The following is a 576716-nucleotide window of genomic DNA, read 5'->3' as shown; positions in this document are numbered from 1 at the left end:
TGCCCTTTTATCCAATATTCAACAAAAATGTACCAAATTGCAACTTTTCTTTAATATCTGAAACAACCTTGCTAATGAGTGTGAGAAGATATTTGTATGATTTTGCACAAGAAAACATACTATGTACTTAATTATTAATTAAAAAAAAAAATCATAACATAATTTCCCCCTCCCCTTATATTACTTCTATGAACAAAGCATTTAGGGATTCAAATTCAATACAAAGTTACGTTGTTGCTTATATTAAATGTGGAAAAAAATAAGTATGATCAATAAATATGACTGATAAGTTATGTTTATTTTATTTTTAATAAAACCTGTGTTTAAGAAGCTGGTCAAGTTACGGTATTTTTATATGAAAAATACGAATTATAAATTTCATTAATTTAGAAAAAAAAACTACAGTATCTCTTTATATCACTCGGACACTTTTTAAAGAAGCAAAAAAAATTTTATACATATTCTGTCACTTATTTACAACAAAAGATTTGAAGATGTTCTGTTGACACAAGAGCTTTAATAATTTTCTTTAATTATAACTATTCTATGTCAATAAAGATCAAAGTTATTTTAAAATATCTAAGCTACAGTAAACAGTGATTGTGTAGATTATTTAGTATTTTTTATATAAAATATTTACATTGGACTCTGTGGGGAATTCCATGTATGGACTCAAGATAGAGCTCAATGCCAGACAGCAAAAGTCACTCAACTCAAGGAACGACGTAGCTCAATGGAAAACGCTCCAGGGAGTAAAGGGGCTCTGCTACCTACCACCAAAATATTACCAGTCTGAGGATCTCTGTGAATGAGAAGTGAGCACAGGGCCAAAATTCTTGACATGACTGTAAAGTTATTGTGCCAAAATTTAAGGAAAAGGTGGAGATATGTATTGATCCAATGGGAAGAAATTTTTAAGAGTAATACCCCAATACATTATGTAAATAAATAATCTAAAAATAGTATTGAATAAGTTTTAACTTTTTTGTTTATACAATCAAAGCATCTGAGCGATATTGAAAAGTACTGTATTTGAGTAATACTTGACATCATCAAATAGATTCCCCCTCCATTTGTATGGTGAAATTATTGAATATTTAGATATTTTACCCATTAATCTATGTCGAATTATAAAATATTCCATAATCACAATCTCTTAGTTCCTTTAAAGTGATATAATTATAAATAACATCTTTGTGGATAATAAAAATGTGGAATTTGTTATATAAAAAAGGAACATTTTGGGCAAAAGGATCCCCAATTCCTATGCCAAGTGTGTCAAAAGTAATCAAGGAATCTAAATTCATTAAAGCAATGTTCAGAGCTCTGAATATTTGCATCGAGTCTTCAAATTTCTTTCAAGTTCTTTTCACAATATAGGATCCAAAGGGTAAAGGCTTTTCTTTCTTAGTTCAGTCTGAAGTAGCTGTTGAGTCTAAGTCGAGTGAAAATAACTTTAAAGGGTACTTATATCCAGTGCTAGAAATAGAGATAACTTTCGAGTCCACGTTGAGTCGTGAGTCTTAGCTTTTGTTTTTTTGATTGTGTGATCCATTCGAGTCGCAAGTCTCGAGTCCTCTGTTACTTACTCCAATAATTTGATGTATTCTGGACCATTCTTTGGGGATTACAATTGACTCTCCTTTCCTTTGCACTACCATGCATATGTTATTAGTATTACTTCAAAGGAAGAATTCTCCTCTCTAATCCTTTCTTGAAGCGTTTCACAACAACTATTTACATATCTCTGAAGATACAAAATTTTTGTAAAAAATAGCTAGTATTAATACCCTCCTTTTCTACAGGATACAACTTCCTACTCCACGTACATTTGAGTTAAATATTATTCTCTTTGATCTTAAAATAAAAAATAGACATAGTCATATTATTTAATCAATCAGCAGCAGAAGTACATATGATGAAGGAGGAGGGGGGAAGAAGTGGAAATTAGAGGGGATCTTAAATGACAAGTGAGTTAAATTCCTATACTACGTACATTTGCAGGTATAGTCAAAGAAATCCTAGTTACAAGTCTCTGTTTAAGGATGGATCAGACAAGTAGAATCAGGGACAAACAGACGCTAATCCAGGGTTCACTAAATTTCAAAATCTCTTTTAGCCCTTTTGGTACTCTGAAGGTTTTGGTAGCCCAAAATAAAATAAACTGAATGAGAACACCAGGTGTGTTGTTAGCTCCCCTCATTTGGAGGGAGCGGGGGGGTGCTTTATTTTGACAATAAATTAAACATAGTTAAGATTATCCCATTTAGATCAAATATGCGCTGTTTTGTTGGATACCTTTTCTCCATTTTGAAGGCAGTTTCATAATGCTGGGATTGAAGAAGGTCCTTTTAGATAAAAAACTTGACCAGCTCATTTGTGCAAGCCTCTCTTGAGGCTAGCTTTGTACCATCAAGAAAATTGTGCACATCCTTTAAAAGGTAGTAATCGCTTGGTGATTCCAAATTGAATGTTTTCCCCGATGGAAGTACCTCCAAGGGTGAATGATTCCTTTACAATCATACCAAAAACAAAGCAAAATCTTCTTGGCCCTGAATTAAATGGTTCCAAACTATTTTTTTGGCTAATCGTCAGTTCCTAGGTCATGAAATAAGAGCTCACATTCCAGTCCAATCGGACGATTTCTAATATTTTATCTACATTTTGGATGATTGGCCTACCAGATCGGGCCTTATCTTAGACGAAAATATCACCAGAACAGAACTGTTGGAATCACCGCCTTCCTGTTGCATTCGATACTGCATTGGGTCCATACACCCCACAATATTTTTTGGCCGCCTGCTACGCCTTTACACCTTAGTCGTAGAAATACAAAATATTTATGCAATTTTTTCTTTTTTTACTTCTATTTTGGAACGCTCTAACATATAACAAAGATCTTTTATATAGCAAAAAAAAAAATCCCTGTCAAGATTAAAGGTAAAAGTCACACTAAAAACGACCATAACGTTATCATATTTAACCACCACCTATGACGTAACCCTCCAAATTTATAATCCTTCCTTCCAAAAAACAAACAAAATATCTCTGATTAAAAACCTTAATAGAAAGGTTTTTTTTATTAAGAAAAAGTCTTAAAATTCCCACCTCCCCCTTTATTCAAATGAAAAATTATTCGGACGCCCCTAGGATTGCATGTGAATTACCCATTTTTACCTCTGACAACTAATTTATATTTTTTTCTTTCTGTTTTTTTTTTTTTTTTTGTGCCTCTTGGTCACCAGGATTAATTTGATCTCACTAGGCACTAATATTATTTGTGGTCACATTAAAAGGCTGATAAATTTGAGAGGTCAGTGTAGCATAAAACGCTCAAAAATACATAATCGACAATAACTTTGGAACATATTGAGGTAGGTACAGGATTAAAATGTGTGTCATTATTTATGTTGAATAAAGATACTTCATAGAACAAAAATTCAATGTCAAGATTAAAGGTCAAAGTCACACAAAAGGTCAAAAACTTATAATTGACCATCACTTTTGAACAAATTGAGACACAGAATTAAAATCATCACTACATAAAAGGACATCATTTCTAGAGAAATATTTTATTATTATAAGTAACTATGGAATAAAATTCATATTGCAGAAAACTAATTATGGATTTTTTTGCACTTTGTGACTCATACTGCATATAGTTATACAACTCATGTTAAAGTATTAATGCAATATATATTAAATTTCATTAAATTCAACATTTTAAACATCACACATTTTTAATATTAAAATAGAAAAAAAAATTGCTTTGTCATTTAGGAAAAATGATTATAGGCGGTTATTTGTGCTCTATAGAGTGCCCATTCTAATTGTATTATATTTTTAGTCAAAAAAAGTATCAAAATACTGATATCAATTTTGTAATCAGTAACCACTGCGAATGTATTAGTTCAAATTACAACTAGGGGTGTTGTTAACCCTTTTGAGGGGGAAGGGGGCCCTCCAAATTTTTTTTATATTTTAATATATGTATAGAAAAGTATTTACGTATATTACGGAAATTTTTAGGCTAAGCCCCCCAAAAAAAAAAAAAAAAAAAAAATGATGAATGGCAACAGACAATTAGCAACGCCTCTCACTCTATAATACATTTAGCCTAATAGGCCATGAGCAAAATAAAAAAATGGATATTATCCACAAAGTGGTGTGACAGTCTGTAGTTGTTTATACTATTTGTTTTACAAAATGGCACCTATTCAGAGGAATTTTCATAGGACATTCTATGTGAGTAATATATCTATATTTTATATTAAATAATATTATAATTCAGTAAGATGTATTATATTGCCACAAAAGGGCGTCATTCTCTGGCGTTTTGTTTACAAATTAACATAAGTAAACAAGGCTCATGCCACTTAAATAATTTTGGAACTTTTAACAATACAGAAAAATGGATTATTCCATCGGCAAATTAAATTATATTTGTTGTTGTATGGGTAACAACAGTCTTACCATTTTCAGACAGTTCCTCGTGTATTCTTTTAGGAAGTGGTGTGTCAGTCCTTATTTATTCAGTCCAGTCAAGTCATAGGATCGGTCAATCGGACTGTCAGTACTATAACTTTTTTCTTTTTTTTTAAAGAAATAAAGTTGAGTGACGGCAACAAGGACTTAATTTTGAACCTTGTAAAATACAAACATATGTTGATAAATACAATTGAGAAATATTGTATCATAATAATTGTCAAAATGGATAAATGAAATGAAGTTAGTTATATATAAAGCGTCATTTTTGTAAAAAGGATTCGACTATAGACATATAAGATTCCCTATAAATATTTATATATAAAGTGTTTTAACTGACGTTACAGATTGCCCAACCAATCAAAAATGAGGCAATTTTAGATACTTTCGGAATTATGACCTTGCGTTGAAAATGCTCTGAATATAGACTGTATACATATTATGCATATGTATACAGTCCATACCAGGCTTGTAGACGGAACACGAAACGCTAAAAATGGGATTTTAGTTTTCAACTCCAATAAATATTGCAACATTTACTATTAAAATTTCTTGAATACGTCATGTATTTAAAAATTATTATCCCTAATATAAATAGATAATATAAACATAAATTATTATTATACAATTAGTTAAATAAATATATTAAAATTACAGTTAAACTCAAGTGTAATAAATACATAACTATTAATTAACTAAATCCACATTTATATATACATCAGGTGACAACAGGGATACCTCAAAATAAGATTATTATATTCCTTTTATAGGAATACCTCAAAATAACATTATTATATTTCTTCAGAAATCACTTGCACGCTCAGTGTTTCCACTTAATAAAAAAAGTTTTAGTTTCTGTACAGGATAACTTCAGAACTTCTTTCGAAATTTTCTCTAAAATCAACGATTTTCAATCCTTCAACACCTATAATTCAACCCTTTTTTAGCCTTTTTTGTGTGCAATCGGGGATAATACAGGATTCGTGTTAATGTATGGCCAAAATCATACTTTTTTAATACAAGAAAAAATTGTCAAAATCCAAAAAAAAACTATTCGACTGCGGGTCGGGTCGTATTTTAGCCCTTGTTATAGCAAGTGGGATGGGTTGTCAAAAATACGACCCTTAGCTGCATCATTAATATATTTGTCTCAACAAATTATTCCACAGATCCCTGATTATCTGATGTAATTTAATTTAAAAGGCATATAATAATTTTAAGTGATTTGAATAGAGTTATTAAAGTTTTATAAAAATTAGATTTGAGCCGTTAAAATATTCTCCAACTTTATATCTTTGAAAGCAAGACTATCTTGTCCGTTTGTATTATTACATTAGCAAAGTAAGTGAACCCTAAATTGGAACGAATGCTTGGAAGTGGTGTAAAATTTTTTTTTTTTTTTAGAGTTTGGCTAGGCCCAAATGTGTATAATTCGTAACATAGGGATTTAGCTAATGTTTAAAAATTCTTTAGTATGAATCAACCTTACAAAAGAAGAATGTTTCTTGAAACTCTATTTTAACCAAATGAATCAAAGTTGATTTATTAGTTTACTTGATAAAATTCTATAAACTTCGTAAAATTTGTTTGGATGGTACCGAATTCGTTCCAAACCGTGACTATTCCTACAATAAAGACTAAATATTAGCTGATTTTTTTTATTTTAATAAGATTTTAAGGGAGAGTATGCCTGAAACTACCAATTCCGCATAACATATTTCTTTTTTCTACTTTATGAAGTGAACACTGAACGGAACGCTATAAACAGCTGAATGCAAGCCCCTCAACATTAAAAGTATAAATTGAACAGAACGCTTACAAGCATAGTTATACTAAAAAGTAAGTTTAATTTGTGGTACTGGAACTGATACATCTATTAGTATTGTTACGTCACAACTATGTATATATAAAACTCTCAATGAAAGATTCAGGGTTGGTCATTTCAAGTACCAATGTGGACTTTATATATATATAAAAATACTTTTATTTTTGTAAATTCTCAGTAAATGACTACAACATGGAATAAACTTACACTGTACAAACACATCATTCCAGTTAAATATTAAATACGCCACTATATATACATACTACACAGCAAATATATAGCTGAATATAAATGTCTTAGGGGTTGAGCACACTTATAATCATACATAATAGCTACATAAATCATTTTAAGCTTTCATCACTCTGGGGTTGGGCATACGTCAAATAAACGGTTCATTGATAAAGTTTCATGATAATTATCTCCAAAAAAAAGATTATCTTTAACTTTTTTAAACAAAAATAAGGAGGCCTTCAAGGGAAAACGTTGCTATTAGGGGTCGAACATTTGTTGACATGTACTATGTATAAATAGCAGAACGGATGATGATGATGGAATGTGTCGAAAAAAATAATAAGAAGAAAAATTAATCCATAAATTTTATTTTTACTTGATGTCATGATGATGCCTTAAAAAAAGAACCAAAAAAATGAGTAAAAATAAATCTTCAAAATTACTAAATTAGAGCGTGTCAACGGATCATTTAATAATATAACATGGGGGAATCTCCAATGGAATGTTTTATCAGTATTTTTTGATATATATATATACTTTTTTTTTTTTTGAATGATCCAATACATTTATTCAGGGAAAACATTATTAAAGAATAAAATCATCATCAAACCAAATTAGGATTGATTAGAAATGAGGAAAAGCAAACAAAAACCAAACAAGACCCGTTTAACCTTTATTTAGTCAGTCAAGGGCATTTCATTTTGTTCTATATAATATGTACATTCTCTGATTAATGAACACTAAACATACAATAATTATCGATTATAGCTACCTAAAATACATGCATTTAAGTTAAATATAAGAAACACAGAAATTCCTCAACTAACAAAAGATATTTCCCTTACACATTTACAACAGTCGAATGCACAGAAGGATGGAGAACCTCATTTAACGAACGCGCACAAATTAAGAGGTGTTTTTTTTTTTTTTAATTTTGAAAAAAATCACTAAAGTTCATAGCTACTAAAATTTATCGAATTTTTTGGAAAAATTTCAAAAAACCAGCACTATGAACCAAAAATCAATTTTTTTTTTTCAAAAACCCACAGTTCAAAAAAATGTTAATTTTACTTCTTACTCCTAAATTGTGGTTATATCTGACGTTTGGAATAAATTAAATGCTCATTCATATTGGGGTTCCCAACTCCAGGTTTTTCATAACTTTTTAACATATATTTTCCACCATAGACAGCTAGAGCTGTAAATATAAAGCATTTGTTTGTTGTATTTTGAATCTCAACAGTTTTATTTAGATTGCAAAGTTGGCGAGGAAACATAAAAGTGCGAGTGTCCATGGTTAGGGCCGGGCTACTGGGAGGAGTGGTTGGGAGCGATACATATTATGTTATGATTTGGAGGATAGAATAGGGTGGGATTTTGCTCTAGAAATGATCATATTCTATTTTTCAAATAACACTAGTGAGAGTTAATAAAAAATAGTTTTAATTTTTTTAAGCATTTCAGACAATAAAAACATTGAATCCAACTAATCTCAGAGGATTTGAACGACATCAATGTATATGGATAATATATAACTTGTTATTCTAAATACAGGGATATTTGCGCGCATGAACATATTTTTTAAAGCCTGTATTAAACATACAGATGTTTTTTTGTTTTTTAAATGTTTACTATGAAGTACTTCCATTCGGCTTGGAATTTATTGACTTGTCCAAGACCATTATAATTTTTTGAGACCAATCTAATTCAGTCTCTAGACCGGTAATTTCAAATGAGCTACAAATTGGATACATATTACACAGTTTTACAGTCACACTTTTTGTAAAACGCAAATTTTCGATCTACAGTCTGAAAATAATTAAGCCGATTAATCCGTCTTAATCAGTCTAGAATATGTCAATATAACTATTTCTCAATTTCGTTTGATATTTTTATTTCACTAAACATAGATCTGTTCTGCTGGGTACAATACGAAAGCTGACGTTGGCAAATGTTTAAGGCCCGTGCTAAAGTAATTTTAATTCGAAAAGGTTTCCCCATGAGTTAAATTTCCAAAGTTTCCCCGTCGAGGTGACTTCTGACAATGACATTGTTAATTAGTTTTTTTTTTTTTGTTAAAATTGATTTACCTGACCCGAATTTTTAAATAGATCTTTTTATTATTACGAATTATGTATAGATATGTGGTGGAGGAAGAGGTACTAAATCAATTATATTGAGGGAATCGTTGTGGAAGGACATTTTGAGCTTTATATATTATATACGAGTGTTTTTCGTACTTATAATTAAATAATTATTTCAACAGCTAAACTAATTGTTGTTATTGTATCCATAAAATTATTCCGTGTAGGAGAATTTGCCATGAACATTTTTGTTAATATTGAGCGATTTACTTAAATGATAAATACAACTTCTTTTAAAAGATAATTTAATTTTAAATATGCCAGAATTTGTTATATTATACAAAGGAATCTTAATGAAACTTTTGAAATTCAGCACCATAACTTTAAAATTGAATCTTCTCAATCCCTTTACAAATATATAATTTCTATTAAAAATATGTTATTTTCAAATAACTAGAGGTTACAAAAATGGCATTGGAAACTAAAACTTTTCAAATATATCTTTTTCATCAATACATAACAGAAAATCAGATTACCAAAAAACGGTTACCCCTAGTACATACGTTAAGATAAAAAATTAGAAACTTAAGAATATTAAATGAAAATCAAAAATAAGCATGAATGTGAAAATAAAAACCATCATATAATTTATAAGGGCTGATCCAATTGTTCCAAATTCATATATTTATTTTCAGTTCTTCTAATTCTAATTTTACTATGGAAGAATAGAATCTCAAGCCAATCTATTGTTTTATATATCCGGATACATAGCCTCTTCCATCATTAAGTTTTTCAAAATTGAAGATTGTGAACCTTCTTGATTTCTGAGAATCAATAACTCATGGTGTGTGAATTTTCTGGCGAAGATCGAGATCTCATCGAAACTTATCAAGATGGTGTTAATAGGGCTTCAGATTTATTATTATATTCAACTATGTTACATGCTAGTCAGCTTTACAATATGATATTATCAGCGAACAAACTCGATTAATTTGATTGACGTCGCCAAATCAAAGACGATGCTTTACTAGTTTTCTATTTGTCAATTTATTAGAAACGGGAGATTCCTAGTTGAATTGTAAAAAACAACATCATTTTGGCTTATTATATTGCTAATGTTGGATTTAAATATTTTAATATATCTAGGAAAAATCTCATAAATGAGGCTAATAGTAGCACACACTCTGGTAATAAACGGTCGAATTCTCATGATGCAATTTTTTTATAAAAAATTACTAAATTATCTTCTAAATTTTGAACTTTCATTTTGTTTCGTTAAATAAAGGATTTACTCTACAAAAATTGTTTTATTCAGATCTTAAAATAATAATACATTTTCATAATAATATAGGTATAAATCAAAGAAAAACAGGATAAAATATAAATAGTCAGCTTTTAATTTTGAACGTCTGTATCAATGATGAATATATTATATTATTTGTATTAATGTCATTAATGAGTATTTTTAAAATAACTAATAATTAAATATAAGAACTCTTATGGGAAACATTTATTAATAATCTTTATTAGTGTGGCAATTCTAAATCTTCTGGGGGGTAATATTTCAATATAGTGATAACCAATTAAATTTTTTAGAAGATGATCAAGACTAACTAAGTTTCGAAATTGAAGGTCACTTATAATTTGTTATAAAATAATAACTTAGCACTCAACAATTCACAAAATCTATTTATGCAGATATCAGCAAAATATAATAATCATTGCTTACAAAAGTATAGGGAAAAAAGGCTGCATATTAATTAAGAGTCTAAAAGTATCTTCTACTTTTTTTCACAGAAGGATCTTAATGGAATAGTTTTCTTAGAGTAGGAGACAAAGCAGAGTTGAATTTCAAAGAAGGAGCTGTGGATGGAGGATGATAACTCTCTTTAGTTCTCATCGGGTCTTTCTATCGTTTAATGGAACTCTTAAGTTCTTATATGTAGAAGTATAGGATGATTTTGAAGAGGATCTGGAGGAATTTATGTATAGAGACAATAATAAACGAATTAGAAGTCACTATCGTAGACCTTGGCATAAAGAGGCACTTGCACAATCAACGATCCTTCCATTAAAGGGTACCAGATCCACTGACAAAGGGATCTCAACACTCTTAAGGCGAGATCCCTTGAAGGGAGTATCAGAAGACGTGTGAATTGGATATTCCTAGGAACGGGAAGGATGGGTGGATGCAGATCCATATATCCGATTGTTCCGGAGGAGAGATGAATAAAATGTTTTTCCATGCAGATCCAACTCCTCACTTCTCTCTCCTTCCTCCTCCTTCTGCTGTAAGTCCCCCTTCATATATTCGCAGGGCAAACACGTTAAAAGGCAAAAACGTCACTCGAACCCATAAATTCATCTAGCTAGCAAATATGACGATGAGTTCGAACTAGTTGTTCTATTTAAATAATCTGCTGTCTCCATAAATAGTAAACGAAAACGGATATAAAACTGTCTCCATAAAGTTCGGGAACAAATCCGGCCAAATTTCACCCAAAAACTACAAATAGAGTCTGAGATGCCTAAAACTTTGCCCTAGTGAATTTTTTGATTGTCCCCAACAGAGAAAGTATTTTTGCTTTGCTGGGGGGGGGGCCTTAATTTCCGAAAACGGGACAGCCTAATGTACATGTAATGTGACCCCTAAAAAATCATATACAGGGAAACCTGGATTAACAAAAATAATTCCAGTTAGCTTAAGAAAAAAACAATAATTAATATTGTTGTTATTTGTAGTAGGAAAAAAGTAGACATTATTAATGATAGAATGTTATTATTTTTGCATATTATCTGCAACTTGGTGAATTCCTGAGAGGCTATTCGACCTACTCCGATCCACTCTGATTATTTGTGTATTTACTTATTTATGTATTATTAAAATTTCATAAAATGTAATAACAATAACAATATTAGTATGAAAAATATGACAATTATGCAAGAGAAACGGGTGACTACTTGGATTATCTCCTTCCTTATATGTAATCAGAGGCATATATGTATAGTTGATAGTCGATTGATGATGACGTCATAAATGTTTCAAAATTGTTAGCATCGACCTACAATAACATCATATGAAGTTAAATTTGTTGCAAAAATCATATTTGTACAACTCATAAGTCGGGCGAGTTGGGGAGAAAATTGGCCTACAGAGTGGAGACCCAAAACTTGCAATAGGACTTAATTACGATATTATCCCTTACTATTAATCACCAGTTTTCATTACGAAACCAAATGACAGCTGAAACAAAGGACTTTTAAATGTGTTCTATGTCTACGGGTGTAAAAAGGATGGATTAACATCAGGCAACGCGTCTGCGATATCTTCTGCACCGGTGTCAGCGCTGAGAAGGCTGGAGAGATCGTTGACATCTACATCCGGACTACTTACAAGTTCAAGAAGTTTATTACAGTCCCATGCAGGCATGAAAACTTCTTTAACAACAATATGACTGACTTCCAGCGGGCCAACATGTGCCCCTCCTCCAGCCTTGACAATGTGGTACTCCATGGATACCGTATTCATCGTCAAGAGCTGTCAATATGTTTGCCGGCGTTTCTAGGCTGTTATTCCTTGTGATGGTGGACATACTAATATCTCCCCACTTTGTATATATTGAAAATGATTAAATTTCGGTCACCGGTCTTTGATATTGGCCTGGACCGAAATATGGGTTCAAATCAGACTATAGAAAATAACTTACGACGTTAGGGAAAGAGTTTCAACAGAAATAGTTACTCTTTTTTGTATATATAAAATATAGGATTTCCAAATCAGCACACGTTACTTGAGTAGGAGCAGAAGGGTAAAAAAAACAACAACAAGAAGATATTAATTATATTTATATTTTTTTGTGAAGGAAAAAAATATAAATATATATGTAATATTTGACTGTATTAGATACATAGATAGAGTATGTACACAGTATTAGTCAATGACAGAAAAGTAAGTTAATAGTGGAAAGAAAGAGAGATAAAAAAAATTATATATTTACGAATGGAAATAAAACTATTTTTTTCCCTAATGTGAGAATCGTAAATCTATTGTCACTATGTTAGTCAAATATTTATGATATCTTTGTCTTTTCTTCCCCTCTCCTATTATTATATACTCTTCACTCTTATTGCAATAATGAATGTGGTCAAGTCTACAAAAGAATTACATATTATCTAAAAAAACAAAACAAAGTATAATACAAAAAACTCATGAAAAATAAAGAGTTGCGTGAGGAAAAAAGATAACGTGGGGCGTACGTCTTAAATAGCTAAAGATATATTTTTAAATTACAAAATTAATGTGTCCTTCCTCTCCTTATAGGAGAAATACCTACAATTGAATGATATCGTAGCAAGGGTTGTTTGTAAACCATGAGCTATCTTCAGTGTGTGAGTTTTTGTAGGTGGCAATAGAAACAGTGTTCTTTATTTCCATATGTAAAACAAACTGTTCTCCAGTAAGACCTAATATGATATAGATCCATGAAACATGGTCCCAGGGCATAAATAAATACCACACCAGGTATAACATCCAAGTATGACGGAGAATAACACTGATGATTTGTTGGGAAGTAATAAGTGTAAGTCCCTGTTGGACTCGGAGTTGAATTAAGGATCGACAAGGAAGTAGTTTCTCCTTACATATGTCCTTACTTGATAAGGAATGGGATTTGTGTATATTTCCTTCTTCTCACAGCTCCCTCCAGCTAATCCAATAATACGTCATGACAATGAACCTGTTGTCTCAAAAATATTCTTCAAATATAATATACCTATAAAGTAGAAACCTGGTTCGCGACGTATATACTTTATGTAGGGAACACCAAGAAGTTTATACAGAAGTCGAGATAAGAGTCAATTTTCCCCATAAGAAATAACAAAAAAGGGATTAATCCCTTCACAACCATCAATATAATCTACAATTCTGCTATCCCTTTCTTGGGACCCATGTTTCTTTTGTTTAAAGCAATACATACACCACAAAAAAACAGTGGAAATGTAATGTCGAAACTCAGTCTTAAAAGGCTTTAGAACCACAGGAAAAAAGGACAACTAGCGACATGTGACCGAACCACAACCTAGATAGTAGGTATATAATCACTCCGGAAGAAGTGTTTTGATTCGTGAAGGATATCTTTCCAATGGCGTTACTAAATATTTATATGCTGATGATATCAAATGCTGTCAATTACGGTACATAAAGTGAAAATATATGAGTGAACAATAATTTGATACTGTTAATACCGCCAAACCGTGAATACCTTGCGTATTTAGGTATGTATAAGATGAATAATTTCTTTTAGAATTATCTGTAACAAAGAGAAGAGTTAGTAGAAGAATAACAGATGCTTCGTATCTAAACGGAAGTGATCCCGTATAACGAATAAATATTTTGTTGTCACTTGCTGAGTACGTATCTATATTTATGTTTATTTTTCATGATTATTTATGATCTAAGTAAGTAAATTTGAGTCTCTCCACATGCATACTCTTTACACCTTCTATTCCGTGCATTTTTTTGAGGTGTTACACAGAGCTCAATGGAGCAATACGTACAATAAAGATAGAAATTGCAGAACTTGTCAAAAGATTCTTAAAAAGACGAGTGGCAATGGTAGCAGGATCGTCTGGAATGGAGCTAATTACTTCTAAGTCATCGGTCCAAATCTGTTATGCTTGTTTCTTTCCACATAATAGGCCATGCATTTTGGTCGTACAATTTTATTCAACCAAATAATGAGTCATAGAATGGACGTTGATATCCACAAAAGTGTTGCCCAAAATTTCCACCAAAAAAGGCTAACTTTGATTGGTTAAAGTTATGTACAAAATGACAGCCTTTGAATAAGAAAAAATACTACTCAAATTCACAGTTTATGTGCCTTGAAACATCTTTTTAAATTAATCAAACAAAGTTAGTTGAATGGGTTTACACTCTTTGGGTATTAATTATAAGATAAACTCCTGCATTTTTTCAATCTAAAAGGCTGTTCCATTAAGGAAATTAGGGATTTCATTATGTGACCATGATATGCAATTTGAGTACTCAGTGAGGTGATACAATTTGACTGAATTAAGTGAAACATCTGTTCTATTTTGTAAAAAGTATTTAAAAAGTAAGATTGATTCAACTTGAGAGCCATCCAGTGAGGAAAAAATAAGAGGTATATGTGGATTGTAAATGCTATCCGTACAGTCATCTTTGCTTATTAAAAAAAAAAAGAATAGGAAATTACATATTATATATAATATTTGTAGAGCACAGTCAGTGAGCGCTCTAAGGACTAAAGCACTCTCTGGCTCATCATATCATAAAAAACAAGCTGTTATTATTTTTTTCATTCTTGAGGAGAGAACATCCAGGTATTCAGTGAGTAGCTACGTGTGAGTTTGCTAATAAAAACAGAGAGTAATATTTATAATTTGTTGGGGAGTTATCTTCTATAATATTAAAGCACAATAGGTGAAATGCCAGGTAATAATGCTAGTTAACTAACAAATCATATAAAAAAATTACCAAGATTGAAATAGTTGAATATCCCACAGCAAAAATGGCCAAATAATGAACTATTTAAACGGTCAATGTTAACCACAATTTATCAACATACATGTAAATGATTCAAATTCTAATAGAAAAAGTCCCAAAAATGAGCTAGATTGAAAAATTTAATATCCCACCAAAAATTGTCGATATTGAGCCTTTAAATTAACCTTGATATCCAGAAAATGACAGTGTTTAAGGCAAACTTTATGTACCACATCGGGTTTGTGTGATTTGAGTGTGTTATTCTTGATTTAAGAGATTGAAAAAGATTAAATAAAACAACTGCAAAATAGAAAACTAATGAGGTCTAAAAATTGGTTAGATATTGAAATGTTCATTTTCTTAAAATACATACATAATTAAAAATTCTAGTAATATAATTGGCCAAATAATGATCAATTTCAATGTCTATAAGACTACATTTGATGAAATACTAATAGGCAAATATAACAAGATAATTTAATGCACTATACTGATGTGTTTTATCCCGCCAATAAATAAGTTAATTGTCGTTTAATCGGTCATTTAATTAAGTATTGAAGTTATTAAAATATATATGTGTGGAAATCGTTTAAATTGCATTTGTCCCCACCTCTGGCTAAATGCATTTAAGAGTTATCCGTATTAGTAATATATCTATTATTTGCATCTCCTCCATTTATTTAAACTATCTACAAACTCCTAAACTTTAATATTTTCTTAAGTGCAGTTTTATAAATATTCGATACATCGCTAATCTACAAATAAACTGCATATTTAAAATAACTCAATAACTCCTTCATATTTGACGAAATGCCTACAGGGATATTTCTGTTCTCATTATCCGGCTGAACCAGTTTTTTACTAACTACAAATACTTCATTTTATATCATTTCCCCAAATAAATCCAACTCATTTCTCCAAATCTTCTTGGATGTACTTAGTGTAGATCCAAAACTTGGAGTAGCAAAAACTAAATTACGAAAAACGAGATTATTGTGGAATCAAGAAAAAACAACTCAAAACCAATTTGTGATGAGTTTAAATGCTTTATTTTTCATTCAGTATTCATCCTTCCTTCACAAGAAGTAATAGCCTCAAACGCCTATGAATAGTTTGGCAGCTTTTGACGATGAAGGTCATATCCATACTTGCGTTACACGCTGTCATGATAGCTCGAGGTGAATCGAAATTGGTGCGACACCCCAAACTGTAAAGTGTAGGGGCTTGAGGTCAGGGCTGAAGGAGGTCCACATGGAGGCAGGCCAGAAGTTAACCATATTGTTATTGAAGAAGTTTTTAATTCTTCTTGACTATATGGGGCTGTAATGGATTTCTTGATGTTGTAGACAGTCTGGATGATGGAGAAGCCAAAGGTCTTTGCAGCCTTTTCAGCATTGATACCGAAGGGGAGGAAATTGAACACGTGCTCTGTTTTTTTCTTCAGCTGTAGTTTGGTTGCGTAATTATATCTTGTAATTAAAAAGGACATTGGGGAAATCGTCATGAAATACTACTGGTAGTTTAGAGTCCCAACTTTTAAATCATTGACTGTTCTGAGACCATAATCATCCTGATCAGCTCTATAAAAATCCATGTAAGATCGAGGAACTGATAAAAAAATCGTTCCTGGACCGAATCTCACCACTATGTAGTTGAACCAACTATTGTCGATATGATGAAGGAAGAACTCTTTATATGTTGTTGTTGTACACATGATAAGTCCATTCCATTAGGATTGAACAAGTTCACATTCATGGAAAAGAGGCAAAGTGATGATAAAAGTAGGACATACTATTAGCCTCGTCAATAGATGGATAAGAAGGAGAAGAAGTGAGGCTGTGCGGAAGAGTAAAGACCTGCTCAAATAATGCTTACTTGCTCTTCTTTTTTTGTCAAAGCATCTTGAAATTTGACACATAGACACATACATACACATAAAGTTTTGGAATTTTTGCCATAGTTCTTTGAAATAAAGAAGAAGAGACATGGATAATAAATATAAATATATATAGTACGACTAAAGGGGAATTAAAATTTGCAAAAAAAAAAAAAAAAAAAAGCAATAATGATAATCTGATTTTTTTTTTTTTTTTTTGTATTTTTGAAAGTACATATATTTTAATCGATTAAAGAGAGTCACACACAAAGAGAGTATGGAAAAATAAAATAATAAAAAAAGAATTATGTTTAAAGAAACACACATTCAAATATCTGACCATATTTATTAGATATTTTTATTAGAAGATATAAGTAGCAATAAGAGTCGCGTTAAACTCAATGTGAGAGACAGGAATTGCTTTCGCACAAAAAACAGGAGAAATTCTGTTTGAATCTCTTTGTCAGTTCATAATTCTTTTGTCTCCATTTGCAAAAGCAAAACCGCAAGGAATCATTCTTTTACCAGGGGGCTAAATCTCAGCCTCTTACATGTGTATACTTATTGCACATATCTGGTAAATTTTGAGTAGGATTACACTGGTTAGATTTGCTTTCATTAATGGTTTAAGTACTAGTGCTGTTTTTTGAGGGTCTAGTAGTCCCAAACAGCTGTGAGACCCATCTAATTTTTGGTTGTAAACTAAAAACAAAAGGGGGGAGGGAAATAATTAGTCTTTTCTTATAACTCCAAGTTTTTGAATATTTTCAACGAGTTCGACGAGTTCTAAAGCCAAGTCTCATGTTTTGATTGTGAGATCAAGTTGTGTTGCAAATTTTCAAAACTCTTTATTCAAGTCCATGTGGAGTCGCAAGTCTCGAGTCCAAATCCCCATCTCTGGTAAAATTCAGTCTATTCAAACAATTCGATCTTGATCCGTCCTAGCAAAAAAAAAAAAAAAAAAAAAAAATTGTATGTAATCTACGATCTTTTTTAGAAAAGTAATTATATATTTTTTTAGTCTACCATTTAAATTTTGTTCCAAGCTTTCAAACCTCGATCTAGACTGAAAAATAGTCGTGAAAAGTCTTAAAAAAAACCTTAATCTTTAAATCCTTTATCTATTTATATTTGTTATGCTTGGAAATAATTTTATCAAGTCAAAAATGTGGTGGATAGAAGTAATATAACGAGAAAAAATATATTATTGGATTTTTTTTTCTAATTACTAAGTACCTACTTAGCGTGTTTGCTGATGCAAAATCATACTTATGTCTACTCATACTCACCAACATGGTTGTTTAGATGTAAAAAAAAAAAAAAAGTAGATATTTGACACATTTGCGTTGAATTTTATATTGAAAGGCCTTTTTTGGTATGTTGCATATGTGCAACAAAAATATTAAAGGTGTAAGACCTAATCGGAAAAAGATTCCAAGTCTCAACACTACGAATCACCCCCATTGCAGTAACGATGCATAATTCTAGGAATTTTTTTGAATATTATTTGTCCAAAAAAACCTTATTTTTTGAACTAAGAAAGGGTTAACTGTTTTGCTCCTATGTGGTATTTATGTGACATTTACCTAATTTATGAAATCAAATGATTCAGAGAGAGAACTACTCACTTCCCTGTTCAACCCATTCTTTGTCATTAAAAAGACCGTATAAATCAATCAGCAGACTTTATTGTCTTTGTGCTTTTTATTTCTTCTCAATGCTGACTCATGATGAAACAGCATCAAATATCATTAGAAAGAGGTTATTGCAGAGAGGGATTTGACCCAAAAGTTGCTGAAGGAATGTACATTATAAATATATATATACTCGTCAAGGAATTGAACTTGACCCCGAGAAAATATTACTAAATATTTTTCTGCAAAAAATTCTTTTTATTTTTTTGAAAAAAAACATAAATCATATAATATGTATTTTCCCTTCAAATTATTTATTTAATAATAATTATATTCTTTATCAAATTAGAAGGGGGAAGATTTACATTTTCGTAGAAAAAATACTTATTTAACTCATAATAATTCAATAATAAATAGCATTTCCCGCCAGGAAAGTCAAGTTCTTGTGTTTTTTATTTTTACGGATGGACTCAACGCTCATTCCAGGGCTATTCCACAACCGGCGCGCGCTTTCCTCCTACTTTTATTGTTCAAAAGAATATATAATATGCGAACTTCATCATCATCATCTTGATAATATGACGTTTGCTCATTCCTTCCTTTTAAAGAGAGTAAAAAGGCACGCGCGATCCCTTTTCGGCCAGTGTTTTGTCGGGCCCGCTTTATAATCATTTTTCTTCTTTTTCCTTAAAGGCCGGTCAGTTGTTGTAACAGAAGAGAAGGAAAGTGTGAAGAAGAAGAAGACGACTCAACAAAAAGTTACCGCTTTTAATGCGGGTTTGTGTGTTTTTGGTTATGTCGCTTGTCTCTTCTTCTATTATTATTTTTGGTTTTGTATACGAGGACTACCGAGTTATTTATTCAATTAAATTAGATAAAGATGTGGGATCCTAATTATGATTTGAATGTGTACTATGTTATTAAGTTATGTGGGGGAGAAATTGACTTAGTTATGAGTGATTTGCATAATATAATGATTGCTACTTTGGAACAAGGTCATGAAAATTCCTTCTCGACGAACCTGATTTAAAGCAAATACATAATAATAATAATAAACATAAACATTATCTAGGAATGACATGATCAAATGCAGTTAATAACAATATTTTGACATATGTTTTTCTGCTTATTTTCTTATCTTATGCACATTTTCTCTCTCTCTCTCTTTTCTTGAGGACAATAGAAGGTTTATACTTAGTTATTACCTATGTAAGTATATAGGATTCATCTCTGATTGATTTATTACTAGACACAATGGACGGTTGGTTGCTTGGGCTATGACCAGAGACTCTCTTCCATTGTTTACACGTCTTATTTATGGACAACTGGAATTTTGGTTATTCATTACTGATGAGTGGGGGGCTCTTCTTCTTGACCACCGTTCCTCATATTCTTGTATCTTCCATTCCTTTTTATTTCTTCTTTTGCAAAGGATTTATTTTCATGTCATATGGGAGAGCCTTAGTATTAATGATGAAAGTCCCATCTAAAGGTTAGCAATAATTGGGAAGATCCTTCATTGCAAATATATACAATTTATTCTACCAAAAGTACTCACAGGGATCGCAGAACAGGGAAAGGGGTATCCATTTGGCCTCCCCATTTTGTTAAAATTACAATTATCATATCTCAGAAGTGTTGTTCGCAGTTTTTACATAGCCGTTCATTATGCATAGCTATCCATGACTACAAGTCCATCTCAATTATGTTGATCTCGCAGAATCCGTCATCCTCAAATTCAAGGTTGCCTGATCTATATTTGAAAAAAGTCTACAAAATTCAATGTGTGGTATAGAAGCATGATAAAGGGTGGACTTGTTGAGTTTCTAGCCTATTGAGTCAGACTTGAGAATGGGTAAACCTTTGTTTAATAAGAAATATAAGCTTTAACTTTTAGAGAATAACGGATAATTGTTGGAACTGGTACTTATTTCCACAGTCCAGACCGGCCCCATCAAGTCCAGTCCAGTTCCACTTGTCGATCCTTAAAACAGGTAAAATCGATCTCTGAGAGTGTTTTTCCTTTTTTTTTAATTATTCCGATGGATAATAGAATAATTAAAAATATAATATTTTTGTTTGGTATTGCACCATAATGAGAAAATGAATATTTTTTTGCAAGATATGTGCCATGATCTTAATAACAAATGGGATGAAAAGTCCTGGACTTCACAAATAGTGGCGTTTTTTTAAATTCACCTTATTTTCAGTTACTACGAACCTTCAAAAGATAGCTGTCAAAATGTCTTGAGAATTTAGTTTGTAAGTTAATTCTCTGCTTAGTTTGGCGTTACTTTTGTTATTGCCAAAAACAATGGATCTAAACAATTTCTTTTATTAATTTTACTCTGCTTCTTGATGGTAACAGCTTCGGTTCAGACTCAGCAATGGCTTGAAAAGTGTTATGGTAACTCTGCTCACTAAAGCGAATAAAAAAAATAGCCATTTAAAAAAAAGCAAGGCATTTTGAACAAAAAAACCGTATTTTCTTTGTTAAGCTTCGGACTTTTCAGGCCATTTGGCTTAATAAACCTAGCCATTTTTATAGAAAATTGCAAGGGCTCACACTTGAGGACCACGCCTAATACTGGACTGTACCGAATAAATAAGGAACGGACTAGTTGAGGAGGATACAAGACCCAAAACGAGCCTCCTTTTACATGGTTTGACTTGAAAACTTCCAAATCCTTCTTGAACGGGTTTATCATATTTAGAAACCCCTGGGGCTAAACGTCATTCTGTGCATCACTACTTTTTACATAGTTTTAGTGATTGGTGGTGACATGTACCAGCCTTTGCGTATACATAGTTCCTATGAGTGGTCACTCTAAAAAAGTATATAAAAAATAAATATGGGAAAAAGTAGATTTTGGATAGGATTTCATGTATAAATAATACAAAACCAAAAAGGAATTTATATAAAATAACTCATTTCTTCCCCTATAATTGATGATGAGTTTTAGAAAAGGAAGAGGGGGAATGTTTTTTTGTTTTTTTTTTCTTGATTTTTAAATCATTTTTTATTTTACCTTTAGAAACGCAACAATTTTTTTAAAATATGTACCAAAGTATGTATGTCGTATGTGCGTTCTAGGCACGAGTCGAGTCCTTCCCTGGATGTCATATCATGTAATATATATAATTGTCATTTTATTGTTATTTTTCCTTCGACTTTAAGAAGGAAAGAAAAAAACCCGTTTACCCAAAAAAAAAAAAAAAAATTAAATATCAATATTGTTTATGGCCATGTGCACACACTGATGTGTTTGTCTGAGCCATACGTACTTCTATAATAATAAAAAATAATAACAATAAAAGTTCCATAATTTTTAAAAATGGTAAAATATGAGAAAAAAATATTACAAAATGAAATTTGTCAAACCCCTCTACGTTAAAAAAAAAAGTTTTTTTCTAAAAATAAATTAAGTATACATAAATATAGAAACTTGTCAATGAACTCACAGATATTCTTTAAAATTATACTTTTTAAGTCTTGTTGCCCATTCATACATCTAGTGTTTGCTCAAAGACAAATTGTGCCTAATTTAATTACGTGTTCGTTTCAACTCCACAAAGTATGTTTTTGAATGCCAAATTTCGGTAGTATATCTATGAACACAGGATTATATCATATATATATATATTATCATAGTGGGGGAAGTAAAGCTTGGTTTTCGGAATTCTTTTGAAAAAAAAAACCCAAAAATTAAAAATCCATAGCTATTCACAAAAAACACGGAGGATTGTATTGCGAAGTTATCTTCTATTAAAACAAAATTTAATCCTTCAGCCGAGGCCTAATTATTCTGGACTATGCTGGGCACTACTACTAGAGAAGGATAATTTAAAAAGCTGTTTATGCCAGGAACGGCATAAAGAGCCTCTAATAAGATGGCATCGTGTAAAATCCACTATCTTCATGAGTTTAATGAATCTTGAGATATACTATAAGTAGCTGAGGTAAGGACTTGTAATCGAGTCTTTATTTTGGAGACTTGATCATACAATCAAAGACTCGAGCAAGACTTGATTTGACTTGAAAGATGAGACTCGTGACTCGTACTCGAAAGTCACTTCAATTTTTCACCAGGATGTAAGATTTTTTAAGTATCTTTTATTTTCTGAGGACTTGAACTGGACTGGATGAAAATATTCAAGGGCTTGGACTTATGAGCAAAGAACTATCTCTTCACTTGAACTTGCGGTGTATACAGCCATACTTTAAGCATAATAGTTTAATTTCATTTTTGCAATGTGCTATGAATATTAAGAGAGTTGAGCAGAAGTGATCACTTTCAAATTGAATGTGATGCTATGCTTCTATAGAGTATGTAGATTAGACTGCTTTTTAGGTTCATTAAGTATTTAAATGGGTTATATGGACCGGATATGGCCATATGGCCAATGGTTCTTATTCTTTTCTTTACTTTTTCGGTTCTAAGAACTGCGTTGCTACCGTTTTTTTTTGGATTATTTAATAAGGTTTTTTTTCTTAGGAAGTCGTATCTTTTTAACTCTACTCCTTAAGAAATAATCAACCATAAAAATGGTTGTAAAAAAAAAAAAGAAGGAAAAAAGGAAGATTATCTAGGAAACAAAAGGAGTTGATTTTTTTTTCTTCTTATTTTTGGTGGCTATTTGTAACCATCATACCAATTGCTCCTCCTACTCCCACTTCTCATTATAATAACCAATTTTCTCCCTACCTAGATAGACCCCCACCTCCCCTAAAACCATAAATGGTTCTCCTCCTTCCAATGATGAAATGACCCTCCTTGCTTCTACAACATTCCAAAGTGGAATTAATTTTTTTGCTCTTGGTTGTATAAATTGCTCATGGAATCAGCTAAAAATATGACAGTCAAGCTCCTTAGGAAGATGTGTTCTTAAGTTGTCAAAAGTGTCTCAAAAACTTACTTTCGACACTGATGTTAAAAACTATTAGGATACTTGAGAAACGGCACGTCGATCGAAATTGCTAACGAATGATCGGAGTATCTTGTCCTGTGGATCTTCTTTTTTATTTTCCTGTGTACATTGTTTTTTAATTATTGAAATATAGACCAGTTGATTTTTGGAAATTCAGATCTTAATACTTAAAATACTTCAAAAAAATCTCCTTCTCCAATTCCAGACATGGACGAGAGAGTCAAAGACTTAAATTTCCTTTTGATTTTGATTTGGATCGACGTATCTATTAAAAAAGTAGACGAATAGTGCGTTAGCTCACTGATACAAAAAATACCCTATGTATTTTGTTTTCAGCTGTCGATTCATTCATCTCACTTGATACGTCATGGTTATTTCATAGTGTATTCTTTAAAAAAATAGAGGTTAATTAATAAGCTGTTTTATACTTCTGCTCCGTTTTCCAAAGGACAGTAATACAAATTCTTGTTGATCCCTCGATATATATATATTGGCAAATAAAATAGGATGGAGTGTTTTAATGTTATTAAATAATATATATTCCAGAAATATATATATCTAATTCATTTGAAAAATGGTGGATAAATAATGACAATGATAGTCTGGGAGGTCTTAAGCTATAAATAGCACTTGGTATGATTGCCTTATTTGGGTAATACCAGATGATTTCAAGCCTATTTTCTGTTAATTTTTTTTTTACAGATGAAAGGTTGCGTGATGCTATAAAGGTAACGACGTGATCAGCATCTTCGACACAAGTGACCCCCGTGTTTACTGAGATAAACTACCTCTAATGAAAACTGTTTCAAATTTCCTACAAGAATCAATATAAATACAGACAAAAGACCTGTCAAAATTTAGATTTTACTTAAAGTCTAAATTAACCTTTTTTATGGGCAATAAATTTTTTTTGATCCTTTCTTTCTGCACCTTTCTTCTTTCCTCACTCATCTTTACCCCATAGAATATTACCATTATAACTTGATCATAAAAAATAAGGTCAAGGTAGAGGGGGAAGTCGAAATAGGATCAGCTGAAACATTATAATAAAGTTAAAATATCTTCCTTTTTTAAGAAGGAAAGAAAAAAATAACGAAATGGAAGTGTCAAAAGAACTCATTCCCTGGGAAGTAAAGGCTTCTTCATGGGTACATTAATCAAGTATTTATGGATCAAAATAGGGTCACTTTAATACTAATTCATTATATGATGGTTATATTTGCACTGGTGTGAAATGCATGAATTTTGACAACAATAAGTACATATATTTGAACATTACATAAATGTTAAAATGTTTGCAAAATATTCCAAAAAACTGTACTTTACAAGAGCTAGAAAACTGATTCGTACTTGAACGTAATATATTTTTTTTAAACCAGTATTAATTTAATCAGGGACTCAAATAGTTGGCATGTATCAATTTTAAAAGTAAAATAAAAATTATATATCAGATTATATTCACGAACCATCAAATAATTTAATAAATCAAAAACCCTAGTGCATTATTCCTAAATTATTCTTTTTCCTCACATCAAAAAGTAAACCTCCCTTACAGGAACATAATAATAATTTGACCCTTTTGTGAAAGGACCTATCTCTTGAAGCTTAGAGCTCTTATACATAAATATGACACGCATATAGGCTATAAGTTTTTTGTAGTTGATGACTATATTTTTACTACCTATATTTAGTAAGAGAGCGAAGCAATGTGCTAATATATTTACATAGGGTTTAACTGCTATATGGTAGTGTTGTTTAGCCATAAGTTGACTTTAATTTGTCATGATATTTTTTTAATGTTCGCCATTTAGTATAGAGAGAAGATTTTGGCATATATCTTTTAAACGCTGTCATATGGTTTGTAGTTTTTTACCCATTGCAAGTGTAAATAAACAAACTACCTTCCAAAGGCTCGTTATACTTTAGCTAGCTATAAGGTAGCGTTAAGCATTGCAATATTTGTAGAGTAAATATATAAAATATACAGGTAAATTGTATCATCCAAGGAAATAAATGGTGCGCATAATATGAGTACAGAAAATTCCAAATTTTATCACCAACTTTATGTACCCTTTATATTTATTCAAATTGACTACCTTGGGAGGAAATCCTTTACTCCAGACGTTTACAGAAGATCTTATCAGCTTTGGCAGCCTCAAATGGGTGCATGGAGTTGCTGTTTTTATAAATATACTTCTTGAGAAATGAGATACTATTGTGTGGCTTCTTATATGCAATGGCTTCAACAAGCTCTCCCCAGTAATCATCTAGAGGATTCAGATCTGGAATATTTGAAAACGAAATGTTTGCAATCCATTAGTCTAGGTATCTTTCCAAAAGGGAGGCCGGCATCTTGTCTCAGTAACAGAATAAAGGTCCAAATACTAGCTATGACACTTTAGGAGATGATTATTATGCGAGTTAGCAATCTAATTTTTTTTATAGGTATTATAGTCAAAATCATTTTATCCGGGACTAAGACTGTGAGGGATCGAGTCTTACTGGTAATATCTTGTTTTAAAAAGAAAATAAATGACAATTTCAATTTAGTAGCCTTGGAAATGACAACGAGGCCAAAATATTCAAGATTGGAGACAAGATAGGATCAATACTTTGAAGGATCGAGATGGATCTGGAAAATCACTTTAATACTAAGTACCAGAGATGTGAATTGTCCTTATACTACAAGTTCGAGTCGAGTCTCAAGTATTTGCTTACATGTCTTCGTATTTCTTTTGAGCTTATCTGCCCATATTATTAAGGCTTTTCTTGAATTTAGTATGAATTAGCTTTCAAGTGAAAGTCGAGTTACTTGTCTTGAGTTCAAGTTATAGAATTTAATAAATATATATATGTATATTAAAAAAACATTTAGTTATACTGAAAGGTTTGTTCTAAAAAAATACAACAATCAGGGGACCATTTAGAGTAGTGATACGTATTATATATATAAACTTATAAATAGAGATGCCTTAAAAAACTCATGACACATCTTTTCTCTGTGTCATATATATAAGAAAATATATATCTTTTGATTGACAAAATTTCTAATTTATTATGTGATCAAATCGTTGAAAATCTTGACAATTGTATGACATTTATTGACGCCCTATTTCTTACAAGCATCGTTTTATAAACGTACATAATATGTTCTATAAAGTATATATATATGTGCTCAGAGTGAGAAATGACAATAATGTATAGCTCTTACATAAAAGAAAAATGTCCAACGGAAATGGACCATATAATAACAATCCCACGTCCAGCAAATGCAAATGAACATTCCCTAAATCTTTCACTATAAAAATTAATGTAACATATGAAGCACTTTAAGGAGTGCACCTTGTCACTTAAAATAACTCGTAATGGAACAATAACTATATAAAACTAGTTTGTAGACTCGGTCCGAAACTGATATACTTTTTCCGGTTAGACCTTAAGTTATTTTTCGGGGGCGTCCCCAGAAATTATATTTTTTTTTCAGGGGAACTTGGTTTTTGGCATTTTTCAGGAAAAAAATAATCGAAAAATTGAATTTTTTTTTTTGAAAAAACAAAATAAAAATCCATAATTATTCACAGAACATTCTATTTTTCGAAAAAAATTTAAACTTAAATTTCTTGGAATAAATTACAAAAATTCATTGTTATTCCCAAAAAAAATTAATTTTTAGAAAAAAACTTAAAAAATTAAATTTTTTAGAAAAAAAATAAAAATTCGAGAAAAAAAAGAAGAATTCAACTGTTTCTTATTAATAAAAACCCTCCCTGAGAAAAATTGTTCTTTCTAGACCAAAATTGAGAATGTGGACTGCATTTAAAATTGTTAACCGATTTTTCTATTAAAAAAAAGTTAAACTCAAACAATGGATCGAAATTTTCGTAGGCCTTTACAAAAAAAGTCATTTTCCTATTCAAACGGATGCAAAACCGGATCAAGAGCGATTTAGGTAATAAAGGTTTTAGACCAAACCACAACGCAAATAGACATACACACAGACAAATACATTCACTAACTAGTTAAGTACATGCCATCAATTTCCACTGCCCCTTTTGTCATCACATTCCTTCTCGAACCTCCAGATTGCAACTTGTAGACCGTACATTTATAGATTTTTCATTCAAAAATGAAAATAAATATATATAATGGAACCGATGGAATTTTTCAATTATGACTATAATATATGTTATTGATTTAAAAGAAAGAATGAGAGACAGAAAAATACATAAAATCAGGTAGGAATACCTTTGATTACTCTATGTATGACTGTATGCTTCATTGAATATGTAGTTATTTTTATAGGTAAACAAACAAACCAACAAACTCAAAGAGAGAGAGAGAATCTAAGATAATTTATAGTAAATTATTATGAAAAAAATATGTACTTTTCTATTTCGGAATACGAGGATCACACTCGTCAAACAAATGTTTAAAAAAAAATGACTAAATTGACTAAATGAAAATAAATCGTAATCTACCAGAGGAGGGATAAAGTCCTAAGACTACAAGGACAAGTTGAGTCTCAAGTCTTTGCCATATAGTAAAATGAAGGATCAGATATGGAAGTTAATATTTTTTTTAGTTACTAATATAAAAAAATATTAGCTTTTAAATAAAATCCTTTATTTTACCTGATTTTTGTATGATTAGATCCATTTTTAAGGAACTGTATTCAAGATAAATGAATGAATAATTTATTTTTTGAATGCTCGAATATATTTTATTAATTGTTATTACCTGCAATTTTGATTTATATAGTTATTTCATTTTAAAAAAGGTTCTGAATCGAAATTATTCCCAACCTACTGCAATTAAAAACTTTATAAATAATTTTTGTGTTTTATGCCTTAAATAACAATGATAAATGTGTGTTTTAGACGATTACATAGTGTAATCCACCAATCCATGCCTAGTTGCACGCGGAATTTAGCTAGTAGCAATGTTTTCAGATATGTAGTTAACGAAATTCGATGGTTGCCTTGAAAAGGGAAATGATCTAAAGTCTACATACTTTGGATATAATTATAACAGATATTTAGTCCAATTAAATATAGCTATTGGTCCCTACTATCATCTGTAATTAGTTACTTTAACTGAACTTGGTGCTTTAACCAGCCAAATATTTCGGGTCTCTATGTGGTCTACTCAGGAAAGTGATATAAGGATTGCTGCAACATTCTGCGGCCAAAAAAAATTGTTTGGTCCTAAGTATCATCCATAAGTAGTTTTAAAAAAAAATGACTTACTGCTTAATCTGGCCAAATTTTGATGGTCTCTATAATGGATGACATTCCCCAGATAAAATTAATTTAGCTTCAAAAATCACGATTGAGTATTTTTTGTAGTTCCTCTTATGGGTTAAAGGGTCCATGTTGGGCCCTTTTATGAAATTTTTCGTTCCCTAGATCACTATTATTATTTTTTTTTCCTTTAAATTATGTCTCAATTCCTTTTTAAATGCTTTTGTCTGAATAATGGCCAATAGCAATAAAAATTGTCACACTTGCATTTAAAAACTAATACCAATAAAATGAAAATTTCATTGATAGCACAAAGACGTCACACATTCATAAGAGGGAGGAAATTGGCCTATCATAAAAGACGATCCAATACTTTACACGACAACACAAGGTGCTCTTTCATAAAAAAGAACCATGGACAACAACAATGAATGAAAAACGAAATAATAAATAGTATTATTTTTGCACGTTTTATTTTATTTTAGAGAATGAGAGGATTATCGATAGTTTAGTTTGAGGCTATCAAATAATAAAAAACAAGAAAGAAAGAAAAAACGGGCAAAGAACCATGTAATTTTCATTTTACAAGTTGTTTTTTGAATTAATATTAGCCATTATGGTTTTAATAGCAATTACTACCATTACTACTTCTTGAGGTGCCTTAAGCAAGGATTTACTTCATTTGAATACTCAAACTTCACTGTTGTAACATCATCAAGTCCTAATTCAAGTAATTACATATTACCCTATTTTGATCTATAAATTTCTAAATATTTTTACTCCCCCCCACCCCTTGACAGTTATGGCATTAGTAAACATTTGCATCAATTAAAATTATGTATACTCTACCAGCAGACAAGGTTGCTCAGAAGGAACATGAACCTCTTAAAATAATAATAAAAATAAGTGGTACATAGCAAGACAAAATTAATGACTATAAAAATCTGGGAGGAGATTTGTGGTTCTTGTTTTTTTTTTTACTATTATTATTATTCTTACTGCCTTATCTTATTATTATTATTTTTATTATTAGTTTTTCATCAGGTACTTATCACCTGATGTTTTTTTTATTCTTATCATTGTTACTGAGATGATGAAAAGTTCCATCTTCAACACAGTTTTACTCGTGCATAAAATTAAATAATAATTTGTCAAATTTTGTAATTATTTTTCCTTTTAAGCGTTTTTTATATTATTTATTAATGTTTGATTCAAATTCAAAATTTTCGAGTTTGAGTTTTGAATTATGATTCAAGTTTGTTTTAGAACAATATTATAACTGTCGAGAATGGTCAAATTTGAGCTTTTTGTTTAAAAATTATACCTTAATCAAAGCTGTTCAAAGTGTGGATCGAGTCGAGTTCATGTTCGAGTAATTTAAATTCATTTTGAGTTTCTTTAAATAAGTTTAATTTATATTTCTGTTCTTCAACGAATGATACGAAATATCTGTCTATAAAATATTCTTATTAAGCCTTTAGAGGCACTTCAAATTGCCCTTAATCAAACAAAATTGTTCGTCACCATAAGATAATGAGAAATTGGGATATTTTATTTAATAAGAACCATATTGAGAGTAATATAAATACTTTTAATTCCCAAATATAGCTACAATGCTTGGATATCTTATGTCATCCTATGTATGAATATATGAAGTAAAAAAATAGATCAGATCAAGATTGATTTAATATTGACGTACTGCATATTTAATAATGTGGTTTCTCCATCTTAGTACATATATCCACACACACCCCTTTTGTTAATAATAAAAAAAATAGTTTTTGTTCTTATTCTACTGTGCTTTTGAATGATACTAAAAATTATACTATTCATAATGACTCCAATAGTTCGAGAAATACCCGAATCCAACATTATTATTTTTTTTATTTTAACTTTAATATTTTTGGAAATAGCCATCATGGTTTTTTGAATTTTTTTTCAAAAAATTTTAATGCTTAAAAATTAATTCCCTTCTCCCCCAAATCAAATGCTGCGAACCCCTCTGATATATATTGTTTGTGCCTCTAGATATTTGAAGAAAAATTTGTAAGTATGATTTGACGATCATAATTAACAAATTTTCCTTCCTTCAGACTCTTAGTCATATTTTCCAGTAGGCTCTGCTGCCATTTTTGTTTTGAATATAGTGGTAGTCATAGATATTAATTATAATGGGGGGGGGGGTATTCTACATGATAATAGTTGATAATTATACAGTCATAAATAATGGTTTGGGAGTGAAATAAAGGAGGGGAGAAGATAGAGATTTATAATTACTCGGTCAGAAGAATCGTTGCTTAATTTATGACACAGATAACCTCAGAGGTCAAAAAAAGGACGAATGAATGAAGAAGAGTCATTCAAAATTTCATTTTTTTTTCTGGTTGATGTCCCCCCAAAAAAATAATTGGTCATCTTTTTTATTTATTTGACCTTTTGGAATATTCACAATAGCCGCATTGCTTTCATAGACGGCTAAAGAATGTTCTAATTTTAAGGAACGGAATTATTTTAGGTAGTTTTGAGGATATGCCCCACGAGTAAAAGTATATTTTCTGTTGGACAAATTGTCTTAGAGAGGCACAAATTATGCACTAGTCCGTCTTTATGATATAGATACTTACCATTGGGATAATGGTGACTAGTATTGCGTGAGTCATTATTTATTTGGTCCAGTCGAGTCTTCGGACAGGTCCTATCGGTACTTAGGTTCGTTGGTTATTGGAATTTTTTTCTTAAAGTGTTGATATTACCTTAAGGAAAATAAGATATATTATGACATATGTAGTAAGATCACTAGTCATATCTAGCAAAAAATATTATTTTTTTGATTAAAATAAAATATAAAACGAACATATATTTTCCTTTTACTTAGATATATCATTTATTTTATTAACGTGATAAAAAAAAAGCACCCTCAATAACATCACCCTCTTTAAGGACCTACTAGTGGGACTAGACTGGATTCTGGTCCTAAATAAGGACCCACATAAACTAATGGTAACTTGATCTACTTGGTTATAACATGTGTAAATATTATAATCTCCTAGGCTCTACACTATAGATTTACAAAACTTGGCGTACCAGACTCAATTTAAGAAAAATGATGCTGAACAAGTGCTAAATAATTATTTTGAAACCATAATAAGATCCGGTAAACCAATTTGGAAGGTTACAGAATCAGGGGGAAATCGCGGTGGAGATTTTGATTAATATATACTCTAAGTTCAAGTAATATATTTTATATTTTCAGCAGAAAAAATTAATTACTTAAAGAAACTCTAATGAGAGAGGCAAACTCCGGGTTAAATGATTAATGAATCAAAACACACATATACTTTAACTATATCAATTATTTACACTCCCTTAATCCAAATTGACTAAGGATGGGACATTTGGAGAATCCAAGGAGAATATAACTCTAATATTTATTTATAAAAATCCGATCTCTGTCAATGACATGGACAAAAGATGAATAAATATTTTAAGCCTATCAAACTTTAGATTCATAATTTTTTGTCATTCAATTGTCTGTCGACTCTTCTATATAGACATACATTCGTGAAAGATCCCTAATTAATTCATTTTTTCTACATTAGGAGATGAAGATATAATTATTTATTGGTTCATTTAGAGGTTCTCCTTTGGGCATATTTATTGTAGATTAAATCATTACAAACTTCATCTTTCTATATGAATCTTAAATCAACTTATTCAACGTTACATTCAATAAATTACAAGGATGAACCTGATACATATCATAAGAAATTGAATGAAAATTTTTCGTAGTTTCTTATACAAATATTGTCAAATAGTACTTTGAAAATTACATACGGATTACATTTGTTCCAGAAGAGTAAGGGGCCTTTTCACAAATGTCGAGATTTGATGGGAAATAAATTTTTAACGCCAATTTCTCTGTCCAATAAACTTTTAAAAATTTTACAGTGACACGTCATGTGTTTCCGAAGAGTCAAACAATTTGGAAATGTGGGATTTGATGTATGTAAATTGTAGATACAGAGTGTGGAACTAAAACTTGGAGTTTCATTTAATCACTATTATTTTATTCCTGTTGAACAAACGACAGTTGAAATAAAAAGTCAACAAGTGCATATAAAGTTCTTCAGTTCTGAGAAGGCTGCTGAGACTTTTGGCCTCTCCATTCGTACTGCCTACAAAATCAAGAATTAACTACATTCCCATGCAGGCAAGAAGAACCATAACTTATCCAGCAACAATATGGCTGACTTATGGCCAGCCTCTATCTGGCCTCATCCAGCCCTGATCTCAACCCCCAGGACTTTGGAGTTTAGGAAGACTCAGAGAAGAATGTGTGCCGCAGCTGTCATCCAAATTTAGATTCGCTCCGAGCTGTTATCATTACTGCAGTGTACACCATGGATACGGCCTTCATCGTCAAAAGCTGCATATTTGTTCACAAACGTGTGGAGGCTGTTATTGCTTGGGAAGGAGAGGACATATTAGAAAAAATTGAATATAGTATTTAAACATAATTCAAATTGGTTTTGAGTTGTCTTTTTTGATTTCATAAATTCACATTTTTGGTAATTTAGTTATGCTAAGAGAAGTTTTGGGTTCCCAGTCTGTAGATATGTAATTGGCACTCCTGACATAATGATAAAGTAGGTAAGAATGCTTTATAAATAAAGGAAGGAAAAAACAAGGAGACAATTCGTGTAAATATGTCCCTACCCCCCTCGGGGAGACATATGTCAACCATGTCATCATTTATTTTCTTTTTCTTCAATAGGTAGGTCCATTTACTACCTACAAATCTACACAAAAGGTTATCTCGTAGGAGGGGGGAAGATGAAAAAAATACGGTAAACAATTGTTTACAATTTTCATTTTCTCTCTCCAAAAAACGAGATGCAAAAATCTATTTATCGTTTTTTTCTCTTCTGAGTAATGGAACTTCCGTACTACAAGCTATTGTTGGCTAAAAAGAGAAACATTCCAATATGGCGGGGTATTATTATCATTACTCATTATAATATCATTCCATTTATTTTTGCCCACGTATGTTGGTCCAACTTTCAATTCATAAACAGGCTATTTTTGTGGGGGGATTATGTTGAGGTGCCCAGGGAATAAACAAAGAATTCGAAATATGTACGTGACAAATTATCTTGACGGATTATATACTTACTTTGTGTGTTTTACAAATCGGTAGCATTGATTTTAGTAGCCGTTGTAGTAAGAGCCATTGGACTGGCTCCAATGACATAGTCGTATAATACCATACCCATAATTAATTACAATGTCATCACACACACACACACAAAAAAAAAACCTTTTGATTGATGACAGTGTAAGAAAACGAGTTTTTATTTTAAGGGAATAAGTTTTTTCCATAAATTAGGATTATTATGGACATTGTTCACATGTATATTGTTCATTGTTTTATATGAATAATGAAATGTAATACGAATTAAACACTCTGTATCTGACAAAAGTATGCAATTTGCGCATTTATCTTAAGGGATAGAGCCATACAAAGAGCACATGAGGACCAATTCCCTCTTTTTCCGTTCATCCGTTCATTCCTGAAAAATTTCTGTAGGGGCACTCATTCGTTTTTGACAGTTTTTGTCTAAATTTAGTTGCTTACAAAAAGAATAAAAAAATTCTCGGGAGATGTCCATTTTGAAGAACAAAAAATGATTCCTTTTACGTACGCATTTTTTTATAACGTCAGCAGAGTTCACCTCGGTAAATTTGTAGAGGTTGTGTAGTTAGTTATAAAGTAATTCATGATAGCTTCAGCGCCCTTAGAAGACAAAAAAGTATTCTCGTAGCTCACAAAATTTGTACTAAAATTGATCGTGTGATTGCCGCATTGGAACTTGGTTTTAGCTTTAGTCTTGGAGAATAATAAAAAGGAGCAAAGAAATGAACGCCTTTCCAAAGTTTTTCCGTTCAGGTACTTAAGCGTTCAAAAAATGAAATGAAAACAGTTTGCATTTTCAAGCCTGGACTTTAGACCCTCATTCCCGTATCCCTCCCCCACCCCGCAATTCAGGCTTCAATTGTTCTTCTTCTCTTAGAAATGAAGCAAAGTTTATCTGTATTGTTTTTTGTTTTTTTGCTCCTTTATTTATGAACAGCAGTCACAATGTATATAGTGCTCCCTGATGTATATCATATGCCAAGACAGGATTTAAAAAAAGCAGTTCAATATAGAGGGAATTAAATCTCGAATGCGTTTAGTTCAACTTATATTAAAAAAAGATTAAAAGAAAAATAATCTTTATAATATATATTTAATTGAAGTTGAGCAATGATCTAAGAGGAGAAAAAAAGTCCAAGTATTAAGTGAGTATCTACGTGGAAGTGTACTCATGAGAAATGGAGATTAACAACAAGGATTTGATAGATAAGTTATCTTCTATATTATTAAAGCAAAATGTGTGTGTTCGTCGATGCCTAGTAACTCTTGGCAGTGCCGTGTACTACTACTAATTATATATACCAAAACGACTTATAAATGAGACCAAAACAGATTAAATGTTCTGTTTTGTACAATATTGTTAGGAACATCTGCTGAGGGTAGGCTGGAGGGGCCCCCCACCCCCAGTTTCAGGAATTGTTGCTTTTTATGATATAATTTAATATATATATTTTTTTTATTTTTTGTGAAAAGCTCTAGATTTTTTTTTTTAATTCCCATGAAATTTAGTTTTTAAAATTAATTTCAAAAATTTTAATATTTTGAATTTAGTTTTTTATTTTATTTTATTTTATTTTGATTTTTCTAAATTTATTGCTGAAGTTTTTTTCCAAAAAAAAATTTTTTTTTGTGAATTAATGTGGATTTTTGAATTTTTTACTGAACAATTTGATATTTTAAATTTGATGGAAAAAAAATTTAATTTTTGTAAATAACTGTAGAATTAGGATTTTTTTTTCCAAAAATTTAATATTTAAAGTTTCATTTTTGAAATTTTTTCAAAAAAATAATAATTTTTGTAATTTCTTGTAAAATCCTTTGGATTTTCGATTTTAACTTTTTTTTAAATTTTTTTTTCCAAAAAATTAATTATTGAACTGTTAATATTTTGGATTTTTTTTTTGTTTTTAATTCCAAAATCCAAGCACCCCTGCCAAAAAAGAAAAAAAATATATATGTATATAATCCTGCGGACGCCTCTGATTATTAAATCTTTTGAGGCCACGTTTTATTGGCCAAATACAATGAGCATAACGTAACTATAGTTCACATTCCGTCTTGTCACACACACGAAAAAAAAAAAGAATAGAAAAATAAATAATGAAACTTTTCTGTCAAAATTTTTAGATTATTTATTTCTAGATATAATCAAACGTAAAATAAGAATTGAAATAACATGTTTCATTATCATTATTGTTATTTTGGTTATTTATATGCCTCAAGCGACGTTTTGACAACCGTTTCTCTATCTCTTTCTTTCTTTTGTTCATAAATATCCTAATTCCAGAACCTTGTTATTCCTCAGTCTTCCATTAGGGATTTGATTAAATTCTACTTGGTGCACTTTATAGATTATGAACAAGTATAAATACTAATAAAAAAATGCCAATTAAAAGACGTCGAAATATATATGTAATATAAATAAAGAATTGTTCATAAATTTTGTCGAAAGAAGAAAAGAAGAAGGAGAGTAGTTTGCTAAGAGGAGATAAGTTAGTTGGTCGAAGAAGCTCTTTGGAATTTTTAATGATGATACTACTGAATTATGAACAACCATAAATTCTTCTTCTGTTACTTCTTTTTATGAAGAAGAAGAAGAGATGGAGTTGAGAGATACAATTTGAATCTCCTCCAGTGATAGTAGGCTAGTATTATAGCAATTAAATTGAACGATGACGTCATCCATGTGAGCATAGAAAAGGTTCTTGTCTGTTGTCTCCATCTTAAAACATGGGCGAAAAAGTGAGACTTATCACGACGTTATCTCACTCTTAATATAAAAATTTACTCTGTATTTCTTTGTCAGCTAAGAAAAATTCTACTTACCCCCCCCCTAAAAGTAAAATTTGAATTAGCTTTTATTAAATAACTGATACCAATTACCAACTATACAATAATTAAATATTAATTGGATAGTGAGATGAATTGGGCATAAGTGTTATTTACGTTTAATAGTTGTTAACAAAGCAACATGGAGTGGCGCCGTCTTGCGGCAAAATAATACAACTCCCTCAATAATAATATTTTTTAACATGAAATATAGTTATGTTACTCAGACTGAGGGTGATGTGCAAACTTTATTTGGTGCCCCAAGCTACTCACACCACCTAATGGATAGTATATTTTTTTATTCTGTTCATGCATCTTTTTTCTGTTTCTTTTTAAACTACAGATTATATGTTTTGTTTCTAATATATTTTTGTGGCGATACTTTAATCATAAAAAACAACGAGCATAAAATAACTATGGTTCAATAAAGATTACGATTCGTTATGTGTCTACTTGTGTAAAAGTATGTATTTCCCACACGAAACCTCGATCTCCCTTATCTGACTCTATTTTGCTTAATGTTTAAATTTACAGCGTTGTGTCCTTTTTACAATGATTGTATCGATTCTTAATGTGGTACTTAAAAACAATCCCGGCCCTGTTGTTCATTCTTGAAAAATTCCAAAACTATAGAGCTCCCTCTCTAAGGCATGGGATAACTTCTGCGTTCGATTCAGGCTTTTTCTTAATATTTTACGTAGTTATTTTTTTATGATGCAACCTTTCTTTCAAAAAGAAAGAGAAAATATGGCAGCAAATAAGTTGGTAATGAATCAGCTCTTCCCAAATATGGAGCCATTGTTCAATGATTGTGTCAAATTGTTCCCAAAGTAAGAATGGCTAATTATAATTCAAACAATCAATGTTGAGAACACTGACTAGCTGAAAAGAAGGAGACACGTCGACAACTGACAACAAAATACGCGGTAAATTTTTGTGTTGGCGAAGTAACGCCGTTGTTGAAGAAGGAGCTTTGGAAATGCTACACCCCCCACTTTTTACAATTATTAACAAATAAAACAAATCAAACCACTATTCTCTTATTTAATGATTCCCTTCCATTTATATAGCAGCAAAGGTCAGATTACTGGTATTTTAAGGCAATCTTTCCTTAATACTGTTTTTTCCTCTAATATGCATGGGCATTTCATGGCCCCATAGAATCCAATATATTCAAGTTCAGGAGAGCCTTTTTATTACGAGTAGGATGTGTCTAAGTATTTGTAAATTATCCACTGACAATTAAAAAGCAAGTGGAATTCATCGCACGAGGCGTTTATTTTTCAAATGCAAACCTCAAAAAAGAACAACTGCAAAAAAGAAGAAAAAAAAGATGGTTCTCATTTCCCTACTTATAATTTATTTTTATTACAGTCGTTCCAAACATTGAGCTCAAATCAAGTTCTCCCCACCTGAAAAAATATGCATTGTCACATCACATAATATAAAACTTCATTTCCAAGAAAATCATGAATGAATGGTGAGCAAAAAAAACAACATACATACACACACACACACACAATAGGTGAACCACAACGACTCGAGAGAAAGAGAGAGAGATAAAAGTGTTGATATCCTAACTCCTTACCTTTGATAATAATCATGATACCTACCTCCAGGTCAATAAATAAACATCAAATTGACAATGTATGGAGAATACCTAAATATATATATTTTACTAATATAAAAATATAATCACTTTTAGGGTTTTGCAATTCCATGTCGTTTAGAAGCCTCCTCCATGAAAGTATTTCTCACCCAGAATACTTATTAGAAGTTCCTACTTCTAATTAGAAGATTTTTTTCCTTAACAAAACACGTATTTAAAAAAATTACACCTATAAATTACGATTAAATAATATTTTTATAATCCCAAATCTTTTCTGATTAAAGTGATATTTTCAAAAGGTCATATCCCTTGTTATATATGTATGATATACCGTAAGAAATATTGTCAGTACCCTGGTTTTATATACATTTATAACCCATTTAAGGCCCCTCATTGATGTATGGATGCAATAGTAGTACTAAGGAGCACTGATGCATTTAAAACGGTTTGAACCGAAGTGGCATCATAAGCTATACATGGAGTACAATTAAGTCATGAATAGAGGTGGGGTTTTTGGTGGAGTGCGACATATAGTACACCTGAATTAAGATTTTTGCTAATAAAAGCTGCCTGTTATATGATTTGGGGGGTATAAATTGAATTCCTCCTTCATAATTTATACATTTAAAGTAGTATTAGAACAGGGAAAATATTAAAATTATATTTAAATTCATATACATATATTTATACTACTATTAATATTTAGTAAATAAATACCAAATGATCAACGAAAATTCTTAATTCAAAGAGAATGTTAGCACTGCCAACACGACCAATTAAATTGATGAAAGAGCTCATGCAACAATCATTTTTCCTTTTCTAACTACAAAACTTAGTTTTTCTTTAGTTACATCACTTTTTTATATCATAAAATAATTGCCACAACCCTCAAAATTGTTGAGCCCTCATAATACTAAAAAATTAAATTGTCTCTATTAAAAAAAAAAAAAAAAAAAACTGGAATGAAAATTATCCCCTCATTAATTCCCTCAAGCACTCTGTATGTGCATTCTGCATATTATTAAATGAAAAAAACCATGCAGGTGGGTCCACATAATTATATTTTAGAGGGAGGGGGCTTGGTTTTTTATGAAATTTAAAAAAAAAAAATCCAAAAAGTACAATTGTGACAAAAAATATAAATTGAAAATTAAATTTTTGTGAAAAAAATTAATTGAAAAATTATATTTTTCTGCAAAAAAGTTTCAAAAATTAAAGGCTATTCACAAAAAGTTATTTTTTTTTTAATATCAAAAATCAAGAGTTTTTCACAAAAATGAATTTTTGTGGAAAAACTTTTTTAAAATTAAATTTCAAATATAGAATTTTTCTAAGAAAAATTTCGAAATCCATGTTTCTTTACAAAAATTAAATAATTTTAGAAAATAATTTCAAAAAACAATAGCCCTTCTCAAGAAATTAAATTTTTTTGAAAAAAATTCAAAAATCCAGAGTTTTTAGAAAAAAATTTATATTTTTTGGAAAAAATTTATAAAATACATTTCAATGTTGAATTTTTTGGCGAAAATTTTCAAGCTACCCATAGCTTTTCACACACAATTAATTTTTTTAGAAAAAAATTGACAAATATAATTAAAATTTATATTAAGAATCAAAAATTACAAAAAAAAAGTACAGCCCCTTCCTCTACGCACACCACTGCCAAGGCTAAATGATATTCACCACACACAAAAACAGATTTGATGTGTATCAATTCCCTGTTTTTATAGAGCTGTAATTTAATCAAGTCCACGACATTAATGTGTTGATCTTTTTTATTAATAGTAGTATGGGTTCCTCAGAGATGAATAATAATAACAAAATAAATGGTCATTAAAAGTGATTAGGTTGAAATTATGAAGAATATTGCATGGTATGACATCAATGAAATCCATTTCCAAGGTAGTTAAGGCATATTTATTATACATTATTTTTTTTATTATAAACATATAGCAAGGACCATATTTTACTTCGAGTAAGTGTGTGCCTGATTTCCGTACTAGTGCTACAGATCCACTCTAGTACCTTCTTAATTATGTTACAGTATGTTCAAAAAGATGGAGGAAAAAAAAAGGATAGTTGGTAATTTGTGGTAAAACCTCGTTTCATTGACCAATTAGCTATTTGATTTACCACATTATACAATATAAATAGGTTTATATTTTGGAGGGGTTTTGCTTTTTATTTAATTTTTAGAAAAAAAAAAGAAAAAAAGATCAATTTTTTTCCAAAAATACAAAGATTCACCCAAAAAATGTCTTATCTTAAGTTGTTATTTATTAGATCAAGTAGCAATGCAGTTCAAAGATATGAAGTGCAAAAGCAAGAATAAGACGTCATCAGACAAACTTTGCTTTATTATCATTGAAGATATCACTTACCTTCTTATCACTATGTGATAAGAAGATTCAATTTCTCACTAAATATACTGGATAGCGAGAAATTGGGCGCTCAGATCATCTAACCAAAATGTGTCATTAACCCATCATCATAATTCTTTAAACAGTCATGGAGGGACTGAAACTCTTCTGACGTCATCAAATATTCCCATTTCTATCCTTATTTGATAATAATAGAATTAAATATTATAAATGCACCATAGCCTTAAATAACCAATATAAATCGTCAATACGGTTGTGTCACCCCGTATTTATTTTCAATACAAGTTTTTACACACTAATTTGTCTATTTTTTAGATTTTTTTTTTTTTACTTATTTGGACAGCTATTTGCATTTTTCTTTTACCTATATTGGAGAAATAATGTCCTTATATGTTTATGCATAAGGACATTACGCCAGATTGTACATATGTAGGTTTTATAGCATTAAAGACATATCTCGTAGTTTAGTAGGTACATTATAACTTGGTTTGCTCTTCTAAGTAAAAGAATGTCAATACTTTTACACTTCTAATCAACATGGACATAAGACTATCCAGTTTTTGTGGTGATCTCTTTACTCTTTTGCACCAAATAAATTTCTTATGCGTATTGATGAATAAATCATGAATGCAAAGTTTAAGTGTTTTAAGATCATTTTACAAACCTTGCAAAAGTCTTTTTAGGATGTGAAAAAACTAAGTTTTTTCAGGAATATTGGCTACATTTTTTAAGGTTTTGAGAGCATAATTACCATTTTAAGACCCTTTAAATGAATCAATTTTACCTAACGAACGTGATTTTTTAATTTTAAAAGGCTTGAGGGAATATAAAAAAAAACTGGTTCTTTAATTTGTATTTTCTCTCTCTCGAACTATTGGGAAGAGACGAAAACATTCCTTTTGATGAAAAATGAAGAAATGCAAAGTTTGAGCCTTATAAATCAAAGTTTAGCTCTTAAAGTTTCAAGTTTCACTTTTGTGTTTGTCAAAAAAACAACAACTATAATTCTTACTTATCCATTAAATATGTGTGTGTTTTTTTTACAAACATAGATAACTATTAGTTAAAAAACACATTTTTATCTAATATTTATGTAAAATATGTCAAATTGCAACTTTTTTCAGATCTGAAACAACCGTGTTGGTAAATGTGAATAGATTTTAGTACAACTTTAAATTAGGAAACACGCTGAGTATGTAATCAGTAATTAAGAAAAAATGGAACGATTATTTTTTTATATATTATATTACTTGAATAAAATGATTTTCACCCGATCAATTTATTTTCAGGCGAACAAATAAGTCTATTTTTATTAAATTATACATTTTCATACCCAAAATGGTAAAATGTCAATTGTGAAATCAATGAACGAACAACTTAAAAATTAAAATTTATAAAAATCACTTTAAGACTATGTCTCTAAAACCTTTTGGAAAAAAAAACACATACCAAATTTAATAGTCAATCTAATGTACATATTATTATATATAAAAACATCTACAATAGGGAGAAATCATCAATTAAAATTCAACTGTCATACACGTATCTAAGCAAAAAATTCGTTTTTTTTTTTGACAGAAAATCAATGGAATAAAATATCAGTAATTTAAAGAGATTGTCAATTTTATTTCATTGAACCATACACTGGTTCTACAGGAAAGGTTACATACACGTACAACTGTATTATATATACATGGGTATTGTGGTATCATTGAAAAAAATAATAATAAAGAATAAGGGGTCTCCTGTTGTTTCTTTTTTTGATTAATTGACTACACGTCCAAAAACATGATTTGAAGCCACTAGGTACATATGTACATTGTACATACATAAAAAAAGTACCAAAAGGTAACAATAAAATAAAGAAAAACAAAAAAAGTATTAAATGACCAAAAATAAAGACCAAATATACGTTAAGAATAGTTTGTAGGGACATGACGTCACATATTATGTACTTGGTTTTAGGTCATATGGGTACCAACATATGTACTAGGGTTGAGGTTCGAAATCCTACCCGGGTTTGTGACCGTTATCATTTTAACTCATTTGGTCTAGCTTTTATCTGCACCGGTCTCGTAGTAAAATACTCTACAAAAAATAATAACGGGCTTGATTCATTTCCACATCCTTTTTTTTACAAGAAAATGGCGTTAGATTTTCTTAAAAAGGTAATTTCTTTGTTATGTACAACCTTTTTCTAGATAAAGGAATTTCGGTCAACGATTATAATTTGGATCCACAGGAGTTGTGCTATAAGCATATAGGCCATACTTTTATAGACTAGGTGTATAATTATGTAATAAAATTGAAAAGTTACGTGACTGTGACGTTACCATTATATAATTTGGCTCCCACTTGCCAATATATTGCACTGCCGCTGGTGCACGGTTTAAATTTATGTATGCGATATACATTTCCGTCCACGGTTTGAATTTTAATCTCTAATATAAATTTCAGTACACGCATTGAACTTCTGTGAACACCTTAAATTTTGCTCTATGATTTGAGTTTCACTACATGGATTGAAGTCCTATCCAGGATACAAATTATGGTCTAGAGTTTGAATTTCAGTCGATGATGAGAGTTTCGGTCCACGTTTTGAATTTCTATTTAAGATATAAACTTCCGTCCCTTGTTTGAGTTTCGATCAACGATATACATTTTTGTCATCGTGATCTAGGATATAAATTTCCATCACCTATTTTGAATTTTAATATACTATATAAATTTAAGTCCACGATTTTAATTTAAGAGTAAATATAAATTTTGGAACAAAGATTGAATTTAGGTGTACTTTATAAATTTTGGTACAGTGATTGAATTTCCATTCAGAGTTCCAATATAATTTTAATCTAAGATATAAATTTCGGTGCAGGGTTTGAGTTAAGATCAACGCTATACATTTTGAGCCAAGACTGGAATTTTGGCCTGAATCGAAATATCAGACCAGATCGGTCTAGAAAAAATAATTTAATACCAACCAGAAATATAAACTCGGTCTCGGACCTAGTTTCATCCCTAATATGTAAAATGTACATATAATATTCCAACTTCTATGATCAAGGAATTATGGGACGTTTTAAGTACGGGGTCTAACGTGCAGTAACTTTTTATTCTTCTTCTTCTTCTATTTTGCCTTCTTATCATTGACTTTGATCAAATCAAGTAAAAAAAAACCAACGAAATAGATAACAATAAAAAAGAAGAAAACACCAAAACATAAAATGATAATAAATTCCGTCACTCTCAAAAAATCTCGTTTACCCTTTTTTTTTTTTTAAATAAAAAAATTAGAATCAGCTTTGTTGCTCTAACAACGTTTTTCTTTTTCTCTTTTTTTAAAAGCATTGGGCTTCATTTAAAAAAGAATCCTTTTTTAAGGGGGAGGGGGGAAGAGGCTGTTGTTTAAATCCCATTTTTAGGAGGAGACGAATGTGTTCTTGTTGGTTAAAATAAATAAATATATATATTTAAAAAAATAAACCGAGAAAAAGCTTTGTGTCTTGGTAGTTCCTTTCAATTCATAGTGTACACTGTTTTGTAAATAATGTTTGTTCGTTCTCATGAATCGAAAAGGATGCTTTTGTGAGAATGAATCCCTGACCTCCTGTATGTATATCTATTGTACACCCATGATCAAAATGAGCATAAAAGGCTATTTTTTCTTCAACTTGAGATGTCCCCCCCCCCCTCCTACATTTTTTAATAGGTGTAGTGGGTTGAATGGACATATATTATTTGTATTTTTGTAGTCTTTTTGGGTCACTCAAGTTCAAATGAGTCAAACAATCATAGCTTAGCAATATATTGTCCCACTGAGAGCATATTAGTTGCAAAATATAACTTGGATTATGGAATTCAAAAGTCCTGGTATAATCAAGGACAATTGTCTCAAGAGGTGAGATAAAAGAAAAACAAGCTTAGCTGCATGACTGATTATTACTACATATATCTAGAATTCCATGGCAGGGCTTCTAAACACTATTTACTTCATTCCTTTCTATCACCATTCCCTTTTAGAATAGTGCTGCGCAGGACCAGTTTTACTGTAAATGCGCAAATATGGTTCTTGTTCTTTTTAAATTTGAATTAAATTTCTATTTTTTTTTTTACAGGAATTTAATTTTTATTTTCAAGTGCATGGCTGGGTCAAATGATCCCAGTGCCCTCTGAAACCAGACCTGATGGTATGCCAGCTCCCTCTTGTGGTAAGTGGAGCAACATAGTTTATTCAGTTTGCTCATAATGGTGGTTTTTGGGGATCTTGATATTATTTTCTCAAGTACCACACACTCTGTAAAGTATGGGAACCACTGTTTCAGAATCACTATGATCTGCAATAGTTATATTTTAGTTACAAACTTAACTAATGAAGCAACAGAAGAAATTAATCAAACGCCAAAAATCAAGGACAAAAAGTTAAGTAGGGATATCCAGTATTTATTTATTGTAAAATACATATACTTTTTTTAAAAAGGGATTCTGAACCTTCCTTACTCTGTAAGTCCCATCATCATTTCTCAGAAAGTCATCCACTCTTTCCTTTCTAAGAATATTATAATTGCACAACTCACCACTGTGATTATAACTAGTTGTGATTACAATAGTACACCCGCTGATGTTCTAAAATTCACCCCTATAGATAACTCCAAATCTTATTGTTATTATTTTTTTACATTTTTTTACAATTGAATCAGAGTTTCTGCTGGAGAAAAAAACAATCACTGTCACAGAAGCAGTTTACTTGTAACTTAAACATTTATCAGATAAATACCTATGTAAAATTGTAGTAGAATTGTTAGTCAAACTTCTTTTATAGAAATAATAAGTAATCTATTTATTAAATGTGAATGTCTGTGTGTATGTTTGTCTTTCAATCATGGCTAATGGATGGATTTTCTTGAAATTTTTCATTTAAGTTCTTAAAGCTCCATTAAAGGTTCTGCTAATTTTTTTATTGTTTCAGGGCATGGTGCCTTTAAAGTAACATACTATTATCCCTTCATGTATAGAACCTGAGGGGCAGGGCGGGGTGTATTTTAGGATATTAGGAGGATCCAAGGTGCTGAGGGAAGGGACTCCGGAAAAATGTAACTTGCCTCGCACCCAGCGGTTGAAGCTCAAGTCTTGGTGGCAATCCAAATAAGTAGAAGATGATGAATTGAACACGTGTTTCATAATAAAATTTGATTGCAGGTAAATCTGTCCAGCAACAGTTGAATTTTTTAGAAATTGAGGATTCTTCTTATTTCATACACCATTTGGCAGACTGTATTTATTGGCATTTATTGTTATTTACTAAGAAGAAATTTGTTATATTAAATAACTTTAAATTATTGTTTAAAGATAATTTTTTCCCCAAATTTTATGACTAGTATGGCTTAAAACACGTGGAATCATTTTTGATAGGAGGAGTCGTAAGTTTAGGTGCTTGACCACCGTTATTCAAGTGTTAAAATACTTTAGAATAGATTCATAACTTGTTTGAGTGGAACCATTAAGTAGACGTTATTTTCAGGATCCTCTATATAATTTTGTGTGAGTAAATTATTTTGCTGGCCCTCCCTCATCCATCATCATGATTGGAGCCTCAGAAGTATTCAACAATGTATGTAGCTCCCCCAAACCCATTAATTTTCAAATAAAACCACTCAAAAGTGTGACTCTAATATGGTATTTGAGCTGTAATTGAAAAAAATATATATATATATTCGTTCACTACCTTTCAATTAACCTCAATTGAAACGGCCTCCTCCCTTTCTTCTCAAATTATAGCTATAATAAGTAGCGAAAAGAACAATCATTATAGCAATTGAAAATTGCCATCCTTCTCCCAATTTTATTATTGGTACACGTTTTTATAAGAATTTTATTTGAGTATTTCTACAATAATAATAATACTATGTTTTGTAGACACTTGTATGTACCTATGTAGTTAGTAAATCTTTTTATTTTTAGGGAAAACAAGATAAATTGTCTTTTCGTATTTTATTTTTTATATTTTTTTTACATTTTTTGTAAGAAGCAGTAGTAGTAAGTGGATTGGGGGATATGTTGGTGTAGTAGTTTTAAAAATGAAAAAAAAAAAAAAAAGTGGCCGACGTAAAAGGAGTAAATAATAAAAACACAAATAATAAAGCGTAATTGTGTTTTCCATGTACATGTACCGGGTGTCCAAACGGGGACGGAAGGGTTTTTAACATTTACCATACTACATACCATTATGTTTTTTGAGAAAAACAAAACAAAGAAGGGATGTTTTTTAATATTAGATTGCAGGGATTTACATTTTGCACTACTTGGGACGAGAATAGTGCAATAATGAAATATTCAATGGATGATCCATATGCTAATGGTATAATTTTTGATTATTTGATCAAAAATGACTTAAATTTAGGTATTCTGTGGCCCATTATAACATTCAAATGCTCCTCATCAATGTTTAATAACCATATAATTTTAATAATATGAAAATGAAATAGTTGGTAATAAAGAAAGATGAATGTTGAAAATAAAGAATTCATTTTAAGACGAAGAATTTGCTCCTTGTACACAGAATATATATTATATCTACGAAAGTTTGGCTTCAAATTGATATATAGTTCCATATATAAAGTGTATTTTAGAGTGAGAAGGAATTACAAATAAACAGACCCGTGACTACGACTATAGTAATTGCTAGCTATGCTAATTCCGTGCATTTTGAGCATGTTAAAAAAAAGAAACAGAAAATCAATAAGGTAACCCTGACAATTTGAAAAATGTTTAAGGAGAAAGTAGCTGAGCTGTCATGAAGTTTCATTAGATCAGTTGCAAGGTGCTTCAAGGGGCCGAAGGAAATAAACAGGGTCAATCCCAAGAATTAATCTGATGTCGATCCTCAATTATAAGTCCTCAACAAATTCTCAAAGTTACTCTCTGTCTTATATGAGTACACAAAAATGTTCAATCCTGTTTTGAATATCAATCATTGAATGTAGTAGTAAAGGAAGTTAACTAGTTAACAGGATAAGAAAATAAATTTCTCAGATTACCAATTCCAAAAACAAACAAAAAAAGAATACGAAAATCAACATGGTAACCCTGATCATTTGAAGAATGGTTTGAAAGAGAGCAGCTTAACTGTATTAACGTTTCACTAGATCAGCTACAAGCAGCTGTAATGAAGGGAAGGGGAAGAAGGAAACATGGAGACAAGGACATTCGCTTGAATTACCCAATTCTACTCTGAGTACAACCGAGACTTAGAATTATAGCTCTGCATCAAATCCACAATCAAATAGGGAATGTTTTTTATTACATCGATAATATCGGTGAATGTTTGAGTTCAATGTGGCCAAGATCAGATGATTTATAGTCTCATAAATAAAATGCATTTTAAAGAGAAAGGGAATTGAATATACGCATGTCTGTTACTATAGACTATCAAATCTTGCTGTCAAAGTTGTCGAAAATACAGCGTCAACATAATGACTCATAGCTAGGCCCAATAATAATAATAAATTCTAGCCACACTCCCCTTATTTTAAGCTTAAGATATTTTGTCTCTTTGAGACTGGACTGATAAATATGATTAGGACTGCACTGGGAAGACTGCTGCTGCCTTTGGAGGTTTAAAAAAAAAAACTCCCATGATCAATGACATTTCGAAATTCATACAAACCCAGTACAGTGTCCACGTTATTCATTCCATGATGTCCTACATAAATCAAAGCATGAAAGAGGTTGCGCAATTTTTTGGAAACTAAAAATATTTTACATTCCTTTTGTAGGTATCGTTATCCTCATTATAATTCAGCTGTACATATATATATGTACCAGGTAACTATAGGATTAAGCATTTCATACGATTTAATCCTCCATTTTGGTATACATATGTTAGTAATGCAAACAGAAAAGAAAAAAAACCACACGAGGAATAAAAAGTGTAAAGAAATAAAAACATATTTTTTTAAACACTCAAAGAATAGTATTTTTTTTTATAATTCCAGGAAATGTGCGTTTTTTAAATTATTTCTTATTAACAAAAAGACAAAAAAAAGGTAAATAATTTAATATAATTTAAAAAATCGGAATAAAGAGAACAATTTTCCTTGTAACTTGTTATAAATTCACACATAATTTGATGTGTAATATGTGTTTCCTTGTGTACTATGTCACATAGATGAAGGTGAAGATGAGATCTGAAGGAGTCTCACTTGTTAGTTCTGTCGTACTCTGTTGATTGTTTGCTGAGGGGAAGAAGAAGAAGAAGGTGCCTGCCTAATTAAGACACATCAGTTCTTAGTATTGTTTTTATTTTGCTCTATCCATCCAAAAAAGAAAAAGAAAAAAAGAGGTGAACCTTCTCTATATTTGTGTTCCTCATTATCCAAATAGTCACACAGATATATCTACACCAAACATACATAGGTAGAAACATAAACATTCGTACACACACACAAAAGATCTTGATTTCAGATAATGAATAAACTTATTAAAAAATAAAATATAAAAATAGGGGAAAAACCCTCATATCTTAATATATGTAGTGTAAAAAAATAGAATTCCATTTCTACTCCTACTGCTAATAAGAATAATTATAATTTACAAGTAGTATTTCTTTGGAGGCCACTGGAGAAAGAGAGAGATTAATTATAAATTAGAGATTGTTTCTATACAATGTTGTTTTTATTATAAAGGGTGGTTCATCTAGACCAGTGGTTCTCAAATGGGGTATTTAAGATTTTGAAAGAAAATTTTACGAGTGGTACATAACTGAGGGCGCCTGAAGGGGTTGGGTTGGAAGGGTAGTAGCTCCCAAATTAAGAAATAATTGAAATTTTATTTCGAAAAATTTTATAATTGAAAATTTTTGGAGAAAAATTTAATTTTTTTGGGTACAGTTGTGGATTTTAATTCTTTTTTACCAAAAAATCGATTTTTTTGAGAGTTGATATGGATTAATGATTTTTTTATAAACAGCTGTAAATTAAACGTTTGCAAGTCGAGAAATAAAAGTATAATGCTTCTGTTACTTTATTTCTTAACCAATTTTTTTTAAATTTTCTCAAAAATCACTATTATAGCATAAATTTGACATTCAATCAATAAAATTGCCCTTAACTAGGACCAACGTCCCTGGAAACTTCTCATTACCTTTTTGACCGTCCCACTTAGTAAAGTCTGGAATACTCTTGTCATACAAGATCTCAGTTCACTGAAAACCTATTCAATATTGCCCCGGACAAATAGTATAAAGGGTTCAACTCCTGGGAGTTAGGAGGCCAAGAACTCGGGGGGACACGGAGGATGTAAGAATTTAGAGTCACTCGCTATTTGTAATAACTTCCTTTTTTATAATGCCCTTCAATGCAGTATTCTAAAGCTTTATTGTAAATTTTTTGTGAAAAGTGAGTTTCCCATCGAAAATAAATATTGACAAACAATGGTTAGACAGAATATTATATAACAAAATATTAATTGCAATTTAGCTCTTGAGTTTTTATTGGTGCGATTTATGAAAATAGGCTCATTGCTTTCATTGATAATATAAAGAAAGATTTTTTCAAATCTTTTTTATAATTTTAAATTTGCCAAATTATTTGAATTCGAATAACTCTACAGTTAATGATGCTAGAGAGCTAAAATTGGTACCATCAAGATCTACTGTCATACAAACATACTAAATTAGTATAATTAATACAAATCGTGTAATTGAAATAGGATTTGTTCTAGGAAGCCCAACCTTTTAAAAAACTTTGCAAAATCGCCAATAACTAATTATTTAAAAACAGTTTATAATAAGATATGTTGCCATTTAAATTATGTGGCAGTTTTTTTATAAAACAGCCACCCTGCTAAAAACTCTTAATGAAAACTTATTTTCAGAGACACCAAAAAATGAAAAAAACAACGGGTAATAAAAACTTCAAAGTTCAGTGTATTCAAAATAGGGAACATGACCTATCTGATATGATTTTAAAAAACTAGAACACACGTTTACTAACATTATAAAACAAAAGTTAAACTTTTATGATTTATTAAACTTCTTTTATTGCCTTTTGGAAAAAGACAACTATGTTGCCGCACCCTGAAAATTTACTTAAATATCTTTCTGTATTATAAGTCCTAAACGGTAAACTGTTTTAGAATTACACGTAGTATGGCCGATATGTTAACTTGTTACACAAACTATGATGTTTTGAACTTTGTCGTCGAACTATAATGGACAAGGGGTCATTGGACCCCACGTTTTTTGACTAAATTTCATAGGTATATAATAAATTTGTAAGGTTGTGTAGTATGAGACCATCATTATAAAATTTGGCCTCCACAATTGCAAATAAGTTGCCGGCAAGGATCAATTTTTATTAAATAATACTTGAATAAAAATCTAATTGAACGACCAATATATTTCAAGATGATTACATGCTTAAAGAGATTTACTATTAAACAATACTATCCATTAATTAAATAATCAATACCCTCATTAATAATAAAATATATAATTATATGAACAAAGACTCCACAAGGAGTTTTTTTATAAACAAAACTCAACTCCCTTCAGGATTTAAGTTATATAATTCTTCGATGCTGAAGTTGGAGATTGTGTAATAAAGCAGAAAGCGATACCATGTTTAGGCATATAGCTGATAGTTTTATTAGATAACTAAGACATCATTTCAAAAAATCTACTTCATGTCAAAGAATTAGAGTTATAATGGGTTGAAATTAATAGGTAGCAAAAATTGCAATCCATTGGCTTTATTTTTGACTACTAATTTGGTTCCAGACAGATTAAATAAAAATAGTATAATTGGATACAAATGTGTAATTCTTGAAAATTTAACACTAATAGTTAATTTATTGTCTACTCAATGTGAATATAAAATTATGTACTAATTATATATTTTTAATATAACGTATAATAGATGTAGATTCATATATTTTCGATAGACGTTAAAGGTCTTTGTCAGTCCTATTATGACAGCCATATTCGCAGGAGTGAAAGCTCTGTAAGGGAATTAGGAGGTTTGTCTCCAAACTTCAAATATCACGTCGTAATTATATACCTATATATCGATCTTAGGAATATAATTTTGAGGACTCTCTAAGAATATCAGTGCTTTTAGTCAGTGTTGTACTTGTATAAAAATATTTTATAAGTTACTAATATGTACATAATATTAGGGTTTCATGCATAATTTAGATTGATAGGATTGTAAATCCTAAGCCTTTTTAGCGTGCCAATTTGTTAGGTAATTGGTAACATGCCCAGTTTTTGTCGTTCTCTTAAGCTGTTACCAATATTCTTTAATTTTTAAAGTGGTAAAATTTAAGTAATGTGAACATATGCTCATTAATGACAATGAATAAGCCTGATGATTTGTTGCCGAGATATAAGTGTAAGTCCCTGTTGGATTCAGAGTAGAATTGAGGATCGACAAGGGCGTAATTACTGCCTCATTATGTCCTTGCTTGATACCAGGGCTGTGGAGTCAGTACATACAAATGCTCGATTCCAAATCCAGTATTTTGAATGTCACCTACTCAGGCTCCAACACATGATTTTTAATTACATATGTTATAGGCTATATAAGTACTAATGAGTCATTTGACTATAAATATAGATTTGATTTTAGCCACTTGTAAATATTAGTTAATTGTAGTAAATAATTGTGTCAGGATAAATAACAATATTTGGAATTTAATATATTTAACAAGATGAACAACAAATGAAATGGATCACAAGCCTTCTATTAACAATACATTCATAAGTTTCTGAACATAATTGATGCACTCCTAACTGAGGAATAACGATAAAAACAACATCTTACCGTAACGATACACTTTACACTGCATATTGACTATTCACTATGCTAAGTAATGAACTAGCATGGCTAATGGCTATGCTCTACGCAACATAATACCGGGCCGTTGGAAAGTCTTGGAACATATTGAACGTTGAGCAATTATCTAAACTTAGCTGCTTTAAAAGAAATTTTAAAGATTTTTTTTTTGTTGCAACTTGATTATTACTCATTAGAGTAATAATCAAGTTGATTTTCGAATTAGACACCATCAGCATTAATCACACGCTCCACGCCATCCCGGAACACTATGCAAACGTTGAAAGCAATATTCAGCTTTTTTGATTACTTTGTGGTCTTGCCAACCTAGGGAAGCACTTTTGTTTCCAAATCATCAATTGCTAATCCAACGGGGAACCAAATAGGCTTCATTTTCTTACCTTCTGATAAAACAATGCCAAGCATCATTACTAAGGCCGGATGTTTGGTGGTGGTTCACAGAGGTTGCAGTTAACTTCTCCCAAACATACAATCTAATCATGCTGACTATTGGACAAGGGATTCACTGTAAATGTCCTTTCGTCCGAGAAGAACAAAATTCAGGTTCCGTGAACCCCAAGGTCATTGTAAAGCTTTTTTCACCCATCAAATAGTAGTAGTTGTTGTTGTTGAGTAAGAAAAAGTTGTTCAATATTTCGGATAAACCTGCCGCCAGCTTTTTTTTTTTTACAACATTGGATACCGTGGAACAGCTCATCGACCACTTCCTCGACCATTCCGTCATCGTCATCTTCGGACTTTTCAAAAAAGTTTTTCTTCGTTTCAGGCTTTAATTTGATCTGCTTTCTGCTTCTATGACGATTACTGATGTCTTTACCGTTGTTTACCTTAATCCTGATCCTCAAGATGGTGGTTGTGCAGGCATTAAGTGTCTGCACAGTATCAGAATTGCTAAATCTGGTGCGGACTAAACGGGCCACTTCTTCCCTTTTTTGCTCCATTTTCTTTAATATTTATCCTGGAGACTTGATAAATAAGATGTTCCAAAGGTAAAAAATCAGTTGTTCTTCTTTAAACGTAACTTTTCCGTAACATTAACAAAAATCTCTCAAAACGCAATGATAAATATTCATGGATTAACAAATAAGCATAGTATCAGGTGAAAGCAGTTAATTTCCCATAGAGTTGACCCCCCCCCCCCATACGTTCTCCAATTAGAATGAGATGATTAGTGTCACATAAACTTCATCAATCTACGAGTATTTTCCAATATGAATAATCAATTCAGTCGAATGATAATTAATTGATAACAGACGTCTTCCATTATAATTTCTGTAATGTTTGTATATTATTTAAAGTACAACAACTGTAAAGATTGAAATACATTCCCACAACATACTACTGTGTTGTGTTTATATAACGATCATTAATGAATATTATTAATAATAAATATTTTTCTACAAAAGAACACCTATTAATTTACATATACGGTATACCTAAATAGTATATAAACAGCACGTATTTATCATTTTAAATTAGATTAAAATATACCATTGCATACCTATATGCAATAAATTTAATACCATTTTAGGCGAAATGTCCGTTCAGCAAATTTTCCTTCGTCAAAAATGTATTCTGCCAAAAGTCACCTCACGACTTTATTGTATTACGCAACTTTTCCTTTAAAAAAAATGTCATCAGTTCTAGTAGTTAGCCCATTTGTTCCAGCAATGGATTCTTTTTTAGAACACTGATTAAGAGTAGATATAGGACGGGTATTAGGCTAGAATTTGAAATGCCTGGCTACTGTATAAGTAAATTTGTATTATTCAAAAGATTTGAGACACAAACTGGCTATGGTTACTCGAACCTTTACGGATTCTGAAAAAAGATTCAAGAAATTAACGGATCATAAAAAGCTTATAGTAATGTTTAAAAAAGATAAGAAGGGTATTGTACAGGGATACTAAGTACTTGGCTACAGTATAGGTAAATTTGCATTATCCAAGACACGAACTGGCTTCGGGTATTCGAACTTATACGGGATCTAAAAAAGGTTTGAGGGATTATCCAGATATTCAAAAGCTTCAAATATTGTTTAATACTTGATCTTAGATTTAAAATATCTTTATAGAATGAAGCAACTCTTAATCTTGATCAGTGCTTGGAGCGACATGTATATTGACAGTTGTATTACGTGGTCATTTCAATAACGGATAATTAAGTTCTATTAATAATCATGTTGGGTTATTATCTAATTCAGTATCTGTATTCTGAACTCATGTAACCGTAATCCTATTCCAATAATATTTAGGTCCTAAATTCGCGTAAAATGCTCATCAAATTCGAAAGAAGTGTACATCTAATTTAGGATGTGGATCCGAAAGTTTAGGTACCTAAAATTAACTCATATGTCTACGTCTAAAGATCTGAACCTTTTCGGATCTGAGAAATGTGAATCCGTCCTATCTTAAATTAAGAGAGAGAAAAAAAGAAAAACATCGATAGCTAACGATAAAATAAGTCGTATATTTTTGTATTGGCGAGTTTACACCATGTTCAAAAGGGAATGAATGAAAAACAAGCTAAACTTCATGCATGATTATTCCATGTGATAAGAATTCCAGGGTACAATATACTTTCCTCAATCATAAATAAATTTAATGTACTTTTATCTTGTCCAACATTTACAGAACGAATAAAGTTGTTTGGGGATGCTTTTGGTCTTTTTCAGGGTGGGGGTACCCCAGCCCCTCCACATGTGGACATAAAGTTTTAGCGGAGGGACGATTTTATTCAAAAAAAAGTTCTTGTGGGGGGTGTCAACATCATTGTATTTGTTGTGTACTAATTGAGGTCTGATATAAATTAGAATATTAATTTGTTTTGTCAACAGAGGAACTTTGTCTATTTAATTCATGACTGCTCAGTAAATTGGATTAATAAACCCAGGTACGTAGCTTATGAGATTATTTACTTATAAATAAAAGCAAATTTTTTTACTCACATTTTAACATACGTGGTAAATTTTGTATGAGGGATCCAAAACCCTTGTAGAATAGAATTATTGAGCACAAACGGAATACATATGTTTGGGGATGAGATGTTGTTAAGCCTAGTAGCTGTTGTTCTATTAGTTTAGAGCAGGTATTATACAAATAGGTACATAAATAGTAGTAGTGTAAAACAAACATAAATAAATAAAACGTTTTTCAATAAAGTAGAATGCCTTGAGGCGGTTTTTTTTTTTGTTATTATTATTTTATTTTTTTGTACAAATATGCATTCATCATTGGATCCAAATAAGTCTTTGATTTAGCCCTCCGATTGTTGTATATACAATACATATGTGATAATTAGAAAGGTTTTCTCATTTCCCGGGAAACAAATGTTAAAATTACGGGATACCATTATCTTATATGTTAATAAAGCAAAGCTTGTCTGTGCGTATATTTGTATTATGTACAGGCATCTTAAGTGTATCTTAAAAATGAGTTGATGACTCATTTTTAACAAAGAGCACGTCTAGCTACAGGGTGGCCCATCTAGCGGTTGCATTTTGAACTACCACTTTTTTGTCGTCTGACAGCTGTAGTAACATTCTCATTGTGCCTAGTATTTTGTAAAAGATCTCCGATTTACGAAATAGTTAAGTTTACGCTCGAAGAAAATTGGAAAATACTGAAGACTTACTTCCAAAATGGAGAGTCTTCCAACGAAACTGCAAGAAAATTACGTCGGTCGAAATAAAGCGCCTTCCAGGCAGTTTGTGGATAAATTTGTGAAGCTTGTGCGCAAAACTGGTTCGTTAATGGATAAAACAACGCGTTCCCGTGTTCGTCCAGTGCGCTCAATCGAAAACATTGCTGCTGTTGCCGAAAGAGAAAAAAACGAGCAAGGAGCTGCTGTTACGGTGAATGGTGAGCTCTATCGAGCCATGTTGGAAGATTTTTTGTTTCCCCAAATGGAAAAGGAAGACATTGGCGACATTTGGTTCCAACAAGATGGCGCTACGTGCCACACAGCCAACGTTACAGTGGGTCTTCGACAATCGCATCATAAGTCAAAACGGCAACGTCAACTGGCCACCTCGTAGCTGCGATTTGACTCCGTTGGACTATTTTTTGTGGGGAACCATCAAGGATAAATGTTATGCTAACTATCCAATACGATTGACGATTTAAAACACGAAATGGGAGTCGTCATTGCAGCTATTGAAGCTCACACAATCGAAAATGTATTGAAAAATGGAGTCGAAAGAATGGGATACTGTAAGGCCAGCCACGGCGGCCATATGAATAAAGTGGTATTCCATCATTAACCCGAATGTTGAGGCTTTCAAATAAAAAAAATTATTCCAAAATATCCATCTGTCTTTTTTTTATAGTGATATCCAAAGGAAAAAGTTTTGTGGGTCACTCTTTAAAACTCATTCTAAAAAAGGAAAAAAATGTAAGTACATTCTCAAAAATTATGAATGTGACTTTAGATTAGGTTTAGCAACGAGTTCGTAGCTAAAGTTCAGGAAGGGATTACTTTACTAAACTACTAGAAGTACAAGCCCCATATGATATGTATATTCCTTTACTAGGGTAATAAGTCATCATCCATGTTACTCTATTTGGTCCATTCCTCTCAAATCCAAAGTTATAATAGAACTTCATAACTCACAAAAGGAGCTAAATTTACTCTGGCTCTTCACGTCATTAAAAAAAAAATCCTCAGACTGTTGTTCTTTCATTCTTGAGGAGAGAACATCTATGTATTGAGTAACTACGTGTGGGTGTACCGATGGATACTGATGATCTCTTGGCAGTTATCTTCTATATTACTGAAGCACAGTTTGTCTGTTGATCAACACCTCACAACCACGGAAAATAATAAATACAGTGCAAATAAATTATTTGCTCTTGTGAGTATTTTTAATAAAACAAACATTTTTGACTTCAGTGGGAGTTATGTCCTATTGAAGTTTGAGGATGTAAAAGGCTAAAATTTGAGGGACTCCCAGATAGGCCCTCATGCTCGCATAAGTCTAATAATTTAAGACGTAGTGTTCTTTTGTTGGAATAAACATTCGGACCTAAAGTTATCAATGTCAGTGATGACCATGCCACAAATTTCTAAATTTTTAACATTACCATAGTGCAGGTTGTTTTTTAGGGTAATAGGTAACTTCGAATAAAACATATTCGTATAAGGACAATTCGTATAAAACATTTTCATATAAAGCCATTTGGTATAAATTTATTAGAAAATAAGGCAAAGACTTTATGAATTCTCATTTTATACCCTAATGTTTGGGTTGTTTTCGAGTACTGCCGATACTTAAGTAAACTAAGAGTCCCTTACAATCCCCCAATTGTACTTTGAATGTTAGGGGTGTTTTCGAGTACCACTGGGTCCCAAAACGGGATGCCACCCACTGCCGATAGTTAAGTAAATAATAAGAACCCTTCACAATACCCCTCAATTGTACCCTGAATGTTGGGAGTGTTTTTGGGTACTGCCGGTTCCCAAAACGGGATGCAACACACCACTGATACTTGAAGATGAAAGTTTCCACATAAATTTATACAAAATGTTTTATACGAATTGTCCTTATACAAATATGTTTTATACGAAGTTACTCTACACCGTTTTTTAGGGCCTTGCAGCTTTTTCAATGTCGTAACCAGATCCAAGCAGCAACATAAAAACTTGAATAGTAGGTAATGAAAAAGCCTAATTTTTGATGGAGCCGGGGGTCGTATCATTTTGATCAAAGTACCTCAGGCTGCACATATCCCTAGAATCGTAAATATTTTAAACAGAGTGATTCTGCAATATGTATTTAACGTTTAATTTTAATATGAATGAAGTAAATTTACATTATGATATAATCAAACTCAGGATTTCCCTTAGGTGTAAAGTCCCAGGAAAAAGAGATACCGGGATAGACACTCTAGTAATTACATATGGATATTAGTCAAGGTTAATAGAAATACAAGGTTAGCCCATCATGTAATCGGACTTGCTAGAATTTTCAATCTGAAGTATTGTACACTCTTCTGGGCAAGACATGCATATTTTGACAAAACACGCAACTACTCATAGTCTATGACGTCACTATTCCTAAAATTTTCAATTTAATGTATCTTAGCGACTTCTGGGAAAGAAAAACCCGCAACCACTCATCTACTATGACCTCAATATTAAAAGCGTGGTGGAAGTCGTACACGCATTATGGAATAACGTTATGGTATTTCTATTAACTTTGGATGTTTGTATAATAATTGTCAATCACTTCAAATACTCAACATAAACAACAACTGATCCTCACAATTTGACATAACAAAAATATAATGAAAATTTGTCAAAAAGTTTTCCTTACATGAAAAACAAAAGGATTAAACTAACATAAATTTATATGTAATGTGACATACTTTATATATAATATATATATTTCCTCCTTTGTAACACAAAAATAACCTATGTATTTTGTTATCAGCTGTCGATTGACTCGTCTCACTTGATACGTCATGGTTATTTCATAATGTATTCCTTTTGAAAAAAAGAAACGAAATAATAAATTGTTTTATAATTCTGCTCCGTTTCCAAAAGGACAGGAATACAATTTATCTGTAATACTATAATACGGTATCGAATAAAATACTATTTAGGATTTTAAAAATTATTCAATATTTATATGGAATTTATTTTAAAAATTATGAATTAATAATATGACAATGACAGTCAGGGATAACTTATGTAATAAAAAGCATTTGGTATGATTGACTTATTTGGCTAACTATAAGATGATTTTGGACCTTTTTTATCTTTCTATTTGGAGGAAAGAATGCGCGACACAATCTTTGGCAAATACGTGGTATCCTTCAATCATGAAAACAGCTGATTTTATGTATTTAAAAACTCACAAAGAGTATTTCAAAGGATTTAGGATTTGTATTTTCATATTAATTCATACCATAAATCAAGGACCTTGGCTTAGAATTAGTTTAATTTTATAATTAAACTTTAAGCTATTGTCAATTCAATACTTTGATAAAAAAGAAACTTTTATTTTCTAGTTTCAATTTAATTTTCAATTATGTATTTGTACATATGTCCATAAAATGTTAGTTTGGTTTTGACAAATAAAAAGGTTAGTCATCTTTCGGTGTCTTCAGCGATTTCATAAAATAGTGTTTTTTTTTTACAAATAGTAAATTTTGAAGAATAAACAAACTTTCACTTGTTTTTTTTTTTTTTTAATATTTTCCCCTGAAACAAACTATTCCTAGACGTCAATTTTTTTATCTGTCAAAAAACAAACTAACAATGCAAATGTTGTTTGCAACAGGTTTAATAAAATAAATTTGAGAATCGAATGAGGATTGAATTCAGAATTAGAATAAAACTTTTTCTTTTTGATCAGACCTCGTATGTATACCAACTAAAAGTCTCTAAATAATGACCTACAGTTGGCAACTGTTTTCTCAGTCGAAATTGCGAGTTGATCAAAAAAGCTCGTTCGTGTAAATGACCTACAAATTTGATCACGTGATTAACACACATATAAGGAGTTCAACTCTAGCATGTGTCTTTTATAATCTTTTGACTGCCAATACATATATGTCAGGTATTTATAATTTTTCTAAAGTATATAGAAATAAAATAATCTATATAATATATACTACTGGATGTAATATAATTTTTCAAAGAGTCAATAAAACAAAATGGGTTGTAAAACTTTTTTTAAGGGGTTGAAATTTGACATGTAAATTATTAAAAAATATGTATACATCTATTAAAATATTATATAGCTAATTAACAAAACCTTTTTGTCTATTCCGAAAGAAGACCTTCAATCAGAGGCGTCTGCAGGGGCTATCTTTAATTAAGCCCCTCTTTTTTAATTTTTTTCCAAAAAATTAAATTTTTCAATTTTTTTTTACAATTTTTTTTTTCTGTGTATAGCTATGAACTTCTCCAAAAAATTTAATACTTGAAATTGAATTAGTCTAATTTTTTTTTCCAAAAATGTATTTCTTTGTGAACAGCTTTAAATTTTTGAAACTTTTGCCTTGAAAGTTTGGCATAAAAAGGCACCAAATAAATATATGTAGAAATGAAAACGACTTTTAAATTTTCTAATTTATGACTCTTTACCCTGTAGATATTTAAACTGTTTTAGACATCAAATTAACGCAAAGAGTTGTAATTTGATGATAAAATTAATTGATTATTTAATATCTAGTAGATATCTAATAAACATTGTGTACTCATCAAAACTTTTCAGACTGTATATAAAATGAACTTTGTAGATATTTTGAATCACTCCCTGAATTAATTTAATATTATATTATATATATAGCCCTGTTATATATACATTATACAGAACTATGTATTTGACTGTCTTTTTATCAAAATGCAATGCAAACTCACGAACTATTATTTTTATTATGCTATGGGTATGTAGTATATTTAAAATAAAATATGTATATATAATAATCATGGTAGACGTAAACTTACACAAAATTTTAATTCAATTATGGCCATTATTTATTTTTATTTTAAGACTTGTTAATAATAGTAGTACCTACATTAACTCTGTCCGCGTTCAGAAATACCTAAAATACCTATAGTAGTAACATCACTTCAAAGTGGGAAAAATCTTATTGTAAAGTGATATTATTACATAGCTACTTAGTTTTAAAAGTAAACCTTGTATCATCACAATCTGTAATAATCACCTTGCAACTCTGTTTTGATTAGACTGGCTCTTAAAATGTAGGCTCTATAAATGTTCCTTCGTGGTTATAAATCAAAGAAATATGTAGTTGGAAGCATGTTGATCAATGTTAATTGGTTGGAAATCGCTCTTTTTTTTTGTTTTCATTTATAGAAAAAATAAGATTTCTCCTGAAATGAGTCAATAAAAGTCCAATTATAGCATTTTTGAATAAACAACTATTTTCGATAAATATTCATTACTTCAAAAGTCAATTTCAAAACTCCTTCGATAAAGAATTATTCTTTAAAAAATGACCAATAAATTATTTATGTAGCCACATAACGCGCACCTTTTGTGTCCTTCATGTATAAATTGAGATCTGAACTTTTTTTGAAGCGGGGTTCAAAGTTTTGAGTGCATATTTATATGGAATATATCCCTGAGCATAGTATAATGCTCTGGCACGGCTAAATAGTATTTTTCTCTGTGGAGTACCGCCCAAAAATCGGAGATAATACTAAGCAGAGCCATTTTAAGAACCATTCTAATGTACATATTATATTGTATATACACACAATAATCGTTCGATTCTTCACGGATTTTACACGGTGGATTAACACCTTCTTCATTTATGAGGTGTACAAGATATAGGTATGTATTTATACTAAATACATTTATATAGTAGTCTGGTAAAAAGGAGTAGAAAATTGTTTTCATTTTTTGTTAAATAAACAAATTTTGAGTAGTTATTATTAAATAGGGGTTCATCATACCCTGTGTCTTGAATATATAGGGAACTCTTTTTCCAATACTTATATACAGGGCCTTGCAGATAAATTCGGACTGAATTTAACTGCTTCTATATCAACAAAGGTTGCAAGTTGAAAAAAGTGTAATGATTCTATTTATTCTTTATTTTATTAAAAATATTGCTAATCAATGTGATTTCCATTTTTGGCAACCGATTCTTGGTCTGAAAATCTTGTACGCTTCAACAACTTCTGCGGGATAGGTAATAAAGGTCTTTAAGGCTTTGATGCTGTTGTGGCTGGTAGCAAAAACCTTTCTCTATAACTTCCACTGTAAGTAGAAGTTCAAGGGGTTAATATCAAAGGAATTGGGGGAGGTTTTATTACTCCAAAAAGGGATTTTATTGGTATTAAGAAGGCCTTGAGTCTTCTTAGCCATGTGCGTAGAAGTAGAGTCTTGCTAAAACACAAACTGGGTTCCATTGGCCTCCTTGATCATCCAGGGAATGACAATAGTCTTCAAAACTTCACAGTATTATCTGACTTGAACCATTTCTTCGAGTTAAAGAACAACTGGAGCATCACTGATCCGTTGCTCCCCAGAACACCCAAGGTCATAATGGATGCCGGAAACTTGGTTTTGAAGACGTGAGGAATCCTTTTGACCTTTCCTCCTCCTTCCAGCCCTTGTATACCCGGTAAACAGTATACTCAGGGTAGCCAGTCGCCTTCATTATTGTAAAAAAAAAAAAGTCGTTCCCCGTTTCAGCAAGTCACATAATTGTTGACCTTCTTCCCTGCTCCATCGTTACTTATTGTCTGATCACATTCAGAACAGACTCATTCAAAATATAATAATATAACCCCTCTAATGGTACATTTAAAATATATGTACATGCTCTCTTTATTGATGTGGATGCAGTAGAGGTAGTCCCAATTTATCTGCAAGACCTTCTAGTCAGGAATGGGTAAATTCTTTATTCCTTAAGGTCCAGTAACCATATCTAACAATAATTACAAGCATTTCAAATCCTAGGGGGAGGAAGTGCCGTAACTAGGATTTTTTTTTAGTAAAAGGGCTTTATTTTATTATTTACGCAATAAAATAATTTATAACAACTCTAAGGTCCAGAGGCACATTTAAAAATAAACAATTGTTAACCACAAAAATTTCAGATTTGGGGTCATAATTCTACAATTTTTGTAGAGTAAAATTTAATTTTGATTTATCAATATAGATATATATTGTTTCACCTAGGGGGAGCACTAGTGTAGTTTTGCCCCGACACGTTTCCTAATGCTTCTCCTTTGTTATGGTAGTGATTTCTTATCTATTACTATAATACCTACATTATGACTTGGGCACATAGTGTTGGAGGTTTTTAGATATAACAAGGCGTTTCTTTACTCACATAAACACTGTATTATGTAATCAGCTGTCAAATGTTCCGCTACTTTTTCCCTTATCAATGATCTGAACGTTGTTCATTGGTGCAACTCGAGTTATCTCTGGTTAATTAACTATAAACATTTCCCTCCAATGATTGAATAATATTTTCATAGTTAAGAAGAGTTGTTGTCAAAGGATTTTGGGCATTTTTGAGTTTTTTTTAGTGGAAAGGTTGGAAGATATAATTAATAAAGGAACGACGCTATACATATTTTTTTTATTTAAAGAATGAATAAAATAAACGTTTTGACGAAATATTACGTACCTACTACATAACTTTACATATATATGATTCCCAAGGAAGTTGAACGGAGGTTATGCATTTGCATTTTTTGGTTTCTCTGCTGGTGACCAAGATTAAGGCAAAGGACCAAAGGCGTCCGCATGAATATATATATATATAAATATTTTTTTTTTTGGGGAGGGGATTTAGAAAAAATCTAAAAAATACAATTTTTAGAAAAAAATTTCAACCAATAAATTTTTCATAAAAAAGATATTGAGAAATTAAATTTTTTGAAAAAAAAATTCGAATATTAATTTTTTGGGGGGAAAATTTCAAAAACCTAAAGCTATTTAAAAAAAATTTGAAAAAACAAATACTTTCAAATATTACATTTTCTAGTAAGAATAAAAAAATCCTTAATGGGCTTCCTTAGTGGGCTACTGATATAGACATCAAATTGCAACTTATTATGGACAACAAATTGCAAATTGTTATTATCATAAGTAAGTTTGGAATGAAATTCATATTATTAAAAACTAAGCATGGATTCTTTTGCACTCTGTGGCACACAATACAAATACGAGTATCCCACATAATAAAATATGAATGCAATGGATATTAAATTTCTTCAACACCACATATTTTTGACTTTAACATAAATAATAAAGGATTTTTCATATATGAAAACGACCATCGGTGGAGGTTTTTGCTCTATTGAGTGCTGCCCATTCCAGCTTCAGAGGCATCCCCTCCACACAATTCAAGAATTTTGGTTTAATATATATATGTATTTTTTGGTAAGGATGAATGAAATATTTTTATTTAAGGATTTATTTCCTTAAAAAGGTAATTTGGCCAAACTTAGGCAGCAGAGCAAAAAATGTCATATTTGATATTTTTTTCCGGGACTAGCTATGGCTTTTTGAAATTTCTTTCCAAAAATCTAATTTCATTGAATAGCTATAGGTTTGTGAGATTTATTACGAATAATTTTTTGTTTGTGAAAAGATGTAGATTTTTTAAATATTTTTTAAACAATTCAATATTTCAACTTTTTTTTTCAAAAATTGTATATTTGGAAGTATTTTTTTCTTTTTTTTTTTTTACTATAGATTTTTGTGATTTTTTCCGTAAATCACTTTTAGAAATAATTGAAATTTGTACCAAAAATGTAATATTTGAAATTTAATTTTGGAAATCTTTTTCCAAAAAGTTTAATTTTTTGTAAACAGCTCTAGAATTTTGAATTCAGACGCCCCTGAGCTTTTAATATTTTGACCAACAAGTCTCTTTCTCTATCTACCTAATATTTCATTTTTTTTAACTTATACACCGTCTACAAACTACTTGAAATAAAAAAGAGGAGAACAGATTCTTTTAAATATCAATCAACACTCTCGTTTTTCATTCCCTATATCTGGAATTTTTATTTTTTATATTTTTTTTGCCTTTTCATCTTCATGATATGAAGAACAGATATTTGATATGAGTTATCAAAATAAGTATATATTATGTATATAAAGATGTAGAACAAAATAGCTATAATGTAGCATAATAATTCACCTCCAAAGACGTTGAAAGTCTGTCTCTCAGTCTGCCTGCATAAAGGGCAATCCCTTGTGTTGAAAGGGGCTGAACCTTGAATTCCTGATAAATTGACTGATGATATGAATTTGGAATTTGGGTTGAATTCCCTCAATATTATTCCGTAGGATGCTTAAATCATATCAAGCCTCAAACATGTCAGAAATATAAACATTAAAAAAATAAGTAGAAAATAAGTGAAAAATGGTTTTTTATAAATTTTCTTTATTTTTTAAAATTGTCATAAAATAATTTATAGGAATAGTGAAGCATATACGAACAAAGTTCAAGATCCTATTTCAAAAAATCGTCCGGTATGGTAGCTCATTACTCTTCAACAGAAGCTTTAAGGGAGTTGGCACAGGCTCTACTTACCACAATGTCCCAGATTCCATCATATAGGGGTATTTTTAATGGGTGCTACAAGCTTTCATCGTTTGGGAGGCTTCGCCCCAAAAATTATCAACACCGCAATACACTTATATATTATAAAAAATAAGGGGGCTTCAAGCCCACTGCCCCCAAACAGGGATTCAGGAGTGGCTATATAACTTTATTTATAAATAATCTTCAAAATTATGTAGGAATAAAACAATAATGTTTCTAAGTTACCGATGACGGATGAGCATAGGACCACAATAAGGGTAGGCCTTACCCTTTGAACGATAATAACAGTGAGAAGTTTAGTGATAGAGTCGCATTCAATATATGGCGTCACTGTTATGAAACTTTTGAAGTTAATCACATCGAGCTTCTTAAAATAAACAAAGATACAATATAGTTTTCTTTCAACGGATTTCATTAAATTTTATGAGTTGACTCTTGTATGATTTAAAGAAATTGACTTCATTTATTATGAACTCAAAAAACGGTATGCCATATGACCTCATTTTTATATTAAATTATATCAATCAAGTACTTCAATTCAAATCATTGTAATATGCATAGTTAAAGTAATATTTCTTTCTTTATGATACTATCTACATAATAAATCCTCCCACATCAATTGCTCAGTTGGCAATAAGAAAAATACAGAAGGCTAGTTATTAATATGTTGTTTTTTTTTTTAAATTTTCCTCTTCTTTTTGTCAATCGAGGTTGCGAGTGGATAAGACCGATCGATAGGTATGTGTAACTATATGTGATGCATTATTTTGCATCTCTTGCTGAGTTTTCAAAACAAATTATGACGTCACAAAAAATACTTTGTTTCTCAATCATTACTCGTGTGTATGTTATATGTATATAAGTACTCATATCAAAGGTAACTATTAGAAAATTCCCTTCAATAATGATTAATATATGCCAAATACTTGAAAAAAACAAGTATTTTTCAATAAATAAATATAGGATAACTTTTTTTAAATTTTACACTTGTTTTATAAGGTAATTCTGGCAAATTTTTACATTCAGGTTCCGGGTACGAGTCTACAGATACCGGGTATTATCTACCTAATTTTTACATTTATGTATATACTGTAATGTTTTCATAACTAACCACTCGAATCCATTAAACTATCCAACCAAATCATGTGTTTTTGTGCATAGATATATAAATATCCAGAGTTTATTAACATTTCATTCCATCTATGGTCAAACTTTTTCTGTATATAACTCAGATTCTTTAGACACATTCCCAACAGTTTATTTTAAGCTTAGTAATTAAAATAATGGTAAAATGTGTGATTATCCTAACTTTAAAAGATTCCAAAACCATTCCTTGTCAATCATTCAAGAAAGTATAAAGGTAATTCTATTTATAGCTGAAAGTCTGAATTTTAATAAAAATCAAATTGATTCTCGGTCGCTCATTTGGAAGGAAATATGGGTTTAATATGGAGGACCTTTAATTTCCGAAGTCAGATGAATTAATGGGGTATGAACTAACTAAAAACAAATAGCTATTAGTAATAAACTACAACTAAGTAAACAAGCTACTAATAAACAAAAACAATTATTATTTTTCATTTTGTTTTGAGGTCATAGCCGCAAGATGGTGCCACAGTTCTCGGCTATCTAATCAAAGTATAAATAATTAAACAACTCGGCATTGATGTTCTCAATTGATGCACCTAATTTTTACAATCCATCTGACTGATAATAGGAGAGGGGAAAAGTCTTGCAAAACACATCTTTTTTTTTTACTAATTAATTTACTACTTAATTATAATTTATTTTATAATTTTAACCTTCTCTATCTACTGTATCCGCAGGTCCTTTGGATCCCTCAAGTTTCTGAATACTCTTTCTCATCGTCCGTCAGCGTCAACCTTGTACCACTTTGTTAAAATTTCGATATGATTAGGAAGATGGAATTATTTTTATATTGCTCCATTCATCTTCAAGTAGGCGGCTAAATGATAATTATCCTATCACCTTATAATTAAACAATTACAATGTATTTTACAGAAGAAGAAAACAATGATGCAACATCTTTTCATCCATTTATCGACAATGGCGGAACATTTGGTACTCCAGCCTTTAAAATGTCACTTGATACATATTAATACATATAAATAAAATAAACACGTAATTACTCCCAAAACCCTCAGGTAACTCCTCCTCATCCCACAACACTTTCACATTACTTCTGAAAATCGGTCAAAAACAGGAATTCTTTTAATGTTGGTCTTAATTGATTTTTTGTAACCAATCTGGACCAATTTCCAGTCGCTGCTAGAAAAGTCAATATACATTTCGTATGCAGATTGACTTCAAGATATTTCCTACATCAGATGGATTATTTGTAGTATTAAAAATGTACACTTATTCCTAGGTTAATAGAAATGCAAGGTTAGACCATCATGTAATCGGGCCTGCTAGAATTTTCAATCTGATGCATTCTACCAACTGCTGGGTAAGACAGGCAGTTTTTGACAAAACATGCAACCACTCATAGACGATGACGTCACTATTGTTAGAATTTTCAATTTAATATATCATACCGACTGCTGGGCAAGAAAAACAGATTTTGTAAAAATACGCAACCACTCATTTACTATGACGTCAATATTAAAAGCGTGGTGGTAGTTAAACATCAGTCGTACACGCGTAATGGTATAACTTAGTATTTCTATTAACCTTGCACTTATACCGAATCAGTCTAATTCTATCTGACCAATAGGGAAAAATAATTTGAAATTCTAGATCGACAATTTAAAATGTATCAAATTTATTTTCTAAAAACGTCGGTTTTTTCATTTTTGTATGGAGCGATCGAGACCAATTCTTTTTGTGTAGATCGAATTTTTATTCAAGACTGCAAACTTGGACGGAACTAGCTCCGTCTTGCAAAAGTTATGACGCTTCTAGAGCGGTCAATGATTTTGAAAACGAAACCACTTAACAATAATGAGGGATGAACAAGCTAAGGAACATGGTTGGTGTTGTTTTAAAAAAATGGAACATACTGAGAAAAAATTTCACAGGTCCCTCTGCGTGGAACATACACCTATATTTTATAATAAATAATATTATCGTTCAGGAAGTGATCTTTATAGAGATAATATACATAGAGTGATGATACGTAGCAATAGCAAAGATAATTTTTTGACATCACGACAGCAAACGAGAGAAAACAGATAGTTGACCAAAACAATGGAAAACATAGATATAAGCTACTACCATTTTAAATTAATTTATACTTAATTGTAAAAACTATCAGATTTAAGGGGAAAAAATATGTCTTTCAATCTATTAATGAGCATGTCTTTGATTCATCTCCGGAATCAAACTTTATATTCACACTTATAACATATATTTCAAAATGTTATGATGCCGGCATAAAAGATATCTTTTGCATTGGGAAAACGTGAAAGTGGGAGGATTGAAGGGACCAAAGTTCGGAACATACTCACAAATTTTAATAATTATTGATTCTTAAATTAAATTATAGTAAATAATCTCCCAAATCCATTATTAATATTTTGAAAGGCTAAATATAATTTTATTTAATTTTAAAATTTGGAATAAATATTAATATACCTCATAAAATGATCTGTTTAAAAATAATTTATTAACCTATTGATCTCTCTAAATTCATATAATTATGGTAATAAATTATAATTATTACAATGAACATTTAAAGAAATAAAAATCTCTGAAGCACCCTCCATGTTTTTAACATACGTATTTATTACAATTCGAATATTTTGGTCAACTATTTCATCTTTTTAGACGGCATCAACTACTTTTTCAGATCATCTCTCTATGTATTTTAGTTCCATGGTGGTATTATTTTGCTGGACTCTCTGTCATTTTGCTTACAAACTAATTTGGCCCAATTACAGATATTGTATCCTTTTCTACACCTTTATCTACCTTTTCCGATCCCATCATGCACTCACCACAAAAACTTGGTTCTAAAGATCCCTGAAAGGTCAATTTTGTCTCATATAATTTCCAAGGGCGTCTGCAAGGGTAGGATGGAGGGGCTATAGCCCCTACAAAATTTAGAAATTTTTGTTTTTTACATGAAAATTTAATAATTAAATTTTCTTTCAAAAAAATAATATTTGCAATTTAATTTTTCAATTTTTTTTCCCCAAAAAATTAATTTTTCAATTTTTTTTCTTCAAAAAAGTAATATTTTGTGAATAGGTATTGATTTTGCTATTTTTTCGCAAAAAATCTAATTTTTGTGGATAAATGTAGAGTTTTCAATTTTTTTTCAAAAAATTTATTTTTTTGTGAATAGCATTGGAGCTTTGATTTATTTTGGAAAAAACTAAAATTTTCAATTATTTTTTCGAAAAAAAAATTTTTTTTTTGGAATAGCTATGGGTTAATGAATTTTTCTCCAAAATAATTAATTTCATGTGAACAGCTGTTGATTTTTGAATTTTTTTGTTAAAAGTATAATATTTTGTGAATAGCTATGGATTTTTGAAAAAAAAATTCCAAAAAATTTAAATATTGGGATTTTATTTTAAAAGAATTCCAAAAGCCAAGGCCCTCAAAATATGATTCTTTGGACGCCCTAAATTAGTATTTATTAATCACTCACAGAACCTCTCGTGTGTCTCTCTCTCTCTTGTGGGTCTCTCTCTCTCTCTTGTGTGTCTCTCTCTCTCTCTTTGTGGGTCTCTCTCTCTCTATCTCTTTCATCATCATTCAGAGCCTATTTAAAAGTTCTATGTATTTAAAAAATAAAAATAACAAAACACAGTTCGTGAGGTATTTTTTGAAGCTCTCCTAAAAAAATGCTAATGACGGGCTCTTTATATTTAAGTATATTTATTTTTTGTGTGTATATTTATTATATATTTAAAACGTTTTACTCACACGCTTTACAAGAACAAACAGAGTTATTATTGATATGCTAATTGCTCTAATGGATTGAGGTTAAATCATTATTACCTCATTATCTCCATGAAAGCCATTCAAGAAAGATAGGAGAAGAAGAAAAATTCATGAAACTGACAAAAAATAATATACAATTAATTTATATACATTATACTGTCCCGTTTTTAAGTTCATATTTTTTCCCCTCTCCAAAAAGCCCTGAACTGTTATTGAGTATAAAAAACTGACTATAGTAACGTTTGAAGCCTCTCTGGACATTTAAATTTGAAGAAAATATGAACTAATGTTCGAAATTTGTCGTTTTTCGACGTCTCGTACCTATATTCCAAATATAATGATGCTATGAGTCAAAGGTAACAAGGGTGTCTACAGGAAGGCATATTATGTATATATATATACATTAATTCTTTTTGAAGGGCAGGGTTGGATTTTTAAAATTTCAAATATCCAATTTTTGGCTCTGCTGCATAATTTAATCGAATAAAATTATTTGATATTAAAATAACAAATTATCCTTAGTTTTTTAATTATATTCGAGGGTATTTTTCAGAAATTCCTTCATTCGGAAGAGGGCTACAGCCCCTCAAGCCCACCCCCTGTGGACGTCCCTGGAATATAACTATTGTTCAACAACTTAAACTAGAGTTAAGTTTTACTGTCTGACTAATGATGTATCTTTCTTAAAGAAACTAAAAAGTCTGCAGTCTTAGAACAGGTCCTTATCAGTCATTTATGCTATCAGTAACAGTTGAAATAATTTAGTTACTAACTACCTTATTTTTAGAACATAAACTCTTTCAATTAAGAGACAAGATACCTTAAGTTTAAACCAGAAGTTGTCTGGCTAGAACTTATTATTAAGTATTCTAGGTAACATTTTTTAGTTATTTCGTTTTTATATTCTTCAATATACAAATAGGTAGGACTGAAGGCTTGTGGGAGTGGTCCATGGACCGTTGAATATTAAAAAAAAGATGTGACCCATAAAAAAATAAAAGACTGAAAGAGAGACTCATTAGGAAATCTGTCCTAGGACCTATCCAACAATATGTTTGATATATACAATATGTAGACTTTCCAATTTTCGAGTTTATATTTCCCCCTCTGCACAAATACCTTGACTATTAGGGGCAATAAAAAAAACTGACTTAGTAAAGTTTGGAGCCTCTCGGGTCATTTTAATTTCCTAAAATATAGGAATTTTATGTCGAAACTGGCTAGTTTTTTGATTCCCCTCAAGACAAAAGGAGTTCATGTAGAGGGGGGGGAGAGAAATGAACCCGAAAACGGGACAGTCTACTATACGTATTTAATGTACAGTTTTCTATTGAATAATTTCTTCACTCCTAACGTTTCGATCTTTTCTCCTTCAGAAAGACAGAAAGTGTGTGTAATTTTTCTCGTTTTCTTCTGATGATGGTTTTTTGAAGACATAATTAGTTTGCTCTTTCATCTTTTTTTTGTTCTTGTACATATAAATAGATCGTGTTCTGTCAGATACGGTTACATAAAGGTGTACTATCATTAAAGTAAAAAACTTTTTTTTTTTTTTTGCAGTCATGTTCAGTCTACTAATTGCATAATTTCATGTCAATGATAATTAATATTAATTAACACGCATTTTTTTTTTGTCTCTCTTTCTCCTTAAGGTAAAGAAGACTTTATTTCTTTCAATTAGCACTATGTAGTATAAATTATTAATTATGTTATTATACAACATAGAAAAAAGTGTCATTCACCTAGGAAGTCAGGTAGGTATGCTTTAAATATTACTAAAATAATTGTAGGTGTTATTTTGTGCAAATTCTCCTTTATTTACCCTTATTATTATTATTTTTTTATATGCTATATACACTATGCATCAATTATGTACTTAATTGAGCCTGTAGTCGAAATTTCTTCCTTTGGACAACCTTTGTTTTCTGGGAGTCATTTGCATATATATATGTATAAGATTTTTCTGGAAAAGAGTTGGAAAGTGGTTGTAGATGGGTTCTGGTTCTAACACAAAACCAGGCTTGGAGATTGAGCTAATATGAGTGTCGTTTGTCCTTTCTGAGATATGTATGATTCACAAAAATGTTTTTGTTAATACAATTTGCATTATAAACATCTTTCAATCCTTCCTAATTTTCATCTTACATTTCAGCCTATGTTTGAACCAACTCATATTTTTGTTTATTTATTATAATTTTCATTTGATGTATGCCATTTTGGAGACCCTAAACAACCAAATTTTGTAACCATAAAAACTCTTTTTTTGAAAATTATGACTGTTTTTTATTAATAGGTGTAAATTTTACAAATTCATTAATCCCTCGGAGTAGAACACACTTGAAAAGTCAATTTTTTTTAAACACTGAGAATCTCTATTCCAATTGAATTATAAAGATGTTTGGTGATTGATAGGACGTTTTCTTACTTTAGTACATCTTCCAGAAGGCCCATCATCTAATATTAGACAGGAACACTTATAAAATAACTTTACCTATGAACATACGTCTAAATTTACCATGAAAGGATATTTAAATTATTTCTAAAGTGTCATTTTTATTTTTGAAACACATCTCAGAAAAAAAAAATATAAATATTATTAGGCTCAGAGCCCAATGTTTAAACAATATATATATATATATATTTGTGTCTACTACCAAACATCTAGCATAATGACACGGGTAGGATTATCCGATTGCGCACTGACTATTCATTTAACAAAAATCCGCAACATAAATTAATATAAATATGTCCTAATATAAAAAATAGATCCATTCATTCAAATCCATTTTTCAGACATTACAAATATCTATGCACTTACCCTCTGCTGGAATAAAATTATGTGAGTGTATCACCAAGCAGACATTTGGAATAAATCACCCATGTGCGTTTTGCAAGTCACAAGTAATATTTTCCCGGACAGGACAAGTGAATAAAGTCGGGCTTATTATAACACGTTGATGATTTTTCAGTTTATTCGTGTACGTCTAAACGTCAAGACAAGCACCTACAAGAAATAAATAATCTTAAGTCCTACTCAAGTCTCAAGAAACGGAAGTTTAATTCAAAACGTCTTGTCACAAATCCAAATGGAGTGTTACCATATTTGCCACCAAGTGTCCATCATATATGACACAGATAAATCAGAACCCGGTTATCGATCTTAAATGATAACTACAACAGTTAAAGTAACGTAGTTACTAAATACGTCATTTTAGCTCTTAAAGTGTTATCATAGCCTCTTTCTAAGAGACAAGATACCTGAAGTTTATAGTTGGGAGTCTGCAGGTAGAAGAGGTATAATTATATGTTCTATTAGATATCATACATTATTTCTTCGTTTTTATATTCTCCAATCCTAGCTAGGCGTGAAGAAAATATAAAAATATCCAAGACCGTAGGACTGATTTATAAAAAAAAAAGTTCGTCGATAAAAAAAAACTAAAAAAGGGTGTTGAAGGGGGGGGGGTGATTGATAAGGAAATTAGTTTTAGAACAAATCCAACTCTAGTATTTACAGGTCGTCCGTAGAAATGTTGTGTTTTTTTTGTTTTGTTTTTTAAGGGGGGGGGCGGGTTTCGGGTATAAATTTAGCAAATGAACTTCTCCAGTCCCTATCGCTGCAGATGCTCCTTAACCAGAGTTCTACTGTAAGTCTAAAAAACGGCATTATCTAGAAACAGGAAAGGAATTTCACCCTAAATGTTCTCAGTTATAAAAAAGTGTAGCCCATTTCTGTGAATCATGAACCAAAGGGATTAATAAAAGTGGGGAAGGGTAAAGGCAGGGTCATTAATCACGGATGGAATTCCATGGGTTGTGATTTTGTTATTTATTATTCTGGTGGGATTCAGAGGTTGTTTTTGGGGGAAACCATTGGAATTCTCACCTATAAAAAAAGCAGGGTTATTGTTATTGGTTCTGAAACGTAATTAGAGCAGCACAAAGGCTCACTCTATACATCATATGTATATACAAAGTACATACATCACCTCAAAACACATTTGTGAAGAAATCTGACAATAACATTCAGTGAGGGAAAGAAAGAATTAAACCAATCCATCCATCATGGTTTAATATAGAAAATGAGACAGATCTATTGAAAAATGAAAAATCATTAGAGATATACAATATTATGAACCCATAACAATAATACCTAATAATTACTCCCCTCACAAATCCATTTTTTACCTATAAAACTCGATATATTACGTACATTCTACAAAGACTCTCCGACACTCTTTTGACAATAGATGACGACAATAGTCAAGACGTTACCTTCGATCAGTTAATGTGTACCAAAATAAAAGAAATTTCCTCATCTGTTTCCTTGATATATAATATAATGGGTCTGGAAAATCTGTGAATTTTAATGATCGTGAGAAGAGGTTTTTTGCAGCTCGCTTATAACTAGTTAAAGTATGTGTTCTTGAGAGGTAATGAGATAATTAATGGTCGTCAATGGAATGTCGTTCAAAAACAACAAAAAACTGGATCCATCAAAGTTAATGAAATTATGAATAAAACCCAAGTAAAGCTTTACCTACTCACATAATATTATGTTAGTTTCTCCGTCACACTCATTTTATTCCAACTAAACTCCAAAGTGGTCTTGGAAAGACCTAAACTTTGCATTGAGGACTTTAAAGATGGGTTTAAGTGTATTTTCAATTATGAGTGGTCACTTACAATAGTACAAAACATGATGTTTTTTTTTTTATCCAGCAAAGAAGACGGGAATTTAAGGATGATTGATGAAATTGAATAACAAAGTGGTGCAAGATGTTTTAATACCTTGTTATATTTTTAATATTATCCAACAATTGTCCCATGTCTCATTCATTATTTTTGCATTGGTTCGGAGACTCTGTCTTGCTGCTGCACACACTAAAATATTTTGTCCTTCACGGCTGCTATCAGGGAGTACATGTTGAACGTGGACTTTTAATTAACCTCCTCTTCGACCATACCGGACATTTTAAACAAACAAGAAAACAAAACTTATTGTTCCAAAGACAAAAATATTTAAATCTTAGGCTAAACTAAATCATGCTATTTCTAATTGCACAAAAATTGTTGCAGAAATACATAAAGAGGGTTTAAACCTGGAAAAGAGTTTGATTGACTAACCTAAAGAAGGAATAAATCATCATTTTCAACGTACAAAACATTATAAAAAAGCTACAAGTGGATGATAGATATCCCAATAATAAACAATCTAAAGTGTTGGAGAGCTAAAATGGTACAAAAGTAGGATAATCAAGGAAATATAAACACTCTTGCTGTGCCTGTATTACAGGGCTAATACAAAGGCTCATCCTGCTATTGAAATATTTCTGAGTTGGGTAACACAATCGCGATACACAATATTCTTAATGACGTTAAAGTAAACGTGACTTTAATTCTTGACCACCCTGCAAAATAAAATAGTTATCTCAAACTTAAGATATGAAAAAAAGAACTTTTCTTACCGACATTTCAAATTAGTTTAATGAATACAAGTATAATATCCTTTGCAATGAAAAAATGTTACAAAACAAATACAGATATTTTGGGGAATGACTTCATAATTCGTTTTCCTGTAATTTGCACAGATGAAATAAATAAAAGTTGTTAAAAAAAAGAAGTGATAAACCAGAAAAATAATATCAGCTTCTTTTTTCATTTCAATGATTAGTTATTATTCAAAATATCAAAAATCCATAGCTATTTACAGGCAATTAAAATTTTTATAAAAACATTTGAAATATTAAATTTATTTTAGGAAAAATTTGAAATATTAAATTTTTTTGGAAAAATTTTAAAAATCCATAGCTATTCCAAAAAATTATTATTTTTAGAAAAAAAACATTCATAAATCCACAGTTGCTCACAAAAAAAAAAAATTATTGAGAAAAATTTCAAAAATCCATAACTTTTCTCAGGAAATTAAATTTTTTGGAAAAAAATATGACAAATTAAGGAAATATATATATAAAAAAATCAAATATGAAATTTTCAAGTAAAAAGACAAAATTTCCTTTTTTTTTTGGAGGGGGTGGGAGTACAGTCCCTCCATCCCACCTCTTGTGGACGCCCCTAAAACCGTTCAGATTCTTTGGACATGTCCCCTTTTAAGATTTTTGCATTTATCCATAAAATTTCCTGTTTTGCACTGAAAAAACTATTGTTAGTATTAAAAATAAAGAATTTTACAGAAGTCTATAACAAAATTCAAAACGTCTTTAAAGAAAGAAAATATATTATTATGAATGTTAAAATATGATTGGTCTAATTGTCCTCTTTTTGGGTGAATCAAAATATGGTTGCCTTACTCATAACATCCTCAAAAAAGTATTATTAGTAATCATTATAGTAGTACTTCAAGTATTCAATTTCCTATCGTCAAAACTTGTTATTAAATGACATTATCGCCTCTACGCATATCTTAAATTGGAATTGAAACTGCTGGAAAAATGAGTGTTGCCTTCCGGGATTTTTATTGCTATTTGATATTCTCATAATTTTGTGTCCTTCCACATATTTTGTAGGAATGCTTATAAAAAATTGTATTTTATGATAACTATTTATGATCAATAAACCATTGAAGAAGTGAAATAAATAAATATACTTTCAATGTATAATTCAACCAAAGAATATTTTGCTACTCTAAATATGTTTAAAAATACAGTAATACCTTGAAATACGAATTTAATTGGTTTCTGCAAGTCAAAAACAATTTACCTCATTAGGAATTACTAAAAAAATGCGCTTGAAGCGCCTCTCGCATACTGACAGCAACTATCAACTAGCTTTTGAAGAAAAAAATACTATTTATGTAAATGCAAATTTTTGTTCAGCTCCCATTAGATTTTCTCATTTCCCGAAAAACAAATTTCAAATTACGAAATTAAAATAATGGAAGAGAAAGTAATGAACAATCTATTATATAATTAATTGAAGTAGTATATATTGAATAAAAATTATTGCTAAATATATAGTATTTAAACACACTACAAATATTTTTTGAGCGGTTACTTTTTTATTCCATAAAATCACGTTTTTCGTAAAATTGTAATAAGTTTCGGGTCTCTACTCTGTATATAATCAAATGAAACCTATATTATAAAACAATTAAATGTGGGATTTCCCAAAAGGTGTATAACACCAAGAAATTCCGTGGAAACGGAATCCTGGGATCCCAAAAGAGAGAACCCCTAGTTTTCACCTCACATCTAAAAAAAAAATCGTATCTCAAGATATTACTAAAAACACCTTCAGTGTCTGAAATCTTTTGACCTCCGATTATCCATTTTAATAATTGTATGTCCTATGATGTAGAATCTAAACATATATATATATGGGCACATTGTTAGTTTGACAAATTGTTTTTACAATAATTTGACAAAAGGTCAAAGATGATCCCAAAAATATCGATACACTTTACGGAAAGTTATTCAATATTTAGTTATAAGCAGTGTTCTAAGTGAGCATGAACGCCATTTCACTAAGAACACGATTAGTGTTTAGCCGTTAGATTAACTTGTTACAAAAGCAATGAATAGTGTAATACTCTTGGATCCCTAAAGGTGAGGGTCCAAACGCATTTGGAAGTGGCAATATATATATATAGTAATATCTCTTTTATAATCTTCAAATTTTCAAAGGTTATGTGATTTTAAATATTTCTTGCTTGTAGGAGATAAAATGTCCCGCACGGGTGAATTTGTAAGCCATGGAGTTAGTTTAGACAAATTTACACTGTATCTTGTGGTCAACTAGGGATTTTTTTCTTCTTTCCTAAGTCCTGATTGGTTGAATTTGAATTAGTTCTTGTTGGACCGAGCAATTCCTTTTTAGGCCGCAAATGTGTAAAAAAAAACTGTTTTCATCCAAAATTTTGAACAACTTTGACCAATGGTTATACAGTTTTTGATGTCAGTTACTCAGAGTTTTATTTTTTGGGTGGAGCTGATGTGGAGTCTACTTTCTTGTTATTATTATTTTTATTTTTTACCCTCTCTTATCTTCCCTATTTTTAATTGTGTTTTTTATTCTTCTTAGAAAGAAATTTTCTGGCCAAAAAAAAAAAAAAGAAGTGTATCACTGAAAAAGATTTTTATCGTTAAGAGAGTCTGGAAGTATGGAGTAGCTTCCTTCTCTCCATCGTCATGCTATTTATTTCGTGAGAGATCTTATTTAGATGCCAAAAAAAAAACTGTTTTAGAGAAAGAGAAGAAAAAAAAACGAAGCTAAAAGTAATTAAAAATTGAGTTGTAAAACAAGTCTTAAATTTTAAACAACATAATATCGATATAGAGGTTAAATGCTTATTGAAAAAGAGATGAATGGATAGTAGAGCTGAAAAGGTGACCGACTGTCCCTTTCTTTAATCTTCTTTGGGTGTTTTTTTTATATATAAATTAATGAAATATCCGGGTTTTTGTGTGGCAAATGGCGCATTTTTAAAAATTGATTTAAATGGAAAAAACATTTCTAATAAACAGAAGACAAAAAATTAAAAAAAGCAAGATATAAAGTATCCTAACTAAAAAAACCTTTTCAAAAAACAAAGAAAAAATCAATAAAACATTATTATTGAAAACTTATTTCTTCTTTGTCAAATATCCTCTGTTTTGGAAATCAAATATTAGACTATTTCACAAAATGCATCATTGAAATTAATTTTATAGTCATGATTCCTATTTTAATCTGCATGCAACAAGAAATTGTGTCCATGTGATTTTTGTCCAATATTGTCTTTTTGAGACAGTCTAATGGACATGTTCAAAAGATTAATTTCAAAAATTGAAAAACAAAGTGTTTATAATATTTTATAATTTAAGGTGATCAATCTTTCTCTATTCCCGAAAATGTCCTCTTTTTACCTCCTGTCCAGAGTGCTTGGGAATTTGTATATGGTCTTATTGAAAGGCCAAATTTTTGTTGGACTCAATAATAAAATCCAGATGAAAAATATGGATCATTTTTCATTTAATCTAAAAAAAAAAACAAGATCCAAATTTTTAACAAAAATCAAAATGTATCATATTTTAGGGATTTAGAGTCTTAATCTCCAGATGGGGACCTGTACCATAACAAGAGTGAGTATTATTTATTGTTCTACTTATGGTGAGTCCTTCATAGCTGCCCCTACCAGCCTCTCCAAATAAAAAAAGTCCAGACCCCTCAATAACAAAAACCGTAATTACAGAACTGTTATTAAAATTCAAAATATTCACCCGAATACACATTTTTAGCCCCTAGAACAGTCAGTGATTGGACTATGTGTCCTTTTTTTGGAAAATAAAAATATAGTCATCCCTTTTTTATGAGGGAGTTAAAAAATTTAAAAAAGAGGAAAGGTTTCGTGATTATTTTACTCTTTGACAATTTATATTAATATTTGTATATACAAATAATCTATATTATTGTACAACATTTCCATTTCTTCCTGCTCGAAAAATATTTATTTAATTACCTTTGTTATAGTTATTAAAGGAGCTTAACTCTCTTGCAACGAGTAGGAACCCCTACTTTTGAGACAGCTTTTGGATAACATCAATATAATTACCCATGATATGAACGTCCACCCAAAGTTCTTATTTTTCCTCACTCATTCACCTACAATTTAATTGCCTTTTTTAAGTTTAACTTTTTCATCATTAAACATTGCCTTTTCTTTCTTTTCTAGGTAGAGCCACCACCTTCTTAATGACTTAAAGAAGTAATTAAGCTTCAAACTATAAAAATAAATTGACTTATTTCAGTATTTCTGTTTCATTTCTACAATTGACTCTGGGAAGGCAAAAATATACGGGTTTTTTTCTGGGGAAAAAAAGAAGCTTAAAGCTTTGATGAATTGAGTTTAACTCTAATTAATTAATGTAGCCAAAGCTATAAATATATATATATATGTTAGGTAGTCTACCCCCTCCCCCCTTCAAAACACCAGGAGTGTATTTCGTTCTCCTAGGTGGTCCTTCCTCCTTCGTCATCAACATCTATTTCAAATAATAATAAAACGAATAGAACAAAAATACTCGTTTTGATTCCGTATTTTCATTATCATTTTTACTGACTTTGAATTAAATTTTTGACATCTTCAACTGAGTTTTTATTATTATCATTATTGCATTTTTAAGGAAGAGCCACCAGAGCTTATTACACGGTCTTCCAATTTCGTTTAGGTCACTTTATACAGAGTGACTCATAATATCCAATATAGGAAGGTCACTTTATACAGAGTGACTCATAATATCCAATATATGAAGATGAATAATAAAGGACATTTGATGACCTTTGAAGAAGAGTTTAATCAATTGATTTATTAGAAACATAATATACAATAACATTTTATGGGACTATAAATGAGGCAACAATTGATCCGTTGTATGTGAGTATTGATTGATTTTTAGTACTCTATGTATGTATATGGCTGGAGAGACTATAGCCCTCCAAATTAAATAATTTTTGTTTTTTACAAGAAAATTTAATGTTTTGTTTTTTTCAAAAATGTCATATTTGAAATTTAATTTTTGAAATTTTTCAAAATAATTAATTTTTGAATTTATTTTTCCAAGAAATAGCTATGGATTCTTGAAATTCTTTTCAAAAAGATCCCCCCCATATATTCCTGCGGCACCCCTGAAATTGGCTCCCTTGCAGAAAATTAATCTTGTTAGCATTAGATATTTAATGAGTAATACCTATTTAATAATAATATATTTTTGTTATTGTAGAGCAAGAGGGAGACAGAATTAAAGCATATATAAGTAGAACGTAGACATAATCTTCAAAAGTATCTTCATCCCCCCCCCGGCACCCAACTCATAATGTTTCTAGATCCCGTCGTTTTTGAATGCTTTAAAAGAGATCACTCTCATAAATAATAACATGCCAAAGCATCCCTTCCAAAATAACCATATGGTTTTATGTATGTTGAATATATTCTAATTTTTGAATGAGCTTTTTTTTCTTAAAATTTTGGGGTTATTGATGGTTCAATGATACTTTTGTTGTCATTTTTCCAACTCCCTATGTTGCCAAAAAAGAAGAAAACGATACAAAGAGTTCATATTATCTAGAGACTAAAGAAATGTAAGAATTACACACATAGATATCTGTACAATATATATATATATATGTATGGACATAACCATTCTTCGTTAAGGTATTTTCAAATGTCTTGGAAAAGTTGAAAAAAAGAAGAAGAAAAATGTGACGTATTTTTGTATTCAGACTCTCAAATATTTTTTTAAGTAATTCATTCTTATATTTAAAACGATGCTAACCGCTTTCATACTTATTTTTACTCAATGAATGTACAGATACAATATATTTACATTTTTGGACCCAAAAGTTTGAAAAGTCCCGTCCTAAATCTTAATTTCTCCATTTGAAAACATACTTTTTATAACACGGTTAGGGAACTGGGTAAAACGAAACCCCAAAATAAAAAGTATTTAATTACATCATAAACAGATTTTTGAAATTTTTTTGAATAGCTTTGGATTTTTGAACTCTTTTTCGAAAAAATATATTATTTGGTTATTTTTTCCAAACAAATTTTATAAATGTTTGTATAATCCTTCTGACTTGTACGAATATATGACATTGATAAAAAAATCGGATGCAGGAAGTTTAGGGTAAATTAAGAGTTTTCATAGAAGGTAAAGCAAAACATAATACAGACAAGATATTTATCCTAAGGATATTAAAGTCTCTGGATTGGATAGACACCCCAGGGAAGGGAATCCCTAGATTAATGATCTAAAAGTTACGATTTTTTCACATATGTATGTATTTCTTTTTTTCTATCAAGTGTTCATAACCTTGATTTGTTGAACTTGAATTGTTAAACTATTGAATAAAAATAATCCATAAGTTTGGGAGAGTTTAATATTAACTAACTACCATTTTGGGCCGTGTTTCATTCTCATTTTTGGGTAAAAGCTATGAGATGAAGCTTAATCTACCTTATTAAGAAAGAAGTACAAACAAAATAAAATGTTTGTTTATTAATAAATGATAGTATTCTTATTTTTTAATAAAGAATAATTCACTATGCAACAAAATTCAAGTCTTGAAACGTCTACAGACTAAATCCCAAGTTTGTTATTTAAGCCATAAAAAACGAAAATTATAATAAAAAATTATAAATTGCTGTAAGTTTGGTACTACATGCCTTATATTAAAATCATGATTTTATAATATAATTTCGATTACGAGTCATATTTCAAAATGAAATAACAATTTAGATGAAAATTAAACGTAATAAAAATTGTTAAAAACATTCCAGATACAATATTTATTAAGATATTATGAATACAGTTCCTATAAAATGCGTCTAATTATACAAAAATCAAAATAAATGATGGATCTTATTTAGAAACTAATCTTTTTTGATTGACTTTTTTCAGTTTAATCTTTTATTTTCTTATAGAATCTTGAATAAATATGTAATGTAAGGTTGTGTTAAAATGCTTCCAAATTAAAAATAATTGTGTCAATTATTTGACTAATTGTAAAGATATCAATTAGATAACTTAATATGACGGCCAATTACCCACTAACTTAATTTATTTTTTATTTATCTTTTTAGATGAAAGGTTGGCAGAAAGAGATGCAATGTAGAGCTTCATGTGTCCAACCAATGTATCAAATAGTTCCTTGTCTGAATATGGAGAAACCAAATCCCATTGTATAATTATTGAAGACTTTGATTATATAAATAAATATCTTTATATCCATAAAATTACGCGTAAATATTTCCTTCATAATTTTAGAACATAAAGCAATATTTCTAATGTAGATATCTAAAATATTTTTAGAACGACTTTTACTGGCAAAATATTTGGAGATATATCAAAGAAGTTGCTTCTTGCTTTGATACCTATGTCAAAATTAGTACATAAACTTCTGAGCTATCCATTTGATCTATAAGCTATTAAAATCAACATCAAGAAACTATTTGTTGAAAAAGAAACCTTTGCTATCCCCTTTCAAACTCCACAAAACTGCTTAAAAAAACTAATATTTTTTGTCTGCAAATATTGAGTTTGTATTGATTAAGATGAAACTTTTGGGAAATATTTTCATACCAAGGCATAACTCCCCCCCTTATTGACCCGTATTTAAGTTATTATTCCGAATACTTCTGTCCTTTTATTCGGCAGTTTCCCACTATTACCCAAAGCCCTTCTGAATACAAGGGGAACAATGGAAGAACATCATTTGGGGAATCATTTAGAATACCATTATGTATACGTACAATTTTTATTTTTTTGGTCTAATGATATATTATTATTATTTACACACCTCAATTGGTTCAATGTCTTGTTTACACTCAAGGCTTGCAAGTACATACATGCATTCATACCCAAGTACATAACATGTCAACCAGGATGAACAAACACTTCTTACAAATCGTAACACAATGGATTTAATTCTTCTATAATACATACATATGTATCTTCGCTACTGATTTCACGGTAGTTCTTTATGTTGATTTTGTGGAAATAGGAACCAAACAGTCGTAGCTTTTTTTTAAGAACAGCAACTTACAAATCAAAATTGAGTTACTCTAAAAAATTATTTTAAAAAGGACATCCTCATTAATATATAAAATTTGCACATAAAAAATCTTATTTTTAAGCAATATTTCATTGTATTATGTTTGATAACTCATAAACCGCTTATTCGCCCACTGAAGATACACACAATTTATTTTTAGGAACTTTGTATATTATAATCATCAAACCTCATCAATTCTTTTTTTCAAAATAATGACGTTTTGTGATTTAAAAGGGTTTTTGTTTATAAGAGAAAAAATATAAAGTTGTTAATATCCGTCTTTCTAAAATTTAATTTATTATGCTATTTTTACTCCTACAAACAATCCAAATTTTAAATCACGGAACCCCTTCATTTTCAAAGGGACAATTGTTTAGGTTTGAAGATTATATTATGCAAGGTTCTTAGAAATAAATTGTCGATTGGTTTGTTTAAAAATTAAACACATGATAAATGTTAGCTCTACAGGACCGAATGAGTTGATTTAGAGTTAGAATGAAAAAATTGCAAAAAAAAGGTTTTTTTAAAGAAAAAATTATGGAGTTTAAACTATTTTTTTAGATAATGTATGTTATCATGAACTTGTATATATGTTAGGATAATGTATATTAGAGGATATTTCCTAAATTTAATTTAGTAATTCACAAATCTTTTGTTTTTACATATAGTTGTTCATAGTGAAGTCAATCACTCAAACCAATCACCTTAGGCTTCAACCACAGCCTCTAACCTGCGCCGGCTTTGATAAACCACTTCTTGTCCATGGTGTCCACTGCCTCAAGAGTGGAAGCTTGCATGGTTATATGTATTGATGAGTAGTATAACTTTGATTTTATAATTTGCAATTTATAAAGTACCATGGAATTCTTATATTAAAGTAATTTGTATTTGGAATTATAACGTTTTAAAAACTATTTTCAATGCAAATATAAAATAAAACTATTTTTGAAAATAAGTGAAATTACTTTACTTTCAATCATTATACCTTATTTCCAAGAAAAAATATTGAATTGATTTCACAGATAGTCTGATTTATATAGTAAAAAAAAAAATAGATTTGAGGGAAAAATATTTTTTCCCAATTTCTAAGACTGTGATTATGTCCTTGCTCTTATTGCCATTAGAGGTTTCGTGAAAAGGTCATTAAGGAACATTAAGAAAACAAATTATGGGTAATTATAAGCTATTTGGGTCAGTGAATGTATGTATAAAGGCCATAAAAATCTCCATATAAGTACCTTTACTTTTTTTTTCTATTTTTTAATAGATCTTAAAAGGCTCTTAAAATATAATTTACAATAAACAATAAACAGTTTAAAGTACGAAAATAAGTTGTCAAGCGTTGAGTTGTATTTTTTGTTGCCGTTCTGGTTCCCATATTATGTTGTTAGGATCCTAAACTTACATCTCTCTTTTTCTTCTAATGCATCCCCTGCAATAATCACTTTAAAAAAACATAAAAAAAATTTAAAAATGAGACGTTTTAACGTTACCTACTTTGGTAGGAACAGAAAAAAGCCGTTTCTTTTTTGTTTTCTCCCTTGGATGAGGGTGATGATGATGATGAGGAGAATGATCGTAAAAATGACGAGTCATAAATCCCCCAATGACAATGTCTTATTTTGAATAATAATAATAAATAAAAAAATAAAAATAACAACGCCATTCCTGATGAGTTCATCTTTCAAAATTCGTATCTTTTGTTCTATAAATTTTTATGCTTTCTTCTTATGCTTATCTATGTTTTATGAGGTACGTGGAAGGGGAACTTCAAAATATGTAAATATGAGCCAGGGAGTGTGTGAGTGCCCACCTCATAGAAAATCCGATTTAAAATCAATTATTTTTTATGATTTTACTTAGAAAAACTACGTTTTTCTAATCCAATATTTGATGAACAACGATGAAAACACTTCCTTGGCATATAACAAGGTATATAATAGTAGAAAAAGCGTTTTGTCGGAGATGAGCAATGATATTTGCACAGTTAAGTCGATATCCAGAGAAAAGAAACATATTGTGGGGGTCAGAACCAATTTTATGAGTCAGAGAAAACTGTTCATGAAGTTTTGATTGCACTAAATGAATAGATCTTTTTCTATGCAGATCTAGTATGAAATGAACGGATACTTCTTAAAGAAACGTTTTAAGAGAATGTTTATGTATATTGCTTTGTAAACTAATAAAAATATTGGTCTAACAAATCAGAAGAAAGTTGTCGTTTGTGATGTTGACTTTAAATTAGGCTTTGATTTTTATTGATTACAATGTATGTTTATATAGCTGTAAAGACACACATGGATTTATCGATGGATTTACAATAGTGACTCTTAGTTAATCTATATCGTGTTTGTAGTTTAAGATACATTGGGAAGTTTGTTATCTCAGATAGCTAGGGATGAGTAGAGCATGCGACTTGTAGCTTTGGACTATAGATTTTCAATCAAGAACGAGAGATCAACATCCATAACAAGGATCTGCATTAAAGTCATACTCTAATAAACAAATGACAAACGCTTCAATTACAAACTAATTATAATTATATACATCTAATAACACCACTCAAATCTTAAAAGCATGCATCGTAGGGATAAAGCCGTCTCAAAATTTAGACGTCCTATCTGGTTCTACCTTAAATATTACTCATCTGAACAAAATGCAAAGATTATTCTATAGAAATGTACTTTGCTAAAGAACGACGTCTTTGATATCGGCCAGTGACATAGGCATCAATCAATCTCGACCATCAAGGATCCAATGTTTATAAGAATAATGACTACTTGAATTATATCTAAAATAAGAATAATGTCAAACAATAATCTCGCTTCAAAGATGGATAAAGTTTTCCCAAAGTACTTTGATGCCTTGTTTTTATGTTTGTGGTGTTTTTCAAGGATAGATGAGAGGGACGGGCGGAACTGGACGATACAAGACTGATTTCTAGTCCCATGTTACTGAACAATACACTCCTAATCCAATTGAATTAATCCAATGACAGACCAAATAGAATATATACAGGGAGCGGGGATCGAAGTGTCGCCTACTTTAAACCTTGATAACTTGAAGACGACATTATCAAATAAAAAACCGGTTACCAAATAGGAAAGTTATTCTCGTCAGCTGACGATACGTAGTTCAGTTAGCATCATGCCGTCATCATATGAGGAGATAAAGAGCTATAAGTGGGACGAGGAGCTTTCGAGGTGCGCCGTAGTCATGGCATTGGTTAATAATGGAGGTAAAATCTCCAATTCAACGATTGCTTCAACCTTAGGAGTGAATTTACGGACTGTTCAGCGTATCCGTAAGAAGCTAGAGGACACCTGGGATGTTGATGCCACCATAAAGAGGGCACCCAAGGAGGAGGGCGCCGACAGGAAGGTCAGGGCCACCGACTTTGTCGACAAGGTGAAGAAGATGGTTGAGGATGACCCTACCAGATCCATGAAGGCCATGGCGAGGGATATGGGCTGCCATGAGCATGGCAACAGGACTCAGCACCCTGCCGTGTCCAAAATCTCCATGCAGTGGTTAACCGAGAACTGTTATGACGTCGTAACCAAGGATTTGTGGCCTCCTAACTCTCCCGATCTTAATCCTTTGGACTATTTTGTCTGGGCTATGTCGAGAGACATACCAACAGACATCCTCATAGCACCAAGGCCAGCCTGATGGACTCCATCAAGGAGGTATTCGGCAACATGGACAATGAGATGGTCAGAAGAGCCTGCGGCCGGTTCAGAGGCCGTATTGAGGCCGTTATTGATGCCAACGGTGATTATATCGAATGAATGGCTACTCTATACCTATTTCAATAGAAAAGTTAAAAAATGTATATTTTGTGTTGTTTTTTGTAGAAAAATATTTTGGCGACAATTTGATCCCCGCTCCCTGTACATAAGTGTGAGAAAGGGAATTGAACTTTCAAAAATTATACTACTTGAGTAACATCTGGGTTTTCATGTGTTAAGTTATTTGGAGACTTTTTATCTTACAAAAACAGGGATTTTTTTATGACTATTTAATCTTGTCTTTTAGACGTTACACCACTTACATAAAAATTTACATTGTATTATGATGTTAGCTTTCAATTTTTCTACTTCATTTACCCTTATCAAGAATTTAAACATTGATTGGTATACGTGTAATTGTCTTTTGTTAAGGTGCTCTGAAGAATGTATAACAATTTTTAAATAGTAATGGCATAGTTAAGAAGAATTGACCCATCACCAGTTGATTTTGTACATATTTGTGTGTTTTTTTAAGGATGAAAGGTTGCAAAATGCCCTAAAGATATATTTGGAGGAATCTTATAGGGAATAGTATCATACTCTGTGCAATTACCACTCCTTTCTATGTAGCTATAAACTATTTAAATATAATAGGCCCATTTAATTATCTTTCCAATATCATTGTCAAGCCTTAAATTTATAGCAAATTTGTATTAACCATAATTTCATGCCCAAAGATCCAAGGGGCACATATAGCATACCATTTAAAAGGTATGACTCTCTAACATAACACATGGGCAGAAAAAATTCCGGGTTTAACAGAGAAAATACGTAATTTTTTTATTTCAAAATTGGCGTTTTTTTAATTTTTATTATTTATTTTTATTCTATTTTTTATTCACCTTATGTTGTGGATTCCCAGCAACACTTTTCAAGACATTCCTTAAATTAATATTTCCCCCCCATCAAGAAGCAGCGTAAAGTTCAAACACAATTATTTTTCTTGATCCATTGTTTTGGAAATAGCAAAAGTTGCGTCACACTTAGTACAATAACTCAGAAAACCCAAAGAACAAATCGTCATAAAATTTTGACAAATGTCTTTTGAAGGTTAGTACTAAACACAAATTAGGTGATTTTTTTAATAGCGCCATCTACATATGAAGCTTGGGACTTTAATCCCATGTGTTTATATCTATTTTAGGTTGGGGAAAAAGTAATTTCGTACTTCCCGCCCGTTTTTTAACTAAGTATATCTTGTTTATTATGGGTCACAATGGATCATATGATAAGTTGTTGTAAAGGTGTGAGTGTATACTACCAACGTTTTTCTGGCAGTATTGTGCTTCGCGGGTTGAGTCGTAAATTGTCGTGCGTCGAGTATGGAGATCTCAAAGGAAGAAATTTGCCATATTTTACATTTTACTACATGGAAGGAAAAAATGCGTCGGACGCGAACAAGAAATTTTGTGATATAAACGGGCCTAAAAATATTTTGGTTCCTGTTGCACAATTGTGTTTCGAGCGATTTGATTCTAGTGTATTGGGATCTTAATGATGCGCCACGTCCTGGAAAACATGTCGTCGAAAGTGGGGATGGAATCATGTTAGTAGTCGTAGTATCGCTCAGAATCTGAATATCCATTATAAAACCGTTATGAACCATTTACAGAAGGTTGGATACAAAAATAAACTCGAATAGGAGGGGAATTGTGTTTTATTAGACAACACTAGGGCACACACATTTTTGATGACGTGCCAGAAGCTCTGGGAGTTCGAATTGGAAGCTCTTATACATTCCCCCTACAGTTCGGACATGAAACCAAGTGACTACCACCTGTTTCTGTCTATGGCTAACGCAATTGGGGGTACAAATTTGGCTATTTTATGTGATATTTATGAAACACCCAAAGGGTTAATAAGGATAGTCCTTGACGATAGAAATTGACGATATTTCTTGGAAGAGTCCAAATGCAATCTATCCTCTTTTTTTGAGAAAAATCACTTAAGCTTGTTTTAGTGAAAATACAAGGCTTACACTAAATAAAAGAAACAGCTGTGTAGATAGTATCTTATATACTATTTTGAATAAAAAATCGACTTTTTACGCATTTCCCTCGATTGTGTTTCCTTTGCTTTTTAAGATTTTTTTTTTTTAACTAATTGAATAATTTAGTCATAAATTAAAGTCACGTTCATAAATATAAACATATGGGTATGATAATCTATAAGTCCTTCTTTCCTATCAGTTGTACCATTGTACAAAAGCCCATCCAGGTAAAATAATATACATACACAAACACATATGTTTATATGTACATATTTTGAAGTGACCGTTTAAAGTGTTGACTAAAAAATTTCAAAGATAATTATTCACAAATTATCATTTTTTTTTTTTGTCGGCAGGTTGAGTCAACTACACAAAATAATCAATGTATTGACCTGTAAAAAAGCAATTTTCTCAATTGTTTTTCGTTCAAATTCTTTTTGTTTTGTTTACGATTATCACTTTTAAATACATAGTATAACGTAGGGTTATCGTTATTCATAATTTTTTTACGACCATTCTTCATGACCTAGTACAGAGTGAGAAAAAAAATCTTTTTCTTTTTTCTCGAATTTATTGGAAGGATTAACAGCAATGTTAGTATATAGGCCAACCCAAAGACAAGAACCTTAACAATATAATAATCCTAATCTTCAATCCAATGACATGACTAACAAGCCCTGATGACCTATTTAAGAAGTATGTCGCTTGTGGCCTACATTCCATCATATATTGTACAATCGGTGATGTAAATCGTGTGTTTTTTTTAGCTGGTCCGTTTTTGTTTTTTGGAATTGGTAATCTAAAGAATGAATTATCTTTTCCTTTGCAGCTGTCATTATTATTTAAAACCTGAGTAGTGAACTTCCAATCCAACTTACATTCATTCATATTCAAAACCTGATTAAACATTCTTGTGTATTCTTAAAAGACGAGGATTTGTTGGCGAGTTATAATTTCAAGTCCTTTTGGACTTAGAGTAGAATTGAGATTCGACATGAGAATAATTCTAGCAAATGTTATTCTTTATTTCCTACTCCCCCTTCTTCCTTGTCACAGTTGATTTTAGCAGATCTAATATCATGACAGCTAAGCTGTTTTCCTCCATAACACTCTTCAAATTGTCAGGGTTACCAATTTAACTTTTGGTTTCTTTTTTACATGCCCACAACACACACGATTTCCATCGCTATGTACCGGTAGTTGCATAAATACGTGGACTAATTTTTAAACGCTTATATCTCGAGGTTCCGTCACCGGAAATAAAAAATTCCAGGACAAGTAACTCGGTAAATCTTTTGGCTTTGTTTTTGTTTTTCTTACTTGCATCAAACAAAGTCGTTTACGATGAATGACGAGGCCAAACGTCATATGGTTGCCACTCTCCTCCGCGCGGGTAGGTCTGTCAAGGAGATAATCAAGGACACTGGACTATCCAGGACTACTGTGTTCAAGGTCCAGAAGCTTGTCAAGGAGGGAAAAGATCTTAAAGACCTGCCCATACCTCTGGAATGACTCAGGATTGCCTCGCTGCCAACATGCCATTTTGGAACAAAAACATTTGGCCACCTCAATCACCTGATTTGAATCCCCTTGACTACAATGTGTGGTGGCAAATTGAGAAGAAGGCCTGTGCTACCCGCCACCCGAATTTGGACTCATTGAAGGCCAGCGTCAATGAGCAATGGGCAGCCATGGAAGACCATTACATCATCAATGTGTGCAAGGCCTTCCGCGGGCGCTTGGAGGGTGTCATAGCAGCTGATGGCGTTTATATTCAGTAATTATATTAAATTTTATACCAGAATAAATTCTCTATTATATAATTCTCAAAAGGAATACGTCATACGAATTTTATTACACATTTAATTATTTACCACAAATAGTCCACGTATTTATGCAACTACCGGTATATTATATACAGGATCTACTTAAAATACTATTTAAAATTGCAGTGTCTAGATAACATATATTGGCTGAGATTGATTTCGCTTATGTAACAAATTGTGTCATAATTCAAGGGGACGTCATATGGGGAACTCATGGTTGATATTTTTACAACTTAAAAGGAAAAATTTCCAATAAATCTTGAATAAAAAAAGACTTAACACCTATATTGAATGCTAATTGATGTCAACGATACTCACTGATATTTAAATTCCATCAAAGTATAAAATGGCTGGATTTTTACAATTGCTAATTTTGTTTTGCATAGACTAGGAATGAGAAAAGTAGGACAATTGGAGGGAAATATATAATCCTTGCAAATATAATACAGTCAAACCTATATTAAACGGTCAGAAAATAAAAATTAAAAAAGTGACTTATTAGTGTAGGTAACCACATAAATCAGGTTTCTTATTTATAACAGTTTTAAATTTGAAAAACTGGAGTTTAGGGGATTGAAAAGCTTAGTACAGGTGGCCGTCTGACCAGGTTTGACTGTAGTTAAATGATTATCTACACTATACAAATATGAATGTATAACGATATAGTAACGTATATTAAATGCATCTTAGGGTCAAATGTATAATAAAAATAGACGTTAGAGAGATAAATTTGAGACAGTAAAATATATTTAAGTGTTTTTTATTTGTTTGTCCCATTTTGACATATTAATACAAGGGAGTACTTCACCATTATCCTTATTTTAAAGAAAACATGGTTTTATATTTATAAAATTAAAATGTTTAGTCCCCCAAAATGGCCTACATTCATAATGCTGACATCATATGAAACCCCTCTATAAAGGATGTAAAAAAATCAAAATTGCAAACAGAAATCTGTAGCAACCCCTTAAAAAGATTATTATCGATGATCCATCCCCCACAGCTCATCCATGTGATGATTGAAGAGTAAGCCAAGTATTGAGTTCCACACGAACTAATCTGAGACCAAGACTCTAAGGCAATGGTCCTCAACCTTTTTCTAATTGTTAAGGGGTCAACGCTTAACAATTTGACTGGAGGATTGAAATAGAATAACAAAAAACGTGAATCCACTGTGGAACTTTATTAGGACTTTGCTCCAACATTACACTACTCACTTTGCTCTAACAATATAACGCTATTATAACATCAAAAACTGTCAGTAAATGTTAAATCAATAGGAGCCCTGAGCTTGTTTCTTTACAGCTAGATGGTACCGTCTGGGGGGCCTGTTTCTTACTCTTTTTGCAAGCTGGGTCTGCAACTGAGGAGAATAAAGTCCAATCAAAATAAAAGACCGTCTTCTTCTCCTACCAACTATAGACGAAGTAGTAAATCCCTCTCTTATCACCACTGCTCTAAGGATCGAACTACGGTTAGATTATATAATCAAAATACCAAAATTTTGAGAGTTCGAGGACATTTAAAATAAACTACAAGTTCTGTAAGTTCGAGATCTAAGTAATTCGATCAAGATTTTAAGACATGGGCGTAAGAGAGGATATTTGTTTAGGGAGAGAACTTCCATTTGGCCGAATATTAATCACTAATTGAATACAAATTTGGGAGTAGGATTTTGGACCTATTTTGTATAAAATATATTTCTATAAGACATTTTTAAGACTTTTTGTGATGAAAGTTATCTGAGACGATGTTAGCTTACTAATACAAAAATTTAAATTGGATTTTGTTGCCAGCTGTCAGTATATCTGCTTATTTTCCCCTCATCAGCGTTTCAAACTTTACATGGCTTAATTAGAATTAGGTGAGCCTCTCTTTATATATGTATAAGTCATTTTTGATTCTAACTACTTGATCTAAGAAATGAGAGTGCAATCCAGCATGAACCTCATATAAAAGAGTATTTGAATCAAAGCAGTATGTAAAAATGAATAAAATATCAGGCGTTTAGGTCAGCTCATATTAAAAAAGAATACAAAAGGGAAGTACTTTATTTAAATAAATAAAATAATTTGACTTTAGGTGAGCTCAGCAACCAGCTAAAGAACACCCTAGCACATCTAATCATATTTCTTAAAAAATATCAACCAGTTATTATTCTTATTTTATTCTTGAGGAGATAATATCTAAGTATTGAGTAACTACGTGTGAGTGTGCGCATGAAAAACGGAGTATAACACTGAGGATTTGTTGGGAAGTTAATCATTTATATTGTTAGAAGCAAAGTTTGTTTGTTTATCGATGCCTAAAACTACAGGTAATCCTGGGCACTACCCCGCTAGTCCAATAGTTAAGACGACTTGGTTAACTAAAAGCTGTTTTTGGGCTTTTTTCTGCTTTTTAAAATGATGGAAAGGTTGTGAGATAGAATAGAGGTGACATATAGCATATGTAGAACTAAGATTTCAATCCCTGACTCGAATGAAATATATATATTTTTTTAATGGTAGTTCATATTTATCAATTAGCCAGCATAATGGCTCACCTGCTCCATCCCCCTCACCGCTCCAATAACATGCTCACCTTTTTTTGCAGTCATTCAAAACTCCCATCATCTTTATGGTACATTCCAATTTATCAAGATTCTTGTGACTCCAATGGTTGGCTGTTATATAGGCAGAAAGGGGGGAGTTGGATTCAACTGCATTTTGCTTTTTTTTAATTCCCCTGCAGTTGAAGTTAATAAGAGAGCAATTAAAGAAGAACCTGCCTGCACTATACATATATATTTTGAATTAAACGTCGTCATTAATTAACATAATAAAGATTACAAAAATATTATTAAAAAAAACACACACATCAAGACATACTTTGTTCTTGTTGACAGATGACACTTTTCACTTCCCAGGTAAAAAGAGTTGTTCCTTCAACATACCTACTTAGTGGACTTAATTAGTCATGATATATATATTTATATATCTTCATATCATCTATGAATCATCATCTGTTTACCTCTGACGTCATTCTATTAACGGACGTTTTGACTTTAACATTTATCACTTCATTACCTTACAATCAAAAAAATTTACACTATTATTTGTTGTCAGCTGTAGATTTTTCTCCTTATCAGAGATTTGAACGTTGATTGGTTGAATTAGAAATATCTTTTGTTAAGCTGATGTGAAGAATTCCCAACGAATCATGAATATTAATTTCATCATCGGGAAGAATTGGCAACTACCAAATACCTTTTTTCCTGTTTCTTTTCGGAAAATAGGTTGCGAAATATAATAAAGAAAACGACGCGTTAATGTCCCATTTATTAACTAGGGATGGAACAGGGGAAAATAATCAAATACATTAGTCGTCATAATAATCATCATAAACATGATCAATAAAAAAATATAAATCACAGGGAAAGCAACAAGGGGGAGCAGCAAATAATGCCCCAGAGTGGTTAAGCCCTTTTACTACATATATTTAGGAATTTAGCATTAAAGTTTCCTGGTATTTGAAGGATATTTCGAATCGGCTCTAACTTTTTCAAAAACCTTTATTCATTAATCTTTCTCCTAGAGTTTCAATGGGAACTTAAATTTTTTTTAGCATTCAGATGATCTGTTTTTACATCCCTGAGCAATACAGCAATCTAGCATTCTCACAAAAAGTAATATCTAAAGTGTAATAAATTTTAATTGTGAAACTTGGAATCCAGTTACTTCTCCAAGAAAACTCGGCAGTCTAGAATTATTGTCAATGAAGATTTTTTCGGAGACTATGCTCAATAAATGGTTCAAAAACATATTTGAGAAAATGTTTAGTTTGGTCAGAAATGTTATGGGAAAAGATGGATAGAAAACAATGGGATTAAAATAGATCAAGCCAGAGGTAAAGTTTTTAAGAAAAATGTCTCAGGATATAAGTTTTTTTTTTTTTTTTTGAAGAAAAATACTCAAACGAATTAGAAACTGTAGGAAAAAGTGTCGGAAATAATAAAATGGCTGGAGCCCGTTCCCGAATACATATCTATCAGCCACGTCAATTAAAAAACAGATAGATTTTTTTTGGTGAAATCTTAAACAATGAGATTTAGGAAAGATATAAATTTTTGAAGAGGATGGGCTTTAAATAAAGACAAAAAGGACCAAGATAAAATTAAATATTTACTACCAAGATGATATATGAACGAGACAACAATTTTCGAATCAAATCAAAAGAAGAAAAACTGGGCTTGGGATAGATAATTCGGTTCAAGATATATAGAAAGGCCTAAAAACCTTTTGTCAGATCATTCACAATTTTTACCAAGAGTCTGTCTCTGGGAACTGTGTATGAGAACACTAATGAAGAACAAATTTACTTTTTTTGTAAGACATTAAGGGAATTTTTTTCTTTTTTTTGATGTGAGGATATAGCAAGTGTCTGGGATCACTTAAGGTGTTTTTGTATCATTATTATTTGACTTTTAAAGTATTATTATGTACTAAAGATTTCACATATGTTTATATTAGACCTGATCAAAAATAAATTAACTTTATTACAACAAAAGCTCAAAGTATCTTATACAAATTTAAATCCGCTAGAAAAACATTGCCTGATAATTATGTCCAAATTCTTGATAGATGTATCAAAAGATTTTTCTAGGAATGTCATTTTTTGTTATGTTGTAGGTGTTCTCCACATAGAATAGAAGAAGGGAAATGTAATGACGACTAATGTATAGTTGGTATAAAAATATTTTCAGTTTTTCCTGTTCCTCTCCTCTGTAATCCATTGGTAAATGTCCTACAACTTCCTTAGATTGTCATTGTTAGAAGCCAACAGAAACAAAACTAATTTCGGAAAAGAAGAAGAGACAAAAAGTGATTATGTATTATTTTACTTAACCCTTTACACCCTGAATTAAATTTTAAATAGAATTATTTTTTTTAAATTATTTAAATATGAATATTAGAGTGGGTATAATTCATATTTGTTTTTTCGACAGCTTGGAAAAATTCAGATCGATATAAATAAAAATTGTCAGTTGGTACCGCAGATGTGATTAAAAAGTTTCAACGATAAAAACTGTTGTATTTGTCTTAATCTCATCTTATTATGTGTTTTAGTGACATAAATGGATACACTTATAAATGTACATGATTGTTTACAACTGCTTAGTATACCCAGAAAAATGAAACGGATGTCAAGGAGATCTGAAATGCACGTAAATATATCACCAAAGTTTTTGTTTTGACTGAAAAGTCGTTCGCTTTTCTGATCCAACACTAACTTAAAAAGTAAACAAAACCTTTCATCTATCAGCCTTGTTCTGTTTCTAAGTTCTACTTCTGTATTTTGTACTATTCAAAGTTTACATTGTAACCTGCTCTTGCAGCAACATTAGCAACGTATTCAACCAATACTCTCGCTAATGACGTAAGCCAAAGAAATTTGAGAGAAACAAAATTGACTAGGATTACGACAAAAATTAGAAATCGATTTTGATTACACTTTGTACGAAGATTACATATAGTTACAGTAAGAGGCCGTTAAATTTCGAGAGGTCAAGGTACCACAAAACGTTAATTAAAAATGTATAATCTACAATATAACTTTGGAACAAACTGAGATACATAAATCCATTTAATTTTAAATGGAGGTTTTCCACTCTACTGAATCCACATTCTAGTTTTATCTGTAATAGAGCACAATTGGTTTTTAGAGCTCATGTCTCACTTTTTTAAATTATGTAAACTGATCCAACTCTCAAAAACTAAATTAAATTTTAAAACAAGTTAAAAATTATACTCTTACAAAAATCTTTTAAACTTCATATTCAATTTTTGTGGTACTTAAAAAGTTGATCACTAATCAATATCTATTTTTTTCATACAAAATCAGGTTTTCTAGAATTTTCGATTTTAAATTTTTGAGTATTTTTTACATTTTTATAGGTTTGAGTCAAATTTTAAGCATGAAAAGATCAATAATTAATATGAAAAAAAATTAATGTCCTCTCTGCAAAATTTTATTTTTATTTCAAATATGTCCTTATATTTTATATGCAAACATTCAATTCTGAGAAAATGCAATTTAAAGGTTAAATAATCTTAAGAGTTTTGCTTAAAAAGGATTAATGTCTATATTTTTCAATTGTTTTTACGTCAAAAGAAATTATTTGAATTATAAATAATTCAGTTGTCATATACAAAAGAGTATTTATTAAATATTAATAGGTAAACTATGAAATTTTACATAAATATATTATATAATCAACCTCTAATTGATTCTTTTCTCAATAAAATTGAAAATAAATCAACATTGCAGCTGAAGTAAACGTAAATAAATCCATTTTATTTGCGCTTCAAATTAGTTTTTAGACATAAAAACAATTAAGAAAATGATTTTTTTAAAAACCTCCATTTTTTTACGGGTTTTATTTAAGAAAATGTTTTTAAGATTGGATTATCGCATATTAATTATAATCACATATTTGAAAGTAGTATAGACTTTTGCTGGTGGTGGGCTGGAGGGGCTTTAAATGAAGGATTTTTTTTTCCTTTTTAATAGAAAATTTAATATTTAAAATTTGTTTTCAAAAAATTTTAGGTTTCAAATTTAATTTTAGAATTTTGTACAAAAAAATTAAGTTTTTGTAAACAACTATGGGTTTTTGAATATATATATTTTTTTAATTAATTTTTGAGAATAACTACAGATTTTTGAATAATATTTTTTAATCATGTTATAGACACTAAATAAAATTCCAGCATTCAAAGTTTGAAGTAGATTGCTAAAAAAAGAAAAACAACGCACAAATATGATGTAATATATATTAAATAAAACCTATATTATGTGGAAACAAATAAATATTTTTCGGGAATTTCTTGTAGATAAATCTCAGGATCCCAAGAGAGAATCCCTACTATAAAAATATATGTTTATTAGATTATTTGATATATATATTTTTTGTTAAATTAAATGTAATCAATGAAATTAAATATTTAATGGGACAAGTTAGTTCAAAAATAGCTAACATTATAATTTATATTACAGCTAAAGTACCCCATTAACCATATTTTGAAAGTTGTATTTCATTATGAACTTTGCAACAACAACAAAACCACAGAAAGGGTCATTTTTTTGAGTTCCTTAGGTTCCATGGGGCCTTTGAAGAAGGCTTCTTGTTCAATTTCTGTTGAATAATATCAACGCTACGGTTTGAATCATGTTTCGGAGTTCTAGAGAAACAATGCTTTGTCCTACCCATTCATTGGAAATATCATTGATTAAGGACTCGTTGGAGTTCATTCAAATATATGAAGGTGGAAAGCAGAAGTTTACTTGAGGAAGCTTCTCCTTTCTTAATGGGGCTTTTGTGGAGGGATATCAGCAAGCCTCATATCTGAATATCAGTTCTACAAGCTAAGTAATATGTGCCAACTAGTTCCCTCTTCCCCTATCTGTAGGGCATTCAATTTGAAGGGGTTAAATTATACTTTCTTTTATGTTTATTATTCACGTGTATTCACAATATATATTGTCAAACCTTTTGTATTCGTATATATTGAGACACACTGTGTCACGAGTAGGGGTCCTTTGGACGTTGTTGTTTTTATTATTGTTATATTTTATACCCACCGTTTTTTTTTTTGTTAACGGATCCCATAATTTTGCATCTTATTATCTCTCTGAAGAAAGAGACAAATCGGTGGAAACGTTGAGAAGAGTCAGAGAAAAAGAGAGATTCCCTGTTGTGCAATATTCCATTTGATAGTTTTCTTACGATCTCCTTTCTTTTCATTTGTATTTATATGTATGTATGTATGTATAGGATTCATAATATGAGGATCATGATGAAGGGCCCATTGATGAGAGAAGAACTTGAAATAAACGTCATAAACTCCACATTGAGGAAAAAATTTCAAAAACACATTTTGAAAAGAGACAAAAAAGATGTATACTTTTTCTTACAATATGTCAAAAGAAATAAAGAAATATTTGAGGATCATTTTGTTAAAGAGGCGTTGTGTCACATCATGTATCTATGTAACTCAAGTGTGGACATTTGATTCCGTGTGTCTTTTTAAAAATTTAAATGACTCTTTTTATTGTTTTTCTTCTTTCGCAGTTGTTGATGCTGTTTTGGTCGTTAACGTTCCAAATTCATTGAAAGAATAGATATATATGTATATTGTTTTATGATCTGAAACAATAAAGTCATGACAATTAACTAACGTCGAGTATCACATGGCTTTAAAAGAGTCTCTTCAATTAATATCTAAACATTTTTTCCTCAAAAAGCAGGGATGTGCCCAGTTCAGGTTCAGCGGTTATATTGGTCCCGGTCTCAGTTCTTTCATTTTAACGGTTTCGGTTTAGATTTATCAATCTCAATTCCTGTTTGTGGTCTTGGTTATTTTTATAGAGACACAGTTTGGTAACATGCACTTAAAATGATGGACGCCCCTAGAAAATTCGGGCCCAGGAAAAGATAGTAGATAAAAACAGGACCGTAGCCACCTTATACCCAGAGTACCCCAAGTTCCAGCAGGGTCCCCAAAAACTAAGGTTGCTTCAGAGTGGGCCGTGAGGAGAGGCTAGGGAGGGGGGCGCAGGAAGATGGAGAATTGAGGATTGCTTTCAGTCTGCACATATATAGTACACATGTTTCGTATAAAGGGGTCTCAGCTAAAAATGTATTAGTGTAGGGGGGCCTTGGCATAGTAAAGTTTGTGAACCCCTGGCTTAAAAAATATTATAATTATCATATTATAGGGACCCAACAAGCAGAGTAGCGGACCATAGCGATCCATAATCTACCCCACCCCTTTCCTCTTTTATTTACACTATCTGGTGCCTAAAACCACTTTTGCATATCGATAAGAAGCCCTTAGCTATTTGAAACTCAGATACAACTGTTTCACCCTGCCGACGTAAAAAATCAGTTAAAAAATCTGCAATTGCACAAAAAAAACTAAGAAAATTGACTTATTGATTAGAGTTAATTTATTTTTTATAATATGTATGTAAGCACAGAAACCAAGACCGATAAGCAATATAATGTACTCTGGGTTCGACTTTGTCGGTTCCGGTACTAGAAGTTTAAGAAGCGGAACTTCTTGAGCTGCTACACCGATGAGGACACAACCTTCCCAAAAAGAGAAGAAAAAAGCCAGAAATGAGTTGTAGATGGCCAAATACCGTCATTTACTCCAAATGAAGGACTATAATCATTAATTTAGGGACAGCTTATCAAAATTTAATTAGAGGCATTCTGGTCACTATTAATAAGCGAGAGGGGACTATTTAACAACTGGTAACAAATGTTTGATGTTTTTATAAGACGTTAGGCTATATCATTGATAAAGCTAGGTTCACATGACAAGGGGATAAAGGCTTAGAGTGGTATACACAAAAATGGGTTCTTTGACTGTGCCCTAGCTTCACTATCAAATGCCTTCCATTTGTACAAAATCTGAGTAGGGAAAATGTAAAAAATTGAATGATCGCCCAAAGGATATTAGTTACAAAATGATGTTTTCTTTAATGAATGTCTCAACCTTTCTTCCTAAAAAGAATGAAATGAAAAAAATGCCAATATCAATATGGAACGAGCAAAATAAAAATAATTTATTATCCGCAAGGTGACGGGCAGTCATCAGCTTGTTGTTTAAATTATTTATTCATAAAAAGGTACAGAATTTTCACAGTGCCCTCTATCTGACTACCATACACCTATATTTAATAGGGTAATAGTATTATCCATCAGGGAGTTCTATTATTTTGACGGTCTCTGTTGCTTTGCTTACAAATAATATAAGTAAATTACGATCATGCCCCATTGGTAATGCCGTTCTTCCCAAATGTTGTACTACTCTTAATTTCATAGAGAAATCGTTCACAACATTACAAGAGCTCCTTCAACCAATCAACGTTGATAATTGTAATAATGGTTATGAACAGTAGAAAAATCAACAGTTAAACAAAAAATCCAGTGTCATTATTTGTAAGATTGACACATAGTTCATTATTAACAGAATGAACAACTAGCAATATTCCTATTTGTTTCGTATATACTTATAGGTAGGTTCTTCACCACTCTCCCAATACATGTTTAATTATCATAAGATGCATTTAAGACTTTTATTATAAGGGAGAGTAATCCAAGATTATTCCAGACACTTGCCATGAAAATGATGACTATTTAATTGCAATATACTCGTATATGTATGTATATCACACATTGCACAAAAAAACTAACAAAAATCCCATAAACCTAACAACAAATGATGGTAAGATCCATATAATCACTCAAATTAAACGTCAGTTAAATATGCAAAAATAAACCAAAAAAGAAGGATCTGTCACTTCGATTATAGGCCATGAAAAGAGGAGAAATAGGAGTAGCAGCCCTTGAACCGAATAAAAAAGATACCTAGTGTGTGCTGTAGAACCAAGTACACAAGTCTTCAGGGGATATCCGCTGGATTATATAGGATAATTTAAAAAAAAAAAATAATAATAATTAGATCATTATTATCCTTTCGATTTTTCCACTGGATTCTGGTTTAAAGTAGCTTTTATTTTCTTAGAACTGAAACTGAACTCGATGATAATATTAAAAGACTTGGACTTATGAGCAAAGACTTGAGACCCGACTTGGAAGGAATTTTTTTCAGTATGATGTCTTTAATAACATCTGCTAATCAAGTACATTTTTGGCTACATACTTATATAATTATTCGTGTTAGAGAAGTTAACTAAAAAGACTAAAGCTACCTTCTAAAAAAAGTTTACGTCAATTCATTTGCAATGATCAACGTGTATTGCCAGAAGAAGCTGAACGATTCTTACATGTCGTACCAGGTGCGTAATTGAATGTCGGCATAAGAGCTGCCATTTCTAATCTTCAATGTAGCCTCTATCGACTTTCAGTTGGAAGCTCTGATAGGTGATTATAATGTAATTGGTGTCTATGGAGTTTCAATGCTCATCAAGAGAAGCATCGAGAGCCTCAGTATTCGGTGCCATTGTCTGGAAGGCCCTTGACAAAAGAAAAAATGAGCAAGTTGGCATTTGATTGCCGCATTGTTTTCGACCAGAATTGAATGTTGGTTTCCAAAAAGGACTGTGTAAACTTTGCTGGGTGTCCCGTACACCATCTCCTTAAAGCTCGTTTCGATGTTAATACCGTCATTAATGGATCTTTGTTATAGAATGTTCCGCGAAAAGTAGAGCAGCAAGCTCGATTCATTTGTCTCATGGTGGGCCATTTTTTGATTGATTGTGGTTTTTTAAAGGGGGCTGTAAATAAAATGGGAAGAATTACGTGCCCGGTATATGAGAAATGTTGTTCTTTTTAAAAATTGACCAATGCCAGGAAACGTCTTACCAGTTATCCAAGACATGTTTAATTGTCTTCCAATTGGAATAGACTCTCAGTGCCCATAATACTTCCATATCAACATACTCATATATTAAGTGGAAAATGAGCACAATTCATGTATTCTGTTAATTTTTAAACTCCTAAACCAACAAAAATAAAATAAAAACTAGAAGGGGTTCATTTAGTCTTTCATTCGTTATCTCATTTTCTATTGTTTCCAAAAGACATCTTTTACCTAAAGGACCAGAATTAAAACCAAGAGGGGCAATGAAACCACATTTTTATCTAAATTTAATCATTTCATTTACAAAAAAATGAACTAATGATCGGAAAGGAAATAACGAATGAGAGTTTGAGCGGAATTTTTTTAAATAAATAAAGGGAGAAACGGGGAAAATATGAATAATCCCGACCCTACTGCGAATCAATTTTATTGTAGTCCTACATATTACTGTATTCTATTCTGTAAAAGTAAATTTGGTTGACATTCATCCGTTCAACATAAATAGTTTTTCAGTAGTCGTATGCAAATATCCAAGGTGTTATTGTACAAAGTCTTAAGTTCGAAAAGACTCAGGACGTGTTGGAAGATGGGTCCAAGGAAGTGCATCTATCTAAAAATAATTTTAATGTTTAACTAGGTATAGGTGGAAAACTATTTGAATATGTACAGACGTCGTACATTAACAATTTGAAACTTCTTCTAAATTAGGGCGAGCCCCATATTTAAGGTTTTAAACAAAGTTGCGAAACAAAGACCCCTTGATCAATATTTGTACAAGGTAGTGGTTGTAGAAACACTTTTGTTTGTCCGCTAAGAGTGTTGAATATTATTCCATAACTAACTATGTAGCCACCGTCAATTTGCCCTTTTAACTGGATTAACAAGGTAAATTCTGCTAAGGGAGAACAAGTTGAATACACCATAAGGGGAATGGATAACATGACGTCATCTGTGGAATCATAAAGAGCAAAATCTTGCACGGGAAAAATATATATCTACGTCCATGTATCTCTAAACGGCGCGTTTTTCTACTTTGTTTCAAAGCTTTACCCATGTCCTCTTTTTACATTATATCCGGATTGTTTAGGGACTAATTTTAATAAAATTTGGAAAATCTCTTGCATTTTGAGAGACAAACAGTTGAAGATTTTCTTAATTAAAAAATAATAAAATAAACCCCCTGAAACCGAGACATGTGCTCTTTTTTTATTTATTTTTTAAAACTATATTAAGAGTAATTCAAATCAGGGTTGTTACTTGGATTTTTCTTTGGGGAGTGGAGGTGGGAGGGGGAGCTTTTTCACAATAAGTTTTAGTCAGGTATGTATAAAAAACACATCATAGTGATGTACCAAATTCAAAAATAACTAACCAATGGATTTTCCAATGTCAAATTTTACCTAATTCAATTCTGGAAGATTGCAACTCTTTTTGACTAGCCTTATCTCGAACAAATGATCTTTGTCAAGGACGACCTTAGTTACATCTCTCAGAGAATTGTCTTGTCTCTGTTTTTGCTAACTAACCAGTTATCAGCTGGGTTATATTCAAGTATAATTGTATGTATGAACCTCCCTACCGTGAATACAATGTTTTATGTTTTTATACGTAAAAGTGTTACGACTTTGATTGCAATCTCTTTACCCTTAAAAAATCTACTACTAGTCTTTTCATCTCTCTACCATTTTTCGTCATATGTATGTATAACAGACCATGGAGACATGACTGACAACATTATCTACATAGATAGATGGTTAGATACAGAAGAGAAGAGGTAATGTAATCCTTTTGTAAATACGTGTACAAATGTTCACTGATATTACATATGATACGTATTTAGATGGATATCTTCAATTACTTTGTGAACATTTCATATATAAGCTATTAGAAGTAGCAACGTTACGTATTATATAAAATGTCTTTAAATAATAAATAGTATTTATTTGTCATTCAGGTAGTCAAAGACTTAATGAAGACTTCAAAGGTAATTATTTTTATTTAACGAAGAACGATAGTAGAAAAAAGGGCATTTGGCATCAAGCCTCATTAGCAGGTATTATAATTAATATTTTTCTCGTCTATTTATGATTTAAATAAATATATAGGTATTATTATTTATGGATGATTAATTTATTCTCTTTTTCTATTATTGATATATAGATATATTTTATGCCAAATGATCTCTTATTATTATTTTAATTGATCTAATTAATGGCCCTTTCTACATTGGTATATGTATGGATAGATTGTTAAAAGTCGTGTGTACCTTGTCATTTTGATTTAATTTTAATTGAATTTTGTCTACTAATACTGATTGAATATTTATAAGTATAGAAAACGATTTCAAAATGTATAATACGATTATTTAATTGAATAAATGAACTGACATGCTAGTATTTTTTTGGGTATGGGTTGAGTTATTTGAGTGTATGTATTATTATACACTCAAATATGTTTATAAATAACCTTCTTTAGATCAATAAAATATTGCATATTTTAATATCAATTGCAGTCAATAAGTTGCGTGATTTGCAAGTGCGAAATTGTTACGAATTTCCTACAAACTTTGTGTGTTCATTAGGTAGTTTAAATACATTTTTATCATAGATATGAAATACATACCTAGAGATAGTTTTGCACCGGTCTAAAGAAAACTAAAAAGACTGGAGACCTACCAGTCCGGTTTTAATAAAATTTGTGCGTTCTAGGAACCGTCGTTATTGGTATTTTATGGAAACTACAACCGCTGCAATCACGTAGTTACTGCTATTTACGTCATTTTAGTCGCTGTAGTTTCATCATAATTCAAAGACCTTTTTTCAAATAAACAAGATACCTGAAGTTAAGAGTAGGAGGTGCGTGACTAAAACGTATTATTATACTTTCTATATATCATTCATGATTTTCTTAGTTCTTGCATTCTTCAATCCTATCTATATGAAATTTCAGTCTATATTTTTAAAAATTAATATCCTTTTTTTTTGTCTAAATAAATATTTTTTATTAAATGAACAAAATTAATGTTGTCCAATGCTTTCTTTTTCAACAAAAAATAAAAACCATTCTCAAAAAGTATTTCAAAAATATATCTTTATATAAAATCATCATCAAATTTTTCCATAACCCCTACACACTTTAATTCCAATTCGAGTTATGAGTCTCTGCTCAAAAGTCCACGTCCTCAAATATTTAACTAGAGTACTTCAATATTTGTATCTAGTCAAGTTCAAGTCTTCAGCAAATAAATAAAAAAGTTAAAGGCGTAATACATATCAAATTTAAATGACTTTTTAACGAAAGCTTTCGATTCCATGTCAAGTCAGGAGAGTCTTTGGTTGTGTGATCAAGTCAAGTTGTAAGTCATCAAAACTGCACCTCATGAGTCGCAAGTCTGAAGTCCAAGTTCCCATCTTTACTACTTTGATCTACAGTCAAATCTAGATAAAGGAATTTGCTATTTTTGAGATGAAAAGTTGACTATTTCTGGATTTTTCTTATATCTGAAGTATATCCAAAAATCTCAATTTTTGGATACTTCTGAAAATAAATAATTTTGAAGAAACTTACAGTAACACAAATGTTTGCGCCAGCTTACGATTTGAACTTATAAAAAGGCAAAATCCTCATGGGAGTTCTTCCATCTCATACATTCATTTGAAATTATTATTAAAAAATGAAGAAAAAGTTGACTTCATGTGGATTTTATACTTCCTATTTTTTCTATACCGGGTATAGAACAAGTACTGAGACCTGGCTCTAAGTAGTCATAAAAATACTTATAATTGATCCAAATGAGGTTGTACATCGAAAATTTTATTTTATAATATTTTTTACTATAACAATGCAATCTAACTATGAATCTGGCCACCATCATCCTCAATGACAGCCTCTCACCGCCTCCGGAACCCATTGCACACATTGGTAACGTAGTCCTTTTTAGTGATCAGATCTGGGAACTGAGGGGCAAAAGGTTCTTGGGACCAGAAGTTTTAGTTGCTAACCATCATCCAACAGGAAACCAAATTGGAGGCATCTTTTTCCAGTTGATGCCACAGCCTCGAACATCATCACAGAGCCTTTTTCGTCTTGGTCACTGTCCTGATGCTGTTGTCGGGCTTAACAAACATACCACCCAATCATTTTGCTTGTTGTAGACGGGGTAAATGGTAAAGGTATTTTCATCTGATAAAAAAATTAGCCGATTGCTATTGTGCTTCAGATCATTCAAGAGTTCTTTTTGACGTTGGGACAGGAGTTGCCTCTCAATTATTCTAAGCAACCTTCCTCCAGCCTTTGGAGGGCCTTGGTCACATTAGACCAATGTACCTTCTTCTTTTTGACGTACTCTGACATTTTATCGTTCGGTTGACCTTAAAGCCCTCCATGACGTCTTCACTTTGTTGGGTTTGTCCTTAAGGTTGCCCCCATTATCCAAACAATTTCTGATCCAACAGACTGTGCCCTTGTTGACGTTTAAGGCCTTCTTGATGTGCAATGTGGTCCTCCCGGCCTTGATTAAATTGCCTATAATGGCTCTTCTTGCCTCCATCTCAACATATACAGAACTTTTGTTTACAAAATGTACATCAATCAAAGACTTAGAATCAAAGCTATTCAAAAAATAATTGGAACTTTAAGATTGAATCAACAACACATATTCAAAGGGGTATTTTTAGAAGGTCTCATTACTTTTTCTACACACGATCGAAGTATTGGTATTTGAGAGACTGTTAACTATAGGCGTATCTTTATTGTATTTAAATTTCTTTTATTCGGATTTCACAGTAATTAAGTATTTGTATAAATTCTGCAAAATGTTTTCCTTTTGAGCCACGAAACCTTGACAAATTATTATAACTATTCTTTAATTTATTAGATAATATATTATTTCAGCATGCCTTTTTCCATATATAAAAGTATTAAGTATTTAAAAGTAATGTCTGAGGTCACATTCTTTCTCCTTAAAATACCATCAAAAAATGCCAGACAGAATCTCTTTCCCTTATACTCAAAGCATCTTTAAATATACATACATAATATCTAAACATCACTTGATACAAGATTTATGGATAGAGTCCCCCTGCATCTTTTTTTTCTAGCACCAACCAACTTTTACAAAGAGATATGTAACTAGTTACTACTACTCCTCCTGATCGTGTTAAGCAGTGAGAATAAGGAATAAATCTTGAGACTCTCACTCCAAGGGGTACATAACTACCTCGGCCATCATCCATCTTACTCAACCCCCTATTAACTACTTGTCTCGATGTACGGATGTAGCGTCTTCATTTTCTTTCTGTTAGCGTTTTTATTGAAATACAATAATTTATTACATTTGTAAGACACTCAGTCGCGAAAAAAAAAATATCATTTTTGTATTTTTGGTGATTCTAATCTGGTGAACTTCTTATTTAACTTCATAAAATGAAGAATAGAATAGTTCAAACAAAACATAAAATTCAGAAAACAATGTATTTAAAATATATATATATATATCTATTTTCCATCTTGCATAGAGTGTTGTTTTATATACAAGTGTATTGTTTGGTCGCATTTATAATTAAAAAACAGTTGAATATAGGGGAGGCAGGGGATGGTTGCAATGGCGTCCGCAATGTCTTTTTTTTTTTTTTTTTGGGGGGGGGCTTGTTTTAATCTCTGCCAGATGCCATCCGTTTCCGATTCCAATACATATAGAAAAAATCGTATAAAGGGAGTTTGTTATTTTTGGAAACTTTAGAAACAACGCACAACTTTTATTCTTACCTAAGATTATAAGCATCCAATAATCAAGAAATAGAATGAATAATTCTATTGTTTGAATGACAAATACAATCTTAAAATTTTGTATATTAATACATGGTTGATCCTATCTAGTGGTACACATTTTATTATTTCAATTTTTCAAGAGTAAAATTTAAACGAGAGGTTTTGTGTGGACAATTAATTTACAAAATCATTTGAAAATAGTGCTTTGGACAACTTTTATTCAATATGTTAGCCCTCAAGTCTAATAACTCCCTTAATGCGAGGCCTAAATCCATTGCAGACCTGGACTATGTAGTCAGACTCTAGCTAGGTTCACTTCTTCTTGATGAAAGCCTCTGGAGACTGGACACTCCTGTGAGGAGTAGCACACACCCTCTCCTCCAGATTACCTGGATTAAGTAGTCCAAGGTGTTTGGGTCTGGATAACAGGGCGGTCACATATTAAGGTCCCAAAAGTTCAGAAAGTTGTCCCTTAAGAAGGCGGGTCTTATCAACGTGATGACACGGAGTTCTGTCTTGAGTGGAAAAAGAAGTTGTCCCAAACTTTTGTCTGGTCCCACCCTCTTATCCAGAAGTTGGATGTAACCATCTGCATTGAGCCGCTTCTTCCTCTCCACAACGCCCAACCCCATGGTTCCAGCTGGATTTTTGTTCTCAAGACAAGACATTGTCTGTATTTTCGGTTGTCATATAGCGGATGTTTTGTTTATTCATAGTTATGCCCCCTTAGGGCATTTGCCATCAGTAATGCGTTTCATTGAATTGTTGGTAATATTTTTGATACAACAAAGAATTTAATCAATTGATTCTTAATACAGCCTGTATTCTGCATTCAGGCAAGAGTAATTGATAAAGCGTCCGCTTAGTGAGTTGAGCTTTTAGATCAGGTTTCTTATTTTGTAACAATTCCAAGGTTAATAGAAATACAAGGTTATACCAAAACGCAGGTATGTCTAATGTTTGACTTCCACCATGCTTTTTAATAGTGACGTCATAGAATATGATTGGTTGTGTGTTTTGTCAAAATCTGTTTGTCTTGCCCAGCAGTTGGTACAATACATCAAATTGAAAATATTAGAAATAGTGACTTAATAAAATATGATTGGTTGCGTGTTTCGTCAAAATACGTCCAACAATTTGTACTATACATCAAATTAAAAGTTAAAGCAAGTTCGATTACATGACGGTCTAACCTTGAACAATTCTAAATTTAAAAACTGGGTTTGACTCGCTTACAACAGGTGTCTGGTAGACCAGGTTTGAATGGTTTATGTTCCTACATACCTTGACATAAGATTATGTATTACTCATTATAAATATATAATTTTTTGATCAATATCTCGCAGAAAAAGTTGACTATAATCCTTGATCCCCCCCCCCTCCAAGTATTTACATTACAATTATATATAGTTTAAATTTCATGACTGTTGTTTTTTTTTTATGATTGAGAAAAAAATACTGTTTCGAATTCTTTACCGGTCTTCCCTAACTACATTTTAGAAATAAGAAGAAGACGATAAAGGGAAAAAGATTGCCCTGGTTGCGTCTCAAAAGATATTTTTCTGTTAATATTATTAAACATGACAACTGAACACTATGTTTTTATTATTATATTATGTAGTATCAACAAGTGGTTCTACATTATATGTACAATGTACACAGGACCAACTGTGAGTTTAAAGACGATCTTTCATGCTTCAGTCTCTTCACAGCGGTTTTTCCTTTAGTAAGAAGAAGAAAAAATTTCAAAAAGAAGCCCTTTAATGTAATTTTATAAGAACTTTTTTTTTATTACTATTGTTATGAGAGATTTAGTGTAATAACAATTTAGATTTGATAAATTAAAACGCATCTTTTATTATTCATATTATATAAAAAAAGAAGAAGAGAATGGGGAGGAAGATTTGGGGACCATTAACAAGTGGGGGCCCAAAACTTGGAACAGCATTTAATTATGATTTTATACCAGTTATTTTTGATTACAAAGTATTATTATGCAACCAGACGTCAGGTGAAACAAAAAAAAACAACATGTTTTGTTTTCATCCCATATCTCTAAGTGGTAATATGTCGGAGCAGCAACAACAAAGGGGACGCATATGCGGTCTCTTCTGCTCCGGTATCAATGCCAAGAAGACATTAAATACAGTTGGTATCTCCATCCCTACACACTAAAACATCATGAAGCCCATTACACTCCCACTTAGCCAGAAGAAACCAAAACTTTTTCTGGAATAGTATGGCTGACTTCTCGCCTGCCTCTATGTGGTCCCCTTCAGTACTGACCGCAACTCACTGAACTTTGCAGCTTGGGGCGTCTTGGAGACGAATATTTGTTGTACCTTACATCCAAAATTTGAATTTGCTCTGAGCTTCCATCGTAACAGTGTGGTACACAATGTATACGGCCAAAATTTTCGCCAGCGTGACGAAACTGTTAATACTTGTGTAGGAGGACCACATATAGAATAAAAAATGTAGATAAATATAGTATTTAAACAAATTACCAATTGGGTTTGAGTTGTTATTCCTTGATTCTATACAAATTATGTTTTTCGTAACTTAGTCAAGCTATTGCAAGTTTTGGATCCCACTCTGTAGAAAAATTCAGACTACTTAAAACCTAATCCAAAACTTAGAGAAAACAGCGATATTTTTTTAATGAAGTGAAATGAAAGATTAGTTGTTTGAAAACATATTTGTGAAATCAACAAAAAAAAGGTTTAGATAATTTTTGATACAAAAGCTCAAAATCATGAGTTTGTGGATTTTTGAATCCACTTTTTCTTGAGAAAATTTAATATTTGAGATTTAATTTTTGTAATTTTTTTGCAAAAAAATTATTTTTTTTGTGAAGAACTGTAGATTTTTGAAAATTGCTTATAAAAATGTATTCTTTGAAAGAAAATTTCAAAAAATTTCACTTTTTGTGAATTTAAATTTTTTTTTCGAAAATTAAAAAAAAATTGATTTTTTTTTTCAAAAAAATTAAAAAAACCAAGCCCTCGTCTCCCCAAACAAAAAATCAAAAAAAAAAAACTCTGGACCCCCTGCATTAGCACCAAGAAGTTTGATTTGGATCCGAGTCATCCTTATCGAGATGTACTTCTTTTTGAGGTCTGGGTTGACGGTTACATTTCTACATATGATTATCTCCGACCGGGGAGAAAATTTTTGCTTTCCTAAAGGCTTTGGAAGGTTTTTACTATTGCAAATTTTTTGAATTCGGAAAGTGTTGTTTGTATGGTGGCTTCTGAAGCAGTAGTTCCTTGCCGATCTTTTCAAATGACTGAACATCCTTGTAAGGCTTCAAAACGTATTCCTTGACTCCAACAAAAAGATGGTGAAATGATGTTGGAATACTAGTATTCATGTTAAAAATTAGGATCTTTTATAGAGTGGGAGAATAGATCTGAAGGTTATATAATATGGCATGATTGAGTTATACAAACATCTTATTGTTCTTAGAAGCTTCTAGTAACTTGCAATCTACTCTAATAACCCTGTTACAACTTAAATACATACCAGAGAATGGACCAAAATTCACAAAAACTCTCTTCCTTCTGATTTGCATTTTATAAACGCACTTTAATACTTTTCAATACATAACACGTTTTTCCTTCTAGTATCTACAAATCTACTGCTAAATCCGTGATAATTCCTTATTATTTATGAAGAAAGCATTTCTTTATAATGAACAATTTGTCCTGTTAACAAATATTAGAGACAATTAAACTTTTTTGCACCTTTGTCCTCTTCTTTTTGTTGTTATTATTTGCATGCCCTTTTTGCAAAAACAAAAATAAAATATTTAAACGACAATAAATTCAAATTAGGCAAATTACCCACCTAATAATTGTCCAAAATCATGGGTTAGAAATGAATTATAATTCAGCAGACTTTGAGCTCGTAGGATACAAAAAACTCTAGATACATTAATCAATTGTCATTATCATTATGACTACAGGTCTAATGACCTTTAACAACACAATATTACCTATAGAGTAATACCCTGACTAACGAGCTTAATTCGTTCCTAGACAGAGTTGTTAACTCTAAACAATCTAACACAAAAAAGACAGGCCATGCGTATTTTTGCCAACTTTAAAAAAACTCATATATCATGTATTCTCCATTTCAAAATGAAGATGTGGTAACCCACCTTAAGACATGATATTTTAGGTGCTCAAATAGCAAAGTTGAAATATAATTTTGGTATATATTAATAACCCAAAGACATGCTATTTTTTTTTTTTTTTTTTTTTTTTTTTGGTAGAAGCTATATTCATGTGTAATATACATTGCTACTATAAGACATTGAGGAAATAATGTATCATTACGTCATTAAAAGACAATAAATCATTACTACCCATGTCCAGCCGATACCATATATGCAATGCGCATATTTAGTGGTGGATACATCCAATGATGAATAATAAAAAAAGGTTGTATTCACTTATTTTATTATACAATCGTGTCTCAGACCTCAAACTTGACATACATATTTTTCAGGTTCTTTCTACTCAGTCCCGTAATCAGACCTATATCTATCTCCATTTTGGCCATCCGTATTTGACATTTATAGTATTGATTAACCCCTCACAAGTCACAGGTGCAGAGCGCAAATTTAAAAATAAAAAATGGCTAACCACAAGAATTTAGTCTTAGTTCAGCAAATTTAGTCGAATAAAGTTTAAACATTGTTTATATTAGCTTAAGTAAAAAGCTCTAAGCGGCGTGACTAGATGTCTTTAGAGAGCTATATCTCACGATTGCATTAAAAAAAAAACAGTGTACAACTTAAAAAAAGTTAGTTTACAGCTGTGTTTTTCGTGAAGCCAGTTGTGTGGCACAGTGTTCCAAAATAGAAAAAGTTTGATATATTTTTTTAGTATCACTACGACCAAGGTTAAAAGGCGGAGCCGGCGGGCAAATTTTACTGTACTGTTTATGGGCCAATATAGTATCGAATGCAACAGCAATGTGGTAGTTCCAACGATTCCGTTCTGGTAGTATGGACGTCGAAGATGCGGCACGCTCAGATAGGGCAATCATCAAAAAAAAATTGATAAAATGATAGAAATCATTGAGTTAGACTGGCATTTGAGCACTTATTCCATTGCTCAGGAACTGTAGATTAGACAAAAACCCATTTGGAACCATTTTCATACGACTGTTTCATATGAAAAAGCTGGATGTATTGGTGCCACAAGAATTGACGCTAAAGAAACATTTGGATCGAATTGATGAAATTAATCCATTTTTGAAGCGTATGGTGACTGGTGAGGAAAAATGGGTCACATAAGAGAACAACAGCTGAAAAATTTCGTGTTCAAAGTATGTTGAAGTTACTCGAACGATCGCCAAAACTGGATTAACTACCAAGAAGGTTATGCATTGTGTTTGATAGGGTTTGAAAGGAATCATCCACTATGAGCTACTTCCATGGTGCAAAACACTCCACTTGGACTTATAATGTCAACAACTGACAGATTGAAGTTGGCAATTGACCAGAAGCGGTCAGAATTTGCCAAAGAAGGAGCATTGTATTCCATCAAGACAACGCCAGGCCACATACATATTTAACAACGCACCAGAAACTCTATAGATTCTATCACACCCACCGTATAGTCTATACCGGGCACCAAGCAACCATCACCTTTTGAAGTATTTCCAAAATGTTCTTTATGGTACAATACTGGCCTCAAGAGATGCTTGTGAAAATGACCTGGTCAAGCTTTTTACTAATAGGGACGAAGATTTCTTGAATTTGACTATGAAAATGTAAAAAAGTTATCTAAGAAAACGGTGCATATTTGATCTAAATCGGAGAATCCTAGTATGCTAATTCTATTGTCTGAATAAAGCGAAAAAACACTCAGAACTTTTTACTTCAACTATTATTTATCTTTTAATTAAGAGGCACAATCATCGATTAGGGGACACGGTCTTCTAGTGACCTCCCGCAGTTATAATTATCATTTTACAGTAGCTCATAAATCACGAAACTCTCCGTTATTGATTACATGAAAAGTTACATTACCCAGCTGATTTATGTTTGTAATTGTGCCATACTCTTGTTTATTTTAAAGTGTATATCTCTCAATTTGACACTTTTTTTACTGGGTTGGGATTATAACCCAATATATAAATTAAAGCTTATTGCTGATGTGTTTTTTCAAAATTAAAAAAGGAGACTTGAGTTGTAGGATAATTTTTTTCCCCTAAAATAATAGCAAAAATGAAGGACATTAGAAGTGTGGCCTCAATAGTTTCCGACCTAACAAAGATATAAGACATTTTTTCTGAATTTTTATATTTCATTATAGTCTCCTGGAAACTCAACACACTTGTCCCAGCGATTTCCCCATCTCCGTAATCCGTCCAAATAGTACTCAGCGTTTTTCTCTGAAAAATTATTTTTCACACAACAGCTTTTTTTTTTGGCTCAATAACTCCGAGTTGGATTGACTTAGACCCGTCAAATTTTAAATCAATAAGTCCTTATATTTATGTTTACTATTTTTTAAATCTACTTAAATGTTACATTTTCGAAAAACAGCTCGATACTCGATTTTGTCAATTTTCACAAAAGCACTCATATCAATTCATTCAAAGGAATGTTACATAACACGTCCAAAATGGCTGAAACTTCGATGACTAACTGTCAATGGATGTAACTAGCTCTTATTTAAAAGTGATGCCATCTTCACGTTAAGATTGAAAAATTTTCAGATCACCGTCTTATTTAGCGAAAAGGAAGATTTCTTCACATTCTTGTATAGACCATTAATCAACAACGAACAGATTTCGAGTCTTTTGTCTTCTTTTCTTTATAAGAAACTATGAGAAATATAATAACAGTCCTCAAATGTTAAGTTTTTTTATAAATAATTAATTGATATGCCAGTCTAGGTTCAGCAACTCAAAAAAGGAGCCCATATTCACCAAATAAAAAAAACTGATACAAAATCTATGATGAACTTTTTCTTATCAATAATTAATTTATCATTAATAATTGATTTCCCTTTTCTTTTAAAGGAAAGGTTGAGAGATTCCATTAAGATCGATTAATTTGTTTCTTTGTTTTTCTACAAAAAGAAAAAAAAAAGAGAAAATTGATAAGGGCAATGTTGTTTTAAGAAGGGCGTATTGTCTGCTGACAACGATGCCTTTACTATACACTATTGTCATTTATAGTGTTGGATTTGGGTCAAAAATTTAGATTCCTTCAGGTTCGTTTGTTTGAGTTTTCCGCTGAGTTCGTGTTTGGACAATATGACAATTTTGGAGTTCGGTCGAGTTCACGTTTTGAGTCTTTCGGTATGATATGTAATGTGTTTTATCTTTTTAAATAGGAACATGAGCTCTCCTTTAAGTTAGGAAAGAGCATTTGAACCTTGTTTTTACAGTCTATTTGAGTAAAACAAGACATTTGACAAATCGTTCCTCGAATGTTTTGAGTTTAAATGATGATGGTTTCAATAAGGTACAGTTATCCAAAAAGTATTTCGAGTAAGTTTGAGTACCTTTCAAAAAATGGTTGCCCTCTATGTAGTTTAGTTTTATTAGTGTTCGTGATATACACCAACACTAATCAAACTGGTGAACTAAACTTTAATTCGCTTAAGCAAGTAAGTGAGCCCACTTTTACTATTTAGCAACGAGTGTTGTGTAGCTAAAGCTCAGCACGTCATATTAAGAAAAAGAAAAGAAAAAGGAAGTAGTACATCTATGGGATTGTTAATCCTTAGAATTTTTTAGAGTTTTGTTGATTTTGGCTTTTATACTTATTATTTCGTTTTTGAGGAGAGAACATCTAATCATTGTTTAAACACGTGTGAGTATGCACATAAAAAATGGAGAGTAACTTTGTGGATTTGTTGGAAAGTGATCTTCTATATTCTACCGCAAATTATGTCTTTTTGTTCGAGGCCTAATAACTCCGGGTAATGTCGGGTACTACCGCGTGTATATACCTACATACACATAAATAGTGTGATGTTGTTTTGAGAGTCATATACTCTACTTTTCTTTTAAAATCCTTATCTTATCTTGAATATATGTATGTATTTGTACGGGATACCCACCTCACATATATTGTATTATTTATTGTTTGTCTTTCATCACCGGGTGTGACGTGTGTGGCCTCCACAAATACTCATTCAAACCAGTAGATTAGAAGTACATACATTGGGACAAGGAATTATGTACAATTATATCTTAGATTACGAACAATATTTATGTGGGTGAACTACGAATATAATATATATAATGTTATATGTGTTCTGTACAGAATCCCTTTATTTTGAGATTTTACATCCAAGGGTATTTTCTGAGAAATCCAGATTTAATTTTTTTCTAATATAAGCTTCATTTCATTATATATAATTCATAAAATTAAACGTTAAATTTTGTATTTAAGGAGGAAAAAAGTTTAATAAATTATAATAACTCGCAAGTAGACATTTAACATGAGGTTGGTTGGTTTGTGTATTTCACATCCATTACTTGCACTTAAAGCATTGTTGTAGGGGATCAAACTGGGTAAACAGAATTCCAAAATGCAGGATTGAACTGTTTCAAGGAAGTTTATATTGTTATTAACTTACATTTAACAGATTTGTTTTCCTATCAATTATGACTTAATGGTTTCGTGTGGATATATTGTATATAACTATAATATTTGCAATGAATACTAACGCAATATCAAATCGTATTTTTAGGATAGGATACGCAGTTTAGTTGACTTTAAGAGAAATAAACTCAGGAGTATCAATCAAGTACGTAAATCATAATGCAGAATAAGAACTCTTTCTATTCATCACTGTGTCTTTTATTTGATTATTCTTTGTTTATATTGAAGGCATCCCTCTTATAGGAGTATTTGATGATTCCATTGAATATTTGGAGGAATTGATGTATGATCCCCAAAGTTATCACGGACTTTGATGCTAAGGTGTATCTTCCCGATGAATGATCCCTCCATTTAACGTAAGGATATCCAAGAAGTGATACATTATATCCTCCTCTAAAGAGATGAAATTCCATTTAATTTTAGTTAGGGAGTGTGTTCACTGGGTATTTACATGAAAATATAATATAGTGATGTGCAAATCCAAGTTCATATATCCGAATATTCAGAGGAAAAGTTTGATAAACTAGAAAAACGAAGTCATTCAGTTCAAACTCTTTTAATCTTATTTCATATCATCTTCTTCTACGTATCGATTTGTATCCCTCATAACGTATTTTTACACTACGAAGTTTCGTGCCATTTCACATTTTTAGTTGCTAAGATAATATTATATAATATGTGAGCATACAACATAGGAATTTTTAATTCCTTTTCCACTGATAAATGTATAATTCCTATTCCCCAAATATGCTTTAGAATTATTGTATCAGTTATTAAAAAGAAAGATTTGAGCTGATTTCATAGAGTGCAGCTGTAATTAATTATGAACATTCCTTTGCCGAAATATTATTCACTCCTAATTTCACCAGCAATGATTTCAAGTATATATGTATAGCAGGTGAAGTTATATGTCTTGAGGTGAAAGGAACAAGTTATAATATATTGGGAAAAAGGGCGGAGAAATTTTTCGTAAATGATTTTGCATATTTCTTATTGTTTAAGAAAAAATTGGATTTTTGACCAACTATTATGTAATTTATTGTTTTTTTTTTTTTTTTTCTTCTATGGAAGAGTTAAAATACGATTCATATCTTTTTATAATTGGATTCCTTCGTTCCTTATTAACAAAAAAAAAAGTAGTTTCATTTTTCAAGAGGTAAAAAAGAGTCTTTAAATTAGTCTGTCCATAGGTATATAACGTTATAATTTGAATACGAAACTAACAGAAATATAACATAATTATTTGGAAGGAAATTTCTTGCAACCGAGAAAAAATATAATTTATTTGCAGTTGGCACGGTTTTGCGTTAGTTATATATGCAGAATGCCCCAATTATGGGTACAGATTGATAATTATAATTACTTTCTTAGAATCCTCATAGCACTTTTTTGCCATTTTCCCAAAGGTCTTTTAAAATAGGAGTGAATTTTATTCAACCAAAGGGAATTCAGGAACAATTCAAGAGATGTTTAGTGACAAAGCAATGATGAACTCGTTAAAACTTCCGGTGAAACAAAAATTTGCAATGAAACATGTTGCACTACGTTCATTTTTGTAATTTCGGTACGTAGTTCCATTTTTATTGTAGTCCTCAAATACAGCAAAGATCATAGACGCAACGTCTACACAGTTTATCCGCACTGAGTCACAAACAGACTTAGTTAAGTCATTTAATTTAGTATGTTGATGAAATCTGAGTAATATTTATGGAATATCAGTAAGATATTTTCCTCTTTTTAACTCTAAGGTCAGGAGGGATATATCTAGTGATGTAAATCTTGTTGTGAGAGGACAATTTGCAGAAGAACATTTTGCCGAACGGACAATTCGCCGAAGAATGAATTGCCGATTATATATTATGCCGAATGGCAATTTGCCGGACGTACATTTTGTCGAAGGATTATTTGGGACATTTGGCCGAAACATGATATTTAATAAATACTGTATTGATATATAGGATTGCATATTTTTATTTTAATAACTCTAATTTATAATAAAAGATCATTGAATTTATTCCTCTATAAGTGAGCTTCATTTCCTTTCAATTATATTCAAAACCTGATTGAACATTCATGTGTGTTCCTTGTTCCGGAGAGTTATAATTGTAAATCCTTCTTAGAGTATAATTGAGGATCGACATTAGAGTGTTTCTTGGCATTGTCCTTGTTTATGATTACTTTCTCCCCTCCTCCCTAGTAACTTGACTAATGATATTCACTTGTCAGGCTACATACAGTCCAATAATGATAATGATCTTGGTGGGGAAAAAAATTAAGATTCTAAATTTTAAAAACCTAATCAGGATAAAGTTATTCAATCATTGATGAAATATAATTAGTTAGCTCTGTCTAAGCTATACTATGATTACAATTCACAGCTGAAGCTCTTAACTTCAACATCGAAAATGAATTGTATCCAGATCCGGAACCGGGGATATTGTCTCCTCCATTTTACCTAATAATGCCATCAATATTTGACGTAATTTTAATAAACCTAATCCCTGAACATCTGGGCTAAGAAGAGATTCAATTTACCTTGTTTCTAATATGGAGTGCAATTATTCATTCTATTTTATGATATCCCCAAAATTGATAATTTTTTTATAATTTTGTCTGAGAGTACTCAGATTTGGCACAAGGATCTATGATTATATATGTGTCATTATTTTCTTCATATGCAATATATTATATTTATTGTCGAAGACATCCCAGTTAACTTTTGAAAGTGGTCTTCAAACGAGAACAGTGATTAATTTCCAAATGATGCATTGTTAATTTTGAACCCACCCTTTGCAAAAAAACAAAACAACAATATATAAAAATGGAAAATGGATTGCCTGTCTTGTATGTCTCAGTAATAGTAAAATTGATTATCATGTTAGAAACATGAGTAATGAATATGAAACTTGGTGATTTTTCATCCAAGAATGTTCAAAACAAGGCAGTACAAAACGTGATGTTATATTAAACCAACCAGTAAACAATGATTTCTTTTCTTCCATTGCAAACTCTAGATACGTTTGCACAAGATATTTGAATCTATATTATTTGATATTAAAAAAAAACTTTACTCGTCTAAGGATTGAAGAGAGCAATGTCAGTTAATGCATTCATATGGAGATACTTCCTTTCATCTTTTAAGGGGAGCTATTAGATACAGAAAAATGAATCATTCGTATCAAATTGATGTAAATTCTATTATCATTTATAAATAATAATATTTTCTTAGTATGGATAAGAAAGTTATACTCAAATTACACCTTATTAAAATGTCCGGTAATTAGGACATTATAACGAGAAACATTGGCTATGAATCACATGCAGTTTAAAGATGGGATCTTCAAGGATTCGAATCGGTTCAGATCTTAAAATGTAAACGTTTAGGTAAATTTGGGGTATCCGAAACCAAAATTAGACAATGTCAAGAATTTTATGAACGTTTTATCTAAAGTTCAGTACTTAATAAAATCGGATCCGAATTACAGTTATATTTTACTTTTATAATAAAATTAGGCACATCATTACCAATAGGTAACAACGTGTATCTCAAACCTCTCCTCCGAAAATAGACAAACAAAAAAAAGACCCGAATTCTAGTTAGTAGTTAGTTTAGTTTTTTTGAAGGGATTATTCAATACTATTTTATAATTGTTCAAAGCTTTAAAAAAAAATCGAATTCAATCAACCAATATTAAATATACTGATTAGATGTAAAAAATAAGTAACAGGGTCATACCACGTCAAGTATACACACCCTCACGGCATGACCATCACTGATTTTGATGATTTTTGTTGAGCTGGCTTTTCTAAATGGATTAAGAGAGTGTGAGAAAAATATTAGGGTAATAAGACTCACCTAGCCGTTCTAGGCCCCCTCAAAGTTGGGGCTGATGCGTTGGACTTGTGTTGTTTAGGAGGTCATAATTCCGATCATGGTGGCTCGATTTTTACATAAAGTACGTCAAAAGATGCACAAGAACACAAACTTTAACTCATATTCAATTATAATCTTATTTTGATCAAAAATAAAAGTTTGGGGGTCTGGTGCAGCCTTCAAAATGACGCCCCTGCCAAGCAGCAAACCCAATTTTGTTTTAACTTTCGTAGAAGATGTATCAGTGTATATTTTCAAATATATCCCAAATTCAAAGTGGGATCTGAATGGGATCACTTCCAATGAGAGCATTAACTAGAGTATATAGCCGATTTATAGCATAATGTTATTATTGTTCTATAATGTTTTAATAAACAAAGTGGTCGAATTTTATCGTTCTGATGATACAAGTAGAGTGCTACCTGGTAACAAAGATTATGTTGTAATACGAGAGCCTAGGGCAAGAAATGCATACAAAAGCGATGAATTCGGAATAATTTAAGAGAACTTTATCAGAGATTTAAAGATACAAATCCAAATTTGAGCATTGGACTTTCAAAATTTTCTTCCCTTCGATCAACAGACTGTGTTCTTGCTGGTACTAATAGTACACACTCTCTATGGGGTTGCACTTTTCATCAAAACATTAAACTTATAATCATAGGATCGAGAATGGCCGAAAGTTGCTGTACATCTATACCAGAAACGACAAGTAGATCACTTTAAGGAAAAATTGTGTCATATTAAAAAAATATATTACTTTTCCGACGGGTGTGGGATTATGATTGAATATAAGTTAAAGTTTGTGTTATTGGGCATCTTTTGACGTTTTTTTTTTAATCGAGCAACTGCAAGGGGAATTATGGTCTTCTAAACAACACTGGTCCAACACACATTAGGCCGAACGGGCCTAGAATGGCCCAGGTGAGTCACATAACCTTAATATTTACAACACTCTCTTATTTTATATAGAAAAGGACGCTCACCAATAATCATCAAAATCGGAGATGATCATGCCGTAAATTGCAAAAAGTGTATACACTTGACGTGGAATGACCCAACATCGACATTAGAAAAGCGAATACCATGTAAATTTTTGTGTTAGGGAAGTAACACCGTATGACATAATCACGGACATCCTCTCTAACACAAATATATACACTTTATTTTGTTGTCAGCTGTTTTTGTTTCTGCCTCTTTTCTAAAATCAATGTTCTAAACTCTGATTGGATGAATTAGAATTGAATATGATATTTGAAATGGAACTTCCTTTCACAAAATCAAGTTATACTTTATTACGACCACGAATTACATTTGGAAATACGTTATATTAAAAAAAGTATTGAGGAATATAATACCTAGAATACAGTCTCCTTTGATTTGGAGGTCTGGTTAGATATTTTACAAATAAACCCTCATATTCTTACAGAGAACATAAAAAAAACTCATAAAATGTTTATGGGAACAAGAGGCACAGAGAATGATTCCAACAATTAGAAGAATGCTTAGAATGATATCGGCTTAGTTCTCATTACATTTCATTATATCATTGACCAGAACCTTTACTTAGATCTATAAATCTAACAGTTTAACGTTAGACAAAGGTGATGCCCATATCTCTTTAGAGCTTCAAGCATTCCTCATATTCTTTACTGTGTGAGTAAAGACGTAGTATAATGATCAAGAATATTTCTTCAATTCCATCAATGAGGATGCAAGTCTAACATAGGCAATTACAACCAGAAGAGCACAATTTGAAAATAGGGGGGAGTCGAAGTGACTATGGATGACTCATTATTAATAAACTGATGAATGCCATTACTAAAAACCTATTGCCGGACCGAATAACTGTCCTCCTGAACCCGCTCGCTTCCCTTTCGTATATTTTTTAATTAGATTTACTTTAAAAAATTGTTTATTATTTATGTTTAAAACTCTATTTAATTCATTTGTTTGATTGTTTTATAATGTGCATTAATACGTTGAGCAAAGGCTTCTTTCGTATACTCCAGGGACCAGGGTGTCATTGGGTTGACTGTTAATTCCATTATTATACATATTGATCAACAGCTTGTAATATCCAAAAATTTCGCATAAAGGCCTTTTAAAAAAAAAGTAGCTTTTCCTCGAAAATTGCTAGGGATGCAGAATCTTTTATTTCATGTACATAGATTATTAATGATTTCATTAAAACTATCCGAAAGCCCATGATAGCTCCTACAGAGTCATGGTTGGTGGTTTGATAGTCTCTGTCTCATCACTAAATGTTTTCTTAGCTCAAATTTCTAGAAGACTGCATGACGCTTGGCAATGATTTTAATGAAATTTTGGAGTGTCGAAAAAGGGTGAAATTCCATTCATACTTGTGGAATTTAGTAGGCTATCCCAATAATATATAATTTTATTATATGAATACGATAATAGAATACCAAAATCCAGGGATTATCTTTTAGAATAAAGGAGTACCCTTTCATAAAAATATCTTACAATTTGCGGTTCAATGATATAACTAGCCCCTTAAACATCGTATTAACAGTATTATACTCTAATTCCGGGATAAAAGGTACATTCCCACAAGTCCCTCCTGTAATGTGTAATATTTTGTGAACCATTAGACTTTTATCTATTTCCATTTAAAATATATAAATCCTCTTGCAATTATTATGTATTCTGACTCCTTGTTTTACTGTGCGTAGTTACGATTCCATTTCTAAACGAAATTTACCTATTCAGAATTTAGATTCTACAACACGATGTTATCTTTATTGGATCTTGCAACCATAGATAACTGTTAGACTGCTCAAGTTGTGTGAACAAAACTATTAAATACTCGTTTATAAGTCCATTGTCGCGTGTGGTATTACATATCACAACAACCAAAAATTAATAGGTAGAAAATAGTTGAACTTATATCCCAAATTAATTACCCTAAAACTCATCAACCCAAAAGAAACTCATAACTTTATTAATTAAATATTATTATTAAAACCCGCTCTTTTCATACAGCCGGCCGCTGTTTTTATGGAATATGAAGGTCATTCTACAACAGCACCCTTGATCCGTCAAAGTAAAAGCTTTTATGCTTGCATCCTTTCATGCAAAAATCGATGAAAAAAAAGTCCAAAATCAGGTGGTAGATAGTCATTTATTATTATCCATGGGAATATTATTCAGAATGTTTTTAGGCGAAAGATTATGCAATTTAAATTTTTTGCAAAGGAAAGTATCCAAATGAGGTGTGAGACAAGCATGCTTTGAAATGTATTTACCCATAAATTGAGTTGAGGGCTTCAAATCCACACACGGACTCTTTGAATCTCCAACCACATAGCAAAACTTTCCTTCCTGAAACGTACTTTAAGAAAGAAATAAGTTTAAAATTGATTGAGGGCACAAAAACTGTATATTATTGGCAAAAAGTATATAAGCGATTCAGTTATTTGTCAGTCCGTTAGCCCTATTTGATATTAATCATGACTATGTTAATTTTATTGGGAAAATAAAGCAACCAAAAAGCTGATTTAAATAAGATAATCATGACTATGTTTTTAATTTTATTGGGAAAATAAAAATCAAAGCAAATTGATACCAAAAAGCTCGAAACTTTTTACTTTTCCTATTACACTAAATCGACAACAAAAGAAAGTCTTGGAGCGCTTACAGTTACAGTTTTGTTATAAACTAATAAGCAATTTGATTTTTCCCGCGGAATATTATTGTAATCCATATTCATACAACCTAACCAGCTTATTTTATTAAATTTCTTAATAAATATTAAAAACTTAATTGACCAAAAGTTAATAAAAATCGACTTTTTTTCGAGCATTCTTTAAAAAATGAAATATAAAGTATATTCTACGACTTCAGCTAAGATATAAAGCACTTGAGGAAAAAAATGATATTAGTAAGGTCTTTCATTTTACTTGATTTTTTGGTGGTTATATACATTTTTTATTAAATTTAATCAAGATAAAGTAATAAATATTTCATTTTCCAAATGCTCAATGGTTGTATCAATTTTGATTTACTTTGATTTTTATATGAATAGTTCTTTCATGAAGAAATATGGAACTGAATCATAGTTATACGCAAAAAAACTTGATTTTGAAAAAAAAGGCTTTAAAAGCCTAAACTGTCGAGGTTAAAAGTTTTAATTGTCGTATTCGTGCTCTATGGCTTAAATAACAAAAATAAATTTGGGTCTCAGCCTCCTTGGGAAATTGTTGCATGGTGTTCTTAATGAGTGAAATGAAAGACTAGTTTTATTATACTTAGTTTTGAACCTTAGCTCACTTTAGTCCGATTTAGTTCAAATATGCCCTATTTTGTATAAAAGATGGTTGTCATTTTAAGGTTAACTTTATTATTCTTCTTTTATTAAAATCATTTTACTATTGCAGAAAAATGGGATAGTCCATTTTCACAAGCTTCTGTTGAGACTAATTCTTCACCTCCAAAATCATTCGTAATAGACAGGAACAGATAGTAATTAATATGCCCAAAATACATGATGAAAGTCTTCCAACCAAGCTCCCGGAGCATTTGATGAGTGATTTCAGATGTGTGCTGCCTAGTGTTGGTCTGATGCAGAATCAGAAGAAATAGATAAGCCGAAGGGGAGAATCTCAAAGTAGACGATTTGTTCTTTCATTTTTTTTTTTTTTAATACTACGACCAAATAAACTGTTGACATATTTTGTTGTCTTGCTTGTATTTTTGCCTTTATTATAGAAACACGGTACAACATAGCATATTCTTTTATACAGATGTTCTTCTTTGATGCAAGCTCAAACAAGAACCATTGAACAATACTTTTTCAGAAAGCCATATAGTAATACTCGGTTGCACTTATGCAGAAAATATTCATTTCTCTAACAAATTATTGAAAATATAAAACTTTTTACCACGCCTAATATGTGCAATGCTCTAAATATGTACATACTGAATAACTTTTTTTTGGTTTTATACGTTCCTTATTTTGACATTTTTAGGACAGGTCATAAGACGGGACTGGACCCGAGAAATTCGGACCGACTATAAATGAATACTCCTTACTTTTCACAATTTCCTCGTTTAATTCCAAACATGTCATTATACTGTAAGGGAATACATTGACACAAACAATCCTCCTTGCGGGAGAGAAATGAACCCCCAAAGCCGCCACTAATCCTTCGTGCATGAGCCATGCACATGGTCAATAAGAGAACCAAAACTAAGTTCATGTTTTGACAACAATGGCTCTTGAAATAATGTGTCACTCTTCTTCCTTGATGGAGAGTGTAACTTGAGACGAAAATTCATTCGAAGCAATTGAATTATGATAGCTACAGACTAGGGATGTTTGATCCGTCCCAAAATTATGACGTCTAAAAGACGTCATATTCAACAATTTTGACAAATGACTTCTTCATAAATTTATCTTGTAGTTCTTATACTTATAGGAGTAACAAAATAATTTCTTAATTAAGCCTGATCTAAGAATAGCAGCAACTATTATCCTGCACAAAAGATACTTATTGAGCTTTGACTGAACGGTAAAATGACGAAGAGTGGACTTTAATTTCATAATTGTAATTGATATAGTAATGATACCATACAAAGAGTATTTTAGACTATAGAACGTTATCCATGGACTATTACCAGGAGTAAGACGAGACCGGACCAATTTAAAGTCCCATATAAAGACTGCTGCAGTTCACTATCCCATTTTGGGAGCACATTTCCGCTCTTACTCAATCGAGTCATTTTATTTTTCAATTGAAAAAGCATTTTCCTTAAAATTATTATTAAGAGAAAGAATGATTATTTTGTTTCAATTGCTCTAAACATCCTGAACCCGCTCCTTAATGCTTTGTAAAAGGCCCAATACAACCCAACCCTAATACAAACACTTTTATGAATTAATTTTATTGGTACTAAATTATGCAAAATTTGAAATTAGAAGATATCGATTTGAATCTTTAAAAAAATCACAATTTTGCACATACTTAGATACGATGTAGTAGCCAAATATGTTTGATCTCAAATTACTAGCAAAAATATTGAAATTTTGCTATGGCAAAAATGAGGATAAAAAGCTAAAGGGACTTATATGGGATACTTATAATGAAAAATAACTAAAAATTATTTGAAAAATAGGATTTTTTTTCATTTTGAGCGGAGTTAATGTACCAGTTGGAGTTTAATTTATATTACTACTGCTTTTAAAATAATGAATTAATCATTTTCTTATAAGAAATAAATTTTTTTATCCAAATTTTGTTCTTACTTGAAATTTAATTGCTAAATATTTAGATTTATTTTTACTTATTATTTAAAAATTGTGTCTGAGATGTAAAAAAAACTTGATTTTTTATGTGAAAGGACTTGTTGCCAATTCGTGCGACAGATGCTACTTGAATCAGATAAAGGATTCAAGGGAAAGAGCGGACACACAAAAAATTAACAAGAATGCCATTGTAAATATAAGGAGAATAAATAACTTCTCATGGAAAAATTACAAATGCACAGTATACAATATACAAATTGCGCACTACAAGAGACTATAACTTTGATGGCGTTTTACCTATATTAAGATTGTATTTTAGGAATTTGAATGGGATTATTTGTTAATTATTATTTTATTGTCATCCAGCTATACTGAAAATGCACATGAATTATGAAATAAATAAGAGATTAACTACAAACAGAAACGGTGCTCTTGATATGCATGTACAGTGCACAATATAGAGTTACTTCTTATATCCAAAAATATTTATATGATTTACATCAGGGAGTACTTTATACTGTGTAGGGGGAGACCGGTGAGGGTTGGGCCACTTTACAGTCTTTTGGGAATGATATGTAAACAAATTATCTTACAGCATTCATATTTATACTCAACATAGATTGATATGTTTTGCTACAAATTTAATCAATTAAATTTGTAGCAAAGTTACATTTTCTGAGGACATCAGCATCTTGCAATTTGGTAACAATGGCCCAACTCTTCCACAGGATGGTAAGTGTTGGGCCCCCGTCGGTACCACCAGCTTTGATGGCGCATAGAACAGTGACCAGTCCTCCTCTCTCTCCAGACCTGACAGCCCCAACTTGTTTCTTCCCATCCTGACAAATCACTGTAGAGGGAGCCGTCTATATTATATGCATCTTGTGGAAAAAACTTGTATCTAAAACAATACATGGCCACAAGTGATTAGAAGAATTATCCGCTCAGCAGTTTTATATCAATAATTATTACAAAACAATAACAGACTTGTTTATGTTGTAGAAATGTCTATATATGTATAGAAATAGAGATATGGAGGATATATAGAGATAATGTAGAGAAATAGAGGAGATTATTTATATGTCACAAGTGAGTGTTGGGCCACTGGCCCAACTCTCCTATCATAAATAGTCCAGCCCTCACTATTTCCTGTTTGAAAGTATAACATGAAAAACGGATCACTAAAAACAAATGCATGGCTTAGATTTTGATCTTAAGACATCCAGTTTTGTTTCAACCATCTACAGCTAATAAAATTACCAGCATACCAACTCAACTTTATGTCTTTTTTTTTTGCTCTGTTACACCTACAGAATTTACTTTTCATCAAGAATTTTAGAATTTTGTAGATTGCACAGCTTACCTTTGTCTCTCATGCTTAGCTAACTAGAAGGAAAGGAAGTGACATCATACGTTACATAATTGACTGTAAACAAAAACCATGTGATTAACCAATTACTGTAAATAGCCCATGGGCCAACTCTCCCACTGGCCCAACCCTCACCGGTCTCCTCTATCCTGTATACACGTTTGACGCTATTTACACACCCCTACCATAATTCATTAAATCGTCTACATTGTTATTTCTTAGATCAAAATATGTTTATGATTTACGTCATGGAACTTTGCTTTATCAAGTATAGATGTGATATTCTTTCCTTTCATCGTGTTCAGGGTAGGGCAGCAAAAGAAGGACTCAAGAGAGGTATTTATAAATACATCAATCATTTTCAATAATATGCAAAAAAAATAATGTTAACAATTCATATAGACAAGGTTTTTACAAAAATAAATCCCTCAATATGGCCACCTTCATTATCAATTGCAGCCTTTACACGTCGCTTGAAGGCCATGCAGGAATTGATGACAAACTCCTCTGACAATGTTGTCCCAAGCAACCCTTATAGTGGACTTCAGTGAGACCACATATAGGTGTGAGTTCCTGTTAGTTTCCATCTCCAAGGTGTGCCAAATAGAAAATTCCAGTGGGTTCAAATCTGGCGAGGAAGGGGCCATATCTCTTTAGACAATAATCGAGTCATACTATCTGCGTATAACTTTTGGCACTTGGCGGACGTGTGAGAAGGGGTGTCGTTCTGAGCCCACACGTAATTATCCTCCGGTCATCGCAAGATGGTGTACCTAAGAACCTTATAGTAGGCATCCTGGCCAATTTTCTATACAGCCTTGAATAAGAATGGAGGAATCTTCTTTCCATTAGAGGCCACAACACCTAAGACCATTATTTGGGCTGGATATTTGGTGCGTTAAAACCTTAGACATTTTCTATTGTTTCTGCAAGCCAAAGGTTGTTCTGGTGGTTATGGAATTGATCAACTGGGAACATCTTCTTGTCCGAAAATTTTTCACAATTGATCCATGTGAGGATTTTCTTGCATCTCTCGAGCCTCCTGGCTTTCATTCCCTCTATCAGAAGGTGACGCGGGTTCTTTGTGAAAGAAACTAATCCCATGTTGTGCTTTATAGCCTCCTGATGGTCCTAGGAGCTCTCTGGCGAGGCGATTTATCGACTAAGGAGGATCATTCTTTATATTCTTCTCCAAACATAACAAGAACTTCGTATCCCTTTTGAAATTATGCCCTTCACTTCCTGACATCCATCTCTCCATTTTTTTTCTTCTTGGCTAACTTAAAAACCAGGCTCCTAGAACACTTAACGATGCTTTTTAAATCAGTCTTCCTTAAAAGAAAAATAATTCATCTCAGGATGTATTTGTTCAATTCAAAATTACATTAATTTTGAATTAATTAGGTATCTACTGAATTTTCTTTATATAAAATACTAATTTTAAAGTTCTAATAAATTTATTGTATCAAATTAAATATACTCCTGCTCATTTCCTTACTATGGAATTAATTTTAAGTTTGAATATATTTCTAATAGAGAGTGTATTTCAACTCGTTTAAAAAAACAATGATCATGAAAGCTAACCTGCTTTCCTTCCAAACATTTTTCAACTTGTCCGGGTAGAAAGGAGAAGTACAGAAAACAAAATATATGAAATTACGTACATTAGGCGTACTAAATGCGAACATCGTGGCGTAACATAGGGTCAGGCAGAAAATGGCAAAAACTTGCGTACATACTTTTTACATGGCACTATATAGTTTTTTTATTAAATTTACCCTCTGCGAGTATATCGAGAATCTCTACTCATTGAAGAAGAGTCAATTTAGGACTTTAGTTGGTTAACATTTGCCCATTCCTAAGATATAGGCACTTTATTAAAGTTGTATCTTATTGGGGAAAAGAGCTAGATTTGCAGATATCAGATAAACCGTTTCTATATGGATTTAAAAGAAAGCAAAACATAAAAAAAATACAATTTATTAAAAACTTTAGACAATTATAGATTTATGTAGTTATTATAGAATTTCTTAACAAGATGCAACTTATATAAATATAATGGAATTGTTTCAGTAAGGAACTGCTTGTCATGACTCAATACTCATAGATGAACTGTAGGGATTTTGTATTTGAATCTAGAGTGCCCGATATATGATTATTTATTATTTCTCTGTATATAGAACTTTTCTACCGGTAACAATTAAAAAACAGACTTTGGCAATGTTTAAAAACTCTCTAATTATTTTTGTCGTGGTAGAGCGATTTGAAGGTTTTTGTAGCACTGTGCTACATATGATGATGCTATGTATCAATTGTACTTTTTGTATTTGATTTGTCAGCCTAAAATATTGTATACTTTGTATTTAATCAGTTCAGGCGTCTAAGATGTGCTCAATGGATGTCGGTTTCCCTGTTTTATCAAAGATAATGACGTTCCACCTTTTTATTCAACAATAACTACCACTTCAACTGTGTAGGGTTAAATTTTGTCATGTCCTGTTTGATAATATGTAGAGGAAAGACCCAAATCAGTGAAGACATCTTCTTGTATTCAAATAATTAAATATTCTACAAATGAATTAAAGCCAATAATGGAATTTATCTTTGAGCTTAAATACAAAAACTGATCTCAGTTTTTCTCTCAGTGGTCTAGATTCAGATATATCTGAGCTTATAGTAACTTGGGGATATTATCCTTCAGACTCATTTTTCATCATTAAGACACATTAAAAGTACCATTTTATTTTTGTTGAGGAGTAGCACATGTATATCAATAGATGTTTATCAAAGAATAATAGATGCGATAATTAAATAACCATTATTTAAATTAAGCATGTGATAAATTAATCAGAGTACACGAATACCTAACTTTTTATAATGGTCCATTATTATGCTGTATGTAATTATCTTCTTTTTGTAGATTATTCAAATACGATAATGATAGATCATGGTGCTTTTAAAGCTGAAATAGCTTCGAAAAAATCTCCATCAAACTTTTTTTTTTTTAATTATTAAATTTACAAAGTTTCAGAGCTCCAGATTTAAAAATAAATAAAATACTAACCCTACATACATACAAAAGGATTTACACCCATTATTATAAATTTGACGAATTTTTATTTTAAATATAAGTAATGGAATAATATACTTTAGAAGGTATATCTAAATTTCAAATTGTACAGGATGCTCAGACGGCTCATTTTTCAAAAATCTTTAAACTGTCAATGTGGCTACATTTTTAACGGATTTAATTGAATGTAGCTTGAATTGTTCAAAAGAGCTCATTTAAAGTATTCGCCTCCAGTATTCATCACGGCCCGTATCCAAGCCCAAAAGTAGGAGTAGGCCTTGACGAAGTAGTTTCTTGGTGTGTTGGTCATTGTCTCCTTGATGAAGGCAATTAGAGAGTCCTTGATGGCAGGAAATATTCTATCTGTTTTAGATACAACGTAGCACCAGACAAAATAATCCATGGGGTCCAGATCCGGTCTGCTGGGGGCCATATTTCCTTGTCAATGAAATCGTCACAGCGCTCACTCAGCCACTTCAGCGATCTGTCTGAGAAGAGCCTTACGAATCTTTTGCAAGTCCGAATTGGGACGCCAGTCCCAAACGTTACCTCCCTATTTAAAATATCAATTTTGTTATCGTCACGGCGAAACCCTGTTCCTTCTCTGTAAATTCAATCTTCTTTACATCAGAAGCAGCTATTGCCGTGATTCCCCAAACCTCCCAAAAGTTTGTCGATACGACAACGTTTCCACTGGAAAATAAAAGACTCCATATGACGGCTGCATCATAGAAAAATTGCCAGCGCACACTAGTGCTGATTTGACCTTAACACCTTGTATCTATTCAATGCAGATTAGGTATATTCTCTAATTGGTATACAATCCAACAATAAAGTAATAGGTATACATATGTATTCCAGATTTGTATATATGAAGAGAGCCATGCTTAACAACGCCAAATAAAAATTGTTATTTAAATTTTTGGGTGGTGTTTTCTACCTTGAAATTACTCCGACTATGGTTTCAATTAAAAGCAAACCCTCCTATGTGATTGTTCTGAATTTAGACTAAGCTGAAAACTTTCCATTTTTAGAAAACATTAAAACATGTGCGAAAATACTGTGCTATTTTGAAGTAACTTTTAATTTCAATTACAAAAATATTTTTTGAAGTTCAGAAACATCAGATTTTGTTCCAGAAAAGGCTTAGAAAAAGAACACCGACTGACCAGTAAATCAGTTTTTGTACTGACATCCCGAAAGACTGGTTCACAGACTCAAATGGACTAAATAAATGAGTACTGACCATACACTATTGATTTATAACCAAGTGCAGTATTGACAATACATATCAATTAGTATATGTAATAGAGTTGGATTCTAGTATTCACCGAACCACAGAAAAAAAAACTCGACTTACTAAACCAGACATTATTTTGAAAATTACATGAACTCCTCCAATATATTTTTCAAAAATTCAACTTTACTTCAAGTCGAATATTCAAAACTCGAAACATTCGAGTAATTAATATTTGAATTCAGTATTAATTTCGTCAGTTAATGTTTTTTGCATGGCAAATACACGACCGATTGAATATTTCATCTGACTAAAACAAATATTTTATTTTCTTGACGAAATTAAAAACAAGAGTAAATGTGACGAAGACAAAACTAATTGTAATTAAACGAAATGGAATGAAACAAATCCAATCAAACTTCTAGTATCACTTCTCAAAAAGACAGTAAAAAAGTGAGCGAGTTCGAAATTTTTGAATCGAATCCAACACTACCATTAATAAAGACATTAATAAATATTTTTATGCAAAAACTTACAGTTGAGAAAAAAACTTGAGAAAAAAATATGGAGGAAAATTATCCCAATAAAATGAAAAAATACAATGTATTTTTTGACAGCTGTCGATTTTTCTCCCACGGATCATCTTGCCCCTTATTCTTGTTCTGAACGGAGTAGAAAGATTCAACTGGAATTAGCTTTTGTTAAGAAGTGTGAATAATTTCTTGTAAGTTTTGAAAAATATTCACACAGTTTTGGAAGAATTGAATATACTTAAAAGTGATGGGTTTCAGTTTGGAAATCCTATATCAATCTGCGACAATTCTGATTTTAACTATCCATCTTCATTGAGAACTGGTCTAGTTGTAAAATTTAGTTCATACAAAAATCGGTCTTGATTCAGTCTTATACAAAACTGGCGTTTGTTTTAATTTCGGTCTATAGTGATCTAGGTCGAAATATCCGTTCAGATCGTTGTGAACAAAATAAACGAGTCTTAAGTTTATTTATTATCCATTATGATTTTGGGCATTTTGTCTTTCTTTTTTTGGAGGAAGAAATAGAATAAAAACTATAATGTGATCGATAGCTTTGCAAAGCTAAAGCCCCACACACACAAATCAATTTATTTTCGTAGCCATTTAACATACACACGCCCATTGAATGGATGTATTTTTACGGTACAAATCTAGCTCTGTTGTGCTTTTTTTGTACACACTTTATTCCAAGACGTTGGTCGTTAAAAAAGAATTGACATTAATGGCCAAAAAGAAAAAGATTAAAATTTATAAGCAGCAACTGACAATACGTACATTGATTTGTTCTTGTATAAAAGGTTGTGTGATTTTTAAAACTATCTTAGATTGTTTTTGAATAGGAGAAGACGTTAACGGTCTGTGCTTTTGATAGATAAGAAACAGTCTAAGTAATATACTGCATTATAAACTATGGAGAAATAAATCACCCCAAAAAAATGTTTTCACTTCGCATGAACACACGGTCCATGCTTATTAAACTTTTTATAGTTATTATTAATAATAATAACTATTAAAGTATAGCTTAAAAGTTTTATTGTTATGAGTATTATATTTTTTAATTGAAGAAGACGAAAGGTAGAAATATAAAAAGTAATGAAATCGGAGTGAAGAAGCTAATATGTAGTTATCTCTCTCTTTGTTCGTTTGTATGCTGTATATTAACCAACTTGAATCATTCTACATATTCAATAAAGTTGAAATATACCTATGCATGTACAGTGTACACAGTTGGTTGATAACCCCTGGTGTTGGTTTCTCATGGACTGAGAGAGAGAAAGAAGCAATCAAGTTTCCTATCCATTAATTGATTTTTTTTTTTTTCATTCATATTGAGCTGCAAAATACTTTTTGAAAAAGAGGAATTCAGGTGTACAGTTAAACCTCGATGTAACGGATTAATTGAGGAAAAATGTGTTCGCTAATGCAGATAATATGTTACAATAAGGCCAGTAGTATTTGCCACCAATAACGCAGATAATTTGTCCTTCCTTATTTTCTTCTCATGCGCTTTTTCTTCCTTCCGAAATGCTTGCGTATTCTTGGACAGCAACATCCAAAACAAAGAGGTTTCGTCAGCGTTATTAACTTGATTTAAATGCAAGTCTTCTTTCTTAATTAATTTAAGGCTATAAAGTTATATCATCAAATCTCCCTCCCCGCCAAGTAGCATAATTTTGTGTACCAAATTTTGTTCGTTGCAGCTGTATACGTTAGATCGAAGTTTAACTGTAAATTGAATTACAAGCAAAGCCTATGTGGATGTAGAAGAAGGGATGCTGCTCGAAAAAGCAACACAGAATCAGAGCTTCTTTTATACAAAGAGTAATATATTATTTACCATTCCATACCAATTAATTGTGAATAGACCTCTCAAGTTTTGAAATTAGTTCGGTGGGAGATTTTTAATCTTACTAAAAGATGTCATTCAACCGTTTTCTTAATTATTTTTTTTAAATAAGTTCTGACAAATGAAAAAAAAAATTGTTGACTTCAAATTAAAAATTAAACAGGACTTTGCTTGTTTGGAGGCCTTTAAGACAGGGATGTGTGGTTCCCATTTCAAAAACCTGAGTCTGGCCCCAATTACGTGAGGCTTAATATCCTTTTATTCATTAAAATGAAGGTACCTAATACCAAAAGGTGGAATGGTTTTTACATCATTGTCCTAGTCTGAGATGAGAGTTATTTTTTTAAAGTAATAGGATGTAATAGGAAATAATTTTACTCTCGATTCACTTGTTTATCATCCAAATTGGAAAAGGTAAAAGTGATTGTTCAAAACACCCTAAAACTAATTTAATTGTTCACAATCTCAGTCTCAGATATTATTGAGATTTACTTGGATATTATATGGGAAGGTTTTTTTACTGTATAATGTATCTTTGTTTCTTATCATCGTATTTCCTGAAGGTGATCAATCTCCCCTCTCCCTTCTATGCACATGAGCCCAATGTCATTTCGAACTTGTATTATAAGTTACCAGCAAAGGTTTACCCGTCGTTGCTCGGGCCAAGGAGGGAGCAGGAAGTCACATTGACAATGGTCAAAATAATTGAAAAAAATTGGAAAATTATTAAGAAAATACTTCTATAAACTTCATATACATACTTATAAATGCAAGTTTCGTTGTTGTCGAGAAAGATCCTGATGGTTATAGTTAATTATCTTACTATGATAATAACGATGGAGCAGGAAAGGGTATAAAGTAAGAATGAAACCACATTTAGATGTTTCTAGGCAAAAAATGTATAACTTACTATTCTGGGTCAAACCTAGGGATGTATTGCTCCTATAATTTTGATATCCCACCTGGTAGTGCTCTAAATCTTAAGGGCACGTTCGAATCATAAGCAAACAATACTTATAATGGAACAATACTTACTCAATGATGTCATCATTAATCTATCTTGAAGATATAAACATCTAATGTGTAAGTAGAAGCATGATATATACATACTTTAATTAAGTCTAAATTGCGAATAAAAAGTGTGAAATATATATTTAGAACGTTACTCAACGAATTCAATTGATAAGCTGTACTTTACTACAATACTAGTCAAAAGATGACATTTTATAAACTTGGGACAAAACGGGGCGGGGAACGGATCCAATTTAAAAAGCCCCATATTAAGGACTGATTTAACTTTTAGGTCAATCTACTTGAGATGCTTAACAATTTCATTATAAATAAGAATTTTACCATTCATGAAGGAAAACACATTACAATTCCGTCCATTAACAACCATTATTATTTCATAAAATGAGCCTAAATGGTCAAAATCACAAAGACTCCTTCTCTATGGTTTTTTTAAATTTCTAAGCTGGAAACTACAACGTATTTTTCTTTTGACGAGACTTGATACTCGAAATAGACACGTTTTTTAAGAAAAACATTAAATTTTTTAAAATATATTTTTTATTTATTTAAAATAAATTATTAATGATGAATTACATTATGCAACAAAATGCAGCAAGGTCTTGGAGTGCCCGCACGCTAAAACCCACATTTATTATTATTATTTAAGCCATAGAACACGAATATGACCATTAAAAATTTCAAAGAAGGTAGGTTTGGCCTTTAAATCCTTTTTTAAGAATCAAGTTTTTAGGGTATGGTTACGATTTAGTGCCTGATTTTGACATGAAAGACCTATATAGATGAAAATCAAATCAAATAACAAACTGATACAAACATTCAGAATTTGAAAAATGAAAATTTTTATAATTTATCTTGATTACAATCAATAAAAATGTATATAACCACTAAAAAATGGAATAAAATTAAGGACCTTACTATAGATGCGAATATCTTTTTTTATGTTTTATTTAAGTGTTTTATATCCTAGTTGAAGCTTTAGAATAGACTTTACATTTTAATTTTTTTTAAATTGCATTTAAAAAAGATTGATTTTGATTTATTTATGTTCTATTTTATTCTAATAAAAATTAAATATTGTCTATAAAATAAAGTCACTAGGTTGTGTTGAATATTGATTACGATAATATTCTGTAAAAAAAAAATTAAACTCTTCAAGCGTTTTTTAATAATAATATATACTAATATGGTCTAAAATTTAGATGTAAGGGGATGTAAATGCTGGATTATTGATCATTGATTAATTGATAGATATATTATCGATTTATTTTTCCCGCCAGGAATAATATTTTAATATATTGTCATGCAACATAAATAGTTTATTTTATAAAATTTCTTTATAAATATCAAAACAAAATAGAGCAAAAATCAATCAAATCGACCTTTTTTAAATGTATTTTTTTTTTTTTTTTAAATTAAAATGTAAGGTCTATTCTAAAACTTCAGCTAGAATATAATGTATTTGAAGAAAAATTAAAAAAATATATTCACTTCTAAGCAAAATACTTCATTTCACTCAATTTTTTAGTGGTTATATACATTTTTTTATTAATTGTAATCAAGATAAATGATAAAATAATTCATTTTCAAATGCTAAATGTTTGTATCAATTCGTTAGTTACTTTGATTTTCATCTACATATGTCTTTCATCCCAAAAAATGGCACTAAACCGTAAGCTATACCCTAAAAGGCCTTTTAAAGGCTTTAAAGGCCAAACCTGTAGATATTGAATGTTTTTATGGTCATTTTCGTGTTCTATGGCTTTAATTACAATAATAAATGTGGATTTCAGCTAGCGGTATAAATGTTGTTGCATGGTGATATATTATAGTTAACAATTGAGATTTAATTTAGGCAATTACATTTGATTAAGATCATTACTAGTTTATACTGAACTCAAGGAAAGCCTTAAGCTTCAAATGAACAAATAAATAATTTTAGACTTGTACTTTGGAGCAATGCCTTGAAACTTGACTCAAAATTCGATATCAAAGACTTTGAACTTTACATACTTAGACAAATGGGAAAATAGGGACTTTCTTCTACGATGATAGTCATCCATGTGATTACACTGATATTTGATGATGCATGCAATCAATCAAGTATGCATTAACTGGATGAATGAGACCAAGGTTCTTACAGAGCACGCGAAACAAAAATTCCAACTCTAATGTAACTTGATAAAAATTTGGCCTCTTTAATGAGATATTCTGAACCTTTTACTTTAATCATTAGGGAGCTCTGATATAAAGGAATCATAAACCCTAGGTGTATCAAGAATAGAAAATGTAAAAAGCGTTCTATCCTAGGTATATTTATGACTATGTGAGTCATAATTGCACTTTAATACGACATAAATATGTTAAAGATATGACCTTCTACTTTACAATAAGATGACTTTTATGAAGGGAGCTTGTCATTAATTGACCCAAGGTGAATTATATCATATTATTCTTTAGATTAGACGCCCCGATATAATTTTGTATGACAAAGGTGCGGAAGGGTTGATGAATTTACCATGAAATGAACAGAAGGTTTATCAATAGATGTAATGGTCCCAAAATTTGGATGTCCCGTCTGATCCCGCCGTAAATATCAAGGACACGTCCGAATCAAATACACTAGTCGTCCTATAGAAATATCTTTGCAAAATGACGTCATAATTCGAATAAGTCAGTGAGGTCATTCTCAGTCAATATTCGTCAAGGGGTATAAGTATAAGAATGTAGACAATTTGCTAGTTCAACCCAATAAAAAATAACATCACTCAAAAATACCAAATTGTGCTTTTGCATTGAAAATGCCAAGGATGGGTTTGTGATTCCTGGAACCATACTATTGACATTGTCAAATATAAATTGTCAGATTCAACAAGATATAGAACCACCTTAAAAACAATTGTCCAGAGATATGAACGCTTTCATCGAGGGAGACCAATGGATTAATTTTTATGTTTTATATTATTTAGTGTGTGATATATTTTTTATGACTTTTCGATTGTCCGAATGCTTGACTTTTTTTTAGCTCAAATGTTTATTTATATTTATACAACATCAGTTTCATTCATCTTATTTGTATTTGGTGATTGTTTTAATGATGAAAAATGACTTTGAACGACAATAGTCCCAAATTAATATAATCTCTATTTTTTTCTGAAACCTGATAACCCAGATAAAAACTGATATCAGTTTTGGAATATGCACTCAAAGATAAATTATAGCCTTCCTTCATTTCATTGGTAGAAATTTTGCGTTCCCCAGTATAATATATTAAATCTGCAAGGTCGGAAGAACAAGAATTATTGTCCTTAGTTTTCATAATTTTAATTTAACCAAGGAACAGATCTATATGACGAGGCTTCGGCTTTCCATCTAAAGTAACGTGAACAAAAAAAAAGCACATAAGGAAGCAGCGGCAAAAACTGGTAACGAAAACCTTTGTTCAGTTGTTGAATTAAGAAATTCGGAGAGAAATAATCATCGCTAATTTCAATTGAACATTTTTATTTTGTATTTTGCTTTCGTGGTCAGACGTTAATGTACTATTCGTAGAATCATTTACTTTTTGGAAAATATTTAATTTTTTCGAAAATATATTGTTCATAAATCCCTATAAAAGATAATAAATACTTTAATTAAGTCCCAAATTAAGAATAATGTCAAACTATTATCGTCCACAAAATATACGTAAGAAATTTAATAAACTAATTGGGCATGAGCGTGCTTTACTTAATAGTAATTTGTTTACATAACCAAGAATAGTTTTGCGGTTTATAGATTGATGAAAACCACTTAGAGGATTCGGGGCTCAAAATTAAAAGTTATTTATTCTGACAAGTCCTATATCATAGTGCTCTGGTCTAATAATAACCCATCATGTCGAATGATAATTCTTTTTCTTTTTTTATGTTCCTTTAATATGTCAGTTAAGACGCACTGATTAAGTATTAGTAAACATATTACATTGACTCCATCTGCCCAAGGAATCTTCCTTAAAGTACATATGCATAATGTATATTTCCTTCTTTAGGAACAAACGGGGCACGAACCTACGCACATTGAGTTCAAGAAAATAATTTCTTCCGAGCATGTTATTCATTGAGCTACGTCATTCCATTGCATTTTTACTATTCGAATTGCTGTCGCATTTGATTATTTTTATTTTTCTTAATATATTAGCAATTTTGGTTCTGGTTCAAAGTAAATGCATAGTGAGATTTCAATAGTATGGGTTAAACTTTTGGGGAATAATAACATCATTATTCCAACAGAAATGAACCGTTCCAATGACAGTATAATGCGTATGTTTTTGCTTCATACCCAATAAACCACATTTGATCAGTCCATTCATTATTAATCATTATACCACGGGAGGGTGGAATTTACTCTTTTTTTAATCAACTGTACTTTTTAAATTTTCTCGGGGGAGAAACCCCCATAATCAGAATCCATCCCTGATCCGCTCCCCAGGGTTTGATTTTGCAACTCAACCACTGCGTTTTAGTATCATTTTTTATATATATTAAGGCGAAATATCCTGTAGAAAAAATGGCTTTAATGTGAAAGTGCCGGACATCTTAATTGAGATATATATATTTGTATACAATTATCTAAATTTACATCCAAAAAACAGGAAAGCATAGGTTATAAATTAAGAGTAAAATGTATACATTGATATGTTATTTTCTTAGCTATTAACAGAAAAATATTCAATTTCCTTTTTAACAATAATAATAGAATGGTGAGGCTACATTAATTACTCTATCATTATAATCGTCCAAAAATCTTGATTTTACATTTTTATACTCACTTTTGCAGAATATATCCTCGCAATTTTTACGCTTTGAATATCAATCCATAGTGTATTTAAGGCTCTCCCTTCTTATAAGCCTTAGTCAGCACTATGTAAGATTTATTGTATCTCGCTATGTTTTATCCAAAGAGAGGGGGGAAAAAGGCTCAAAATCAGTTGTTAATTAGTCAATTATTTCCAACTATGAAATTATTTGTCAATAATTCTAAGTAATTGTTCACAGCTTAACAATAACACGTTCAAATTCTACGAATCAGGGTACAGAATACTGGGGGGGGGAGTAGAAACATAAACAGTTGACAACAATATACAGTGTATAATTTTTATGTTCATGAGGTAACGCCCTATGACAACCAACACAGATTTACTCAATAACAATACATCTCACCTCTCTCAATCATCATCACTTATGTGCTATTGTTCAAACATTTGAAATATGCTCTTAACTCTGAGATTCCTCAAATGGTATTTTAAATATATATCTATATATATGTAGAATTTTCTTGGGGCTCAATAAGACTTGAAATTGAAATGTTTTTCGCCTCATTAACTTTACAAAACCACATCAATATTTAATTTTATTCTACTTTTCTTCTATTCATTTGAATCCCATCACATTAAATTAATATATAAGCAATAGATGGCAGCACTTTTGACATACTCCCAGCGCTCCTATGAAGTTATAGAGGGAGTCTTTTTCAATATGTAAGCCACTTCTATTGCTACGAATATAAGGGCACAATATTGCCTGAAGTACATACACTCATAAAGGACAATAAAAACAATTAAATCTATTCAAATATTATTTGTTTGATATAAAAACTTACTGGGACAATTAGATCAATGGACCTAAGGTGGTTGACCACATTTATCGTGCCTGTACACGTCTAAATCAGAAAAAACTTCCTTTAATCATTTATAAATAAGTATTATCTATATATATAAACTTAGATGTGTACCTACACACACGATAGATGTGGTAAACCGTCTTAACAATCAAATATGTATGGTCGGATTTTTTATTCACCCTTTGGGCCTTTAGAATATGAATAGTGTGTTACATAAAAGACTATAAGTAGTTTTTTTAAAGGTATAATTTCATCGTGTCGACTTCAAGTCCTCAATAAATAAAATACAATTTCAAAAGTACTTTATATCCATTTAAAAAAATTAATTCGTGAGTCTTTGATTGTTTTGTCAAGTTGAGTCACAAGTCTTTAAAATATGGACTCAAGTCCCAGTCACATCGCAAGTCTAGTAGTTTATATGAAAATGTATCACAATTACTAATAATAATGTTTTATGTCAAATGCAAACCTTTCCAACAAATATAACTTTCATTTTCCACCGGCTCTGTACAAAGGAATATATTACAAGTTTTTGATACATAAACACGAGCACATATATTTATATATTTGAATCTATTGAGAGCTGTATAAAGATCAATCTAAATATATATGTACATAGAAGTAAGAGAAATAAGCGACATCTAAGGTGAAAGTAGGTGACTATACACTTTATTGATAATATGGATATAACACATTCTTAATCTAATGACTTTAAAATTAATAATATATTTATTTGTCGGCTGTCGATTTTGCTACTTCACTTTTTGTATATAAGTGTTCTAGATGCTCATTGGTTAAACCCAAATGATATCTACTATTATAAAGAGAATAATCCAACGATTGGAAATCATTGTTCAACCACTATTTAATTTTTGTGGACTTTTTTTGTTTTCTTTTTTGATAAGGAAAAGTTGCAAGGTGCATCAAAATGGCATACAGAACATTTGTGTAGTGCTTTTCCAACTATGGTGCACATCTCAGTCCAGTGCGAATGGATTCAAAGCATCTACTTTTCTTTTAAAAAATCAAAACACTCTATATTTATTTATTTTAAGAAGAAACACGATTAAGTATTCCCTCTTGAAATGAGAAAGAATGAAGATGGAAAGAAGTCAAAAAAAAGTTTGAAAAGCACTACTTGAATCAAGGATCCAATAGTTTAAATACGCAACAATTTATATCATCCCTCCTATCTAGAACTCCAACATGAGGATCGGAACATTTTCCCATCCCTTATCACATAACCTCTTCCCTCGTTCTTTACGAATTATAATGGAAAATATAGATCAAAGACCCTCTCCGGTGGATTTGTTCAAGGTGTAGTAGTACTTTGTTAGAAATATCTTTTATCTATACATAAACTACGCAAGCTCCAAAAGGGAGGATATCTCTGACGTCATTTAGTGGTGCGTAGAGTCTAGAAGCAACTTTGTCGGCGCATGGACCGGAAGACTTCCCTTTTTTTCTCTTTCTTTTTTTCTTTATCGTATCGTCGTATGTGTTGTTGGTTAGCGCATGGCGTAGAACTAAATGAAATATTAATTATTATGAGCGTCAGTCGTCCTTACGCATTTATTATTTTTTGTTTTGTATTATTTGTATATTTATTTTTCTTCTTGTTGTTACTTTTCCTTTCCTTTTTTCTACAATTCGTGAATATTCAAATTTCTTTTGAAGCTGTTTTTTAAAACTATTAAGTTAAACAAGTTTCTTTGAAGTTAATCTTTTTATATATGTATATGAATGTGGTTCATATTGTATTTCTCTCTCTCGACTAGTGTTGAAACTTGGTCCTAGATCGATTTTTTTCAGTTCGGTCCCAAATGATTTTTTCTAGAGTAGTTTGAACCAATATTTCGTTCCAGACTTTGAACTCATTTATCGAATATGAAAATGTTATCGTTTTCAAATCGTAACAGATTTTTTTCCCCTCAATCTATTGACTAATTTTCTCTCCATTAATGATTTGTACATACAAAACATAATTCTGCACTTAATTACAATTTTGTCCCTATTATTTTTAATTACCAGGTTTCTCTGTGAACCCAAAGACGGCTGAAACAAAAATAAACAAGTTTTGTTTTTATACAGTGTCTCTAAGTTAAAATGTCGGCAACCCAACAAAAACTCAACGCGTGTACGATCCCAAATGTGCCATTATCAGTGCCGGTAAGGCTGTAGAGACCTTTGTTATATCCAACATCAAGAGTTCCATTACAGCGATATACAGCCAAGGAGAATTAAAACTTTCGCAACAACAATATGGCTAACTTCTGGCCAGCTTTTATTTGACCCTACTCTACCCCTGACCTAAAGCTCCTAGGCGTTGAAGTTTCTTGGAGAAGAATGTTTGCTGTACTTCTCATCAAATTTGAATTTGGTCGGGTGTGCCATCATGATAGAGTAGTACGCCATGGACACAACCTTCATGCTATAGAGCTGATCATCTTTTTACTGACGTATAGTCTTTAAACAAATCACAAATTGGTTGGAGTTGTCTTTTCTTGATTCTATAAAAATCACATTTTTTTGTTATTTAAGTTTTGGGTCCACACTCATCATATGATTCATACAGCACATTTATCTTGATATGACGTATTTGTAGGTCGATGTATACAATTATAAAACAAGCACGACGTAATCAACAATTCATCCATTGAATAGTTGTAGATCCAGATTTTTTTCTAAAATAGATTGAGACTGTATCTCTTTAGTTCGGTCAAAGATTTTCAGACCAAACTGAACGTCACATTCCACAGCAAATCTATAAAAATACATCATCAAAAGTTGATAGATGTAAAATGCATATATTCCCTGCTTTTTTTTCTTAAAATAGTTAAAAGAATTCGGGAAACCCCTTACAAAAATAAAAATAATTAAATGTAGAGTGGATTTGTTTTTACATAAGGAAAAGGAGAAAGTTAAAAATGCGTACAAGAAATGCAAAAATATAAGTAAAAGCTAAATTATGCAAAAAAAAAAAAAAATGAAATTATACAAAGTAAATTATTTCAAATATGAAGAGTTTCATTAAAAATTAATTCAATCACAGCAGTAAATATATATAAATACAAAACCTTTTCGGCAACAAGTTGTGTCAAATATTTCAATTAATTTTTCAAAGTATTATGAGTTTACTAAATAGTGAATAGATTCGCCAAATAAATTTAATTAAACTTATGGGGTCTTTTAAAATAGAAAAAAAAAGGGAATAAGGAGAGAAAAGAAGAAGTGATGATGATGCTGCTCCTGTTTGAAATTCATTATTTTTCCGCCAGTCGGCGAGAATCCTTATAAATACATATATATATGCGAGGTCCTTTTTGTACTAAATATAAGTACATATATATGGTAGTATCTCTAGTTATTATAATAGTAAGCTTCGCTTCTGTTGAACGCCTTCCAATCAAAAAAGGACTTTCTAAAAAATAAAAAAGAAGAAAAAGAGAAGAGGGGGAATGTGTATATGTAGTATAGAACTACTACAACGCCATAGATGGAGAGCCGGAGTAAGCGCACGCCCGATGAACAACACTTATTTTTCAGAATCACGCTGCTGCTCCTGCTGCTCCAAGTTCTACTACGACTACTACTACTACAGTAGTCTTCAACACACACATCAATAGCATTTAAAATAAATACCCGAAAAAATAATTATTATAAAAAAAATTGAAGTGAATAGTGTGGCGAAATTTATATATATTTTATTTTATTACTCAACTATTAACTACCTAGTGTATTTTCAACCATATTTAATTACTTCATGGTTTCGAGTTAAAAGTAGTGTTCCTCCTCATCCCTGAGTATCCCCACCACCCCACTATGTCCTACAGTGTCCGGATTTAGCCACTTGCTTTTACACGCTCAATCAACATATCTATACAAGTAATATCGAGAAAAAGAGGAAGAAGTCACAAGGGAGGCACGACCATTCAATAGCCTCATGTCAGAAGAGGAAAAGTCTTGTACAAGGGTGGAGCCCCTCCCTCAGAAGAAGAAGATGACAACGACGAAGGTAGAAGGAATAGAGTTAGAGGAGCTGGACTTGGAAGAGAGCCTCAAACGTAAAATCAATCTCCTTCAGGTGCGCGAAGACGAGGATCATACAGGATCTCTGGGATGTAATAGCTACCTCTCGGATGAGCTCAAGATCTTTAGTCATGAAGAGGATGAAGAAGAGGAGGAGTGTCTGGAGGAAGGGGAGGAAGAGGAGTTGAGAGCCGTTCTCTCAGAGGAAAAGAATTCCCTCATTGAAGAAACGGAGGGCGCCCCTCTTCTCGAAGGATCCTGCACCAAAATCCTCCCTCCACTTGATTTGAACACTCTGGTAGCCTGTTCTACTGCAGGGGCGTCTAATTCGAGTGCATCTAGTACGAGTAGCTCGATTGGCATGGCCTCAAATGGACGTCCATCTTCCTCAAACAACACACTAGAGGCAAAAATCCTACCCGGAGGAGGTAAAATCATCGTTCCTATAACATAGCAAATAGGAAGTATCTTGTTCAATAAAATAAAAAACTAACAGAGTTTTTTAGTTAGTTTTTTTAGTTTTTTTTTTTCATGATGAAACTGTCCACAATATATATCATATGTTGAAGGAAAATAAAAAAGTCTATGAAGCTCTACCAAAATATATATACATATAAAGTCATTTAAAATATGTGGGAAGAGTTTAAATCATTTTATTTTATTTTTTCTTTGATCTTTTCTTCCCTTCTTCTCTCTCTCTCTCTCTCTTTCGTTGATTCTTTCTATTGCTTCTTGGCTTTCATCAACATATGGCTAATTTTATTTCTTTTTTTATAATAACCATTTCCATTATTTTCCTTTCAACAATGAATTTTTTACCATTTTTGTACTCGTATTCTATTTTAATTTTTAATTTTGACTTATTGTTGAATGTTTCAGGCAAGTCGGACTCTTCACCTTCATCTCCGCTCTGCTCTGGATACCCTCTTCATTCCCCATATTCAAGCAATGGCGCTAATAACAATAATAGCAGTAGTAGTAGCTCTTACATCAATGGCCCTGGAGCAACACCGCCCTCATCTTCTGGTCCACCGCCTTTGAGTATGGTAAGGTGTCTTCTTTTTGTATTATTGTTTTGATTATAAATACAATATGCGTTGCATTCAGCAGCACCCCAGTTTGTACCCAATTAGACATTGAAATATTTATTTTTGGATCATTACTTGATTTTTGTTATGGGTTTACCCAATGACGGACCGTACAAGGGCGTCTGCCGGGGTTAGCCTGTAGATGTTTTTGCAAAAATTTAAATGATTGCAATTTTTTTCAAATTTTTTTTTTTCTATAAAATGTTTTCCAAAAAATTTAATATTTTAAATTTAATCTGTCACTTTTTTTTCTCAAAAATTTAATTTTTGTAAAAAGCTATGGACTTTTAAAGTTTTTTTTTTTTTCATAAAATGTTATATTTGAAATTTCATTTTTGTAAAAAAAAAATAATTTTCTATGAATAGCCATGAATTTTGAATTTTTTTCCAAAAAATCTAATATTTGATATTTCTTTTTTTTTTTTTTGGAAATAACTATAATTTTTCGTGAAAAACTATGAATTTTTGAAATTTTTGGTAAGTTTTTCCAAAAAAAAAAGTAATTTTCAAAAACTTTCTGTGGATAACTATGAGTTTTTAAAAAATTTTATTTCTTTTGTTTTTTAAAGAAATTCCCCTCCCCCCTAAATTATAAACTTGTGGACGCACCAACCTAGACATCACTTTGTAGGTCCACGCCAGGAATACTCTATGTAAATATGGAATATTCTTTACCTTTTTCACTTTCAGTCGGTCAAACTATGGGCAATTTTTTTAGCATTAGAATAGTTATGAAATGAAGGAAGGAAATGAATTAAAGTAATCGTGTTATGAATGTCTTGAGGAAATGAAATATTCATTTATGTTATCAAAATACTAATGAATTAATAAAGTTATTTTAACTCGTTAAGACATTCATTACAGTTTTTTTTTCAATTAAATTCCATCTTTCATTTCATAACTATAATACTCATTGAAAAAAGAAAAAATCGCCTCTGGTTGGTCAAAAAAAGGAATGGGTAAAAGGACTGTATATTCCACGTATGGAGTTTTCCTTGACAAAAGATAATAAATAACATAGTAAGCCAAAACCTTCAATTTGGACTTTTGACTTCTTTAAACATTTTATATTTAATGAGAACCCCCCTGTTTCAGGGTTGTACATACATAAATATCAAAAAAATCTATTATGTTGTCCGTTTTGCTATAATTCTTAATTATATCAATATTTTATTTCATTTTTTTATTTGGTACAGAATGCCCAGCTCAGTTTGTCTCCCTTTGTAACTTGAAATAAAATACTTTGTACATTAAAGGCGTCAGAATCATCGTAGTAGCCAGTCTCACTGTGTATTCTGCTCGTATTTTGAAAATTATTTGACGTATAATTTTGCTATATGTTATTATATACATATAATACGCCACTGGCCCGAGTTTCATTTTTAATTTTCCATATACAGTCAATTCCGGATAAAAGAAACAGTTATTTTTCAGATGAAAAGTTGACTATATCTTAATTTTTCTTATATTTGAAATATATAAAAACCATAATTTTTGGATAGTTATGTAAATAATTTATTTTGAAACTTAGAATTTTAAGGAAATCCTGTTTTTGACAGATCGTCTAGGATTTTTCAACTATCTTCAAGTGAGACTGTTTTTAGGGGTAGTCATGGAGGGAGGCATTCATAATTGATATGTATCCGTAATGATTGTAAAGAATTCTGAAATGAATTTAAAAAGACGCATCTAGAATAAAAATGTTAGGAATAGCTATAAACAAGACAAAAATCCCCATGGTGATTCATCTTTCTCAGGAATTCCTATGATTTTGATAACAAAAAAATGAATAAAATATTGACTTCATGAGGATTTTATACTTCAATACAAAGTATTTTATGCACTCAAAAATTGATATATATTCGAATCTTGACCATAAGCATATTTTTATTTTATATGGATTTAACTGTACATATGTAATTGTACTATTCTAGGTATAAAATCACTATTAGGTCATAGACCAGGGCTACTCTACTATGATGAAGCACTATTAGCCAGTTAGACATGTTCCAATGATTAGATAGGTCCAAAAAGGTAATTTACATTAAATTATGAAAATAAAACAACCTGAAATACAACTACAACACTCAAAATGCCCGGAAACGGACAACCAGTTAAGTAGAGTGTCAGCTATCCTGTGTCCACTCAGTTTGCTATTTTTTTCTTTGAAAACATTAAATTATTTAGCTTTTAAAGATCAGAATATCAGAATATTTAATAGGTCAAATCTTTTGAAATGCAAAGATGTAGATATTTTGAAGGCAATAATATATACTTCCTCAATAACAGCTCTTTTTTCGATAAGAATCATGCCTTTTACATGATTTAAGACAACCCGAAAGATTCTTTGACGCTTAAATGAGATCCGATCCTCTTTATTAATGGATTCAAATGAATATATGTATACAATACCAACAACGGCACAAAGCATCCTTCTTCTCCTGTAGCCATGATGATGTCTTAATGCGTCAATCCAAGATACAAAGAGAGAAAGAGATCTTTTCGGTTCGATAAGTCATTTTGTACAATATACATATATTATAAAGGTTATTATTTATTCCACCAAATAAGCTATTAACATATATATATATATAATATTTATACCTACATTCGTATTTTGTATATAGATACGAGTACTTGTACATACATAAGTGACAATGATGAAATGCGACGTGGAATCACTTTGACACTTGGTTATCATTGACAAAAGACAATAAATTTTATTGTTGTACTTCAAGTAATGTTAATAAAAACTTTATCAAATTCTCATATTTGAAGATTTGCCGAAAAATTATTATTATTTTATTATTAGGTACTATTAGATATTTATAGCTGATGCGTCATAGTTTCTATATATCTACATACTATGTACATGTTGTGTACATATTTGTAGACACCTTGGAACCTTCCTTATCAAAATCAGTTCAATTAATAATAACAGTACATACATACTGACATACATATATCATATATAGTTTATCATCAATTTAAAGACATTTTTAAAGGATGAAGAATTGGCTAGTGTTGAGATGGTCCAGTATTTCCTTGCTGAAGTACGGTCTTACGACTTTTGTTGAGATAAAGTTGAGTTTAAGAAAATAAAATAAAAGTTTAGTTTAGATAGTTTGATCCTTTATATCACTACAATAATTGTTTATTATTTTTTGACTATAACTAGTAGTTTATATGATGTAATAGAGGGCACAGCTAGCAATTGCGTGTGTGGTTTGTGACCTTAATAAAAGTTGCAGTCCTATATTTCATGTAAGTGATGGGTCAACATAAAAATGTTCTAAGAAACAAAACAAAAAAAAGGTCATCGAAATATAAAACTTTTTTATTTAAAAACAATGGAATAAATAAGAAAAATAAAGATAATAACCACCGAAGAACATTTACAAATAAAATAATGTTTTTATAACTGAAGACGCACCCAAGGGGTTAATAAACAATATTTGTGGATAGATTACTGACTATAACTTGTCAAAGAATACAAAAGTAATCACACTCAATTTTTAGAAAATTAACGTTCCAGCTTGCTTTTGTGTTGACAAGCCGGACATGAAGTAGATATCTTGGAGAAATATTGATCTTTTCATTATAATTCAAACTAAAGAAGACACATTTTATCTTTATTTAAATACATCAGAATAATTAATAGAGGAAAAACATCCTGAATGACATCACGAGGAATCGTTTTTACCTTCTTAAAGGACCGACTGACGGAACTGAGGTGGATCGCTGTCCTAGCTCTAGTTGAGAATCAACATAACACTAACTCTCTAAAATACAACTCCTTCTTCCCCCATTTCAATTCATAATGTACATTTCCTTTATTTGTATTTATTTGAATTATACAAATCACCTTCTTTTTCCTTTTTCTATTTTCATTTCTTGAAAACTTGTGTCAATAATAGACTTTGCACGTGTGTCCTTCCTTGAAAACTCATCCATCCATCCAGTTACTTCTTAGTTAGTTATTTGTCCAAATGGAATTGAAACGTATATTGTTTGTCAAAGAGATTCATCGGATTTTAAATCCCCTCCTTTTCAAACCATATTTGAATAAAGTACATTATAAAATCATTTCTTCCCAATACGAGGAAAGAGAGAGAGGGACGTATAAATTAGGGATGTATTGGACCGTAAAATTGTTTGTTCTTAAATCTTAAAGGCATGTAATAAAGGGACACTAAAGCCGTCATATAGAAATGACCTCTACTCAAAGACATAAATATCAGCTATATAATCCATCAGTCTCGACCATTGAGGATCCAACTTTTGTAAGAATTTTGGGTAGAAAACTGTTTGGATCTGATTGACGTATAGGTAATGTAGAAGTAGAAGATGAAATGAAGATGTGTTTGCATAGAAAGGAAAGTAAAAGTACATAAATTTGGAATCCCCAACAAAGTAAAAGTGAAACTCTAACCTATGATTGCTTGAATTCACTTTTTGGAAAAGAAAATGGTCACAAGAAGCCTTGGAGGGATTGAAGAATCATAGAGGAATTCTTTCATTGACAGTCATCTAAATTTTAGTTGTGCGGACTAATGGTTTACACAATCTTTTAATACAAGATCTTAAACGTTCCGGGCTTAACAAAGAAAACAAATTTTTTTCGTTCAAAATTGTTTTGTTTTTATTGAGCAGAGTCCCTAAAACACTTTTCTAGCCATCGTTTAGCTTGAATGGTATTTTATCCCATCAAAAAGCAGTGTATACTTATAACACGAGATTGTTTTTGATCCAATGTTTTAGAAGTATCTCTTAGCATAATAGCGAAGAAACTAAATAACAAACTGTCATGAAATTGTGAGAGCTGTCTTTTGAGGGTTCCTATACTCTGAAAATGATGTGAATAGCAATCTATGTGTGAAGCCGTGGAGTTTTCTGCCTAGTTGTTATGTTCATTTATCTTTTTTAAAGTCGTGAGAGATCTTATTATACTCCCAACCCCGCCCTAAAAGAATAGTAATAAATAGTTTATTAAGCTTCAATTAAGAATAGAATCAAATATGCATCGAGTTTCAAGGACAGATTTAGATTTTAAGTACTCTATCAATGTCTGATACAAAAGTCATAAGAATAAATTAATTATTTATTCTGTGGAACTAATTTCCCCTTTTATTAGGGAAAATTAAACAACATATTATTTGTTATACCCATGTAGAACTTAAGTACGAAAAAACAATGCTTCACGTTAACATACTAATGTATGTACATACCATTTTTTTTTTTTTTTTTAGATCTTTCTCATCTTATTATTATTAATAATAATACAATCTAATTCATTTTCTCATATATGAATGTATAATGTGTATACCTTCACATATAGCTCCTTCTTCTCTTTTGAAGATGTTGAAGACGAAGAGGATAATATAATCTCTATATGAAAAGATTTTTTTTTTTGACCATTTTTTTTCCTCTCTCCTTTTTCCCTTTCTTCAAATGAGAATTATTATAATTTTTTTTCACTTTTTATCTCCATATACCAACATATGTAATATATATATTTTCTTCATCAGGGCCGTTCACAGGATTATTTTGGGAAGGGCTTGGGTTTTAGAATCTTTTTTTAAAAAATCCTATTTTTTTTAAATTACCAAATCCAATTTACCAAAAATTTCAAAAGTAATTGAAAAATGAAATTTTAAATATTAAACTTTTTCTAAAAAACAAAGTCAAAAATGCACAATTATTCAAAAAAAAAATCCAAAATCCAAAGCTATTTACGAAAAAAATTTCAAATATTAAATTTTTTGGAAAAAAATTTCAAAAATTTGTAGCTGTTCACAGAAAATTCATTTTTTGGGATATTTGGGATGGGCTACAGCTCCTGTTCATGGTATTCTTACCTATTATAATTATACATATGTACATATTTATCAACGTCTTCTAAGTTTGATATAACGTTATAATATTATATACCTGTATATGAGTGTTGGTTTTTGATCTGTACAACAACCTAGGCCAATCTGAGAGCCTTATAATTTTGTCTGGACGAACTATATAACTTGGTCTTTAAAGAAGTTTAAATTTTTTTGAAAAATTACCTCACTACTTAATGCTTAACACTCTTTACTCTTGTCAACTAATGCCTTTTTTCCCTTAATTAATTTTCTGAAAAACATTGACTAAAAGAATTATAATTAGATTTTTTTAATAAACTAAGAATAATCATCCAGAATTGAATAATATTTGGACTTGCTTTGAGCTACCATAAGTGATGTACGCCATGGACACATCATCAAGGGCTCCACATCTATCTGCCGATGTGTTGAAGTTTATTGCTTGTGAAGAAAGACATATTGAATAAAAAATATAGTTAAAAATAGTACTTAACCACATTACAAAGTTTTGAGATGTTTTTTCTTAATTCTATAAAAATCACGTGTTTCGTAATTTCCCCACTCGGTGCAACTCATATAACTGGGATGGTGAGAAAATCGATCCACAGAATGATACCAGGGGCGTCCGCAGGGGTTAGGCTGGAGGGACTGAAGCCCCTCACATAAATTAAGGTTTTTTGTTTTTTATTAGAAAATTGAATATATGATATTTTTTTTAAATATTTAACTTTTCAGATTTTTTTCGAGAAAGTCAATTTTGCAATTTTGTTTTTGAAAAAATTCCATTTGCAATTTTGTTCCAAAAAATGTTATATTTAAAATTTTTTATCAAAATTTTTTTAATTTAGTGAACACTTGTGGATTTTGGAAATATATTTCCAGAAAATTAAATATTTTAAATTTTATTCGAAAAAAATAATTCTGTGAATGGCTGTAGATTTTTGAAATTTTTTTCTCAAAAATTTAACTATTTCAAATTAAATTTTTAAATTTTTTTGTTTTCAAAAAATTTAATATTTCAATTTTTTTTCAAAAAATTCAATATTTCAAATACAATTTTCAAATTTTTTTCCTAAAAGTTTCAAAAAACCAAGCTCTTCCAAAAAAAAAAAATATATATATAATCCTACAAACGAAAAACAGTCTACGTTTTTAAAATGATTCGGCTGACCGTCTGAGGCCACGGTTGAAATCGGTCTTTAAAAGATCACTTATAGCCAAAGAGGGAGGGAAATCAGTCCGGGCCGAATCTCAACACTATTGTATGCATATGTATTTTGGCGTTGCTTTAACACTGATTCTATATCTTATCATCTCTATTTGATCAATTAAGTAGACAGTTATTAATAGGAGTAGTTTATTAGGGCTATCTACGTTTGTGTTTGTGAACTTTGTATATATGGCAATAAAGGTTACTTAAACAAGTATCAATATGATGGCTCATAAGAAATGTATTTATACTTTTTCCTCATTCTATGACATAAATTTTCCATGTTTTATAGATTTGACATATATTAACTTTTATTTGTACAAACATAAAAACATATTTAATTTCAGGAAATGAGTTATGAATTAATACAAAAATCGAATGTTGTAATAACGTTATATTGACAGAATGTTCTTTTAATAACCAATTTTAAAAAATAGACAACGATGAATATCATTAATTTCAATTATAACAAAGTAAAAGTCAAATTTTGGCAACCTCATTCATTTTTTTGACATCGAACCCTGCGTTTTTGACAAATTTGACAACAAGATTATATTCAAAAGAGAATAGCATCACCCATACCCCCTCTGAATGTTTTTAGGGGTCCTCCAGCACTACATAACAAGTCTGTGAAAAAGTCGTTATACTCGAAGCCCATGTTGAGTCTCGTATGTTTTTCTCATTAGTCCAAGTCCTTGAGTATTTTCATTGAGTCCACTTCAAGTCCTCGAAAAAAATAGATACTTACTTCATATCCAGTGAAAAAATTATAAATGACTTTCGAGTCCAAGTCAAGTAGCAAGTCTTTGATTGTATTATCAAGTCATATCGCAACTCACTCGAGTTCAGATGGAGTCGCAAGTCTCATGGACGACATAGTATATAGCCCATAGGTGTATGAAATGGGGATTGAGGAAGAGGGATGTAATGTTTGTAAGAGTCAGAATAAATTAACTCTCAAAAAAGTCATTTAAAGAAACGTATTTTTATAACCAAAAATATGTTGAAATAAAAGGTCATTAAAAAATGTCTTTAAAATCATTCCAGTCGAAAATTTGCATTTATATAAGTAGTTATTAATATTCGGGTAAAATTGAAATTGTCTCACATACACTTATGGTGTATTTTTCTGGAACTACTTTGGATATTTGTTTCTGGCTGTTAGAAAACTATTGTTTTATACCGTAAATCTCCATGAGAAAGTTAAGTTAGAGATAGTTTGGAGCAGTCCTAGGACTGAATTCATAATTAGTCACTTAGTTTCCCCCTTTCAGTCTTTTTTCTAATCGGTCCAATCTTTTTCACCATCCATCAGTCCTAAGGATCGATCAGTTGGTCCTTTCAAACAAAACTATATTTTTTTAATTTCTTCACTCCTAGCTAGGATTGAAGAAAATAAAGTGAATTTCTGATTGCTATAAGGTAGCATATGTATAGAATATTATACGATCTAGCCACAAATCTCCTACTTTAAACTGAAGGTATTTCGTATTTTTGAAAGAAGTTACAAGGGGATCTGCAGGTGGTGGGTAGGTTGGAGGGTTGTAGCCCCCACTCCAAATTAAGGATTTTTATTTCTTTTTTTTCTTAAATTTAATATTTTTAATTTTTTTCCATAAAATATTATTTCCTGCACCCAGCTACGGATTTTTGAAATGTTTCTCCAAAAAATTTAATACTTGAAAATTAATTTTTTGAAACTTCTCCCCAAAAATTTTATTTCCTGCAAACAGCTACGGATTTTTGAATTTTTTTCCCAAAAAATTATTTTTCCTGAAAGCTGTGAATTTTTGAATTTAAAAAAATAATAATAATCCTACTCTGACTCAAGCAAGGATGTACACTTATAATTTCCCAAAAAATCCTCGGTCTTGCATGAGGACACACACTTTATACTTAGATGTTCTCTCATCCATACTAAAAAATAATTGTAACAGGCATGGAAAATAGAAACTACAGCACGTTTTTAGATCATATTTTTTTTTTACAAATCTACATACTAATGAATGCTTTAGTTTGTATAAAGGGGGAGAAAATACTTGAGCCAATAAGATTAAATTATCTTGAGATTCAAGAGATTATTTCATTTGTGACAAAATTTGTATTTTGACGAACATTAATTAATATGTACATAATATATTGTATATTTTCCCTTAGAAGTTTTTCTCATTATAGGACAATAGTTTTGGATTTTATTATATATATATTTTTTTTTTTTGCAAATCATGGGCAGCCTAAGCAAACCATTACAAATGCAGATAATATATCCTTAGATACAAAAGAGTTAGGACCTTTCTATATGGCAACGTTTTTGAAAGGATTTTTTCTTCTTTTTTATTCGTATTCAAAAAGTTTCGCCTCCAAAGAAGGAATAAATCCAAGTTCACAGCTGATTAGTAATGTCGATGCATCTATGGATAATTTATCAAATAAGTAGAGGTGTATAAAACATCTCCTAAAAAGCGGGAGCTGTTTTTTTAATTGGTAATTTGAACAAAATTGTTTTTTGTCATTATTATTTAATTATTGAAGACAAAACATCCAAGGATATAGTAATAACTAGTGTGTGTACTCATGAAAGGCGAAGATTAACAATGAAGGTTTGATTGGAAGTTATAAATGTATGTCCATGTTAGACTCGGAGCAAAATTAAGGATTGATATTGGAATAATTACAGCCTATACATATGTTTTATACAGAATGGGATTTCCTTCTTCTCACAGCTTCCTGTAGCTGATATAATAGAACCTCATGACAACTAAGCTCCTCTCTTCCCAAGCATTCTTCAAATTGTGAGGGCGACCAATATATTTTTCTGTTTCTTTTAATTTTACATACTGAACGGACATATTTCATAGATCACTACAAATACGTCATACTAAATAAATGTAAATACTTAGTATGAATAAAATTGGATCAATCATTATTTAAACTTCTATAAATGTATGCATCTTACATCTAGGTTTGATGTTACGTTACTTTATTGAGAACAAGTCTCCATATAATTGAAAAAACTGACTATTTAAGCAACATTATTTTACTCAAGAACCCCTTGGCAAGAAAAAAAAAGAAAAAAAATATCCTTTTACGTGATGAGTGTTTTCCTCAGAAAACGTTTCTGTCTGAACTGACCCTCAGAAAATCCTTGTGAAATGAATCAAATCCAAGAATAGAACCGTTTGTTCAACGAAAACTCCTTATACAAAATAATGATAAAGGCCAACACAACACAACAGAACCAATATAGAGTCATAAAACCCCACCACAAGGAACCCTCCTCTCTAATGGAATCATTTTTTTACTGTTATGATGATACGTTAACCAAATAAACACGAAACAAAAACTTTTATAACCAATTGTAAACAAAACTTTTCTACCCCTCTTCCCCCTTCGTTGGATCGACTCTTGTGGCGGTTTTTTTTTGTTTATTTAAGGAGGACATCGTTATTTATTATTTTCGTTCTTCTTTACCAAAGTTATCTTCTTCTTTATAATGGATTGGATACCTCCCTTTTGTGCTTATTAGAGAGAAAGAGGAGGCTACGTCACGAAAGAAGAATAAAGGGCCATGGGGAAAGAGAAGAAAAAGAAAAAAGTAGGGGGAAGTACTCTAATTCCCCCCTCTACTCCTCTCTCTCTTCCTATGATTATTTTTCCATTCTGACGCCTTTCATTAAATAACAACAAAGATAGCGCCATCTAGTGAGAGAGAAAATGAACTTTTGATATCTATAAATATACAATTACTCAAACTGTTTGAACAGTGGATGTCGTTAGTATTACACACTATCATGGAAATGATTTAGTATTAAAAAGGTCTTGAAGTGACCTAGAATCCTCATATGAAAGCCAGGCTAATCAGAGAGCTGAGGTTAAATTATATTTGTATGTAATGTAAAGGTTAAAAAGTTGTACGAAAAAACGACGTCGAGTTACTTAAACTAAGTGTTATAAAGATCCTAAAAGAAGAATCATTTTAAATAGGACAAAAGATTTTTTCAAAAATGAATTCGATACTGAATTTAAGCTTCATTGTTCCGTCATTTCAGACACAAACTCCCCTTCTTTTCGTCCCCTTTGAAGAGATCCTTGGCATATTTCATACATTCTCTATCCAAATGACTTCTTTTATTATTCCACGTGGCTCAATCATAATGCCATTCAAACCAACATCCTCATGCAATTTGATGCTAATGTTCATGGTATCCCTGTTGTATAGGTGGCATGTATTTGAGCTTTAATTTTGTTCCAAAGTGTCCAGGATGGATCAAGGAGGCAAAGGATCTGGAGGAATTAGCCATAGGGAAAAAATCATTACATCTGGAATCATCTGTTTCATAAAAAATAAGGGTTGTGTACATACCCAAGGATAGTGTATATATTATTGTTTATTAGTAGTTTGTTCATACATATTATCTACTTTCCAAGCTGATTTTATGGTGCAGATGTAGGTATGACCTTCTGTTGCCCAATTATGCCGAATGGAAATTCTTGTTTTTTCACGGAATGCTTTCATTATATTCATAGTAGTTTATATATGTATATCGGCACGCCTTTTTATTCAGTACTTACCAATAAACAACATCTCCAATAGAAATTAAATTGCAAATACTTACCGACAAAGTACGAACGGATTTCGTAGATATTTATAAGGAATAAATAAATACACTTTATTTTCGCAGAAAAGTCAATGATTTAACATAAATTCCATGTTAATTATGACCCAAAGTGTCTTAAACATGTCTTAAATATTTAAAGTAATTTTTAAGAGAATTTTATCTATTTATCTCTAAAACAAAATATCTTTTGCATCCTTTTTGTCGTTTGAAAGAATTATACAGGATTTTTAGGGGCTCCCCCTCTCTCATTCATTTGTGTTTAACTTTTGACAAATTTTTTATACATATTTATTTTCAATTATCTTCATATTATTGTTATAATGAGACTCTTGAATATTTTGTTGAGTACAGAAAATGCAATAAGGGTTTGATGGGAGCTTCTTTTTTGTTTTTTTGCAAAAATATAATTGGGAACAACAATGCTTCCATTCTTACATAGAAGCCAGTGAGTCTAAAAAAAAAAAAAAAAAAAAGATTTAATAATCAGATTCGAGTTGTCTGACCTCGTTCCATGTTTCACAACTACTATAAAAATTCTTTCACCTATGTATGTACGCATATATATAAGTAAGTGCGGAAGAGTGGAACATTCCTTACATAGATACTTACATATTCGATTGTCGGTGGGGCGGAATGCCATCAAAAACAAAATAATGAGTGCAGACCTCAAAGTACGCATGTTAGCTACACTCATTAAATACAAATGAGATGCTAAATGGGGGTCTCCCTGTGTATCGATAGGAGAGGAGAGGGGGGGAGGTTATCAATAAATCTTTCCAACCCGGGGAATTTTTCTTCTTCCTTCAACTACTCTGACTTGCCTATTGTTAATTATTTGTTTTGTTTCTAAAGTGATAATTTGGTCAAAATAACTTTCCGCTCGAGTAAATAGATGTCAAGTGCCATCTATTTACTCCTAATTGCAAAATGATGATGATGATGATAACAGTAATTAAAGCCGTCTGCTTCAAAAAAAATAATATATATATATATACCCTTCTCATTAAATTCGTTTTCAATCAGTCCATGTTATTTGCAATACTATAGTGCTTCATTTTTACAGACTCTTTTTGTAATTAAATCTACCATTTGCACGTTTATGTAAAGGCTCTGAGTATCGTTTTTGAGATTTGGTGAGGATTTTCGATTTCGAGTTTTGAGGCATTTTGTATTTTATTTTTTGAAGCAGACACGGCTTTCATTAGAAAACAAACAAAAATTAAGTTGAACATCTTTTTTTTACCCATTTTGTACATTTTAAACTATATCTCCAAAAAAATATTTTATATAGTGATGACGATAAAAATCTGTATTTTGGGCGGGGAGGGGATACAGCCCCTCCAACCCACCCACTGCGAACACACTAGGGGCAATACATATAACAAACAAAAATTGCATTTTTTGCTCCTGTATGGTAATTGTAAATTTATAAATTTTCATAAAATCTTGGCTCAGGCTATGTTTATCTTCCATCTGCTTCCGTGGTGATTCAATGTATTGTTGTAGTCAAACTAAAATAATTAAATCATCTCATCCACATATTGAGCCTCCCTTATATAACATTCGCCTGGTAAGGTAGAATGGTTGAGTCTTGATCACGAACCTTGCCCCCTTTATGTTTTCTTTCTCTATAAATCAAAATATCATCATATTTCCATATCACCAGACATGGTTTGAAACTGTCGCAACTTTTGATCGAAAATACCATTTATCAAAATAACAAGAAATGCATATTGATCTGGGAACAAAGTATTTTTTTTTTTAATTTAAAGTCTTGCCACTTTTACAATCTAATCATAGGTAACAAATATGTAGATTTGATATGTATTGAGGTAGATTAAGGGGAAATATGTAAAAATTACCAATAATCCTTAACATTAAAAATAAATTTTGATATCACTATCAGTTTGAGGGACAACTGATTCGCTTACCAAACAAGTAAATGAGTGCTATTTGTACTAAGATATTGACGACTTATGAAATTAGTAGGGATATATAATTTTATGCATCCAATGAATTAAAATAAGCAATCTCGCGCAAAGTAATTTTATCTGTTGCTGTGAACCTCTCGGCATAATAATTTACAATATTATCAGGAGCACTATTCACGCTTTTGAAATATCATTCGTAAAGTTCCATCATTTATCATGAGAACTTTCATATATATCAAATAGTTAGTTCCATAAATATGAAAGAAACTTTTTCCCTGGAAAAAAATTATCATTTTTCTCCATCTTGTTGAAGGAGCTCATATTTAAAAAAATTAATTTGACACGGATGAATATACATGAATTGGTTCTTTTTATTTAATTTAAAGGAGAGATGCTTCCATTTAATTATGAGTAGACTTGCAAGATGATTTTTTCAAGAAGTCTCATTAACAGCAAAGGAAAAAATCCACATTCCTCCAGACCCTTTCACATAAATTATCTTATGTCACGCATAAGATAAAAAATTTGTCATTTTAATTTATGTGTAATGAAAAATAATTACTAATGAGTAAAACAGGCATATGCTGTGTAGTGATAAAAGGACAGATTGTGTGTATATAAAATATCTCAAAAATCTCAAAAACTGTTGTCATATTTTTTAAATCTTTTTTAGCACTGATCCCTCCCTGATAGATACATCAGACAAGGGGTTGTAATCCCCATCTAATTGATGATTATCGACGCTCTCTCTCCGTCTAATCCCTTATAATGAACCATTCAAAACTACATCTCATATTATATGCATTCCATTTGATAAATTCCATTTGATATTAAGTGTTGAAGGAAAGTTGGAGTGATAAGAAAGAGAAAAAAAGGAGAGATCACCTAAATAGGAAGTAAACAAACTCAGGCCTATATTTTTTTTAAAAAAGAGGGAGAATCAATAAAGAAGCGTTTTAATTTAGCAAGGATGAACCATATAGTCTAAATCTATCATTTTTTATAACATACATACAAATTAAAACAGTTCCATGTACTAAATTGACCCGCTAAATAAATAAGTAAGTAAATTTGAATTGAATATTTGTTTTACAATCAATTCGTCTCCCAATTTTGCAATAAATAATAATGAATGATAGTAATTCAATTATCAACGCACTCAATCAAACATGATAATAAACAAAGAAACAATAACATCAATAGACAATAATGTACTTTCGGCCTGAGTTCGAAGAAATGAAAAGAAAAAAAGGAAGAACTACACTCTCCTCCTTTACGAGATTCCTACTCATACACAATACATTTAATATTCTTCGTTATCCAAAAAAAAACCATATTTCATTTCTTTTCTGTTATCAAATATTCTAAATTTAGAACAAGTGACACAAATTGAGCAATATTAGATAGGTTTTTCAAATGGATGTCCCATGTTTTTCCTATTGGTATTTACAAGGGGTGTCTCCCCCTCCCTCTTCCGTTGAAATAGACCTTTCTGTAACCAATAAAGTAGTGTTGATTGGGGATTCGTAACCCAAAACGGGAGAGACGGAGGAGGGATGATTAAAAATATCAATACTCTCACATTTTCATATCCATGACTAGTGTTGTACCACGAGGAACACTTGTAAATTGTTACTCAAGTTTTATGATTGGAACTTGTCGAAACTTGGGATTCTTTGCCTTTCATTTTCGAGCCCACTATACAAAGTAAATCTTCCTGGGCTGACTTATTTGAGGGGGCGTCTGCAGGCGAGGGGATGTAACCCTCCTAAATTAAGGATATACATATAAGGATTTAATATTTGAAATATAATTTTTTAGTGAATAGCTGTGGATCTTTTAAATTTTTGCCAAAAAATTTAATATTTGAGATTTTAAAAAAATAAATCCAAAGACCAAAGAGAACTTTCTCCCTGAAGTTTAAAAATTTTCCACTAGTAGACATTTTTGGCTTTTCTGCAATGAGCACCTTAATCCCTGTTCATTTTAAAAGGAATATTTGTTAATAAGCATCTGTGCCTCTAAAACATATTGGTGGTAAGTCATAAACAGACTATAGTAAAATATTAATGTCTTGAATTTATATAAATTGTTGAATTAAGCTAATGACCATGATTCAAATGAGTTAAACCTAATTTCTAGATTAATCTATGAACAGTAATTGGGAAGAAAAAAAATAATCATAAGAGTCAACATTTTTATAAAAAATATGATTTCTTTACTGAAGAGTTTTTTTTTTTAAGGAACAAAAAGTGTAAGGATGAGTAACTATTATTCTGACAAGTAACGAGTAAAGCTTGTAATTTATCGAGTGTCATTCAGCTCGCGGCATATCACTATCTATGACTAACGAAGGACTACCGCCACCTCGAGTGTCAAAATTTCTTTTTTTTAAATAAATCCCTCAATACTTAATATAATTCTAAAGTAAATGCTCGATTTTTAAACGATACATTTCAAAAGCTATCATGATACTGCCAAATAAAAACATACAATTAGTACGGGCACATGTAAAAATAACTTTCACTTGTGGTGCCCTTGCAATAGCTTGCCAGGTAGGTCTCCTACTGCAGTCTGTTCTGAACGTATTCTAGGGATAGTGGTGCATTGTTCAGCCAGCGCCCGACAACAGAATTAATTAAGAAACTGAAAAGGCTCGACACAGACCGTCCTTGAAAAGGTCAAAAAATTTACAAAAACTTTGTCCTCTCAATTATAAGTTTAAGACATTCATAATCCAGATAAAGTGGTTCTTCATTTCTTAAACCACACTCAATGCATAATGGGCTAACTTCATCACACGGCTTTGACGGCAATAGTCAAGGTTCGACCAAGGTGTCCACCATTTGTCTATGTAATGTGCAGCTACATACTCTCTAAGAGATGACCAAAGGATAAGAATAATTCGGGTAGGAGCCACCTCATTTCCAGTGGCATCACTGTGACCTCTTATAAACTAGAGGGAGGGAAGGACCTCAATAGAGTTTTCTTATCTCCAACAAGGGAACTGAAGGATTTAATGCTGGAGCCGAATAAAAGACAATGCACCGAGCATATGTGGGTCTCAGTACGAGACTAGATGAGAAACCTTGCACTAAAGCACCATGTTGCAGACTGAATTTATTCTGTTGACTCATCACATTGAATTTACGGGGAGGACTACACTTTATTAATTCAATTTTGAGTATTTACTCTACTTTGCTCAAGTGAACATTTGGGTCTGACCGATTATTGACAGTATGAGAAAAATCAGTAATTGGTCAAATTTTGCTGACTATTACCCGTATCCCACCCCATAAAATACAATCTCGGTAGATGAGCAAATAATTCCCTCTTTAATATCTTTTCCTCCAGGTACAAATTTCAAACTCCAGTAAGAGATACATGGAAATCTATATATGTCACCCCCCTTTCCCACTTGAGTCATAGATACTTCGGTTTTATATACTTTATATAAATATAGTTTTAAGAGCATAATTTGTATTTATATAAATTTTCCGTTCATATTACTTTGGAAGTAAATACATTCAACGATATCCGTAGTAAGTAAGGATTTTTTCATTTGAAATTTTTGTCAAAAAAAGACGAATCTTTGCTGAAATTTGTATATGGACTTTTTAGAAATGCTCAACACAATATTATATATTCAGTCTTTATTTATTCTTATTAGTTATTGTAAAATAAAACCAACTCAAATGGGAAAAGGAAAAATACCGTCATTATATCATATATTTAAATTTCCTGGGCCTTTGTATGAGCTTTATAATAGGACCAAATCGTGTCGAACAGAATCAGATCAGCCTTTTTAAATTAATTTTGTACTTTTGGCATATGCATTTATTTTGAATTAAAAAAATGAGACTGGATCGATGAAGGTAAAATTTCCTTCAACAGGTTGATGTAAATTCCCAAATTAATCAACGAATTTATAATTTGAAATTAGCTTCTTCTTCTTCTTCTGGAACAATTCTATTCTATTACATAAATACAATCTCATTCTGTTTATGATATAATCTACTTTTAAGATCTCTTCAAAAAAAAGCACACAATATAAAAATCCAATTTATATATTTTTTATCCTCATGAATGGAAGAATGAATCCCTGCACAAACACACTCACAAAAAAGCAGATTCTGTTTATAGATAAGAAAACAAATCCTAACCTTACAAATGAGAATGATGATTAAATTCTCGTCCTCGTCTTCTTCTTCTCCTAATGAAAGAGGGACATTTTATTAAATAATAATAATGATAATAAAAAGAGGGCTCCTATTGAATAGGGACATATGTACAATACATAGTTGTCATCCCATTTTAAATCCTTTATAGAGAAAACATATTATAATGAAGAAAGATGATAAAACAGTGGTGGATCCCCTTCCCCCCCCCCTAATTATCTAGTCATAATGATCATTCATAACATTATTATTTTGGGAGGGAGGAATAGATCGTTACAAATGTTGATACAGAGCTCTTACTCTACTCTTCACCATTCAAAATTGAGAGACTCTCACAAAAAGGACTAGGATTATTCCCATATAATAATTGGGAAAAATCTGTGTAGGAAAAAATAAAAGAACTTAAAAAATTGTCATGATCAAACTTATGGGTTACATCGAATAATACGACTCATGTTGTTCTATCTTTGGGTTGATATAAAAGGGTACTAAAACTAACCCGGTTCTTGCAGTATCATTGCATCATCAACATATTGTCCAACCGATAACGTAACCTTCTAATAGTTTGAACATAAAGAAAAATATGTTTAATAAAACAAAGGAAAGTTTTCTTTTATCATCAACGTCATCAAATTTTGAAGCTTGTGCCCTCCGCCCATCCCCACACAAAAATTCAACGGGCAGGTCCAAGGCAATGGGGTTTCATATAAAAAACATTATCTCAAAAATGTCGAAGGCATGTCTGACAAGCCCAACACCCAAAAACCAGTCATATGACCAATCCAACACCCAAAGTAAAATCCTATTAACCACCCTCTCCACGGAGTCTCATGGAAGTACAATTAAATTGTTCTGAACGACATTTGTATTTTATATTTCCAAGCAAATGAGTATTGAAATACAGATACTAATTTTGGACCGAAACTCCCACTAAAATATTGGTACTATCAACTATTCTTTTCATAAGAAATCCGATTCATTAGTACTTTTTGCTGTCATTTTGAGTGATACTAATTGAAATTTGACTGATTATTATATTACACAAAAGTTTTGATTATAATTCAAGTTCAAGGAAAGTTGAATTTTCAAAAAACATAATAATAATAATTTTTCAAGTAATTTTTTAGAAATATTAGCAAAGTAAAGTTTTTTCCAAATGTTCGATTAACACTCGAATCCAACACTACATAGTATCAACTATTCCCAAAAGGAAAGAAGGAGAACATAGAAACAGGGAAAAAAATCCCTTGTTGAGAGACTCAGCTGTCGAATAATAATAATAATGGTAATAATAACAAAAAGAAAAGGATATTCGGGACATGCTTGACAAAAAAATAAAGTATTTCATGGGTAATCAGATCAATTGAAATATACAAACATATTTGAAGTCCGTTTGACAAAATAAGAAGAGAGAATCATTGTATATATATATATAATATATAGAGTTTAAAACTTGTCAATGGTCTTTTGTGTAGTATCGGGGATGTTGTTCATTCTCTAATTCATTTGTTAAAATGTGTGGTCAAATGTACCGATAGATGGAGCTTTCTCTCTTCTTTTTTTTTTCTCTCCTTTTTCCCCCCTTCCCTTCCCAAATGAAAAGGGAGGATTGACGAAGAATTAATTACATAAAAAATTGTAAATCCTTTTTTTTTCTCATTCTATTATATAATATAATAATATGAGGATGGATATTTGAACTTCCTTTTTCTTCTGACTATCTAAATCCATATTCTGTATGTAGGTATGTTATAGTAAAATGAGTCCAATTAGGTAAATGTTCATATTTAAAAGAAAGAGAAAGAGAGAATGAGGGAAGGAAGGAAGGAAGGAAGAAAGAAAGAAACGAAAACTAGAAAATGGAGGGATATGCCTCTTAATATTATATGTGTATATCTATATATGTAGAAGAAGTAAAGATCAAAGGGAATATGCAAATAGTAAGAGTTCCTCCTATAGTTTCCCTCCTTCAACACTATAGGTACATAGTAGATAGATATATCGGTGTAAAGGAATTATTAGGAAGAAAGAGACTGAATTTAAAGATAGAAAAGACAAACTATCAACCTACATAGATAGTTAGTTAGTTAAAGTAGGTGTGTTAATTAATTAGGCCATAATTCTACTACAGGAGAATGCGTTTTCAAAAGGAATTTTCCGAATGATTTATGTACACAGGGCTAGGCTTCTCCTGCTTCTTTGCACACACGCATGCATGCACACACTCAATTACGTATTTGTTTCTCCATAAATCATTTCCGTCTTTGATATCCAATACAATCACCTTCTGTCCATAAACGGATTACATTTGTATTCATTCTCTCTAGTACGAAAATACAAATATATATTTACATATTATTAAAGTTCTCTTTTTAAGACAGATCAGATTTCGATCTTTCCTAGAACAAGAAGGGAGGAAAATTGCAAATAAATTTATGATGAAGGGTGTGGCCAGGCAACCCCTTCCCCCACGAGTCCTCTATATCTTTCTTTAACTCCATGGGGAGGGTATCTGTCAAAATTCTATTTGGATATGCCCTTTCTGTCTGCAAATCCAACATCCGCATGTTTTCTCCTTTTTGATCATATAATATCCATTTGTATAGTAGGAAATTATCCCATTTTGGAGGAAGAAAGTACCTATTTCAATGATGCACTAATGTCTACTTTATCTATCCTAAGAATAACAAAGTTTTTAAATTCCTCAACAGATTTTGTACATAGTTCTGACATTTGATGGCCTTACACATGAAAGAATGGTCATTTAGGTGTCAAAATTGTCAATTTTCAGATTCCATGTACTCTCACAACTATTATTAAATCTAGGCCCAAAGATGGTTTATTAATCTTAAACTAGCAAAAAAATACTATACACTAATGCTCAAAAATTAGGATTGTATCGGACCTTAATACTGGGCATAAATCGCCCCCCTCCCTGTTATTACTCCTTAAAAAATATTTTATATTTTAAAGCACTCACTTTCACTAATATTATAGTAAAATACCTCAAAATTTGAGTTAGAAAGTATCATTTTAAGTATCTTTCATTTACCCTAATAGTTTTCCATTATTCTTAATTTAGTCCAAATTGAAGTATTGTTTACCATGATATTATTGTATCAAGATAGATTTTTTGAAATTGTTGATGATAGGAAAAGATTGTCAAATGGTATGACTTTTACAACTAATTTGGATACGTCTTTAAGATTAAGAACGTCTACATTTTGAGGAGGCTACATCCTAAACTAAAATATAAGGTATCTGAGACAGTTTCCATCTTTTATTGGTTTGAAATAAAAAAACTCACACTTTTGATGGAATTATCAAAAATAGAGAGAAAAACAGTTGGAAAACTTTTTCATATTTTGAACGTCATTTATATACCGAAATTGAAATCCTCTTGGACATAACCTTTTAGTCAAAGTGCACTATAGTAGTTTTCATATCTTTTTTTTTTGGTAGAAAAAGACACTTTCATTTGTATACTGTAGCTCCATTATATGTGGTCCTTCAAGTTTTCTGTACCCTAGATATTTTTGGATTTCTATGTATAATATACTTTAAAGAACATTGAATGACTCGGTGCCTTTTTTTCATCTTTATTTTTTTCTATCTATCAATATCAAGCTCAATAATTGAAGATTAGTGGATCTAATAATAGTCAATAATACTAATACCGGGGTTATCAGTTGTATCAAATATTCGATAAAGAATCGGTTTATTGGTTCTCCAATATCCAACCAGTAAACATACGTTATGCATACATAGAGGACGACTTTCTATCATAATCGTTCTCTGGGGAACGATTCATGATTATGCAATACTTATACGTGAACTTCATTTAACTTTCATTATTTGTATCATATGCCACAGCTTTACCTCACTAACACACAAATTTATACTTTATTTCCTTGCCAACTGTTGATTGTCTGCTTTTTTTGCCCTTAACAATATTCTAAAAACAATGTTGACTTGCTAAATTAGCTCTTGTAAACAAGATGTGAACTATTCCTGACAATTATATACTAAAAAAATACGCCAAAGATGGAAAAGTTATGGACTAATTACTACCCACATATTTCAAGCCTATTTTGGAGGGGGGAGGGAGAATTATAGGCTGCAGGATTCAATATGGGTAACAACGTGATGTACGAAGTTGAAAGACATGCATACGCGTCACGCAATCAGAGAGTATTTAAAATAAAAATGACGTCTTGGATAGGGAATGAAGATGTAAGAAACCGTTTAGAAAAGGGGACAAACAGTTAATTAATTAGGTAGGCTACATTAGGTTAATAACTACTTCTTAAGGCCTTTAATTCTTCGTTTGAAACAAAAATAGCAACAAATAGCTGGGATAATGAAAATCATTCTTAGACTTTGCTAACCCCTATTTCATGTCTATTATAGTGGTTTTTAAACTTTTTACATTGTATATCACCTGGGAAAATATCCATATCTCCAAGTAGAGTCATTAATTTAAAACTTTAAAAATTTGACATTTTTGATGTATTGTTAATTAAAATTTTGGATAACCTTCTTTATAAAACCCATATTTTTTTGTATTAGCCTTTTTATTCACTACATAAGTGATTTCCATACCCCTTTTTAATAAAAACCATATTTTGGGATAACCTTTCTTTTATTAAAAGACATTAGGCAAATTTTCAAAATTTGATACTGGACAGTGCTATTCCTCCCCCTCCTACACCAGCCTAACCACACACCAATGTTTTTAGACCACACGCCTATTACATATTGCGGGTTAAACTAAATAATTTCCTCAAAAAAAAAAATTATCCACTTGAATAAAAAACCTCTTTTTATTAACCATCATAAAGACTTTCAAAAAAAATATTGTTGAATATTGTATCCACAGAGCAACAGAGCATCGTCTAACAAGTCTTTATTTTGGCATATTTCTTTTTGGGTATTTAAATATCAGACGTACTTTTTAAAACACATCAAATCTGGGAAATTATAACTTGTAACTGCATATTGATGTGAGTAAAACTACTTTTACTACTCTTGGATTTTCTTAATTATATTTTCATTTAGTTAATAATAAAAAATATATAAATAAAAACATCACCATTCCAGAACAAAACTGCGTCAAATTTTTTTTTTTTCACAAAAGTACAACATAGAAAAATAACTTTCTCATTTCTTTCCCATTTTCTCCTTTCCAAAAACTCGTGCTATAATAATCATAACAAAAAAAAGAAGAACTTCAAAGGAAATAAAATTATTTGGAAAGTTTTTTTTTTTTCTTCTATAATATATTGTATGTGTAATATATTATAGTTCTTCATTCTCTCCTCTTCCCCTTACTCTTTTTGTAAGAGCCTTGGGAAATGAAAACAAAAAAGAATGGGGCTATATCTATTAATCATGCCTTACTATTTGGTCAAGGCATGATGAAGTACTTTAAAACCACATATTTATATATATTGAATACTTTCTATCAAGGCAATGTCTCTACAAATTCCAATATGCATATGTACATATATATATACTCCCTTTTTGGTCTCCTTTAAAAGATATTTATAGTTAGCACATACAATATTGATTCTCACAACCTTGCCTCCAAAAAGTACCAGGAATAAAAATCCAAAAACATTTGTCATCATTTGGCCAGTCCTTCACAACTAGGGCTTATTAAAAGGAAAAATCAATGGTAAACATAGTTTATTATGTACAGGGATGCGAAAGCTGTCTAAATACTCGTGAGTGCAAATAAAAAAAAAATTATATGTTGACCATTCAGATAGACGATATATCTGTTGACAGAGATTACTATAAATTCTACAGTGCTCCTTACTTGCTAATACGTTTGAATTGTCAAAATAACTTAAAATAATTGATAAGAACAGTACTCCTTGCAGTTTATTGAGACATACTTTTTAAAAAACATGTATATTCAATTGTATTTTGACCATTTTCACATCCCTAGTTATGCATTACATATATGATGTATGACTCTATTGAATTTAAACCCTTGCTAACATCATTTTTTGAGGGAAAAAAATGAATCACTGCTATAAATATAAAAGAGAATTAATGCTGGGAAATATTATAGTTATATTTAAATGTATATTATTTTATTATGCATTTTCTTAAATACACAAAAGATAAACTGGAATTACACTTTATCAAAGAAAAACAAATATAAAAAAGCATACGCAACAACTTTTTTGCCCTTTCTAATCTCTAAGTGGTGTTTTTCTCTACAAGAATTCCATCCCTATATATGTTGTGTAGTCTAATAACACAAAAGCAAGCTGTAACTATTTTTATGAAAATTAAGTTAAAATTCAATTTATATTCTTTAACGAATGACTATTGTAAGTTTATATGGACAAATTATTCACAATTACCCTTAAAGTATCAAAATTCATAGTTACAATGACAAAATTAAGAATGGATGGCTTTTATTTTAAGAGGGTAATCAAGGCCAAATTAAGTTTTGGTGAATCAAATGAAGGATCTAAACTATTGCTCATCCCAGAAATTTAAATACAAAGCCTATGATTGGGTGAAATATTTTCATAAACTATTGGATTGCATGCGAATATGATGTCAAAATATATTGCACTTTTCTTCTATTCTTGATTTTTGTTTAAGGTTGTTTTTGTGTTAAATTACCGCATATTATATTGTCAAATATCCATTTTCAGATAGTTTGAACTTTTTTAATACTTAGATATCACTTTTCATTCCTTTATTATTTGCAGGTTCGATCTTCGGAGTCCCCAGAGTCACCGTATCTCTATAACGGAAATAGTAGTGATCCCTTAGGAAGTCCACCACCTGCACATCTTGGTGGCCTTCCGTATAATCTAGCTAGTGATGGTGGAAAAGGTAAGTGGAGTTTGAGGGTTTGTCTAAACTGTTTAAGGATCAATCCCCCTTCCATTTTGATTTATTTCCCTTTCTCTTTTCTTTTTAAATCCTTTGAATTGTATTCTGTTTGACGAAAAATGTATTTGTATATATTTTTCTATAGAATAAGCATTTTTAAAACGATAATATTTGATCTACTCATGTCATGCAAGGGAGGATATAACTTTTAATGACGTCAAATAGTTTTGACAAGTTTTTTGTAGTTGTAATTGCTATGCTTTAGTGGTCATTATGATGGTGATGTGGGAAATCAATAGACTTGGGGACATATGTTGTGGAACCTACCCTCTTACCAGTATTTCCAACCATTAGTCTGCATAATTTATTAAATCTCTCTATTACGTATGAATATAAAATATGTATGTTTACAACCAAAAATCCACAACAGCACACCATAAAAACAACCACAAATAAACCAAAACTGTTTTTACAATTCTACATAAAAACATATGCTGAACTATGAGTCAAACATCAAAAAAAGAAAAAGAAGAAAAAAAGACAATAGGTGTGTTTATACAACATAACGTATGAATATTAATTCATATGATATTCCTATGTATGTGACCTGTCAGGACCTTTCATATTTCTTATGACGTATGAAAAATGAAACACCATATAATTAATCAAGGAAGAAACAAAAAAATAAAAGTAAAAAGATTTGTCAAACATGAAAAGAGGCAAACTGCAAATTAAAGACTGTCCATTTTTTATTTGAATAAATAAACCTTTTTATTTAATACATTTGTATTTATTTCTACAGGGCGATCCATAATGAGAATTTCATTCTCTTTGACGTCATTAGCAAATTGAGAGTATTCTGCATACTACAAAGAAACTTTTGAAAACTTTTGCCCTACCCTCTTCCCCTGATCTTTAAACTGTTGACTTTGCCATGTAAATTATGCTTTAGGGAGAGGGGAATGGCAAGTCCCAGCAAGCTAGGCTGCTCAGAACTAGAGCAAGTCATTTCAACGAAATATTGGTCAATTCTAGGAGAATATTAATAGCGAGTTATTTTTTTTTAATATTTTTTTTTTTTTGACGGCCTTCTAATTCTGGACGACTTTAGATTACATTAAATTAGAGCTCTTTGTTTTTCATCTTTTTCGAATTTCGATCATGCCTGGAACGGAAAAGTTGGGATATGATTTTTTTTACATTTTCTGAAACGAAAGATACAATTTTTTTATTTGCTTCATAGGATAGTTTAAAAACAAAACCTTATTAATAATGTTTATGATAATCAATAAATGCAAAATAATAATGAATTATGTACTTTAATCCTGATTGACAAAAATAAGAAATTATGTCTCGTTTCAAACTTTGAACTAGTTGTGCTACGTAAAGATGACGTCTTAGAGTAGGGGGTTGGGAACTCATGGCTCGCGAGCCAGAGATGGCTCTTTTGATAAATCTTTAATTTAAAAAAATGATAACGTTAAAAATATTTTTGATAACTGCTCTCTTCAGTGTGGCATAACGTAATCAGGCGGGCTGTAGCCCTCTCCTACCCCACCCCCCAAAAAAAGCATTTATTTTCTACAAAAAAAGGTAATTTGAGCAGAAATTTTAATTAAAAAAAAATTCCAAAAGCCGAGCCCTAAGTACATACATTTAATGATAATAATCGATTTTCATTGTATCTTTGTGTGTTAGAAAGGGAAAAAGAGTCAAAGGGACTGACTAACCCTACACATTCAATTCAATTGACCAGTTTTATTATTATAATCAAATACCCTGCTACTCCATACATGCAGTAATCAACCAAAAAAAAAAAATAATATTAAAAAAAAGCAATTTCAATTCCATTTTAAAATCAATTTAAAGGAATTGATAAATCAATAGTGTAATAATTTGTCACGAAATCCCTTTTTGTCTTTTTTGTTTTTCTTCTGTTCATATACTCTAGTTTAGTATGGGAGTGACCCTAGATCCCTCCGGATTTCCCTTTTTGTATATCCTTTGCAGAGACTTGATATGGATTTAGTTTTAGCAGCTGAGGCGCTCAAAAAGATGAATAATTATACATCTTCTTTCCTAGGTCTTCGCTCAGCACTCTACTCTCCACCCTCAGTCCCTCCCAATGCCTCTTCTCCGTCTCCTGGATACCCCTATTCACTCCTAGGAGGGGGATCTGGTGGGGAGCAATTTGGAGGATCCTGGTAAGACCATACATCTTTTTAAGCTTATCACGTATCTCTCACTTCCACTATATCCTTTTATTAAATATGTACAATATGTATGATCCCCATGATATATTCAGCACGGATCCACATTTCTTGTTCTTGAAGAATAAATATCCTTTGATGTTGTGGGTCCTGTCTGTCTGGTGTTCCTTTCTTCTTCTTTTTTTCCCTATCACTTTGTCTAGTACATCCATATTTTGTGTGTACATTTTTCTGGATATCTTCAGATAAATTGCTCTCTCTACATGTCATTATGAATAAAATAGTACATCTGGAACTCAATTTAAAATTCTTCTTCCCCTTGTAGCAGCTCCTTTTCACGTTTTGGTAGCCTCTTTTCAAGTCCAGGATTTCATCCACCACTCCCTGGAGAGCTCGAAACCATTCCTCCACCAACACCTCCTCATCATATTAATCATCCAATATTAAATGGCAATCATTCTCGACTCTCATCTAATCACTCATCCAACTCCCGATCCCTTTGTCCCAACTCTTCTTCCTCCTCCTCTTCGAATCGCTCAAATAAGAAAACCACGAGTTCTGGGAGCTCCGGATCGAGCAATTCATCCTCTTCCTCATCCTCCTCTTCAGCCTCCTCTAAAACTCACATTAAGAAACCTTTGAATGCCTTTATGCTCTACATGAAAGAAATGAGACCCACCATTGTGGCAGAGTGTACTCTGAAAGAAAGTGCTGCAATCAATCAAATCCTGGGAAGAAGGGTGAGATGAGCTTTTATTATTCCATTTTCTTTTTTAATAAAAGTCCCTTACATATAACCAATCTTTAGTGGCATGGACTGAGTCGAGAAGAGCAAGCGAAATACTATGAGTCTGCACGGAAGGAAAGGCAGCTACATATGCAAATGTATCCAGGCTGGTCAGCACGCGATAACTATGCACAAAACAAAAAGAAGAAGAGAAAAAGAGAGGGTTCCTCTTCCCAGATCAAAAGTTCTAGTGCGAGTACTGGTAAGTCTGCCTCACGCATTTGAATCCATTCCCAATATTTATCAAAATTATATGTTTATTATCTCTAGTTTTAGTGAATAACATTAAGAAATGTCGAGCACGCTACGGAATGGATCAGCAGGATTTGTGGTGCAAGCCCTGCAAGTAAGTTCAACACTTTTCATCATTTCCTATAGTCTCTATCCTAGGCACTCTTAGCTAAAGTTGTAAATTCTAAGAATTTATTCGTTAAAAAAAAAAATTTCAAAAACTAGCGTCATTATTCTTTAATCAAAGTATAACTCCGGGTGCGTAGGCGGAGAGTAAGATGGAGGATTTCTGCGGGATTTATAAGTAGGGATGTGAATATTGACCAAATAAGAGTGAGCATAAACATTTAAATTAAATAAAAAACATGTTGGTAAAATCAAAATATTGTTTATTATTCCTCCCCATTTTGAACATTCTAGAGTATCAATGAGCAAAAGCACTATAGTTTAGAGAAGTGAAAATTGTCGAAATCCTAGTCAGCACTATACTTTTTTTTAAAAAGAGTACATATATGTTGATAACCTGCTGCGGGATATTAGTGTTCTTTTTAATTAATTATTTATCCTTATTTTGAACATTCAAACGTATTAGCGGAGAAGGAGCATTATAGTCTACAGTGATCTCTGTTAGCAGATATGTCGTATGTCAAAGTTACAATATTGTATATGACATTCTCACCCGGTCTGATTTTTAGGCTCACCTCAATTTAGATAATATTTCGATCCTTGATTATAAGGCTGTGTCCTTTTTGGACTCGTAGTATGATTGAAGATCGACATCAGAGTAGTAATTCCTGTCTATGTATTTACTAGATATGCTCTCATTGCAGCAGCTAATAAACGTCATGACAGCTAAGCTGCTCTCCCCCCCCCTCCAATATATTTCAAACTATCATGCAAATTTTCTTTTTTTTTTAACGTTGCTCAGAATTTACAACTCTATTCATAGCTCATACTGTCATGCATGCATATGAATGAACACCTTGCCACTACTTTTCATAAACATTTTCTTTTCAAAGTCCACTCACGCTCAACAACAACAACAACAACCTTAGTAGCAGCAGTAACAACAATTCCCTCAACACCACAACACCCGCAACTCCTGATCCCCGTGAACTCTTTCTTCACCACCATCATCAGAGTAGTCAGCAGCAACCAGGAGGAGGACATGCCATGTTGCATGGAGAGGATCTTACTCTGGATCCACGACTGAACTCTCATTTCCTCCTTCATCACCACCATCACCATCATCATCACTTAACATCCTCCTCTGCATCGCCCATTTCTCCTCCACTGCAGAATCAAGGCTCAGGTGTGGATCACCTCTCTAGTCACGGCCAATTAGATCTATCCATGTCAAACACGGGATCATTACCTCCTCCATTAGCGCCTCTTCATGACTCCACGAGATCCAATCATATACTAGATCATCATCACCCCCTAGAATCACTTAAGCTCCATCAACATCCTCTGCCACCAGGAGGGTCTATTGGGGATGAATCCTCTCCGAAGTACATTTCGCTTTAATTCAATTATAATGCGATCAACTTGTATCTAGAGCATGTAAGAAAATGTTTTGTTTTCGAATGTGTTTATTTATTTATTTTCTTCTCTTTTTCTTCTGTTTATTTGTTATTTATTTTTTCCCTCTCTTCCTTTCTGTTTTGCAAAGGGAGAGAATGAGGAAAGAAAGAAAAGAAGAGAAGAGAAGGAAGAAATGAGAAAAGGAGATAGGATAGAGATATTTGAAGACAAATCTAATTAAACTAACACCTTTCTCTTTTACCTCTTTTGATTAGGAGTAAAAAAAAATGCTCACATCTGTCTGACACCACTTTATGTCAAGAGATTCTTTTGAATGTGGTACAACCGCCTCCGCCCTTATGTTTCGAAGAAGTCATTGGATCAACCCTGACTACGTAACAATATCTTCTTTACTTTTTTTTAATTATTGTTTTCTTTCTATTTTATAATTTTTTTTTTTTTTTTTTTCATAATGTTACTTTTTTTCAAAAGGAGATTTCAAGATCTTTTTTATCATTGTTAATTTAATTTTTTTCTTGTCTTTTTTTTTTTTTTTTTTTTTTTCAATTTAAAATATATTATGTTATATACAAAAGATATACACACACACAAAAAAAATTCAAGATATGATATGACACACAGTTTTGACTACACCTCACATGGGTTTTACAAAAAAAAATACATAGAGCTATTTATATACCGTTAAAAAACACGAATTATCGCTTGTCAATTCATTTATTTATTATTGGGTTGAAAAGATTATTTTGATGCTAATTCAATTAAGAAGCAGCACTTAGATTGTTAAATCTCTGGTCCAGGGGTTCTCAAAATATGGAACACACATTTCCTCTGGTAGTATGTGTCGGAAATTGTTTAGGTTCAGTCTAGAGTTGTAAAACATTTGACTTAAAACCAGGGCGAGACTTTTATTGGTTGCAGACCTGAAAAAGTTTTATTATCATCCAAAACTGTTATCATCATTCTTTCATTCTTGAGGAGAGAACATCTAAGCATAATGCAATCACTGGAAGAATCGCCTTTTTTTCCCTTTTTTTTTTTAGGTATCGGAATCGGCTCAATACTACAAACTCCACGGATACATTACATAATTATTTATACACGGTATTATGAAACAAACAAAAACCTTTATAAGAAAATTCAAGACATGGCATGACATGTTCTTGGTCTAAAATTACGTTTATTATTGTCAATGCAAGTTCCACTCAACAGATCATATTTTGGCCTTAAGACCTTTTAAAACAGTTCATATTTTAGAATCTTTTGACTAGTGATGGGACGATTAATCAGAATCATAGACCGGGTGCTTTTTTCTGGAATCGGGATCGGGGAAAGAAATATTTAATTTGCAATTCCGGTTTTTGAATTTTTTTTTCCAACAATTGTAATTTTTTTCTCCAAAAATTTCATTTTTTGTAAAGAGTCGTTAATTTTTGAAATTTTTCTCCTACAAATTTAATTTTTTGAGAATAGCCATGGGTTTTTTTTTTTCTGTTTTTTTTAATAGTTGTGGATTTTTGAAAAAAAATCTAATATCAAATTGTGTATTTGATATTTCCTTTCAAAAAATTTAATGTTTAAAGTTTAATTTTGTAATTTTTTTTTTTTTTTTTTAAATTCCAAAAAGGAAACCCCCTAAAATATAATCCTGTGGACGCCCCAGATAGCAAAATTGTACTTTTTAACTATTACTTAAAATATTAAAGAATTGGCATCTGTAATTTTTAATAGAATCGTATAGGGTTTTTGCCATCACATCTTTTACAGATTCAGAGCCATATTCGGCCGAAAAAGAACCATATAGACATGAAATAAAGTTAATAACGATTGATCAATAACAATACAGCATTTCGTTTCAGTAATACTAGTAATATATATTGGCCAACTAGGAATTAATTTACTCCTGAGCAGAGAGGGAAAGAATCTTTATTAAATTTCAATATAAAACTATTTACAACTAACTATAATCATAATTATGATTGATATATCTATGTATTATCTTACCTAAACCTATCCAGTAGAAAGTTAAACATTAAAAAAGTAAATCATTTTGTTATTTGTTAATATAATTCCTTTGCACAAAATAAAGAATCGGTATCGCCATTAAAGATGGAATCGGCAACGGCTTAAGTTTTAGTATCGATACATTCCTAGTAATCACTAGTAAGTGAGGAGTAACACTCACGATTTGTTACGGAATTATAAGTCCTTTTTGGACTCGTAATAGGACAGAGGATCGGCATCCGAATCATTCTTATTTATGTCCTTGCAAGATACGGAGTGGGATTTTTGGGCATATATTTCCTCTCATAGATGCGTGTAGCTAATTTTATAAAAATGCCATGACCGCAGGGTTGTTCTATTTCCAAACATTCTTCAAATTGTCCAATTTTTCTCGTTAATTTTGTTCTGAGCCACAGATTCTATTTTCTACAACTCTAGTTCAGCCTATCATATTGCCTATTTGGTTTGGACGTAATTAAATTTTTGCAGGTGGTACACACTGTAAAAGTTTGAAAACTAAGGCTCTGGTAAAAAAAAAAAGTGTCAACTCCCACACTTTTTATGAATTTACGCCCTAGTTGTATTCCCCCCCCCCCCCATATTAATTAATTTTCTTATGAACCTCAAGTATTAGCTTATTTTCTCATGCCTTTGATATTTTATAAAAATTACAGAAGAGTTAAATATTGGTAATCCATTAAGTATTCAGAGAGATATTTATATATCAATTGCGTTGTATGTATTTGATACGCGCAAGTTGAGGCAAATTGATACATGATCATTCAAATCATGAAAAAAAAATATTATTCTTTTCTTGAGTGATTGTTTCTTTTGAGTTCTGTTTGTTATCAGAGGATTATAAGAAGATCAGGAATCAATAATATCTATATTTGGTTCAATTTAATTTTGTTTCAGTTATGCTGATACACACTACTATTTTCCACTATTACTTGTCAATAAATTAATCGGTACTGTCCCTAAATGCTCCAGGGCTCTTGCAACTTGCCCCCATGGATATGGGGGTAAGTTAGAGACAACAAATTGCCAACATAAAAATGGATAGTAGAGTTAGGCCGCATTGGACCAACAGAAATTAACTTATAACGTTAATATATTAAAGCTATCTTTAAGTTGGATTGATGCTGCTGGATATTAAAGTACCATTAACTATGGTTTGAAATTACAAAAAAAAAAAATAATAACATCTTAATGCCCCTTCTACAAACTGAGTATTATGCCAAAAATTGAATTGTGTGTCAACGAGTTTCATCATCTCATAAGCATACACTGGATAAAAAATTGCAAACTAATATTAGGATAAACAAATTAGGAATGTAATATAATAGCAGGGTTACCTGCCACTTTGCAGAGTTTTTAAGCATCAACAAAAAGACAGACAAACTTTGCTTTATTAATATAAATATAGCCCCTTTTTATTTTTTAGTATGACACGCTAAAATAAATTAAAAAGAAATACCTCTTTTTCTTTTATTAATGTCGCACCCCAAAACCGAACAAAAACGTCGTTACATATATTATTCTACCCCACAAAATTTCCTCCAATAAGAAAGAGAGAAAAAGCTCGAAATCATCTGGTAGTTAGCCAAATAAGTTCATTATACCAAATGCTATGGATCTCTTAAGTACACCTAGACTATTAATGTCAATTTATTTATCCATACTAAATTACAATATTGCTTAGTAATATTATTTTTAAAGCGTAGCTATTCATTTGTATTTATTTATGACTCCCAAAATTTCTTGATAGAAATAATAAAATGTCCAATTTATATATATATATTAATGTACAACGCCTACGAGGGATCCACTAGGAATTTTAATAATGTTCTTTTGAAAATTGAGCATAAGTATAGAATAACTTATTATTTTATTTATTTATCGAAAAGAATAAATTATGAAAATGCCATGACGTATCAAGTGAGATGAGGTAATCAACAGTTGACTACAAAGTAGATAAAGTAATTTTTTTTTTGTTTGCGAGGAAACCCCGAGACAAACTATCACAACACGTTTGGAAAAAATATAATTTTTTTAATTTGTTCATGCCTTGTTGTAGTTAACAGTTTTCACTTTAAAACATAAAAGGCAAACTTTAATCCTTCTCTCAAATTCCTTCTATTCCAATAAAAATTATAGTTTCCATACAAAATGTAAATATTTAAAGGATATTTAGACAGACAGCTTTTTTTAGACTCATTTACCTTCCTTTTCTCTAGTATAATTATTTCTTTTAATAATTTCTATAAAATGAATATTCTATTTTCTAAGAGAATAAAGAACAAGAAATCCCCTTCAAACTTTTGCCATAATTATTTATACATCAAGAGGTGAATATCTATATATTGCTATTGAAACACAACACAGTAATACAAGTGTCCAAACATGCGAGTTTTTGGGGTTTTTTTTTTAGATAGGAGATGAATTCTGAGCAAAAATTTGCTTTGATCTTATAGATACAAACCGGCGGGGAGTTGGCAGGAAGACACCAGAGCCGCTTATTCTTTTTAAGTTAATTCTTATAGGATAAATTGCTTTGACTTACGAGCTCCGGCCCAAGAACAAATGTAACTCTTTTGTCAAAATATTGATATATGTAGATTGACGAACACAGCAACTTTCTCTATCCTCTGCTTAGTTTAGACCTTCCCTTATATCTACACACTGAACACTAGAACGGCATACGGAAGAATACATTTTATATCTGAAGGCCAAGTACAGCCAAGTGAATGTTGTCAACATTGAAACCTTGGGATGCAAAAGATACGAAATCAAGTGTCACTTGATCACCATAAAGGGAGACTATCAACGTCTTGTTCTTTGGCTAATTCTTGTTAGAACCAGAAATGGCACATTTCTCAAAATGACCGTAATTTACATTCAAACATAATTTGTTCATATAATCCTTTTTCCTTTTTTCAAATGAACCCCAGGTCAGAATACTTCAAGAACTGCATTATAGTGGCCTGTCTCTCTCATTCAAGTGGGTTAAGAGGACTAGTGCTTTAGAAATGACCTAACTGACGTCAAATAAACCTACCAGCTGCTTTTATTATTTTAAAGGGAACCACTATAACGAGGACAACTATATACATTCGTTCCTAATCCTTTTTTAAATATATGTACATGTAACGACAATTTTTGTTCTCTATGTCATCGTTTGTATGTACACACACATATTAGTTAATGATTTCATCATCTCATTCGACAACCCACTGGAGGAGGAGAACGACGACAGATTAACAGAAGGGGGAAATCATAATGGTATATATGTACTGCACTACATAAAGGAACAAAAAAAAAAGATGTGAGCACCAGATATCCATATATATATATATACATTTTATTTTACAAGACATAACAGAATTGAATTAAAAGTTTACATAGAAGATTATCCTTGTGTTTCCCCCCGCATGAGTGATTATTTTGACTGACTGAATCTTGTTGGAACTTCTCTCCAACATACATACATATATATTTATTTTAGATTTTGAAAAAAAAAAAAAAAAAAAAAAAAACTTTTGTGCGGTTGTTTGCATGCATCATGCTTTGAGGGATTGACACAATGAGTTCGTTCATGCAAATTTTTTTATTTTCTTCTTTCCTTGTAATTATTGGATTACTATATCTGCTGTTAAGGATTTAATTAGAGGTCTTTTATTTATATTCAAGTGCTGAGTGAGCAACGAGGTGTTAGTTAATATGAAGGGAATTCTTGGGACGTACGTGAACCTACTAATTATATTATGGGTGAATCCATTAGAACCGTCTTTTTTATTATTTAAAGAGGCTACGAAGAATCATTTTAAATACCTTTCTAAATGTCTAACAAAGTGTTCTTTAACAAATATGTCTACATAACCGAATTTATTCAGCCAAAAGGTATTTTTCATAATCAGCAATGTATGTATACCCAAATGAAATGAATAATTTAGTGCATTACCTAATTATGATAAGAAGGCTAATACAATGATTAAATATTCTATGGATGGTTCATAGATTAATGATGTAATTTGTTGATGATAATTACTTTTTAATTATGAAATTTGAATAGATCAAAATGACATGATGGCATCCAATAATAGTTGGTAATTGAAATGACTCATAATGCAATTAAATAAAGTGTAACTCAATAAAGAAATGGTAACATGTTGTATATTTATGATGACGTCACTAGGGGGTATTGAAATTAAAATGGAATATTTCTTACAGATCCAAGATATATGTATTGTATAGATAGTTGAGAAATGTGAAATCGTATATCAGTTCAAAGTTCTGAATAAAAACAATGTTCATTAAATGTATCTGTACTACATTGATTTTTTTTATAAATTATCGTAGAATATGTCCAAGGGTAATTAATGAGGCCCAGTTAAATCTGAATAAGAGGAATTTGTATAGTAGGAATTTTATCCATGTGTTAAACTCTATTAATAAAAAGAAAACCACATCCCACTCCGTATATAGTAAGAATAGTTTACTCAGTTTTTGATTCTCAACTCTACTCTGTGTCCAACAGGGGCTTAAATATTACTGTCTGTCATTCATGATCACAACCAAATGGTTAAGGGGCGTCCACAGGCTTATATTTCAGATTTTTTCTTGAAAAAAAGTCAAAAATTACAATTTTCGGGGGGAAAAATTGTTAAAAATTAAATTTTTTGGAATATTTTTCAAAAATCCACAAAAAAAAAATTCTAAAATCTGTAGCTAATCTCAAAAAAAGATTTATTTTGGGAATTTAATTTGATAATTAAATTTCAAATATAAAACTTTTTTGAAAAAAAAAATCAAAAATCCATAGATATTCTCAAAAAATTAGATTTTTTGAAAAAAAATTCAAAATCCGGAGGTGTTAAGAAAAAACTAAAATATTTTACAAAAAAATTTATAAAATTAAATTTAAAATATAAAATTTTTGAATAAAAAATTTAAATATAAAATTTTTGAAAAAAATTTAAATATAAAATTTTGGAAAAAAAAATTTAAATATCAAATTTTCCAGAGAAAAATTACAAAAACCCATGGCTAAATTTTTTGCAAAAAAAGTTGAAAATTCAATTAAATTTCAAATTTAACTTTTTTTTATTTTACATTTTTAAGTAAGTATTAAAAAAAAATGGTTGGGGCGGGGGATGGGGGCTACAGCCCTCCAGTCTTCCCTTGTGGACGCCCTTGTGGTTAACCTTCATATTTAGATATTTTTTTAACAATGAAATAAGGGAGATAATTGATAACAGCTCAAATAATGTTAAATGTCGTTATGTTAAAAAAAGAAAACGAAAATTAATGTGGTCATCCTGACAATTTAAAAATTGATTAAGAAAAGAGGAGCATAGTCGTCATGACATTACATAAAATTAGCTGCAAGTAGCTGCTATGAGAGGAAGAAAATAAACAGAAGCCCCACTTTTGTTTTATAATGATTTAGTAACTCTTTGTCTTTCCCGCAATAGTGATTATTTTATACTTATTGTTTTCTCTTCAAGAATAAAATAATGGTGAAATCAGCTTATTAAATTAAAATAAAATACTGTTCATGCTGCAATCACAAAAAGTAACGAATATATATAGATGTCACGGCGCGCAAAAAGGTGGTTATGCCTTTGGCTATTGTTGACGGGGCTCAAGAGGGATCTTAGTTTTTGCATGCAAATTTGGATTATCTGTCTAATATTCATTTTCGAAAAGTAATGTTATTTATTATTCGGTCCCAAGGGATTTTTCTATGCAGATAAGAACCGATAAGATCTGAAATTGTTGGTCGTAATTAAAATGGTGGTCCAAAAATTAACCAATTTATTTTCTAAGACGAATAATTTTATTACGCGACCGATCACCCCTGAACTTGGACAGAATTAGTTCGTTCTTATAAAAATTATAACCGACTAAGACAGACCTAGGATTTTCAGACCGAAACCCAACACTAGTAAATGCATTGATTGTGTTTCAAGCCTTTTTCTCCATGTCGAGATATTGTTTAAGCAAATTACAAAAATTATGAGTACAGTTAACGAGCACATGTAAAAACTTTTTCTTCGAACCAAGGATATTCCTACCCTAACCCTGTGTATAGTAGCTGAAAATCAGCTTTATTTTAAAAACTACTGCTGTATCCCAATTTCAAACTGCCACCGACACATAGTTTGTCGGATCTATACAGGGATTTCCAGATAAATAGGAAATTTTCCAAATTGCTATATGTCGGCTCCCACTTTGAATTTCGCGGTAAAAATGTTTGTTGTGACTGGCTGAATTCTCTCTTTCTTATGATACTTTGTTTATAGAGAAGACCAAGGCCATAAGAGCTTACTGCTGTCCAAAGCTTTTGATTCAGGCGAAGCACCATAAAAGCTGGAGAAGGTTTTTTTTGTAGTATGCAAGAGGCATGCAGCATCCCTTCGAAAAGGATTCAAGGAGTGAGCCCGTCCAATGAAATCATCCAGATCATTCGACTCTCTTTATCTGGGTTTCTCTTGAAAACATTGTCTAAAAATATAAGGCATAAAATACATTAATCATATTATTTCATATTACACTGTGTGAAATACGTTTTTAGCTCTTTCTATGGGTATTTCAACATAATGGTAGCCATCATCATATAATATAATAATAAGAGTAAATACAACTTTCTTCCATTTAACATAACTCCTCCTTATATTTTCCCCTTGAACGCTTTCTACGGTAGACGCCCTCTATTGTTTGTTTACTAACTAATTGTTATACTAACATAAATAAAGGGATGAAAAAATGGAGGATGGAAGCTGAAGAATAAGAAAGAGAAATGGGATAAAATATATATATATTTTTACTTATAATAACTAAATATATAATAAAGGATAGTTCATTAGTGAGGATTTGATAGATAAATGCACTCTATAGATGCATATTTAGAGATTAAAATCAAGCATTCCGCCCATTTTATTTAGTTTTTGAGTGATCCCTCTCAATATCATCACCAACGGCTAATTGGTAAAAAAATACGATGTTCCCAAAAGAATATTTTCATCATTATATTATTTATGATTATCAACATCGCAACTAGCTTAGCAGGGGCATCTGCAGGGGTGGCTGGAGGGGCTGTAGCCCCCCCCCATATTAAGGAATGTTTGCTTTTTACTGGAAAAAAAAAATTCCTACAAAATTTATGTTGTGAACAGCTCCGGATTTTTGAATTTATTTTCTAAAAATTTAATTTTTGAGAATATTTGAACTTTTTTCCACAAAAATTTACATTTTTGTGAATAGCTGTGGATTTTTAAATTTTGAATCCAATAAATTTAATTTTTGAAATTTTTTTCCAAAAAATTTAATTTTTGAAATTTGTTTCCAAAAAATTTGATATTTGAAATTTAATTTTGGAAAATTTTCATATTGATCTACTTTCAGAGATAAGATTTTAGAAATTATTCTTTTTTCGGCTTTGTATAGATCGTCATGAACGAGTTGAATTATATCAAATAGATAAACCATTTACGTTTAAGTAGTACCCTTTGAATATTTGTAAAATAAAAAATATTTCACTAAAGTAAAAATAAATATATTCACTAAATTCTTTTTGTTGATATGGCATCACAGATTGATAAGACAATGAAGAATATACTTATATATATTTTTTTTTCTTCAATAATTAGAATCATTTAATTATTTCAGAGGAAGATATCTTCAATTGATGCATGCATGTACCATGCTAACTATTTCTTGGTAAGAACAGGCCATTCCTGTTGTTGTAAATCATAAAAACATTTCATAAGTTTGATTTTACTTTCCGTCGAATTTTCCATTAGGGTATTAACAATAATATTGATATATATAAAATATTATTCCTTGCTGTTTTTGAAAGATCCTGAACCTACCTTTAGGCTGTTTTAAGAGATGAGACATTTTCTCCATTATGAAAGCGAGCTTGGAAGATTTAATTTGGTCCTTTTTTTCTGAATTAGAAAAATTAAGGAGCTGTTGTCAAATGTCTCTTTCTTTGTCTGACTGTCCGTGGAGCCCTGAAAAGTGGCAATGTTGATGGCTTCAGTGACAGAGTTAATTTTATTTTCTGAATTTATGCAATGTGATAATAAGCTCTTATTTAGCTCGATTTTGTTAGAGAACATTCAGAAGGAGGCTTCTTTCACATCCAGGCAAGCAGTAATGTCTAGCCCTTTCATATCTGAATGTATGATTTTGGCAAGTGCAACTTTATTAGTTTTATGCAACAAGAATCCCGAGGGTAATGATTGCGAAAAGAGTTTGTCATAGAGATCTTGTGCCGAAAGAACGGTCTCTTCCATAAACATTGCATACTCCAGAGCTTCTAGTCTTTCATTCTCCAAATGCACTCTATTGGTGCTAGTTGATGCCTGTGTTGGTCTAGGAGTTGGTAATAGGGATGAGAGGTAGCTTGCCAGATTCGGCCACTTGGATGGGATGGCTTCCTCTTTCAATTGCCTGTGAATATATCTCATTTATAAGTATTATTGATTACTAAAATTACAAGGTAAGCAATTACAATATTATATTAAAGTGCATAATTTAGAATTTGAAGGAAATGCTTCTGAATTATGCTATAATTTCGTTGTCCAGACATTTGACAAGTGTTTACAAAAATATTTGAAAGGAAATCTAACAAAAAACTCAGGTATTCACAAGCAATATTCATAGTATTGGAGAGCATTCGTTGGAGTGATTTTAGTTTATCACGGGATCGATCTAAAGATTCAGTAATAGTCTTGAATTCACTGTTGATGTATAGTAAATCGTATCTCTTGGGATAGCCCTCAGCCATTTGGTTATAATTTTGGAGTCCTGCATGGGGAATTTGTGAAAGCTCACATCTGGATCCTAAGTATTGTTGTCATAGCACTGCTTGCATCCAGGAGCAGAACACTTGTACACCATTATTAATTAAGTAATAACAAAAAAAAAATTAACTTTGGTGAACCACGTTTTCCTTTATTATAATTTATAAAACAAAGGAAGAATGTGTCAGCCTCCTCGTGTAGAAAAAAAGTGAGCGCGATTTTAAGACGCACTTCCAGTTATTTTTAGTATTCCTTGGCCTGAGGAAATAGCATGGTCAGTATCTTTCATATTTTTTCGGAAGATGTCACTTTTCCAATAAAATCTTTCATTTACTTATACTGAAGACGAGAATACGTCTTTTATGTTTATCTATATTCATATTGATATTCTAGTCTTTATAAAGTTATATTGATTTAATTATTTTACTTTTTAATTATAAATTAATTATGACAGATGATAAGAATAATGTATTGGAGTCTTTGGATAATGCTCTAGTCTGTAAACTCTGAAACCTGTCCTTCAAGTGGCCAGACAATCTTTTTAATGATACGTACTCAATTTGAAGGGAATGAAAATAATGCCCCTATAAGTTATAAACCATCAATCAGCTTTTTAATCTTAGAGTCTGAGTTACTAAAAATAATGCTCAAATTTAAGAGACTCGTGCTCTCCATCTTCTGAGATTGCAATCCATATTTAATAGTTAATACTGATACATCAAGATTTGGCATCTCTTTTTCGGATGGGAGGTTCGAGCAAAGAGGAGATAAAATTACACATCAATATCCCTATAGGCATACCTTTTGCTCAAATTATTCAGAAATTTACAAGAGCCATTATACCTACTAAGATGAAACAGGAGAGCTGAAGGCACCGTTTCCGCATCGCTATACAGGGTGAGTAGTTTCAATGCAGTTCAAAATATAATTTAAAGTATTAAGGTCCTAATTCCTTCGTATCTCCTTAGATAAGAGAATTTGGACCTCCGTGTTTCCTTGGAATGGACTTGAAAGGACAACAAAATTTAGGATATCCCAGAGCAAATTTTATTAATATTTGATTATTAAGTTTATTATTTTTTAAATATTAAAAACGGCACTTATGTGTCCATAATATGTCTTTTGGTTGGAAATCAAAATATGCTCACTCTACACGGCGTTATGTTTAATGTATCTCGCTACCCTTTCACCAAAAAGAAGCAAAGAACTAAGGCCCAAAATTAGTTGGTTATTAGACATTTTTTTGCAACTATGGAATTATTATATAATAACTCTTGAGAATGTTTATAGTATTACTTCGCACAGACAAAAATTTTGATGTCATCTGAGGATTCATTCATCTAACTTGGTAGTGTTGTGTGGGTCCTTATTTATTTGGTCCAGTACAAGTCTTCGGACTGGTCCTATGAGTCCTTACGACTGTCGTTCCTTGGAACTTTTCCATAAAATCTTAATGGGTTATTAAGCCAAATAAGATATATGAGATATTTAATAAGAGCGTTGCTCATATCTTGGAAACAATATTTATGTTTTAATTATAATACAATATAAAATGAACATATCACTTTTTTGCTCAGTTATTTCTTTATATAAGAGAATTATGTTTAAACCCCTTAATAATGTTGTGAGGGATCGATTTTAACTAATTTAAGGGCTGACAAGTGGAACTGGATAGGGTCCCTTTTACACTTCTGCTCCGTTTCCAAAGGGACAAGAATACAATTTCTAGTGGAGCCCTCGTTGTTGGTCATTTTATTATTTCTTTGAAGAAATTTTGGCTATCATATATAAATACTATGCTTTTAATAAAATATTGCTAAGCAATATTATAATACAGTATCAAGTAAAATAATATGTATGCTCATGAAATATATCTATGTAATTCATTTTTAAAAATTATGAAGAAATAATATGACAATGATTGTCTGGGAGTACTTCAATAGCAGTTGGTAGGATTGACTTGTTTGGCTAAAATCCACATGTTTTGTTAGCTATTTTCCTTTTTCTTTTTAAGGAAAGGTTGTGTGATACAATAAAAGTACCCGCGTGACAGCGGAGAAGGAGTTACTTTTAATTCAACATATCACCGTTGTTCAGAACACTGATAAGGAGAAAAGATACAGAAATATAGACAGTTGACAACAAAATACAGATGGAATATTTATGTTAGTGAGGGTAGTGAGGTATATGCCCTCTCTTAGAACTCAAATATAATGGTCACCCTACTACACCTTCTCACACTTTCTTCCAAAATGAAACATAAAAAAGGTATAACTTCAGATGGTAGTTGATCAATAACTCTTCCCCGCTATTGATTAATAAATGTTTGTTGGGAATTATTCAAAGCTTAACAAAAGCTAACTCCAGTTTAACCGATCAAGTATGTAGAAAAATCGACAACTGATGGCAAAATACAGCGTACATTTATGTATTAGGGATGTAATGCCGTGTCTCTAGTCTAGTTACGTTGAGAGAGCCATGACGTCATTGTATAGTAAGTGAAATTATGGAATTGAATGCAATATATTTGCACTCAAGATGAAAAGATATTAATGCTAGTAAGTAACTAAATATGATTTATCCAATCCTCTGTGTACTAAGTGTATGTTATGTACTAATTCCTTCCATTTGATATCCTCCAGCACCCTTTGTAATATTTATGAGATATAGGAACGTCAGTTAGATCAAAGAAAGTAATTAATATTATTTATGAATTTCAATGCATTTCTTTTATGACATCAACAGAAAATTAATTTAAACTAAACAAGGAATACCAGCACAATATTAACCTGAACAGAAAGAAAGTATATTATGATAATATTAGACTTTTAATAATACATGTATTTTAAATAAATATGATATCCATTTTGCTGATACAAATAGAGAGGAGCAGAGCAAAGGGTAATAGGTTTAGTGATTATGGCATCACTTATTCTTCCGTACATTTTACTGTAAAAAATTAAATTTTCATAATATTTATTTGATGTAATTTTAATATTTTGGAGCGAAGCGATTATAGGGTATGGTTGGTCTCCGAGAGGTTTCTCTTGTAGTATAATACATAATTCCTACGCAGAGTGTAATAATATAGAGAAATGAGAATCCGGAGATGTATCCAATTTCACTGAGCGAACCTCCAGAGCCGACGATCAGAGTTGCAGCAGCGGAAATGGATGGAATAAGAATCAAAGACACGAGGATGAAGGGTATGAGTGCTCTATGTACCTGATAGGCGGCTCCTACTAGGGCCCATGCACAGAGAATCAGATAGGTTGCACATAGACAAATGAGTCCAATGGAGAGAGAAGTTGCCGAGTCTTCTTGGCTTTCTGTTAAATGGGATATACGTTTGTAGATCTCACATCGTAGACTCTTTGACGATAATTCCCAGCAGTTATCGATTTTGTATCCAATATTGGGTATATCTGCAGAAGTTGCAATTATAAGTAGAAGGCTTACGAGGATATTGGCTCCAATGAGATACACGAACCAAAATCGTAGACGTTGCTCTCGAGTATTCATCATCACTTATCAAATTTAATAATTATAATCGCTGTTCCTTCCTAGGAAAAAAGACTAACATTCAAAAGGGGAGTAAACAAAGTCGATTCACATCATCGAATTTGGGCATTTTTCCAAAAATAAGTTTTTGCGACTTAACTCTGTTACCCTGTGCTTTGTTAAATCAATTTTATTCATATCAACTATATGTAGAGAATAGAACAGAATTTTATACATTACTTGAAACCTTGTAGAGTTAGCATAATTTTACGTAGAATGTTAAAGTATTTCCCGTAAGAAGATATAAAAATTCACATATCTAACAAAGAAATATATATATTCTTAAACAAACCTAAAATAGTCTGTAAAACAAAGATCAATAGGTAAAATATGCAATTGGATATCTTAAAATTAATTCTTCTTACTTTAAAAACAATCTTTAGAAATCTCCATGTTGTTTACGTATTTAAAAGGATAAAAGTGCTTTCCAACATAAGTATCTTTTTTTTTTTTTGAATGATGTCAAGTACATCTAATCATATATATGTATTATATAATTATATAAAATGATTTCATAATTTTTTTAGGATGTCCATGAATTTTTAATAATAATTAATATTTTCCCGTTTTGACAAAATTAAAATTAAGTGTCGCAATCACCCCTGACTCAAATGATGAAATATGTAAACATAATTTGAAAAAAAAATAGTTTTTATTGAGATTATGGATATTACTCCTGAATTAAAACCATAGATATGAATATGTATATTTAAAAATTTAAAAAAATCAAATTTTACTCGTGGCATTTGTAATCTCTATGAATTCCGTTAAAGATATTTAGTAATTTAACAACTAAAAAGTTAAACTAATAGTAAAATTTCATATCCAAACTTTGAAACACTAGTTCTTTACTTCATATAAAATATCCATCTCTAATTTGGTTCGTATTTCATTGATCTCAGTTTGAAGAGACTTTATTCGCTTCTCAGTCCCTGTTCTGCTCTCTTCTAATTTTAATATTTTCTCAACTAGCTTTGATTTTTCGTTCTCTAATTGCTCAATCCGAGTAATTAATCTCCGATCATCAATTTGCTCTAATATTTTGTCCTCAGTCTCATCATCCGATTCTTTCTCCCAATCTTCGGAAAAATCCCTTGACATCCCACCAATTGAAGTTTTTCTATCCTCTTCTTCATCATCCATTTTATCTGCAGCCTCCCACATGAGTTGATAATTGGTATCTAGTCCTGAAAAAAGGATTTTGTTATCAGAACTACCTAACTCTAAGTCAAATAATACCTCCAAGATCTCCTGCAATGATTGAACCCTCGCTTATCCCTCTTATAGCCTCATCTGCCATTGCCTTATTGGCTTCAGCAGCCAATGCAGCTGCTTCCTTGATAGACTTGCCAACAGGGCCTTTACTTTTCATCTTGTTGAATTTACCAAGACCCACCATTTCATCATTTCTAAATATTTCATTCTCCAATCTTTATATTTATCCCATAATTATATAATCAATATCTTTCATTCAACAATTAATTATTTATTTATGTGCCGTTACCTGTAAGCGACGTAAACAGCATATGCAGGATATTTACGGGTCCTTTTTTTTCTCAATCTCTTCTACTTCCCCCAGGATAATTGCCATCTTTTGAGAAGTTACCACTAAATTTGCCATGTCCATATCTCCTCCATATTGGTAATGCGCTGTCAATAGGCCCTCCAATGTAACAGCATATTCTTCAGGATCCAGTCTACATATTATGTATATGTATATAGAAATATTTCAAAGAGATATGAAAAGCTTTTCAATACCTTTTGTCTAACTCTTGCCTACCCCTTCGACTCCTTATATCATGAATACTGGCTCCTGGAGGTATCACAGTGAATTGATTTGGTAAGGACTCCTTTTTTTATAGCAGATAAAACTACAAGACCATCATAGTAGCCTCGTATGGGGGCATTATAACAACCATTTTCATGAGTACAGCCCAAACAAACTCTATTATTGCAGCAAATCTTACAACAACTTGTTCTATATCCCCTCTTCCCCGTCCAATGTTGAGAAATTCCTGAGAAGTCCATATTTAAAATTTTCTATTTTCAGAAATAGGGATAAATACTCATAGAATGTTACTAATCAAAAACTAGCGTCAACTAAAACTATAACACTCAATATTCATGGATAAAATAAACTTATATAGAAATGATATACGCTCGAGTCTTTAGCAATAATCAAGAACTTTTATTACGGGGATAGATCTGCTTGACTAACTACAGGAATATTTTTAGTTGACGGTATTATGATAGTTTTTGATAGGTAAAGGTAATTTAAGTATTTATCCTACAAGACTTTACCTTCTGTTTTCCAAGAGTTGGCATCCATATTATCAAGAGTTTTATAGTTCGGATTCATGTTAATAAATGCGGTACCAAAACAGAATTGATTCAAGTTCCGTCCTGACTTTTCGATGATTTCGGAAAATATTCTATTTGTGTGGGAAATTAGAGCATCTCTAGCCAAGTCAAGTGCATTTCGATCCTCATCTGCACATAATCCAAGGAGATCTGCATCCAAATTGATCAAATAGGTACATGAATAGCTTCTTTCCATTCCTCTTACGAGAGAATAAAAGTCCAAACCACTTCGATAGGAGCTAGGGGAGGGCTTCACACTCATATTCGCATTCAAATTAAATCAGGAATGAACATTTAGTCGTTGAGAAGTGAATTAAGGAGTAAAAGTAAAACAAGAATATTATCATATCCTAAATCTTAGCTTTCTCCTAGAGCCCCTTTAAAAATACTCCTTGTTTCTTGTTTGTGAATACACTTTTATTACATACATTTATGAAATATTTCTGTTTTGAGAGTTACAATAATATACTTTTATAAAAATAGAAATCTGGCCTATGGAAAGTTATTAAAATATCACTCCAAAATCTCATCATCGTCATTGCTCTTTCCTTTTGTGCATTTTTGAATACATTAGTCCCATCATTGACATTGGTTTAAAAGATCCACTGTTTTATCATAAAGGGTCTTGGCCAATTTTTCATCCTTCAATTTTTGATGAATCCAAAAAAAACTGGAAAAGCGACAATCATTAATGACTCTTGGATTGGAGGAAGCTTGTAGACTCTGGTCACTCATTAAACAAGATTGAACCACGGATTGAGAGGCTTGCCATTGATTTTTTCCCAAAAAATAGGCAAAAAATTTTAAGATTCGTCGACACAGTGGGTGAGAGTGAGAATAGAAATGACTGCGTACACAGAGGCCTGTAAAAGGAAATTAAATAAGCTCATATAGAAAGTGATTGATGAGAATCTAACCAGGGATCACATTGATGGATTTGATTCCATGGCATCTAGCCATTTCTTGACCAAATAGTGCTAATGCTAGTTTGGAATTCCCAAACTGTACATCCGGATTATACTTTGTTTCTTCCATATTTAAGTCTATATTTGCATTCAACTTTGCCAAGAGGTAGAATGGATGAATCACGTTGATGAGCCTAAGGGTGGTTTGCTATAGTTTTAAAAGGTAGTAGCTTATAAAAAAGATTACCGAGAATTATCCTTTAGTAAATCATTTAAAAGATCAAATAACAAAAATGGAGATATATAATTGGTTTGCATCATAACTTCAAATCCATCCGGAGTGTATACTTTTTTAGAGATTACTTTCGGACCCAGAAAAGATGATCCCAAATTGACTCCAATCCCAGCATTATTGATTATATAGTCAATCCTGAAATGTGTATTGTCTTGAACATAAATACTATATTTGCATAATAATATTCCATTACTTATTAAAAATCTCTTTGAACTCTGTAGAAAACTCTATAACAGATTGAAAGGAACTCAAGTCCAATTTCATTGCCAGTATCTTTTCATTTCCACTGAACTTTGCAATTTTATCTCGTGCTATTTGAAGTTTTTTAATGTTTTTTGCAGCCATAATAAGAATGGCTCCTCGCGTTGAAAGATTCTTAGCTACCTCATATCCAATTCCGGAGTCACCTCCAGTTAAAAGAATTATTTTACCATCCAATCGTTTCTTAGAGCGGCAAAGCCCAAGTAAAATTTCCTTGATAAACCAAATAAGCCAAGCAATAAGACTAAGCTTCATAAATACTTTGGATAAATATAAAATGCAGCTATAAATCGTGGATCGAATTAAATACTTGGTTTTAATATCCATTTTCTAAATTATGGCCCTGTAAATATTTTTTAATAGAATTAAAAAATGTATGCTGTTCGAATTAAATTAAAATAATTGTAACTTACCGACTAAATACCTCTCTTAAATATTATTAAAGTATACTTCTTTTAAGAAATGAATATGTATGAAAAAGTATGAATCCCTCACAAGTGTTTTATAAGGATATATTATATAAAATGTTATTCTTAAAAAAAGATTTAAGAGTGTATGAGTATTTGGTTTCAAAAATACTGAAAAAATATGTATAATTTTTCAAATATGGTAACTATAGTTATATTCACAAAAACAGACACAAGAAACGTCTTCATTTACTTCAGTATCGTTTACTATCTGAATTAATTTACAACTACCAATTCTCTATTTTATTCAGATATAATTGATACAATTAATACTGTATTTGATAATTCGTAGGGAACGCAATATTTTATGACTCTTCAAAACCTCTTGTCCTCATTTTCCACATAAATATTTAGGAGTGTAAATTGTAAAGAATTTTTGGTCACTTTGTATCATGAAACGTTTCCTGCGAAAAATGGCCAAAATAATTAGTTGTTAGTTAGCCAATTATTTTCTCAACTTTGGAATTATTATTCAATCATTGTTGGGAATTGTTCAAAGCTTAAAAGGAGCGAATTCTAATTCAACTGACTAACGTTTAGAATCCTGATTAGGGGAAAAGAAGAAGAAATATCTACAGTTGACAACAAAATACAACTAATATTTTTGTGTTAAGGATGTAACGCTGTGTGGTATGTAAAAAAAAAATACTAAAAATTAACATGATAACCCTAACAATTTGAAAAATATTTTGAAGGAAAGCAAATTTCAATTGCATGACGTCCCATTAAATCAGCTGCAAGCAGCCATAAGAGGAAGAAAATATAGAAAAACCCCTCTCTGTTTCAAACATGAATTTTGATCGTTAATTCTACTCCAACAGAGACTTACACTTAGTTATAAGTTATAACTAAGTGTATAACTAAGAGTTATACACTTATAACTCTCCAACAAACAATTCAGGTGGATTCACTGAAGTGCTTACGTACAATTCAGCACGTATTCATTCTTCTTTTTTATTATTATTAATATCCTTAGTTAGTAACTTTTTAATTTTTTTAAAAATGAACTGAAGTGCGATTATAATAATAAAAAAGGGAGAAATATGCGCGCTAAATGAGTGCGTAAGCACATCAGTGAACCTACCTTTACTCTCCGTCATTTATGAGAACACACACTTCTGGTTACACTTTATTCTTAGATTTTCTCTCCTCAAAAATTAAAAAATAATGATAACAGCTATAGAAAGTAATAAAGACGGTTCAGGGCGCCAACTAAAACAAAACATACACGCTAAAAAATACTTGAGATTTACAAACCTATCATAACTGATTCAGTATATTTAGCGGGTAAATAGACTAACAGGGACAGAGGAGACAAGATGGTTCAAATAAAAAGTAAACAAAAATATATATGAATTATGTTTAGCATTTATGTAAGCTCGATCAGAAATATAGAACATAAATATCCTTCGTAGATGAATAAGGAGCTTTTGATTTTATCAAGTATAAGGGGGGAAGGGGGTTTGTTATTAGTTTAAGCGATAACCTCTTCATTGGAGCAAAGTTCCTTATCGGAAAGCATTTTTTTCCCTGTCTCCAAATAGCCATTCGTCACTAAAAGTCAAATTTTGAGATTAAATTGGACGTAGAAGCAGTTTAAAATTCACTTCATGTAGTTTTTACTATTGTTTTGATTGACTTGTGATACGGTGAGTTATTCTGGTGAAACATCACTTTCTTCTTCTTCAAATAGGGCTGTTTTTTCGTCATTTCGTTCTTCAAACGCTCTAATAACGCTATATAAAAAACATTGTTGATGGTATTTCCCTTGTCAAGGTAGTCTATGGATATTATGCCATGTGCATTTCAAAGTACCGAGGTTATAGCCTTTCCAGCTGATTGTTGTGCTTTCAGAAACTTTGGCCAAGTTTCACCAGTTGCTGTCCACTCAGATGATGATCGTTTTGATTCTGGAGTGAAGAGATATATCCATGTTTCATCCATTGTCATATTTTGGTGTCAACAGTGAGCAAACACGGCACACACTTTGAACAGTGCTTTCTCATAGACAAACTTTCATGTAATATAATCGTAATACGTTCTTTTGATATTTTTAAGATGTCAGTTAACTCAAGCAACTTCACTTTCAGGTCATTCAACCCGATTTTTGTATGTTTCCTGTTGTTCCCGCCTCATTTGGACGTCCGCTGCGTTCTACATCATTCGTGTCTCTGCAACCACGTTTGAAGTCAGTAAACCACCATTTCAAAATAACCAATAACAAAAGTACCTTTATACTTAGCACAATAACTAAAAACTCAAGAACAGATTGTCATGAAATTTGGACAGCTAAAGAACAACAGAAAATGAGGCGAATTAAAAAAAAATTGCGCTATCGGTGTGTGAAACCCATGTGCTACTAAATATGTGTGAGGATACCATAAAATCAAGCTGGGATAAATTTTATCAATATTGCGTCAGTATGATAAACATATCCGTTGATATGAGTACAATAATTTATATTGATGATATCAAAATTAGATTTAAAGTTCAAATACCGCACAATCAAATTGACTGAACTTGTATATAATATGTTGATGTAAAAATTGAAACAAATATCTTTCATATTGATAGCTTTCTAGACAGCCTTCCAGTGGTTTATTATTATATTTGACTATTTAAAAAATCCTCTTCGGTTTTTGATTGAAGTAAAAACTCATCATGCATTTTTCTCTGTTACATAAAAAATATCAGCTTGCTTATATGTTATCGCCACACATATGTACAAATAGTTATATACATGACGTGACAACGTAACATGGAAATATTTTTTGCTAATTTTGAACTAAATATGTTACATGTATGGACAGGAACCAATCAAAACGTTGAATACTTTAGAAGGGTATATAAGCAGTTAATATTGATAACTTCTACCCCGGTCAGTCCTACAGCCTCAAAAACACTTATTCACAAGAATGGTCTGAAATAAAATAAAAGCTAGTCACATTTTCCCAGCATATTACCAAAATTTCCCCCATTTTGGATCAGCAGTTATTATGCAACAGTCATTTGAGTTACTTGATGTGAGTGCTTTTCTGAAAATTGACCAAATCGAGTATCCAGCTATCATACGGGTTGCAGAGACGGGAGCCTCCCCAAGATAACGTTCCTTCTTTTTGTTCATCAACTACCACTTCAACTAAGGTTAAATTTTCTTAAGGTATGTCGCATAAAACATAAAAACCGTTAATCATTGAGCAAATTGAGATCTATATTCAGATAGGAAATAAAACATTCATCTGAAAACGAAAAAGTCTTGTCTATCTACCAGTTTCGCTTCAATAGCCTGTAGATTAAGAGTATTTAAAAGTTACATATTAGTATTTATATTATTATTTTTTGGCAATTATCCATCACAATTAATTTTTAAGTAATATTTGTAATGACAGACAAAATAGACTTTATTACATAGTTCTATAGTACACTTCCAAGAAAAAGTTTGGACAAAAATAATTTCTCGTCATTTTCATCAATGTTTATGACTTTATTAATATTTTTTACTTTAACCCGATGAAAATTATTATGAAAAAAATAGAGCCATACAATATTTTTTAATTATTTGTCTATAAAAATCTAGCTAAATACTTAAATAAATAAAATTTTCCATGTTTTGTACGAATTTCAATCTGAAATAAATACTAAATAAATATAAGGAATACTAAAGAAGAATGGTTATCATTCTATCCTGAAGACTCAAGCCATTCCTTCTGGACAGAGATTCATTGGAAGGAAGTTTGTTTTTCAACTTACATTTAAGCTCTTAAGAAACTTATTGGAAAAGAAAAAAAACCTTTCACATCTTATCAATTATGCAATGGTTAGTTCAATCTCCTGATTTGAAAGCAATAGAGCTATTGTGGGAACACTTAGACCGAAAATTTCGGGAAAAGTGCCCCACAAGTAAGTGGAATATTTTGAAGAATGCTTGGGATGATATCACACCTGCCTATCATAAAAACTAACAGCAAGAACGGCAAAAGTCTGTAAAGTAGTTATAGTGGCAAAGGTAGGATTTTTTGATGAAGCTAGAATTTAAACAAAAATACTTTGATTTTTACAAATAAATTTTTATACCCATATTGAACCTTAATTTTTCTCCATTTTAATAGCCAAAAAACTGTGTTACCTGACGATAAATAAATGAAATTTCATACATCATACATCCATTGTTCAAAATGAAATGTTGTTCGTAATTCAAGTTTGTACACTAATTGAAAATAGGTTTTATTTTTAAGAAATATTGCTTCTAAGTTTTACTTGTATAATAAACAAAATATATTCTTGCATATTTACCAATTTAGCAAAATGTCCTGGAAAATATTCATATTTATGTAATTGTATAATTCGCAAAAACAAGACATTACAATTGCAATCTATAGTATAATTTTGGTAAACGTATAAAAAGAAATATTGCAAATTTAATTACAATATTGTTATAATTATGAACAATACATTGTAAAAAAATAGTGGAGAAGTATGCAGCAAACGTTTCTTAGATTTTATACCATATTTTCATTTACTAATGAAGCAGAATTTGTCTGTCTTTATGTAAGTATGTAATCCATTCATACATTTTTGATCTAAGAAATAACAATGTAGTCATATTAATGAAATTTTGCAGGCGTTTTGTATACAGCATCAATATTGATGTAAATCGTGAGTTACCTGGCCCGTTTTTTGGAATTGGTCATCTGCAGAATGAATTTTCTTTTCTTTAGCAGTTGTCATTATTATCTCTTTCCTGAGTAGTGAATATCCTTTCCTCAATAGATTCAATTATATTCAAAACCTGACTGAACATTCCTGTGTGGTCATAAAAAACAGAAAGTAACCATGAGGATTTGTAACAGTAAGTCCTTGTTGGACACAAAGTAGAATTGAAGATCAACATCGGAGTAATTCTATCAAATATACTTGTTAATATCCTTCTTCCCCTCTTCTCTTGTCATAGCAGATTGTAGCTGATCTAATGAAACGTCATGGCCCTAAGTTGCTCTCCTCTAAAACATTCTTCAAATTGTCCGATTTATTTTCTTGATTTTTGGTTTCTTTTTTTTTCTAACATGCACAAAATACAGACATTTTTCATCACTAAGCATCGAGGGTGCTGTCACATTTAAAAAAAAGTATATATATTTGTAGTTTTGTATTACTATGAGCCTGTCCGCTCCACGGACACGTGGGGGGACGCATTTGGACACAAAATGCTGGTGGTCAAATAATTTAAAAATTCAAATAAATAATGTTATTCATAACTTATGTTTGCCTAGGTATTTGAATCGAATGTAAAAGTAACTAATTAAAAACGCAAAAATAAAAAAAAATGGTACCCTCCTCGGTTTGATAAAAAAAGATTATGTTCGTCAGAAGTACTCCTAATCAGATATTGTGTACGGCAATACTCACATAGTTACGCATGCTTTGAAGACAACCCAACAAATTGCAAAGATACCAAATAATCAGTAGCTTCGTAACAACCCTTTCAGTATGTAGCTAAACCAAATTTATGAATAATATTTTTTTTTGATTTTTTTGTTGGTGTCTTGTTTGTATCAGAAATAAAAAGTTTACTATAATAACTTTTGTAAATTAAACCCTGTTCAACCCCACGTCAATAAACTAACCTACTCCTAACTTGCCTAGGGTAAAGATCGGTTAATAGATGCACCGACTACATAACAACTTTACTCCAAATAATGTTGGATACTACGTAATATCTATAGTTGATAATATTGTAGAGAAAAACGTGTGCAAGGAGAAGAAGACATACTTGTTTAAAATACGTATTATATCCAATACTTATTTATTAGGTCATAGGTACTTCAAAATATAACCAAATATGTCAAATTAGTTATACAAAGTCACTGTTTGTCTTTATTGAACAGATTAAATTCTTTTAAGTATTCATTTGAATTACAGGAATTAAAGACAAATTAACTAGCTAATGCAATCTCCCCTTCCATTTAATTTTTAATTAGTATTTAATTTTTAATAGTAAAGAGAAGAGAACAATAACTGTTACTAGCCAGAAAAAAACGGAGGAGGAGGGAAGAGAAGGAAGATTCCAAAGTTTATTTTTGTGTATATAAGACTAGTCTGAGCTTGTCCGTTCCACGGACACATGGGGGGAGGGATACATTTGGACACAAAATGCTGGTGGTCATGCTTTGAAGACAACCGAAAAAATTGCAAAGATACCAAATAATCAGTAGCAGAAAGCAATGAACAGATTTCTACGTACAATCCTCTCGGTATGCATTTAAACAAAATTAATAAATTTTTGATTTTTTTTAATCAGAAATAAAAAGTTTATTATAATATTCTTTGTTAATGAAACCCTGTTCAACCTCATGTCAATAAAGTAACCTACTCCTAACTTGCCTAAAGTGAAGATCGCTTAATACATACACCAACTACAAAACAACTTTAAAATTACTTCAACTCCAAATAAATTAGTATCCTGCGTAATATCCAATGCTTCAATAGAATGCTTATGTGCCATAGGTACTTCAAAATATTACCAAAGTAATACGTCAAATTATTATAACTTATACTATTTGACTTTATTGAACAGATTGATTTCTCATAAGTGTTCATCCAAGAAGAAAAATAATGTTGCTAGGCAGCAAAAAAACGGAGGAAGAGGCAGGTGGAAGCATATAGATAAGTTTTTTTTGTATATATAAGATAAGAATGAGGTTTAAAAATAAATTAAATCTAGCAGTCATGAACTCATATTCAATAAAACTCATTACTATAAAATATGAGTTGATGACCCATTTTTTTACAACGAGGGTGAGTTGAACCAGGAGCGCTCTAGAGATTAAAGTACTATATGACTCATCAAGTCAAATTTTTTTTGTCTCCAGATGTCATTATTACTCTTTAATTCTTGAGGTGAGAACAAATTTTAAGAATTGAGTATCCCATGAATATTATTAAAATAAAGTTTTCTATGTTCGTCCACGTGCAATACTACTAGATTTGTCGATTATTTTTTTAGTATCTGTTATTCCAAATTAAGTCAATTTAGTTTTTTAACCTAATTCTAAAATAACCAATTTCAATATTTATGCGAGTAATTTGAGATCAAACATATGTGGCTACCAAGGTAACTAGAAATACAAGGTTAGTCAATAATATACATTGAGCCAGCACTCCTTTTCAAATTATTGTACTGTACCGACCGCTAGTCAACCTAACTAGAAGGATTGTTTTTTGACGTCAGAGTCGATAATAATATATTGTTTAGTCATCGTTTTAATAGTAATTAGTAATAAATTACGATTATATTAAATTTAAATATTATATTATTCTTTTCAAAAATCTTGAACCATGAGAAAAACCTCTGTCGATCCCAAGCGAAAGGGAATAAAAAAGAAAAGAAAGGATTTTGTCGATTCCATTTTGAATGCAAATGAAGAAATAGTTCCAATTCCCAATTATTTTGCAAGGGCCATTGTTCCTGATGTTCAGCTTAAATTTGTAGAAGCCTCCGTTCAAACGCCCTTGGAACTAGTTGACACATCGTTTCGTAGGAAAGTAAAAATATACTACTCGTTCACTCAAACATATACAGCGAAAACGACCAATTCATACAGCCAAGCGTACGGATCCCTGACTATAAAAATAACTAGATCAACCATGACAAAAGAAGATCCCCTGACTCAAAAACTCAAGTCTCTTAGGGAAAAAATCAGTAACTTCAGGAAACTGTTAAGATCCTCCAATCAGAGAACAAGAAGCTAAAATCTAGATCATATTTTCAAGAGTCAATGAAAGGAGAACTTTATTTTTTTTTTTACTAAAGTTCAAAGTAAACTAATTGTGAGCGGGAATAGGTCTGGTAGATGGGAATAAAGAGGATATTATTCAAGGATTGGTACTCAAGTACATATCTCTCCTCAAAAGCTTACAGAGACGTTCAGTCCAGTGGCTTTCTTCCGGTTCCTTGCGTATCAACATTAAAAAGGTGGATCCGAAATTTTAAAACAATGCCTGGTGTTCAATCTAACATTATTGAAATTATCTCTCAACAATTAAAATCAGCAGAAATATTATATTTCGGGACGGATTAACATCAGGATCGATCGTAGTCCTAAGCTATCAGAGGCCATTGTTTCAATTGGATAACCAAACAAACTTTTTTTTTAGTATTCTACATGGGAATTTATACATTAATATATGATCATACGTCCAGCTTACCTATCCATGATGATATCAACTAATGAGAAGTTCCATTTTATAACTCCAGTAATTCATTTTGTATCAGTGTGATTCAATCATCAACTCCTGAACATTTACATAACCAACAAAAAAGTTATCATTTCATTAAATATATTAAAAACGCGAGGAAACAGTTTCTTGCTTTTAGATTTATGATGATTATTTTGGTATTAATGAAATTCCAATCAGTTAGATCTATGTATAATATTGAAGGCCTTGGATAAACCGGGTTAATAAAATCGTATGTCCTAGCATTGTTTTAATATATTTACTTAAAAAATTATTTCATATCGTGGCGGAATGTATGTGGAACTCTTCATATCGGAACACAAATTGAGCTCACAAGTTCAACACTTTTAGAGATAGAGTCCAAAAAATTGTTAAGTTTGTGGTTATTTTTTCATTTTGCTGTCGTGTATACTTAACCAATAATTACTAAAGTAATCCATTGCCTAAGTATAAGTTACATTATATAAATATGTACCAGTTTTTATTTTTTTTAAACATTTGCTTCATTGACGTTTTATAGTCAAGTAGTACAATATATTTCTTGGTATTACGACCATTTAAGGAATAAATTATTTTTACCATAATTAGTCAATTCATTGAAAAAAATCCGATGGTCTTTCCCGATATCATGAAAATTTGTATTGATACTATTTCGATACAATATTTTATTTTCGCAGGTAAATAATATTACTCTTATTTTATGTCTCGAATTTAAGTTATATTCATTCGAGGATTGATAAGTCCTTGGAAGCAACCCATTTTCTTCGACTATGATTGTCCGATAACAAAGGAGCTACTTTTCAATGTTATTTTAGAATTGGAAAATAATGGGATTCATATGATTGGATTGGTTTCTGATATGGGACCCAAAAATATCCGCCTTTGGACAGAATTAGGATTATCTACTGATAAACATATTTTACTAATCCATTCAACAAGGACAAACGAATAAATGCGTTTGCAGATTTCCTTCAGTTACTGAAATTACTCAGAAATCCTTTCAATGATCAGGGCTAACTATTTCAACAAAGTCGATGATAGCGTTATATAAATATTTAAAAAAATGAAATTCAGCTTGCCTTGAAATATTTTTTTCGAGAATGATATATATTGGTCGAAGTAACTCTCATCTTAATGTTGAAGAATCAATAGATCGATTTCGTATTATTGTAATCAGTGGCTCTGAAAAGATTATTGTTGAAAATGCTCCAGTTAATTTTATAAATGACGATCACTCTCATTTCATGATTCAACAAGTCACAGGAAGTATATTGGATGAAAAAGATTTAAGAGAAAATCATGAATCTATAACATAGGAAACGTTCGAAGTCATTGAAGATTTTGATTTTTACAATTTTTTTTTTTTTTTTTTTTTTTTTTTTTTTTTTTTTTGAAGAACAAGAAGAACACAAGGACCCAGAATCTGGTAGTGAAAATGAAAATATAAACTACAATGTAAGAGATTTGACAAGTATTCCCAACAAAATCAACTCTCAGGAAGAAGGATTTATATACGTTGTGGGTTACGTGGCCAAAAATCTCCACCCAAATTCCCAACATTAGGAATCCATACCTCATATCTTAATGTTCCGCCTAGTCCATCGCTACAAACTTTATCAAGAGGGGATTAATTCAACCATTTAAAGAATTTATAAGCTTTTCAAAGAAAATGGAAGACGAATTTAATCAATTCCACGGCGGCTATGTCGATACATAACCATTTGTTATGGATATTTTAATAAAAATTATTCAAAGTAAATACACAAATGAACCTCCTGAAGTTATAAAAAAATTTATACGTACTCGAACATTTATTCAACTAAAATATGTTAATAAAGTAAACAAGCGCTGTATAAAAAATAAATTAGCTAGGAAAATAAGAAAGATGACTCATTTTGTCTGGTAACTTTTAAGGTAATTAAATTTGAAATTTTTATCTAATTCTAATTTATTTTTTGATGCAAGTTTTGATGTAATTTATGTATTTTTTATGTTTTCTAAATATAAATAATTTCCCTCTATAATATTTTATTTTTAAGGTATATTTAGTTTTAAAAACTGAAAAACATTTTATTCTTAATTATTACTTCATAATTATGCGTGAATTCAATCAATGAATTTAATAGAATATCGATTAATACGTCACACTTCATCGACAGAGGGAAAAAAAGGAAAACGCGTGGTGGAAGATACACATTAGTCCAAATATGCTTAATTGACATACCTTGTATTTATAGTTACCTTGCTACTACATCATATCTAAATACGTAAAAAACGGTGATTTTTTAAAGATTCAAATCGATATCTTCTAATTTCAAATTTTTCATAATTTAGTACCAATAAAATGAAGTCATAAAAGTGTTTGTATTAGGGTTGGGTTGTATTGGCCTTTTACAAAGCATTAAGGAGCGGGATCAGGATGTTTAGAGCAATGGAAACAAAATCATCATTCTTTCTCTTAATAATAATTTTAAGGAAAATGCTTTTTCAATTGAAAAATAAAACGACTCGATTGAGTAAGAGCGGAAATGTGCTCCCAAAATGGGATAGTGAACTGCAGCAGTCTTTATATGGGACTTTAAATTGGTCCGGTCTCGTCTTACTCCTGGTAATAGTCCATGGATAACGTTCTATAGTCGAAAATACTCTTTGTATGGTATCATTACTATATCAATTACAATTATGAAATTAAAGTCCACTCTTCGTCATTTTACCGTTCAGTCAAAGCTCAATAAGTACCTTTCGTGCAGGATAATAGTTGCTGCTATTCTTAGATCAGGCTTAATTAAGAAATTATTTTGTTACTCCTATAAGTATAAGAACTACAAGATAAATTTATGAAGAAGTCATTTGTCAAAATTGTTGAATATGACGTCTTTTAGACGTCATAATTTTGGGACGGATCAAACATCCCTAGTCTGTAGCCCTCATAATTCAATTGCTTCGAATGAATTTTCGTCTCAAGTTACACTCTCCATCAAGGAAGAAGAGCGACACATTATTTCAAGAGCCATTGTTGTCAAAACATGAACTTAGTTTTGGTCCTCTTATTGACCATGTGCATGGCTCATGCACGAAGGATTAGTGGCGGCTTTGGGGATTCATTTCTTTCCCGCAAGGAGGATTGTTTGTGTCAATGTATTCCCTTACAGTATAATGACATGTTTGGAATTAAACGAGGAAATTGTGAAAAGTAAGGAGTATTCATTTATAGTCGGTCCGAATTTCTCGGGTCCAGTCCCGTCTTATGACCTGTCCTAAAAATGTCAAAATAAGGAACGTATAAAACCAAAAAAAAAGTTATTCAGTATGTACATATTTAGAGCATTGCACATATTAGGCGTGGTAAAAAGTTTTATATTTTCAATAATTTGTTAGAGAAATGAATATTTTCTGCATAAGTGCAACCGAGTATTACTATATGGCTTTCTGAAAAAGTATTGTTCAATGGTTCTTGTTTGAGCTTGCATCAAAGAAGAACATCTGTATAAAAAAATATGCTATGTTGTACCGTGTTTCTATAATAAAGGCAAAAATACAAGCAAGACAACAAAATATGTCAACAGTTTATTTGGTCGTAGTAGTAAAGAAGAAAAAAAATGAAAGAACGAATCGTCTACTTTGAGATTCTCCCCTTTGGCCTATCTATTTCTTCTGATTCTGCATCAGACCAACACTTGTCAGCACACATCTGAAATCACTCATCAAATGCTCCGGGAGCTTGGTTGGAAGACTTTCATCATGTATTTTGGGCATATTAGTTACTATCTGTTCCTGTCTATTACGAATGATTTTGGAGGTGAAGAATTAGTCTCAACAGAAGCTTGTGAAAATGGACTATCCCATTTTTCTGCAATAGTAAAATGATTTTAATAAAAGAAGAATAATAAAGTTAACCTTAAAATGACAACCATCTTTTATACAAAATAGGGCATATTTGAACTAAATCGGACTAAAGAGAGCCTAAGGTTCAAAACTAAGTATAATAAAACTAGTCTTTCATTTCACTCATTAAGGACACCATGCAACAATTTCCCAAGGAGGCTGAAACCCAAATTTATTTTTGTTATTTAAGCCATAGAGCACGAATACGACAATTAAAAGTTTTAACGTCGACAGTTTAGGCTTTTAAAGCCTTTTTTTTCAAAATCAAGTTTTTTTGCGTATAACTATGATTCAGTTCCATATTTCTTCATGAAAGAACTATTCATATAAAAATCAAAGTAAATCAAAATTGATACAACCATTGAGCATTTGGAAAATGAAATATTTATTACTTTATCTTGATTAAAGTTAATAAAAATTTATATAACCACCAAAAAATCAAGTAAAATGAAAGACCTTACTAATATCATTTTTTTTTCCTCAAGTGCTTTATATCTTAGCTGAAGTCGTAGAATATACTTTATATTTCATTTTTTAAAGAATGCTCGAAAAAGTCGATTTTTATTAACTTTTGGTAGATTAAGTTTTTAATATTTATTAAAAAATTTAGTAAAATAAGCTGGTTAGGTTGTATGAATATGGATTACAATAATATTCCGCGGGAAAAATCAAATTGCATATTAGTTTATAACAAAACTGTAACTGTAAGCGCTCCAAGACTTTCTTTTGTTGTCTAGTGTAATAGGAAAAGTAAAAAGTTTCGAGCTTTTTGGTTGCTTTATTTTCCCAATAAAATTAACATAGTCATGATTATCTTATTTAAATCAAATATGGCTAACGGACTGACAAATAACTGAATCGCTTATATACTTTTTGCCAATAATATACAGTTTTTGTGCCCTCAATCACTTTTAAACTTATTTCTTTCTTAAAGTACGTTTCAGGAAGGAAAGTTTTGCTATGTGGTTGGAGATTCAAAGAGTCCGTGTGTGGATTTGAAGCCCTCAACTCAATTTTTGGGTAAATACATTTCAAAGCATGCTTGTCTCACACCTTATTTGGATACTTTCCTTTGCAAAAAATTTAAATTGCCTAATCTTTCGCCTAAAAACATTCTGAATAATATTCCCATGGATAATAATAAATGACTAACTACCACCTGATTTGGGACTTTTTTTTTCATCGATTTTTGGATGAAAGGTTGCAAGCATAAAAGCTTTTACTTAGACGGATCAAGAGTGCTGTTGTAAAAATGACCTTCATATTTCATAAAAACAGCTGCCGGGTGTATGAAAAGAGTGGGTTTTAATAATAATATTTAATTAATAAAGTTATGAGTTTCTTTTGGGTTGATGAGTTTTATGATAATTAATTTTGGATATAAGTTCAACTATTTGCTACCTATTAATTTTTGGTTGTTGTGATATGTAATACCACACGCGACAACGGACTTATAAGCGAGTATTTAATAGTTTTGTTCACACAGCTTGAGCAGTCTAACAGTTATTTGTGGTTGCAAGATCCAATAAAGATAACATCGTGTTGTAGAATCTAAATTCTGAATAGGTCAATTTCGTCTAGGAATGGAACCGTAACTACGCACAGTAAAACAAAGAGCCAGTATCCATAATAATTGTAAGAGGATTTATATATTTTAAATGAAAACGGATAAAAGTCTAATGGTTTACGAGATATCAGACATTATAGGTGGGATTTTATAGAGGGCACAATCGGAATGTATCCGATTCCTCTGGATTTCAGTAAAAAATATTTATATACACTAATGCATAAGCATACAAAGCAAGTCTCGAAGAAAATTCACTAGGAATAACATAAGTCTATATTTATATTCAGTGCATCAGTACTTATTATAAAACAATCAAACAAACTAATCTAAGTATTTTTAATCATAAATTTAACATAAATTATGCACAATTTTTAAAGTTCACGGGGGGTGGACTGTAGCCCCTTCCCAAATTAAGGAATTTTTTCTCTTTACTAGAAAATTTAACATTTTTTTTTTTTTCAAAAAATGATTTTTGAAACTTTATTTAATTTTTCAAAAAAAAATATTCCGTGAATAAGTGTAGATTTTTTAATTTTTTTTTCAAAAAATTAAAAATTTGAAATTATTTCCAAAAAATTTAATTTTTTGTAATGAATAAATAAATAATTTATGTAATTTTGTATTTTTGTTCGTTTTTGAGAGTCACTTAAGTTTATTAATAAAATGTACCCCCCCCCCTCCCTATAAAAGTTTTACCTAAACGTAAAATCATGGTCATACACTTATTTGAAGAACTATTTCATTATCCTACTTGTTACTGCCAGAGATAAAAACAGAATAAATTATGTTTGGATGGAAACCCCCATAAGTTAGTCAATTTAAATTTCATAAAAAATATACATCTCCAAAGATTTTTGTTTCCTTTTTTAATTTTTAAGTGGGGTTTTTATAGAGGGGGGAGTGTACTTGCAAATAGTCAACCGTATCCTTATATTTTTTCATGACAACATATATATATAACCCCATAAAAGCAAGATCGAGGCAATCAAAGGAAGATACTTCTAACTTGATCATCCATCTCAAGAGATGTTCAAATTCGGATTCCAAAGTCCACAAGGGACGACGGAAGGAGAATCGGGAATGAGATACCAGGATCAAAGCAATACATTCACGATAAATAGAGAATTTGAATATTTCAAAAAGAGCTCACTTAAAAAATACAAAATGGAACAAAAATCCTTGGTGATGCATATTTCTTAAATAGATCTTTCTTTCTTTTTTAAATTGTAGATTGAATATTTTTCTAGAATATAAGCCATGATATTCCTCATGACTATGTATTATGAATAAGCTATAAGAGCTTAAAGAAGAGTGTTGTTTTTGACCCTTTTTTAACCTAAAAATGGAAATATATCGAGTTCATAACAAGATACAGAATCATTAAAGCACTTTTTAATTATAAAAAACACTTTCACATATGTTTTATTAATCTTAATTTTAACTTGGAGATGGTTTAAGGTTAAAAATGACTCTGAACAATAATAGTTCCAAATTATTATATTCCCAAATATTTCAGAATTCAGATACTAAGAGAAAAACTGAGATCAGTTTTGGATTCTGCGCTCAAAGATAAATTCTTTTTTTGGGTTGAATTAATTTTACAAAATGAGTGTTCCCCTGTCTAATTAAAGGATGATGAAGCAGACTAGTTCCACTTTAAGTTTAACATTTTTGGTGCTGTTACAATCAAAGATAAAAAGAACGTATATCAAATGGTAGATACCCAGTGCAATAACAATTTTGCAGTTATAATGTTAGACATGATTCATGTTGAAACTTAAGCTAGTCAATTATTCTGCGGTACTCCCACCAGACTTGGGTTCTGTTCAGCTATGAATAAAAGACTCTCCATGATTGAGGGAGGCATTACTTTTGAGCAATCTTCAAGAACTTTATCGCAGACCTGGATTTTGATTCCAAGCATGGATGAGATGCAGGTCAAGCGTTACGTTCAATCATATGCTTGGATTAGTGGTTCTAGAGTATAATTCTTAACCCAGGAACAACCATAATCAATTCCTTCTGTATCAGAAAGATAATGGTGTTCAACAATTGCTTTCTACATATAAAGACCAATTCGCTTTGGTTGTTTGTCGATAGTTGCTGCAGTGCTAATTTATCCTTGTCCTTAGCTAGAAGACTTTTTCAACGTCAATTGAAATATTACAAATAGGATGGCTTGCATTATAAGAGGATTTCAGGATGTATAATACTTGAAGCCAGGCCAAAGGATATATATCTATAAAGAACTAGAAGAGTAATACGGGCAGTTTTGATCAATTAGTAGCCTTCTTTTATAGTGCCCTAAACAGCTAAAAATCCAGGTCAACAACTGATTATATGTATTAAAAATATCTACTTCAGTCTAGTGTTTGTCATAGTTATTGCAAAATATTTTTTTATTAATATATCTTCATCTAAGAGATTGAAATGTCTTAGTGCTGACCTCGTGAATCATTGCTTTTACCCTCAAGAATGCATAAATTCCACCAGATCTTCTAAGGAATCATCGCATACTTCTACATATATTAACTATGAAGTTCTATAAAACGACAGATTAATCGACTGAAGATCCAGTAAAGAACAGAGAGAGTTCTCATCCACCATCAACTGCTCTTTGATTGAAGTTCATGAGTCTTTTTTTCTCTTTAAGATTAACTCTGCTTCACCTCCTAAGCTAAGAAAACTATTAATATAAAATACTATCGATAAGTGTTCTTGGTTTATGTAATTCAAAAATAACTCATCTCAATCACATTTATATCAATTCAATTTATAAGGTGCATTTTAAGATGTATCCTCTATATGGATAGTTATATAACCTTGGTACATCTCTGATTAGTGACTTCTTTAATACTTGTTAATCTCTTTTGTGATTGGAAAAAGTATAATGGAACATACAGTGAGAATCAAAGAAATTTCTCATTCCCCACCCAAAAAATGCTGTATTGAAACTCTTGTGTTCAATCCCTCTAAAGTCAACTAAGACTTTAAGTAAACTCTTTCCTTGATAAGAGTCCTTTAGTGCCCTTAATGCATATAACGCACGAATTACTACTAAATAGTGTCGATTACAAATTCCATTTATACGCTTAAATTTGTGTTGTTCTGCAAATATGGACAATGATACATCTTGACAACTTAAAGCCTCACTCCCAATTTCCTTAGTACTCGTAAGACTACTTTGCTTTCGGAAAACAAGATCTTCTTTTCCTTTCAAGTTCCTTTCTTCATATTTTGGTCTACGATGCATTATTCTATTATGTTATTACATATAAATAGTTATTGGGAACTTTTAAGTGATTATGTGATTTAAAAAAATATAAGTGTCCCCTTAAATTTAATAGATTTCTATTGTAATATCTGAATTTCGTTGCAATTTACAAGCTTTTTGACTCAAGAATCTTCTTCTAAATAGCTAAATTGCTTGTTAGCGTATATTACTCTCTCGAAGATCTAGGATCTTTACAAAAATAAATAAATTACTAAATGTGTGCCATACGAGCTAATTATTAGTTGTTTGATTGAAGACTATAGGTAGTTGAAATGTATCAAAATAATAGTAGGATTGTTTGAGTATTAATTGAATAAATAAAAATAATTAGAAAATCAATGATATTCTTCCAAATCAACCATAGTCCTCCCAGGACAATAATTATAATAATTTCTAGGCTTGTGAACAGAACACAAAATTGAACGGCGTTCAATGAACGGAACAGATTTTTTTTTTAAACGATGAACGCTAAAAATGAGATTTTAGTGTTTTGTTCGAATAGATGATAGTAATTTCGGAACGGGTGTAGTTGTTTACGGAATAAGTATCCTAGAAACACGACAATGCAAATTCAAGATCAATTTTTGAAATTGGGGAGGGGCCTAAGGACTCCATCCTTGCTGACGCCCCTGATATTAATATTCATGTAAATGTGAATTAACCACTCTAAAAAGTACACAACTATTATTCATGTCCCTTTTACGCAGTAATAATTTAATTTATCTTGTACTCAATGAATCAAACATTCTCACACTCTTTGTTTTTTATTTTTTGGCTGTAATTTTTTGTATGGATCGTAGTGGATATTTGAGTTAGATAATATATTTAAAGTTGCAATCGAGTTTAATAGTATTTCTATTAATTAGTTTAAAAAAATCTATTTATTTTTACGGAAAATATACGAATCATATATTCAAAGGTTCAATCATTTATATTTATAAAATGACAGGCAATATTTAAAAGAGATATTACGGTCAATTTTAGGGATTTAATTCAAATTTCTGGTTCTTTGCTCAGTATCATGTTCAAGAATAGCCCAAAAATATTGATGAAAATCATGTTACCAATACTTTCTTGCATAGAATGCAGGTGAATTTTCGCCTTCACAAGCTTAAACAACTTGAAGCTGATACTCCAAAGTTAAGAAAGGGATCATTAAGAAATTTTTATGAGAAGACAACAAAATACGAGGGCTAAAAATGACATGGAGTGAAAAAATGAAAGGAAGATTCAGAAAAAGTGCTACTGAAAAAGAAGCCTTAGCAATTAAAAAAGAGTAATAAAGGCTAAAGCTTTTTAAAGTCGAAGAGGAAGACAGTCTTTTCACAAATGCTAGTGAAATAGATGTTAACATGTAATATACCGAGTGGTCCATTGAAATCTGAACACTTACTGTTATGTATTTCATATTTCCTTTCATGTTCTTATCTTCTTGTATGTATTATAAGTACTGTATTTTACGTAGTATAAATAGTTATGTATTTTGTAAATAAATTAGAGTATGGTTTTGTATTATAAAGAATACATATGATCTTATAAATAAGTGTAGTCTTACTCCTCCACACCATTCCTTCTTCTCATTTGTCTCTCGGTCATCCTGGATCTCTCCACCTATAAATAAGTTTGTGTCTCTCCCTCATCAAGACGCAACACTTACTAATTTAATAATTAATGAAAGTTGAGTGATTGAAATTAATTCATATTTTGATATATTAAAGCATGAACAATTAATTAGAAACCAAAACAAACCTGAGCTCTCTAGCTTACATACAATTCGAGAGAATGTCACTTGAACGTGATCGACGAATTTCAATTTGTGGTCTCCAAGTAATTGGGCGTCTCCAGTACCATCGTCTACGCCATCAGCCAGTCCCAAAAGTTGTAGAAGAATAAGGGATCTATCAAATTGGCCAAATTGGACCCAGACGAGTTAAAGAACACAGCCCATGCTAATCCTGTTGAGCCTATGCATGAGATCTCGGGATTTTACACAAGGCTGCCCAGAGACCTATGAAAAAAGTAAGTAGAAAGAGCCTAGTGAGGGTGGAGAGACCACTTTTGACATTAAAAATGAAAGAACCCCATCTCCTCCGTTGCAAGACCCTTTTGAAATCTTTATTGACCATCCCCCCCCCCTAAAGCCCTGATGCTAACCCTCTCGACTACACCTTTGGGTGCATGTCGAAAGGAAGGGCTGCAGTGTCCGTCATCCAAACACTGAGACCCTCAAAGCCACTGTCAGCCAGCACTGGGACTATATGACACAGGACTACATCTGCAAGGGGTACAAGGCCTCTGTCGCGTCTAAGGATGGCTACATTAATGATTAAGATAGCTCAGAGACACCTCTATTTATAGTATTAATTTTGTGAAATTTATTGTTAATTAATAAATTATATCTTGTTGAAGTTACAAATTCAAAGTGTTCAGATTTTAATGGAGCACTCGGTAGTAAAAAAGATCTAAAAAAAAAGAAGTAAATAAATTACAAATAGAGGTCTCATTTGCAAGATAATCTTTGAAATTCCTGCCTGAAACTGACCCCCTCTTCAAAATATAAGTGACTGCCCACTAAGAAAAGGAGAGTCAAAACTGCTGATGAATACCCTATTGCACTTAAATCGTTGGGAAATGAACAGATACAACAGAATCTGTCGCCATTGAACAGTTTAAAAATTCCATGATGAAAATATATGGGCTAAAATTGTATTATTTAATATTTTAAGCATCTGATCTGCTAATATTTTATGTATGTACCCATTTAATATTTAACATTTTTCTAGTGCTATAAATCATTTTTAAAAGTTACATACGTAGGATATAAAATGAATGACTTATTTAATTACATACTTATTAATTCATAATTTGATCTTTGATACTTAACGTTTATAAAATAGGCAAAATATAGATTTGAAATCAAATAACTGGTACAGGAAGATTATCAATTTTTTTTTAACCCATGTTATCAGCACCTCAAAGTTTTCATTTGCCCATTCCTCTTACTTACTAGAGTATAACTGCGGTACTCGGAACAGTAACGGTCAAGGAAGGCGATATATAGCTACTCTTGGTAACTGTTATACTCTTTGACGTCACTATTAAAAAGCGTGGTGAAAGTCAAACATCAGCCGTAAAAGCGTTATGGTATAACCTTGTATTTCTATTAATCTTGGCTGAGACATATAAAATGTCCCATGCTGTAGATATGTGTTATGCCACTATCAGCTGTAATTACCAAAATAGTTATTCTGCTTACCATCAGTGTGGCAATTGACCTTGTCTATGGGAAATAATGAGGTCAAGTCGTCGTGGGATGGGTGAGATGCTGACCCACAGAGTAGGATTCAAAGTTGCTTTCATTACATTTGATTTAATGACGGTCACAATTGCAGCCCCTGATTCATATAGATATGTAGTGGTGAAAGGCAACATAAATTTGAGGCCCCTTTTTGACAGAGAGGGTTATTGACAAGCAGCCAGAATGAAGCAAGGTCTTCTTGTGTAGCTGAAGCGCTCTTTTCCGTTCATTTTCCAACACAGTGGATAGAGCAATTAAAAATAAATTAAAACATATTGTGTTCCAAAGTGTAGATCAGGTTACTCCGGAACCCAGAGGTCCGCCATTTTTATTTTACTAGGTCACCTATAAAAAAATGAAACTCTCTTTCATAGTTGGATTAAGGCTACTATTTCTAAGGTAGCATTTAATTATATGACTTCTTAGAGATAACTATTTAATTAATGTATTATAGGTAAACTTTGAAAAAATGTGTCAGTACTAAAAGTTTTTATTAATATTGTAAAAATGTGAACCAAATAAAAATTCAAAGTTATGTAGCAAACATTTTAGAGAAGATGACGTATAAGTTTGAACGAGCAGATTCATAGAAAAATACTAGCTATTATATCCTGCTGTATCTTAACAAAAGAGACTTCTCCATCTAAACTTGAGGGTGTTCAAACTATAGTACTCAAAACTAGGTCAGCTCCGAGAACTACTTCTTTAAGTTGGGATACTAGGTATGAAATAAGTAATTTGAAGCTAAGGCAGACGTTCATAGCTCTTTTCCGGCTACCAATATTTCTTCCGTCTAATCTTTTTAAATCTAATAATTTTTTGAGTAGTAGTCTTTATAGTTTTTTTTTAATGAAGAATCATCCATGGTCACTTCGGCCAACCGTGATTACGGTACAATTCAGCAAGATATTTATATTTACAATAGTCACTAAAGATAGAATAAATTATAAAATAATCTTCAAATTGTGCTCCTCTGAAAGCTATAATTCCCCTTCTGGGAATGGAAGACACACTGATGGTCAATATGCTTCGACTTCACCGAAGATGGTACCTCATGGCACAAAGCCAAGAAAACCCAGAATACCTGGGGAAAAGACTACTCGCCCGATTTGAAACTGTTAGATTTATCTATCCAGGCAAACTTTGAGATCAAGGCATGTGAGAAAGCGGACAAGAGTACAAACAGACTATTATGATTATTGAATAGAAAAAAACCATCACCCCTAAATTTCATTAATTTTAAGCTAACTTAAAGTTGAGTCATTAAAATTGTTTGTTTGTTTTTGATTAACATACATACTATAATATCCCTAAACCAAATTAAAATCATTGTAAGCTGGTGTTTTTAGGCTTTACACATAAATATGAATATGTTTAAAAGTATTTATTTTTTTTACTTTTGAAAAATTAACTCTGTTGTTCAATTTTAAGTTAACTTGATTCCGTATAATGAATCAAATTTGAAGACTCTACAATCTACAACAAGTTTTTTATAGGAGAGGTTTGAATAGATAATAAATTTGTTTCAACTAATAAGCTTAGTTGAAAAAACATGAGCTCTCGGTATGTTAAAAAAGCCGAAAATTAGCATAATGCCTCTGATATGATGCATAATGCCTTTGATATGATGAAGAATGCTTTGGAAAAGAGGAAATTAGCTATAATGACGTTTCATCAGGCTATCTGCCAGGTGCTATGAGGTGGAGGAAATTAATAGAAACCCCACTCCATATCTCGCAAGGATAAAGGCAGGAATTACTTGGCGTAGCATTCCTCAATGCTCCAAACAGGACTTAAACATATCACTCCACAACTCTTGAGTTACTCTTTGTATTTCATGCACTAGTAATACTTTAAAAATGATAGTACCTTTGGAAAATAAAGAAAACTTTTCAGGTTATAATTACAAAAGGAGCAAGAATTCATTTGTCATATTTTTTTAACCTTAAGATATCTACTTCTTTTTCTTTCTTTTTTTCACTTTATTATCTAACGTATAACTGACCATGATTTTTTTTTCTAATATGACGCGCTAAGCAATTGAATTCCAGAGTTTAATGGATGAACGTTAAGTATAAACCCTCATTACTACTTTGTTACAAGCAGTAACACTCAAAAATGAGGCATTGACAAACATACAAACTTGTATGTATAAATACATAATATTATCCTTCAAGGGGTTGTATTGTATTGCTGCAAGTCGGCACTAATCTCGATCGTTTTGCAAACAAACAAATATACAATCTAAGTAAATAACCTAGTCATTCAAGCTGAAATTATTAGAACCTCATCAGAAATTAGGGTGATTTATTAGAAAATCACTATTTAAGAAAATTTGTATTGAGAAATATACTGAAGATTGAAACTTCAAAGAGTCTGATTAGAAAGAAGTGTATAAAACATATTCTCAAGCAAAAATTTGAATTTTTTGTTAAGGAAATTTGAAGAAATAGAGAGCTAGCTGAACTTTTTTCTATAAATAGAGAAAGATAATTTCGAATCATTTTTTTTTATAGAGATAAATAAAGGAAGTCCCTTTTTGGAACCAAGAACAAAAGTGGATATAATAAATAAAATCAGAGCTAGGAAGTTGTTTTTTTTAAATAATCTTAAGGACCTTATGAAAATTATAGGACTTCATACTTGTATTTTCAAAGATAAACTTCATGAAATAAATTTTTCCCTTTTTTGATAAAAGAAAAATCTTATCCCCTCTAAAACATACACAAAATTATACATACATTTATGATTAGTATGTATATGCATTATCCCAATTATTTAGTACATATTTAAAGATAGGCTTATCAAAAAAAACTGACAATTTTTTTAATTTGTAAATTTAATTAATAAAAAGGTTTCGTGAGTAAAACAGAATGAAAAGATCCGACAGTTACATCGTATTTTCCGAGATCCCTAGAGGGCGTCGTTACCTTTATTGCATTAGGCAACCTTACATATAAAAAGAAACCTAAAACAACTCCGCCAGCTGCTTCCTAAGACTGCTCACAGTTCTAACTGGCATTTCCAGAATGCCGGCGATGTCAGAATTGCTTAATTTCATATGATGACTAAGCTTAATCTGAATTACGGCGCACCTTCGATCTCTCTCATTGAACATATCGGCTTTTCTTTGGCACTTAGAGTGATGCTATCGCTACAACTGGTAAACAATAGTTAAAGCCTATGACACGCTGAACATTTTGACACCAAGAGCATCAACTGATTGGTTCTCGAGTAATGTCGTCTTTACTAATCGGCAGATTTTGTCCTCGTACAGGCTTACAAAAACGTTGAATACAGTAACTTACAAATGTTTAAGACCACCTTTGATATTTCACTTTATTCAAAAATAAACGTTTTCTTGACGTATATGAACGCCGGCATATTATAAAAAGCATGGTACGTGTCATGACCAAAGTTAATAATCCTGTAGAGAAAAACGCATACAAGGAGAAGGGGGGGAGAAAGACTTATAATGGTATCATTGTCCAGTGACTAAAATAATAATCATCTTCCTCTATCAAGAACGTTATCAATTACTGCCTTTATTATTCAATATCAATATATAATATTAGTACTGATAGTCGATAGAGAACTGAATAAAATGCTTAAAATAACTGTCTTGATTTCTGGAAATGGAGGCCCAGGAATTTGGAAATACTTACTGAATTAGAACCAGATGACTTATCGGATTTGTCAATATAACTGTGCCTTTAGTCCCCTGTCTAGAATTAAACACCACTCATTATCCTCATCTCATATCAAGAGCATGGATATCCATCTATAAAATCAAGTTAATGATGGATACATCAAGTACGTCTTTAACTCTGATCTCACAAAGATGCTTATTACATGTAATATACCCTTATCCATTGCTAATCATCTATGTTCAAAAAATTTATGGAGAAATACACGGGTAAACCTATCCCTTCCCAAGGAACCATCTTTAAATTAATGGAGGATGTTGGTAGTGATGTCATTTATAGAAATACCCCCATAGTAAATTATGAATTGTGTTGAGATAATTTTCAGCATGTTTTGAGTCATCCACACCAAATTACGATCAAAGATAACAGTAAAATGTATAAAATATTTACTCATTTCGAAATGGAACTCTGAATTTTCTATCATCTAACAGTAAGTATTCAATTTTTTTAAAATCTAACAATAAAATATAATTCTATTTTAGATAAACATATCAAGAATTATGATACACAACTCATTAAATGGTAAAAAAAAAAGCTTAAATGTTCATAACAACGGGGGTAGTAGCTTTGGATGGTTCGCAACTAGTTTGTCCGGCACTAGTTTCTTCACTTTAAGACTTGGATATGATCATTAGATTTTCCAATATTACAGTCAATAAATATTACTTTTTTATCAGTTAAGGATTAGCTATGGTTGATAAGCTCCAGGAAATAGTGTTCAGAAAACTCATAAAAGGCAAAAACAACTGCTTAAATGGTCACAACAACAGTGGTAGTTGCATTATAAATCATGAGTAAAGTTGATAATCCTGTAGAGAAAAACGCCTGCAAGGAGAAGAATAAATTATAAATACAGAATATTGAAATAATAGATTGATCCAAATAATATTTCTCGTTCTGACATCGGAATTCAGTTAAATATGGCATAACTTTAAGTTACTAAACACAAGTCAGACGTGGAGTTTATTCAAAAAGAGCATCACCCTTTTTTCCTAACGTGGAAGTGGCAATATACAATTGTGCACCGAATAGATATATCTCTATCGATGAGATCTAAATAATTATTAATAATAAAGTAAATGTCAAAATCATAAAATTAGACAATAAATATACTAATAAAAAAACTGTTGGAATTAAATCCATCCTAAAGATTTAGTGCAAAAGCTAATTATGTTGTAATATCCAGCGATAGTACTCCTTATTAAGGGCATCCAAAAAGATCCCCCCCTCCGTTATTTATGCTTGCATAACAGCATACTATTATCATGAAGGATACGTACAATTGCTAATTATAAGTCATGAGTCACGACTCATGTTCCACAGATTCTAGGAAGTGTGTTTATCAAACTGTTACCTGACGACGCTTGCAATATAAGGTTGTGCCAGCCAATTAGCTGTAATTAATATTCTTCAAAAATTGACAAGAAAGCTACCTTTTCTGATGTCCAAAGGGCTAAAATAGTTACGTTATACCAATAAAACTATTTTGAGGGCGAAATTGCCGTTAATATATGCTGTATCAGGAGAGCTATTCACAATGCCATCAGTATTTTTTGCAAAATGTGAGATTTATATGAAGAGAAAGAGAGCAGTGCGCCCAATGAAAACGTACAGGAGAGATGACGCCATGATAAGATCTCCCAGTAGTTCCTGCAAAAAAAAAAAAAAAAACACTTATTTATTCGAAAAGGGTGTAAAGATAGTATCAGCATTATTTCACGTCGTCTGGCGAAACCCCGTCATATTTTTTTGAAATATTCTGAAATGCATTCCTTTTCTGCTAAAAATAAGAAAATATCCCAGGTTGTTTTAAACTTTTGCAAATGACAGCATTTTAAAAATGATGAAATCGGCGGAAAAGACACAAATATTTACTTTAAATATATCAATTAAAAAATATAACTTATCAACTCCTTTAAAAAAAAATAGATTCGAGTACCAAATCACAGACTTCAAATTTATTGTTTTCATTTTATCCTCCTATTCATAATGTGGGGGCTGCTGCAAACTTAGTGCCCTTAGGCCGACCTAGAATTCAGTCCGTTGAAATTAATACTGCAAAAATGCATTCTATTAACTCAAAGGGTTTCATTTTGAATATGAGATATTCAAAATGAGAGATTCCCTCATATATTATTTTTGTACTTCTCAATAACAAAACTAAGTTATATTCTATTAAAGAGTCACAACGATCAATATTTTCCTTACAAGAATTTACACACCAAGAACATTATTCTTCTTTTATCACATTTTCATCATTCACTAACAATTATTGTAAATAATATCTCATTTACTCAATTAGCGTTAACATACTATTACATACTATGATAATACCTTAAATTAAAAATATAATGATTATGGAATATTCCTACATCAAGTTGTATTAATAATTTAATATCATTACTACAGACTTGAGCATACCTAACTTAAATTTAAGTTTCTTTTATCATAAACATTAAGCATTACATTTTTAAATTAAGAGTAAAATTGAAAATACCCTTTTTATTTTTTTAAAAGAAAGAAAAACCAACAATTTAAATAATGAATTATAAAAATCCCTTTCAGATCTTTATTCAACGAATTCCTCCATCAATGTTTGAACGCCTATAAATTCCTCTTTAACTCAATTATATAATAATAAATATATATACTATTATTAAATCAAAAAATTCCAACATAAAAAAAACCACAATCCTGGTAAAAACAAATATTTTTTTTTTTTTTAAATAATCATGACAAAGATTGAAACAATGATATATTATTATACAAAAAAAAGAAGAAAAAGTGATTTTAAAATCTCGTGATATCACCAAAAATATATGTATGTATATATTGCACATCCTGGAGGAGGGGGGGGGGAGGACTTGATTAAGTAAGTAAGACTTTAGTATTATAGTGATTATTTGGAAGACAAAACAAAGAGGAGAAAAAAAATTATATCTTTTTATAGGAATATATATTTGTTGTGTACAAGTTGTAACTTGTATAAGCAGATTGTACAAGTTAATATTTCTATGTTTTATAACGTCCTATTCAAGTATAACATTTGTTTACTAACCATTTCATTTTGATCTATAAATATGTCTTATTTCGTATGTATTTACGAGTAATATAACTGTGGACATTTGAACTTTATAGTGTGCCACAGATTACTAACAAAAAGTTAAAAAAGAAAATACAGCATGAGTTTATTGAGAAATGTAAGAAATAATTAATTAATGTTAGCATTATGCTCGCCACAAATACCGACAGTCAATTATTTATTTAAAGTGATTCATCTCATTTTTAGGTTGCAACTTGTACACAACATATATAAAATAAATAAATTGATTTACAATATAAAAAGAGATATTTTGCAGTCATTGTTGGGGGAGGGGTAAAAATGAAGTGCCAGTAGTGAACGACCGATCCAACAAACAAAAAAGAAGGTATACAATAACAAAAGGGTAATTCTAAATGCAAATTATATATATAATTAGGAGGAATAATAATGGCGTCATAATTAATTAATCATCATCGTCTCAAGACGGCAGTTTGCTTTTCCAATAAACTTCTTTTTTTTTTTTTTAAAGATACATATACAATCACAAAATGATATTATTATAATATTATATAAATTCAACATGTAATTCATTTTGCAATCAGTTCATAACATAATGTTGCGTGTATATAGTTAGGTATAGATATAATAATATTGTAGATAAGAGGTAGTTAATAAGTAGACCATATCATTAATTATAATAAAGTGTGTGTTTGTTGTATGCTCTTAATACACTCACACAAATATCTACTCTACAAACTAATCATTTATTAGTCACAAAAAAAAAACACATTTTTATATTAAAAAATAATAATTATAACATATTACTATGATAAGCAGTCTTTAAAGTTGTTTTTGCATGAAGAAAAAAAAACCAAAAAAACGAAAAAAAAAATCATGAGTCGATGTTTAAGGGAGGAACAAATAGGGCGGGAGAGGGAAGGGAAATAAGTACAATTTTTTTTCCGTTCTTACAAAACCTTGATGAAAATTCATTATTAAAATAAAATATGTCATTATCATAAATATATATATATATATATGTAGTGTATAATAGTGTACTATCAGTATTATTACATTGTACTCAGAAACAAAAATAATATGTAACCATAAAATAAGAATAATAATAATAATAGCGATAGTAGAATACCCGAAATAAATTAATTAATTCATTAAATATTTATCATCATTCTGACTTGATACAGAAGATACCCGATAGATTCTTTTTTTCTTTTTTTTTTTTAATCTTTCTTTTCATTCTAAAAAATATAAGATATAGAAATAATAATAGAAAATAGTCAAAAGTAACTTTTATCTTTTTTTTTCTAAATAAAAAAACACAATAATTAATAACAATCTATCTTATGATTACTTAGTCATCTGTATATATATATAAGTAATTCTCTTTCTACAAAAAAAAACCTATCAAGGATAGAAATAATTATTATTTCCGACACCCTCTCTATCTTTTTTTTTCTTCTTCTTTTTTTTTTTTAACCCGTGCGTCAAATTAATTATCAGTCACAAATATATTCTCTCGTTTTGTAATTAATATTAAGTGGTAGTTGTCGCTATCTTGAAGAAGAACAATATGAGATTTTGGGAAAAATAATTAATTAATTATAGTACAGAATGATAAACGAAAGGTGTGGTGGTATAATAAGTAAGTAAGGAAGTAAAAAATTGTAACCGCACACACAGATCATATCCCATCATCATTTACTGAGCCCATTATTTTCTTCATTCAATCAACACATTGATGATGACGACAACGACGACGACTAACCAATCAACAACTAATTATCTAGCCATCCATTCACTATAAAGTCCATTTAGGACATGGATGAGCATCGAATACTGGGAGAACCCATTTGAGTAAGAACTCGATCCAGCCACTGGAGTGGACCATTGAGATGAAGTTCTATCCAACAAGGAGTGGATGTAACGGTTTGGCGACGATACTCAGCACCCCAACCCTTTACAAAACTCATTCGAATCGTGCACATGCGAGTTAATTGATACACGGCCTCGAATCCTTGATTGACTGACAATGAAAGTAATGACGCAAACTCTTGATTATTGAAAATTTTCAAATTGCATCCTGGTGGGATTTTGCAGACCTGGAAGAGTTTTAATTATTATTTGATTTAAGAGTATTGTATGTGACCTGTATGTATAGAGAGGAAAAACAAACTTACTGTGGCTGGATGCCATCCATAGCGCTGATTACAATTAGGAGACTGAACGAAAATAGAAGACTCTGATAAGCACTCTGCAAATACTTCTCCTCCGATATAATACAGGCGAACTCCTTTCCCGATGTGTCTCCTCGTTTGCTCTACAACCGTATTTCTATTCACATTTGACAAAAGGCCCAGACAGAATCTGTTTGATCAAAATAATAATAGGGGATCGCATGTTTTTAGTAACTCGCTTGAAAATGATTAGAATAAAAGTATTGGGAATTAAGCCTAAACATATATATGATATATGGAATACATATCCAAGTCATGGCTCATGGAAAAGAAAAAAAGGTTCTCTAGACGTCTAGGTCAGATGCATTTTGAGAAAGTTTTTCCAACTCTACATTTTACAACTACACTCTCTCTTTCTTTCTCTTCTTTCCCTCTCCCCCTCTTCCCTTTAAACTGATTGAGAGAGGAAGCTAGAGAAAAAAAAATATCAATTCCATGACTGTGTAACATTAAGAATGTGTTCCAAGTAATTAACAACCGCTGGGAGAGGAGTTTGTTTGAGTCTCCATAAAGAAATGACCCCTTCATTTATTTGTAAATGAACACAAAATATTTAAGAGAGAGAGAGTGTAAAAAACTATTTTCAAAGAGCTGGAGGTATCTTAAGTAGGTTTTAATTAATGCAGAAATGGATTGTGGAGCCTACCTGTCAGCATTAGAAGGATCCGTGAATCCATCAACAGTGATTGAGGGCTGAGATGCATGAAAAGTTTCTCCAACTCGAGTATTGAGTTCATAATATGATATGGCGCACCAAAAGGCAGGTTCACAGTACATGACGGGCTCAGCTTCCACAGGTGGACTCGGACTCATTCGAATGTTACCTCTCCCTGGAGCTGGAGATGGAAAATCTGTGGAGGAGGAACATGGGCTTGTAGGTTCACCTTCATCCGTCATATAACCGGGAGGAGGTGTCTCTGTAATGGGGAAACCAGTGTTGTCTGGAACTGCATTTGCCAGCTCCTCCAGACAAGGGAGATGCTCAGTTGCTGACTCCAAAGATATCTGAAGGACAAAAGAGAAGGAAAGATTAGATACAAAATATAAGTGACATACATATAGATAAACACTATTGGGGTTATGTCAAACTTGTACATACAATAATAATATTAATATTATACACGTAGGTATACACTCGTATATATACATATATATAATAAGTGTTTGGTAAAACATCTGACTCAGCAAAATGATTGCTTTTTTTATGATTGAGGGAATGAATATATATATAAATATATCAAATTTCATATAAATTAGCTTTATAGAGAGTTATTATACATAGAGGAATGATTCTAAAGTAGGTTCCTCCACCACCTACCTATTAGAAAAACATATAAAAAAGAAAGAATCACACAAAAAATGATAAAAATAACTCTACTAAAAGGGAGTCATAGTCTATAGATATAAATGATGTAACAATGATTTTAATGAGTGGTAGATAGTAGAGAAAGGATACGTAGAACTATTCCTCTAATATAGTACTCTTACAGATTTCCTAATGATAAAAAAAAGCCCCATGAAGGGGAAACAAAACATGCCTCATGTTTGTGATGCCACGGATGATTATTACAAGAAGAACAACAACAACAACTACTACTACTACAAGCATTGTAATTGGTATTCATACTGTCTCATCATATTATATATATAAATGAACAACAAATATATATATAAATGAAGAAAAAAACCTCACTCCAACAATCACACAAATACACGAAATAATACAATAACGACTGCACAGCTCCATTCAACTGGCCTGAAGTTACATTATTATTATTATTATTATTATTGTATGTAACTAGTAACAAAATACGCCTGAATTCCTCAACTTTTTTTTAAATTCTTCGGTCATAAAAACACTGCATACAATACAATGTGTATACATATGTATTATGTATACAACACACTCACACGTGCGCAATCGGGTGCGAGAATGGAAAAAGAAAGAAACTGCTGGAGGAACATAGTACATAATATACAATAAATAATATGTAATTGAGATTATGGTAGCCACGACTCCGCCTCCCCCTCAGCACATTGTAACTATTCAATAGTAGTTAAATAAATAATCAAAAATAACCTCAGTTGTATGAGTAAGTTGGTCCTGCTGCTGATGGTGAAGCTGCTGCTGCTGTTGAGGTGGTAGCGGAGGGGGTTGTAGGGCATTGGTTTGTTGTTGTTGTTGTTGCTGCTGCTGCTGTAATTGCTGTTGTTGTTGATGATGATTATTGGTGTTGTTGTTGCTGTTAACATTTTGTTGTTGTTGCTGATTACTTTTATTGACGGGAACGTAGACGGCAGGAAGGGAGGGTGGATCCACTTTTGTGTAGTGATAGGGATTGACACACACTTCTTCTCGTCGTAAATGAAAAGCATAGAGACAATGCTCAACGGGTTTTAATTCATGGTGAGATTGAAGGTCAGGAAATCGCCAAAGACGACAATATATTACGTGAGGAAGACCTTTCTTTTGTGACACCTAGAATGAAAAGAGAGAGAGATGGAAATATAATAAAGTTCAAGTTAAACGTGGCATATTTAAGGATAGTTACTCAGTTACCGTTAACTAAAATATACTTTACTTCTGGATAAAAGAAACTAAAATACATGCAGAGGTGCTCTTTTATACATTACTCAAGAAAGGCCTTAATACTATGTATGTTCCTTTGGCATAACCATGAGCTTGAAAGGAGCCCAAAAGAAATCTCAGGACTCGAAAAAAATATTCAAGGACCCGAATTGGACTCCAGGAAAATATTTAGAAACATGGGCTTGCAGTATTAAGGATTTTTTCCCACCTCTGTTTCGAAGTGAGATACTCTCAGGTTCTTAGCAATGATCAGGGATACTTATTACAACGACAGATCTGTTGACTTATAAATGTAGGAATCTTCTAGAAGTATTATATTTTTATTTGGCGGTATTATGACAGCTAACGATAATTGTATGAGTAGATGCTACTACTCCATGTAAATATACAATTGTAAGAAGTTATAAATTATTTCCCTTCAAAATTGAATGATCTACGATTAAATTCTCTATCTTTTTTTCAACGGATGTCCTATTAATTAGAAAGACTTTTCAATTAACTATCTATTTTTGGCCAGCTCTTATAAAATTATTACGATTATAACTTAATGAAGTCAATATCCCAATATGCATGTAAATAGAGGAAAATATAAATTAATTCATATTTAAGGGCTAATTGTGCACAAGGCAGTACATCAAATCAGTAAATATGGGATTTCAAACAATGTATACATAAACTCTTATTTATTACTTGTATAAGCCTGGAGCTTTCTCTTTTTTAATTTTGTGTTTTTTTTATTAATTAAAAACATGCATAAAATAAATAAAATTCAATTGGTCTTATTTTTAGTTAATAACTTCGTTTATGTTTATCCTCCATATATAATAAATGTAATCAAAAAAAACTCCATTAATTATATGCATACTAATTGTATCTCTGTTTACAAAAAAGAAAAAACAGCAACCACGGAACTTTCCCAAGTTTAATGCCCTTTGCGAAAGAGGAGAGTTAAATGAACATATAACAAGAAAAGTAATTTGCATAAGACGCAGACTTTTGCTTAAATGGGTCATAATAATACAAACACGTCATGCAAACTTGCATTTTTTTAAAAGATAATAAATAAATTATCAATAAAATGCGACTATTTAATTTTCAAAAAGTGCAAGTCATCATTACTTCAAAATGGTAGAACATATATAATCACATTTTATAGCTCAGATCTAGACATATTAAATGTACATTTTATTATTGCAAATTTAATAATTGTTATATTCTACTCTTTAACAATAAGAGTCTGCACGGCCAGATAAACTAAAAAAAAAGTAATGACACATTCCTTCTTTAAACCATCGGGCAAAAAAGAAAAGAAAAAAAAAGATTTCACCTGTTAAACATGATTTAAATCATGACATTTTATCTCTATAGAAGAGTTACATACAAAAAAAAAAAAACACTTTTTCACAGCCGATGATCGAATTGGAATTTTATAGCATTAAAATTATCATATTAAATTTAACCAAATAAAGGAGTAGAAATTGTAGATTTAAAATATTGAGAAAAGAACTCTTGTATAATACAGGTCAACTATAATGATCATCTCATCTTTTGGCTTTTTGTATGTAAAATCTTTTTTTTTTTTATTAAGTATAGTTTAAGTATGAATATATTTATTAATGATGCCCAGATTGGCTATTTTTGAATCTCCAGGTCCCACATCTTTTGGATCCTATAACCCGCAACATTTTATTATATTTGCCTACTATAGAAAACTTCACTTAATTATTTCTTAGCCTACATACACTCATGGATACATTTTATTTCAATGTATGCAATTAAAATTTAGGAGTGCATTTACAATTTTGTAAATTATTGTACTTTTGAACTCACAATTAAAGTCTTAAAAAAAAATATTTTTTTAGCGTAACGTAACGATTTTAAAATAAATCCTTATACCCCCCCCCCTTCTCCCTCACACACAATTTATATAATAACTCGTAACTGTTTTGTTCAATTGTAGTTTGAAAAGTGTATCCTAACATCAAAATTCAAGGTTACCTTTTCTACATTTGAAAAATGTGTGGGATATTAACAAGAGAAAGGGTGGATTTGCATTAATTTCTAGTCTATTGTGCGAGACTTTAAGAGCCATGGAATTGTGAATTTTTGGAATTTTTTGGTTAGTAAGAAATATGATATTCTAGGCGATGAACGAACAAATTTGTGTTGGAACTGCAGATTGAAAATACACAGCCCAAACTATCAGTACTTCGTACATCACTAGTATATTCAAGGATGAGCTTAAAAGTTTTCGACCTCAAAGTGAAGATAGCACTTTTTAAATAAAAGCTAGCCCCATCTAAAGCTTTAAACCCTTTAGTCACATCTATCTAGCATCTGTTGACACTTATTGACAAAAGTTACAGCCATTTTGGACGCGCAGTTGTTCCGTAGCAATAGTTTGAGTGAGTCTTTTTGTAAGAATAAATTCTGATTTTTTTTTTTTCAACAATGTCTCGTTGTAACTCCAAATAGAACTCGGCGTTTTTCTCTGCAAAATAATTGTTCACAAGACACTTTGCTTTTGGTTAAATTAATTCGGGTTTGATTGACTTAGATATGTCAAATTTTAACACAACAAACCTTTATATGTCTGCTATTGTTTTAATCTGTTTAAAGGTTACACTTTTAAAAACAAGTATTTAATGACAGTTCAATAATACTCCATTTTGTCCATTTTCACAAAACCCTCATATCAACTCACTCAAACGACTGTTATATAACAACTGCTCGTCCAAAATGGCTGAATTTTTGGTGAGATGATAGATGGATGTGGAAGGCCTTAATTTACGAATGATGCTATCTTCAAGTTGAGGTCGAAAACTTTTCAAGGCACCCTCATATTTGATAGACATTTGGTAAAATTCAGGAGCCTCAAAAGAAAGTAATCATCATCACAATAATAGTAAAGCGATTAAATAATAACTGTACTGTTATTCAAGGAGGGACAGTGGCGTACTGCATATACTTATATACTAGATAGTCATAATGGATGATGATGATAAGAATGTTATCTCATTAGTATTCTATACGTAGGTTATGAAATGTCCCTTGAACTCTCATTTTTTAGAGAAACTAACAGCACACCAACATCAAAATTGTTGGATGTATGTACACCGAGTGGGTCGTTCTGAGGGTGTATGATCAACTTTTTCGAATTAAAACGAATGTTACCCAAAAAAAAAACATAATAAATAAATGTATTTTTCATATAAATTATTTTTTTTGTATTGTTGACTAGCGATTGTAAAGACGAGATCAACCTAATTATTTATTAGGTATTGATGATGAATAATCTTCATCATAGAAATAAATAAAATATGAATGTTTGGCACTTTATGCATGAAGATAAAAAAGAATACAATAAGTAACAGAAAATACAAAATTTAATTTGTGGTACATATACTTTTTTTTTAATAGGAACAAAACTTGAAGCATTTGATTATTATAGATTAAAAATAATAAGTCAAGTAAATGGTCAGGAATGTAATTTCTGTTTATAAATGGGGTGAATGGGAAAAAATAAGAAAAAAATCCACCAAATATATATACATCAAGATTCAACTGAATTGAGAACCTCCAAAATATATTTAACCCTCCTGAAATTTGTCATGGAAGTTTTTCATAGCTCATACAAATTTACAAATACTCCCAATAATCGATTTCTAAAATTTGAATTTTCGACACACTAATGCACACCGTACATAATATGTGTACATATTGTAAATACAACAAAATATGTACTCTAACGGGATTAAGGGTAACAAAATATTCAGAATTTAACCAAGCAACCAATCATCTGAAGGGGTGACGATGATACTACAGGAGGAGGAAACTATTATGTGTGTGTATATATATATATATATAACATATGTAGGCAAGGGAATTATAATAGTAAATATATATATAAAATACCTGTCTTAAGGACCCTTTTTCCCTACTTTTACAACTATATATTCTTCCTTAAATAAGGAAGAAAGGAACAACTTAACGGTTTTTAACTTAACACACTGATCTTGATCTCTTCAAATAATAATAATAAACACAATAATAATAGAAGTTGAAGGAGGAAGACAGAAACTTACTTGAAGTCTTCCATCGAGAGATCGGGCAATTGTAACACACTTAGTTTTAGTATCCTGAGTGGAAATTGCTTTCTCCAACTCATCCACTGTCCCATTTTTCTTTAATTTCTTAACTAGGGATTTTACAGCTTTCTCAGACCACTTTTCTTCTTGTTCATTCTTTGATTCTCCTTTTCTCCAACCGAGGAGTCTTTTGACTATCGGTGGAGTAAAGGGAAGCATTGAGGACATATTAACACGAACGTTGTATATAAATATTTTTATGAATGTATGTATGAATAGGTAGAATGTTATATATCTCTAAAGACAAAATGAGGGAAACAAGGCTTTAGATTCAGACCCAATGTTGAATATTTTCTCCTTTAAGGGTGGCTGTGCATATTTGGAAGGCATCTGATGTATATGGACCAAGGTGCTTTTGAAGTAATTGCTGTTAAGATATCCATTAAGGAAGAAGGAGGGTGATTATAATAATAGTTGGCTGATTGGACCAATCCTGCAATAAATAAACGTTTATATTACAAATATGTGTGTGTTATAATTTATATACTAAATAAAGTAAGTTATTAATCTCTATGTACAGGAAATATACGATTACACCGTACGTAAACATTCATAAGAATATTTTTCCTTTTTTGTTATTATATTTTTTTCACTAAGTATGAGAATCAGGTTACTGAATTGTTAATTATTAGAATAATAATAAATGTGCTAATCAACGCACACTCTTAAATATGCTTCAATTTTAATAAATAGCATGATACCAGCTTTTTCAAAGACGTAATAATGATAACATACGCATAGAAAAGTCGCTTAGTAACAACTAGTCTGTAATAGTTGCTCCATTCATAATACAAAAACCTATGTCCCATGTATAGGTATAATATTTTTCCCTGACGCCTATATGTATGTAGTAAGTAAATATTATATTGATTGCATTTCTTGAAGAGAATGAGAGAGAGAGAAAGAGGAGGCTTCACCTCATCCCACTCATCTTCCTTTGAAAAATATATAAAAACAATCCCTACTAAAGAACAATCCACATCTTAAGAAAGTTGAGGAATCTTCATCTTTTGAAATGAATAAATAAATTGCAACAAAATTGTTTGGAAACGCTGAGAAGAGATGCCTCCTATAAAAATACACTTAAAAACTTAGGGTGTGAGCTTTCTTCATTTAATGAAAACAAATCCAAGCTTTCTCAAATAGAAAATAATTTGGTAGTCGTTTTTAGCTATATGATATATATATCTTGTTACTTATATATATGTAGTTAATTTATGTAAGAAGAAATACGAGGAATAAGTCATGTAAAATTAGGGGAAATGACTTTTAAAGTAGAAAAAGAAATAGAGAGAGAGAAGGAAAAAAGGAGAATAAAAGGCTCTGTGTGTCGATATGGAGGCAAGTCTCTTGACCTGCTAGAGGGTAGTAGTAGATGACGTCACACAAGAAGGAGACCGACCCAGCAGCACACAGCAGGAGGAGAAAGAAGTAGAAAGAAAGAAAAGGAAACAAACAAGGAATAAGCAGTGAGATGAGGAAGGAAGGAATTTAAAAGATGGCGCATGCCTAGAAATAAACAGTCACCAAATCCTTCTTGGACTCCTTACTTGCAAGATGGATTTTATTCACATAAATATGCAAACTCATCATATCATCATATTGATGAGACCATGGCAAAAACATAGCCATTTCCTCCCTGTTAAACACTTGTTCTTCTTTGCAAACCAGATTTGTTATGATATTGAAGACATGATGAACTTATGGGCCTGCGTTTGCGGTACAGGGGTCATGGGCGGTCATTTGGGCGAGCCTTTATTTTTATTGAAGGAATAAACATCGCACGCCTAAATTCTCTTTATTCAAAGCTCAATTAATCCTCTTGAATACGTACCCTTTGTGTCCTGCTCCTGCTGGGTTCGTTACTAAAAACTTTTCTAAATGGCCTTTCACACTTCAATCTATGTACTTAAAGCACAAAATGAATTTAATAAAATGGCTACACATGAATGTTCGTCCCCCATAGAAAAAACTAAAATATTAAATAAATTCTATCCGGCGTGGATGTCCCTCCCCGTAAACCAGATTGGAGACTAAAGAAAAAAAAGTAATAGTTACAATATAGTTTTTGAGTGCGGGTAGAGGAACATTAAATGACGTGCGCTCTTTTTTCTTTTTTTCATTACTATTACCCGGTTCGAGGTAGAATGGCCACATAGATTTTGAGGCTGATTTTGGCTGATATTACCGTAACAATAATAATAATAATGCAACAATGTCCTGAGAATTCTTTTACTCTGCATGAAAAAAAAAAACGCGCCAGAAACGCATACTCGCAAAAAAAATACTAACGCTGCATTATTTAATGTAGATGGCGTTTCAGTTCCAAGTATGTCACAGCATAGTAATAATAATATTGAACTCGTCTAAAATAGGGGAGGGAACGGAAGATGGTAATAAGTAATAGTAATAAGTACAATGTCAATAACAAAGTCTTAGGAGACACTAGCGCTCTTAGCGCTAGAGTCGCATATGGTCACGTCAACTGTTGTATAAATTATAGAATATAATACAAAATTACTGAATATATTTTTATAAAATTTATACTCATACTTTTATTATATTCGTTGAAAATCAAGAAAAAAAGAAAGAGATTTTTTTCTTTTAGATTATCATTTCATAAACACCCCAACATCAGCTGACGTCATCTTAAGTCGATAACAACAACCTCATCAATAAAAACTTTGTGGCTCTAGCTATATAGAGAATATATAGCTATTCTCTATTAATTATTTAATTTCTTCTGAGATATATAATATATTGTATATCAAGGTTAATATTAACCTTACTGTATATCATGACGTATATGATTCATATACGATATTAGTACATAAACTAAAATAAATAAAGAATTGTTAGATAATTAACGATTTTTATTTATAATACGATAGAGACAACATTTTATCTCTTTACTATGACTAATTCACAAATTTAATTTATATAACTATCAATGGTAATTAATTAATATATTAATATCGTTATGTAAAACCTCATCAAAAATATTGACAGCCAAAAAATGGTGCGAGAAACAAAATTATATATTAGAAATTATTTAACGATATATTAATAGTATAAATAGATGTCCATGAAATATTGTCGGATGTCTTGATAATTAATTAAATAGATAAATAGGGCGGACGTTGCTTATTTATATAAGTATCGGACAGGATTTATATAATTCCGAAATCCTCCCCCCATGCTCTGTGTTCTACGCAACTCTCCAATGTAAAAAACAAACGTTACGTAAAACAACATTGTTGTTATTTTCAGCTCCTTAATCACTCTCTCACTATTTCTACAGTACTGATAAGTGATAAATAACTAAGTAATAAGTACTGATTAGAGTGATAACTGAGGTACAGAGTACGTTAATTGACATCGGAAGAAGGTTCTTACCTTTATTTTAACTACTAATAAGGAAAGTATGATGTCAGTTGTTATAAAATATCTTACTGCTCTGGGTGTTGACTTTGGAATACAAGCCGTGGGATGGATCGTCTCCATAATTTTCAAAACAGAAAAAAACTATGATTTGTTTGGTAGGATATTGCACTTATTAATATTATTATAATATTAATAAGTATAGAAATAAACTCAATTAAATTACGCTATCTTTTCGAAACCCCTTCCTCTCTAGGATCCCTAACCTATATAACAGTCACTTCCATTAGTTTGGCATGGAGTACAAATTCAATCATTCAAATAGTACAATCCAATTTGGTTTTTCTTTGGGCTCTTCGACTAGGAGTCTTTTTATTTATTAGAGTTATTAAAACTGGAGAGGACAGACGCTTTGAGGAAGCAAAAAAAAATGCTGGAGTTATGCTCGTATACTGGACGCTCCAAGGGGTTTGGGTCTTTATGACACTTCTTCCCACAATCATTCTCAACACATTACCTCCATCAAGGTAGTAGTATTAGCTGTATAGCTCCGGCCATAATTTTGATCTGCAGTATACATATATTTACTAATTCTTTCTACCTTTATAGATTTGCAAGTCGATCCATTGGAGCTCCTGAAATCATTGGATGGGTTCTTTGGGGTGTTGGTTTTTCCTTTGAGGTAATTGCGGATTTACAAAAAACTATATTCCGCAATAGTCCCGTTAATGATGGGAAATTTATTCAATCGGGTCTGTGGTCTATTTCTAGACATCCAAACTATTTTGGAGAGATTCTCCTCTGGGTTGGTCATTACATAACCTGTGCTTCAGTCTTTAGGAAATACGAGTTTTTCTCAGTTTTGTCACCGATATTTGTTTTTCTCCTCATAACAAAGCTATCAGGTGTTCCATTATTAGAAAAAAATGGGAAAAAGAAATGGGGTCACCTCCCTGAATACACTACGTATCTCGAGAAAACTCCTGTTCTCATTCCATTCCTCAAATGCTGTTGAATTTATGCACATTTATAACTCTACACTCAATATAACACTGCTATAAATAAATAGGTACAAAAAGAATAAACATATGTATTGCTACTTTTTTATTAAAAAGGTTAATTTCTTTGCATATATTTTGTAACAGAAGATTTAGTTTGATTAATCTTGAATTTCCTTCGGCAAAGATTGATGGTATCAAGTGGCAGCACATCCTCACCATCATCCGAAGATTGAAACTCATCAGCCAACTTGGGAGTAGCAGATATTTCAGACCTAATAGAATCAATATTCAAGTCCAGTACCTTGTCTTGGAGCAGCACATTATTGACAAGTTTAGAGTCTGTATTCGAGTATCCAGATAATATTTGGGCCATAGATTTCTTTCTGACTCCTTCATCTTTCCTTTTACATTGTTGAGCCCTGACCTTTCTTGGTTTTGAAGCTCCTTCCCCATGAAATCTTTCAACATGGTAACGTAATTTGGCTTTGGACACAAACGTGCAAGAGCATTGGCTGCAGTTGATTCTTGTATTGTCGTGATATGTTTTAATATGTTGAGTTAGATTACTATTAAAACAATAAAATCTTGGACATCCCTCTATGGGGCAATGATAGACAAGTCTATTATCCCCGTGCGTGACAAGATGTCTGTTGAGGACTTTTTGAGAGGAAAATCCTTTTTCGCACTCATTACATTTAAATTGAGTGTTTTTAGTAGATTTGTGAATAACATTCACGTGCTTTACAACCTCTGACCAAGTTTTAAAATCATCCAACCCACAATGTTCACATGCATATACTTTATTATGGGTCTCTTGGTGCAAACGGAGTTTATTAGGGAACTTAAAAGATTTGCCACATTTTTCGCATGAGTGAGGAAGTATGGAAAGATGTGAATACTGATGGAGAGAAAGGAGGTTGTGTTTGGAAAAGGCCTTCCCACACTTGCCACAAATATAGGACTTCCCCACATGAAATTTCTTTTTATGTTTGGCTAGTGAATATTTGTTGGCGAATGTTTCTGAACAGTCAGGGCAGAAGAAACGCTCCTTTTCTATGTCATTATCCGTAACGGATGAATGAGTTATGGCAATATGTCTTTTAAGATGTTCGTTTCTAGTATAATCTTTCGAACAGTCACTGCATTTGAAAGGCCTCTCTCCAGTATGTATCCGTACATGATTTTGTAAGCGACTCGGTCTGGAAAAGTACTTTCCACATCCAGGATGAGTACATTCGTGCACAACTTTGCCATCAATCCGTTTTGTGAGACCGAAGTCTTTCATTTCTTCCTCCAAGGACACATCTCCTTCATTATCACTCATCTATAACGATAACAATTGTTAAACAAATCCCTCATGTCATATGTTTAAATTTTAAAACATTGAGTAGATTTATTTATTGATAACATAACGAGAATACAAAATAACAACTTTTTTGTTAAATGGTAGGAAAAGGCGAATTAATATGTGTATTAAAGTTCATTTCAAGCCCTTTCTGTACAAAAGTCCCCGTATTTTGAGAACAGGCGGAAATTTGGACTGATTTTCAATGTTTTTTAGGGGTAATTTCGAAATTCCTATATAATTCATAACTATTTTCAACACTTCAAGAATCTGCTCCTTCGAAGCTTCTTCATGCCACTGTTTGAGGAAAAAATTGTGCAAGACTTCATCTAAGCGAGGAAGCATTCTTTGAAAGGAATCATACTCAGAATTTTGTTGAATAACGTTCTTAATCCAGTATTCAAAGTGTAATCGACATGGAGAATTCAGAACTTTATTAACATAATCATTCTTATTTTTGTCGCCATAGAAGGCATTCATTGAAATTCCATCATCAAGTGCTGATACTTGATGCCAATAGAACGCCGGAATAAAAAGGATTTCACCTGGATGTAGCGTTGTATATTCACAATGAGCCTCTCTGAACTTGGGAAAAGATTTAAAATCTGGATTATCCAAATCAATACGACTTTGAATTGTTTTTCCTTCAGAGCCCAAGGGATTTGGATATAATATATCCAAATCGTATTTAAAGAGACGAAGATTTTTTCTTCCTAGTAAAAAAACAAAACAAGAAGAGCATATTTAATAAAAAAAATAAAGTATAAATACATTCCCGGATTATTTACCTTGTATCATTATAAGGAAATTGTCATCAGGATCAAAATGACAAAATTCGTAATGGCCCTTATGAGCAACCCATAGATAAGGACCAAGATGAAGCTTTCCTAATAAAGCATCGATAGGTAATGTAATTGGAAGCAATTGGGGAAAGGCTTGAGCTACAGAAGCTACAGCTAGGTAACTTTTCAGGGAACGAGGATGAGAAGTGAGTAACTCATGGGCATAATTACGAAAGGAGTCCTAAAATATCAGAGGTATCCGAATGATTGGAATGACGTGGAAACTCCAAATGTTTACCTTACGGATGTTATATGCTTTCCCGACACGATATGAGTCCTTATGCGTCTCTCCACGAATACTAACTTCGTTATCACCACATTTATCAACTAATGACGGAATTGTCCATGCAAATCCATGCCAATGGGGCTGACATTCAGTTATAACAACGGGCTTCTCCTTTAAAAAATAGTCTCTGTGGAAGATTTCTGGACTAAGATCATTAAAGGAAACCCTTTGGATCTCAGTGTTGGACTTGATTCCCGCGATCGAAGGCATGACCGTTTGTTTTATTAAATTAATACTATTTGTTATTTTTATTATGATGTCATACAACTCACGTGATGTCATGGAAATAAATAACATCCATTAAATTTTGCCATATTTAAATTCTACAACTACTATTACTCTTTAAAAACGCGGGTCTGTAAGCTACATTCTAGATATGGCAGCATATATTCGACACGTTTCTAGTAGATAAAAGGAGAAAAAAGGAAAAATGAAGAGAAGAGGAAAAATATATTATTAATAAAATATAAATTATAATATAATTTGAGACGAAATAAATATATAATAATAATAAGGAAAAATCAGAGAGTAATAATAATAAGAAGAAGAAGGAGAGAATTAAAAAATAAAAGTCTAAGCTGTGGGTAGAGATAGATGGAAGATAGATAGACAGTTTGCTATGCTGTGTAGGAATGAGAGAGCTGGAAAGAGAGAGAGAAAAAAAAAAGAGAAAGAAAGAAAGATGAGGGAAGAAGAAGATCGAAGAAGAAACAAGGAAGCTAAATAAAAAGAAAAAAGAAGAGGAAAAAAAGAGAGTGATGATGATGATGAATTGAAAAGTTTGTGGGATGAAGCTGTTTGATAGTAGAATTGCCATTGGTGGTAGTGGTGGTGGTGACTGGTGGCGCTACTTCTCTCCCAACTGCCAGCTGTTTCTTTGCCCCTTCAGCTTTACAGCTATTATTATTCTTGTTCTTCCCCTTCTCTTCTCCTCCTGGTGACAATAACTCTATATAATATTTTATATTATATTATTATTATAAGAAGAAGAAGAAGAAGAAGAGGACTAGAAAAGAAGCAGAAAAAGAAAAGACAAGCAGCAGTAGCAGTAGCAGCAGCAGCAGCAGCAGGAGAAGAAGAGGAAAAGTAAGTAAATGACTGAGTGAGTGAGCTGAGACTTGGAGAGATTGGAGTGAACTTGTAACTTCAAACTGGATTCTAACTGAAGAAGGATTAATCTTGGCTTGAACGACTTACTACTGGGAGACTGGAGATAGGCGAAGAGTGATTGTGGATTGAATGTGATAGTAGAGGGATGAATGAGGAATTAGATCCGGGATCTGTGGACGACTCCTCCGGGAGAAAGCGTCGTCGACGTACGGGTGGAATAACTCTTGGAGGAGGTCGTTTGTTTCCAGGACTGAAGGAGTATGTGGTTCATTTGTTGACCTTTCGATCCGAAAACTACTCTGACACAGACTTTGCAGAGCGGACTTTAATGAACCTTGGGCGTAAAATAACTAAGTATGGTGATTCAGAGTTATCCGAATGGGAGAAATGTGTGAGACTGCGAGACCCAAATACGAGTTGTGTTCGTGTAGCTCGACCTCGGGACTCTCGAATGGCTGTGAGTCGTACTCCCGGTGGAGGAGTCAAGAAAGTCTATCCAGCCATTATTGTTTCACAGATTTTCCGTTTCCCGCAAGTCGTGTTTCATAACGACATTCGCTCCGTTCGAGAATGTTCCCATCAAGCCCCAGTGAAAAAAGAGAGGCCTCCAAGTGACGAGTCTGAAGATCTCATTTGTGTCAATCCCTATCACTATGAAATGACACTTGAAGCCTATGCTAGGCTCAAAAAGAAACAAACCAAGCCTCAAGCCCAGTGGCAAAACGACACAAGTAACTCCTCCTCAAACAGCAAACCCACGGACAATAGTAATCCACGACCTTTTATTGAGTCAGACCTCATTCGTGATCTTCAGTTCTATGATCTGAATAAACGCAAAGCGATTCAGGATCTGGAAAGTCTCAAATTACTCGGCATTCGAAATGGTATACGCTCGGTCGTCAAGGAAAAATATCCAAAACTTCCTGTGCAAGACTCAGATCCTCCCGTGGATGAAGGTCTCATTCAAAACCTATTGGAGGATATCCGTGGCTCCTTTGAAAGACAGTTTGATGATGATCTCAATGCACTTACTCATAGCAGTGTCATGAGTGGTTCCTTTTATCCTCAAGAGTCTGCTTGGAGTCAAAGTCAACCCCCACCCTTTGTTCCACCTCATCCCCCAGAGTGGAATCCCTCAAACTATCTCAATGTTGATTTTGATCATTACTTCCCACCCACTGCACATCACCATCCTCATCCAATGAGTGCGTATCACCCCCCTCAGCAGTCAGCTTTTAATTACGAGAGCCAGAATAATGCATCCACAAGTCATTATTCCCCTTATGACTCTGCATCCTATGGATCACTGCAATAATTCATTATATGTATACATGCTACATACTCATAGCTGTCTTTACTATGTATGGATGGATGGATGTATGTAGTAGGTACATGTTATAATATTATCATATTATAATACTAGGCTTTTTGATTTTTAGTAATATTTATTAATATTTTTTTTTTTTTTTGTTCGCCATGATTGTTATATATTTATATATATTTTTTTTTTTTCAAATTTTACGAGTCATTATTCAAAAAAAAAAAAATAGAAAAGTAATATTATATAATCCCCCTATTTTTTTTATTTATTTTTTTTTATTCTTTTTTTTCTTCTAATTTTCCTTCCATGTGAAATCATGCCCAAAAGGTTTTTTTTTTTTTTTTTTGAAAAAAAAAAAAAATTCAAACAGGCTGTGATAGTTGATGATAAAAAACACTAAGGTTTTTCTAAATAAAAAAAAAATAAAAAATCTTCTAAGACTCAAACAAAGAACCCTCAAAATTTAAATCTCTCTCTCTCTCTCTCTCTTTCCCTTTAAAGTAAAATTAATAAAACATCGACTCATCTAATAAATAATATTCAACAACACATAGAATCGACTTTACAAATAACAATAATAAATTATTATTGTTATATATTTGATTAAATTGATAACTTACTAATTACTATTTTTTAATTGATTTTTGTCCCTTATTATAATTATCTCTCACATTTCTTCTTTTTTGATCATCATCCTTATAGGAAAGTTGAGCACATGGCTATTATAGGTTCACTAGTTCAAATATATCCGTAGCACTTTGAATTTTTTTAAAACCCTTATTTATTATTGTATTTGTAGTAGTTTTGCTATTACGAGGATGAATAGCTTTTGAGGGGCGGGGAGGGTAGATAATTACTGTAACTATAAATATATATATTTGAGACGATGATGATAACGTGTATGGTATGGGCTTTCAAATCTCTTATTTAAAAATAATCCATTTAAGACACATGATAGGTCATTAATCTCGTTTAAGTTGTTTTGTTTGTTTTTATATGTGTAGATTGGTCTGTTCTGTTGTTTTCTTTATTATTGGTTCTTCTTATATATATATAAATATTCGATACCCCCCCTTTCATCCTTGGCTATTCTGTAAAAAAAAAATGTAGTTTTGTAACAAAACTACTACTTCTCTTATAAGTTTTAGAAAAGTTGTAAAAATATTATTAATTTTTTTTTTCAAGCGTGTTATGTTGAATTCGTAGTTTGAGTCATCGACTGTGCAATTATTTCTTATTATTACTACTACTATTTAATTGTTAATATTCAAAGGAAAAGGAAAAAAAATATTTCCACAAATGTTAATCCTCACCACCGCGCACTCCTGGAATAGATCACTGATTGATTGAACCATGTTAAGGAGGATGATGAGGTACTCTTCGTTCTCCCCTTTTCGTATCAACCGTTCCTTTGTCAACTCACGTGTGCAGAGGCCAACAATTTCTCCCCCCTCCCCATCTCAGACGTGAATGTTCAGTGTGACTCCATTTCGTGGTGTACTATTATAATATCTATTCAACTAATAATTTAATTATTATATATCATTTAGGTTTTATTCATTATTTACTTACTTACTACTGAGTGAGCGTGTAAGTAGATATTATTATACATACAATTTAGTTGAGTGAGGCCCTGTCCCTAATCATAACCTAATTATTAATTGTATATTTATATATTCTCCTCAAATTGTAGTGTATGACTTGATTATGATGATCATATTCATTCTCTCTCATAACACATCAAATCTTAAAAGAGCGCATTACGATTATTATATATTATTAATTAATTAATTATTACTTCAACTATTTATAAAAATAATATTAATAATTATGTTAGTATGATCATTCTCATTTTTGTTACTGTGTGCAAATATTATTTTGTACTCATTACACAGAAGAAAATAATGTTTATTTCATTCAAGATTATTCATCATTTATAATAATAATAAAGATTTAAATACTACATAATGTACCCTCTCCTAATATGTTGGTAAAATTATTTCAATCATCTTGCTGTGTGAGTCACATGAAGTCTATGACGTCACACAGACACATTCTCTTCTTCCTAATAGGAATAAAATTTACTGCTTAATTTAGTTTATAATACATTGCCATGGTTCTTGAATGGTTAATAATAAATAATACACGTTTCTTTTAACCTGCCACAGTTGATTTTTATGTGATTTTCTGTTTTTGTTGTACTATTTAAAAAACAATATGAGTGATAAAATCCAAACTAGAATTTCTCGTTTGCACTCTGAGGTGATCACATCAATCTGATTCTTCAGTATTACGTATTTATATCATTCAAAGAAACAGAGTTCATACCGTGTCATGCGTTCTCTGTCTATTTTATTTAAATCAAGGGCTACTACGACTCATTATCGCCATCAATATATTCACAAGAGACATCATAGCCAATTTGATGTGGCAATCGTTGGAGGTGGCATTGTAGGATGTGCAAGTGCTCAAGAATTAATATATCGTCATTCTCACCTTAAAGTTGCTCTTATAGAAAAAGAGAGTTCCTTGAATGTTCATCAAACCGGACACAACTCTGGAGTAATTCATGCGGGTCTTTATTACAAGCCCGGAAGCCTCATGGCCAAATTATGTCTTGAGGGACTCCTTTCCACTTACAAGTTCTGTGATAAATATAATATTCCCTATAAAAAATGCGGAAAATTGGTTGTGGCCACGAGTCCATTAGAAGTGGAGCGTCTCAAGGCCATTTATGAACGTGCTACTCAGAATGGAGTTCCTGGGATATCTTATCTATCTTCACTTGATGAAATTCAAAAGATTGAGCCCCATTGTCATGGGCTTGAGGCTATTTCTTCTCCAATGACCGGTGTTGTTGACTGGTGTTGCGTTTCCAATCAATATGCTCTGAATTTTCAAAATAAAGGAGGAAAAATTTTTCTAGACTCTGAAATTGTGTCCATTGATACCAATGAGGTACATATTAGTTATTATTTACTATATAGAGTAAAAAAGATTAACAGGGTATAATTGAATTAATCATTATATAGAGGGAATTTATATCCTTACAAGATGGCCATGGAAATATAATCCAAAGCAAATACGTCATTACATGTGCTGGTTTATATTCAGACCGTGTCTCAGTTATGACTGGAGGATCTTTAGAGCCAAAAATTGTTCCTTTTAGAGGAGAATATTTCTTACTAAGTCCAGAAAAAGCAAAACTTATTAAAGGGAATATTTATCCTGTCCCAGATCCAGCATTTCCTTTTCTGGGAGTTCATTTTACTCCACGAATGAATGGAGATATATGGGTGGGTCCAAATGCACTCCCATGTGCGAAAAGAGAAGGCTACACTTGGCTGGACTTTAGTTTCAAAGATCTTTTTGAGATCCTACGCTATCCTGGATTTTATAAAATTGCTCTGAAATATTATAACTATGGTACTGGTCAAATCATTGGAAGCTTTTTTCCTTCAACAGTTGTTCCTGAACTTAGGAAGTTTATACCATCAATTGAGACTCGAGATTTAATGAAAGGACCTTCTGGAGTAAGGGCTCAAGCTATGAATTCAAGTGGGGATCTTGTAGGGGATTTTATTTTTTCAGAAGAAGGAGATAAAAGGGTACTTCATTGCAGAAATGCACCTAGTCCTGCGGCCACTTCGAGTTTGGCCATAGCACGAACTATGATTGACAAAGTAGAGGAAAGATTTGAATTTCCTAAGATTGGAAATGCATCTTTGTATTAATATGATATACATGTTATGTATGTACATACTTAACTCTGGAAGGATTCAATATTTAACTTATAAAAATATGTACATAAATTCTAAGAATTGATCCATTAAATTGTGTCTTATATATTATGTATGTACTTTATTTCTTCAAGTCCCTCAAATAAAATTAAAATAAATGTAGCTAGATTAAAGAGTCGAGCTCTTTAACATTTTTTTCATTACGAATCTCATCATTTTTGGATTGTAATAATTAATAGGTACGTGGTAATTGTACAAATCTCCGTGTGCATACATTAAAAAAAAAGTATATTTTAAGTAAGATAATAGTACTTTTACAAGGAAATCTATAGATTTTCTTGACTTATATTAATTATTTCTCCCTATTTTCAAAATTCAAACGTATTAGCGAGGAAGGAGTAAAGATAGGACGGGTCAACATTTTCTCGACTCCGATTCTGTTCGGCTATTTGGACGTAAGTATTAGAGTATATTTTGGCCAAACTTTCGGATCCAGATCTGAAACCATAATTAGACGTATACTTCTCTAATTTTATGAACATTTTACCTAAGTGAAATAGGGTCCGGATTAGTTTAAGAGTTATGAAGCTTGAACACAGGAAAGTTGGATTCAAATACAGCTCTGGGTCCTACTCCATCCTTTATCAATCTCCTCCATCCCAATGTCTTATCTAGGAATTCAAAAACAACAGGTCCATTGAAGAAGCTAATCCATTTACGCATGGAGATTTGAATTATTTATTAGAAAACGATTTATACTGCGAGAGATTCGTTTAAATTTGCATGTGTTGGGATTAAGTAAAGAAATTGTCTTTTTGAATTGAGAATAATTAAGGTGGACATGTGACGTCATAAGGTATAAAAATGTAATTTAAAAGTCCTGATTTTTTTAGCAATGTCAGTTTTATATTCAATAACTGTAGAGCCCAGCATTGACCGGATTTATTAGGCATTGACGGACGAAACAAATTCTGCTTTAATAATATAAATGATAACTCCAACCAATCTTTGTGTTCACTGTTTTCTATTAGCACACTCACACGGAGCTATTCACTTAATACCTAGACGTTCCTTCCTCAAATATAAAATAAAAATCCAAAAGGTTTGATGAGCCAGGGAGTACTTTAGGTCGTTGTTTCGTCGCTAAACCTCATATGGATCCTATTCATTTTTATAAATTTCCTATAGAGTACTTTCCACCTTTTTCTTTTTGATATGATTTGAACCTTGAATTACAGGGTCCCCGGAAAGTTCTGTTAAAATTAACTTTATATAATATAACTAAATATAAGATTGCAAGGTATTATATTTAAACTCTAGTTACGTTGGAAGTAGATCAAAACAAACAGTTTTGTTAACAACAATGGAAGCCAAGAGAGAGGCTATAATCAAGGAGTACCTGAAGGGCAAATATCCACCAGCTATCTTGAGGAACCTAAAAAGCTTGGAGGTCAACCCTAGGCTCATCAAGAGAACCGTTCAGAGGTACACAGAGACTCAATCTATCAAGGACAGACACAGATCAGGCAGACCAAGTTCAAAAAGGACGCCCGCAATTGTCAAGGCAAGGATTGCAAGAAAACCTAGGAGGAACTTCAACAAGATGGCCAAGGATTTCAACATGGGTGCAACAACAATGAGAGACCTTATTTGAGATGACCTTGGGATATATCCCTACAAATTGAAGTCGCAACAAGGTAAAGGCTAAAAGACTTTAGAGAAGCAATCTCATTCTTCAGAATCTGAGGACTGGCCCGGCTCCCAACATTATGTTCAGTGATGGGAAGATTTTCACTATGGAACAGGCTTTTAACCCCCAAAATGATCGGATTCTGGCCAAAAAAGTTAAACTGACCATGGAGTCAACAGAGTGCATAAGCAACGGTATGTGATGGTTTGGATGGATGTAACAGAGACAGGGAATTTCCCTTTGGTGTTTGTGCCAGTCGGGGGGAAGATCACCAAGGAGTACATTAGCACCATCCTGGAGGAAAGTATTGTCACCTGGGCTCAACAGCACTTCTAGAGTGAACCATAGACCTTCCAACAGGATGGTGCTCCCTCCCACACATCCAGAGAGACGCAGCGGTGGTGTGGGGCCAATTTGAGTGGCCAGAGAGACTTCGGGCTGTGGTCAAGGCTAAGGGTGACCGTTTCGAATAAAAGTTATGACACATGTTTTTGGAACTTGTTTCGACCTATGTCTATAATTATATTAAATTATGTAATTAGTTATATCATTATTACTTTAATAAACATCTAACAGAACTTTCCGTGGACCTTGTCAATAGTAGTATAGTAATTCACTGTTGAACCAATGAATACTTAAACTAAAGGGAAAAGAAGGCCTCGAAGAGGAGTTACTATATGACTATGAGCAAATATGAAAATCCAGTATAGAATGGCCATGTTAAAATAAAGAAACCGAAAATCAATATGGTAACTTTAACAATTTGAAGAATGTTTTGGAGGAGAGAAAGAATAATTCTCATGACGTTTCATTTGCTAGAATTACTCCGATGTCGATCCCTAATTCTACTCTGAGTCCATCAAAAACTTACAATTTTAACTCCGCAACAAATCCTCAAGGTTACGCTCCATCTTTTATGAGCACACACGAACGTTCAAACAGGGTTTGAACATAATTGAATATATTTAGGAAAGGATGTTCAATATTGAGGAATTAAAGAATAATGACAACTGCTAAGGAGAAGAAAATTCCTTCTTTATACAACCTATTAGAAATTAACGGCTCAGCTAAAAAGCACGCCGAATTGACATAATTGGCTATGGGCAGTGATGTAAATTGGGGGAATTTTTTAGCTGGACCGTTTTTTTGGAATGGTAATTTGAAGGATGAATTTTATTTTCCTTACCAGTTCTCATAATTATTTAATTCCTTAGTAGTGAACACTGAACATCCTTTCCTAAATAGATTTAATTATATTCAAAATCAATGTAACACTCAGGATTTTTTGCGAAATTATAATTTTAAGTCCGTGTTGGACTCAGAGTAGAATTGGTGATCAAAATTGGAGTAATTCTTGACAATCATTGTCCTTGTTTGTATCCAGTTCTCCTTTCTCTTTCCATCTATTTCCATCACTGCTCCTAAACCTAGCGTTAAGATACAATTTTATCTATATGCTCCCCACTCACTAATTTTTGAAATAATATGTTAAACAAAATTCATATTTTCCTTTACAAATCAGGGAGCACTATATACATGGAAAGTGCACTTCTTTTAAGAAAATACATAGGTTGACATCAACAATCATCTTCAGTATATCTAGGAAAATATTTTATCCAATCAAACGCCACGTAGATATACTAAAGATGATTGTTGATGTAAACCTATGTATTTTCTTAAATACCCAAAGTTCCAACAGGGGGCCTGAAAACTCGTAGAAAGGGGATCTCATTTTAAAATGCATTAATGTAGAGGGAAGCTTTGCATAGTGAAGTTTTGGATTCTCTGGCTTAAGAAATCTTATAGTTCTCATATTATAGGGACATGACAAGTTTAGTAGCGGATCTGGATCCATAATCTAGCCCACCTCCCTCTTGTATTTACACTGTCTTGTGCCTTAGCTATTTGGAACTCATATACAACTGTATCACCCTGGTAACGTAAAAAATCATTGGAAAACGGCTTTGTGCACTTGCACAAAAAAAAAAAAAAAAAAACTCCGAAAATTGCCTTAATGATTAAAACTCATTTATTTTTTATAATATATATTTTATTTTCTTTATAAATTCTACTAAAAGCACAATAACCGAGACCGATAAGCAATATATTGCAGAGTCGGTTCTGATTCTAGCGGTTTGCTAAGGGCATAACCTTGGTCATCTTAAGTCTATCACACATGCTTTTGTTTTTGAGTTACAATCACAAGGATTTAGACAATTTTTACACCCCTGTTAATCAGAGATTTATAAAATATGACCTAGATAGAGGAGCGGCTTGACATAGTTTGCACAGGGTTTTTGTCTTCCCAAAGCTGTTTTCATTATTATTTAATTCTTGAATACAGAACATCTAATTATAACTTAATAACTAGTGCCTGTGCTCATGAAAGACAGATAGTAATAATGAAGGTCTGCTCCAGTGTTGTAAGTGTAATCTTTGTTGGACTCAAAGTATAATTGAGAATCCACATCGGAGTAATCCTAGCCTATATGGCCTTACTATGTAAAGAGTGTGTATTTTGTTTATTTCCTTCCACTCACGACAGCTTGCAGATGATTTAATAAAACGTCATGGCCACAATGCTGCTTTCCTCCCAAACATTCTCAAATTGTTAGGATTGGGCAAGGAATACTAGAACTAGTTGTTTTTAGTATTCCTTGGGTTGGGTAACCAAGTTCATTTTTGTTTCATTTTTACATACCGGCAGGACATATTTTATACATGCACCATTGCTAATAAATGATACTGAATGACATTACGCAGGATGATTCTTTGATTCTGATTCATCTTGTAAGTTTCCAACGGAACTTTTTCGCTAAGTAGAGAAAAAAAACACAACATTTATTTCAGAGTTTACTCGAACACATACATTTGCCAGAAATGAAATAAATATAAATTACGACTTTCTTTCTCATTTATAACTTATTTTTATAGTCTTTATATTGAGTTAGAAGCGTGGTGCTCTCCTAAAACAATGTATTTGCTACTCCTAGTACTCTTTGGAACTGCATTGGGATCTACAAATTTTGATTGTAGTAGTTCTGATTCTCTTGTATGTTTACCCAAGGGCTACAATAAAAATGAGCCCCCATCATCCACGGTACATATTTCGAGACTAAGAAAATGACACTTAATAAACAACGTAATATTATTAATTTTAGAGGAATATCAGCATTGCATTCTATATTAATCAAATCCAATTCAATTCACATGAGATGGAATTAAATTTAGAAATTCTAATACAATGGAAAGACGAAAGGATATACAAGAGAGGAGATAAAGAAACGAAACTTGATATTAAATTGTACGACTACATTTGGACGCCTCAAATATCGGCTCTTAACGAAAATTCCTTGAAAGTATAATATATATAAATATGCACAATTAACTTTCCCATTACAGAGAAGTCTGGAGTAACATCATGATGTTTTTTTTTTTTTAAATTCATAAACATATAGGTAAAGTCGACGTATGATATACTCATCATATCGAATAAAGGAAGTAAAGTTATGTTTAGTCGAAAATATGAATTTAAAATTGCTTGTTACATGAATTTCGATGATTTTCCCTTTGATAAACATGAATGTCCATTCACAATGGGATCATATAAAGGAAAGGAAGAGTATTTTACCACTGATGGAATATTCGATAATTCTCCGAGGAGGGGTCTTCTCGTGAATGTTCGAGATTTAAATGAGAGAGAAAAGGTATATATTGACATGGAGGGAGATCATTCAGTATCCGGTTTTGTGGTGACTGTGGAAAGGCACATTATCAAGTACATAGTGTTTTACTTTCTACCATGGTAGGCCACCTTTTATATAATTAGTTAACAAGTCAAGTTAAGGCTTTATTACACAATCTATATACAGTGTTCTCTTATCGTTGGGTGTTTGGCTCATGATCCTCTGGGGAAATACCTATCATGAAAGGTTTTTGTTCCTTACCATTATCTCTGCTATTCTTTTATACATGGTCGATGCTGCTTCCAAGGTGATTCCATGTGATTCCTCCAATTTCAACCTCCTTCAAATTTGGATGATGATTCATGTATGCTTCATTGTACTCACCTTTATGGAGTAAGTCCACCTTATCTTTTGATATTTGTTTCTTATGTATCTATATTTTTGAATGCTTCATTTAGGTTAAAAATTGTACACTGGTGGTATTTGAAATCCTTGCCAAAAAGAGTTAATGAGTACAGCTCAAAAAAATCTCGAATTGATGTAGGCTATTTCATTCTGTATCTCATTTTATACATGATTTTAGTGGGAGGATTTGTTTGTTTTATTCTATTTGCTTGATCTTCAAATTCGTAGATTTCAAGCGTACATATATTAATAGAGGTAAGGAGAAATAATATGCTTATTTTTCATTTTAAAAAATATATATTAAATGACTAATAAATAGTTTTATTTTATAGGGGGTTCTATGATCGATATCTTTCATCAGACCACGTAAAGTATTAGGCAATATGAGATACTTACAATGTTTAAGTAAAGTCAAAAGTGTAACCCGCTCCAAAATTTGATTTCATGGAACACTCCTGCTAAGTGCTAAGAGACTATAGTATTAAGGCAAATGCATATTATTCTAATATTTATAAAATTATTGGCTTATGAGCAACAATATTAATTAAACTGCAATGCTTAAAAGAAGTATAAGGTACATATTATTAAGTATCACACTTATTGGTTTAAAAATAATTAATATTTTTAAGCTATGGCACATATATCTAATGGATTAATTTTTATGTTATATTTTTAATACTAATTCATCCAAAAACTCGAAGAGCCAATCTCTTAATATCTCTTTCAATGGATATCAATTCATTCCAAATATGTTGAGTCTTGTAGTAAAATATTTTTAATGCATTCCCTATAAAATATAATCCAAAAATCAAAAGAGTCAGATATTTGAGTTGTATGGCTTCTGCAATACGCGAGTCAAGCATGAAGTAAGTAAAAGTTATCATGCTAATTAATTCCAAGAAAAAAATAGTTTCAAATAAAAGATGTCTAACAAATGTTGATTTTCCAGACTTAGCTTCCGAAATGAGGTTTTGTGGAAGCTGAATCCACATGTGCAAATATGTGTTTCCAAATCCATTAATAACACAATTTATGAAATAAGTAATTTTTGAAGTAATTGTAAAGGATGGGTCCCTCCAGTAATGAATCAGAATAGTACTAGCAATGATGTGGATGATAATAAATATTATAAGACCAATGAGTCGACCAGCTCCAAACCCATAGGCAAATACAATGAAGAGTAGCATACGGCCTGTGATTAGGAATAGATTAGAAATTAGAAGGATAATTCGTCCAAGAAAATTGACAGTCAAATCCAAGGCTCCACCTTTAATATTTGATTGATATAATGTAATTGCCCATGATAGAGTGGTGATGGATGTTATCGCTGATCCAAATTGAGATGCTTCTAGATAAAGATCCCGCGACAGATCGATTGATTTATCAGAAGTGATATTGTTGATTAAAATTGGAAATACGATATATAACTGAATAATGGGCTGAAAGGATGATTCAAGGAGTGCTTCTATGAGTCGTGCTCTAGAACATATTTTTGTTGCAGAAACTTTGAGTTCTCGTGCTTTAATTTTTTTTAATACCATGCTGAATGTCGTACATAACATCAGCATAAAATAAGCGAAACATACTTATGATAGGCCAAAAAGCAATGGTGACTACAAATTCAGAAATAAATCCAAAAATAAAGAGCAGATTCGTGCAAAAATTATTGAATGAAGAACAACATCCAAAAATACTTCTCCATTTGAGTCTCTTGTCCATTAATTGCGCAGCCTTAGCATTGAGTAGTTTAGCTTGTTGCTCATTTGATCTATAGCTGGTTAGTTTAATTTCTTTGAAAGGAACATGAACAATCCACATGGGTCGATCATTAATAAATGTCTAGGAAATATACGTATAAATTATTAAAGGTAAATTATCTTATAGATTATGGTTAGGATTTTCAATCTACATACCTCTCTAATAAATTCAAAGATATAAAACAACCAAGGGCTAATTATAAATAAGAGAGTAACATAAAATCGTGTTGAGGAACAAAGAGCACCAACATATCTCGTCGCCCGATGGAAATTGCTTTCTTCCTCTAGAAGAGATTGACTATAGTCGGTGAAATCATGTTTGCAAGCTTCATCTGAGTCTTTGTAGTATTGAATAGCCAGTGAAATATCAAATCCAATATCCAAACAAAACAATAATAATGAAAAAATGAGAATGATTATTTTTTTGAGGCAAATCAGTGTTTTTTTTGTGTTGGATAAAGGTAAAAGTTTTTCCGTATCTTCTATTAGGGAGACCAATTCCTGAAAGCAAATATACACATTATTAGTTAGTCAATTATTGACGTAGAATATGTATATCTAATTTAAAAGCATTTTTTGTTAGTTGATTTATTAAATACAAAATGTTATTGAGCTGTATTACCTCACTAGGTGAAATGTGTACTCGATAGCAGGAAAGGATTAAAATTTTATTGTCACTATGAACCTCCTTCTCCATCAGCATGATGATTTGACGAGGAACAATAAGAGATCTTTGTTGGAAAAGTAGTAACTCCATTAGATTCTCTTGATTTTGATTAGTTCCGTGTAATAGTAAACTAAGATAGCTTTTATTAAGTCCTCTACACAAGCTAAGAGCAGTCACAAGAAATTCATTGGAGCCTTTCCATGCAGCAAGTTTACAACAGTCATCTCCATATTTATTCGGCGAAAGTAAGAAATCAAAGAAAAATAAATCGTTGAGGTTATTATTGGTGCAGTGTTGATGGATGGTTAAAAGAATTTTACTGTAATTCTTCTCGGCTAAGTAATGTCCTAAATGCTTTTCTTTTTTACATTTAAGCAATAAGTTCCTGGAATCATTTTTTAAATACAAGGGAATGAGTTTAATTAGAATACTTTCTGATTGAATGTTTTGAAGGAGAGTTCGCTCTCCATCAACCTTGTTTTGTACTGTGAGAAAGGGTAATAATTCATTTGAAATCCCTCGTTTCTCGAACGAATTTATGATATCTTTTAAAAGACAATGGAGTTTCTGTTGCGAACAGATCCGTAAGAGAGAAGTTGACTTGAATTCGTTGAAACGGAAAAAAGATAAGAATTGATCGTCCGTTATGTTTGAGTCTAAATAATTGTACATAATACGAGCAATATTTTCGTTCCCCGATTGGGCTGCAACAGCAATAGGGGAGGAGGAATCATTCATATGGAGCAAGGAGAAAATTACATCCTGTTGATCAAACTCGAGGAATAAACTAAAATAGACAACTATCTACGTTATTTAATGTATGATCCTAATAATATCTAAGAGTATGGAAATTGGGTACTTACATTATTGCATTTATAAAATTTTTATCTGCACAATAGTGAAGAATATTGTAGCCCTTCCAATCTTTTCTGGTTGAATATAAATTGGGATGGTAAATTTGCATGATTTTCAACACAATTGACTCATCTTCCAAAAAGCAAATGGGGTGAGGAGTTCCACCTGTTTCCTCAGAAAAAGACATCATGAGATAGCCAAACCCCTTTGGATACCGATAAATGAGATATTTTATGCATTCCACAAGGTTAAATTTACAGAGGAGAAAGAAATCAAAGACAGATATTGCATTTAACGTTGAATCCTTAGAAAGTGCATGTATGCACTGTAGTAAAACAACTTCAAATTGTTTTAAATATTTCTTTGGAATCACGGGACTGAAACAGTTATTTGCAGCACTGAGATGTTGAAATCCATGCTTCAATTTTCCTCTGACTTCAATCTACAATCGAAAAAAATCACATACCTAGATAAATATATTGTTAGACAGCTAATATCGAGGTACTTATCCTACTTCATCCTCCAATGAAATTTTTTGGTGGATAAAATGTTTAAAACTTTTTTTATTCCAAGCAGATACATTCCACGGTGGATTCGGCATTTCTTCAACCAAAAATTTCCGTTTATACAACAAGGTTTGTTCTGAATGACTACTTAATAGATGTGAATTGAAAAGTTCGTTGTCCTTTAAATTTCGGACAGAGCAATTCGTCACCTCTTCTGCTTTATATTCCAATATAGTTTGTATTTGTTCTATGATCTGGTTTTGTTCCTCTTTCACATCAATATTTAAGGCAATGTCAGAAACAACCGTCGCTTTACCTCTATTCCTTAAACCCATTATTTGTTTCTTAAGTTCCTCTTGTTTCGGTCGTGAAACAATGATACATTTCTTATTAAAAATTTCGTCATTATTTACATTCCCTGATGGATGAGGGATGTTACAACTTTCATTCCCGTAGAATGGACACTGGGATGATTCATCTTCGTCAGAGGAACTTTCGTCGGAGTATGATTTTATAGGAAATGTGTTAGAGGGCGACTCAAAATAGAGTTGATCTTCGATTCTCGTAACCATTTGACTCAATTCTTCAACTGAATAATTTTTACTGACCTCAATATAAATATCCGCTGAAAGCATTCCTTTTAAGGAATCAATTACATTTTGATGGATTCTATTTGAATCCTCAGCATGAGATCGTTCGTCGTATAGGCCAACTATGCAGATTATCGCTTTTATTTGGTTTTTCTCGCTATAATTGAAATGATTTAATTAGGGATTATGTTATTGTTGGACAATATATGGATATTTATTAATAAATCCTTACATATGCGTGATTACATTCTGGACCTCAGGGGCCCATTTGTATGCTAAAGAAATTAATGACTCCATGCTAGTTAAGGAAAAGAAAAGAACGAAAACTTCGATTTTTCTGTATTTCCATTTTCGTAAGAGAGGATCCTCCTCAAGTCCTTCAATATGACTAAAAACTAACTGAGATCCAGAACGAATAGAAATGTTGATAATTCCCTTCTTCTTGGAGCATTCTTCATCTTCATCTTCTTTGAGATCATTAAGAGCCTCAAAGCAATTGTATTTCCCAATGTTCGCATCACCGATGAAAATGACGCGATGACTTATTTTCTTATCTGTCACTTGATTCGAGTCATTCTCTTGCTCACCTTCTTCTTCCTCTTCATGTTGATGATGAATTAGGGTGTGACTCAAATCAATTGAGTGATATTCATCTTCAGATGTGTACTCCAGATCATTCGAAACTCGAGTTTTGGATGATCTGCAACCACATATCGAATTCATTTTGATGCATTGAATACTTGATTTTACCCTCACTCTCCAAGTGAATTTTGACTTGTCTGTATATTATATTAATATGCTTGATTATGATAAACAAATATGTAGTATTATAAAAAATATTACGCGCGTTATTCTAATGCTAGTGGGGGGACATTCACATTATATATAGAGATAGATAATTATTACTATTAGGAAGTTTGTGTTTATATGTATTATGCATGTACTCGTATACTACATACACATTGCATTAACTATGCATTTTTAGTAGTACATATCTGAGTAATAGTCAAGGTACTTTGGTATACCTTGGTAGTAACCAAGTAAAAATAAGAGAACATGTACACAGCTAAAAAAAAAAGCATCACCAGTGACTCACAGACACGATATTTATTATCAGTTTTCACGGAGGTTTACATTCATTAAAGCATCCTCCTTATCATTTGCCTTCTTCCTTGGTTTTTAATATCCTAAAATGATGTTCTTTAAGGGTTGAAGTCCGTATGGTTTTTAAAGTGACCAAAAAAGCATAAATACACCAACTCCAACATTCGATTCAAATAATGACTTACTGGAGTTGGATCTTTTATGCATTCGTCCTGTACCTGACTCCCATTTCCTTCTACTCATAATATGTTGACATTGTAGATAGAAATCTATCCATAATAATAAGGGAAAGTTTATTAAGATTTGAATAAAAGATAAACTCTGCTATGTAATAATGAATTAACTCTCACAGGCGTTTTATATTTAGCTTATGAGGATCAGTAGTACAGAACAGGTCCTATGAATTAATATACGAATTAAGTATTGGAAAGTTACGCGTGAGTTTGCTCATGAAAGACAGAGAATTCTGATAATTTCTTGGGGATAATCTTCTATATTAATTAAGCCAGGTTTGCATTTTAGCCGACACCTAATTACTCCGGGCAATTCTAGGTACTACGGCTAGTAACTAATAAGTTGACTGCATAATATCGAAAAATAAGTTCTCAGAGTAAAGTATACTAAAGAATTTACCGAAGTAACAACTACCAAAAAATATCTTCTAAAACAAAGATGGCCAAACTACGGCTCGCGTCTTTTTTCTGTGCAGCCCACAAAATCCTGAAATAACTAATGCTAAAAATAATTATTAAAAGAATTACACTAATATTAATTATAGTTTGTAATGAAGAAAGAACATAAGTATTTGTTCTACTTATATACCTAAACAACGTAGATTTGAGATTCTTCTGATCAAATTTATAGCTCCAAACTATATTGTAAAAGTCCATTAATTGTTGAGAGGCTGAAAAAACGTTCGACCAAATTGACTTTAACTTTTTCTATTGATTTAAGAGCTGAAATTTTATTATTTAATTGGTATGCATATTTAACAGCTACTCCGAATTCTTTTTCGTAAAGTTGAAATATATTATTTAAATTAGCATCAAAAAATATATCCTCGTCTTAATTTTTTCCCTAAACGTTGGAAAAACCAAAAAAATTTTGTTGATAAAATTGTTGTAAAATGTAAAAAATAGATGAACTGTATCAAAAAGCAGAAATATCTCATTTCCAGATGAAAAAGGATTTTCAATCGACGACTGTAGAGTCGCATTGCACATCTCCTGATTGTAAAATTTTCGGTTTAAGGCATACCCATCACACACAAAGGAAACAATATCAAATCCCAGCTTCGTTATCATTTGGATAACTGCCACTGCCCACATTTTTATAAATTTGGAGTTGATTGTAACAAGAGGGACCATTGCAACGACGTCACTGTTCTTATAGGTAATAATTTTAAGCATGAAGCATAAAATTGTCCTAGTAGGAGTGCCATCAGCTTCTGCTCCATCAAATTTTCCAACAGCAATATCGATGCGTCTAGAAGAATATACTTCAGGAAAAAGTTATTGTTGCTCTTCGATGTTCTGAAGGAAGAGACTCTAACTGCCAATTTCAGATATTTGCATGTAGAAGAGAATATCCCTGATTTAAATTTAAAGCTCCCTACATTTGTCTCGAGTATTGGCACACAAAAACAACTATCATGTACAATTTGTCCTTATAGATAAGGACTACGGTTTTTCCATAGCATACACGTTGCCAAAAACTGCATGGAGTACCATCTGCTTTGTGATTATTTCTTATTTTTATTGTTTAACTGTTCAGCTATAAAATTTATTTGTCTCTCAAAATTATTTTCTTCATTTTCAGTGGTATTTAGAACTGTTATACACCGTTAAAGCTTTGATTTCGCCAAAATCTCAGAAGAGAGAGATTTATAAAAAGAAAGTAAGTTTTCTATTTGACAAAGAGTTTCAATTTTCTTAAACTGGCAAATATGTTTAAATTTGTCGATGTTTATAGTTGTGCTATGATTACATAATGTAAATTTTAAATTATCAAATATTTGAAGGGCTTGATAAATTTGAGGAAATGTTCCATTAATATAGCAAAAAAGCAGACTATCTCCGTTTATTATAAGATGAGTATCAGACGGCAAATAACTAAAATCATATGTTTTTCTATATATCTATTAAGGATGTTATTTTATTTTTTCCAAAATAGGTTACTTCTGAGTGGAGGGTGAGCTGCTGAAGACTTACTCTTCTTAATAGACTCAAATTCAATTCAAATCATTTTTTACCGGTCTTCCCTTACTTTCCTTTGTGAGTGAAGGAAGTGAGCTCCATAATTAGTTTTTGGTTAGTTTAGTTTTTTTTCTCCACTTGGCCCTTCTGTTCGGGGATCTGGAGAGTGAGACACCTTTTTAATAGTGACTCAGTAATAAAGTTATAATAGGTAAACCATTCGTTTGGGGTTCACAACTTGATACGCCCCCCGTTGTACGATAAAACTATTATTTTGTGTGTTCTCATTCTAAAGCCACAATTCTCATGAATTTGATTCGGCTCAATAAGTCTTCTCTTTTCTTTCATATTTGAGTTTGAATCTAATGAGAGAAATAAATCTTTATGCTTTCAAATAAAACCATTTAATTATAGCATAAATGATAAAATTTAGCAACACTTGTTCCCGAAGATATACTCTATAGTCTATAAAGTAATAAATGTACATAATATATAGTAAGGTTAATAGAAATACAAGGTTATACCTAAAGTTGGTTGATAATATTGTAGAGAAAAACGTGTGCAAGGAGAAGGGGGGGGGAAAGACATATGGTATCATTGTTTAAAATACTGATGTGATTATCATCTGCCTGCTTTATTATGATTTTTGAGGGTATAACGAAAGTATTTATTAGCAAATGTTTAATGAAGATATACTACGTATAATTGACTTCAACGTTTTTTATCCGTTACAATAGATTTGAAAACGTCACATTCCATGAAATTGTAATTAATTAACTTCAAATATATTTCGAGTATTTCGAAATATATTTGAAGTTCAAAGTTTAAAAAAGAAGGCTTTAATTAAATATAATCTACATACTAAAAAATATACCATCATACATTTATTTTAAATATACAAAATTAAACAATTGGAATCATATAACTAATAACAATAAATTATATATACAGAATATTGAAATAATAGATTGATCCAAATAATATTTTCTTGTTCTGACATCGGTTGCAAAACACAAGCGAGAGATGGAGTTTAATCAAAAAGATAATCATCCCTCTTCTTTATGTGGAAGTTGCTATATACAATTGTGCACAGGATTTTAAGCAATTAAGCAGTTGTGTTTGCCTTTTATGAGTTTTCTGAACACCATTTCTTGGAGCCCATCAACCATAGCTAAGCCTTAAGGGATTAAAAAAGTAATATTTATTGACTATGTAATATTGGAAAACCTAATGATCATACCCAAGTCTTTAAGTGAAGAAACTATTTTCAGACTAACTAGTTGCGAGCCATCCAAAGCTACTACCACCATTGTTGTGGCCATTTAAGCAGTTGTTTTTGCCATTTAATGAGTTGTGTATCATAATTCTTGATATGTATATCTAAAATAGAATCATATTTTATGGTTAGATTTAAAAAAAATTGAGTACCTACTGTTAGATAGTACAAAATTCAGAGTTCTATTTCGAAGTTAGTAAATATTTTATACTTTTTACTGATAACTTGATCGCCATTTGGTGTGGATAACTCACAACATTTTTAAATGTATTTCTATAAATGACATCAGTACCAACATCCTCCATTAATTTAATCATGGTTCCTCGGGAAGGGATAGGTTTACCCGTATATTTCTCCATAAATTTTTGAACGTAGATGATTAGCAATACATAAGGGTATATTACATGCAATATCATCTTTGTGAGATCAGAGTTAAAGTCTGACTTGATGTATTCATCATTAACTTGATTTTTTAGATGAATATCCATGCACTTGATATGACATGAGGATAATGAGTGGCGTGTAATTCTAGACAGGGGACTAAAGGCACATTTATATCAACAAATCCGAAAAGCCATCTGTTTCACATCCGGTAAGTATTTTCCAAATTCCTGGGCCTCCATTTTCACAAATAGAGACAGAAGGCGACGTTATTTTAGGCATTTTATTCAGTTCTCTATCGACTATCACCATCTAATATTATATTAATATTGAATAATAAAGGCGGGAATGATAACGTTCTTGATTGATAGAAGAAGATGTATATTATTTAATCAATGATGCCATGCGTTTTTATTTATTTCTCCTCACACGCTTTTCTATTCTTACCAAAATTATCACCCTTACATATGGATATGAGTTAACTAACAGGAATTTGTCATAAAAAATTATATTTATCGGCACAACAGGTTGCGTGATTGGAGCTTCTGCTCCTCCAGATAGTATAAAATCTCATTGGTTTCTTCCATATTTTGTATTGCTACAATTTCAACAGTACGAAGACAATAAAAACGGTATATTCTTATTAATTAGTACTCACCAAACCCCAGTCTTTATTAAAACTGTGGGTCCTTTTTTAAATTAATACATTTAATCATAAACATGCATTAATATAGAACAACATGTTTAGTAAACTGTATCATCTCTTAATTTAAATAAATAGGTAAATACCCTGGAATGTAAACTGTGTTATACAATTCAAACTAGGTAATACAGTTTAGCGGTGAATTTAAGATATTGTGTCTGCAAAAATATACTTTCTGGAAAATGGATTTTATAAATTTGGTAATTGAAAGTTAAATATTTCAGTTCAAGATTTTTTCCCAGACAGTATTTTTTGCAATCGGTTGAAAAGTTTATAGTACATTTATTAATACCGTAGACTATAATTAGTTATCTTGAACGAGTGTACCCAACTCATAAGTAATTTTCAATGTATTTTCTTTAGATAGGACATTTTTCTAATATTGAATATATTTTTGTAATAAAAAAACATTAGTATAGCACAAAAATCATATATGTATTAATAAGAAGTGGATACTATATATTAAACATGAAAGGATCACGTGAAAAACATAAACTAACAATAAGATTTTAATTTGTTACAAATCTTGAATATGATAAATATAGAGTTCAATCTGGCTAACATATCTAAATAGTATGTCTTGACTAAGCCTTATTTCAGCATTTTTTTAAAGTAAAAATTTAAATGAAAATCGATAAATCAAATTTTCTAATGTATTTTACTTTCATATTACTCGAAAAGTTTGTAATACAAAATAATGATAGTTCTACAACCGATAATATGATAATTTTTAAACTTCTACTCGCCTGACAATAATCATAATAGCATTTGCTTGTTCAAAATTATGCCGAGTCACTATCACAGACCTAGATGTTAAGGGCACTGAGCAATGTTTCCATTAAAAGAGAGGATATCCACCGAGTGAGGCACAAAGAGGTGAGATCACTTGAACATGAATTTGAAGATAGGACCAGAAGGCGTGTGCATTGTATATTGAAATGGATAAATATGAACTTCTCGCAATGGGAATGGATAGATGGATGCGAATCTACAAATCCAAACGCCTTATAAAAAAGATCTATCTAAATCACTATGCTGGAAATGTCTACGCATTTCCAGCTCTTCAGTTCTCTCACTTTCCTCCTTCTACTGGAATACAAATTTATACCTACATCCGTTTGAAGATTTTGGGAATCAAAAAGAAGTTGTAAGTCCCCCATTATGTATTCCCAGTATATAAAGAGTACTAGTGAGCCAAGGAATACTAAAACAATTCCTCGAGTGAGCATAGTCACCTCGACTAGCTAGAAAGATACTTTTACTAGTACTCCCTGGGGCCTGGTCTATATCACGCATGTATATACAGGGGTTACCATAAGTTTTAAAGCATTTTTAATTTTATATAATGAGTGATAGACTGATCGTAGAGAAAAGCACTAACTAAATATTTCAGGAAATTTATTAAATTTTATAAATTATTTAATATAACTGCCTCCTTTATCGACTACCTCCCATAAACGTGATTGAAATGCTTTATATAATTGAATTTTGTGAACCTGTGAAGGTGAAAAATATTTATTGACTAATAAACTCCTTAAATGCAGCGAAATAAAGTCATGGATATCAAAATAGAAAACTTAAATAGGTTGTGATGTCTTTCATTTCGTTATTATCAAAGGTGAGAAAAAAGTCATTATAATGCAACTCCAAATCTAGTCTCAAGTATTAGCTTACAAGTATAAGTTCTTGAATCTTTTATCTAGTCCAATTCCAGTACTCAATTTATTTCTAGCTAATTTCAGACATTTCATGTACATAATAATAATATAATACTAATGTTTTGTTTGAGTTCAGTTTAAATTACCTTTACAGTCAAAGTCGAGTCGAAAAGTCTTAAAAATACGAACTCAAGTCCAAGTTGAGTCGGAAGTCTTGAATCCTATTCATTAGCTCTAGTGATAATATATTTGTCAATTAAAACTTTACACCTTCAAAGTTCTAATCATGGTAGGAACAAAGTTAGACATTCAACATTATCGGTCCTCTATGATAATTATAATAGCTGAATTGAAGGAGAGTATTAACTACGTCACAGAACGTAGAACTTTAAATACTCAATTATTATACGTTCTACTTATAATTAATTATTTTTCTTGTTATTATATTCTGCAATCCTAGCTTTGAATGAAGAAAATAAAAAGATAGCTAGGACCTTAGGACTAAAGGTCCGACTAATAGACCTTTGAATGGTAAAAAAGATCAGACAGATAATTAAAAAAAACACTAAAAGAGGGGGGAAAAGATTGTATAGAAAATCAGTCATACCTAGGTCGGATCCAAAGCTAATTATCATTGATAAATCAATCATCAATCTTCAGTTATTCTTGTAGGGTGATGATTGAAGAATTCAGAAATTAGTGCATGATTAAATAACCCACCAGCAGGTGTAAATCCTGGATTTGTAGAAAACTGTGGAATCCTGTAGTTGGTGCTCTATATTATATTTATCAAAATCCACATAATAAATCATGATGCTGTATATATTTGATACATCGCACTAATTTAGTTGCAAGACGGTGTCTTATTGCAACTAGGTCGACCCAAGAAAAATGATCTCCCCAAAAGTATGAATGAAATGTTTGCGATAAAAACGATACAATTACTCATTCATGATAGGTGAGAAAGTATAAGCACAGATGCATACCTTATTATCGAGTTTTGTTAGATTTACAATGTGAAAAGTCCATTCTGAAAATAGGTTGGCAGGTCAATGCTCACCCCATAGTATGTGGATGGGGGGAGCATTGACCAGCCAACCTATTTTCTTCCCACCCAAAGTGCAATTTTTACATCATGCTCGGGGCGTCCGGGGACTAAATTAATAAATTCATACAATGTCTGGTTTTTTTTTTTCAGACTAAATATTTAATATTAACTTCCAAAAATAATCATTTAAGACAAAAAATAGGAATATTTTCATAAAAAAATCACAAAATACATTTTTTGTTTTTGTTTATTGTAGAAAGTATTTCCAAGTCCTGGAATAACAGAACCAAGATTCTGTTTTTAAAAAGATACTTCTTGTGGAGATGATTATTATACATTTTTGTATTGATTATTTAATTAATGGCAAGTAATATTTAATTGTAAATCTCTTGTAGCATGTAGTCATCTTGAAATATATTGGTTGTTCATGAAGATTTTTATTCGGAGGAAAACGGTTATCTGTTACTTTTCAACAAAGTGCAAATGCGATAAGAATGTTGATTTTACAGAAGAGATAGTTCGAATAATATTAAGGACTGGAGTTAATGACCGATATATATTCAGAGATATTGTCACTATACCAGAAATTGATAAGAAAAATCTATCAGAGTTGACCCAAATAATTGAATCTAGAGAAAGAGCCAAAATTGCTACGAGCAGCCATCCAGTATCGGCAGCAGTTTCTACTTTCAAACGACGTTCCAAGATGAATCAAGAAATGGAGGAAGATTCAAGTAGGGGAAAGTGCACACATTGCAGAAAGTTCTTTAAATTGTTTACTGATGGCTATAAGGGATTTAACAAGAAACCTCATAAAGAATTTTGGCGCAAAATTATAACCCAAAATAAGCAAAATTTCAAAAAACCAAGATAATAAATAAGAGGCTCCTATATGTGAGATTTCCATTTCTCAGACATCCAAAGTCCACGTAGTAGCTGATACGGAGGCTCAATTTTGCCTTTGGGAACGAGAAGATTTTTTCAAAATCGGATTACGGCTGCAGGACCTTATAAAAGTTAAAGATCAAGCTATGGCAGTGAATGGGTAAAACATTAATATCGATGGTGCAATTTTACTTTGCTTTTACAGTACAGCAATTATCTACGTAAGTCTATAAGCTAGGAGTCTATAACTATCAATGGATGTATTAAAATAGCTGAAACTAATTAACAGGTCATTTCCAAGTCCAGTAAATGTTGTGATGATGAAGGAAAATAATGAAAAACGGACCGTATGTGGCTTTTCTTTTGCGCACGGAATATCCAGAGAAACCACGGTACTTGCATATTGAAGCTGTTGAATCGAATGCTCCTCTAATGAGAAAATGGATAATTGATAGATATGTAACATCTAATTTTTAAAAAAATGTCCGTATCATCCTTTACCCAATGTTGAGCGCCCATTCACTGGAAAGATATAGTTGAAGAAGATTTAAGAAATGACAACAGTATGAGTACCCATTGGGTATCATAGAATGCGTACCAATAGGAGAATCAAGTGAATGGTGCTACAGAATGTAGTAACTAGGAAAAATGATGCAAATCCTAGACGTTCGGTGGATTTGTCTCCACTCTATAAGTATTACAAGAGATAACTGACGCATGGAATAGCTTCCACAGTGCTGCAATTCGTGATCAAGACCGTCACATGACAACATATATCACACCTATAAGAAGATTCCGATACAAGAGAGGACCTCAGGGTTTTTGTCGAGTGGGGATAAATATAATCGACGTCTTGATGAGATCATGGCTGACTTTAATAGAAGAGTTCGTTGTGTTAATGATACTCTAATGAAGGTATTGGCAACTGGTGGCCCGGGGGCAATAAAAAAAATTGGGCCTATTTATCATGGAAGTTGCCCATTCCTGCTTTAATGTATGATACGCAACTGGAGGATCATTGGTGGAGGACAATCGATTTTCTGTAGCACATGGGGAAATCAGGTGTCCTACTAACGAAAAAAAATTACAATTTTGTAATAAGATTGTTGACTTTGCAGGGTTCAGAATATCTGATAACCAAGTAGAACCCTGATTTCTATCTGATACTGAAAAACGATATGCACCGACAGAGAAAGAAATATTTGGAACAGCATGGGCTTTGGAGCTAACAAAATATTTTACTCAAGGATGTGACAAATTGGTGGTTGTAACAGACCCTAAGCCACTCGTTAAGCTATTAGGAGATCGATATCTGGATGAAATTCCAAATATGTGTTTGATTATTACAAATTCAGTCACTGACGCAATATCAAGAAATCCAATAGAAAATAGAGAGGATATAACTTCGGATGAAGAGGAGGAGTTGTTGATGTTAAGGTATGAATCTGAGCTGGGAAGAATCACCTGGAGAACAATTGTAGATGTAACGAGAGAGAACACTGCTGATAATGATGGAGGATGGAGTTCTGAAAGACGACCTGCCTAAGTTGGAAGACATGATCAATATACAATAATGGCAGATGGTTCTAGACGCTTGAGTAAAAGGAACAGGCGTTTTTCTCAAGAAACTTGACGACCCATTAAGGGAATCTGGGGATGAGAATAAGGAAATCAATTTTGAATCACAAAGTGATCGAACAAACGGCGAGACAACAGCGATACCACAGAGAATACTTAGAAGGTCATCGAGAAATTGATGAAAAAAAAGTTTTATGGGCCTGACACTGGAATATAAAAGCCAGGGTGAACGCATGTGATATTCAAAAAAAAAAAAAAAAGTTTTATTTTCTTAAATATCGAGGAGGGCAATGAAGAAATGTATAACTTTATCTGAGAGGCTTATAGGTTGTTTGATTTAGAATAAATCCTGATGGGAATTCAGTTCTGCTTTTAAAAGAGACTCCTTTTGGAGACTTTGTTCACCTTATTATATATTTTTTATTAGTACGTGGATTGATTATTTAATTAATGGCGAGTAATGTTTAATTGTAAATCTCTTTCATCATGTAATCGTCTTGAAATATATTGGTTGTTCAAGAAGATTTTTATTCAAATATATTGTAGCTTTCGAGTCCAAGTCGATTCGCGAGTCTTAACTATCAAGTCCAAGTCAAGTCAGGAGTTTTTGATTTTGAGGTCAAGTCGAGTCGCAAGTCTTCAAAAAAAAAAAAAAAAAAAGTAAAGTCCAAGGCGTTTCTTTAATCCTAGTCCCCACCTCTGATAGGCAATGGGCATCTTTTTAAGCATAATTAATCAATTTTCTAGAACTCTGGAACTTGAGCGCCACAATACTCGACATATTCGGAGTTTGACAACAAATGGAGGAAAAACTTTGCATCTGAGCTCCCAAAAACACTTTGGAAATAAGGAATATACGGAAAGGCCAACATCGGACACCTTTAGACAAAAAGAAATTGTGCAAAGAGTAATTTATTTTTCTCCAGGTTGTGGTTTAATTAGAGGCGGAAAAAATACTACAAAGAAGGGAAAGACTAATATTGGATCGGTCCAAGGACTGATTTCTTAATCATTTTTTTTCTATTCAACCATCCTAAGGACAGATACATCCGTCTTTCAGTCCTATGGTCCTGGTTATTTTTTATTTACTTCGCTCCTAGCTAAGATTGAAGAATATACGAACTAAGAAAATAATGAATGGTAGGTATAATAATACGTTCTAGTCACTCACATCCTACTTTTAACTTCAGGTATCTTATATCTTTGAAAGAGTTTATGAATTATGATGAAATTTCTATGACTCAAATGACGTAGTTAGTAGTAACTACGTAATTGATATCAGTACCCCAATGCAGTCTTTTTAGTTTTTTGTAGACCGATCCAACACAAGAAACAGCTGATACAGTACAACAAACTAGATTTTTTGTTTTTGTTTGTCGTAGGTGATGTCTCCCCAATAAAGATAGGACGGGTCCACATTTTCGCAGATCTGGGTCAGCTCGGATCTTTAGAATTAAATATTCTAGTACACTTCAGGTACCGGATTTTTCCAATCGAGATACGAAACAAAAATGAGATAGGTACTTTTCTAGAATTTTATGTGCCTTTTAATCAAAGTACAACCCATAATAAAATAGAATCCAGATTAAGGTTACATTTTTACTGATACGGACCCATGCATAACTCAAAATTATTACTTTTAAAACATAATTATTAGCTATTATTATAATTATTTTTATAATAACATTGAACACGTCATTACTCGCAACCTATTCTCCTAAAAAAAAGAGAAAAAAGACCCATAAAACTCTTGGTAGTTGGCTAATTCTTCCAACTATTGAAAAGAATTTGTTCACACTTTAATAAGAACTAAATCATATCCAACCTATATGTAAAAAATACGCATTCGAATAAAGGAAAAGATACATCGACATCTGACAATAAATGTCGTATACATTCTTGTGATAGTGAGGTAACACGGTATGGAATAACGAAGCGATCCAACTATTCATGGCTCTAAGCACTAATTAAGTGTAATCATTCGAGTGAACGCTCGATATAAATGTTATCTTTTTTACAACTAAGAGTAAGTTTTAAGCACTACTATTAGCTTTTTAAGATCAAGAAAATCCCTCTGATCTTTTTTATGATCTATAAAAGTTCGATTAAACGCAGCCAGTTCAGGTCTTAGATCTTCAATCTATTCTAATACTACAAGTTTGCTTCTACCATACCCAATCCAAGACACAAGATCCGTCCTATCTCTACTCTCCAGATTTAATTAGGATTCTGGGTGTCATTGGAAGCATATATTTATGTCGTTAGTTATATACAATTTTTCGTACTATTTGCACTATATTTAAAAAAAGTACATTGCACAGGGTACACACATAAACATTAATTGTATCTATGTCAAAGAGCCGTTAATAACTTTCAATCAGATAAAAAGTTCATTTTAATACCCGGTATTTTTTTTTTCTCCTTTAAATAACTTTTAAGTAGTTTATAATATGGACCTTTATTTTATACAAACAAATGTAAAATTGAATTAGCAGCATATATTATTTTATAGATGTGTATGATTAGTTATTATCGATTCCCTAAAGGTCTTGAAAATGTTGGGACTTCCGGAATAAATCCTGTTCTAATTACCCGATTGAACAAAATCGCAGTAATTTAGAATTCTTTTAGGACACCACATCTCATGGCACATATTTTAGCATCTCTACCCGCATTATCAGTGAAGTTATTTGCATTCAAAGAATTTTTGCAAATTTCTAATTATGTGAATGAATTGAAATAATCCTCTTTTCTATATTGGAAATTGGAGCAATGAAATTGTTTTCATAAATCGCACCAATAAAAACTCAGGAGCAATTAGTTTAATTTTGTAAAAATATTATATTTCACTATATTTATTTTCGATGACAAACGCACATTCCTTGCTACTCCAAGGTATGATAGCCAAAAAACAAAAACACTTTAGAATCTCGCCTCGCGTCTTGCCTTTTATATGTTCAATATTTGACATTCCTCTTGAGATAAAGGGAGCCTCATTAAAAAAACAAATTATGCACTTATTTACTTAAGAAATGTATCATTCATCTCTGCTATACGAACAAAATCATATTTAGTATCAATACATAAAGAGTATACTAAAGTACTTAAGATATTAGAACTAGTAATTGTTATCTCTTAGGATTGGCAATGGAATTCTAGAGCAGAAGGTCCACAGGGTTTATAGATACACTGGCAAGAAAAAGTTTTGAAAAAAATATTTTTTTTTTGTCATTTTTATCAATGTGTATGACTTTATCAATATTTTTTACTTTAATCCGATGAAAATTATTATTAAAAAAATAGATCAATAATTTTTTTTTATTATTTGTCTATAAAAACCCAGCTATTTTGGACAAGCTTAATTTCATTTTTAATGTTTCTCTCTGGCAAATATGAGAGTTAATTCCTTCAGAATGGTTATCATTCTATCCTGAAGACGCAAGCTATTCCTTTTGGACAGAGGTTCATTGGAAGGAAGTTTGTTTTTCAACATACATTTAAGCTCTTAAAAAACTTATTGGAAAAGAAAGAAGCTTCTCACATCTTATTTATTATGCAATCTCCTGATTTGAAAGCAATAGAGCTATTATGGGAACACTTAGACAGAAAATTTTGGGAAAAGTGCCCCACAAGTAACTGGAACATTTTGAAGAATGCTTAAAGGGATATCACACCTGCCTATCTTGAAAAACTAACAACAACAATGTCAAAAGTCTGTAAAGCAGTTATAGAGGCCAAGAGAGGATTTTTTAATGAAGCTAAAATTTAAACTAAAATCATTTTATTTCTACAAATAAATGTTTATACCCATATTGAACCTTAATTTTTCTTCATTATAATAGCCTAATTACTGTGTTACCTGATGATAAAGTCATAGGTAGTGAGACAAATAAGTGAAATTCCATTTTTTTTTCAAACTTATTCTTACCATTGTATCTATATATTTATTTTTATTTTTTGCTAGGCTTTTGGAACTTTTTTGACCAAAAAATACATAGTTACTCACAAAAAATTACATAAATTAAATTTTTTGAACAAAATTTCAAAAATACAGAGCTATTTATAAAAAAAAAAAAATTTCAAAAATCCACAGCTGTTCACAATAAATTTCAAAACTGTAATTTCAAATATCAAATTTATTTTTAAAAAATTTCAAAAACCCACTGCTATTCACAAAAATTAAATTTTTTGGAAAAAATTTCAAAAAATATATATCTATTCACAAAAAGTTATTTTCTTTTATAAAAAAATCTATAGCTGTTCAAAAGATATTTCAAATAATAAATTTTTGAAAAACAATTTCAAATTTTTCGAAAAATAATTTCAAAAACCCACAGTTATTCAGAAAAAAAATTAAAAATATATAGTTATTTACAAAAAAAATTAATTTTTTGGAAAAAATATTCAAAAATCCACAGCTGTTGATAAAAAAATTTAAAACATTAAATTTTTGGGGAAGAAAAATAAAAAATCCATAGCTATTTACATAAAATTAAATTTTTTGTTAAAAAATTTGAAAGATTTTTTAACGGTGTTTATACGGGAAAGGGCCTCCAGCCCCCCCTCTGCAGACGCTCATGTAGAGTATTTGAATAATCAGAGAGAATTTATATTTCCACCAGAGGGGGGCATTCCACTAATAACTTTTAACAAGTGGATTGGCAAATTAGCGGAATACCAAGATTGTAAAAACGCTAATCCCAACATTATTTCTTACTTACTAAGAGATATATTAGTTTTTGATTACTTTATATTTGGGCCTATAGTTTCAGTAACACTTTGAGTTTGTTTTTAATGGGCTTACCATTAGGAGCACAGGTTCCAATCAAGCAAACTTTTTGTGATGAAAAACATCCTCTTTGAAGATAGATTCCACTTGGTGAACTCATATGAAACTTTGTACAATTATAAGACTATGATATTTGTCGTAGTTGAATTTTATCTAAACATCACGTGGTATTTTAAGATAAGTAATTGATATGCAGTTCTTCTGTTAAACTCTATGAGCTATTGTCAACAATAAAACATAAACAATCCCGATAGAACGGATTAAAGTACTTGGAAAATTAAAAAGACTTCACTTCAAAAAGTATCGAGCTCGTCTAAGGTCATATTATTTTTTCCTAGATCTATATGTTAGTGTGCCACTTAAATAATTCACAGCGTGAATTGATTTTAGTATTCTATAATCGCTCATAATAAGAAGTTGAAAGCATCAATAATCACTTCATTTTTCAAGCACAATGAGAATGAAGCTGATGCCGGTTTTGACGACTGGGTTAGCGCCAATCACCCCCTACTTCTTCCATTACCGTAGTAGAAACTAAAATGCAGAAGATTATGTTTCAAGCCAAATAGTACCAAAGCTACCCGTGGATTCATTATGACCCTCCGTTCCCCCTGAAATGGTACTGTGTTTCTACTGTGCACAGGCAGAAAAACGTAGACTCTTAAAATTGTCCAAGAACAAAGAAGCAACATTTGTAACTGGAAAAAGGCGTCACCCAGATGTAATAGCCACCAGACTTCAAATTGTCACAGAGTCGCAATCTTGCGAATTCCTTGAAACCTGAGGCTAAAATTGATATCAAAATGGACGCCAACCGCCGTCAACAGAAGGAAATGGCTGAACGGGCACTGATAACCGTATTCAAGAGCTTGCGATTCCTTCTACGACAGGGTCTGTCATTTAGAGGCCACACAGAGGAGGAGAGGAACTTCCAACAGTTGTTGAACGTCTTCTGCGATAATGATGAAGGACTTGACATAAATCTCCAGCGGCCAATCAGCTTCACACCTCCACAGGCCCAAGAAGAGATGATCCAGATGTTCAGTGCAGAAATAATAAGGACACTTGCGAACAGATTGCGAAAGATGGATTGTTCAGAGTAATGGTTGATGGGACACAGAACATCACTGGAGTCGAACAAAAAGCTATCTGGTTTCACCACGTTAATGACAATCTGGATGTGCATGAAGAGTTTGTCGGACTTTATGAGCTGCCGTCCACATCTGGGGAAACGATATCGAAAATGATTTTCGATGTAATCACCCACCTTTCACTGTCGATTGATAGGGCAGCCAACATGCTGCGCCAGTACAAAAGATGCCAAGCCAAAGTGAAAGAGCGTCAACCCCTCACACTCAACTTCCACTGTGCATCACACGTAGCTAATCTAATTATGCAGCATGCAGTCTCCGATTGCCCTGCAGTTCGAGATGCCATTCAATGGGTTAATGAGCTTGGTGTTCTCTTCAAGAGATCCGATAAGTTTAAGGTGAGTGCATACCTCATGGAACATGAATTAACAATTAACCTCATTCAGATTCATGAAGTTATGCTGAGTATAACGTATATACCTTATATTCTATACATTATTTTATCACATATTATATGAAATATTAATTATTTTTTATGATAAAACATAATAGAATATTACACCGTTCGTCTTAACTTATAGAGGGCATCTTCCAGAATATTTCACAAGATAGCCTCTCTGATGATCAGCTTGTAAGTCCTCTACCATTCGTACCCTTTGTCCAATCCCATGTCTCTGTAGGTCACTTGCAATTATCTCTGTTAAAGACAACTACGAGCCTGTTCTGGAAAGCCTAAGGGAAATTGTCTCATCAGGCACCTTGGAATCAGCGGGAAGGCTAACGGTCTTCTTGATCGCTTTGAGAAAGGAGCGACGTACCTAAGCCTAGAGGTGATCACCGAGCCTATCGTTGCCCTTGAACAGCTGAATTGGTCCTGTCAATCCCGGTACGCTATCGTTTGAGGTACTCTATTTCAAAAAGACTCTTTAATTTTGTAACTTAGTCTTCAAAACTAAATATTGTAAATGTATACTCTTGGTTAGATGAAACCTCAGTATGCATATTTCATTGTGTGTTTGACACGCACAGGCATGCTGGAAGCAGGCAAAGTAACAAGGAGTCAGATGATGGCATGGAGAATAGATGAGGAATTCCACGATCTGTTCGAGAAAGTAGTGTCAAAAGCGGATGAGTTGGATCAGGATCCACTAAGTGTTCCAAGGAAAAGAATTTCACACAGACGCCTCACAGGAACCACCGTGCCATTCCACCCAAGCAGCCCGGAACAACACTTCAGGCAGCAATACTTGGCATTTATAGACGCTATTATTTTACAGATGGACGACAGGCACGACTCGTCATAGTTCAACCTTGCTACCTACAAGCTTCTTGGATATATGCTGATCTCAGACAGGGTACTAGACGAGAAGGCCATCAAACAATATCCGGAACTACAAAAGGATGTGCTAGCGTTACAACTGTCTATGTACCCACAAACAACGGGTGCAAAGATGGTGCAGGAGGCGATAGAGGCGTACAAAGCCATGTCCCCAGAAGTACGCAACTTCTTCCCCCTTCATGAAGTTTCATCTTGTGTGTCCAGTAACCTCAAGCGAATGCGAGCTTAGCTTTTCCTCTCTAAGGAGACTCAAGACCTGGCTGAGAAGCATCATGACTCAGAAGAGGCTCAATGTAGTAGCTGTCTGTAACAGCCACCACCTCCTGCTTGACAGCATATCCCTACAGAGTCTTGTCAAGAAGTTTGGGGGGGTAGGAACAAAAAGAGGTGCAAGATATTTAGTTTCTAAGACACAAATTTGCAAGACTACAAGAGTATAACTGACTAAGAGACCGATATGTTTGTTTGTTGAGCCATCAATATTCCTTAAGTAAGTTTACCAACTTACTACAAGTCGCTATTATCTGATTAGCAACTGTTAATCAAGCTGTTTTGTTACTTTTGGTATAGAAATGAAGCAACAACCCTTATATTTTCATCCATACTACTTTTCAGTGTCTGAAAAGTACCCCAGTACTAGCAATACCTTCTCATGAGTGATATGTATTATATTTATTTATTAGTTTAGATCAGATTATATTACAGGTATATGATATTTATATGTACATATATATATATATCAATTTATTTATTTATATACACGTTATTTTCTCAAGTCGGTTTTTATTCAAATATATGTGTGATCTGGCCCACTCGTGTTATAGGGATTTATACATTGTGTGTGTGCAAAATGCATAAGCACAATCTAAAACAGAATAGGAAATGAACGTGATACAACAGTATATGTACATAATAATTTGTGACAGAGACTACCATACCACTATCAATATATCAAGTATTATTCAAAATAACATATATAATTATGTATAATAATTAATTGTTCAACTTTATGCTCTCACTATACGACTATATTATTACACTAATAGTGATATCAGGACTAACTGTTATACATTAGTTTGTTGCTAAGCTTGCAGCAGCTACATCTTTTCTGTATTGTTAACTATTTATACATTCTCACTTGCATTGACAGCCCATTCATCCCCCCTCAGGTGTACAAAGCTGTCTACGCCACTGATTCCTTAGTAATACATGGATCATTTGACAGAACTTTGTATTAAAATAGTTATTTAATGAGTGGGTTAGCGTTTAGCAGACTAACGATAAATTTGGGGGTGCCCACCTCTGATTCCCACATAAGGGAAATAAAACCGAAGGGATTGTTAGAAAAAAGTGAAGAAAAATTCACCCTTATTTTTACTTTATGTCCTTTAAGAGAGACAGAAAAGAAAAACAAATTAAGCTACATGCTTGATAAGCCATGTCACATATGACATGTATATAGAATTCCATTGATTGACCATGGAACACTCTGTATACATGGAACGCGCACTCTTTTTTCCTTTCCTCTTTTTTGAACAAATAAAGGGGATATTTTTTTAATTAGTAGAATAGTAATTAAATGAAGGAGATACTTTAATTAAAGCATTTGTGTGATAAATATATTCACTTAAATCAGTTCTAGTACTGACAGTCCTAAGAACTACCCCTAGGACTGGACTGGATCGAATAAATAAGGACTGACATAACACTGCTGATAACCATTCAAGTTCTTATGACTAGACATGTTGATAATAGCCATTGTCATTGAATGGTCGTAAACCTATCTCATAATAGGTTTTAAATATAGAGTTGCCGGATGCAGAATATTGCTCGTAATCATCCGAGATACTGTTATAGTATGTACACATTAGGGTTCTCTCTCGAAATCTAATTTCCCAGGATTTTATACCTACGGAAAATTCCCGAGAAATCCTGCATTATATTATTTCATAATATAATTTTCATTTAATTATATATATATATATATAATCCAACCAAAAATAGCTAATTTTTTGTGGGTCATATCAGATTATGCTGGATCCACAGACTTTAAAAAGAAAATCGCACACTGTTAGAAAAAAGGATAATTTAGTATATATGGGTTGGACTAAAGGGAATCTTTTTAGGTTAGAGTATCTTAAAATTTATTTTTTAATCTTAATATAAAAAGAATATTTATTATTTGCTAACAGAATCCCGATAATTTGAAAAATTGTTTCACGTGATCCTCCTCAAAGAATATTTTTCTAGGAAATGTGAACCCTAGAATGCACACAAGGGCCTACACCAATCAAGGAATTATTGCTTGCATTGTATTGCCAAAAAAATTACTGCACAAAATGATGTATTTATGATGAGTTTAACTCAATATTAAAAGTCAAATTAAAGCATCAAGCAGAAAGAATAACATTAATACGAGTAGAATGAAGAACTCAAGAATATTCTTTAACACCACATACAGGCAAACACTAACATATAATAAGAAAAACAATTTCAAGGTCATTTATATAATAGTCATCAAAATATTAAGTGCTCTCCTCAGTTCATGCTTGTTATTCCCTTTCTTTAAAATAGGTCAGATGAACGATTTTAGGGGGAAATGGCAGGAGAAAAAATGTCAAGGAAAAAATGACAAAATACTTTTTCATTGAAAAAGACCTATCACCAATATATGTAGATAAAAGAAAAATAAATAAACACGACTGCGTTTTCTGCCTAAAAAACAACAAAATGATTTTAGCTTTTGCAAAATATTGCTGGATATATATCAAAATCATTGTTATTACACTAATGAAAAATTCTACGGAAAGGAAAGTCAAACTTCTAAAACGGTTGTATTATTTACGATAACAGAAATGACCTTTAGTTACCAAGAAATAGTTTGCATAGTAACAGCTCTAACAATATTCCTTTATGTCAAAGTTCTGAGTCTCTCTCCTCCGAGTCTGTTTAAAAAAATCTAGCTACATTTTTGATTCTTTAATTTGACAAGGTATTCATTCTATTAAAGACATTCAAATCCATTTAGGATTTTCCACGTCATAGTGAAGCATATGAAGCTAACTAAGTCTCAGTTACTCAAGAGGATCGCTCTCCCATAGTAGATTGCAGCAAGGAACTAAGAAGACTGTCTGATTTCACTCAAACTCATTAGGAAAATTAAATGAAAGGCTTATTCTGTGTTAACTCTTTAGCCTTGTCATAATCAATTCTATCATATATCTAATATATTCAATCCCTATGTATAGCCATTACTAATTTATATTGACTGTCATTTGTTAGAATGGCTATCAATTATCATAAGCATTCTTTATCAAATATAAAATACTTGATAGAGACTCCTTGACGAATGTTTGGAATTGAATCTAACAAAAGATTGTTACTTCGTCACTCCCGGCATTAAAGAATAGGTCATTTTGATAAAGTGGAACATAATTTCATTTAGTCATAATGAATAATTTATCCTAAACATTTCTTCAGTTTCCTTCCACTCTTAACATATAGTGAGTGTTTTAAGTGAGAAGGAAACACAAATAAATTCAAATACCGACTATGTACAAAGATTGCTTGAAGCAAATAACTTTTAGGATTATGTGTGGTTTAAAACTTTCATAGTAAGTAGTGGTATCTAACGATTTAATTAAAATCAAGTATATCTTAAAACTAATACTTAATTGAAATATAATTCTGAATTTATTGAAGCAATTGAACCATGCGATGAGGATCTTCCTCTTGCCATATGTATGATGCTGTTGGCTTCATTGATTAATTTTTTTCAACTGAAGCTGAAAAAGTTATCGTCTGTTATAGTTCTAATAATTAAATTACATATATTTTAAATTTCAAATATTTGACAGTATTGCTAAATTTGGGGAATTGTTCCATGAATAAAGCAAAAAAGCCGACTATCTCCGCTTGAGTGTCATACGGCGCAAACAACTACAATCGATTTTCTTTAAATATATAATAAGGATCCTATTTTATTTATTTCAAAATAAGTTATTTCAGCTTTTAGTTGAAGATTCTGAAATCTGTAAAAATTACAGGAAGAAATATTAGCAGCCCAAAAAGACCTTTGAACATTTCCATTAATTTCAAATTTGTTTATTTAATAGCAAAACATGAAACAATAGTTATCGGAGCTGGACTGGTTTTGAGTAATATTGCTTCAACACCCTCAAATATAGAAATGCATCTTTCTTTAAGATACGGGGGGTGAGAGAATATACGGCATTTGTCTATGGGGGTTTGAATCTGTTAACTCAAATTTATGGTATTTGTATCTAAATTATTTGCTACATTATTTATATATTCTTTAACATGATTAATGAGGTTAGAAGTCACTATCACAGACCTTCTTGGGAAGGGGCATCTGCACAATGACAAGAGATGAGATCCACCGAGCAGGGCACAAAGAGGCGAGATCCTTTCTTCAACTTCAAGTTGAAGGAAAGATCAAAAGGAGTACGGCTAGGATATCCAAATGGAAAAATATGAACTCCTGGGAACAATGGATAGATGCAGATCCCATTAATTGCAATCCATGCGAAGGGAAACTTTTAGAGGCATTTGAATAATCTCATTAATTATATTCAATATTGCAGAAAGGTAGGCTGTAAACTATAGTCTTTATAAGAGGGAGATCTTATTAGTGATAACTTATCACAAAAAAGATTAAAAATAATGAATAAAAAACAAGAAAGAAGAAAGAGCAAACGCAGCAACAGTTTCTTTTCTTTTCTAATCTCAAAACATAAATTTATCAAAACTTGCAGCCCAGCTTTAAAATTAGGAATAAATACATATTTGTATCTGTTTATCACCTTTACGTTTAGAAAAATAGAAAGCGGCGGGTGATTAAACATACATACGTCGCACATTTATATATATTCGTAAATATATTGTACTGAACACCATTGATAATGTACGATTTTGAAAAATAAATCGATATTACTTTTGTGTCAGAGATTTGCTACATCAAATAAATTAGTGCTCATCAACAAATGAGAATGTTTTACTCTATGTTACTATCCCTCCTATTTTTGGGGATTTTCCTTGCCTTAGATGTGAGGGCCAACTCCGACTTTAAAGCACCTACATCTGAAGACCTAAAGACAATAAAGACGGAGATTCATGCATCAAGGGGGGAGCCCTGTAAGGTGGAAGTAAAATTGGATGATTCGTACATTCAAAAATACTTAACGGAGAATATGATTGTGAGTAGTAGCTCAAAGTCGAAGCCTGTTCGTTGTTCCGAGCGTGTATTGGAGGCTAGACGGAGCGTGAAAGAGCCAAGCTTGGGTGTAGAGCCTACTGTGGGCATGGGAACTGCTCTCATATTGTTTATTGGAGTAGGGACCTTTGCTGTGGGCATTGCGTATGGATTTCAAATGGTAAGAATGATTTTAGTTAAAATTATATAACGAGAGTCAATAGTTTGTCGTACAGTGTGAGGAAGAGAGCCCAAAGAGTCTGTAAGGATGCAAAGAAAGTTGTTTTGTAACTCTGAGTTATTGATTTAGAAGATTGACTGAATTATAAATAATATGTAACTACTTTATTTTATAAAGGAAAAATGACCTTTTCTTATGTAAGGGTCAATTTAGTTCAGAAGTGCACGTTTTTCTCTTTTACTCCCGTGAAATTCCATTTCTTTGGGCTTGAAAATTATTGGTTAGAATTACTTTTATATTTCAAATTTCTTATCTATGTTTACACTATCCAACAGCATTTTTGTTCACCGGCTGAAACCCATATTTGGTATTGTTATTTAATCCATAACATACTAACATGACCTTTTTAACCTTTATCCGACATAGGTTTGTCCTTTAAAGCCTTTTTTAAATATAACTATATAGATAAAAATTAGAAATAATTACAGTTCATAAAAATATTGCAGCATTTGAAAGATAAAGGATTTATTAAGTTATCTTGAATAAAATTACTCAAAAATGTTTAATCATACAAAACTTAAATAAAATGATTAGAAGCCGATATTTTTTTTCGATTGCTTTATACTATAGCTAAAACTAAAGAACACACCTTTTATTACAATCGTCGAAAACGGTCGATTTTGATCAATTTTATGAGTTTAACTTTTCTTATTGAATAATTCATAAAGAAGTTATAAAAAAGGCTACGTGAAAAGTGTTCCGAAATTAAATATCATTAAGTGGATTATTTGACTAATTGCAATTGGTAATTAATATTTTAGAGGCAAGGAGATATGCCTCAATTTAAATATGCTTCATATTCAATGTATTTATTACAGATTTTGACATCTAATTGACTTATTTATATTTAATTTCATAATTTTATTCACACAACTTCTTTGCTGTTTATTTAATTAATATTCTATAAAAAAAGTTAAACTGAAAAAATCAATCAAAATCGAACTTTTTAAAAAAATAAATCTTTTGAAATTGTAATATAATAATAGTTTTACCTATAGTATAGACCTATTGAAAAAAAAAAGAAGATTTTACTTGATTTTTATATGATTAGAGACATTTCGTAGGAATTATATTTTAGGTAACTTAATAAATAATTAGGGGTGTACGATGCATTGGAATTGGGAAGAATCGGACTTTTCAAAAGTATCGAAATCGGCTCAATAATGACAATTCCACCGATACTTATATGTAATTATTTATATGGATATATGAATTATTTGGGTTCATTTATGTAGACAAAATTACGGTCTCAAGTCAATAAAATAGGTATGCTAGAGGACGTGGTCAGACAAATTCAAAAGAAGTAAAGAAAGGGGGGGGGGAGCAGAAAGTACTTAGGAGGATTATAAAAAATTACAAGTTTGTACAGGAAATTTACTTGAAAGTAAAAATTATAGAAATAAACACACTTTGAGTACTCCATACATTGAATTGTATCCCTAATCGTTCAAGAGTTGGGTTGAGCAGTTTACTCAGAAACCATTTAGTAGGGACACTATATTTGAGTTTGTAAAAATAGGACACTTATACATATGTGAGGTGTAGAACATGATAATGACTATTGAAGCCTTCAATCGAATACCAACATAGGTTTGGTCTTAAAAAGTTTTTTTTTTTTAAATCACGTTTTTAGAGTATAGTTATGATTCAGAGATATATTTAGACGTGAAATAACTATATGAATGAAAATTAAAGGTGATGGAAAATATTCCAGGATTTGAAAGAGGAATTATTTATTAGGATGTACCGATACTAAATGTTCAGCTGATTCCGATATCATCTTTATTGGCGAGTTTATTAATATTTTTTTAAATACTTTCAAGACCAAACCTACGTTGGTATTCGATTGAAGACTTCAATAGTCATTATCATGTTTTATGGCTTTTATAACAATAATAAATGTGGATTTCAGCCAGTGGGCGTTTCAAAATCTGAATTTTATTGTATAATGTAAGTGCAGGGGGTCTCTGCATTACGCAGTTTCAAACACCGCAGATTTTGCATAACGCAGTGTTTGGAATTATTCTGATTCCCCTTATATTGCCTTTTTTTTATTATGATAATAAATTATTAAAAAAAACACTATTTATTCAGGTAAACAAGAATTTTTGTAGATGTTGATGAGGTTGATCATACTCTGCCTCTAAATTCATAAAATATAAGTGTATTATTTCACATAAAGAGGAAGGTAGAAAGTTCTGTAAGTATTTAAGAGGATACCTAGACTTAAAACTTTTGATTATTACTTATTATACAAACTTGCAATTAAAAAGCTTGCTTATTTTCCCTGGTGTATTCAATAATATCTTAGCAGCTATTCAGTAAATATGCTTTGGATTTTAATTATTTGTGTCTTTTGACATTTTTTCCGAAGGAATGATTTTATACTCTGTACATTTTCTTTAGGTGAGGAAACATGTTTATCATGATGAGGATAACTTGGACACTGCCTTTGATGCAGGTGGAAAAGTAAGTATTGGACTTACAGCGACTACCATTGTCTCTCAATGGACTTGGTCTGCAACCCTTCTCCAATCCTCAACTGTGGCAAGCAAAGTAAGTCCCCTAGTGTCAAGTCCTTATTTCAAACATTATCTATATACTCGTATTACCTTCGCAATATATCTAAGTATGGAATTAGTGGCCCATATTGGTATGCTGGCGGTGCTGCCATACAAATAATTCTGTTCTCAATTCTCTCCATCATGCTCAAAACACGAGCTCCAGGAGCAAAAACCTTCCTTCAAGTAATTAAAGCTCGTTTTGGTAAACGAACGCATCTCGTCTTTTGCAGTTTTGCTTTCTTTACAAATTTAATTGTCATGATGTCACTTACTATTGCTGGAACTACTGTATTGAATTCTCTGGTGAAGGGCCTCAGTCCAGAGCTTTCAGCAATGCTGTTGGCTGCCGTCATTGGAGGCTACACACTCATTGGTGGTCTTGGTGCAACGTTTTACGTATCTTATTTCAATACTATGTTAATTTTTGTTCTCATAATCATGCTCGTGGTTGAAGTGTTTTATAACCCTTATGACAATCCCAATAATCCATTTGGATCTGCTGCCGCAGTTTATGAGTATATTTCCTGTTGGAAATCCCCTGAGGGTAACAAGGACGAAAGTTACTTGACTTTCTTTTCCACTGGTGAGTATTATAAATGATCCATATTAAACATATGAGAATATCAATCCAAGTTCCATTATTAAACTCTTGATAGGTGGGATTGTTTTTGGAATTGTTAATATAGTTGGAAACTTTGGAACTGTTTTTTGTGATCAGGCATACTGGCAAAGCTCCGTTGCTGCAAAACCCCTTCAAGTAAATTAAATTTTTTAGTAGTAGTGATAGTAATAATATTTACAAAAACTTTTTTTTGATTTAGGGTGTTTGGGGATTTATTCTGGGCGGTCTCACGTGGTTTGCTGTTCCCTTTTCTCTTGCAACCACGATGGGATTAGCTTATTTAGGTCTAAGCTCAGCTCAAGGAGCACCTATGCTGACTGATGAAGATGTAGCAAAAGGTATTTAAGTCCTGCTTGATATTAATCCTCCTTACTTAAGATTGGATTAATTTTAGGACTCACTGCTCCATTAGTTGCACAAAAGTTACTGGGGACCACTGGGGAGTACTCCATGCTATTTTTAATTTTAATGGCAGTAATGTCGACAGGATCCGCCGAAGTGATTGCGGTTTCTTCCATTATAATTTATGATGTCTATCAAACATATTTATATCCATTTAGAAAAGACTTAAAGGATGGTCAATGTATTATTTGCGGAAAGTTTTACCGAGGAAGCTCTTCTGTTGATCTTTGTGTATGTCCAAGTTGTAAAAAATGCAGTGGATGTCATAATGACAACTTGATCAGATCTCAGTCAGATTCTCTTGTCAAACCACCTTTCACTTGTAGTGTTCACAAAGACTATAAAGCTTATCAGGAAAAGCTTTTAAATTATAAGAATTGGTGTATCGTTGCTTGTACTCTTCTAAGCATACCCCTATGTCTCTTTTGTTGGGCCGTGAATCTCAATCTCACATGGACGTATTATTTCACTGGTATTCTTATCTCTTCGTCTGTATTTCCTATTGCCCTCTCAATTTTGTGGTCTAGAACAACCTCACATGGTGAGTTAGTTAGCAACTTATAACCTATAAAAAGAGGGAGAATCAACATATATATATTTTTTTAATTTATAGGGGCTGTTGGAGGGATTGTAGGTGGCTGTCTCTGTGGAATGTCAAGTTGGCTAACCTATGCGTCTCAGTTTGAAGGCGGACTATCAGCAGATACATTTTTAAAAAATACTGGCGAAGAATTCCCCATGTTGTTAGGAAATATAACTGCCATTGGATGTGGTGCCATGTTCGCCATAGGAGTAAGTCTATTAACTCGACCTAAGATGTCAGAGGAGGAAGTTGAGATGGAATGGGAAAAAACGCGAGACATTGATAATCCTTTGTCCCCATGGGTTGAAATTTACAAGGTATGTATTTGACCTTTAATACTAATAAGTACACATTGAGATAAATGATTTTAATTAAAGGGAGAGTTAAATTTAGAGGAAGGAAATCACTTTCATGAGAGACCTGCACTGAACTTAATCATACGAAAATTCAGAGCGGCAAAAATTACAGCGTATATCGCTGGTCTATTTTTTACAATTATGTTCATATTCGTATGGCCTGGATCGATGTTGAGTCTGGGTGTTTTTGATTATTCAGCTTTCAATGCCTGGACGATTGTAAGCAGGGGTTGGGGATTCATTGCCGCCACTTTTATCATTTTAGTTCCACTCATTCAAGAGGTTAGTAGCAGTCAATTTAAATTTAGGAGATAATATATTTAGTAATATACTCATTTCTTATAGGGCTTAGCCATTTGGAAGCAACATAAATCTAATGTTGCAAAAAGTATGAAAAACAATAACACTTAAACAAATGGAAACATTGTCAAAGAGAATACCAAAAACTGGAAGAATAGCTGCATGGACAGATACATTTAGATAGTAGGTTTTGTTTTCTTTCAGCAATATATCAAAAACGCTTTGCTATAAATCTGTATATGAGCTCAATTTCATCCAAAACGGGCTTAATTGGTTCATTTTTTAGTGGGACAGACTGGGGATATTTGCACCATGATTTGATTTGCTTAGACATGCCAAAATGTAACACAACATACCTACCAACTATATGTCTCCTATTGTTTGAACACTTTTATAGATTATACAATTCAGCGGTTTTTTATATAAATTGCATTTGAATCCGACCTGTCAAATGTCGCAACTCTTCAAGTAGATGCGAAGATGAAATTCACTTTCAACATCCTCTTCAGAGACCTGCATTCACTTGAATATACAAAATAATTAAGACGAATAAACAAGCACTTGTTGCAACTGTACCCATTGCAGTACTGAGCATTACGATATATTAAATATATCCTCAATGAGTGAGTTTTGAACTTTAATAAAATTATACCAACCTCTTCAAATGATATCAGTTGCAGCAACAACAATACAAAACTGACTTCCTTATTACCAAAATATTATTTCCCACCCTCAAAACAGTTTTTATCCAATATCTCAAAGAAAAGTGGGTTTAAATCATTGATATTTCTTTTCATAATAAATTTTGTGGCTTTTTTGGATGTTGGAGAAAAAGAGGTTGTTGTCACTATCTCCGGTATGCCCCAATGTAGTATTTATTGTAACTCGTCACAAGATACTTGATTTACAGGGTACTGTATCCTTGCATTACGTCAGTGCTTGTTTTCTCAAATGTGCTTGGTTCGTAGTAATTAAAATATGCTTTTGACCTTGTTTGCATTACATTAATGCCACCTCCTTTCCCTTTCTCTCCTACAACTCCTCAGTTTATGACTCATAGAGGGTGTTCAAATCAAATTCAATTTTAGGCCAACTTTTCGGATGCAACAAAATTATTTTTTTAAACACTTAAAAAAATATATATATCTGCCCTCCCCCCTCCTCATCCCCAAAATTACTTTTTCATCAATGAATGCTTATTTTTTTCATCTATTTTCGAGGTAATAAGATGAAACTTATCTAACTTAAGATGATCATAACACTTCAGTTCTATATATTTCCAGCTCGTTGAATTAAATTTTAATAATATTTTATTTGAGTATTTTTTGGTAATAGGTTAAAGTATTTATAGAGTCCATGATTAAATTTCATATATTTCATGAGCCATAAAGTTTTTTTACGATAGGGTCCAGGGCAACAAGTGAAGCTAGGTTGTCATGGACCCTATCTTTTTTTCGCTTTATGTAGCAATAAGTTTTTAGAAAATAGTCAATAGGAATACATCAATTTCTTTTTGTAATCACCATTTTTTTGCATCAGTTTCTTACTCTTAGTTATATATTATAGTTCATTTAAAATGGGATTTACCGGTTAATCAAACTCTTTCTGAAATTGTTGAGTTTATATTGAGCTCTGACGTTGTCATAACCTACCACGACGATTGGAGTCAGAAAAATGGATGTGGATAATTTAGTGTTCAAGAGATCACAATAAATGGTAAATATCGTGCTTTTCCTACCCTTCCCGTTTCATCTGAGACTAGAGATAATCTAACTCATCCAGATACTTACACTTCTTAATATTTTATCAATCGTCAGCAATGGCAGGTATAATCCAAAAAATATTCAAGACAAAATAACATTCAATCTCACTGATGAAGTTAGTCACAATTTTGGGATTGAAGAAATGGTTGCTCTTGAGTTAGGAACAAATCATATTCCAGATCACCTTCTATGCCATACAAATCCAATGCTAATGTTTAACCGTGAACTCGTCAACCTTTTTAGAGTAATTGAGGAAGGAATAAGCTCAGAAAAAATATATAGTAAGTTCCTGACGACTGCTACGAGTCAGCATAATTGCATCACTGAATAATTTATCCATTGTATTACCAATCTTTTCAGTCCAGATTTTAATCATAAATCATGGAATCAGAGCTCCCAATTTTCTATTTATATGTTAGCCTGGAAAAATTTAGGTCCATGATTCCGAAAAGCACGGTTTAATCGTTTTTTTACCTTCGTGGTGTGATTCTTTACCTCCATCCATATATTTGGTCCTTCCTTTCAAAATATGAACATATCACTAACAGTATGGCTTGCAGTGTGAGGTCATTTGAGGACGTCGATTTTCTGAAAATCCATTTGGCAGTGAGGGCATTGATAGGCATTCAGTTAATTTAACCTTTTCTATTAATGACAACATCCACTAATATGGGATACAATAAATTGACCCTTAGAATGAAGGAACTCTATAATGATCTTAAGACAACAAATTCTAGAGATCTTCTAAATATTTCCAGTCCAGCCTTTAAATTTACGACTCTTGAGTCATTTTCAATCTTGTAAATATCGGGACGAAATCCTTTCAGCAATTAGTAGTGTTGTAAATGAGCATTCAGATAGAATTGAAAAAGTAATTGCTTTTGCTCTTTCAAAATTAGCCTAAGGATTTCACCGACAGAGAGCAGATGTCTTTGGATTTGGAGATTTTAATTAAAACAGCAGTCTCCTTGTTCGCAAAAAGATCCATTCAAACTCGAAGCAATTAACTATTAACAACATGGCAGCTGAAAGGCATATAGGCTCAGTTCAATATGAGTTATCCATTCGTGGGGGTTTTAATTTGAGTTCTGCGAGTAACAGCATCGTGAAGGCAAAGTCAATTGACCTTATATAATTCAAACTTGTAGATTAAATGAATAAATTCCATAGTCATGTACGTCAAGATGCTGAGCTTGTGGCGATCTAGATAAGATGGAATGATTCACAACAAAAGTTGGAAGAAATGGGACTTAGCGTTAAAGAGGCTCAAAATAAAGATTGGGATAGAACACGAAATGCTGACTTAAACTTACTTATGTCTAAAGGTGGTCCCTTCACAAAATCAGATGAAGTAAATAAATTCACCAGTTCTAACGTATCAGAAAAAGCTAAAATTGAACGGATCTATATATAAATTTGATACAATAATGCCACCAGTCTTTTTATGGCAAGAACATATTCCTTATTCAAATTAAAAGAAAACTACAGAACATTATCAGTTGATAGATATGCAAATAATTTAAAAACATGTCTATCAAATATATTCTATAAAGCTAAATTTAACATGGTATAATTTTGATGTAGTTATAGATAATTTATCTGAATAAACTTTATATAATATAATTAATATTATTTTAGTATCGAGATTTAAATTGTACATATAATTATTTTTAATAAGTTTTACAAAGCAACATACACAGTTAAGAATATAAATTTGGGGGGAAATGACCTTTTTGTTAACTTTCACCTTAAAATTAAATATCCTAAATTTATAGTAATGTAAACCTGACGCATTTATTATAAAATTTCATTATTAACTTAAACATAAGCAAATTTCACTCTTTTTTTTTTTTTTTTTTTTTAAAAAAAAGGTAAAAATAAGCGTTTTTTAAGGGGTAAAAAAGTACTTTCTGGGGTAGGTTTTTTTTTTTTTTTTTTGCCAAAATGCTCTTATGACATAAATTCATAATACAAGTTAGGCTAAAGGTAGATATCATCACTTTGATAAAATCCCCCCTTAATATGAGGAGATCCAAAAAATATACCAAAGTTGTTAGTTATTACATTATTTCCATATAAGGACTTTCGTAAAATAAAAATCAAGAAACAATTGAATAAATTAAAATGACCTATTACTGATTTATTTAATTTAACAATGAAAAGAACAAGAGAATAAATCTCATTACAATTTAACTAAAGTAATCTGATACTCAAATACCTAATTTTCAATGCCATTCTTTTTCTTCCCCAGTGCTTAACTATTATTAATAAAAAGATATTCGTAATATTTTTATAAATATTTCTATATATTTCAAATTTTTGAGTCCTATTATTGTAGGATTTTACAATAGTCACATAAATATTAGGTAATCATTTATTTAATTAATTTTCTATTAAAATTCAAGTGTAGTGTTTCTAAATAATAATAAAATATTGTCACACATGTCCAAAAAGAGATCCTTTGATAGTAAAGAAAAAAACAGAAATATGTAGATGAAAATTGCACTATTTTCGTCTTAAAGCTTACTTGATTCAGAATAAGAGTTGATTCAATTCAATGGAATGAATGGTTTGGAGAAGATCTTCTGAAGAAGGAGGAGGAACCCAGGAGGATGATGAGGACGGACTCTTAAAGGGTTTGCAAGAGCCCTTCTCTATGTGTTTGAGTAATGTTTTCTTGCTCTTAAAGGACTTTTTGCAGTTCTCACAGGCTATGGAAACCCCTTTGAGTTTCCCACTACAAATATTACTACTATTACTCCGAACACTTTCATTTCTCTGAGTGGACGCAGAAATAACTAACGAATCGTTGTTTTTATCCTCGATTCTAACACTGGGTATTTCACTGGGATTTGGATCTTCGTTGTATATTGAGGTTAGGGATAGATCATGCTGCTGTGAGGCTTCTTGTGGATGTATTTGTTTCATATGTATATTAAAGCCTGACTTGGATTGATAGGATTTAAAGCAAATTGTACAGGTAAACTCTTTTTGTATAGAGTGAAGTTTATAATGAAGGGTTAGGTTCTTCTTTATCATAAATTCCTTTCCACAAATTTCGCATTTAAACTCCTTGTTTCGTCCATGGGATTTCATGTGCTTCTCGTATTTCTGTGCGGAACCCAAAGACATTTTACAGTTGTGGCAAAAAAAGTCTTTACAATGAGCCTTTTTCTTCTGGTTTAATGAGGATCCAGAGTGTACTTTCTTGCCTTGGGTTTCTATTGGATGTAGAACTTCTTTATGGTTTTGCAGTGAGGATTCCGAGCTGAAACCTGTCAGCAGACAAAGATCACATTTTAAGTCCTTAGGTTCAAGATTTACTCCTCGGCTCCATGCAGATGTGGATGCCACGTGATGCCCTGATTTATTTGATTCATTAGAATAGGTGCTCTCTAATGAGGCGTGAAGAAATCATCAACATACAATGTACATATGTAAGTTACACTAGTACACTTGTTTATAAGAAATTAACAAAGAATAGTCTTACCTTGCATAGGACCTAGAGAGTTATCAGTTTCTACTGTCGTCCAACAGGAGTTTGAAGAATGATTTTCCTCTACTGGAGCCTCTGGGGGATTGAAAATATCCTTGGTTTGAAGGAACGTATGAATTGGAGCATTTGTTGATGGCGCAGACTCTAAAATGGGAGACACAAGCTCCGAGGTAGTGCTCTGATTAAGCAAGGAACTAAGGATTATTCCTGATTTTGTAGTTTCAGGTGGAGTAGAGAGAAGTGACGTTAAAAATGAGGAATTATTATTAATTGTTTTAGAACCCGCCGGAGAACATGCAGGAGAGAAATCAAATTCTTTTGGGCTCAGAGATTCTATGCTTTCTATTCCACTATCAAGCTCGGATGTCTCATCTCTCTTAGAAATAATACAAAGTCTAGTATTTCCCCCTTGACTGAATTTGCTATTATTTGAGTGTGGAGAAAGGGGATTTGAGAGGCTTAAAACTTTAGTTTTCTCCGAGTATTGAGGAGGTCGTCCTTTCCAGGGTAAAAGCTCAGAAAGTTCGTTTATTTCGTTGATAAGTAAATCTGTCGTAGATTTATGCTTTTGAGACTTTGGTGTAAGGGCTTGGAGAAGGAGTGAGGGTGAACATGAGGAAGGAATGTTGTAGATTGTAGGCTCTTCATCTCGAAAATCTACAGGTGGAGGTAGAATGATATTATCATCATCAATTGGAGACTTAGGAAGTGGTAGTGGAGGAGGAGAAGGAGGAGAAAGGGAATCAAGTAATAAATGTGAGGATTCCTTGGATATGGGAGTTGAAGTGCACATTTCATTTGCCTCCTCATCAACATCTGGTGATGGTAGAGGCTGATAGGAATGGAAATCGGAGAGAAGTTCGTCTAGAGCCAAGTCCATTTCTTCTTTAGATTTACTGCTATCCTCAAAAACCAGTTGGTCTAATTCTTCTCCATGGTGATGCTGAAAAATAGAATGAAAATACATATTTATTCAATTTGAGGAATCTAAAAAATATATGTAAGAGTCAAAACTATTATTCAGCTGTACTTAAAATGGTACTTTGCATTTAGTAATAATGGTGAAGTATATAATAATAGTCGCGTGATACTCAACCTCAAGGACAGGCGTCAAAGGTTGTAAAATTACGCCGACCATTGGCAAAGAATGATAAAAATAATAACGGGGTGACTCAAGGTCGAATAATCTCATGAGAGGTGAGTAAATGCGAAAAAGAATCAATTGTTAGCAAAAGAAATTACATTCATCATCAAGATAGAAGTATGCAAGTACCTCATTGCATGTACCTCTTAGATGAGGAAATCTGTCTTACATTATAGTCGCAGTAGCAAGTATTGGCAAGGAATGCTCCTATACCTCTATCCTCCTTCCTCGAATAATTTTCTTCCAAAAAGTCCTCGTTCATCGGATAGAATTTCTCACATGAATAAATACCTTATTTTCTTCAACTTTACTTTACAAAGCATAAACCCCTTTCACTTTTAGTCGAAACACTAGGGAAATACAATAGATATATATAGTCCTTTCTCTCTCTAGTACCGTAATCTATTACAATTGATCCCTTAATTTGAAAAAAAGAGTGGAAAAAGGCCGTGACAAGACTCTCCAAAACCAATCCCAATTCACACCTCACACACAAGATATAAATTCATACAATAATAGAGAGGATTTCACGGAACTACACTTCATTCTCGAACAGGTAGTGAGTCCCTTGATAACTGAGTCAGCATCTTTTGGACGAGGGAAAGAAATTTTTAAGAAATGAAATAAAAGCATGTAATAAGAAAAGAATTGAGCATTGGTAAAAAATGGAGAGAAAAAAGCCCTCAACTAAATTAAAGGAAACTAAATTTTTATTTAGAATCTCAGATCTATGTACGTCTGAACAATGAGCAAACTCAATTACATGGCTAATTCATTAGTAAACTTTTATGTTACTTTAGTTTACTTTTTATGGTTTTACGGAATTAATATTTATAGATAATTATAAATCCAAGGATATTCTTACCTTATTAAAATTGTGCCACCAAATAGACGAAGAGTTAAGAAGTAATTGGACAAACAACCTTAGTTAGAATTAAAATTTTCATTTTGATTATCTAAAGCGTGCGTTTTTACATATGTGTACAACCACCAACCATTGATGGCAGGACCATTATAATTTTTGTAAGGCGTTCAAAACTTTATAAAATAATAATATATAAATTGCGTCAACACGAGTCCCCCTCCTCTCCACCCTCCGATTGATATTACAGTTTTTCAAATCAAGAACCAGTTACTTGGTTCTTGGTTGTGATACGAACAAACATGCACTTCCTTCTACCAGTTAAAGCCTCTGGGTTAAAAGAGATAAGCTAGACTTCTAATAATTGTAGGTATAGAGGTTGTTTTTACATATTATTATGATATTTGCAATAAGTTGGGTTTAACAACACGATGGAGAAGGAGGAGTAGAAGGTTGGGCTTAAGTAGTGGATAAAAAGTGTGAGAGGACAGAAGAGAGGAGTAGGCTAGTTACTAGAGATATTCATCTAAATGGGCCTTCATTAGCTTTATATATATATATATATATAAGGGATCCACTTTTAATCCGGTTTTATAAACGTATACTAATAAAATATCTATATATATAGATATACGATATAATGTATACACTAGACATGCCCTTGAAGTTACAAATGTAGGTACGAGTAATTCAACTCATTTCTGTATTTATATCAAGAAAAGTGTTTATTATGTTAGTATGTAATGGCGTTTGACTAAAATTATTATTTCTTCTTTTCCTTCTTTAATTTACATCCAATAACTAATTAATTAATAACATGTACTGATTAAACAAAAAAAAATGAAATGATTTTTTAATAATTATAATTATCAACTCATAAAAATCTATTATTCTTTTATTCCATTTTTTTGTTACGAGTGTGGGAGGAAAGGTGGAGAATAACATAGAAATATTTGCTTCATAATAAGATCAGGTAAAAAAGTACAGAAAGTACAAGGATCCTCAAATCCGTGTTCCAACTATGAGAGCAATTTGATCGCTGTAAAAGGGATCTCTCAAAAAGTGGTATCAAATCCGTGTTCCATTTACAAATATTTGCTCCATCGATTGTATATCCTGAAAAGTGAATTATTATTCGTTATAGATGCATATAATTAATTAATTATTAATCAAATTCAATTTAATTGAGGATACATGTTCTAAACATCAAAGTATTTACATAAATTGATATGCATTTTGATAACCACTATCACTATTAATGACATAAATTTATTGCCATTTAAGTACAAATTATATATTACGTACATAAATAGTTCGATTGTTGAGAACAGTAATAAATCAATATGGAAAACTAATGCCGTCATTCGTGAACATACTTTCCTCTATGAGGGAATCAATAACCAAAGAAATGCTCAGAATATGAAATCCAAATTTAAAATCATCTAATAGGGAGTAGATAAATAGAAAATGTATTTTTTTAAAACCCTATTTATTGATCCGCTTAATATTAAGTATCTAAATGCATACCTTTAAAGTAAAGAACTAAGGCTGAAGCGGCACCAACCTTACGATAGCAGTTAAATTGCTTTTCGACTTTCATAATTATGTAATATCAGTGATAAAAAGTTAATTATAGCAGATTAAGAATTGTATTGATTGATTGATTTAAAAAGATAGCTTACTTAACACATAATCATCAACGAAGTCCTTGGGTTTGACTCTATAAATAAAAGTACATCATATATTATTCAGTTTACATATATATATATAATGGTTTAGAACATCAATGCATTGAGAAAGAGTTATAACGTATATGTGTGTACATGGAGGTTCATTAAAAATAAAACTTGTTTTCGTGACAACCAAGTCTACCTCCGTTTACTACCACTATTCATTCAAAATTAGATCAACCTTGAATAGAATATAAATGGAGCAAAGTTCTAAATATATATAATATAAAAAAGAGGATATCAGATCATACGACCAAAAAGCAAAGAAAAAAAATTCAATATTACTATATTTGAAGTAAGGCTTTTGTCAAAATTTATTAATCCCCATAAAAATCCCATAATTGTCATTTATGTTAAGTTCTTTAAATAATAATTCACATCTCTTTTAGTTCATATCACTTCAAAAACCCTACAAATCCATACATATTATTTAAAAATCCCACATAAAAATATAATTAGACTATGGACAATTATGTGTAATTAAAGAATATTTAATACCATTTATTATTATGTTCCAGCAATAAAAAACAATTTTAACTCACAAAGTTTGCTTTTCTTCTATGGATATAGGCGAACAAGCATTTTTCTTATTCAACTTTAAACCCATTGTGGAGCCATTGTTCTTATATATCAATTGGTCATTATAAAAATCCTTCAAACGCTTCAGATATTCCATATCTTTATGTGACACAGAGAATACCTGTAAAAGTACGTAGAGTATAGCTGAATATTATTAATTATAATGTAATATGTAATTAAGAATAACTGAATACTTCAAGTCCCTCACGCAGACTATCTCTATAATTGTCTTCCCAAAGACACGGGTGAATAAATCTAGCTCAAATTGGAAGAGGAAATAATTTGTAAGACGAAAATTTGCGTTCAAAACCTGATATGTACGTAGGTGATATAAGCATGGGGATCAAGAAATAGGATGAAAATGGGATGGAACACATTTGCAGATTCATAGACTTCTTTCCACTCAAAAACACCGCCTTGAGGAGGATTGAAGGTTATTTTGGAGCAAGATTTATGATGGGTTCGATCAAAATGAAATTTGATCAAACTAGTGTTGACTGTAGTATTTGTGAAATCATGGAAATCCAGAGGAAGCACGATATGAACAAACCACCAAAAATTCAATAAAATATAAATAAACAGAAATTTCATAATGTAATATGTATACACATAGATATATTAATTAAATGAAATTCAAAATCATCAACAAAGCAATGTAATATGATCCGAGTCTACATTTTAATAATCAATTTTAAATTCATTCATTTGTAGGAGTTTGCTTTATGTTTAGGCTCAAAATGAAAGGACTCAGGTACTTTCCCAAGGTATAACTCTGTAATAGTTACCCAGTCTTTACAATTTGGAGAGGACATAAGAGTCTCCATTTGATCTCGTCCTTTGAAATATGGTATCCGCTCATTGATTTTCTGTGGAGGATGAAGAAGTAAACCTGTGGGAACATAGCGATGTAAAAAAGATAGCCATTCCAATAAGAATCGACGAATAGTCTCTATTCCTCTATCATCAGATCCCCAATGCTCAAAGCCATAATTTACGTAGTCTTTAATCATGTCCAACCGATCACTTGCTGATATGTCCAAGTGACGTTGCTCTTTTATTTCACTGAATATCCAGGGTTTAATAAGAGCTCCACGGGCTATCATTACTCCATTCACACCTGATATACTTTTTTGATGATTATAACTTTCAAAGTCCATAATATCCCCATTTCCATAAATGGGTATCTGTTTGTTTGCAACATTCACACACTCCTTTATATAACCCCAATTCGCTTCTCTCGTATAACGTTGTTCTCTAGAACGACCATGAAGTGTGATTAAATCAACACCCCAATCAATGACCTCTGGAATCAAGGAGTGAGCAAGTCTTTTATCTGCGTAAACACCAGTTCGTATTTTGATTGTTAGAGGTATATCCAGAATCTGCTTCATGGACCTTACCATAATCTCCAAAGGTTTCTTTCGAGACATTAAACCTGATCCCATACCTTTTTTATACACCATATCAATGGGACAACCCATGTTAATATCGATAAAATCCACATCTGAATACTCTTGCACCACTTTAGCAGCTCGTGCCATTTGTTGAGGACTACAACCGCATAGCTGTACTCCAAAAATGTCCTCTGATGAATGTTTTTTAAGAAGAGCCCATTCAGCACCCTGTCCTTGAAGTAAATTAAGACCCATTGCCATTTCTCCACAAGTAACATCTGCTCCAAATTTCTTACAAATCCGACGAAAAGGTAAATTTCCAACTGTGGTTAGAGGAGCTAAATACAACTTGTTTTCCCAATCAATTTTTTTCTTTGCAGAAATATCATACAGTTTGGGATGATTTTCATCATATTCTAGTCTGGGTATTTTACAAGGTACAGATTCAATAGACTCATCCTCTTCCTTGTTATGTATTTCAATAGACTCAATTTCCGGCTTAGATTCAACCTCTTGCTTTAGACGGGCTTCTCTTGCTTTGAACTCCATATCCACAATTTTGTCCTCTGTATGGAAATCAAAATCCTTTTTACGGAGTTTAATTTGAACATTTTTATCAAATTTATTGGAGACCATAGATTTCAAATCCATATTACGAAGATTTCTCCAATCTCCAGGAGATATTTCACTAACATGATCCTTCCTAAATTTACAAGTCAGTCCACGAGGACAAAATCCATAAGTTTCGTAAACATGACATGCTCTATCGAGGATTTGTGACGACTCCGAGACCTGTAAATGAGAAAATAGCCATTATTATCAGTAGTAATAATTAATGACTAAGTGGAACAATGAAGTCAATAAGGTTAATATTACTTTAATGTATTCTTCTACATTGTGTAGAAATGCACATTGGGGATATTGACAGGTTGGTACATCCACACCCTTTTCTAATCCAATGAATATTGGACAGAGCCTTGATTTCTTATCAAACTTCATAGGCTTGGGTCGGTTTTTATTCTGACCCCTGCTCTTATTAATATCCTCAGGGACAGGAAGGAGATATTCAGGCTTAACATGACACTCTAATCCCCCACTCTTATTCTCCTTATCGACTATATCCTCATTATCATTTGATGATTCTTTCATTCTCCTCGCTGTCTATCTTCCTACTCACTATCACTTATCAGTTATAATTTTCGATTGATGAGCACAATATCAGAATACCGGCTATGAAATTTACTTAAGTTTATACTTTGTGCAATATTGGATCAATAATAATTAAATTTCAATAAATTAATTATTTAATATTGGCAGTCAATCATCAATCCTCACAGTCACATGTTATATTATTAATAAATATTGTTTAGTGTTTACAATCTAATGTTATTGTTGTTTTTAGTGAGTTCAACAACTGATAAATATTGTTTTAGCGGGGAATATTTTCATATAATATTCTTAATTCAGTGATTCGCAACATTTTCATCACTGCCCTATGGGCTATGGGCTATGGAGCATATGGCTATGGAAAACCTTATAACATTTTTTAATATCTTGGAATATGTAAAATAATTTGTTTATTTACGTAACCTCTCGCGTAGCTCCTGCCAATGCACCGGGGAGCATAATAGCTTTACGAAGTATCGATAGAGAACCACTGCTCCAATTTATCAATCATTGGATGACCGATGGTGATAGCATGCTACCTAATGCCTATTAGTCATAAACTCATGCGTTACTAGCTGGAGTAGCCAGCATTGCTCAGAGTTATTTGTTAAACTATGACAAAAAGTTTTTTCAAAGCCTTGGTCACCCATTTATTTGATTAAGTGAAATGTATTTCTTTCTCTATGGTTAATAGTTGTTAATTAAAAACATAGAAGGTGCTTCAAATATTTTTATTTCTTAAAATGTTTATCCTAATAATAATAATTTATTACCCTAATTTTATTAATTTAGAAATGCCAATTGGTTAATTATGTATTTTTAAGCAGACTATTTTATGAAGTATATTATTTTTTTATTCCAATTTTTAAATTCAAACGTAATTTTATTTAGCCTTTCAGAATATTAATATTGGTTTTGTGAGATTATTCTGACTATAATTCAATTCAAGAATAGATAACTATTTTGTCATACATTTAACGAGATCCGTGATTATGCTCCAAACTTTGTTCTTTTGAATCCTCTCCGGCCCTTTCACATTTTCCCAATGCAAATGATATAATTTTATGCCTTCACAACATTTTGAAATATACCTAATGAGTGTGATGAGTAGATAGTAGTAGGAGTGGTTGCGTGTTTTATCAAAATCCGCCTGTCTTGCCCAGCAGTTGGTACAATTCAGAGATCGAAAATTATAGTAAGGCCGATCACAAGATGGTATTACCATGTATTTCTGTGAACCTTGGGGAACTGTATTTATATGTCTAAAATCAAATGGCAAAACCTAATTGACTTTATACATTTTTACTCCATTGATATTTCATTAGTGTCGGAGAATCTATGTGAAGTCCCCTGCTACTATTTATATTTCTTCCACAAAGACGAACATTTTTGAACAGAATCAAAAGTTTTTATAAGAAAAAAAACTTAAGTGTTTCATCTTGGAATTGCTACAAATATTACCTTTAACATTTTCTACAAGTCAATTACAATAAAATTACAAAAGAGGAAGTTTCGATCGAACATTTTATCCGTTAAAGTTGGAATCATCTCTTTGGGCCCCAAGGTAGGTCAAATTGCATCGTCGCGGATTCTCTAGCATCAAAAAACCCTTTTAATATCTAAAAATACACTCCGGCCCTCAGATTGTACAGTTGAAGTACTGGGCCTCTAAACAGTTTAAATTCCACTACTGCCGCGTTTCTTAGCATCAATGAAGCCCTTTGAATATGCTAGAATACACCCATGCCCACAGTTTGTGTATTAGAGCTCCTGGGGTTGAGGTAGGATTATTTTTCAACCGCCTCATCTATGAGCATCCCAGAAATTTATAATTCCCCGAAATATACCCAAGCCCTCAGGTTGTAGAGGTGAAGTGCTGGACCGTAGAAGGAGTCTTCAGGCATGAAGCCACCCAATGGCAGCTTCTTCGGATGCAAGAGCATGGAAGATATCTACACGAATATTTATTCTACTAAATTCACAAATAGAATAAGACTATGAGGAATTATGAGTATAATAAACCGTTGGTGTACTTTGAACGATCCAGATTATCGTGTTAATAATTATCATGCTGATGTATTTATGTACTGTATGATGCATTTTAATATATTAGGTTGCGGTAGGATTAATATTTAATTGATTCTAGTTGAGTTGTGCACCCTCTACTTCTATGCAAGTATTTTGTACTTTTTTGTGCTATGTTTAAGTGATACTGATGTATCATGTTAAATATAAATGTATATACTTAGAAATGTATTATATTATACTTGGATTCGTTATCATTTATTTGACAAATAAGTATTATACATTTCCTATTTTATTTAATGGATTGTGACAACCCAAGGTCGGAGTGTATCATAGCATATTAGAAGAGGTCCTCAAAATGCAGCAGCGGGGTAGAGTTTAAAGTACCTTTTGGCCCACCTATTCCCTGACAAACCTGACAGCCAGGGTGTATTTTGGATATTAGAAAGTGAACCTTGTCAGTTTATTCAAAAATCGTCGGGATTTTACTTTTCTGATCCTGCTCAAACTTGTCTATAATTCCATTACTAATACATGCCGGGTGCAGTGAAAAAACCTAGTATATAATTCAAAATTACTCTCAGTGGGGTCACGAGAGATCAATTTACCTTTGTTAAGGACTCAAAAGTATAATCAGAAGTAATTTGAGTTCAAAATAAACATCTATAAAAAGAATGAGAATACATCGTAATATGTAAAATACGACTCCTTTACATCTTTATCATAGTCATTGTGAAGAGAGAAAATACCACAAAAAATAAATTTTTTGGAAGCATACGAGTAACTTAAGTGCTTCAAAAATGTATTTTTGTCGCATTATTTCTTCTCGAAACAAGACTCAGGTTATATAGCACAAAGCCTCTTGATTTCAAACGAAGAATTGTTCAAGTTTGAAGATTATAATATGAAAAGTCATTAAAAATATATAATCTATTGGTCCGTTCTAAGCACAACTATCTACAAAATCTCTATAGATGTGATAACCCACCTTTATTTCTTAATTAACTTTTTCTGTCCTTCCCAGAATTTATCTTGTTCATTTAGTTTTAAGGGAAAACTCATAGAGGTTGTATAGTTAAACTGGCATAATTTATGGCCACGTTGAGTAATATTAAAGTATACTCAACGCCCCTAGGGGACAGAAAAGTGTCGCAACGATTACAACCTTTGTAGAAATATTAATCACGTGGTTCTTGTTTCGCTACTTTGTTTGATATAAGGCAGGTCGGTTTCCACAACTCCGTTTTCCATTCACAATTCTAAGGCTACTCTGAGTACGGGCAACAAGGTATCAACTGCTCCACGCTATTTTTATGGCCTTTATCTATTTCTCTCTCCTTGAGATTCGATGGGATGTTATGTGAATATGATATATTCTTAGTTTTTTCATAACCCGAATTACCTTTTTTGTTGTATTCCGGAGCAATACAACAATTTGGCAATCACACTAACATAAAAAATTAAAGTTCAATAAATTTTAAGAATGAAATACCTCTTAAAAATAATATTTATATTAAGTTATTTATTAAAGAGAGTCAGCATCGGCATATATTATATCGAGATATTTGAGCGAACGTAGTATTAACTTTGTTGCCCTCGTACATAGATATATCAATATGGTAAACTTCACTTCTTTTATTGTATACTCTTTTATATCCCAATAATAATTAAAAATCGCATAGAAATTAAGTATATAATATGTATGCATTAATTATAATAACATAATATATGTAATAAGTGCATAATATAATATAGGAAATAGCGTACATACGTATAGTTGAGGTTTACCTTGTCTTTCCTGCTTGGAGGTACTCCCTCTTGCGGACATCAAGCTATCAAAAATTAAATGTACCTTTAAAAAATAAATAAAGATATTGAAATTTAAATATTATTAATATCTTTATTTATTTCATATTAATTATTATTTTAAATATTGTTATTTTATATTCAATTATGAATTAAAAAAGAATTCGAATGACCCTTCCGCATTGAAGAAGATATGTCGAGGAAAAGAGCCTCTCAAAGAAGTCCTGCGGAGGATGTAACTTCTCATTTTATAACGGATCGAGAAGTGGACATGCGAATCCTCAATCCTTCAACTACATCCATTTCATCTAGTCCGAAACTCAAGCACTCTCATCTTTGTCCGGAACCATCTTCACAACAACGTTTCCGCTCTCCTTCAAGGGAGTCTAAAAAACCCAATGTGTCCAAAATCCCTTTGTCTCTTAATCGGGTTGTGAGTAAGAAGAAGATCGTATCGCCGTCCAAGTCCATGAAGCGCAAGGAACATTCCTCCACATCGAATAAGCGTAAATTCATTTTGAATAACTTTTTTTTTGTTAATAGACCATATTGCTGGTACAAATTATACTTGTAGAAAGCATTTAAATTGTATGTAGTCTAATCATACAATTTCTGCTTTTATTAATTATTTACTATACTACACTAGGACGACTCCAAGTATTACCTCTAAAAATATCTCCCAGGAGTACATCTAAAGGCAAAGCCAAAGATAAGAACATATTCTCTGATGTTGTGCAGCCTAATAAGGCAACTAGTAAAAAATTGAGCCAGGAGAAACCTTGGAGACACAACATGAGATTTCAAAGTGTTGACAAAGGTAAGTCATATTTATTTCATTTTTACTTAGGCCCTGGATATCCTATCTGATGAACTCTTCTTCTTTTATTTTTAGCTCCACTGATTTTACCCGAAGATAGCTGTGTGACAAAAAATGAGCGAAAATATCGAAAAGACTTGGGAGATGTCAAAGAATATATGAAGAGTAAGAGTGAAAAAATAAAGGCTCAATCCAGAGAAGAACGTATTCAATCCTTTCAGCGTAAAGAAAAGATCAAAAATAGACTAGAGGACTTGGAGACACTTCGTAAAGAAAAAGTTCTCAATTCCTCACCTTCGAAAAATAATTTTTGTCCCATTCATGGCTATGATAAACAGACTCCTTTGAATAATGACATTAATAAGAATAGTGTATTATCCCCCGAATCTAAGGTAATTTCTTTATATCTAAAGTTACTTATAAAACTTTTATTATTTATTTTTAGACTACCATTCAGAGCCACGGAACTTACGGCCCTCCTAATAGAAGTGCCGTTGATACATTGAAAGAAGTTCAAAAAATAAATCTTGATAATAAACTATTTTTAAAACTAGAAGAGCTTACGAAAGAACTGCATATTAGTAGTCATCATCATCGTGGACTTCAGGGAACGAATCAATTACTTGATCAATTACCTACAAAACAAAAGAGCCACAAATCAACTTTAAGTGATGATACCATCTATAAAAAGCCTTCTACCAAACAATTTAATTCTGTTATAAAAACATCTGAATCTGAAAAGCAGTTAGTGAATAATATGTCATCCAAACCGGATTTCCTTCTTTCTCATGGTCAATATGACAATGAAGAAAAAATAGAAAGATATACAGTAAACCGAACAACGTCGCCCATAGAATCTCTTATTCATAAACATGAAAAAGACATTAACTTTATCAAAAAAATGGACTCCAATTTACTTCCTTCGTCCCTTAAGTATGATCATTTTAATTTTCTGTCTACAGTCAAAAGAAAATTAATAGAAGAATCTTCTAAAGAGGATTCGAATGGTATATATTCCTCATCACAAACCCAACCCCCGCCACCACAGCCTACACCTCTTCTATTAGTCAACAAAACTACCTCTATCTCTGAGGATACTCTTTCTGAAGGGCTTTTGTCTACATCCCTTGCATCAGTAAGCAAAAAATCATACTCATCCTCGTGTGCCAAAGACAAATCCAAAGCTCAGTCATCAACAACCAATGATTCGTCTCGGTCCAAAATTAGTATAAACAGTGAATCTGTCAATAAGTCTTTGAAGGCGCTTCCTATTTCTACCTCAGATCTTTCTTCTCAGAAATGTGAAGACGTAAAAGATAGAGGTGTAGCAGAATTTGTTCCTAGTGCTCTACATCTAAGATTTCTAGCTGAGCTTAATCAATTTGAGACTATTCAAAGTGCCGAAAAACAGATTGATAAATTGGAGCGAATCAATGATATATCTATTGTAAGAAGAGATGCAGCTACTATGGCACACATTATAAAGGTATGTTCACGCAATAATCGAAACTACGTTCTTACAAAAATATTTTTTTAATATGTGCATCTTAAAGAATCTTTATACTGATTTATTTAATTCTAGGATATAAATGAAGCGTCTAAACTCAAAGAAAAAAAGAAAAAGTTAGACAAAGCCTCAAAAAGAGAGTCTCGTGCTGAATTTGAAGCCCGCATTCGAAAAGATATCAATCAGTTATTTCATGATAAATTCATGCATTTAATCGAGTCACAAACGGAAGCAACAAGAGTTACAGCGAATGCTACCAAACTTTTGGCATCTTTTTCCAAGGATATCCTAGAGATAGAGCTACAAAATAAATATACCAGAGAGAAGAGATGTCACTCCATAGATGAAAATTCTGAGACTCTGTGCTCTCCAACAATAAAGGGGCATCGGCAATCTATTAACACCCAATCAAACGCTTCTGTAGAAGCAGTGTCCTCACAGACTTATAAGACCTCAATGAACGTTCCAGAAGAAGTTATTTGTCTTATTTCTAAGACAGAGTCAAGTATTCCAGAGGTTTTAAGCGTTTTGGAAAAAGCCAGTCGATCTGGTGATTCTATTCGTCAAACAATATCTGAGGTCATGAGTCGGAGAAATGAGGAGGACTGTCCTTCTTCTAGTTCGTCTGTGACGTTAAATACGGGTAATATAACTGAAGAAATTGAGAAAGAAATATCTATTGAGGGGTGTTTGACTTCTCCATTTGAGCTAAGTCCGTCTCAAATGAATGTAGAACAAAATAGTAATACCATCAATGAAGATGATAACATTCTAAATTGCTCTTCCTCTGAGTTCACTCTGAATATGATTGAGCAGCATATTCTTGTTGAATCACGTAGAGCAAATAACCAATACATATTACTTAAACTTAAAGAAAAAAAAGTCCTAGAAAAGGCTACGTCCGAGATGACAATTCTAGATAAAGAGAAGAAAACTTTAAAATTGAATAATCAAGATACGTCTCATATCACAAAGAAACAAAAAATGATCATCTCCACTCTTAAGTCTCAGAGAAAAGAAATCAAAAGACTCAAGGATAAGCTCAAAGTTGCAGAAAGAGAACGGCAATTTGTACTCAGTCAACAGAGGAAAATTTTGTCACAAAAAAAGGGGATGAAGGAATTAAATGTGGATTCAATCTCTGATTTGGAATCTCCAGAAGTAGTGTCTAACCTTCAAGGAAAATTCATCATTAATGATTTATCCATTAGTTCTAGTACTCATTCCAATGAAAATATGATTCCCAAGACATTGTTCTCTTGTCCAAAAGATACTGTAAATAGTAAAGCCAGTGAATCTTTTGAAGAATCCTTAACAAATATTTCGATCTCTTCTGATCATAGTGACGCTGCTATTCGTGTCAATGCTCTAAAAGATGAGCTTCAACGACAAAAATTAATGGCTAAAAAACTGAAAGACCAGCAAAAGGTTAAGAATAAGGAGAGTCTTCAAGTTCAGAAAGAGTCTCTTAAGAAACAAATCGAAACTTATGATAAACTCATAGTTCGAATTCGTGATGAAATTACTCATCAAGAAGTTCAAACATCTTCTGATGTTGTCCCGCCTCAAATAAAAACTCCTGGTAGTAAGTCTCGATCCAGTTCTGAATGTAATAGAACCATTACTAACATAGAGGAGAATGATGAAGTGGATCATGAGCTTATGAGCAATAAAACCTCAATTTCAGATACTATTGAGACAGAAGCCATCTCTCCTGATAACTTTTCCCTATCTTCTTCATCTAAAGTATCCACTGTGATCTCTGATCATACCATAAACCATAATTATAAAAAAGCTATCGATGAAAAGGTAGTTACAACACTTTGTGGTTCCATTTTTAAGACCTTGGTGAACGACACATGTCAGCAAATGAAGACTCTTAAAAATGAGCCTAATTCACAAAAAAAGGTTGTTTACAACCGCCCTATTAATGAAATAAAATCAGCGAAGCATTCAATTCGGCCTCAGGATTTAATGCTGACAACATTTGATGTAGACTCTGAAGATAGTATTTCTGAAGCAAAGAAGAATGATGTATCCACTCCGAATGTTATATCTACTTTGGATGATGAAGTAGAATATACTGAAGATGAAGCAGCAAATAATGATTATATTGATGACGATTTTGGTCTAAGCTCCATCAGGAAAGAGTCGGAAGAACTTCGTCAGCAGCAGCTCCTTATAGAACAAGAGGTAATTAATTAATGCATTTATCACTTTCATTTCATGCAAAACTAATGAATTAATTTTATCTTTATTTTAGATCAGTCGTATCCATGAAGAATCTACGACAGAAATAGACAAGCCTCCTCCACCTCCTTATATAATGAAGACATCCAATTTGAGACGTAGACCAGTCATTAAAGAAGTTCCCAATCATCTTTTATCTGCCAGAAAAAATCTCGAGAACCTTATCCCAAAATTCATTGATGCCATCCATGGAGACTTGAAGGACATATATTTTTTTGAGGAAATATACAAGGATTTGAATGAAAAGTCCTTGTATGAGGAACCGCTTCAATTCTTAGAGGCTCTTTATGATACCCTTGCTGAGAGAATTGAACAATTGGAGCGTAATTCTGATAACTCGAAGCAGAACCCTCCTTGGATGAAACAAAAGCCCTTGTCAGTTATTCATAAGTCATATCCCTTGGATAAAAAGGGACTTCTTGTGAAGGAAATCCTGAACCTCTTTGGAAGAGGAGGAAATACTCAAAAAGACAATTTAGCTCTTCGTTGTTTGAAGAAAATGAAGAAGAAGCAAGGGAGCAATGTGGAGTACATTTTGGCGACAGAGCTGTATAAGGAAGAGGATAATGAATGGAATAATTACGATGACGAAGAAACGCGGTTCAAGGATGCCTTAACATCTGATATTTTCGATTATTTGTTGAAGGATACCATTGATGAAATCAACTCATTGTAGGGGCAAAATCTCTTTCGTTTTTACGTATACAATATTTAATTTATAGTACATAAACATATTTGATATTATCCCTGACGAGAAGTAAACGAGATAATTCATATTTTTATCTAATACAATATAATTAACCTTTGATCACATTGGTCATCTTACTCTTATTTACATGAATACATATTTTAATTAGCAAATAAACAGAAAAAACAATTACGACATTCCAAGATAACATTCTATGAATCACTCAGGAATTTTTTCTCAGTTTACTACAATCAAGTATCAATTATCATCATCAACGTCAATGTTATTTATCATTATTATTAATCGTAATTACTATTATTTCATTTGTAAAAATGTTCCCAGTCAAACATTTTTTATAGTATTTCAGTCTTTATATTATTGTAGAAACTAAAACGTTGATTAAATGAGATGGAGGGTGTCGACTGCTATTATCATGATTTTATTAATATTATTGCTATTTTGGCCTGCCCGTTATACTGGATTTATCTCGACTAGAGAAAGGTAAGGCCTCGAAAAGGGACTACTTTTTGATTCCTCCCACCACGCAAATTCTTCTTCATCAACGAGGATGTTGATATCGTTCATCGTCATCCTTAGGAAAGAATTACGTAATACAGCCAAACAGACTTACATACAGATCTAATAAGTAATAAATTGGAAGGCACCCGCCATAAATACGTCTAATAAAAAAGGAAAGGAAAAGAAGAAGCAGCTAGGAGAAGAAGTAAGACAAAATTTGTACGTTGACTACCTAGCTAGTTTTTAATAGCACATTCATGTTGGAGCACGTCATCAACAGCTTCTATTTACCGATTTGTATATATTAAACTTTTTTAAAAGTAGTGATTAATTGTCAATTGAGATTACATAGAATTAGTCAACAAGTACTACTTAGTACTTACTACTAGAAATAATGATGCAACAAATTAAATTTGCGCTATTAAAGACTTTTGTGGTCCTGATCTACATTATAAGCCACATCTACGACTATTTGTCCTATCCAATCTACGCTCTCTATTACCATCCTTGGAGAGTACGTCGCTATAGGAGGAATGTGCACTCCACAGTGGAGCGGAAGGAGAATTCCATCGTCTATGAAGGCATTATCCAAAAACTCAATCCTGGTAATTATAGGAACTTCATTCACATGTAATTATTCATTTGTCAATTTCACACTTTTGGCAAAGTATGTTTATGTATCCATATGCTTAATGTTAAGGATGAGTCAGGAGAACTTTTTGATACATGTTTCCTTGTTAGTTGTTAATCATTAGTCATTATGAAAGAATTCATCTTTTGTTTCATTATTAATTATAGAACATTTTCAGACTACAGAGAATTGTGTAAAGTCAAAGTGGATACCATGTTTGGAGCCTTTGAGTACTCTGTTGCCAAATATGGAAGTCGTGTTTGTTTGGGGACAAGGGAAGTCTTCTCAGAAGAGGAAGAGCTTCAGCCTAATGGAAAGATTTTCAAAAAGTATGTCATGGGTGCATATAAATTCATGACATATGATGAGTTGAAAGAGGAATCTTATAATTTAGCTGAAGGATTCAGAAGTCTCAAGCTCCCAACAAAGACCCATATAGCCATGTTTGCTGAAACTCGTAAAGAGTGGATCCTCACTGCATACGCTGCCTTCATTAATAACTTTACCTTGGTTACTCTTTACACAAATTTAGGTATATTATCTTCTGTCTGATGTGTAAATGGACAGTAATTATAAGAACCTTTTTTTTTAGGTGAAGATGGAGTCATTCACGGTATTAATGAAACAGAAGTCAAATTAGTAGTTTGTACTGTCGATATGCTTCCTAAAATCAAAAAAGTTATAAAGTCTTGTCCTCAAATTGGAGTCGTGATTGTTATGGAGGCCAACACTGGGAAAACTATTGATCTAAAGCCCTACGAAAATAACAATGTAGAATTCATCATGTTTCGGGATCTCATAACTAGAAAATCAAATGAGGATCGCTATCCGGCTCCTACCCCCAGAGATCCAGCTATTATCATGTACACTTCCGGATCTACTGGAACACCAAAAGGTGTTGTCATAAGTCACAAAAATATTATATCTGGAGTGAAGGCACTAATGAATGTCGTCACTTTTAAGCCCTCGGATCGATACATGGGCTATCTACCATTAGCCCATGTCTTAGAATTGATATCAGAGATGGTATGTTTAATCTGTGGTGTAAAAATTGGATATTCATCTCCTCTTACTCTCACTAATAAAAGTAGTAAAGTCAAAAGAGGATGTAAGGGGGATGCCAATGTTTTCAAGCCCACGTTGATGTGTTCTGTTCCTCTTGTACTTGAGAGAATTTATAAAAGTGTTGTTGATACCATGAGAAGACAAGGTTGGGCTATTGAAGAACTATTCCATTACTTTGTTGCCTATAAAATGAAGTGGCAGGATCGAGGATTTGATACACCTCTTTTGAACAAAACGTTATTCCGTAAGGTCCGATATTTTATTGGTGGGCGTGTTAGACTTTTAATTAGTGGTGGGGCACCTATATCACACGATACACAATCTGTATCAAGAACTGCTTTGTGTGTTCCAGTACTACAAGGATATGGCCTTACAGAACTTACAGGGGGTGCGACTATGTCTGATCCATATGATCGTACTACTTGTCGAGTTGGACCACCTCTTCTGGGGCTCAAATTAAAGTTAGTTGATTGGGAAGAGGGTAATTATACCATCAATGACAAGCCTTTTCCAAGAGGAGAAATTCATTGCGGTGGTGACAGTATAAGTATTGGTTACTTTAAAAATCCTGAAAAAACTGCAGAGGATTTTTATGAGGAAGATGGAATCCGATGGTTCAAAACTGGAGACATTGGTCAAATGGAAGCAGATGGTGTTCTTAAACTTGTTGATCGGAAGAAAGACTTGGTTAAATTATCTGGAGGAGAGTATATCTCTTACGGAAAAGTGGAATCCATTCTCAAGACTTGTCCCATTATCGAAAATATTTGTACCTATGCCGACCCTCTAAAAGATTATTTATTTGCCATTGTCATCCCCGACAAAGCTCATCTAAATGAACGAGGACTAACGCCAGAAGCTGCCTGCAGGGATGCGTCATTTATTTCTAGCGTAACGAAGGAAATCGGCGATTATGGATTAAAAAATGGGCTTGTTAAATTTGAAGTACCTACCAAAGTTTTATTTGTGTCTGATGAGTGGACCACTGAAAATGGTCTCATCACTGCAGCATTCAAGATACGCAGAAAACAAGTTGTGGAGATGTATAAGCAACAAATTGATCATCTTTATGTTTAGCTTTGACAAAGCAATGTCTCTATGCTTTTAGCTCTTATATTTTGCATCTCTGTGATTCCATTTTCAAAAATATTATTATTATTATTTCTATAATTCTATATATCCATATAATATGTATACGCTTTTTGAAGTAAAACTAAATTCTCCAGGGTTAATATGTAGAACGAGCAATCTTTTTCTGCGTTTTCCTGGAGAGCATTGATCAATGAATAATAATAGTATATATATTTTTTTTTATGCAAGAAGAATGTAATCAAAACTAATCCAAACATGTTCATTTAAATATTTATATTTTCTTACTTGTTTATTCAGCCTTTTTGGCATCATGATTTATTTACAGATTAATTATTATTTATTTTGCTATAAGTTATTAATTGATCACTTTATAAATATAGCAAACATTTGTATAGACATTTTATTTATTTGAAGATAACACTGTAATATGTACTTTTTCTCTATAACTCTTGATAAAATGGCAAAGTTATGTAATAAATTATTACTTTGAATAGATATAATATACACTAGGGGTTTTCTCTCAGGATCCCAAGATTTCTCGGGATTTTACACCTTTGGGAAATCCTGCTTTAACTATTTTATAGTATGTTTCCTTTGATTATATTACATAATCCACCAAAAAATTGTTTGTACATCACTTAATATTTAATTAGTTTTTGTTGTCGGATCGGGTCACGGAATTTAAAAAAGCAGGATCATCTGCCACTATCTCATTAGTATCCTTCATTCAATTTATCTAGATCATTATACAAAAAAAATGGTCGAATAATTTTTTGTTTATGGGTTTTTCTGAACGCTCAATTAACTAGTTTAATTGACCCAATTGTTAAAGCAAAAGTTTTACCATGACATAAATTCACATTTTATGAATTGAAGAAAGGGTTCTACATTGATTCTATATATTATATAATCTTAAAAAAAATGTGGAGATTGAGTAGAAATTTATTTTTTCTTTTGTAATAGTTATTTTTTTATCTACAATATTTAAATGAGATTAAGTAATTCATTAGTTTCCTTAATATTTATGAAAAAAGGATTGGCATTGTTATAAGACTAATAGCCTTCATCAATAATGTTAAGGTCACATGAAAACACTATTCATTTCAGTGTTTCCTGTATTGTGGGATCAGTCCTAGGACTTAAAGCATTCAACATTAAATACATTTAATGATTTACTAGCACTGATAGCTTTATCAGTCTTTTGATAGCTAGATAGTACGTTCTACTCTACAGGTATATTGTCCACCGACCTATATATGTCGGTGAACTATGATGCAACTTGAGGGACGCAAATGACGTAGTTAGTTGTAACTTTGTAATTTCAACTGTAGTAATCTACAATATGACCGGTCTTAAGACTGATAAATTTTATTAAGACCGGACTGATAGAAATGCAGTCCTTTTAGTTTTTTAGACCGATCCAACACTACCTGTATAGCATACGACATACAATCTAGGGCGCAGTTCAATGATAATATATAATAATGATTGCTCATCCTCTTCTCGTAGCGTTTAAAACGCAAAAAGGAAAAAATTGTTTTGTGACGTCATCGAAACGGCAAATTTCGATCATTTTATATAATACGCATATTTCTAAAAAATAAAACAAACTTACGTACGTTCACAATTGAAAATCAAATAATGAGGGCAAAAGAATTCAATTTTATAGGTTTAACACTGTGCATTACTTTATTAAAAACATGAGAGTTACAACAAAATAGTTGACATATAATGGTATAATAGTATGGACAATTACATACAATAAATAAATTGTCAGATTTAGTTATGTGCTGAGAGGAGAGTTAATTTAATGATATATGAGTATGAGTTAGTAATGAGGAAATTTCCTTGTGTTTCTTGTTTTAATCTTGCAGTCTTTAGTTTTTTGAGAAAGTTTAAGTACTTTATACGATGAAATTTTCTTATTCTGACAAATTTCTTAATGATTTTGACATTTTGGTGGGGGTATTTTGTAGACAATAAGTCAGTCAGTCTTTTTATTACAAAAGGATCACAGTCAACTCTAGGATTATGAAATTTTAAAAAGTAACTTTCCATTTCTTTACAAAATTCCAAGAATTATCCTGAGGGCTGCATGAGACCTCCTTGAGATCTAGAAACAATCCATGGACTTGCTTGTACGAGTTGATCAGAATCTAAGTATTTTGTCTTTGTACCGAACCTTGGAAATTCTTCATAAAGTTTATTTGCCAAAAATAAACAGTGATATAAGTGAATTCTTCTTTTTCACATTCCTTTGATGGATCCAGTAGTTCATCATCTTTGATTTTGTTAACCTCATCTTCTAAAATATCCTCAATGTCCTTATATCTTCATGGTTACAATTTTCATACTCATAAGTATTAGGGTCTTCAGCTATCATTTCACCTTCTTCAAGCAGCAATTGTATATCATTTCCTATGTCAATATCCTCTTCATCATAGTTATTTTCTTCTGGTTCATCTACCAGAGAAATTTCATCAAGGGTACTTTGTATCTGATCCAAAATAGGAGTCATATGATGCAGTTTCTAATTGACATTTAACAACGACGGTTGAAACAGCAAATTGTGATGAATTGGATATAACTGGTATACGAAATCGATCCATAAATTCCACAGAGTTAGGTCAACCGTTATCCCCAACTGTTTCCAATATCTTTAATTTTCGTTCCCATGTCAGAAATCATTGCGTATATTTTGATTCCTATTTTTTCTAACTCGGAAATAATTTTGAACAATAAATCTTTGGTGATCGCTCTATCGTAATCATAACAAATCACTTGTTTCCAGGAGGAAATCAAACCTCGAACCATAATGACCTGAATGATGAAACAAAAATATTATAATTCAATACAATAAAAGCTTTGCGAAGGGAGCTAATTGAAATGGAAATTGTTGAATAGAAGAGAAGATAAGGAAATACAATAAAAAATTTATTATTAACTTATTCTATTGTTTAAATGGTTGTAGTAATATTAAAATGGTGGCTGTTATCATGATAAAATAGGTAAGTTTTATAATTAAAAAAATCTGCAATGATGAACAAATTTGCTGTTTTCATTTAGTAAGATATTGGAGTACCAGAGACTCTACTTTGATATCAAATATTTGCTCCTTTCTTTGACAAATAGTCAGTTCTTTGGATAAAGACATTTCATCAAAGCACAGGACACCATATTCATAGTTTGGTTCCTTACTGACTTCAACTTGTTTTTCAATAACTTTTAAGATATCTCTTTGTCCTCCAGGAAGTGTTTCAAAATCTTTAATCCACCTTTTGAGGGTTGTCACACTCGGTAAAGGAAATAACTTCTTGTCCCTTATGTACTTATAAATCCTGCTTGAGAGGCTATTTAAAGCAAGGACATTAATAATGTCTTCCTTTTCCCACCGTGTCTTAGATTTGTCCTTAGCTATGAGCCTGTTTGTTTGAGAAGGTGTGAACCATTTAATGAGTTCTTTTCTCACGAGTTGTTTAATACTCTTCTTTGACTTGAATCTTACATTTGCCTTCTTATACAGATTGAGGGATTATGTAATGGATTGCACCTGGTTCTGCAACACTTTGATTTTGTTTTTCAGCAACTTAGTCTGAAAATCCTTGCCGGTCTGGAAGCCGGTAGTTGCCATTTCAGGTTTCACTTCAACACTCTAGGTTTTGTCAAAAATGGAATCTTCTTTGGCTTTAGTTTCAGCTTCTCTCATGACTTGATGAAGCATTTCTCTCCTCTGTCTCTTAGCCAATCTTTTACCTCTTTCATCCTCACGAGGAGGTTACACGAAAAAATGACGCGAAAATACGAACGACATATCATTACTATACAGGTGTGCGGGTCTAAAACTGAACACTCCTTTAAATTTTGCGCCATGCACATATTCGTAATTTCATTGAGTTGAAACCGGTTTTTACTTCGAGGCAAGGGTCTTGACTAGTTATAAACAAAACTCCAGCAAAATCTAAATAAAACAGTGAAACAACACCGATAATAAGGAGAGACGTCGAGTCGCAATTTTGGAACTTTCCGCGCGGGGAAAAGCTCCCACTGAAATTGCCAAGGTTATCAACTGCAGCCACACCACCGTTTACAGCGTGGTAGCCAAAGGGACTCCTGAGGCGACCACAAGATCTAAGTCAAGGCCTCAAAGGTCGGACGAAATGGTTGCTGCCGTGAAAAAGTCTGTCGAGGACAAAAGAGGTAAGGTAACTCTCCAGGGAGTTCAATGTCACCAGAAGGACCATGGACCGGCTAGTTAAGAAAGATCTTGGCATTAAGGCCTACAAGAGAATCCCTCGTCAAGCCTGCAAGCCTGTAGACAAGGAAAAACTCCTGGCAAGGTCGAAGATTCTTCTCAACAATCTTAAGAAAAAGCCAGCCACTCGCCTGATTGTTCGCAGTGTTTGGGCGTTTAAAGAGAATGCTGTCGGGAGTCCAATACAAGTCCAAGGACCAGCTGAAGTCTGCCCTCAAGAATGCCTGAGCCAATCTCGACCAGAGCTTCATCGCCAAGTTGCAGCAAGTTCCGGTCCATGCTGGAGTTGGTAGTGGAGAACAAGGGCGCCCATATTGAATAGACATGTGTCTAAGCTCTCATCTTTCATGTTAAATAAATTAATTCGTCGACCACTTTAAAAATTACAGAATTATTTAACTATTTTTAAAAATTTCAGAGTGTGCAGTTTTAGACGCGCACACATATATTATCATTGGGCGCAGTTATAAATTTTTAACTGGAGGGACCTTTAATTCTTTTAATACATACAAGTTGTAAAACATGGATGGTATTTTATATGTTACATAAAATCTGAGGGATCATGTTCTCACTCTAACGGCACCCATGATTAGTATTGTATCCGTCCTTATTTATTCGGTTCAGTCTAGTCATAGGATCGGTCCTTAAGACTGTCTGTCCTTCGGCCGGACTCTCAAAAAAGTTGAGTGACGTTATCAAGGACCGAAATTTATCAGTTTTAGAACTGATATACAGGACTGAACTGGACCGAATCGAAACTTAACTGGACGGGACCGCAGTTTTCAGTCTTAAATAAGGACTGACAGATTATATCCAATTCTAAGGTATCCTGTATAAATTGGCCCACGCGTCATACTTTCTCTTTCTATCCCCAAATTGGAAACACCGACAAAGGATAGTTGAAATTCAACTTTCGCAACCTTTTAGCAATAAATTAAATAAATTTGGTACCTCAAGCGTAGGGACGCAAGGTGAAGGGAAGAATATAATTGACTGAGGAAGAGAAGACGTGAAGTGAAGCGAATAATTCATTGACGGACGAAAGGGATCTCGACTTTTCCGAGTTATTCGGTTAATTAGCACTTCGAAGGATCACGAAAGTAGATGGAAGGTCTCAGTGTGTTGCAGAAGTTGTGAATTTGGCTCTTATTGAGTTCTCTTGGAGTCCATCCGTTGACTGAGAGAAGAGGATCGGAATAATCAATTATATTAGATGGAATAAGCAAAAGATCTAGAAACTTCTACTTCTTCATACACAGATGCAAATATACAATACGAATTCCAAATATGAATATGACAACTGCTAAGGAAAATAAAATTCATTCTTTATACCAAGGTTAATTGAAATAGATATTTCTATTAAGCTTGCTTTAAAGTACCATTTACAAATTAACGGGCCAGTTAAAAAACACACAGGATTTACATGTATGGACATAAGACTAACTAGAACTGATTAAAAAAAGAAGAAATAAAGTTAACTGACGTCATAAATGGCCGAAGATAATAGGTTTTAAGACTGATTTGCAGGACTGAACTCAACGGGACCGATACTCTGCTGGACGGGACTCCAGTATTCAGTCCTAAATAAGGACTGACACAACACTACGCTTGATATAATTCTTCACGGACTAATGATCTGTAAACAAAAACAAATCAATAAATAAGGGATTTTAATTTATCTAGAAGGAGTCTTCCAGTGAATCTACTAATGGAGAGAAAGTTAATTATTCGAAATTGCATGCATACATTGAAGAAAAAAAAACGATATTCTCATGCAAAAGAAATGACTACATCATTGTCATGGTAATTAACACATAGCATGGCTTTGATGATAAAGTACTAGTTATTATTACGCAGTATACGAGATGATTTTTTAACAACGCTCTTCTTACAGGCTCACATGTTAAGACAAGTTTAATCTAGCAAAAATAAATGGCAAATCACATTTTGTCAGTCCTGTAAGAATGGTTCTTAATGCCTATAGGTCTTTAATGCCAACTGCAGTAGCTGAAATGACGTTGTTACTAACTACGTTCTTTCAGATGTTAAACATAAAAATAAAATTAAATTGGTCTGTTCATCAAAAAATGATGTTATTTATGTCGATGAAACTGGGACGTATTATATCTTAAATTAATTTTTGGATGCCATGGATAGAGATGGGCTCAAAAGACCCACAGATGTCATGTGCTTGACTACAATTCATCTTTTTTTTTCAAGTAAATACTTTATAAGAAACACATTATTTACATTTAAAAATCCAAGACATGTATTTGTGTTACTATAAATATTTTAATTAAAAAAGAAGAACATTTGTTCTGGATAATGACAGCAAAATGTAAAATAATCATAAATTTTTAGATCAAATATCTTGTACAATATGTACAATTGGTTTGTATTTTTTTTCTTATGAAATGAACAGCCAAAATCATTCTAGAAAAGAAAGAATTCATCAGATAAAAGTAAGTCTGCTAAATGAATCAATAAGATTTGATCATTAAATTAATAAATTTTGATGGAGTTCCTATCCATAAATAAATAAATATGGCAAGTACATTTGTTAACAGTCTAATTTTTTCCTTTAATTTTCTCTACAAGTTTCATATAAATCATACAATTTCACTAATCATGTAACTATTATAAATATTCGCATAACATAACATAATATCGATTAATATGTAGTTATGTTCTCCAATTGATTTCAAGAAATGGTGAGCTGCCTTGCTGATTATAGAAATATTCAGAAGTTGATGATTGAATCATCCCCAAATTTAATTAATCTCTTGGGTTCTAGAATTGAAACAGTTTTTATAAGATTGGTGTATAATAATATAATGTAATACTAAAAGTAATTCGATACCACATTCCTTGATATCGTCAGTGATAGATAATCATAATCTGGACGCAGCTCAAACATGTTCCAATGGCCTTTACCGTCTTCGTTAAGTATTATATTTAATAAACAATAATAAATTATGATAATAATTCAAAAAAGACAATAATTGAAATAAGTATTGGATGGCTTACAATTGAAAATTCTAGCAAGCCCGATTACATGATGTTCTAACCCAAGGTTAATGGAAATACAAGGTTAGACAAAGAATACTGAAACAACTGGGAGTGCATCTTAAAATCGTTCTCACTTTTTTTCTACACGAGGAGGCTGACACATTCTTCCTTTGTTTTATAAATTATAACTGAGGAAAACTTGGTTCATAAAAGTTAATTAATTTGTTTTGTTATTTCTTGATTGCTAATGGTGATAAGTGTTCTTCTCCTGGATGTAAGCAGGGCTATGACGGCATTACTAAGGATCCGGATGTGAGCTTTCACAAATTCCCCATAAAAGACTCCAAAAACCTATCCAAATGGTTTAGGCCATGCTAAGATATAAGATTGATATGAACCATCAACATTGCCGCTTTTCTGGGCTCCACGGACAGTCAGACAAAGAAAGAGAGATTTGACAACATTTGTGAAGAACTTCTTAATTTTTAACTCGGCAGAAATGGGAACTACAAATAATCAAACTTTTAAAAATGTCCTCAGCCTCATCATCAAGTCAGTCTCGCGGAAATAGATGGAAGTTGTTGCCTTCATCCAAGTGGTAAACTTAACTGTTGAGTTACTATTTAATCAGTACAATCCTTTCATGATGACTCTTTGGGAAATAGGTTTCACTTTAGAATCACTTTACTTTTAGTTGAGGGTATTATTATAGTTTTTAATAGGTAATAGTAATTCGTCACTGTTTCTCTACCTATATTATAAAAATAGTCGATAAACTTTTCAACGTTGTGGGGAAGAATTTTGCATTGCTTACATAATATAAAATATTTGCAATCCTTAGTACAACAATAGAAACGTTGCCTAACTTCATTCGACCTAACAGATTATTGTACTTCCAATATTATATTTTTATTATTACATACGAAATAAAAACTATTTTTATACTTATGTAAAAAAAAGGTGCTAAAGTAATATAAATTAAGTTTTTATTTGTCTTGTTATAAAATGAAATTATTAAGTTAAAAGGATAAATATAATTATAAGTTGAGAAATTGATTAATTAAAGATCATGAGACATAATTGTGTGTCGGATATATTAGTACTATAATTTTTATAAATCATACTAGTCATTTCTCATTTTTGTAGTTACAGGAAAAGAGGAAGTCAGCCTCATTGTGTGAGCGGGATATTTATCTTTCCTTTCCAGTAGTTTCAGTATTCCTTGATTAAGGCCCTGGAGTGGCCTGCCTAGTCTCCGTAATCAATTTCATCGAAAATCTTTATAAGTAGGCAAACTTACAAAGTAGACAAGAGATCAAATACTATTATTGTCACGTCGTTGCCAAGTATCACCCATTGCGTTGTATCATGCAACTCCAATATCATTTCCTCCAAAAATAACACGAAAAAAGGTCCGAAATCAGTTGTTAGTTTGCCAAATAAGTCAGTCATGCCTACTGCTATGTATCTTTTATGTACTCCTTGACCGTCCATAGATAACTATAGATTGCTTAAGGGGGGCACTGTCGTCGCAGCATTTCATGTCAGCTATTGTTGGGGGCAGTAAATCAATCAAATATATGTATTATTATGAGGAAAGAAAACATAAAGTGATCCTACAATACTTTATACTTTTATAATAATACAATAACTTTTATGTATGACGTACATATGAATTATGACGTATTATAATTTTGAATGAAGAGGTCGTGGGGGCAATTATCATTTATATTTACTATTATCTATTTACTTATTTAATTTTTTATTGCCCAGATATTGATGGAATTAAGTTATTCCAATTAGTGTCCAAAATGGTTCATGTTGCGCTGTTTTTGGCTTGTTTCCAAAATAAGAGTGATATTTTTCAAGATTCAAATAACTAATAATTATATAATTCATTTTTTTTATATCTGTATTTTTTTTTAACCAAAAATTACTAAAGCAAAATATTTAGTCAATCATTTGACGAAATTTTATAAGGGTAGCTAGTGTTGTATCGTTCCTTATTTATTTGGTCCAGTCCAATATTAGGACCGGTCCTTCAGACCGTTAGTCTAGTCTTTTTCGTTTAAGAGCCGGTCCTTGAGTCTGAAGGAATACAAGAGAGACAAGAAATCAACAATAACAAGATAAATAAAAGGTAAATTTTATTATTTTTACGTGGCTACGAAAACTATTTGATTTGATCAGATTATGGAATATGATTTAATTAATTATTCGAATGAACGACTTTTTATTTGGGAATCTATTTCAAGTATGCATGAGAAACGTTCGTTTGCCAAGTGGAATCCACCTATTCGCCTACTTGTATCCATTTTCCTGTTTTTTTGAAATAGTTCGTAGATGAGTCCCGACTAGCTCTCATCCTCCTTTTTATAGTAATTTCTAAAGACGTTCAACCCTCTGAATCTGTCTCTTTAGTAACCAAAACCTGTTTCAGGCAAAATATGGAAGAGCTGACATCGTTTTGAATCATGATCTTTCATGAGAACTTGAATATAATCAATTCATTAATTACTCCTTGACACGTAGTTACAGATGATTTTCTTAAGGAGAGTTTTAAAAAGTCTTAATTGCGATATGATTTATTTCTTACTATAGGTAAAAAAATTGTATTCAAGGCACCATTATATATTAAAGGGGAATATGTAATATTTGTCTTACTCAAAAAAAAAAAAATTATCTGTATACAAAAATATTTGCGATTTTTAGAATATAAGTAAATAATTTGAATTGATTCATTATTTTACCAGACTATTTTAATAAACACAAATATAAATAACTCAATAACTTTTTATAACATTGTACCAAGCATACAAAATGACTCAAGTGCCTGCTTCATTTGCAAAATTATATTTAAAAAACTTTGAAATTTCCCTATCCCCTCTATAACTAAAATAATAATTATTGAATTAATTAATAAAATAATAATTATCGTTTCAAAGTTACTCCATTATAAATAAAACTATAATTAATATCTTAAAAATATATATTTTGGCAGTTTAATTTTTATGGGCAACATATTAATCTTTTAAGTTTCCATTTAATACTATTAAAACTTCGCCCAAGTCACCACTCAATCTATTTCTAGATTGAGTTATGATTCGCCCTGCAGAAGAAAATAATCTTTCAGAAGGAACAGACGATCCAGGAATGGATGAGTACTTTTTAAAAAACTTTGTAGAGTTTAGGAAAGGATTCCCGGCCTTTAGTCATCCACAAAAAGCTCTGGATTAAGACTGTGCAATTCAGCCAATTCCTGGCTGAATTGATCGAATTCACCACTGATGTTATCATTTTCAGAGGATAAATAATATATATATTTTTAACTTTCTCGTTTCGTTGGAGATTGTGCTTCAGAGACACGAATCCTCTTATTCCTCATCATAATCCTCTTCTGTGTTAGTTGTTTGAACACTCCCCCCCTCTTCAATTTTTGAGATTGTATCCAAAATTAATTCTGAAGAATTAAACCCATGTTTCTTGATTCTTGGATCCAATAATGTTGATATATGCTTTAAAGGAGAAATAATCTCTGAACGAAAAAATTGTTTAATTCTAACTAAAGTGAGCCAACTTGTATTACTTAATACTAATTTGAATTAAATGCAGTTCGATCCGAATGAATACCCAAAATGTAGTAATCAATGATCCACAATATTTTTTTTGTATATTTTATATATATTAAATAAATTTATATCTAATAGTTTACAATTTTTGCGTTACACCTTAATGTTTCAAAATTTTGCTATATTTCTTCAACGCAGGTTTTTTTAAATATCAGTTTGAATCATTCCGAAAAATAATAGAAAATTATTTTTTTTCTTAGAACTGATTCAGTGAACGAATCTTTTTTAGTGAACTGAATCACTTGAATCAGTCACAATTCCCAGTACTAACTAGAACTTGTTTTTAATATTCCTTTGCATACCCCATATAGGCCATAAATCATAATCGTATCTTGTCTTGCACACCTTTTTTTTCCTTTTATTTTTGAGGTTCATTTGAGTAAAAAAATCTTGTAAATTGCAAGGTTTTGTGAGTTGATACTTTACTTTTGTTCCGTCGTGCTTTTTATTTATTTTGGTCATGATATTAATATCTATAAAAGTAAATCCTTTGCAATACTGATTTCGATTATTATGAAACTTGACGATATCCTTGCTTGATACTTTATAGAATAATAAAATCAATTTCAAAAACTAATTATTTAAAAAGACTAAATTAATTTCCATAGAGTATATATGAATAATAATGAACTATCTGTATAAAAGCTTATATTAATATGTTTTATGTATATTATCTAATTTCCATTTTATTATATAATATAAGAGTGGTGAATAATAGGAATAAATAAAAACTATAGTATACATATTTTTTTTACATAAATAATAAATATTAATTTATAATTGACCAATCTGTTTAAGTTTTCTCAGAATAGCACTAGCATTCTTCATTTTGAGCTTTTTATTAAGGCTATTTACTCTAATTCTTGTTTTCACAAAAGATATGATGATTTCTTTCGCCTAGTTAGAATATAATTCAATTAGATGATTATGCACCCCTTAGAGACCAATTCAATTCGGCTACAAATTTCCCTGAGCCCTTCATTATTAGTATCTTTTGCTGAGTCCATACTGGTTTCCTGAACCTTACTTGCTTCCAAAAGTTGTTTCACAAGCTCTTTCCTTTGCGAGTTTCCTTACGAATATCTCTGAAGGATTTGGGTTCATCTGAACTGGGAGAAGCAAAGGGAATATGGAGTAGGGGACTGCATCACTTTTTAATTTCTTTCTGGTCTTTAAGTCAAGAAGCTCAGCCTGGAAATTCCCTCTCAATATCATTGGATGTAGAATGCCTTATCACAAATCTTGGCATTCTTAATATTAATTGGATCTTTTCACCTGTAGACTAAGATCCAAAGACGCTGGAACATCAAATTATTCTGAGGAAATGCAAAATATTGGACATTCTGTTGGATTTGGGCAGCAGATCATGGCATAGACACGCTTTAAAATTCAAGATGATGCCATTTTTTGCTAAACATATCGAAATTAGGGCACTTCACTTCAATGAAATTATCTAAACTGCCGTAGGAGTGACGTGACTAAGTCACCTGAGTCAGCTAAAGCCAACCAGACTGTCTTAGAAGATCCTTGTTGCCTCACCATTATATATAGTCACCTAGATAAATTACTATACATGAGCAGAAATTTTAAAAGTCAACAAAACCTCAAATGCACACCTCCAATAAACCAAAGACAAACAGTAAAATCCTTCGTAGTCCTTCATAAAAACGTTGATGAATGCAATAAAGAAACAGTTCTATTTATAATTTTCAAACACTGGAGTGAGCTCTAAGTCTTACATTGGAATACTTTGGATTTAAAAGAATAATATAAAGATAACTAAGCCCCTCGCCCATTATGTGTAGCAGGACTTATTGTCCGTGCCCCCCCCCCTCCAACCTAAGAATGTGATTGTACGACTATAAGTATCTGTATAAATCTTCTAAATTCATTTTATAATAACAGCATTTTTTATTAAAAATCCAGATACCCTCTACTTGCGTAGTTTCATTTGGTTAAACTAGAAAAGTTGATTTAAAAATCTAAAATCTACAGCTATTCACAAATTATAATTTTTTAAAAAATTTCAAATATCGAATTTTTAGGAAAACTATTTCAAAATTCCATAATTATTTAGAGAAAATTAATTTTTTGGAAAAAATTCATAGCTATTTACCAAAATAATTTATGTATTTAGGAAAAAATTTAAAAACCAAAAATATATATAGCTATTCACAAAATTGAATTTTTAGGAAAAAATTTCAAATATTAAATTTTCAGGAAAAAATTTCAAAAATCCATAGCTATTTACAGAAAATTAAATTTTTTGGAAAAAAATTTCAAAAATTAATTTTATAGGAAAAACATTTCAAAAATTAAATTTTTAGGAAAAACATTTCAAAAATCAAATTTCTTGCGAAAAAATTTCAAAAATTCATACCTATTTCCAAATATAATTAATAATAAATTTTTGAATTTTTTTGGAATAAAAATTCAAAAATCCGAATCTATAAAGAAAAAATTAAATTTCAAATATCAAATTTTCAGGAAAAAATTTCAAAAATCCATAGCTATTTACAGAAAATTAAATTTTTAGGAAAAAAAAAAAAAATCCAAATCTAATCAGAAAAAATTAAATTTCTTGGAAAAAAGTTTCAAAAATTAAATTTTTTGGATTTTTTTTCTTCAAATATTAAACCTTTGACTCTGCTGCATAATTTGCCCGAACGACTGAAAAATTGAAAGTAAAATGCAAAAATTATTTACTTGTGCTGGTGTACTACAACCCCTATAGCCCACTCCCTGCGATTGCCTCTGGAAGTCTAAAGACAATTGACGAATATACCACATATATTTTTGTGTTTAATATGTGCTCAGTATTGCAATTTCTTATGAGTCCTTAACCTCCAGATCCATCTTATGAAAGAAATTTTGAATCTCATTGTTTGCATCTCAAGACCCGTTTTTGTTAATCAAACGTGGCAAGCAAATAACTTATATACTATCGAAGCTGATAATTTTTTCTTTATCTATATTTATCATATCACTTTTTAAACATTAAACAGAAGCCTTCATCTTAAATTGATATTTATCTACAAAAGAAAGAGTACTTTTACAAGAGTCTGAAGATGAACATGGATTTCAAATTGTTCCTTCTTAGAACTCTTTTAAAAGTAGTTTACGTTTTGAATCAACTCTTGGATTTTGTCTCCTACCCCTTTTATGCTATTTATTATCAACCTTGGCGAGTAGCAACTTATAAAAGAAAAGTTCATTCCAGGGAGGAGCGAAAAGCGGATAGGATTATTTATGAAGGAATCTACGATAAACCTAATAAAAGAAAGTAACAAATAAAGTATAAAATATCTTACTCTAATTCCAACACTTATCAACAGATTATGAAGAATTTGTAAAATCAGGATATAAGACATTGTATGAAGCGTTTGAGGATGTTGTAGATAAGTATGGAGAGAGAGATGTTCTAGGTACACGTGAGATATTCTCAGAGGAAAATGAGCTTCAACCGGATGGAAAGGTTTTTAAGAAATATCTTCTAGGAGACTATTCCTATATTTCATACAATGGATTGAGAAGACAAACCAGTGATTTAGCAGATGGATTAATGGACTTGGGAATTGAGCCTCGATCCAGGATTGCCATACTTTCAGAATCTCGTCAAGAATGGGTTGTTTCCATGTATGCAGCCTTCAAGAACAACTATACTCTAGTCACTCTCTACACAAATTTGGGTAAAATACCTTGAATCAACATACATCTAGGGTTTAATGAACTATTTTGTACAGGAAATGATGCAGTTGAAGAAGGGTTGAATGAAACGGAGGTACCTCTGGTCATAGTAAGTGATGAAGTCTTGCCTAAGTTTAAGGGAATTCTTGAAGCATGTCCTTTGATCAAATATGTGGTGGTTATTGAAGCTGGGAATGGGAAGAAATCGGATCTCTCCGTCAACTATCAAAATAATTTTCAATTCATTATGTATCGTGATCTTCTTAAACGGAGATCCAAGAAAAAGTATAATCGATCAATACCAAGTACCAATGACACTGCAATCATAATGTACACCTCAGGCTCAACAGGAAGGCCCAAAGGAGTCATGGTGAATCATGGGGATGCAATTGCGGGCTTAAGGTCTGTCATAAGTTACACGGATTTTACGACTACCGATAGGTATTTGGCATACTTACCTCTAGCTCATATTATGGAAATTGTTGCAGAGATGGCATGTCTTTATTGTGGTGTGAAAATTGGATATTCCTCTCCTCTAACCCTTACAGATAATGGAAGTAAAGTTAAAAAAGGATGTAAGGGGGATGCCAATGTTTTCAAGCCCACATTGATGTGTGCCGTTCCACTTTTATTACAAAGAATCTATAAAGGTATTATTGATAACATGAGGAAAAAGGGTTGGGCCATGGAGGAACTTTTTAATTATTTCGTTGCCTACAAAATAAAGTGGCAGGATCGAGGATTCGATACGCCACTTCTAAATAAAACATTATTTCGTACGGTGCGGTACTTCCTTGGTGGACGTGTCAGACTTCTTTTAAATGGTGGAGCACCCATATCCCATGAAACTCATTTATTTACAAGAACTACCTTGAGTGTTCCAGTTCTTCAGGCTTATGGTCTCACAGAACTCTCTGGGGCAGCTGCCATCTCTAATGAGTACGATTTTTCTACCTGTCGAGTTGGACCACCACTTATTGGTGTAAAAGTTAAACTAGTAAACTGGGAAGAAGGTGGTTACACAATTAATGATAAACCGTTTCCGAGAGGAGAAATACATTGTGGAGGAGAGAGCCTTTGCCAAGGATATTTCAAAAATCCTGAAAAAACAGCAGATGATTTTTATGAGGAAGATGGAATCCGATGGTTCAAAACTGGAGACATTGGTCAAATGGAAGCAGATGGTGTTCTTAAACTTGTGGATCGTAAAAAAGACTTGGTTAAATTATCTGGAGGAGAGTATATCTCTTACGGAAAAGTAGAATCCATTCTTAAGACTTGCCCCTTTATAGAAAATATTTGTACCTATGCCGACCCTCTAAAAGATTATTTATTCGCTATCGCCATACCCGACAAAGCTCATGTAAATCAACGTGGATTAACACAAGAAGATGCCTGCAAGGATCCATCATTTATTTCTAGCGTAACAAAGGAAATCGGCGACTATGGATTAAAAAACGGGCTTGTTAAATTTGAAGTACCTGCAAAAATTTTATTTGTGTCTGGTGAGTGGACCACAGATAATGGTCTCATTACGGCTGCGTTTAAGACTCGTCGAAGGCCTATTGTAGAGTATTATAGAATACAAGTTGATAAAATATATTGTTAATTGATTATCAAATGCTTTTCAATAAAGTTATTTTTATCTTTTTATTCCCGTGTTATTTCTTCTCTTCTTCTTAGTTTCGATAAGAAACACAGCCATAACGAACTTATCATATCACTTCAAAAAATAAATAATACATTTTTTTAAAACATAAATTACCTAATGCGAACTTATGAATATTATAAGAAAATTTGCCCATAATATAATGAAATAAATGTGGAAAAGGAAGACGGAATATTACTTATTGTTACAAACGAAACCTCTTTCTTCTTCTTTTATGAAAAGTGCAAAAAAATATCATCCTTTAATAATTTCTCATAACTAGAGTTGGCATGTCTGTAAAGAAAGAGAGAGAGAAGAAGAAGGCTGGAGTGAGACTTATTGTACAAAGGAATAAGGATCCTTGTTAATATCAGCTGCCTGTTATATCATTAATGTATATATATATATATTTTTTTAGAGGGGGGGTATGAATTAAATACCTGTAAAATAATTATATAATTTAAAAAAAAATAGAGCACATGCAACACCGTTCCTTACTTCTTATAATTTTTAAAGGTATTTTTTTAAATTAAAAAATGTAAGAGGGTCATTCGAAAAGTCTGTGCAAAGTCCGTCCAAAGTCTGATAAATTGCACAACTTGCACGTATCAAGGTAATGATTATTTAGTAGCATCTCTTGGAGGAACATACACCATCTTTCAGGGAGATCGGGTTCATTCTTTTCCGTTAGGCATTCGTTTGAATCGTGGAGTGATTTTCAAAAAAATGACGAAAAATAATTTCTTTTGTTGATTAAATATTACATGATGAAAGGCAAAACGCCACAGGGTAAAAACTGAAGGTATTTTTTCAGAACTGCCCAGGCGTGTCAAGGGAGTTTGCGCCCAATACAACTTATGACGTTTATTGTATTGTGAAATTGTGATTGACTATTGAGAAAAAGGGGTAAAATAAATTATTTTTTCCTCAAACTTTCTTCATTAGGTGTGTATAGATTCTTAAATTTGTTTTCAATAGCCTAATTGTTGCTCATTGTCTTTATAGAATAAATCTACTTTATTTACAATACCTATCAATGATGTCAAAATATAAGAATACCCTATACCGTATCTCCTCTTGCACACTTTCTCTTCCTTTGAGGCAAGTGTTTATTGGCTTAACCTATTTACGAGAGTCGTTTGAAAAGTCCGTGCAAAAATTAAACCTAATTAATTGTTTGGGGCGAACCTTTTATTTCTTTTACATAGTCGCTGCTCTAGCGTGTTGATCCCTTCCGAATAATAGAATATGTCCAATTCTGAAAAATAGTCATTCGTTTCTGCAATTACCTCCTTGAACGAATAAAATCTGTTTCCCTCCGGCAATTTCTTCAAATTGGGGAACAAATAGTAGTGAGAGGGAGCCAAGTCTGAAGAATAGGGGGATTTGAAAGTAGTTGGACCCCTTTTTCTATTAGCTTTCTGACCACAACTGCTGAGGTGTGAGCTGGTGCGTTGTCGTAATGGACAAGGACTTTTTTTGTGGGCCAATCGTGGGCTTTTTTAAAATGTTTTTTTTTGAATTTTTTTGAAAATCACACCAGTTCCTCGATTCAAACGAATGCCAAACAAAAAGAAATGGACACATCTAGCTGAAAGTTGGGATGTTTTCTTCCAAGGGATCCTACTAACTAAACATAACCTCGATACGCGCAAGTAGTGCCATCTCTCGAACTTTGCACGGACTTTCCAAATGACCCATTTAATTTTTGCTTTTCATGACTCTATTTCACATTACTCAGGATTACTGTTTTCTTTATTTACGTCTCTCATTTCCTCAAGCTGTAATACGACCCGACCTTTGAGTCCCTCTCCAATTCTTCTCAGTGATTGCCTCACCACATCCAACTGTCTCTTCTTCTGACACATTCTGGCTCAGCATTAAAATCTATCAATTATCATATTAGAGAGACCTTTACTTATCATCCACTCTGTATATATTTCATTAATTTGATAGTCAACAGAAAAAAAGTAATTTACTTCATACATAACCAAAGAAAATATAAATATATATGTTATTCAGAAAACTTTTATCGACTTGAAATGTTTTTGGGATATTCTTGCTATTATTTTATATAAAAAAACTTCGCTTTCTTAGTTTTTTCTTGATTTTCAAAGAATATATAAGTATATATATATATATATATACAGCGGAGGCAAACAATAGTTGACGTGATCTTACACGACACTAGCGCCTTCAAGAAAAATATGTATACATAACATGGGTATTTTTGCCTTATTTAAGAATATATTTAGCAAAGTAATTATTTAATATTTTTCAATAAACACAAGGTAACTAGAAATACAAGGTATGTCAATAACATATATCGGGCGAGCGCTCCTTTTCAAATTGTTTTAACGTACCGGCCGCTGGTCAGGGTAAATAGGAGGATTGTTTTTGTGATGTCAGAGACGATGTGAAGAGTTCCTAATATAATATTCTTTGGTAATAACTATTATATTACAGTCATAAATTTTCCTAATATATCTCTATTTATATGTGACTGGTGATAAAACATGGATTTGTGTGGTTGCCATTTGTGGCTCACCCAATAATGTGGTTTACCATGATTTTCCTAAGGATTGCTTAAGGAGACAGATTTGGGAAAGAGCCTCCCATCGAAAGGTTCACCTTGGAAAAACACCCAGAATTTGTGAAAATCATTTTGAGGAATTCAACTATGAGAGAGATTTAAGGAATTAACTATTGGACTTGCATTTAATAAGAAAATTAAAATCGGATATTATTCCTTCAAAAAATCTTGTACCAGGAGAAAAACCTCTCCCGACCCCAAGCGAAAGGGAAGCAAAAAAGAAAAGAAAGGATTTTGTCGTTTCCATTTTGAAGGCAAGTGAAAAAATAACTTAAATTCCCAATTATTTTGCACCAGCTGTTGTTCCTGATTTTGTTGAGCTTAAATTGGTAGAAACCTCTGTTCACACGTCCTTGAAGCTAGCCAACTCATCGTTTCGTAACAAAGTAAAAATATACCACACGCCCAAACTTATACAGCGAAAACGACCAATTCATACAGCCAAGCGAGTGGATCTCAGAATTTAAAAATTACTTGAGCAACCGTGACAAAAGAATATCTCCTGACTCAAGAACTCATGTCTCTTAGGAAAAAAAAATCAACAACTTCAGGAAACCGTTAAGATCCTCCAATTAGAGAGCAAGAAGCTGAAATCTAGATCATATTTTCAAGAGTCAATGAAAATTTATTTTACTAAGGTTCAAAATAAAACTCATTGTCAGCGAGATAGAATAAAAATGATATTATTCAGGTACTGGTACTCAAGTATATCTCCTCAAAAGCTTACAGATATATTTAGTCCGGTTGCATTCTTCTGGTTCATTGTATTTCAACATTAAAAAGCAGGATACAAAATTTTAAAACAATGCCGGTTATTCGATCTAACATTAGTGAAACTATTTCTCAACAATTAAGATCAACAAAAGTTCCAAATGGAAACCTTGCCGATGAAATTAAGATGAAGGAGGAAGCCTCCAATTCTATTTACGATCAAAGGAACTATAATCCAAAGAAAAATATTCAGGTATTATGCAAAAAACTTCTTTAAAAGACGTATTTTGTTGTGGAATATACCCCCAAGAGCTTGTACATCAAAATTACAGAGTCCATTAAAACCATTATTATATTTTAGATATTCTATTTAAGTGAAATAAAAGTTAATTGAGGAACAAAGAGGAATTCTTCTTTCTATGATAAATGTGGAAAAATGAAACAAATTAAAAGAAATGGCAATAACAAAATTATCCTATCCAAATCATTTATCTTAAAGCCGATGATGGCGTTGTATGAAGATGTAAAAAATGAAATTCAGCTTCCCTATGTATTGATATCTCGCCTGAATTAGGATGGCCTTGAAAACTTTTTTCCCAGAATTATAAACATTGGTCGAACTAACTCTTATCCTTATGTTATAGAATCAATAGATCGATTTTGTATTATTGTAATCAGTGGCTCTGAAAAGCTAATTGTTGAAAATGCTCCAGTTAATTTTCAAAATGACGATCACTCTCATTTCATGATTCAACAAGTCACAGGAAGTATATTGGATGAAAAAGATTAAAAAGAAAATCAGGAATCTATAACAGAGGAAATGTTGAATCTTGTAGTGAAGATCAAAATATAAACTACAATGTAAGAGATTTGACAAGTATTCCCAACAAAATCAACTCTCAGGAAGAAGGATTTATATACGTTGTGGGTTACGTGGCCAAAAATCTCCACTCAAATTCCCAACATTAGGAATCCATACCTCATATCTTAATGCTCCGCCTAGTCCATCGCTTCAAACTTTATCAAGAGGGGGATTAATTCAGCCATTTAAAGAATGTATAAGCTTTTCAAAGAAAATGGAAGACGAATTTAATCAACTCCACGGCGGCTATGTCGATACATAACCATTTGTTATGGATATTTTAATAAAAATTATTCAAAGTAAATACACAAATGAACCTCCTGAAGTTATAAAAAATTTATACGTACTCGAACATTTATTCAACTAAAATATGTTAATAAAGTAAACAAGCGTCGTATAAAAAATAAATTAGATAGGAAAATAAGATTTTGTCTGTTAACTTTTAAAGTAATTAACTATCTAATTTTTATCCTACTCAAATTTATTTCTATTGTAAGTTTTGAAGTAATTTATGCATTTCTATTTTTGTTTCGAAATATAAATAACTTCCCTGTATAAAATTTTATTTTAAAGGTATATTTAGTTTTAAAAACTGAAAAGTATTTTAGCCTTAATTATTAAGATCAATCGCTTTATAATTATGCTTGAATTCAATCAATTAATTTAATAGTATATCTGCTCTGACGTTACGCTCCATCAACAAAGGAAAAAAAAAAAAAAAGAAGCAAAACGCTGGTGGAAGACACACATCAGTCCAAATATGTGTAATTGACATGCCTTGTATTTCTAGTTACCTTGAATCAACAGATGATATTGATGTCGTAATTTATTTATCATCTAAGTAGAAAAAATAAATAAAGAGGCTACATAATAATAATATGTCTTTAGTCAAAGAATGCTCTATACATGGAACATGCACTCCTTTTTCTTCTTCATTTTTGGCCAACTATTGGCTAGTTTTTATGAACAGAATAGTTATGAAATGAAAGTGAGAAATGAATTTAAAAATCGAGTAATAAATGTATTAAGTAATAAAACTAACTTTATTTATTAAACACGTCGTTAAATTTATTGTAAAACAGAAAAAAGGCCCTAAATCATTTGGTCATCAGCCAAATAATATATCATACCAACTGTTTGAATCTCTTAAGTAGTCATTGTCATATCACTTCTCCACAATTTTGAATGAATGATATTAATTGGTGTGTTCAAAAAGATAGGTGACTTTTCAAATTTCGTGGCCAAGGTCCAATTTATTTTTTTATGTTAGTACACTAGCTACGATCATATTTTTACTATTTCACCAATGTCATATGTTTAGTTTGTTTGTTAGAAGCATAACGGTTTGTAGTATTTGCGTGTTTGAGGATTTTTGTAATCTCCATCGGAACGATTGGCCTTTGGTTGCGATATAATAATCATATACCCATGATTTGTCACCAGTTAAGACCCTTTTGAGCAAGTCAGGGTCATGATTGGCGTCTGTCAACATCTCATGAGCGATGCCGTTAGGAATAAACTTAGTTGAGACTCGTCCCATGCTCAAAACGTTTGAAAAAAATTTATGGGACGAGCCAACCGATATGTCAATATCGTCAGCAACTTCTATTATAGTAATTTTCTTCAATGCCTCTACGTTTTCATCTGTTGTTGATCTGCTTGGGCTTGGGCAGAGAGAGGCTTGTCATTGGCATCTTATCGACCATCATAGAAGCGTTTGTAGCCCTTGTAAACATTTTGGAGCACTTAATTTCATTTTTACACAAAATTTGATGTAAATTCTTTAATCCATGTTTTTTTCAATAGCAAAAATCGCTCAACATGCAAACTACTTCAAACCGTTATGCTTCTCACAAACAAATTAAATATATGATTTAGCTGAAAGAGCAAAAATATGTTCGTGGCAAGTGAACTAATATAAAAAAATTGAGCATACTACGTTGCTCGCGAAGTTTGAAAATTCTACATAATATTTTATTTGATACTGTATTATAATTTTACTAAAAAATGTTTTATAAAAAGCGTAGCTAAACATTTGTAATTGTATGGGATAGGCAAAATGTCAAAGATAAATAATAAGATGACCAATATAATCTATTTGTATATACGACGTGGGATCAAGAAGAAGTTATATTCCTGTCCTTTTTGAAATGCAGCATAGGTGTATGTAGTATAACTTAATAATTAGTTTATTTATCAAAAATAATAAATTATAAAAAGCTATCACGTAGCGCAAATGCGTGGATGACAGAGTTATACATCTTCCCATAGTCTTTACACGCTTCATAAAAAGAAATGAATTCTGCCGAAATCTGTAACTGAGTCGTAAATTTACACGGTCCAAGATTCCATATCTGGATCTTAGCATTCGTTGGATCCAGATTTTCGGGAGTTTTAGTACTTTGATATATTCTTTGGTTCGTCTAATATGATTTCTTCATATTTTAATTTCACTGACCAAGGTACAGGGGCTTTGTACCGCTTGGCACTTTTTTTTAACGGATATAGTAACTTCCCTCTTGATAAACTGAAGAAGCGTCATAGACAGAGATAATATTTTTCTCCACCGCTTCCCACTTCAAAACCACTGCATCTTGTCGTTGCGTGAAGAAGGGCTCATTTTATAATTTTGGAGGATAATATCCACTGAGGAACTGGAGTCATACACAGAATTATCCTCGCTAATATTTAATAATATTATTTAATGTTAATGGGTTAAGACATTCATTACACAATTACCCCGCACTGGAATGTATTTGCGAGTGACTGGGCAAATTATATAATAATGACTTCATCATCAGTGCTCAAGGAAGATAAGGGGGGAGGTTGCCATTACCCTACGATGATAATAGTGAAAAATCATTCCCCCCACAATGAAAATGATTTAAAACCAATATTATTAATATTTATTCATTTATAACTTATATATATTCACATATTGAGTTAAAATATCACTTTCATCAACTGTATTTTCCAAATGTTCTCGAGGGAAAAACCTCAAATAATTATAATGGATCGTTGACCCTCCTCCCTAGTTTGATTTTACAATTCAAACACTGGCCATCAAGAACGTCGACAGGATTTCCTTTGGGGGAGGGGGATTTGACATTTTTCTTAGGGGTGATAGGCTTTTTGACAGAATTTTTTCGTTTTTTATATAAATTCCATTTTGAGAAATAAGAGAAGAGATTTTAAAAAAAATTCACGCAGTAAAATTTGAACGAATAAGCTCTTTATATATAAGACATATTTAAAAATTTTTAAAGCAAAACAAATCCTCCCCCCTCCCAACAATAACAAAAAAAACTAGAAATTCTACAATAGTTGAAGCTGGAACCCTGCCCCCTGTGGACTATGGTTATGAGCCACTGACAGTATTGTTTTAATTCAATTTCCCATTTCCTTTCATTATTTTTCAAGTCTAAAAATATCCCTTAATTCGACCAATTGCAACTTGAAGGAAAAAAGAGTGCATGTTCCTTGAATTAGTATTTTATGAAGGCATCAAATACTGTTATCATTAGAGACACGCCAATAAAAACTGTTATAATTAGTGGATTAGTTATAATAATACATTTGTAGTTTTGAAGATTTTTCTAAGGGTAATGAGAGAAGGGACTTGTGGCTCTTATCATACGTCCAAGGACCCCACTACTTAAAACCACAAGGTAAATGACCCTCGATATTTCTTAGTAAGGACTCAGATGTTAATTGTCCTTGTGGTTAATTGAATGAGGTTTTTTGTGATACCAATATATATTTTTTTTTATACATAACATATGCATTTCCTTTTTTATTACGAGTACAGATCCGTAGGAATCTATCAAACGTTGGGAGGAGGCGAAAAATAATTTTCCCTTTTTCGAAAAAGATAAGTAGATAGTTGTTAGGTCTGGATTGGAAATCTGGCTCATGGGCATAAGGACAGCAGCGTAACTATAAATCCCAGTGCCCTTATACAAAATTTAGCATAAATTCCTATTAATAATATATTATTTGAACCACTGTGAGTTCGGTCAAAAAAAGTGTTGCAGAGCTTAATTTTTTTGGGAGGAATTGTAAAATATTTTCAAATAACCAGTATTCATTATTTAATCCTTTATTTTAGAAAGGAAATTTGGATTCTTGATGCTATTGTAAATATAGAAAACTGAAATATCAAGGAGCCGTGCCGAACTCATGTCTTCAGCCACCTAAAGAGTTTTTTTTTTTTTCTAAAACAGTTAATTTTATTTCATTCTTGGATAAACCATCAAAGTATTATAAGTATTTACGAGTTTGTGTGCACATGATTAACAGAGAGTAACGGAAATAATATATTGGGTGTTACCTCAGCCAACAAAGCCATTGCGTCAGTTCAAAAATTAAATTTCAAATATTGAATTTGTTGAAAAAAAATTCAAATATAAAATTTTTTATAAAAAAAATTCAAAAATCCATAACTATTGACAAAAAATAAAAATTTTAAAAAAATAAAAATTCAAATATTTATTTTTTTGCTCTGCCACACAATTTGCCCGAATGACAAAAAAAAAAAATAATAGCCCTCGAAACTGGGGATTAGTGTTTATTTATTTCCTTTAATAGCTACTAGCAGCTAATACAATGAGTAGTTAGTCTCGCTATTCTTCAAATAGTCAGAGTTACCATATTATTTTTCAGTTTCCTTCATTTTTACATGATTTTTTGTATTTTAAATGATTTTACATACTATTTTTATATTTTTTCTTTATACAACTATATGAATAAATATGTCATTCTAGTCTTGGCATTTGAAAGATTATTGTATGAATTCATTTGATATTTTGTTGAACAAACTCTTGGATTGATTAAAATAATCCAAAGATCGGTTATTTCCTCAAGAGCTTCTGTTCCATTTTTCCTCTTCTTCCTTTGTATTGTCGTATGCATAAAAACTGAAAAGTGAAAGAACTATCTTCTCTCTCCAATTATACTTTTACATTATATTAAGGCTGTTCCCAAGATAAACTCATCAACACCACATAATTAAATACTACAATGGCAAACAGGGAAATATTATTCATCATAAACTCTCTTCGTTACCGATTTTAGGTGGCTTTGGGAGGACTTGCACTAGATCCAACTCTGTAAATATTTACACTAAGAATCAATTTCTACGAAAAATCATTAAAAATTGATAAAGGCTCACTTTTTTTTAATTTGATTATTTTAAAAGAGTGTATTTGTATTTATTCTCCAAACCTCCCTCATGCTAAAACTGGTCATGTTCCTCTTGCAGACACATTTGAATATGCTTAGCATTGGTGTAGTCTTGAAGACTTAATATTTGCTTTTTAGATTTCCACATAAATAATCTAATAAAGCTGGTTACTCAGAAAAAGATGAAACAAAATTACATACATATAAGTTAAGTAATATTAATAAATTTAAATTAATTCAGCTTTGATCATATAAATTTTGTCTGCTGGAGCGACGTAGCAGAGTGGACATCACACTCTGGAGAAACTATTCTCTTCAACTCTCTGTGTGTATGTTCAATTTACGGTCACTCCTCGAAAATAAAATACTTAAAACTAGCAGCATTTCAAAGCATTGGGTAGAGTAAGAAGGCGTTGACTAACGGGCCAACTTTGGTTGAGTAATATAGAAGATAACTCCAAGAGAAAACCTCATCAGTCTTACTCTCCATTGTTCATGAGCAATCTCACACGTAGATACTCAATAATTTTGTTTAGTTAATCTGATGAGTTAGAAAGTACTTTAGCCTCTAGAACGCTCACTGCCTGTGCATTGGATACAAACCCTCGTTCCCAAGCCATTTCTTAAGACACATTCATTATTTTTTAATTCATACATATAATTCGTTCTTTTTTTTCTTTTAATGAGTTCATTGTTAGAAATGTGTAATCATTCGAAACACTTATAAATAAACGCACGGACAGACAGATAGATTTTGAGTTATTAAGATAGATTCATTATGTATATAGACTTGAAAGACAATTCCAGCTTAGAAGGAGTCATTTTAATACGATAATGTTTACTTATAATTAATCAGTGCAACTCGATCTGACGAATGAAGGGAACATAAAACAAAAAAATCCTCATTTTTTAGTGTAATTACTTTATTACTTTAAATAACAATGTAGCAACGAGCGTGTGTAGCTAAAGCTAAGTCCGTCATATTAAAGAAAAAAAATGGTGAGGACATATCTAAGGCTGTAAATCCTAAGCATTTTTTAGCGTTAGATTTTTTTTGTCTATTGTACAGGACAATCTTTTAATTATTAATTATTTATTCATTATTGAGGAGCGAACATCTAAGTATTGAGTAACTACGTGTGAGTGTGCTTATGAAAAACGTCAAGCCCTAATAACTTCAAGCAATCCCAGGTACAGAAGAAAGTAAATCATCTGGGCTTTAGCCAAATAAGTCAATCATACCATCCGCTATTTATGTCTTATATACTTGCAAACTATCACTGTCGTATTATTTATTCACCATTTTTAAAATAAATGACATACTATTAAAATCTACATAGTATTTTATTTGATAATGTATTATAATATTGCTCCGTAGTATTTCATTACAAGAGTAGTTATGATTAGTTATTATATTATTTCTATGAAGAAATAGCCAAAATTTATTCATAAAAACAATAAAATAGCCAATATATATCTATATTATATAAGCGACGAGGGATCAACAAGAAATTGTATTCCTACTCTTTAGGAAACAAAGCATACGTATAGAATAACTTGTGTATTTATGATATTAATAAATTATGAAATAGCCATGACGTATCAAGGGAGAAGAAGGAATCAACAGCTGATAACAAAATATATAGGGTATTTTTGTGTTAGCGAGGTAACACTGTGTTGAAGATCGATATATAATAAAAATTAATAATTTAACTATTTTAACAAGATTCAAAACATATTTTCCAAAAAAAATAGATATTGGGAATTTCAAAATAAGACGGAACCCGATCTCTTTTTTGAGAATCACACTATTTTATGAAGTGTCGTGTAAGTCCTTATTTAGCACCGAAGACCCTGCTCCAGTCCATTTCCACTTTCAGTCATTAAAATGGGTAAAATCCAAGATGATTATATATACGGTGTGTAGATAAGAAACTTGAAACGCAGTCTGGTAGAGGTTAGCTGACAATTTTTTTGAGGACGTCACAATGGAGCCAATTTCAGTGTTACGGAATAGTCTTAAATCAAATTATTCCAGGAATTATGTTTTCTTCTAGAGGTACTAGGCGTATTTGTGCTATGGCAACCTATACAAATCCATAAGAAGTCCACTATTTTTGTATATACATTCGAAATATTATGTTTTGATCTATTTCTCAGTAAAAACAACTTTTAATTTTTATTTTTCTTTAAATAATTTTAGTACTGTAATCGTCCAAGGTTAAAATTTACTCTAATAGTGTTGTCTGATGAGAAAATGAAATACAATATAATGTATTATTAAAATTTGTTTTATCGAGTTTCCTCCTAAATTGGCTCCTCTGTGACGTCATTAAAATAGCCAGTAAACAAAAGCAAATAAATCTCTTATTAACACACCTTATATAATCAACTTGTTAAAATCGATCCCTCGTGACGTAATTAAGGGTGTTTTCTTTATTATTTCGGTATATAATAGAATAAATTATCTAATTATAATGAGTTCTTATCATATTTCATTATAATGAAAACATTTATATTTTTTGCAAGATAGGTATGTGCATCATATACCTTATTTGGATTAATAAAACATCGACATTTGTAGGAAAAATTTGAAAGACCGGTCTTAATACTGGAATGGTCCGAGAAAATATTAATCATAGGTATAAAGCAGATTTTCCCAACCTTTCCATCAATGCACATCCCCTAGATGATACACTGCAGAGCCTTGGCTAGTAACCACTTGTAGAAAGAATGGGAAAATATCCTAAATCAAAGATTTCAATCTTGAAAGACATATCATCCAGTGTTAATTATCAATATTTTATATGGGGCCCTTTATGTCCTACAAAATACCCTGGGGTTACATTTTTTAGAATTAGTTTTGTTATGCTATACCGAGAATTTGTATATTTGATCATATCTAATGATAAAGTATTTTCTTATGCTGCTAATTATACAAAGATGAAAAAAGTACTTATACTGCCGGTCCGAGTCCAATCCAAGTCCTTGAATATTTTTCATAGAGTCCAATTTGAATACTTAAACTACTTTTTATGGAGACCTCAGATTTCTTTGGAGCTCATTTCAAGACCATAATTAGTATTTAGAGTCTCTAGTGTTAAGGCTTTTCTTTAAAGCTTTAGATCAGAATAGACTGGACCGCAGTCCTTGTTTATAAATAAGGACTGACATAAGGACTGACACAATACTTACTAAAGGAACAGAAATTGTAGGTAACATTTTTGGGTAAAGCAACTCATCCAAAAATTTAGATACAATAATTTATATTTGATCAAATTATGACTATGGGCTGTATGACTTAAATATATATGATGTAAAAAAAATGAGATTTTTTTTGATTGAGCTCACCATGTAAACATACTTATTTATAGGTGCATTTTTGGTGTAGGGAAACATGAGGAAATAGTGGGAACATCTCCGGATTGTCACATCTTTTCCCAACATCATCAAACACGACAACAACAACAATGGAAATCCTAAAAAATGCATGTTGCTTAGATCACACAAAATAATACATAAAAAAAGAATAAAAAATTAGTAATGGCTTAGAAGAAGCGACTCCCCCGACTTGGAGGATGATTTATCATAGGGGGAGGAGGGGGGAGGGTGATTTGATCAAAGGGAGAGAAATAAATTCTCTCTAGGCTTGTATACATACTCCTAGTAGCGTGGGAGAATCCTCCTGCTTTAATGTATTTCGACCTTCCTTCCAAATAATATTCTTTTTTTAGTCCTAAAAAAATGGAAAAAGAAGAAAAGGGAAAAAATGTCGATATAAATTTCCCCATTTTTTATTGATAAAAAGAAAAAAGAAAAGAATTACAATCATCTAGCTATGTACACATAGTATTTGGTGTGGTGGGGGAGAGAGAGAAAGAGAAGAAGAAGGGAGTAGTGCCATCTGTTGCTTGTTGCATTGTGTCCCTTGATATAGATTTTTTTTTATTCAACAATTATGAACCTATAGTTATTTTTTTTTTAGCAATCATCAGAACGGCTGGGAAAATTATGTTTCCCTTTATATATATATCCCTACGCTAAACAAGCAACCAAGCAACAACCCTCTCTGACCATGATATGATGTGGAGGGAGAAATAGAAGAAAAAAACCGTTGGATCTGAAACAACAACAATTATTATTATTACTGATACAAAAAGAAAATGCCCTTTGATTAGTAGTGTCGTAGGGATCCGTTAATCCTAGAGATGGGGTGAAAAATATAAGTAGATAGAAAGAGAGAGAGAGAGAGTCAACAAGTCTTAACTTTTTTCTTTTCCCCTTTTTTTCATTAGTGAAAAAAGATTTTCACAAAATATAATTGAATATTATTCCATTTTGATCAACTACCTATATATTATTATTTAACTTTGATCCACTTATAGAAACGGCTATATAGCTAGGAATTGATTTTGACGAATTGCATTTTGTTTATTCTAATTTCTTATTTCAATTACTATAATATATTGATGAGTTCTTCTCTGCTGGTTCTGGCTGGTGAGAGTCAAGTCAATCCGGACTACAACAATGTATCAAAATAATAAGGAGACTTACAAAAAAGTAGAAAAAGCAATTGATTTTGACGAAATATAATTATATATATTATTCACAAAAAAAAAAAATTGCTCACATATTAGAAAGATTTAACCCATTTGAAAAAGAGAGGATGAAAGGAGGGAGGGGGGGGGAGTAACCCAATGCAAATGGGTCAAAGAAAAAGGAGAGCTCATTATACAAAAGGGTATTGTTCTTTCTTTTGTTTTTCTTGTTGTATTTTGGTTTTTTTGAATAAATCTCTTGAATGGCAAACAAAGAAGATCGATGGATGGTTGTTGCAGCCATAGTGTGCGTAATTAAGGCGTGGGAATGGTGATTCCCACAGCTCTTTGATATGCACTGCAGTAATGGGTCACGTTGTAGGATGTTTTTTGTTTTTTTATATATTTATATAAGGAGGCGAGGGATTTGTGGACAGTAATTTGTTGATGGTCCCATAGTATCCCTTATATATCTTTTTTCTTAGGAAATATACCATCATATCTAAACTTGCAAATAAGAAAAAGAACATTATTTAGTAAGTGGCTTAAAGACAGAATCGAATATTGGAGGATAATAACGAAACTTGATTCCTGAAATGATTTATAGGATGTTTCCACAGGAGAATCGAAAGAGCAGCAAATAACATTACTGAAGAGATAATTATAACATAAATAATTAACTTTTGAGTATTAAATATAGGACATACTATCTACGAGCATTATTTATTGAATGGGCCTTCCCTACCCTCACTGATTTCGACGGTCCAGCTACTAAATCACCTCGGAACACCGTCTATGGGATAGACAAACACTTTTTTTTAAGTTTTAGAATGAAAAATTTCCAGAAGAGACTAAGCTTGAAGGCAGAGCAATTTTTTTAAATCAAGAGAAATAGATTTTTTTTTCTCAAAAATTAGGACATTTAAAATTTTTTAGACACAAGGAATTTTATTATTGTGATGATTGTAAATTTTTTTGCAAAACTGGAGGGGATTTGGCCCTTTGGCTTCTATGGGTCTAGTGCCACTCCCTCAGACTCATTTTATTATTCTAGACACATTATTAATTAAGGATAACTATTATAATATTACCATTAGCGTACGAGAGGAAAACTTTTGGGACAACAAATTTTCCCCGAATATTTATGACTAGCATTTAAAAAAAAACTTTTTTCATAACTTTTTTAGAAAATGCCCAAATATGACAAATTAATAATTATATTATGTTAAGAAGAAAAAAAAACCACCTTGGTGACTGGACACAATAACCTTCAATACAACGAACGTCCTTAACACGTCGGCTATTGAAGGCTTTTGTTGACTACATAGCCTTGCGTATAATAACGAAGTTTATTTATGACTTAAGAGGTTTTAAAAATAAAAATGCCAATCCTGAAACAAAAAAGATCAAATAAGTCAATTTGACCTTATCTATATACTATACAGTATTGATGCATAAATATTGCATGATATTATTTTAAGACTTTCAAATAATATGAAATAAAGATGATATAGATATTTCAAATCAAATGAGAATGCTTGGTGGTCAGTTTCGGATATTTTTCATGACAAAGTTGGACTTTTAACTTTCCAAAGTTAAAAAGTATTTTTTTTTAAAAAACACTTTTTTTTTGTAAATGGAATTTGTCTTGTTGACACTTTAGGTCACTTTAATGTGGGCTTTACATGACATCACATAATGTATAATATTGATGGAAGTTGACGAGTCTTGGTCATTTGCCACATTAAAATTGGCTTTTAATCTTTGAAAGTTTAAAAAATATTTGAGCTTTTTCTTATTTTTTTTTAATATAACTGTTATTGTGTGGTTAATATATACAACAAAAATGTAAGAGATATTAAACGTCTTCGACATTTGTCAAGAGAAGTTGTGGGATTTTAATCTTTGACAATTCAAAAAAATATAAAAGTAAATGTATTTTTTAAAATGCTTATTGTTGGCACTTTAGGGCACTTAAGGGTAGGCCTTATAGAGCAACATATATTATAGATAGGTATACTGTATATGAGATGATAGATGTGATCTACCAAGGTAGTAAGTAATAGAGAGTTCATCTCTGCAATAGGGGAAATATCATTCATCTATTGTTTGCTTGCTTGCTGGCTTGAGAGAGTCAAGTCAGTGTAACTATAAAGGTATAGGTACCTTGTCTTACGTATTATGTACAAAGATAACCAAGATATACATAATAAGAATAATAAAAATAATGGATATATCCTCCACCTTCGCCTCCCTCATAACACCAAGCATGCAGGCAAGCAACCAAAGCATGAACCCCTCACAGATGAAATAAGAAAAAAAAAACACCTTAGGGGGAACTCTCGTGTTTTTTTTTTTTTTTTTCCTTCGTCTTTTCTTGGTCGTATTCTTCTCCTCTTTCTATTCTAATAGTACGAACCACTACTACCAAGATTTTATTTCTTTTTTTAAACAGGTCTTACTTACATTAGATAGAGAGAGAGAGCGAAGCGCCTGTCTTTAATAAATGACAGAGTGAGAAGTAGTGATAGTTGGAGCTCATTCACCGTCTACTACTCCATACATAGGGTAGACTGGAGACACTTAAAACACTATTTGTGGTTGGCTCAATAACTCCAAATTGGTTTGACTTAGACTCGCCAAATTTTAGCATAATCTATCTACATAAGTCTGCTATTGTTTGAACCTTTTTAGAGATAATACCAGTCATTAGTTATTATCAAAATTGCATATGAATGCAGCTCGGAAAATTGGGGAGCTATAAGGACATTTTTTTTTTTTTTTTTTGAGGAGGGTAGGATTTTTTACAAAACGTTGACAATTTTCACAGAATGTTTTTTAAAGCCATATTTTTTGAATTAGTTTAAAAAAAAAAAAAGATTGAACCTTATATAAAAAATAGACGTAATTCTTTTATTATTATAATAAATTATTTATTCAAGTTGTGATTAAAAAAATCCAAATTTTGACAGCTTTCTTTAATTTTTTGACAAAAAAAAAATTGTGTCTTTTTGACAAAATAGTTAAGGAGTGTAACGTCCCCCCATCCGATAGCAACTGGATATTCAACAAATCTTTCAACCCTCCAAAATATCACGCTTGCGTCAGAAATTATAAAAAATAAAGCAAATATTATTTATTTGATGATTAAATAACTATGTAGACTTTTCATAATGCTGAATTATAATTACATTTGAATGTATTCAGCTATAATAAGATTTATATTATAGATCGGAGAAATTCACGCCCAAAAAGACCTCTTCTGGGTAAAAAAAACATCTTTGATATTAACTTTGAAATTTTTTTAAGCTAAAAATATTAGCTTTTTAATTAATTTTTCAAAAAAAATAATTTTCTGTGAATAGTTATGAAATTTGATTTTTTTTTCTAGAAAATGTAGTATTTAAAAATATATAATATTGGGAATTAAATTTTTTACAAAAAATTTTAATTTCTTATACAATGGATTTTTGAAAATGTTTTCAAAAAAATTAATTTTTAGATGTTTTTCCCTACAAAATTCCAACAAAATTGTATCCTGCATATTACAAACAATTAATTTTGATGTAAATTTGATGACTGTAGTTTTTTTGATATTTTATCTAGCAACCTTTCCCGGTCTTACCTACAAATAGAAAAGGAACTCAAAGGAGTGTATGCCATCACGAGGTTCTTCATCGACCATCATCGTAATAATATGTATACATAGTAGATATTGTATACCTGGCGCCAAAAAGGAAGGGGGGGAGGCATGACAACGACTACCGGGCTGGTCAGGTATGTCCCTAAGGCTTTTCATTTCATCTTCATCATGATGGTACTTGCTGTTGATCCTTCTTGCTTTTTTCCCCTTCCCCTCTCTAACCACCAAAGAAAGAAAAAAAATTATATAGATATAATAATGATATAAACCATTTAATTTAATTTTCTCTGGATGAGTAGGTTTTGACGAGAATATTATTTTATTACAAATATATAGTGGATATTTCACGTTGGATAACTATGATGATAATGGTAATTATACATACACATATATGTGTGCATTCAATATATGTACACGTCAGTCATACCTTAATTAACGAGCAGCAACGTTCAAAAACCATCAAGAGGCAGCCCTAACCTGGACTGGAAATCAAGGGTCTACTAGTTTAGGAGTCCATTTATTACCTGAAAATCTGTAATTTTTTGAGTTGATAAGTCTACAAATCTTCTCAGTTCAAGGGCCCATCATTTAGCCCTTCTAAGCATAAATAGCATAAAGAGTCAATTAAATAGGGGTGGACTATTTTTGATCATTTGTTAAGTTCACAATTTTATCTAACTAATATAAATTTATTTGCAAGTGAAGTACTCATAACTAGTCATTGGACGATTCAAAAGAAAAAAAAACCCGGTGTTGATTCTGATGCAATTCTAATAAAAATTCCGATTGTTTAATATTTTAAATAATAGTTAAAAATACCATTTATCTACCAGGGGCATCCACACAGTTATATTTTAGGGGTGGATTGGGTTTTGGCCTTTTCTTGAAAAAAAATTGGAAAAATTAAATATCAAATTTATAATTTTTGAGGCAATACTTCAAATATACAAATTGATATTTATTTTATTCTAAAAAATCTACAACTATTCAAAAAATTTGGAAAAAAAAAATTAAAAATCCACCAATGTACAAAAAAATTTAGGAGAAAAATTTCAAAAATACATACATATTCAGAGAAAGTTAAATTTGTTTGAAAAAAATTTGAAAAATTAAATTAAATTTCAAATATTAAATTTTCGAAAAAAAATTAAATATTAAATTTTCTAGTAAAAAGCAAAAATTCCTTAATTTTGGGGGGGAGGTACTTTTTTTATAACCGGGAAAAGTAATAAATAAGAATTGGAATCGCAAATTAAACCTGATTTCCCCGATGCTGAACTCTATTCCAATTCCAGAAAAAACAGCGTATTTTCCGATTCCAATTAATCGTACCATCACTCCTTATGACTCCATTGACATTTAGATTTAACAAACAATGTTTAGAATAGATTTTACTAATAGAGGGACGTGCATATTAGTGATATTATTATTTAATCTTATGTATATATATGCATATATTGTGTACAAGTTACAATTTAGTCGTCTTAAAATCCATTATTCAATGTCAACATTGGTCACTTTAATTACCAACTATGCATTGATACTATTATTTATTTTTTATCTATTTAAATTACATGGTGATTATGTGTGTACCCATGAGTAAAATACCTATTTCAAAAAAAGACTTACTTAATATTTTCTTAAACAAAGATCTTTTCAAAAAAATCAACACAAATACTGGATAGGCCATAGGCTTTATAAGGGCGAATTTAGCCCTTTTAAACTCCAAAAATCCTAAAATTGATCCTAGAAACATTCTATAAATCCCTCAAGAGATCATCATCATATTGCGTTATCATTCAAAGTGGAGGCTCGCTCGCTACCCAAATGAATCTCGCAATCTGAGATGTGACTGCTCTCACCTATTTTGATACATATGAATTAGATTCGATGATTAAAAAGAATAGGAGCGATTACGACTTTTATGTATTATGTGACGTATTTTTTTTTTTTTTTTTTTTTGGGTTGGGCCCCAGTGTTGTTGTTTTTCATTGTATTCATTTGAGCTCTTTTTTTAGACTCACTTTAGACGAGCCTTGTATCTAGCTAATAATGATAATACTTACTATGTTACTTGGAGTCCACCACTTATATACTTTTGTCCTTGAAGGGGACTCACCTCTTCTCCTCCTCCTTTACTCTGGTGCCGCTCCTTAGTATTTACTTGTAGTAAAATCTATGCCATTTTGATAAATTTGTCTATCCCGTGAGGCCAGGTGCAATAACTACTGTTAAATATTGACTTTCATGGATTATGTACCTATAATATTTTATCATAATGCTTGAGTATTTTTATGCTTGCTTTCTATTCTAAATCCCCGAGGATCTTTAAAAAAACGAAAGAAAAAATGGCGGAAATGTACTCTTAAAGTACGCCCAAGAGTACCTACTACTATTCATGTACGATTTTAGATAAAAACTCACATAAAAATATGCTAATGAGACCATCACTGTGTTTGTATTCTTCTTCTTTATTATTTTTTATTATTATTATTTTGAATGGGTAAGTGAGGGTGGAGCAGAGGGTGATGTTGATGACACGCGATCAGCACATCATTTGAATACCTTATTTGTACAAAGTATTTCTTTTTGTGTGTAGTAGTATTGTTATACTATATATATGATGAACTTATGAGCATTGTACAAAATATTTTGTAAAAAAAAAATCAATTGATTTCTGTCAAAAAGTGGAAGGGAAGGAAGAATGAGAAAAAGAAAAATAGTATAAATGGTGGACTTGCACCTAGCTACAATCATACGGGGAGAGAGAGGGGGAAGGGACCTACACACAAGTTAATTAATAAAGAATATTGTTAAATGATTTTGTCATTTTTTTAAATAATTCCAGACATCTTTTAAATCGCATAATTGACTTCAAAAAAGGAGAGAGTAATAGGATTAAAATGGGGGTGTTAGCGAGAGAAGGGGTTGTTGAGTTGCCAAATTATTGTATTAGTATTTATAATTCCTTCTTTCAAATCATACGATTGACAACTAAGAAGGGGGAAATCAAAATGGTGGTATTGTAAGCACATACGTGGAGAGAAGTGATTGATTGCACTTAACACAATTTAAATTATTTTAAAAAATTGCGAAATGATTACATCATTTTTAGTAAAATCATTCTTTCTTTCAAATCTTATCATTGAAAACATTGAAGATATAGAGAGAGCCAGAGAAAGGGAGTTAAATCAAAATGATGGTGCTGCTCGCTATCAGTAGGTTTTTAAATGACAATTATTGTTTATTATTTTGTATGATAAAATATAATAACTCTTTCCTCATTCAAAAATGCACTCCCATCGTGATTGTGACTACTAGGCAGAGAGTCTTTGGACAAAGCCGTTGAAGAATTTTCTCACCGGGATGTGAGAAGGATGGACAATCCCTAATTAAAAATGCATGGCAACGACCCCTTTTGTTTGGTTTTGTTTTGTTTCATAGTAAACAAGCTGGGTAAGAAGAAATGAATGTAAAACAGGGAGTAATAATAAACAATGGACGTATTGTACTTTCCAATTTGGACTTTGGATAGCGAATCATTTGTATTTTTTGTACTATACACATACTGGTGATATAAAAAAAAACAAAAGGAAGCATATCCAGATTAAAACAATGGTATTTCGCCGCCATCCACATCGGGTTTCAAGAGTATGTATGTGAGAAAATCAAAGGGGCAAAATATTTTCTCACACATAGAAGACTCATCAGAAATATATATAATACATAGCTATAAACAATAGGCCAACTCAACAACGACAACTGTGGTGGCAGTTTAAATATAAATGAACTGGACGTTCATTCAAATATACATATATTTTTCGTTAAAATACGTTTGTATTTATTTTAAAATATGTTCACTGTATCTATCCATTAAAATAGAATTATTTTAATGGATGCAATGTCAGTTTGGACAGTGTGTGTGAGTGTCCACTTGAACTCTTGCCAAAGTGGACGATGACCCAACCTATGATTTCCAAGCGTATATTTGAAAATGTTAAAAAAATAAAACAAGGTTAGAAGTAATTAAGAACAAATTAGACATATAATATACAATGTATAAACGTATGAACATATTTGGCTAGATAATAAAAATAATAAAAATACATTGTCCAAAAGCGGAGAATGTTCATTGAATAATCAAGAAGGAAGCGGAGGTGGAGGAAAGGGAGGGGGGAAATGTGCAAATCCCATCATTCTTACAAGGTAAAAATTATATTTATCATGAAAACAGCAACAGTTTGCCTATATTATTAATATGAGACAATTTGCCGTCATCTTGAAGTATTAAAGATAACTGTTTACAGGATAGGGAGAAGAAAGAAAAAGTAATCTAAAAGAAACTTCCATGCTTGAGAGTAGAAGGTATATATATTTATTTAATAATAAACCATCTGTCAATTTTTAACGAAAAATAAAAGGAAATAAAATATTATGTATGTATTAGGGGAGAAAAAAAAAGGAGAATTAAAAATATACAAAATTACATAAGGATTACGTAACTGAATTTTGCAAAAAAATCAATTCCTTCTTGGATAATTATATTGGTTCATTTTTTATGTATTAAAAGCCAAACTTCATTGTATCTTCTCTATTATTATTGATTTGAAAAAGGATATCTAATATGTATATATTAATTCGAAGAGATGAAGTTCCACCTACGGTACACTGTACGTACATACAGAATCAACTCCTACTATGTACACAATCCCTACTGTTGCATGTAGTTTGATTTATACAAAAAACCTAAAGAAAAAAAACGGAGAAGTTTCATGAATTAAAATAATAATGTCTATGTAAAGATGGATCCCATTTTGACTTTTTTGCTTCTTCTTTTTTTGAAAGTCGTATAGGACAATGATACATTTAGCTAAAAATTCTACACGAGTGTTGGGATTTGGTCCATTATAATTTTTGTAAGACCAAACGAATTATTCAGTCCAAGTACGGTCTGGATCACTCTCGTAGTAGTAAAATTCGTTCTACACTAAAAAAAAATCAGTCTTGATTGGTCAAATAAAAATACATTTTTATAGATGACAATTTTTTTCGAAAATAAAATTTCAATTCGCACTGAAACGTGGATTCATATCGCAGGTTAAAACCTACTCCAAAAGGGGATTTATCACCCAAAAAATATCGCTTTGTAAAGAAAAAAAAAAAAATGATGAAACGGATAAAGCAAATCTGTCTAAAAGTTTTCTTTTCTTAAAAAAAGTATGGGTCATGTGGTCAAATTAACTGTAGACGCCCCTACATTACATTTATTGTATCTCACAAACAGAAAAAAGGCCCAATAGTAACCCATTGTTTCCAACTCTGGAATTATACATACATTATTTAACATTTGTTGGGAAATCTTCGCTACTTGTTGACATGAAGCAATACTATATCAACAAATCAACGTTTCCAACACTGATTAGGAGAAGAGATACATATATATATATGTAGATAGTTGGCAAAAAATACAGTGCAACTTTTGTGTGTTGGTGAGGTTACACCGATCTGCAGATACGTGTAGAAAAAAAATCATAGGTGACCGAACTGATGGGAAAATGTGATCACGGAACAAGCCTCAACACACATGTACACCTAATAATATATGGTCCGTCAACATAAAACACTCTTGAATATAAATCAAGAAAATGAGAAATTCCCATTTTATATATGTATACAGGGTAGGGCATCAAAAACGTGGACTCGACAGCCTGATTTAGAAATACATCAATAATTTTATATTTTCAATAATAGGCGAAACAATCGTGCTAACAAAACATGGAGACTAGGTTTTTGCAAAACTTTTTTCACTGAATATGGCCACCTTCATTATTAAGCCATTATACATCATCGACTGAAGACCAAGCTGGAGTTGATGAGAAAGTCATCTGATAATTTGTCCCATGCAGCCACTATGGAAGACTTCAGTGAGTCCACATTTGGGTGTGAGGTCCTCTTGGTTTTCCCTCTCCTATAGAAAAGTCCAGTGGGTTCAAATCTGGTGAGGAATATATCTTTAAGCCAAAATCGAGCCATGTTATCTGTGCAGAACTTTTGTTACTAGGTGGACGTGTGAGAGGGGGCTCCGTCCTGAGTCCACACGTAGTTACCGTCCGGGTAGTTGGTCTTTGTATGTATTTCATAGACATATTTGAGTGAATTATAAAGCTTTGTATTCAAATTACTGGGATGAGTTAAGATACTCAAGAATTTTAGCTACAATTTTGACCTTTTATTTGATTTAAGAAACTTATGTTGGCCCGTTATGGTCTTATAAGTAAAATTGATTATTCTTTTATTGTGAGGATCAATTTTGGGTACTATAAGTAGTACCATTTGAGGCACACCCAAATAGATATGAACGATAGTTTGTCAAAGAATATAAATGTAATCCAGACTCAAAATCATTCCCGCTTGTTTTTATGTTGATGGCTCACATATGTAATATTATAAAGAATTTACCTTTTTCTCCCTATATGTGTGTAGTAATGATATGTATTATCGAATAATAATAAGCAGACAACTCGCCTCTGACCCCCCCCCCTCTCTATTTTGTGCTTGTTTGTTTCTATTTGTTAATACCTACATTTTAACATGCGTATGTAATATCAGTCCAAGAGTATCTTTTAAATAATATACATAAACATAGGATATTAATACATAATATCATAGGAGTATTTTGTATAAGTTGGGATTATTTCGCCTTATAATGTCATAGTTGGGCTGGACATTTTTGTAAGACAAAAAAGAGTGCAAGGAGAAGGCGGGAGCGAAACATGTGGCATTACTGAATTAAGTACCTTGTTAGTATCAGCTTCCTATTATGTGGGGGGAATTAATTACTTTTACAGAGAAGGAGAACCTACAACATTCAAAATAGCATTAGTGGATAAAAAATATTATATATATATTTAAATTCATTTATGCATTTTTTTTTTAGAATTTACACGAAATATAGGGAATAATGCATAAATAATGAACAAAAAAGAAGAAAAAGCCACGAATCAACCGTTTTTCCCTTTTTAAACCCTAAATTTAGGTTTTTTTTCTTTACAAACATGATAACTCTGATCATAGGGTTTAATATATGATTTTTCTTTAGAGAAAAGAAGTAAGTCTTTCAACTTTTTGGATAAACTTTTATTTATAAATAAAAAGCCATGACACTTTCTTTATAAAATATTTAATTTTTTTTTTTAGTTATTAAATATTCAACAGTCGCTGTCTTTTGGTTCCAAATATTACAACACATTTTTTTACAGATATATCAATTTTTCCGACTGATAATTTCACAGGTCACGCCCCATAGGAGCCATTCTATAAATTAATAATATATTTATATAGCTGTATACACGTAGTAAATTTGGGATGTGGCATGTATCCTCCCCCGACCCATATTTAGTATCATCTTAGTTTCGTCGATTTTTTTTTTTTTTTAAAGTACTGGCTTTGATCAGATGAAACATTTCAAAAAGTTATTTCTTTTTCTCTACGTCTCGTAATCGTCATTCAAAAATATTATTTGAGGAATAAATACATTTCGTCTAGTCATAGCTGACGAAATTAGCACTGATGTATAGATAAACGTAGTGGTAAGCTGCAGTATTCACAGTATACCAGTACAAATGTATTGTCCACGGTAGAGATTTTCAATATACCGCAATACCTTCGAACCTCTTACTTTCGTTCTTCATTAATAAAAACATTTATAAGTAGTTAGTCTTCAGATGGATCAATAATTTTATCTCTGTAGTCTATCGATCACCATCATCCGATGATCTCATTAACGAACACAAACCCTTCTTTAAGATCGGTTAATGGCTATTTCTTGTTGAGTAGTATATATATTTATAACTGACAATTGAAACTTCCTACTAAAATGAAATGGACCACCTTAAAACAGATTTTGAAACATATATTATATACAGTAATACGGCGGGAATTTAAAAAAATCCCGCACTGTAAATTATGGAACATCCTATCCTTAATTATATTAACATTTGTTTGTAACTGTGGGCCTTTTAACTTTATAATGTCCCACAGACTACATACTCATGAGTATGATCAGAAAATTTTTATTTATCGAACCTCTAATGCAATTTACAACATTGCATGTAGACTGTTAATTAATTATTATTCATTTCATTTTTTGGTTGTTACTCGCACAGAATTGGAACTTGTACATGATATTACATAAAACGACGACCTTTAAATAAAAAAAATTACAAAAAAAATATAAATTTTTATTTTATAAAAGTTGCAAATTTAGGTATTTTTTTCAAAATTAGGTTTTATAATATCCGGAGCCTTTTCAGGGGTGTCTGTAGGATTATATACATATATATATTGGCTTGGTTTTTGGAATTTTTTGGGAAAAAAAATCAACAATTAAATTTTGTAGAAATTTTTTTTATAAATCCACGGCTGTTCCCAAAAAATAAAATTTTTTGGAGAAAAATTTCAAAAATCCATACCTATTCACAGAAAAGTAAATTTGTAGGAAAATAAATTGTACAAATTAAATTAAATTTCAAGTATTTAATTTTTGGGGGAAAATTGAATATTAAATTTAGTAGTAAAAAGCAAAAATTCCTTAATCTAGGGGGAGCTACAGTCCCTTGAAACCCAGCCCCTGCAGACGCCCCTACTTTTAGTAATAAAATTCACCATTAGTTTGTAGAAAGTAAATTATAGAATATTCATATGGTCTCAAATATTTGCATTCACTGATTAATTAATTGTCAGCATTTTAGAAATATTCGCATTTGCAAAAGACAAGATTGTGATATTTGCATATAAATTATATATATATATATGTTAGATTTGTTTATAATCTTGAAAAGTAAGTATTCAATGTGTCTGCCTACACCAGGGAGGGTCGTTTCGTCCTCATGCACACAAGTATTCCCTCTCTATCACTATGGTCCATAATTATGTGGAAAGGATTTTAAATTAACCCTTCCCACTTCATGACAATAATTATTCGACCCCCCTCCACAGAAACTCATATAACCAATTTATCAGCCTTTTTGGCGCTGTAACTAATTAGCTACTACTGATCATATATATATATATATATATACAAGTGAAAGAACCCTTGGATTATATATAATTATTATTATCGAGCATTCCATGGAAGGTCATTTTGTTGCAAAGTTAAACTTTTTACAAATTGCAGCATACTCTACAAATTACGGAATGTATATTTTAAAACTTTCTCTAGAGTTGATTCTCTAGAAGAAAACCTCCATGGAATGAGTATTTATTTTAACACCAATCTATCACTTTGATGCATCATTTAAATTGGTTTAAAAGAGCTATTGATAGGTATTCATGAGTCACTTCAAAAACCACAAAATATGGGAAAGAGAGAGAAACATGGTGGCTCTCTTTTTCATACACACATTGAGCCATCATCACAATGGCGGGTGGACCCCTCAAAACCATCATTATCAACATCTTCCATGATAGTTTTTCTATATATACATATATGTTCCTTCCCCATACTCCTTATTCACTTTGCGCACTCTCGAAATCCAAGCCATGCGGGGCTTACTTTTATAATAGTCAGACTTCACTACTACTACTATACTACTAGTAGTAGTAGTTGTAGTAGTGAAGTATGTATGCAATAACAACAAAAATAAGAATAAGAACAAAGTAGTTGCTTGGTATTTATTATTCCTTCTTCTTTACTTGCGTGTGTTTTTTTTCTTCTTCTTCTTGGAGTCCCATCACCATCAAAAAGAATCATCATCCACCTTCATCCACCATCGCCGCCAACGCAAGCGCCACGCCCGTTAAAAAACTAATGTGTATTATTTTTAGTGTCACCTCTGAAGTAGTCGAAGGCAGTGTCAGACAAGGAATTACTTATTTGCTTTTTTGTTGTTGATATAATATTATACTTACATATACATAAGTATTAATAAGCTAACTATAGGTGGTACACATTGATAGCACACATTCCATGTACCTACAACTTATTAGGTAGATTTTAACTACCATTTTAACATAGTATCTACCTTAGAAGAAGAAGAAGAAAAATATCCTCTTATGTGAAGTTACAAGTGTGAACTACTCATTTTTAAGGCCTTACTCCCTACATTTATAATACTTTTGATTTGAAGAACAAACATCATTCGTCGTCCTAAGAGGAAAACTATAATAATGTCTACTTCTTCATATTCTAATAATTCGTCTCTCTCGAATTCTTCTTCTTGCGTACATTGTTTTCAAGGTATGAGAACTTCATAGTTTTGTTTTTCTTTTTTTATATTATTTTTTATTATTATTGACTTACCTTCGTCTTGCATTTCTTCATACCTTATTTTTCGAAATCGTCAAATAAAAAGGTTGAGGCCCTGACCTTATTCTAGAATATTACACTTCAAGTTCTTGTTAGAGCCTTTCAACACCAACTGTATATACACATATAACAAACGAGATATGCATGAAAAACTTCATTAAAAAATTGCAAAAAATATATATATTTAAAGGCAGAGATTAAGTGTACAATATAACATTATATAAAATATATTCATACAATTTTTTTAAAATTTTTTTTGCAACACTTTCTGACCCCTGCAAATATTTTGCTTTTTTTCACATTTATTTATTTATCTACCTTTTATTAAATAACTCAAAAATAATAATCATCTAGCCATATGCACGACTCGTGGGAGGTGGGGAAAATATTAGAAAGGGTCAAAGAAAGTCGCATATTTTTTTTTGCGAAATTGCATACTCAGCACCTTATCTCTAAGAAATTTTGTAGTTTACAAAATACTACACTAATCAGGGGCGTCCGCAGGGTGTGGGCTGGAGGGGCGGCAGCCCCTTCCCATAATTAAGGAATATTCCCTTTTTACCAGAAAATTGTTTCGTCATTTGGCCAAATTATGCAGCAGAGCAATAAATTTATTATTTGATATTTTTCTTTCCAATAAATTTTATTTTCTATGAATAGCTATAAATTTTTGAATTTTTTTTCCAAAAAATTTATTTTATTGTGAATAGGTATGGATTTTTGATTTTTTTTTTCCAAAAAATTTAATATTTGAAATTTTTGTACAAAAAATTTAATTTTTGGTGGTTTTTTTTATATTAATTTCAAAAAAATTTAATTTTTGGATTTTTTTAAAATTCCAAACACCAAGCCCCCCTATAATATATTCCTGCAGATGCCCCTGACAATACTATAGCTTCTTACTACATTTAATTATATTAATTTTCTGAGAAATTATCTATGTGGCTAAAGAGAGTAAAATGTACCTTTGAGGCATATTATTGTATTAATAAATTTTCTTGGATGGTCTAGTACTATATACTAAAATATACACGGTTTGAAGAAGAGAAATTTATTCTCCTTTGCCAGATGACTCCTTTTTCTAACTAGCTGCATAATTATAATTAAATACGATTCAGTTCGTTTTTGGACTATGCCTGTTGTTCCATGCTCTACTATAATCATGATCATTCCTGGACATATTTTTTATTAATTTCAAAAATGTTAAAATATGACTCATAAAAAGTCAGAGAGAGAGAGAGTGAGGGAGGGAGGGAAGGAGGGAAAGGGAGAAATGCAGTTTGATTCAAAAAATGTACATACAATATAATGCATAATATATTTGTAGTATTTTCTTTAAAAAAAATATTAGCAAGCCCTTTTCAAGGAGAAGGCCTTGACATTGAATTACAGGAATCATTTTAGAAAGCACATCACTACCACTTCTTTTTTTCTCCTCCTCGAAGGAAGAAGTCTCTCCTTCGTTTGAGAAATTAGTACAACTGTATATTTTTTTGCAAGAATTAAATAAGCAGATCCCACTTGAGCCTTCCTTCAGATAGTAGTAGCCTCTCTCACTATTTTTTGTTGTCACTCATTGATTTTGAAAAGATAGAATGGTAATAACTAACTTTTATAATTAATAATAGTAGGGGCTTGAATTGAACATGTTAATAATTCAATATATGCTTGATACAGCATATTATATAAATCCTTGCAATAAATCCATTTATAGTTGATAGTAAATAACAACTTATTCGTTCTTATCCTTTAGATTCAAATCCACATCAAGATGTCGTGGCCCTGGAGTTATAGTACTCCATCACCTTCTCCTACCCGCACTGAGGAACTTAAATTTACAAATGGAGGAAACATTGACAACGGGTGGGATTCCACCTCTCAGAGGAGGAGTACCCTCTCAACTCAAGAAACGTAAGAGGCTCAATGCAGTTTTGGATAAAATATCTCATAGATCCAGTGTTACTGATAGCAACGGTCATCGGAAAAGAGATACGAATACAAACAACAATAATAGCAAAAAAAACAACAACCGATCTATAATTACGACTACGAAGACGAAAACGACAAACTCTAATACTATGTTCGGCAGGTCCGAACGGGATGTGTCAGCCTCGCAGAAACGGGAATTGTGGCGTGAGAATCCTCAGAAAAAAGTGGATGAGCAAGAGTCTAAAGTTCGAACGGAGCCTCTACACATTTCCATTTCTAATAAGAAACTTAACCTTGAATCCAGTGGTGGGGGTGGGTCGGAATCTCTTGAAGAGTCGGAGATTGATGTATTTTCACCAAAGAGATCTCCGCATTCCTCACCACAAGTTAGTTTGGATTCACCTCGCATTTGTTTTTCTCCGCTGCGAATTAAAGATTCTATAGAGGAGGAGTTGGAGGATGATTATCGGGGTGATGATGATGATGAAAGGAGGGGCAGTGGACGGGGTGCTGCTACTTCTCTCAATGTTCCTAAATTCAGTATTCGAGGATGCGAATCCCTTGACTCAGAGACAATACTCCCACATTTTGTTAAAAAATCATCTTCTCGAAGTACTTCAAAGTACATTCGATCCATCTCTCCCAATCCCTCTCTACAAAGCCTGAGTCATTTGCCCACCTATCTTACTGAAATCTATAGGCGTCGCTGTCTATCAGATACGGACCTCAGCGCAACTCTTGAAGATCTCATTAAGGCTAAAACTCAACAACAATTACATTCGTCTCGTCCTCGCTTCCTTCCTGGAGGTGTTCAACCCCATCATCACTTGTCACTCCCCATCAAACAAGGGGAATCCCTCGAGTCAGACTCTCAAGAATCTCCGCTTGATTTGTCCATCCGATCAAGTGTAAGTAGTACAACGGGTTTGTCCTACAAAAGTATATCAACATCAAGTGTGGACAGTGTTTCGAATGTGAATACTATGTCTACCACTACAATCAAGTCTATGCCACCTACACTCCGCTCATCCCTCGAAATAGTAGAGACTTCCGGGAATCCTGATGTATCCTATTCCTGTCCAATCTGTGGACAAATGTTTTCCTTGCATGATCGTTTGGCCAAACACATGGCTTCCCGTCATAAATCCTCCCGTTCCACTGATAGCACAAATACCAAAGCCTATGCTTGCGAAGTCTGCAAACGCTCCTTTGCTCGATCGGATATGCTCACAAGACACATGAGACTTCACACTGGGATCAAACCCTACACATGTAGAATTTGTGGTCAAGTATTTTCCAGATCTGATCATCTTTCTACACATCAAAGAACACACACAGGCGAAAAACCATATCGATGCCCCACTTGTCCTTATGCTGCATGTCGAAGGGACATGATTACTAGGTAAGGATTTACTCAAATTAAATAGGGTTATTTAACTCGATCTCTCATTAATTTTTTATATTCATAGGCATATGAGGACTCACACCAGATACGAATTAAGCGAATCCACGAGTGCAGAAGAGACACACTATAGTAGTGACTCTCTCAAAAGCTCTCGCTCCATATCCTGTGAGTCAGATTGGAATCAGGATTCCAAGGAAACCGAGGCACCCACTACCACCATCACCACGACAGTGACGACTAAACCTCCAAGTCCCATGGATACAACGGATAAACAGACATTATTTAAAGTAGATAGTAACAAGAGATAGCTAAAAGCGTAGATACATACATAAAATGTATATGTAGTTACAAAACTAGGTATAGAATATGTAGGTGAACAAATCATTTTCTCATCACGATCTTCCCGGACCTTACAGCTGAGTTACATATGTACGGTATCTATGTAGACTAAAGGTAAGAGAGCTTTATCAGAAAGCCAAACATCATCCAAGTATACAACATAAATAAATATTATATCGAGAATATGATACATTTTTCTCAACATTCCTCTTGTAGTGATGGCGCAGTTAAACTGCTAATTAATTACAAGTTACATATAGATGCATTCAAATCAGTGTTAATCTCATCTTTCATTCTTTTGTATGTATGTATGACTATTGACAACTCATTTATGTATAGTATATTGTATTATGTTAAAACACACTTATGTATGTATATAGCTATTATGGGTTATGATGACTTGAGTGACCTATGTCATGCTGCTGAAGAACGTATATAATATGTATTATATACATATTTATATTGAACTTTTGACAAAGTGATACTTGATAACTAAACAACTAAGTTTCCCCGGTGACAATTTTTTTATGTATTATTTTCAAAAGAAAGAAAATTTATAATATACATAGTATTTATTTTTCATTACTTCTTTAAATTTGATAAAGGAATATTGGCATTACATATATATCAATTCATTATCCTTATAAAATGCACGACTTTTTGTTCATCACTGTGATCACTCGTTTTTTATTTGTATATACATTATATATACTTTAAACGACCCCTATCATCACTTAAATCTATTTCCTATTCATTATTAGTTTCTCCCACCTCAAGCCCCCCACAAAACGTTTCATTTTAAATTTTTGTATAAAAGTTTCATTCCTGACATAATATTTATTATTATTAAGTACTCGTGTCTTTATACTTTATTTTATTATTATTTTTGCTCAAATTTAAATGTTGATACATTCAAGGGTTGAGAAATTATCATAATTATTGTTATTTTATTTAGTTTCATTCACTCAATCAAGAACCCTTGCTGCTCAAAAATACAAAAATGATACAAATAGATAATTATACTTTCTTATAAATAAATATTTAGCTGTAAAGTAATATAAACCTACCTATCCATCTATATATAAATATATATATTCAAAATAAAATACAATGACTAATTAATTATTTTTTAGAAAGAAAACAATAACATCATTCATCTTTCTTAGTTAAGAAATACTTTTAACTAGTTTTAAAATGGAAACATCCTCGTTGACCTGAACATTATCAATATTCAAGGGAGTAAGGAAAATATACTGAAATTTCCGAGTATCCGTAGCAATATTAATAATAAGATCCAGGGCAACTCTTCGATTAACCATGTCCATAAATACATCAAACTCGTCCATGATCCGAAAGGGTGGATGCATTGAGTCCCAAAGAGCTAATATCAAAGAAATTGTAGAGTAGCTTTTCTCACCACCAGAGAGAGTCTTGAGTCCACGTCTCTGTTTAGATACACTACTTCCTTCAGGATTCACACTCATTCGAAGAGAATTCTCCTTGTGATCAAAGGACAGCTCCCCAATATAATTTCGAGCCGAGAGACGCATTGAGAAAGCCATTTTAATTCTGCGACAAACTGATTTTCGAATTTCTACAAACCCTAGCTTACGAATATCCAGGGTTTCTCCCAGTCGCTGTATTTTCTCGCTAAGAGTGATGCATTTTGTCGTAACACTACGAAAAAGATTTCCCAATCGTCCATATTCCTTCGTTATGGTCTCTGGCGACTCGTGGACCCGTTCTTGTCGCTCCTTCAAACTCTGCTCAGCGGCCTGGATTTTATTGTATATTTCTAAAATTAAAATAAAATTCAAACAATGACATAAAAAATTATATTCTGTAATAAGTAGTTTGATATCTACTCACCGTCTTTGGAGCGAATGGTATCAATCCTTTCCTCACTCCACTTTTTAGCCTTTTGTAAATGTTTATCTATTTCAAGGGACACTTTGTCCTTGTCTTCTTGTTTCGTAGATATCATTTCACTAAATTCAGTCTTCTTTTGAGTAATTCGATTCCTCTCTTTGTCAATTTGATTAATATCACTTTGAATGTTCAACATTTTTCGTTCTAATGACTCAGTATTATAGGTAGAGCATTTTTCTTCGATTTCAGCATAGTTTTTTTGAGCGGATAAACAAACTTCTTTTACAGAAGCAAATTGCTCTGATTCACTCTCCAGCTCATCACTTAAGCGACCCTTCATTTCCTCAAATCCTTCTAGATCCTCTTCCATCACAACTACATCCATAGGCGGCTCTTCCGTCTGCTCCTCAGAATTAATAACGTTGAGCTTAGCACTTTTTTCAGTAATTATCCTCTGTTGTTCATTAATCTTTTTCTTACTCAGTGACCGTTCCTCGTAATTTAATTTAATGTTTCCACTCTTAAGCGACTGAAAAATTATTTAAAATAATAAGCACAAAATAACGTATAAAAAACCATTTTACTCACATCATGAGCTTCTTGAATGGCATTATACTCTAACTGAGCAGCATTTAATTCCTTCTCTAGACCTACCAAGTGTTCTCCCACATTTGACTGAATTAATAGTTGCTGACTCAGTTGAGCAGACATGTAGGATCTAAAAAGGGCATAATATGTATGAATATAGAAATGTATGACAATAAAATACTTAGTATATAACCCACCGATAAGGATGAGAGTAATAAGAACAGGCACAGTGTCGTTCCTCCGAGTACACAAGACCGTAACTACAATTTTTTGGAGAACTTTGAGAAAACATCTTTTGAGCTAAAGATTCTGTGGGAAGAATAAGTATTTTTTCAATTTTACGATGATCAATCAAACAGTTAGCAATATTCGCGTCATCAAACTCCAATAGGTCAAAAACGGAGGGATAATTCCCTTCATTAACTTTTTTGTTAGAGACATCATATATATCCTTTCTAAACGTGAGAGTGTATTTGGAGCCCTTATAGTTATAATTCCTAGCGAACTTTTCAAATACAGTCTTATCTTCATAATTATCAAAAATAAAAGCTTGACACAATTTGCGTAGTTCTGAATCGACAAGAATCTTTTGAGATTTAGTCACGCCGCTCTACATATTTAAAATCCAAAAATAATTATAATATCAATAATAATATGTGTATTAATAATAATTTTCTTCCGTCTTACCTTAAACCGTATAAATGCACCTAAAGGCCCAATGGGTTTATGCTTAAAAAGTCTATAATTATCCTCAAGAGCAGCACATAAGTTAACCATATCAGAGCCATACACAGCAAACTTATTATCTTTTAGCCCTTGAAGTGACTTTATTCGTTTACTAAGAGTCTCCATCTTGGATTTAGAGGCTGACATTTCGTGTCGATGTTCTCGAATTTGGTCTTCAATGCGTGAAATTGTTTTTTCAATATTATGTAAATGATTATCTGTTGTATCCACGATGGACTTAGCTGTGGAAATTTCCTTTCTCAGAGCACTCTTAATGGCTTCTCGTCCCAAACGTTTCTCTTCAAATTCTGAGACACCTTCAGCCTTTAATTTCTTTATCATAGTTGTTAACTCCAATATCTCCTTATCATTTTTACTGAGCCTTCTCTTTAACTCATCCATTTTTCTTGAAGATGACTTAACATGAGTATCTGCTACTTGAAGAGCCTGCTTTGCAGCATATTTCTCTTCTTGAAGGGCTTCTTCCGTTGCACGAACGGATTTCAAGTCCTCTCCCACTTTATCTTTCTTACTCTTTAATTTTTCATAGACCTCATTTTTTTCCATGTATAAGTTGTCGTATTTTTGGACTTTCTTATTCAGATTATCAATAGAGAGAGTGATTTCTTTATCTTGATTCTCTAATTCTTTGACAATGGACCAAGCCAATTCCGCTTTCATGCCCTTAATATCCTTGCGACGCGTCTCAATACTCTGCATAAAATCATATTTCTTCTTCCAGGTTCGGTACTCCTTTTCCAACTTTTCTTTGTAATCATTTTTTTCCTCTAAACGTGACTCTGCTTCCATTTTCTTTTCAATAGCAGAGCTGTAAAACTTTTTGCAATCCTCTAGCTGAGTTGCAAGCATAAAAAAAGTATAGAGCTTTGTATCCGTCGCATCTTTTAAGAGTGTCTTGGCAGTTTCTTGCATTAATATAGTTACTGGATTTGTTATTTGTATAGAAAATGCCGTTAGTATACGAGACAATTCTTTACTTGGTTTCTTAACCGGAACGATATGACCTTTTGCATCCTAGTTCAATAATGATATAAAAAATATCGATGTAGACGCAACTATATAATGAATTATAAATACCTTGAACTTATAGGAATTCCCTCCAGACCTATTGATGGATCTAACTACGGTGATTAATTGACCGAAATCCTCATATCGATATCCATTTTCCCCTTGATTCATGAGAGAGACTTCAACAGAACATCCATTTGAGCCCTCTCGAATGAGATCCTTTAGGGATGACTTCCCCAGATCCTTGGCTTTACCTCCCAGTCCAAATAGAATCCCCGTAAGAACGGCGGACTTCCCAGATCCATTCTGTCCTGCGACGAAATTTACACGACGTGTTGGAGAGTAAACAAACTCCTGATGACACATAAATTGCTTCAGAACAACCTTTTCAATCATTCCAGGGAGACGTTCCCAATCTTCTTTCTCTCCTCGAAGACTCTTGGAAACCCTTTGTTGGGAATCCTCTTCCGCAGGCCTTTTCATTCTGGGAAATTAGATCAATTATCAGTAGAGCAGTACTTGGTCTGACTACTTCCCGCGCTAATTTCGTCATGGCATCTTATTTTCACAAAATGTTATTATTAGTATCGTTCTTGATGAACTAGCTAGCAGAGTCCTAACTAGATGTAATATGGACTCGGCTATGTCGCAACACCCTTGAATTATATTCAGAAAGTCACGAAACCTTCTAAACATTTACTATACAGAAGTAATTATTGCGTAAATCCTCTAATAATAAATTGATTGGAGCTACTAAACCTCTTATTTTAACCATCGTCATTTTATGATAATCCTAATGGCGTCAGTGAATAAAATAATATTCAGAATTGCAAAACGAATTTCGACTCTATGTAAGACTCATTCAATCAAACACTATCAAGCAAGTATAAGAAAAGGGGGATCCAAATATTTACTATATTATTATTAACTGCGAATTATGAATTACTAGGGAATATTTTGATTTCCAAAAAATAGGACACTTATCAACATAGTTTTTAAGACCCTTTGAAATTAATTAATTCATTAAAATATAAAGAATAACTTATCTACAGAATGTGAAAGGAAGACATGCCCAGAGAAATAAGGAAGGATGTTCATCCTATAATAATCCCCCTAATGATATTCATATATTTTACTTATACAAAATCTCATTGTAATTTATTTTTTATATAGAGGCCTAGAGGATTCATGCTCCCACTATGTTTCTTTTTTAAATATCGCGGAAAATGGACCACAAAAATAGATCCTTACTAGAGATATCCCCTCCCCACAATCTTGTGTACAATAAAGAGTGGAAGGCGTTTACATCTTATAAGCTCTGGCATGCCACATACTGCAGTAGTACTAGGTATTGCCACTGCCAGGTGCCATAGTCCATAACGATAATATTTATCAAGGATTTTGCGTTTTAATTCTTTGAGCCGAGTTGCGTGATTTCAACTTTCACATTCCAGTTGTACCTGTCGAATGAGGTAGAGGGAAATATATAAATAATTTTGGGGGTTACATAAGAAGAGAGTGACGTCACCAAGGAGCCAAAATAAGATGCAGCGAATATGTTGATTTAATTTACATAAGTGTAAGAACTTATGTAAGTTGAATATAACTTAAAGGTTCTTGGATGTAGTAATAACAAATAATAATATAAATATTAGAAAGAGAGAATCACTATCAGAATGTTGGGTGATGGCGATTTACAGCACCCCCATGATCATCCTGTGTCACAATTAAATATGACCAACTGCAACACACTTCACGTTTTCCCTAGAAAAAGCTCTCAATGGGATCGTGGGGACAAGCAATATCTCTACGATGTTAACGGCTTAGAATACTTGGATGGAATCAACGGGAAAACGGCCCATGTAGGACATTGTCATGCACAGGTAAATCATGAGAGACTCTTTGTCTTATATTTTCACTAACAAAAATATTGATAATTAGCTAGAAATATTAAATCCGTGATTGTTTTTTCTTCAATCCCTCAAAGGTAGTGAATGCAGTTCAGAATCAAATGGCGAAATTAGGCACAATGCGAGGCGTCTCAAACTCTGAACACTACGTAAATCGAATCACATCATATCTCCCAGAGCGTCTCTCCGTATCTTATCTATGCAATTCCGGAAGTGAGGCCAATGACTTGGCTCTTAGGTAAGGAGTCGTATAATCACATCATCATCCCTTCTCTGAAATAATATCTCTCCTGGAAAGTCCACAAGTCCCTTCTTTCGAGCCCTTAGTAGTATTCCAACCACCTTATTGCTGATCCTCACATAAATGTCAAAGAGTTTCCCGAAGGTGATTGAGCCTCCGTTCATGGCTATGATGTCAAGGAGCTCCTTTATCTCTCCTTCAATATGATGGTAGGCTTTGACTCCTCGCTGAGCTGATCTTCTTGTATATTCATTCAATCCATCCTCGCCCATCATTTTGTAAGTTGGAAATCTGCCAAAGATATGGGCATATAATAGATTGCTATATTTTTCCTCCTTTTCCTTTTTGTTTGTAGCTATGTATATTATGTGATAGGATTTTTTGCTTCGTTACATGTACAAATATAGTGAATCAATATTCATAAAAGTTCAAATGATAACGCATTTTACAATGACAAGGATAAATTCATTTGTCGTCTTTAATTAATTCTATTATGATTATTATAAATTAAAATTAGAATACTTTTAGACAAAATGTGTCTTTGATCCCTAAGCTCACTACGCGTTATTCCTCATTATTTCAATCTGAAAACTTTTTATTCTTGTTGAACTCCTCATAAATATCTTCCATGGATCTTTTTAGATAAATAGGAGTGTTATCATTTTGTCCTTGAAAGAGGATTTCGGGCTCGAAGTCAACTAATCCATATTTCTTTGCTCTTAGAAGTATACCCACGACTTTATCAGAAATTTTTGTATAGATTCGAAACAAATCTCCAAAGAGCATAACGGACATACTACTCGCCCCATCATCCAGTCCGTACATGTATAATATCTCACATAGCTCTAAAATCTCCTATCAAATACAAATAATCATTTTTTTTCTTTTTGATATTAATTTGAATGCATGCAATAATATGATCTATATAGCAATGTAGTTCGTACTTTATGAACGTGAAATTGGGCTTTGATACCTCTTGCCTCAGTTCGTGTTCCTTCTTGTGGACATCCATAGCCTGGATCCGTCTTTTTCAATGGTTTAAAATCCTTTACAAATCTACTCTTTGACATATTTTCTAGGAGATGATTCTTCCTTGTCTGAAGATTTGTGCCACAGTGCTTGGATTCAGTCCATTCACTAACAATAAGTGGACTTGTGAATGTTGAATTAATATTTGCATATACTTACTTATCTGGATGATATTTTGACTTACCTGTCAGATTTGGAACTATCATTTTGCTGTTTGGTGAGAAGCATAGCTGTATTCTCTGCTCTAGAGCCCTTGCAAATTCCTATGGATGAAAAACTCATCTTTTGTTATGAATAATTTTTACTTCAATCCTCTAATTTTAACATTGAATAAAAGCGTATGAATATGATCATTTGACATTTAAAAATTATTTTTAGTAGTCTTATGCTAAAAAAGCTTTTTCAATACTTAACTGCATACCTAGATATGAATAAAACTTTTTATCATTACATGCTTTAATATAACAATAAGGTTTAGGTAAATCTTACTCCTCCTTTCAGATTAGCTCGTAGATACACAGGTGCCGAGGATGTGGTTGTCATATCAGGGTGTTATTACGGGGGCACTTGTTCCCTTGTCGACATTTCTCCATTACTTTTTTCAGGGAAAAAATTACCCAAGGATTTCGTACATGTAGTGAAACCGCCTGATGAATATAGAGGAAAATACTCTGAAATATCCGATCCTGATACTAGAGGCGAACTGTATGCACGGGATATTCGACTACAAATTAAAGAGGATATCATTGCTCGTGGAAAAAAACTTGCTGCTTTCATTTATGAACCTTTTTTTTCCAACTGCGGAATCCACATACCTTCGAAAACATTTTATAAGGAATTATTTAGAACAATTCGTGAATTTGGAGGCTTAGTGATTGCTGATGAAATCTGTAGTGGATTTGGTAGAATTGGTACGCACTTTTGGAGCTATGAATTATTTGATCTCACTCCTGATATTGTAACCGTAATATATATATATATTTTTTTTTTAAAGTTTTATTTCTAATTATAGGCTTTACCTTTATTACTCCCTAGGCAGGAAGTTCCATGGGTAATGGCCTACCCATGGGAGCAGTCTTTTGTTCACGAGAAATTTCAGACAAATTAGGATACTACTACTCTACTTGTGGTGGTAATCTTGTATCCTGCGCCGCTGCTTCTTCTGTATTGGATGTTATTGTAAATGAAAAGCTCATGTCTTCTGCCAAAAATGTGGGGAAAGTATTGGAGGATGGATTGAAAATGCTGATGGTAATATACCCTGAGGATTAAGGGTAGGGATTTCAAAAGTAATTTTCTTCTTTTTAAGGATAAATACCCAAACAATGTCGGTGATATACGTGGTCAAGGACTCTTGTGGGCGATAGAAATTGTATCCGACCGAATATCTAAGACGCCGGACTCTTCACTCACCAAAAAGATCATGGATGGTCTCGCATCTAAACAAGTTCTTATAAACGTTGGGGGAAACTATGAAAATATTCTCTTGTTCAGTCCACCCATGTGTTTCAATATTGAAAACAGTCAAAGGTGGGGTTTAACATCTTAGAGGATACTTAATAATAACTCCTACTCTCCTATTTCTAGGTTCATTCGTTCACTTGACGATGTCCTTAACTTTAGTCTAAGTCTAATCAGAACACTAGAAAGAAGCGTCAAGAGAGTTGCTGATGAAGAAGAAGAAGATTTGTTTGAATTTAAAAGAGTTAAGCTGGAAATGGAGAAATTTGAAGAACTCGATTAGATAATTATGATAAGTCACCAGAGCCCTGTTTGATTTTAATACCTTATAGAATCATTGGTAGTGCAGTCGTAAAGAATTCTTTTTGGGTAGTGTTGTTGAATTTTCTTCTCTAAATTTCCGGACTGACATGCCATTCCTTCCCACTCAAATATGAAATGACTTTTCTATAGAAAAAACGTATTTATTTTTTCCAGTCAACTATCCAAATTTTTCGACTCAATTAATCAATAGGGGGTGTAAGACTAACTCCGACCTCCTGGCCTGGCTCATTGGTATACATACTTTTAATTCTTATCACAATTCGCTATACGGTCATGGTCAACCTTAACTCATTCTGACTTCTTCATCTAATTCGTTAGATTTCCATCATCGCAATATTTTTGTTATCAAATAACTATTCAACCCGCAGTATTTTTTATAAGTGATTTTGTATGGTTAATTATATTTATGTAAAACAAATCTATATATTATACTTATATAAATGAATAAAATACTTTGTCTACTGTTCACAATGGTGTTAATTACTTTTTGGAGAAGAACGAGGTAATATTCTTTGATCCAGTTGCGGATTTAGCTAACGCTTTCTGTTTGGAATTCTGAGGTAGAGAGGCGCGAGTTTCCTTCGGAAGGGATAAATAATCTTCTTGTGGTGCAGATTTAACCCTCTTTAAGCCTTTACTACTACCCTCCCCCGAGGAAGAACTCCGCTTTTTATTGGTTGTAGTTTCATCGGTGATGATATTCATATGTGACTTTAGTTGAATTGAAGTCTCTTTATCAATGTAATCTGAAATTAATCCCCAGGAATACTTGAGATAATGTTCCTCAACTCCTTTAGTAGATGAAGACTTTGAAAACCCTTCGGCTGAAGTTGAGTCAATGTGAATAGAATTTTCAGATAAAACTTTAGCAATTGCCTTCACTTTTTTAGATAAATACTCCATGCACTTATCATCGTTTAATTTCCATACATTAAGATCAGCATTTCCGATAGGATCAGCCACGAGAGGCAAACGGTTCTAAAATGGAAGAGTAAGGTTATATACCTTATTAGCTATTCTTATAAATATTCCAATTTTTCATCACGTAAATAAGGGAAAGCGAACCTTTAGAAAGGGAGAGTCTGTGATTCGTGATTCAAGAATTAAGTGATCCAGAGGTACCCTTTTCCCTTCTTTTAAGTAAGGTAAAGCAAGAAATATGGGATCAAACTCTGTTGCAATCCAAAGTCGTCCATCAGACTCTATAACGTCTCCAATGAACCATGATCTATAAGAGTCGGAATATGCTCTTAATTCACGTAAATCACCTTGAATCGTACTCATGAAGAGTGATTTCCGACCATTTGGACTCTTTAATGAGAAAATATCCAAAGATTCTTTTGAGACATCCTCTAAAATAATATAAAAATCGTAAGGTATCCAAATTCCAAAAACAGCATGATCATCACTGATCCCTTACGCTTGGGTACGACAAAAATGGAGTATTTCCCCCTCCTTCATTGAAGCTGAATCCTTATTGATTCGACTTGGCATTCTTTACGCGGGAATTTTCCAACAGGAACTGGGAGAGGTTGAGTGAATGTTTAAATTAATTTTTTACAATGATCGAATCTTTACTAAAGTAGTACAGGCTGCAGCAAGTACCAAGTAGTAAAATGTTTATTTAGGCGACCGAGCGTAACCTGGCTGAAATACTTAAGTCAATTAAATGATCATGAAAAACTAGCTAAATTTTCAACCATGCATCAATAATAATCCATGTCATAGACACTAAATATACAAGTTATCATGGTTCGTGATATATTTATTCATGAAAACTCAGAGTAATAAATGATATTTTGATGATATCAAATAAAATAGTAAAAAGTGCATTTCAAATATAGACATGACATGTTATATAAACGGAAATTCCATTGTTTCGTTATGGTTGAGTTATAATCAGTAGATACTTATCAATATGAATTGTAATGATTTCAACCTTGAAATCATTTTAGACGACTTTAACGCCAAATGACAATTATTTTTTATCTGATGAACTGTATTGTCCCAAAAAAACCCAGTCGTAGTCGGGAATTCCCTCATGAGACTTCACACTGGAGTCATTATCACTACTTCCGTCCTCCTCAGCTTCAGACTGTAGACTCTTTACAAAAATGACTTCCAAATCTATATTGACAATATCAATAACGTCTTTTGGATTCGTTTCCACTACTTCTAACTCATGGATGGAATCACGATATTGAATAGGCAGGATTTCTCCCTCGGACATGACCGAAAAATGTCTTAATTTAGCCTCGAGCAAAGATTTTGGATCATCTATCATGGAAAACCCCTTTGAGACGGGTTTGAAAATTACTGAAATTCCCACAGGTGGATGAACTTTCAAATACTCAACTTTTACCCATTCCTTTTCTTTGACCTTAAATTGAGTTTTTTATTATTAGTTATAATACTGACATATTGGTGGTAATTAAAGGCATCAATTATGATATTACTATATGTAAAGGTAAAACAGGCCTACATTTAAAAATTTAGCATCCAATCAGGTAATATAACATGACCTAGAGGAGCAGTAAATTCCAAAACACCAACAAACAATACTCTCCCCATTTCTTTCTCAATTAATTTAAATAACATATGAGGTGGCTTATTTTCTTCCTCCGATGCTAATGAGGATGGTGGATCATAAGACAAAACATTTCCCTCATCTGGAAAGAATCTAATGACTTTTTGTAAAACGTTCACCGGCAAAAAAATTCTTCCCCCATAATCATATAGTTCCAAATGTTCACACATTGAATTAAGGGATTTAACTTTTAAATCAAAGATATTTGGTTCTCCACGCGCCATTGCATAATTTTATTTATTTTTAGACTTTAAATATGAATAATACACAAAAAAAATATATATATAAATCAAGAGCTTATTAGTTAAAACAACTGCCTATACAGACTATTTATTAATAAGGAAGAAAGACACAAAGCAGTGACGACTAGAAGAAGGCCCAAAGCAACTTGATATAGAATTACGAAGTATATTTTTAAGGGAGATATCGGCCAGCCCAAAACAACTTTAGTTTTTAAAAAACCTTCAGTAAAACCACAATAGGTGCAGAATCAAGATGAACGCTTTATTTCTCATCACATTTGCAACTTGTTGCTTATGTATTTATTCCATGGCCATTACTGCTGATCTTTTACGATGTGAACCACCAGAAGGACTTGAAAATATCTCAGAAAAGGATAAATGTAGGCTTATCCCAACATGGACCTGGCCTGGTAATCCTTCGGGTCCCTGTAGAGCCTTTTTTCAAAAATGGTACTTTGATGTTGAAAAAAAAATGTGTATTAGAATGAACTATGGTGGCTGTTGCGGCTCGGATAATTTGTTTGACTCCGAGGAACTCTGCAAAGAAAAATGTTCCCCATAAAACAAAATTTCCTAGTACGTACTGAATTAACTACAAATTTAACAACGATTGTTGTTCAAAAAACTTTTAAGAACATTAATTGTATTTGCAGGTATTTCGTGTTGCGTGGATATTGCTTCATCGTTATCCAATCATTTATTACCATTCTATTTATAAGGGAATTGTTAAGTATTTAGTATTATCTTTGTATATTCTATTAATTAATATATATAATAAAGAATATCATAAGACATGTTCCGAAATCAATAGTATCTATATATTAATATTATATTTGAATTTATTAGGGGTATATATGTAATAATAAAAGTAAAGTTCATACTGAACAGGGATTAAATAAGATGGATGCTATAATGCTAAAATTTTAGTTAATTTATATATTTTTTTGTTATTTCCTTATTCTTGTCCTCATTTATACCTTTTAATAATTAAATCCCTCTATATAGTATTTTATGTACACTTACCAACTTGGACTCAAACTCCATAAAACACCCAACCTTTAAATTGAAATCATCTTACACAATTTTTAATGAACCTTTATATTTATTATCTTTTTTCTTACTTAAAAAGCAAAAATATACGTAGGTATATAACTGTCAAATAGATATTATGTTAAATAACCTGTTATATGTTTTAATAATTTGTAACTAAAATAGAATAAGATTATTTTCTATGATTGATTCAATAAAGGAATTATATAATCGTATGTAGTTTTGAAGGTGATCCTATATTATAAAATGAACTACCTACTAGCTAAATGCATCATAAGGCATCTGTGCTCATATACATAATCCTATTATTAAATTTGATACAATACTAATATACTTTTGTAGTTTCGCGATTTAAAAAACTGTATAACATATAAGTCCAGGTAAAAATCACTTTGTCATGTTTGTTGTCCATAGTAGAATAAATCAAAATAAGTTTCTCTCCATCTTTTGTTATCTCTAGCTGGCTCTTGACACAGAGACTAGAAATTAAGATAAGGGTGCGACAGAGGTTCTATCATAGAGAATTATTAACATTGACATAATACATCTTTCTCTACACATTAAGCAGTATAGTACAAGATGCCTACGCCACGAGAGGTAAACCCTTCAAATGGATATTTTTCCATGGGAGGAGACACTCTTCGAGTTCCCATCAAACTCTTTGCTGAAAATCGTAGAAGACTCGTTAATAGCCTTAAAAATGAGGCTGCTCTTCCGGAACACCCTGTTATTCTCTTAGAGGGAGGTCAAGATCAGGGTATCTGTGCTGGAGATTCCTCGGATGTGGGACCTATTTTTAAACAAGAGGGGTATTTCCATTGGGCCTTTGGTGTCCTTGAGCCAGATTGCTATGGAGCCATAGATGTTGAGTCTGGAAATTCAATTTTGTTTGTTCCTAAACTCCCTGATGAATATCGTATTTGGATGGGCCCAATTCCAAGTCTCGAGGAATGGAAACAAAGGTACCTTGAGTGAAATCTATGAGACCCCATGGATTTGATAATTTTATTCATAATAAAAACGTTATATTTATTGTAGGTATGAAGTGGATGAGGCAGTCTATATTCCTGATATGAAGGATTATTTATGGAACCTACATTTGAAGGGCTCCTCTCATCTCCTGGTTTTAGACGGTATCAATTCAGATTCTAAAAAACAAGTCATTCAAGCAGCTTTCGATGGCATCAGTGAATTCAAAGTAAATAAAGATTTATTATTTGATGTGTTTGCTGAATGCAGGGTAATTAAGTCTGAAACGGAGCTTGAGGTTATGCGATACGCGACTCGAATGAGTTGTGAGGCTCATAAAGCTGTCATGAAAATGATTTCCCCTGGAATGAGGGAGTATCAATGCGAGGCTGCATTTCTAAACCATATCTATCTCTATGGTGGCATGCGGCATGTTTGTTATAATTGTATCTGTGGCTCTGGATCTTCTGGCGCAGTGCTTCACTATGGTCATGCTGGAGCACCAAATGATCAACCCATTCGACAGGATGATATGGTTTTGTTTGATATGGGAGGGGAGTACTATCGATACTGCTCTGATGTTACTTGTTCTTATCCTGCAAATGGAGTTTTCTCTCTCAAACAAAAATTGATTTACAACGCTGTGCTAAAAGCAAATAGAGCTGTACTTCATACCATACGCCCAGGCGTCTCCTATAAGGCAATGCATGAATTAGCCAACCGTGTTATATTGGAGGATCTTCTCGATGGGGGCCTTTTGAAGGGAAGCGTTGAGGATATGATGAAGGTCAATTTATGTGGTAGGGTGTTTCAACCTCATGGGTTAGGTCATTTCATTGGCTGCGATGTTCATGATGTAGGAGGATATTTGGATGGGCATCCAGAACGTCCCGAAGGGCTTGGCCTGGGAAATTTGAGAACCGCTCGTGTTCTTAAGTCTCATATGTGCCTAACTATCGAACCTGGATGTTACTTTATCGATTATTTATTGGACAAAGCATATGAAACATCGGAGTTGAGTCAGTTCTTAGTTAAAGACAAAATTGAAGAGTTTAGGGGATTTGGAGGAGTTAGAATTGAGGATGATGTTATTATAACTGAGACAGGCGTTGAGCTCATGAGCTTGGTTCCAAGAGCTGTTGAAGAAATTGAGGCTTTTATGAGAGGAGAGGATGTCAAAATCGAAGCGTACAAGTCATAAAAAAGTCTTCAACAAACAAATCTTACATTTATTTTATTAATTATTATTATTGGTTTCTTGAAAATCTTAATTTTTTTTATATAAATTTTATATTTTTATAACGGTTATTTGTATCAATTATTTAATGGATAAATTCAATTCTTATGCTAATTATATATAATTTTTCTTAAATAATATCTCCAATTGGATCCTTTGGTTAATTGGGAATATAAAAATGAAAATATTGACCCAAGATAATTAAATGTACTTTTATATCAAAGTTTAGTTAATAAAATATCTTTAAAATGCAGTCACAGATACAGAGGCTATGATATCCTATGGCTATATATAAAAAATCAACAATAAAAAAATATTTCTTTTGTCCCTATTCTAATCTTCAAAAGCTAAGAAATACAATAATATGTATCTAGTTTGATTAATACTTGTTTAACTTTTGTAAACACTTCAAATGTAAAAATTAAAAAAAATATTTTTTATCTAAAGCAAGCATATATTTTCAAAAACTAAGCCATAAGAGTCCAAAGTTTGTGTTTACAAAACAAAAAAAAACGACTTATCTTACATCAAACTAATTTCACTCTTCCTTCAAAAGGGGAACATTAATGTAATGGTTCATCTCATTTATTGAGTAAGATGTGATAATGCAATAATTGAATATTTCTTCGATCAGATATTGAATCCTATCGACATATATTTTTCTCAACTTGAGTCATAGATCCTTCTTTAATAAACTGTTACCTGCAAAATATTAGTTACTAGTTGTAGTACCTGATATTGCCGGAGTAATTGGGAGTCGACTAACAGAAAAACTTTGCCTTAATATTTTATATCATATCATAGCTTATATTCCTTAAAAATATTCAATGTATAATTTAAAAAAAGATCTATTTAAAAATATGCATCTCCAAGGATTTTTGTTCCATTCTGTTTACTTGCAAATAGTCAACAATTAACATTATCGTCATATTTTTTCCGATTTTAATGGCAATTTCATGAGGGCATGCCTCATAAAACGAAGATAGAGTCAATCGAAGGAAGATACTTCTAACTTGATCATCCTTCTCAAGAGATGTTCGAATTCAGATTCCGAATTCCACGATGGACGACAGGAGGAGAGTTCATGCGAGAAAACTGCCAGACCTCATAAGGGAGTAGAGTGGACTCCTTCCTTGGGAATGAGATACCAGGATCGAAACAATAAAGTGATCCATTCTAGATGAGTAGACAATTTTAATATTTCAAAATGGGATCACTTAAAAAATACAAAATGGAACAAAAATCCATGGATATTTTTTAAATTGATCCTTTTTTTTAAACTGTACATTCAATATTTTTCTATATTATCACTATGTATTACAGAATAAGTTATAAGGGTCTACAGAAGAGTTTCGTTATTCATCGTTTTTCAGCCTAAAAATGGAAATATATCGAATTTAGAACAAGATACAGAATAATAAAAAACACTATCTAATCATAAAAACCCTTCTACAAAAGTTTTATTTATCCCACTTTTAATTTGGGGATTATTTTAAGGGTAAATATAAATCTGAGCAATAATAGTCCCGAATTACTATAATCCCAAATATTTCAGAATTTAGATGACTGAGAGAGTTGTAGATTCTGCGCTCCAAGATAAATTCCTTTTTTGGCTTGAATTCATTTGTACAAAAAGAGAGTTCCCCTGTGTAATATGAAGAATGAATTTTCTTTCCTTAACTGTTGTCAGCTGTTTAACTCCTGAGTAGTGAACTTCCTTTCCTATTACATTCAAAATCTTATCGAACATTCGTTTGTGATCATAAAGGACGGAGTATAGCCTTAAGGATTTGTTGGAGGGTTATAAGAGTAAGTTTTTGTTGGACTCTGAGTAGAATTGAGGATCGACATTGAAGTAATTCTTGCTAATGTCCTTGTTTAACTCCTCCCTTGTCACAGCTGATCTAATGAAACATCATGACAGCTAAGCTGCTCAAATTGTCAGGGTAACCATGTTGATTTTTGGTTGGTTTTTCTATACATGCACAAAACACACATAATTTTCATCATTAGTTATCACTATTGTTATTATTTACTTTTATGACGATTGGAATAGTTATAACTTTTAATGCATGGTGAAATCTCTATGTTTGAGATTGCTTTATTTTTTTGTTTGGGAGGTATTTTCCCTTTCTAATAATTACACAAAATATAAACATAAATAGATATCTTACCTAGAGAAAACTTGGAGGCCGTTCCCGTGCCCTAGTGTGGACGGTCCTATTTTCGAAATATTACTGTTTTATGTCGTAAATGATTAAGACAGATAAAATGAAAACTGGTTCATGCCCGTGACTACGGGGGGAGAGAGGGGTGTAACACCTCCTTGACTAAAATCGTGTGGTCAAATATGTAGAAGAGGCCAGTTTTTATCAAAAAATGAAAGTATGTCTTTTTTGTCACAATTTGAAATTGATAATATTATAAGGTAATTTTTAAAAATCATATCTTCAAAAAAAGGTCATTAAAATTGTAAAAGTTTGGCCAACATCCCCCTACCCCCTAATATAAAGAAGTAAAATTCTAATAGCGACTAATTCTAATCAGGAGTATTTTGGAATGTTAAAAAAAGAAACCAAAAATCAAAATGGTAACCCAGACAATTTGAAGAATGTGTTGGAGGAGAGCAGCTAAGCTGTTATGACTTATGAGTTATGACATTTCATTAGATTAGCTACAAGCAGAGGTGACGAGGAGGGAGTAGGTAGGAAAGAAAAAAGGACATAGGCAAAGTTGATAATCCTGTAAAGAAAAACGCGTGTAAGGAGAAGGGGAGAGAAATACTCATGTTATCATTGTTTAAAATACTGATGTGATTATCAGCTGACTGCTTTATTATGCTTTTTGAGGGTTAACGGAAGTATTTATTAGCAAAATGTTTAATGAAGATATAGTACGTATAATTGACTTAGACGTTTTTTATCCGTTACAGTAGATTTGAAAACGTCACACCCCATGAAATTGTAATTCATTATGAACCATATTCTCAGAATAAGAACTAATGAAACGACAAAGTAGAATATTTCGAAATATAATTGAAGTTCCAAGTTTAAAAAAGAAGGCTTAAATTAAATATAATCTACATACTAAAAAATATACCATCATACATTTATGTTAAATATACAAAATTAAACAATTGGAATCATATAACTAATAACAATAAATTATAAATACAGAATATTGAAATAATAGATTGATCCAAATAATATTTTCTTGTTCTGAGATGAATTCAGTTAAATATGTCATAACTTTAAGTTGCTAAACACAAGCCAGACGTGGAGTTTAATCAAAAAGATCATCATTCTTTTTTCCTTACGTGGAAGTTGCTATATACAATTGCGCACAGGATAGATATATCTCTACCGATGAGATCTACATAATTATTAATAATAAAGTAAATGTCAAAATCATAAAATTAGACAATAAATATACTAATTAAAAAAATGTTAGAATTAAATCCATGGTAAAGATTTAGTGCAAAAGCTAATTATGTAGTCCGGCGATATTACTCCTTATTAAGGGCATAAAAAAAGATCCCCCCCCCGTTATTTATGTTTGTATAACAACATACTATTATCATGAAGGATACACACAATTGCTAATTATAATGCTACACCCAATGCAACTACCCCCGTTATTGCCTATGTCACATAGGCAATAATTACTCCAACGTCGATCCTCGATTCTACTCTAACCCCAACAAGGACTTACCATTATAACTCTGTAACAAATCCTCATGATGACTCTCCCTCTTTTATGGACACACATGTATATGTTCCATGCGGTTTCGTATACACTACGTCTCAAAATAAATGGTACATTTATGAATCAGCCTATTTGTCTTCTATTAATTCCAAAGGATATACTTGTTGCATACAAATTTCCTGATGTACACAAAAAAAAACCGGATTTAAGTACAACAACTGTTTACAACTATGTATGGCAGCAATAAAACTCATTTGTAGTTCAAAAGCAGGGGTGAAAATATTAAGGTACGACCCCACTCTTGTATTATGATTTGATGGTCAGATCAGAGGCTGTGGGTAGAATAAAGGCTGGATCATCAATCAATAATGTTGCTAGCGAAATGGATATACCATACAGAACTATTCCGAAGTGGTGGATGAGGTCCAAAAAAGGTAGCCTGAGAGACAAGACTGGAAAGGGAAGGAAGAAAATTCGTGGCACCAAAGGAAAATTATTATTTCCAAATCTTTGGGAAAAAGGCGTCAAAGCTGTAGAAAATTGGCTCCTCGTTTATTAGGGATTGGAAAAATGTCCTTCAAGGACACTGTTAACAGATATCTAAGCAAAAATCTTTGTACCAAGTCCTTCAAAAGGCAAAAAATTCCAAGATTGACTCAAAAACCTTTGTGATAAGCATGAGTTCTCGAAAATAGCCAGGAAACTGTCGCCAGAAGACTGGAAAAATGTTATCTTTCGTGATGAGTCACCCTTTTCCCTGTTTTGGATCCCAAACAAGCTGGCAGATCGAATTTAGGCTAGAGATTGTGAAAATAATTGCCCGTTGAGAATATCAAGAAATCTCAAAGAATCCATGTCTGGGGAGCAATATCAGATTCTGGGCTCTATAACCTTTACATAATGCCTCAAAGCTTTCACATGACAGATCATAGCCATATCTCAGATATATTAGAAGGTTATCTTGAGTAAGTATTGACCAGAAACAAATCTACTGGTTCAATTTCATCAAGAAAACTGGTTCACAGGAGTTCTGATGTGGTTTTTTTTCAACACGATGGTGCTCCTGCACATACTGATGCCATGACTGAGTCATGGATCAAAAATCGAAATCTTGAGTTTTTGGGTAAGGGGATGTGACCAGGCAACAGCCCAGATATCAAACCAAATGAAAATCTTTGGTCAATTATGAAAAATACGTTTGATAGTCTGCATTCTGCTCTCCAAAATTTGAAAGAGTTGGAAAAAATTATAAAGAGAGAGTGGAACAATATTCTTCTGGAGACTCGTCAAAATATGATTAATTCTATGCCTGCTCGAAATCGAAAAACCAAGCACCCCCTCCAAAAAAAAAAAGAATTAAAAAATCCTGTGGACGCCCTCTACTATTACTACCATCAATCCGAATGATCAAAGCAACCATAAAAATAATAATTCAGTTTATCTTACTGGAAAGTTTTTTAAAGTTCCCAGTAGAGCTATGTATGTAATCAAATATGAATAATATTTAATTTGATAAAAATAGGATAATGGCAAAGTGAAGGTTACTAGATCCTAAATTATCCATATTATTCCATTGGCTGTTTATTTCACTTAACTTGCACTGAAACATATAGAAATCTATCTCGATGATCAATAAGGGTTTTACCGTTAATCTGAAGGCTACCATTTGCAAATATCTACCGTTAAATTTTTTGAATAAAGACAAGAAAATAAATAATTATAATAATATTTTTTTTAAATCTTGGTTTTTAAATAGCTACGTCTGGGGTTTTGTTTAAAACTTACTTTCCGGCCCTGTTTTCTAGTAATATATGGATAAGGCTTTGATCTTTTTGATGATTCTCCTCATTTAAAACTTAGGCCTTAAAAGTCGCGCTTTTTAAAAACTCAAATTCAATTAATTTCAATATTTAACATTATTGTATATTGAATTTTGGTCACATGTTATAAAGCAGTTGATCCGGAGATGAATATAATTTTATGTATCTGTCTTTTATACAAAAATGGTTATCCAAAAATTTACACGTCAATTTCAAAAGTTTTGTACCTCCCACAAAGAATAATTCTAGACACAACCCTGCAAATTAATACATATTTTGTGGCATATTTGAAACATCAAATGTGCCACCAGTTAGTTATATTTATTTTACAAATTTATTATTTTGTAATAACTTGTATTTAGTCAAAACGAAATTATTATAGTTGATAAGAATGAATTCAAATGACTGATGTAATTAAATAAATTGTAATGAGACACAAAATTTGCTGCTTATACAAGTAACAACATCTATAAAATTACAACTGTTCCTAGTTACACACGATTTATATTTATAAGGGCCGTCCACAGGAGAATAATTTTATTTTCATTTTTTGGATGGAAAAAAAAATCCAAAAATTAAATTTCAAAAATTCATAGCTATTGACTTAAAATTTCAAAAACCCCAACTGTTCACAATAGAATAATTTTTGGGGAAAAAAATCAAAACTAAATTTCAAATATTAAATTTTTTAGAATTGTTTTTTCTAAAATCCATCGTTATTCACAATAAATTATTTATTTTGAAAAAAATTTCAAAAATCCCATATTCTTCTCAAAAAATTATTTTTTTCTCGAAAAACATGCAAAAATTATTTTTTTTGGAAAAACATTCAAAAATTAAATTTCAAATTTAAATGCCTTGAAAAAAATCTCAAATATTAAATGTTGAAAAAAAAATAATTTTTTTGCAAAAAAGATGAAAAATTAAAAAAAAACACAGCTGTTCATAATGAAATAGAATTTTTTGAAAAAATTAAAAAAAATCATTGCTATTCACACAAAAAAAAATTTTGGAAAAAAATTTAAATAACCGTCACTATTCAAAGAAAATTAATTTTTTTGTAAAAATATTGTCAAAAATTAAATTTTTTCTCAGAAAATTTCAAATATTTTTTTTTTTTTCAAAGAGAAGTTTAAAAATACAAAGTTGTTCAAGAAAAAAAAAAAAAAAAAATCCATAGCTATTCACAAAAAATTCCAATTTTAAATCTTTTGCTCTACTGCAATATTTTCCTGAATAACCCTATTTATGAAAGAAAAGAAAAGTTATCTCTCAATCAAAAAAATTATTTTCCCTATTATCTCGTAAATATTTTTCATCCTGACCCAAAAAAATGTAAGTAAAAATAACCCATCCTCTGCAATACTGACGGGGTGTCAGTATATATTTCATTCACGATAAATTACAAATATTGTGTACAAATAATAAAATCGATATTCTTCTTTTGAAATACCTATTAATTGCATCACTGTTACATATATCTATGTGTAATTATTATGATACATTATTGTTTGAATATCTTTTTAGTTATTAATATTTTATACGCATATGCTTTACTTTGTACGTAAGATACATAACATTACTTTGTATATAGTAAGTATTTCTTATCATTTTTTACTCTTATTAATATTGCACAATGAGAAAAACTTTTCTGCCTCTAGCTACGCTTAATAATATCTTGGGTAAATCTTTTGTGCCTATTAATTAATAGGGGCGTCCGCAGGTGGTGAGCAAGTAGTCTCTCCAAAATTATGGAATTTTTGCATTTTATTAGAAAATTTAATATGTGAAATTTTTTGCAATAAATTTAATTTCTGTGAATGGATTTTGGATTTTTTTCTCAAAAAAATTAATATTTGCAAATTTTTGGAAAAAAATTATGATAGAAATTTAGTTTTGGAAATTATTTTCCAAACAAATTCAATTTTTGAGAGTAGCTGTGGATTTTTGAAATTTTTTCCAAGAAAATTTAATATTTCTAAGTTTTTTCAAAAAACAAGGCCCTCGCAAAATTTATATATATATATATGCGTACACCCCTGATTAACAGCAAATAATATATATTATTTTCTGTTTCTGTTTTTAGCACGTTTCTTATGAAAAATTTTGTAGAAAGGAAAGTTATTTTTCTTACTTTCAGGGAATGAAGAACTTTATACAATTCCATACCCTTCCTTAGTTATTTAGGTAACTGATCCATTGTATATTTCTTTCTCTATGGTACATCCTACTCAACCGCTGACCCACAATAAGTAGGCACATCACTTCATCATAAGGATAGGAAAGAATCCATATAAGCCCACACAAGGAATACCGAAACAGTTTGAGTATTCCTTGCCCCACACCATATTTAATATAATGTCTACGAGTGCGCTTATTATGTTGATAGTAGATATCAACTAAGTAAAGTATTATAAATGGATACATATAAGACATCTCATAAGTTATAACATAGGATAGTAGAACCACTTTGGTTTCATGCCTTAGTATTAAAGAGAACTTGATGTAGTGAAATACGGCACATATTAATTATTATCTATAATCCGTTTTAAAAGCATGAGAAGGCTAATGAGAGTAATAGCGTGCAGCATATTTTGTACTCTCTTCCTGAGTTGTATCATTCTTCTTCCAAGACTCGACTCTTTCTCGCATAATAATCCGATCCGTCAAGGAGATGATATCTTGTTAAATCAAAACATTAGCAGCATTAAGTAAGTGTAATCAAAATTACCAATTACATTTGATTAAATTGGTTAAGAAGTATCCAAATATTCTCTATTAGACTGCCCCGTTTTCAGATAATTTTTAATTTTCTTTGAACATAGGCATATTAAAAATATTATAGAGGGAGACTTGCCCTTAATAATTTAAGGGGTTGAAGATGTACTAAATAATGTGTGGGGTCCCTGTTTTATCAATCCTTGTTGAAGTTTCAAGAGATGATTGATGATCAAAGACAAAACAGGGAAACTGCTTAGCATTGAGCAAATCAAACTTACACCCCTTACATTATTAAAAAAACAAGGTTTACAATTTTTTAACTCATAAAGCGAATGCTAAAAATTTTATAAAGACTAATTTTTGACTCCTAGCATCATATTGGGGAGGCTTCAAGACCCAAAAACCCCTTCTTTTTTTAAAAATAAAATGGCCTGAGAAGGGAAAGTCTGTTTTTTTATTGTCCCCAGTAGAAAATGTCCTTTGAAGTAGGAGGGAATATTAACTCAAAAACGGAACAGTCTAATTTATAAAGTCATTGAAGACTGGCTCATATCATGTTACCTTGATAAGTACAATTTAGTATCTTCTACATAGTTGATTAAAATATTCTTAATATTGTCCATGACTTCCGTCATAAATTTTAAGAAAAATATTTTAATACATTTAATAACAATAGCTTTTATATCGTTCATCATCGTTCAACAGATACTTACTGGAACCAAAATGTGATACATCTGCCAATTTGACAATAATCATCACTTCAAAATCATCTAACTTTGGTTTACGAAATGCCCAGCGTAGCGCCATTCCTTTGATAATCGGTGTTCAAGAAAGAATTTTTCTTTTAGCATTGGATCCAGATGTTTCCAATAGCTCTCTAATAGAGGAGAGTGTAAAATATGGTGATATTCTTCTCGGGGATTTTTATGAGGATTATCATCGGCTCAGCTACAAAAACGGAATGGGATTAATTTGGGTTGCTAATACCTGCAGGAGTGATAAGGAGTAAATATGATTATGAAATTTAATGTATTCCATCATGGATATAAGATTCTAATTAATCAATCCTTTTTGCAGAAAATATATTCTGAAAATGGACGATGATATTATGGTACGGGTCGACAGACTTCAAAAGGAGCTTCCATATATATTTGAAGATGCTGATGATAAGTACTCTTTGGCTGGTTATGTTCAAGATAATAATAAGCCTTCCCGATCACGTAGTAGTAAATGGTTTACAGATTATTCGGACTCAGTGTATCCAGATTTCCTCGCTGGGTGGGCTTATGTAACAACACAAAAAACAGTTCAACTCATTGCCTCTACGATTATGAGTGACAAACATTTCATATTTTGGATAGATGATGTTTGGATCACAGGTATCCTTGCTCATAAGCATCTTGGTCTCAAATTAAAGAGCTTAAACCGGTTTTTTGCCGAATATAGAGACTACATAGATCAATGCTGTTTTACAGACATGTCCCTAGAATGTATGTATTGGATAGGACCCTCAGATAGAAGTATAAGAGCTATTGAGGCTTTTGGAAAACAGTGCTCTACTATAAAGTGTTCTCATGAATCCATCGTCCAGAAGGAACCCATGAAATTAAGATCCTGCTCTGAAGGGGCTTGTCTCCGATGGAGTAGTCCTGAATCCTCATCTAATAAAATGTCCTGTTTGTCAAAATATGCAAATCCCTTTCAGTTACCTCATTCCAAAGGAGTAGGAGAGGTCATTCCACTTTGAGGGAGTTTGAAGAATTTTAATGCACTCACTTAAATGTTTTGCAACGAAATTTGTCATATTCATCATTAGGAAGTGTTTGAAATTAAGTTACTAAAAATTACATTATCATTCATTCTATTTAATATTTTCTGTCGAGTCAAATAATGATTTTTATAAATTTGATATGCTACGCTTATTATTTAAATATGACATTAATATGGTAGACAATTACTTTCATAACATTAAAATATGTCTATTTGTTTTGATTAAATATTATGATACACTAGTGGTTCCAAATATGGGCTAAATTACCCCGGAAGAAGTAATTTAGGATATTTCAGGAGTAACAACCTATATATATATACTTTATACAAAGTCAAAATCCAGTGTGGAATAGGCATGTTAAAAAAGGAAACCGAAAATAATTATGGTAATCGTAACAATTTGAAGAATGTTTTGGAGGAGGGAAATAATAATGCTGACGACGTTTCATTAGATCAACTACAATCAGCTGTGACAAGGGAGGAAGGAAAAAAAGGGATATAAACAAGGACATTTGCTAGAATTACTCCGATGTCGATCCCCAATTCCACTCTGAGTCCAACAAGGACTTGTCTCCTCAACAAATCATCAAGGTTACGCTCCGTCTTTTATGAGTACACACGAATGTTCAAACAGATTTTGAAATGTGTTGAATCTATTTAGGAAAGAATGTTCACTACTCAGGAATTAAATAGTAATGACAACTGCTAAGGAAAAAAAAAACTCCTTCTTTATACTACCAATTACAAATTAACGGGCAAGCTAAAAAACACACGGGATTTACACGAGATAAAACACACCATTGAATATAAAAAAAACATCAAACTAAAATAAAACAATTTTTGAAGAATACTTTTTATACATATTATTATCCAACTATCAAAATTGCCCTGTGTAATGAAGGTAAAGAGAAACATCTAGGTGCGCCGGACCGCAGTACTAAAATTGTATACTCCCATCTATCAATGTTATTGTCTCTTATATTTAGCCATTTTTTAGGAAAAAATATTAATATTTTCGAAATATTATACAATTATGTCAATTTGTTATTTTAGAATAATTTTTCTAATACCAATTCGAAAATCAGAATGATATACATTTTCTTAGACTTCTATAAATAAAAACTTAATAATCACAAAAAAGTGATTATTTATTAAAGACATTCTTTTTCAAACAATCAAGTCATTGCCTATCTTATTTTACGGCTTGAATGAGATACTCTCTCTGCTTGGGATTTTTAGTTATAATGTTCGCATAGCCAGTCATGATTTGTATTCCTCTCTCTACAATACCCGAATATTATATATATAATTTTTTGCTTTCATGCAGTCTTCATTTTCTGATCATGGTGCAATAGGTTCTTGAAGACAATCTGACCCTATATTCAGTATGGCTAAAAAAAGATGCGATTCTGGGAAAATAAGATTATCTAATTTAGTTTTTCAGTTATAATCTAGAATATTGGTTTGCATCTTCTAAAGCTGTCAGGTTTTTTAGTCGAATATAATTTCAGGGCTATATTCCTCCTTTGATCATCATCTAAAAAAAATGCTCAATAGAGCGAATGGAACCAAATCTTGTGTCAAATACCACATGTGATTATGAAGCTTCTTCGTGAAGACATCTGCTAAATCATTGTCAATTCTTCTGAACAATTTTATGCCTCGGAAAATTTTATGTCATTTACAGGAGCATCCTAGGCACAGTAAGTACTTAAAGGAGAAGTGAAATTATAGTGATTTCTACTATTTTTTGATAATAAGCTTTTGGGGATGTGCCTGACTTCAAAATTTATCCACATTCTTTGCCCTTTTTCCTTTCAGGCATAATCTTTTAATAGTGAGGCTTTTTATATGACCTTTATTCAAGTTAACCTATTTGTCCTTGTAGTGTTTAAACCAGGAACTTTCCTCAATAACTTTTCCCAAACTTAGCCAACAACTACTTTGAGTTCATGCTGTCTACATGCTAGATAAAATAACTTAATATTTAATTGTTTTTATATAAGCTTAGCGGCTCCCATGTGAATTCCACTATCCTTGAGGCGGTGTTAAAAACCAGAGCAGTAATCCTATCGGGGAATTTATCTATCGGTGCATTGGTTTGGTATTCGACTGTTGAGCTGCAAATCACTCGTACTCCCAACAGTTTTTCTTTAGGATATCCGGGTTGGATCCATGAAAATCTCTCATCCCTTTGATATCCCTCGGTAGTGCCGCATATGAAAGAGGATCTCCAATGAATACATGAGATGTTTAATTAATTTTATGTGTTGAGATCATCCTGTTTCGACGAGTGGTTGATGTAGATACAATGAAAATATCTAAGTCAGCCCTGCCAGATTTTGCACGTGACAAAAACAACGGCTGTTATTGTATTGTCAGATAGTCCTAAATGATCAGCAGTATTGCATGTAATTTCACAATGCATAACTTTTTGAGGGTAAGTCATTCGCAGTATAAATCACTTTTGTCAAGTCATTTCATTAATAAAAACAATCAACTTGCTAAATTAGTTTATTAATAACTTAATTCATTAATAAAAACTATGAAGTTACTAAACTAGTTTATTGATAACTTAATTCAATAACTCTTGTCGTAACTTTACGTTTTTAGTAATAGAAGTCTAAGAAAATAGGTCAAATAATATTTATTATTTTGTTGTCATTTACAGATGGCAACAGGAAAATATTTTCTATGAGAATGAAATAAATTATTTTCCCCATGAGGCTGATAAAAATTAAATTATAGATTTACAAGCAATTTATTCATAGTTGAAATTAGATTGCGAATCTAGAAAGATAAAAAATTTAAGCGGTGTCTTGCTTTTTTTGCTTTGGATCCGATTCTAACGGTTCAAGAATTGGAATCACTAAGACTGCTATAGGTACAACCCTGCTCATAATTGAACGAGAAGTGAGGGAGCCACATCAGAAATCGAAAAAGCCTCATCTCTCTTTTATAGAACATAAATATTAGTATTCAAATGAGCTACAACTGACTACAATCGGTTCATTCAATGTCGAGATAGAGGCAAGAAGGGAAAGCATTGCCAATTTGATTCGTGCCCAGCACAGCATCATGACAAGAAAAACTAGACCGTGGAATATTCGAGAAACTACAAGAACGACCGCCACCTCACCTACGCGATCGATGAGGTTCTAGCTATAGTGTATGTTAAAAGGATCTTCTTTCCTTTCATCTCCCCTCTTATTGTTATAATTATTAATATGATTATTTGATATGATGTATGTAAAGTACTGTTTCTATCTTAATTATAAATAGCTGTGATTTATTATATTGTCAGAGTTGCCAATAAAATGTATTAATGATAATATATGTGTGTTCCTTATATTATTCCTCCACGCCTTCTCTTCGTGTTGCTTCTTGACGAGGGTGAGGAGACACAATTATTTATAAGGAGGAGAGATCCAGGACGACCGAGAGAAGTGAGGAGAAGGAAAGGCGTGGAGGAATAATACAAAGGTTTGTTTATAAGAACATCTATATTATTAGTTAAACAAAAACCTACTCTGCTACATGCATAAAATACACGACTATTTATACTTAAAACGAGGTAAAAGACTGTACTTTACACACATATATATATATATATACAAGAAAATAAGAGAAGAGAACAAGGGGGAAGAAAACACTAATACATTACACTTCGTTTCTCTCAGTCGTCCTGGATTCTTCTAAATAAATAGATTGTGTCTATCAACCTCGTCATTAGACACAACACTGGCGGTCAACAAGACAATGTTCCCAGCCTCTGCGATGATGCTGGGAATCGTTGCATCAGACGGGAAGTGGATACCCCCGTATTGGTTTCCGAAATGCCTGAAAATAGGGAACAAGGAGTATCAGGGCGTCCTCAAGGAGGGAATCTTACCCTGAAAGAAGTTCAACTACCCAGAGGAAACACTATGTGTTCCAGCAGGACTCCACCCAGGGCACAAGACCAGGGCCACGCCGCAATGGGTCGAGAATTATTTTTCCAATTTTTGGATACACGATTTGGGGCCTCCCTCCTTGCCCGACATGAATCCTCTCGACTATGTCGAAAGTAGGGTATGTGCCGTCCCCCATCCTAACCTTGACACGTCTCAGTCCCTTCTTATCTACTGGCACAAAATAAGTCTCCCAAACGTTCGTCTTTGCTTTATTAGCCCTTTAAATCATATTTAAAAAAGTAAAAAAAAATATAAACTTTGATTACTTGAATTTTTTGTAAATACTATTGGAATGGAACGCTAACATCTAATTTTTATCGTTCAAAAAACAATTCCTTTCTGTTCAGCGTTTTGTTCATTGAACCCACGTTCCATGGAACGCCGTTCAATTTTGCATATTTTTTTATCGGAGGGTGTAGTATCCATCGGTTGGTCATGCCTAAGAAAAAACACTCACTTAAAGTAAGTTTTCATCCTGGAAGTGCTACAGATACCCTTTTTCTACGAGACCATTATAAAAAAATTACCAAAAATAAAGTTTAGATCGAACGTTTTAAAGTTAGAAATCCTCTTTTTGGCCAAGGATGTACAAAATACTCAAATATAACGTAAATCTTTAACATACCTAATATATTTATACAGGTATAGGTACTGTATACATTGAAGAAAAAGAGAGGATCGAAGCTAGGGATGAAAATTGAATGATGATTAATTGATTGACAATATAATATACATTATCGTGTTTGTTCTATTTGTTATATTAATAACATAATTACTATGGATCTTTGAAGGGTAAATTCTAGGGTATTTATTATTAGGAGTATTTTTCAATATTTTATTTTTAATTGGGAAATGTACTAATCACAATATTAGGTAGGTATATTTTTTTTTGAATAATTGATAAGGGAAAAATCTATTTAAAAAATTAAATAATAATGAAGGAATCAAAAGATTAATGGATATTAAATGCATTCGTAACCTTTTCCATAATCATTACATGTAGTCGTTTATTTTTTCGCCTACATTTTTCCAACATTCACTTCATTAAATCTGGTAAATGTAAAAAATTAATTATCAGTTTAGTATTGAAAAAAATAAAACTGACATTAGGATTATATTATTAATTAGAAGTACATTATAATTCATAAAGATGCATAAAAATATTATGTTTGCTTAATTTATTTAATTTTCGAATTCGGGCATCTGCCAGCTGTATGTAGCCCATTATTTTTGTTCTGTGAATATTTTTTCACACCAATATTAAAAAAATCAAAAGCAGTGCCTAAAAAAAAAAGAAAATAGTGCTGAAACTTACTTTCTACCATTTTCGAATTTAAATTAGACTGAATTTTTTTTTGAAAGAACAAGTAAGAGATCTTGAAACAGTCAACTTCATCATGGTGTTATCTCTCGTGAACGTTTTCCTTGGGCACTCTGCTCTCTTTTTGTCCGTATAAATCTAAAATTTTGTAAAATTACTTATTTCAGTGTGAACAGCTGTCGTTCAACATAACATCTTTACGACAATTTCGCGCTTAGAATAGCTTTCTTCGTGTAACGTCACTGTTTTAGCCTTTACAACATCAGAAAAGGTAGCTTTTTTGCCAATTTTTGAAGAATATCAATTACAGCTAATATGCAAGCACAACCTTCTCTTGCAAGCGAAGTTGGGCAAACTTTTGTAAATGACTGTATTATCAAGTGGTATAGAAAGTAAAAAAGATTGAGAACCACTACTGGCTTATTGAATATTAGACAAAGTGCTAACAGCCATGACTGTGGCTTTTCCTTAAAAAAATATGAAATGATGCAAACAGCAGTCTCTTCTTTTTTATCCTGTTTATATCCCATTTAGTTACATCACAATTGCCGAACAATCCTTTTCAACACTGCTTAGTGCTTACTACATAAATAATCATAATAATCAAATGGAGTCATGACTTTGACAAGCAAGAAAAGTCAACTTAAATTAACGGATATCGGGATCTCAGACTCTTCATTCAAAAGTGCTCAAACGGATTCATGGGAGAAAATAGAGCAAAATGGTTTAAAATTATCCATCTTACAAGATTATTACGAGAGCTCCCGAGCTCATAAGTTGTTTACTTCTTTGGAGAAAGAAATCGAGTATTTGGAAGGAGCGTTGAGTCAAGTGCATGTCTTTGGTAAGTGGCATCCCATTCCACGTAAACATGTTGCGTATGGAGATTCAGGAGTCAATTACACTTTCTCGTCCCGCACAATTTCCGCAAAACCTTGGACTCCATCCCTAAAAGAAATACGAAATGATCTTCACCGGGACATTGGGTGAGTCAATCTAATGCCAGCACAGGTGGCATGCTTCTCTATCAGTCATTATGAGATATTATATCGGGCCGTTGCCATCTTTCAAAATTGGGGGGCGGGGCTTATCCCCAAAATCATCAACACCGTAATATAATTACTTAAATAAATAAATTCCGTTATATATTATATATTTAAAAAAATTGTGGGGGGGGTTGGATGTTAGTTACACCACTATATTATATTTTAATCTCTTGATTGTTGTAGACATTTGTATAACTTTGTGCTCGTCAATCGCTATGAAAATGGAGCTCAAAAGATGGGAGAGCACAAGGATAATGAGAAAGACATTTTGAAGGATGTTCCTATTGCCTCCATTAGTTTAGGTCAAGAAAGAGACTTTATCTTTCGGCACGAGAGTCTTGTCCAAGGACATAAAAAATCCCTCGACCCCTCCTTCAATAAGTATAAATTGTCATTAAAGTCGGGTTCCTGTCTACTCATGCATTATCCTACAAATGAGTATTGGTATCATGGTCTCCCCTCAAGAGCATCTGCGAGAGAGCCAAGGATCAATTTAACTTTCAGGCGAATTCACTCATTATAAAAATGTAAATTATACATAATATATCTATTTATATTTGTTTCATATTTGTACAACAAATACTCTATTAATTTCCATAAAAAAAGTTCATTTATAATATAATAAAATTTTACTAAGGCGCACAATGAAGAGTAATTACTACTAATTAATACACTAGATTAAGAGAGGTCAATCTTTACTCTCTTGGGTTGAGGCTGATCCTCATCATAGTCGTCGTCTTCATTTCTAGAAGGGCTCGCTGGTGGACTAAGTGCATGACTAAGTCTTTCTTTAGAGTGAGCCCAAAACTGATCGAAATTCCAATCCCTTGCTCCAAACAGAGCCATAAAGGTGCCTATTAGCTCTTTGGATGTCACTTCTATTTTTGATGCATATTCTTCCTTCTTTCTTTCAATGAACCCTTTGGTCTTCTCTTTAACCTCGTCAACCTTGATTCCCAACTTTAAACGATTTCCATGGAAAAAGGAAACGTTTAGATCTTGGCGTGTGTATCCTCTAGCTAAGTTACGTCGTATGTACTTGTCGTAATCCTTAACAATTCGGGCTACTACATCAGAAGTAGAAACACCATCCGTTCTCTGTGTGGCTACAAACATTCCTTTTTCTTTAAGCGCGGCATATACATCACCTCCAGACTCCGTAACATATGGAGCCTCGTCATGAGCTACAAAATCTATTTTATGAAAAGACAAAAAGTCATCATCGCATTCCCAAGGAGCATCTCTCACTACCTCATCCACATAGCGACAATGCCGAATGGCCTCATAGCGTTCTTCTTCACTCATTACAGTTTTACCTGTATGTGTGTAATAGTGAGAGGAGATGAGTAATTCAAGTGAAGGATAATTAATATATGACTGAAAGTACCTTTTCTTTTATTTGTAAGCTCGTCACTTGTACACCCTACGAGGAGATAAACCTCCGTTCGAGGTCCAAAGACATTTTTTGCTTGCATCAATTGTCTAGCATGTCCTTGATGAAACAAGTCATATATTCCATCGGCATACACTCGAACTTTTCGTGGAGACAATCCAGATCTAGCCATGTCCAATGTTATTTTAATAGAATAGTCTTGACTTTCTCTTTCAATAGCGGCGGCTTTGTCTGAATCAAAAGGTGCTGGACCTAAATGAGTGCATAATCGCTGCTCTGAGGCTGGAGATGAGGATCCTTCAGCTTCTCTCTTACGAGACATCTTTAATAAATAGAGACGATATTGATGTAGCAATACTAATAGTAGTAGTCTTACAATATTTAGAAAAGCTAGTATATTGAAATGACAGCCCTCCTTGAGGAGCAAAGTTCAACTTGAAACTCAATATGAGGAGTTTTCGTACCGTGACAAAATCATTAAAAGCGTATAAATAATAACAATAATAAGCAGAAACGCATGACTAAACTACACAAGTGTGCAAAGGAAACACTTTTGATTTGGAATCATTTAGGTGGAACTCGAGGTATGAGGCTATTTTCTTTAGCATACCTTTATTCGTGTTTCATCCATCACGATAGTTAAATTATACTATGTCTCTAGAGGAGATACACAAAGAAAATAGTGGCTCCGCAGCTGAAGAGAAAGGTAGAAAGAAAGAGAAATTACATATTTACAAAATATCATCAGTATATAATTTTAAAATGATTTGATATTATGTTAAAGAAAAATGAATTGCCAATAAGTTACATACATAAAATAGATGTATTCCAATCCAAATTAAATTATAGCATTATACACTTTTACTCTTAAAAAACTGTCTAATTCTAGGAACAACAGGTCCAAATTTATCACTATTCCATACTTTGTCCCTTATCCAACCCGGTAACAGTTCATGTATATTTCCTCTAGAGTATCTATGATCCGCAAGAATAATTGTTGCGTAATCATTACCATGTCGAATTGCACGTCCAATAGACTGATTCACGGCTTTCATACATGAATTTTCATAATAACTATTTCCAGCATTTGAGCCTTCAGTTCTATTTAAATACTCCATTTTTGCTTTTAGCTCTGGACTTTTAGAGTTGGAAAAAGGAAGGCCTATCATGAGAACGCATCGCCCCATATCATCACTAAAATTAATACCCTCGCTCATTTTACCACCTACGACACTGAATAAAATTGCACCATCCGAGTTTTGAACACTATTAGAATAAGCCTTAAGCACCTCTTCCACTGCATCTGAATTCTTGGGCTCTCGATATAACTTCTTTTTTTTAGCAACTAAATTGTTCCATGTACTGCTCTTGCTTAAAAATGCATGTACTTTTGTCTCATAATGATAAGATGGGAAAAACACAACTATCCCTCCTGGTATAATTGTTACTAAATTGCTTAAAATTCTCAAAATCTCTTCATATGTCTCTTTTAAATCACGCAAGGAAAAGGAAAAATCCAAAAGTTTTCCAGAAGGTCCGCGATGAAGAACTATAGGTAAAATATTACTTTCTGGAATTATGTGTCCGCACGAAAAGTGATGTATCCTCTCCGTAGTTGCCCCTGATGATATAAAAAGACGCTTCTTAAATTCATCTACTGGTTCCATTGTGCCTCCAGCAACAATTATGGAATGACATTCCTTTACGAGGTCCTTAAAGTGATTAGTAGGGTTGAGTAGGATGAATTTGATGGATGAACCAGAGAAATCATTTGAATGAGTAATCACAACTCTTCCATCATCAAGATCTTCTACTAAATTGGATATAAAACTAAATAGAATATTTATCTGCGATGGTCCATCCGAATGATCTGACTCTGTTTCTGGGCGAACGCCCTGAGCAGGAGACTCTTCCTTGTAATTTTTTTTCATCGAATTTAAAAAAGTTTGAGTATTACTGGGTTTTTGAGCTTCATTTGAATATTTCTGAGAGAATCCTCGGAGTTTATAAGATAATTTGCTCTTCAATATATATCGCAAGATTTTAAAAAGATCAATATTAAAGATTTGAGAATCTTGCAAAAAGGCCATGGTTGTAAGAATTTGACTTGAAGTCATGACTTTGATGAAATTTGTCACAATAAATATCAATTGTTTGATATAGAGTATATTCCTGGGTTTCAAACGTGTCCGAAATTTTTCGAGGTAACCCTGTAATTGAAATTTGATATCCTTCAAATGACTTCCTTTGATTTCACAACTGTGAATATGAGCTATTGTTTCCAGGAGATTGTGTGCTTCGTCAATGATAAGCACAGAATTCTTCAAAATAATAATTAGAAAAAATTATTTTCATAGTCAGATACACATAATTAATACAGTGATTTACACTTACTTTTAATTTAATGCCACATGCCTCACGGGTTGACTTATGTAGGAGAGTATTATAGGGAATCACAACTAGCTCAGCATCCTCCGAGGCATGTCTAGAGCTATAATAAGGACATGTTTGAGTTTTTTTACCTTTGGAAACCAAATCTTCTATATCCTAAGTCAATAATATGTTAGTATTATGATACAAACTTATGGTACAAAAATAAATCCTTTACCGATATTTGAGTCAACGCCATGTTTTTCAAGGCTTCAATCCTTATTTGTGAGTAAAAGGGACATCCATTTGTAGTTTTCTTTTTTTTTGATGCCCTTTTATCCTTATCGACTTGAGTCTTTTGCAAACCTTTCTGCAAATCGATACATTTCTCATTCATGGAAGCATTATGTTTTAACTTCCGGACTGAATCGTTGATACAGGCATTTTTCCGAGAACCTAAGGAAATTAAGCGAATACTATCCGCATAAGGGCTTTTTTTGACTTCTTTGACAAATTGACTGAGTTGTGAATGGGTTCTGGAGCAATAATATATCTAGGAATCATATTAAGTTTTTAAAACAATATCCTGATTTATGATTTTATTTTTACTCGTTGACTATAATCCACTTGATCTTCAGGCGGATAATTTTCGTCTCCTCCATCCTCTTCGCCACTAGAATAATCGTTCAAGACCAAGTCATGGTCTTCATCCTCATTTTCATTAATGTCAGACATGGAGGATCCCTTTTTCTCATAATAATGATGAAATTGAACGTCTTTTTTCAATTTCGACTTTTGCCGTATCTCCTCGAGTCTTTGTTGTTTCTCTTCAAGAAACTAAGGATTACCACATTAAAGGATTAAGGGCACAACTTAAATCATGAAGTACTTTCATTAATACCTTGAGTTCCAATTTATATTCCAATTTCTCCTCATTTTTTGCACGATTTCGAAGCGCCACAGAGAACCAATCCTCTTCTCCATCACTATTTACATCAGATTTTTCTTCAATCCTATTTTTCAAATATTTTTTTCGAGCTTCTTCCCTTTGTTTGAACCACAAAAGGGTCCCACAAATTAAACTCAATGATTTTCCAGTTCCAGTTGGAGACTCGAATATTCCCAACTTACCATCGTCCAGACATCTAAAAAGGCTTTTCATAAAGTCTTTTTGTATGGGATAGGGTTCATCATATGGGAAAGGAAATGATTCTGGAGTAGGAATGGGATCCATTGATTAGAAAATACCTCGTTCCAAGTTCAACCGCCTTTAAAAAATTAGGACGGGATATTTTCAAGCAAAACAATATTACGAAACCTCTTTAATCTGTTAGTGATAGAAAAATAGTGATGGTTCATGATACACTGCCGGTATGTGACCAATATTTTAAACATTTCTTGATTCTATTATATATAAGTCCAATAATATCTTAACTATTGTTGTTTTAGTATTTGTAGATAAGTTTATAGAAGTTTGGATTACTAAATTTGATCCCGCTTTGTTTTGAGTTTATCTGAATCGATTTTAAGGATCTTGAAAAAATAAAGACGGCATTGATTAATTAGTAATTATATAGATCTAGGATTACTAATATTAGTGATTAGATTGAAATCTTATTGAAAGTTCAGTGTACAGATTTTTGCTCTAGCAAATCGGAAAAACACAAAGAATAAAATGAACTCTTGGTTTCATATTATCTAGTATAATAAAGTTTCCTTAGCTAAAAATCGATCTGAGGAATTTAAAATAAGAATTCAAGAACATTGAATTCTGTAGTAGAGAAACAAATTTCAATAAGGTTTCGATAAAAGATTGAAAGTTTTGGGGAAATAGTATAACTAGTGATATAATTGCAACATGTTCTAAAGTTGAGTAGTCCAACAATTTGTGGAGTGATCGCATATTAATTTGGATTTGGACAAGCTACAATTTGTACAAAGATATCGATTTATAGATAGAGATAATTCCTTAAAAATTAACTGATATGTTCAATGTTAAAGATTTGGATGAAATTAAAAATAATTTTAGATATATATCGAACTAGCTTAAGTTTAAAATTTCATGGTTTAATTTGAAAAATTCATCTCGGATTTTCTGCCTAATATTCACCTCTAGGCCAATTCAGATTTAAAAAAAGACTTTGATTCGGGGTTACTCCATCCAATCCAATAAATGTTAATTTATAACTAAGTATACAGTGTAGAGTGGTATAGTTTGAAAATATTGTCCGGTAATCGTGTATTTAGTCAATCTCAGACAAATAATTTCAAACTATATACCATTATCTTTTTAAATCCTATGCAGAGCGTCCGTGGACTTTATTTGATTTATTTCCGGTTCTTGGTTAGTTTAATCGATTTTAACTTGACATAATTTGTACTTAGTATTAATTTGATGCTAAATAAAAGGATAGCATTATATTTTATAACCAAAGTATGATAGTTAATTTTAATCCAGTGAAGTTCTACATTTTTTAACATTTTCGATTTAGATATTATACGATTGAAAATATTCCTATCAATTTGACTGGAAATTAATAATAGTTTCCAATTGAATATTGGAAATGTATCCACCTAGTATAGAAAAATTATTTTATATAAAGATAATACAAAACAAATTCCCTTTCTATCCAAGTTTTTGAAGGGAAAAAAGGTTTATAAAATGGTGATACCCAGAAATGTATGAGAACTAAATGGCTAAGTAGGTATTTATTTATGCGTATTTCAAATGATTAAGTAAAAAAAGAACAACTTTAAAAAAATAAATGAGTTTTAAAATAATATTTAGATTAATTATCATATTTATAAAATCCTTCACCAGACTTCCTTCCAAGCTTTCCTTCACTAACCAATTTATTGATAGTTTCACTAGGCTCGAAGAGCTTTTCGTCAGGATAGGCTTGATGCCATCCATCTCCAATAAATTTAAGAGTATCAATTCCGACATAGTCTGCTAATTCAAAAGGTCCCATAGGATAGCCAGCACCTAATTTCAAGGCAGTATCAATGTCTTTGGCAGAGGCATCTCCTCTCTCTAACATTCGAACAGCCTCCATTTGATAAGGAATGAGGAGTCGATTCACAATGAATCCAGGAGTATCTTTACATTCCACAGTTACTTTCCCCATATTTTTGCCCCATTCCAGCATGGTCCGAAACGTTTCTTCAGAGGTGACACTGGTTTTGACAACTTCAAGAAGTTTCATAACAGGGACGGGATTAAAGAAATGAAGACCACCGAAACGATCCTGACGTTGGGTTGCAGATGCAATCCCTCCAATGGGAAGTGAGGATGTATTTGAAGCAAAAATAGTCTTTTCTGGAGCAAGAGAGTCCCATTCACGGAAGAGTTTGCGTTTGATATCCAAATTTTCAACCACGGCTTCCACTATAAGATCCGCAGACTCAATACTTGAGCTAAAAAAGCATGAGTGAAAATGATACTAAGAACTATATTGACGAGAAGGATTACCTAATATCTGTTGTATATGATATATTTCCTAAAGTAGTGTCAACAAAGCTTTTCGCGGATTCCGGCTCCTCTTTGAACTTTTTCTTTGCTACACGTCCAATACTGTTACTGATCCTTGACTTGGATTGCTCAAGTACAGATTCACTCAAGTCCACAAGAGTGACTTTGTGACCCGTTTGAGCACCCACTTGGGCAATCCCTGCTCCCATGAGACCTCCTCCAACAACGATGAACTCCTGAATCTTTCCCTGTGCTGCAGAACTGGTCATGATGTTTCTATGGGTAGTTAAAAGTCTGGAAACGAATGCCATGATGTGTGTCTATGAATGTATGTATCCGCACGCCGAATTGTCAATCGAAGATTCAATGCAGAGGTAAATGTCTGACTTTTGAGTGCAGCTGTTGCATGGATAAATTATTTTCTACTTATGTTACATAAGTTATGTTACATAACTTATGTAGCAGCTAGTTGTCATCAAAAATTTTAAAATCTTGGCCTAACATTAGAAGTTACTATATGGAGGACAGTCATGCCAGCTACAGCCCTCCATAACACAGGCCATAAATTCCCTATCATACTTCTCAAGGCTAAAGGCCCCTTTAGAAGGTACAAAATCACATATATACAACTCCTTGATGAGTTTGAATACATTCCCTACAAGAGATTCATCAGAACATAGTCATTCGATCCATGATGTGGATTTAAAGGAGAGAGAGAGAAGTTCGCTCAGTCATTTACTTGTCTTCTGTTCCCCCTGACAACAAGTTGCAAACGTATTGAACAAAAGACGTGTCATCATTTGAAACGTTTGACGTCACTCAAGTGATGCATCGAGGACCGAGTGGCACATCTCGTCGTCCATTCGTGGGCCATGAGAGTCTCGAAGATGATAACAGTTCCTTGGAGTTGGACTTAAAAAAAGAAAGTGGATGCACTCAAAAGTATCTCCATTAACATTGGTGCTGAGGCCCGTGAGCATTATCGACTCCTACAGGCCGCTGATGATGAAATGGACTCGACGAACTCTCTTTTATCCTCCACTTCCAATCATGTTATGAAGATCCTTGGGATTAGCCGTCGACATAGTTACTACTTTATTTATCTCGTCCTTTTCATACTTTTCATCACTTTTATACTTTGGCTGAAAATCAGATGAACCGCGACTTTCTAGTTATATGTTTTTATTAAATATCTATATGTATTCTTTTAAGTGTAAATTACTGATAAATATATTCGAATAGATACTTTGTTGCTATTTATAACATGAAATCAAGGTTATTTTTTCAAATATAAGCTCTCTTAGTTAAAGGCTCACGTAATTTGAATATAAAGTTCAAAGCTAGATATTATTAATTATCAAAATTATAATTACATTATAATAAATAAAGAAATTCCGGAAAACACACTTCAATATAAAGAATCTCACTCTTCATGCGCTGAAAATTTTAAATAAACCTATCAATATATTGGGTGTTGGGATAGCGCAGTGCTAGCTCGGGCCATTGAACCAGTGTATGATCAACAAAAGGCCCAACGAGTTTAGCAGTCAATGACAGAGTTTTGACTCGACAAATACTTTCAATGTAGATTATTTTTGTTCGAGAAGAGAGGAGTCCCATCTTCTTATAAGCCCACCCCAGAACGACCATAGGCAAACATGTTCCAGGTCCGTTGCATAAAATAAGTTCTGGTTTATGCTTGTTTAAAATCTCAAAAGAGGATACAAACGCAGCGGAGGTTGTAAAGACAGATGTGATATAAGACTGTCCCACAATCCGAGATCGTTTTGTTTTAATGAGATGTCCTTCAGGATCTTTGACTTTAAGCCGCTCAATCGAATTGGAATCTGAGTCAGCAACAATATATGTCCTTGGATAAAAAGTCTTCCAATTCAGGGATGAACATAGTTTAAACATTTCGGACGTGTGTCCTCCAGATCCAAGGATGATGAGTGTATCTATATTTTTGGGCTTTTGTACCTTGGGATTGAAGCCCCATATTCTTTTCACTACTCCATAGATCCAAAATAATAGTGAGATCAAGGATCCTAAGCCCAAGAGAAACCAAATATCGAACGTCATGACGTCACATTAATAAAAAATATTTTTTATAATGAATATGTACACGAAACCTCTTCATTATTGCATTCCGCAAAGCTCGTCAATCCAGACACATCATTAAGTAAATTTAATATGTAATACAAAAAGCTGAGTATAATATACTTATATACAAAACTTGACTGACTACATAGCGGGCTGTAAAACTAAGCTACTTGCAGTTGTTAATGGTAATATAAACGAATTTTGTCTTCAATTATGTTGTTCAATACAATTACATATTACATAATATCCATGTAAATAATATGTAATTCATAGTTTCATCCTCAAAGTAATGTAAAGCTTTTGAGAAATACAGTTTAAATCTTAAGTGCCTTGGTACAAGATTTATTTACTAAGTAAGCAACCTTCAGATTTAAAAATAGTAATTAAAATATATTTATGTAGTCCTTGTACGTTTATTTTTATAATGATACTGTTTTACTATATAACAGTGTTTCTCAATTTTTTTCCAATCAGAGCACCCCTGTATAAAAAATGATGAAAAATAACTATGCAAATGTCCCCAATAGGGCAAGAGAGTTGTTTACTCATATTAGTATATATATAATTCCCTGAATGGTAATTATAAATTATCATTATCACATAGAGGAGTCATTTGCATACTTAAGTAATCAATACTTACCATGTATTAGACCTTAAAAAGATCAGTTTACACAGATAATTAATTATCTTATAAGTTGGGGGGTGATATTGATAGCAGAATAAGAGCAGCGCTATTTGAAGCCACTGTGTACTTATTTTCCACTGATATACAAAACCTAACCAGTTCCATGTCTCCAAATCTTATTTATCTACTCTGATATCTATCAGTTGCTACTTTATTGGCAGTTTTCAACTCAAACTCTTGAATTCTAAGAATCCCGTCGAGATATTTCAGATTTTGAGATATGAAGTCAGAAAGGTTAATGTTGCTTATATAGACATATGAGTGGTGGAAACATATCCTACATATTTCGCAAAAAAAAAGTGTTAAATTAAATGGGGTGACCATTAGTCGTCTTTCCCCCTCCCCTCCGACATGTTATCTTTTAACATCCTGTTCAGAGCGTCCGTAGACTCTTTAATTATAAGTACATTATGGGTTAATACAATTTTAATTCGACTTGAAATAAAAGTCAAATTAATATAAGGATGTCCAAAATAAAAATATTGAAAAAAGTCTAAAATAAGCAAGATCCAAAATATTAATATTTAGGTGTTCTTAAATTTTTTTATGTCACAATCCCCTTCCTTAACTCCTAAAACCGTCACTGATCTAAAAAATTAAATGTTCTTATGGCTTATTTTTTGGAGGCTCCCCTGAGACAGTCAGAGGGAGTCCCAGCTTGCCGCGGCACACACTTTGAGATACACTACTCTACAAAACATTTTTAAATACGTGAATCTGTACGTAAACAGGGTTGTATAGTTTTTAGTCACTGTTTTGATTAAAAAACCTAGGTAATTAATTAATTCTCTCCATGCATGGTGAAATTGCCTTATCAGCTAAAGGGATTTTTTTGCTGATTAGCAAAGATTACGTATGGGATTAACACTTTAAAAGCATTGATATATTATTTTATTATAGAAGCTCCCTTAACATTGAATATTCTATGAGACTATGTATATTCAATATTCATATATAATAGAATATCGTCCTTTTTTTAATTCCTATCCGGATTGTCCAGGGACTTTTGATAAATTCATAATATGCCCGATTTTTTTAGGTCATGTCAATTTTCATCAAAATAAAAATTAAATTAAAAATGAGGAATATTTAAAAAAAAGTCCAACATTTTTTTTCCAATAATTGAAATATATTATTTTTGAGAATGAATTACACGTAAATTGCTTTAAAAACACAGGATTTACCTAACTGTATCACCATTAAACCTTTTAAAAATCATTAGACGTGAAATTTTATTGTTTAATTTTATATATTGAATGAACAACTTAAACCTCTCTTATCTCTCAATCCCATAGACCCCCCACTCTAATCTTTTTTTTTCCTAAAGCGATATGTTAATTTGATCTTGTTCTGATAAAAGTTTTATAATAATTATCAGAGGATTTTTCTTCGCACTAACTTTATCCTGCCTGGGATATAATGAAGAATAACCTTTATTAGATCCCAGCTTTCATGATTTCAGATGATTTGATGTTTAAGATATTAAGGTAAAAAAAATATAGTCTAGGTCAACCAATCTTTTTTAACAGAATAAACAAAAAATGTTTAAAGTATTTAGTTGCATAACTCAATCGCTATCAAATGATTATATGCATCCATCAAATGGGTGTTTTATGAACTACAATCCAAAACGCAAGGGTATTCTAGACCAGTGGATCTCAAATGGGGATACGTGTGCCCCTTGGGGTACTTGGAAGCACTTCAAGGGGTACTTGAGATTTTGAAAGAATATTTTACAAGTTGTACATCACTGAATCTAAAAATGCTTTGTTCTGGTAAGGGGGTACTTGGGTTAAATAAATATTTTACAAGTTGTACATCACAAAAAAAGGCTGATAATTCCTGTTCTAGATCATTTTTGATCAAATTAATCAGGAAAAAATTTAAAAAAGTGTACATTTTTTATATGAAATGACCCTAGTATATTTATTATATTATTAACAGCTCATATACATCGGTATAAAACGTTGTATAATGGAGGCAATAATGAATTAAGGTAAAATATCGTTAAAAGGAGTTAGAAGGGCTCAAATTACCTAGTGGATTGGAAATGACTTACATTTTTTCTATTTTATAATTATATTTATAATAATATCTGTTATAATAATAACATTCCTATATAAACTAAAGGGATTTTTCCATAAGAACAATAACCTTTGTTCTTCCTCGTTTTTTGCGTACATTATACGCTTTTGTATTCTTTATACAGAATAATATGTATTTGTCTTCTTTGGTCTTAAAGTGGAAAGGCAGCCATAATTGACTTAAGTAAATAATATATTGGATCTTGGAGTGTGTCTCAATTATTGTATAGATGCCCTCATTCAATATTTGATATAACGATGTAAGATGAAGATTGAGAAGAGGTAGTTGCATTCCTCCTCTAAAGTGGCGGTTTTTTTTAATATTATATACTACGAGAAGAGGGCATGTTTTGTGTACTGTAGTAGTTCTTGATAAAATTATTATTCCTTGCTGCTTGCTCTCTTTATTCTATTTCTTCTTCTCTAGCAGCCCTCTTCTTCTCACGATTGATGTAGATTTTGTTTGAATTCCGAAGAATATTGTCAGTCATTTGAAGCACGCTTGAAACGTTATCAGTTGCGCGGTCTGCAAGTTTTTTTAATTCTTTGATGGTATGTTACAAATTACAATTTAACACACAAAATAACATTTTGATTACTTTAAAATGACCTAGAATAAATATTATTTACATATAATAAAGGGATATATGCTAACAGCCAACAGGAAACTCTTAAAGCTTATCAACATTAATTTTTTTTAACTTTCTCACAAGTTATCATTGAGAAGCGTTTTCCGTAAAGAGAACAATTTTACTCTTATCTAATGATATCAGAATGAATAATTATATATTTATTTTCTAAGATAGCTAAAGGGTTCCTTATACGAAATAACATATAATTAAAAATCCCTAATTAATTAAAAGTAAAAAAGAGCCTGTGGTCTCTATGACTACAATTCCACTAATAAGCAATATCACTATCTATCAAAAAAAATTATGTTAGTTCATGAATAATTAAATAAATAATATAATAGTATCTATTAGTACTTTTTACTCGTCAATACTCGTCCTCATTGCGTTATTTACTTTTCAGTTTCCTTGTGCCAAAGTTGTGACGGATATATAATATAAACATAGAGTGGCAACGATATGGAGGAAGAGGAGTTGACTAAATTATACGGAAGTCCGAAAAAATATGAACCCACTTTTAAGGGACCCATCAAGAAACGCTCTTGCACTGATGTCATTTGCTTACTTCTATTAATTGTTTTCATTACCTGTTGGATTGGCATTGGACTACTTTCTTTCACATGGGTATGGTTTTGATATTTGAGGGCGGGGGAGGAAATTAAATCTTTTCTTTATTATGTGCCTTTTATAGGGAAATCCTACTAAGCTCATTTATCCCTCCGATTCAAATGGTGAAATATGCGGTCGTCAAAACAACGAGTAATTATTAAATTAATTATCATTTAGTAGTTGTCTTATTCTATTGGTCTCCTTATTAGGGGACGGCCACATTTACTTTTCTTCAATCTGATGGAATGTTTACGTCCAAGTGCGTTGACATCGGGTTGCCCTACACCTCAAGTATGTGTTGCAGAATGTCCGTCAACAATAATGAGCTTTTGGGCGGAAGCTAAAATTAGAGACGTACGTGATAAAATGCGACCTTATTGTAGTATTCGAGCCAAGAAGGAAGATTTTGAGAATGATAGGGAAAATGGGAAGGAACTAATTAGAAACCGACTTTGTCCCTCTTGGGTTCTCACGAGTAAACCCCTTCTTGGACGTTGTATTCCAAGTTTTCATTCCATGAATAACGAAGAAGTGCACAATAATACAGTTATTTTTGACACCGATGAAACTATGGATAATACGGCCATCACGGGGGAAAAGCTTTTTAAGGCTCTCCGGAGCGTTGCAGATATTTTAAATTTAAAAGAGATTTCTGAAAAAGCGTTTAATGATTTATCGAATACTTATTGGGTCATTATTTTGGGTCTTGTATTTGCCATGGCTATTGCATTACTGTGGATTACTCTCATGAGATTTACAGCCAAAGTTATGATTTGGACAACACTTGTGCTATCACTAGCTTCTCTTGTTGGATGTGCAGTATTTTCTTACTTTAAATATGCCGAATTAAAAGACTTTGTATACACATCTGATTATGAATTTGATCTTGGATTTGAAAGCAGATTTGCTGAAATAACTCACAATCCAAAGCTCTGGTTAGGGATTTTGATTGTAAGCTCAGTTATTGTAATCGTACTTGTTCTGTTACTCATTATTCTAAGAACGAGGTAAGTTTATCGGTATAGTACTATACATACCTACATATATATATATATTCATTTCCCAAGTCTAATCTTCGTTTTCTAGGATAGCCATTGCTATTGAGTTAATAGAAGAAGCTTCTAAAGCTGTTGGAGGTATGATGAGTACATTATGGTATCCGATTTTACCATTTTTTGGTGAACTCGTCGTCATTTTTTGGTTCATAATTGTTGCAATGTTTTTTGCATCTTCTGGAGAAGCTCAGTATCGAGTTAACTTAAATGGTGACACATGTGCAGGTAATAATGATTATTTTTAAATATAGCTAGTTAGATACGAATACTAAGATTCCTTATACCTAGATTGCATGAATGGAAAAGTTCCTTTCAAGACTGGGGATTCGTGCCATATAGAAATATTTAACTGCAGCAGTAGCCCTGACTGTAAACTATCTCGATGTGAATTTTTTCGATATGGCCCAACGGATGTGGCAAATATACTTCAACTTATCAATCTTTTTGGATTATTCTGGGGTCTGTTCTTTATATCAGCTATGGGGCAAATGATATTGGCTGGTGCGTTTGCTTCATGGTATTGGGCATTTGATAAAAAGAGAGACGTACCTTCAACTCCTTTATTATCGAGCTCGTATCGAACATTTCGATATCATCTGGGTACTCTTGCATTTGGTTCTTTAATCATCGCCATCATTCGTTTTATTCGAGTAATGTTAGAAAGGGTTGAAGAGAAACTGAAGCAGTATCATCAAGATAATCCAGTTGTCAAGGTTTGTAACATAAATGCAGTGCCAGTTTTAAGAGGAAGGGGAGTGCATGAGTACTATTAAACTTAAAAATAGGATGCAAATCGTGCATTTTGGAATACTTTTTTTTTTTTTTTTGGGGGGGTGAGCTACTGTCTCCTTGATATTGTGAATAAAAGGGCCCCACGTTTTGTCTAACTCAGACTTACCTCACGATAAAACTGTCTTAGTATAAACAGTGTTTTTGGCAGACTAATGTTTTTTTTTAAATATATAATTAGGCTATACTCTGCTGTTGCAAATGTTGTTTCTGGTGTCTTGAGAAGTTTATGAGATTTTTAAACCGAAATGCATATATAATGACTGCAATCTATGGATATAACTTTTGCTCATCTGCGAGAGAAGCTTTCTCACTTCTTATGAGAAATGCGGTTCGAGTCATTGTTCTTGATTCCGTCACGGACTTTATTCTCCTTCTGAGTAAAATGTTCATCGTGGGAATTGTGGGCATTGGGACATTCTTTGTGTTTTCGGGTACATATTTTGACTTATTTTGAGCAACAAAATTATTTAAATATAATATTATGTTTAGGTAAAATAACATTCCTTATTCTTCCTCAACTCAACTATCCCCTCCTTCCTATCAGTATTATATTGATCGGAACTTTTTTCATTGCTGATTCATTTTTCGGGGTCTATGAAATGGCTGTGGACACTCTATTCCTGTGTTTTCTTGAGGTAATTGTATCATTGATATAGGGTGTCTATGATATACAATTATTAATTACTTTTAATTTAGGATATTGAGAGACACGATGGAACTCCTGAGAAACCCTACTACATGTCAAAAAACCTCAAAAAAATCCTTGGTTACTCAAAAAGTAAAAAAGTTTCACCTGCACCAAAATCTACGACCAAATCTGAATGAGGAAACTCATTCGTGTGAACTTAAGACATCAAGAGCTTTTAACAAATGAATATAATAGATTACTCGATGTGAAAAACGCTTATTCATATATTCCTTTTAATAGTTTGTATACTCAGTATGTAGAAGATTTATCATTAGTACAAATATAGAAATTTATATTTCTAATGCTGGAGTATTTGAAAGAAATATTCTAATTCTAATACACCGTCCTCGGGTAAATCTGTACAATGAACTGCATTATGATCCTTACTGCGACCATATTTCGCTCTAAGGGAATGGGGTCTTAGAGTTTTACAAAGAGTTGGATCCGAGGGACCCACAATTTCTCGGAAACGACTCACAACCTCTGTATTGTTTTCGTTTAAATTACTACGTGTATCGCTTATTTCTAGAGCAATGCATCTTCCTGAAGAAAGCTCTTTCACCATCCCTGAATAGTCCTCAACAATACCCTTGTAAATTTCGAAAAACTCTTCTGCATTTGCATATCGAAGATGAAATGATTCCAAAGCAGTAATTTTGAAATGTTCATGGCTTTGAATGTCCTGAATAATGGAACTTAGTTGACCCTCTTTGATCGCATGAGGCTTTATGATGCAACATGTTGAGTTCCGACAATTGGCACTTGATTTTGCCCGATAAGGATTAGAGAAGAAAAACTCAAGATCCTAAAGAACGATTCGTTTTTGTCTGTTTAATTATTTAATAATAAAAATAGTTATTCTATACTTTAGAAACATTCTGAGTGGAGTCGAATTGTACAAAGTTCAATTTGTGCTTTGAATCCGACTCTATGTGAGATCTCCAACCACAAACCACCTTTTCCCCCATGATTTCAAGAGCAATAATGGGCCCTGATGTTAGTTCTTCAATAATTTCTCTGAAAAAGTATTTGTATGAATATACATGGATTAACGCTCACAATGTTTATGCAGATATATACTCACTCGAAATCTTCATCCTCCCTCTTAGAGAAAATGAACTCTCTTGCACATTGAGAGTCAAGTTGCACCATTCTTGCTTTTCCTAAAGTATAGCCACATGTATCAATGTCTTTAAGGATGTCTCCAAGGGAGGATATTCCTCCAGGACGGATAACAGCAATAGTTGTTTCAGAGTGTGAGTTTAGTCGTATCCGTGTTGCTTCACTTCCATAGTCAACGATTTGGAGTCGTCGTGAAAATATAACAACACTATTCCCGATATAAAAGTCCTTTGCGTCCACACCAGAGCAATGAATCCTTTTCAGGAATATTTTACGGATTTTGGGATCAAACTGAGGAAGAAATAAATTCGATTACTTAATGATGTATAATTATATTATGTAAGGATTTTATACCATTTCCACTGAATTATCTCCCGGATAAAATGTCAGAAGGAATTTACGGGTTTGCTCACTATTGCTATCATACCAATGCACTTCGAACACAAAGTCATCCTTCATGATTCATTCAGTTATGAATTTAATTCTATGAAGTATCGATTTTCCCTCCTTCTGTTAATCGATGACCATAAGTATATCGGGGTGTATAAATATTATTTATGAAATGTATTTGAGAGGTTTGGAAGAGATATAAATGTTACGAAATATTGTGGTTTTAAATTTGAATTTATAAACAAAATCTGGATTATAATGTAAATTTTATCTCAATTCAATTAAGTATCACTATTGATATTGGAAGTCATATAATATTGAGTGAATCAATGTTGAATTTTAATATTATATAATTTTGATGAATAATACAAATTAATTAATGCTATAGCTCACACATTGCATAATAATCAATTGAGTAACAAGGGACTTTTGTGTTGGTATTTTTTGTGTGATTGGAAGCTCTCTATAATTATAATTTTTAATCATTGCCTTACTTTTCCTATGTTTTTGTTGTCATAAAATATGTTATAGTATTTCAAGAAGAGTCATTCAATACGGGTTTAAAGTTCATTATTGTTTTTATTTTATTTTTTCTTCTATCGAACGGAAATCGTCGATGAAAACAAAATTTGTATATTATATAGATATATTTACCAAAAAACAGGATATTTTGTATAATTTTTGAAAACATCCTTTGTCTCCCTCAGTCTCAAAATTAACTCCTCAGAATGAAGTTCGCTTTGTGGGGATTGCTTTTCCTTTTTGGACTATCCGCTGGATTGGTTCGAGTTCCTGTACATAAATTTCAATCCGCTCGGAAACATTTCTATGAAGTTGGCTCCTCCATTCAACTCATTCGTAAAAGATGGAACACTGTCGGAGCTCATCCAGAACCCTTATCAAACTACTTGGATGCTCAATACTATGGTCCAATCACAATAGGATCTCCTCCACAATCCTTTAAGTCAGGAGTTATTACCTATTAGTTATTTCCCTTAACTTATACACATATTATATTTTTTAATTATTGGATATTTTTAGAGTTATTTTCGACACAGGATCCAGCAATCTCTGGATTCCAAGTAAATCCTGCCATATTACGAATATTGCTTGTTTATTGCATCACAAATATGATCATTCCAAATCTTCAACCTATGTTGCTAACGGCACAGAGTTTGCCATTCAATACGGTTCCGGAAGTCTTTCGGGATTTCTTTCTTCAGATTCCGTATCTATGGGTGGAGTGGAAATCGGGTCTCAAACATTTGGAGAGGCCATGAGTGAGCCTGGTATGGCGTTTGTTGCTGCCAAGTTTGATGGTATTCTTGGTATGGGCTACTCTAATATTGCTGTGGACGGAGTTGTTCCTCCATTCTACAGTAAGTGGAGTGTTTTTTAAGATATTGAAAACATATTTCATAAACAAAATTGCATTCCACCTAGATATGTTCAAGCAGGGGTTAATCCAAGAGCCCATCTTCAGTTTTTATTTGAATAGAAATCCAGACGCAAAAGTAGGAGGCGAGGTAAGTAGAATCTTAATTAAGTCATTATTTAAATAATAATGACGAAAATCTGCTGGGATTAATTATAATTTCTTCATTTCATACTCAATTTCTTAATTGGGTTGTTGAGTAAAGTATTAAATTTTTTCAAATATTGACTCTTAATAAGTAATAATTGAATATATTAATTATAATATACTCTATCCTTGTATTTATTAAATAAAAAATCTCAAATATTACTTTTTTACCACTAGATTATATTTGGTGGATCCGATCCGGATCATTACAAGGGAAACATCACTTATATTCCAGTTACGAAGAAAGGATATTGGCAATTTAAAATGGACAAAATGGAGGTTAATTCCAAGAGTTTTTGCCAAAATGGATGTCAAGCTATTGCTGATACAGGAACTAGTCTCATTGCTGGTCCATCAATAGAAGTCAATGCTCTAAATCAGCTTTTGGGTGGCACGCCCATTATTAATGGAGAGTACATGTTTAACTGTGAAGATATCCCTAATTTACCACCCATAACCTTCACGATCGGAGGAGAGGAATTTGTTCTCTCCGGTGAAGACTATGTTATGCAAATTACTCAATTCGGAAAGACTGTCTGTCTCTCTGGATTCATGGGATTGGATGTACCTGAACCAATGGGTCCCATTTGGATTCTAGGGGATGTTTTTATTGGAAGATATTATACCGTATTTGATATGGGAAAGGATAGAGTTGGATTTGCTCAGTCTAAATAATAATTATTAATTTCTAAATTGTAGTACTCAGCTTATTGTTAAATTTCGAATATACAAATTACATATTTGTGTAGTAAATTAATATTTTATTTTAATGATTAGACTGAAGAAATAAATGAATAGAAATAGTCAATGGACCTGAAATAATCCCTTCCAATTTTAAATGTTTAAAATTTAAACTTTTAAATAAATTTGAAAGCTGAAACAATGAGTTATATTTATATCTGGAGCGGACCAAGGCTCAATCACTAAGCCTCATCTAGGGGGGAGTGTATTTTTTATGGTTAAAAATCAAATGGCAAATCTAATTGACTTTGTACAATATTAGTTCATTTTCATTTCATCATTATCTATACTTAAAACGGCAATTAACCTATCATAAAACCGAATGAGTAAATACTAAATAAACACTAGGCCTAGCAGTAGCTAAGGCTGGGACTATATAAAGGGGACTTAAAACTTCTTTTTGACAGAAAAAACTTATAGACCCTAGTAGGGACGACTTTGAATTCCATTACACATCAGTTAGCAGAAGGAGAGAAGTGAGGAGTTGGAACTACGTGGAAAGACATTTCATTCATAGTCATTTGGATGTATCTCTCCTACGTAGCAATCGGATATATGGATCCACATCGAGCCATCCTTCCCGTTGATAGGAATATCTAATTCACACGCCTTCAGATCTCGACTCTTAAGGGGATATATCTTGACTGAACTAGTTCTTCACTCGTTGGATCTCATCTCTTTTAATGGAAGGATCGTTAATTGTGCAAGTGTATCTTAATGTCAAAGTCAATGATAGTGACTTCTGATCTCGTTAATCATTGTGTCTAATCTCTTTACATAAATTCCTCAAGATCTTCTACGGAATCATCGTGTACTTCTACATATAAGAATTAAGGAGTTCCATTAAACGACAGAAAGACCCAGTGAGGAATAAAGAGAGAGAGTTCTCTTCCTCCATCTACAGGTCCTTTTTTGAAATTATTGGAAGGTCAACTCTGCTTCGTCTCCTTCTCTAAGAAAACTATTTAATTAATAAGAGCCCTTTAGTGTTCTTGATGTATGTAACGGAGAAACCACTCATCTCAATCACATTTATATCAATTCCATATATAAGCTGGACTTAGTGATATACGGACTTTACGGATAATTATATAACCTGGACACTTCAAAACTACTGAGTCTCTTTTGTCATTGGAAAATAAGTGCAAGAGAATTATAGACTCGTAAAGATAATGTGTCTCGATATTTTGGTGTACGAAGCATATTCTATTGTGATATTACATATAAATAGTTTTTTGGAACTGGAGAGTTCCACAAAAAGAAATAATTCCCGAATAAATTTCTCAGTGAGGAACAAGGAGTTATCATTTCTCATCCACAGCTCCTTCGTTGAAACTCTTGAAGCCTGTTCCTTGCAATGTCGACTTTTTTTTTTCGTCTCTTATTCTGAGAAAAATATTTCATTGTTTAGAATCCTTCCATTTCCTGTATGTATATATGGCAGAAATCCCTTGGGAAAAAGTAGAAGTCAATTTTAGACTCTTAATGAATATGCAGCCTTTTTTCTTTATACTTTTGTAAGCAATGCTTATTATATTTTGCTGATATCTGCATAAATAGATTTTGTGAATTGTTGAGTACTAAGTGATTATTTGATAACAAATTATAAGTGACCTCGTTCTGTAGACTTGCAATTTCGAAACTTATTTAGTCTTAATCATCTTCTAAAAAATTTAATTGGTTATCACTATATTGAAATATTACCCCCATGAAGATTTAGGATTTCCACACTAATAAAGATTATTAATAAATGTTTCCTATAGCAGTTTTTGTATTTAATTATTAGTTATTTTAAAAATACTCATTAATGACATAGATACCGACGTTCAAAATTATAAGTTACTACATATTTATATTTTATCCTGGTTTTCTTTCAGGCCGAGGTCTTTCGTCAAAATTCGTTGCAGAGACGTGCGAGAAATTCCCAATTCCTGCGAACGGTGTCGAGTTGATGTCGATGGGTTTTCACTTACACTTTCGGTCAACAGCAGCAATGTTTTCAATTGAGCACACTGAACGAACACGGGAACGCGTTGTTTTATCCATTAAAGAACCAGTTTCGCGCACACGCTTCACAAATTTATCCACAAACTGCCTGGAAGGCGCTTTATTTCGACCGAATTTCGTGCGTAATTATCTTGCAGTTTCGTTTGAAGACTCTCCATTTTGGAAGTAAGTCTTCAGTATTTCCCACTTTTCTTCGAGCGTAAACTTAACCATTTCGTAAACAAGAGACCTTTAACAAACTATTAGACACAATGAGAATGTTACTACAGCTGTTTGACGTCAAAAAAGTGGTAGTTTAAACTGCAACCCCTAGATGGGCCACCCTGTATATATATATATATTATAAAATGTATTATTATTTTAAGATATGAACTTTTTTGAGAGTAAATCCTTAATTAAACGAAACAAAATGAAAATTTAAGGTTTAGAAGATAACTTAATAATTTTTCTGAAAATTGCACGAAGAGAATTTGACCTTTTTTTTACACGAGTGTATGCTACTATTAGCTTCATTTATGAGATTTTTGATATATATTTTAAAGTATTTAAATCCAAATTAAGCAATATAAATAGCAAAATGATGCCCAATAAGAAGATAGGAATCTCTCGTTTCAAATTAATAGACAAATAGCTCTGTAAAGCATCGTCTTGGATTTGTCGAGGTGAATAAAATTTGTCGAGTTTCGGTCGCTGAGAATATCATATTGTAAAGCTGACTAGAATGTAACGTAGTTAAATATAATCAATCTTAAACCCTTTTAAGACCACCCTTATTAACACTATCTCGAAAAGTTTTGATGAAATCTCGATTTTCGCTCGAGAATTCAAGACTATATGTTATTGATTTCCCAAAAATCAAAGAGGTTGTGCATTCGCAATCTTTAATTTTGAAAAACTTAATGATAGAAGAGGCTATGTCCCTGGATGTGTAAAACAATATATTGGCTTGAGATTCTTCCATAGTAAACTTAGAATTAGGAAATGAATATATGTATTTGAAACAATTGGATTAGTGGTTACAAAGTAATGATATTTTTATTTTCACATTTATGCTTCATCTTCTTTTTCTTCTATACCTACTAAGGTATAGTATGAAAATAAGATTAATTTTCAATTAAAACATTTCAATGGTTCTAACATAAAAAATTATAAGTATATTAGAAGAAAATAGAAAAATATTAACTTAAGAACTAAGTATACTGGAAGTATCACATTTAATTCAGTCACCAAGATGAGTGAATATGAAACTAATACACTAACTTCATCTTAGTGTGAATTTATTTCTCCCGGTACAATACTAAATATGCTACTATTATAAGAAGCAAAATTAATTAATAATACCCTGCGAAGAAATGAAAATGATACAGACACGATACTTTCTTATATAATACTAATCATCCTTTTCTCCTATCTCTTTCTTTATTATATATTAAAGATCGTTTTTTATACTGAACATACTTTGTCCAAAAGATGATTCCCAACTTTAACGCATAAAATGTTCAATTTAAGCTTCATTTTTGTAATTGACTTTTAGAAAAATGTTAAAGGTAATATCTGTAGCAGTCCCAGGTTAAAACACTTACTCTATGCAAGTTATTTCAGTTCAAAAAATGTGGTCTTCGGGGATAAGATATTAATTGTAACACAAGATTTCAGATTGATTCACTGATGCTGATGAATTAACAGGGGAGGGATATTATACAAACTCAATTAAGTTTTGCCATTCGATATTTAAGCATACAAAATACACTTTCCCTTACATGAGGGTGAATGACAGCCTTAGGTCCATTCTCGGAATATAATAATCTTAATTGAATCCCAGATCCACTCCAGATATCAATAGAACTCATTGGCTGAACGTTCAATAAGTGTGTTTGTTTGTTGCTACGTTTGTTAAACTCTGACGTCACTCAATGAGCATAACATTATTATTATTTGTTATGATATCAACATAATTTCCACGGATTGCTAGTAATAAATAAAATTATTATAGTATTATTATTTATTTTATATTTATTAATATTAATTACTCGATTTATTGGGTTCTAAGTTTGAAATATTATATAGTATGGGTAAGGAGAGCCGAAGGCATCGTCGAAGTCCATCTTCAAGTCCCGAGAGACGGAGAGAGAAATCGTATAGACGTAGATCTCCAAGGTTTGTAACTTAAATGATTTAACTAAAAAGTGAATGGATTTTTAATAATTATTGGACTCTAACTGTTTACAGAGATCGCCGAGAAAGAGACCGAAGTCGAGATCGGCGTCGACATCGCTCTCGAGATCGTAGAGATAGATCTCCCATATCGGATCGTCGTAAGCGTTCAAGATCTAGAGACAAACAAAGGTCAGACCCTGTTGTTGAATCCTCTGATGGAACCAATAATGATGTGACCCTATTCTCCAATTCCTCAGCCAACAACTCAAACACATTTCTAGCTCCTAAGGTTTTAGATAAAGAGGAAGAACAAAAAAAGTTGGAATTAGAAATGCAAAAACGACGAGAAAGGATTGAGAAATGGAGAGCTGAAAAGAGGAAAAAAGAATTGGCCGCTGGTCCTTCCAAAGAGGTAGTTGAAAAGAGCTCCACATCAGCTAAAATGTGGTCTCTCGAAGATGACACGGATGATGAGGAGGATGAATCTATGCCTAAGTCATCCAAAGATGAAAATGCTGAACACAAGGCAAAGGAAGAGGAAGAGGAGGAGGAGGAGGAAGAAGAAGAAGAAGATGATCCTTTGGAGTCCTATATGAAGGAAGTCAACAAGGAAGTTCGTAAATTGAAAGGTGTAAAAGGAACTAAGACGGAAAAGGGAAGTGGGGGTGTAGTAATTATGACAGGCGTTGCCAAAAAGAGGGGTGCGGGGGGAAACGCTAAAAGAGGAGAATTGATTGAACAGAACCAAGATGGTCTAGAGTATTCCAGTGAGGATGATGAAGATAATCTTGATGACGCCATGAGCCAACTTGCTAAAAAAGGAAGAAAAGAACTTACTAAAATTGATCATCGTGATATCGCGTATCAACCATTTGTTAAAAACTTTTATCGGGAAGTCCCTGAACTTACGAAAATGACTTCAGATGAAGTTGAAGTTTATAGATTGGAGTTAGAAGGCATTAAAGTGAAAGGGAAAAATGCTCCTAAGCCAATTAAAAATTGGACGCATGCTGGAGTGAGTCAACGGATTTTAGATCTTTTAAAACGTAATGGATACGAAAAACCAACTCCTATTCAGACTCAAGCAATTCCTATCATTATGAGTGGTAGAGATATGATTGGCATCGCTAAAACGGGATCAGGTAAAACATTAGCCTTCCTTCTTCCTTTGTTTCGCCATATTATGGCACAGCCAGAGTTAGAGGAAGGTGATGGCCCCATTGCCATCATTATGACACCCACGCGTGAGCTGTGTATGCAAATTGGTAAAGAAATAAAGAAATTTAGTAAAGCAATTAAAGGAGCTCGTTCTGTCTGTGTTTATGGAGGGACTGGCATTTCCGAGCAAATTGCAGAGTTGAAACGAGGCGCAGAAATTATTGTGTGTACTCCAGGACGAATGATTGACATGTTGGCAGCAAATAGTGGGCGAGTCACCAATTGTAGAAGAATCACTTATGTTGTTTTGGACGAAGCAGATAGAATGTTTGACATGGGGTTCGAGCCTCAAGTTAGTCGTATCATCGATAATTGCCGCCCTGATAAACAAATGGTTATGTTTAGTGCCACTTTCCCTCGTCAAATGGAGGCTTTGGCCCGGAGAATTTTGTGTAAGCCTGTGGAAGTGACTGTTGGAGGCAGATCCGTTGTCTGTAAAGATATTGATCAATCCGTTTACGTTTTAGAAGAAGAACATAAATTTTTGAAATTGCTGGAACTTTTAGGGCAACGAAGTTCAGAAGGACTCATCATCATTTTTGTGGACAAACAAGAACACGCAGATTCTCTTCTTAAAGACCTCATGAGTGCTTCCTACACATCCTGTGCATCCCTCCATGGTGGTGTTGATCAGTATGATCGAGATTCGATTATTACGAATTTCAAAAATGGGAAGGTAAAGATATTAGTTGCTACGTCTGTTGCTGCTAGAGGTCTGGATGTGAAAGAGCTCGTACTTGTTGTGAATTATGATTGTCCAAACCACTATGAAGACTATGTTCACAGATGTGGAAGAACTGGTCGCGCCGGAAATAGTGGATTTGCAGCTACCTTTTAACACCAGAACAGGGTCGTTATGCTGGTGAAGTGATAAAAGCGATGGAACTCTCTGATGCTGTAGTTCCGGCGCCTTTGAAGGATTTGTGGGAAAAGTATAAAATAAAGTCTGCTTTGGAGGGTAAAGTGATTAAAACTGGATCAGGAGGTTTTGGAGGATCCGGCTTCAAGTTTGACGAAACAGAAGCAACTTACACGACTGAAAAGAAAAAGTTTCAAAAAGCTGCATTTGGCTTGCAAGACTCAGACGATGAGGATGTAGAACAAGAAATCGAACAACAAATTGAGCAACTTCTCAACCCTAAGCGCACCGTAAAAAATGTGTCTGCTTCTGGTGCAACAACTACTGGCATTGTCATGGGTGTTCAAATCGCAGGGGGTGTTGATATTAAATCAGGTAATGGAGCCTCAAGTGGCGCAGCGGATAAACTTGAATTAGCTAAGAGATTAGCCTCCAAAATAAATCTGAAGGCAAACGCAAAGAATGGATCCGATACGAGCAATACAACGAGCTCCTTTATGATGGGAACGCAGAGTAAGCCCATTATTACTGCAAAGACTGTAGCAGATCATATTGCTTCCAAAATCAATGCTAAGCTCAACTACCAGCCTTCGGAGGATGCTTCTCCTGCTGAAGGAACCGCGTTTAAGAAATACGAAGAGGAACTTGTCATCAATGATTTCCCACAACAAGCAAGATGGAAGGTTGCCTCAAAGGAGGCCCTTGCACAAATAAGTGAATACAGTGACGCTGGTATTACGGTTCGCGGTACCTATTTTCCCACTGGGAAACCCATACCCGAGGGAGAAAGAAAGCTTTTCCTTGCTATCGAAAGCACTAGTGAACTCTCTGTTCAAAAGGCCAAAGTTGAAATTACACGTCTTTTGAAAGAGGAGCTCCTTAAAATACAAACATCTGGGATTCAACACATTAATAAAGGACGGTATAAGGTCCTTTGAATTATTTACCATTATAGACAGTATTGTCATCATTTCATTATTTGTACGAATCCTCTAAGAGTTTTATATACATACATACATTGTTAAATCCATATTATTTGATAGTCGTGTCATCATAATAAAATATGTTTTCATTTGTAAATATTTTATTTGGTTAGTGTAATATGTATAATATTTCGGTTTTACTCCCAAGAATAGGTCGCATATCATGGATTTACCTTAACACGCCACATACTTGTTTGTACTACTTTAAGTATAATAATTTTTTTAAGTAATATTAACTGGCATTCTTTAGAAAGAAATAAAATAAAGAAATAATCAATTTTCACTCTTAAACTGACACTCCTACCTAGTAACTAAGCAACAAGGAATTTCTTATATTGTATCAATGTTATATGAGTGACTATATTTAGTACCATTAACGCATTCATACTTTTACAGGTCTGGATTGCAACACTCCAGAGGTTGTTGTTTCATTAAGGAGAGTTACAGTTATTTATCCATTTCCAAGAAGGCTCCATTAATACCAACCCATAGTTCTACACATTTGCTACTATGATAGTCCACATTCGGTTTGTACCTTATAGCTTGGCATTCATATTCTATTTTTATACTAATAGACAACCGCAGTCAAAGAAAAAGTATCAAACGTGACTTAACACACAAATGATCATTTATAATATATATAATATATTGTATGCTATTATATTATCGAATTATGATGGAAGCTTTCTTTAATGAAAAGATTTATGTCTTCTTATGTTTAATGAAATTCCTAATCATAATCAGTTATGATTATAATTGATTTTAAGTAATACATCTTTAATAATCAATAATAATTAGTATTTGCTTATTATTTATAGGTGAATGTGTTCTGTATTATAGCGTACTTTGCCCGTAAGTATGAATGAAGTACATTATATATATCTATACATGTTGTGCTATTTTGTACAAGTTGTAACTTGTATAATGAATTAGTACAAGTTCCAACTCAAAAATAAGGTGAAATGATGGAATAGTTAATTTTAAATGAAGAATTTGCAGTACTTGTTATGAGGAGGATAATGCAATAATTGAATATTCTTTGGATGGTAAATATATATTAATGGTGTCATTTTTGACCCTTTTAATAAAAATTACTAAATTATAAATTTCAAAATGTTCACTGTTATATTACTCGTAAATATAAAGTAATTTTAATCAATCAAAGTGTAATTGAAGCATCAATTAATAGTTGATAATTAAATAATGGGTTAGGATTCATATAACATGTACAGAAATTGCAACTTGTACACAACATAATATTCAATTCTACGTTCCTATTTATTAATCTTATATTATGAAATTAAAAGGCGTAACGTAGAGGGCACTACTACAGCGCAATATTAATATATTTTTCCCACTTACACTACTGTGTGTAGTATCAACCTAGCAGCTATACTTATCAGCTTGCGTGCCGTTTCTACAAATGAGCGAAAAAAAAGAATCTACCGCATTCAGTCCACGCAAGTTCTTCGCACAAGTGCTACCCTGTCAACGTAATACTAGCCAAATATCACCTCTTTTTCTCAAAGGTTTCTTACATTTCTCTTTATTCTACCATTTTACAGGGAAAATGGCTGATGCAGATGATACATGGGAGCCTCCATCCGAGGCGGAGGCTAAAGTCATCGCCGCAAAACGAGAGAGATCTGACAAAATTTCCAAACTAATGGGCGAATACCTTCTCAGGGGCTATAAAATGCTTGCAACGACCTGCCCCGACTGCGGAACCATTTTATTAGAAGAGAAGACTTCTAAGAACAAATACTGCGTCGCTTGTGCTGAAGTGGACTCTAAGGAAACCGCCAAGGACGACCCTGTACTGAATGAAAGAGAAGCATCTAAAAAGATAGCTGAGTCCCAATTTAAAACAAAGACAATAGCAGCAGCTGTTAAAGGCCCTACCTTTGTTGTTGCCGCTACGGCTAAAGGAGAGGGAGCCAAGGCACCTGCTCCTCCAAGGCGGTACATTGAGGAACCCATCATTATTCCTAAAAAGGCCTATCTCTGCTATGCGGATCCAACCGAGTCCACTACTCAAATTGGAGAAATGGACATGTCCATTCAGATCGTGTTTGATCAGATGAATAAGGCTACACGGGATCTCAATGCACTTACATGCAACGATCCCGTTGTCACTAGGAATTATGTTAATCTCATCAAAGACTGCGCTGAGGCCGTCACGTCCTTGAGAAGGGCCATTATTTCTGTTTCTGAATAAATAATGGTAGTGAATACCTAAGTGTCACAAATCCGATAGATTTTTAGATCATGTATTCAGGGATGTATATTTGCTTTATATTTATTGCATTGGCTTAGCTTAAATTAGGGATACTCATTCTAAGATCCGAGTTAATATTATAAATTTATCTCCCCTTTCTTCATTAACTTGATATCATTAAATCAAATTGATGCAAGATTGGGATTTTCTGCTATATCGAGTACATAGTTGCTTTAATAGTTATATGCTTATTTTCATAAATGTAATGAATTTTTTCTTGTCTCTGTTGAAACAATAACCAAAAACCTTATTATACATTAGGTTAACTATATAGTTAAGACGAACATTATCTATTCATAAGTTTTACATATTATTTACTAATAAATACTGCTTAATAAAACTTAATCTTAGAGAGGTTCATTCAATACATTTAGAGGTAGATATTATCTAAAGTTAGTATGAGATTTGAATTAATGAGAGATTAGAGCTTTAATAGCTGGATATCGAGGAGGCAGAAAAGAGGTATCATTGAGTCACTCATAGGGTTTATTAATTCATTTATTATAATCTGACCATTAAATGTTGACGATCTAGATAAAAGGCATAATTGGGAAAAATCATTTTTGAACTTGTATTTTAAGTAACTAAACAGAGTCAGGGATTTGTGTAAGGGATTTAATTAATTTTGTAGTCAATGTCGTAGCGGGGGCATTAGGGGACCGTGCTCAACCAAGTAAATGGTATTGTTTCGCCAACTGAACTATAAATATAAACAAAACATTAATCAGAGGTGGGCTAACAACGGCTTGTGGGGCGCAGTTATTTTCTGTGTGGCCCGAGAAACCCTGAAGCAACGAATGCTAAAAATCATAAAACGTAATCAGACTTATACTTATTTTTATTTATACGAATCAAGGAAACGTTGGTATACATTTTACTAATATACCTAAACACCGTAGATTTGAGATTGTTCTCATAAAATTTACTAATATAGATGGAGTTCCTTCTTAATTTATTGAAAAATTACAAAGTCTACTGGTGCCCCATAATGAAAAGGAGGAATGAGAAGAGTCATCCATTTTTTGCTCAACTTTTTTCCCGTATATTTTTTAGGCTTAGCTAGTATACCTTGTTACAGAGATTATTCAGATTTTTATTATATTTAGTAAGGTTGGTTCGTATTTAACATTTTTTCAGTTATGCTTATTGGAATAATTTGATAAGCATTAATAGGACAAATAATTAATCACACTACGCGGTATTGAGTATTGATACCTTCTGTTTTTATTATTTGATAAATTTATCTATAATGAGTACTTCGTTACAATTTACAAAGTGAAAAATTGGAAACGGAGACCGTTTATTCAACAAGAAATTGACAAAAATATTTATTTACTGACGTTGGAACTAAAGTTATAAGTTTAATTCGTAATGAATGCGTTACTGTATTCAAGGAATACAATTTGAAACGTCACGTTTTGAAAATACATCTTAATTATGTTCACAATTTATCAACATTGCAAAAGAAAACAACTGAACTTATGAATTGATTGACACAAAAGCAGTTGGTTTTTACCAAAACTTACCCTTAACAAAGTTTTTTATTGAGCAATAAAATTGAAAAGGACAACAAGCCATCTGTAGGAACATAATTTATTAAAGATTGCATGGTTGATGTTTTCAGTGTTGCGTGTCCTGAAGCTAAATCGAAAGTAGAAGCTATATCTCTGTCAAAGCATGGATTACTTAACATCAATCTATTGTTCGTCACATAGATTCAATTGGAGTGAATTTTCAAGAACAACTATTTAAAGCTAGGGCTGGTTTTCTATTGTTCGTCACATAGATTCACCTGGAGTGAATTTTCAAGAACAACTATTTAAAGCTAGGGCTGGTTTTCTATTGCTTGGATTAAAGTACATCTTTTAGGATCCTGCTCTATTACTCATTTACATCAGAAAAAGTGACTAAAACTTCCATATTACAACATAATTGCTGTTAATGGAGTTCATAAGCTGTATAATTAGGTCAGAATTAAGTTTGTATCAATAGTCCAGCATTACAACAAATGCACTATGATATATTCATAATGAAGTATTCTGGGCTTGTGAGACGTCGAATCTAACAATAAAATCAGAGAATATTCGCAGTGAGATATAAGTATGTGATTTCGCATTTGTTGTTGATAACTTTCATATTTTTTTCGCGGGATGGGGCACCCCAGCCTCTAACGTCACCACTAACATATTGCAGAAGAAAAATGAATCAAACACAATACAACAAAGTATTTGCTTATTAAATGAAAGCCTTCCAAATGTGACTTAAAATTTTTTCCCAAGCAGTTTTATTCATTTCCCTCTTTTGATACACAAACTACTGCCACTCAAGAATTGTCAAGGAATTACAGCTCTCGGGTGTTAGGATAACATGAGGAATTTATCAGACGATTTCTTAATTTAAAAGCAATCAAATATCAGTTTATTTTATTTAGCTCACCTTTTTGCTGTGATATTGGAACAACAAATGAAGAACTACATTTAGAACTGATTGATTTGCATGCTAATGACTCTTAGAAGAAAATGAGTTTAAAAAAATCCCTAATTGAATTTTATGCATCTCTTAACTCGGTTAAAAACTTTGTTAGAAAAATGATTGTTACCACAAATCTCGTTAATTTATCATACTTCTGATAGAGGTGAGTTACTTATTTTTTGAATACATACTTAAAATAAATCGATTCAGACATAATCTACTTCTGAATACGGCCCTTGAGCTAAAAAGTTGGCCCACCCCTGACTTAAATTGGATTCTTCAAAAACTGCAGAATTTTGATTATATTCTAAATTATTGTGCTTGACATTAGTTTATTTTTAAATGGGCCTCTAACTTGTTACTAATGAGGGGTGTATATAATAAAATACATATTATAACAATCATTAACAAAAAAAAAAAAATCAATAATTAATGTAATTAAACAAAAGGGACCAAAATCCAAATATTCTTGCAAAAATAAGTCTCTCCCCTTCAAAAAATGGTCAAAGCAAGGCGAAGATGAAAAAATTGATCCTGGTTTCTCTTTTTTAGAAATATTGTTTAAAAATATAGTTACCTTGACCAACATTGCTTTCAAGAACCATATAACAAATATGTGTGCAATTTATCATTGTAAAGCCCTGATGTAGGTTTAAGACCTTATACCGCAAGTCTTTGAATATTTTCATCGAGTCCAGTTTAAGTCCTCAGAGAATAAAGGATACTTGAAAGAGTAGATACTTCATACCCAGTGAAAAATTTGAAATGACTTTCGTGTCTTGTCATGTCTCTAGTCTTTGATTTTATGATCAAGTCGAGTCGCAAGTTTTCAAAATATGGACTCAAGTCCAAATGGTCAGGACTAAAATATTCTCCTCCGAGAGTCTGGAGCGATGTATATTCGTACTCTGGGAGTCCACTGTATAATCATTACTCATTAGCATAATTAATAGTGCACCATTTATAGATTTAAATGTTATGTATTGAAGCGATTATCATGTAATCTTGTACGTACATTAATACTAGACATAAAATACCTACCTTTTAGTTTTGGAATATACTGGAATATAATTTGACACTGCTGCCACCTACAACTAATTTTTTTAAATGTGAACTTTCCAGTACTCCTACCTTAGTTCATTTAAGCTTCCACGCTGTCATTTTGTGCTGAATTGCCCTAAAATATTATCAACATAAAAAATGAGTAATCAATATTTTTTTTCTTCAGTTTTTTTTTTTTTAAGGTGGTAAGTGATAGTAGGTGCTTCCGCCTTTTATAAGATTTAAGATACAGGGTGTCCAGAATTAGAATTCTATCAACTTGAACATAATTAAATTAGAGTATTGTGAGTAGAAATTTTGTTACCCAAATCAGAAAATTATCCAATAGAAGTATAGGCCTCAGCCCATACTGCAAATGAAGTGTTAGAATGGTGCAAAGACAATAAAATTTTGGCCTACCTGTTCACCTGATGCAGTTTTCCAATGACATACTGGTGGGTGCCGCGTGGGTAAAATATTCCGGAAGACGTTGTGCATGCAAACAGCAAGTCAGTGACGAGGGGTCTCGCCAATTTGTTCAGAACAAGGGCAAGCACATTAAATGAGATATTGGTCAATTGTAGGATAATATTGTAGACGTAAAAATATATTCTAATATTAATTATAATTTGAGAGTATTTTTTTATAGCACCCTGTGTAAATATAATGATAAAAATATATATAAAAGGAAAAAAAGAATGATTTTCAATCCAAGTCAAGCTGGTTGAAAAAATAATTCTTTTTAACTTTAATTTCTTTATTAATGATTATTTAAATACCTTTTATCAGAGACCTACTTTCTAAGTTACCTTCATTTTATCTCTGACAACTTTTGGACGGATCCTTTATAGTAAAAAAAAAGTATCTAATTTAATAGTTCTCAACCTTTTTTTCATTGATGCACCACTAGTAAAATATTTTTTCACCCAAGCAACCTCTAAGCAGCACAAAACATTTATAATTTAAAAAGAAAAGACGTAAAACACTTTTTTGTCGATTTGATCAAACTTTGCAATTGCAAATAAACTGCATTCTCCTCAACTGTTTGTAAATGAAAATATATAAATATATAGAGCATAACAATAGTAATTAGCCAAGACTAAGCATGACAGGCATCCAGGTGTTTGGCTGATGTTGTGGAGGCTTTCCGGATTGTTTCTTGAGATAACTTGAATTATGACAGTTTCCTCTTGAAAAAATCAGGTTCCCTACCAACATGAGATTCATGTTTTGTCTTGAGATAACGTTGGAGATGCGCAAACTCCATTCCAGTATTAACCAACTTCTCCACATAGAAAAAACACAGTACCATGGGAGAACTGGAGCTGGTGGACGTGAATCCCATTAGGGTGTATTCTTCCTAATACTGTCTAAATTTTGGGGAGCCTGTGTTTTTACCTTCTTGGTCAACTGTCCATCCGTGTTCTCAGTGGCACCGCTGTCACACTTTAATCTTTAATTTGTGGTTTCAAGGCATCATTTTCAAAATCTTTTTAAAAATAAAATATATGAATCTCAAGTACCCCTGGAGTGACCATTATTTGAGAACCACTGATATAGAGCGTTTTCATTGACGTCATAGATCGTATAATTATTACGACGTCGATTTCGGTTTATTATGATAATAAACTGGTTAATAGGATTAGAACTTAGATCTGAAAGGAATACAAGAAAACTCCATAAAAAATTAGCTCTTTCTTTGACTAAATTGAATAATAAATCACAAATGGAGATTTTCACTTAAATTTAGGATAAGCCTCTGTCTGCCCTTTCATGATTCATCACTTTTTAACAAAAATTAATTTTTCTTTTCTACAAATGTTATTTATTGGAAGAATTAGCAATTATTTATTTGCAAGCCTCTATTGACGAGGTTGCGTGTCTAGTATCAATCCAGTTGTTTAGTAATTCAAGCTAACTAGAAATACAAAGCATGTCAATGCAGGGAACTTTAGTACTGGAGTCTGCATTATATTTTATACGTCCTAATATTCAAGAACTTGAGTTACACTTTTTTAGTAGGTGTAATGACTATTTTATTTGTGTGGAAATAATTCTTAATTTATTGTTAGTTTATAAAGTGTCGGCAGAAAAATTTAAAATAAATAGATTATTACTTTCAACGAGAATCATTTTGACTCATAACTGGTAAGAAAAATTCAATTCTTAACATTCTATGGCTGAATATAGTAGGTTGTATTCACCATGACTATTAATATAAATCTACAGTGTAGAAAAATAAGTATTTGATCTCTTGTCAATTTTGTAAGTTTGCCCACTTATAAATAATTTCTATGAAATTGAGGTCTGGAGACTGGGCAGGCCACTCCATGACCTTTAATGTGCTTTTTCTTTTTTATTAATTCCTTTGTTGCCATGGTCGTAAGTTTTGGGTTATTCTTATTGCCGTGCAAGAAGATCCATTTTCAGTTCCCTGCCCTGAGGTAAACAGGTTGTCGACCACGATTTCCCTGTGGATGATCCATCCTCCCTTCGATGTGGCGAAGTTGTCATCTCCACGTCGCAGAGAAACACTCCCAAAACATAATATTTCCATCCCCATGCTTGAAGGTGGGGATTTTTCTTCCTCCAAACACTTTTCTTTTGTTCATTTTCTTCTCTGTAGTTCGTTTTTCAATTATTCTCATAATTTATAATTGCTTATTAAATATAATACTTAACAGAGACGGATTTACGTCAATCCCATAGTATTTAACTTTCAAAGGCCATTGGATCATGTTTGAGCTGCGTCCATCTATGACGATGTCAAAGAATGTGATATCCAATTACTTTTTGTATTATCTTAAATTAATCTTATAAAATCTGTTTCAATTTTAGAACCCAAGTGATTAATTATATATGGGTGTGATTCAATCATCAACTTCTGAATATTCCTATAATCAACAAATCAGCTCACCATTTTTTTGAAATCAATCGAAGAACATAACCATTAATCGATATTATGTTACGTCATGTCAATATTTATAATAGTTGCATGATTAATGAAATTGTATGACTTATATGAAACTTGTAGAAAAAATTAAAGGAAAAAAGTAGATTTTTACGACTTAACTTGGCATATTTATTTATTTATAAATAGGAACTCAAACGAAATTTAGGAATTTAAAAAATACGAACAAATTGTACAAGATATTTTATCGAAAAAGTTATTAAATTTGTGATTATTTTACATTTTGCTGTCATTATCTAAGACAAATCTTCTTTTTTAATTGAAGTATTTACAGTAACAGCAAATAAATGTCTTGAATTCTTAAATGTAAATATTGTGTTTGTTATAGTATCTACTTGATTTTTTTTTTATTATTTAATAAAGATGAATTGTAGTCAAGTACATGACATTTGTTGGTCTTTTGAGTCCACTTCTATCCATGGAATCCAAAAATGAATTTAAGATATAATTTTTCCCAGTTTCATCGACATAAATAAGATCATTTTCTGATGAACAAACAAATTCAGCATAACATTTTTGTTGTAAACATTTCATTATGCTAAAGGCTATAAATCCGCTGATGTAATAAATTACATTTTATATTCTGGTAATTTTATCTAAGTCTGTGATATCCATATGAGAAATCATTCACAAAAATGTATATGAATCGTCTTCCACGTTTTGTAAAGAAGAGTTGAATGGGAAATTTTCTTTTAATTAACATAAAGACCTAATGTTCATTTTCAATAAGGAGCTAATTCATTTTTTGTTTTGTTTTTTCACTCTCTAAAACATGTCTCCAACTCAAAAAAGTAATTACAACCACCAAGTTGACGATCCAACTCGAATCTCCTTTCAATGGGATCATAATTTATGGTTATTAGTAATATAAACTTAACGTGTTTTAAATGTAGGAGATAAGTCTTAGGCCGATCCTTTAACTATGTGAATTGCAGTTTGAAAAGTTTCATTGGATAAACAGTTGGGCTTACAAAAAATTGTTTTTCATTTCAATAACTATTCTCCGAATGAAATTAGATACTATATTTGTATTCTTTGATCGTTAGAAATTGGTTTTCTTCTGCCATCCCTTAATTTTATATGAAAATGTTTCGATGTAACTTTGCATTTCTCAATTATTTTTACCATAATGATTTATGATAATTACTTGATTTGTTAATTTATGCGCGTATATCAAATACACAGGCTTATTTCCTTTTCAAAGATAGGTTTAATGCCGTCTAATTTTGCATTAAAAGTAATCTTTTATTTTCAAAAGATGGGAAGACGACATTTTGACGTCATAAAAAATTATTATAGAAATTTTTGAAAATACGCACACAATCAAATGTGTATATTTTCCCCCCCACATCATTTTACAAACGATTTTTAATATAAGGTGCCTTAATTGATAATTTATTGAAGTATCATTATTTGAATATATATATAATATTATCTCTTTCTATTCAATATTTTTGTATGACAGCTTGTAAAATATCAAAGAGAGTGCATATTCCTTCTCTAGAGCGCTCCCTGACTTATGTGTAGGGTTGTTGGAATCGTTGAAAAAGAATGAATTTGATTGGTTGAAAGAGATTGTATAAAAAAGGAATAAAACACGTTGGTACGCTTGCATCTTCTAAGCAAATTTTCCTCAGTATTGTACTAATCATCAGCAAAACAACTTCCCTCTTATTGCTCTCTCACGTGCATCATCATCGTGCCGAAGAAAACGTGCCTTTTTTCATGGGTTTCTAACAACGGATGTGTGGAATTATGATTTGGAAAATAAAAGTATATCTTACAGTTTTTGCCGGTTTCTCTTGCCCATCGTGTTCTTTATGACAAGTAATCCGCCACTCCAAAACCTCCCATCACATTAACAACTTAAAAGTCTTCAAGAAACACAAGATTCAAGGAACTGAAGGATAATTAAACGGTCCATCATTCAATTTGGACGTAGCAAAGTTATTTGTATCGTGTAACATGCCTTTAAATGTTCTGGATCATCCCAAAGAGAGTATTTACTGCTTTGTACGAAATTCCCCTCCCTCCCTCCATCACCAATTATAACAAGATAGGGAACTTGGGTAAAAGCAGTGGAATACTACTACCATCACTTGGACGTCTTCATAGAATATTTAAACAGCCTTTATGAAGATTTGGCAGCAACCAGGAGAGCACAAGAAGTAATGAATAATTATTCATTATTAGAAGAAATCGTATTTATACTGGAAAATACCTTTGGAAATAACTGCGCTTGAGGAAATATTGCCTCTTCTTACCAGCATAACCATAGTAGAAAATCTGACTCAAGATTTGAAGGAAGAGCCATTGAAGACCAAGTTAAAGGAAGTGCTTCAAAAGAATCCTGGCTACACAAAACTAAAGGAACTCTCAACAAGTGACAACCTTGTATACAAAAATACTCCAATTGTCAATTGTGATGCTGAGAGAGTCTTTAGTATGATGAATATTATCAATACGAAAAGGAGGTCTTAACTAAGTACTAAGAAATTGAGGGAATTGTTGATCACCAAATGGAAAAATGTTTTGTTATCATGTAATTGTCAACACGTATATATTAACAATATCTTTTAAATAATTTGTTACTTTATTGCCTCATCTCTATTCCTTAGATTTCGTGCCAAAGTTATCTGTTCATGCTTTGGTGGTCACTAAGAAGTTATAAGTACACTTCCTGTAATGATGGGTTTGATGTTCTCTAACCAGCAATATATTTTGTCTAAATAAATTTAAGTTAAAGATATATTCTAAACGATACTCTTTTAATTGGGTTGGAATCGATATTTACTTTGAACTCTTGATCCAGCGACAGATACAATTACACCACTCTCATATGCAACTATTATATTTTTGAAGTAATTTCCATGAGCATTCAATGCATCGATGGGTAATTTATTCAGTTCAGATTTTTGAATAGAGTTGATGATCGAATTAGAGTTTTCTTTTAGACACCTGCATACTCTTGCATAGTGGCCTCTCTTACCACATCTTGTGCATTCGACGCTTTTTGCAAGGCAAACTTTCCCATTCTTATGAGGAAATTGGAAACCACACTGTCTACACAATCTTTCTTGGCTCTTGTTCCACGATCTCCTACAGCTTTGACTTCTTCGATATATATTGAATCCACATGACTTTGTATTTGCGTTAACACCCTTTGATACTAAATCATTTAGACTATTTTGATTATTCTTTGCCGTTTCTACTATTCTCCATTAATATATTCACTTCTTAATCGTGCTTCTCTATATTTTATTTGCATTTGTTAGACAAATAATGTTCTTTCAAATAGAAGTTGTTGTATCTCAGGTCTAACGATATTAAATCTATTGCATACCAAAGTTTTATATTATGACAATTAATATTTAATACTATTTGTATCATACAATAAATTATAACTAACATTAAGACATTTTCTGGATAATATTATTTTGATTAAATAGTACCAAGTAAAGCTATATTTTGGTGAAGGAAAGATTCTATATGTAGTAAATTTTCAGATAAGTTGTAATGTTAAAAAAATATAATTGATATATCTTTATAAGTATGTTCGAAATTACCCATCGGCCATCAAGTATGATTTATGAATAAAGGTTTGTTTATGTCCGAAAGAAAACAGAGGAACCAGATAGTTGAAGTTGTATTTGCGGGGGCGCTTGCGCAAAACACGATTCCCACAACCCTACTTATGTGTAAGGGTGATAATTTTGGTAAGAATAGAAAAGCGTGCGAGGAGAAGAGAAGAAATACTTATGGTATCATTGATTAAATAATATACATCTTCTTCTATCAATCATGAACGTTATCATTCTTGCCTTTATTATTCAATAATAATACAATAATATTAGATGGGGATAGTCGATAGAGAACTGAATAAAATGCAAAAATAACGCCGCCTTCTGTCTGGATTTCTGAAAATGGAGGCCTAGGAATTTGGAAAATACTTACCGGATGAGAAACAGATGGTTTGTCGGATTTGTCGATATAAATGTGCCTTTAGTCCCCTGTCTAGAATTACACGCCACTCATTATCCTCATCTCATAATAAGAGTATGGATATTCATCTATAAAATCAATTTGACGATGAATACATCAAGTCATACTTTAACTCTGATCTCACAACGATGCTTATTGCATGTAATATAACCTTATCCATTGCTAATCATCCGACGTTCAAAAATTTATGGAGAAATACAAGGGTAAACATATCCCTTCCCGAGGAACCATCATTAAATTAATGGAGGATGTTGGTACTGATGTCATTTATAGAAATACATATAAAAATGTTTTGAGTCATCCACACCAAATGACGATCAAGTTATCAGTAAAAAGTATTTATGAATATCGAAATGGAACTCTGAATTTTGTACTATCTCACAGTAAGTATTCAATTTTTTTTTTTAAATCTAACCATAAAATATGATTCTATTTTAGCTAAACATATCAAGAATTATGATACACAACTCAGTAAAGGGCAAAAACAACTGCTTAAATGGTCACAACAACGGGGGTAGTAGCTTTGGATGGTTTGTAACTAGTTTGTCTGAGACTACTTACTTCACTTTAAGACTTGGGTATGATAATTAGGTTTTCCAATATTACATAGTCAATAAATATTACTTTTTTATCACTTAAGGCTTAGCTATGGTTGATGGGCTCCAAGAAATGGTGTTCAGAAAACTCATAAAAGGCAAAAACAACTGTTTAAATGGTCACAACAACGAGGGTAGTTACATTGGGTGTTGCATTATAATTAACAATTGTGTATATCCTTCATGATAATAGTATGTTGTTATATAAGCATATCTAAATAACGGGGGGGAAATCTTTTTTGATGCTCTTAATAGGGAGTAATATCGCCGGACATTACTACATAATTAGCTTTTGCTCTAAATCTTTACGATTAATTTATTTCTAACATTTTTTTATTAATATATTTATTGTCTAATTTTATGATTTTGACATTTACTTTATTATTAATAATTAGTTAGATCTCATCGGTAGAGATATATCTATCCTGTGCACAATTGTATATAGCAACTTCCACATGAAGAAGAGGGGTGATTATCTTTTTGATTAAACTCCACGTCTCGCTTGTGTATTGCAACCTAAAGTTATGACATATTTAACTGAATTCCGATGTTAGAACAAGAAAAAATTATCTGGATCAATCTATTATTTCAATATTCTGTATTTATAATTTATTATTATTAATAGTTGTATGATTTTAATTGTTTAATTTTGTATATTTAACTTAAATGTTTAATGGTTTATTTTTTAGTATGTACATTATATTTAATTAAAGCCTTCTATTTTAAACTTTGAAATTCAAATATATTTCAAATACTCTACTTTGTCGTTTCATTAGCTATTATTCTGAGAATAAGGTTCATAATGAATTACAATTTCATGGAGTGTGACGTTTTCAAATCTACTGTAACGGATAAAAAACGTTTAAGTCAATTATACGTAGTATATCTTCATTAAACATTTTGCTAATAAATACATTCGTTATACCCTCAAAAATCATAATAAAGCAGGCAGATGATAATCACATCAGTATTTTAAACAATGATACCATATGTCTTTTTTCCCCCCTCCTCCTTGCACGCGTTTTTCTCTACAATATTATCAACTATACTTATGTGTATAGTTGATAATATTGTAGAGAAAAACGCGTGCGAGGAGAAGGGGAGGGGCGGGTGGAGAAAGACATATGGTGTCATTGTATAAAATACTGATGTGATTATCGGTGAGAATCACATCTGTATTTATCAGTTGCCTGCTTTACTATGATTTTTGAGGGTATAACGAAAGTATTTGTTACCAAAATGTTTAATGAAGATATACTATGTATAATTGACTTCGACGTTTTTATCCGTTACAGTAGATTTGAAAACGTCACACTTCATGTAATTGTAATTCATTATGAACCATATTCTCAGAATAATAACTAATAAAACGACAAACTAAGAGCATTTCGAAATATATTTGAACAATAATAACAATAAATTATAAATACATGCAAAACACAAACCAGACGTGGAGTTTAATCAAAAAGATAATCACCCAATTTTCCTCATGTGCAAGTTGCATATACAATTGTGCACAGGATAGATATATCTCTACCGATGAGATCTTAATAATTATTAATAATAAAGTAAATGTCAAAATCATAAAATAATGTTAGATTTAAATCCATATCTTCTTCCAATCTTAGTACGAACAGCTTTTAGAATCCCACTTTCATTTATTTCATGTTTATCTAAAAAAGAAAAGTTAATCCATGCAGTCAAATTTTAAACCTTAATTACTTATCTTAGATATAAAAATAAGACTCCTTTATAACTGATAAGACAATTCAGGCAACCATTCTTGACTTAATGTAGTTTTCTAACATGACATCGTAAAGATTTAGAGCAAAAGCTAATTATGTAGTAATGTCCGGCGATATTACTCCTTATTAAGAGCATCAAAAAGAGTTTCCCCCGGTTATTTATGCTTGTATAAACAACATACTATTATCATGAAGGATACACACAATTGCTAATTATAATGCTACGCCCAATACCACTACCCCGTTGTTGTGACCATTTAAGCCGTTGTTTTTGCCTTTTTATGAGTTTTCTGAACACCATTTCTTGGAGCTTATGAACCATAGCTAATCCTTAAGTGACAAAAATGTAATATTTATTGACTATGTAATATTGGAAAACCTAATGATCATACCCAAGTATTTAAGAGAAGAAACTAGTGTCAGACAAACTAGTTGCAAACCATCCAAAGCTACTACCCCCGTTGTTGTGACCATTTAAGCAGTTGTTTTTGCCTTTTATGAGTTTTCTGAACACCATAATTAGCTAAGCCTTAAGTGAAGAAACTAGTTAGTTGCGATATTTTTTGCTTTAAAATAATGAATCATATTTTGATATGTTTAGTAAAATAGAATTTTTATGGTTAAAAAAAAATGAATACTTACTGTTAGATGTTACAAAATTCAGAGTTCCATTTCGAAATTAGTAAATATTTTATAATTTTTACTGATAACTTGATCGTAATTTGGTGTAGATGACTCAAGACATGCTGAAAATTATCCAAACTTCACAATTTACAATGGGGGTATTTCTATAAATGACATCAGTACCAACATCCTCCATTAATTTAATGATGGTTCCTCGGGAAGGGATAGGTTTACCCGTGTATTTCTCCATAAATTTTTTGAACGTAGTATGATTAGCAGTGGATAAGGTTATATTACATGCAATAAGCATTTTTGTGTGATCAGAGTTAAAGTCTGACTTGATGTATTCATCATTAACTTGATTTTTTAGATGAATATCCATGCTCTTGATATGAGATGAGGATAATGAGTGGCGTGTAATTCTAGACAGGGGACTAAAGGCACATTTATATCGACAAATCCGACAAGCCATCTGTTTCTCATCCGGTAAGTATTTTCCAAATTCTTGGGCCTCCATTTTCAGAAATCCAGACAGAAGGCGACGTTATTTTAGGCATTTTATTCAGTTCTCTATCGACTATCAGCATCTAATATATTAATATTGAATAATAAAGGCGGGAATGATAACGTTCTTGATTGATAGAAAAAGATGTATATTTTTAAATAAATGATGCCATGCGTATTTATCATTTTCTCCTCGCACGCTTTTCTATTCTTACCAAAATTATCACCCTTACTTATGTGTGTCTTCCAGCACGCGTTTTCTTCTTTTTCCTTTGTCGATGGAGTGTGACGTATATTCATTGATTGAATTCACGCATAATTATGAAGTAATAATTAAGAATAAAATGTTTTTCAGTTTTTAAAACTAAATATACCTTAAAAATAAAATATTATAGAGGGAGCTTATTTATATTTAGAAAACATAAAAAAATACATAAATTACTTCAAAACTTGCAATCAAAAACTCCATCTAACCAATTAAAGGAACGTTGAAAAAAAAATTATAATAGGATAAAAATTTCATATTTAATTACTTTACAAGTTAACAGAAAAAATGTGTCATCTTTCTTATTTTCCTAGCTAATTTATTTTTTATACGGTTCTTATTTAATTTATTAACATATTTTAGCCGAATAAGTGTTCGAGTACGTATAATTTTTTTTATAACTTCAGGAGGTTCATTAGTGTATTTACTTTGAATAATTTTTATCAGTCTATCCATTTAAAAGTCGAATGGCACTCGCTGTTGTATGACTAAATAATTCAGCAGCTGACCGAATCCGTTGTCTGGCATTTCCAACTACATTGAAATTATCTGAACTTAATTTATGGCATATTTGAAGCTCCTCATTATCCTTATCTAATAGTTTTCTAATTGTCTCGATTAAAATGAGAGTTCCATCCTCTAATGGAAAGCCCTGATCAATAAAATGGTTTCTGTATAACTTCAGTAAGTGAGGAACATCTGCAAACGCATATATACGTTTGTCCTTGTTGAATGGATTAGTAAAATATGTTTATCAGTAGATAATCCTAATTCTGTCCAAAGGGCGGATATTTTTGGTTCCCATATCAGAAACCAATAATCCAATCATATGAATCCCATTATTTTTCAATTCTAAAATAACATTGAAAAGTAGCTCCTTTGTTACCAGACAATCATAGTCGAAGAAAATGGGTTGCTTCCAAGGACTTATCAATCCTCAAATGAATATAACCTGAATTCGAGACATAAAATAAGAGTAATATTATTTATCTGCGAAAATAAAATATTGTATCGAAATAGTATCGATACAAATTTTCATGATATCTAGAAAGATCATCTGATTTTTTCAATGAATTGACTAATTATGGTAAAAATAATTTATTTTTTAAATGGTCGTAATACCCGCAAATATACTTGACTATAATTTTTATTGATTAATTGTTACTGAAAGTAATTGAAACAAATGTTTAAAAAAAACCCAGTTTTATTGTAATTTATAGTTAAATCATGAATTACTAAAGTAATTCATGAGGCCTTCAATATTATACATAGATCTAACTGATTGCAATATCATTTATACAAAATAAATCATGATTAGTGTAAAAGTAAGAAACTTTTTCCTCGCGTTTTTAATATATTTCATGAAATGATGACTGGTTGGTTGGTTATGTAACTGTTCGGGAGTTGATGATTGAATTACACTGATACAAAATGAATCCCTGGAGTTATAAAATGGAACTTCTTATTCGTTGACATCTTTATGGATAGATAAGCAGGGCGTAGCTCGAAGCATGATCATATATTAATGTATAAATTCACTTGTGGAATACTAAAAAAAGTCTATTATGTTATCAAATTTACACAATGGCCTCTGATAGCTTAGAACTACGATCGATCCTAATGTTAATCCGACTCGAAATATCATGACTAAAAAAGCTGAAAATATATAACTTGATTTAGCTGCAAAATATTTTGGAATGGATTATTTCTTACCAGTGATATGTTAAATAGAACATTATATTCAGAAATTCTGGGTGTCTTTCCAAGGCCACCCTTTCGATGGTAGGCTCTATCCCAAATATTTCTCCTTAAGCAATCCTTAGGAAATCGTGGTAAGCCACACTATTATGTGAGCCACAAATAGCAACTGCACAAACCCAAGTTTTATGGATTTTGATAATTTGTTGTGACAGTAAGTTTAACTTCCTGATATTTATGTATTAAATTGCTAGTATGAGCCTGTCCAATCCATGGACACAGGGGGGGGGATGCATTTGGAAGCAAAACACTGGTGGTCAAATAATTTAAAAATTCAAATAAATAATTTTATTGATGACTTTTGTCTATTTGAATCGAATGTAAAAGTACCTAATTTATTCAAGAACAATAATTAAAAAACCGAAGAACGAAAAATAAATTTTTCAGGTAGCCTCCTGGGTTTAATAAAAAAAAGTTATGTTCGTCAGAATCATTCCTAAATAGGTATTATGTACGGCAACACTCCCACAGTTACGCATGCTTTGAAGACAACCCAACAAATTGGAAAGATACAAAATAATCAGTAACATTAAACAATCAACAGATAGCTACGTAACAATCCTCTCAGTATGTAGCTAAACCAAATTTATGATTAATAATTTTTTTGTTGATATTTTTTTTTATCACAAAAAAAAAGTTTTTGATAATAACCTTTGCTAATTAACCCCTGTTCAGTCCCATGTCAATAAAGTAACCTACTCCTAGCTTTCCTAAAGTAAAGATCGATTAATACATGCACCAACTACTTAACAACTTTAAAATTAATTTACCTCCAAATAAATTAGTGTCCTGCGTAATATACAATGCTTCAATAGAATGCTCATAAGTGTTCATTAGAATTGCAGCAATCCAAGACGAATTAAGTGGCTAATGTATTCTCCCTTCATGTCACTACCCAAAAAATTATTGAACAGATTGAATTCTCATAAGTGTTCATCCAAGACGAATTAACTGTCTAATAAAATCTTCCCTTCACTTCTTATTTTTAATAGTAGATAGAGCTAGAAGAAAACAAAAACTGTTGCTAGGCAGGCAGCGATTCTGTAGCGGAGTCATTTTTTTTTCGATGAAGTAAAATGGGTTTTAAATAGTATTTTGTATTGAAGTAAATCTTGGGAGACCTAGTCTGTCCAACCGTTTGGTTACTAGCTTTTCTGCTGAGGTTTCTCCTCGAGCTAGTAGTTCCATTCTTATCCTTTTATTTTTGATTGTCTCCAGAGCTATAAAAAAATGAGTCGGTGGTCAAAAACGCCCAGTTCCTTTGTACTTGAGGACAAATAAAGTAGTCCTCCAGTGAGCTATAAAGTTTGGAAGGCCAACTCCCCGTTCATTCCAAAGCCAGAGTTCTCCAACAGTAGAGTGAATAGTATTCATTCCTTTATCCAGTCTTGGGTTATAGTTCAGGGGCTCTTCTTGGCCTAGGATCTTACTAACTTGTAAAGCCACCCTTGAGACATTCTTTTCCAGTATCAACTAAGCTCGTTCGTCACTTGAAAAAGGTCTAAAGGCCCTTTAAATATGTTTTCCTTGAAAGTGCTTCCTCTGGTTTCTTTGTACTTTGACTTAATTAATATCACCTAAAAATCTTTACTTGTACGAATTCTTTTGAGCCAGCTAATGTTCAAGGTTCTCCAAAAAAAAACCAAAAAAAAACAGGTCGACAAGTCCTAAGCCCCACTGTGAGGTTGAAGCAATCAATCTCGATTCGGAAATATACTTTCTTCGTCCTTCCCATAGAAACTGCTCTCTCTTTGCCGTGATTATACGGCAAATGCTTTCTGTGAAAGGGGAATATTGCAAAAGATGCACATTTTTTGGTAGAATTTTTTGGTTCCATATGTATATTTTATCAAGTTTGTTTATCCTAAATGGGACTAACCCCTCGACTGCTGTGGTAATCATGCTTAACATTTTATCCTCGTTTCGTGTAATGCTTCTTCCTCCCTATGGCAGGAACCTATAATACCCAAAGGTGATGCAGAGTCAACGTAAGAATACGAAGGAAACTCCTCGATAAGTTCATTTTCCATAGATGTAAGTACTTGTGTCTTTGATAAGTTGACTTTTAATCCAGATTCCTTTCGGAATTGGACTAACACCCTTTCTAGTTCTCGTAAAGCAGTTTTTACTTCGTCCCGTGAACGAGCAATAAATACAGAGACGTTCTCAACGAATAGCATTATCCTCAATGACTTCATTCCTATTTTAAAACCTATGAGATCAATTTTTCCTATAGCAGATTAATGGCTATAATGAACAATAAAGGCGAAAGTGGGTCAGCCTGCTTGCATCCTCTATTTTTTTTATTTTTTTCTTATTGCCAGGCAGATTGAGTATTGAAAAAGATAACTAGGTAAATTAGAGGGTATGACTTTGCATTATATTTTCGAAAACACACAACCTCTTCAAATATTCAATGTTACTATGTTATATCAGTAAAATTGTAATTTGTCCTAAGAGAGAATAAAATTGTTGTTATCTCTACCAGGGGAATCAACGATTCTACTGGATTTCAATCTCTACTGTGGCATATAAATGTTGGTATGTTATTAGTTATTACAAGTTTATGACACACTATTTATTTTCATAATAATACTAGTAAGGTTATAAGGACCAACTTTGTGGAATACCATACTTATCCGGATGAATATAGTGTGGAGTAAGAATCAGAATTATAATTATCAGGATTATATGTAGTATATTGAAGTATTTTCTAAGTATTTTTTTAATTTTCTCAATTAATTTGACTGTTTTCAATGTGATTTCCCTCACCCTAATTGGTCTGAGCAATGCCTTTGCTAGTAATGGAATATAAACACTCATAAAATATCATTGAAATAAATATATAGTATTTTTTGAGGTGGTATCTAATTTATAGGAATAGGTAATTGCCATTTATTAAGAATTCCCATGTTTGATGTTCGAAATTTAAGCAAAAAAGTTCTTATTTTATTATCATGTAGCTTTTGACTTATTTTTTTTTTCAGTGTGGCAACCACATTATTTGAAGGCATATTTCTTGTTTAGGAGAATAATCACTTTCAATTCAAAATAATATTTATTTCTAACTAATTGACGATAAAAGAATACATTTATATAATTTATTGAATCAAAACAGTAATACTTATAATAGAGAGGTTGTGTGATTTTAAAAGTGAATAGTTCATACAGATTTTAAGTTATCCATGCCTAGAGTTTCCATCGTTGTCTTTAAGTATATAATGGATAAATAAGTAATGTTTATTGAGTCTAAGAATTTGCTTCGGCAGACTTTTTTGGGGAAAGGGGATTGAAAAACAACAGGAACTCATTTGAAGTAGAGAATAACTTATCTTTCTTTTTAAAACTATATATTTATTTATAAATATATAGTTTTCATGAAAAATAATTACTTAATTATAATTTTTTGTGGATTCAAATTTATGGAGATTAGCTTAATAATATTATTAAGGTTATTCCATAATTTCCATATTATTTAGGACTAGGTACTACATATATTGTTAGTTTTATTTTTACGAGATTTTTCCTTTTATATTATAAATTTATTCAATTTCACGGAATTATTATTTATAATACTCTCAACCTCGTGTCTTTTCAACGACTGTTGTTTGCAGCAAGGTAATTAGAAATACAAGGTATGTCAATTACGCATATTTGGACTGAAGTGCGTCTTCCACCAAGCATTTTATTTCTTTCCTTCGTCGATGGAGTGTGACGTCATAGTCGGTATATTATTAAATTCATTGATTGAATTCACGCATAATTATGAAGTGATTGATCTTAATACTTAAGACTTATGAAGCCTTTCAGTTTATAAAATTTAAATATACCTTAAAAATAAACTAATATAGGAGGAAATACATCATATTATAAAGATGCCATATATGGCATATGAACAATAACAATCGGGTAATTTATCATACAATCTTTTTTAATTAAATTAAAATATGCAATCCCATATATCAATATAGTATTTATTAAATATTATGTTCCGGCCAAATGCCCCAAATAATCCTTCGGCGAAATGTCCGTTCGGCAAATTGTCATTCGGCAAAATGTACATTCGGTACAAATGTTTTTGTCCAATTGTCCGCTCACGATCATATATACAAAGGGGTATACCAAATAAATCTTTATAAATGTAAAAGCAAGAAACTGCTTCTTAGCGTTTTTCAATATATTTCATGAAATGATGACTGTTTTGTTGGTTATGTAACTGTTTAGGAGTTGATGATTGAATCACACTGATACACTATGAATCCCTGGAGTCATAAAATGGAACTTTTATTTGTTGACATCTTTATGGATAGATAAGCAGGCGTAGCTCGAAGCATAATCATATATTAATATATAAATTCACGCAAATAGCAACCGCACCAATCAAGTTTTATTGCGGGACTCCATTGCTAGTCACTATATAAATAGAGGTATACTATCAAAATTTATTACTAGTAATTTATTAAGAACTACTATTAAAACGGTGACTAAACAATATTATATTATGAACTCTTCACATCAACTCTGACGTCAGCAAAACATTCCTTCTATTTAGGTTGACCAGTGGTCGGTAGAGTACACCAATTTGAAAAGGAGGGTTGGCCCAATGTATGTTATAGACATCGTCTAGAATTACTCCGATGTCGATCCCCAATTTTACTCCGAGTGCAACAAGGACTCACAATTATAACTCCGCAACAAATCCTTAAGGTTACTCTCCGTCTTTTATGACACACAAATGTTCAGCCCGGTTTGGAATCTACATATTTGCGAAAGGATGTTCACTACTCAGGATTTAAATAATAATGACAACTGCTGAGGAAAAGATAATGTATTATTTATTAATTAAAAAGCGGAGTATTCAGGCGAAAATTATTCTTACTGTATAGATACTTGCTTATCAAAAAATAACCTTGCTTTTATTTACTGTGATTGAAAGTCGAGATTTCGAGTGTAGGTATGTCATATAAGGAGAAGATAAGTAAAAAATTCAAAGCTGACAAAAAATACATAATCAATTTTTATATTAGTTAGATAACGGCCTATATTTTGCGTAATATGCGTGATTTTAAGCATATGCATAATATGTTGACCAAGAAACAAAAGATGATAATTTTTATGATCTTTTTTTTGGAGGAACAAATACCTATTTAGTCAAATGTGATAAATTTTTAAATTATTTATGTGAAATTTAAAAAAAAACCATTATTGAAAGTTTAGTAGGAGCAAAGTTTATAAAAAAATGATCTCCTGAGGACAGCAATGATTTAAATACAAATAAAACTTTTTATTATTTATAAGAAATATCTCACAATGTAGCACATTTCCTTAGATTCAATGATAATAAATAATAATTTATCAAATTAGCTCCAACTAAATTTTCATTGCCATTCTTTTTGATTTCAAATAAATTTTTAATTTACATATTTGATAAAATTTGGTTAGATATGTATTTTTATGCCTCTGGAGTTTGATAGACGCATAAGAGAGGAGTTATCAACTTTTCTTGAAACTGAAACCCACATTTCACCATTTTTATTATATACCAATGCTTTATCATGCTGTACTTCAAGCCGAGCAAATGTACAATATTTAATTTCTATATGAACCGAGTTTTGATAAGCCATGACATTTTTAATTTTTACGTGTACTGGTATAACTATAAGTGAATTAGAGTAGTAACTATTTTGTCGCCCCAAAGTCATATAGTAGGCAGCTGATACTAACAAGGGTCTTCATTCAGATGTATCATATGTCTCGCTCTCGCCTTTTCATCACATTCTTACAAAATACTCATCTCTATTCATTCTTTTCCACCCTAACTAGTACTAATTTATTCTAACACTCAAATCTCTATTAATAAAAAAAATTTGCATTCCTAAGTATTTATAATAGCATCAACTCTTGCATCCTTCAATTTTAAAGGAAATTAAGGCATTTTATTATGTGAACATGATATACAATTTGAGTAAAAGTGAGTTGATACAATTTGACTGAATTGAGTGAAAATTCTGTTCTCTTGCAAAAAGTCTTGCTAATTGTCGTTAAAAAGTATTTAAAAAGTAACATTGATTCAATGGGGGGGCCCCAGGCTCAAATAAAACGAAGCGAAAATTCGAATTTACAAAGATAGTTTTCTTCAAGAGCGATACAATCTGTCCAGCACTTCTCTAAAATTTCGATGCCTTTTTTATATGTAATACCATTTGTCAATTCCCTCAAAATAGGCTTAAGTTTCGGCAATCCCCTCATTGTTTGATACATATCTTTTTCCCTTGAGTATTTTTTTAGTTCTGAGAAGAACCAATAGTCGCTCTCGGTGGGTGCGGCATGATTCTATATTTTTGCCATTTTTATAGAGATTTGCGATTCGATGAAACAGGACTTTGTTTCTTCTTCATTTGGGGTGATAAAATGTCTAAAAAATTCATGATTCTAGTTCATTAAAATTCGTTTCTTTTTCTTTGGTTTGATTGTATTCAAGCAATTCTGTAGTTTTACTAGCACTCCATGATGCTTTAGTTAATCTTTTGATTTAGGAAAAAAGAAATCCTCCCTTTCGCATGACCTCTCACCACTACCACACCACACCATCCATGTCTTGGAGACTCGTGTCATTGTGTCGGCTAAGTTTTTCTCAGACCTGACACACTTTTCCATATTCACTAGGATCTCTTCTATATCTACTTTTGACAAGTATTTCCGATATTCCAGACACTCTTAGTTTCTTTACCCCCCTTTCTAATGTCGGAATGGATATTTTTTCCGCCCTCCAAACGCATTTAACTCTGCCAGGTTTATATGAGCTCTGTCTTCCTACTTTTGGATACACGCCCCATCCTCAATTATTTCTCCATCCCTTACGATTACCACACCAAGTGCAATTGAACTAGCGTCAAACAAAACTTCATACTTGCCAGTGCCTCTCACGCTCCATGTACCAGGTGAGAGTCTGACTTTCTAATTTTATCTACAATATCACAAAGTATTCCAACAATATTGGCTCCGGGATTGTTACCCTTCACCACACGATCTCTTCACAAAACTCACGGCTACTCTGAGCCAACCTGCAACAGTGAAGTTGCCTACCAGCTGGGTCTCCTCCATCTCAGAGCCCTATAAGAAGAGTTACATCACGAGATTTCAGCGACCCTTGTGACAGATACCAAATGGCACAAAAAGAACTTAATACAATAAATGAATACAAAAAAAAAAATTATTGAGCTTAATTATTATGAAAAAATGGAAAAATTACTTTACTAATAATTTCTTTAACTTAGTTAATTTCGCATACACATTCTTCGTCTTCCGAAAGTAGAAGAAGTTATTTTATTTTCTTTGATAATCGCAGTTTGCCTTCGTAAATGTATGTGCATTTTTATACTAACATTCTTAGACACAGTAAAAAATAACATTTTATGAGATTTGGCGACATTTATAGACGACTTAATTAATGGAACCGCTACTTCAGTTATTGAGTTTACAATTTTTTGAATTGATTTACATAAGATTTGAATAATTGCAAATTGATCCAAACAGTTCTTGGCGCAATAGATTATGTGGACAACAACGAATCTTAACTGAAGTGGTTTTATTAGACCAAAGACGGATTTTGGAATGTGAAGACTTGCAACTTAAATTTTTTTTATATGGTTTGAATTAAATACCGAAGAGAGGCTCATTTTTAAAGACTTAAACTTTGAATTTGCGTCCCAAATTTTGACATATTTCTCCTTCAATTTCTTCTTTAATTCCTTTATTTCTGCTTCATAGACTCCAAGTTGGATTTGTATGTTGGTATTTATTTCCTTTAGATGTTTTACCTCAGGAGAAATATCTGTAATACAAACAATTATTATTTTCTAAGGAAAAAGTAACTAATGCAAAAAAAAAAAATATCATTATGAGAAGTTTCCTCTTCTATTGTTGATGAAATTAGATTCATGTCCACTTAGTTTATTTCTCTATTTTCTGAAATAGGAGGTTCCAAATAAGGAGTAAAGTATGTATGATCCTGAAATTGTGGAGATCTTTTTTACCTGAAATTCGAAATAAAAAAGTTGCTTGAGATTTCCTTAATTATTAAATTTTCTTAGCATCAGCATTGTTTTACCGAATAAAAATGGGTTTGTTGGAGTTTTTGGTGAGCCTTGGAACTTTAGGTTTTAAATGTTTAAACAATGTTGGAATAGCTTGAGAGTTGGAATTCCTTATTTCTTCAAAATGTTTAGAGCACAATCGAGGGTTTCCAAAGATTTCATTTCATTTTTAGGACCCATTCCCTTCCAAGGAATTTGTCCCTTGGAAATGAAAAAAGTGTCGTCCTCTCAGCTCAAGAACGATTCATGTAATCCACGGCGCACGACAAGAGGGCATCCTTGGGATATTTTAACAAAATATATCGCCTTTGTAGAGTTCTTCACCTAAACTATAGTATTAAATTTTGAATGTTCTGGGCCGTGACTCAAACACATGAGGAAGTCAGCTATCGTCAAAGCGGATATCCCGGTGACGTAACTCTAGTACTTATAGAGCTCTGCTCTATCTTAATCTACCATATTGATCCTTATACACCTCAAGTCCTAATATGCACGTCTCATCAATTTTCTCCAGGGGTTTTATCTCAAGGGCATACATCTTGAGAATATTTCTCACTTTTCCTGCTTCAATCTTGTCCAAGTTGATGATTATGTCTGCAACGTATTTATCAGTTGGTTAGACCCCTTCCTTACCCCCTTGACAAGACAAGACTTGTCAGAACAGATTTCATAATTTGTGGAGCATAATTCAACCCGAATCCCAGAAGAGACATCTTATACCACTCTCCTTTGTAATTCATCTTCACTACTTTTGAGTATTCCTTCTCAACCTTAATTTGCAAATCCAGCAGAGTGCTATTATCTGAGAAATACCTCCACTCCTGTAGTTTTTCCCCATATACACCCCCATCTACACCACAATATCCCACATAGTCCCTGAAGTTCGAAACATGTATCACCTTCACTTTCCTTTTTTTTTTTGACGGCCATGAGGGGAATCATACCAGCGTCCGTCCTAGAACTGACTTTTAGCCAACCATTTTGGATCATGGTGCATTTTAAATGGTAGATTACCAATTTTCATCCATGGCCAATGGTGTATGGAATGGGCAGGTTCAATTATTTGTAAAAATTGCAGATGTTGCTTGACTGAAACAATAGTTTATTGATCTGCAATCAAATATTGAATTGAAGAACGTGTTCAAGTCATCATCGTCTAATGAAAAAATCGGCATTGGATTGCCACCAGGATTAGCGCCTATAAAACAATTGGGTCTTCATGTATGTGGAATGTTCGGATCCATATTGTTGTGGGAGTCTGCTTTCTTTAAGATTAATGTGGAGAAGAATAAATATCGTACTAAACTCACTCATGAGCACTTTTATTTCATAATTAGGATAGACACAACCAGTCAGGATGCTAACTTAAAAAACAAAAAAACACAGAATTGACGACCAAATTAAATTAGTTAGAGATATAATATGTATAAACAAAAATATTGAAAGTCTATTACTTTATTATGTTTATATTATTACTATCAAATAAATATCAAAGCCTATGTTTTAATAGTGTGTTCCGCGTGAGGATCTCTTCATTTCATTTAGCCTAACACCAAAAAGCTATTGACAACTACTAGTATAGAGTATAGCCAGTGTTGTAAATCCTGTGAATTTTTTAGCTGGCCCGTTAATTTTCAATTGTTAGTATAAAGAAGGAATTCTCTTTTCCTTAGCAGTTGTCATTATTATTTAATTCCTGAGTAGTGAACATCCTTTCCTAAATGGGTTAAGATATATTCAAAACCTGATGGATCATTCGTTTGTGCTCATAAAAGACCGAGAGCAATGCTAATGATTAGTTGCAGAGTTATATTTGTAAATCGTTATTGGACTCAGAGTTGAATTGGGGATCGATATAAGAGTAATTTTTGGCCTTGTCCTTGTTTATTTCCGTATCTTCTTCCTCCCTTACTATAGCTGATTGTAGCTGAAATAATGAAACGTCCTTCTCTCCTCTGAGACATTCTTCAAATTGTCAGGATTACCATGTTGATTTTTCAACAGCTTGTAGAATCTCAAATTGTAAATACTAAGATATATAAAAATATATAACATATAATTAAAAATACCAGAGTTTTACTGTGGATTTTCTATCATAAATTGGACAGGGAATTATCCGAGATGTTCTAAAAAAGGAACAACGGCTCTCTAACTATCTTTTTAATGTTCACGAAGTTCGAATAAAAGAAAAAAGTCCTAATATAATAGCAAAATACATTAAGTAACGAAATGTCTCAGAACGCTCTTGGGACTTATACATGGAGGGGACAATAATCGAATGTTGTTCAGGCATATTGCAGCTGTACTGCTCCTGTGAGTGGTGGTTGCTAACAAATATTATCCCTTGTACATTTCATTAATCAGGAACGAACGAACTGAATTCTCAAGAGACAACTCTTTCCGATTCCAGACACCAAGTCAAACTGCTAGGTAATTGTATTACAAGAGGAAACCCGCTATAAAATTTTCAATTACTCCAATCCTACAACTGCCGTCTCATCTTCTACAGAAGCTTATTATTCAATTTGGTGAACAGTATGTTAAATTTGAGAAATTAAAAAAAAAAGATCCCTGTTTTCTCGTAATTTTTTTTATCAGAGGCGATAATTTATCCTAGTACAGGACAAAATTTTCTTAATTGTGGGGGATACAGGACCTCCAGCCCACACCCTACGGACGCCCTTGAGTATATACAACACTAACAATAAGTATAATAACTTTGTCCAGATATTTCAATATTTCAAACAAAATTAATCTTTTCAAATTCAAAATAGCTCTTTTCTGAGGAATCCTCATCGTTAGAACAATGCTATTTAAAAGCCACCATGGTCTTGACGGCCTAAAAGAATGTTACTAAAACCATCTCTTGAGCCTTAGAAGCCCACAAAAAAATTTCAGCAAAATGCATTCCTTATTTTGGGGGTGATTATCGAACAAAACCCACGTCCCACACACAAACACACATTTGCATTACATCTACAGGGTAGGGCAGCAAAACCTGGACTGGTAATTAATGTTGATTTTCTCTTTACTATGAAAAGATTATTTTTTTTATATCTGTTTTTATGAACCACCTCGAAAACGACTTCTCTGTGACTCTTAGGACCCTCTGGATGCCTATAAATCACAACTTGTGATTAGCTTATTTCACAATGATCCCAAGTCGTCTTCTGACAGATGGCATGAAAGCTAGGAGGTTCAAGAGGTGCAAGAAAATCCTCATATGGATCAACGCAAATGGGTCAATTGTGAAAAATTTCTCAGACAAGAAGATTTTCCCAGTTGATCAATTTCACAAGTGCAGTAACAACCGCTGGCTTGTAGAAACAAACTAAGTGGTCTAAGGGGTTTACCACACCAAATATTCGGCTTAACCAATTGTCGTTGTAGTTTTGGCCTATGAGGGAAGAATGGCTATCCGTTCTTTTTCAAGACTGGACAGAAAATCGGCCTGGAGGCCTACTATAAGATGCTTAGGTACACCCTCTTACCATGGCTTAAGACCAACTACCCAGAAGGTAACTACATGTGGAATCAGGACGCCGTCCCCTCTCATTTATCCGCCAAGTGCCAAAAGTTATGTGCAGATAACATTGCTCGATTCTGGTCCAAAGAGATATGGCCCCTTCCTCACCTGATTTGTACCCACTGGACTTTTCTATATGGAGCACTTTGGAGAGGGAAACCAGTTAGACCTCACACCCAAATTTGGACTCACTGAAGTCCTCCATAGTAGCTGCATGGTACAATTTGTCAGGGAATTTTGTCATCAACTCCTCCATGGCCATCAGGTAACGTGTAAAGGCTGCAATTGATAATGAAGGTGGCCATATTGAGTGAAAAAAGTTTTGCTTATTAACATTATTTTTTATTGAAAATATAAAATTATTGATGTATTTCTTTATCCATCTCTCGAGTCCTCGTTTTGTTGCCCTAACCTGTATATAAAGTAACAAGGGGTATACCTGTGCATAGGAATCGGCCTCAAAATCGGTAAGAATTGGCTTTTTTTATATTTCAGTATTCGAAATCGGATCAATAATGCCAATTCTACCGTTACATATCCATACCTATTGATATGGATAATATGACTTACTTGAGCTCATTTTTGGCGATAAAATTAGGGTTAAAAATCAGTAAAATAGCTAGAATAGACGGGGTCGTTCAGACAAATTCAAAAAAGAAAAGAAAACATAGATCTAGAGATTAAACAAATTTGCAGTTTTGTAGAGGAAATTTACTCGTGAGTAACAATTTCGAAATAACCCCATTTTTAGTACCCCATACATTTGAATTATATTATGAGTCTTTCAAAAAGTCTGTTACGGTAAGAGGTGGGTGGTTACTCTGAATCTATTAAGTCATTTCTTCACTAAATATTTTTTTTTTGTATATATGTTGAATTATATTGTTTATAACAGAAGTGAAGTGGAGTACATATTTTCTGAGTCAAGTTCGAGTCATCAGTATCTGTCCTGGGTGCATTAAGAAAGACACGAGTCAGGACTCGAGTACGGTTTTATGTTGGGAATATAGTAGTAGGAACTACATAGACCTATGTTTATATGTATATAAATAAACCAGAGCAATTGCGTTGCTTTCTATTTCTTACAAAATCTATCGTATATTTTGCGTCATAAATATATATATTGCATCCTTAATTATTGATGTCATAAATACGAATCTGAGTCAAAAGAAAAGATTGACAAAATGCATCCCAGTTGACGAAAACCCAATGGTATGATGGAGGGATTATTTAGATAAATTTCCCCATGTTTCCAAGTTAACTTCACGATACCTCACAAATATCTGTATCAAGTCAAATAATTTTTTCGACAGTTGCGATATTGTGACTCCTAATCGGTCTTGTTTATTACCGGAAAATGTAAACGAGCTCATCTTTTTGGTAAACAAATATAAATTTTTGAATAATAGTATGGGAAAGTGAGGATACATGTAACAAAAAATCACCAATACAATATGTAATAAGAGAAAAGAAAAATAAAGAAACACGACAGTGGTTCCAATGGAAGAAGTGCTAATCACTTAATTCTCCGTTGTTAATTATAATATCAATAGAGATGATGGACTATTCATATTGGACAAGACTCTTGGATTGACGGACAAGCCTTTGCAAAATATTAAGCAAGAGCAACGATTTCCACTTTGTTATGATCCAGGATGTGTCTTAAGAAGAGGTGGTTGGCTGTGGAGCGACAAACCACTTAGAGGATTCGGGCAGATAGTCAAAGGTCGAGTCGTTGGAGAGTGTGAGGAAAACTGTAAAGCTCAGTACAGTTGGAGCAATCTGAAATTGCAATAGAAGGATGATCTTTGTCTCTTCATAACCCTCCTTTCTTGCCCAAAGAGAACTAAACCGGCTGCATTACGTGGTTATCTAATGGACTCGAATTCTCAAAGTTGTTTATCTAGGACTGTGAATTCATACTTACAATGTATCAACCCAAGTTTATGAGAACCATAACAAGTGACTTATAGGTTCTTACAACGAATTGTTAAGTGTATTTTTCTAGTATGATACAATGACATTGAATGCATAATTACGTTTGTAATAAATAATAATGGTCTTCAGTGATATTTATCAAAGAATATGAATATTATAACTATATCTTCATTCATTTCAAGTTAGAATGAGAATACAGCTACAATTCCATCAACTTGTAAAACAAATATTATTGTAAAGTCCTTTGTCAATGTTTAATTCCATCAATTAATTTATTTATTGAATAAATGTAAATACATATTTTATGATAATAGAAACGGCTCTAAAATTTTTTATTCGACACTCATGTCATTATCTAATTTGGTTAATTTAGGTACGTATAGTTAGAGCCACCTCTATGGGAAGGTTTCAGGTCCTCAAAGATTTCAGGTGCCTTATATTTCTCTGAACTATATTGTACTTTAAAAGTTTGGCATTTGTGAAACTGTTGTGTCTATTAACACAGGTTTAGCTTTTAATTACAGAGAAATACAATCTTTTTTATTTCTTTTGATGATGGTGGGTACTATTCCACTTCTAGTGATCATAAATACACTAATATTTTTTCAAACGCCCTTAAAAAGTTCGTTTTATGAATAAAATATATATAATCAAATTAGTAATTCCAATCGTTATTTTCGGCTTATGGGTGTTTAAAAAATGCATAACTTTCAAGTAATTTAGATCTTATTCCATCGGAAAAAATTAATAAAAAATCAAAAAAGTTACATCTATCAATTTGTAATAAAATAAATATGTTTACTTAGGATTATCACAGCATGAATATATATATATTAGTTATTATTTTAATGTTGAAACATATCAAACGTAATGCACACAAACAATTGGATAAATGAAGTGACACATTTTTAATTTAGAAGTGTAAAGTAATTCAAGTTAAGGTAGTCAATTATTTGCTTCAGGGCTCACGAATTCAATATTTGCTAAGTATTGTCATTGCCTATAAGTTAGACTTATGTTGTACAGGAACCACCCTAAATTGGAGTACATTTCAAATACATTATTAATGATAACCGAACAATCTGGTTAGTTCATGTTTACGACTGGAGTAAAAGATATGGTATACCTTATAGAAACGAGAAGAGGCGCTCTAAAGCTTGTGAATGACTGCAACCACATCTATAGAGTAGCTTATAAAACATCTCACAAGACTTATTGGAAATACGAGCGAGATGGTTGTAGAGGTCGAGTTTGTATTGTTATGGAAAATGAAACTCCCATTATAGTAAAGAGGAATGGCGAATTTATAATATATATATATATTATGTATATTCTTTATTCTATTATTTGTGTTGAACGCAACAATAATATATCCAATCTAGGTAATAGGAATAAAAGACTCAAGAGCAGGTAAAATTAAAGTCATCCCTGTAGCAACAGCAATTCAATCAAATCATTGATGTAGTAGTAATAATGAACCTGAGGGAGATCGGTATACTGAAAGAGTGTTTCCATGATCCCCTCTTCTTCGATCCGGTACTAATAGTTCATTATAAAATATGCGATTTGATATTTATATTATATTCTATCAAAGGATTATTCGTCCTGGTACAAAATCTTAGTATTAGTTGTGAATAGAATGAATAATTATGGTTAATATCGTAAAAACCTTTTCCTTGGCAGGTTTATAGAGTTATTTTCCATGCACGAGCATATATTGATATATAAAATCTCTTACGAAAAACGTCTCTGTTACGCTTTCCAATTGCCACTGGAAGCTTAGGGCTACAGTCGACCCTGATCTTAATCCGTCTTGAGATATGATAAAGTCTTACAAATAATCACAGTATAGGTTAAAAAGTGTAACAACTTCTTGAGTAAAAGACTAAGAAAATGTAAAATTAAAGTCATCCCCGTACTCGCAACACTTACTATGTCTCACTATGTTCCTTCAAAATTATTTATTTGTGTTCCTTCTTCCTCTTTTCCCTCGGCTTAAGTAGACCGGTAAAAAACCGGACTTAATTCATTATAATAACAAACAACAATTATTTCATATTAATTACTCAAATGCCATAATTTCTTCAAACAAAAACACAACAACTCTAGAACAAGACTTTATTTTATTTATAATACTCAAATTACTTCGTATTGCTCAAAATAAGAACTAAAACACACTTCCTGCAATACGACATTTTGATTGTGCACTCTGTCTATTCAAGTTCCTTCACAAATGTCCTCATCAATACATATACATTGACTTGGAATTATTGGGACAATAAATCCTTTTAAAAAAGGGTTTTGTTGTTGGGGTGTTGAAAACCTTAGAGTCAATTAACGCCAACAATATGGTTCAACAATAAAAAAAATTTCCAACTCTTATTATTATGAAACTTTGACAACATGTTTTACATAATCTGGGGTATCACAGTGCCAAAAATCGTGCTGGCTTTTTTATCATAGCTTCCAGGGTGGGATCTCAAAGTTAGGTTACTTTTCTCAGGAAATTTGGTCTACTTTACTTACATTTTTATATCTTAAACTTATTTTAAAATTAATATAGACATATAGGGAGCCCAACAAAAATCATGTTTAGGAGGCCAGATAAGAAGGAGATGGAATATAAGGATGGAAAAACTTAATACTTCAGTCTTTGTTATCGTCATCTTCATTCGTAACCACGACATCTATACCATATTGTCGTCAGTCTAAGCAGCAAATTGCAATATTTGTATAGTGACAACTTGAGATATATAAGTAAAATCAAGCTTAACCACATACTTAATTCTTCTGTAAGTATTTTACTAGCAGAGATTGGCTGAAAATATTTAAAGTTCCCTGCACGTAGAATGATCTCTGCATCTTCATACCACTTCTGAATGTGTTTTTGCGATTGATCCACATCCATTTTATCAAAATAAGCGACATGACACTTGCTATAACATATCGGTAGAAATTGAAGAAACCAATTGGCCCAATTATTTTACATTCTAATGGTCGCTGCAGACTAGTTAATTCTAACAATCTTTTCTTAGTTCCAACAATTCCATCACAAGCTGATTTACCATGTCTTGTGGCAAAGATTGACGAGGAAAATATAACACATAAGTCATTAAAATGATGGCAAAGGTTCAAGAAAAGTTTATAGTTCTTATACTTACCTGAACCACCATCAGAAAAGTAATGTACTGACCATAGGGTTTTCAAGGATTAAGAAACATTTGGGGAGCTTTAAACCCCTAAAAAGGAACTACCGACGCCATTGTGATAAGAACAGCAACAAGTGCGAAAGGAAGACAGTTTCAAGTCTCAAAAAAGAATGAACAACATATTGTAACATTATGTCCAACTTTATAAAAAAGTATAAACTTTTCTTTTTTTTTATTGGTCGACTTCTAATGAATAATTTGAATTACTGTAGTTTAATTTTCTTTTGTCAGCTATATAAATCATAAAATAACTTGAAGAAATAAAAACGTAAGTAAGTATTGAACAAATTTGAGATCCCACACTGGGAGCTATGATAAAAAAGCCAACACGATTTTTAACACAGTGATACCCTCATTTATGTAGAGCACGTTGCCAAAGTTCATATACATAACAGTTGGGCATTTTTTTAAATTGTTGATCAAGTACATCAAGTAGTGTGTTTCAGATTTTTTTTTTAAATAAAAATAGTTAAGTACCAAACTTCAAGAGGTTAGCTCTTTTGGATCAAAAGCTATACAAGAAAAGGTAGCGTCAGGTAATAAGACATTAAAGCGACGTTGAAAAGATTGGTCTGAGACGAGTATCTATATCTCAGAAACTACTCAGAATTATATGCTAAAATTTTTCCAACTTCATCTACTCAAAAATCATCCAAATTTGAGAGGGGAGGGTGACATTCTTTATTTATTTCCGTCAATTTGACATGGAGTGACCATTCTGTCAAAAAAGTACTAGGATTGTTAAATAAAATATAAATTTCACATTCAATCATTAAAATTTATTTTGTCGCCTTCAAAGTAATCTCCATTGGATACAATACACATACGCCAACGTTTTTTCCAATCCTCGAAACATTTTTATTGGCACTTTTTGACGAAGTATTTTCAACAAATTTTGTTTTATGGATTCATTAGACTCTAAATAGTTTCCAAGGAGTGGCAATGTAAGTTTGGGGAACAAAAAAGGGTCACACGGAGCTAAATCAGGTGAATATGGTGGTTGATTGATGGTATTTATTGCGTGATTGGCATTGAATTCGTTCACATTCGTGTCTCTGTGCGTTGAGTGATGAGTTGTTCTTCCATAATTCTGGCCGTTTTTGACGGATTTTCTCTCACAAACGCCTTGTTTCGCCCAAATAGTACTCCTTATTTACCTTTTGTCCATTTGGAACGAATTGATGATACACCAGACCGCAAATATCACGGAAAAAAATAGGCATGTCTTCGACGATCTCACGGCCCTTCTTGAAGCCTTTGTACTACTCATATGCAGGGGTTTTTGATAAAACTGATTCACCAAAAGCTTGTTCTAACATTTTCAACACGTCAGCACATGAAATTTTGTTCACAACACAAAATTTCAGATATATATAGTAAAAATCGTGGCGGAACAGTGAGGTGGACTGACTTATCCAACTGTTGCAAGCAAACTGGTATACATATCACGCTCAAACTGGGCATCATAATGAAAGACTGTGCTGTCGACCATGGGGAAAAAGTTTTTAAATCCCTTCAGTGCGGGCAATTTAAATTAACAATTCCCGGTACTTTTTTGAGAGAATGTATATCATATTTTTAATACATTTTAGTGTCTGATATATAATAAAAGTAGGCATTAAAGGAATATATTTTTGACAATTTAAAGAATGTTTGGGAGGAGAGAAGCCAGGCTGTCATGACGTTTTGTTAGATCAGCTGCAAGCAGCCGTGAGATAAGAAAAATAAACACAAATCTCACTCCGTATCTAGCTATTATATAGGCAGAAATTACTACGATGTTGATCCTCAATTCTACATTGTTGACAACACTACTAACTCTACAGCAAACTCTCCTTGTTGGTTTCCACCTTTTATGAGTACGTCTACTAGTTATTACTTTATATTTAGATGTTCTGTCTTCAGGAATTATATTATTAATTATCACACCTTTGGAAAAAAAAGAAAAACATACTCTGAACGCGAACAGAAAAGGAAGCTAGGAAATATTTTATACATTTCTCTTTTTCACTGACATCATAAATTGTATCATAATTGAAGGAAACGACATCTCATATTTGATATTTTTACTGCATAGAATGAGCAAATATCCAAAAAATCTTTATTAAACTTTAGCAAATGGCTTTATGAACAAACAAGACTTTATAAGATTGATTGTTAAGAATATGATAAAAAATATTTTAAAAGCAACCATCATTACAGACAACTTACCCAAAAGAGATATTTTTATCCCCAGTGTACTATTGTTGTCTTCAAATACACTGATTAATTTAAAGAGACTTCATATTCCTGTGAAGAAGTTGAGTTTTACTATGGTCATTAATAAGACTCAAGATAAGAAGATATTTCAAGGCCTGTTTTTCTTAGGGTCAATTATAAGTTGGATGCTCAAGAACTGTTAGTAAAAATATTTTAAGTATCTTCATGCATGTACTACTACATAAGACGAAAATATATACTACAGGTCGTGCTAAAGTTTTAAGACTAAAATGAACGAATTAAACAATGATTTATTACTTTATTTACATTTGAGAAAAATCATTTTAGTTTGCTTTTGTGTTGACAGATCACATATTTAATTTTTTTTGAATAACCTTTTCTAAACGGAATATTTTGGATGACGTTTGTTTTTTATGGAAAAATCATTTCTATGACCCTTTTATATATATTTATGTATATATAATATTTTTTGATGACATGCCCCAATTGTTCCCCTCCCTCACATACGAACTTTTTATACATAGCTACCTACATATTTCTGTTATAAATTTAATTTATTTTATTTTCTGCATGTAATATTATATTTTAGAGAGAATCATTTCTTTTTTTTAGTGTTAAACGTTTTTCATTTGTTATTCTGTAGTTTATGCTATATAATGAATTATATGTATTGTAATCAAAATTTGGGACTCTAACAAACCAACAGAGCATTTTAACACTAAATACTGTAGCAAATATTTAAACTTTTAGTACTCATAGAGGTTTTATGATATCATTGTAAAAACTTCAATGGTAAATAAGTGATCTATTTTCAACAAAGTTTGTAAATAGAATTTTTTCTGTAATTCTTCATTTCCTAGCATGGAAGATACACCTGATGCTTTCGTCAAGCTTCACTGCTTAGAGAAAAACAACCTGGATATTTTTAAAGACTTAAAAGTCATAAAGATTTACAGAACCTTCATAAAACGTACCGTAGATCGATACTACGAACTACGAAGAATATCAAAACCATAGTAGAGAGGATTCGGTAAAATCCAAATGGTAAAATGACCAATGAGCTAAGCATGGACCAAACAAAAATAAACAAAGTTGTGAATATGTACCAAAATATCTTCCTTTGCCGTCATCTTAAGAGACAGCTCCTTTTGGTCAAAACCAAAGAAAAGGATGTTAACAGAATTTAGAAACTCATCTGTCGCTTGAAGTCGGGCATGTCTCCCAACATTATTTTAAATGATGGAAATGTTTTTGTTTTTCTTCTGTTGAGAATAAATAGAACTCTCTAAATGATTGGGTTTTTGGCTACAAAAGGATATGATACTCCCGTAAAATTTATTGGAAGCAAGTACCGCCCTCGTTTATGGCCTGGGGAGCCTTCAGCAGGTCCGGTAATGCACCCCTAGTCTTGGTACTCTCTGGAGTCAAAATTAACAGCCTAGAGTACGTAAACACCATCCCAGAGAAAGGTCTTATTCCACTTTAAAGAAGATCAGAAGATCACAAGATGTTGTTCCTTCCCATACGTCCAGTATGACGTAGGGGTACTACAAAAATAATCTTCCTAGCTTTTGTGGGCATTAATTCTATCTTCCATCCGCTCCAGATTTGAACCCCACAGATTTTGGAATCTGGTCCATTTTGAAGGACAAGGCCTGCAAGAAACCTTATCCAAATTTGGATGCACTGAAAGCCTACCTAATTCGGAACTGGGGAAAAACTATAATGTAGACGATCTTTGGCTGCTGTAATGCCTTCCCTAACAGACTCAAGGCTGTAGTTTCAGCAAAAGAAGACCATTTTGAATAATTATTTTCTAACATATTTGTAAGATAGTCAGTAGTATACATGTAAAATTTTAGGTGTCTAATAACATATATAAATAAATTATATACAATTATGCATTTAACAGAATTTAAGATCTACCTTGTTTGACAGGGAAGTGTACATAGTTAAAAATAATATGATGTATCAGTATTATAAAAAAAACTGAAAATAAATCTGTTCACCCCATTTTGAATAATGTTTGGGAAAAATTGAAAAAAACCTTCACTAAATGAAATATGGACACAATTTATTAAAAAGGCCGAAAGAGGGCTTTGTCTTTACGAAAAAAAACTTTGTTCGATAAATATTTTATTTAGAAAAGCCAAAATATTTTTGTTTTATTTTTCTTACTACCTGGCGTTACCTTGCTAACACAAAAATACCCTAAAAAATGTATTGTTGCACAGAAACATTTTTTCTTCGCTAGAGGTACTGTTTAGTTATTATTTGGGATATAATTAGGAGTTATGATGTTATGTAATATAACTTACTTTTTAGAAGATGATCATTCAAAGTCCGGAAGACGGACTTAGTTTAACTAGAGAAGATTTTAATGATATGAAGTTTTGTTAAGCCAATAATTTGTTTATTCTAGCTCAAAGATTTTGATGTTTATTCTGTGTTATTTTTTCATATATAATTAATGTAAAAATAAATATTTTATAATAAACTATGGAGTCCAAGGCAAGTCTCGAGTGCAAGTTCCTGCCACCTCTGATAATAATTGACTATTGTAACTTAAATTATACATCCATTATTATAATAACGATCAATAAATCATAAGTGTCTAATTGAAAACTCTGGCCTCTTCTCTTTGGTGGGAAATTCAAAAAAGGAAAAATACAAAAATAAAATAATTTCTTCTTTCCCAAAGCAATTTTAGAGTGTGATCTATGCGAGTTTCATCAATCAGTCTCTTTATTATTTTCCCCAGCCTAATTCAGGTAGAAAAACGACAGAAAAGCGTCATTGGAACAGCGACATGTTGCGAAAAAGTGTTAATATACTGCACCATTGCATTTCCTCAGGCTAAGAGTCACATTTCACTACTTGGTTTAAAGCTTTTGTTATTACCAAAGAATATATATAAAGAACTAAAAAATAATTACGGGCAGTTCTGATGAATTGCCACCCTTCTTTTGTAGTGCGTTAAACAGCTGAAATCCAGGTTAACAAGTGATTATATGCATTTAAAATATCTACCTCAGTCTCGTGTTTATCATAGTTATTATTACTTATTAGTTAAGCTAAATATTTTTTAATTAATATATCTTCATCTAAAGGATCGAAATACCTTTTTGCTGACCTTGTGAATAATCGTTGCTTCTACGCTCGAGAATCCACAAGTTCCTCCAGAGCTTTTACGGTATCATCGTATATTTGTACATATATGGACTATCGATTTCCATAAAACAGCAGAATAATCGACTCAAGGTCCAGTGAAGAAGGGAGAGGGTTTGCGAGATCATGGGGGTCTGAATGAGTTACGCATCAGAGATGGAGGACTACCCTGGGGGGATACGGCTAGGCAGATATCCCAAGGTATAAAACCAGAATAAGTGGAATGGGGAGGGGGGGGGGGTGGAGTGTAGGCAGAAGTTTTCTTAGAAATCAGAGGCCTTTAAAAAACATCTAGCATAAGCCTTCAGGCTTTATCTGGAAAGCTATATAATTAGAATTTATTTTACATTTGACGAGTATAGCTTATAGTCAAAATAGTCACCCTTACAAAGAATCCATTTTTTTTAATTCTTTCAAAAATTGATTTATACTACATAGGCTAGCGGTGAATATAGAGGTCCACCTTCCACTGAGCATTTTTCTCCTTAAGTCAACTCTGCTTCGTAACCTACTCTAAGAAAACTATTTCATTGATATATGATCTTGATGTATATAATGCAGAAATAACTCATCTCAATCACATTAATATCAATTTAATTTTAAGGTGGAGTTTGAAATCTCCATTCTATATTGATAATTATATAACTTGGACACTTTAAGCTTCATCTCTAATTGGTGATTTCTTTAATACTTGTGAGTCCGTTTGTGATTGGAAACAGGTAGAAGATTATTCTAGACTCTTAAAGATAATGTGCCTCTCTTTTCTCGATAGTTTTTTCTGCAATGTTTTGCTATTGCAATATACATAGTTATTGTATCTTATATTAAATCATCTTATGCTTACTAAAGTTAACTGAAGAGTTATAAAAGGAAAATATAATTGAAACAAAGAAATTTCTCATTCTGCAACCAAAAATCCTACTTTAAAACTCTTGCGTTCAATCTATTTAAAGTCAACTCCTACTTTAAATAAACTCTTTCCTTGATTAGAGTACTTTAGTGTATTTAATGCCTATAACGTACGAATCACTACTATATAGTCTCAATCACAAATATTAATTCCATTTATAAATTTGAAATCGTTCTGTACTGCAAATATGAATACTTTTTTGTAGTACTCGTAAGACTATTTTGCCTTTGGGAAAAAATAGAAGATTATTTTAAACTCTCAATATTCTCCGAGTGTTTTTGGGAATATTCTTTTCAAAGAAAATTAAAGTTAAGACTTTTAGCTACCAAATGAGATATTTTTTAAACTTTCTGAATCTAATGTTCTTGAAGCTTGAGCCTCTCAATAAAAACACCCATTTTCAACTTTAAAAAAAAGATCACTCAAGTTATAAACATGATACCTACATTTTAAAATTTTCAATATTAGACTTTGAAATATATTAACATAATTTATCTCTATCCTCAATACCAAGAATTTAAAAAGTTTTGAACCTCAAAAATAGCCAAAAATATATAAAGCTTTATAGCCTTTTTCTGAAGGCAATGAGGCTAGTAAAGAAGAAATAAGACCATATTTGGAATCAAGGGACCAAATTCTACTGAGTTCATATTATGTCGTTTTTGTACCATTTTTGCTGATGAGCAAAATAATTGACTATAAGTTTTCTTTAAATAATGAAAACCATGACATTTAAAAGTAATTGTCACACGTCTTACTTTACATTGAGATTCTTAGAGTTCAAGAAAGTAATCAAGATTGAAAGGGAATTTTTAAAAATGTTATCCCAACCTTTTAATAACTTTGCATAACAAAGAATCTATTATTGGAGAAGGAGGAGAGGGATCTGGACTTAATCCATCCCCAATTGCTTGAATAAGTTTCCACGTAGTTAGTTAATTAAAAATGTATTGCTGTTATCCATAGTACATAAATACATTATAAATAGTACAGATATCCATACATTACAAAACTATTCATACAAAGAACACGACCACACAAAGAGTGCTACTATAGCAGAAATTGATCTTAAGTCCCACTTAATTTTATAGTTATTATCAATAATTTGTTTAATTTTTTTGCACATTTAATAAATTTAAGAATACAAAGATCTTCATCCTCTTCTTGCATGGTTTGGTATTTCTCTTCTGAGAGGGATGGACATCTGTTAATAGATAATTCTGGAACAAATCATGCATCAAAACGATTCCACGCAGGATTAGACTATCATTGTAGTTTGTATCCTATATTTCTATTAATGTATTTTTATAGTATTTTCTGTTTCAGGAGTAAATGGATTTGTTGACATGGAAGTTCATCTCCATGATACACATTACGTTCATCCTGTAATTATACTCTACCGGTTCATGGTATATACAAGGAAAACTTTTAGTACTTTACATAATGAGGTGTGACCTCCTCATCCCTCAATACACGGATGGACTCCAAGCCCTTCCCTTCCCCAGAATACTTCACAAGAGAATGACTCACAGTCTCCTCCACATAGTGAGCCCCTCCATTTACTTTCATGATCCTCCAAAGTGCTAATTGTCCGAATATCTCGAAAAAGTCAAGATCCCTGCAATAATTGAATTTCAGCTATCCACTCTCGCTGTCTCCAATTTTGAGAAAGTGTGACGTGCAGGCGAACTTATACAATGTATACCAAATACATATGTATTCACTACTGTCTAGCTATACCAATATTTTCGTACTGTTTTAGTACCAAAATAAGACATAAAAACTAATAAAAAAAGTCTTAGAGGGGCGTCCACAGGATAGTTTTTATTTATTTTGTGGGAAAGAGAAATTTTGAGAAAAGAGAAACATTTTAGTTAGAGAGAGAGGGATTAAATTATCACAGATCAATATTTTCATCACAAAATAGTGCCGAAAGTACTGGGTTCAATGATAATTTAGTATAACACCGTTTTAAATGCAAAAATAAATCGGTTTATCGATAAGCAATAGTATATACAATTTATTTAACTCTTTAAAAGGATTTGAATGGAAATTAAGGATTGTTAACTTATAATAATTTGTTTACAAGTCAAATTATCGTTAAAACTTAAAATAATTTGTTTAGAAGTCAAATTATCGTTATTTGAAACCCATTAAAAAAATAAAAATGCTTTGTCATTTAAAAAAATTATCACTCCACAATGATTTAAAGAAAATCTGATATAATCGTAGGGAAAAATATTTTTTTTAATCAATATGTTTAGACATTGTAATTTATATAATCTAGAGAAACTTTTGAAGTTATATTTTACCCTTGGACAGTAATAGTACATTAATAAAGCAGGGATATGTGTAAAGAAAAAAACTAATTTTACCAATTAGAAAAGGAAAAACAGTTGATGTGTGTGTTATTTCTTCTTTTTGTTCATTATTTAATAAGTCATGTGAGTGTTAACATCTCCCTCTAAGGGAAGACTTCTCACCTGAATTTGATGTAAATTGTTTTAAAAATGCATAATAAAATAAAAGCATATGTATTTAAATATAATTATAATATTTCTCCTGCACTAATGCTATTTTAAATGTAGAAAGTTCTCCTTTTTATAGCAGTTATTTATTTTCTCCCTCCGAAATCCTAAAACAAGCAGCTGGTATTAAAAAGTGTCTTAATCCAGTAATACCATATGTCTCACGCTCTTACACAGATCCAATCTCTACCAAATGGAATAACTATTTATTCTCATATACAGAAGGAAGAAAAGGCAAAAATGTGAGGAAAAACGTTCATTTATGTGCATGCATAAATTTTTTATTTATTAACTCCTGAAATGAGAGTTTATAAGTCTATGGCCCGTCACACTTTTTTTTTTTTTTTTTTTTGTAATTGAGAATCTATGTAATTTTTAAAAGCACATTCATCTATGAGCCTATGTAATAATTTGTGTGACCGTTGGCCGGGATTACAGCCACACGTTTAATACAGTTTTTTTATGCTGTGAATTTCTGGTATTGGAACTGGATATCCCCGGTTGGTTTTGATTACCCCTTTATGCGCAATTATATATTTATTCATTTTACGTGTCCAACCAATTAGATTTCTAAGCTAATATTTTTACCATTGGGCAAATGAGTAGAAGTAGTTTAATTTTTCGCCCACTCCACCACGTTTCTTAATTTGGCATTATAACTTTGTATTGGAAATTATCTATTTTTTTAATGATTATGTATTGATTGATTTTAAAGGAATAAAATTTACATTTTTGGAATTAATATGCTTTAATATATCAGAATTTTAAAACATTATTAAATGAAAAACTGAGAATTTTGTCAAATTTTGCTGGGGGTCTTTTTCGAAGAAAATATATATTATTTTTTTGCTAACTTTAGATGCTTTGAAATTCACGAAACCAATTGATGACAAATTTTCAAGATTTATATACCTAAATACAATTTAGACCATTTTGAGATATATAGTTGACTCTTTTAGACCAAGGGGGAGTGCCCCACTCCCCCATGCAATGGATTACACTATGAAACAAAATTCAGTTTGTTATTTTAGTCGAAGAAGAGAAAAATGACAATAATAACGTTCAATCACAATAAGTTTAGCATTTAGAGCCTTTCTTTAAATCAGGATTGTAGAGTATCGTTACGATTCAGAGCCAAATTTCGACGTAAAATAACTTTACAGATGAAAATTCCGTGTATTAGGTATCGATAAAAAACATTCCAGCATTCAAAAAAATATATTATTTATTAAGGGATCTTGAATACAGTTCCTACAAATATGCTTAATCATACAAATATCAAGTAAATCTATTTGGAAACTAAAAAAAATTTCAATTGCTTTATATTATAGCTGAGACTAAAGAATAAACCTTTTATTACAACTTCAAAAGATTTACAGTAAAAAAAAAAAGTTTGATTTTAAATGATTTTTTAAATTCAACTTTTAATTTTCTGATAGAATATTTAATAGATAAGCAATTAAAAGCTACGTGAATATGTTCCAAAATTAAATATAATTAAGTACATTATTTGATTAATTGTAATAATAATTAATATTTTAGAGGCATGGAGATGAACCCTAACTTAAATATGATTCGTATACAATTTATTTTATTAGCACGTATAACCTATTCATTTGATCTAATGGACTTGTGATTTTAGAACTTTTCACGAAGTCTGTTTCATTGCTTATTTAGTAAAGAAAAATCAATCAAAATCAATTTTCTTTTTTTGACAGCAAATATTTATAAATTGTAATGTAAGGTGTATTCTTTTGTTATAACATAGAAAATATACAAAAAATAATAGGTATCAAATATGATCCTTCATTTAACTTGATTTTTGTATGCAAGGACGTCTGCAGGCGGTAAACTGGAGGGGCTGTTGCCCCCCACCCCACCCAAATTAGTGAATTTTTTCTTTTACTAGATAATTTAATATTTGAAATTTAATTTAATTTTTCAAATTTTAGTCCAAAAAATTTAATTTTCTGTCAACAGCTACGGATTTTTGAAATTTTTCTCCCAAAAATTTTGTATCTAAAATTTAATTACAATAATTATTCTGTCTTCTGAAATATCTATTAATAATACTAATTCTGGAATAATTATCGTTCAGCGTCATTTTTTACTCTTAAAATAATCCCCAAATTAAAATAAGGATTAATAAAACTTATGTACAAGTGTTTTCAATGATTTATTTATTCTGTATCTTGTTCTGAACTCAATACATTTCCAATTTTAGGCTGAAAATGATGAAAAACAACACTTTTCTTTAGACCCTTATAACTAATCAATAATACATATTAATAAAAAATAGGGGATGTACTAGCTAATAGTCAACTTTATCATCATATTTTTTTCTAATTTCCTGACGTCATGCACTATAAAAAGAAGATCGAGGTAATCAAAGGAAAATACTTCTAACTTGATCATCCATCTCAAGATATGTTTGAATTCGGATTCCGAATTCCATTAGGAACGACGGGAGGAGAATTCATCCTAGGAAACTATCAAAAATCTCATAAGGGAGTAGAGTGGACTCCTTCCTTGGGAATGATATAATAGGATCGAAACAATAAAGTGATCCATTCAAGATGAGTAGAGAATTTTAATATTTCAAAATGGGATCACTTAAAAAATACAAAATTGAAAAAAATCCTTGGAGATGTATATTTTTTAAAGTATACATTGAATATTTTTATATAGTATAAGTCATTAATTTCCTCATCACTATATATTATAAGGGTCTAAAGATGAGGGTCGTTTTTCATCATTCTCAGCCTAAAATTGGAAATATATGGAGTTCAGAACGAGATAGGGAATCAATAAAAACACTTTTTAATCATAAAAAGACTTCTACATTAGTTTTATTTATCCTACTTTTAATTTGGGGATTTTTGTGAGGGTAAAAATGACTCTGAAGAATAATATTTCCGAATTACTATAATCCCAGATATTTCAAAATTTAGATGAATGTGAAAAAAATTGAGATCAGTTTTGGATCCTGCGCTCAAAGATAAATTCCTTTTTTGCTTGAATTTATTTGTACAAAATGAATGTTCCCCTGTTTTATCGGACACTTCACTTCAGTTACTATAAATGTTCAAGGATATTTTCTACAAAGAGTTCGAATATAAAATTGAAGTTGCAAGTTTACCTACTACATTAATTTCAGTTTCATTTGTAGAGGTCAATTTTACAGGCGAAGGATTTAAACTAGAACCAGTTAAATTGCGAATAGGCAAATGAGATGCTGAAGCTCTTGTATGTATAGGAATATCATAACGGATAGAGGCTTTGCCAATTTCTGCGACCAGTAGCGGCAGGTGTTCCGTCGCAGTATAACCCTGTTCTTTTAGTTTTTTAAATTTAGTTGAGCAGAGCAAATAGGTGAAGTGGATCTCGAAGAAGGATCCAACAGTATATTGTCTATTTTAGGGAAACATCACCAAGATTTGCAAGAACAACCATTTCGGATCATAAAAATATGGGCAGAACAAACTTTAGGTCTTTGATCATGGTGAAAAGGAACTACAGCCTAGACAAAGGACGATGTGGAGTCTAGCAACAAAGAAATTGATTTTCATTTTTTGATAACACGCTTGAAACCGATCTAACTTTTAACAATTCATCTACTAATTTACCCAAAACTTGTAAATAGTCTTGACTACGAGAAGCTAGCACGAGTGCGATTTCAGGACTTTCACCGCTGAACTTCTGTTGAAAGCAGGTTAAAAAGCAATCACCAACACTTCACAAAACATTTACTCCCCTCCAAATACTTCAAAATGAACCCCAGGCACATAGGTTGGTAAAAGTTACGGCAAAAACACTAAACAATCTAAAAAAAAGGGTTTGTGGTTCATTTTGAAGTATTCCTATGGTTTGTGAAGTGTTGGCGGTGGTTTTTTAACCTGTTTGGTGGCTCTGCCGTAGTCTTAATCAACCTATGGTTCCGGGTTTTATTTGGAAGTATTTAGATACTTTTTCAACTGGCAATTTTCTCCAGTACACTTTTCTGTGTACGATTTTTTTGTCTTATGGGACAAATTTTAAATAATTAACCATTTGCAAAACTATTTCTATGGAATTATTTCTTCATTTAGAATTTTCAACTCATGGCATTTATATCAGTGTCTTCGTTTTTTCCTCTTTATCTACGTATTCTACATCATTTCTAACTTTGTAAAAAAATAGTCACAATTTCTTGATCACTTACATATTGGGATTGTCGTTATTGCTTGGTATGAGGTAATTTACAGAGAAGGTTCAATTAATAGAATTAACTTCTAGATTATTTGATTGTTACCTTATATTTACGTAAAGTTAAAAAGAATCAAACTTAATATTAGCATGACTGTAGAAAGAATAGGAAAAAAATGATATAATATCTAGAAGATTGGGATAGGGCATAATTAGTTCTATTCAAAATATTAATAGATGGAACATTACTCCTGAATTTGCTAAAGTCCTAATCAACTCATTAACTGTATGATTGGCCAATTTTTGTTAGATTTATTTTATTAACAAAATGAAAAATAACATTAAATAATGAATACTGAAGAATATAAATATTGAATTTATATTATTTTTTGTATTATGAATTATTATATTTCCTTACATCCATTACGAGGTTAATATTTTAAGCAAATCGTAGCCATTTGGGATATTTTATTTTAGATAAAGGAATTAAAATGTGTATGACGAATTCCACAATTATTTTTTTTATTGTCATTTTTTTGTGATGACAACAATACTGAAGTTTTAGTACAGACTTATCATGTAAAAAATTATATACAGAGATGTGAATAAGTAATGATTATCGAGTATTTTATCTAGATCAATTTAGTTAAACTTCAATTATAGTATCATAGTAAAAAAAATTATGGAAATTAAGATAATCCAGATATATTTTCTATAGTTCACAAGATATGATTTTATAAATCTAAACCTAACATGACAAATATTTAATTAATATGATGGCTCATGGTAAAGTTTTGTCTAATGGCCAGAAATACTTAAATGAATGATGGATCATTATCAATAATAGCCATTATCTTTTGGAAGCAAACATCAAGACTAATTAAAAAAGTAGATAGGAATAATTTAATATTAAATTTCTAGTATAAAGATTAAACCATTTATTCCAGGTATTACCCAAGTTCCAGATAAAATAGGTTTTGAGTAATAATATGACTTTTGTGAGTCAGTAAGTTTTTATTTTAAAAACTAAAGCAATAAAACATAAAATATACACCAATTATCTCCATTTGTAAGAAAAGTGGGAGGGAAAATTAGCATTCTGAACCTTCAAATTCTTAATTAGGCAGAACTCATACCTAGTTCTTAACTCTGCTACTAATTTAAATATTCAATAGTAATAATAATGTCAATTAATTTAACTCAGAGAGCTAAGTTTACTTAAAATATAATTTAGGATACAAATATAATAAATTATATCATTTAAAAAAGTAAACATTTCATACTAAATGTGAGTTGTTAGACAATTTGGGCAATATCTATGAATGAAAATCCTATGTACAATGTGTTTGTTTAAAAAAAAAAAAACTGAAAATCAACATGGTAACCAAAACATTTTGAAGAATGTTTTGGAAGAGAGACAGAATAATGACGTTTCATTAGATCAGCTACAATCAGCTGTGGCAAGAGAGAAATGAGAAAAAGATATAAACAAGGATCTTGCAAAGTTGTCACTGATATTGATCCCCAACTCTACTCTGAGTCCAACAAGGACTTACAATTATAACTCCGTAACAAATCCTCAGAATCTTTTAAGAGCACACATGTATATTCAATTAGGTTTTGTATATGATTGAAACTATTTAGGAAAGGATGTGTTCTACTCATGAATTCAATAATAATGACAGCTGCTAAGGAAAAGAAAATTTATTTTGCTGATTAACAATTCCAAAAATGGGCAAGCAAACAAATTCACCGAATTTACATCACTGGTCATATCCCTTTGATATATTATAGCCTATAATCATTTCCTATGATTCCTTTGATATATAGGAAGTCCATTATTCTTAGAAATTTCTCTAAAGGTAAAAATAGAAATATTATATTATAATCTTGGGAGAAAGGAGTCTCCAACGACGATTTACACGAGATCTTTGCAGTTAGGAGTACGGATTATTTTTAGTCAGAAGCATGTAATCCTCGAAGAAATGGTGATACTGAGAAGGAAAAACAATTTCACATATCTTTTCAAAATTTGAAAACAGATTTGGACGGTCAAGATAACACATACCCTCTTTGTAAGACTCGGCCATATTCTATTAATTCAAAATAAAATGACTTGGCACAAATGTAATTGACAAATTTGTATAACTTTGATTAAATTACAGATTTTTGCAGTTCATTTCAACTCAGAGCTAATAAAACTTGTTGCCTTTATAAATAATAAAGGCAACTCCCATTATGTTCAACAGTACCAAAAATTATAGTTACATTATTTTTTAGTGGGATAATTTGCGCACTCTACAGAGGGTTAATTAAAATATCGATATAATATAAATTATAGAATATAATCCAAAGAGTAGTAAACTGGATTTATCTCACTTTAAAAAAAACAATCGTATATTCTTTTCTTGTAGTAACATGTACTGCCAAGAAAGAACAGTTGCTCATCCTAATTTTTAGCCGTTGAACAACATATTTTGTGACACAAAATTCAATTAATACATATTTTAAAGTAGTAATAAGATATTGAATGACTTGAAATAACAACAATCACTCTTACACGAATACTTTAAATTTACAAATATGAAGCCCATTAACGTCGAAAAAATACTATTGAATTGAAATTATTAAGTTATCTATGTTTGAGTGTAACAAAGATAGCTATAAAATACAAAATCTGCAGTTTTTCATCCCCCCCCCCCCCCCAGGATGAGAAAAAGGCCGTGTCTGTATTATTATCATGCTTGCCTGGCAAGTATAAGTAGGAGATAAATTATGATTATTTTAATTTCCTTGATTTTACATCACTTTGCATGCTTGAACACGTTTCAAAATGACAAATAGTTATTTAATAAATAATTATCTAATTTAACATGTTGTAAAGAGTTAAATATTTATTAGATGTCTATTCGTTTTGCAAAGGATTTCTTTCATAGACCCATTTAGGTGGTACATTTTAAAAGACTACGTTTGTAGTACTTTAGATTTACACTGACATCTTGTTCGCCCTCAATATTTAGGAAAGGTATTATTGTAACTTAATTACCGAGTGGTCCATTAAAACCTGAACACTTTGAATTTTAAACTTCAACTAGATATAATTTATTAATTAACAATAGAATTTCAACAAAATTAATACCATAAACAGATGTGTGTCTGAGCTCTCTGAATTATTAATGTAGCTCCCTTTAGTGGCAATGATGTCTTCCTGGTGGTGGCAAAAGCCTTGTCACCCAATGCGGATGTAGTCCTCAGTTATGACGTCCCAGTGTTGAGTATAGTGGCTTTGAGAGTCTTGGTGTTTTGATGAAGGGCATTGCAGGCCTTCCCCTCGATATGCATCCAAAATTTGAAGTCGAGGGGGTTGGGATTAGGGCTTTAGGGCGGGGCAAAAGTGTCAAAAAAAAGAAGAGTTCAAAAGAACTCAATAGTCTCATTCAAGAGAGTCTTGTAACCGGAGGAGATGGGTTTCTTTCATTGCTGGTATCAAAATTGGTCTCTCCCCCTTGTAAGTCTCCGAGTAAATTTCCGAGATCTTCTCCATGGGCCGTTCTGGAGACGCTCAACTGCTTGGAGTGTGCGAATAGAAATTCGTCGATCTCGTTTAAGTGTCATTCTCTCGACTTTTAAGCAAGCTAGCGAGATCAGGTTTGTTTTAGTTTATAACTAATTGTTTATACTTTAATATATCGAAATATGAATTAATTTCAATCATTCAACCTTCATAAATTATTGAATTAGTAAGTGTTCAGATTTCAATGGGCCACCCAGTAGATCTTTGAAATAGTTATGTACAAAATTCATTTAGCCATTTTGATTGTATCTCCCGAACTTTACTCCTCCTAAAATCAGTTGGTAGTATTCGTGCTCGTACTTTAGTTGTACTATGGTCTGACACATTTAAAATAGTATTGTATTGATTACTATATGAACTTGTACTTTTTGTGCTGTTACGTGATACGTGATAAAAAGATATGGCTTAAGCCCCAAAATTTATGAGCTAGCCAAAAAAATGAAACATTTACATGAATTTGAATTTATCAAATTCCTGAGCCTCAAAACCGCTTCCCTACCAAATATCTTATGGTTCTTTTCCATGTTATTATTCTATATTTTTGTAAAACGGTTGAAAATGTCTATACCAATTTTGGCACGAGAAAAGTTATGGAAATATATAGATGGTATGACGAGAAAATCCGACGCTTTTGATCAATCTTTTTTAAATTTGCATGAAATGGTCATTTCATTCAGATTGATTCAAAAATAAAAAAATTGAGCAGCAGAGACAATGATTATAAATATATATCACTGAATGAATTCATTGCTGGCATCAATATCGACTGAATTCGGGTCTTGAACCGCACGCAGAATCTGGAAACTAGAACCTGATCTTAATTCTTTGATTCTATACTAAATGATCCATGGCCAAGCAAGAGGGGAGCTAGGAGGTCAAATATCCTTGGACAATGGACACCCAAGTGTAGCAGTACTCTTGGTTTCCTTGGTCTCTACCAGGGCATTTCTTAACTCCGCCACCCTTCTCCTCTCAATTCCTGTTATCTTTGATACACCAGCATTACTAATATACATATCAATGTTTACCTAAATCATCACAACAGCACACCTGGCCTCTTCCTCTGAAAATGTAGTTGGCTTGAAATTTTCAGTTGTTAACTTCATGGAGGTGTTTTGTCTACTAAAAGTGAAGCGTCTATATGTGCATATATTTCACAACACAAAAAGCATAGCTCAATTTACTCCTCTCATATATGCAAAAAACATCCAGAAATCTCAAAAGCCGGATTTCGTTGTAACAGTTCGTAACTTTTATTTCTCCTATAGAAGTCCTTTTAGTATCTCCTAACCTATACTTTTTAAAATAGACACACCATCTACCAAAATTACGTTAGTATGGGCCGAGCGCACCTGTCATTGTTATCTATTGTGCTTAGTAATAAACTGTATCTGTTCTGTAATAATTATAATAAACTAAAAGATACCTTCAAATTATCAAATAAAGAGAAAAAATCATTATAAATTATATTCTGACATTTTTTTTACAAGATTTTTTCTACTCTAGTGCGTATCTTCTTTTTAGTTCATATTTATTACTTTCTTACCATTATAACAGTACTTCAGCTGTATTTTCTCACTATTGGCTCTTATTTTTATATTTACTTATATCGTTTACTTCTATTGCTTATTCTCCAGTAGTTAGGCTTTTTTTTTTAAATTGTAGTTTTATTCTTAATTTCATAGTAGAAAATTGATACCTTTTTTAACAAAAGCTTATTACAAATCAAACAATCAACTTTAAAAACATTGATGAATAGATGAAAAGTACAAAAATCGATAGCTGACAACAAAATACATTAATTCAAATTTTTATCTTGAGTTACATATCGCTGTGTGTTGTCAAAAAACACTTTTTTTTTAAAATCATATTTTCTTTACTTTTTTAAAATTAATATTAATTTAATTTGAATAATTATTTTATTTCTTGAAGGTTAACAATCATAATAAACTACATTGATATTTAAGTTGGAAAGGTTCATTATAATTATATTTAGAGGCGAAAATATGATTTTATTTATAAAAATTGAAAAAAAAAAAAAAATTATTATTATTATACTATTATATTTTTGAAGTAGTTTCCAGAGGCATTCAATGCATCGATGGGTAATTTATTCAGTTCAGATTTTTGAATAGAGTTGATGATCGAATTAGAGTTTTCTTTTAGACACCTGCATACTCTTGTATAGTGGCCTCTCTTACCACATCTTGTGCATTCGATGCTTTTTGCTAGCAAACTTTCCCATTCTTATGAGGAAATTGGAGACTACACTGTCTACACAATCTTTCTTGGCTCTTGTTCCACGATCTCCTACAGCTTTGACTTCTTTGATATATATTGAATCCATATGACACTTTAACACCCTAAACTATTTTGATTATTCTTTGCCGTTTCTACTATTCTCCATTAATATATACTTCACATATTTTATTTGAATCATCGAATAATCTTAATCGTGCTTCTCTATACTTCTTGACTCCGGTCAATTTGTTAGACGTCATCCTTGAATGTTCTTTCAAATAGAAGTTATATACTTGTATCTCAGGTCTAACGATGATTAAATCCACCTTGTATATTGATATTCGTAAGCAAAGTTTTATATTATGACAATTAATATTTAATACTATTTGTATCATACAATAAACTATAACTAACATTAAGACATTTTCTGGATAATATTATTTTGATTAAATAGTACCAAGTAAAGCTATATTTTGGTGAAGGAAAGCTTCTATATGTAGTAACCTTTCAGATAAGTTGTAATGTTAAAAAAATCATAATTGAGATATCTTTATAAGTATGTTCGAAATTACCCATCGGCCATCAAGTATGAATTATGAATAAAGGTTTGTTTATGTCCGAAAGAAAACAGTGGAACCAGATAGTTGAGATTGTATTCGCGGGGGCGCTTGCGCAAAACCCGATTCCCATAACCCTAAGTATATGCTACATACATACACTAGCGCGGTTGTTAAATGAAGTTGTACTATTTTTGAGGCATAAAAAGTCGGATACTCCAAATGAGATCTTAAATTAAATTGAATGTAGAAAAAAGAGACCGCTTTCATGTATGTCTAGGGCGCCAAAGCTTTATTTTTTGTCTAAAATGTCTATGGAAATTATTAAAACACAAAATCAAATTAATGTTTAAAACACATTAATCGCCGACTAAAAACAAAAATATTCCATTTTTTTTATGTATGAAGTGGAATAGCTATGTCCGTTGTGATTCATATCGATCTTTTCTTAATTCCGTATGTAAATATAGATGAACTAAGTGATACTTAATTATTAAAATCTATTATATATGACTTATGACCAACTCTTAATAGTACTGAGTCATTGTAATAAAATTACATATTTGTAGCACGTCCACCCAAAAGGAAGCTAGATAATTTTTCTCAAAATTGAACATGGAATACATTTTCCAACAAATTATAGTTCATTTCAATGAAAAAATGATTCAGATTAATCTTTTGGAGGCACCGCAAATTGTACTTAAAGTAGCCAAAATTCACCGTCACTTTTATAGAATTAGGAAATTAATAAGTTGTATTTCCAAGACAATATTGGGCCAAATTAACTAAAGTAGATAAAATGGAGTTTTTAAACTACATTTAAAACTCTTGGATATTTCAATTCATCCCAGAAATTTGAATTCCATCCCTATAATTGACCGTAATATCTCTTTTAAAAATTGCTTTGAATATATGATTCGTATATTTTCCGTAAAAATAAATTGTCTTTTTTTAGCCAAACCGCAGAAAAGCATTGAAAAAATTCACTGGAGGCAAGAATAATAGAAATACTATTTACCTTAATTGCAACCAGTAACGTTAAACAAAATATCTAACTTAAATATCCACCCAATATGAAGTACTTTAAATCCATACGAAAAATGTTGTATACGTCTTTGTATATAATGTATAATTATTTCTAAATAATAATTATGTACATTTCAGGGTGGTTAATTCACGTTTACAGGAATATCAATATCTGGGGCGTCTGCAGGAGAGGAGGCTTTATGTCCCTCTGGACAGGTTTTTTTAACTGTTATGTATTGTCTTTTTTATACTTTTAGATCATGACGTAGGGATTTGTTTTAAACAGATAGTAATGTACCTTTTGTTTTGCGTGTTAATATATTTTAATAGTTATGTCTATGTACATCCTTTTAAGTGTAATCCCTTATAGAATACATTTTTAGTGTATGATTGTACCCCAAATCAAAAGGTCTTCTTATTGGCTTTACTCCGGTCTGTTACTTCCGTCTGTTGGTGGTGTTCGTAGAACACTTCAAGTGGCGACGAAGATGGTGCAACTACGACCGAGGCTCACGCTCGTGGAGCTGAGATGCAAATGTTCCAGGTTGTAACTTGGAAGTGAGGACTAATTGAGGGGTAAAAAGACAGTGGAACTTGTGGCATTGGTGAGAGAGTACATCGAGGGTTGTGGCTGTGATCCCAAGTCCTTCGACTTCAACGATGGTGCTTAAGCCTCTAGAGATGGTGATTTCTCCCGGACGGAAAGTCTGTTGTTGGAACGCTTCCAGCTGTCTGAGATGAAACAGGGAGTCGGGGAGCCTGTGGATGATTACGTGACTCGGTTGCGTAGCCAGGGAAAATTTGGTCGCTTTGCGTGTGGGAGCTGCAAAGTTTATTTCGAACACGAAATTATTCGCGAGGTGGTGCTTAAGAACATGTCGTCCCCACGGCTCCGCTAAACTGTCTTCGAGAGAGGTAGCACAAAATTGACAGACGTGTTGCCATTAACCAGAGCATTGGAAACCTCCATTAGCCACGCCAAAGAAATAAGATCGAGTGAAACTTGAATGGCATCTGAGTATAAGGGGTCAAAAGGTATCCGTCGCTCCAAAGGGACGTAGTCGACGTAAAAGGCTAATCCAAAGATGGAACACAGGGGGAACTGCAAGTTTTGTGGAAGACACCATGTCTTCCAGAAGTCAAAATGCCCTGCGTTTGCCAAGGAGTGTTCCCACTGTGGGAAGATGGCCATTTTAGAGTATGCTGTCCGTCATCTGCGCCGTCTAGTTCTTCCATCTCTTTCCAGTTGAATGATGGAGTAGGGGATAGGGCCTATGCCTTCCAGAGCATAAATGGGAGAAGAGTTAAACTGTTACTCGACCTTGGATCGAACGTGAATATCTTACCGAAACATCTGATTGATATGTCAAAGGTGATCAAGAATACGGGTCCAATGGAGGTTTTTGGTTAGGGAAAGGTCAAGACTCTGGGCTCTATCAGGTTGCTGGTTGCATTAAATGGTTCTGACTCGGTGCTTCGTAAGTTTATTGTATCTCCTATTGGGCAGCCAATCCTTGGTTTTCGTGATTGCCTAGATTGCGAGTTGGTGAAGTTGAGCAATGACATTGTCTTCTCGTAGTCTGAAAAAAGACAGGTGAGTTTTCAAAATATAAAGTCTGCTATAGCTAACTCACCTGTTCTCACTCATTATGACCCGTCTCTGCCGGTCTATTGGTCTTGGGGCCCTTCTAGCACAGTTGGAAAATGGTATGGAGCGCCTGGTGGCGCTTGCTTCAAGAAAGGTATCAAAGAGCGAAGCTAAATACTCGCAAATTGACAAAGAAGCAACGGAAATTATTCATGGGTTGAAGACATATGAAAGATATTTTATTGGTCGTCATTTCAAGATCAAGATGGACCACAAACCACTCCGATATATTCTCAACCCATGTAAAGACTTGCCAAGTGTTATTGCCGCCCGTCTCACTAGATTTTCAATGTTGTTGTTGACGTTTGATTACTCAATCGAACATGTGAGAGGCATCGACCATTCCCACAGGGATGCTTTTTCCTGCGTACCAGATCCTCCGTGTCTAGATGATCACCCAGAATTATTACGATGTAGAGCTATCTCTAGCTCATGCTCTTCTGAATCGTCCCTCCTGTCCGCGTTACAGGAAAATAAAAAGATTTGCAGCGCTGTGGAGGCTGCTAGAACAGGTGTTTGGGACAGTATTCCCAAAGGAAGAATTGTTTGTCCCTCAAGAATGGTTTTTGTTTTGGGGTGTCCGCCTCATTGTCCCTCTTCCTTTGAGAAGAAAGTTTATGGAAGAGTTGCATTTGACGCATCAAGGCGTTGTAAAGATGAAGTCTGTGGCTCAAAGTGTCATTTGTTGGCCCGGCTTCGTAATGATGTTGAGGATTTTGTATCAGTGTGTCGCACATGTCAGGAGAGTGCTCCCGCCCCTATGTCACAATTGACTCCCTTCTCGCCTGCGAATGTATGGGAGAGAGTCCACATGGAATATGGAAAGATAAAGGGCAAAGATTTTTTAATACTAATGGATGCTGGGTCCAAGTGGATATTAGCAGTGTACATGACGAATACATCGTCAGAGGCTACGCTTAGGCAACTTTTTGCGTGGTTTTTGCGTTTTGGATTCATGAAGAAAATACATTCGGACAATGGCTCACCATTCACAAGTGATTTTTTCAAAGCAAAGATGTCCGAATGGGAAGTAGTCCATTCCTTCTCTCCCCCATATCATCTGCAGTCCAATGGCTAATCTGAAAGAGGAGTAAGGATTATTAAAAGTGGGATAAAGAAAAATATAGGAGCATCACTTGAGGAAATCTTGTTTACCTACAGGGCAACGCCGTTAGAATGTGGGAGCACGCCAGCTGAGCTGTTGGGCGCAAACTTTATTCGTATGCGATTGGATGGATATCTTCCGTTTTCTCCTTCTCCTCCTTCATAATAATCCACGATAAATTGGAACTATCTTAAAATTCAACCTGCTTGATAAAAATGGAATTTGGAGTGTATTTGTTAATACGAAAAAGTTAGGCATGATATTAAACAATAAATTTATTCAACATGTCCTCCCTCAGCAGCCACCATCTTCTCCATCCTCCCCTAAAGGATTTGCATGCCCTGATGACTTCCATGGAATCGACAGCATTCCACTCCCTCGTAATGGAGCCCTTCAGGGCCGCGATGCTCTTATGGCTGACCTTGCACACCTCCTCTCCAACTTCCCCTACTAGTAGTATTCACACGGATTGAGGTCGGGTGAGTTGGAGGGCCAGGTGTTGCGATCCCAGAAAGTGATGTCGTGGGAGTTGAAGAGGTTAGTGGTCCTCATGGCGATGTGTTCAGGCGCGGAGTCTTGTTCGAATATGAACTCCCTCCCAGCCGCCGTATCCTTCATCCAGGGGATGACGAACTCCTCCATAATTCGAAGTACCTTATCGTGTTAACCCTTTCCTTGGGATTGAAAAAGAAAGGAGGCATCACCTCACCGGTGCTGCAGAGGACACCAAGGGTCATTACGGAGGCCGGGAACTTTGTGGTGAAGACTGCAGGGATCTCTTCTCTCTCCTTGGCAAGCCACCTGTCATTCTGAACATTGTAGTTTCTGTCAACAGTCCAGTTCTTCTCGTCGGAGAAGAAGATGATTCTTCCTCCATGGCTCTTAAGGTCATTGAGGAGATACTTACCGTTGGTGAGCCTGGTGGGCTTCATGGATGCCGTGAGGATGTGTTGTTTGGCCATTGGGTATGACCTGTACCCGAGGTCCTCATTCACAGCCTTGGAGACCAGCTGCTTGCTCACTCCACGGTTCTTGGCCAACCTGGACGAAGAAGTCCCGGCGAAGCCTTGATGGACTTCCAGAGGCCTTCAATGAAGCAGGGAGTGCGGATTCGGTCACTTCTCATGTTGTGGGCCTTGCAGCAGACCTTTCCCTCAACCTCCCAGGCACTGAAGACCCGGTACACCGTGGTATTTGGGTAGTTAGGAAGCTTGTAGATAGCAGGGGCTTGTGTCCCGCGCGAGCCAATTCGAGGATGGTGTCTCTCCTTGCTTGTTCCATGATGAATATTGTTTGTTGTCAAGACAATTGTTGTGGAAGTTATAGTGTATTGTTCACGCAACCTTTTATATTAGTATGATTTAACCCCGAATATCCACATTACGGAACTGGGTGAAGTTTACAGTAGTTCCAATTTATCGTGGACACGCTGTACATTAACCATAAGGTACATGGAAAAAACTTAAACCAGTATATAGTACTATGTCAGGTCATCATAAAAAACCAAGACTGACAAAAAAAATCGGTCCGAAACTTGTGGTCAGACACCCCACAAGGTAAAATAAAAACCGTAAAATTTACATTTTTTTCAATCCAAAAGGTACATGGACAAAACTTGTATCAATATATACTAGTATGTTCAGACATCATAAAAACCAAGACTGACAAAAAATTCAATCGCAAATGTCCGACTCCCCCAAAAAAAAAAAAAAATGATTATATGGTTTATTTCAAACCATAAAGTACATAAACAAAACTTGCATCAATGTATAGTACTATTTCAGGGCACTTTAAAAAAACAAGACTGTTAACAAACTTATGTCCGGGAAAATTCAGTCATACCCACAAAAAGTTCCTCTCCTCTTAATTAAAACAATAAGTTGATGATACTTTATCAGGACATTATAACAATCCGAATCTCATCATATTTTCAGTTACACATTTTATTATAAACTTTATAGATACATACATATTTAAATAAAAATTACAAGGACATTTGCCATGAATAGTGTGGATTTTAAAATCTCCTCTTCACTGTCTTCACTTTCCTCACTAGTATCGTCATATTCGATATACAAGATTTAAAAAGCATGTAGAATCTTTATAAACGACAAAAAGAATATATTAATCAAAGAAATGTTTAAAATTTGGGTTCCACTATATGTGGTGAGTCAACATCAAAGTAAGCTAGAAGGATTTTTTTCTCAAAATAAGTGTGGGATGGATTTGCATTCTTCAACTCACTATCTTTTTCCGAAGACTGAAACACATATTTTTTATTGTCATTTAAGCCTTGAATAAAAAAATGATTATTAAAACTTTCAACTTCTAAAAATTTGTCCTTTAAACCTTTTTTTTAAATTCAAGTTAATAGGGTATAACTACGATTCAGTGCCATATTTCGGCATGACAGAACTATATACATAGATGAAAGTCTAAGTAAATAACAAATTGATATAAACATTTTAGGAGTTTAAAATTGAATTATTTATTGCTTTATCTTCATTACAATTAATAAAAAATGAATATAACCACAAAAAAATTGAGTAAAATGAAGGATCTTATCTAGAAGCTGATATCTTTTCAATTTTTCTTCAAGTGTTAAATATCATAACTGAAGTTGATAAATATACTTTATACATCAATTAAAAAAAAATAATAATACCTTTAAGAAAGGTCGATTTTGATTGATTTTGGTCAATTTAGTTTTTAATATGTTTTAATAAATTTAATAAATACGGTAGTTAGGTTGCGTTGAATATAGATTAAAACAATATTCCGGTAGAAAAAATTGAACAACTCATGTAACTTCTTAATTAATAATTTAGATGTAAGGGGATTAAAGCAAGTTTATTGATGCTTCATATTCAAATTAATTGATTAGTGTTCATAATATTATAATTATTATTAGTATTAGCAATTCAATTTTTCCTCCCGGAGTATTATTGTAATAATAATTGTGGGTTACAGCCTATGGGCATTTTGATACATAGTGTAATAAACTTTATTATATGTATTCTGTTTCCAGTTATGCCAATATTTCCAATATTTATTAGATAGGATCTGAGTAATTTGAATTCTTCGACTGATATTTCGTATTTTCTTTAGAAGATTTTTTGAGAGCTACACCATTCAAAATAATACCACACTTTATATATTTTTCCCAGAGGTATGCTTTAACACATAGTTCTAGTATTATATGTAGTGATGTAAATCTTGTAAATTTTTTAGCAATCTGGTTTTTTTATAATTGGTAATATCAAGATTTTTTTCTCCCTTGGCAGTTTGCCATTCTCCACAGAACTCCACAGCTGTTAACAAAATATTTAAAAGATTAAATTTTTAGGATTTTTTTTTTTTCAAAATTACATACTTATAATTAAAAAATTAAATTTTTTGGAAAAAATTTCATAACTACACAACTTTCACAAAAAATAAAGTTTTTTGGATATAAATTTCAAATATCAAATTTTTTTTTTTAAATCAAAAATCCACAGCTATTTACAAAACATTCTAAAAATTTAATTTCAAGTATTAAAAATTCCAAAATTCCACAGTTATTAAGAAAAAATATATTTTGGAAAAAAATTCAAACTTTACATTTCAAATTACATAACTTGTTTATGAATTGTTACGGAGAGTGTTATTATTTTTCTCATCGTGAAACAAATTAATTTAACAGTGTCTTAGTGGTTTATTGTTTTGAAATTGGATATCAAAGGGAAAACAAAATTGTTTGGATCATATTTAATTCACCATCTTGTTCCACAGTTTTTGTCGAAATTGGAAGATATGTTAACATATCTGAGGCTGAGTGCTGGAAAGGGTTCCGTCATATTTAAGTTTACATCATTGATATTATAGTGTAAGCAAGGTTGATAATTTTGGTAAGGATACAAAGCGTGCGAGGAGAAGGGAAGAAACACTTATGGTATTATTGTCCATTGACTAAAATAATAAACATCTTCCTATATCAAGAACCTTATCAATTCCCTCCTTTATTAATCAATATTAATATAATATTAGATACTGATAGTCGATAGAGAACTGAATAAAATGCCTAAAATAACGTCTCCTTCTGTCTGGATTTAAGGAAAATGGAGGCTCAGGAATTTGGAAATACTTACCGGACGAGAAACAGATGGCTTGTCGTATTTGTTGATATAAATGTGCCTTTAGTCCCCTGTCTAGAATTACACGCCACTCATTATCCTCATCTCATATCAAGAGTATGGATATTCATCTAAAAAATCAAGTTAACGATGAATACATCAAATCAGACTTTAACTCTGATCTCACAAAGATACTTATTGCATGTAATAGAACCTTATCCATTACTAATCATCCTACGTTCAAAAAATTTATGGAGAAATACACGGGTAAACCTATCCCTTCCCGAGGAAACATCATAAAATTAATGGAGTATGTTGGTAATGATGTCATTTATAGAAATACCCCATTGTAAATAGTGAAGTTGGGATAATTTTCAGCATGTTTTGAGTTATCCACACCAAATTACGATCAAAGTTATCAGTAAAAAGTGTAAATTATTTACTAATTTGGAAATGGAACTCTGAATTTTGTACCATCTAACAGTAAGTATTCATTTTTTTTTTTTTAATCTAACCATAAAATATGTTTCTATTTTAGCTAAAAATATCAAGAATTATTATACACAACTCATTAAATGGCAAAAACAACTCCTTAAATAGTCACAACAACGGGGGTAGTAGCTTTGGATGGTTCGCAACTAGTTTGTCTGACACTAGTTTCTTCACTAAAAGACTTAAGTATGATCATTAGGCTTTCCAATATTACATAGTCAATAAATATTACTTTTTTATCACTTAAAGATTAGCTATGGTTGATAAGCTCCAAGAAATGGTGTTCAGAAAACTCTTAAAAGGCAAAAACAACTGCTTAAATGGTCACAAAAACGGGGATAGTTACAATGGGTGTAGCATTATAATTAGCAATTGTGCGTATCCTTCATGGTAATAGTATGCTGTTATACAAGCATAAATAATGGGGGGGGGGATATTTTTTTTGATGCCCTTAATAATATCGCCGGACTACATAATTAGCTTTTGCACTAAATCTTTACGATGGATTTAATTGTAACATTTTTTTATTAGAATATTTATTGTCTAATTTTATGATTTTGACATTTATTTCATTATTAATAATTCTTTAGATCTCATCGATAGAGATATATCTATCCTGTGCACAATTGTATATATCAACTTCCACATTAGGAAAAAAGGGTGATTATCTTTTTGATTAAACTCCACGTCTGGCTTGTGTTTAGCAACTTAAAGTTATGACATATTTAACTGAATTCATGTCAGAACAAGAAAATATTATTTGGATCAATCTATTTTTTCAATATTCTGTATATATAAATTATTGTTATTATTAGTTATATGATTCTAATTGTTTAATTTTGTATATTGAACATAAATGTATGATGGTTTATTTTTTATTATGTAGATTATGTTTAATTAAATCCTTCTTTTTAAACTTGGAACTTCAAATATATTTCGAAATACTCTACTTTGTCGTTTCATTAGTTATTATTCTTAGAATATGGTTCATAATGAATTACAATTTCATGGAGTGTGACATTTTCAAATCTACTGTAACGAATAAAAAACGTCTAACTCAATTATACGTAATATATCTTCATTTAACATTTTGCTAATAAATACTTTCGTTATACCCTCAAAAATCATAATAAAGTAGGTAGCTGATAATCACATCAGTATTTTAAACAATGATACCATAAGTTTTTCTCCCCCCTTCTCCTTGCACGCGTTTTCCTCTACAGGATTACCAACTTTAAGCATAATTAGTGCTGGGCATTGAGCGAGTGTGTGTAAATAGCGGGAGCGAGACATATGGTACTATTGATTAAAAGTTAGAGTTTTGGAGAATAGAATATCACGTGATGCTGGTATAAAAATGAGAATCTTCTATATTTCATATTACACTAGAAGAGTGAATATAAAAAGTAGTTGAAATTTTAAAATTCAGGAATACCTGATTTACTTCGTGAAAATCATGTAAAAACTATAGATTCATTAACAAATATTAATAAAAGTCGCTAATATGATATGTCATTCAATGAGTAGTCAAAAACTTATTATCACTTAACCCGTAGCATTAAATTACTAGTAAATTTAGACATTCTGTCTCCACCCTCTCTAGTTTTTCAATGAATTCGGATATCGGAGACAGGATACACCTTCAGGACGGACTGCAGTAGGATACCTAATCCGGAAAACTATTGCGAGGGCACCAAAAGTTAAAGTTATTTTTACTTACATGTGCCCGTACTGATTCTATGTTTTATATGAAGTGTAGCAATAAATGTTTTTTTTCTTTTAAATTAATTACTAGTAAATTTATAAACTAATGTATTATAACGTATATTTGCGATATTGAGTTAAAGAGTGTGGGTAAAATAAAAACACAAATTAAAAACGATTAATTATAATGAAAAATATTAATTAGAAACTTTAATAGTGGCTCTACACAGAAAGTGAAACAAATGAATAATAACAAACGACACTAAATATTACAAATGGATTTAAAAAATTATTAGGAACAAATGATAGAAAATTGAAGTTATTAACACTAAATATTACGAATGGATTCAACCAATTATTAGGGACAAATAGAAACAGAAAAAAATATACTAATTATTAGTAGAAATAAAATCCATCTTTTTCCTATCATACTTGTAGAATCCTCCTTTTTCGTCATCTAAGTCATTTGTAAAGCTAAGAAAAGAAAAAGTAAATTAATATGTTCAGGTTTTAAAACAAACTGTTTGCGCGCCATTTGAAGCCAAGCCCCCTTTGACGTCCTTCATGATGTTGTTCTTGACCATATTAAAGTTCTCTAACACCTTATTTGGGAGATTAGGAACATTTAGCTATTTGCTAATCCTAAATTTGAAGAAGTATTCGTTTAATTAATTTGTGAATATTTAAATACATACATCCATAATAACTCACCCAAGTCTGTACACGAAGAAACTGATGTTAGACAAACTATTTACAGACCATTTGAAGCTAAGACCCACTTTGAGACCATTCATGCTGTTTTTCTTGACCATATTACTGTGTTTAGGAATAAATTTAATTAACCTAAGTCACAATTTACAATAGGTGTGTTTTTGTAAATTGCCTCCTCAGAATTTGCTAGGTCTCGCAAATCTAGTACGCTAGATCTTAAAATGTATTTAATTTTGTTTAAAATGACTTTAGCTTGATATGAACGTGTAAATGTTCGACAATAGTCAAGCTAACAAGTAAAGAGAGTCTTCCTTCTAACCCGGTAATGGCCTCGGTAATTGAGTTGAGATTATGATTGATTATCGACAATTCTTCATAAATAAACTCATGATTTATAATCTCCTCAGCTTTAACGACCGTTGGTGTTTTTTCATTAAGGTTGTTTAAATATTCCCTGATTACTTCGAAGTTATGGAAATAGTAATCAACTGCTTTCATCCAAGTTACACAAAGCTACAAAGTTAGACGAGCTACACAAATAAAGGTGGGGGAGCTTCTTTTGAGGTCTTCGTCCGTTTATTTTATAGTAGGACGCTCCATCCGTGATGAAAACTTTTAACTTATTGTCATCAAAGTCCAAACCAAGAGTTAGTTTAATACTCTGAACGACATCATTTGCAATATTAACGGCATTAGCAACTTTTATGTCTCTCATGTTCATTAGATAAGGACGACCCAAGAAACGGCCATCCAAAGGACCCATCAATATAGCTGTCATTGATCGTTCCTGGTTGTCTATAGTCTCATCAACAGCTATGAAAGTATCCTCATCTCCAATTTTCCCTTTGATTTTGGAGATTAAATCTTTGCTGACAACATCCATTAATCTATGTGTAGTACTTCTACTAGAGACGGTTCTATCAGCATATTTCTTCATAAACTTTGAGAAAATGGGGTTCTCCACGGTGAAAAAATGGTATATTTCAGGAAACTAGTATCTCTAAGAGGTCGGTGTTAAAATTGTCAAAATCATCATGAGTCAAATGTTGTTTGTATGCATTCATATTTTTGATGTGGGACGAGGACATTAAGTTTCGTTTGACTCTGGATGGGGGCTCTAAGATTACTCTCATCGGCATATTCGACATAATATTTTGCTGTCGTCCGGTAGGTAGCTCAAAATTTCATGGCCTCCATTAATTTCAATCTAGCCCTAGGGATAATTTTTTTTTTCAGCATTTCACCAAATTTATTGTACAAACTCAAGGGCATTCGGCGAACAAAAGATTCTTTGAGGAGATGTTACCACAAAATAATTCGAGAAAGAATTAATAAATAAGAAAAAAGGGAAATTCTTCCTGTGGTTTTCCTTTTCTAATCTCAAAACAGTAATTTATTTGATCAAACAGCCAAGCTTTAAGTATAAGGGAAACAAAGTTAGCAAAGCATTCCCTTCACTCGGAAATAATGACAGCACTCACACCAGATAAACCACCTGATGAAAGTAATTAGGGTGTATATTTGAAGAAGGTGAAGGACTCTTGTAAGCAGGACCGGGCACGTGCAAACATGAATTCAAATACGCATGCAACATGGGTCTATTGAAAAAAAAAAAAAAGCAATGCAACGTTTTTGGTGACATAATAAATAATAACTAATGGCTATTAGTTACTTTGTTTACGTCATATTTATTGTCTTTCGTAATTCCAATCATGCCCACTAAGAATTGTGCTCCAGGGTGTAGAACGGGATATTACAACGAGCCACAATAGTCTGGTGTTACGATCCATCTTGTGGCCAAACAAAGAGATAACCCCCAGATTTGAGCCTAGCTGAGATCCATTCCAAGAGAAACAGGTCTGAAGAAGACATATTAGGGACCATCCAAAAGTACAAAGCTGTGTTCCCTGCATTTCAACGACTCCGGTTTCATCTGTGAGTCTAAAAGAAGTAAGACCCTTGGCAAGGCTCTACAGAAGAGGTAAGATAGCTGCTCACTTTTGATGCAATGCTTTAACTGTCCTTCTTTTACAGGTACCTCAAACCAGATGTAGTACCATCCCTATGACCAAACTGCCCCACCTAACTCTCAACTCATGAAGCGTCATCAGTGCCAACTGAAACTGCGACCACCTCACGGAGGGCTCAACAGTTCAATGACCTACTACAGCATTTGGAATTTGAACTATTGAATGAGGAGTCAGTCCTCTCTGTGAAAGAACTTGGTGACAATTTGGTGACACTCCCATCAGACTTCATCCTCATCACAAAACCAAGTGTTGCCCTTTTGAATCTATCCCATGATGAGAAATTGGGCCCAAAGGAGTAGCCAGCATCCAATTTGAGACAGATATGTCATTCAAAATGTACCACTCTGGCCTGTTGATTGACAAAAAGGCAGTGTCACACATCACCTCAGAAGGCAAGGTCAACACTGTGATTGAAGCCATCAATTTGGCTTTCTCTCTGGGAGCAAAAGAAGAATTGAATCAAAGAGAGACCTGGAAAGACATTCTCAACAAGTTAGCTTTTAGTCTCTGTTTCATTCGTAAGCAAATGGCTCTCCTCTTCACCAAACCAGCAGCTAGAAATTATTCAAAGTACAACTTGGCCTCTCTTTCTGGAGAGATTTTGTCGACTTTCTCATCGAGTGGCAAAGCAGTAAAGCACCTGGCCTCACAGGAAAAACCTTCCTAGCAACAACGTGTCTTGCTGCAGCAGATCTGGGAGAGGATCTTCTCCTAGCTGACACTTCTTCTAAGTACTCCTTGGCATGTTCCAGTCTGATCCCATCGAAAGAAGGTTCGCTGGTACAGACAACTAAGTGGAGGTATCTACTACATCAGCGTGAGACAGATCCTGGAAGCAGAGAAAAGATTCGTATTCTGAGTCTTGTCAAATTCTCAGGTAAATAAGATATTTGTTAATAGTAAGCTTCTTTATTTAGGTATTACTTATTTTTACAATATAATAATATCATTACAATATTTTACTTTTTTAAATTTTCAGGTATGACTACTTCAGAAATTAAAGCTCTGCTGGATGAAGACCTGGTAAAAGCTGAGCTCATTTTGACTAACTGGCAACCAAATGACCTCCAGGAACTAGCTTCCAAGGGACAGAGTAATGGTCTCTACTTTGTTGCCGGGTATATTGGTTTTTCTTTGAAGAAGAAGATCAGTTGTACATCATGCCAAGAGTTAATGGTCATCAGAGACACACCTCCAGACTCAATAACCTTCGATAGCCCAACCAATCAGCATGTAGACCTGAAAGAGTTCATCGACATAATGAGCAGAGGGGGTTGTCGACTCCATCTTACCTTCTCTACCTCTCCTGTCTTTATGCTCACTCCATGTTCTCTTACATCACAGCTACTCCTGAAGAGAAAGACAGTTTACTTGGCACCCCAAATCCTAGAGCTTCATTTGTTGCCACATTCATTGACAAGATGCAGGACAGTTTAAACTCTGACATTATCGCCGTTGTGGGAGTAAAGTGCGAGGAAGAACACTCCTGGTCAGCTTTTCTTCAAAGAATTTCATTCGCTTTGTTTAATGTCATGGGTAAAATTTAAGTGCTAAACTGAATGATGACATCCGATTTTTAACAAAAAAGAGAATGGCAGCTAAGAATTCAGAAGCTAATAGAAAAAAAGCTAAATTTCAATCAAAATCTTCTGACTTGTAGACTTGGACCAACTTTGTACTTTTTGATAGTGCCTTTTCTTTTTTATATGTTTTTAATGTTTATTTTGATTAAAGTACTAATAAAATACCACTTCTATTAGAAATATATAGCCTCATTTTTGTTATTTTGATGATTTTCCCTGACAGAATAAGAGAGACATTCCATATAGTCTTATATTGAATAAACAAAGACCCATATTGGAAACGCGTGAGCGCAGTGCCCTGTCCTGCCTACAGGAGTCCTTGTGAAGGTCAATGAAGGAAAGGAAAAAACTTTAAATGAAGACAGACCGGTGATTGAAAAGCGAGTGGTATATTATGATAAGAATAATGAAAAACCATATTCTAATACAATAAAAATACGTATTCTAAGTAGTCAAACAATTCTTACGGATCCTATTTGAGGAAAAATTGATTTAGATTGGAAAGATTCTGAAAATAAAAGCTTGAAAGGATTCCAACCAGAATAAAAACACTAAAAATTTTTTTTTTTGAGTAACTATCACTTAATGAAGATGACTTGCAAAGAGTCAATGACTGTAAAAGTAGAGCGGTTTATGTAGTATTCACGTTTAAAAAACCAATCAACAACCTCACTAGATTTTCAGATGTAGTGGCTAAATTAGCGATAGACGATGGATGGAGTCTTCCTCAATATTAGAGGATTGGAAAATCGAAGGACAGCCCAATGCCCAACATAATTTATTTTTAAAAACAGTTCAGAGGTGGATTTGCCTGGACTTAGAGAGATTTTGGTAGAATTTGGCGAAATAATTGGCAATATAGAGGACGTGCCACAGAATGTGACACCTGAAAGGGATGACGATATAGAATTTTTAAAAGTTTTGAGCAACATAATGTCCGGTAAACTGCAAATAAAGTAAAAGCCCAAAACAAGATTGCCAACTTTTGTACCCGTTAAAGGAAAAAAAAGTCAAATTAATATCTGATATGCAGCTAGTGTAATGCTTTAGGTGTCTTTATCCAGGGCATACCAAATCAATGTCCTAAGTAATTAGTTAAACTACTATACAGATTTTAAAGTATATTTTAGGATATAATTGGGTATACCGTTGAGAATTAGAGGAGTGGAAGAGAGACAGATGATAGGGAGAGAGACACGCCAAGAAGAATTAGAAGAAGAGGGTTGCAATTTAGATGACCCACAAAATATGGATAATCGTATTTTGAGTCAAAAAAAAAAAAAAAATGCAAAAGAAGACGTTCAAGTTAGAGTTATAATCGAATACCCCAGAAGTAAGACGAATGAGAACAAATTAAACCAAAATGAACTTCCTTTGAGAGAGGATTGGAAACAAGTATTGAGAAGAAGGTCGGGCAAAAAAACACCCAATCAAAAAAAAAAAAAAGTAAATGAACTTTGGAGAGCCCAAAAGAGAAATCTAAGAGAAAAAAAAAAAAACACGGGAAATCAATCAACCGCACCTTGAAGAAAAACTTACTCACAAGGAATAATTGAATTTAATGAGTTTAAAATCTGTATCTACAAATTTTATTTCCGTATCAAAAGTCATGAAATGTAAACAAGTGTTAAAGTTTCCTAGTAATTTCTTAGTATATTTTAATATATAAAATGTCATCTGCTGACTGTGTGCAAATAAATCTAGGGAAAAGAAGTTTGGCAGGATATGAACTGTTCAAGCTACACAATGAAGAAAACATTAAAATTGCTTTCATAACGGAACCTCCTATGAAAAATGATAATTTCCAACAAATTAAATGTATTTACTCCCAGGTGTCCAACATGAACAGCTTCAAAGGTGAGCATAATGGTTTCAAAGGATCAGGATGCTATAGAGCTTTTGGAAAATAGAAGTCAAGATATGATAGCAATTACCATGAGAGTTCAACAAAAGCAAGAAATAATGGTATTCTATTATGCAGACATAAAACTTACGTGCAGCTTCCCTATGCTAGAAAAACTTTTAACTAAATGTAAGGAAGAAAAAGTAGCAATAATACTAGGAATGGACACTAATGCCCACAGTTCTTTGTGGAGGCTCAGAAACGACCAACAGAAGAGGTGAGCAAATAGAAGAAATGTGTGCCTCATTACAAATAAATGTTTGTAAGGAGGGTCGAAAATTCACATTATGTTACATAAAATGAATGAGTAGATAATTTATATAGTGAATTTTATTAACTTTTTTTAAATTGATAATGATTTGGCATCAGTGGTAACTTATAAAGGGTAATTTTGTTATTTTTGTAAAAAATAACAAGCAACAAGGGAGCCCGAATCAGTTAAATAGGACGAAGTCTGATGGGAGTGTCACCAAATTGTCACCAAGTTCTTTCACAGAGAGGACTGACTGCTCATTCAAGAGTTCAAATTCCAAATGCTGTAGTAGGTCATTGAACTGTTGAGCCCTACGTGAGGTGGTCGCAGCTTCAGTTGGCACTGATGACGCTTTATGAGTTGAGAGTTAGGTGGGGCAGTTTGGCCATAGGGATGGTACTACATCTGGTTTGAGGTACCTATAAAAGAAGGACAGTTATCAGCATATGCATCAAAAGTGAGCAGCTATCTTACCTCTTCTTTAGAGCCTTGCCAAGGGTCTGACTTCTACATAAAATGCAGTGTACTTCCTCTAGTACATTTATATTTATAAGCACTTACTTTACTGGATTTGTTGCATGGAGTTGTGGGAATATTCATTTGTACCGATCCCATAAAAAAATGTATTCTTTCATCCTTGCTTTTTGTAACCAAGTACGCTTTTTATTCATTAAACAAAAATATAGTACTTCTTATTCATTATTTGTGTTGAAATAGTCAAATATTTCATTATTGATATATCAATCATCCATGGGATATTCAATAATTTAATTATCCACATTACATGTACTGTAAATCCTTCATCAAAAATTATTCATCTCTCTTTTTGGGTTGCATCTTGAATAAAAGCTTTACTTATACACATTTTTAATATATATATATGTATATTAGTCTTGGGTTTCCGACTGGAAATCCTATGCCGGTTGGAAACTGTTTTGATTTTTAGAGGACCAAACTAATTTGGTTATTTAAAGAAGTTCGGTTAGAACTGGTCTCAAAGAAAAATTCGGTCTGGGTTGGTCTTACAAAAAAAAGTCCGTATTATGGAAATAAACGGTTTTTTAGTAGAAATTTAGGAGAAGTTTCTTTTTTGTCAGAACTACAATGAAATTAGATGATTGAAGAAGGAGCCAATCTAGCACCAAGGAATCAATAAGTTGATAAAATCATTAAAGATCTTTTAGGTAAACTGTCCTTAATAACATATCAATCAGTTAACCAGGTAATGGATACAAATAGCACACTTCACTATCCAATCGAGATTCTTAATTCTACATTAGTCTTCATTAAACTATGCTGGGGACATATTACACTACTACCACTCATTGTCAGATAAAAACTTAAAATTCTTGCGCCGTTTTATGCACAACTATAAGAAATTTAAAAGCTATTCCGGATCTTTATCTAAATATTATGTAAATACTGCTTATTCTTTCTTATGACTTTTTTTTACCTATTTTTGTTGCTTTCTTTTGATTATTTATTTATTGTCCAAATTTATAGAAGGAACGTTTTGTAATGTTGAAAATGGATTGATTACTAACGTCATATATATCAATTTTTCAACATGTTTGACTTTGGTTTAGGGAATTAATTTTAAACTAGAATGTTTACGTATATAATATATATTTTATATGTAACTTTTCTTAATTAATAAATTCTAAAAATAAATATATATATATATACGTAGATATCTAAAATGCATCAAAACAAGTTGTCATAGAAAAATTGTGTTACAATAATTTTGTTAAGAAATATAGATGCCACCAAATTCGTAATGCTACAAGATTGGTTTAAAAAAATATGATTTCTAGTGTTTCAAAAGTAAACATAATTATGGGCAACGTAGATAGATTATTTTTTTTTATCCTTGCTTCACCATGTCACACCAATTAATTAAAATTTTTATTAAACTTTACTTTCCTATGAACTTGTGCTTTGTAATAACTATTAACAAGGTCATACATTTCAAGTGATCGTACTGGATTTGTAAAAACCATGTTTTTATCATGATTAGTTATATTTTAGGTGCTCAAGAAGGAAGTACAAAAAATATTGTTTGAAAAAAAGTCCTTTGTCAAATAATTTTAATTTTTAAATATAAACTTAAATTTAAAATTGGGCATAATAATATTAATAAATACATATAAAAAAAGTCAAAATTTTAAAATTAAATATAGGATGAACATGGGTAACAAAGGCGTTGAAAACTTTGATTTATAATTGAACAAATAATTATAAGCAACACTGGGTACTCCCACTAGTTTTACAAATAAATTAAAATTCGCGCACCCTCTGAAGGTGGGGCCCTTGGTTGAATCCATTTGCAAATGTCCTCTAAAATTTTAAAATGATTACATGAAACGTTGAATGAAATAAAGGAAAAGGTTGATTAATTATCAACTACTTTAAGTGACCTGTACCCACTGACCCATTCAGAGTAATATAAATTTTGAATTTTAGTGTTTTGCACAATCAAATTTTTTAGGGCTTACAGGGAGTTTGTATACGCGTATATACACAGAGTAAGAGAATTACTAATTTAAGATTTACTTATCCCTGTATAATTGTTTCCTAGGATTATATCACCGCGTGATCCTTTCTTCATTTAGTTTCGCTCTTTTCTGTTATACCCCTAAGAGCCAAATGAATATAAAAGTAGCTGGTTTAACCAATAATGACTTCATTTAGTTATTAAATATCTGAGGAATAGGACTTAATAATGGATCTCTTCCGCCAATCTAATACTTCTTGATCTATCTTGGACAAGAGCAATAATTCCGTCTTGACATCTTGTTTAGTAGAAAGTACTATGGATTTTGACAGGAAATAGAGTCCAAAGAGTGGAAATATCCATGGTCATCCCTTAAGAATTTATTTCTCAAACAAAAAGATCATTTAAGACGGGGGACGATTCCAATGTAAAGTACACTTGTATTTTAAGGACGTCATAATACAAATTCTAGCCCACCAAATGACGTAACCAAAAAAAGATGTATTAATGTAGGATCTTAAAATACTCAGGCAAAGACAATGCCAATCCTCTGTTCTTAGATATCTTAAAAATGGAAGTGATTTCAATAAGTCGTCCTGAGTTTCACAGACTTACATATACCAGGGGTTTGGGAAATTCATCGTGGAAACTGTACAGGCTTTTCAAACTGTAGAACATTCGGCATTTATCAAGCTCATGAATATCATAAACCCTACTAAGGAAGTCATAATTAGGAAGGTATTCATTAGATAGGCAATTTCAAAAATTGACGAGCGTAATTAAGGAAGACCTCGTCAAAGCCAAAAACATATACACTATCTATGATATCTGGAACAGTGGACACAAAACTTATTTGGGTATGACGCTGAAACACTGAATAGAAAAAGTTATAGTTTGGCCAGCCGGAGAATCCCACACCTTTCAAAGTGTGGCCAAAGCTATCCTTAAAATTCTCAAGGAATGGGGAATTCAATGGAAGACTGATAACGCCTCCAACTGTAACCCTTTCTCTCATGAATTAAAAGGAGGTGAAATATAATTTTTTTTGCAATGTTTTGAGTATAAGAAACATACCACAAGAAAAAAAAAGGTAATATAATTTAAAAAATATAAAAATTAATACGATATTAGAAATTATATACAAAACTGATGATATTTAAAATTTAAGTTCGAAATGAATTTATTACAAATTAAGACTGCTACCAAGAATTTCATTCCAATAAACACAATTTTTATTCTTATTCAAGTTATAAATAATTAACTTACAATTTCCCAGGCATAATTATATAAAGATTATTGAAACTGAAAGGATCAAAACAATCGTGAAAAAGGTTAACTCCGGTATTTCCGATTCTATAATGCATGAATATTTATCCTTAAACACATATTAACCAGATAATTCTTGCAGGTTATCTTTTTTTTTTTAATAGAGACTATTTTCTGATGTGTTGCTCCTGGGCAATTTTATGAGAGAAAGGTTTAATAAAGCATTTAGTCTTTATGGTAATCAATCTTGGGGCTATGATTCTCCAAACTTGCTAGGTGAAGAATATGGAGAAGTGGAAGATAAAGACAAGGATAATATGGATGGAATATACCTAGATGACCTTTCTGACCGGAATAATACCACATAATTAGCTTCAGGACTTAAAATTCATTTTAGGTTTTTAATTCAAGTACTCGTTAAACATTGTAAGATTCAAAAGAGACAACCGATCATGTTTTGTGGGAATGTAAATATTTATCTAAAATTTATGAGGTTGTTGTTAAATGGTTAGTACATTATTCAATAAACAACTGGGTAAAGAAGATTTCCTCTCTTGATGAGTTGATGCAGTTATTATTAAAACGTTATATATAGTCGATCAATTACGAACAGTAAAAGAAGATAACCTCGATGGAATTTAACAAATTGTTAATCTTTATGCGAATGTTTTATTGAAGGTTTAAACTCTTTTATTTATTTTTTTAGTTCATCGTCCAATTGATGTTATTTCTAAATTATTTATTTTAAATACTCTTGATTGTGCCATATTTTATAATGGTCTTTTTAATTTTCGTTTGTCTACATGTTTTAACGAATTATTTTTCGAGTATATTGTGTTATATTATAATAAGATTTAAATTTTTAAATGCGTGCCATTCAAAACAAAAAAAAATTAAATTAAGATTTAAATATCTTTATTTTAACTGAGTAAAAATGATCATTCCTTTATACGAAAATAAAAAAGAAAAAAACAAGAAAAAGAATACAAAGTAATATGATAAATAATTAATATCTGATATATCGTAGACCTTGTGCATCTTATACCGGGAGACACGGAAGGATACTTGGAACTCCAAATGCAGGTGGAAGTCTATCCATCAAGACATTGTCAGTTCTTCATCAAAAGTCCAATTTATAGTAACGATCGTGCATCTCAATCACCTTAAAAGGGCCTGAGAAAGCTGGAGAAAGATACTATTTTATGGGTTTATTTTTAACAAAAACGAATTCTTTTTTTTTTAATTATTTGTTAATGGATCCTTTATTAAAGTGTCTCGGAGGAATTTGTGTTATTTTGTCCTTTGTTTTCAAGAAACTTTCGACGTCGAGGTTGCAGAAGTAAAGGTAGACGCACTAAAGAAATTAAAGGCCATGAATCCCTAGCGACCTCTGAGTAATTGAATAGGTGAATATTTATACCTAGTTCTATTGGTACTGAGTTCCTCAATCCCCATAAAACTACAAGTAGTACATTGATCCAGTCTTCTTTTTTTTTCCAGCATTTGTGCTTCTAAATGATCTGTGGTAACGTTTTATATGATACGAGGTTGTGTTCTTGCTCGCAATGCCAAGGTTCCTGTAAACATTCATCCTTATGAACTTGTAAATTGTGTTCCTCGGTCAGACACAATGGTCTTTGGAACTCCAAACCTCGAAATCCAACAACTCAAACAATTATTGACTATTGTCTTCGACATTATATCTGGAATAGGCATAACTTCTGACCACCTTGTGAAACTAACCCATAATAGTTAGAGCATAGCGCTGTTCCTGAATTAGCGGGAATGGATCGATTATGTCTACGGGAATAAAGGAAAGTCTTTCAAATGGAGAATTGAAAGATGACGTTGGTTTTGATGTCCTGAAAGGTTTGGTTTTCTGACACGCTAAACACTCTTTTGTGAAATTTCTGACGTCTGCTCGCAAATTAGGCCCAACATAAAAAAATTGAAACCCTCCTTAACGTTTCTTTGAATCCTGGATGATTGTCCTTGTGTACAGAATGCATGATTCTTTGACACTATTCTGAAGTTGAATAGCCACACGGAATGCGTCAACATTGCCAAAACCAGCTAGTAGTGTTTCTTCAATATTTAAAAGAAGGTTTAATTTTATAATTAAGTTAATTAGGATTTTGTTTCTTTTGATCCTCAATTAAATCTTCAATGAAGATTGGATGTTATTTATACTTCGAGAAAGAATGTCTCCAGTATGATTTAATTTTCCAGAAACGTGTTCGATATCACAATTGAATTCTGCTATGAATGCAAAAGTACAGAACTGTCTTGTTGTCCAAGAGGGATTGGAAATGTCAATCGCAGTGACTAAAGGTTTGTGGTCCGTGAAAACTTTAAACACTTATCCATCCAAAGCCCATAAAAAATGTCTGATGCTTTCCTTAAAACTTAATAATTCCCTATCAAACGTAGAATATTTCTGTTGTGTCGTTGAAAGAGCCCGAGAACAAAAATCTAGAGGTTGCCAGTGTCCATTTAACTTTTGCTGGAGTACAACTCCCATCCCTGTATCAGGTGCATCTGTTGTCAGGGCTAAAGGCAATTAACTATCTCTGAATACAAGTTGAGTACTTTTAGACAAACAATTTTTAATACATTGAACGGCGTGTTCATTTTCTGTATTCCAATTAAACTTTACATTCTTCTTTAACAGGGGGTACAAATGAATTGTCCATTGAGCCAATCTTTCGATGAACTGAGAGTAATATTGTGCCATGACTAAAAATCTATGCAATTCGTCTTTTGATTATGGAGTTGGTACTTTTTGGATTACCTTTACCTAATATTCTAGAGGCCTAAAATCTTTCGATGAATTAGAATGTCCAAGGAACTCTACCGATTTTATGAAAAACTCACATTTTTCAGGGGAAAGGATCATACCAGCTTTTTAAGTATTGATAAAACCACGTTAACGTTTTCCAATGCTCATCCATCGACTCCGAAGTGACAAGAATATCATCAAGGTACACAAACACATTTGGATTTCCTCTTAGATTTGAATCGATGTGTCTCTGAAATGACTGAGCAGCATTTTTAAGACCAAGGGCATCCTCAAATATTCATATGAACCAAATTTGCTTATACGCTCTGTGTAAATCCATTTTACTAAAAACAGTTGTCTCGATATGGTGTTCAACTTCGTGAGCTGGATAAGTTTCAATAAAACTTTTATCATCAATGACATCATTATATTTAGATTTGATTTCTTGAGTCTTCGATAGTTCTATAATGAATCACGGTTAATCTCAGAATAACTTTTTATTGAAAATATCAATTCTAAATCTGAATTTATCTAAAAAAATCTACACCCAAAATTGGACGACCACTTTGCACCACAATAAATTTCCATTGGAAATCTACATTTTCTAGATTGAGAGTTAGAATTGTTGTCCCAATAACATCATCGAGGCTCCTCCATATCCAATAATAGGGGAGAGTTTTTCTCGAACAAGTCTTTTACATTTTTTAAATGACATAACAGACACTTACGCTCCTGTATCTACCAGAAAGTTAATCAAATTTGAATTGTTTCTTCAAGTGAATGGGACCGTGCCATCATGTACCCTAGCTGGTCTTTAGGCACATATCTGATGAGGGCCCCCTTGGTAAATAATGACGCAAATCATGGATATATTTCTCGTCAAGGAGACGCTCAACTTCATTTATAAGTTACCCAGGAGGGAAATCAGGATGAATCGCACACCATATCAGAATTTTTTTAAATTCTATTTGAAGGTGAGAGACTTTATTTTTGTAAAATTGCCTCTTTTGCACCATCATACATGAAACCTTCCTTTTTAATAAGGATAGACCAACAAACTTCACCAGGTAATGTTGAAGCCATTAAACAATATTGGTTCTGATCGTCATTTATCTTCCTCATCAAAAAATCCAGCTCAATTCTTTGAAACCAACTTTCCGGATCCATTGCCGAGAATTTTTGAAGACGTAGTTCTGCTACGGCTAGTGTTAAGTTGCTGACCTCTTTCTCCACGTACTTTTGTTCAATCTGAGGGACATTGTCTGCATAGTCTTGACCATTAGAATGATATTTTTTAGGAGGCTTGATATCACGTAGGGTTCACCAATGTTAAGATTTAAATATCTTTATGTTAGCTGAGTGAAAATGATCATTCCTTGAAAGGAAAAAAAAAAAAAAGAATAAAAGGTAATATGATGAATAATTAATATCATCTAAACAAGTCGAAGTCCTACAAACATATCTTAATTCCTTCTTATAAATACCAAAATATATATCTATTTATTCTGACCAAGCGAATTTAAATTAATATATAAGCAGTCTTTCATATAATAAGATAAAATTTAAACAATCAATTTATTTGCTCATGTGCTGCACATAGCCTCAATTTGGTAGCAACAAATGACTGCAAGAAGGCTCTGAAGTCAAGTACATTACATGATCCTACCTTTGCTAAGCTGAAAAAGATATGGAATTACTACAACTAATTCACCAAATTATCGGACACCGTCAGTGATAACTTCTCTAAGACCATTATAACACCTACAGTAACATGGTGAAACAGTACATCAGATAAAAGACAGAATCAGGTAAAAACTCCAAAAACCCAGACCCTCTTTTTAAATAGCATTTTATTCAATTCTGCTAATAATCGTAAAGTATTATTTGATTTACGTGAAGGATCACATAGTACAGTGCAGCTAGTATACGCTTTCGATGCTATGTGCACACGCTGTAATATTTCATTAGGTAATACGATTTCATATTTATTTCTTCGATTCATGGAGCACTATATACAGTGACTCGTTTTCCTACATTCATACACTCAGATAGACAGAAAGACAAACTTTGATTTATTAATATAATGTTAAGGAATTCAGCATTAGAGATTTCTTGGTATTTGAAGGATTAGTCAAATTTGTGCTTAACTTTTTGATCCCTTTTATCTCTCTCTCAAAAAAAAATAGATTTTATATATATTCAGATTAACAAATATGCATACAAGACGCTTATATATGTCATACAATGAGTAATGAAAAACTTATGATCATCACACTACTGGTAGCAGGAGCTTACTAGTAAATTTATAAATTAAAGTATATTGTGGTATTAAGTTAAAAAAGTTTGGTTAGAAAAACACACAACTAAAAACGATTGACAATTACAAAAATATTAATTATAAATTTTAATAGTAGTTATACACAGAAAGTCAAACAAATTAATAATGACAAATGATATGAATAAAATATTACAAATGGATTGAACAAATGTCAATTATATATATATACTTTTCTTCCCATACTTTCTTTTCCATACCTTTCTTAAATAAATTACATATCAATATGTTTGAATCCATGAAGCATACCAATATCTGACCAATTGATACCTCGGACGAAAGTTGAAGGCAATGCTATCGAGTTCCAGCTTCAACAAGACTTCACACACAACCCTCTAACTCTCCATAAATGAATTCTATGGATTACTTCTTTTAGATGAGCTAGAAAGGAAGGTCGCTACTAATTCAAACAACAGCATCGACTCTTTGAAGGACTACATCATCAAGCACTGTAACAAATTCTCCCTGCGGAACTGGTTAAGGCCTGCAAATAATATAGGGCTCGTATCAAGCGAATACTTGAGAAAAATGACAAAAACATTCAATGATTTTTTTTCTTTTTGTTATAAGAACCTGTGTAAATAAAATTTCAAACTTCTACTTGCTTCTCTTATTAATAAGGGTACAGTTAAAGATAGTATGGATTTACCTGAACGACCCTATAGATACATAATCAACGAAACAGATGTCAGAAAAAACCCCTTGCACTCAATTTCAAGCTAACATACTCTTTGAAACCATTCAGGCAGTAGTTCTGGTCATATTACTGTAGTTTTCTAACACCTTATCTCAAAGATTATGAACATTTAGCAATATGCTAATCCTAAATTTGAAAAAGTAGTAGTTTAACTAATTTTTTTGAATACTTGAATGTATCAATAACAATTTACCCAACTCTTTATCCGAAGAAACTGATGTTAGACAAACTACTTGCTCGTCATTTGAAGCTAAGACCCCCTTTTAGACCATTGGGGATGTTGTTCTTGCCCATATTAATGTATTTATGAATAATAGTGTTTTTTTTTAAAAGTTATTTGATAGATACTTACTCTTACAAATCGGTTATTTCAGGATTTAATTTCATAATTAGCATGTCCCTGACACTAATTACTGATAAACACGACATTATTTTGATATGAATGGCTCTCAACATGCTGAAAATCTTCTCTAAGTCACAATTTACAAAAGGTGTGTTCCTGTAAACTGTCTCCTCAGAATTTGCTAGGTCTCGTAAATGAACTCGGTAATTGGGTTGAGATTATTGTTAATTATTGATAATTCCTCATAAATAAACTCATATATTATCTCCTTAGCTTAAACGACCAATGATGGTGTTTTTTAATTTTATTAAAGCTGCTTAAATATTCCTTGATCGTTCCGAATTCGAAGTTATTGAAATAGTAATCAATTTTTTTAACCAAGTTCCCTTTTGTATGTCTATAGATGCTGGAGGTAAGGGAATTTGATAAGGAGTAGGAAAGTTCCGTTTTGTTTGGTCGAGATTGTTTTTTTTTACTTCTGACATAAGCTCCTTTGGAGTCTGTGGGCTACAAAAGTAATATGTTTCAATTTGGGAGGGGGGAAGTAGCTTCTTTGCGAAAATCGAGGCTCAGGAATTTGGAAATACTTACCGGAAGAAACAGATGGCTTGTCGTATTTGTCGATATAAATGTGCCTTTAGTCCCCTGTCTAGAATTACACGCCACTCATTATCCTCATCTCATATCAAGAGCATGGATATTCATCTAAAAAATCAAGTTAATGATGAATACATCAAGTCAGACTTTAACTCTGATCTCACAAAGATGCTTATTGCATGTAATATACCCTTATACATTGCTAATAATCGACGTTCAAAAAATTTATGGAGAAATACACCTATTCCTTCCCGAGGAACCATTATTAAATTAATGGAGGATGTTGGTACTGATGTCATTTATAGAAATACATATAAAAATGTTTTGAGTCATCCACACCAAATGACGATCAAGTTATCAGTAAAAAGTATATAATATTTTACTAATTTCGAAATGGAACTCTGAATTTTGTACTATCTAACAGTAAGTATTCAATTTTTTTTTAAATCTAACCCTAAAATATGATTCTATTTTAGCTAAACATATCAAGAATTATGATACACAACTCATTAAATGGCAAAAACAACTGCTTAAATAGTCACAACAACGGGGGTTGTAGCTTTGAATGGTTCGCAGCTAGTTTGTCTGACATTAGTTTCTTCACTTAAAGACTTGGGTACATATATATAATAATATAATATTACATAGTCAATAAATATTACTTTTTTATCACTTAAGGATTAGCTATGGTTGATAAGCTCCAAGAAATGGTGCTCAGATAACTCTTAAAAGGAAGAAACAGCGGAGTTAGTTGCATTGGGTGCAGCATTATAATTAGTAATTGTGTGTATCCTTCATGATATGTTGTTATATAAGCATAAATAACGGGGGGAAATATTTTTTGATGCTCTTAATAAGGAGTAATATCGACGGACATTACTATATAATTAGCTTTTGCTCTTAATCTTTACGATGGATTTAATTATAACATTTTTTTATTAGTATATTTATTATCTAATTTTATGATTTTGACATTTAATTTATTATTAATAATTATTTAGATCTCATCGATATCTATCCTGTGCACAATTGTATATAGCAACTTCTACATAAGGAAAAAAGGGTGATGATCTTTTTGATTAAACTCCATGTCTGGCTTGTGTTAGCAACTTAAAGTTATGACATATTTAACTGAATTCCGGTGTCAGAACAAGAAAATATTATATGGATTATTTCAATATTTATAATTTATTGTTATTATTAGTTATATGATTACAATTGTTTAATTTTGTATATTTAACATAAATGTATGATGGTTTATTTTTTATTATGTAGATTATATTTAATTAAATCCTTCTTTTTAAATTTGGAACTACAATTATATTTCGAAATACTCTACTTTGTCGGTTCATTAGTTATTATTCTGAGAATATGACTCATAATGAATTACAATTTCATGCAGTGTGACGTTTTCAAATCTACTGTAACAGATAAAAACCGTCTAAGTCAATTATACAGAGTATATCTTTATTAAACAAATACTTTCGTTATACCCTCAAAAATCATAATAAAGCAGGCATCTGATAAATGCTGCTTTGATTATCAGTGAGAATCACATCAGTATTTTAAACAATGATACCATATGTCTTTCCCCCCCCCCTTTTCCTCGCACGCGGTTTCTCTAGAATATTATCAACTATAATTATATATTATCACGACTGAACATATACGAGTATGTATATCTCCTCAGCTATAGAGATCCTATGACTGAAAAGTGAAAAGATACTTATAAATATTTTGTTTTGATTTTTTTTTTTAAATTGTCATAAATCTTTTGGTAAACGAAACAAACCAATTGTGACCAAACAAAAACGAAAGCTTTCAGTGATACGGATACACCTAATCTTTTGTAAAATATCGGATCCGATAAATTTTTTTAATGATATCGGATCAGATTTTTTTTTTACATCAGATTATGTCTAGTACATACCTTGCACCTTAAATTCTACTAAAATTGCAGATTTATTCTAGTATTTTAGTAATTCTATCCTAATCTAGATTCATTTTGTGACAGTCTTTTATTTACAAAATATTCCAAATTTGACAACAAATTTTAGCAGGTGAAGGGTTGCACAATATTAAATTATCCGACTGATTCCCCATTTTTTCTTAGTGGCACAATTAGAAAAGTTTCAGCCCCCAAATATAGGGCATGAGCAAACTACAAAAATGTATTATCCACAAGTCCGTAGCTTTTTGTTTAAATTAATTGTTAAATAAAAGAGCTAACTCTACGTATTTTTGAAGTATTCAATTTCGTGTGTAAATACATGCAACTCTTCTGACTTTATGAATTAATGATATAATCATTGAAAGAACAAAGGAAAAATATTTCATAGTATTTGAATAAAATGTACTATATAGTCTTGTACAAACACACGAATTGGAGTATATGTATTCTTAATTTTTAAAGGGCAAATTCATCAATCTAAATAATAATTAATAAATAGTTGTTGTTTTTTTTTCCAAGGAAGTACATCATTTTTGTTCAAGAACCTTTTTCGTGGATTTCAAATATTACTCTAAAATGGAAGGGTTGATGTCCCGTGAAGTACCATATTATACAAATGATACTATCTGCCGGGGTGTTTTTTTTTTTTAAGAAATCGAAAATGAACCTGGTCACCCTGACAATTTGAAGAATGTTTGAGATGAGAAAAGCTTGTCTGTCAATATGTTTCATTAAATTACCTCGAGTAGGTGTTAGATCAATCGAATAAACACAAATCCCACTCTGTATCTCTATCAATGATATAAACAGAAATTACTCAATGTCGATCCTAAATTCTACTCCGAGTCTAGTAAGAACTTATACTTAGAACTCATCAGTGTTACTTACCCTCATTCCCGAGCAAACACAGTATTGGTTACCCTTTATAGTTTAGACGTATAATATATTCTCTCCTCAAGAATGAAATAATAATGAGAATCGGTTTAGAAAATAAAAACGCGTATACTCAGGTATTAACTCCTAAAACCCGGACCTTCTCCCATATCATTTTCATCTATAATAATATTGTGCAAAGTTCATATTAGTTTACCAATATGAATGTGTCAGTAAAATTAATGCTGTTCATGACAGCATGTTGGGTTGGTTCTCTTTGGGATAATATTATGATCATACAGATAAAAAAACAACATGGTATGATAATTTGAAGAGGTAGTTGACGCCGTCAAAAAGAAAAAGAGTATGGTTATCCTACAATATTCAAACTATAGTAGTAAATAGGTATGCTAACATGAACAAGGCAGAGGGCTCTTCAATTATTTGATTGCTCATCAGTGTATTTTATATTTGATTATATATTTCTTTATGAAACTCTTCAGTTTTTATAGAAGTGGTGAACAATTCCATACAAGATCTGGAGTGATTGATGTATTACTAACGATATATATATATATATGAGACAAAGATCTCTTTAGTTACAAAACTATACTAAAAATGTATACAATAAATAAGCATTTATTGAAAATAAGATTAACAAAGAAAAACATAAAATTCCCAGAAAAGTCAGAAATCTAAAACTAAGTATCCAGGATTTGCCTATTTTTATGTCTATTAAATATCTTGATAATGTGATTCAAAATTTTTATGTATTGAATTGAGTTCTATATCAACTTTTTTGCAATATAAGACTGATTGTTAAGATAGCCAAAATCAATTCCTTTAGTCTTCTTGGAAGGAACAAACTTATTTTTCGGAAGCCCAAAAAGAATTATGCCCGAGATATGGCATGGCACGATGCTTATATGACCTTCTAAGTTCCATTCAACAAACTTCCTCAATAACAGAAACAAGGACACTCAGCTAATGGATGAATAACAGAATAGAATACCTTAGTATCTTTGCAATAATCATTAAATAGTATACAACCCGTAGCCACTTAAAATTCGGCAGTGAATTTCTTGCCATCTGCAATTCCTTTTGTGGAATTCATTATATGGCTCGTCCAATCGTCCTTCAAACTTAGAATACGGAGATATTTTCCACAACCGTGATGGCTTCGATTAATACTTTTTTAAATGAACCCATCTTCATAAGCCAAGGAGTCAACATTCAGTGTGTTACTGCTGTCCTTTGCAAAAGAAAAAAAAACCTTCCTTTCGAGAAAATATCATTCCATTTTACATCATGAATCGAAATTACGTTATTATCCAACGCTTCCCTTTCCATGCTTAACGGATTTTCATGTTTTTTTTAAAGAAATACCTCTTATGTATACGTCTATTGTCAAGTCCACATCGTTCAACCACAAAATTATACAGGCTGCCCCAAATAGATGAAGAGAATTGAACCACCAGCGAATTTATCCTTTTCGTTCCAAACAAAATCCCCTTCAAGACACTACTCGAGGAAATACAAGATCTTCAACCAACATCTGGGTTCACAATTAAATTAAGAAGAATCTTTTTGTAAGTTTTGGCAAGTCCACCTCCAAGTTATTTTTTGCTTTTTTTTAGTGACAGAATGTTTGATTTATAAAATAACTTTTCAAGTCAACTTTTTTTCTCCTTAATCGAATGCTCACCGATTTTATCGGAGACAAAGTAGTTTTATACAATATCCATAGAATTACTTGTGCTATATAACTTGATCTTTTATTTGTAAGTTAAAATTTATCCACTCTGTTAATTTTGTATATATCAAATTGTTAAGGGAATTCCAGTTTCTTAACGTTACTTCGTGTCTGTCCCACTTAATCCCAATAACTTCTTAACTTTCTCGTGTAATGTAAACTCAAACTTCAGAGTCCACTTACCCATTGGTAGTATTGCCGTTTTATACTTATTATCGACTGCAAGGCCAGACTTAATCTCAAACTTCTCTAAGCAACAAAAGAGAATTTCGACACTTGAATAAAGTTAAATAAAAAAGCTTGATGTGCTTTAAATAAATGAATGTATAGTTAATCAACAAGACATAGTTTCTTTACATTTTAAAGTTTAAAAATAAATACATATACTGACGTTAATGTGCCCATATTAGACTGCTTTAGAATTGAAGTCCCAATGGAATGCTTAGTGGAGAATTAGAATATCCTTTTTTTTTTCTTTTTGATCCAATTAAGCTGAGATGTACACCCCCCTCCCCAAATTGATATTTACTATATGCATCTTATCTAGAAATTCACATTTTTTCGGATACGCATCGGTTCGGATTTTTAGACGTAAATATTCAAGATCCAGATTCGAAACGAAAACTGATACTTGTCTTGAATTTTATAAGCATTTTACCAGAAGTTGGGCCCTAAACAAAATGAAGGTTACATTTTTTAAAATTTATATTTAACATCTCATTTTAAATTTCCATACGATAAAGGCACATACTCATAATAGTGATATTCAAAGTTGTGCCCGGTTCAGGTTCAGCAGTTCTATCCGTCCCGATCTAGGTTCTTTCATTTCAACGGATTTGGTCTCCTTTCTGCTTTATCGGTCTCGGTTCCAATCTTCGGTTATTTTTTATACAGGCTCCACTTGGGAACATACGCTTAAAACAGGGGCGTCACTAGAAAATTCAGGTCCAGGAAATGCACCTGAAAAGCAAGTGCCCTGAAAACTAAGTTTGATTTAAGACAATGGTTTTCAAAGTGGAACCGTAAGGGGAGACTAGGGGGGATTAAATCTGGATCCATAGTCTCCCTCACCCCTTTCCTCTTTTATTTACACCGTCTGGTGCCTAAAACCACTTTTCCAGATTCATAAGAAGCCTTTATCAATTTAGAACTCGGATACAACTGTATCGCCCTGGTGACATAAAAAATAATTGTAAAACGCTGCAATTACAAACAAAAAAATTGACTTATTGATTAAAGTTAATTTATTTTTTATAGTATATATTGTATTTTCTTTGTATATTATATATAGGAGCAGAAACACAAGAACCGAGACCGACGATAAGCAATATATGGCGGTCTCGGGTTGACTTTGTCGTGCTTTTATTTGTGCAGTTCAAGAACCGCTAGACCGATAAAAGCACTACCTTGGTTATATTAATCATTTCTGGGCGAGGGACAGAGCAATGCCACGGGAGAAGGGTATTGTATTGCTCTTCTGTTAACCCTAGTAAGGATGAGACTGGTACTGTTTTTAGTTGAAAAATGGGAGGAACTTAAAGGTAATATAATTATAATTTAGTACTGTTTAATAAACCGCGAGGCTCCTCAGAAAATAGTCAGGGGTAAGGAAAAAGTAGTAATGATCTCGGAATTCTGAGTCAAACTTCACTTGGACTCAAAAAAGTTGAATTCAAATATGTTCAAATCCATCCTTTATCCATCTCCATCACAATAACTTAGATAAAATGACACAATCAAGAAGTGCAATGAAGATGTTAATCCCTGAAGACATGTAGAGTTAAATTGATTTAAAAGTAGAATACGGTCTTTACGCCAAGAAATTTGTTTCAATTATAAGCCCGTTGGGATAAAGTTAGCAAATATCGTCCAGCTAGTTTTAAAATGAGCACATGATATCATTTTAATTTGAGAATAGTGAAAAGGGACACATGACGAGAGAGAGTATCAAACTTTAATTTGAAAGGACTGATTTTCTAAGAAAAAGCTTTACCAACTCATTTATACTTATTCACACTTCAAAGAGCAAAAACTATCGATTAAGGCCAAATTGTCTGAGCATCCAAGGATCTGTTACAGAAATACTACATCCAAGCTTTTTTAAATCCAAAAAGTATATCAAATCTTTTTTAAGATCTGCAAAAGGTTGAGTACGAAGCCAGTTCAGATACCGGATCTCGGATCTTTTCAAAAATACAATTTTACTTATACTGCACTCGGATACTTCGGACCAGGATACAAGACCCATCCTATCTATCCTTTTTATCTCTATGATTAGCTCTTGATTTTTTTGACGTTGCAAACTAGGAATTACAGAAGGCTGACTACCCTATGTTTTTTTGGTTTTTTTTTAATATCATCGAGGTTGGGAGTAGATTTAAGAGCTTTACGTGAATCAAGGAACTTTTCATTGTTACTACAGGAGGGTTTGCAGGGGGGAGGGCTAGATTTTTTTAAATATAAATAGCAAAGAGTTTTTGAATTTTTAGCAAAAAATTCTAAATTGCAAACTTTTCTCCAAAAAATTAAATTTTATATGAAAGGCTATGTTTTTTTTTAACTTTATACTTACCGGATGAGAAACAGATGGCTTGTCGGATTTGTCGATATAAATGTGACTTTAGTCCCCTGTCTAGAATAACACGCCCCTCATTATCCTCATCTCATATCAAGAGTATGGATATTCATGTATGAAATCAAGTTAATGATGAATACATAAAGTCAGACTTTAACTCCGATCTCACAAAGATGCTTATTGCATGTAATATAACCTTATCCATTGCTAATCATCTACGTTCAAAAAATTTATTGAGAAATATACGGGTAAACCTATCCCTTCCCGAAGAACCATCATTAAATTAATGAAGGATGTTGGTACTGATGTCATTTATAGAAATACATATAAAAATGTTTTGAGTCATCCACACCAAATGACGATCAAGTTATCAGTAAAAAAGTATTTACGAATATCGAAATGGAACTCTGAATTTTGTACTATCTCACAGTAAGTATACAATTTTTTTTTAAATCTAACCATAAAATATTATTCTATTTTAGCTAAACATATCAAGAATTATGATACACAACTCAGTAAAGGGCAAAAACAACTGCTTAAATGGTCACAACAACGGGGGGTAGTAGCTTTGGATGGTTTGCAACTAGTTTATCTGAGACTACTTACTTCGCTTTAAGACTTGGGTATGATAATTAGGCTTTCCAATATTACATAGTCAATAAATATTACTTTTTTATCACTTAAGGCTTAGCTATGGTTAATAGGCTCCAAGAAATAGTGTTCAGAAAACTCATAAAAGGCAGAAATAACTGTTTAAATGGTCACAACAATGATGCTCTTAATAAGGAGTAATATCGCCGGACATTACAACATAATTAGCTTTTGCTCTAAATTTTTAAAGATGGATTTATTTCTAACATTTTTTTTATTAGTATATTTATTGTGTAATTTTATGATTTTGACATTTACTTTATTATTAATAATTAGTTAGGTCTCATCGGTAGAGATATATCTATCCTGTGCACAATTGTATATAGCATCTTCCACATGAAGAAGAGGGGTGATTATCTTTTTGAGTAAACTCCACGTCTCGCTTGTGTCTTGCAACCTAAAGTTATGCCATATTTAACTGGATTCCGATGTCAGAACAAGAAAATATTATTTAGATCAATCTATTATTTAAATATTCTGTATATATAATTTATTGTTATTGGTTATATGATTCCAATTGTTTAATATTGTATATTTAACATAAATGTATGATGGTTTATTTTTTAGTATGTAGATTATATTTAATTTAAGCCTTCTTTTTTAAACTTTGAACTTCAAATATATTTCGAAATACTCTACTTTTTCGTTTCATTAGCTATTATTCTGATAATAAGGTTCATAATGAATTACAACTTCATGGAGTGTGACGTTTTCAAAACTACTGTAACGGATAAAAAACGTCGAAGTCAATTATACGTAGTATATCTTTATTAAACATTTTGCTAATAAATACATTTGTTATACCCTCAAAAGTCATAATAAAGCAGGCAGATGATAATCACATCAGTATTTTAAACAATGATACCATAAGTCTTTTTCCTCCCCTTCTCCTTGCACGCGTTTTTCTCTACAATATTATCAACTTTATCAATAAGTAAATGAGAAAGAAATAAAATGTTTAAAGAAGAGAATAAGTCAATAAATCAATCAATGATTGAGATTCAATGGACATTGTGAATGAATCAATCGTTTTGATTGAATGTGTTGGATCTCTTACGTATCCTGATCGACACTTCTCTATCACGAGGTCATCTCAGACCACTGACCTATATAATAACTGGATACTCAATAGGCAAAGAAAAGGAGAGTCAACCGTCAGCTGTCGGCAGCCATCTTATGTACCTATAATTTGTATACGAAGATATAAAGGAGACTTCTCTATCACTTCGAACATTGGAGGCACAACGATATTCTCAAAGCTGTACAAGGCTTAAGATAAGGATAATATTCAAGTTCTATTCCTTGCCCTTTTAATCAAAATTCATTTATGTACTATGTCGTCTGTTAATGCCTATAATCGGAATCCTTCTTTTAGTTAAAGCACTCTTACACTTTCAACGTTCAGCGTCTACACTCACTTACATCTTCCTCCGTGACCTTATCTTTCTCATTGATGATAAATGTTATACAATCAAGTCAGTGTTCTTTGAGAAGCCACGTTGCATCAGAACCAACATTAAACTAGAATCATTTCATTACAACAATCTTTGCGACTACTTATTTTTAGGAAATATAATATACACATGATATTTAAGAGTATTGAATCATTGATTCTTAAAAAGAATATGTTTCGAAAGAGACTTTCGTATAATTTTTTTTTAAATGCACAGAAATGAGGCTGGCTTCATGATATTTAATGGTGAGCTGTTAAGACTATGAGATTCAAGTTCCTTAAATATCTAGGATTTATAATTGCATATATGTTTTACACGGATGGTAATAGTGTTTTGTATCGGAGTAGCTTTGGTTTTGAGAACTCCTTCAATTTTAAGTCTCTATAGACATTTTTCAGTTTCTATACATATTGCCCATACACTTTTTGATGGATAAAGGAGACCTCCATTGGATTTCCTCGCAATTAAAGAATTGCGGTAGTTACATGGATTATTACAGTAAAGAGCTTCTAAGCACTCAGGGGATACTAAGTACTTGGATATTGACCTTACTACATATCCACTGATGTAAGCAACCACGCATTCTTTGAATTGTGTAAGGCTTTTCACAAAAGGAGGCACATCGCAATAGTTGCGGTCTTGGACAAGTAAATGTTTTTCTTCTAGGCCATATTTCTTAATCAGGGATAAATCTTCATCATCCAGGTATGATATGACTTCTGATTCTGTCCTCTTGTTCTTTGATGTAGTGAAGAGTGCAACAGTATCATCGAGTCTTATGCAATTGCCTTCGCCGTCGGAAACATGATGTCTAACTAATAGCCGCTTATAAATGGAGGAAAACATTGGACAAATTGGGTTATTATTATTCCCTAAATGCGATCGTATGACACAGAAGAATAATTCGATATGATTCTGAAAAATAATTAGAGTTTAAAGTGAAATTAATATGTATAAATAGGATGAGCCGACCGTACCGGGTATTATAAAAAGGAAAATATATTTAATTTAAATACCGGAACAAAGCGAACCAATAAAACAGCGCCAGTCACAGGGCCTAATCTAACCAGGGCTGCCAGTTGGCTCCTGATAGATATCTACCTACGATAGTTTGTACGTTAAAAGACACTTCATCATTTCGAATCGAATATGGCAGTAATTGAAGTTATGGATGTCATAAATCCAACAAAAGCTGTTCTTTTCTTCGTTTTGACCAATGGATTGCCAGATTCATCCTTCAATTCTTTCATATACGATAGCATTTCTTCAATAAATGGTTTCCAAAAGACTTCATACTAAGAAGAGATTTGAATCCTTTGGACAAAGGATTTCGGCTGTTGGTGGAATCAAATAGTCGATCAAATCTTCAAATGAAGTCGAAACTTCCTTCAGAATTTTCTGGTAGCATTCTCTTTGACCTCAGGTCTTTTAGAACGTCAACCAAGTTTCCTAACTTCTTGGAGATTGTATTCCGTTGACATCTGTATTTTTTAGAACGGTCTGCAAGCTCGAAAATCATATTCGTTTGCGATTGTAGCTTCTCCTTAATGACTTGAGCTGATGGGAGAGAATAGGGATGATCCAATTGCACATTTTCCGTAGCCTCAAAGTGGGAAGGATATATCTCGAGTCCAGGAGATGGTTTGACCATTTTAGGTGGAGAAGAGGACCTCCTTGTAGGAGATTTGCGTTTTCGAAGAGCTCTTGCAACTTCTTCTTGAAGGCGAGACGGGAATGCTTTGAATAGAGTAGGCACAGCATTTTCTCTCAGCCTTACAATGCAGGATTCTGGAGTAAAATGTTCCGAACAAATTCAGGAAAAGTTTTTGGGAGTAAAATCATATCGCTAGAGATTCCTTACACATTGTCTGCACCTCTCTGGATCCTGGGTCGGTAAACGATGATATGAAATTGAATTGCCAGCAGCATACTTGTTTTTGCAACCAAATGCGACACAAGACATGGTAATCCTCGACTTGTATCTACCAATAATTTACATTAACTTATAAGTAAATAGGTACTCAAAATGGCTGCCTCAGACCCTATAATTATAAAGATTGGTTTGAAATTGGATTAGTCTAGTAGATAATTACATAGTATTGCAACATTTATCCCCATGAAATATATTGATTCTATTTTCGGCAAAGTATCCTAGAAACATGTAGAACTAGTGTTGAGACGGTCCTTATTTAAGACTACACTCATATCCCAAGTTCATTCCTTGATGGCGTCCCTCAACTTGATATATTCTTTTTTTAAGTCAGTTCTAGTACTTGTAGTCCTAAGCCTGGACAGGACTAAATATATAAGGACTTACACAACCACTACGTAAAACATTGTTATTTATTTAATATAAAAAAATCGCAAGAATTCGACTCTTTTCTTACACAACCTTTCCTCTCCTCCCGCCTATTTTCAAACATGACCCTGTATTTATTTTCTTCCAGAAGAAGCTCTTTAGCTATTTATTAATAAATAATAGTCTCCCTCAGCTCACGCTTCATGTACATTATCAGCATGTGCAAAATAATAATAAGAAAAATAATCAAATTGCTAATTTAAAACAAATCAGTGAATAATATTTTAACCCACAACTCTCGTTTATTTTTCAATAATATATCTATAGTGTATACTATACTCTAAATGACCTATTTAGTATCTTTAATGTATACATTATTAGTTATTTTTTATATTGTAAATCCTATGGAAAAGGAACTGAATCAGCTCCTTCATAATGGAAATAATTAATATTTATTTCTGTGAAAAATATTTGTATTATTTATTTTTTACGAATTTTTTTTTGGTAACAATATATCCAGCAGAGATAGATATGAAAAATATAGTAATCTTTTGTTGAATAATAGAGATAGTTGTAGGAGTTATCATAATAATTAATATTAATAAGAATATTTAATGAATGATATTGATTGGACCCAAAAAATAATATAGTAAGAATAATAAGGATCACATTGAAAAATAGGAAAAAATACTACGAAAAAGTGAGCACAGAAATTAAATAATAATAACGTATTCTAACAGATTATAATAACATAGGAATGGCTTATAATATATTAAATAATAATAATTGTTTATTTCTAGTTTGCTTTCGATAATGACGAAGGGGGGATTCTTTTGTAAGAGAAAGGAATCAAATCATTAATAATTATCTTTGCCCTCATTGTCATTGTATGTAATTTCTACGACTGGTTGTACAAAAACACAAGAAACAAACTCAATTATGTATTATATACTATTAAAAAAATAATAGAAACAAAAGATGGTTTGGACTTTGATGAGAGAGAGAGAGAGAGAAAGTGATGGTTGGTGGGTGAGCTGAAGAAACGACAAAGACAACAACATATCATTTATCTAATTCTGACAAGGAATTGGAATTGTATACGTGTGTGAGTGTGTAATAATTAATTGATTGTGGATTGATTCAAGGATTAATTAAAGGAGAGAATGCTGTCCACATCCTCTTCAAATTCTTCTTCATCATCCATTTCTTCGTCAATGGGCTCCTCAATATCTCCGGAAATCATCATTTCATCCTCTTCTAAATGTTCTTCCTCTTCCTCAGAGCCAAAAACACTCTCGTACATAACCCCGATTTTCATATCCCTCATGTCCAAAAGGTACTTGAGACCATCATGTGCCGTAGTGAGGTGCGAGACGTAGGTGGTTTTGGATCCAGTTTCGAAATCACAGTCCTTACAAGAGTAGGAACTAGAGGAGGATTGAAGAGCCAAAGGACCGCTTTCCCATAGCTCTAGGAAGTGTGATAGGGATAAATGCTCAATCACGTTTCTTGAGCGCGAGAACTCTGCCCTGCAAAGGACACATTTATAGCCAATGAGGCGATTCTTTGAGGAGGAAGGAGTTGAACTCGTAGGAATAATGGGTGGAGGAGGTGAGTGATCGCTGCCTATGCTATTATTATTGTTACTAGTGTTGTTATTGTTTCTTTCCATTGAACTCGTTGTGATTTCCGCCTCAGATCGATTTGCTGTGGCAGACTGAGCTGCTGATACGGCTGCAGCAAGACGAACAGCATTTGCAGCTTCAACCATGGCTGCCATGGTTAAATTCATGGGAGCCCTAGTTAAGGCAGGAAGAGACGGCCCACCAAATCCAAATGAGCTTCGACGATACTTCCTCTTTCCAAAGACGTCAGGGAGTATGATGGTGGGATCTTGGCCACTCTCTGCAATTTTGAGCTTGAGTTCCTGGTGAACATAGGCTAAATGAATGACGAAGACAGAGCGATTAGGTGTTTTGTAAGGACAGTCGTGATGAGGACAATTGAAGATGCCCATCGAGTCTGCAACATGATGTGCCCAAAAGTGTTGGAAATGCTTTCCCACAACGTGCTGTCTATGGCAAGTATGATTAAGTGAGACTTTAGAGCAGACCCTACATACGAGCTTTGTGTTGCTCTCCGTTGGAATGGCGCCATTCGAGAAGCATGAAGAGGAAGAAGGAGAGGAGGAAGAGGAGTTGAGTGCAGAGTTGAGCAATTTATTCCGAATACTTTCCGGAGAGTCTAGTGGAGTCTCAAATTCAGAGCCATCCGTTTCCAGGGGAGTAAGAACTTCTAGAGGAACACCCTCATCGGCCAGCTTTTGTTTCAGTTGCTTATGCTTACCAGCCAAGTGAAATAGGAAATTATAGCGATATTTACTTTGGTAATTACAGTCTTGAACTTTACAATGAAACATCTCTGCGTGTCTCGGAACTTCATTAGCCCATAAATATTTAAAGTGAGTTGAAACTAGGTGAGTGAAGAAGTTATCCTTTCCCTTCCATGCTTTTCCGCAGAGGCGGCACTTGACAAAGGGTTTGTATCCCCTAGGAAGACGAGTTGGAGCAGGGAGGAGGGAGGAAGGACTATTGGCTAAAAATGATTGTTGCTGTTGTTGGACATGATGATTGAGCTGCTGCTGCTGGGCATGATGGTGGAATTGGAGAAGAGAGGAGGCAAGTTTCTCGGCAGGAGACTCTTCTCCCATCAAGGACATCCCTACACACCCACTACCTAAAACACCACCACCACCACCAATATCTTCACTATTCATCAGCTTCAATATCGAGGAAGGGGGAGGCTGCAGTTGGGGCTTCGGCTCATCCGGAGGAGGCTCATCCTGGGTATTATTGAGGATAGCAACAATATTATTATTGTTGTTCTGAAGAAGAGCGTCATACTCGTTCCCAGACTTGGCAATGGAGGACTGGATCCTCTCATTCCTCGGAGAAGAACTGGGAGGAGGAGGGATGCCTGGGGGTGTAGTCTTGCTCAGATTATCAAGAACACCCAGGTTTTCCCCTAAGACACTTAGCTTATTCTTCAGTTCATCGTGGACCCGAGCGATATGCATGATGAAGTGTTGTCTCTTGGTTGTGACATAGGTACAGTGTTTACACTCATAGCGATGGGCTCGATGTGGAACTTCATCCTTCCAGAGGTGTGCATAGTGAGGATATAGGAGATGAGCAAAGAGAGAAGCGCCATTAGAGGCGGATTTACCACAGAGTCTGCAAGAATATCTCTCAGAAGAGTCCTTTTCATCAGAGATGTTATCTTCTTCAACTCCATCCCCTACAGCTCCTGCCGCCAGCTCCTCTTCACCAGCCAGGAAATGATTCCCCATAAAACTCTGAATGGACGGAGTAACTTCAAGGACTTCATCCTCACCACGAGTAGGAGAGGAGTCAGAAGCAGTGAAGGTGGAATGTGGTGGTGGCGGCGCTGTGCCATCCATTGGACTACTACTCCCCCTTCCATTAGGTCCGGAATCCGAGCAACATTGAGAGGGGGAAGAGGAGGAGAGTGTTTGCCTTAGAGAGGGAAGGCGAGGGGGAGGATCCCCACCATTACTACTACCAACATTAAGAGGAGAGGGTTCCAGTCTTCCAATATCAATTTTTAGAAATGAAATCAGACTTTTTACATCATCAGTCGAGCAGTTTCCAAGGCTTTTCCCTAGAGTTTGAAAGGATCATAAAGAGAGTTATATATATACAAATTAAGTAGGACATGAATACGTATATGTAGTTAGTATGTAGGATACATAGAATTTAGCAAAAATTAATTCAAGGAAATTGCTTAAACAAGAAACGGAAAATAAAATAAAATAGAGAGAAATAAAGGATATAATTTTGTATAGTGTATATATATATATATATATCCCAAGTTTTGTATACTATATATATAATATGTAAATATATGGTTGGTTTAAACAACAACAAAAGAGAAGGAAAAAAAACATAAATTAAAAACTTTATATAATTAAATAACTTAAAATGAATTAATTAAAATAACGAGCTAGCTGCTTTCTCTTCAAAGTTTCTGCGTCATTTTAATTCCACTCCAATCCCCCCTCCCTTTTCTCTTTTCCTTATTCTATTCTACTACAACTAACTATGTTCTATCAGAACTCTCCTTTTTATTTTAAAAGAATAAATTAAAAAATATACATTTATATAATGAAAAACCGCAGAATGGTATATATTATATGAGAGCTCAGTAAAAAATAAATAAATTACTAACAAATAAGTCCTCGTTCTCCATATGTATGTTATATATTTTTAATTAATAATAATATTGATTTAATTAAAAACAAAAACTATGTCGTTCGTCTTTCCCTCTTTAAATATAAGAGTATTGATTAGTTAGTTAGTAAAGGAAGTTATTTATAACCATTTGCAAACCCCCTTCTTTTTTATGCAAATGGGGAGGGGGAAGAGTAGGGAGAATGGGGTTCAAACCCCCCTTTCTTTCCTTGTTTTTGAGGAGTTGTTACTAATCAATACTAATAATAAATAATGCCATTTCATCTGCTAATAACAAAGAAAGGGACTCGCGTTCAGAGAGAGAAAGAGAGTTGGAGCTAAGTTCATTAGTACATAAAATGAACAAACAATATTATAAGTTTATTTTTCAAAGTTGAATCAAGCCGCAATGCTGATATCTGCAGTATCTCTACTCCATATATATATCTATTAATCTATAATGTACATGATATATTATATCATGTAAGTCCTAGTTGGGACTCAAACACAACAGATTGTAGAAGTCCGGCCTAAACAAAATGAGATGAAGCCTCTAATGCTCTAATTTTGATAAGGTTAATTATGCAATAATTGAATATACCATACCTCAGATGGTCCATATATTAATAATAATGAAATTATTGACTACTTTGATAACTATAAAGATCAAATGCCCATAGTTATAATAGCCGTAAATACGTAATGAATAGAACATATAAATAGATAAAAATGAGATCCGAATATCAGTGTATAGTTGATATAACAATGATGTCATGAAATAAGGCGTAATGAAACAGGGAAATTGCAACAACTTACATAAACAGATTGTGCAAGTTGTTGTTGCAATTACATTGTCTTAAAATACCCTTTTCTAATTACAAAATCAATTGCTTTGCAATTATTCTATCATTAAATAATGATTCTATTTAAAAGTACTTATATATGATGAATAGTATAACGTTGGACATTTATTATGTGTCACAAAGTAAACATGATTTATTCCTAATTTTCATCAAAAAAGTGAAAAAGGACGCGATTAATATATTGACCAATCAAGGAATTATTGTAGTATCCTCCTCCTCACGAACCCTTACTTTAATTTAAAATAATTATTCATCACATTTTTTTTTTTTGTGATTGCAACCTATACAATCTGCTTATATGTACAAGTTACAACTTGTACGCAAGATATATATATATACGTATACAGAGAGTACACGAGAGCTTCTTTGAATATATATAAACACTATACACAAATTAAATCCTAATATTTCAAATATATAATCATATAAATATGTATTACGTCGACGACTTGACATTTGCATTTTAATAACAAGTAAATGTTTAATATGTATGTACATTGTATTTTTTGCGATCATTCAACAAAAAAAAATAAAAAACTTTACAGGGTTACGAATGACTACTTTTACTAAGGCCAAACTCATTGAATCGTACTATTACTAGTATTTTATAAAAGCATGTAATATTTACATATTAATTAAGTAGTATTCATTATTTATTATCATAATAATAAAAAATAGCAAAGATAAGGAGGTTTTGTTGTTAATATGGGTCATTCCTCTAATTCTCTGTCATAAAGGCACTACTTACAAACGTACTAAGGGCTTTTTAATTTTAATTTATTTTTAAGAAAACATTAAATGAAAGACTTACCAGTATATAGAATACTCAGTAAATTCTTGAGAGTCACTGCATTAAAGTCAGGTAAATGAATTGTTAGGCTTTCACAGGGGCAAAGAACATATCCCTGGGAGACGATCAGGTTCTTAATATACGAACTACAACTAGCGAGTACAATCTGTTGTTTTTGTTATTTTTTGGTTGTTGAAGTTGGTTGTAAACATGGAATAAACAAATAACACGTTAGTTATTATAAATAATTATGAACCCTTTTCATATGAGTAATTTAAGGGACTCACTCAATAACAACACCCTAAGGTTATTATTTTATAAAAAAAAATATTTAAGTAAAAGGATTGAAATAAATAAAGGAATATAGGGAAGAAAAAGGATTTTTACCTGATGGCAAGTAAAGACACCGTCCGCTGCAATGATTTTAAGATCTGTAAAGACATTTTCCTCATAGAGGTTTGACACAGAACTCAAAAAGTCCGTAAGATGAGCCTCAGATGGGCTAAAATAATGATTCACTTTGGTTTCATGTCGGACGGACATCTTGTGTATATGACGATTGTATCGTATCTCAGGAAGAATAGGTGAATGAGTGGTGTTGCGTATGTTGGTCCTTCTATTGATCCTTGTCGCTCTACGATTCAAGGAGGAAGATGACTTATGGTGTAAGGTTTATAAAAATATTTTACAGTATCAAAAAACAAACAGTAAAAAAACAAACAAGAGCACACAAATCAAAACACAATTAATTCAGTCTTTTAGAATTCGGACAAATGTTTTTTAAGGGATCCCTTTCAGTGTATCCGAGTCTCCTCATTATCCAGACGGCGGCGTTTTTTGGCACAAATTCTTTACAAGTCTTATTTGAAAAAAGGAGCCTAAGTTAGATGTCGGTGTAATTGCAGGAACAACAGGGAATATATTTATGAATATGATGAATATATTATGATTGGAGAAGAACGATCACTCTTCACTGATCTATACTTGGAGAGATGAAGTGAGTCAATAAGAAATAATAGTTATAGTAGGAATTATTCCAGGAGTAGGAGGAGTTGCACATGATATATTTAATTAATTAAATCTATAAATATGGATGTCGATTATAATCATAGTTATCGCAGTAAACAATAAAAGTCATAATTGTCGGGAGATAACCCGAGACTGACCCGGTCCGACTATGACACTCAAGTAATCCAAAAAAACATGAGGAATAAGCCACGACGACGAAAAAAAAAGGAGTTTTATTCTCCGCGTCCTCCTTTTCTTTTTTTTCTCTCTCTCTCTAGCTCTCACTCACTCTTCCTTCGTTTCTTCTTTCCCCTTTTCTTTGCAAGCAAGCAACACCAGCAGCTTCTCCTCCTTTTCAGTAGAAGAAGAGCGCACGCAAAATTTCGCAAAATCTCAATGATCAGTTAATATAATATATATTATGAAATAATAAAACTTTTTGCCCTATATCCAGGAGGACCACGATACAGTGTGATCAACACACATAACACATCCTACTATGATGATGATCTAATAATTTGTAATAGATTATTATTACTACTACTATAAAATTGTTAAAAAGTACCTTTTAAAACTATTATTATTCTGCTATTTTTCTTTTTTTTACGCGATCAACGCCCCTTCCTTTTTTTTGGTTTTTCCTTCCCCCCCTTTTTTTTCATTACACTTATGAACTAGTGGTATTTTTTTCATAGTAGTTTTTTCTTGTTAGTACATCATTAATTGACAGTCGTAGCTGTAGGATGCAAATGTACTCCTCTCTCAAACGATTTCTTTACTTGTTTCTTCTCTCTCTTTTTTTCCTTCAAATTACCACGTGGTTTCCCTGACCCACAAAACAAATTAATATTAGTCAAATTGCGAAAGATATTTTCTAAAATATATATACTATTAATAAAAGATTATATCAATGAATTTATTGTTAAATTCTCTTGTGAAATAATTATCAAATGACAACAAAGAAGAGAGCAAAAAAATAAAATAAGGGACAAAGTATCCGTAATAGCAAGAAATATATATAAATATATATATATATTATAGTTATTTAGACCCACAGAAATAACTTTAAAAAATAATGAAAAAATTACAAATATTTACATTATTTTTTTTCTAAGACTTCTTTCTCTCTCTCCTTCTTTTCTTTTTCTTCTTCTATTGTAATTAAATTAGTGTACATTATTATTATATGTCACTATTCAATAATGTGTGGTGTATGTACTAGTCACGGACTTCTTTCTCCGGCCATCCTTGGGACGAGTAAGTAAATGGGAAGGAGAGAAAAAAAACACCATTTTTGTGTGTAATAGAAATTAAAATTCGTTAATTTGAAAGAATTCACAAAGGAATAATTTGGAAAAGAAGAAAAGGAAAGAAGATTTTTTTAACAATCTTTTATTTGAATTATTTAAATGTACTATATAAATAATTTATAATTTTTCGTCTTGAGGCTGAATGATAAGTGATAAGATGCAGAAATTAAAAGACTTATAAAGTTGTCCACACCTTCATTATTAAAAGCAATTATTATGTACAAGAACAAACAAATAAACAAAAAAGCTAGAGAAATTATGAAGTGATTAATATAAAATTTACTAAAAAATATATGTTCTAAAATACACAAGATTTACTTTTTTGTTTTGCATGAAATGAGTGTATAAGGAATGGGAGGTGGAGACTGAATAGCTAGTCAGAGAGGCGAAAAGTCATTACACAATGCTTTCAAATATAACTACATAAATAATTATAATCATAGTAATCAAAAATAATTTTCATATCAGTCATTACATAAAATATTTAATTTGTCTACGAGGATAAATATTTTACTTGTTGAATATATTTTTTTGTTTTTTCAACTTTATATAAGAGGGATTACGTGACGATTTTTTTTTTTTTTTTTTTTTTTTTTTGAATTTCTACTCTTTGATGCCTATGTAGCTCAGGGAACTTTTTTTTAACTTCAATTCGTTAAAAATTAGAAGTGGGGGGATGTTAAATAAATATTCTGTTTGCCAATTACATTTACTATATTAATATTATTATTTAGTCATTTTTTTTTTTTTTTGTATTTTGCATTTAAAAATTATATTATGTATTTATTTAAATGCCAGGCTTGAGTAATAATATTTTTAAAGCACACAATTATATATATATATGTTAGTTCGGAACTGCCTTTAAAACAATGGCAAAAATAACATAAAGGCAGTTGGGCCTATCGATGTACAACTATATACTATACAAAGATTGTAACTATTATTATAATAACATTCCACCAATCAATAATCATCATCATCATCCTTTGATTGAGGAGAAAAAGAAGGAGGCCCTTCATGCCTGTTGTTTGCATGAATTGCGAATTTTACAATTAATATTTAATTATATACCTACTCATAGGCCGTAGATATGGCTTTATGATAATAAATAATAATGTGGAGACTGATGGATGAGGAGGGGGGGGGGGAATTCATGTTCGTGCTATTTTTGTTTTATTTTTTTTAAAACAGTGTTTCTCAAACCCTCTGTGCCTCTACATAACAAGGTGCCACTAAGGAAATTGTCATTTTTTAAAATCTAAATATCTCACGATGGTGTCTTTATAGATAAGGAAATAATTAAAGTTGACTAGATGCACGAAAGATTGAGCAAATAATTCAGCTGTCAAAGTGAGTATGTGATGTCACATTTGATTGTATTTCTGATATACACAGGCTAAGAACTGAATTGAATCAATAATCGGTAATTTCAACTCTGACTTACTTTGATGTTGTAATATAAAGTCAAGAAAGGACGTTGAAATTATAATATACTTTTTGCCATAGCTGTTGTTCATTGCAGCAGAGTATTTTTTTAAATCTACTACAGCCTTCGAAATCCTAATGTGGTCCATATGTATTTCTTTCTCTATGGGATCGCCAAAACATCAAAAAATCCGATTTTTTGATGTTTTGGGTCAGTTGTCGATTTTCTACTTTTCTTTTACGTTTATTATTAGTTATTGATTTTTTGAATTATAATTAACTCTTCTAGATTCAATTCGTAGAGAACAAACTGTTTTTACTATTAAATATAAATATTCTCATTGTAGGGAAGAATAACCACTAATTAATTATGATTTCATTTTTGAAATAACTCTCTAAATAGCTCACAATAGTATCCCCAGAACATATCCTTTGCATTTTTTGGTTATCAGTCATATTTTGTCTCTTATTAGTTTTCAAAACTAAGTTGATTGGTTGCCCTTACTATTAAATAGAAGTACATTAGAGCCCACTTATGCCGGATCTCAAAGAACGGACAGAATCTACTCACAATAAATAAATTTTGTCTTATTGGATTAATCAATTATGTATTATTGATTTCATACTTTTATAAATATCCAATATGACTGTGCCTTGAGATAATAAAAAAGTTTGAGAGGCACTGCTTTAAAGGCATAAAAAGAGAGTTCGTGAGGTTTAGAAATATGCGCGTAACTACTGGAGATGACGCATCGAATATGTAAAAATGCAAATATGAGTGGGGATTCAAATATCTAAATTTAGATATTTGCAGATGCAAGTGTTTGATACATCACAATTGTAGTAGACCGGGGACAATTGCAACATTTCTTGGGTTTGGCTCAATAACTTCGAGCTGGTTTGACATAAACTCCATATTTTTTTTAAAACATAGCTATACAATATGTTTGCTATTGTTTGATCTATTTAAGGGTTATACAAGTCAATAGTTTTCTCACGATTTCGCAAATGTTGCAACTGTCCCAGTAGCAACGGTTAAAAAATATGGAACTTGAGTTAGAAATTTAAAAAAATGAGACTAACTAATATTTTTAAAAATAAATAACTAGACTTTTTATGATGTTGATGATCAATAATTCAAATGACGGCGTTGACTTGAAAAACTTGCCCGTACTATTACAAAAAAATAGCTACTTTTACTCCGCTATAAAATTCTCATAGAAAAGTAGAAAAAATTATTGATTTTTTATGCTCAAGAAAAAAGGACTTTTGCAACTGTCCATGAAAACAATCATCCGGATTGTTTGATGCATTGTTGTGTAGTGCATATAAATTGAAATTGAAATATTTGCAGAACATAAAATGCATATGGCGTTAATAATAGCATCAATTAGGATTGACATCAATATTGATGACAATGTCCCTCTTCTTTTAAGGTCCAAAGTTATTAAATTTTTATGTGCTTTATAAATATCCATCTTTCAATTTTTGATAAACTTTTGGATAAAACAACAAAATTAATCAATTTGTTTGTAATACAGACAAACCTGTATTATGCAGTCAGGCAAGGGAAATGCATAAATCCACCACTTAGTACAGGTTTCCTTTTTTGTAACAATACTAAATTTGCAAGCTTGATATGGTCATTTAGAGGAGTGGCCCCTTTACAAAAGTTGTTCGTTAGAGCAGGGTTGACTGTATTATGTTCCTACATAACTTTAAATAAGAAAATGTATTACTCATTATAAATATATTAAATGAGAATTTGCCAAATCTTAGAGGGCAACAGAATCCATTCCTTAATGGTATTTGGGGGATTTGATTATAGGTATCGTATTTTTATATACTTTTAACGACTACATCATTCAAACGTCTTGGATACACAACATTACCTAGATATAATATGTAGCATAGGTACTTAGCCGTACAAACGAGAAATATTTTTCTTTCTTTCTTATTAAAATAAATAAATCATTATACCAGAGCATTAGAGATTCATGGGATTCAAACACTATTCTATACTAATAGTATGTAACTGAGCAGTATAAAAATTAAAGATAACGAAATAAAGTTCGCCAATTGCAAGAAGCAGCAAGGAATGAGTCAGATGATAAGGAAAGACACATAATAATATCTAAATATTTATAATAATATTAAAAGTTGCTATAAAATTCGTCAAATCAAAAAAGGATCTCGCTCTCTTTTACTATATGAGTATGACTACACTACCATCTATGCATCGTCATGCGTAAACAGTTTATACCTCACAATATATTAATAAATAATATAATTTGTCAAATTATAAAGGGCACACGAATCTCAGTTATTAAATGCAAATTGTAAGTGCGTTTTAGAATACAAAAGAAATTTCGCCAAATAATAAAGGGTAACAGAATTGGAGAATTGTGAAAATAATTTTTGTATACCTATATGTATATTAATATATAATTTGTCAAGGTATATGTATGTAGTATAAAAAATACATTTCTCCAAATTCTAAAGGATAACATAATCTATAGTATAATCATAATGAGAATTTGATTAATTATGTATTACGAAATAAATAGCCCTACATAGTTTGTCAAATTATAAAGGGCATACGAATTTCTTGATGAACAATGTAAGGGACTACATAGTTGAGACAAAATTCAGTATTTGACATAGTACACTGTTTATAGAAATCATATTGAGACTTGATTTTTCAAAAGTTAAGATCAAAACAGTATGTAACTTTCAAGGCTAATTTCCTGTCCTCAATTTCATTTGGAAGAAAGTTATTATACCATTTTAATTAATAAATAACTATTCTTAATATTGTCACTCTCAATTCACAACTTCGAAGTTAAAATACTTTATATAAAGCATTTGATCGTAAGTTTATCGACCTAAGATCTATGAAATGTATTGGAGTAATCGATGTTGTCAATACGAGCTGAAGTATGGATGCTACCATAGAAATTGGACTTGATAAATTATTTATTACGGGTTTAATTTCAATCTTCAGTTCTTTGATTCTCATCATTCATCCTGCATAACAAATATTGTATTCCTCATTGTAATTTTCCAAAAAAAAGAGAAGAAGAATAAATAATATAATACTCATTTATCTTTTTTTTAAAGTTTTTTGAGGGAAAAAAGAATACAGAAACTTTTATAAGCTGCATGGTTCATTTTTCACATAATTCTGACCCACGTGGCTAACGTGGTTTATTCACCTTAAAAAATAAGAGATTGTATGGGTGTTTATGACTCCTAAGCATTAATTTTCACCAGCTTTTCCATCAAACAATATTCATATGCTTATAAAATTGGTTAGGATAAAGCTTATTTAATACATAAGCAACAACCTCATCCAGTACAGTGAAAAAAATCATGAACATTCCATATTTTTAGAGTTACGTGAATAACTCTGTATAAAAAAGAGAAAATTTCCAAAATCGTGAAGGGTAACAACAGAATATTGTCGGTGAAGTGTCTTAAACTACAGGTGTAGAGTATTTCAATGTAGAATTTATTCCAACATTCAAATTATATGTCGAAAGGAGGGGGGTTACATGTTTGTGCGGTTGTTTTTAAGGTTTTTTGAAAATGTTCTCTGGGCAACGAAGTTGGTTATATTATTGCCTCTGTTTCTTTGTCTGTAGGACACTAGGATTACGGTAAAAGTTACGAATCGATTTTAATCTAACTTGGATGGAAATTATTTATGGTCACAGTAAGAGGCCAATACATTTTGCGAGATAAAGGTCAAGGTAGCATCAATCATTAAAAATGCATAATCGAGCATAACTTTGGAACAAATTGGTATACATAACTCAATTTAATTTTAGGTGTAGGTTTTGGCTTTACAACGTGCTCATTCTAGTTCCCTTATATTTTTACTAGGAGAAGCCATATTTGTCTGAGTGTAGGTTTAGGCTATGATAGGGAGGCAAATAGTTTACTGAATTTATGATAACGAGCAAAGGTTTGCTCTCTTAGGTCTTTGATCCCAATATTTGCAATGCCAAAATTGATTAGAATATTGAATATAATTATTGATTTAATTTTTCAAATTTTTTGTAAACAGCTGTAGATTTTTGAATTTTTTTCCAAAAAGTTTATTTTGTTTTTGTGAATAGCTATGGATTTCGGAAAAAAATTTCAATTTTTTTTTTTTTTGAAAAGCTGTTTATTTTTGAAATTTTTAATAAAAATTTAATATTTGATTTTTCAATTTTTTCATCCAAAAAATTAAATTTTTGAAACTTTTTATCAATAACTATGGATTTTTGGATTTTTTTTGTTAACACAGCTGTTAACAAAAAAATTTTTTACAAAAATTTATTCGTTTTGTAAATAGCTACGGATTTTCAATTTTTTTTTTCAAAATTTTGAACAATTGTGGATTTTTGAAAAAAAAAAATTATTTGGATTTTTCTTTTCAAAAAAATTAGAAAAACCAAGGCCCTCCAAAATATAATTCTGTGGACTCCCCTGGTACATGTAGCAAGTGCATACATACGAGTACATAGGTGTACAATGACCATAATATTAGAACTTAAAGGAACAAAGAATCTGCAGATAAATATGTAATTTATATACATATGTAACAAAGTACCTAAGTAATTATTGTCTCCTCTAAACAACGTCTCAATATTATTATCTACTAATATATACATATATAGTTAGTTTAATGCACTTATATTCCGAAAATTCTTCCCTCTAAAAATAAGCATTTTTCCCCACAATTCACTCCTCATTCTAGTTCCTCTTCTTCTTATTGTGTGAGTGAGTCTTTTAAAGAAAGTTGTATAAGTAAATCGCATATTATTACTATCTTTTTGTAATAGTAATTTATATACATATTTTTCTGTTATTTTTTGTTTTTGTTTCTGTCTTCGTTTTTTTTTTTTTTTTTTTTTCATATAAAATTTAAAGAATTTGTGTCTTCATTCTCAAATAATGATAATTATTTTTCACTCCTTATCTGGATTCTTAAATAACTGCATAACTTCTCTCCTTCTACAGAAATTGTAATATAATATAAAAGTTAGTAGGTATCTTTCTTAAAGTACATGATTATTTAACCCCTTAAAGGATTGGCCTATTCTTCAAATCAATATCAATTTTCCGGGGAGGAGAAATCTAATTCTAAGAAATGACTTATTTTTTGTATAATAACCACAAGTTACCTATTAAATAATAAATGAAGAATCAAATTATTGAGTAACACCGAGTCCAGTTTTAACCAGACCTATATCTATTGACAGCCTATGAGTTTTTAATGGGTGTTATTTATAAAAGCCGAAAATTTTAAATTATTAATATTAATTTTAAGGAAAATATAATTTATTTAAATTTGATGATGTTATTATTAAACCCCCAGACCTAGCGTATCGCCGGGCAGGATAAATACGATTGTTAAATACAATAATTTAAAAATGTACTTCTTGAAGTTCTACAATTTTAGTAAAATGAAGAATAAATAAATATTTCATTTGGAGAGCACAAGCATTGTTTTAGGCGTACACAACCCCCCTCTCTTCTCCCTGGAAAACAGACCCGATTATGTTTTCCCTTCTCTCTTAAAACTTTGTTGTCGATTTTGTTGTCTAAAAGACAACATTTTAATTCTTGTTGGCAAATTTTTGAATCCTTTTGTCTCAATTATTTATTAAACTGTCATTTCAATAGGTTAAGTTAAAAATTAAAAATATGCCTTTGAAACAAATAATTATTGATATTGAAGAAGTTGGAAAGCCGATTATGTTTTCGTTCGCTCTTAAATGATTTTGTTTCCATACGGATATTTAATTCCAAAATCTCGTCATTATTCTGCAGAAATTTCGTTTCTAATAGAAGAAGTGGACCCAGATGAAATGTAGACCAAATTTTATTACCGAACCAAATTTATAAAAATAATAACCATATCAAACAGATATAAGATTTACAGACCGAAATCTCAAAGAAATATCCTAGTCACAGCCCAGTATCGAATGACAGCAACATATATACTGGCACTGAATGTAGTTAGAGTTTGTGTAGAACGCCTGCAAGACGTTTTGTAGTTGTAACCTGAACATGATTTATTAAGTTTTTATTATTATTATTATTAAAATCTAGAACATCTAAGTGTAAAGATATAATGATTGTGTCTGTCGAAGAAAGTGTAAAAATGTGGGTTTGTTCGAGAGTTATAAGCAAAAAAAAAAAAAAAAAATAGTTTTTTGTGAATAGCTGTGGATTTATGATTTTTTTTTTTTAATTTACTATAAGAAATTAAATTTTGAAAAAAAATTATTTTTTCAAGTTTTTTAATTTTTGAATATTTTTTCAAAAAATTCTACAAACCAAGCCAAAAATAAAAATAACTATATGATAATATATATAATCCTGGGGACGCCCCTGAGGGTTTTAAGCTGTACTCCTCCCAAACTTTCTTCAAAATGTCAGGATGATCATGTTCATTTTAGGTTTATTTTACAATTATATACCGGATGGATATATTAATACAACTCTATTTGGGCTCGCAATCGATCGTAGTTTAAAACTTTTAAAAAATCCCTTAAAGATTACTTTTTGTACATGTTCAGAATATGTCTGGTTCATGTCTAGTTTTATCTGTTTTTTGTTTTTTTGCTTCTAACTACAAAGTACATATTTTTTTACTGAGTAGGAGATTCAAACATGCATAAAGCCTCTTAAATGTAGTTTTTATTTTTCTTGTTATTGTTGCGTCAGGGCCTTGGAAGAAGACGAAAATAAAAAAAAATAAGAAGAACAAGAAATTTATATAGATATATATATATAAAAATGCATTATACCCTAAAAAAATAAAAATTATGGCACGAGTCGTTGTTTTTTTCCTTCTTCTTCTTATTATTGTTGTTGTTGTTTTTTTGCTATTGAATGCATATAATGAAAGAAGAAATAAAAAACGCCTTTTTGTTTATATTCTTAATATTTTTTTAAATACTTTTTTTTTTTTTGCTTTTTTCAAGATCAAGGGGATTTTTTTAGTCTCTAACTCATTTTAACTATTGAGTTATTTTTGCACTGATTGACTTACTACCTTTTAAAATGATATTTTGGCAAGACTTAAGCTTTAAAGGAAATGAACAAAATCAAACACAATGAGATCAATATTTGTACAAAGTGGTGGTCATAGCTACACCTTTTTTTGTCCGCTAGGGGTGTCGGGTATACAGGGATAGTACTGCGTGAATAATCAGGGTGTTTGATCTACAATAATGGCAAATTAAAAACAGACATTTTAAACATTAAGAGGAGGTAAAATTTCCGTAGAAAAATTCACATTTTAAAAAAGCAACAGCGTCCCAAAAAAAAATCTTACTGTCAATCTCGACAATCATAACATTATCAATGACAATTTCGAACATTTTTTCTGGACTTGCAAAAATTTGTATTCACTTTCTCTCATTGGATTATAGCATTTTATAATACTTAAGATTTTCTTACTTTTAATTGTCTATCTGGTTTCTTTACACTGATCCGCAATATCGTCTATTACTCAATTACAAAAGTGTATACATTGTCAATCTAGTCAATATTAAATAATCCCAATTTTTACCATTTTTTATAGGGTTGAGATTTTATTTTTGATTTATTTGCATTGTATTTAAATCATTTTTTTAGTCCGGAATATTTAGATCCAAAATTCCCAGAAACAAAGAGCTAATTTTTGTAATATAAAAAAAATAGACGGTAAATATGAAGCATTAGTGTGCTGAAATTTACGCCATGTCATCCTTGTACCCCTCCACCATTGGTTTGGGTGACCATCTCTAGATTGAAAAAAAAAGAAGGCATGGGTATCTCCATCATCAGTGTCGTTTTATGGGTTCATATTTTGAAATTAGTAACATTTAATAATTAAATTTTAATATTTTAATACACTTTGATTCTTGTTTAATATTTTGGCCTTTTTAATATGTGTATTTTTAAATTTGTGTCATTTACTATTTTTAAATTGTCTTAAATACAAAAAAAGAAAAAAGGAAACGTCTGGGCAAAAACTAATGGAGCTGTTTTATGAGGATTCCATCATCCCATCACTCCAACAATCCTATGCAATAATTACTGTTATTGCCTTTTAGAGGTAATCGATGAATATTACTCCATACACATTACGCAATCCAGAATACTGATGATATACCTTTCTAGTCGACGGTTGCATCTTTCCACGCTTTGGATTCGGTTCATTGGGTGCATTCCACTCGGGTGATTATCGAATAGACTATGGAGTGAAGTGATGGACCCACGTTTCATCCATAGTCTTATATCATCTAAAAAATTCAGATTTATTACAGTTGAATTCCGCTAAATATAGCCCCTGAATCATAAACACATTCTTGCTTTTGATGGATTGTGAACTCGCATAGAACCTTCTTTTCACACTGCTATCACATGTCAAAATATTCATGGGCGATATGTAAAAAATATGTACCTTTGATATATCTCAGCAATGTCGTCAAACTTAACTTTACGATCATTTAATTATTAAATTATTTTGTGGACTTTTTTGATATTTTCCTCCGGTAACTGCCTCTTTCAGACGTCCACTACGTGCATCGTCTAGGCCCCTCTTTTCCCCTCGTTTAAATTTAGTAAACCTCTTTTGAAATGTTGATTTTGCTGGTGTTTTTGGATTTTTTTCGGAAAATATGGTCATTTTAAGCCATTTTTGACTTGAATTTCATGAAAAAAGCTTCAAATTGCGATATTTCTTTGCTCAAACGCCTTTATACGTCCTCAAAATGATATTATATTTGATGATTAAAAGATGAATTTCTAATAAAAATACACTAAGGAAAAACGGTGGTTTTGAATGCTCATTTCTCTCTGAGTCCAAACAATGTCCATCAAGCCCAGCCTTGCCATTAACTGTATTTTTTCTGCCAACAAATTACAATTTTCATTAATATACGAAATATTTTTTTACAATAACAAGCAGATATTTTAGCACCCTCATTGCATGTTGTTGTCGCTCATGGTCCTTGATTGTAAGATATATCTTCAAAATGAAGCTATTCATTACATTGATACGAGAACATTAGCTATTTGTTAAAATTCGGATAAATATACCTAATGATAAAATTGACATGAGTAAAAAAAACAACAATTTTTGACAACAAAAGAAGAAGAACTTGTGACTTGTTGTACTTTTGCCCAGGGCCCACTATATACTGTTATTTTATAAACATAGTAAATCATGGATAGGTATGTTCAGAGCCTTTGCAAAGTTGATGTACAAGGTCAAAAAATGGCATCTGAGATAAATTATTTTGTTGCAATTAAGGAAAACAATTGCAATATTGAAAACATAAGAGTACAGTTGGAGAGATAAAATTTAGAACATTGCGTAAGAGAAGAAGAATATGGAACGCCATTTATTGAAAACAAAGATAATTCAAATTTAATACATAAATGAGAAGGTTATTCAAAAATTCCCTTTTTATTTATTTATATAAAAAGATCATTCCAAATAAATTTGAGTATTCTCATCTTTAACACTTTCAAAGAAAAATCCAAGGAACGTCCTCAAGGGATTCTGTAGGAACTTTTGTAGGGTTTCTATTTGGAGAAGACATAATTCATTTTTAACACTAGATAATGATCAACACATACACTACAATATCTTCCCTCCTCTCTACAGATGTCCCAAGTGTCAACTATTAGATACAGATATCTAATGGCGCAAAACGGTTGTACTTTTTACCTCGCCCGTTTTTTTGGAGTTGGTAAACTGAAGAGTGAATTTTATTTTCCTGGGCTGTTGGTCATAATTATTTAATTCTGAAGAGGCGAACTTCTACTACGTACAATCTATCATTGATTTATACGAAACTAGATGGAAGATTTGCGTGAACTCATAGAAGATGATTTTTTTGCAAGGTTACATATAATTGTAAGTCCTTGTTGGACTCAGAGTACAATTGAAAATCGACATTGGAGTAATTCTAGCAAATGCCCTTTTCTATATCCTTTTCTCCTTCCTCCCTCAAATCAAGGCTGATTGTAGCTGATCTAATGACCCGTCATGAGCATTATTCTGTCTCTCCTCCAAAACATTCTTCAAAATGTTAGGATTACCTTGTTGATTCTTGGTTTTCTTAACATGCCCAAAAACTTACGATTAGCATCAATGCAGATAACCATAGTAGTATAACATTGGTATGGAAGGGACATTCAAATTTTGCCTGAATATTTGTGACTAGTATTTTTTTTTACAAGCATTTTCTTGAAAAAAAGGACATTTCTTCTTCACGTTTTTTTTAAAGTCAACCATGCCCAAATATGAATAGATGAATATTGAATCTTTTCTACTAATTTCTATTTCCTACGCCTCTGCATATATTGCATATATAGTCCTTTTATAATTCCCCTGAGAGATAGCCATGAAGATATTCTTATTTATAACTGAAGAGTATTGGACATGGATATACTTAAGGCATAGTTACCAGAATGCCTTCTATCCATGTATTATATAAATAAATTCCATGTACCTATCTAGCCTAGGTATGTGAAATGTTAGTCTCATTATTCTAACACACCCAAAAAGAATAAACAAAATATATGTATAAGTAAAAAAGCTGTGCTCAAAAATTGCGTTTGGTACTTTTCAAGAAATAGTTCTTCTGCTTCTGCGTATTTTCTATGTATAATATTATATAGCTATTAAAAAAAGTATGAATTAAATAAACATAACGCTTCCTTGGAAGAACGAAGAAGCAGTATGCCATGGCAATGGCCCATGATGATAGTAACGACTCCTAAGGAAAGAGAGAGAGGGAACACAGAAAAAAACAAAAAATAAATAGTTTATATATAAATATATATAGAAAATTGAACAACTCCTTAAACGAGGCCCAGGTAAATCAACATTTTTTGCCACTATAGCCTCTGTATACATTATACATACATATACATATACTAGAGAATAAAATGCCAGCAGGATTGACTACCACAAGGTAATAAACATGGCAATAACAACAATAAAAAGAAGAAGTGAAGGGCTCATCTACTAAGGAAATTCCCTTAGTGACGTAGCAATGATTTTGCAAATTTATAAATTACATACCACATATTTATATTTGTAGATATTATATTAGTGGTATGATCGAGACCGCATAGTCCGGAACCACGACGCATGAACTCAACTCCTTAAGTCTGGGATTCCTAACTTTTTCATTGCTACCTTGAGTCCTATAACATTTTCAACGTCTTGCAGCATGGTATAATCTATTCAACTAAATTTTTATCTATAATTATTGATGTATGGCAAGGATGTTTGGGAACCACTTCTTTAAGGGATAGAGACTACCAAATGTAGAAAATAATCTCGCTTCATATATATAAATCCATATGTAAGGCAGTCGCCACGGGGTGAGGATGAAGAGGTGTCTGAAGGGCACCCCCAATTAAGGAATTTTTGCTTTTTATTAGAAAAATGTAATAATTGATTTTTTTTTTTCAGAAAGTTTAATATTTGATATTTATTTAGTTTTAAAATAATTTTTCAAAAAAATTTAATTTATTTGAAAAGCTATGGATTTTTCAATTTTTTTTTTCAAAAATTTAATTCCCTTTGAATAATGATAGATTTTTGATTTTTTTTGTCAAGGCAAAATCAAAAAATCTAGCCCTATTAAAAATTTAATACGATGCGGACGCCCCTGGGATGTGACCTCCTTCTATGGATTATTTGAGTCGAAAAAATAGGACACCAGTACAAAAATTTAATTATGGAAATGAGTTTTCTAAAAAAAAGTAATTTCATTTTTCTTAAATACTTATATAAGCAGTATGCTCAAGACCACGTTAGCTGGAACAATTACTCTTTAATAAGCCCAGTTGTATTAAGTTTGATGCATAAATTTTGATATCCTCTATTTGAGAATTTTTTGAATCAAAAAGTTAATGGATGTAATTGTAAATACGTATATAATCAATTGATTATTAAATAGAAGAAAAATGTGAATTTCTTACATATGAGTTGTGAACTTTCCATGTTGTAAAATGTGTATGGCCTTTCGAAAAAGTGCAAAAACCATGTTGATATTTTTTGAAAAATTAAAAATATAATTTTATAGAATTTTCTTAAATATTAGCAAAAACAGTCAATCTATTACTTTGAATATAAAATCACTCTCCATTTCGAAACAAAAACATTTAAATCTCAACTTAAATAAAATTTAAAAAATATATATATATTATATTTGTTTCTAGAAATGTAGAAGGATTCTAATTTCAAAAAATCTGAAAATAATTACCATACATGGACTTAAAGGTCTTCAAGGAATAAGGAATGTATGTGAATCCAGGGGCGTCAGCAGGATTTTTTTTTTTTTTTCAAAATCTACATCTATTCTCACAAAATTTAATTTTTGTAAAAAAAATTTCAAAAACCTGGAGCTGTTGTCGAATATGAAATTGTTGGGAAAAAAATTATCTAAAGTTAAATTTCAAATATAAATTTGTTTAAAGAAAATGTCATAGATTAAGTTTGTAGTATAAATACTTTTTTTTTGGATTTTATTAAAATTAAATTTTTGGAAATTAATTTCAAAAATCCAGAGTTGTTCAGACTGAAATTGAGCCGAATTAGCTAAAAGTATAACGGTCTCTGACCAATCTAGGATTTCCAAACCAAATCTCATACCTAGAAACACTAATCTTTCTTTATTTTGTATAAAAACAAAATGTTAATTTAGATAGTTACTTAGTGGGACTTGCTTAGGGGAACAATAAAAAGTCTTTGAGGGGTCTGTACGAGATCTTTGAGGGATCAAGACCACCTTAGTTGAGTCTAAGACGAGAAAAGCTTCATCTTGCACTGTTTTTAGAAGAGACAAATTTAATTTAAATAGTTACTTCGAGGGACTTGCTCATGAGACCAAGAAAAAGTCTTCCACGGGTTCGGCTCAAAATCTTTGAGGGATTGGGACAAAGAAGATTTTTTTTTAAATCTTGCGTCGTTTTTAGAAAAAGGTTGTCCAGGATTTTTTTTTTTTTGAGGGTGGTGGGGGCTTGGTTTTTTCGATTTTTTTTAACTCTATTTTCTCATTAATATTTTTCTTCGAGAATAATTTTTTTTGTAGTACAATCAAAAATTCCTTCATTTTTTTCGGGGAGGGGGCTACAGCCCCCACTTTCTGCAGACAATCCTGCATGAGAATAAGAATAAGTATTTCTGGGGCTCTATGAGATGTTTGAGGGATTGAGAGCACATTAATGGAGACCAAGAAGATAAATCTTGTTGGTTTTGCTCTTAATAACGAGAAATAGCACATTTAAAGGGATCAACACGATCAAAATCGGTAATCACCTTACTAATATATATGTAATCATCAAAATTGCAAAAAAGTATCATACATAATTAAAATAATGAATGATATACGCACATACATACATATACTATAAATTATAGCATTAGATATTAATATATAATAAATTCCTCTTATGACGTAATATCATGGGTGCCTATTAGCCTTTATTATTCTTATTTCAACTATACTTATTATATAATAACTATAATCCCTACATGGATAGAATAGAATGTTAGTGGGTTAGTCAAAGAAATAGAATGAATAATACATAATATTACATATACTACTTCTACTAAGAGATGGAAGGAAGAATTAAAGGAAATTTGCAAATATATATATTATAAAAAATTTCCATGGGAGCCACAATGCGTGAAAGAGGCCAAATTTACATATATATATATACGCCAGATGTATCTATATAACTAACAGGAATGGACTATTTATAATTTGAAAAAAAAAAAATAATAATAAAAAATTAATGGTTATCTTTGTTTTGTGTGTTCCTTTGGTTATTATGAACAAACAGAATTATTTTATGTACATATATTGTATATAGTATATCTATGTACTATATAGTTAGAAAATAGTATACTCTTTGGTGAAGAAGGTAACATTCAAAATGCGAATAGTACTCACAAATTTGTAATATGTTTAAACAAATGTATCATATCATAGATAATTAATTGTCTATCCATGTTCTACAGAGTTGGATGGGTCTAAAAGACTCTCCTATCTGTCCGGTCCTGATTCATTTTGTCAATCATAGGAACGGTCCTCATCCGTAATTTTTAATAGTAAATACTTCATTACAGCTATTGAGGTTTTATCATGAACAAGATACCTGAAGGCGTATAGATAGAATATTTGAATATTATACGTTCTAGCAATCATTAATCATTTTCTTCATTTTTATTTTGTTCAGTCCTCACGTCGTTAGCTCCATTGTATCACGTAACCTATCATGCAAAAGAAACATTGAAAAAAAAGTCCCAGCATCAATTGGTAGTTAGACCATTCTGAATCAATTCTTCCAAACTATGGATTATTTATTCAATCAGTATTTAGAAACATTCACAGCTTAGAATGAGCCACTTTGAAGTCAAGCAATCAATGTTCAGAATAATGATGAAGGAAAAAGAAACAGAAACATCGATAACTGACGACAAAATTCAATCTATATTTTTGTGATAGCGAAATAACACCGTAACAACGTTTAATTTTCTTGGAAAATTAAAAGATAGCTAGGGCTGAAGGACAAACTAATCTGTCCTTGGATCTCTTGAATCGTGACCCATTAGAAAAAAGAATTAAAAGGGCTAGGGAAGAGACGGATTAGGAATAGGGTCCGAGTCATGCCAAGTTTCGAGGTTGTCCTACCTGTAGAGGTTATTTTTGCATGTGCGCCTAGATTAAAAATTTCAGTAGATAATTAGATTTGGGCTGCCCAGGGACCAAAATTCAACATTCTAGAAACTCAACCTTATGAGCTTAGATTAAGATCACCCCAGAAGGATGTTTAAGATTGTCTCTGACCTTCAAGCACTTGGGATCAATGGTCATCGTCTTTGAGGAGACTCCAGTTTGCACATAAATATACTTCTAGGCGAAGGAGTGTGGAAATCTCAATGAAATCAAAGCATTTTTGCTGTACACAGACAGTTCTACAAGATTGTATTTATACAAAATTCTAAAGTTGTATAGAAGTGGCTTCATTTGGTGACAAATACAATTGGAAGATAATTATGCAACTCTAGGTAAAATACGAGTATTTCTGGATATGTCTGCCGGGAAAAAATGGAATATCGATGGGAAAATTTAAAATATTACGTGGAAAAGGCAGCGGATGTGGTGATAAATTTTAAATATTTAATAAATAGCCAGATTATCAAAACATATTTTAAAAGTGATTAACTATCAACAGATTGTACAAGTTGTTGCAATTTCTTCGTCTTAAAATTTCTCATTTAATTACAACATCATTCATTTTAATTTGTAACAATTATGTAAAGCTAATAAAATTTGATTTTGATCTATTAAAATGCCTTATTAATAAGTATGTATCTACTAGTAATAGAAATTTGGATATTTGAACACAAGGACCACTTCAAGCTCCAAATATTTTTACTTATAGCTTATGGAATAAATTGATTTGACGTACAGGATCCGTCCAGGAACGAATAAAACTTGTACCTCCGGATATTAATGAGTAGATGAGGTGTGTTCAAAAAGTAAGGTGTAAAAAATGAAATTAAATACTCCAAAATACTTGAAATGTTGACATTGACATACGCTGAAACAGTTCTAACCAAAAAAAAATTTTTTACAGGGGCTACAAACTCTTCAAAGATGTATCGCTTTTGGACGTTTTGATAACTTTTTTTTTTTTCGACTACCGTGACGTAGTGCATCAGGAGCTCATACCATATGGTCGATCAGTCAATAAAGAGTATTATCTTGAAGTTATACGCCACTTGCGAGAAGCAATATGAAGAAAACGTCCGGAAATGTCAAAAAAAAAAAAATGGCTTTTGCATCACAATAATACCCCTCCACACTCATCTTTGCTAGTGAGAGATTTCTCGGCCAAAAAACAACACCACAATCATGCCTTAACTACTGGATTTGTCCCCATGTGACTTTTCCTTGTTCCCAAATCTGAAGAAACCTATGAAAGCACGGAGATTTGCAACGATGAAGAAGCTGGAAGAGCTCAAGGCTAATCGAAAAGTGCTAATAAATAGTGTGTGGAGGATTGGAAAAAGCTTTGGAACAAGTGTATGGTATCTGAGAGGAATTACTTTGAAGGGGACAACATAAATATTCATGAATAAATAAAAAAATTCCCTTAAAGCCTACAAAGTCACATATGACGTGTACAAGTTGCGATTTTGTTCAAGAAGTAACTTCTATTTTAAAATTGTACAAATTACAATTTTAGGTTTCAAAAAGTTATATTTAAATACAATATCAGTCATTTTGTTAGCCCACTATTCATTGATGCTATCATTTCATTTGCGTCTATAAAAATCACACCTTTATTATGTATTTACGAGTATCATTACTCTAGGCAATTAAACTTAATATTGTCCTTATTACTAGAATATGTACTTATTAATGAGTAATTGCCACCAAAAGAGTCAATAATGACATCATTAATAAATCGATCATCTACGGATTATTCAATTAGGGTAATGTCTTGAGATACGAGTGCCTTAAAATACGAGTTTTTTTTATAGATAGGAGCTGTGTATAGATAGGAGCTGGCGAAGAAGCACAAGAGCTATTTCATGCTTCTTATAGGATAAATTGGTTAGACTGTGAATTTTTTGAGTAACAACCTCGATTCAGGAAAGAATTAAACTAGTAGGTCCAGATATTAAGGCTGAATTGCATTATCCTTCAGATCCCAAGTAGGTACCTCAGGGGTATCCGCAGGATTATGGCTTGTTTATTTTTTGAAAAAAAATCATCCTTAAAAGAAATTTTAACCTCTGTTTTCTCATTAAATTTTTTCTTCCAGAGCGATAATTTTTCCAGTCCAAATAAAAATTCCTTCATTGAAGGGGGAGGAGGGCTACATCCACTCCAGCCCACACTCTGAGGATGCCCCTGTACCTACTAGGGTTTCTATCTCAAAATCCCGTTTTCCCGAAATTTATTGGGGGTTTATACTTACGGCACATTCTCAGGGAAATTTATTTTCCCGGAAAATCCGATTTATAATTATAACATATGTGGTGCATCAGCTTCAAAACAATCTTTAACAAAAATCAAGAAAAATAGAGAGTCCATATTTATTTTTAGCTTTATATATATATATATATATAAAGACCAATATTTCATGGACTTATTAGAGTCAATTATAGTATTTGTATTCAAATTTGTAGAATGAATTAAGATATCCAAGAATTTTTGCTATAGTTTAAAACCTTTATTCGATTTAAAAGAGATATATTAACCCTGGTATGGTTTTTCAAATAAAATATATCCATCAATTTCTCACTCCTGTATTGTGACAATCAATTTTTCCTAATTTAAGTGCAAGTAGCGACACACCAAAAGGGTTAATAAGAAAAATTTGTTAATAAAAATGGTGGGTAATTTGTCGAGAAATACATATGCAATCACCACTCTATTTTCAGAAAGATCATTCTAGTTTGCTTTTTTGATGACGGTCCATAACAAATCATCCTTAAAAAATGTATGAAAATGTGTCGAATGATGCAATTTGAGTTCCTTATTTGAAATAAAACATAGTTTTATTCTTGCTGGTCGAATGGGGTTACGTAATTCAGAAAAAACAAAAAATAACACACAATTAGTGATTATGATAAAAAGGAAGAAAACGAGAATTAAGAATATATGAAGACTAGTTTAAATTTTATTCTTTTTTCTAAAAGTATAAAATTAAATACTCAAGTTTCATGTTCGTTATTATTTACTAGTGTAGAAGAAGAAAAAGAAGAAAATTCTGACGAAGGAGAAAAATTGAAAAGTAATGATGAAATAAATACAGGATAGTGTTTATAAGGAGTCAGAGATCCGGGATCATGAGTCTATTTCGAAAGGACTAATTGACTAGTGGCACTTTATTCAATGTCATTATCAATGATGATTATCCGGTGAATTGCTCGTTCTTTTGGAATTGCTAATATGAAGAATGAATTCTCTTTTCCTTAGCAGTTGTCATTATTATTTAATTTCTGAGTAGTGAACATCCTTTCCTAAATAGGTTATATTATATTCAAAACCTAATTGAAAGTTCGTGTGTGCTTATAAAACACGGAGAGTAACCTTGAGGAACCTTGTTGCGGAGTTATAATTGTAAGTCCTTGTTGGATGGGCATCGGAGCAATTCTAGCAAATATCCTTATATATTTCCTTTTCTCCTTCCTCCCTTGTCACAGGTGATTATAGCTGATCTAATGACACGTCATGAGCATTATTTTTTCTTTCTTCCAAAAATATTCTTCAAATTGTTCGAGTTACCTTGTTGATTTTTGATTTCATTTTTCACAAATTGTCATTGTTCACAGGATTTTCATCACTATTCATGATTCATGATTGAGGCTTGTAGAAATATGTATAAGAAACTCAATCGATAGAAAGAACGGAATCTTTCAACAGTAAAGACTTAGTTAAAGTTCGTAGCTATAATATAACAACTTGGAATATATTATGAGGCAAAATACTCAAGATGTGAAAATGTATATGGTAAAATTACCGATCATGACAACATATATCTGTCTTACAAATAGTATATTAGTAATATAGATAGATCGATTAGTATGTATATATTAATCGTCATAAAAAGTATGTTAGTAGAAACTGTCTATAGACATCCGCAGAACAGCAGAGTGTGTCATCCTCTATTCGCAAAATATTATCATTCTACATAGTATTATATAGAATTATGTACTCACACAACATAATAATAATAATAAAATGATTATAATTTTAACATACTACTACTGCTAAATGTGAAATTATTTGTATGCTCTTAAAGGAGAAGGGAACTTGGTAACAACAGACCCACCATGACAACTTTGCCTTCTCTGATCCTTCCTTCCTTCGTTTTTTAAATAAATACATACACAAGAAACGATAATAAAAATAAAAAAACTTTAATAATAATCGAGGTCGTTGTATGAATAATTATAAACAAAATTATTATATTGGGGAAATGGAAGAAGATAAAGAGAGAGAGAGAGAACGGGTTTAAATTGCTTTAAAATAACTAAATAGTCTATATAACTATGATTCCTATATATGTATATCATAAAATATTGTATATAATATAACCTCAATGAGGTTCCTGTCCTTTAACAAGAAAAGGGAGGCAAAAAACCAAGAAAGGAATAATGTCTGACATTTAAAGTCTATGCGAAAAAATAGGACTACAAGCTACATACATATATTATGTGCTTATATAACAGTATCTGATCAATATTGACTCTCTCAACCTTTCCTTTTACATAAAGATATACATATATATCTTGAGTATAAGTGTAACTTCTATTAACAAATTGTAAAAGTTGCAACCCACCAATGGGATGCAGTATTTTAAATAAATAATAATTTATAGTATCATTAAACTTTCTTTGGATGTTCCATATATTAATTATGGGTATATTATATAGTTCAAATGCCCATAGTTGTATTAGATTTATAAATATATATTAATAAAGCAAAGTTTATCTGATTGAATGTATAAATGTATGGAATTTGGTATGAAAAACAGTCGTTTTTCTTGTAAAAAATAATAGTGTAGTCATATAAATGACATTTTACAGACGTTTTGGATGTAACACCGAGTGTGTACAGAGAGTACACTGTCAATATTGCTCCCTGATGTATGTTATATTCATTTACATATATTTGATCTAAGAAATATTAATGAAATATCGTAGGCGTTTTGCATCTAGCATCGGGCGTGTGTAGCTAAGCCTCAGCCAGGTATGTAGCTCATGAATCATAGCGTCATATTAATATTTTAGATGCAGGAAAAGTTCAGAAATCAAATTTAAATAAATTGAATAGATTACATATACTAAATCAACAAATAATAATAATCAAACACATTGGATATGAAACATGTTTAATTTGGAGTTAATCTTCCTGCTTCTAAAATATTAATTGCTCATTACCATTAGTCAAATAAAGGAATTAATTATTAAATATTATATAGGAAAATTAAATGTTAAACTGAAAAAATTAATCTTTTTATGTTGTAATATCAGGTTTATTCTTTAGCTATAATATAAAGTAATTGAAATAAAATATTAGTTTCTATATTTGATCCTTCATTTTAATGGATCTTTGTATGATTAGACAGATTTTGTAGGAACCGTATTCAAGATCACATAATAAATAATTTATTTTTTGAATGCTGGAATGTTTTTTATCAATAGGTAACACATGGAATTCTCATCTATATAGTTATTTTATTTGAAAATATGGCTCTGAATCAAAATTAAACTCTACAAATTGGAAGTTAAAAAAGTTAATTTTAATGGGCATTTTGGTATTTTATGCCTCAAATAACAATAATAAATAGTGGTTTTAGGCGGTGAGTGAAAAGGATATTGCAAAGTGTAATCGAATTGAAAAAATGCCATTTCCTGAGCAAAAAAACAAGGTCTTCAAAATTGTATGTTATCCAAAAAAGAGAACAGAGTCTACTTGATTATTTTTTGACAAAACAACTTGAAAACATACAAAAGTAGATTTTTTCTTTTTTACCCTACAAAAAGCACATCTCCTCTATTTTTATTTAATTTATACAATCAATAGCTACAAAAAATAGTAAGCGCAGTGTTCGTTTTCATGTTGGATCTTGCCTATGAGGCACGTAATTAACTGTCAACTTGAAAGACAAACAATTACGTCCTCGTTTCCAAATTTGAAACTATTATCATTTAATCGTGGAGACAGTGTCACTTAGATGAGCTCAATCGGATTCAACTCATCAACATTAGCAATCTGTACATAGTAGAAAAACCAAGGGCTGACAAACTAATAGCAGAGTGTTAATATGTATTCCTATTAGTTAATTCTGAGGTAATATTGTATATTTATATAATATGTGCAAGGAGCCCTTAGTATTCTTTGATAAATTATATTAATTTTCATCGAAAATATAACTATTTATAAGAAAGAGAAGAATGATTAATATTACGTAATAGTATTAAGAGAGAGGCAAAGAAAGAGCGTTGTTATATAAGTGCCTTATAGTTTTAAAAATACTTATACTAATCTGGAAATGATTTAACATTATGTTCTTACACATATAACAACTAAGTATGTAAGTAAGATAGAACCGTCCTGTTTCTTGTATATATATATATATATGTGCAAACAAACAAACAATGGAACATACATATCTATACCTCTCTTGGAGGAAGAAAAAAAGCTTCCTTTTGAAAAATAAATGTATAATATATATAGAGAAAGAAAGAGAAAAGGAATAAATTAACAAAAAACTTTTTAAATTAAAAATTTCCTTTCTCTTTTAATTTAAAAAAATAAAATTATTTATTGGGAAAGGGCTTCTTTATATATATAATGTATACAATTCTTCTTTTCCCTTCAAAATGGCTGCTCCTTCCCTTTACTTTTTTCCCTCTCCTTTTTTTTATTTCCCTTTTTAACTAGTATATTTCTATAAAGTAGAAAAGAAAGAAAAGAAGATATGTATTCAAAATCATGCAAAAAATGGAAGGTTTTTTCTATTTGAAAATAAATGTGTCTTCTTTTTATAGCTATGGGTAAAAAAAAGAAAAGGGAATACGTTTTAAATAATAGTATTTTTGCTTTTTTTGCGTAGACTAGCTTCTTACGCAAAAAATAGAAAGCAGAGGAAGAAAGATAGATGAAAGGAAAAGTCCCGTAGAAGAACAAATATAATGATATGACTAGGGCTTTCTTCTCCTATTAAATTAGAAGAGAAAGAGAGAGAGAGAGAATATAAATTGTAAGTCTAATTTACATCCTTTGTTCTATGACTCATTTCTCTCAAAGTTCTACCATGGATCTATATATATTAATGTAGTATAATTAAATCCCCCCCCCCACCTCTTGTTCTGTTCGGTTCTGTTCTTATATTATATAAATATATATTAGACTGTCCTGTTTTTGCCTTAATATTTTTTATTCTTCCTTAGACAAAGGCTTTGTCTACTAGGTAACAATCAACGAAACAGACTTTAACAAAGTTACAAACCACTGAAACCATTTTATTTTGGGAAAAAAATTGATTTTTGGGTTGACAAAATGGGGCATTTTTATCACCCTTATGTACCACCATGTCAAATATGATAATTCTATGAGTTTAATTGGTCAGTATTTGGTTGTTTATCCGTAATTAAAAAGGCTATAAAACTATTTTTTTCATTCTTTAGGGGATGGACGAGTGTTTAAGCTGTGTTCAATGATTTGAAATTTCCCTGAATTATCAACGATAGTCCTTTTTGTTCACTTCAAAAAGTTCCTATATTTTGCTATATTAAATTTATTAAAACAATGGGAAATGACCAATGTCTACAAAAAGTCCCCTTTTTCAAAATAAAATGTCCCAAGAGGCTTGAAACATTTCCAACGTCCCTATTTTCAATGTTCTTAGAAGAAATACTATAATAATAACATCAAATATAATCAATGTTGGTTGTTTGTTTGTTAGTCACTTAGAACAACCTCACACATTATATAACAATATGAACATTGAAGACACAGCGTATATATTTATGTATTTTATTATTTTCTCCTTTATTCTCCTAAAGATAATATTTATTATGTACCTTACATATATAATATATACATAAAATATAAAAAGAGGCCCACTAAACAAAAAAGTGACCTTAGTGCCGCCAACGCCTTTCCGCCATGGCCAACGAAATAATAATATCTTAAAAGTCCCATTTAGCAACATGCCTACATATTATTATTTTTATTATAATCTACCTACCAAGTGCCTAGTACCAAGAACCTACCTACCTACCTCCTTGCTAAAAAAAAATAGGTAACCGCCACCACTACGTCCTCTTGTTTACAGGTACAATCATATTATTATTATTATTATTATTTGTATAACTATGTATGTATAATACTCCTGCTTAAACAACCACCTATGTACTATACTACTTACATAGTTATGTATGTATGTTCCTATGTATTTTTGGAAAAGGCTAAACAATTTCTATAATAAATAAGAAAAGAATGGGTGTGTACACAACATATGTATTATAATGTATATATTATGTTGTGTACAAGTTGAAACTTGTATACGCAGATTGTACAGTTGTTGCAATTATTTCATCTTAGACTCCCTTTTTCAATTACTACAACATGAGTCCTTTTAATTAACAACTACGAGAGGGGTCTGAAAAGTTTCCGACATAACACAGATAGAAAAGATTTAGGCTGAATTTCATTTTTTATTATTCTACATAACATAGTCTCCTTGAATCTCTATCCACTTCTCCCAGTGATGCTCCCATCTTTGTAAACCCTCCAAATAGTACTCAGCGTTTTTCTCTGAAAAATAATTATTCACGAGACACTTTTGATTCTTGGTTCAATTACTCCGAGTCGGATTGAGTTTGACGCCTCAAATTTTGACGCCTATATATGTTTGAATCTATTTTTAAGTGACACTGTCTCAAAAAAAAAAAAAAAAAAAAAAAAAAACTCACCTCGATACTCGATTTTGTATATTTTCAAAAAAACACAAACATCAACTCACTCAAACGACTGTTAGATACAACTGCTTCTCTAAAATGGCCAAAACTTTGGTGAGTAACTTTTAACAAAAGCTAGATAGATGTAATAGATTTTATTTATGGTGAGGTCAGAAACTTTTCAGACCACTATCATATATGTATATACATACATTGATGTACTCATTTCGTTTGGATCTATTCAGATGCCTTATTAATTATTGTTTTTACGAGTAATATAACTATAGGCACTTGCGCTTATAATGTGTCACAGAGTGTGTACCTATTTATCCATTAGTAACCGTCCTCAAAATAGTAAAAGATTACATGAAGATAAAAGAAAGGACTAGGAATATATATGTATATGTCTATGTTATATATATTGTAAAAAGTTGTAATTTGTATAAGCAGGATGTACAGATTGCAATTTCTTCGCTTGAAAAATTAATTTTTTGTGAATAGCTATGGATTTTTGAATTTTTTTTTCAAAAAATTATTAGTTTTGTAAAAAATTTTTCCAAGAAATGTAATTTTGTTTGAACAAAAGTGGGCTATTAAATTTTATTCCCGAAAAATTTAATATTTGAAATTTTTGATTCTTTTTTTGAAAAAAATTCCAAAAATCCACCCCTAAACCAAAAAAATAAATATATATATTACATATATAATCCTGCAGACTCTCCTGTATATGTATATAAGTGAATTATATTGTATTAGCTGCAACTTTTTCGTCATAAAAACCATTTTTACTTTCAATATTACTCATTTGAATTATTAGTAACTATTACTTGATACAAATATCTTTTGATTTAGTAGAAACTATGAATATAAATTTCTGATTAGGGTACCGAAATGGAGAGAGTTGTAGTAGATACCTTGGGAGGAAAAGGATGATTTAATGGTGATCATCATCCTATAGTTAAAATGGAAATAATAAAAATCATAGATCATGCATAAACTCATTGATCAAAACTTGTTTTTAATGTTAGCAGTAATATTATTATTATTAGGGAAGAGAAAGAAATTATTAAATATCATCGTGATGCATAGAAATCAGTGCCAAAAATTATATCAACATTAATGCCTATTTGCAAAAAAAAAAAAAAATGTTGAAAAAAATGTATAAATTAAGAGGAACGGATTTGGTGAGAGGGCGAAGAAATAGAGAAAGAGAATTAGCAGTTGTTAGCAGTGGGGGAAAAAGGATTTTAGTACATACACTTTTTTTTTCCTTTTTTCACGTTACATAATTAATAAAAAACCAACAAACATTTGATATATGTAGTAAGTTAAAACAGAAACAATCATAAAAGAAATAAAAATAAAGTTATATATTAAAATTCTGAGATGGGTGGAAGTGTTAGTGTATAATTTAAAACCCTCACTTAATTTGGTCCCTATATTATAGCTTTTCATATATGTAGAATCTGTCAATTTCTAATTATTTTATTCTGACGATCACTTGAAGCTACGTTAAGTGCAATTTACTATTTATGTCAATAATTTGATGATAAAAAATAACAGGAAATCATTCTAGCTTGTTTTTGTATTAAATTAACTATAGCGATAGTTATTTATGGCTTAGGCATCAATGAACAGACAAAGTTTACTTTAATGATATCGAAGATAACTCTCCAAGAAATCCTGAGTATTACTGTCTGTTTTTTATGAGCACACTCACATGAATTTAAACAATACTACGATGTGCTCTCCTAAACAATAGAGTTATATTATCAGCTAAATAATTTTTTTTAATATGATTTGATTTGCCAGGGCAGGGGGTCCACAGGGGGTGGGCTGGAGGTGATCTAGCCGCCTCAAATTAAGGATTTTTGGTTTTTTTTACGAGAAATTTATCCGTCATTTGAGCAAATTATGCGGCAAAGCAAAAAATTTAATATTCGAAATTTTCTTACAAAAACTTTAATTTTTTGTGAATAGCTATGGACTTTTTAAAATTTTTAAAAAGAATTTGGATTTTTGGATTCTTTCTGACAAATAATCCAACTCCCCAAATATAATCCTGCGGACGCCCCTGCAGGGAGTACTTTAGCTCGTTCTTAAACCTCATCTAAAGTCATATTCATTTTTTAAATATGAGTTGAACTTAATATCTGGGAGAATTCATTCATTATTTCATACTCTTTTTGGACAATTCTATACAAGCACTCTTCTTTCTCAATATAATGCGCAAGCTCAATTATATTATTATTTCTTAGATGAAGTATCTACACTCAAAAATGACTTACTTTTAGTGTAGTTACATACATAGATACAGATAGACTTTGTTTTATTTATATACAAAATTAAAAGAAAAATGCGTTTTCATTTGTAAAAAAAAAGTCATCAAATTAAAGTTAGAGAGAGCTTAATTTAAATCTTATCATGGCCCGATCCTATGCATACATTGGAACTTTTTAACTGGAGCTTTGCTCAGTCATAATGGTTGAGTAACGTTGATATACATATATAAATTAAATAGATATTATGACACTGATGAGTTTATGCGGATATATTTCAAACAGTACAATAGTAAATTCGTAGTGGAATCCTTATGCAAACTTGCATGAGTACCACGTATGTAGACCTTCCCTCCATACCCCATACAAAATTGTTTTCTATAAAAAAAAAACAGGATTAAAAAAGTATTTTAAAAGAAAAACTACCCGCTCAAATTCGTGAGTTATTTTTCCATTAATATCTTTTTAATTGAGTATAAGCAAACTAAAAAAAAGAGTGTATTCTGGAGTAGATTGACAGTAAAAAGTTGGGGGTGAAATATAAATAAATAAATTGAAAAAAATTCTTGCTCCCAAAATATGATTTTGATTTTTCAAATAATATACTATTTGAATGTACTAAATAATTGATCATTCAAGGTTTTGTATTATTTTTGCTGTAAGACGGCGAGCGCCACTCTTGATCGTTTGCTTATATATATATATATATATACGTTCATGTCCCAATAGAAGATTTTTGTATTCCATAGAGTATAATTGGAGGCATGTGTTAACAATTCGTATTAATACTTTTATTATTAAAAAAAATTAATTTAGGGTATTCTATCGGTTTGAATATATTATACTATTACAATATTTATATAAAAAATATCAGTACCGGGCCTAAAATTTTGTATATATACATACATATAAATCCGCTATGTTTTTTAGCTGGCCCGTTAATTTGTAATTGGTATTATAAAGAAGGAATTTTTTTTCCTTAGCAGTTGTCATTATTATTTAATTCCAGACTAGTGAATATTCCTTCCTAAATATATTCAAAACCAGATTGAAACATTCGTGCTTGCTCATCCTCAGGGAGTGTAACCCGAAGTTATAATTGTAAGTCCTCGTTGGGCTCAATGTAGAATTAGGAATGGAAATCGGTGTCATTACAGCAAATTTCCTTTTTTATATCTTTTTTTCTTTGCTCTCTTGTCACAGCTGTTTGTAGGGTCATTTTTTTTTTGTCACTCAAAAAGGATCCAAATGAGATAAGAAACAAAATTTGGTTACAAAGCCACAAAAAATAATAGTAATGGACAAATAACTAAGACATTTTTAGTCCAAAATTAATGACTAAAGTACCAAAACTTCCAATACCTTTTTTTACCTGTTCCGATACAAAAATATTGGTATCGTGACAACATTAATTACATATCTTTAAACTGGTAGAAGTGGATTATATTCTTATTAATTCAATAAAAATAGTGCGAAACATTTTGAATCACAAATTAAAAACCTATTTATTTTTAATAACTCTGTTAAACGTTTCATAAATTTAAGGAAAAATGATAAACTTTTCTCATGCAAATTACTAATGAATAAAACGTATTTTGTCGTATAGTATACAATTCAAGGAATTATCTATCTAAGATATATAATAAACTAGCAGGAGTACATATAAGTCGTGTACAAGTTACAAACTATAAACGAGATAGAGTACTGTAAATGAAGAATTTGAAGTGAATACTTTGTGACAAGGATAATCCAATGTTTGACATTCTATTTGATTGTCGATTTATGTATTAATTGTGTAATTTTGACTTTATTTAAACAAAAATGTCCAATTATATTATATGCTACATTATATAATTATTACTCAGGGATTCATTCGGTTCCATCTCTCCTAATTATATAATAAATAAGTAATACTAGTTGGTTAAAATGGAATGATTATAAGTGTATACTCAATGTATAGACTGGCAATTTAATAGATTACAAGTTGATATTAGAGTCGAATCGAGATCGACATCAAAATAAATCCTACCAACATAATGTCAGGTTAATGGATTTTTTTTTTTCCAAAACATATAATCTTTGAATTTTTTTGTAAAAAATGTAATTTTTCAATTATTTTTCTAAAAAAATTAATTTTCCGTGAATAGCTACGGATTTTTGATTTTTTTTTTCCAAAAATTGGCAAAAAATTGCCCCTGGTTTACCTGGTCATTTTTAAGTTTTTCTTTTTAAAATACCTTAAGTGTACAAAACTTAAAAACAAGGGTCGTTGCGAGGATTAATTTTTGAATGAGTCTTGAATTTTTATATTATCTCCGCCAATGAAGTTTTTGACATTTAAAAAAATTAGTAACCAAGATTACACCAAAAAGGATGACTACATTTTGATCAAAGTTTGTGAGAAGATTATATATAATCACCGCAAGAAGTCATTAAATTTTGAGAGGCCAATGTCAAGTTAACACAAACGTATAAAATGCATAATCGACCATAACTTTTGAAAAATTGATATACTTAACTCAATTTGATGTTAGGGCGGAGTTTTTGTGCGATGACAAGTGTCCATTGTAGTTAGTTTTTTTATAGAAAAATAAAATAACTTCTTTTTGAAAAGACGATGTATTTTTGTATATATCACCCAGTCATAATTAATCAAATATTTCGACTCTACCGCCCCTGACTCTAACTATCTCCTCAAGCTCTAAGTCTAGCATAGGTACAAGTTGTAGAACTTTTAGAAAATCCCAACTTCTACTCAACAGCAACATAATTATAATAAATCAACTTCTACGCAAAAAAAATAAAATCCAAAAATTTGAAATCTTTGTAATTTATAAATAAATACATAATACGTAATCATAATCTATTTTGTTTTGTTCTTCAAAAATAAAAAGACTTCGCAAGACTCAAGCACATAATAATATATATATATATACATAATACATTTACCTAGGCCGTGATGGATCACCCATTATACAATATATAGTAATAATAATAATAATAACTAAAATAATCGCAATCTCTTAGATTGCTTAAAATACCTACTTTTTATACATACATAGGTAGATACTACTACATATGTGGAGTGAAAGGAATTTGCACTATGTATACTTGTACTATGTAGGTATTCACATTACCACAAGTGAAGTACTTCAACGTACAATGGTTTCATAAAGAAAAACAAATTATGGGTAATACTCAAAAATTTGTTAAACAATTTATACAACAGGGGCGTCCATAGGGAGGGGGCTGTAGCCCCCCCTGATTTCTAAAATAATTAATTCTTAACTTTTTTTGTAAAAAGCAATGAATTTTTGAAATTTTGTTTTGAATAACTACTGATTTATTAAATTTTTATCCCAAAAATTTAATATTTTTAACAAATACCCATGGATTTTTCAATTTTATTTCAAAAAAATTTTAATTATTGGTGAATAGCTATAGGGTTTTGAAATTTTTTTCTAAAGATCTTATTTATTTTTTTTTTTTTCCAAAAAAAAAAATTAATTTTTGGATTTCTTTCATAATAAAAAATCCCCCTTCCTTACAGACTCTATTAATGATATTATTACTAATCAATCGGACATTATTATAAAGACATATTGACACATTAATAGGCATAGGTGGGTAATTACGATTGAGACTAATTGTGATTCAATTTGGACATGAGTCCATATTTCAAATACTTGCGTCACGACTCGACTCATCTTAAAAGCTATTTTAAACACAACTAAAAAAAAACCTTAATACTACTTTGTACTCCATAATATTATAACTATGGACTTGAAATGAACTCAAAATTAATCTAAGGACTATATAAAAACATTGGATGACTTAAACCGCACTCTTTGAAAAGACTGGTTCTCTGACCAAAGAGATGAGTCTCAATTTGGACCATCAAAATGAAATGATAGCATGTAATAATATTTATTTAAAAGAAAAAAACCATTCCAAGACTAAGAAATTGTAACAGACATCGTAACATGTACACAATAATTACATATACATTTATATAAGAAATGAATAGGATTAGAGGGCCTGATTATTGAAAAGGACTGACTAGGAGAGGGGAGGGGGATTAGTCATTCCATCATCAATGATTACTGCACTGTTGACTTGGTATTTTTACTACATAATCTAAAAAAAAATATTTTTTTTTTGTATACATGTTCCCCTTATATAAGTATGTTACATCCAAATATAATGTACAATTTAATGATATATATAACTAATATGTAATACCAACTACAATTGAAATTATTTGTCTATAAATTTAGTTATAGAGCAAAAGCATTAACGCAACCTCTCTTCTCAGTCTCCTTTTTCTTTATTTCTTGTGTAATGAGCGTTCCTTCTATCCATCACACAAAAGATGATTAAAATCCAATCCATACTCATCAACCTCATCCATTATCATTATGGTACCTTTTTTTTTCTTTCTTTTTTGCAGAATGGATAATAATTAGCAGATATTATATAAAGAAATGTAATTTTTATTTTAGCAACAAAAGTTATATATATCTGCTGTCTTGTTTGTACAGAATATATAGGATATGTAACTAATACCTACTCTAAATTATGTTAGCTTAGCTGTCAATTTGCTATGTCTCTCTTAACCCTTTCTTATTACTACTTTACTTTAAGAAAACACCCATTAGCTCTTATGAAGCGCGCAACAATTCCCTATTACTTTTGAAGAAAAGTTACATAGTTATAATTTAGAGGCCATTTTTATTTTATTTTTTTATTGTCTATGAGGAAGAATGAGAGAGAGCCTTCGGATCTATTCGTGTTATTAATGATCTGAACGACTGCCTAGTTTTTTTTAAAGAATTGTAGCTGTTCTATAGTTGAGATAAATAATTGCGTCACTGCGTATTGGTATTTATAACAATGTTGGTTGGTTAAACTCGAATCATCTCTTGTTAACAAAGCTTTAAATAACTTTCAGCTATTATAGAAGAGTAGTTTTAATGTTGAAAGTAATTTGGCTAACTATGAAAACAAAACATTTAGGGGATATTTCTTTCTCTTTTTTGAGGAGGAGGAAAGGTTGAGAGAGGGATATAGGATAACATTGTAAACATTTTATTTATAATAGTCTAAAATCGAAACGTGGATTGTTTGAGCTTGATTGAGATACCGTTTCTTAAGTTGGGAATATAATATAATATAACATAATAATTTTTCAAATATGAGCACAAAAAGGAAATATTAACGTTTAATATATTAGATTAAGATATATATAATAAGATTTAGGATAATATAGATCACTGATCAGTATTGAAGATTGGATAAAATCCCTTTAACATCTTTCTTTAAAGCCTTGCCCTCACTAACAAAGGTGGTATCTGTACAAGTTGTAACTTTTTAGCATCAAATTATGCAAGTTGCACCCAAAAAATGGGATGACTAATTTTAAAAGAAGGATTTACAGTACTTCAAAAGATGATTTTGCAATAATTGAATATGTCATGGATTATCGACATATATTAATGGTCTAATTTTGGCCTATTTCAATCAAAATTACTAATATACAACTATTCTCTCGCACAATATAAAGTACAATTGCCTTAAGTTATATTATTCATTAATGTAATCTTAATGGATCAAAAATAAATGAAAGCTTCATTAGAATGACAAATGTTGAAATTGAATAATGGATTTTAAATTTTAGAATATGCTTATACAAATATTAACTTGTAAAAAAATATATATATCATTTAAAAAAAATACACAAGGAAATTTTCCACCCTGGTTGCCACTGAATACGTTTTACTGTTTATTTTCCTCACTTCAAGATGGAAACAGCAAGTAGGAATTGTTGGCTGTAGATGTTCCTAGTAGGTAAAATAGTCCTCCTTAGGGACGTACGCAGGATTAGATTTATATATACATTTTTTCATTTTTTTTTTTTTTTTTGGGAGGGGGTTGTTTTTGAAAAGTTTTTGAAAAAATTTTCTCAACTAAAAATGGAGAAATTAAATTTTTTGAAAAAAGATTTCAAAAATCCACAGCTATTCCCAGAAAATTAATTTCTTTTGTCAAAAATCCCCAAATATTTACAAAAAATTAAATTATTTCTAAAACACAGGATCGATTTACCACATATGATCACTATTTAAATATGATCCTGGGAAAAGTAGAAGAAACCGTTCTTTCAATAGAAATTGACAAAGAAAATATATAAAGAAATCTACAGGACTACCAAAAATAATATGAAAATGCAATTTGTCCGTGGTAATGCTATCACCCCCCCCCCTTTAGGAGTACAGCTTAATTTACTACGTCTTATGTCTTTCAAATCCAAAAAATATATCCGTTCATTTTAATTTTAAAAAAAATACACACACACACAAAAAAAAAAAAATCTTTGTATTGAGTGTTAGACAATCTCAAATTTATCATCAAAGATTTAGTTTTAAATTTATAAGAAATATATCAACTAAAAAAAGCGTCCACAGGATATATTTTTGAGAGAGCTTGTTTTTAAAAATCCATAGCCATTTACAAGAAATTAAATTTTTTCGAAAATAGTTTAAAATATTAAACTTTTTCAAAAAAAAATCTAAAATCCAAAGCTGTTCACAAAAATTTGTATCTTTTGGAAAACAAATTTAGAAAAATAGATTTAAAATATAGGATTTTTTGAAAAAAAATTCAAATTATAAAAATTAATAGAAGTCAAATTTCAAAAATTCCCAGCTGTTTAGAAATAATTTCAAAATATTTTCAACTTGTAAATTTCAAATATTAAATTTTTTTGGAGAAAGATTTCAAAGATTCATAACTGTTCACAAAAAATTTCAAAAACTCAGACATCTACAGAAACAATAAACATTTTTTGAAAAAAAATTTCCAATATTACCTTTTAAATATTAAATTTTTTTAAAAGAAATTTAAAATATTAAATTTTTCTCCAAAAAATTTCAAACATTTACATTTGTTTACAAAAAAATTAATATCTTGGATTTTTTTAAATTAAATTAAATTGCATATAAGAAAAAATGAAAATAAATTAAAATATTAAATTTTTGTATTAAAAAAGATTTTTTTTTTTTTTTTCCGCAACAATCTAATTTATAATGTTTATTATACATATTATTGTAATGTAAATTTGGTTATTATAGAGCTTTTTTGAATGTTCAAGAAACTGGGAGAGTTATCGACTGATTTCAAGTATTTTATTACCCATCATGATCTGTATAGTTTTTTAAGAGAGAGAAGATTGAGAGAATCAACAAATAGGTGGTGGGTGGGTACATATTTCATACTATGTAATAAGTAATAAGATTGCAACCTTAACTAATAAATACTTTATTGAATAAGTCAAAAAAATCATTGTCAAACTACGCCTGATAATAATTATTGTTTTGTATATTCTGTACTATTAGTAAATGACTAGAGCGACCTCTAACCCTTTTATAAATAATTAATTTATAAGTATATATTCACGTTCACTGTCATACATCTATGTACATAAGTATATGTATTCCCGGATACTTTCCTTATTTTATAAATAATACATTATATTACTTATAAAAAATTCTTTCACGAAAAAAAATTATAAATATTTTTACTTGACCACGAATGCAATTATTATGTACGTACAAGGGTAAAAATGTGGAATAATAATTTATGTAAGAAAATCATCACTAACCCCTAAATATATTTCTTAAAAAAACGAAAAAAAAAAAAATTACTTAGGTCTGATGCATTGTGTGTCCATCAATTTGTAATAATAATAAGAAAAATAGTAAGAAAAACAACAACAAAATAAATAAAATAGTGTTGTATCGACTGGAGTATAGGATCGAACCGAACTGAGTTACACTGTCTATTTATTAATTTCGAATCATGACTCTTTAGTTCCTTCGCACGGCGTTATCTCACTAACACAATAATATACATAGTATTTTGTGACAATATTTCAGCTTCTCTTTCCCTAATTAGCTGTTTGAACAACGTTGACTGGTAGGGCTTCTATATGCTCTTGTTCAGCTTTAAATACTTATCAACAACTGTTTAATAATTATTTCATAGATAGGAATAATTGGCCCAGAATTGGATCAGAATTAGCTAATTACCAGCTGATTTAGTTGGTTTTTTAAGGTTTCTTTTCGTACGCAAAGTACAATAAAGGTACAGTGGGTTCAATTTTAGAAAAAAAGGATCAATATTTACAATGATTTGAAGTAGGTATCACTCTTCTTAGAGGCTGATTCCAATAGGTTAAATCTGGAGGGAGCATAAAATGAATACAATTACTGTCCTAACTGGGATAAAAAGTTGCAGGATCTCTCTAATGTTATTATCTTGGAACTTGCATCTTATGAAAAGATATCCCGTGATAAGTGAATTTTATCAAAAAAAAAAGTTAAATACGAGTAAAAATAGGAAAGCGATTGACCTTTTTAACTAAAAAAAGGCCATTTTTAATATAAAAATTAAGCATTATTTCCTTTAAAAAAAAAAAAAAGTCCTTCAAGAAATATTATGAGAAATTTTTCTAAAAATGTTTTTTGTTGTTGAATAAAAAGAGGTATTTTAAAAAGGGCCTCGCATATAATAAAAGTAAAAATATTTATGTTTGCACCACATCCCACTCCCACGCAAAACCCACCCTGGTTGGAATCAACTCCTTCAAAAATATCTATAAAATATATTTTGTACGTGTATACGAAAAATATAAAATACGAAGTGAACTCGGGTTCTTTTCGAATTCGAAAATGGAGTCACTAGTATTTGATGCAGTGGACAAATCCTGGACTTAAGTCAACACGAAATTCAAAATATTTGATGAGATTTTGTGAGAAAAACCCCACGCAATCGACTCAATACAAATATTCTCAAACATTTAGTCGAGTGAAAAAATCAGGGATACGGACTTGGAGTCGATACAACACTACTAAGCAAAAAGAAATGAATAGTTTCTTTCTGTTATTATCTCTGCCTTACCTCAATATTAGATATTTGAATTTCGTAGTACTGTTGTGAGTATGATGATTTTTTTACAAGTTTTATATGATTTTATTATTTGGAAATTATATTTGATAGTCTATATATATATACATACATCAATTTTATATAATTAATTAGATTTATAATTTCATAGCAGATATTTAGTTACATTATTAATCATTTTAAGTCATTCTTCTGATTATGTATGTATGTGTAGTTATATATTTTACGACCGTGTAAAATTAGAGGGTTTTTTATTTTAATTATTGTTTTATTATTATATTTAGTTACCTGTGCATATATTATATGTAAGAACTTTTGATTGAATATACATTTAATATGACGTATACGTCTCAATTAGGTATATTTAAAGAGAGAGAGAAATATTCAACCTTGAAAGGCTTTTGAAATAATAGGGCTTCTTTTATGCCAATGTAAAATACCAAGTACTACTTCCTATGCAAAAAGGCCCTAGCGAGTCAATAGATGAAAGAAAGGATTGATAATATACTATTTATAAATTATGTACAGGGTAGGGAAGCAAAGCGTGGACTGTTAATTAATGATATTTTTTTTTTTTTTTGGTCATTACTATGAAAGGGTTTAGGGATTATTTTTTAATATTCTGTTTCTGTTGCCCTTTTTTCCTCTAAAAAATTAAAACTTATCGTTGAGTAATCTCATTATCATCAGCGAGCAAGAAGCAAAAAGGCAGCGCACCTCAGATCTCCTAGATGCTGGAGTTGATGTGATGAAGATTACGGACATTGTTAAGTGTTCTAGGAGCCTGGTTTTTAAGGTGGTCAATACTTCTCCAGAATGTCAGAAATTAGAGGCCATAATTTAAAGAGGGGTACGAAGTTCTTATTAACTTTGGATAATAATATAAAGGAGGATCCCACTAAGTCGATGAATCGCCTCACTAGTGACTTCTTTGTGGCTCCTATTATCATCAAGAGGGCTTTAAAGCACAACTTGGAATTAGTTTCTTTCACAAGGACCCCACGCCACATTCTGACAGAGAGTATGAAAGCTAGGAGGCTCGAAACATGTAAGAAAATACTCACATGGATTAAAGCAAGCGGTTAAATTGGTAAATTTTGTCGGACAAGAATATTTTCAAGGTTGATCCATTCCAAAACCGCCCGAATTACCACTGGCTTGCGGAAACCAAGTTATGACATTATGTCAAATCGTTTTTTTGGCATTGTTTATTTTTGATGGCAAACCCGCGTTCTTCACTTCTCCAATGCATGATAGCCACTGAATAAATTTTTAAGAAAACTTATTCAGCCTGATTGCCACCCCTTATAAAAAAGGAAATTATGTTGCTGTAGTTTGTATATCGACAATCCATGAAATATTCAATTATTACATTCTCTTCCTTATGATAGGTACTACTTTAATTAAAATGATTCATCTAATTATTTTTGTTTTCAACTTGTACAAAATTGCAAATTGTAAATAAGGTATACAGAATAATATTTTGATATATAAGCGCCCACAAAATACGATGGCTTCTTAGATGGAGTATTGGTGATGGTACACAAGGGCCGCTTTAAGTTGTATCTTATAGGATAAATTGCTTTGACTTACGAGATCCGTCCAGGAACAAATTAAACTTGTACCTAAGGGTATTATTGAATATATTTAGTATATGCAATTTTGTACAAGATGTAACGTGTATTTGAAAATTGTACAAATTACAATTTTTACGTTTCATAACGCTCTATTTAATTACAATATCAGTCATTCTAATGGCCAATGGTGCTATCATTCCATTTTCATCTATAAAAATTACGCCTTTATTAAATATTTACGTGTATCATTCCTGCGGTAAATTAAACTTAACATTGTGCTAATTACTAGAATATGTACTTATTAATGAGTAATTATCAACAAAAGAGTCAATAATTACAACATAAATGTATCAATCATGCATAGAGTATTTAATTAGGGTTATCACTTTGAGATACGAGTTTTTTCAGTTAAGGATTCTCAGCAACCATTTACATTGGCATACCACGAGTTTTTATTGAGATACACGCTGGTAGAGAGTTTACAACGGGACCAGACAGCAGTTTCAAGCTTCTGAATTCCTTTGATTTTTAGTTTCTTGAATAAAGAGCTCGATTCAAGTAGGAATTAAACTCGTCAAGATATAAGCTGCCTACTAAGTTATTATATGTTTACCAAGGTAACTTGAAATACAAGGTATGTCAGTAACATACATGAGGCAGCCCTCATTTTCAAATTGTTGTACTGTATTGATTGCTAATCAAGTAAAATATAAGGATTGCTTTTGTGACGTCAGAACCGATGTAAAAAAAAATATATAATATTAATATAAATATTGTATTTTAATCGTATTCGTAGTAGTTAGATAAAATTATTATTATTAAAATTTCCTATACCTCTATTTATATAGTGACTGGTGATGGAGTCCCGCAATAAATCTTGGATCTGTGTAGTTTCCATTTGTGACTCACCCAATAATGTGGTTTAATTTCCCTAAGGATGGCTCAAGGAGAAATATTTGGGAAAAAGCTTGTGGTTGCCTTGAAAAGACAACCAGAATTTGTGTAAATCATTTTGAAGAAAGCAATAAGAAGCTAAAATCTAATTCATATTTTCTAAAGGTGATGAAAGGAGGAAATGAAAAAATATTTACAAAGGTTCAAAGTAAACTCATCGTCAGCGGGAAGAATCTGGTAAATTGATTAAAGAGTATGTTATTCAAGGACTGGTACTCAAGTCTCTCTCCTCAAAAGATTATAGATACATTCAGTTAAGAGGCCTTCTTCCTGCTCCCATTGTATCAACTATAAAAAGGTGGATTCTATCTATTATTATTGAAATTGTGTCTCAACAATTTGAATCAAATTTAAAATCCTAAAGTTGTATTTTATATTTCAGCCATTTTAAGTGATATAAATTATCGTTATAATTTATTATTTATTAATGACGTTTTGGCTTAAAATGTTTAAATTAAATATGAGCAGAGTTGCAACCATAATCATCAGAATCCCTTTGACATATAATTGGTAAGAAATATTCAATTCGTAATATTTTGCAGCTAAGTCAAAGTCTATATTTTCAGACTTTTTTTAGTCATCATATATTGAGACAGATTAACACCAAAGTCAACCGTAGTTCTAAGATCTCATAGGCCATTGGATAACGCTACAGATAATTTTTTTAGTATTCCATAACTTAATTTATATAATAATGTATTGTCATGCTTGGAGCTATGTCCAGCTTATATATCCATGATGATGTCAACGGATAAGAAATTTCAATTTAGAACTCTTGGGACTCATAGTGTATCAGTGTGATACAATCCTCAAATCCTAAGCATTTGCATAACCAACAATACAGTTATCATTTCATGAGTTATAATGAAAAAGATGAAGAATCCGTACCTAACTTTTACATTTATAATAATTTATTTTGTTTAATATTGAAGCCCTTTAGTATAAAAAATCCATATGTCTTAGCATTATTTTGATATATTTACTGACTCTTCATATCCGAACATACATCTTTAACAACAAATTCAGCATTTTTAGAGATTTTATCTTTACAATTTTTAAATTTATTTCAAAACTGAAAAGCATTTTATTCTTAATTATTCAGATCAACCACTTTATAATTATACATTTAACTTAATCAATGAATTTAATAGTATATCAGCTGTGACGTCACGCTACAAAGGAAAAAAAGAAAAACGCATTGTGTAAGCCACACATCAGTCCAAATATGCATAATTGACATAGCTTGTATTTCAAGTTACCTTGATATTTACTAGTAATATAACTATGGACATTTGAACTTTATAACGGGCCACAGTACATATCAATTATTCATTGTTTATCAAAATAGTCAAAAATTACAACATTACAATATCGACCATTCAAGATATATTCAATTATATTGCACCGTCCTTCTTTTCACAAACTTAGACACTAAATTCTTCATTATTCTAACATATATTATATGCTTTTGCGATTATAACTTGTACAAAATCACAATTTAAACATGACAAATAAAACTAGAACGATGTCCTCAATAAAGGTATTTTAAGACGAATAAATTGCAACAAATTATACAAGTTGCAACTTGTACACAAAATAATATATTTATTTATATAAAGAAATACAATTTAATTTTGGCAACTCGATTGAGAGTTGAGATTGAGAGAATTGGCTAACTAGTTTCAAGTGACTTTGGGACTTTTTTCTGTTTATTTCGGAGTAAAGGTTGTTTGGTACAATAAAGGTAAGGATGTTAAGTTGTGGTCTAGATAGTATTTGGCGTATTAGTATTTTAAATAATATAAATATTTTATCACATAATTTTATTTTATTATACATATAGTACATAAAATGTCAAATTCTACAGAATATTTATATATATAAATTGTAGGACTATTTGGTTAGGGATTGTTATCATATAAATGAGTGTATATTATTGTACATAATTTTGTCAATTTTTTTATCAAAAGTAAGTTAGTTAATTATTATAATCATACGAAGGAATCATACTAATAAAATAATTAGTTTCTTATCTTTTTATTTTTGTACATATGTAGACCTAACACTAATATAATCATAATTGTATTTGTGTTGTAGAGATAATTATATAGGTATATATAATCTAAAAATATTATGAGATCATACAACATATTGCAAAAATATATCGTTCTAAGGAAGACGCGAGATTATTCTACATAATATATTATTATATGAATGATCATTACAACAAATGAACTAAAGATAACCATGTTGAAATGTTCATACCTGGTGAATTGCTATGAAGGTATTTTTTTATGCACTAATAATAAGGCCACATATATGTAACACGTTTATTTCGCTACCTACCACGCCTATTCCAATGACTTATAAATATATTGAAGGATAGCCCGTATATATGCTGATTTAACTTACAAACTATCTTGAAGACAAATCAAAAAGGGAGAAATGGTCAATTTTTAACGTTCTAAAAATGATGTATATTTTTATATTAAATAAATATCTAATTAAAATGTAAATATGTAAGGAGAAAAAAAATTCCATGAAATTTTATATTTGAAATTTAATTTTTGAAATTTTTTTCGAAAAAGATTTAATTTTCCAAGTTTGTTTCTAAATATATTAATTTGTTGTTAACAGCTACAGATTTTGAAATTTTTCTCTACAAAATTTAATATTAGAATTTTAATTTTTTGTGAACAGCTTTGGATTTTTAAGTTTTTTTTTGAAAAGTGTTAATTTTTTGAGAATAGCTTTGGATTTTTGAAATTTTTTTCCAAAACCTTTAATATTTTAATTTTTTTACTAAAAAATTAAACTTTTTGTGAATTTTTCAAATTTAAAAAAAAAAAAAATATTATTAATTTGATTTTTTGTAAATCCAAAAACCAATCCCCTTTCCCCTCAAAAAATTTAATCCTGTGGACACTTTTGAGTCTCAACGGTGTAAAAATTTGTATCTACTGTCTCTGCCAAAGTGTATCTCTGTCTTGGACATGTAATCCGGGAACAGGGCAGTTATTTCGAAGAAAAGTGTTTTAAATTTCATTTAGGCTAATAAATAAATTTATATTGAATTTATAAACAGAAAAATATCTTCACTAACTTAATCTTCACCCTGTATACTACGTGTCTACAAACTTGAGGCTAGAAAATCCGTTTTATTTGGTGCTCTATTTGATTATTACACGTTACAAATAATTATTATACATACCTACATGTAAAATATGATTTATAAATTCGCCAAGAAACTCATCCATCTTTTTTATTCTTCTTTGTAACATCAAGGAATTCAATCCGGATCCAATGGATTTGCTGTTGTTTAGTTTTTTTGCAATGATTACTATATACCTTTATATACATATGTAATATGATGAAAATGGGTGTGACTCTTTGTACTTTTTAAATACTTACCCTTGGATTCTCTGATTGAGAATCTATAGTGCACAGAACGAGAGAAAAAAAAGATCTATATAGAATGGGTAGGCCTTACCTATTTTTAAGTGTGTACATTAGGGTGAGCCCAAACTTTATCCAAACAAGGTTCATTTTTATATGGTCCTAATGTGCAATTTCATTGGTATATCTACATTAATATTTACTTGGATGAGATGGACGATCATGAAATTTTGGAAAAAAGACAAAAAAAATATCAAATCACATTTTTGGGTTGTAGAGTCTGTCTAATAATACACGGGCGTCCACAGGATTACATTATTTAAAAATATATAATTTCAAATATAATAAAATTTTGGAAGAAAATTTCAAAAATTCATAGCTATTCTCAAAAAAATAGGAAAAAAAAGAAGTCTAGAACTATTCACAAAAAAATTATTTTTTTGGAAAAAAATATCAAAAATCCAGTCATTCAAAAAAAAATAAACTCAAAAAAAAAAATTCAAATATCAAAAATTTCAAGCATTCACAGCCATTCACAAAAATTAATTTTTTGAAAAAAAAAAATAATGAAAACTTTAGAGCTGTTCAAAAAAAAAATTCAATAATTATATTTTGAACATAAAATTTAAAAAAAAACATTTCTAATATTTAATCTTTGAAGAAAAAATTTACAGCAATTCACAAGGAATAAAAAAAATTTGAAAAATTCAATTTAATTTTAAATATTTTATATTTTGCAAAAAGTTTCAATTATTAAATTTTTTATTATAAAAAAATTCCTTTGTCTTTTTTTTTTTTTTTTTTTTGGGTGTGAGATATAGCCCCTCCAGTCCACCCCCTGCGGATCCCCCTGTAATATGTTTACAAGATATTTATTTAAGAGACAAATTTCCCGTAAAATAGTAGATATGTGGCGTGTCAACATAAACATAATATTTAATAAAAACAAGAAAAATAGAAAATCCCAATTTATTAATTTACTTCCTATTGTATACTTATATACAGCCACATATGTCATAGACATATTGGAGTCAATAATAGGGCATTGCAGTCAAATTACTGGGATGAGTTAAGTTACCCAAGACTTTTACCATTAAGTTGAGAATCTTTATTTGAATTAAGAGACTTATATTGGCCAAGATAATGCCTCTTACAAATAAAAAATACATATATTTTTCTCTAATATTTTTTGTGATAACTAATTTTGGTGTACTTTTAGTCTCATTTGTGACGCACACAAAGGGCTAATTAGAACAATTTGTTGATAGAAATGGACGACAATTCGTCCAAGAATATAATCCAATTTATAAAAAATGAAGTAAAAAAGAAGAACATGTTATGGCTGCTACATTGTAGTAGAAGTTTTCCTGGACGTAATACTTTCTCTTTCTATCTTAAAATGGGAGTTTGAAACAGCGGATAGGTGAAATTTAATCCTCGCAACCTTTTTATAATAAGAAAATATATTCGCATAGTGAATAATAATATATTATTCAAATAGGAGGAGAGAGATCTGGACTTTTTCGAGATATTCGGACAATTAGCACTTTGGAGGATCATGAAAGTAAATGGATGGGCTCACTATGTGGAGGAGGCTGTGAGTTATTCTCTTGTGAAGTATTCTGGGGAAGGGAAGGACTTGGAGTCCATCCGTGGATTGAGGGATGAGGAGTGCACATCTCATTATGTAAAGTACTAAAAGTTTTCCTTGTATATACCATGAACCGGTAGAGTATAATTACAGGGTGAACGTAATGTGTATCATGGAGATGAACTTCTATGTCAACAAATTCAATAACTCATCTAACATAATATACTATTAAAATACATTAATAAAAATATAGGATACAAACTCGAATGATTCTCTAATCCTACTTAGAAACTTATTTAAGCAATTGTGATCGATTGAGTCGAGATCTCTCTCATTTTACTCCAATAATAGATTCTCCAATTTCGAGATAGAAAGAGAAAGTATGACGTGCGGCCATACTTTTCCTATGTACATCATATTATTAACTAAATCTTGCGCTCAGCCATTGAAGTACTTGAATATTGACATCTTTTGAAACTCTATTCCCTTTTTTTTTCTTTTTGTGTGTAATAAATATGAAGTTTTCGCACTAATATGTATTTCAATGAAACTCAAAAGAAATGTGCATTAGGTCGTCCATGCATAATACCAAATAAAAGTCAAGCATCAAATGTAAGAATTTGTGGGACTTTATCCTCACCCTAACCTTCGTATATACAATTTAATGTACATAACATGGGCTTGACGACAAATAGTATGAAAAAAAAATTAGACTTATGGAGTATGGCAAACGCTCGTATCTAGTAGATCCATTTTTACGGCCAATCAAATACATTCGTCTTTGGGGTCATATGCATATGTATGAAATCCATTTAAACTTTTAAACAATTGGGCAAAATACACAATTATTGTTGTTATGAAATATTTTTTTTACATAATTTCAAAATTTTAATTTCAGTCAAACCATGTAATAAGCGTTGAGGCCAGGGAAAATGAAAAGCGATAGTTTAGTTGAGGTGGCCTAATAAAAACAAGTTTTTTACTTTGAAACCATTCTAAATTCGAAAATTGGAAATGCTCGCTTAGTGCTATGAAACGCTTAAAACAGGTGGCCTTAAGACCAGCTTTGACTTTATACTCAAAAACATGGATATTCATTACGCAACAAATACATTTATTAGTTTAATATTTTGTCGATTTCTGCTTCCTTGGCCCTTCTCTGGACGTCATTACAGGGTTTTACATTATTTTGTTTGTACAAAATGTCCTGTAGGACAGATAACTGTGTATTTAAAAAATATATTTAAAAAAGTTTAATATCTAAAGTTACTTTCAAAAAATTTTATATATGAAATTTTACTTTTGAAATATTTTTCCCAAAAATATTAATTTTTCAATTTTATTTTTGTAATAGCTATGGATTTTTGAAATTTTTTCCCTTCAGACTACAGACACTTTGTACTAAGATGTCGTCTTCTCGTGATCAATATTTGCCTTTGCCAAAAACTTTTCTGTCCGCTAGGGGCGTTGAGTATACTTGTAAATTACTCTATAACTAACTATGCAACTTGCATGAATTGAAGCTTTTAGGTAGACCATGAATCTACTGAAACTAACAAACGCGATTCATCTCTTCATTTATGGCTTTGTGTGGCATAAACAGGGGCGTACGCAGGATTATGTATATATATAAATATATTATTTTTTAATGTTTTTTTTTTTGGGGGGTGCACCAAAAATTAAAAATTAAATTTTTTGGGAAAAAAATTAGAAGTTAAATTTTATATATTACATTTTTTTTTTAAATATTATTTTTTTTTTTTAAATACACAGCTATTTACAAAAAATTAAATTTTTTTGGAATAAAAATTCAAATATTTAATTTTTTGGGAATAGATTGTTAAATTAAATTTCAAATATTACATTTTCTGGTAAAAAGCAGAAATTGCTTGATTTGGGTAGGACTGCAGCCCCTCCAGTCCACCCCCTGCCCCTGACACAAAGTTTAGATATACATTTTACACATGGATTACACAAGAGAAAGGTCGGAACAAAATAAAATATTTTTCTGCATGCTAAAACTTTAAACTAAGTAGTGTAACAAATAACATCATAATGAATAGCTGAAAAAGGTAGAATCACCATTTTGTAATTATTTGTAGAGATGAGTGATTGCATGAATTTTAGAATATGCTTATTCGAGGTCGGGAAGACGGAAATAAAACTGTGGAGCACAAGGGGAAAGATATTATCGGTTGAATGGGATCTTTGGAGATGAATGATAACTCTTAAGTTCATTTTTATGAAGCTCAAGTTGAACTAGGACTCGAATTGTGTGGCGTTTCGAAGTAAGAATTTGTTGCTCCTTATCGAAAAAAATTTGCCCTCTACTTTTTTTTAGAATTTCAAATTTATGAGTATTCTCATTCGTACTGTATTTATTAGTATTTTTGCCCTACTGAAGACAAACTCCGAACACAGAGAAATGCTTGCTTTATTAATAGTATAATACTGTCGATTTTCATAAAGCATTAAACATGATAATATTTCCGTACTATAAAAACATATTTTCAAGAAAGAATTTCGACACCTATCAAGGCATTGCTCTTAAACGGATATTCTACAATCCTAATTGTGATAAAGTGAGTGATCCAATAATACTTAACAGGAAGTGGAGGGAGGGATGCCCATTGGCTCCATTTCTATTCATTTTGACAGTAGACGATCTATGTAGATGGTTACTAGGAAAGTATAAAGGCTTTGGAGTTTCTCTGGGTGATATTATACGTTTATTGAACATCCATGCTGATGATGTGAAATTTGAACGCCAACTTTTAAAGATACTGAATTCATGAAAAATATTAAATTAAATCTTAATTGAAGATAAATAGTTTTTTCGGACATATCAAGTAGTCCTTTGGTCAAACGGAGAGCAAGAATGTTCTCATCCCCCCTCCATGTATAAATTTGTCATGATGAAACAACACTTTCCAATAATTCAATAGACAAACATTCAACCGTTTCGACAGCTGCTCAGTGTATAATATATGATTTTGCAACAACTAGACATATTAGGTCGACTGAAAAGTTCGTAGGCTGGCAAATAGATAGCGCCTGTAGAATTAAATTTGATGGTGTTAAGCTAGTATCAACTTTCAAAAGATACTTGTGAAAGTTTGTCAGCTGTCAAAAAATTAGTTCGTGAAATCTAAAATTGTCAAAAGAATCCATCGAAATACTGAGAAGAAGGCATTCTTTAACGAGGGGGAAGATCCCTCTAGTCTCAAAGACCTGTTTCCAAGAATTATTGCTTTTCACGATATATTCTTAACTCAAATCCAACATTCGATAAAGGAAAATTCCGATTTCCTCTTTAAAAATAGGGTGGTTTTTTTGCCACTTAAAAATGACCAAAGACTTGTCAAATAATACTTATGTTTTGCTGACAATAAATAAATATAAGACAATGTAGATCTACCAGAGTCCTAGGGCGGGAAAATCCAGGGCTTCCTTCACAATATTTATGATTGACTCAAGTTCACTTCACAATTCCAAATTTCCGAGGCACTTATGTTTTACGTTACTCCCTATAATTATTGTGGAAAAAAATTAATAATACGCTTCATACATTCGAGAACTGCCCTTTATCAGATTTTGATGTACTTTTCCCTCTAAACTTAAAAGGATTTGATGAGGCAAGATCTAAAAGTGTGTGTGCCTTGGTTTTATTTGGACTATCTTCCAGGTGAGGTAGATCCATTAGAAGAGTTTTAATGAAAAAAACTACCTTTAAAAATTATAAAAGGGTTGTTGCATGTGCCCTTTTTTCTGTCTTCATTATTTAAAAGGTATTCTTCGCACTCTTAATTTCTCCCTCTGTAGTAACCATCTTCAACCATCTTTGCTGTAAATTGATTTAAAAATGCATAATAGAATAGATACATATGAATTTAAATATAATTACAATATTTTCGCTGCACTAATGCTGCTTTAAGAGGTTCTCCTATTTACATCAGAAACAGGTAACAGGCAGCTGATATTAACAAGTGTCTTAATTCAGTAGTACCATATGTCTCGCTCCCACGATCTCTCCGTGCTCTTTTTTTACTTAGAAAAATGTCCAGTCTATCTATTAGTATAACCAAGGCAAGGCAATAGAGCTTATTACAAAAGAAGAAATTCGCTCAATTTTAATTGATGCCGCAGCTAGACATCCAAGGTTTTCAATGAAAGTTCCTGCATCATGGGATCCGCATAGAAATTATCTTTAGATGCAATAAAATATTATCCACCATCTTCTAATAAGCATTTTTAAAACGATAAAATTGATTATAAAATGTTATATATCTTTTAAAACTATTTAAGTTATTTGGTATTTTACTTTGCCCACCTTCTGTATGATATTTCAATTTTTACACCGGACATCTCTTGATATTTTTAATAGACATTTTGTAAATGTTATCAAGTTCTGATGTGAAGAGGGTTTTTTAAGGGAAGTATAGCTTTAAACTACTTATAATGTTTATTTTTTATGCACTTTTAGCGTAATTCTTCTTTCTTATTATTCATCTATTAAGTACAATGGGGCAAAAGATCAGTATAGATTGTTTGAGAGCGCTGATGTCGCATAATTCTACGTCAATTATTGTTCCCCTCCCTCTACACTTAATGATTAATTTGAATTGGACTGTTTGACGTGGAATAATAGCCCCTAGGGCGACCTCTACCAAATCAATTTCCAAAAACTTACAACATTTCAAATTAACTGAGGAAGGTGGAACTTCTGCCAAAAAGTGCCCGTTTTGGAGTCCCTCAATGTTTGGCCCACGAAATTGCGTGAGATATAACTCCGCCAAGAGACAACTGATGTCAAAAATGTTTACTCCCAAATACTCACAGGAGCAAGAGCTTCAATTTAACTGTTATAAAAACAAGAACAAAAAGGCACAAGAAAACATTGTTGTGAAATATTAAAAATGTTGCCCAAGCTAAGCCGCAAGTTCAATTTTGCCAATTTTTTGTTAGAGCTTTAACCGACTTATACCCTATAAGTATGAAGAACATAAAAGGGATGTCTTCTTCATATTGCACTATAATAGTGAATTCCGAAATTTTCTTGAAAAAAACAAAACTGACAATTTTTTTATATACCATAGCTAAATTTGTTGCCCATCGAAAGTAGGGATTCCAAATACAAGAATATAACTACAGAGTTAAAAAAATGTTTTACATCTCTTATGAAGTTTCTATCATATTTTGTAAGTAATAAAATACAATACCTAGTAGGATCAAAATTAACAAAATTTTGAATCAAAGATAACGAGGAGACATAATATTATTGTTGAGATACGAAAAGGTAACTTTATTGTTAAATAGAATAGATTTTTAATTAGAATTTATGAAGCATTGTTTATTTATTTTGTATTAACATTTTACATTAATGATATTGTTGATTATACTAGGTATTTTAAGACGTAGAAGAGGGGGGTTGCAATTGCCTTCATGTATCTTTTTATTATAACCAAAAAATTAATTGAAAATGCAAGCAAATATGTTAAGTACTATTCTATTGCAAATGACTTGAATAATCCAGAAATTATCAACAAACTTCATGTCATATGTTTATTTGGAAAAAAATTATGGTCTATAGATGAAAAACTTTAAGACCTCATATGAAACATAAACAAATCATTGAGATGAGATAATCTCAGTCCAAATCATTATTCTGCACTATACAAAGTTAATTGTAATGAATGGGTGATAACTTATCACCCATTCATTACTCATAAGTACCCAAGTATACATCTTCAGGGAAGTCATTTGTATTTCTTAATACATAAAGCTCTAATGGAGAAAAAAAATTATAAGTCATTTAAATATGTAATATTTGACTCTATATTAGCCATCATTAGTTTTAAAGAGATAATACAAGAGATATGCAAGTTATCAACTCTAAATCAAAAAACTTTTTTTCTTCCATTCAAAATGAAATCATCCATAAATGATACTAGTGTAGCGACCTCTTCATATAGCGGATGCCGCCCTCTATACAGATGAGGAATAACTACTCATTTGTATATATATATTTATTTATGTAATCTAGATAATTAGGGTAATAGTAAAGATCATAAGAATATACTTTTCGAGTTGTAAAAGATATCCCTAAATTGGTGACTCCGAACGTTAAAATATCAAGGATGGAAATCGACAACACAACAACACAAATCGTCAGTTCCCTTAAACTTTTTATATTGTATATCAAACCACCTTCGTTATGCTTTGCCCAAGCTGAACGCCAGTTTTAGGTCAAAGGTATAACCCAAGAGGGAAATAAGCATGGGTACGTCTTCTTGTTATTGGACGATATAACAGCTTCTCGAGTGGAACTGCTCATAGAAAATCCTCCCAAAGACCCATATTCTTCCATTAAAGGTCGTCTTCTGGACATATATAAGCCTTCAGGCTGCAAGACGTTCGAGGCTTTTCTGAATATTGGGGAATTGAGCGAGCGTTCACTATCAGCATTAGTAGACGGGATGATAAATCTCCAAGATGGTCACGTTTTTTTCTTCTTTTTTCTAGTCAGATGTTTCTTCCTCAAAGCACTGCCATTTCCAAGCCAACTCCAACTAGGGCAAGCTGATTTCAGAGATCCATATAAATTAGGACAAGGCGCTGATCGTTTGAATGCACAGTGGAAAATACAGCAAACGACGTATTACTACACGGTGAGTTCTATATTTAAGACCAATAAGAATAGTAATATCTAAAAGAAATGGTTAAAATACAAATATATTATTTATGTAGGATAACTGAGAGAGCCACAAAGTTTGGAACTAATGTAAAAAGGCTTGCAAACACCTTGCAACAGCATTTTTTCTCGAGGGGTTAAAACATAAATCCCATATTTATTGCTGCTATTTAAGGGATAAAACCCAAAAATGACCATTAAAACTTTCAATTGCAGTAAAAATTATGTTTTTGAGTACAATTTCGAATCAGAACATATTTTGAAATGAAATAACTATATCGATGAAAATTTAAGGAAAATAACATTTTTTAACTTTTCCGAATTTCGACTACAGTTAGTGCAGAAAAGTTGCCTTTGGAAAAAATCGGTGCTAAATTTCAATTTCCCACGATTTGAGGTGGCAGAATTCGTTTAAAGTTTATAAAAATGAATAATTTTGACTATATTTTTTGATTAAGACACATACCAAATTTTTGTAGGAAATAGTTTTATTAGATATTAATAAAGTCTAGAAACAATACTTATTGATTTTTTTTTCTACAATGGGAATGTATCCCACAAAATAAACGAAATAATACCAATTTTGGGTATTCGCGAGTAAAGTGCACATGTTTTAATGCATTCCAATAAATAATTACTCATAAAGCTTTAAAAATTTAACTGCATTAAATCCATACGTGAAATTTCAGTAGAAAGATAGCAAAATCTATAATTTTGTTAAATATCTTATTAATCACATTCACCTCCTATGCAATAAATTTCATATAAAGATGCGTTTTTATCCTCATATCTTCAATAACCTCAGAAATTGAGTCTATTACTATAAGGGATGACCAATTAATTATTTATTATCCGATGCTAGCCAACTTTACGGATTTAGCTTATTTCTTCTGTTATCATCCACATCAAAATGTTTTCAGGATGACAAAAGTATATTTTTCTTTGTAAGATTAGCTTGACAATTACTTGCGTTTGTGAGCAAAATGCCTAAGTCGTTTTATTAATTCAAAGATGTGGTTAGACCCATTTACTTTTTTTTAACCACATTGGACTATATAAATTATTCTTAAAAATAAAAGTTTCCATCAGTTTTTCAGACAGATTTTTTGTTGACATAATTCCATAATGCTGCCCATTTTTTGAGGGATTTTCTCACGCAACGTCTTAGTACGACAGTACTCTTTATTGACCGTGTGTCCCTTTGGAACGAATTCATGATGCACCACACCGCAGATATCAAAGAAAATAATCAGTATCACCTTGACTTTTGAACAACTTCGACTTTGACATTTTCAACGCGTCAGCACATGAAATTCTGTTCAAAGTTTAAAATTTAAGGCAAAATTTTTGTTCAATAATTTCTTCGTTGTAAAAATAGTTGAGCACTAGTAAGGTAGACTAACTTATCCTGATGTTGCAAGCAGACTGGTCAACAGATGGCTCTCAAACTGGCATCATAACGAAAGACAGTGCTGCCGACCTAGAAAAAAATATTTTTAAATCCCTTCAGTGAAGGTAATTTAAATTAAAAATTCCCGGTACTTTTTTGACAGAATGATTGCTTTCCAAATATCTCATATATATATATAGCAATCCAAAACTTCGTATGAGTTCATGTAAATGAACAGGTTTTATTATTGATACTTTTGATATAGGAAATATATTCCGTCTCTAGGAGAAATCATATTGTGTAGTCCCTTTATTGGTGACCCCGACAACGAGTATAATACTGCCTACCACCCGTTCCTAAGATCTCGAAAATCCTGACCTTGAAACGACCGTACTCCAGCAGATAAATACTTCCTCTAGAGTAAATTCAGCAGGGTACGATACTTCCCGTGAACGAACCGGATGTCAAGAATTTCGCCTCCCAAAGTTCGAGGAAGAAGACCCTGAAACATGGTTTTTGAAAATCGATTTCATATTTAAAGGACAAGGCATCACAAATGGTTTCGGATATCTCTAGGTAGTAATAGCTGTAGTACCACTTACTGTCTTGAGAAATGTTCCAAAAGAGGAGCTATCGGCTTCTTCTGTATCCCTGAAGGAAAAAGTTTTGGATCTCTATGGTATGTCCCCTTGATCTTCTGTAGCACGAAGCATTATCGGCTAAGGAAATTCTGGCCGCAGTGGATCATCCCCTCGACCCTCAGCTTGTATCGGATATCATGACATTCTAGCGAAAGAGCTTATAAAATGATGTGTTCCAAGTTCACTCAGAACCAATGGTTCATCACTTTTGAATTGTTACTTTAGTCACCCAATCTCATTACCTGTGGAGGCAGCTGATTATGCACGTGACTTTCCCCTCCTTTTTTCAAAAATTGATTCTCGCCTTCATCTCAAGCACTCATTAACGTATTCTATTATAACAACTGGTGTTCTATGTTGGCCATGGCTCGGAGGCTCAGTGGACCAAAGTTAACCTTACTCAAGTCCGAGGTCCAACTCTTACTTGACACGGGAGTACTACGTCCTTCTTTTTCTCCTTATTCCTCTGCAGACCACATAGTAGAGAAGTCAAACGGAGGGTTTCAACTTTGTGGGGATTTTTGTGAACTCAACCGTATGTTAGAGCTCGATTGGTAACCACTCCCCAATATGGGAGTTATTTCTCGTTCTTTCCAGATTGCAAGAAGCCGGCCTTCGCCTCTCCAAAGATAAATACGTGTGGGCCAAGCTCTCCTACGATTTCTTAGGACACCACGTTAGTGCCCATGGAATACGCCCATTAACAAATAGAGTCGAAGCCATCCAGACCCTTGCCTTCCAAGATCTAGAAAGGAACTTCAATCTTTATTGGGATTGGTTCAATATTATGCTAGATTTGTGCCCAAATTAGCGGAAAACAAAATCAAACTACACACTTTGCTTGGCAAACATGAAAAGTTTAATTGGGAGTGTGAGCAATAGAGAACCTTTCAACAGATCAAAGTAGCTTTATCAAAGCAAACCTTGCTAGTCTTCCGCCTCAAGAATACACCCTTGGCCCTCACAACCGATGCTAAGAGGCACGGAATGGCGCTTCTCTTGAGCAATGGAATGGAAGTTCATGGACACCATTGACGTTCTGGCCGAGAGCCCTCAATTCAGCTCAACAAACATATTCTGCGTTCGATCGTGAGCTCCTCGCAGTTAAGGAGGCAATATCACACTTTAGATGGTCGCTAGAAGGTGTTGATTTCACGGTTTTCTCTGATCATAAGCCGATAAAGACTGCACTGGAATCGAGGAACCTATCTTGGACTGCAAGACAACACATTGCAGTATTTTGCACAAGTCAGGAAGGTCAAACTTCGTTGCTGACACATTGTCTAGACTCCTAGCTCCACTGAGAGCAGAGACTTTTGCCCTCTTTAAAGGCGTTGTTCAATATCATGAGACTATCGATCCACGAAGCCTTCAATTCAAGTCGAGACATTTTACAACTAAAACATTTGGAATACATACCCTTCTGGGTTTTGGAAGTTAATTTAATTTCAGGGCAATTATTTCGGATGAGTGCTACGTAAGAAGATTTTCTCAATGGCTCATGGCCTGTCTCACCCTGGTTTTAAAGCGACTCCAAGAGATATAACCAAATCTTTCACTTGGCCGAACCTTAGAGCAAATATAAAAGCATGATCGCAAGCTTGCTTAGCATGTCAGAAGAACAAGCCAGCAATACATCCTAGAGCTACCGGCCTAACTCCTTTCCAACAAGAACCGAAGAGATTCTGCTGTATTCATGTCGACTTGGTTGGACCATTTTCACCCTCCATTGGGTTTAGGTACCTGCTGACGGTCCTGAATAGGTAAATTCCATGGCCTGAAGCCCTTTCCCTGCAGGGCATAGAAGCAGAGACTGTCGTCAAGGCATTCGTTTCCGGATGGATTGCTGGATTTGAAGTGCCTACTTCAATCCATTCAGATTAAGGGACCCAATTTACTGGATCTCATTGGACACGGTTTGATCTAAAAATCTATTTACAACTTCATATCACCCCGAGTAAAACATTATCCTCTAAAGATTCCACCGTACCCTGAAGAGTGGATTGTCTTCAAGAATGTACGACGAGCGAGAATCTTGGATCGAGGCTCTTCCGTTAGTCCTGTTTGCCTTCCGTTCTTCTGTATCGAACGTTCCAGGGAGTGCATTTTCCCCCCTTCATCTCTTGTTGGGAGAAACCCCTAGGCGTCCACTCTCCCTGACAGAGGAGTCGGACACTCCTAACGATAAAAAACTGTTTCAGAGGTTCCAAGAGATTAAATACACCCCACCGAGAGTCATTCCGGAACTTCCTGTTATAATCTGATCAACTATCAATAGACTCAAAAGCACAAAAAAAGTTTGTAAAAAATATTCCTATACGTACAGCGCTTTCTTCTACGTTCCTCGGACACTTCAGGGTGCTATCCAGGTCCCCTCGCTGTTTGAACTAGATCTGGGACATCGTGTCGATTATTTTTCCTTTTACAGACTTAAACCGGACTATGGTATTAAGGATATTCTTCCAAAGTATGGATGTACTTTAATTTTAAACATTATTTTAGACTCTGTGTCCTTTTATTTTATGTTAAATTCTACTTTAATTTATTGTTTTATTAGACACATACTCTGTTGGGAGCATTGTAGTAACCCGAATCTTCGGATGAGTTTATGTGAATTAACTGGTTTTATTATTGATATACGGTGTACTTTTGATATTGGATATATATTCAGTCTCTAGTCAGAAACCATATTGTGTAGCTCCTTTATATATTGTTGGTCGTTACTTTAAAAATAATATTTTGCAAATTATAGAAAATGTCGGTATGGATGTGTTCGTATAGTGCAACTTTACAGTTTGAAACATGATCAATCTGTTTCTTGATTTCACCACTTATACCTGAAGTCTTGCTAAGGTGGATAAGCGAAGCTCAATTTCATTTAAAAAGAAAATAACCCATTGAATTGGCCTTTCAAGAGTTCTTTTTAGGCAAAAAATAATTCCATTTTTGAATCCAGTGTTTTTAATAATTCCATCACAACCGACTACATGTTGGATTATATATGTCTTTTTTTTCTTTTCTTTTTTTTTGGTGGGGGGGTGGCTTGGTTTTCAGAATTTTTTGAAAAACAAATTGAAAAATTACAATTTTTGAAGAAAAAAAATAGTAAAATTAAATTTTTCTGAAAAAAAAAATCCCATTACGATTTATTCTAAATCTAACAACCTGTAATGCTCCCAGACAAAGTTAAACATATCTTCATTGCCCTCTTCGATATTTTAAGACAATAAAATCTTTTTTTTTATATCACATGCGTTCAACCTGGCTTTTGTTTATTCCAGTGTCAGGTTCATAAAACTTTTTTTTTTCTTCGATTTCTCAAGGACCTTCTCAGTATTCCTTGTGGTATCGATGTTGTCTCGCCGTTTGTTCGATCACTTAGTGATTCAAAATTGATTCCCTTATTCTCATCACCAGATTCCCCTAATGGGTCGTCAAGTTTCTTCAGAAAACGCCTGTTCCTTTTAGTCAAGCGTCGAGAACAATCTACCACTATTGTATATTAATCATGCCTTCCAACTTCCACTACTTTACCCAACCCGTCTTATCTAGTTGGCTGAGGTACGTGCTGATTCTAGATAGGCCATGTATTCTTCCGAAATCAATCCTCCATCATAATCAGCAGTGTCTGAGAAACGGTGTTCTGTTTCGTCACATCTGCAATTTTTTTACAGGTGATTCTTCCCAGCTCAGGTTAATACCTTATCAACGCCATTAACAACTCCTTTTCTTCTTCTGCAGTTACATCACGTCTGTTTTCTATTGGATTTCTTGACATTATATCAGCGACTGAATTTGTAATATCAGGCATATGAAACATATCGGTCTTCCACATTAGAGTTCGCTGTCTAACAAGTCTAAACAAGCGCATATTTCAAATTTCATCGAGAGTTTGATCTCCTAATAGCTCAACGAGCAACTTATGGTCCGTTACAACCACCTATTTGTCACACCCTTTTGTAAAATACTTTGCTTGTTCCAAAGCTGCTCCCAGCATTTATCCCTCTACCTCTGCATCTCGTTTTTCAGTATCAGATAGAAATCTTCATCCCAAAAGTATAATTTTCCATCCATCAGAGCAACATACTGGCATTCGAAATGACATTGACAATATTTTAGACACAGATAGTATCCAAGTCCTCCATTACACTAGTCTGTTCCAAGACATTTAGCTTTTTTCGGATCAAAAATACGAACTTCATGTTATATTTCCTTGATGATCAGCTCTTCAAAAAGCATCATTAAGAGTATTAGTGAATGAAAATACTCTTTAAAGACTAAGTAATGGTTTAAATGGTTCCATTATATCTTTGATACGTCCATAATGAGTCACCTGCTTAACTAATCAGAACCATGAACGAATATGCGTAATTTACTTACGAGTTGAAAATGAAGGAATTGATTCAATAAATTTGGTTAAGGATTCTACTCGGTTATAATATATTCTGAACCATGCAAAGTCAACAATCTTATTACAAAATTGGAATCTCTTTTCGTTTAGTAGGATACCTGCTTCCCCCATGTGCTCCAAAAAATCGATTATCCTCCACCTATGATCCCCCAGTTGTGTATTATACATTAGAGTATCATCAACACAACGAACTTATCTATTAAAGTCAGCCATAATCTCATCAAGATGTCGATTATACCAATCAAATTGACAAAAAACCTGAGGTGCTCTTTTGTATTGTAATCTTCCTATAGGTATGATAAACGTTTTCATGTGACAGCCTGGTCTCTAATTGGAACACTGTTAAAGCCATTCCATGCGTCAGTGACTGTTTTTTAGGTCTCTGCAGGTATGGATCTCGCCATGGGGAAAGGAGACTTCATGGAGTGGATTATTGTTTTATAATATTTATTCAGTGGAGAACAATCCACTGGTCGTCTAGAATTTCCATCATTTTTCCTGGTTACTTCCATTCTGTAGTACCATTCCCTTGATGTTTCCATTGGTAAACGTTCTATGATACCCTTCCTCTCGTCATTTCTTAAATATTCTTCCACTTTATCTTTCACGTGAATGGGCACCCTGATTTCTCTGGATATTCTGTGCGCATTAAAAAGCCACATCATTTTTCTTGATTTTTCTTCACCATCACAGCATTTACTGGACTTGGAAATGACCTGGCAATTACTTTCAGCTATTTTAATACATCCATTGACAATTATAGACTCCTAGCTAGTTGACTTACGTAGATAATTGCTGCACTGTTCTTACACTTACTCTCTAATAATATGCGAAGTAAAATTGCACCATCGATATTAATGTTTTACCCATTCACTGCCATAGCTTGATCTTTAACTTTTATATGGTCCTGCAGCCGTAATCCGGTTTTGAAAAAATCTTCTCGTTCCCAAAGGCAAAGTTGAGCCACCGTATCAGCTACAGCGTGGATCATCACTGCACCCATTTTAGGACATTTGTTGATATATCTTCGTAGTCCATTTTACTTGTACTCTCGGTTACACCATGGTTTTTTCATTTATTCATATACCGTTCCAAGAATATGAGGAGGACTTTGGATGTCTGACAAATGGAATCTCACATATAGGAGCCTCCTATTTATTATGTTGGTGTGTAAAATTCCCCACACCTCTTTCTTACTTTGGTTTCTAATTTTCTGCCAATATTCTAGCCACTCTTTATGATGTTTCTTGTTATAACCCTTATAGCCATAAGTAAACAATTTAAAGAACATTCGGTAATGTGTCCATTTTTGGTATGTAAATTAGAGCATATTTTATTATGTATTCTTTTTCGTAGGTGGAAACAGTGATAAACTTGGTTCCAGAAGACACACACTCTATCTTTATATATTGGCCAATAGATTGTAAAATTCCTATTAAAGTTGGATCCCTCGAAATAAGCCTTCAGAGTTCAAAGAACGAAGTCCCTTTCCTCACTGAAAAGTTAATGACCATCATGAATAATTTTACAAATACTTCCAGAGTCGTTATTTTTATTCAAGCCACCAAACAGGTGGAGTATAATATCGGCATGTATATTTTCCTTACTGTTCTTTTTCGTTTTAATCAATAGGTAAATACATTGTCTCTCCTCCTGGATGTGGCATGTCTTCTTCTCAAGTATCATCGTCAACAAAGAGTCTTGACACATCCTATCGTCGTTCATTGTCAAGTTGGTTTTTCTGGAAAGACTGCATCGGTCATTATCCTTTCATCATGTCTCTCGGAGATTAATGTTGGTTCCATTAAGCATGATGAAAATGGACTTGCTTCCCTCGTACCCTTTTTTCTTCTCTGTTGAATTCACTTTCTTCTTCCCTCCTTACAGTTTCGTTGGTATCCTTCATTTCAGCGATACCTTTTATTCTAATAGGAAGTCCTAATTCTATCCTGAAATTTCTTTCAAACTCCCAATATGGAGTGTTCTTTATGACCGTGCACAAAGCTTTAGTGTGTCCATATTTTAAACATTTGAAGCACTGTACTTCTTGCATTTTTGAAGATAACTCAACTTTTCTACCATTCACGGGAATTATTGCAGGGAGTTTTTTATTCAACTTAATTTTTATTCTCAATTTTCCAGACCGCAATTTGTTAAAATTTTCAAGAATCTCCTTTTCTTCTTCATCCTCAGACACTCTTCTATGGTTGATACTTTCTATTTCTCCAATCAAATCTCCAAATCTACTCAGAATCTCTTTAAGACTCCCAACATTTGTTTCTGAGCCATTATTTACAATAACTTCTACGGGGGTTTGAATTTCTCTTAATCCCTTTAAGCCTCTAATTGTAAAACCAACTTCATCATTTATTTTAGTTAAGCCAAAAATATGCTTAAATTTAACAATCATGTTGATCGGACTTTTTGTTGTAATAACAACATACCCGGCCCCGCTTTTACATCATTTAATCTCTTTATTTCATCCCAACTGAGTTTAAGATCATCAAATATTTTCTTATAATCTTTAGGGCTGGTAATAAATCCTCTAACTGTATTTCCTTTACTATCCCTCCAATCCAAGCAAAAATTTTCCCAGAAAGGGTTGTCATTAATCTTTTTGTTTGTTTTAGATTATCTTCCTTCTTTCATTGTTTTGAATTGTTCTTCATTACTTCTAGTAACGTCAGAGTATGACTAAGGGTGATAATTTTGCTAAGAATAGAAAAGCGTGCGAGGAGAAGAGAAGAAATACTTATGGCATCATTGATTAAATAATATACATCTTCTTCTATCAATCATGAACGTTATCATTCCCGCCTTTATTATTCAATATTAATATATTAATATTAGATGGGGATAGTCGATAGAGAACTGAATAAAATGACTAAAATAACGTCGCCTTCTGTCTGGATTTCTGAAAATGGAGGACTAAGAATTTGGAAAATACTTACCGGATGAGAAACAGATGGCTTGTCGTATTTGTTAATATAAATGTGCCTTTAGTCCCTTGTCTAGAATTACACGCCACTCATTATCCTCATCTCATAACTAGAGTATGGATATTCATCTATAAAATCAATTTAACGATGAATACATCAAGTCAGACATTAACTCTGATCTTACAAAGATGCTTATTGCATGTAATATACCCTTATGCATTGCTAATCATCTATGTTCAAAAATTTATGGAGAAATACACGGGTAAACTTATCCCTTCCCGAGGAACCATCATTAAATTAATGGAGGATGTTGGTACTGATGTCATTTATAGAAATACATATAAAAATGTTTTGAGTCATCCACACCAAATGGCGATCAAGTTATCAGTAAAAAGTATATAATATTTTACTAATTTCGAAATGGAACTCTGAATTTTGTACTATCTAACAGTAAGTATTCAATTTTTTTTTAAATCTAACCCTAAAATATGATTCTATTTTACCCAAAATTATCAAGAATTATGATACACAACTCATTTAATGGCAGAAAAAGTGATTAAATGGTCACAACAACGGGGGTAGTAGCTTTGGATGGTTTGCAACTAGTTTGTCTGAGACTAGTTTCTTCACTTTTAAGACTTGAGTATGATAATTAGGTTTTCCAATATTACATAGTCAATAAATATTACTTTTTTATCACTTAAGGCTTAGCTATGGTTGATGGGCTCCAAGAAAGGGTGTTCAGAAAACTCATAAAAGGCAAAAACAACTGTTTAAATGGTCACAACAACGAGGGTAGTTACATTGGGTGTTGCATTATAATTAACAATTGTGTATATCCTTCATGATAATAGTATGTTGTTATATAAGCATACCTAAATAACGGGGAAAAATCTTTTTTGATGCTCTTAATAGGGAGTAATATCGCCGGACATTACTACATAATTAGCTTTTGCTCTAAATCTTTACGAGGAATTTATTCATAACATTTTTTTTATTAATATATTTATTGTCTAATTTTATGATTTTGACATTTACTTTATTATTAATAATTAGTTAGATCTCATCGGTAGAGATATATCTATCCTGTGCACAATTGTATATAGCAACTTCCACATGAAGAAGAGGGGTTTTTGATTAAACTCCACGTCTCGCTTGTGTATTGCAACCTAAAGTTATGACATATTTAACTGAATTCCGATGTTAGAACAAGAAAAAATTATCTATTAATCTATTATTTCAATATTCTGTATTTATAATTTATTATTATTAATAGTTATATGATTTTAATTGTTTAATTTTGTATATTTAACTTAAATGTTTTATGGTTTATTTTTTAGTATGTAGATTATATTTAATTAAAACCTTCTTTTTTAAACTTTGAGCTTCAAATATATTTCAAATACTCTACTTTGTCGTTTCATTAGCTATTATTCTGAGAATAAGGTTCAGTATGAATTACAATTTCATGGAGTGTGACGTTTTCAAATCTACTGTAACGGATAAAAAACGTCGAAGTCAATTATACGTAGTATATCTTCATTAAACATTTTGCTAATAAATACATTCTTTATACTCTCAAAAATCATAATAAAGCAGGCAGATGATAATCACATCAGTATTTTAAACAATGATACCATATGTCTTTTTTCCCCTTCTCCTTGCACGCGTTTTTCTCTAC

At 31.9% G+C, this 576716-nt stretch overlaps 37 protein-coding genes and 12 long non-coding RNA genes across 83 annotated transcripts; 24 read left to right on the top strand and 25 right to left on the bottom strand.

Annotated features, from left to right (window-relative positions):
* Window positions 1–124601: 124601 nt before the first annotated feature.
* Window positions 124602–126739, bottom strand: LOC121129700 (uncharacterized). The gene is made up of 2 exons (XR_011783932.1): window positions 126531–126739; window positions 124602–124830 (listed from the first exon to the last, which is right to left on the bottom strand). It is a non-coding gene; the product is annotated as an uncharacterized lncRNA (long non-coding RNA).
* Window positions 126740–146061: 19322 nt separating this feature from the next.
* On the top strand, window positions 146062–177727 carry LOC121117145 (uncharacterized). Of its 2 annotated transcripts, none has more exons than XM_040711492.2 (9): window positions 146062–146948; window positions 147400–147566; window positions 172133–172259; window positions 174343–174463; window positions 174795–175209; window positions 175278–175458; window positions 175527–175602; window positions 176507–177050; window positions 177287–177727. In XM_040711492.2, exons 1-8 carry the CDS (start codon window positions 146435–146437, stop codon window positions 177012–177014), a joined length of 2109 nt encoding a protein of 702 aa, XP_040567426.2. In that variant the 5' UTR covers window positions 146062–146434; the 3' UTR covers window positions 177015–177050; window positions 177287–177727. The 2 variants fall into 2 exon arrangements, with proteins under 2 accessions (XP_040567426.2, XP_071749871.1); XM_071893770.1 differs by having other exon boundaries at window positions 177160–177479.
* A 9432-nt stretch (window positions 177728–187159) lies between these two features.
* On the bottom strand, window positions 187160–187830 carry LOC121117066 (uncharacterized). Its single transcript, XM_040711397.1, has 2 exons — window positions 187673–187830; window positions 187160–187493 (listed from the first exon to the last, which is right to left on the bottom strand). The coding sequence occupies exons 1-2, from the start codon at window positions 187828–187830 to the stop codon at window positions 187160–187162; spliced, it is 492 nt and encodes a 163-aa protein (XP_040567331.1).
* Window positions 187831–190549: 2719 nt separating this feature from the next.
* Window positions 190550–194107, bottom strand: LOC121129531 (uncharacterized). The gene is made up of 5 exons (XM_040725285.2): window positions 193709–194107; window positions 193166–193422; window positions 192912–193104; window positions 192647–192837; window positions 190550–192594 (listed from the first exon to the last, which is right to left on the bottom strand). Exons 4-5 carry the CDS (start codon window positions 192804–192806, stop codon window positions 192248–192250), a joined length of 507 nt encoding a protein of 168 aa, XP_040581219.1. The 5' UTR covers window positions 192807–192837; window positions 192912–193104; window positions 193166–193422; window positions 193709–194107; the 3' UTR covers window positions 190550–192247.
* Window positions 194108–194163: 56 nt separating this feature from the next.
* Window positions 194164–197250, bottom strand: LOC121129427 (retinol dehydrogenase 11). Its single transcript, XM_040725185.2, has 4 exons — window positions 195162–197250; window positions 194921–195103; window positions 194686–194867; window positions 194164–194631 (listed from the first exon to the last, which is right to left on the bottom strand). Exons 1-4 carry the CDS (start codon window positions 195554–195556, stop codon window positions 194348–194350), a joined length of 1044 nt encoding a protein of 347 aa, XP_040581119.1. The 5' UTR covers window positions 195557–197250; the 3' UTR covers window positions 194164–194347.
* Window positions 197251–206895: 9645 nt separating this feature from the next.
* Window positions 206896–208979, top strand: LOC121129331 (uncharacterized). The gene is made up of 2 exons (XR_011783823.1): window positions 206896–207124; window positions 208751–208979. It is a non-coding gene; the product is annotated as an uncharacterized lncRNA (long non-coding RNA).
* A 13216-nt stretch (window positions 208980–222195) lies between these two features.
* Window positions 222196–233730, bottom strand: Smox (Smad on X). 4 transcript variants are annotated; one of them, XM_040726395.2, is made up of 6 exons: window positions 233246–233730; window positions 231633–232128; window positions 227038–227436; window positions 225604–225962; window positions 224901–225087; window positions 222196–224822 (listed from the first exon to the last, which is right to left on the bottom strand). In XM_040726395.2, the coding sequence occupies exons 2-6, from the start codon at window positions 231861–231863 to the stop codon at window positions 224535–224537; spliced, it is 1464 nt and encodes a 487-aa protein (XP_040582329.1). In that variant the 5' UTR covers window positions 231864–232128; window positions 233246–233730; the 3' UTR covers window positions 222196–224534. The 4 variants fall into 4 exon arrangements, with proteins under 4 accessions (XP_040582329.1, XP_040582322.1, XP_040582336.1 ...); XM_040726388.2 differs by having other exon boundaries at window positions 233530–233730; XM_040726402.2 differs by lacking the exon at window positions 233246–233730 and adding an exon at window positions 232183–232368.
* A 1187-nt stretch (window positions 233731–234917) lies between these two features.
* LOC121130730 (uncharacterized) lies at window positions 234918–236161 on the top strand. The gene is made up of 3 exons (XM_040726439.2): window positions 234918–235234; window positions 235333–235603; window positions 235686–236161. Exons 1-3 carry the CDS (start codon window positions 235120–235122, stop codon window positions 236089–236091), a joined length of 792 nt encoding a protein of 263 aa, XP_040582373.1. The 5' UTR covers window positions 234918–235119; the 3' UTR covers window positions 236092–236161.
* Window positions 236153–237401, bottom strand: LOC121130708 (transcription factor IIIA-like). Its single transcript, XM_040726424.1, has one exon. It carries the CDS (start codon window positions 237399–237401, stop codon window positions 236193–236195), a length of 1209 nt encoding a protein of 402 aa, XP_040582358.1. The 3' UTR covers window positions 236153–236192.
* Window positions 236153–238958, bottom strand: LOC121130719 (tRNA wybutosine-synthesizing protein 5). Its single transcript, XM_040726433.2, has 3 exons — window positions 238503–238958; window positions 238211–238445; window positions 236153–238135 (listed from the first exon to the last, which is right to left on the bottom strand). The coding sequence occupies exons 1-3, from the start codon at window positions 238845–238847 to the stop codon at window positions 237558–237560; spliced, it is 1158 nt and encodes a 385-aa protein (XP_040582367.1). The 5' UTR covers window positions 238848–238958; the 3' UTR covers window positions 236153–237557.
* Window positions 238959–243024: 4066 nt separating this feature from the next.
* On the top strand, window positions 243025–244883 carry L2HGDH (L-2-hydroxyglutarate dehydrogenase). Its single transcript, XM_040726414.2, has 2 exons — window positions 243025–243939; window positions 244014–244883. The coding sequence occupies exons 1-2, from the start codon at window positions 243316–243318 to the stop codon at window positions 244713–244715; spliced, it is 1326 nt and encodes a 441-aa protein (XP_040582348.1). The 5' UTR covers window positions 243025–243315; the 3' UTR covers window positions 244716–244883.
* A 4196-nt stretch (window positions 244884–249079) lies between these two features.
* LOC121130648 (acetylcholine receptor subunit beta-type lev-1) lies at window positions 249080–251316 on the top strand. 3 transcript variants are annotated; one of them, XM_040726370.2, is made up of 7 exons: window positions 249080–249201; window positions 249346–249511; window positions 249573–249770; window positions 249870–250216; window positions 250284–250490; window positions 250556–250757; window positions 250822–251069. In XM_040726370.2, exons 2-6 carry the CDS (start codon window positions 249386–249388, stop codon window positions 250713–250715), a joined length of 1038 nt encoding a protein of 345 aa, XP_040582304.1. In that variant the 5' UTR covers window positions 249080–249201; window positions 249346–249385; the 3' UTR covers window positions 250716–250757; window positions 250822–251069. The 3 variants fall into 3 exon arrangements, with proteins under 3 accessions (XP_040582304.1, XP_040582312.1, XP_071749843.1); XM_040726378.2 differs by lacking the exon at window positions 249080–249201 and having other exon boundaries at window positions 249255–249511; window positions 250835–251316; XM_071893742.1 differs by lacking the exon at window positions 249080–249201 and having other exon boundaries at window positions 249255–249511.
* On the bottom strand, window positions 250249–255881 carry LOC121130626 (uncharacterized). Of its 2 annotated transcripts, XM_040726363.2 has the most exons (7): window positions 255721–255852; window positions 255110–255656; window positions 254296–255034; window positions 253790–254223; window positions 252882–253713; window positions 252416–252760; window positions 250249–252341 (listed from the first exon to the last, which is right to left on the bottom strand). In XM_040726363.2, the coding sequence occupies exons 2-7, from the start codon at window positions 255598–255600 to the stop codon at window positions 252024–252026; spliced, it is 3159 nt and encodes a 1052-aa protein (XP_040582297.1). In that variant the 5' UTR covers window positions 255601–255656; window positions 255721–255852; the 3' UTR covers window positions 250249–252023. The 2 variants fall into 2 exon arrangements, with proteins under 2 accessions (XP_040582297.1, XP_040582300.1); XM_040726366.2 differs by having other exon boundaries at window positions 255110–255881.
* A 21870-nt stretch (window positions 255882–277751) lies between these two features.
* Window positions 277752–293428, top strand: LOC121130541 (uncharacterized). 5 transcript variants are annotated; one of them, XR_011783844.1, is made up of 11 exons: window positions 277814–278317; window positions 280784–280933; window positions 281008–281524; window positions 281598–281698; window positions 281763–281901; window positions 281958–282506; window positions 282579–282865; window positions 282926–283186; window positions 283250–283387; window positions 292770–292907; window positions 292979–293428. XR_011783844.1 is itself a non-coding variant. In XM_040726279.2 (9 exons), exons 1-9 carry the CDS (start codon window positions 277928–277930, stop codon window positions 283313–283315), a joined length of 2460 nt encoding a protein of 819 aa, XP_040582213.1. In that variant the 5' UTR covers window positions 277752–277927; the 3' UTR covers window positions 283316–284517. The 5 variants fall into 5 exon arrangements, 1 of the variants encoding a protein (XP_040582213.1); XR_011783843.1 differs by having other exon boundaries at window positions 292960–293428; XR_011783842.1 differs by having other exon boundaries at window positions 292770–293428.
* Window positions 287253–290789, bottom strand: LOC121130555 (uncharacterized). 7 transcript variants are annotated; one of them, XM_071893714.1, is made up of 4 exons: window positions 290473–290610; window positions 288458–289406; window positions 287495–288362; window positions 287253–287426 (listed from the first exon to the last, which is right to left on the bottom strand). In XM_071893714.1, exons 2-3 carry the CDS (start codon window positions 289341–289343, stop codon window positions 287500–287502), a joined length of 1749 nt encoding a protein of 582 aa, XP_071749815.1. In that variant the 5' UTR covers window positions 289344–289406; window positions 290473–290610; the 3' UTR covers window positions 287253–287426; window positions 287495–287499. The 7 variants fall into 7 exon arrangements, with proteins under 7 accessions (XP_071749815.1, XP_040582238.1, XP_040582229.1 ...); XM_040726304.2 differs by lacking the exon at window positions 290473–290610 and adding exons at window positions 289777–289957; window positions 290017–290064 and having other exon boundaries at window positions 287253–288362; XM_040726295.2 differs by lacking the exon at window positions 290473–290610 and adding an exon at window positions 289777–290010.
* LOC121130596 (uncharacterized) lies at window positions 291214–293369 on the bottom strand. 4 transcript variants are annotated; one of them, XM_040726340.2, is made up of 7 exons: window positions 293089–293369; window positions 292973–293033; window positions 292742–292899; window positions 292152–292189; window positions 291997–292062; window positions 291846–291911; window positions 291214–291585 (listed from the first exon to the last, which is right to left on the bottom strand). In XM_040726340.2, exons 1-7 carry the CDS (start codon window positions 293367–293369, stop codon window positions 291428–291430), a joined length of 828 nt encoding a protein of 275 aa, XP_040582274.1. In that variant the 3' UTR covers window positions 291214–291427. The 4 variants fall into 4 exon arrangements, with proteins under 4 accessions (XP_040582274.1, XP_040582288.1, XP_040582280.1 ...); XM_040726354.2 differs by having other exon boundaries at window positions 292987–293033; window positions 293089–293228; XM_040726346.2 differs by lacking the exon at window positions 291846–291911.
* Window positions 293364–295588, bottom strand: Dus3 (Dihydrouridine synthase 3). The gene is made up of 2 exons (XM_040726331.2): window positions 295049–295588; window positions 293364–294964 (listed from the first exon to the last, which is right to left on the bottom strand). The coding sequence occupies exons 1-2, from the start codon at window positions 295319–295321 to the stop codon at window positions 293480–293482; spliced, it is 1758 nt and encodes a 585-aa protein (XP_040582265.1). The 5' UTR covers window positions 295322–295588; the 3' UTR covers window positions 293364–293479.
* Window positions 295589–297475: 1887 nt separating this feature from the next.
* Window positions 297476–304863, top strand: LOC121130506 (uncharacterized). 3 transcript variants are annotated; one of them, XM_071893696.1, is made up of 7 exons: window positions 297476–297511; window positions 299332–299676; window positions 299817–299987; window positions 300063–300379; window positions 300433–301473; window positions 301570–303687; window positions 303758–304863. In XM_071893696.1, the coding sequence occupies exons 2-7, from the start codon at window positions 299364–299366 to the stop codon at window positions 304418–304420; spliced, it is 4623 nt and encodes a 1540-aa protein (XP_071749797.1). In that variant the 5' UTR covers window positions 297476–297511; window positions 299332–299363; the 3' UTR covers window positions 304421–304863. The 3 variants fall into 3 exon arrangements, with proteins under 3 accessions (XP_071749797.1, XP_040582186.1, XP_040582193.1); XM_040726252.2 differs by lacking the exon at window positions 297476–297511 and adding an exon at window positions 299131–299212; XM_040726259.2 differs by lacking the exon at window positions 297476–297511 and adding an exon at window positions 299194–299212 and having other exon boundaries at window positions 299332–299758.
* On the top strand, window positions 304654–308320 carry LOC121130530 (long-chain-fatty-acid--CoA ligase 4). Its single transcript, XM_040726270.2, has 3 exons — window positions 304654–305556; window positions 305761–306114; window positions 306175–308320. Exons 1-3 carry the CDS (start codon window positions 305346–305348, stop codon window positions 307722–307724), a joined length of 2115 nt encoding a protein of 704 aa, XP_040582204.1. The 5' UTR covers window positions 304654–305345; the 3' UTR covers window positions 307725–308320.
* A 1080-nt stretch (window positions 308321–309400) lies between these two features.
* LOC121130498 (uncharacterized) lies at window positions 309401–313866 on the bottom strand. 3 transcript variants are annotated; one of them, XR_011783912.1, is made up of 4 exons: window positions 313738–313866; window positions 313475–313627; window positions 312943–313291; window positions 309401–310559 (listed from the first exon to the last, which is right to left on the bottom strand). It is a non-coding gene; the product is annotated as an uncharacterized lncRNA (long non-coding RNA). The 3 variants fall into 3 exon arrangements; XR_011783909.1 differs by lacking the exon at window positions 313738–313866 and having other exon boundaries at window positions 312943–313294; window positions 313475–313721; XR_011783908.1 differs by lacking the exon at window positions 313738–313866 and having other exon boundaries at window positions 313475–313701.
* Window positions 313867–321621: 7755 nt separating this feature from the next.
* LOC121130480 (long-chain-fatty-acid--CoA ligase 4) lies at window positions 321622–323969 on the top strand. The gene is made up of 2 exons (XM_071893691.1): window positions 321622–322318; window positions 322373–323969. The coding sequence occupies exons 1-2, from the start codon at window positions 322192–322194 to the stop codon at window positions 323923–323925; spliced, it is 1680 nt and encodes a 559-aa protein (XP_071749792.1). The 5' UTR covers window positions 321622–322191; the 3' UTR covers window positions 323926–323969.
* Window positions 323970–326363: 2394 nt separating this feature from the next.
* LOC121130472 (uncharacterized) lies at window positions 326364–328690 on the top strand. The gene is made up of 3 exons (XR_011783822.1): window positions 326364–327195; window positions 327249–327521; window positions 327630–328690. It is a non-coding gene; the product is annotated as an uncharacterized lncRNA (long non-coding RNA).
* Window positions 328691–332702: 4012 nt separating this feature from the next.
* Window positions 332703–337801, bottom strand: LOC139907313 (uncharacterized). Of its 3 annotated transcripts, XR_011783818.1 has the most exons (4): window positions 336973–337801; window positions 336663–336790; window positions 333301–333475; window positions 332703–333236 (listed from the first exon to the last, which is right to left on the bottom strand). It is a non-coding gene; the product is annotated as an uncharacterized lncRNA (long non-coding RNA). The 3 variants fall into 3 exon arrangements; XR_011783820.1 differs by having other exon boundaries at window positions 332703–333251; window positions 336663–337801; XR_011783814.1 differs by having other exon boundaries at window positions 336663–337801.
* A 13517-nt stretch (window positions 337802–351318) lies between these two features.
* klu (zinc finger protein klumpfuss) lies at window positions 351319–356577 on the top strand. 2 transcript variants are annotated; one of them, XM_040726172.2, is made up of 3 exons: window positions 351319–351729; window positions 353552–355129; window positions 355197–356577. In XM_040726172.2, exons 2-3 carry the CDS (start codon window positions 353640–353642, stop codon window positions 355438–355440), a joined length of 1734 nt encoding a protein of 577 aa, XP_040582106.1. In that variant the 5' UTR covers window positions 351319–351729; window positions 353552–353639; the 3' UTR covers window positions 355441–356577. The 2 variants fall into 2 exon arrangements, with proteins under 2 accessions (XP_040582106.1, XP_040582113.1); XM_040726179.2 differs by lacking the exon at window positions 351319–351729 and adding an exon at window positions 352917–353396.
* SMC6 (Structural maintenance of chromosomes 6) lies at window positions 356331–361041 on the bottom strand. The gene is made up of 6 exons (XM_040726165.2): window positions 359753–361041; window positions 358616–359689; window positions 358126–358538; window positions 357929–358058; window positions 357341–357869; window positions 356331–357266 (listed from the first exon to the last, which is right to left on the bottom strand). The coding sequence occupies exons 1-6, from the start codon at window positions 360164–360166 to the stop codon at window positions 356638–356640; spliced, it is 3189 nt and encodes a 1062-aa protein (XP_040582099.1). The 5' UTR covers window positions 360167–361041; the 3' UTR covers window positions 356331–356637.
* A 318-nt stretch (window positions 361042–361359) lies between these two features.
* On the top strand, window positions 361360–365116 carry LOC121130434 (5-phosphohydroxy-L-lysine phospho-lyase). Its single transcript, XM_040726186.2, has 6 exons — window positions 361360–361566; window positions 361671–361831; window positions 363365–363827; window positions 363899–364114; window positions 364173–364393; window positions 364451–365116. The coding sequence occupies exons 1-6, from the start codon at window positions 361360–361362 to the stop codon at window positions 364605–364607; spliced, it is 1425 nt and encodes a 474-aa protein (XP_040582120.1). The 3' UTR covers window positions 364608–365116.
* On the bottom strand, window positions 361572–363278 carry LOC121130456 (actin-binding Rho-activating protein). Of its 2 annotated transcripts, none has more exons than XM_040726209.2 (3): window positions 363048–363272; window positions 362779–362971; window positions 361572–362689 (listed from the first exon to the last, which is right to left on the bottom strand). In XM_040726209.2, the coding sequence occupies exons 1-3, from the start codon at window positions 363143–363145 to the stop codon at window positions 362414–362416; spliced, it is 567 nt and encodes a 188-aa protein (XP_040582143.1). In that variant the 5' UTR covers window positions 363146–363272; the 3' UTR covers window positions 361572–362413. The 2 variants fall into 2 exon arrangements, with proteins under 2 accessions (XP_040582143.1, XP_040582137.1); XM_040726203.2 differs by having other exon boundaries at window positions 362295–362689; window positions 362779–362986; window positions 363048–363278.
* LOC121130445 (ribonuclease H2 subunit B) lies at window positions 365030–366157 on the bottom strand. The gene is given in 4 exon segments (XM_040726195.1): window positions 365030–365626; window positions 365714–366000; window positions 366069–366099; window positions 366101–366157. Coding segments are annotated over 4 exon segments (858 nt in total). The 5' UTR covers window positions 366143–366157; the 3' UTR covers window positions 365030–365128.
* A 469-nt stretch (window positions 366158–366626) lies between these two features.
* LOC121130399 (ubiquitin recognition factor in ER-associated degradation protein 1-like) lies at window positions 366627–367459 on the bottom strand. The gene is made up of 2 exons (XM_071892096.1): window positions 367166–367459; window positions 366627–367028 (listed from the first exon to the last, which is right to left on the bottom strand). The coding sequence occupies exons 1-2, from the start codon at window positions 367457–367459 to the stop codon at window positions 366627–366629; spliced, it is 696 nt and encodes a 231-aa protein (XP_071748197.1).
* Window positions 367460–367683: 224 nt separating this feature from the next.
* On the top strand, window positions 367684–368742 carry LOC139907310 (uncharacterized). Its single transcript, XR_011783812.1, has 2 exons — window positions 367684–368053; window positions 368131–368742. It is a non-coding gene; the product is annotated as an uncharacterized lncRNA (long non-coding RNA).
* Window positions 368743–368916: 174 nt separating this feature from the next.
* Dip-C (dipeptidase C) lies at window positions 368917–370986 on the top strand. Of its 3 annotated transcripts, none has more exons than XM_040726141.2 (3): window positions 368927–369035; window positions 369096–369489; window positions 369566–370986. In XM_040726141.2, exons 2-3 carry the CDS (start codon window positions 369107–369109, stop codon window positions 370695–370697), a joined length of 1515 nt encoding a protein of 504 aa, XP_040582075.1. In that variant the 5' UTR covers window positions 368927–369035; window positions 369096–369106; the 3' UTR covers window positions 370698–370986. The 3 variants fall into 3 exon arrangements, with proteins under 3 accessions (XP_040582067.1, XP_040582075.1, XP_040582082.1); XM_040726148.2 differs by having other exon boundaries at window positions 368963–369024; XM_040726133.2 differs by having other exon boundaries at window positions 368917–369489.
* A 7733-nt stretch (window positions 370987–378719) lies between these two features.
* On the top strand, window positions 378720–380953 carry LOC121130371 (beta-1,3-galactosyltransferase 1). The gene is made up of 3 exons (XM_040726124.2): window positions 378720–378969; window positions 379685–379984; window positions 380057–380953. Exons 1-3 carry the CDS (start codon window positions 378815–378817, stop codon window positions 380724–380726), a joined length of 1125 nt encoding a protein of 374 aa, XP_040582058.1. The 5' UTR covers window positions 378720–378814; the 3' UTR covers window positions 380727–380953.
* Window positions 380954–386528: 5575 nt separating this feature from the next.
* On the top strand, window positions 386529–387714 carry LOC121130359 (DNA oxidative demethylase ALKBH2). The gene is made up of 2 exons (XM_040726114.2): window positions 386529–387009; window positions 387253–387714. Exons 1-2 carry the CDS (start codon window positions 386639–386641, stop codon window positions 387590–387592), a joined length of 711 nt encoding a protein of 236 aa, XP_040582048.1. The 5' UTR covers window positions 386529–386638; the 3' UTR covers window positions 387593–387714.
* LOC121130343 (choline-phosphate cytidylyltransferase B) lies at window positions 387598–389129 on the bottom strand. 2 transcript variants are annotated; one of them, XM_040726100.2, is made up of 3 exons: window positions 389073–389129; window positions 388457–388784; window positions 387598–388385 (listed from the first exon to the last, which is right to left on the bottom strand). In XM_040726100.2, the coding sequence occupies exons 1-3, from the start codon at window positions 389091–389093 to the stop codon at window positions 387748–387750; spliced, it is 987 nt and encodes a 328-aa protein (XP_040582034.1). In that variant the 5' UTR covers window positions 389094–389129; the 3' UTR covers window positions 387598–387747. The 2 variants fall into 2 exon arrangements, with proteins under 2 accessions (XP_040582034.1, XP_040582041.1); XM_040726107.2 differs by having other exon boundaries at window positions 388839–389113.
* A 63-nt stretch (window positions 389130–389192) lies between these two features.
* Window positions 389193–392162, bottom strand: LOC121130333 (ATP-dependent DNA helicase DDX11). The gene is made up of 5 exons (XM_040726092.2): window positions 391734–392162; window positions 391442–391669; window positions 391071–391385; window positions 390857–391009; window positions 389193–390783 (listed from the first exon to the last, which is right to left on the bottom strand). The coding sequence occupies exons 1-5, from the start codon at window positions 392064–392066 to the stop codon at window positions 389314–389316; spliced, it is 2499 nt and encodes an 832-aa protein (XP_040582026.1). The 5' UTR covers window positions 392067–392162; the 3' UTR covers window positions 389193–389313.
* Window positions 392163–393522: 1360 nt separating this feature from the next.
* Window positions 393523–395470, bottom strand: LOC121130319 (hydroxyacyl-coenzyme A dehydrogenase, mitochondrial). The gene is made up of 2 exons (XM_040726080.2): window positions 394305–395470; window positions 393523–394249 (listed from the first exon to the last, which is right to left on the bottom strand). The coding sequence occupies exons 1-2, from the start codon at window positions 394613–394615 to the stop codon at window positions 393622–393624; spliced, it is 939 nt and encodes a 312-aa protein (XP_040582014.1). The 5' UTR covers window positions 394616–395470; the 3' UTR covers window positions 393523–393621.
* Alg14 (ALG14, UDP-N-acetylglucosaminyltransferase subunit) lies at window positions 395470–396386 on the bottom strand. The gene has a single exon (XM_040726088.2). The coding sequence runs from the start codon at window positions 396384–396386 to the stop codon at window positions 395751–395753; it is 636 nt and encodes a 211-aa protein (XP_040582022.1). The 3' UTR covers window positions 395470–395750.
* Window positions 396387–396579: 193 nt separating this feature from the next.
* Window positions 396580–403251, top strand: LOC121130275 (choline transporter-like protein 2). Of its 3 annotated transcripts, none has more exons than XM_040726054.2 (9): window positions 396580–396760; window positions 400209–400429; window positions 400497–400564; window positions 400624–401421; window positions 401501–401694; window positions 401758–402182; window positions 402440–402692; window positions 402751–402896; window positions 402958–403251. In XM_040726054.2, exons 2-9 carry the CDS (start codon window positions 400265–400267, stop codon window positions 403084–403086), a joined length of 2178 nt encoding a protein of 725 aa, XP_040581988.1. In that variant the 5' UTR covers window positions 396580–396760; window positions 400209–400264; the 3' UTR covers window positions 403087–403251. The 3 variants fall into 3 exon arrangements, with proteins under 3 accessions (XP_040581988.1, XP_040581973.1, XP_040581980.1); XM_040726039.2 differs by lacking the exon at window positions 396580–396760 and adding an exon at window positions 399574–399728; XM_040726046.2 differs by lacking the exon at window positions 396580–396760 and adding an exon at window positions 399892–400113.
* nmdyn-D7 (nucleoside diphosphate kinase homolog 7) lies at window positions 403156–404763 on the bottom strand. The gene is made up of 4 exons (XM_040726071.2): window positions 404426–404763; window positions 404034–404362; window positions 403816–403966; window positions 403156–403754 (listed from the first exon to the last, which is right to left on the bottom strand). The coding sequence occupies exons 1-4, from the start codon at window positions 404528–404530 to the stop codon at window positions 403248–403250; spliced, it is 1092 nt and encodes a 363-aa protein (XP_040582005.1). The 5' UTR covers window positions 404531–404763; the 3' UTR covers window positions 403156–403247.
* Window positions 404764–404842: 79 nt separating this feature from the next.
* cathD (cathepsin D) lies at window positions 404843–406851 on the top strand. The gene is made up of 4 exons (XM_040726063.2): window positions 404843–405425; window positions 405503–405840; window positions 405905–405987; window positions 406221–406851. Exons 1-4 carry the CDS (start codon window positions 405190–405192, stop codon window positions 406716–406718), a joined length of 1155 nt encoding a protein of 384 aa, XP_040581997.1. The 5' UTR covers window positions 404843–405189; the 3' UTR covers window positions 406719–406851.
* Window positions 406852–410796: 3945 nt separating this feature from the next.
* Window positions 410797–414105, top strand: LOC121130254 (probable ATP-dependent RNA helicase DDX46). The gene is given in 3 exon segments (XM_040726018.2): window positions 410797–410948; window positions 411021–412999; window positions 413002–414105. Coding segments are annotated over 3 exon segments (3030 nt in total). The 5' UTR covers window positions 410797–410859; the 3' UTR covers window positions 413964–414105.
* Window positions 414106–414396: 291 nt separating this feature from the next.
* On the top strand, window positions 414397–415034 carry LOC139907300 (uncharacterized). The gene is made up of 3 exons (XR_011783788.1): window positions 414397–414535; window positions 414827–414860; window positions 414919–415034. It is a non-coding gene; the product is annotated as an uncharacterized lncRNA (long non-coding RNA).
* Window positions 415035–415350: 316 nt separating this feature from the next.
* Window positions 415351–416631, top strand: LOC121130265 (protein ZNRD2). The gene is made up of 2 exons (XM_040726028.2): window positions 415351–415501; window positions 415574–416631. The coding sequence occupies exons 1-2, from the start codon at window positions 415432–415434 to the stop codon at window positions 416224–416226; spliced, it is 723 nt and encodes a 240-aa protein (XP_040581962.1). The 5' UTR covers window positions 415351–415431; the 3' UTR covers window positions 416227–416631.
* A 7363-nt stretch (window positions 416632–423994) lies between these two features.
* On the bottom strand, window positions 423995–424695 carry LOC121130247 (uncharacterized). Its single transcript, XR_005868641.2, has 2 exons — window positions 424555–424695; window positions 423995–424503 (listed from the first exon to the last, which is right to left on the bottom strand). It is a non-coding gene; the product is annotated as an uncharacterized lncRNA (long non-coding RNA).
* Window positions 424696–425990: 1295 nt separating this feature from the next.
* Window positions 425991–428411, top strand: LOC139907289 (uncharacterized). The gene is made up of 3 exons (XR_011783773.1): window positions 425991–427155; window positions 427211–427350; window positions 427413–428411. It is a non-coding gene; the product is annotated as an uncharacterized lncRNA (long non-coding RNA).
* A 6898-nt stretch (window positions 428412–435309) lies between these two features.
* On the bottom strand, window positions 435310–437137 carry LOC121129270 (uncharacterized). Its single transcript, XR_005868406.2, has 2 exons — window positions 436735–437137; window positions 435310–436677 (listed from the first exon to the last, which is right to left on the bottom strand). It is a non-coding gene; the product is annotated as an uncharacterized lncRNA (long non-coding RNA).
* A 44905-nt stretch (window positions 437138–482042) lies between these two features.
* On the top strand, window positions 482043–483011 carry LOC139907661 (uncharacterized). The gene is made up of 2 exons (XR_011784394.1): window positions 482043–482121; window positions 482224–483011. It is a non-coding gene; the product is annotated as an uncharacterized lncRNA (long non-coding RNA).
* A 19615-nt stretch (window positions 483012–502626) lies between these two features.
* LOC139907288 (uncharacterized) lies at window positions 502627–576003 on the top strand. Of its 2 annotated transcripts, none has more exons than XR_011783770.1 (3): window positions 502627–503075; window positions 503129–503269; window positions 575741–576003. It is a non-coding gene; the product is annotated as an uncharacterized lncRNA (long non-coding RNA). The 2 variants fall into 2 exon arrangements; XR_011783771.1 differs by lacking the exon at window positions 575741–576003 and adding an exon at window positions 503332–503935.
* On the bottom strand, window positions 507502–514532 carry LOC121130242 (uncharacterized). Its single transcript, XM_040726002.2, has 3 exons — window positions 513341–514532; window positions 512975–513119; window positions 507502–510731 (listed from the first exon to the last, which is right to left on the bottom strand). The coding sequence occupies exons 1-3, from the start codon at window positions 513494–513496 to the stop codon at window positions 508198–508200; spliced, it is 2835 nt and encodes a 944-aa protein (XP_040581936.1). The 5' UTR covers window positions 513497–514532; the 3' UTR covers window positions 507502–508197.
* Window positions 576004–576716: the final 713 nt, after the last annotated feature.

The sequence above is a fragment of the Lepeophtheirus salmonis genome, chromosome 1 (genome assembly GCF_016086655.4).
Source record: "Lepeophtheirus salmonis chromosome 1, UVic_Lsal_1.4, whole genome shotgun sequence".
In the NCBI taxonomy this organism is placed as follows: Eukaryota; Metazoa; Arthropoda; class Copepoda; order Siphonostomatoida; family Caligidae; genus Lepeophtheirus; species Lepeophtheirus salmonis.
This window is presented reverse-complemented; position numbering and strand designations above follow the sequence as displayed.

What these genes read in the sequence shown, in the direction of transcription:
- LOC121130319 (XM_040726080.2), bottom strand. Translation starts at nt 394,615, where the DNA reads ATGGCATTCGTTTCCAGACTTTTAACTACCCATAGAAACATCATGACC. An exon ending in TCATATACAACAGATATTAG is followed by an intron (nt 394,250 to 394,304) that starts GTAATCCTTCTC and finishes ATGCTTTTTTAG; the next exon opens with CTCAAGTATTGAGTCTGCGG.
- L2HGDH (XM_040726414.2), top strand. Translation starts at nt 243,316, where the DNA reads ATGCGTTCTCTGTCTATTTTATTTAAATCAAGGGCTACTACGACTCAT. An exon ending in TGTCCATTGATACCAATGAG is followed by an intron (nt 243,940 to 244,013) that starts GTACATATTAGT and finishes ATCATTATATAG; the next exon opens with AGGGAATTTATATCCTTACA.
- Alg14 (XM_040726088.2), bottom strand. Translation starts at nt 396,386, where the DNA reads ATGACGTTCGATATTTGGTTTCTCTTGGGCTTAGGATCCTTGATCTCA.
- LOC121130265 (XM_040726028.2), top strand. Translation starts at nt 415,432, where the DNA reads ATGAGCGAAAAAAAAGAATCTACCGCATTCAGTCCACGCAAGTTCTTC. An exon ending in ACAAGTGCTACCCTGTCAAC is followed by an intron (nt 415,502 to 415,573) that starts GTAATACTAGCC and finishes ACCATTTTACAG; the next exon opens with GGAAAATGGCTGATGCAGAT.
- LOC121130275 (XM_040726054.2), top strand. Translation starts at nt 400,265, where the DNA reads ATGGAGGAAGAGGAGTTGACTAAATTATACGGAAGTCCGAAAAAATAT. An exon ending in AAATGGTGACACATGTGCAG is followed by an intron (nt 401,695 to 401,757) that starts GTAATAATGATT and finishes CCTTATACCTAG; the next exon opens with ATTGCATGAATGGAAAAGTT. An exon ending in AAGATAATCCAGTTGTCAAG is followed by an intron (nt 402,183 to 402,439) that starts GTTTGTAACATA and finishes ATATATAATTAG; the next exon opens with GCTATACTCTGCTGTTGCAA.
- Smox (XM_040726395.2), bottom strand. Translation starts at nt 231,863, where the DNA reads ATGTCCTCAATGCTTCCCTTTACTCCACCGATAGTCAAAAGACTCCTC. An exon ending in AACTTACTCATACAACTGAG is followed by an intron (nt 225,963 to 227,037) that starts GTTATTTTTGAT and finishes TTTGTCCTTCAG; the next exon opens with ATATCTTTGGAGTCAGCAAC. An exon ending in ATGGATGGCATCCAGCCACA is followed by an intron (nt 224,823 to 224,900) that starts GTAAGTTTGTTT and finishes AAACTCTTCCAG; the next exon opens with GTCTGCAAAATCCCACCAGG.
- LOC121130555 (XM_040726304.2), bottom strand. Translation starts at nt 289,869, where the DNA reads ATGAACGAGGACTTTTTGGAAGAAAATTATTCGAGGAAGGAGGATAGA. An exon ending in CTTGCTACTGCGACTATAAT is followed by an intron (nt 289,407 to 289,776) that starts GTAAGACAGATT and finishes TCTATTTTTCAG; the next exon opens with CATCACCATGGAGAAGAATT. An exon ending in CTCTCTAGGTCCTATGCAAG is followed by an intron (nt 288,363 to 288,457) that starts GTAAGACTATTC and finishes ACGCCTCATTAG; the next exon opens with AGAGCACCTATTCTAATGAA.
- LOC121130480 (XM_071893691.1), top strand. Translation starts at nt 322,192, where the DNA reads ATGGACTTGGGAATTGAGCCTCGATCCAGGATTGCCATACTTTCAGAA. An exon ending in CACTCTCTACACAAATTTGG is followed by an intron (nt 322,319 to 322,372) that starts GTAAAATACCTT and finishes TATTTTGTACAG; the next exon opens with GAAATGATGCAGTTGAAGAA.
- LOC121130541 (XM_040726279.2), top strand. Translation starts at nt 277,928, where the DNA reads ATGAGAATGTTTTACTCTATGTTACTATCCCTCCTATTTTTGGGGATT. An exon ending in TTGCTGCAAAACCCCTTCAA is followed by an intron (nt 281,699 to 281,762) that starts GTAAATTAAATT and finishes TTTTTGATTTAG; the next exon opens with GGTGTTTGGGGATTTATTCT. An exon ending in TAGTTCCACTCATTCAAGAG is followed by an intron (nt 283,187 to 283,249) that starts GTTAGTAGCAGT and finishes CATTTCTTATAG; the next exon opens with GGCTTAGCCATTTGGAAGCA.
- LOC121130333 (XM_040726092.2), bottom strand. Translation starts at nt 392,066, where the DNA reads ATGGATCCCATTCCTACTCCAGAATCATTTCCTTTCCCATATGATGAA. An exon ending in AAGTGGATTATAGTCAACGA is followed by an intron (nt 391,386 to 391,441) that starts GTAAAAATAAAA and finishes TATGATTCCTAG; the next exon opens with ATATATTATTGCTCCAGAAC. An exon ending in TGGCGTTGACTCAAATATCG is followed by an intron (nt 391,010 to 391,070) that starts GTAAAGGATTTA and finishes TTATTGACTTAG; the next exon opens with GATATAGAAGATTTGGTTTC.
- Dip-C (XM_040726133.2), top strand. Translation starts at nt 369,107, where the DNA reads ATGCCTACGCCACGAGAGGTAAACCCTTCAAATGGATATTTTTCCATG. An exon ending in CTCGAGGAATGGAAACAAAG is followed by an intron (nt 369,490 to 369,565) that starts GTACCTTGAGTG and finishes TATTTATTGTAG; the next exon opens with GTATGAAGTGGATGAGGCAG.
- LOC121130359 (XM_040726114.2), top strand. Translation starts at nt 386,639, where the DNA reads ATGACTTTGACAAGCAAGAAAAGTCAACTTAAATTAACGGATATCGGG. An exon ending in GATCTTCACCGGGACATTGG is followed by an intron (nt 387,010 to 387,252) that starts GTGAGTCAATCT and finishes TGATTGTTGTAG; the next exon opens with ACATTTGTATAACTTTGTGC.
- LOC121130506 (XM_071893696.1), top strand. Translation starts at nt 299,364, where the DNA reads ATGTCGAGGAAAAGAGCCTCTCAAAGAAGTCCTGCGGAGGATGTAACT. An exon ending in CTATGGCACACATTATAAAG is followed by an intron (nt 301,474 to 301,569) that starts GTATGTTCACGC and finishes ATTTAATTCTAG; the next exon opens with GATATAAATGAAGCGTCTAA. An exon ending in AGCTCCTTATAGAACAAGAG is followed by an intron (nt 303,688 to 303,757) that starts GTAATTAATTAA and finishes TCTTTATTTTAG; the next exon opens with ATCAGTCGTATCCATGAAGA.
- LOC121130242 (XM_040726002.2), bottom strand. Translation starts at nt 513,496, where the DNA reads ATGTCCGTCCGACATGAAACCAAAGTGAATCATTATTTTAGCCCATCT. An exon ending in GTGTCTTTACTTGCCATCAG is followed by an intron (nt 513,120 to 513,340) that starts GTAAAAATCCTT and finishes CAAAAACAACAG; the next exon opens with ATTGTACTCGCTAGTTGTAG. An exon ending in ACTGAGTATTCTATATACTG is followed by an intron (nt 510,732 to 512,974) that starts GTAAGTCTTTCA and finishes TTCAAACTCTAG; the next exon opens with GGAAAAGCCTTGGAAACTGC.
- LOC121130434 (XM_040726186.2), top strand. Translation starts at nt 361,360, where the DNA reads ATGTTGGGTGATGGCGATTTACAGCACCCCCATGATCATCCTGTGTCA. An exon ending in TAGGACATTGTCATGCACAG is followed by an intron (nt 361,567 to 361,670) that starts GTAAATCATGAG and finishes AATCCCTCAAAG; the next exon opens with GTAGTGAATGCAGTTCAGAA. An exon ending in AATATTGAAAACAGTCAAAG is followed by an intron (nt 364,394 to 364,450) that starts GTGGGGTTTAAC and finishes TCCTATTTCTAG; the next exon opens with GTTCATTCGTTCACTTGACG.
- LOC121130719 (XM_040726433.2), bottom strand. Translation starts at nt 238,847, where the DNA reads ATGTTATTTATTTCCATGACATCACGTGAGTTGTATGACATCATAATA. An exon ending in AAGCATATAACATCCGTAAG is followed by an intron (nt 238,446 to 238,502) that starts GTAAACATTTGG and finishes CTGATATTTTAG; the next exon opens with GACTCCTTTCGTAATTATGC. An exon ending in TTTCCTTATAATGATACAAG is followed by an intron (nt 238,136 to 238,210) that starts GTAAATAATCCG and finishes TTTTTTTACTAG; the next exon opens with GAAGAAAAAATCTTCGTCTC.
- LOC121130648 (XM_040726378.2), top strand. Translation starts at nt 249,386, where the DNA reads ATGTATTTGCTACTCCTAGTACTCTTTGGAACTGCATTGGGATCTACA. An exon ending in ATGAGCCCCCATCATCCACG is followed by an intron (nt 249,512 to 249,572) that starts GTACATATTTCG and finishes TATTAATTTTAG; the next exon opens with AGGAATATCAGCATTGCATT. An exon ending in TTAACGAAAATTCCTTGAAA is followed by an intron (nt 249,771 to 249,869) that starts GTATAATATATA and finishes ATAAACATATAG; the next exon opens with GTAAAGTCGACGTATGATAT.
- LOC121130371 (XM_040726124.2), top strand. Translation starts at nt 378,815, where the DNA reads ATGAGAAGGCTAATGAGAGTAATAGCGTGCAGCATATTTTGTACTCTC. An exon ending in CAAAACATTAGCAGCATTAA is followed by an intron (nt 378,970 to 379,684) that starts GTAAGTGTAATC and finishes ATCGTTCAACAG; the next exon opens with ATACTTACTGGAACCAAAAT. An exon ending in ACCTGCAGGAGTGATAAGGA is followed by an intron (nt 379,985 to 380,056) that starts GTAAATATGATT and finishes TCCTTTTTGCAG; the next exon opens with AAAATATATTCTGAAAATGG.
- klu (XM_040726172.2), top strand. Translation starts at nt 353,640, where the DNA reads ATGGAGGAAACATTGACAACGGGTGGGATTCCACCTCTCAGAGGAGGA. An exon ending in CGAAGGGACATGATTACTAG is followed by an intron (nt 355,130 to 355,196) that starts GTAAGGATTTAC and finishes TTATATTCATAG; the next exon opens with GCATATGAGGACTCACACCA.
- cathD (XM_040726063.2), top strand. Translation starts at nt 405,190, where the DNA reads ATGAAGTTCGCTTTGTGGGGATTGCTTTTCCTTTTTGGACTATCCGCT. An exon ending in TCTCCTCCACAATCCTTTAA is followed by an intron (nt 405,426 to 405,502) that starts GTCAGGAGTTAT and finishes GGATATTTTTAG; the next exon opens with AGTTATTTTCGACACAGGAT. An exon ending in AGTTGTTCCTCCATTCTACA is followed by an intron (nt 405,841 to 405,904) that starts GTAAGTGGAGTG and finishes CATTCCACCTAG; the next exon opens with ATATGTTCAAGCAGGGGTTA.
- LOC121130626 (XM_040726366.2), bottom strand. Translation starts at nt 255,600, where the DNA reads ATGAATTCGATATGTGGTTGCAGATCATCCAAAACTCGAGTTTCGAAT. An exon ending in CAGAATGTAATCACGCATAT is followed by an intron (nt 255,035 to 255,109) that starts GTAAGGATTTAT and finishes TTTCAATTATAG; the next exon opens with CGAGAAAAACCAAATAAAAG. An exon ending in TCTTTGAATTTATTAGAGAG is followed by an intron (nt 252,342 to 252,415) that starts GTATGTAGATTG and finishes TATATTTCCTAG; the next exon opens with ACATTTATTAATGATCGACC.
- LOC121130530 (XM_040726270.2), top strand. Translation starts at nt 305,346, where the DNA reads ATGATGCAACAAATTAAATTTGCGCTATTAAAGACTTTTGTGGTCCTG. An exon ending in TATCCAAAAACTCAATCCTG is followed by an intron (nt 305,557 to 305,760) that starts GTAATTATAGGA and finishes GAACATTTTCAG; the next exon opens with ACTACAGAGAATTGTGTAAA. An exon ending in TACTCTTTACACAAATTTAG is followed by an intron (nt 306,115 to 306,174) that starts GTATATTATCTT and finishes CTTTTTTTTTAG; the next exon opens with GTGAAGATGGAGTCATTCAC.
- LOC121130399 (XM_071892096.1), bottom strand. Translation starts at nt 367,459, where the DNA reads ATGGCGCGTGGAGAACCAAATATCTTTGATTTAAAAGTTAAATCCCTT. An exon ending in TTACTGCTCCTCTAGGTCAT is followed by an intron (nt 367,029 to 367,165) that starts GTTATATTACCT and finishes ACTCAATTTAAG; the next exon opens with GTCAAAGAAAAGGAATGGGT.
- LOC121130708 (XM_040726424.1), bottom strand. Translation starts at nt 237,401, where the DNA reads ATGAGTGATAATGAAGGAGATGTGTCCTTGGAGGAAGAAATGAAAGAC.
- LOC121130456 (XM_040726203.2), bottom strand. Translation starts at nt 363,145, where the DNA reads ATGAGTTTTTCATCCATAGGAATTTGCAAGGGCTCTAGAGCAGAGAAT. An exon ending in GATAGTTCCAAATCTGACAG is followed by an intron (nt 362,987 to 363,047) that starts GTAAGTCAAAAT and finishes AACATTCACAAG; the next exon opens with TCCACTTATTGTTAGTGAAT. An exon ending in CCCAATTTCACGTTCATAAA is followed by an intron (nt 362,690 to 362,778) that starts GTACGAACTACA and finishes TGTATTTGATAG; the next exon opens with GAGATTTTAGAGCTATGTGA.
- LOC121129531 (XM_040725285.2), bottom strand. Translation starts at nt 192,806, where the DNA reads ATGGTGGGTCTTGGTAAATTCAACAAGATGAAAAGTAAAGGCCCTGTT. An exon ending in CATTGCAGGAGATCTTGGAG is followed by an intron (nt 192,595 to 192,646) that starts GTATTATTTGAC and finishes TCCTTTTTTCAG; the next exon opens with GACTAGATACCAATTATCAA.
- LOC121130730 (XM_040726439.2), top strand. Translation starts at nt 235,120, where the DNA reads ATGATGTCAGTTGTTATAAAATATCTTACTGCTCTGGGTGTTGACTTT. An exon ending in AAAAAACTATGATTTGTTTG is followed by an intron (nt 235,235 to 235,332) that starts GTAGGATATTGC and finishes CTTCCTCTCTAG; the next exon opens with GATCCCTAACCTATATAACA. An exon ending in AACACATTACCTCCATCAAG is followed by an intron (nt 235,604 to 235,685) that starts GTAGTAGTATTA and finishes CTACCTTTATAG; the next exon opens with ATTTGCAAGTCGATCCATTG.
- LOC121130596 (XM_040726340.2), bottom strand. Translation starts at nt 293,369, where the DNA reads ATGAAATTTCTGTTTATTTATATTTTATTGAATTTTTGGTGGTTTGTT. An exon ending in ATAGAAGAAAAGCAAACTTT is followed by an intron (nt 292,190 to 292,741) that starts GTGAGTTAAAAT and finishes TTTTATTTATAG; the next exon opens with AGTCAAACCCAAGGACTTCG. An exon ending in CGTTGATGATTATGTGTTAA is followed by an intron (nt 292,063 to 292,151) that starts GTAAGCTATCTT and finishes TAATTATGAAAG; the next exon opens with TCGAAAAGCAATTTAACTGC.
- SMC6 (XM_040726165.2), bottom strand. Translation starts at nt 360,166, where the DNA reads ATGAAAAGGCCTGCGGAAGAGGATTCCCAACAAAGGGTTTCCAAGAGT. An exon ending in CCATTCAAGAAGCTCATGAT is followed by an intron (nt 357,870 to 357,928) that starts GTGAGTAAAATG and finishes ATAATTTTTCAG; the next exon opens with TCGCTTAAGAGTGGAAACAT. An exon ending in TACCATTCGCTCCAAAGACG is followed by an intron (nt 357,267 to 357,340) that starts GTGAGTAGATAT and finishes TTTTAATTTTAG; the next exon opens with AAATATACAATAAAATCCAG.
- LOC121130343 (XM_040726100.2), bottom strand. Translation starts at nt 389,093, where the DNA reads ATGGATGAAACACGAATAAAG. An exon ending in TGGATGAAACACGAATAAAG is followed by an intron (nt 388,785 to 389,072) that starts GTATGCTAAAGA and finishes TATTTATTAAAG; the next exon opens with ATGTCTCGTAAGAGAGAAGC. An exon ending in GCTTACAAATAAAAGAAAAG is followed by an intron (nt 388,386 to 388,456) that starts GTACTTTCAGTC and finishes ACACACATACAG; the next exon opens with GTAAAACTGTAATGAGTGAA.
- nmdyn-D7 (XM_040726071.2), bottom strand. Translation starts at nt 404,530, where the DNA reads ATGAAGGATGACTTTGTGTTCGAAGTGCATTGGTATGATAGCAATAGT. An exon ending in AGGGAGGATGAAGATTTCGA is followed by an intron (nt 403,967 to 404,033) that starts GTGAGTATATAT and finishes ATACTTTTTCAG; the next exon opens with AGAAATTATTGAAGAACTAA. An exon ending in CCACTCAGAATGTTTCTAAA is followed by an intron (nt 403,755 to 403,815) that starts GTATAGAATAAC and finishes ATCGTTCTTTAG; the next exon opens with GATCTTGAGTTTTTCTTCTC.
- LOC121117066 (XM_040711397.1), bottom strand. Translation starts at nt 187,830, where the DNA reads ATGGCTGAGGGCTATCCCAAGAGATACGATTTACTATACATCAACAGT. An exon ending in TGTGAATACCTGAGTTTTTT is followed by an intron (nt 187,494 to 187,672) that starts GTTAGATTTCCT and finishes ATATATTCACAG; the next exon opens with GCAATTGAAAGAGGAAGCCA.
- LOC121117145 (XM_040711492.2), top strand. Translation starts at nt 146,435, where the DNA reads ATGTCAGAAGAGGAAAAGTCTTGTACAAGGGTGGAGCCCCTCCCTCAG. An exon ending in GAGCAATTTGGAGGATCCTG is followed by an intron (nt 174,464 to 174,794) that starts GTAAGACCATAC and finishes TTCCCCTTGTAG; the next exon opens with CAGCTCCTTTTCACGTTTTG. An exon ending in AAGTTCTAGTGCGAGTACTG is followed by an intron (nt 175,459 to 175,526) that starts GTAAGTCTGCCT and finishes TATTATCTCTAG; the next exon opens with TTTTAGTGAATAACATTAAG.
- LOC121129427 (XM_040725185.2), bottom strand. Translation starts at nt 195,556, where the DNA reads ATGGATATTAAAACCAAGTATTTAATTCGATCCACGATTTATAGCTGC. An exon ending in TTCAAAGAGATTTTTAATAA is followed by an intron (nt 195,104 to 195,161) that starts GTAATGGAATAT and finishes TACACATTTCAG; the next exon opens with GATTGACTATATAATCAATA. An exon ending in ATCCATCAATGTGATCCCTG is followed by an intron (nt 194,632 to 194,685) that starts GTTAGATTCTCA and finishes TTCCTTTTACAG; the next exon opens with GCCTCTGTGTACGCAGTCAT.
- Dus3 (XM_040726331.2), bottom strand. Translation starts at nt 295,321, where the DNA reads ATGAAAGAATCATCAAATGATAATGAGGATATAGTCGATAAGGAGAAT. An exon ending in ATGTAGAAGAATACATTAAA is followed by an intron (nt 294,965 to 295,048) that starts GTAATATTAACC and finishes TCTCATTTACAG; the next exon opens with GTCTCGGAGTCGTCACAAAT.